Genomic DNA, 453,196 nt, shown 5'->3' with positions numbered 1-453,196 from the left:
CCCAGGGAAGACTTCCCTCACCGACCCTCTCCAGCTCAGACCAGATGGGGTTGTACTGGTCTGTTCTCCATAGCTCTCTGTCCCTGCATGCTCCCTATCTCAGACTTTAGTTATGGGCTTATGGAATTATTTAAATAACATCTATTTCAGACTGGCATTTCTCAAAAACTTTTTTGATTGCAACCCACAGTAAGAAATCCATTATATTCACATAATCCGTATACAACTGGAACAGTGCTTTTCCTGACTGTGTGGGCTATAGGGATATTTTCCCTTCTATCCTATCCCATTGCAGCCCATTCCACTGCGTGCTGTATTTCATTTTAAAAATGCTGGGTGTGACTCATTAAAGGGACTTCAAGCTTGCAGTTTGAAAACGAGTCTGGACACTAAGCAAGACGCCTGTCAATTCAAAAGAATAGGGGTCTGATCTACTTTATTAACTCATCACTGGATCCCCAGGGCCTGGCACAGGGAAGGATACTCCATTAATATTTGTTAGATGACCTATGATAACGTACAGAATACACGATACATATGAATAGGTGAATGAATTGCCTACCCCACCCAGACAGGAAAGTGCGGCTTTGATGAGATTCTTCAGTTACTGAAAAAACCAGCCCACTTCCTGTGGCTTTGATCTACAGCCTTCATTCTAAACTGCCCTGCCTCAAGCCAACAGCTCCCCACAGCTCATTTCCTGCTTTTTGGCCACCTTATCTCCCTCTCCAAATATTCTTCAGCTTTCTCTTTCAGAGTGAGTATGCATGCCTCCTCCACCTCCAGGATCTCCTCACACCTCTGGCACAGGGTGGGGCTAACCTCTGGGTCAAGGACTTCCCATATCTCAGCCCCTTGGAGTGCAGAATATTTCTAGGTCAGGTGTGTCCCTTAGCTGGGGCTGGTCAGTGGTCTACATCCTGCTGGTGGACTTTGGGGCAGGAGGCGGATAGACTTTGATGAAATAACCATGCAAATATATAATTACAAACTGTGAAAGATACTATGAAGGAAAAGTTGAGGTTGCCTTGAGACTGGGGACCCTGCCTCTGGCAGATCAGGGAGGGCTTTCCCAAGAAGGAGACAGTTATTGTGACACCCTAAGACAATAGGAATTAGGCAGGCAAAGAGGGTGAAGGCAGAGAGAAAGATTTGGCTGGTGGTGAAACTGTAAGTGCAAAGGTCCTGGGGTAGGAGCAATAGCACTTCACTTGAAGAGCCAAAGAAAAATCAGTGCAGCTGGTACACAAAGAATGTGGCTTACAGTGACAAGGCTGGAGATGTAGCCAAGGGCCAGCCTTTGCAGACCAGGTTAGAGAATTTAAATTTATCCCAAGAACAGTAGGGAGCAACGGTGTTTGAAGAAGCCAAATGACACTGTTTTGAAAGATCTATTGGCTATAGTATGGCTGAAGGATGGGTGTGGGGGTCAAGGGAGGACACTGGAAGACTAGTTCCGAAGCTGTGACAGGTCTGAGAGGGTGCAGCTTTAGGGTGGTGAACATGCTGGCATGTGACCAACCTGAAGAAATACTGTACCTAGTAGGTCATTGGTTCACTTAATGCTGTCAGACACCTGCCATGAGTCCGCTCTGTGCAAAAGTGTCCTGGGGAGCCAGAGTCATGCTGGGTTCTGCCTTTAGACAGCTTACTGTCTGTCTGGGAGGACAGGCTGGAGGGAGACCAGCCAGGGTGGAGTGCAAAGTGCTCTGGGAGGGTCAGATGGCACGTGTCCAGGGCACATGTGCGGAGGGAGGGTGGGCGTCTGCAGTGGGTGCTCTCCTGCAAATCCTGTTTGGCAGAAAGAAATCAGGGCTCTGGGAGAGGAATTCATTAAGGTCTCCTCCTGACCCCACCAGCATTTATAGGACTCGTGGCCCCAGGAGTATTCCCTGTGTTCCCTGGGGGTCTCTGTCCCCTCCAGAGGCCCTTTTCTGGGAGCAATGGAGCCTGAGGGTGTGCAAAGGCCCCGGGGGTCTCCCAGGTACCAGGGCGGCTGAGCCCACTAGGCCAGGTGAGGGCTTCCCACTGTCCTCTTCCTGCCTCTGAGTCACTTTCTTCGGAAGCCTGGTCCTTGGTGACCCTGCTTACTCACGGTCTCCACCCTCCACATTCAGCCTCACCCTTCCCTGGGGGACGGAGACGTGGAGGAGCCCTGAGGTGTCTCAGTGAGCAAGCCTGACCCCCCACCCCCACCACAAGTGAGGCCTGGGGCTCCCCCTTGGAGTGGGAGCTCCCTGAGAGCAGGGCTGTTTCTTTGTTGTGAAACTGGGGCAAGGCCTGGAGGACCGTTCCCTCCCAGTGGCCTTGTTACCTGCTAATTCTCCACCCACCCCAGGCTCCCCAGGAGGCTCTGAGGGACCCTCTTGATGTAGGGTGGTGGTTGGGGGTGTGGGGCTGCAGCCCTCCTGGTACCGAGGACTGTCTGTGGTTCCAGCAGGACTCGGCCCCGGGTTGGGGTGGGGAGGGTGTTCGGAGGGTTCGCAGGCTTCCAGGGGTTCCTCCACTCCACCCATTTCATCCATAAAGCCCCGGGGCCCACTCCCTGCCATGGCTGGAGTTGAGGTGTGGATTTATGGGGCTGCTGGGGACACGTGGAGTTCAGGCCTCCCATCTGCCTGGGATGCACTGCCTCCCTCACCTCCAGCTCCCTCCCCTGCCTCCTGCCCGGCCTCACAGGTCTGCCTCACAAGCCTGTCAACCCAGACCTGCACATGTTGAAGAAGAACGTCCTCCTGGAAGATCGGAGGGAGAAGAGACCCTGCTGACCAGAACCTGGGGCTCGGTGGCAGCCCCACCCTTGACCCTCAGGACTGACGGCCCAAGGTCATCCAATCCAGCCCCCTGCCTTCCTTTAGGAGATCCCCAACGCGGATCTGTGAGCTGAGCAGCCTCCAGTCCTTACTCTGGTCTTACTACATCCAGGTGTTCATCCAAACCCCTCAGATCACCGGGAGGGGCGCTTGGGGGGCAATAAGACACCTGCTTCCCCGCCCGCTTTATCCCAGCACTCTTGGCCTTTGGATGAAGTATCAGAGAACCAGAGCTGGAGGCCTTAAAGAAGGCAGTGGGGCTTCACAGCTGTGCAGAGGTGACAAAGAGGAGAAAAAAGGCAGGTCATTGCCAACAAGTGTTCAGTGGAAACTTCTACATTCAAAATGGAGTCTGGAGACAGATCTTTCATAGTCTCCAATGTGCAAGTGAAGGAAAAAGACCAGGTGGGGCCTAGGGATGCACAGGGGACCGCGGGCAGGTCAGAGGGCATGGGGGCAGCTATGTCTTTGAGGACTTCAGAACTATTCTGTACAAATTCCCTTGTAGAAAGACTGAGGAAAAAAAAAAAAAAAACTCTTGGTAGTCGCATCTGAATCGGGCAGGGTAGAACCACCGGGGGTAAAAGAGAGAGGAGGCGCTGAAGATTTAGATACTGAGCAGCAGGGAGGCGGGTGTCCAGGAGAGGTAGCCTCAAAGAGAAGCCATATTTTCAATACTTCTGGGGTCAATTGCAGCAGAACCCAGGAGCAGTCAAGATTAGAAAACTCCCCTGGCCCATCCCATCCCCGACTGAGGGACCTCCAGAATGAAGAGGGAGAACCAGATTCCAACACACACAACAGAAAAGGCTTACAAACAGACCTCGTAGAAGGTATTCCAAAGAAAGAAGGTAGGATGGCAGACCCTCTCTTCACCCAGAAGCTGGCCAGTAAGTGTAGAAGAATAAAACAGATGATTCAAAGGCGATCCAGTTGAAGGGGACTGGGTGTTGAGGAAAAGGGTGAGCACCCCAACCACGGCGGCCCCTCCGTCCTCCTGCACTGTCCCCTCCCCCTCGGGGGTTCTAGACCACGTGATATAGTTCCTCCTCGTCCTGGGCAGTGCAGGGAGGCCGCCCTGGGTGTTGGTTTGGGGCAGAGCAGGAAGAGGTCCCCGATGGCCCCCTGCCCAGAACTCCTACCCTCATGCTGTCATCAGTCACGTCCCCTCCATTCACTGACCCAGGAGCGAGCCAGGAGCACAGCTCCCTGGGTCCCCCGAAAGGATTGCATATCCAGAGTCACTTAGTGGCCCCAGATAAAAAGAGGCAGTGGTCAGAGGCCATCGGAGGCCCCATTTTTGTGTGGGTGGGGGGACATGGGAGTGGGATATAGGCTTGTCTACCCCTCCCCACTGGCTGAGGTGGCTGCAGGGTGTGGTGGGAGTAGGAAGGCCTGGATGTAAGGCTGGGGGTGAAACTTTTTTGGGCCTCACTTTTCTCACTTGTAAAATGGGGCGAAGCTCTCTGCCATACCCGGCTCGTGTTGTTGAAGACAGAACCGTCATGTTCTGTTCCAAGATGCCCGTGAGTGACTTATGTCTGGCCCCCAGGAGCCCCCTTGTCCACTCTGACCCTCAGCCAGAGTCCCTTTGCGTCTTCCTCAGTGTCGGTGGGAGGCGTCCTCACAGTCCTCCCTGAACCTCCCTGGGATGAGTGGCTCCACTGGGAGTGTCCCCCCCCCCCCCCGTGAGCTGTGGGCAGTGGACCGTGGCTGAGCGGAACTCCCTGTGGTCACCTCACTGACTCCCAGACGCACACAGACCCAAACACATACGTATCCTGGGGTATTGAGGACAAATTTGCCACTCCCTGGAGAGTGCTTTCCACAAAGCGTTCCCTCAAAGCCATGAGTCACCCGACTCCTTCCCTCTGGTCACCCTGCTAATTGATATTTGTCCTTTTTGTGACCATATCTCCCCAGGCACAGAAGCCAGAAGTCGTGGGTTCAAGTCCCCATTCTCCTGCTAATCCATGGCACGCTGTTGGTCACGTGTTACTTGCTGAACTCAGCCTTTTCATCTATAGAATGGGGACAACAACATCGACCTTATAAAGTGATTGGGAGGCTTCAGTCAGATAATATACATATGACAGGATGGAAGGTATTAGTACCTGAGTGTTATTCCTGGGCCTTGCCTGCTCCCTGCCCGTCGGAGAAAATTCTGGCTTGACTTACTCAGTTTCTTTGCCTCCCTTGGCCTCTAAGGAGGGTGCTGATTTGTCAGAATAATCCTTAGGCAGATGTGCTGTAGAGTGGGGAGGAAAGAGAGATGAAGAAGGAGCAGGGGCAAGACTAGGGGAGGAGGGAGGTTTGAGAGCAGTTGCAGCGTGTTAGGGAGGAGAGCAGGTGGGAGCAAGAAGACTGACAGAGCATCACTGTGATCCACGGATCCCTTTTGTTGGGGTCAAGGAATGCAAGCAAACAAACCGAGTGGCTTTGAAATGATTGGTTTTTGGTTACCACTTCGGATGATAACACAGCTTTGAGACTGGACCACTTGGGTGATGACCACATGTGATACAGGTGTCACACGTTTGGCACCCAGTAGAGACACAGGAGGCACCAAGACTGGGGCTGTATCTGCTCAATTTTGGATGATGCACATGCGCTGATTCTGCACACTGGACTGGGTGTTTCTGGAGTGTGAGTGTGACCACATGTCAATACTTCTGGGGTCAAATGTAGTGAAACCCAGGAGCAGTCAAGATGAGAAACCTCCCCTGGCCCATCCCATCCCCAACTGAGGGACCTCCAGAATGAAGAGGAGGAACCCGATTCCAACACACACAACAGAAAAGGCTGGGACTAGACTTTGTCTCCATCCCCCTCCCACTAAGACTAGGGGTTCCTTGAGGACAGTGACTTTGCATTCTTGATGACACCAGTGACCCCCCAATATGGGTGGTCTGCATGAGATCCCAGAAAAGGGTCCTGCACACAGATTGTGTCATATCTCTGTTTTGCTTGATTAATGGCCTGATCCCTCCTGGGTAAGAGATGAAGGCAGACGGAGGAAGAGGGGAGAGGTCGGGGTCCAAAATGCTTTCTTCTGCCATGTGCTGTCTAAGAAGGCAAAGAGTATAACAGAAAAAGCATCTGCCTAGCCCAGCCCCAGAGCTAAATGTGTCATTCTTGAGGATAAAAAATCCTAACCCCACCCAGTTGGGTTCCCATAAATCCAGGTGAGCTCTGTCTGTTCCTCCTGACTCTGTCTCATGGGGTGGGGAGAGGGCCGAGCCAAACCAAAGTTCTGTCTCCCAGAGCTGAATGTGTTTACTTGTGTTTGGCAAAGTGGCAGGACTGGGGGCGGAGGTCATTATGACAACAGCTCAGGAACTCCTGCAGGAAAGGAACAAGGTGTTTGCATTGTGGACAAGTTAGAATCTGTCTGCCTGGGTCATGGCTTGGGTTTTGTATCTCAGCCTGGCAGTCATTTCGGGTTCTCCACCATTCAGTTTAGTGTATTGCAATTCAACCCGATTCTAACATTTACCGAATGTCTACTGTGTGTCAGCTACTGTAGTGGGTGCAGTGGGTGGGAAGCTTAGGAAACAAGATCGGGATGCTGCCTTTGGGGGAATCCTCCGCCAGAGGGAGAGATGTGCCCACAGCTCTCTCTGATGCGCAGAGATTAGAGCTACAACGGAGGTGTGAACATGCTCCGGGGCTGGGGGCGGCACAGAAGACAGAACAGTGAATCCTCTGGAGGGTGGGCGAAGCCTTTGTAAACGTGGGAATGTCTGGTCTGAACCTTGAAGACTGAGCAGGCACTCAATGAGCTGGAGAAGGTGGGAGGTGGAAATAGAACAGCAAAGTGGAGCGTGTTGGGAAGTTCAGTATGAAGACTAATAACCAGCACTTACTGAGCACCTACTAATCACCAGGTTCCGTGCCAGGTGCTCTGCCTGTGTGCTGTTAACCCTCATTTAACTCTCTCAGTAATCTAAGGAGGTAGGTACTGATGAGGGAAGTAACGTTTGGAGAGAACCGATGGTTGAGCCAGGATCTGAATCAGGTTTGTCTGACTCCCAATTCCATGCTTTTTTTTTACTAGACCAGTGGTTTCTTGACTATATTCTATGAAACTTTTCAGGATTCTGAGGAGGTGCTTTAGGGACATGTGTGATTTTAGTTTCACAGTTAAAAAAATTAATCAACACACACTCAAAGGTGTTATGTAATTTTTAAAAAAGTTTTCCTTTCATCTCTGTGCATCTTTTTGAATGTCTTGTAAATGTAACATTAATTAGAAAGACTTTCCACGCTGCTCAGGTCTATCCTGTAAAACTGTAAAAACACAAAAAAAAGGTAGAAGAGAACACAGCTCCGTGCCCACCTCCACCCCCCACCCTCCATTACAAGGCAGGTGGGACTTCCAGTTGCTGGTGGCTGACTGAATGCACTGGGCTTATCTCCTCTTGCTCCAGAAATGTCTTAGAAAGAAATCATAAATATAATTCTTTCCAAATAAAAGAGTTGAGGGAAGGGCATCTGTGGACAAGAGAAATCTCAACACATTTCTGGAGGAGTCATGACTGAGGAACCAGGACAGAGGAAGCTGCAGGCTGGAATACACAAGGCAGTATCTGCAGGCAGGTGGGAGCTGACCTGCCCACAGAAGCCTGAAGAAGCTTGAGACTCGTATATGCGGGCGCAACGGAGGGTGAGAAGGGGAAATGTGTCTGAAAATGGGGGTCTAATTGGAAGTCTATAAATGAGACAATAGACTTCTCTGACCCTCATATGCAGAGTACTCAGCTCTGCCCCATCCCTCCCCTCCCCGTATCTCCTCCCCACTAAAATGGAGGGTCTTTTTTTTTTTTTAATTGAAGTATAGTCAGTTACAATGTGTCAATTTCTGGTATATAGCATAACGTCCCAGTCATGTATATATATACATATATTCATTTTCATATTCTTTTTCATTAAAGGTTATTATGAGATATTGAATATAGTTCCTTGTGCTATACAGAAAAAATTTGTTTTTTAAATCTATTTTTATACATAGTGGTTAACATTTGCAAATCTTAAACTCCCAAATTTGCCCCTTCCCACCCTCTTTCCCTGGTAACCATAAGATTGTTTACTATGTCTAATGAGTCTGTTTTTTGGTAGGTGAGTTCATTAGTGTCCTCTTTTTTCTTTTTTTTTTCAGATTCCAAATATGAGTGATATCATATGGTATTTTTCCTTCTCTTTCTGGCTTAACTTCACTTAAAATGACAATCCCCAGGTCCATCAATGTTGCTGCAAATGGCATTATTTTATTCTTTTTTATCGCTGAATAGTATTCCATTGTATAAATATACCACAATTTCTTTATCCAGTCATCTGTCGATAGACATTTAGGTTGTTTCCATGTCTTGACTATTGTATATTGTGCTGCTATGAACATTGGGGTGCATGTATCTTTTTGAATAAAGTGGAGGGTCTTTAAAGAAATGAAACTGGGGAAGACTAGGAGAGCTGGTTCTAAGGTGGCATCATAGAGTCAAGCACATTGTAGGCTGACATTTAGAAGTCCCAAAACATAAAGACCAGCTTGCTCTAGAACAAAGCCTACCATTGATTTTCTGTTATCTGGGTACACAGAGCTTCCAGGAAACTTTTCCACTGCTTCATTCTTAGCTATGAATAGGCAACCAGGAGCCAGAAGCTATCTGAGGAAATCTGAAGTATGAAATAGAAGGACTAAGATAAACGAACTGAAAAAGAGACCTCTCAGGAAACAGAAACAATTTATAGGTAAAAGAAAACTTAAAAAGAGAATTCGAGAGGACACCATATCTCTAAAACATGAGTAGTGCTATGAAAAAGGAATAATTAGAGAACAAAAAGTCCCTGGCTGTAAAAATATAACTCAAATTCAGTGGAAATATGGAAAGTTAAAGTCAAGGTTATCTGTCAGAAAGCAAAGCCCAAAGGGAAAGAAGCAGAATTTTATTAGAGAAAAGACATGAGACAAAAGAATGCAGGAGGTCCAGGTCTGATTAATAAGTATTTTAGGCAGAAGAGAGGAAGCAGGAGAGAATGTTCAAATAAATAATAGAACAGAATTTCCCAGGCCAAAAAGACTCAAGTCTTCAGACTGAGTTCAAGTCCCCAGCATGAAGACCACACAAGGTTTTGAAATTTCAGAATACCCAGGAACATGAGAAGATGTCTCCTAAAAGTTTTCAGAGAGAGAAAAAAGTCGCCTACAAAAGAATGAGAACCAGAAATGAACCAGATTTCTCACCCGCAGTGCTGTATGCCAAAGGCAGTGGAATAATATTTTCAAAATTCTGAGGGAAAATGACTTTCAATTTAGAATTCAATACCCAGCTAAACTGTCTGTTAAGTACCAGGGCAGATCAAGGGTATTTGTAGACATGGAAGGACTAAGAGCTTTTACTCCCCACATACTCTTTCTTAGGAAGTCATCTGGGGATGTGCTACAATAAAACAAGGGAGAAACCAAGAGGGAGGGGAAACATGGGATTTTTGTCTGCTTGCAAGTTAGCTTGGTATGTAATTTTAATTAATTAACTAATTTTTTAATTTGATGTCTGTTTTCTCTTTGTTGGTTTTATGTATCAGGATTCTGCTCGCTTTTCTATCTTTTTATGCTCTGAAAGTATTTGCACAGGGAATAATCTCTTTCTTGAGTGTTGGCCAAAAAAGAAAAACACAAACACACACAAACCCAACCCACTTAGATCTTTGGAAAAAAGCAATTCTTTGATGATATTTTCTATGTTTTCTTTTATCATTGTTACATGACCTTTGTGGCAGATCATTCTGCTCTCCAACATTCATTCTTATTCTTCCTTTTTTTTGAAAGAAAGCAGTTTTATGAAGTAAGAAATTAAATTCAAAGGTGCCCTTCGGGAGAGGTGGGACAAGTAATACAATTATGGCCAATAAGATGAAAACACACATGTCCTGAATGGAGTTGCCAGAAAAGCCGTTATTTTCCTGATAAAAGAGACAGACAGCTGTCCCTTTGCTTATAGCCCTTCCTCTTACCTGGGATGTAGGTAAGATGCCTCCAGGTGGAGGAAAAATCCTGTGCATTTGAGAACAAAAGCCACTTGGTGAAGATGGTGCAGCAGCGGAAAGACAGAAGGAGCCCTGTTCCCTGGGTGGCATCACACAGACCCAAGACTGTCTGTCTCTGCATTTCCTGTTGCATAAGAAAAATATATCCCTTATTAGTTTAAGTTACCAGTTGTTTCATTTTCTGGTTGGTTTGTTTTGTTTTGCTTTGTTTTAGTAAATTCACCTTCAGTTGACACAAACTTTAACCTCAGAGCCACTTCTTGGAACAATTTTTTGTTTTTAGATTTTTTGATTCTATGAAAAGTTGTTGGGTGAATTGATGGCTAGCATTAAGGGGGACAATTTTCTCGTCTCCTCATTCTCCTCTCAGCCCATAAAACAGGCACTTACATCCTTTTGGAAGCAATGGAAGAAGCTTCTCAATTTTCTTGGCATCCCCTTTCTGGTTTCTCACTGGGAGAGGAGGAGGGACCTCTTGGGTCGGCGGGGCTGGGAGAAGGTACCAAGTGTGCATTGTTCAGCCCATTCCTGGCTCTCTCTCTGGGACTGATCGAACTACAAGCAGCATGCGCTTCTCACTGCTCCTGCCTCTTCCAGGCAATGAGCACCAGGGCAGGCCTGGCCTCTGCTTGGGAGGACTTCACTACTCCAGCTGCTCTGCTGCGAGTGGGTGGGTGAGGTCAAATCAGGGGAGAAGGAAAGGAAGCCCATTTGGGCTTTGGGTCTAAGCCACATCCTGCAACCCATCTGGACCAGCAATAAAGCTGACATTTTAATCCCTACTTGTCTCCTGCGACTAGTTCTCAACTGGATCAGAACTTGCAGAAGTAAGAGGTGTGATTAACCAGCAACCACAACCCCAACATCTGCTGAATACTTAGCCCCAGTGGGAAAAACCACAGTGAGATGAAAACAAGGGTTTAAAATTTTGATTATTATTAAGCAGTACTTCTCTATGCTTAATTGCTTGTGTATCTGTTCATCTCACTATGAAATGTGTATCACGTTATTATTGTTTTTTGATGGTAAAAGCCTGGATTGAGAACTTCAATGTATCTATTTTTTTTCAGGTTCTTTTTCATTATAGGTTATTACAAGATATTGAGTATAGTTCCCTGTGCTCTACAGTAAGCCCTTGTTGGTTATCTATTTTATATACGTTAATCCCAAAGTCCTAATTTATCACTCCCCTACCCCTTTTCCCTTTGGTAACCATAGGAATGTTTTCTGTGTCTGTGAGTCTGTTTCTGATTTGTTAACATGTGTATCATTTTTTTAGATTCAACAAATAAGTGATATCATATGATATTTGTCTTTCTCTGTCTGATTTACTTCACTTAGTATGACAGTCTCCAAGTCCATCTATGTTGCTGCAAATGACATTATTTTGTTCCTTTCTATGGCTGAGTAATATTCCATTGTGTAAATATACCACATCTTCTTTATCCAGTCATCTGTCAGTGGACATTTAGGTTGCTTCCATGTCTTGGCTATTGTAAATAGTGCTGCTATGAACATTGGGGTGCATGCATCTTTTCGAATTATGGTTTTCTCTGGATATGTGCCCAGGAGTGGAAAATTGCTGGATCATATGGTAAGTCTATTTTTAGTTTTTTAAGGAACCTCCATACTGTCCTCCATAGTGGCCACACCAATTTACATTCCCACTAACAGTGTAGGAGGTCAACATACTTTTATTATTAAGTATCTAGTATGTGTTGAGTGCTGTGTTGGAGGCTGGTTATAAAATGTTTCACAAAACAAATATAGCCCTGCCATCTTGGAAGTCAGAGTCTAGTAGGAGAGACAGACATCCAATAAACACATATATAAATGTACAATTACAAGTTCAATAAAACTTTAATAAGTGAGCAGTTGGATTGTGTAAATATTCCTACCAGTTCTCACTTACCCCTACTCAGAGAAAGCCTTGCTGGTTGATCCAACAGCCAGCTGCACATGGCGGTGCCACTCCTTGTGCAGATGTGTCACTGTATTCAGGACATAACAAAGAAGCCTCTAAAGGGCTGGGCTTTTGGATGAAAAAAAGGTTAAACATTTTTTTAAAAGTTGCAAATTAATAACATGCTTGTTATAAAACTTCAAGAACTATAGAAAAAATAAATTAAAAAAAATTTTCTCTTTCTCTCTCCAAGCTCACTTGGAAATAGAAATAACAGACGGATATGCTTCCTTCCAGCAAGCTGCATACGGAATTGTGTGCTCTGGGAGGGCAGGGATGGGACCTGCCTTATTCACTGCTGTATCTCTGCTGGAAGCTCAGTAAATATTTGTGTGACTGAATAACTGAAAAGTAATAATCACTCAGAAAGGCCCATACAGTGGGGAGGGTATAGCTCAGTGGTTGAGTGTGTGCTTAGCATGTAAGAGGTCCTGGGTTCAATCCCCAGTACCCCCTCTAAAAAAATAAATAAAACTAATTACCTCCCCACCTTGCCCTGCTAAAATAAAAATAATTAAATAATGCAATAATAAATGAAAAAAAATTTTTTAAAAGAAAGGCTCATATATAAGTTTTGTTTTTAAGATTAAAAAGGGGATCATGCTACGTGTTTTTTTCTTGCACTTTTTTTTTTTTAGCTCTAAGATCTGTAATGGACATCCTTCCATGATTTCTTCCTAACTCATCCATTCCCCTAATGTATCCATTCCCCTAATTATGGGTTGAATCGTGTAACCTCCCCCCCCCTCAAAGATATGCGGAAGTCCTGATCCCTGGTACCTGTAAATGTGATCTTATTTGGAAATAGGATCTTTGCAGTGAATGAGTTCAGGTGAGGTCTTATTTGATGACGGTGAGCCCTCATCCAATGTGACTGGTAAGAAGATAACAGAGACACGGGCAGAAGGACATGTGATGAAAGAGGCAGGGACTGGCATGATGTAGCTACAAGCCAAGGGAAACCAAGGATTAATGGCCACAACTGGAAGTCAGGAAGAGGCAAGGAAGGATTCTACCCACAGTCTCAGAGGAAGCATGACCTTGTTGACAGCTTGATTTTGGATTTCTCGCCTCCAGAATGGTGAGACAATGAATTTCTGCTATTTTTTAACCACCCAGTTTGTAGTATTTGCTATAGCAGCCCTAGAAAACTAATGCATTCCTCTTGAAGGATATTTGGGTTGATTCCAATGTTGAACTGTTATAGTAGTGATGATTGCTGCCATTTTCTGAGCAGCATGGCTGGGGTCTGGCCTATTTGGAGCCCATGGATTTGTTCTTTTCTCCAGAAATCCCTCGGAAGAATTGGGGACCCCAGCCTTGGCACCTCGGACTCAATTCATACCTTGGCAGGGTTGCCAGATGAAATACAAGATGACGGCATCATATTCGGGACATACTTATTCTAAAAAAGTTATTTGTTGCTTATCTGAAATCCAAATTTAACAGGCACCTATGTTTTTATTTGCTAAATCTGGCAACCCTAAATCTCAGGGTTCCTGGTAGTAATCCCAAACAGTGGGGCTGTGGGCAACCCACCCTGCTCCGGAAAAAGTCCGAAGATCCTGGTTTTCCACAGGGGCTTAGGAAGATCTCTTCTAAGCCTGGATCCTGACTCTCCCCTGGCATCCTGACTGTTCTCAGTGGAACCTCCATGTCCTGCAGGGCCTGCCTCCCCCAGAACCAGGCTGAGTCCCTCTCCTACCCATAGCAGAAGCAACGTGTTCACTCAGTCCACACCCCCTTTACACTAAGAGTTTGCGTTCACCTCCCTCCAGCCTGCCTCTCCCTTCACCACTCACCTCGCACCGAGCTTGGACACGACAGCTGTGGACCTGGCCCTTAGGGAACAAACTAACCCGTTCCAGGTGTCTCGAGTAAGACTGGAGCGGGGAGAGTGCTGTGAGAGCCCAGGACAGTGGTGGGTGGGCAGGGTCTCCCAAAGGGCACTATTGAAACAATCACCTGGGGCTCGGCTCCTAGTAAATGCTACCCCTGGTCTGAATCAGAAATCTCCGGGGAGGGGAAGTGGCCTTGTCTGGAGACTCAGGGAAGGCCTCTGCAAGGAGGCGAGGGCCAAGCTGAGGCTGAAGTAGGAGTCAAGCAGGTGATGTTTGAGGGCAGGATGGGGGTGTGGTGGGGAAAGAGGACTAGCAAATGCAGTGAGGAAGAAGGAGCCTGGCCTGAGACCAGAGAAGACGCCGGTGTGCTTGGAGTGTTGAAAGCTAGAAGAAAGGGATGAGTTGAGCCTGGAGAGAGTAGAAGAGGCCACATCCGGCCAGGCCTTGCTGGGCTGGTTAAGGAAAAAAAAGCAATGAGAATGCCCTCAGGGCAGGGACCATCTGAAGCTTTTTCTTTCTTTTCTTCTCTTCTTTCTTTTCTTTTCTTTCTCTTCCTTTCTTCCTCTCTTCCTACCTTCCTTCCTTCCTTCCTTTCTTTCAAAGCAATCTCTTTCTCTTTTTTAAAAATAGTTTTTGTTTTGGTTTGTTTTGTTTCTTGGGGGGGGTAATTGGGTTTATTTATTTGCTTACTTTTAGAGGCATTAGTGGGGATTGAACCCAGGACCTCATGCATGCTAAGCATGCTCTCTACAAGCAATCTCCTTTGATAATGTGGAATGAGCACCTCTTCCTTAGTTTTCTAAATTCAGACTTTTTTTTTTCCAGTTACACATATACATACATATACGTACATTTTTTTTTTCAGATTCTTTGTCTGTTACTGAGCCTTTTTCTAAGGTGGAGCCCTGGGTTGCCTCACTCTTCTGACACTTGGCTTCTGGAAGTGCCTAGTTGCCCCTATCCTCACACAACTGCCACCCTCCTCCAAGGTCACGCTGTGAGTGGCTTTCTGCTAAGTCTGAGGACATGGACATCGTCTCCATGGAGGCAGGGGACGGGGGAGTGTGGCTGGTGAGAAATGGGTGTGGGAGTTCACTGACAGATTTAGAAAAATCTCCGTATTAGACAAGTAATGTTTGAAAATACTGTTTTTGTGATGGAGAAGATGCTATAAATATTCAAGTTCGTGGTTGGCACACCACATGTCCTGTATCGTCTCCTCCCTTTGCGTGTGGGCTGGACCCAGGGACTTGCTATTAATGAATAAAATATGGCAAAAGTGAGAGGATGCCACTCTTGAGACTAGGCCACTAAAGACTGTGACTTACATCTTGTTCCCACTCACTCTCCGAGACTCTACTATTATTTGCTCAGATGAGGCTGGCCGCCATGTTGGTGCTGCCCAATGGAGAGGCCCATGGGCCAGGGAACTGAGGGTGGCTTCCAGCCACCAAGCAGCAAAGAAATCGAGGCCTTCAGTCCAACAGCCCACAAGGAACTGGATGCTGCCAACAGCCATGTGAGTGTGTTTGGAAGAAGACCGCCCCCCCGTGGAGATTGGAGATTGACCACAACCCTGGACAACACCTTGATTGCTGCCTGCGAGGAAGCCTGAAACAGAGGACTCAGCTAAGCTGTTCCTGGATTCATGATCTTCAACCCTTAAGCTTTAGGATAATTTGCAGCAATAGTTCAATTTGGAAAAGGCCCACTGTACCTGTCACCATCCTAACACATATATTCACATAACTCGAAATCATAGTGGGCACTCTAATTTTGAAGTTGTTTTTTTTTTTCTTTATGAATTTGGGGGAATATGGAACATCCAGGGTCCATGGACTGCATAGGTGTCCATCAGGGTCCAGTCTAAAAACAAAAATGATATCAGTTATTTATCTTTTCAGAATTTAATATAGAGAGAACTGCACCACAGTACAGTGTGAAAGGTGAAAATCACTGATAATCAATCATGCAACTCATTCTCAGGAAATCCTGTAGATTGTCAGGACCTGGGGCCTTGGAAACTCAAAAGCCAAGGATTGTTTAGTGTGATATTATTGTTGTTTCATTTCAGCTTCTCTTCCATTTCTTTGGGAGTAGTGGAGGCTAAGAATCTATTTTGAACATGAACAGAGATTTCTCCCTCCTCCTTCTCTGATAAGCAGGATTTGTTGAATTAGCTCGTTCGGGGTGGGGGGGGAGGTATGAGGGTGACGCATTGTATAGTAAAAGCATTTTCCCCGTTCCCGGCACAGTCATACAGCTGTGGTTTTCCAGGCCTGATTGCCCATTGTGTTGATGTCCCAGTTTACTAAACCACTTCCCCAGTCTGGTTCCCAGTTTTTGACCTTTAAAGAAAGACTCCAGTGCACGTATTTAGGCAGATAACACTTGGCTTCCATTTGAATTATTTCCTTGGAATAAATTCCCAGGAATGAGATTATTGGGTCCAAGCAGGGAGGAGCAGCTTTATGAGTGTTGTTAAGAATTGCTTTATTGCTCTCAAAGGAGCCACGCCAACACAACATCAACAATTGAGAGTGTATGATGGGGGAGCTTCAGGGCAATAAGTTATTCACTCCTAGGAAATCAGCTTCTAGGCCTTTCAAAAACTACCGGTAAGGGCTCTGAGATGAGGGAAGTGGGGTCCAGTGGGGAGTCCTGGGTTGAGAAGCAGGAGGTTTGAAGGTCCAAGACCAAGGGGGCAGAGTGAGTGGTTAGCAGTGTCAACAGTGGACGACAGGTCCTGAGTTCAAATTCTGAATTTGTTACTTAATCTTTCTGGGTCATTTGTTTTGTCATCTGTAAAACAGGAACCCTAGTAATACTGAACCTTGAGGAGGTGAGATGTGGATGAACTGAGTGATATTAAGTGATGACAGCACACGGGACAGCGCGTGGTAAACAAAGAATAACTATTAGGAGCAACCGTTGTTAGCGTGTCTATTATAACCGTTGTTAGCGTCTCTGAGTCTCTGTTTCCATCTCTCAGTCCTGTTTCTCCAGGGGTTGATTTTCTCTTCCTCTGGGCTTCTGTATGAGACCCCAGCCAGGCTCCTCAGTTTTTCCCACAGGACTCCTTGTCTCTCTGAGGCAAGTAAGTAGTAACCTTTGCTCTGAGACATTAAGCTGACAGTCTCTGGATGCCCCCTTGTGGACGGCTGTCTTGCTTTTGCTCTCCCCCAGCTAAAGCGGAAAACTGGCCCCCTACTTGCTACTTGCCACTTGCCAAGGACCAGATGTAGTGTGTGTGTGTGTGTGTGTGTGTGTGTGTATGTGTCTTGGGCTAGGGGAGGCCTCCGTTTCTGCAGACAAGACAGGAAACGGTATGTCATGGCATCCTCATGTCGCTGGCTAGGAAGGGGATGGGTCTGTATATCTCTATACACTTACACACATACACGGGTGGGAGCTGCATGTGCTGGTTCACGTGTGTGTACGTGTGCATGTGTGTGTGCACTTGATGCCACTCTTCTTGTCATGGGGGTCTCACAGGGTTCCACTGAGATTATTTGGTTTGAGAAATGAAAGCATTGTGTAGGCATGAGGCCATTACTATGTATGATAGCATGTATAGTCACGTGGTTTATCCATTCACTACTTTGGATGTTGGTTCCCCAGATATTTATCGAGTTCCTACCAGGTGCCAGGTCTCCTGAGAACTGGGGAGGCAACAGTGACAAAGACAGAAACTGTTTCTGCCCTCTCGCAGTCTAGTGGGTGTGTAAAGCACTGAGGTACAGGGGAGCGGTAGAGATGCCAAGGAAGGCTGCCTGGAGGAGGTGACCCCTGAGCTGAGCCATGAAACTGTTGCTGCTCTGGCTCCTCCCTGCTTTGGGGCAGAGGGGGTGAGTGCAAAGAGCACACTGGTGGGGTTTTAGAAGTGCAGGCTTTAATCCCAACTCAATGAGAAAAGCCCTTTCTTTGGGCTGCTTTCCTCCTGGGTGAAGCTGGCGGTTCGGCCACGATACTTACAGTTCCTAAGGACTTTGATGTTCTCTGATCTTTTAATCCCTCAGCCTGAGGAGTCCTCTTCCCTTCCATTTTCGGTCATACTCCATCCTCTTCTCTGAAGAAAGGAAACCAGACTCAGTGATGGAAAATGGTGAAACATTGATACACGCATGCAGGATATGTGCGTGCACACATGCACGCACACATGCAGTCTTCCATCCCCACGCCTGTCCCCCCCCTCAACTGCCTCTCAGGTCAGAAGGGTCCTGACAAGGTTGCAGGGTGGAGTGGAGGTGAGGGTTCCTCAGACCTCACTCCTTCCACACTTGGCTGCTTGGGCAGGTCACTTAGAGTCGCAGAGCCTGCTTCTGGACAGCAAAATACCCACCTGGCAGGGTTCCTGTGATGATCAGAGTGACATGTGATGTGCCCTCCACTCTGCGTAGGACCTAGCAGGTTCAGAAAACAGGAGCTGAAGAGGGGAGGATGTAGCTCAAGTGGTAGAGCACATGCTTAGCATACACGTCCTGGGTTCAATTCCCAGTACCTCCTCTAAAAATAAGTAAACAAGTAAACCTAATTACCTTCCCCCTCAAAAAACAAACAAAAAGGTTAAAAAAAAAAAAAAGAAAATGGGAGCTGAAAAGCAATTACATTAAAAAAATATCTAGTGTGGGTCATCTGTAGGGGGTAAGGTGTGACGAGAACTTCAGTCTGACCTTCCTAGTGACAATAATCTAGGGCAGGAGATCAGATGTGTACCGAACTCACTATCGATGGCTTGGCTCTGCACGCAGCTTACTAACTGGGTAACTTTGACCCAGTTACTTAATCTTTCTAAGCCTCAGTTTTCTCATCTGTAAAATAAGGACATAACCATATGCAGATCCCTTATAGAAGTGCTGTAAAGATGAAGTGAGGTAATGAATGTAAAAGCACTTCATATAGTTCCTGGCACATAGTAGATGCTCAGGAAATTGGCAGCTACTCGCATAGGTCAGGATAGGCTAACTGGTGTAACAAACAGCCCAGAATGTATAAATGGTAAGCGACAATAGAAATTTGTTTTTTTAAAGGAGCCCTCCTACACTGTTGGTGGCAATGTAAATTGGTGTAGCCACTAAGGTGCAGTATGGAGGCGCCTTAAAAAACTAAAAATATAATTACCATATGATCCAGCAATCTCATTCCTGGGCATATATCCAGATAAAACGCTAACTTGAAAAGATACATGCACCCCAGTGTTCATAGCAGAACTGTTTACAATAGCCAAGACATGGAAGCAACCTAAATGTCCTTCAACAGATGACTGGATAAAGAAGAAGAGGTATATATATAAAATGGACTGTTACTCAGTCATAAAAAAAGAATGAAATCATGCCACTTGCAGCAACATGGATGGACCTAGAGATTATCATACTAAATGAAGTCAGACAGAGGAAGACAAATATCATATGATGTCACTTATATGTGGAACCTAAAAAAAAAGATACAAAAGAACTTTTTAAAAACCAGAAATAGACTCATAGACAGAAAACAAACTATGGTTACCAAAGGGGAAAGGGGTCGGGGAGGGCTAAATGAGGAGTTTGGGATTAACATATGCATACTACTATATAAAAAATAGATAAACAGCAAGGACCTACTGTATTAAATGTCTTATAATAACCTATAATGGAAAAGAATCTGAAAAAGAATATGTATATGTATAATTGAATCACTTTGCTGTACACTTGAAACTAACACAACATTGTAAATCAACTGTACTTCAATTGAAAAAAAAAAAAGAAATTTGTTTCTTCTCCTGTAATGGTCTCGGGAAATACCAGTTTGGCAGTAGGGCTCATCCAGAGACCAGGATGCTGACAGCCCTGCCATCTTTAACATGTGGCTTCCAAGATCATTTTGCCCTTTGGCATCCAGGCAGTGGATGGGGAAGAGAGAGTGGAGAAGGCACACCAACTCATCAGCTTCTTAACTGCTCTTCTGCTCACCTTCTCTTGGTGAGAACTCACCTCACGGCCTCATCTTACTGCCGTGGGGGCTGGGATATAAAGTCCCCTGGGGACAGCCACTTCCCAGGGTCAACTCTATCTAGTGGAAGGGGAAGAGGACTCATTGGTAAACAAAGACTTTGATTACTATTATTGTAATAATCATATTTCATAGAAATTCAAATTTCTATCCAGGGCAGAGTGTAGTAAGCCCCAGATGGGAAGGAAAAGCCCGGTGGGCACCTAGAGAAAGGTGTGATGTATTCTGACCTGGGGATCAGACAGTGGAATCGAGGGGGCCTGGTGGAGAGGCAGGGCTTCCACAGGGGGAGATGGAGAGCCGGTGGGAAAGTCATCGTGGGCTGAGTGAATCAGGGAATCACAGGAACAGAGTCTAGTGGCGGGAAAGCTCAAGGAGGGGGGAGAGTTGGAGGCGGGAAGGGGTGGGGAGGTGTGCTGGCAGCCCACCAGGAAGGCCTGGAATGGCAAGATAAGGGATGGAAATTCAGAGTCACGCATGTTCTTTCTGCAGTGGAGTCCAGGGGAGTGGTGGTCATGCGATAAAGGAATGAGAGATGGGGGAGGAGGAGGTGAGGAAGGAGAGAGAAAGGGCGGAGGGGATGAAAGTCTGGGGTTCACAGAGGAGAGGCTGGAAGGAGCAGAGGAGAAGGGAGGAGGTGTCCCCCAGGGCTCCAGATTGTCACCCAGCAGCCTTCTTTCTGGGAGGTCTGCCTACCTGAGGCCCAGCTCTCTACACCCTCCCTGCTGCGGGAGGTTGGATCTCCTCTTTCCACTTTCTTCTCCTTCCAGGAAGGAAGTGGCTCCAGATGCCGTGGGTGGGACATTCGTTGGCTCTGCTCACCCATCTTTGCCAGATTTCTCCTGATTCCTGGTGACAGGGCTGGCACCTCTAAGCAGCCTCAGAGAGGGACAGAGCCTTGCTCAAGAAAACCTGGCACCCTGGGAAATGCACATCTTGTTTTGAGCCACCCCAGCCTTCTGGCTGCAAGACCCGCCTCTGAGAGATGCTGTTGGGGAGGCGATTCAACTCCACCAGGCCTGCTAGGCACCTGCTGGGAGTCGGCCCCAAGCTGAGCACCGTGGAAGATACACAGAGGAGCGAGGCGGGACACTGCATTCAGGAGCTCAGAATAGACTGGGGGAGTGAGTTGTTCTTTAGAGAACTATAAACCCTGTGAAGGAGACTGAATTCACATTAAAAGGGTACTTGGAGGAAGTGGCATCTGTAATGGGTCACAGAGGAGACACAGGATTCTGACAGGTGAAGGTGGCTGGGAGGAGGTGTCCGGGGAAGAAAGAGCCCGTGCAAAGGGGGAGGGGGAGGGAAATGCAGGCCTCCTCGGGGGAACATAGACCAGTCCAGTTTAGCTGAAACGAGGGGAGTGGCCGGAAGTCACAGGGGCGTTGAGACTGGGAAGGCAGTTGAAGGTCGATGGAGGAGTGCTTGTATGGGAAGTTCACAGTGGGTGGGCTTTGAGAAGTTTTTGAGCAGAAGAGGGATGCTGAGGTAGCTGGCTGCCTGCTCTTAACATAGGACGCACCTTCCCAGCTGCCCTCGCCCTGCAGTGCGGGAGTCAGATGCACAGGGGCACTGGCCACAGTTAAGGGGCCGGAGGACTTGGGAGCAGGGAGACTCTGCTTCTGGTCCCCAGAATCAAGTCAGGCTCATTTTTAAAGGACTGCGGGCCTGGGGGAAGGATCAGGCCAGGGGGAAGGATCAGGCCAGAGGGAAGGGAGGACCAGAGAGGCCTGGGCTTGCCTCTCAGCCACAGGACCCACTGGCTGCAGGACTTTGAGCACGTGGGTAAACCCCTCTGGGCCTCAGTTTCCTCCAAATGATGTGGCATAATAGCATCTACCACTCGTGGTAAAATGCGATCACCACCCTGGCTTACTCATTGTTGCATTCAATAAATACTAGTTTGCGAAATATTAGGCTGGGCATGGGTGGGAGGAAGGGGAGAGGATCTACTATTTGGTGATGCTCAGCCTGAAGAGGTCGCCCCTGTTCCTTCTCAGCCTGGGCCTGCACTGACTGGGGGGAGCCCTGACCCCTTCCCCTGGCTGGCTCCTCCACCTGCCCTGGGGTCTGTGCCACCCTGGGGCGGGGGGGGGGGTTGCATCAGGCCAGCAGGACTTCCGCAGCACCAGAGGCATGTGGGCTCCAGGGAATGACAGTCATAGAGGGGGTGACAGGCCGAGAATGAGACGGCAGAGGGGCTCGGGGTCTTTGGGCCCCAGGCTGATGCTGGCACAGTCATTGGGTTCAGAAAAGGGGCAGGAATTCAGGTCACCGGCAGGTGCTACATGCCTGACTGGCCATCTCCCTTTCCTTCTGTTAACTTTCTCCAGAAAGAGAGAAAGTAGGAAAGAGCCTTCAGGGTGAAGGCTCATTGTACCAGTTTTTGTGGCCATGAGACCATGAGGAGGGATGTATTAGAGCCACCCACTTCCTTTGCTCAGAGTGAGAGCGAATGAACTCATAGCCTCCCCTCTCTAGACCTGGCGGTAGTGGGAGAGATGGATAGATCTCAGTTCTAATCCTGGCTTGGCCACTTATTAGCTGGGTGACCTTGCACGTGTTATTAACTTCCTATAGTCTCAGTTTCCTTGGCTATAAAATGGGGGTAATAACAGTCCCAACTCACAGTGTCGTGTGAACTGAATGAGCTAATGGTTACACACTTAGCACGTGACTGACACACACTGAGCCCCTTAAATGCCAGTTTTCCTCCTTCATTCCTCCCTCCCTTCCTTTCTTCCTCTTTTCCGTCCTTCCTTCCTTCATGGGAAATATGATGGTTGCCTTAAAAGTGTTACAGAAAAATGGGGTGCAAAAGGATGGCCATGGTCTCAGGTGAGTCCCTGGGATGCACCCCATCAAGTGAGGGTCCTTGGCTTCGTGCAGGAAAGAATTCAAGTGCAAGCTGTAGCTGAGTAAAAGTAGATTGATCCAGAGAGATGCACACTCCATAGACGGAGTGCAGGCCATCTCAGAAGGCCAGAGAGGCCATGAGGTGTGGGAGGTGTTTAGTTTAAGTAGAAGTAGATACACACTCCATAGGGAGAGTGTGGGCCACCTCCGAAGGCGAGATGCAGCTCCAGAGTATGGGGTTATCTAGGAGAGGGAGGTTGGCCACGAGGTACGGGAATGGTTAGTTTTTGTGGGCTCAGTAATTTCACGTGCTAACAAGTGGGAGGATTATTCCAACTACTTTGGGGAAGGGGAGGGGATTCCCAGGAACTGGGCCACCACCCACTTTTTGGCCCTTTATGGTCAGCCTCAGAACTGTCATGGCACCTTGGGGGCGCCATTTAGCATGCTAATATATAACAGTTGGGTGTATAATGAGGTTCAAGGTCTACTGGAAGTTAAATCTTCTGCCATCTTGGGCCTCAAGGTCTACTGGGAGTTGAATCTTCCGCCATCTTGGTTCTAACCAGTTTTTGTCCAATTCTCAATTGCTGTGTCATTCTATTAATGGTTGTGCCCTGCCCCCTTCTCTCCTGTCTCAAAAGCAGAGTTCAAAAGCAAAAGCAGAGATGGGAGACCCATAGTAGGTAGAGGCCACCCTGTCCTCAAAGAATCCTCAGAATTCCAGGCCAGGAGACTGGAGAAAACAGGAAACTGGTGGTTTCACCCCTAGGTGCAGACCTCTAGGGTGGAGGCTCCTCCTGCATCCCTTGCTGTAGGACACAGAGGGGCCAAGACAGGCAGGAGAGGCTAGCTGGGGTTGGGTGGGAGGGGTGGAAACTAGCAGGACCTGTGCTATCCCTTTCCTTCGGCCAGCTTCTTCTATCAAAATTTGACAGTCTGCATGTCCCATCCCACTCTCTGCCAGCCAATTGAAAAAGGACCAGTGGTTAATTCGTACTAAGATGTTAATAGCAATAAATGAATCAAAGATATTCACACATAGGAGTGCTGAGAGTCGTTAATGACTTTCTGGTTCAGCCAAATTGCCTTCTTACCAACAAAACCCCCCTCCTTGAAGCTGGCTGGGGCTCAGCTGGAGTGCAGATTGGCTACCGGGAGTGGAGGTCCAAGTTTGGGCTCTGGTCTGGGGTCTGGAACAGGGCCAACCAGGGGACACAAGCCAAGGGGCAGGGGCAGGCAGGACCAGAGCTCTGGCCATCTATGTGACCATCAGCTGATAGACACAGGGTGAGCCAGATGGCCTTAAAAGTTTAGATCAGACCAAGTGAGGCCTTGCGTGTGGCCCACTGCCCACCCCTGCCCCTTGCTTTTCAAAATTTTTTTTAATTTTTAATTTTTATTTTTCTACTGAAGTACAGTTGGTTTATAATGTGTTCATTTTGGGTGTACAGCAAAGTGATTCAATTATATAGATACATATATACATTTCTTTTTCAGATCTTTTCCATTCTAGGTTATTTCAAGACATTGAATGTAGTTCCCTGTGCTTTATAGTAGGTCCTTGTTGTTCATCTGTTTTCTATATAGTAGTGTGTATATGTTAATCCCAAAATTTACTTAATTTTTTGGATGGAGGTACTGGGGATTGAACCCAGGACCTCGTGCTTGTTAAGCATGTGCTCTACCCCTGAGCTGTTACCTACCCCCACCCCCTTGCTTCTAGAAGAGCAAGGTCTGGAAGGTGGAAGGAGGTGGGGTGAGAGGCAGGAGAGGGCCTGCAGCTTCTTCATGCCCAGGAGGGGGGTGTTGTATCCTGCGCATCTTCACCAGGGGCGCTAGGACCCTCTGAGTTTCTGACCACGTCAACCTTGTCTGACTCGGCTGGAAGAGGCGGGCAGTGGTGACTCGGGGTGGTGGAGGGTGCTGGCTGCAGCCTCTCTTGGCCATAGCTCAGCAGCTCTTTGGGCAGAACATAGTTCCTAGGAGGCCTAGGCCTGGGCTGAGGAATCAACTAGGGATATTGTCAAATGGTGGTCCTGATTTCTAAGGTCTGGGGTCTAAGTGTTTGCGTTTCCTATAAGCTCCCAGGTGCTTGTGGTGCTGCTGGTTCAGAGCCATGCTTGAGCAGTGAGGGTGTATAACTGGGAGTCGGGGGCTAAGGACTCTCCAGGCTTTAGGCATGTCCCTAAGGAGCTGGACTGGGACCTCCGGTGTCCCTTCAGGCTCTGTCACGATGTATTTCCAAGACCACATGTTAGTGGGCGGCCTGAGTGCTGAATTCGTCCACTCAGCTGTTCCTCTGGGTGCTGTCCTTGGCGGGCAGGAAAAAGTGTCTGCCTTCAATGGTGATGCGTAATAAGGACAGTTACCCTGAGACCTCATCACTGAGACCTCAGCCCTGACGAATGGCAGAATCTGGCCCCAAGATATTTTTGAGGCCTGTGGAAGCCTGGGTTAAGAGAAAGTGCAGGGATGAGAGACATTTGTTGATTTAGCAAACATTTCCACCCAGGACCTCTCGGGTGTTGAAGCTCCGATGAATCCCTTTGTCGGAGCCCCGTATAGTGCCATAGCTGGGGGTTCTACAGGGACCTGGCTCACGGCAGGAGGTTATCGTCCCTGCAGGGAAGCAGACACCTTGCAGAGACTCATGTCACAAACAGACACCTCACAGAGACTCAGATCGAATTAGGGGCACCGTCCCTGCCCCCCCACCCCCAGCAGGGGAGGCCTGTCAGATCAGTCAGGTGCCCACCCGAGGGCTCCTGGAACTCAGGCCTCCCACTGCAGCTAAACACAGAGCTTTGTACCCCAGGAAGCCTCTCCCTGTCTCTCTCAGGGCTGGGTTCCTTTCAAGGAGACAGAGAAAGTTTCCATTGTGCGTGTGCGTGTGTGTGTGTGTGCCGCCCACGTGGACGTGCCCTATTATCTTTTTCCTTTTGTAGAAAATCAGGTCAGTGGTTTGACTGCTGTCGCTAACCGCACGGCGCAGTGGGGAAGCAGCCCGAGCTGCCGCGGCCTCAGTGAGCGCTGACAGGTGAGGGCAGGAGAGTGAGGGCTGGGGTCTGGGGCCATCAGGCCCCCCACTGCGTGGGTCTCCACGCCACAGGCTCCCTGGAAAGCAGCTGCCGACCTGTGGACAGGAAGTCGCCGGCCACATCCCTGTTTCCCTGTCAGTGTTGCTCTCCTATTCCTGACGGTCTCGGCCACCTGCCAGGTCTGAAGCCTCCCCGGTGGACGCTGTTGAGTCATCAGGAATAGGGTCCGAGCGGCCTGGCTTGTGGCTGGGGGCTCCGCAGGGGTGGGTGGGAAGTGTGGGGCCTGAGGTTAAGCCGGGTAGGGTGGAACTCTCCCCGCAGGTAATAATAACAACAACAACAAGGGCTCTGGGCGCGGAGCACTTTCACACCAGTTTCCTCACCTCGCCCACAACACATCCTTGGAAGGGGAGAGAGTGGGCGATATTGTTATGCCCCAGGCTGCTGACGAGGATGCTCAGAGTGAGAGTGAGGTCAAGAGCCTAGTTCAAAGGCATCAAGCTACCCTGGGGGCCCCGAGAGAGAACTTTCCCCGTTGCCCTTGCAGGTGGTAGGAGGCAGAGCACAGCCATCCATCCGAGCCAGCTGGGCTGGGCTCTCTCACAGGCTGCGGCCAAAGCGCTGGCCAGGGCTGCTGCCATCTCAGGGCTCTACTGGGGCAGGACCTGCCTCCCCAGGCCCGAGGTCTGAATGGGATGGGGGACAGAGAGCAGAATATCTTCCAGGAAGGGCAGCCCCTCCCTCCTCTTCTCATCCTGCACAAGTTAACCGTTGCCTTGTCTACTGATCAGCCCCACTCTCCTGCTCCCCAGGCCCTCCTTCTCTGCTCTGCTTTTGCCTCTGTGGCTGTTTCCTCAGAGGCTCAGACAATAGAGGCTGATGATCCAACTGCTGAAAGCACAGCCTCCCCTCCCCCTGCAGCCAGAAATCATCTGTTACCGATCGCTGGGGCGCAGGCTGCCAGACTGAGACCTTTCTCTTCCCTCCTACTTCTTACTGGAAATGAGTCCCCACCCCCCAACCCCCTATCCTGCCCTGGGCCTCCTTGGGAAGGTTCAAGGACTCATCTCTGGCTTTGCCTGCTCTGGGAGGCCCTTTGCAGTGGGGTGGTGGGTGGGGGACTGGCGCCCTCGGCCTCTGGAGGCCCTTCTGGCGGAGGGGGGAGACTTGTCATGACCTTTCGGGGTCAGCTCAGCTGCCCTGCACTGGATGCAAACTTGGAGGAGCAGCTCACCATGAGATTATGATGCTGACGCTGCACAGACCGTGCTGGAAATTACAGAGTGCCTTAGAGGGAGAAACAAACGGGGGTTTCAGTTCCCATGGAAACGGCATCTATTTGCAGAGGAGCCCTTGTGCGTCAGTGCTGGATGGTTCTGACCTGGTGCTTGGGTGGGGTGGAGGTGAGTGTTGGAGGTCAGGATCATCTGTTTACTGCCTGGGACTCTCCCTGGATGGACGGCAAGTCTGAAAGGGCGTCCTTACCTTTGGCCTTGACCAACACTCTTCCCACAGTTGGGGCCCATTGGCCCCTGGGCATATCTCTGCAATGCAGGGGTTTTTGGGTAGATTTAAAACTTATGAGTCAAAGGTGTGGGAAGACCCCACATTTGACATTTACACATTGATTCCACAAATGTTTTTGACCTATTCTGTGCCAGACACTGTGCTAGGGCAACCAGTTAGGAGTTGGTATGTACCTGCTAAGTTTGGTGGTTGAGGCCTCTTTTCCTGGAAGGAACTGTGGTCAGAAAGAGGCAGAGCGGGGACCTGTGGGGACCACAAGATATCGGAGCACACAGGTGCAGTGATGCCATTCCCCTCACTCTGCAGCCAAAGTGAGTGACTTCTGTCGTCCTGGGTCGCGGGACCTAACTCCTACATCTCTGGGGGAAAAATTACCCTTAAATGGTTCAGGGAGGCACTCATGCCTTGAGAGTGATTGTCGTGGGAAGAGTGTTTATCTGTGCCCTCCCCAAAGACTGATGTCTAGGCTGGAGGCCTTCTTGTCTAGTCACCACCAAGACGAGGCTCTTGTGTTAATTTCCCAGTTTTGCATCATTAAACGAGCCAATTGAAAAAAAGAGTTTTTATTTTCATATCACTTTGGAGCCACAAAAGAGCTCCTACATCCACTATCTCCTTCAATGTGATTCTCCCAACAGCGTTAGGGAAGTTGTGAGGACACCATGGCGCCCGTTTTCAGATAGGGAAACTGAGCCTTGGGAGGAGAGGGGAATTGTCGGGGGTGGCCCAGAGGGTAAATGGTGAAGCTGGTATGGGAATTGGATGCCAGATGCTTTGCTTTGCTCCCTCCTCCCTGTCAAGGGGGCCTCTAATGACCAGACCCCTACTCTGGCTGTCTTCTACCCGCCTGGGGGGTGGGAGCCTTCCATGTGCTGGAGAGACAGGGTGGTGGGGAAGGACCACTCTGCCTCTGGTCTCATAGGGGCTGCAGTAGATTCAGAAGATCGCAGGCCCACGACTCTGCTGCTCACCCATGTCATCATCGCCTCCATTTCCTTCTCAGTAAATCAGGGAGTGTAGGGAGAGGCGGGATTCCGAATTCCAGTGAAATCAAGGTTCTTGTGGGTGACCACGTGGGTGGCTTTTCCTTTCTCTCCCCTTGGGTGACTGTAAAGGAGACAGGGCAGGATGGCACGGCAGACTCACCTTAGAGCTGATCTATGTCCCGATTAACTCCTTAGTGTCTGATACCACCTAACAGACTGTTGGGCCCGCAGGGAAGCGGCAGAGCCTGGAACAGTTTTAAATGGGGAAGATTAGTTTTGAGGGCAGAAAGGAGAAGAGGAAGAAAAAGTTTCAGGCCTGGGGGTCCTCTTGGCCTGCGAGGGGTGGTGAATGAGATCAAAAGGAGCCTTGGATTGCTGATGGTTCCTGAGGGGATGGCGGGTGATGGACTGTGTCCCCATCTGACATCGGCAACTGGACAGGAAGGGAGGGGTCGGGCCTTACAAGGCCTGACAAGGAGACAAGATGTCTATCCCCGGGGAGAGGCGAGGCCATAGTGTCCATGCGTACCTACAACCCTGCAATGGGGACACGAGGAGGGGCTGAGACTGGGAAGTTAGGTGCCCAGCTGCCCAAGGCCCTGTAGCTAGTAAGAAGCAGGGGTGGTGGGGAGGATCTAGCTCAGCAGCAGAGCGCATGCCTAGCACGCACAAGGTCCTGGGGATTGACCCCTCATTAAAAATAAATAAACCTAATTACCTCCGCCTCCTCCAAACAAGACAATGGAAGAAGCAGAGGTGGAGAACTCTGCCTCTTTCTTTGGGGCCAGTGTTTTTGGGGAAGGACAGAGCCATTCCACTCATTCTTTTGGTCACAGCTGCTGGTCCCAGGCCGATGAGCGAAGCCACCAGCTGGAGGTGTTGGGGATGTGAGGGTGGGTAGAAGAAAAGAGTCTGTTTTCCCATCAGGCCTTTCCGTGGTGCTTTGTCTGCTGTCCCCAGCGTTAAGGTGATCAAACTGTGCCCACTGGCTGCGGGTGAGAGTGAGTGTGTCACTCGTGAGTGTCCACAGCCCCCTGGCTCACGTGTGTGCCCTACAGTGAGTGTGCATGAGGGGTGAGGGGACTCTTGCTGTACATGGGGGTGTGTGCACGTGTCTGGGCTTCCATGTGTGTGTGCAGTGTGTGTACTCTGACAGAAATGTCTGTGTGCTTCTTAAACACTTGGTGAATGCGTGTACTTGTGAACGCATCCACACCAGCAGGACCGGCTACCGAACTTGCAAGGCCCAGCCCAAAATGAGAATGCTGGGGCTCTTGCTCAAAATTTATTGAGATTTTCAAGACAGGGGTGGGGGTGGGGGGTATAGCTCAGCGGCAGAACGCGTGCTTGGTGTGCACGAGGTCCGGGGTTCAATCCCTAGTGCCTCCATTAAGGGAGGGGGGAAAAAAAGAATTTCAAGGTGGAGACAGCTGAGCATTAAATCAGGTGTGGGCCCTTCTGGGTGCAAGCCTGTGTGACTGCACACGTCTCCATGGAGCCAGCTGTGCATATGAGTGAGTGGGCTGCGTGCGTGTGTGCATGTGTGTGTGTGTGTGTGTGTGTGTGTGTGTGTGTGTCTCGGGGGCGGGGGGCTGGGCATGAAATCTGAGCTCTTTCTTCACAACCCCCAGGCCAGGCCCCCCACCCCTACCCCGCAGCTGCTGGTGTCTCTCAAAAGAAAGGTGTGTTTTATTTTTGGCGCCTTGGCCCCCTGCTCCCAGAGTGCCCTGGGAGGCTTTTGTTTTACTGCCTTTGTTGGATGGGTGACAGGCACTTCCTTCACCTGCTGCCCCACCAGAAACCACAGCGGGGGGTGGGGCGGCTTCCTCGGCCCCTCACCCACTCACTCTGTGCCTCTTTTAGGCATCAACAGGCCTGAAGCCCTGCTGGGCTAACCCCACCCAGACAAAGTACCTGTGGCACATCAGAGCTGGAAGAGATGGCAGAAATCACGGCTCCCTAGGCTCACAGCTAAGGAGATGGAGGCCCAGAGAGGGGAGGCAACCCGTCCTTGTGGCCCAGAGAGCCTGGGGTGGAGCCAGGACACCTGCCTCCCGAGCATACAGCCCTGCAGGCTTGGCCTTTGGAGGAAGCCCTCGGGGGGAAAACAGGGCCTGGAGGAGACAAGGGAGACCGAGCTCTCAGGAAGCAGCAAAAACCTGGCTGCCCACTCAAGGGCTGCCCCATCCTGGGGGGCAGATGGGGCTATGTCTTTGTTATTTGATTCTCCGTCCTCCCAGGTTGGAGCTCCACATCCAGTGGGTTTTAAGAAATGTTGGCTGTACCTAGCACAATGGCTGGCACAAAGCAGGGGCTCTCTCTATATTTAGTAGTGAATAAACAGCTATTTAGTTGACCTGGGTAGTGGAGTGGCCAGAGCGTGGGCTTTGGGGGCCAGCTGGAACTGGCCGAAATCACTCAGTAGCTTTATCACTTAGTACTTGTGTGACTTTGATAAAGTTACTTAACCTCTCTGAGCCTCAGTTGCCTCTTCGGTAAAATGGGACTCTAGGAGGGTTGTTGTGAGGATTAAATGGGATGAGATATGATGCTTAGTACAGTGTGTTGCACATGATAAAATCCTAATAAAGTTTTAGTGATTCTTGCTAGCTGTGTTATCTCAGGTAAGTTACACAATCTCTCTAAACGTCATGTGGTCAGAAGAATCCAGCAGGAGGCGGTACACCTAGCACAGTGCTGGCACATCACAGACTCTCAGTAAGTGCGAGCCCGTCTCCCCTCCCGGATTAGGCCCTCCACCCCTTTCTCGGGGGTTCTTTCACCCTGAGGCTCTGTGTTTCCTGTAGTCCCGTCCAGGACTCTCCCCCTCCACCCGCTGTCACCCAGCTCTGTCTGACTCTCCCAGGGATGAAAGCTCACAAACGCTCAGTGATCTAGGGCCTCCCCGGCTGTGGGGGTAGGCGGGCAACAGTGGGGGTGGGGTAACTAAGACAGAGGCTGGGGGCAGAGCAGGTGTAGTTCTTGGACAAACATCCAAGTTCTGCCTTTGACAAGGGATTGGAGGATTGTAGGTGGGTCTAGGCTTGTGTCTTGCTCTGGGAGGTGCAGGCAGAAGGATGTGAATGTGAACCTCCCAGGCCCTGTCCTTCCTCTGCTCCACTTTCCCTGGACTCCTGGGTCCAGAGGTTGCCAGTAGCACCCCTTGGCAGGTGAACGTCCCTGAGATGGAGGTGATCAGAGCTGGCATATGGTGGAGAGAGGGGTGAGTGCAGACGCAATGCCGGTTTCTGGGGAGTCAGCTGTCTGGAAGGACACCGAAGCTTCCGGGCAAGGGGCAGAGCTGGGGCCGCTGTGGGTGACCACGCCCTCCCAACCCCCCCAGCCCCAGGAAGAAGAATGCACCACTTAGCATTTGCATGTGATCATGTTCCTCCCCAGCACTGAGTGCAGTTTGCATAAACCATACAAGATAAATGTGCACACGTTCCCAGGACTCTTTTTTTAAACATTGGGAAAGAGTTTGGGGGCATTTCATCTGCAGCATCTGTTGAACTTCACAGTGTCAGATATTTACTTAGAGCAGTGATAAAACTCTTCTGTCTTAAGCCAGCTCTGACACAGGCACAAGGGCACTCTGGGGCAAGACGTGTTTCCTCACCTGCCCTCTTACCCCCAGGATGTCTGACCTCGGGTCCCACCGCGCCGAGAAGGAATGGGGACTGTCAGAGCCAGGCAAAGCCCATCCCTGCCCTGCCCTGCAGGAGATGTTTATTTATCCAGAGATGAGAACCTGGAGGCCAAACTGTTTCGTGGGTACTGTGACACATAGAACAGCCCAGTGAGTGGATTTCTTGGAGCTGGTGAACCAAAGATAAAAATCAGGTTATATGCACCTTTCAAGTGACTGTGGGAGGGAAAGAACTGACAGCTGCTGGGATGTTTGGATTGGATCGCACACACACAGGAGCCCGTGGGAGAATTCACATCCCCTCATTTCTGACGTTTTTTTTTAAATGGAGGTCTTGGGGATGGAACCCAGGACCTTGTGCATGCTAGGCATACTACTGAGCTATACCCTCCCGCCTTGTCCCCTCATTTCTGATTTTGGATGAGATAACTTGAGATTTACTAGTTAGCCTAGAGCTGCTCTGGCTGGTGAGCAGGAGCTGTGGGTTTCTGCAGCAGATCCCTCATCTGTGTCTCTTTCTGGGCCCCAGACAAGACACATGATGAGGGAGGGGGCTGTGGTGGTAGTGGTCTGGGGTTGGGCTGTGTGTGTGTGTGTGTGTGTGTGTGTGAGATGAGGCTTCTCTCTGTAGTGCCTCTCCCATGGGGTGGGACTGAGAGGGGTGACAGGGTTGCTCTTTTCCCCTTGGGTTTTTTCTAGGGGCTCAGATCAGGGAAACTGGGCCCTTCCTAATCCACTCCCTATAGCCCCTTTCACTCACCTGAAACTGGGAGGCCTGGGGAAGCTGTATATGTGTGTGTGTGTGTGTGTGTGTGTGTGTGTGTAGGTGAGAGCATCTCTCTACCCACTGAGAATACTCTCCAAATCTGGCTCCCAGCCGTGTCATCCCTAGAACCCACCCCATTCCTTCTTCGCCTGCCTTCTGCTCACCACTCAGAACTGCTCCCCTCTCCCCATCTCACTTGCCTTAACCACCCTCCCCACCCCAGAGGCCAGTTTCTTTTCCCTCCAACTGTTCACCCCCAACACAGAAATGCAACTGAGAACCTAACTCCCAGAGAGGATCCTTTCTTAAAAAGATGGGTTGCCCGACTTCCTTTGAACCTGCTGCCATATTTCTTTCCCCCAACCCAGAGGCAAGGACAGGAGCTACTGAACTGGGAGAGGGGAGGCTCTCCTTAAGGACCTGGCCACAGGACAAGAGGGACAGTGCCTGCCCTGTAGAGAACAGCTAGCCGGTCTGGGGTGAGGCTGGTGCGTGCCAGCGTGGGCATGTAGGGGCATGCAAGCAAGTGCAGGAGGAATAGAGGGAGCTCTGCATGGGAGCTCAGGAACCTGGGTTCAACTGTTTGCATTCAACTGTTCACGAGAGTCATTTCCCTCTCTGAGCCTCAGTGGACTCACCTGGACAATTGGTAGGAAGGATAGAATGATTAATCTCAAAGTCCCCCTCCAGCTTGATTTCTAAATTGTATGGGGATGGGAATGAATTTGGTTTCCTTGCGATTAGCAGCTTTTTTTTTTTTTTAAGCTACCATTATTAACCGTGTTTTCATGATTACCAACAGCGCTTTTGTAAGGATTTCTTAGCATTTTATGTACATGAATTCATCTACTCACATCAACCCTAGGATGTAGGTACTGTGATCGTCCCCGTATACAGATTAGGAAACCAAGGCGCAGAGAGACTAAGTAATCAGCCCAAGTTGTGCAGCTGACATTCCAACCAGGCAAGTCTGGCTGCAGAGTCCGCGTGCCTCCCCACTGCACTCAGCATTCCAGGCACTGTGCTAAATGTTTGCCAAATCCTCTCCGTTTCGCAGTTGAGAAATCTGAGACTCAGAGCAGTTGAGCAACAGCTGAAGGTCACACAGCTGGGAAGCTGCAGAGATGAGATTCCCGCATCCGCCTCCTGAGTCCCGCCAGATCCTCAGGCCCTCAAAGCAAGTTGCAAAGTCTCTTTAAAAAGCATGTCTGTTCCTCCCTCTGGACCTCAGTTTCCCCAACTAGAGAAGGATTGGGGCTTGGACCCGCTGACTTTGGGGTCCCTCGTAGCTCTGTGAGTCCATGATTTGAGAGGTGTGGGGCTTCTGGCTAAAAGGGCAGATATGCAGCCTGGGATTGTAGTAGGGGGTGGAGGAGCGGGGGTCAAGGGGCTGGCAATGGAAAGAAGGGGAAAACTGTTGGAGGTGGGGGCCGTGGGGGCCCTGAACCTGGGAAGATGGGGCAGTTGTATGAAGCAGCTGAGAGAAAAGAGAGAGAGAGGCCCTGTGCAGGGCTGGAGGTGGGGTTCCCCAGTGAGTCCCCTCCTTCCACCCAGGCCACCACCCTTCAAGCTCAGGGTGGGCACGTGAGAGCATTGGGCAAGGGAGCAGGACCCGGGCCAGCAACAAACCGAGGTCAGAACTTCTGGGACACAGCTTTTTGGGGAACGAACATTGCTGGGGGTTTTGTAAATACTTGGAGACGTCCAGTTATTTTAGAAAAATGTATCTGAAGCCGAGGTGGCGTGTTTGTGTGGTTGGCCTGACTTCCTGTTCACGACAGCTCTGTTACATTCCTCCCCTTTGGGAACAGAGGATTGGAGGATCGGAGGGTCATTTTTCCCAACTGTAGCCTCACTAGGATGGGCAGACCTGCGGCCCCTGCACCCACATGCACTGGGCATGGTGCCCTCTGGGCCCCCAAGTTGTGCTGGGTCCCCCTCCCACCCACACACACTCGCAGCCGCTCCTATTAATATTTAATACGGCTTCGGGCGCTGCTGCTCCACGCTGACCGCACCTGGGGCCAGCCTCATCCTTGTCTGGGTGCTGACTCCCAGCTGGGAGCCCGGCTGACAAATATTGCGCAGTACGTCTGCGGAGGAGGGTCAGGTCATGAACTTACGAGATAAGAGAAAGAGTTTCATTGCCAGGCAGGCTCTGTTTTCAACGAGGCTCTTTTCACTTCGGACAATTAATGGAATCACCTTTGGCATGAGTGTCTCAGCCCCCACTGCCCCAGCTCTAGACCTGGAGCTATTGCAGCGCCGGGACCCTTCAGACACTTCCTCATACATCACAGGTTGGACTAACCTTCTCCTGTGCTTGGAGAAGTTGGGGTCTGGGCAGACATCAGGGCACCCAGTGGGCCTGTGGTGGGGCCAGTGGCTGCTCCTCGATCCCAGACCCTCCATGCTGGGTATACACACCACCAAAGGCCATTGCTGCAATAGTGGCCAGTAGGGAAGTTCAGGGGTGCACCTGGCTCTCAAGCATCCAGTGAGGGGTGCCACCTATCACGTGGGTCCCGTCCCAAGCCCCCTTGATCTGGGATGCCTCTGTAGATGGATGCCAGGGAGAGGCCCTCCCTAAACACCAGTTCTGGGAGCCTGAGGGGACTGACCTAGGTTCAGGGACTCTAGGTCCAGATTGAGCTGGGGCAGATGAGCAGGACAGTGTATAAATGTCACTAAAGGTCAGGGAGGATTCCCAACCATAAAGGTTACAGTAACAACTTGGTTCTTTCCGAGGCTCGGCTCAGACCCATGTCACCACTGACCACACAAACTTGGTTTCTGTCCCATGAGCTTTGGGAGGGTGTTTGCAAGATGGACACCCTGTCCTTCTGCTCCTCCTACCTTTTTCAGCTTCTTGGGTCTTTGTCATCTGAAGGACTCAGGGCAGAGCTCCAGAGACCTCGTCCCTCTGAGCATCTCTGAGAAAGGAAGCCTGGGGGCAAGGAGGGATGTTGGTGTGGTCCAGTGGGGAGTGGGGTTCGCAAAACAAAAACACACTCATTTGCCATTTAACAAAAATTTTTTTCCTTTCTTTTGAAGCTGTTATTTCCTCATGGGAAAACTTTTATTTGTGTATGAGTAAATTGTGCTCTCGTAATTAATTGAAAGCAGAACAGGATGAGAGGTTTCTTTTGTCCTGGTGGCAGCCAGCATTGTCACCCACCCCCGGGCCCTAACCTCTCTCCCTGCCTTCTCCTCCCATCCTAGCAGAGCTGAGGCCTGAGAAGGGATGGCCAGATGTCATCCCTGCCCCAGAGCCCTGGCTGGGAAGGTGGCTTTGGCTGGGCCTGGCCTGCAGGAAACACCACACCCTTTCAGCATGGAGAGTAAGCCTACGATGCAAGAGCCAGGGAGGCGGCAGGCGAGGGGCAAGTGTCCTGTTAGGAGACCTGGAGGCTGCGTTTTTGCTGGCTGGGGTGACAGTGGAGAAAGAGAGATGGAGGGAGGGATTCAGAGAGTTAGTCTGACCCATCGGCATCCCCTTCCCCTGCCCAGGTGAGAGGTTGCCCCACTGTCTCTAGTCTTGGAGACAAAGCTTTGCTTTCTGGACGACCTGGCCTCAGATCTTGAATCTCAGTGGGGATGCTTTCCAGGTTAGAAGAAGGTTGGTTCAGAGGACTCGCCAGGCTCCTTCCGCCAGCCACCCTAGCTCTCACCAGCGCTGATCCCTTCACACCAGGAGGCGCGAATTCTTCCTTGACTTTCACCTTTGCCTTCAGGTTCGGGGACAACAGCCTCGGTTTTGGAGTATTGCCAGATCTGGGGTAGCTCGTCAACCACGTCTCCCCGCAACCATGCTTGAGGTAGCCAGGGCTGGGGCTCATCTGTCTTCTGTGGCGCAGATTTTTCACCACAAGATAAACCCGAATGGCCAGAACGGCCTTTCCCTCAGCAGCTGTCGGTCCCCGAGTCATCTGCTCCCTGTCCTGACCGGGGGACCCCAGGAGCGGTCCCTCTAGTCCAGGCTGGGGAGCCTCCTATGGGGAGAAGGTGGTGGTGGTCTCAGCCTCCACGCTCATGGAGGACCGCCGGGTGTGCCGGCACGAGGACCACTGCCGGAGCTGCTCCTGGCTCAGGCAGCCCAAGTCCTTGAAGAGCTTGAAGAGGTCGCTGCGGAACTTGACACCGATGAAGGCGTACAGGAAAGGGTTGATGCAGCAGCGGACGCAGGCCAGGCTGTAGGTGATGTCATAGGCGATGTTGAGCTGCTTGCTGAGCTCGCAGCTGGTGCCGCTGGTGATGTTGAAGTTGGCCACTGTCTGGGCCAGGACCACCCCGTTGTAGGGCAGCTGGAAGGCTATGAAGACCACGACCACGGCGATGATCACCTTGATGGCCTTGTTGCGCTCGAAATTGCGCGCCTGGAGCAGGGTGCGGATGATGACGAGGTAGCAGAAGCTCATGGCCAGCAGGGGGATCAGAAAGCCCACCACCATCTGGGCCACCTGGATGGTGATCAAGGCCTCCACGCGCTCGGTGATGAGGGAGCAGCGCAGCGCCTGCTCGCTGCTGCTCTTCTGGATGCCGCTGTACAGCAGCTCCGGGGTGGAGAGGACCACGGCCACCATCCAGATGCCCACGCAGGAGAGCTTGCTGATGAGCAGGACACGGGCGCGGTGGCGGTGGGCCGAGACGGCCTGGACGATGGCGACGTAACGGTCAATGCTGATGCAAAGAAGCAGGAGCATGCCGCTGAAGAAGCTTATCTTGTAGATGCCAAAGATGAGCTTGCAAACGCTGATCCCAAAGACCCAGGACTTGGCTGCGCTGTACGCCCAGAAGGGAAGGGTCAGGAGGAAGAGGATGTCTGCCACGGCCAGGTTGAGCAGGTAGGTATCGGTCATGGTCTTAAGCCTCTTGAAATAGATGTAGGTCAGCATGACCAGCCCGTTGCCCAGCAGGCCCACGAAGCAAATGATGGCGTACATGACCGGGAGGAACCAGGCCTTAAAGTTCCGCACATCCTTCTTGAAGCACACGGACTCGTACAGCGTGTAGTCCACTGTGGTGTTTTCGCCGAGGTAATCGTCCGTGACCTCATCCTGACAAAGGCACACCTGCGGGGAAGGATGCAACTTAGTGAAGTGGGTCAAAATTTTGCTCCCTTTGAAACCCTGTGATCACTCAGAGCAGCGGTTTTCTAGAATAAATATTTTATTTTTATTGATGGTGGGGAGATAATTAGGTCTATTTATTTATTTTTAGAGGAGGTACTGGGGATTGAACCCAGGACCTTGTGCATGCTAAGCATGCACTCTGCCACTTGAGCTACATGCTCCCCACTCCCAGAGCAGTGGGGTCAGCATCATGAGTTCTCAGACCCCACCAAACCAGCACCTCAGGGGGCAGGACCCAGGAATTTGCTTTTCTAAACTTTCCGGATGAGCCTTTGGTTTGCAGTTGGTGCTTCTCAAATTGTAACATGCACAAGAATTGCTCTGGGATTTTGTTAAAATGATTTCGTAGGTGGTGGAGGAGCCTGGGACTCTGCATTTGTAATAAGTAGCCAGGGTCTGATTTTGCTGACTCTGAGGAACTTGACCCTACAGGTGCTGACTGACAGTGGCCTGGAAATAGTCTGGGCTTTGGGATCAAATGAACCTGGGGCCCGGCTGAACGCACTTCATCTCTCCAAGCCTCAGTTTTCTCAGCTGTGAAATGGAGATAAATACTATCTTCTCCACATGGCTATTATGAGATTTGTACCAGATTCTGGCACCGTTCCGTCTCTGAGGAGTTTTATTTTGTCCTCTGGAAACTCCAGGAGAGTGGCAACATGTGTATTTTTTTTCTGATTCTCCTTTGGAACCTAGTAGAAAGGACTTTCTGGGGAGGGACGCCTACAAAAATAGCTCAGCTTTTGAGGGAAAAGCCACCTTGGGCTAAGGTTGAGGAGGGCCTGGAGTGACAAGAGAGGAAGGCAAAATTCCATTAAGAGCCCACAAAGCCCTGGTTTAGGGCAAGCTGCCATGATCATGGGTGGTGAGTGGCTTGAAGACCTATGGATTTCTGGGACCCAGGGCACAGCGCCCGGCATGCGAGCCCAGGCGCACTGAACTCCACGAGTGTTGCAGGAGTGGATGGCGGAGCCGCAGCCTCAGCTGTGACTGTGTCCTCTCCTGGGAAAGAAGTACAGCCCCGGCTCCATGCTCCCTCTGTGCTCCAAACCCTCTCCCCCCACCTCTCTCCTCTCTCTTCCTCACTGTCTCTTTCAGTGGTGGCGGATCCCAATCAGCAGGGCTCAGCTGCGCAGGGCTTTTTTTAGCCTATCTGCAGGGCAGGGGGAAGGTTCAGGCAGCCTGCTGTGATTTTATCACTGAAGGAGGGCACAGGTGATAGCTGAGCTGTGTGAGCTGTGCAGGGCTGGCAGCCAGGCTGGAAGACGGCTTCAGGAAGCTCCTGGTCCCTCCTCTGGGAATTGGGCCCTGGGCAGCTCAACATAATGGGTTTTCATATAATTGGAGAGCTGGGGGGACTTTAGAGATGAGGAAAGCGGGGCTCTCAGAGAAGTGATGCAGCTAGATTCTACTAAGCCAGAAGTAGAATTTAGCCTCCCAACTTCCCTGCATCCTGTCTCTTTCTCATTTCCAAACTCTTCTGCCTGGGGATAGGGTGAGGACGAAATCATGTCCAGGACCCTTTGGTGGGAGGGGAGGGCATTGCTATCCCAAGAAGAAAAGTCATAGCAACCCCTTTTCCCTTGTCCAGGCAGGACCACAGCCTGGGAGTCCTGGAAGAGGCTGGCTGCCCTTGGTTGCCCAGGATAACGTCTAAGGTCTGGGGCCCCTGGGTATAAGCGGATTCTGGCGCTGAGGGGCAATACACCCAGCCTCTATGAAGTGTGCTTCCCACCACTCCATCCTGCCTTCCCTTTCCCTCCTTCATTCCCGCCCCCCCCCACCCCCGCACCAGGGGCTACCAGGCTTGATGTTTCTGCAGCCCACAGCCCTACCACATCCTGCCCCATCTTAGCCACCCCCATCTTGTCAGTAAAGAGAAGGATGAACCCGGCTGTCCCTCATCCCCTTCCCAGCCTCCCAGCCTCCACTGCCAGCAGTACCGCTCCTCTGGAGGCCTGGAAACATGGGAGGGAGTGGTGATGGGGAAGGGGGCCAGCCTGTGGGCTACAGCCCAAGCTCCAGGGGGCCTCTGGGATGGGGTTTTGGGAAGAGTGCCCAGCTTGGGGCCTGCCTCTGGCCGGAGCTCCTGGAAAGCAGCCCCTCTGGCCTCCAGAACTGGAGAAGAGCCAAATTCCAAAGCACTGCCTCTCCAGCTCTGGTTTCAGTCGCCCCCTCCCTGTCCAAGAGAGCTCCCACCCCCAACAAATCAGGAGAGTCGACTCCATGGGTTAGTTTCTTCTAACTCTGGCATTTGGTGGGGGCAGATTTTCTGTCTCCACTTCTGGGATTGAGAAGCTGAAACCTGTAAACTGGAGGCGTTTGCTCCTACAGAGTTCTGAGCTCCTATAAAGGATGTGCTCCACCTCTCCTCCCCTCTTCCCCTCCTCCAGAGTTGAGGGTCCCATCCTACTCTGCACCCCCCACCCAGTGAGGCTCAGCCGGGTTTGTTTATGTCACAAAAGGAACCTGGAGCTTTGAGGGAAACCTTGGGCTGGAGGTTGGGGGACAGTTTGGGGTCGATATGGTGGTAACCAGCCACCAGACCACACATTCTTTTCCCAGCTCACGTATGAAGATTTACACGCATGTGTGTGCACACACATGCGCAAAACCCAGTAACCTCACAATCTTTGCTTTTTGCAGCTCCTCTCTCTCCAAGAACTCAAGTGGAGTACTCCTTTCTGTCTCCTGCATGGGGATACTGGAAGTGGGGTGGGGAAGGTGGGGTGACTTGCTTTCCCCCATGTTTTAATTTAAATAGAGTAAAGGAATTTCAGAGAACATCTGTGGCTTTCTAGGGTCACTCAGCAGATGGAAAGGGGTGGCCTTAACTTAATAAATGGCAAATTTGTGTCTGGGCCTATTTCTTTCCAGCAAATGCCAAGCAACTCCCCCAGAACCTTGGGTTTGGGCTTGAGAAGGACTGGGCTTGGGGAAGGGGTGTGGGGGAGGGGCTGGAGCTGTCCTTGGCAGGAGACCTCACCTGGAAAATGACGAGGAGAGCCACCACCAGCACGCTTTTCATTGGCTTCCCTGCAGGAGACAAGGTGAGAAAGTTATTGCTTGGCAGGGATGGCTCTTTGTTCTGGGGGGAAAAAAAAGCCACGGAGACAGGGAGACTGTGGGGAAGTTTCATCACGGGCTCCAGACACTGGCTTTTGCCGAAACAGAACATCAGAATCAGACTGTGCCTTGGAGCACTTGGCTGGCTGCCCAGCCTCACTGCCCTCACCTCCTCGTCCTCCTCCAGGGAGATGTCCTGGGAAGGAGCGGGATGGGAGTGCAGGGCAGCCCCACTCCTTCCTTGGCTCTTCAGGGCCACTTCTGGAGTTGGAAAGCCCACCCTGGCCCAGACCACCCCTCAAGGCCGAGCTTCAGCTGACCTTGACTCCCGCGTCTGAGCATCCCCCTCCCGCTCCATGTTATGCAGGAAGTAATGTGGTGGCATGAGTGCGTGCGTGCATGCGTGCGTGTGTGTGTCCTGTGGCTGCTCTGGTGCCAGGAGCCCATGGGGAGCATTTCCCCCTTGCCCAGGTGAGTGGATGGCCACATTTGAAGCCCCGAGTGTTTTCTGAAGGAGGCTGACAGACGATATAAAGTGATTTCGCAAGGCTGGGAGGAGCAGTGTCACTTACTGACCTCTCAAGGACAGATGGGAAAGTTCTTCCGCACCACAGAGCTCCCCAACAGCCCCTCATCCAACTGACATCCATCCAGTGCTGACTGCGGGGTTCACCTGGCCCACCTCCCCACCTGGCCTTTGGGACAGAGACCTCTTCCCTTTTATCCAGGGCAGGCTCCGCATTGAGATAGTGCCCAGAACTGTGTGCTACTGAATGAATGAATGAGTGAGTGTCCTGCCTGCCCTTCTCCCAAGGTGCCCTGAGGGGGCCCTACCCCGTGGCAGGCAGTGTGGTGGGTGGACACTGTTCCCTGAGGTACCTACTTTTTTTTTTTTTTTTTTTTTTTGGCTTGACTGAAGCATGTGAATGTTTTCTCTTCTTTAACTTGCTTCTAACACAGGGCCTTGGGAGGCAGGGGAAAGGGAAACACGGTGGGCTGGGGCCTTGCCTGGCCTGCCCAGAGTAGGGTCAGAGCCTGGGTACTTTCTGGAAGGTAGGAGGCTCTCCTTGGGCCTGAACCAGGTTCGCACCAGGCCTTACAGGCTACAAACAGGATGAGCGCTGACTGCTCAGTCCTGCTTTGTGGCTGAGCTGAGGGCTGGACCTGGAACTTATTTCCTCCAAAGTCTGAGCCCTGGGTAATTTATACAGGAGTTGTATCTCACCTAACAGCCTGGAAGCTGTGCCCTCTTCACCTTCAGATCCCCCTTCCTGTGACCTGACCCTCAGTTCCCAGCCAGGCCCACAGGAGAGTCAGTAGCTGTTGATGCCACGAATGAAGACAAGTCAGGACTTGCCGGCCCGTTGCACCTCCAGTCTCATTAGGGTTCGTGGAGAAATTTTTGCGACCCTGCTTCTAGCACCTTCTGGAGGCTGGGGGCCCACTCCAGCAAGCAAGGGGCTCTGTTTCCCAAGAGGCAGCAGCCCAGACCCAGAGAGTCTGTGTGCTTGGCCACAGCACCACCTGCTGGAAATTTCATGGCATGACACACAAGTTGCAGTTGTGCTCCAGGAGTGTGCCTAAGGCGGGGATTCTGGGCTTGCGGGGCGGGGGGCAGGAGGAAAGGCATTGAGCCACATAAAGAAACTGGCATTTCCCCCAAATTAGACTGCACACTACTGCTAAACATGTCTTCTTAAAGCATAGTTCTGATGCCAACCTCCACTGCGCCCTCCTCCTAAATCCTTAGGACCTCTCTACCTGCCGTGAGGTTGATGTCTTAGGGACAGCAATCAATCCCTCCACTGTCCACTTAAGCCTGCCTTCCTAGCCATGTCTTCTATTCCTGGGGACAGGCACCTATTCTCCCGTCGTCCCTGAGATTTGTGGTCCTGGGTGGGAATGGATTTCTCTGCAACATCATGGCTCCCTTCTCTCATCCCCCTTCCTTGGTGAATTATCCCGTGACCCCTGAGCTTGAGTCCACATCTCTACCTTCAAAAACACTCTCTTCAGGGTCCAATGCACTGCCCTTCCTCCACTGACTCATCTTGATGTGAAGCGCTCGAGGTTTCTTTAAGCACGTACAAGTCTTTCGGTTACTCTAGAGAAAGCCTGATCTGACTGTCAATGAGAACTGAGAAACCTCAAAGTTTTGATGTCGTATTGGGTGAAACACGAGGAGCAAGAGTTGTGTTTCTATTTTACTCCTTCAACCCCCTCTCCTGGGCCCCGTCTCAGTGCTTTTGCCACTGGCTGTGGGAGGGAAGAGGGGTGAGGGCTGGTGTGTGTTTGTGTGGAGGTGATGTCTCATTCCAGGTGGGTTGGAGCTGGTGGATGAGCAGAGATCTTCTAGGATCAGAAAAGGCCATTTTCAAGCAAGGTGACCAAACAGGAACTTCGGGGAACTCTGGTGTGTGGCAGAGGGGACTAGGTCAACTGCCTTGACTCAAATTATTTCTGTCTGTTACAAAGTCATAAAGCAACTGGCCTTGGCTGGCAACTTGGGTGGGTCCAGAGAGGTTGGGAATCACAGAGTTTGAGGAGCGGTTGACTTATGTGTTGGGTATTTTCAGGGTTCTTGAGTTTCTAGTAATGATCACAACGAAAAGGAAATTCCCTAGAACTCCAACCGTAGCTCCCAGCTAGAGAAACTAGAGACTGGTGACTTTCCCAGAGTCATAGAACTGGCCAGGAATGGAGCTGGGCTTTGAATCCATCCTTCAGAAGCCATACTCCTAACAGCTCATCTGTGCTTCCTCTCAGGCTGTATGTACCCCTCCCTCAAAACATCCTGTGAGTTACCCCCATTCTGTCTTCCAGAAAATAGAGATCCAGAGAGATTAAGCCACGCGTCTGGGGTCACACAGCTGCCAAGAGATGGATCTGAGATTTGAATGGAACTCTCACTACATCATTTCTGATGAGCCTGCGGTGTAGAGGGATCTCTGTGGGACATAAAGGGGATCCTTGCTCTCCCCTGTCCCACTGGTTACCCAATTCTGTTGCTTCTGCCCCCTAATATCTCAGAGCTGGCCCTACCTCTATCCTGACATAAGGCTTTGCTGCCACAGAGCTCCTCTGAAACAAAAATTATGTCCTTTAACCCACCTAATTGAAAAAAGGAGAATCTTCCCCGGCTCCCCATTGCTTTCAGGAAAAAGTGTCAACTTTTGAGCAATGCCACCTGGAATCTTAAAGATGGGCCCTGACTGTCCGTCTTGCCTCCCTGTCTCCCTTCCTCCTTTGCACAGCCAGGTTCTTTATACTGTCCTCAACTTGCTTCTTTCTTATCTCTGTTAGCTTTTGTCAGAGCAGACCAGCTGGGAGCCTGCAGGCTGAGTCCCTGAGAAATTCTGCTTGGCTACATGGAATTTGCAAAAAATTGGATTTGGACGCCTTTAGGTGGGGCTTCTGCTCTCTGAATCACAACACTCACCTCCACTTACTACATCTTACGCCCATTCTCTTATTTACATCATTGGTCTCTGATGGCAATCAAGTTTGCTATCCCTGCCACATCCTGGGCCCCTTGCTTCTCCTGGTCTGGTTTGATAACTTCTACATACCCTTCAAAACCCAACTTAAATGCTCCCCAACTCATGTTCACTGTTCGTTTCTTTGAGTTTCACAACAGCCCTGTTTTTACCACATCAGCGCTGTCTTTCCCTCTGTTGTAGTGGCTTTTTTGACATAGGTGTCTCTTCCCCCTCCCAGGCTGGTCACGCCTGAATTCCCCCAGCAATGGCAGTTGACTGAAAAAAAGTACCAAGCAAAGAGGAGAGACTTTCCAACAGCTCCCAAGGCTTCAGGATTTCCCTCCTTCCCAGCCAGGCTCCCCATAGGCCTGGAGGGATTGGCCCTGAATTCCTTCAGCATCCCTTTCTGCCACCATCTCTGGCCAAGCTATGAAAGATGAGTATTCACAGGCTTATTTTTCTCTTCTGTGCTTTGGAAAATTCTAACTGAGGCGTTAGACCCCATTTCTTGAAGGTGGGGAAGGCGTCTGGGGCTGCTCATTCAAATCGTGAAAAAGACCAGCTCAGCCCTGGTTCAGCGGTGTTTTTCATTTTGTGTAACAGAAACTCTGCCGCTCACCTGCCTTGGACTCCCCGCCAGGCTGACGAAGAGAGAGAAACAGATCCTCGGTGGCCCGCCCGCCCTCCCAACGGCCCAGAGCCCGGGAGCCTGAACTGAGCAGTGTCTCAGTGGCTTCCCTCCTATCACTGTCTGAGGCTCAGCCGTTGGGGCTCTCGAGTTGAGTGAAGCAGGAAGAACATCCCTTTCTCCTGGACCAGAGGTTTCCTACATTAAAGGGACCTCCCTCTCCGCATGAAAGCCTGTGGGTCTGGCACCCCCAACCCTGCTCCTGGGAGGAAGACCCTCTGGGCTGTGCTGGGACTGCTCTCACAATCAAGACAGAGGTGAACACCTCTCTCTGACCTTATATTCTGTCATTTTATGGCTTGAAATCGACTAAACGCTTGAAATCAGATATGATGGGAGAATGTACACTATGGAAATTGGCAAGCACTACAAGTCAGAGTCCATGCTGGGGGAGCTGGTTCTCCAGGCTTTCCCAGCACAGCATGGGGATATGCTTGGCTTCCTTCACAGAGATCAAACTGAGAGGCAGGAGCAGGATCTCCAGGGCATGGCATCTACATTCTCAGACTGTGGTCAGTGGGGGTGGACATCTGGGGAGTGGGATTAGCGAGCAGGCTGCTGGGAAAAGGGGGATGTTGGAAGAGAGTCTTAAAAACTAAAATCAGAGTGCTTGATGCCATTCATTCATTCATTCATTCCACACACGTTTTCTGCTCACACCCCCGAAGCACCTAGGAATCAGAGGTGGAGAATCAGACCCTGCCTTCCAGGAGTTTGCAGTTGGTGACTGGGACCACTGTTCGTTTGTTGGGTCCACCCAGGGTCCTGGGTGGGTGGAAAAAGCAGGCATGAAGGCAAGAGGCTGTGGTGTGGTGGGAAGGAGTGTGAGGACAGCACAGGGTGCATGGGGAACCTTCACTTTTTAAAGCCAACCCCTTGCGGCTTTGAGGCCGCTGTGGTGCTTTACTTGCTGGTGAGAACGAGCCATCCAGGAACCTGGCCTTTGTAGCCTCAACCTGGTCTGACTCTTCAGCTGAGATTTATAAACCAGGTGTCCCGGGCTGGACGAACCCACCCCAGAACCCGCTCTGGGCTTCCCTTGGACTCCCTCTGGTTAAGATCGAAGTTAGACCTGGGGACGGGCTTTTTAAAGGGAGGGGTCATCTCTCTGGGTAGAAAAAGTAAATGAGGCTGGGGGGCTGTGCTGGAGGCCCTGGCTATAATCTCTCCCAGCTGAATGCCCCTTGTGGTCTCCCTTCACGTCGCCCACCCATCCTTGAACCTGCAAAGGGCAACGGCTTGCCTGTGGGATGGGCAGCAGTGAGAATACAACCACAGATTGCATAGTGTTGTATAGTGCAATTTACACAGTGCACTCACCTTTAATTTAAGGTGGGCATCAAAGGGGCAGTGGAGGGTCCCGAGTTCCCCTCAGGGAGAATTTTCCCTGATTGTTTCATCCCAGAGAGCCTCACCCATCACCCCAGGCTGAGACAGAACAGGTGCTGTCCAGATCACCACCAACCCCAGCCCTGCTGCCTTCGGTAGTCCCTACTGTTTTGAAAGATACCACCCCCTTGTCTTTCCTGGTACTCGCTCCCGCAGGTCTGAAAGGTGCACCCTCCTTGCGTGGGAGAACAGAGTGGCACTCCCTGGGAGCAGCCACCGATTCCCACCAAAGTTCCACCTGCTTTCTCCGGGAGGTTCCCCCATGCCTCCCAGCCCCATCCTCTACGCCCATTCCACTGACAGTCCAGGGGTCCGAGGGACCCCCGTGACTGCTCTTCCTCACACAGGGGAGGCTCACTTACCCAGGTCCATGACACTCTCGGCGGGTGAAACCACACAGGAAGGTTGTGCCGGGCCTCTGTCTGGGGAGGAAGTGGCATGAGCCCCTTTTAAGCTGTGAGAGGAGACACCCTCTTCCCTGCCCCTCCCACCCTGGCTCCTCCCTCCAATCTGGCCTCACTCAGGGTCTGGACTCAGGTGCCATCTGGAACCAAGGGGTGTGAGGGGTGTGAGAAAGTGACAGAGAGTGACGGCCCACTCACTGGTCATAGGATCATGAATCACTGGGTTATTTGCATTCAAAAAGCCCCCATGTAGGCCTTCAAGCCCAGACTGGGGGCCTAGCCCAAGGCAGGGGAGTAGGTTCAGTTTATTGATTCAATGAATGCTGACTCACAGACAGAAGACAAACTTATGGTTACCAGGAGGGAAAGGGGGTGAGAAGGGACAAACTGGGAGTTTGAGATTTGCAGATACTAACTATAACTAGATAACAAGCCTCTACCGTAGAGCACAGGGAACTCTATTCAATATCTTGTAGTAACCTATAATGAAAAAGAATATGAAAAGGAACATGTGTATGTATGTATATGATTGACTGAAACATTATGCTGTACACCAGAAAGCGACACAACATTGTAAACTGACTAACTTCAATTAAAAAAACAATTTAAAAACTACACAGAAAAATCCCCAAATGTTTATAGCCTGAATACCACGAGCCAAAGAGTCAGAGATGAGAGACGTGTCTCTGTCCTTCTCTAGACTTGTTCAATGTCACAAGGGACTACATTTCCCAAAATACTTTGCTGTCTGGCTTTGAGTAGTTCTGGCCAATGGGAGGCACTGACAGATGATGGATAGTAGAAGGGGAGGGATTCCAGGATGTCTCTTTTCTTTTTTTCTCTTTTCTTCTCTTTTCTCCTTTCCTTTTCTTTTCTCTTCCCTCTCCTCCCGTCTTCTCTTCCTTTCCTTTCTTAATGATAGTTTTATTTAGCTATAAGTCACAAATGAATTTACTCTTTTAAAGTGTACTAGTCAATGTTTTTTTTTTTTTGTATATTCACAGAGTTGTGCAACTATCACCACAATCAATTTCAGAACGTTTTAAATCACCTCCCTCTGTTACCTCCCCCATACTCATTAGCAATGACTCCCTATGTCCTTCCCCACACCCCAACCCTTTCTGTCTACTTTCTGTCTTTATAGATTTGCCCATTCTGGACATTTCACATACATGAAGGAAAATTCCAGAAATAAACAATTTATAAGTTTTAAATTGTATACTGTTCTATGATGAAATCTCACACCGTCCTGCTCCATCCCACTTGGGATTCCCAACCATTGATATCCTCATGGCTCGATGATCCAGGATCACCCGAAGCAGATGATTCTCCTGACGAATCGTCAGAAAGTCATCAGAATTAGCCTAATGTTATGTTACAAGGCTCATGTCACTCACCTCACTTCATCTCGTCATGTGGGCATTTCATCATCTCACATCATCACAAGAAGAAGAGGGCTAAGTACACTATAATAAGATATCTGGAGAGAGAAGGAGGGAGGGATGGAGAGAGAGAACATTCACGTAACTTTTATTATAGTACATTGCTGTAACTGTTCTTTTGTTAGTTGTTTTTGTTGATCTCTTACCATGCCTAAGTTATACATTAAACTTTATCACAGGTATGTATGTATAGGAAAAAATATAGCATATGTGATCTATGGAGTTTGCTAATATCTGTGGTTTTAGGCATCCAATGGGTCTTGGAATGTATCCCCCACAGATAAGGTGGGATTACTGTGCAGAAGAAGTTCAGGCTAGATTGCACCCCTGTTGCCTACAGTTATGACCAAGGCCAAGCACAACATGATACTTCACCTAAAACAAGAGAAGGAAATCCACAATTGAATAGCGCTGGAAGACAAACAGACAAGTAGATAGAATAGCTCTTCTTCACCCCAGAGATACGTAGAACTTTCAGTTGGGATGTAGTGTGGGGAGCCTAGCTCTTCACCACTCCCTGTGTGGTCCTGGGTAAGTTGCTTCCCCTCTCTGGGCTGGAGCTTTTGCAAATGTAAAGTGAGGGTACTGGACTGCCTAGGAGATAAGATATCTAAGCTTTGGCATCTGATATTCTGAAGTGCAGAGCTTTCTTGTGGCACCCTGCCCATTGCTTAAGCACTCTCTATTATTCCAGATTCCCTCAATGGAGGCATGAGATGCCCCCAATGAATTGGAACTCTCCTTCCATTCTGAAGGTTTTGGCAGCTCCCAACATTGGCTTTTTGGGATATAGGCAATTTCTTGAACTAGGTGGAAAATACTCTTAGATTACATCTGGGCAGGGTGTTGGAAAGGAAGGGCGGGGCAATTTCAGTTTGGAACTATTTCAGAAGCTTCCTCCTGAACCCTTTCCCATATACCAGATGCTTCTAAGAAAAATTGAACTTAAATATAGAAGGCCTGTGTTCCAGTCTTGCCTCTGCTATAACTTACCATGTGACCTTGGGCAAATCAGCTATTCTCTCTGGTTCTTTGTTGCCCATCTGAAAAGTAATGACATTGGACCCCATAAACTCCAGCCTCCCTTCTCAGGATAATCCTTATTATCCTTAGGGATTTTCTCAGTTCTTCAGCTAGGATAGGCCCTGAAGGTCTCAGATATAGAGGGGCCACAGTATACGGGGCGGAACTGGATAGCTTTGTGGTAGATGCCCCATGTCCTCAGGGAATGAAGGCTCCTCCCACTCTGGTTTCCTCAGGACTCTCAGCCTGATGGTAAGCAGTGGTGCCCACCCCAGAAGGTGCCCACCTTTCCTCCTCTCACCCGTCCAACTCCCAACACACTTTGGGTTGGGAGTCTTCAGTTTCAGTTTCTTGGCTAGTCTCTGGGCAAAGCGATGGGGATTCCCTAGCGTTTCTTTACACTGATGGTGAGCTTCCCCTCCGTACGCCAGCATGCAGTAGTGACTAGGCACCACCAACCCACTCTCTGTGAGAGCGATAGTACAAGAGGAACCCAGTATGACTTTCCAAACTGCATGCCATCCTTCAAGGGCTGGGCAGGCCCACCTTCAGTGCCCTCCCTCCTCTGAACTCTCACCGCATTTAACTTCAGGGACACTCAAATTGACATGCATAACAATGGTGTGTGACCTATTTTCTAGAAGAGAATTTGTGCTTCTTGGAAACAAGATTGTGCTGTGTACTTTTTGAGTGGTCTTTGCATTGCCTCAAACAGTGCTGTGGTTTTAAAAATATATTTTTAATGCAGTTCGGTCTAGTTCCATAATGGGTCCCATGGGTGATATCTTTTGTCTCATCCCACTTGTTAGGAGCTTGTGTTACATGCCTTGCAAGAGACTGGAGGCCAGCCCCTTGAGACTGCTGCCCTTTTCCCTCTGAAGAATCTTAAAAGTCAAAGCAGGGACTCTAAAAATGAAGGTTGCCTTACTGATGCTCAGGGGCTGGTGTCTGTACGAAGGACTTGTCCATAAGAGAGGCAAATGCATTGTGCTTGCTTATATCAGGGCATCTTTGGACCACTTGGTCTTTGGTCTTCCAAAGACTGATTGCCTTACAGAAATGGAGGTTGTTCAACACCGAATGCCTACAAAGCAGGTACTTAGTGAACATTTGATTGACTGATGATGGGACTTCAACCTCTCCCTAAAATGACATTGCTTCCTCCACCACCTTCTTGGGAATATCTTTCTTCTTTTAAACTTTACCTTGTTAGGGGCTGACTGCCAATCCTGGTCTCAGCAGCAGCCGGAAAAGGACCTGTGTCATGGCAGAGTAGAGAACATCTTGCTCCCAGGGAATGGACCCTAGGACACCCATTTTGTTTCTTTAGTGACTTCATTCATTCAGCAAATATTTGATGAACACTTATGTGCCAGGCAAAGTGCTGGACTCTCCAGACACAAAGAGGAAAACCCATGGTCACTGACCTTGCCAAGCTCACATGGAGCATGGTGGGTGTATCAGCTCGGGCTGCCACAACCAAATTCTAAGGGCTGGGCAGCTTAAACGCTGGAAATTGACTTTCTCATAATCCCAGATCAAGGTCCAGCAGGGTCAGTCTCTCTCCTTGCTTGTAGATTGTGTCTTCTCACTATGCCCTTATGTGGCTTTTTCTCACAGTGTGTAAGGCAGGGAGGGAGAGAGAAAGAGGAGGGAAAGAGAGAGAGAGAGAGAGAAATAAAGAGAGAGAGAAAGAGATGGAAAGAGATACACACAGAAAGCTTCCTGGAATCTCTTCTTATAGGGACATTAATCATATTGGGTGACGGCCCCACTCTTATGACTTTACTTCATCTTATTTACTTCCTTAGAGGCCCCATCTCCACATGCAGCCACACTGGGGGTTAGGGCTTCAACATATGAATTTTGGGGAGATGCAAACATTCATTTCACAACAGTGAGGGGATGGAAAATTAAAGAGGCCATTACCTACAAGCATTAAAAATATAAAAACATGCATGGGAAGTTATACACTAAATTCAAGATGGGGAAGGAAGAGGATGCCAATGGAGAGGTTTTTCCAGGAGCTTAAACTATGTTGGTGACGCTTTGTGGTGGACAAAGTTCTCCTTGTATTATTCTTTTTATCTTTATGAATTGAATATAACATAATATTTAAAAAACAACAGAAGATGTATGCAATCCCATTCCTGGGCGTATATCTGGAGAAAACTCCAATTCAAAAAGATACATGTCCTTCTTGGCTATCAGAAAATGATGATGAGTTGCTCAGATCAAATGTGTTAATAAAACCCAATTGCATTAAAAAAAAAACCCTGATTTTCATAGCAGCATTATTTACAATAGGCAATACAAGGAAGCAACCTAAATATCTGTTGACAGATGATTGGATAAAGAAGATGTGGTTTACAATGAAATATTACTCAGCCATAAAAAAAGAATGAAAAAATGCCATTTGCAGCAACATGGATGGACCTAGAGATGATCACGCTAAGTGAAGTAAGTCAGATAGAGAAAAACAAATATCATATGACATCACTTACATCACTTAAAAAAAAATCACACAAATGAACTAATTTACAAAACAGAGACATAGAATACAAACTGATGGTTACCAAAAGGGAAAGGGGGTGGTGGAGGGATAAATTAGGAATTTGGGATTAGCAGATACAAACCACTGTATACAGAACAGATAAACAACAAGGTCCTACTGTAGAGCACAGAGAACTATATTCAATAACTTGTAATAACCTATCATGAAAAAGAATATGAAAAAGAATCTGTTATGTGTGTATGACTGAATCACTGTTCTGTACACCAGAAACTAACACATTGTAAATCAACTATACTTTAAAAAAAAAAAAGGAAGACAAAATTATAGTACAGTGTGGTAAGAGCTAACTGCCTGGGGGGAGGGACAAGCCCAGCATGCCATGCGAACACACAGAAGGAATCAGGAAGGTTATGGAAAAAGTGGCACCGAAGGGGAGTGGTGGTGACCCAGGCAAAGGGAGGAGAGTAGTGGTGAGAGGTTGATAGCAAGTGCAGAGGCCAGAAGTCTTGTCAGGCTGACTTTGAACAGGTTGCTCACTTTCTTAGAATAACTCACTTTGGGAGTTCAGGAAACAGAAAGAGCCACACTGTTTAACTTGGCCTCCCTACAGGGGAGCTGTGGCCTGTGGGCCAGATTTCTGGCCTCTGTTACTTGTGCCCTGGTCTGGTTGTGTTTGGCCCATGAGATGTGTTTTGCTTTTGCCGTGTCTTCGGAGTGAATCTCTCCCTGCAGCTGTGACGTGTGAAACAGAGGGTGTGCAGTGTTTTTCCCACAGGTGACTGCTTCCCATGACTCTCCTTGTCCATTTGTCCAGCCATCCATTCACGGGTCCATCCATTCATCCAGCATCCAATTATTGAGCACCTACTCTTGGCCCAGGTATTGGGCCAAGTGCTAAGACTTGAAGACCTAACAAGCCATGGTCAATGAGTGACCAATGAACATGTCAATTAATGGAAAATAATGTCTCTGCATTAGTGCATGGCTTCCTTATTTCCAAGCACATTCTTATATCTTACCTCATTTAACTTTCAGGGTTGCTCTGTTTGATAGGTTTCAGTTTTCTGATGGTGGAAACTGAGACTTTGAAGAGAAGAAGGACCTTGATCTTTGACTCCAAGCTAAGGGGCTTTTCTCACCATGCCAGATTGACGTTAGGCATGACCTGCTCAGGCCTCGCCTGGAAAAGATGTTCTCAGATCAGGCTTCCTGCACCCTGCCCTGTTCTCTGAGAATGTGCGTACTGCCTTTGGGGAAGTCCTACCCATGAACAAAGGTTTCTAAGAAGGAGCAGAGAGCAGGACCTGGAAAAAACATTTATGGCTTGGTGACCTTGAGGGTAAAGAAGAACTTAGCCAACCATAAACTCAGCCCCCTGTTATCTTAAGAAAGCACAGGGTAAGTCTTGAACAGAGCAAAGAAGAACAAAGACCTTCTCTAGAAGGTCTGATCTGGAGACACCCAAAAGGAGGAAGTAGACCCAGAGTCCCCTGAAGGGAGCCAGTCTGCAGAAACTCAATTTTGCATTTCATGCAGTTGGAGCCTTGGTCAAAGGACCAATTTCTTGGCTCTATCCAGAGTGTCCTATGGCTTCCAATCCCTCTGGGCTTGTAATTTGATGGGTAAAGTCCAAGATCACACCTCCTGTACTCCTGTCCCCACCTCCAATCCCTGTTCTGTTTCACTTGGGAACAATCTATTTCCATATGAAACCAAAGAGAGCGGGTCTCCACCAGTGCTGGGTAACCCAACAGGCAGATTGAGGGTAGACTGAGGATCCCAGCCAGACAGGGATATCCCCCCACCCCCACCATTTGAGAAAGTCTCAGCTTTGAACTTACCTTGAATTTTGTAATCAGAACATCTGAAAAAGTAGCTCTCTTCATTTCAGCATATGTATACATTCTGTGTTGGTTTAACGCTACTAGGAATTGTAGTTGGAGAGACACAATAATCTTTTTAGAGTTTAGGGTCTTTTAAGGCCTGGGGCAGACCTCCAGCCACCAAACGGGAAAGGACCAGCACGGGAGAGGTGAGTGGTGGTCAGGCTGCAAGAAGGAAGGAGACGGCCCTCCAGGAGGAAGAGAAGGGCAGGAGGGCTGGGCACAGGCTGGCGGGAAGCCTCAGGTTACCCTGACACCTGCCGCCACGGCCCGGTGGCGGTTTCCTGCAGCTTGTCGGGACGCGCGTGCACAGAGAACACAATGGCAGGGAGATGCTTCCTGTTTTGCTGCGTGGTTCATTGTCGGGCATTGGGAGGCAGGGCTGATAGGTTTGTGTTTTTCACGTCGCCAAGGTCTCTGAGGGGAGGGGCAGGGGCAGGGGCAGGTGAGGATGGGGGCCTGGGGGAAGGGGAAAGGGAAAGCAGGCTAGCGGTTTACTCTTCCAAAACTGCTCAGCAAAACCTCATGCCACTCTAGTTTTGGCCACTAAGAGACAGGGGTGCTGGCTACACTGTCCTACTGTCCCCAGCAGTTCCCAGCTGAAGACCCTGTGTGTGGCTGATGGTTGCCTGGAATCCCCCACCCCTGGCACTTTGTGTCCCCCAGTGAAACCTGGTGTTGACTTCTGCGGTGACCCTTGTCTTGGCAGGTGGCAAGGGCGACCAGAAACTTGGACTGAAATAGCCTCTGTGGTGAAAGTAGGAGCAGGAAGCGATGTCTGGTCTCGTGACAAGTGATAAAGGAGAAATCCAGCCTGCTCACTCCCCACGCCCCCGACTGGGCCCACGGCTGGGCCAGTCCTGCATATTTCACAGCTGAATTTGCACACTGTAGGAATTAGAAAGCCCAGGTGTCTTTATGCTAATTCAGAGCCCTTCTCAACGGGCCCATTCACCATCCCTGGCCTCCATCTCTGACTCCCCACCTGTCCCCACCTTGTGTTCCAATAATTCTGGGCCAACTTTTGAATTCCCTCAAAAGCACTGTGTACTTTCACTCTCCTGGGCTTTTCCACATGCTCTCCTCTCAGGCTAAGGTGCCTCTGGTTCCTTCTGCCCCTGTTAGACTCTAACTCATCATTCAAGACCCCGATCAAAGAGCCCTCACTGCCTGAAACATTCCTGGCACCTCAAGCCCACAGCACACTGTTCACACTGCTGTGATGGCATCTCTAGGTCCGATCTGTATTATAGGCACATCTGTATTTTCTCCCTCTATTGGGTGGCAAGTAAGTGGTACCTTATTTATTTCTTGGATGCTTAACACAGCACCTGGCATATTCTTGGTGCTCAACCAGTGGGTTGAAGCATTTTGTTGTTGTTGTTAATTTGACTCCAAACAAGCTCCACCTAGAGCTCATGAAATAGTGGCCACACCTGGGTACAGCTAGAGACGAGCTGGACAGAGGAGGGAAGTTTAATGGGCCTATATCTCTAGCTACCTGGACAACTGCTTGCTCCTAGTCTGCAAAGGTCACTGTCAGCTTTGGCTTCTGAGTAAAGTTCATGGGGTCCCAGCTCTGGGGAAGCTCCCAGGCTGATAAGGCAGGTTACCAGCTTCAAGGATCTTACCTATTGTTTGCAGGAGGATGGGTGCTAATACAGGCACCTCCTGCATGCCAGACCCTGAATCACCTCATTTAATTTCACAACAATCCTGCAAGGGAAGTACTGAGATGCCCATTCTACAGATGAGTAAATAGAGACACAGAAAAGTCAAGGACTTTCCCAAAGGAGACTCAGAGCAGAACGTGAGAAATGGAGCTTCCTCATCCATCTTCTTTCCCTTACACGACATGAGGTGGTAACCCGGAACTTAACTGCATAACCACTGAATGCCCCAAAGGCAAATAACTCTGCTGTCATCACACTGACAAAAATGGAAGCCCCTGCAGTCCCGGCACCCAAACCGTACTCACTTCTGAATCAGTCTCCATGAATGCTTCTGATTGGTGGAGAGGAGGTCACATGCCATGTCTTAGCTGCAAGGGAGGCTACAGTTTGAGTTCTTGACTTCTACCTGGGAAGGCAGGACCATAACAAGGGAATTTCCTCCGGAAGGAAAGGCTGTTCATAAGATGATGGATAGCTACAAATGTGATAGGCGTCCTCTCCACTGACTCACCCGCACTGTCGCACCAAAGGAAGTTATCTCAGATGCCTGAGCACATTCCTCTTTCAAATCTTGCTCCTTTCTTAGAATGTGGTTCCAAGAATTTTTCTACGTAAGTTGTTGAGATGTAATTTACATACAGTAAAATCTACCTATTTTGGTCTACAGTTGGAGGGATTTTTTTTTACAAATGCATACAGTTGTGTCACCATTACCACAAGCAAGGTACAGTTTACAGCAGTTTCATCACCCCCCTAAACCGTCTCCTTACCCTCTGTAGTCAACCCCTTCCTCCACCCCCAGCCACTGGCAACTACAGATCTGATTTCTGTCTATACTTTCTGGAGAAGACTTTTACAAGCAAAGGATAAAAATAGAACTGAGGCGATTCTATGTACAAATGTGATTGCACGCGTGTCAGAGTACCCCCCACCCCCCACCCCGGCCCTGTCCCAGGGGTGGGGGAAGACAAAGATAATTGCAAATCGATTGAAATGGTAAAAAAGGCCATTTCCTTTCAAATATCAGGTTTAGGGCTTGACGCAGGAAGAGGGATGTGGGAACTCCAGCCCCCTGTGTGAATTCCCACTTGAATGACAGGCAAACAGCACCTCGGGCCAGTGCAGTGCTGCCCACAGCTCTGGTGGAGGAAGGGCCATCCTGCCCTTCTGGCCACAAGCCTCTCTGTCAGATGAAGGACAGTCCCACAGCCCATCTGTGTCTCCCACTTCTGTGTCACGTTCCAGGCCCCAGGATCCAGAAACCCCTGGGCTCAAGGGGTAGCTAGAGGCTGGCTGTGTATGGGGGTGGTGGTGTAGACAGAGCTTGGATGGCAGGCTAGGGGGTAGCAAGAGAAGTGAGGGTGAGCTGGAGACCCCGGGCTGGGGGCTAGTGAGAAACTCTCCAAGGAGTCTGATAATTCTAAATTTAAACAAAGCCTTTGAGGTCATTATAAGATAGATTTTATGTTGTGGAGACATATTTTCAAAGTGGGATGGAACCTATTTTACTGACTAGCTTAGTAGCTTGATGTATAACATGAATATCTGGGTATGTGGTATGTCGGCCACTACGTACTCTGGCCCGGCCCTGGCAAATGTGGGAGGTAGGCCTTACTTAATAAACCTATTAAGCCCCCTCAGGGATAATCACCAAAGCTCCCTGCAGGCCAGGCTCCCTGGTGGTAGCCCTGTGCCCCTCTCCCGAGGAGGTGAGAGAGGAAGAGAGAGGGAAACATTTGATGGATGCCAATTATGTGCCTGAATCTGACTCGGGCCCTTTCCCTCACATGACCCGATTTGGGTCTGTCAACCAGGCTGCCCGGTGGGTATCCCATTGCCAATTTATAAACAAGGAATTGGAGGCTTAGTGACATTTAAGTGCCTGAAGTGTCAAAGCTGGGATTCTAACCCACATCTGTGAACCCCAAACCCAACAGCCTCCCACGCTCCTTCTAGAGAGTTCCAACTCGCTTCTGCTGTCCTCTCCACCAGGATTCACAAAGGGCAAGGAGTCAGTCACTTAAACGGGGTTTCAGTGAAGCCTGTGCCGCTGCTTTGGGGGCGGGGGAAACCTTAAGTTTCCAGAACCTTCTCTGGTTGACCCTATTTTTGTTCCCAAAGGGGCGAGGCACAGGCAGCTCGAGCAGGGAGAGTGCACTCAGGTAAAGATCTGTATGAATTTGCTGGGGGAGTGAGAAGGAGAAAGGGAGAGGGGGAGGGTTTCACTCCAAAGAACCTGGGCTTTGGAATTAGTTTCGGTTTCAAGCCCAGGCCCTGCAACTGCCTGATTGATTCTGACTGGGTCGTTTAACCATCCAGAACCTCATGTTTCAATATCGGTGAAAACAGAGCAGTGACATACGGGTGTCTGCTATGAGTTCTGTGAGGCCGGAATGGAGCCCCTGGGGAGGTGGCGGGTGCAGGTTCTCATGTCTTTTCTCTCCCCTCCGCCCCACTGTAGACTGAATCACCCGGGCCCTTTTTGGCATTTTTGCAGACTTATACAGCTGAGAAATCTAAAAATAAACTTGAATTATGGTGGGTTTAGCCCTCGAGGTCCCTGGTAGGCACTTCTGTGTAGATAGCAGAAGTGAAAAAAAAAAAAAGGCCATTTCATTTCTAGTATTTGAACCCCTCTGGTGTGGGCGACTCAGAGTGGAGGGGTGGGTGGTAAGGGGGAAGGTTTGGTATTTTTTACTTTGTTGTTGTGTTTTGGTTCTGTGATGATGTGGGGGACTCTCCAGGTATGTGTCACGGAGCAGCGGGGAGATGGGGGAGGGGAAGGCCGGGCAGGTGGGAAATTTGATTCTGGCCCTGACGTAATAGGGCAGGGAGGGGAGGGGGTGTGTCTGTCAGTGGTTGGAAAGGGGGACCCCATGCTCAAAGGTCTCATGGCTGTCATGCTCTTCCTACCTCAAGCTCCGAATCACAGTTGGGCAAGTTCCTTAATTCATTTTCAGTGAGCTTCTGAAGCAAGGTCGTCTTTGGGGACTTGCCTGATTCCTGAAATGCACGTACGATCATCAGAGACTTGGTTTCAAGAGTGGGTGTGTTTGTGGGAAATGGACCAATGAAAAGAGTAAGAAAGAGGTTGGCTGACTTGGCCGTGGGCCCCCACAGATGAGAGTCACAAGTTCTTACTCTTGTTATTTTTAACAAAATGCTTTCCCACCTCTCAAATCTAATTTTTCACTCTTCCTCCATGTTTTATAGGCTCCGCGAGATGAACTGAATAGTCCTAAGTGGAAGGGCTTGACTTGGCCGCTCCCTTCTCTCCACAAGGCTGGCATTGACCAGCCTAATAATGGTGTGCATGTTGGGCTCGGGACCCGAGGCTTGGGGAATCCAAGTCTCCCGAAATTTGCCCTGTGACCTTGACTTCTGTAACTCTTTTTAAATTTTTTTAAATAAAAAAATTTTTTTCTTGTATATATATATTTTTTATTGAAATACAGTCAGGTTACAATGTTGTGTCAATTTCTGGTGTACAGGATAATGCTCCAGTCATACATGAATATACATATATTTGTTTTCGTATTCTTTTTCATCATAAGTTACTACAAGGTATTGAATATAGTTCCCTGTGCTATGTATACAGTATTAATTGATCTATTTTATGTATATTAGTTGGTGTCTGTAATTCTCAAACTCCCAGTGTAATCCTTTGCACCACCTTCCCTCCGACTGGTAACCACTGTTTTTTTAAATGGACGTAATGACACTGTCTGCCAACGTCTTTCAGAAAAGGAGTAAACACCAAATAAAAACATATCGTGCTAGGCTTGGTATTGGCACTGATCTAGAAGTCTCTGAAGGTAACTTCATGGAGAAGGCAACCAAGTTTGTCTCCTGTTTCCACCACAAATAACCAGAGGGAAGGGGGTTAAGTGGCAAAAGAGGCTGTGAGACAGATCCCAGGGGGAGCTTCCTGACTGGAGGGGTTGAAAAAATGCAGGAGCATCTGGAAGGAGTGACATCTCTCCAGTCCCCTGAGCCTCCAGCACCTTTTGGTGGTGGCCAAATCACCACCTTTTACAAACACTCGCCAGTGCCTGTATTCATTCTACTTGAGCCAGCTCAAATGCACCTCCCGCCCCCAGGCTTCCCGGCATCACCGGCATCACCGTGAAGAATCATGGGCTTTTCTTCCCTGCTCCGCAGTGTGTCTCTGGTACCTCTATTTAGCACCCATGTCGCTCTCCCTGACCACAGCCAAGCCCTTGAGTCCCTCCCTTCCCTGAGATCTCAGGGGGCAGGGATGGGTTCTGTTCATCTTTATCATCACCCATACCTAAGGTAGCACCTGGCACAGAGTCCGTGCTCATTAAAGATGTGCTGGACTTCACAACAGTGAGTTACTGCCTGTTGGTGGTGTTTTTTTTTTTTTTTAAACCTTGTTAAATTTGACAAGCAAAATTGATAATGCTTATCATGCACTTTGGGCCACGCCAATATGCATAAAAATAGGTATTGTCATACTCTGTTGATAGGAAATTAAACTGGTTCAACTTTTTTGGAGAATAATTTGAATTACTTAGAATTTTGTATGCCTTCTGACCTAATTATTTTCTTTTCTTTTATTAAAAAATATTTTAAAAATTTAAAATGGAGATACTGGGGATTGAACTCAGGACCTCATGCATACTAAGCATGTACTCTACCACTATCTATACCCTCCCCCCTCTTTTATTTTCTCTCTTCTTCTTTCCCCTCCCCTCCCCCTCCTCTTTTCTTTCCTCTCCTCTCCTCCCAAAGGGTTAGTGAATGGCTTTTCGTAAAGTATTGCTGTTTTTATATTCATAGCATTTTTTTTTTAAAACACTAGCAAAAATGGGGCCAATATGGATTTGGATAAACTGTGGTTTGTATATAGGGTAAAATACCATGTAACCACACCCTGGATGATATGTGAATATTTGTTAACCAAATCAACAAAGTGACAAAAGCCAATTACAAAATAAGAAGCATGGATTGATTCTACTTTTGAAGAAACCATAAAGATACATCCATGGGAAAACATCTGGGAGGATTTACACCTAAACATTTTGACCCTTTATTGGGGTGGTGGGATTTTAAATTTCTTTTAACTTCTCTCAATTTTCTCAATTTCCTACCATGAACATGCATTAGAACATGGAAAAACACTTTTCAAGGCCTTGAGTGGATTCTGAGTCACTCCTTGGCCCTCAAATTCCAAAAAAACCACAGGAACCAAATCAAAATGTGGGAAGTCAGGGTTGAGAGAGCTGTTCTTTGGGACAGAGGCTCCCAGACTAGGCTCACACTGGAGCTTTGGTCCACACCCTGTGCCGGTAAGTCAGAATCGCCGGGGCAGATCTGGGCATCCGAGTGTTACATCTCCCTAGGTAACTCTGCTGTGCAGCCAACTGTGGGAGCCGCCACTGGTGAGCTGCACTGTCTAACCCAGCAGCCACCAGCCACACGCAGCTCTTTAAATTTTATTGAAATTAAGGAAAATGTAAAATTCAGCTCCCGAGTCACACTAGCCACATTTGAAGCTCACAAGAGCCACGTGTGATGAGTGGTTACCATCTCGGACCCTGTGGCTCTAGATCTACTCAAATTTCAGCAGAGGAGACTAGAGAGGTTCCTGGCAGGCGGGCACCCTCCCAGCAGCCCTGATGCTCCTGGGGGTTGGGGGGTGGGAGGGGTGGGATGAGAAGGTCTCTAGCCTTGCCTGCTCCAGGGTCCAGAACAGATCTGCCTAGGGCATCAGTCATTGTGTACCTAGAAAGTTCCTTCTGCTTTCTCGGGTCTTCCCCATCCTCCTCCTTGAGCATGGGGAAGCTTTCGGCCACCTGATTGTTTTCAAGGGCTTGACAGGCCCGGGCTCTCCTGACCTGGTGAGCCCGGTGGGGCCAGCAGGCGAGCTGTTTACATGGAATCCAAGTGCTCAGCGGAGAGCAGAGCCGGGCTGAGTGTTTGCCACTGCTGCTGAGAAAGGTGAGTGAGCCCGGGGCAGAATAACAAAAAGCCACTTCAAAAACACAGCAGACGAACTCAGAAAGCAGAGACAGCCAGAGGTTTGAGACCCACACACCCCCGTGAGGAAGAGCAGGAGAGCAAAAACAAGTCAAGGGGGAGCCTCGAGACCTACTGGTTTCGAGACGGTCGCGGTTGCTGACTTTGAGAACGGGCCTGTCCCAGCAGTTCTGAGAGGAGCCAGGAGCTGAGGCTGTGGGAGCTCAAAAACCTCACCTGAGTTCTGAGAACTGTGCGACCTGGTGGGGGGACAGTCCCTGAGTGCTCCGTGTCCCTGGGAAGACAGGGTATGTGGGAATGGTGGGGTCAGCTTGGCTGGGTGAGGGCAGGGGGATGTTTTAGCCTAGACACTAGTTGCTGGTTAGAAGCAGAAGCCCACCTGGGCTGGGGTCCTGGGACCTGCCGCCTGGGAGATGGATGGATGGATGCATGGAGATGGCCGTGGTCCAACAGGGAATTCACAGGCATGGGCTGCCCATGTCCAGGAAACTCCCCCTTCAAGAGTTTCCCATTTCCCAAACTCTGCCGTGGCGGGGTGAAGTGCAGTGAGGAGAGCCCTGGAGTTGGAGGACTTGGCTCAAGTCCTAAGCGCTGTCACTTAACTTGCTGTGTGACCTTGGGCAGGTCGGTTTACTCTTCTGGACCTTAGTTTCTTGATCAATAAATGGAAAGTTTGCTCTGACCGATGGTGCTCAACCCAGGCTACATGTTGGAATAATTTGGTGAGCTGCACAAATAAGCCAGATTCTGCTTGTTCTGGGATTCAGCCTGAGCATCAGGAGTTTAAAAATCTCCTTAGATGATTCCAGTGGGTAGCCAGGATTGAGAAGCCCTGGTCTAGCCAGCTTCTCCAGTGTGTCACGCTTGGGAGTCACTTTGTTATTTAAAAAAAGATTTTTTTTAATCGAGGTACTGGAGATAGAACTCAGGACCTTGAGCATGCTAAGCATGCACTCTACCACTGAGTTATTATCTCCACCCCTCTACCTGTGAGTCACCTTGTTAAAATTCAGATTCAAATTCCGCGGGCCTGGCTTAGGGCCTGAGAGTCTGCTTTTCTCCCAAGCTCCCAGGAGATGCCCATGGGCCACATGCTGAATAATAGCAAGTCTATCTTTAATGTCCGCTTCACTCTAACCAGGAAGCTGAGTTCTAAGCTCCGGCAACTCAGTCTGTTTTTGTTTGTTGTTTTGGTAGCTGGCAGTAGTTGCATTTTTTTTTTTTTAATGAAGATACTAGGAATTGAACCCAGGACCTCATGCATGCTAAGCATGCACTCTACCACTGAGCTGTTACCCTCCCCGCAACAGTTACATATTTTTGCCCATAGACATCATTCTTCTGCGTTCTTTCTTTTTCTTCCTTTTCTTGTGAGAATTGTTTAAATTCTCACCATTTGAATTCTGACTAGATGCTATGGATGTGAATTAAACAGGGATCTTCCCTTCAAGGGCAGAACATGACAGATAAAGCCAGACTGTGATGTGAGTCCAAGGTGGGGCAGAGTCCATTTTTATTGGAAGGACTGGAAAAGACTGTCCCAATTCTGAGATAGTTAAGAAGCATTGAGCCTCCACCTCTGCTGGACATTTTGAAGAGCTTTACACAGTTGTCTCATTTAATTCTCACAGCACCGTGGTAAGCCCTGATAATGTCCCCCAGTGCACACATGAGGAAACCAAAGTTTAAAGAGAATCAGAGACTTTTCCAAGCAAAGAGCAGTGCTGGAACTTGGACTCACATCTCTGTATTGACTAGTCCACAGAGATCACAGGCAGTGTTTGAGCTGCATGCCCAACCAGGCCCAACCAAATCTAACCAGATCCAACCAGACCCAACCAGACCTAGTTTCTTGGCACCAAGTTGTTGTTGGTGGGGAGAAGGGTGGGATGGGATTTTCATGAGCATAGACAACTTAAGCAACCTCTCCACTGACTTTCCATATCCCTGCAGTTAGAAAGGGCAGATGGTAAACAGTTTTCCATTCGCAGGCCTTGAGCCCAGGCCTCAGGGCCCTTGAATGAAGCTTGGCACCTGGGTTCATACTTTTCCCCACTTGGCTGCCTGTCCCAACATCAGTCTCTGCTGTCTGCATCTTTTCCTGCTTATATCATTTTCTGTTCTCCAAGGGAGCAGGCTGTGTGTCCAGCTTTGTGACTGTTTTATCTTCTTTCTTGTAGGCTTGGCCCTCATTAGGAGCCTAGAGCATTACCCCTCACCCCCAAATACTGCTTCCTAGGAGATCATCTGAGGCTACCATGATGGCTGCCGATTCTAAACCTCTCAGATTCCACTGGCTTCTTGGCCGGAATGATAGTCAACAACCAACCCAATAGTTTTTCCAACTTGACTCAACCTATCTTGTCTTCCTGGTAACAGAGTTGTGGGACTAGGGTGGGGAGTAGAGAATGAGAAAACAGGAATGGAGGCTTCCTTGTGCCCCAACTAGATCTGGAGTTCCTGGAGACAGGGGCTTTATTTTTTCCTTTCTGTCTCCCCAGGATAAAGTATGGCGCTGAGCAGATAGATGCAGACTCCTGTTTATCAGATAAGTGAATGAAGAGGACTTGGGTGCATTTTCTGACTGCACTGGGTGAGTGGCAGTACTGATATCTTACCCTGCCTGGCCTTAGGCAGGAGTCCCCTGGCACAGGCTTCACCTTGTGAAGACCCCGGAGCCCTGTGGGCACAGTTACTGGGAAATCTATCTTTCCTTTCCTTTCCTTTCCTCTCCTCTCGTCTCCTCTCCTCCCCTCCCCTCTCTTCTTTCTTTCTTTCTTTCTTTCTTTCTTTCTTTCTTTCTTTCTTTCTTTCTTTCTTTCTTTCTTTCTTTCTTTCTTTCTTTCTTTCTTTCTTTCTTTCTTTCTTTCTTTCTTTCTTTTTCTTTTTCTTTCTCTCTTTCTTTCTCTTTCTTTCTCTCTTTCTTTCTCTTTCTTTCTCTCTCTCCCCTCTCTTCTTTCTTTCTTTCTTTCTTTCTTTCTTTCTTTCTTTCTTTCTTTCTTTCTTTCTTTCTTTCTTTCTTTCTTTTTCTTTTTCTTTCTCTCTTTCTTTCTCTTTCTTTCTCTCTCTCCTTTCTTTCTTTTTCTTTCTTTCTTTCTTTCTTTCTCTCTCTCTCTCTCTCTCTCTCTCTCTCTCTCTCTCTTTCGTTCATTCGTTCTTTCTTTTTTTTAACTACATCTTCTCAGGTTCTGCCACACCTCAGGAAGGGGAGCTTTTCTCACAGAGCCCAAACCCCTTGATACACTGGGTGAGCTGTAGAATACCAAGCTGGAGAACAATCAGGAGAGACCCAGTGTGCTTTAGACAGCTCCAGGACTGTAGAATGAGGGAGCCATGGAAGGGGGAGATCCCTCTCCTCTTTATCTTCCAGAGAAGGGAGCATCTTCTGTAATGAAAATATTTCTTAACATTGGGTTGAAAAAAAGTGAAGGGTTCAATCCACATGGAAGAATTTTCCTCTGCAGATAGTTTTTCTCCTGTTAAAAAGAAAGAAAATATAAAGAAAAGAACTCAAATATATACCAAGATGCTAAATGTGCTCAAGAACTTGAGACTTTGGCCAACTGGACCCAGCCAGGGGAATGCTTCCATTTATTTGGCTTGTGTATTTAAGTAAGAAAATGTTGCCCAGCCAACTCCCAGAGAATCTCTTGTCTTGAGTCTTACAAGAAATAAGCCAATGAAGAATATGCCTCCACTTCTGAGGTGTCTGTTCTGGTGGGAGAGGGTCCAGCATAGAGGGGCAGAAGTTAGAAGAGTTTGAGCGCTGGATTCAGATGGGTGCTGCTCTTGGCGTCACATTATTGCTGTAGATCCAGGGCTTTCCTAGGAAATTGTCAATCCACTTACACCAAATCCTCTGAAAGCATCCTTCATCCAGAGGAGTGGAAATGGTGATTGGTGCAATTTCCATCACCTTCTTCAAGAAAGAGCTGCCTTTCTTAAGTTTAATTGCCAGGGATTGAGTTTTTGATTGTGTGGGACCATGAGGTGGACCTGGGAGAATGGATTAATTAATCTTGGGTTTAACAAACATCTCTCCTTGAGTGGCCATCTGCTCCCATGACTTTTATCTGTATGTTGTTGACTTTCAAACCTATTTCTTTGTTTTGAGTTCTCTCTTTAACATGAAACTCATATTTCTAAGAAGAAGGTGGGGGAGAGAGAGAGAGAGAAAGAAAAAGAGAGAAAGAGAGAAAGAGAATGGAAACTGGATGTACAATGATTGAAGTTATCCTATGGGAGTCATTCTGTAATATGTATTCAGCGACCCAGTTTTCAGGTGCAGAAGTTGAGGCCATGAGATGGGCTGTGATTTGCCTAAAGTCTCATAGAAAATTAGTGGCAGAACTCAGACTAGGGCTTTCCCCTCAAAGCCCTGGACAGAACCTTGAAACCATGGCAAAGTAATTGATTCATACCTTCTCAGGTTGTATTATTAGGCACAGTCTGCCTTCCCTTAGGAGACTGAGCTCCTCAAAGGAGAAAACTCCTCTGTGTCCGCTGTGTCCCTGCACCTCCTAGCTCAATGGCTGGCACATCCTGGGGACTCCAGAGTGGGGTGGGGAGTTGAACTGAGTGGTTAAATCTGCCTTGTTGGACTCTCAGTCGTAAACACCATTAAGGGAGGCAGGCCGGTCCCACTGTCCCACTGTCCCACTCTACTGTCTCCACTCAACTCTGTCCGAAAAGGCTTAGCTTGAAGCTCACCTCATTTAAGAAGACATTCCAGACCAATTCAGTCTCTGAAGTTTGGAGCAATTCCTGTCTGTTCTCCACATTTAGGACCCTCAATATACTAATTCACGTGGGGAGGAGGCAGTATTGATTCTAAGTGTGGGCTGTGGGTATAAAACCTGATGGAAGTCCTGGCTCCACCATTTTTAGCCATGTGATCTCAGGTGCCCATTCTGAGCCTCAGTTTCCTCACCTGTAAAATAACTCCAGTAACAATTCCTCGCTCATAATCTCCTCGTGAGGATCAACTGGGACGAGCCACGCAGAGCATTCAGTGTGGATCCAGGCACTCAGTATGCCCCGGCTATTGTTATTGTTGTAAGTTTCCACAACTAAGTGTTTTGATTCTCCGCTTTCTGAGCATGGTTACCTCACCTGTGAACAGGAGGAAGTAACGTTCAATCTTGGTGGATTGTTATGACAACCAAATGAGACACTACACATGAAAATGCTTTGTAAACTCTTAAGGTTTAGGTGTGAAGTGTGTCTGCCCCGAAGATCACACAGCTGGCAAGAGGTGGTGCCCTCCTGGAATAACCACACCCACCCCAACACACTCACACACACACACACACACACACACACACACACACATGCAAGCATGCACACAACACCGCCATCACCAGGGAACATCTGGTGGTCTGACTCCTACTGGCATCCTTGCTGATGGGTTATGTCAATAGCCGCTCATTGAGGACCTCCAAGCCTCTGGGCAAGCTGCAGTGGAGCAGAAAAGGATGAATAACATGGACTTCACCATCAGGAAGCTCACAACCTAGCAGGGTGGGAAGCATGAGCAAATATTATTCTAAAGGAGGCCAAGTGACGCAAAAGCAGCAGCAACAGAAAGATAGAAGGAGGGGAAATTTGGGGATGACAGGAGGCTTCATGGTGGGGCTGGCATTGGAGCTGGTCTTTGATGGACGGGTTGCTCAGGTTGCACAACTGGTATCTATTTTCTCACAGTTCTAGGGGCTAGAAGTCTGAGACCAAGGATTTGGCAGGGTTGGTTCCTTCTGAGACCTCTCTCCTTCGCTCGCAGATGGCTGCCTCCTCGCTGTCATGATCACATGCTCATCCATGGGTCTGGATTGTCTGTATCCTAACACTGCCTTCTTATAAAGATACTAGTCATATTGGGTAAAGTCACACTATCCACGTGGCCTAATTTGATCTTATCTCTTTAAAGGCCCTATCTCCAAATATATCCCAAGGTACTGGAGGTAGGGACTTCGACATATTAATTGGAGGGCAAGAACACAATTAGCCTATAACAAGTAGGATGTTTTTATTTACGTTTATTCAATTCCAAAAATATCCATAAAATCTTGTAAAGCGTGGAAAAGCACAAGAAGGAAAATAAAACCACTAAGAGACGACCATATCTTTGCAATCTTTTTTTTAAAAATGAATATACACCTTTCAAAATGGGCTTATACTTCATGACATCTGTTGTTTTGAAACCCGCTGTTTTCACCTGACAGATGTACCATGAACTTTCCTCCTTCTCGTTAAGTATTCTTCCACAACATCACTTAAAAAGAAATTTTGTTTTACTGAAGTACAGTTGATTTACAATGTTGTGTTAATTTCTGGTGTACAGCATAGTGATTCAGTGACACATATATAGATATATATTCCTTTTCATATTCTTTTATATTATAGGCTATTACAGGGTATTGAATATAGTTCCCCATGCTTTACAGTAAGACCTTGTTGTTCATCTGTTTTTTATATAGTAGTTAGTATCTGCAAATCCAAAACTCTCAATTTATCCCTCCCCACTCCTGTTTCCCTTTGGTAACCGTAAGTTTGTTTTCTATGTCTGTGAGCCTACTTTTATTTTGTAAATAAGTTCATTCATGTCTTTTGTTTTTTAGATTCCATGTTTAAGTGATATCATATGGTATTTTTCTTTGTCTTTCTGGCTTACTTCACTTAGGAGGACAATCTCCAGGGCCATCCATGTTGCTGCAAATGGCATTATTTTATTCTTTTTTTATGGCTGAGTAGTTTTCCATTGTATATGTATATATCACAACTTCTTTATCCAATCATCTGTGGATGGACATTTAGGTTGCTTCCATGTCTCGGCTACTGTAAATAATGCTGCTGTGAACACTGGGGTGCATGTGTCTTTTCTAATTAGAGTTTCCTCCAGATATATGCCCAGGAATAGGATTGCTGGATCATATGGTAAGTCTAAGTATAGTTTTCAAAGGAACTCACAACATCACTTTTACTGGCTGCATGGTGGTCCATTGTAAGAATATAGTCAACATTATCAATCAGTGGATGGTGGGATTTTGATTAGCCAAGACTCGGGTAGAAAAGGAGTAGCCTTATGGGAGGGAATGAGATGAACCCCAAGGGCACAGTAGCTGGTTACATACACCTCAGCAAACTGAGTCAGAAGAGTTCTCAGAATCAGGTATATTACACTTATAAGAATGTACAATTTTTTTTTTTTGGTAGGGATATACTGTGGATGGGAGTGTGCTGCTGCTTCTGAGAAGTCCCAAAGGGTCCCAAGAATAAACCCAGCTGTACAATTAGTCTGACTAATCAGAATCTCAATTAGACCTTACAGGGCAACTGAAAGTCAGTATTTGACTCCACAGCGTGAGACTAAACATGATGAACACTTAATCATTTTAATAGAGATGCTGCTTTTTCAGGAGTGACTGTTAGGGATTAGTGATGACCACTCTTCCTGTCCCTCATTCCCCTCTTTCCTTCCCCACTATTCTCTCCTGATCAGGGGAAATCTTTGGTAAAACAAAGCCAAGAGTCAGGGACTTAGTGATAGAGATTTATTTGTCTTGTTTCACACTGGAGTTTCTGAAAGATCCAAAAGGGAAGTTCAGGTCGCACCAGGAGAGCTTCTTGGGAGGGAGAGGAGGCAGGGGGAGAAAGCAGGCGGAGGATGCCACCCACGTGGATTTCAAGTGACCCAAAGGGCGATTCAATAGAGGGGAAAAAAAAGCTTAGGTTTCATTTACTCTTCTGTGCAGGTGGGAGAAGAGGAAAATGTGAATTACTTTCTTGTGATCTGATAGAGAAAGAGCCTCCGAGCTGTGGAGGGGTGCAGAGATGCTGGCTACAGTGTGGCTTCTAAGACAACCTATTCTCAAGTGAGAGCGCCGGTCAGACTTACAGGTATCTTTGGGGGCCCTTTTTATAGGATGTGGTAAACATTTATAAAGCCTTAGGGATCATACCAGACCATTTTTTTTTTAACTTTTAAAAAATTAAAGTATAGTCAGTTTACAATGTGTCAATTTCTGGTGTATAACACAATGCTTCAGTCATATATGAATATACATATATTCATTTTCATATTCTTTTTCACCGTAAGCTACTACAAGATATTGAATATAGTTCCCTGTGCTCTACAGTATAAACTTGTTTATTTATTTTATATATACCAGTCAGTAACTGCAATTCTCCAACTCCCAGTTTATCCCTTTCCACCCTCTTCCCCCTGGTAACCGTAAGTTTGTTTTCTATGTCTGTGAGTCTCTTACCAGACCCTTTTTTGACTGACTGTGTCCAGGGACAGATCTATTCTAACCAAGTCCAGCCGGGAAGAGTGATAAAGAGTCATACAAGTCCACACATCGCCCAGGAGAACATATTCTTGTGAAAATCTTCAACCTGACACCTTGTCAAATCTGATTCTTTGAAGTGTCTCTTAGATGTAGAGAGGCACATCTCCCTCTCCAGCTTCGGGGCAGAGACCATTGTCCGCAGTTCCTTCTTAGGTGCTTGAGTATATTACTTACTAACTGCACAAGGTGGAGCACATAGTGTTTTTGTTTGCCATCTTTTGATTCCCTGTGATCACGGAAATTGTAAAGCTTTCTTCTGGTAACGGATGATGCTGACACCCCTCCCTCATGCTGTGGGCGTGAAAATAGTTATGTACGTGATTACTGCTTTTAGGAACCAGCAGCCCCTCAACTTTAGTGACACAAGAAAAGTGAATCTAGGAAGGATACAATTCACTTCAAACCTTTCAAAAATCACACCATGAAAACCCAGTTGAGATAATCTGTTACAGAAAAGGTTTGCTCACTTTGCAACAATTCACCCTGTGATGACTTTAAAAGAGATAGTTCTTCTCATGCATTTAGTATCTTTTTTTTCAAAGATGAGCCTTGTTGAGATGGCACTGTGTGCCTAGCTCTGTAGGAAAGCCACACAAGTCAGGTCCCTAAGGCAGATGCACGCCCCCTCATTCTATGCAAGTGAGTTTCTGGTGTCTTTCAGTACCCACATCCAGCGCCCAGTGAGAGAGTCATGCCACCCAGGAAAGTGGGAAATGCTGCTCAGGAACAGCGCCCACGTCCCAGCAGACAGTAATTCCTGGTGGCTGGCAACCTCTCTCCAAATGCTTGCAAAACGGCACGAGCATGGGTCTAACAGACTCTGTGCTGGAAACCAGGTTGCCAGGGAAGCAAGTGCTACGTCAGAGGAAGAAGCCCAGGACAATGACGCACCAAAGGCCCGATGCTGGCAAGGTGCGAGGGCAAGAGTGGCCATCAGGCCATTTCTGTGTCATCCAGTTATGAAAGCTGACTCTGTTTAGTTCACTTTAGTTGAAACAAGAGGGCCAGTTCCACCGCAGGGTGGAAGACACTCGCAGTGGATGCAGTGGGAGATCGGAGGACCAGGAAGCAAAAGTGCCACCTATCCTGCATCTGTACTGATGATTGAAATGGTACCATTTCAGTCCAGTTACGCTTCATGAGCTGCTGTCTGAAGAACGCAGATTCTCTCAGAAGGAAGCAGGGCATCACTGATGCCTTAAAGTTTTGAAGTTGGGGGTGTGGGGAGGGTAAGGAGTAGGTGTAGGAGGGTAAGTGGGTATATGTCACCAAAGATAGTTTGTCTCATTCCCACTGAACATAAGCTCCTTGAGAGCACAGGGTTTTGTGTCTTGTTCACTGATGTGTCCCCACATCCGAGGTGCCCTGGAACCGAGCCTGGCACATCAGAGATCAGTAAATACTTGTTAAATGGGTAGTTCTCAAATGTTAAGTTGAGCTAGTCCTTCTAATGAAGTGGTTGCCTCACTGTGAAGCCCCATGGGGAAAAAAAAGTGGCATAAGGTTGGGTGCCTGTCCAGAGGTCTGGCCGTGCACTGGCCCTAGAACCCCTTGGTATTCATTCATCCATTCACTCATCCCTTCACTCATGGAACATTTACCAGCCCCTCTTCTGTGATACACTGTGTGTATTAGCCACTGGGCACAAAGATGAAAGCCAGTAAATATTCTTTAATACTTCCCATGAGCCAGGCTCTAGGGGGTACCACGGTGACCCAGACTGGGACCACATCCTTGCCAGGAGACACAGACTGTTAAAACCACACAAAGGGAGCATCACACCCCATCTGGACGTGGAGGTGCTGGGAAAAGCTTCACAGATGCAGGCACGTGTAGGCTGCATCTTGACCGCAGGGTAGATGTTGGCGGGCCCAGGGCGGGGCGGGGCTGGGGCGGGGCGAGCATTCAGGCTGCATGTATCTAGGTCTGGCATCTCGCAAAGGCACACTGGGGCCACCCTCCAGACAACTCCTCACTCATGGTTTCCCCACCGCCAAACCTCTGAATATGTCCTTCCTTTTCGCTACTCCTTCCTCATTCATCCCAGCTTGGCTCACTCCACGGCCTGCCTCCATAGTAAATGAACAGCACAGATGAGAGTTACTATTAATCCCAGTAAACATGAGAAATGTTCCCAGAGCTTGGTGGCATTATTGGTACTGGTATGGCTAAGGGACTGCAACTCTCATTTAGCTGCTGTTCACTGGGCTGGCTCCCTTGGGGACTTGCTGTGGGATGGGGGGCAGGCTGGGCAGGGTGAGGGCACTCCTGGGCTCTCTGAACCATTGAAATCCCACCAGGTCCCACCAAGGACGCACGGATGGTGGGCCACGTCTTCTAGCATAACACAGAGCCAATGTCAGCATTTGCTCTTCATTCGAAGGTGTCCGAGCCCAGGCTGGAGACCCTCTGACAGGGCAATATGGCGGCACATTGGCCCCATGGGCCTTTCCACCCACCATCCAGTTTGCTGTGATTCAGCGATTCTTGAGGTCTTGAGTCTGAAACGTCAGAATCCAGTCACATGGCTGCTACCAGAGGACACTGTTAAAATGCCACCAGAAGAATGTTGTTTTGGTGCTTTTACACATCAGCTGCTAAGCTTTGCAGGATCTTCCCCTTCCCGGGGTAAAGTGAGAGAAGAGGAAGTGAAAACAGGAGGGGAGAGTTTTCATATAGCACCTCTTGCCTGGTAGGCAACAACCAAAAACCCCTTGGGTTTTGAACAGTGCCTTGTACTTTCTGTAGCTTGGCTCCATCCATGAATTGCCTCATGTGGTTCCCAGAGCTTTCCCGGTGGGAGGCAGAATTCTGAGCTGCCCCAGATTTTCCTTTCATTTGCAGACAGGAGGCACCCCTGGGGCTGGAGTCAAGGGCTGGGGACTGGCTATTCTGTGAGGAGGTAGCTCTTCAGAGCTCTTCTGGAGAGGTGCTGGGAGTTTCTGAGTTTTTCCAGGAAATCTGGGTGGACTCTCATCCACGCCCAGTGAAGAAAGGTCTATGTGAACGGGGATGCAAGCTGATGGTCCTCCAGCACCCAGCACCGAGTCACCATCTGCTGACCTTTTCCAGCTGTGGGACTCTCCTGGGTGTTGGGGATCCCCTACCCCAAAGCCTGGAGTCTCTGAGGGCTCCCGATTGCCTTATCTGCTGCCCAGAGAGGGGTGCTTCCCCAGAGTCCAGGAGGCATATCTCAGCCTGTCTTGTTATTTTAACACTCTTCACTGACAACCCGTTCCCCTGCCTCCCCGTCAGGAGGACTGAGTGCAGACTGAGGTTCCATCTGAGCTGGAATCAGAACCGTCCAAACAAGCAGCCCCCCCAACCCCACCCCGACTTAAGCAACCGGGTTATTGTGTTACCAAAACAAATTTGGGTCTGCTGAGAGTAGTAAAGCCAATTTACTGACCTGACACCAGGTTGTGCTGAAGGAAAGCATAGCAATTATTTCAGGGCGCCAAGCAAGGAGCATGGGTGACTCATGCCCCAAAGACCCAAACTCCCAGATGGATTTCAAGGAAATGTTTTTAAAGTTGGAGTGAGGTAGAGGGTTGCGTGGTGTGTGGTCAGCCCATGAACATTCTTCTGATTGGTTGGTGGTAAGGAAATTAGGAGTCACCATCTGGTTCCAACTGGTCTGGGGCGTACGTGCGTGTGGTCCGCATGCAGTTAACTACTTCCACCTGGTAGGGGTTTCAGTAACTGCAAAATAGCTTAAGGATATGGCTCAGAATATTATCTATAGCCCTTGAGGAAGAACTAAAGTTTCTTGACTTTAATGGCTGAACTATCACTATTCGGTCTTGCTTGACTGTTTTCCTTTCTGCTTGCTCTCACCTCTCTGACTAAAGTTGGTCTTTGGGGCTCTGGGAAGGCCTAGGAGGCTGACGGTTCTCTACAGCCAAGGGGCAGGCGGAGGACATGGTGTGGTGGAGGTCTGTCCCGGGAATGCCCCATAGGGCCCTGCTTGCTTACAATTCCCTCTTTTCTTTGATATTCCTCAATCTTGAGGAGGAACAGGTGCAGGACAAGAAGGGAGAAAAACTTTGGATAGTTAATCATAAACTCAGCAGAGGAACTTGGTTTTAGGGGGACCCGATTTCAACTGCTGCTCCTTCCATTTCTACTCTTCCTTCCCTCCTGAAGGGCTGTGTCTCCGTCTCCCCCTGCCCTTTCTGAGCCACCTCAGACTCCGCACTCCCGAAGCCTTCCCTGGTGTCCGCACCCAGGACTGCTGGCTCCCACCTTGGAGCTCCACCGGCTTGTGGGACCACATGTGGCCCCTGACTGAGGTGTTCAGTGCATTCCTCTCCTCTTTCTCTGAGGGCTGGGGTCCCCCCATCTCTGAGTGTGCCCCATCACAAGACTATGAAACTCTCAGTATGTATGGAATGAACACATAGAGAAGATCTCTCATTGGCTCCTCCACCTCTGTCTACCATCTCTTTTTTTGGAGAAGAGGCAGTTTGTCTGTTTCTGAGGGAGAGATTGGAGCGAGAGCCAGGAAGGAACATGGCAAATCCTCCCCCTCTGCCCCACCCACCTCCCATCATCTGGGAGAGCTGGAATCTCACGAGAGTCAGGGTCAGGATCAGCTTCTTAGGGGTGTCCAGCCAGAGTGACTGGGAATAACAGAGCAGTTTGCTGGTCTGGGGCAGGATGAATGGGGCAGAAATCCTTGCAAACAGGACCCAGGCACTGGAGGAATTTGCTGGCCTACAACCTTGGGAAGGGGGATGAGGGGTGTTCATTTCCAGGTGAGGCCAGGACGGTTCTCCCCAGGTGTATCACATCTTCTGGCTTCCTAGGGCCCAGAGAGTGGGCAAGACGGCCAGCAGCCAAGGTGCTAGGCAACCTCCAGCGTGGCCCCCTTTGACCCTGTAACCATGCTTCCAAATGGATAAAGCTCAGAGACAGAGTTGATTCAACCACTATTCAAATTTCCTGTAAATTAATACCTACCTCCTTCTCCTTGATCTGGGGAGAGGCCTGGGGTCCTGAGATAGGCGCTGGGTGGAGACTTCATTTGGTGGGGCTTCATTGGCATCCCTGGAGTCTCGAAACTGGATGAACAGGAAGCATCCTGTTTAAAACATGCATAAACCATCTCACACCTTTTCTGAAGTACCGCAGAGGGGTGGGTGGAGCCTGTGCTGCGTGTCAGGGGCTGTGAGGGAGGGAGTAGCCGCTGGGTGGCTGCCTCGCCTTGGCACTGGACCCAGGTCTGATCCCCAGAGCCCGGCTCTCACCGCTGGGAATCTGCCCCGATGGCCTCTGTCCATCCTTAGTCATCTGCACACCCCCTACTCAGCCCAGCCCTGCGGCTGAATCCGTCTCCATCTCTTCATTTTGATGGCAGCCTGGAATTGTTATCCTTCACAGATATGTCTTGGAAGGACACCAGCCTCTTATTACATCTCCCAGCCTGTCTGGGGACTGTTTGGCTAATCCGGTCTTTTTGGCTGCTGGATTCACCTCTGGCCTGGGTGTTCCGACGCCACCTCTGGCCCCAGTTGGGTGGGAAGATGGAGAAAATAATTAAGCCCAATGAGTTGAAAGGAGAATTAATTCCCCTACACAAACTTTTGTTCCTTCTCTTCCTGGGGAACCTCAGATGTGTTGATCCATGGCTGTCCTTTTTTTCCTTTAACCAGGTCTAATTTATGGCAACACTTTTTTTTTAAACTGTATTTTTCACTAGACTGTAGTCCATAGGAACGTGACAACACAAAAGACATTTTCCTTGCTGTTGATAAAAATGATTTAACTATATGAAACCCAATTTTGCAAAGAGATGAATAAAAGTTCACCCCTAATCTTACCACAAATGCTCTGGATCCAGTTTCTGTGTTTGCCCTTCCAGGTCTTGCCTGAATGCGTATTTAGTTGTACGCAAGTATGATCCCAATATACATTTACTTTTGGAAAGAACCTAAGCTGAGGGTGTATGTGTTGCCCTGTCTTGCTACATATTCTTTCTCACCGTCATTAACTTGCAAAATAGCTGTAGTATCATAATTTATTTAATCAACCTCCTCTGGGTGGATATTTTCTGGGCTCTGTCAGTCCCTGGGGGCCAGGCGGAGAAGGTGTCCTGGCTTCAGAGCAGAGTTCAAATGACCCCAGTGATTCCTCTTGTGCTACCCACACCTGGGCCCTGGGCCTGATTTCTGCCAGTGGGCGCTGGCTGCGCTCAGATTCCTACCAAAGGGAGCGTAGGAAAAGAGCATTTCCAGGGCATATTTTTGGCAAGTTCTTCACTCCTGCTGGTTCTCACCCACTGGGCTCTGACCATTTGTCTCGACATCTCCTCTAGGGTTCTTGGAATGTAATAGGTCTCAGCAGTTGTTTGTTGAGTGCATGAAAGTCAAAGGAATGGTTCACAGCTCACAAGGAAACATGTAAGTCACCAACCCAGGGTCCTTTCTCCAGCCTGGGCTGCGGAATCTGATACATGGCTGTTTTAGGGCTGAGGGCTTTGATTCAAGGCCAGGAGCCTCATCATTCAAAAGCTTACTTCCTTCTCCTAAGTAGTCCCTGCCCTTCTTTCCTTAGAATCCTGGTCTGTGCTTTCCCCTCCCCATCCCCCAACTTCAACGGTAAAGTGATGATGACGATTTCATAGTGCAGGGTCCCCTTCCCGCCCCTGCATCCAGCTTTAGGTCCCTTTTAATTTAATGAGGTGGCCGGTTTGTCTCAGCTTGTCCGGGACTTTCCCAGTTTTAGTACTGAAAGTCCCCCTCAGTCCGGGGTAAACCGGGACGGTTTTGTCCTGGTTCCCTGCATCCAGTTCTTCACAGCGTCCTGTAGAGGGCGCTGGAGGCACAGCGCGCCCGAGCCAGGTGCCACGGTGGATGGAGCCCAACAAGGGCTCTCTCAGTAGGGAGGTGATACCACACAGACACCTTCAGAAAAGGGGTTCTGCCTCTGGCTGGAAAGCAGCCCCCTCGACTCCTCCTGGCAGGGAATGCCCGTGTCAGGGAACCGACTCCTGTTGGAGAGGAGGGAGTTACCTTGTCCACAAACTTGGTGCTCAGAGCCCTCTCTGTTTCTTGCTCCTGAAAAAGCAAATCATGGATAAATAAAATGCAATTCAGTTTCAGGCTCTCAAGCTACCCAGGGTGTTCCAGCACTAACTGCCCTGATGGCGGGACACTCCGGCTGCGTTGACCTAGAACACCCTCAGCCACAGCAGAACAAATTGGCTTACTTTCTTTCAAGTGTGTCTGCCGACCAGCCACCCTCCCCTGGTTTATAGATCTACCTTCGGAAAGTAAGTGGGAAGTCATAAAATTTACTTGCAAAGTGGGAATAATAATAATAATAATAATAATAATAATAATAATAATAATAATAATAATAATAATAATAATAATAATAATAAATTCTTGCTACAATTCTAGTACCAGGGGAGACCTGAGCAGATCCTATTTTGGGTATTAGCCTGGCTGCCACCAACTCCAATCAGCTGTTTTGATAATCCCAGGTTTCCTGCTTCAGTGCGTAATGCCTATGGCTGATGTGTTGGGTTCAACTGGATTGCAGAGTGGTTAGAACAGATCCAATCATGGTGGGATCCTTTATCAGTTCTCTCACTTGCTCCCCCTTTGTTGTTAAGCTACATAGTCTGGGCAATAATTACAGTTCATTAGGTGTGCTGTGAGAACTGTTTTATAAGGCGGGTCTGTCTGAGAACACCAACAAAATGATTTAAAGACAGAGCTGCTATTTTATTTTATTTTTTAATTCTTATTTTTTTATTGAAGTGTAGTTGATTTACAATGATAGTTTCGGGTGTACAGCAAAGTGATTCAGTTATACATATATACATACATGTTTTTTCAGATTCTTTTTCATTACACAGAGCTGCTATTTATGACTTGGAATGTCATTTGCATGGCTTTCCATCTACACAAATATCTGGGAAACGACTCTAGGATCCAGTCTTCATTACTGTTCTATAAAGAGAAGTTATTTGCTTCTTAAAAAATCATTTTATTGGGAGTTCAAGATTTGCAGATGCTAATTACTATATATAAAATAAACAAGTTTATACTGCTTAGCACAAGGAACTGTATTCAGTATCTTGTAGTAACCTACAATGAAAAAGTATATGAAAACGAATATATGTTTGTATAGTATGACTGAAACATTATGCTGTACATTGGCACAACATTGTAAACCGACTATACTTCAATAAAAAAACCCCAGCCCTCCCCCCCACCCCCCCAACGCCAAATCATTTTAAGACCTGGAAGGGTCAGGAGGAAAGCGTTGGTGCTTTTAAAGAGCTGCAGAGGAGAGGCGGCCAGGTGGCAGTCACCTGCGTTTGTACCTCACGGGTGGAATTGGAACTATCACCCATGGAAACGGAGTCAGACAGGATCTGGGTGGGAATCCTGTCTCCCTCAGAAATTAACCGTGTGATCTTGGACAAGTTATGTAAGTTCTCTGAACCTCAGTTTCTCCATCCTTAAAACAAGGATGATATTCCTAGTATCCCCCCATTAGATTGTTGTCAGGAATCAATGAGGTGATTGTGCCCGAAATACTTAGCTTTGAGCCTGGTGCCTGGTAGGCATTCACCACGATTTGAGCGGCTCCTTTTTTCTTAACTTCAAGCTGAACAATATTGCTTATTCTGTTAAACCAATATTTCTTCAGCTAGAATTATGTAGCAGTTGATTAAGTTATGGCTTTCTTTGTATTTAGACACACTTACCGACTGGGTTTGGATGTTTCCAAATTTTCTCAGGGATTCTGTCTTGAATTATCATCGTCATCAACCCCACCACCAGCTAAATTGTATTGAGTGTTGACTATGTACCAGACATCGGGCAAAATACTTTTCATACAATCTGTCATTTTCTCCTCAAAACCACCCTGGGAAATTGATACTGTAGTGATTTCATCCTCACTGTGCAGATGAGAAAACTGAAATGGTATATGCGCTGCCGAAGCGAGCATGAGAAAACTGAAGTGGTAAAACTGGACTTGAACCCAGAATGGCACTAAGGGCTGTGTTCTTTGCTGTCCCGCCCCACCTCCTCTCTACCGTGGCTAATTTCATCCTTTACAGGATGGATGTCAGGAGTCTTGCTTTTGGAGAGCGTGTTAAACTCTCGGTTCCCAGGTACTGGTTACAGCTGGTTTTGGATTTCTGGTGACATTGGTGCTGATAACATGACCAATGGTGCAGTCACCTGCAGTCTAAGTAAACCGGCATAATGGGAAACATGAAAAAGTACCACATGCTGAAGATGGCAAACTCTTGGCCAAGTTTCATCCAACTGAGCTCCAATGACTTTTTGACCATCCTGAGGAGCTGCTCTCTCCAGGAGAGGCCATGGAGAACAGTTCTAGTCCCGACGCTGAGACAGTTGGATCTTTGATGAGTCATTTGCTTCTCTTGGGCCTCAATTTCCCCTTTTGGAAAATGAGGGCATTAAGCCAAATTGATGGTTCTCAAAACTTTGAAGTGCTAGCTTCCTAGGTTCTGCCCTGAATTAGAGCAGACTCTAATTCAGCAGGCTTGGGTGGGGCCCCACAGCCTCCCTGGGGAAATTCTCATCCCCATTAATTTGAAAATGGCCACCTAGACTGTGACTGACATTTGACTTGAAACCTAATATCCCAGGAAATGTATGGTATTTTTTTTTAATTGAAGTGTATTTTTTTAAACATTTTTTATTGATTTATAATCATTTTACAATGTTGTGTCAAATTCCAGTGTAGAGCACAATTTTTCAGTTATACATGAACATATATATATTCATTGTCACATTTTTTTTCTCTGTGAGCTACCATAAGATCTTGGATATATTTCCCTGTGCTATATATACAGTAGTCAGTTTACAGTGTTATGTCAATTTCTGGTGTACAGTATAATGTTTCAATCATACATATACATATATACATTCCTTTTTATATTTTCATTATAGTTTACTACATGATCTTGAATATAGTTCCCTGTGCTCTACAGTAGAAACTTGTTGTTTATCTGTTTTATATATAGTAGTTAGTATCTGCAAATCTTGAACTCCCAATTTATCCCTTCCCATCCCCATTCCCTACCTCCTTCCCCTCCCCCCATAACCATAAGTCTGTTTTCTATGTCTGTGAGTCATAGACACACTCCCTTTTGAGGAGACAGATTCCTTTCTGAGGAGGACAGAGACCTATCCAAAGCACCCACCCAGGAAGAGGCAGGTAAAGTTTAGAAAGTGAGTAACTGCCTAAGAACCATCTGATACTGGTACTTACTGACATTTCTGAGGCTTAGCCAGGGAGGTCTTCTAAAAGGTTCCCCAAGGCTCACAGATTGACAGGAAACCACAACAGGGTAAAATGCAAACATAACACACCCTATCAGACACGAAGGCCGTTCTCTGTGCAGTACAATAACATGTATCATGGAAAAGTTTGTAATGCATTTATTTCAAATCTGCATGTGTATGTGTGTATATCTTTTCCTTTTGGTGGATAGGGTGTTCTGAGGGAAAGGAGGTGAAGACTCAAATGGGAATAACTTTTACATGTACCTCTCCCATTATAAGAACACTGATCTCCAAGGAGATTCTCTTAAGTCTTCTGGATTGTTAGTCCATGGTGATGAAATCCCTAGGACAAATCTTCAATTTCTGTACCATTTAGTACCTTGCGTTGCAGCCTGGGGCTATTTTTTTTTTCCCCCAAGAATGATTTGTAGGAGTTGATTGAGCCCGAGGTTATAAACATAGATTTCATTGGTAAAGTGGTCTACTCTAAAACTGACTTCAGGAATTAGAAAATAAGATTCAAAAGTATGAAAAGTGCATGGGTAGATAGTAAATGCTCAACAGATGGTGGTTTTTATTATTATTAGCTGATCATGGGATTCACTTTCATGACTTTACCCTTGAGTTATACACCCTGTTGACTCTGGGATAGTTTCTGAGAAGACAACATTCCTAAAATTCCGAGTAGTAGGAAAAATAGCTTCCCGTTAGTGCAGTCTACCCCAAAGAGCTTTATCCAGGCTATGTGGTGGGATCCTTCAGATGATTTTAGATGGTGTGCAGACCTTTTAAATGATGTTCTTTAAAATAGTATGTATTTAAGCACAAACGATAAAATGTCCATGTTTAGATATCTTTTTTATGACAAAAGACAATGGTTTTGCATTTATGCTGATATGAATTTTCCTTCTGAAATAAACTATTCAAGGGGAATAAATGAGTTGATTCAAAGAAAGCTATTAAGTAATAATAGTACAGATGGTACCCAGTAATGGTCAAAATTGTGGCAGTGGTATGCAGATGACTGAGCTTTGAGAAGTACTGTGTGATGAATTGAATCTACCTCCTCCCCATTTTGCTACATATGAAAATATTAACCTTCATTTTATAGAGTTTACATTTATCAGTTTTAAAATTTTCGTGCTGGACAAGACCTTGAGATCATCACAGAACAACCCTCCTTATTTTAAACAGGAGGTTCCTGAGGTCTAGAGATGCTGTTTCTTGATTAAGTGCAGTACATTCCAGAGGAACTGGGATCAGACCCTGTTGGAGAAAACATTTGTACTTCCTGGTGGTCTAGGCCACAAAAGGAGAAAGCGATAGTCCTTTATCCCCAGTTCATCAGGAGAGACATTGGAAGAAACTGTTCTGTGGCAGGATCTCAAGCGATACTTGTCTTGAAATATTTGGAGGTTCTTTCTTTGGAAGAAGGTTACATTTATTCTGTTTGACTTCAAGGTGTAGAAGCAGAACCAGCAGGGTGAGATTACAGCAAGACAGATTTTAGCTCAAGGAGAAAAAATACTTCTCGTTAACTCAAGGAGGAATGAGCTGTCTTAAGAGAGGATAGGTTCCTCAAGACCAGAGGCATTGATTTTCGGTGACAGTCCTGGAGGATGTGGGGAATGCTTGCTGTCCAAGGACTGATGGGTGCTTGAGGTGGCTGATCCAGCATCCTTGCCAGTCCTGAATGTCAAGTAGTCTGAGGTGGCCTTTCCTGCCTTTCAAATGGCTCACCAGAGGGGCCATTATCTGCATTATTGCCTCAGTTCTATGTGAAAAGCAATTAAATCATTTGGGAATTTCCCTTCCCTACATAACACTTCTTCCTTTTGTATATATGCAAAAAATAAGAAATTTTGGTGCTAAATAGGAAAACACGTGAACATAAGCCATATACCAGCTCGTTTAACTGTTTGCCACAATACATTAAAAAAAATCATGCTGTTAAATACGTGATAGTTTGGGATTTGCATTTTCATCAGGGTTTTGTTTAATAATATGCAGTAATTATTAGGGAAGTGCATTGGTCAGTCTGGAAAATCCAAAGTTCCATCATTGCACACTCAGAGAACGGCTATTAAGAGTTTATTACTTGGACTATAAACTGCAGAATTATTGGGCTGAACCAGATGAAACTGACATCTTGTAGATAAAAACTGACATTGGCAATTTCATATGGTTCAACCTAATACTGAGATATTTATAGTTTTATCACTACTAATACCTGTAGACATTTTTGACTAAAAGAATTTTCCCTACTGTACTGATCAAAGAAACATCACCGTAAACCACATGATAATCCAGCATGATTTCTTCTAAGAAAGCTTGGAGTTCCTTTTAGCTTGTTATTGTGCAGTGAATTTTTCATTGGTAAAGACACTAAGCCCTCTGATGTGCAAGTCATTAAGAAGGTAATTGTTGTCATTCCAGCAACGTTTGCCCAGCGGTGAAAAGCAAGAAGATAAAATTCCTGCATTTGCTGAAACAAGGTGGGGAGACTGTGTGTGGTAGTGCTTGGGGGTGGAGGGGAATGATTTCTGAAGTGAGGATTTAACACTGTATAATCCCAGCTTCATTGCCTGTTCACACGAGAAACCAAAGCTTCGACTTAACTGCAGGCAATAGGAGTTTCAAACTGTCAGCACTAATTGTTTAAAATCCCAAACCAGTTATCTCAATGGGAAGGGTCAAAATTGAAAAACGAGAGATTTAAAACTCCAGATTCTCTCTCAAATATAGTGAATCAAGTATTATATCGTTTACATAGGATGTTCATATTATCATGTTAAAATGAGCTAGCTCCTAATTAATTTTTCCTGAAAGCTCTGCTATACAGAATACATCATTTTCATGTACTGAAAGCCACTTAAAAAGACACACTTGTTGACAGATGGGGAAAGATATGAATGTTTGAAACTCCTGTAAGAAAACTGGGGAACTCCCATTTGTTAAAAATTAATAAAAATTTAAGCGCTCAAACTTCATGCATTCATACTAAAAATGCATTAAAAATCATAGCTACATGGATAAGGGGACTGAAAATAGTTCCATCTATTTTTTAGCTGAAACAGGCTGAGTTTGACTTGCCCATTGCCTATGGGGATATGGAAAAAAAATCAAAGGTCTTGACTATATCCCACATTATCAAAGAAACTAGGAAACAACTCATATGGTGGTGGTTGCTACATTATTGCCCTGACAAGGAGGAATTTTAATTCAGCCTTTCCCCACTGCAGTTAAAAGCTGTCAAATCCCACCTGACTTAATTCCTTCTCTGGCCAGTTGCCCTAGCATTGTATGGGCAGGCTGGGTCTAGATACACTGGTTTTCCCAGTGCCATTTCCAGCTTAGCAAAGAGCTCTTCCATCCTCTTGAGACTTCAATACCAGAGTAAATAACCTGGCATCTTGATTTGTCAGTTTCCCACCCATATTATGTAACTGCTTCTCTGCCCAGTTTTGACATAAAGTACCAAAAAGGAGATCCAGTTTGTGGGGGATGAGATTGCTCAAGTTCTTAACCCCACAACCCAGAACTGATCAAGTAGCTTTTGATTCAGAAAACAGGAGAAAGATTCCATATATTTTTCAGAAAAACAGGTATCGAGGGGGATTTCCATCCAACTTCGTTTTCTGTCCCCCTCACTCTCAGGAAGCTGAACAGAGTGGAGTCATGGTTATTATGTGCCACGAGCACAGCAGCAGTGAATTCATTATCCATTAAGTCTTGCCCATACAGAGAAGTTATCTACGTGTAAGCAGGAACCTTTATTTATTTAGCTGTATTTGTTTCAACGCAAAAATTTTTTCTCATACGTAAATGCAGAAACTTACTTCCTTTACTTTTGGAGTCAAGAGACCATACGTAACACAATATTGTGAGTAAACTTAATACTGCAGCCAGTTACACAGTTGGCTGAGACAGGTCCTTACCTGAAGATGCAAATTCTTAAGAGCTGTGAGTGGCCACTCCTTACTGTCACAACATTATAATAACATTATAATAACAATTATACGCTTGTCTTGCATAAAAATATTTACTGCATTAAAAACACTGAGACTTATTTTTCCACTTTTTTTTTATTACATTTGGACCTTTAAGAAACATATATCATCAGATATACCACTATTCAGTAAAAATCTATTCTAGTTTTTGGAACACATACGTGTGACAAACTATCTTGCTTCTAGTCTCTAAGACTTTTACTAAGAGTTTATCAAAAAGGTAGGCTCTGATCTGGGATCCTGAGCCTTGAGGTTTTAAATGTCTTGATTACTGTAAAACAACGTCCAGTGGATGAACTTAATTCCCAGCTGCTCTTCTAGAATGGGCTAATCATGGTGAAGTTATATACTCCATTGCAAGAATATTCAATTCCTTAAGCTTTGTGATATATTTTGTCTTTGGAAAACTTGATAAAACAAGTAATTTCCCCCCTCCCTGTACAGTAAGGATGAATTCACCAGAACATATCCAGTATTAATTATAACAAAAGGCAGTACAGATAAGCGTTTGTGTGCCGTGCTCACTATGAGGACTATTTCATAAGCCAGTACCTACTCCAACCACAGAGACTATTTCTGGATCAATACAATCCAAGTGTAGTTGAAGGTACACTCTCAGCACTTTAACACAACTCTTGGTATCTGACACTGAATGAAAATAAAAAGGGTTAAGTGAACAAGATACTCACACACGATTATGTTTTCAAGAAGCTACTCTTCGTGGAAGTGAACAGGGAGGGGGCCCTTCAGGGAGTGCTGATGGGGACTGGGAAGGTTTAAAGCTATGGCTTTGGTAAGCACCCGAGTGAGCTGTAGGAAGGCATTTGAAAGAGCAGATTCTGCAGCATCAAAGGATAATTCTCTAAAAGAGGTGGGCATCTTCTCAATTAATTTAAACTGTGCGGCTTTCAGCAGTTGACGGTTAGAAACAAGATCCAAAGAAAGGAACCATCTTCACAACCGCTTAAGAAAGGTGACTGTGCCATTGGGCTCATGATGCTAAATGGTCCAAAAGCCTTTGGTGGTGTGATATGGACAAGAAAAATATTAATACACAAACCACATAACGCCATTAAAACTCAAAAAACATTTTTTCATTTTAAAAAAGTATTTAGAACACATAAAACAAGGCAACATCTATTCCTTCTTCTCGTCTTCTGGCGCGGGGTCCGTCGGGGGCTCCTCCACTGTCGCGCTGTTGCTCTCTGAGCCAGTGTTGCTGTCACTGGTCCCTTCCTCCGCCATACTGTCCACCCCCTCCTGCCCGCTCTCCTTGTCCTCAGGAGTAGACGTGCCCTCTTCACCGTTCTGCTGGCTTTCCGTCGTTTCCTCCAGGTGTGTCTCCTCTGTAATCACACATTTGTCACTGTGAGTTCCAGGGAAAAACGTACTCTTTCACTTATGCTCAGTCTAGAGCTGTGCTGTCTGGTGAGGTGGCCACTCACCACATCTGGCTATTAGGCACCTGAAAGGAGCTAGTGTGACCGAGGACCTCTGAGCATGTTTCAAACAATTTGGGATTTGGGGAAAAAAGAAAAAAATCTACTTTTTAACAGTAAATTTATGAAATCTAAATACTGATCAAACATTTCTATGGAAAATTATAGCTTCCAAATTTAGATGTGCTATAATAAAAATACACATCAAATCTTGAAGACATTAAAATCAATTTCAGTTGTTTTGCTTTACTTATAAAAGATGTCATCAGGAGGAAATTTATAATTACACAGTGACATATTTTGTTTCTCCTGGATGATGCTGTTGTGAGGTGCTCTGGATTTAACGAAGGAGGAAGCAGGTGTGGAAATGACATTAGGCTGATGTTTAAGGTGCCCTGTTAAAAGTCATGCTGGGCTGTTTTCCGTGAGAAATTAAGAGCATGAGGTTTTCACTCTAATAGTCTTAAACAATTTTCTTCAGTTGTTTTTTCCTTAAGCTAAAAGAATAAAACTTCAGTAAAGACCTGCAGGCACGCTCTACTTCCACAGGTGACAAAACGGAGGCAGAGAACTGAGTGTTCTAGTTGCAGGATGAGCAAAGAGCCATACTCTAATTCTCAAGCTCTTGCTCTGACCACAAAATGTGTTCATGCTCCAAATCTGTTCAGATAAAAAACAAGTTCACGCAAAACAGAAAAAGGCTCAGATAATGAAACTTAAAATCTGACTATCTGTAATGTTAATCTGCTGAATTAAATTTTGTAGAAATATCTGGTAAAAAACATTATATTCCATTTCATGCTTTCTAGGTGTCAAATGGGAAGCTGTCAGTTGAGCACCAAGTATGACTATGGTCCCTCCCATTTCTTGCAATGATGGCCCCAGGAACCTTTGGTTGTGTTTCCCGTACTTTCAGCTCAGTCCTGTTTATTACACAGTGCCCGGTGCAGGGTCAAAACAGTGCCAGGAGGTAGGGTGAACCCAAAATTTCATGCAATAATCGACTTAATCAGTACTTCATATAAGCGTTACATGTTATCTTTTGCTTTGAGGAATGCTTTTAATCAGGAAAAATCATTAGACCCAGAAGTAGGATTTTTCTAGGATGGGGTCAACCAACACTTCCTGTGAAGGCTAGAGTGTAAGTCTTGGAGGTTTTGTGGGTCAGGCCGTTTCTGTTGCAACTGTTCAACTTTATTTACTAAATCAGGTGGCAGGCAGGATTTGGCCTGCAGGTTTTATTTGCCCAACCCTGTTCTAGGACACCACAGACGACTGATCTTGAATGATCTTGTTTAAATGATTTTAGCAGTAAAGGTTAAAATACTGAGTGCCAATACCATGTCAAATCCAATAATAACGGCTTTATGGGCATTCTTAAAAATTTATCCTTTGGAACTCACTCTTGGAGGCAGGTGCTAGAACACTTAGAAATGAGGAACTGAGATTAAATAACTTACCCAAAGTCATAGTGCTAGCAAGTGGCAAAGCAGTGTGAGACCCGGGTCTGTCTGGCTCCTGGGCCAGCATCCTTAACCATGAAACCATTACACTTTACATTCCCAGCCAGAGAATGACATGACTCAATCTGGACAAATAACCAAGACCTCAAACAGCAAGACTAAAGACAACACACCACTGCTGTTTTGTACCAATAGCAGTATTTTCAGTGAATCCACTGTAAGAGATTAAGATCTGGAAAGAAATGGGTAGCTCACATGGAGAATAACTCAAGAGGCAAGACTAACAGAGTGACTTCGGAAAAGCACTGAGGAAGGAAAAGCCAAATTAAAGACAGCTGTAAAACCCTGGACATTCGCGACCACTGTCGGCTGGCAGGTTACCTGTCTCCATGGGAATGCTCTCGTCCTCCTTCTTCTCTTCCGGCTTACTGGCCGCCTGCTCGTCCGCGGGGACAATGCCGCTCTGGCTGCGTTCAGCTTGCTCTGCTGCCTCCCTCTCCCTTTCCTCCTGTCTTTTGCGAGCCTGCTCCTCGGCCTGAGCAATTTCAGCTGCGATTTTTTCCATATCCACTTCTACTTTCAGACCACACAGCTAGTAGTCGGGAAACAAAAACCAGAAAAATTCTCTTAGGAGTGTGCTTTTCTTACAATCTCTGAATCAAGAGAAGTTATTTCTAAAGTGAGTTTTCTTGGCTACGAACTAAAGACATATATATGGCAGAAAAAAATGTGGTTCTAGGTCTTCTCTGAAACACCTGTGTCTACAGGAAACCTTGCTCTAGCAGCCACAGGGTATCACAGAGCAGCTGGTGAGGTAGAGCTCAAAGTACTGCATCGCGTACAGAGCCTCCGTTTCATGTTTCAGGCTGCCGAACACTGGGCTTACTTGTTTTAATATAAAGTGCCAACTGTGAACTACAACTAATGAAGACATCTGATGAGTAAATTGCAATAAAGTGAAAATAATTCATGACTGCCTGAGAGTTTAAATGAAAACATCAGAGGGTTCTAGAATCTAAGGCCTAGTACATATGTGTATACTACATATTTCTAATCTATTGTATTTCTGCCAGAAAATGTAAATTGTTTTATAAAGCAGAGCTCTTACCGGTTATAGCCAAGTTAACCCTGTTTCAAAGTGAACAACATTCCACAAAAACACTATTTTGGAAAAAAGAACGAGAAGAAAAGGTAACAGACACAGTGATAAAAGTACAGCTAACACATTAAATTGATACCCTTTTAAGTTCGTTGTTAAATGAATCTGTACTTTCCAGGAATTTCCTCTTCTTTTCCTGGTGTCGTTCCTCTATTTGAAGAAGTTCAGCTTCTAGTTTTCTCTGTAAAACATGTGATCAGGATGTTTAACTACTGAATTGTTTTCTCTACAGTAAATGTCAAATTCAAACACCGAAAATGTCTCACTTTTTAGTGCTCCACACAGTCTCAGTTTGTCAAATGTTTTGAATTTTTATTTATTACATAATGTGTCTAGCTAAGATTTTAAAAAATGTAAAATGCAGCATAGAAGAATGACTGATTAGTAAGTATACGTTGAAGAACAGTTTCAGGACTCAGCAGTTTCTTCAGGAACACATATTTAATATAGCAGTAATGGCTGACAGATGTCTCAAAATTCTTAACAGATCTACTTTCCATCAAAAGGCTCTAGGTAACAGTTTTAATGAGAAACTTATTAAACCTCTGGGAAAGGTCTACTCTGTCAAGCCTCTTCCCTGAAACAGGAACAGGTCAGACTGAACATAAATATTTAGCAGGTACACTGAAGCATGGTATAGAATCAGGTCACCTGGCTCCTGTGCATGGGCCCATTTTATTAGAACAAATGTTTTGGGACTTTACCTGATGAACCATTAAGGACTGGACCTGTCGTTTGAGGACCTGCATTCTAGCTGTTGTGACGACTGACCGGACGTCTGGCACCACACTCTCACTAAGGATTTCACTGATGAGGCGGTGGTTTCTCTGGAAACGGGCGGTGGCTGTATGCTTCATTGAAAAGCCATCATCATAATCTGGAATAAAGATGATGATCTGGAAATCAGGCCACCAATAACCACAATCAGGGGAGTGTAACAATGTCAACACTTAATTACTGAGGAGCCACGGCCCTCACTGGTTTGATGGGCATCAGGGAAGCACCGGGGCCATCATTTGATAAAAACCCTATGGAGGATACGTGCTCACTGGACAGGGTATTTGTTTTTCTCACAAATTCTTTAAGTGATGATGTGTATCTGACAAGATCTGGCTGAAACACGAGTGAGATATAACCATGTGTCTCTGGGCTAGGAGTCACTGTGAAGGCCACATGTGAGAGCAAGATGGAGATTCTGCCAAATGTTTCACTCTCTGGGCGGTAACTTAAGGCTTTTACAGTGGATGATACACAGGAACTGGGCAGTGGTCTTTGTCATTGTAGCACTTTAATGTTAAAGTAGTGAAAATGTCCACTGCAGAGAAGACATTCTCTCTACAATATTCAGTTTCCCAGATGGGCATATACATTTTATGAGATTAAAAAACCACTAAGGCCTTAAAAATGTTTAATTCTAAATTTCACTTCTCATTTTTATGAACACATATATACATTAGTCATCAGCGCATGAAGGTATTACATGTTGTTTTCATCCACTCAAGTTCGCATACATGTACTATGGCTCTGATGTATAAGCGTGTATTTAATAGCGATCACAAGCTTTCCTTAATCTCAACCTTTGCTCTATCACCACCAGTTTTTGACATTTGCTAACAACCTGTACTATTATTGACTTAATATTTTTATTTAAATTGACTCACTTAAAAAAAAAAAAAGAGCTTCCTCTTAAGCAATACATATAAAAACAGAAGTTCCTCCCTGAACCACCTAATAACCTTAGTGTCCCATCAGAGGGGAGGGACCACACCTTAGGAAACTCTACTACAAAGGCCCAAATTGTGCTGCGGTGTCACAGTTCAGTACCTCATTATTTGGTACTGAAGTAGTTCCACACCACTGTGAGCTGTTGTACAAATTACTTTTTGTTTCCTCTCAAGTAATTTCTTTAGGATATATACTTCTGAAATTAGAAATACTGGAATAAAAGATACCATTGAAAAGACTGTGAGCTTTTTTCTCTTTAAGGAAGTCTTTCATGTTTATACTTAAGATTAGCTGTGGTACATCTGTGCGACCTCCATCTAGGTTATATTCTTTGTTGTTTTTTTCTTTCATTTACATGTCCCCAATGTTGACCACTGGTAGGGGAAATAAAATCTTAGCAACTTGGGCCTGTCTTTCTTTGCACCTTTGTTGTCTATAATTTTTTTGAGGGTGGCTTACATTTCCTAACTCACCACGTGTTTACTTAACTTCATGAGTATTCTCTCTGAAGAATAAAGCTTTCACTGTCTCATGTAGATAACTGCGTATGTCCTGTAGGTCGTTCAACAGTCTTCTCTGTTAAAGAAATCAGCAGCCGCTGACCTCACAGACACGCTGCCCTTCTCTTGGTTTTATGTACATCTCCACCTCCCACGTCTTCCTCATTCTATTCAGTTCTGAGGGATGAAGTCCAAGGTTTGAAGTCATTCTTATCCTGGCACCTTAAATTATGACCTGTCCTTTCTTACTGGCAGCTATAAGATCCTATCTCAAACTTGAAAAACACAGTGGGCAGAAGCTTGAGAAACAGAGAAAAGGATTCTCTTCTGAAGACTGTTCCTGAGTGGGTGTCTTCAGTCCTTCCCAGTGTTCATGCTGTCACCTCTCACCCGGTGAGAACTGTCACTCCTGTCTACGTTACGGTGTCTATGTTTCTAGCTTCTGTTTTGACTTATTACTGACCCCCATCCTTCCAATACCTGTAGACTGGATCTTCTTCTGTTTTTTAGCTCTGTATGTCTTGCCTTAGCTGTCCAATCTGAGCAATTAAAAGCCTGCATATGCTACTGTGTCTTTAGCACTGCTGATCCTGCTTAACATGCTGTACTGTTTCTGCTCCCTATATTTATTTTGAATTTATGAGAATATTTATCAATATCTCAGTCTACTCTTTTAAAAAATCATTTTTGTTTTTCTCTCCTTTTAAGTATATCAGTTTATTCATGTCTTTAGGTGTTATTATTGCTTCTTAAAGGTATCCTCTTTAAAGTTCTTTCAGCTTTCTTTGTTACTACTACTTTAAAATGAGATCTTAAATTATTTTGATGTTTTTCTTTCTTGTAGCTAGACCTTCCAACCTCTTCCACATCACAGCAGCACACAGAGAAAATATTATAGCATGCTTGCTATGTGGATGAGTGTACTGACAGCTAGAGGTACCTAGCTCTGAAGCTCCCTACAACTTCAGGCCCTACTTGGCTGCAGTGAACCAGAGGTGCAAAACCACACCTGGAAACTCTTCATGGAATGCCCATTAGGAAGCTCTGCTGGATGTGCGTGTGGCTATAATGTGTATGTGCGCAGCCTCGTAAGTGTTATCATGAGCTGTATTTCTAAGTTCCAGTTGGCTTTCTGAATTAACTGGAATAGAAAGTTCATAATGCCTCTTTCCCACTCATTAACTTTCTCCCATAGGAGACTTTGATTCAGCCAATTTAGGGATCCAATAAGAGAGCAGAATATAACTTGAAGGCATTTAGCTTTTTAATAGCAGCTGAGGCAATATTCTGTCACTAAAAAACTTTCATGTGTTCTGAGTACAAAGATTCTAATAAACAATACATAGTTTTTGCTATTTTCTGCACTAAAAAGGGTACTTCTTTTCCTTGTGGGAAACTCACATACAAATCTTAATCAAAACAACTATTCAAAATACTGAAATGACATTTTGTTTTCCATTTAGAATAGGAAGTAAGACTTAAAGAGATTCCTCATATTTTAATTCTCAGAGAAAGCATAAACAAAACCCCACTTTTTGTTTTTACCATCTGGATCTTCAGCAGGCTGAATGCTCATGTAAGGTTCTCCTTTCTCCATGCGAGACTGTCTCTGTCGACTTTCTTCCTCTAAAGCAGCTTCTGCACGGCTTTTTGCATTTATGTAAGCAAGGTATGCGGGGGAATTATGATAGGCCTTCATAGATTCATTGTACTCTATCTGAAATTCAAGTATTTTTCAGTTTTAGAGTTAACGTTTTGCAGATTACAATGAACACTTTTATTATCTCATTTGAGTATCAAAAGGTATCATAATTATCTCCTTTTTACAGACAAGGAACTTGAAGGCTAGAGGAATTAAGTGACCTCACCCAGGCAGACGAAGCCTCAGCTGTCTGATTAGATCTTATGTTTCTTTTATACATAATAAGCAAATGTGGATGGATTTTACATTGCACCCATCCCACTACAGTCCCCATTCTACCTTTTCTGCTTCGTATTCGTTTAAATATTCCTGTTTTTCTTCATCAGTGAGATCTCGCCACATGCCACCAATAATCTTGCCAATCTCCCACAACTTTAGGTCAGGGTTGGAAGCCTTTACTTGGTCCCAGACCTTAAAAAGGAAACAGTTGAAATTTCAGGACTGATGCCTAAAAATACAGACCTTTAATAACAACTTTTTAATATAGAAATCCTTCATTATCAGCAAAGGCAGAGGGAATAGTACCAACTCCCTATGTTCTCAGCAGCCTGCTGCTACAATTATCCCAAGTTCTCCACTGGGTTACTTTAAGGCAGATCTCAGAAATCTCCAATCACTGCAGTCACTCAATAACAGTCTATGTTTTTCTAAACATTCATGAGAATTTTGAAGGAATGTGGTCACTTTGCATCATGTAATACACCGTATTGTCAAATACATACATGATTAAGATAAAAAAACTTTAAATTCCTAAATAGTGGTGAAAATAGCTAAATGCTCTTGTCTTTAATAAATATTATCAGCTGTACTAGTTACTTTAAGAGTAATGTATGTTCATCACCAAGTAACCACTGTCTTCTAGGTTTTTTCCCCCTTCAAACTAACATGCAGTTGCTATTATTTTAATAAAAACAAGATACTAATACACGTAGTCTTGCATCCCTTTTTTTCACTTAACATTTTCCTCATGTTATTAAATATTCTCCAAAAGACTACATAATATTGGCTACATAACTTAAGGTCTTAAGTATTTTAACTATTTAGTCTTGTTCTTATTGCATTTTAGTTCTGGAATTCTGAAATCAGAACTAATTTTTTTAAAAACTGTAATTCTTTATCTGTTCCTCTGACTATGCACAAAAAGGCTGGCTACGCCACTGTGAAATGTGATGTAGAGCAAAGAGCAAAGACGGCAGTCCTCACTCCTTCCTGGCTCCTGGGCACCTACCTTTCTGCTGTACCTCATGTAGGGCATCAGCGGCTTATCTGGTGGCTTTGGGGGTTTTGGAATCGTAATACCAGAGGACGCCTACAAAAGAGTTAAATAGATTCATTACTCAGTTGCAAGAAATTCACCAGCAAACTGAAAAGAGAGTCCCTTAAAAAAATTCTAATGCGCCTTTCTTCTACTCGTCCATGGATACAAGATTCTTATATTTTCTCCACTGAAAATAGCTATCACTGCAAATTCAGAAATGTTCACATCAAAAGGAAATAAAGAAAATGACTTCAAGTACATAATTTTTTAATATGTTACTTAGCAGTTTATTGCCACTGCTTTGACAACCTGGCTGTAAGAACAAATAACGTATTACATAGTAATCCATACATCAGAAATATATGGTTATATATCAGATGTCCCACATTTAGGACACTACCTGGCATCCTTTTATTTAGCTTAATTTACCGTTACACATACAGTCAACACTTGATTATCTCACCAGAAGCTGGACCCCTTCAGCACTTACCATACCTCACACTGCCTACAGGAAACTGTTTACTATCTGTACAGTTTCAGGAACACACCCCTACATAAACAACAACCACCACCATAAGACCTACTTCCTAGGTTCAAAAATGAAAAACCTTCTTATCACCTTTATTCTGACTAGAGATTTTATTTTTGTTAGAGTTCTGTGCCCATAGCTAGTGGTTTTTTTTAAATAAAGGAGTTCAGGAAGTGTGATTTGAAGTCCTGTTGTTTTTCGCCCTTAATCTGAATCACTGTAGGAGCAAACACATTTACCAGAAACAGAGAAGTGACAGAAACAGGGCCTGATGAAGTTATTTTTGAGGCCTTATGTCAAGGAACTCCATTTAATTTAAAAAATGCTGGTTTTGTGGGGGAAGACATAGAGGGAAAGGAAAAGGAAAACAGAAAAAAGGAGGAGACTGAAAAGCAGTTTTTAAAAAGGTAAAGAAAAAAGTGGGCTAGAGAAAGAAAAAAAAAGAAAGGAAGAGAAAGATGAGAAGCTGGTTCTTTCTATGGGTTAACTCGAGCCACCAGACAGCTTTAGTGAGCACCCCAAACATCTCCCCCACCAGGAGTGCCTACTCCTGAACTTCATCTCACCTCTACACACATGGCTGCTTGTGATCAAGGACCTGGAACCACATCACGGCTGAATCGTATTTGCTTTCCCCAGATTTCTGGGAGACTCCTGATAACTGATTCTCCTTGCCAGGCTGGGGGAAGAAGTGCTGGCTTCACTCTAATTATTCAAAGACAGGAATCAGCAAACCCTTATAAGAAAACTAACTCTGTTCCCTTGCCCTTATGTTGCTGTTGTGATAAAACCGGAGGGAAGCTCCTCCATTCTGGGCTGAGACCCTAACCGTAACCTCATTTTCCATCCAAGGACTCAGGGAATAGCATGTCTGTGTCCATTTCACTGCTTTCAAACAACAGTGCTGCCTCTTCCTATAAGGGGGGTCTTCCTCTACCTCTATGTATTTGTCAATAACTGTTCTTTCTTATGTGAAAATATTTCACCTTTGAAGCAGTAATTCCTCTGTCTACTCCTCCCATATATTCTTACCACACCCCATGCTGATGCCTATGTAGACAGATCCTGTTTTCAGCCAGCAGTGGGCAATGGGGTGAGGTGAGCCGTGGAGGATGGAAACTCAACAGTGGCGGTAGGAAGAGCCAGAAAGAGGAGATCTGTCTCAGTTCTTCGAGGGGAGGTGGAAGAGGATTTCTGCAAGCTAACCTTATGTCTTAACGGATTCAGAACAAGAAACAGAAAAGTCTGATTCTTCATCCATAAAGTTATTAGAAAGTATTTCCAACTTATATCCAACACAAACCACCAGAATTCCATGAAGTGAGTTACAAATAAAGTTGGAATTATGCCAGTAACCAAAAGGGATACCACTGTTAACAATTTTTTTTAAAAGAGAGGTAGAGAATTCTAAAATGTCTATGCTTTAATATGTTGAATTAAAACAGTTTGAAAACATATTATAGTAATATTTGATCTTTGATATTTTTCAAAGAACTGCATTTTGTAACAATGAATTTGCTTATTTCTGTTCTTTTCTCCCAAAGGAAGGTACCCAAATCATCTACACGCAGAGGCCATATTTTCATTACATTGACTAGTTAATTTACAAGTGCAAACCAAACCAAATCCAAAACAGTAAGAACAAAGTTAAATTCTAGCTGGTTTTTAGGATATTAACGGTTTATATGATTAAACATCCCTAATTTATTAACCATCTCAAACAGACATCTTTCTACAACGTCTCAAACATCTCCCTACGCTTTAACAACAACAACAAAAAGCAGTTTGCACTGCACACACTTAGAACCACTGCTGTGTTATAATCCTCTGGGTTGAGGGGTGGAAAACTGTTGGTCCCTTTATTAAGTGGCCCGGCGGTCATGCTTTTGGACACCATGTTTCCGTTTTAGCTGTTTCTTTCCTTGCTGCTATTAGGAAACCTACCTCGAGCAGCAATTGTACCTCTTTCCAATTTTCTGCTTCCAACTGGCAATGAGTTGGGGGAAAACCAGTAACTATGCAGGTTAAAACTGTGCTTACAAGAAGAGTAAGATTCTGGGGAATCTTCCATGAATAAAGCCCATGATTTTCTGAAATTTTGGCTACTCAAGAGTTTTTGTTGTTGTTTCTTTTCAATTTTCAGCTGTTTCTCTGGCAGGATCTTACTTTTCCTTTTGGGATGGAACCTCCATTAAAGTGCAGAAACAAGCTGTTTTAACATTTTGTCTCAAACTGTTTTCACACCTGTGCTTAAGAGAATGTCAATTACCATCTGCTGAGAAACTGACTAGAAGCGCATTCCATCTCATAGCTCCTACCATAAGCACCCCAAAAAGTTTCAACTTGCTATGTAAAGTGTTAGACTGTCTGAAAACTAATCCAGTGCACCGGAGTCATCAGGAAAGCCAGGCGTTCTGGGAGACTCTACAGGAAGCTACTTCATACGGTGTCACTGAATCATTTCTTCAAACCAATGACTGAAGGTGATTTGCAAACAATAATACCAAAGAGGAGCCAAAAAACCAAAACCAACAACCTCTCAACAACCCCCCACCCCACAGAATTGGGGTCATCTTAAAACATTTTACAAAGGTCAAAATCAGACCTACTGAGTCCTAACCGAGCTTACGTTAACATACACACACACATATATAAAAGTAGTGCAAAACTTCAGATACAATTAATTTTCCTAGAGGATGATTCAATGACCTGAGACGTCACTAAAAGTTGAAGAGGCTGGGATTAACACAAGCTACAAGCCTCCACATTTTCTAGGTCCCTCAACTTAAGCCTACAGAGCACTTTGATTACACTTCAGTCTGGTGCTGAGAGGACAACACTACAAAGAAAACAACCATAAAGAACCAGGACACCAACTTTTCCATGCCTGACAACCTTCCCATACTAAATTACCCCGAAGCTAGTGCCAACCCCAATGCTGGCTTCTAACACCCCAAGAAGGAATATGGAGAAACGTAACTGGCTCAGGCCCCAAGACAGTAACTAAACTTTCCTTTTCCCAGTTAAGTCTCCACCGAATGATCTCACTGTATTAACAAAGGAGTCCCAAAGATATACCCAAATGAAGAACAAAACACTTACATAAACTGAAACAAATGATTCTAATATTAGTTACCACCATTTCTTTTCCATTAACATAGATAATCAAGAGCTGACTGTATAGAGCTATTAAAATGTAATCATTCTTTTGTTTACTGCCATTGAATAATTTTCTGTATTAACACGAATGATCCAAAATTGATTCTCCTTCTTGTTTAAATTAAATGTTATCATTTGGTAACTTTGCCACCCGTCACACTTGTGAAACAACACATTCAGGCCAGGGAAAAACAAGTACCAGTGCACATAAAAACTGTATGCATCTCACAATGCATACATACACACACCTAATCAGAATTCTTTTCAGATACCATGAAATACGCATGGCACATAAAACTTGATATGCTTATGAAGTACAAATTATGCAGAAACAATGAAAAATTTGGACAAACAAAACCTATCCAGCTAAGCAATATGCTTACCAAGATAGACATACAGTTTGATAGTTACAAGCTTTCTGCACTAGCTTGACTACAGGGTGAGAGGGCTTTTTTGAAGTCACACTAATTGAATTATTTATGAATACAGCAAACAAAACCTTGTATTAATAACTTTACAGCCATTCTGGGTTGTATAAATTCTCACCAATACCATACTCCAATGTATGTAGGTATTTGACTTTTGGATTTATTATTTATTTTTGGTAAGTCATTTTTACAGTTATTTGTCCCAAACTTCCTTAAATGGAATTTAAGATGATTGTAAAATAAAGTCTGGAGTACATCATCCAATTTTGGTATTTTAGGCTGATCATTTAAATGAAACAGCCTAAGTTTCAGAAATTACATCCTTTACCTTCATCCTTTATGGATTATAAATGCATTTCCAGCTGTAGATATTTATAGTCTGGTAATTCAAATTAATTCCATCCCATTTTTGTTCTGCAATTCTTTGAAGTGACATTAAAAAAATTTTTTTTTTAAACTGGAAAGAAATGAATCTCAGAAGGTCAACTGTTAAATCCAAAAGACAAATAATTATGTGCAGCAATTCAAACCGGTAGGGGAGTCAAAAAAAAGCCAGGTCTACAAACCCAGCCTTTATTAAGAAACTAGGTTTGAGCCCAATGCCAGTTACTTTAAATGAAAGATGCTCTTCATCAAAAAAGGGCATCTTAACCACAGGAAATTCAAGGTTTGTCTACATATCGTATAAACGTTAGGTGCCCAAGGCTGTATCTCTACCAACCACCAAACAGAATCAATTTTTCTTTTCTTCTATATACATATCCAGATCTCACTATTCTTTTTTGTTGTTGTTTTTCATGTAAGATTGTACAATGAATATTTAAAATAGTCTAATAGCCAGGTAAAAAAAAATTTTTTTTTTCCAGTGGCTGTGCTGATGATTCAAAAGGCCCTAACTCTGAAGGCATTTCTGGTCAATTCCAGTTGTTTGCCGGATGCTGTAATAGTTGATTCTCCTACCGTGACCCGGCTGTTGGTGCCCGGGTTCCCTCCCAGCCTGTAGTTGTTGTAGGCGAGATGACTGTATGGATTGTATCCCACAAACCCTGGTGTGCTGGGCATTTGCTGATGGAAACAAATGAGACAAAAACACGAATGAGAAATGAGCTCAAACGAGGAAAACACAGAAATGAAAAATGATCTGCATATGGCATGCAAAAGCAACCTGAATTTAAACAAGCAATGATGTGTTGTAATTGTTCTTTTTTTTTTCATTGAAAAACCAGTCTGCAAGTGGTTTTTTTTTTTTCTTTTCTTCCTTTCTGTCTCTTTGCAGGGGCCAGTGATGTTTGTGTGAGTGTGAATGTGTGTGCTTGTCTTTCGGAATAAGCAATGCACTGAAGTGTCTCAAACATTCAGGATTCCTCTATGGTCAATAGTATGATACAACTTGGTGATTAATGTCTGAGATAAGAAAGCTTGAAATGTGATAAACTACAAGTCTGAAAACACTTTACATGCAAAACAAAACATGATTTGTTTGACAGTTATATGAATGCCGCCAATGTGTTTATCTACCAAAAACAAAACCAAGAAATGGGTCGCTTTCAAAGACAGCTTTAAGTCATTTTATATAGTGCAAGAAGTAAGAAGAGGTTCAAATCAGGAAGCCAGAAGTTGTCAATAGAAAGGAACATATGTGAGATTCAATGGATGTCACATACATGATTTCAAAACAAAGACTTGTAAGAAATGCATGGACTTCATTTTGGGGGTACTGTCTGATCTTTTGAACCCAGTCATTTTGTTATAGGCCTTCTCTTCCATCTCTTCTTTGATCCATCTTCCAAAGGTCAATCATGGACAATTCCTGCATTTAGTTTTAATGTGAACTACTTTTCTGGTAGATAGACTTGAACTTTCCTTTCTCATCTAGTTTCCTAACAGCTCTAGCTCTTTCAAACCACAACTGCTTATTGCAGCAACAGAATTGTTAGCTTTTGTAAACTGTGTGTTGATGTGATCACAAATGGGCTCTTACATAGCAGTGCCCTTCGTGGTTAATAAAATGACATCCAATGTTCATGAGAATCAAGGTATAATGCATAAAAAGGATGTAGCAAAGAGAGACCCAAAGAAGGGTATTTTACCTAATAAAACTCAGTCAAAACAAGTGACAGTAATTTCACTTTAACATGCAATTAACCATATCAGTGCTGAACAGTATAATGCATCCCAACTAAGCTATAGTTGTTATAAACACAACTTTCTAAAACATGCCATTGCACATATCCTTAGTGTCCGAAAGACATTCAAGCAGATAATACATTTGATATTCTTTAGAAGAGAACACTGATCAGTTTCTAGTCTATGTAGTTATAGAAGACGCAAATCAAGCATATTTAAGTAGGCAAAACACAGATGAGGTATCAAAGGCACAAAAGAAGTGTATGTTACTTGGAGTGGTACATTTGGGTGGTGGTGGGTGGAGGTGGTGGTGATGGTGGAGGTGGTGGTGGTGGTGGTGGTGGTAGAAGTAATGGAAAAAAAAAAAAAAAAGGAAGGAGGATAACTCATTTAATATCCATTCTGCTGGATGTCCTAACCCCTAGTCTTCTGTATTTTATGTGTAAATGTGAAATTATCATGGTACAGAAGTATGACTAAACAAAGGTAAAAATATCCCTTTCTACATTTAAGAAGCCATAGGGTTGGTTTTTGAGCTATTTTTATTATCTCGAAAAAATCAAGTTTGTCTTCAAGATCTTATACACTGTCAGAGGTAGCATTTGCAACAAAGTGACATCTTCAAAGGTTGCATAAACAATGAGAATCACTGTTCAACATTATGAGGCAATAATGTAAGAAAATTAAGGAAGGGAGCTTAGGAAAAAAAATTGAAACTAAAAGGTTACAATTATACCATTTCCAAAAATGAAGTACATAGTTAGCTCTTTGAGGTCAGAAATCTCAACTGTTCAACTCCACCTGTATAGCCACCAGCAGAGTGCCAAGGAGATGGTCATAAGAAATGTTCTTTGATTTAAGAAAGAAAACAAACCAAACACAGGACTTTAAGATCTACTGGAAGTAACTTTATAAAGACTGTATGTTATACAAATTGAGCTGAGAACATGTGATACAGTATCTCTTTTTAAAAGCATCTTATTAAGTTTAATCAAATTGCTGATACACATAACTAAAACATACATCTGAGGGTTAGTAAATAAAAGTTGTTATCTAGTAGAAAAAACAAAATTACACAAGGACCCTAATTAGTAAGCTAGCCAGAAGTTTAGGGGTAGGGGGTATGGTAGGAGGGCTAAAAGCTTTAGTTAAAGAACTTCTTTTGTAGGATATGGTCAATGTTAACAGTGTTTTGTTTTCTGTTTTTAAATAAAAAAACAAGGAATCCATTTCAGCAAGGCCTGAACAGTTACTGTTAAATCTGTTTGTGGATTAGATAATTATTTTACATGCTGACCAAGCTGGGCCAGAGCTTGCTAGGTGAAAAACTAGTTCACAACTATTATTTAGACACTTTGAAACTTAAAACTTCTGAAACAAATAAAACATTATTATTATTGTTATTTTGAAACCAATAAAATATTATTTATGCAGTAAAATTCAATAGCAGGATCTGACCCACAGATAATGAAATCCTCACTTGAACAGCTTGAAAAATAAAGATTTACAATAAGTGTTACTATAGAACTGGAAGCTTTAAGGTTTGATTTAACATGAAAATTATATATAGACAAGGAGAGAAAAATGTAACCAGTTGAAGGTTAGGTTTAATAATAATAAATGCCAGAACCAGCATTTGTTCCTTATTAACTTTCCAGACTCTCAATAGAGATTAACAAGAAAGAAATGTTAAACTTGTCACTTATTCCCAATTAAAAAAAAGAACTGAGCATAAGAGGTTGGCATTTCAGGAGTATGTTGCTTTAAATGTTGGGGTTGGTTCAAGGTAAGATGCAGAGTTATTTTATTTAGCAGGAAGCGCTGTTTTTTAGCTGAATTTTTCATCCTGTTGCTGTGATGACTGAGTGACTGTCACTGGAAGACATCTGGGTTTTTGTATCAAGGCCAGACTTGGCTATTACATTAACAAGAAAATTAAAACTTACTGTTGCAGGAGCTGGGGTGGGAGGTGGGGCATAAGATGGTCTTTCTGTTTGAAAGAAAATAAATAACTTCTTGTAAACAACTGAGATATAATACTATGCAACAAAACTACCAATGGTCCTGTTTTGAAGAAAAAAAATGAGAGTATTTTGGAATCCCCACTTGCTAGGGCATTAGTCTCTTATTAATATAGATTGATAAATATAAAAAATGAAACTTACTTGACATTTTGGAAGATTAAGTTCTCAGTTCCTTAAGAATGAATCTGAGACACTAAAATAAAAAAAAGAAAAAAAAAAGAAAAAAAAAGATAATCAAAACTCAGCAAGCATAAAAGAATGTTCTCCTAAAGAATAGGGTGGTTTACTTGGTATTTCTTAGTAAAATTACATTATGTTCTAGTAATCAAGCCTTTTAAAAAGTTTACTAGTTCTTTAGGTCATTTGGTTGATCAAAATAAAACAACTGAAACAAATTGCTGGGGATATTAAAGTAATATTAGACTTGTACTTGCAAGGTTTTATTCTTTGTTTTGTTTTTATGATACTGAGCCACCTCTTGTATGGCAAACATTTTGCTGATGCCATTTAATCAGATTGATAAAAACATGACAATAGAATGTGATATGTTATCAGGGCCTACCGCAACAAGGCCTACCAGATACTGACAGCTCCCTGATTAGCCACATCGCTACCTTCCTTTTAGGATAACAACTTCTATGAAAATGGAGCAGCATTTTATTCCAGGAGGCAGTGCAAAAGATAACTGGTGTGATAATGACCTTTACATTCTCTTTATGACTGCTGGGAAACAATTTTGAGAGTCTACCTGAAACTCTTATTAACTCTTCTCAGCCCATTCCAAAACACATCTCCGTGGAGCGTTCTTGACAAATTAGCCGTGCAGAATTAATTGCTTCCTCATCTATACTCCCATCCAATTTACATAGCATCGTATTATACCTGTTAATATGAGTAGATTGAGAGCTGCTTGGGAACAGGGACCATCTAAGTCATTACTGCAGTCCCAGTACCTAGCTCAATTCTTAATACATTCTGTCTTAGTATTACTAGCTCACGACTCGACCAGACACGTGAGCTTGTTCCCTAGATCAATATACATCACACACAGTGCGTACAAAGAGAAAAACATTGATTTTTAGAAAAAAGGAAGTAACTTCTATGATTACTGGAGCACTTTCATCCAATATTATGAGAAACAAATATGATTTTTTTTTGCTTCAATTCTGCATTTTAAAGGAATTTCTGGAGCATTAGGAATAAGAAGCCTGTTATGCAAACAGTTTATTTTTTTCAATGGCCCAACCTGGGTCTCCCCCTCTCTCCTTAAGGAACAGGCACAAAACTAGCTGAATCTGGTGCAGATTTCCTGCCTTCTCACATTCAGGTAGGCTGTCAACATTCAGTAGGCCTTGCTGTGGGGAGCCCTGACAATAACATTTACAAGTTCCCTGGTACATCACACTTTATTGTTAATACTTTAAAATTACTGATCTCCTTTGCTATACTATAAATTCTAAGAGTAAGAGTGAGCTTGTTAACATCTGTCCACCACCGGATCCATCCCCGGTGCCTGGCATCGAATCGTGGAGAAGTATTTGTTGAACACATTATACGGGACGGACTTATTACTTATACCATCTGGTTTAATAGTCACAGCTACCAACAAGAAATGTACTGCGATTTCCATTTTACAGAGTAAAAAAGGGAGTCTCGGCGAGTTTAAGTAACTTGTCTAAAGACACACAGCCAGGAAGTGCCAGAGTGGGGTTTCAAACCCAGGCCAAACTGTTCCGAGCTTTCGCTCTGCACCCTAAGCCACACCGTGAGTCGCTGCCTGAACCACGGGGAAACCACCTTCCGGGGGTGGGGGGGGGAGGACCAGGGGCTTGGCTTGTACCCCGGGGCTTCCTCGGAGGTCGTTTCCTTTAGGTTTGCTGAGAAGGATGCACTTTACCAGTAACTCTACTAAAGAGGGGTATGCAGAAGTGCTCTGAGCAATCTCGCGGGGTTAGTGGACGGGGCACCTCTGGCTGCCAAGGAGAAGCCCCAGATGGGACTCCCTCCCCACCCTCGCTCCGCTAGGCCTCAGAGAGGCCGCAACCGGCCCCCGGCTCTGGCCCGGCGGCCGAGCCCGAACCACAGCAACCCCGGGGAACTCGGGGTCCGTCCAAGCCGGGACGCCACGCGTCGCTACCCTCCCGACCCAGTCGGGCCCAGTCGGAAACACTCACCCGCGGGCAGAAAAAGCGCCCGCAGCTCCGGCCTCGCTTCCCTTTGTCCCGCGCACGCCCCGCCCCTCGCGTCCGGAGCTTCCGCACTCGCACTTTCCACACTCTTCTTAATTCCTTTCCAGGCCCCACCCGACTCTCTTTAGAAAGATAAACCTTCTAGTGAGGACGCGGTAGTGCCGATTACGGGCAAGGATTTTTTTTCAGACCCCATACGTCTCTCCAAACTCCCCGAATTTGGGTATTTTGCCAGCCGGGTGCCGATTCGTCACAGCGGAGAGGGCGGAGGTGGCCCGACCGAGGGGTAGGCCCCGGACCCCGCGGCCGTGATGAGCAGGAGCGGCGACGGGTGACGCGGCGGGAGGTGCGAAGCTGCGCCGAGGGGAGGTGGGAGTGCGGCCTCGGCTTCCCCGCGCGGGGCCGGAAGGCGGCGGGAAGCGCGCCCGGCCGCGAGCCCCGGAACCACTGTGGCCACGCTGGACGCGCGCCACCCGAGCCAGGCTCGGGCCGCACACGCCCCCGCGAGTTTTTTTTTTTTTTTTTCGCTTGTTCCCTTCCGGTCTCTTTCTTTCCTCTTTTCTCTGGCAGCTGGAGCGTATGCTTCAGCAGAGGATGGCGGCGGCCAGCTCCCGGTTCTCCGAGTTTCGGTCCCTAGGCGCGCCTCACCCGACTTCCTGCCCTAACGGCCCGGCAGGAGCCCTGGCGAAAGCAACACGGACTTTTTCAGTTTTCCCAAGCGCGAGTCTCGTGTCATTGCTGCAGGTTTCTGAGCCAAGGCCCGGAGATGTTAATCCCCTCGCCCCAGGTTGTGTGTCTTAGAAGCGAGGGGCCGGGGTCTCAGTCCCAGCGCGCGCCCTCGCTCATTCTGCTCCTTTCGCCGGGAAGGACTGCTCTTCACTTTTCAGCTGAGACTCATCTGTCCTTCCGGCTCCAGCTCAAATTGTTTGTGATGCCCTTCTGGAACTCCTCCCCCCGTCCAGCCCTTCCCAAAGTTGTTTGATAACTTTATTATCGTCTTCACTTGATACGTGGTGTCGGAAGGTTCAGCCATCTGCATTGGTCATCTTCGTCTCGCCAGTGCCCAGTAAGGGCTTGACACATTATTAGATGCGCAGTAAATGTGTATTGAGGCAGCCTCTGGTCTAGTCCAGGGCTCTTTCCACTAAATAATGAGTACTTTGATTTACTAGTTAGTAGTCTCTCCTTGGATATACAAACACCTGGCCGATGTTGTGGGTTACTGTGGAGGGAGAAGGATCTGAAATTACTTGAAAACAGTATTGACGTCTAGAGTGACTGATTTCTTCAGCTGCCTTTAGCCACGCATTCTCTAGAAGTCTGCGAAGCCAGGGACAAGTGACCATCTGTCCAGTCCTTCCACCTCCAGTATTTTTAAACTCATGAATAGAGATTAGTGAAATCGAAGAGCGTTTGGAAGGGAAAGATTAAAAAAAAGAGGTCATTAAAGCCTGAATGGTGCTTGAGCTAATGCACATGAAATTGCTTTTCCTTTTTTTTTTAAACATAAGAGCATCAGAGACATAGATTAATGTAAGGTACACGAAGGCCTCAGCAGGTATGGCAGTACTCTCCTCGGGCTTTTACGGTGGGGATTGGATTGGGCTGCGCTGGGGCAGAAGCTCTGTTGTTCCATCTCTAGGCAGTCGTCTGAAGAAAACCTGCAGGCGCTGGGTGTTAGGAACAAAGTACGCCATAGTGGGAAAGGGGTGGCACAAACAATGGTGGAAAAGGAAAGAAGGGGATTTCAGTGGAGCAGTGACACTTTTTCATTCCCATGCCTTTACTCAAAAGTCACCTTCCCAGTAGGCCTTTCCTGACCTACTTAAAATTACAGCTCATTCTTCCGCCTCCCCGCTATTCATGGTCTGTTCTGTTTTTTCCTGCAGCACTTCTCACAGGCATACTATATCTGTTATGGAGTTGGTTTTTTCTTCTCATCAGAATGAAAGCTCCTTGAGAGGGGGTCTTTGAACATCTGGAACAGTGCACTCTCAGGTGCTGAATATTTGTGGAGTGAATAAATAAGTGACTGTCTTGTTTTCATCCTTTTGGTTCTTTCTCTACTCCGAGGATTTGCAAAAGTAAAGGAAAAATAAAGGCAAAATATAATAGAGAAAGCCCTAGAAATTAAAACCTAGAAATTAAGAGTGAAATATAGCAGGATGGACTCCACTTACACTGAGTTGTTTCTTCCCCCAAGCAAACATTGGGACATATAATCTTGCACATACAGGGTTATTGATGAGGACCACAGGATAGACTTTTGGAATGGTGATTATTCCTGGGAAATATGAGATGCATCATTAATATGACTGTTTAAACTGTATGTAACTGTAAAGTTGTTGAGAGCCCTCACAGGTACCTAGTGGTAAACCCCAGAACTCATCTTAGAACCGAGTAGTTTAGTTTTCTTTCTGGCAGCAAGATCTGGGAACTTGGCCTGCTTTCCTCTCTGACACTAGGAAGTACGATTCCTTGAGTTCTTCTTTCCTGCAAGGCAGGGAAACCAAAACAGGCAGGTGACTAGTAGACCTAGGATTGAAGTCCAGGTTTCTTCAGTTTCTGGGAGGGAGACAGTTAAGGGTAGAAAGAGAACCATGACTGGGAAGGAAGCAGAGGAGGGAGAAAATGGGAGAGAACAAGGGCAAACCCATAGCTCTTGGGCACTTAGTAGTCTGTGAATTGGCTCTAGGAGGTTTATTTCTTTATAGCCCTTTATAATTGTATGTAATTTTTACGTGCTTCCCCCACCCCCTCAGATAGAGGGTTTGGAGTTTAACAGGTTTTCAAAGAGGTTTGTGGCCAAAAAAGATTTTGAACCAACTGCTGAGCTGTGCAATTTGTCTGTAGTTTGGTCTAATGAAACTTTTTTAAATGGCCTTTTTTTTTTTTCTTAAAATAGGGAAGGGAAGGACAGAACTCTGTCCGAGCCAAATAGTTTATAAAAGTCTGGCCATAGGAAAAATGGTGAAATAAGCTAGTTTTCTTAGCCATGCTTGTGAAAGCACAAGTGATGGCTATTCAGTTGCTATCTCTAGAAATTGTTGTGAAATATCGAACCCCAGCAGATTGCCAGGATTGAGTGATTCATGATGTTTTGTAGAATTTGACCAAGTAGGTTTGCTTTTACAGCCTTCAGCAGTGCCTTCAAAATACCTGGGGATTTGAGACATGAGCTTTGACACATAGTGTGGAAAAGGATGAAAGTGTTTGAAAACAGGATGGTCCCGGGGAATCTGAGGTATGGTCCATCATTCACAGACCTTATTTGAGGGTCAAGGGCAGGTGTTGGCAGACTACAGGTGCAGGCCAGATCTGGGCTGCCTCCTGTTTTTGTGGTTTTATTAGGACACAGCCATGCCCATTTATTTATGTATTATTTATGTAACAGCTGTTTTCAGCTACAAAGGCAGAGTTGAATAGTTCCAGGGACTGTATGGCCCTGAAAAACCTAAAATCCCTGCTCCGTGGGCTTTTACAAACCACTGGTCTAGGGTCTCAGTGGTTAAGGGAAACTGGAAAAGGCTTGTACTGATTTACACTTACACCTTATTTCAAAATATTTGTAACATGCCCTTGAACATTGGCGATCTGTGCGTATGTACTGGCCACAACTTATAAGCATAGAACCAAATTCTACCCTGTGCACAAACTTTCCTTTGATTTCATGTGCCGATAATTTGAGTCATGTGTGTATGCATAGTATTTAGCTAAAGTTTATTTTTGGCCCATGTGCCATAATAGCATTCCATTTGAAACTTTCCATTTTTTTTTCACATTAGAGAACATTTTGTACTTTAAACTATTATGGAAGAACCGTTCAAATTGGATAACTCACTGAGAAAGAATGACTCTTTTAGCAGTAACTGAAGAATTAAAAATTTTTTCTTTACTTGTGTTTTGAACTACTACTTAGTCGTTGTCAACATAATTATCCTCCCAAATTCTTCTCTCCTGGTGACAATTTTCATCCAAATAGTACTGTGTATTTGAGTAGTGCTTTGCCAGATCTTTTCAAGAGTGTAATTATTTCAGACAGCTTTGTGAGGTAGGCAGAGTAGGAATTATGATCAAGCACCACCTTTCCCTTCATTTTCAGGTGTGAAAAATTGAGGCCTAGGGAATTTAAATGAGTCCTTCCTGGTTTCAGGGGTCAGTAGTGACAGCCCCAGGGCTGGGATCCTGCAATTGTTGGTAATTAGAATCATTATTTACTTTTGTATTTTGTTATGGAAACATGCATTTGAACCATTTCAGAGAGATTGAAGGGTATTAATTTCTTTTCATCCATACAGTGAGGATAATATTATGTATCTTGCAGGATTATCATAGGGATGAGGGGTTGTGCACAAAGATGCTGAGGACAGGGCCAGGAGCAGAGTGAGCACTCTCCCAATGGTGACTGTTCTTACATGTTTTTCCCTGGGATTATGGGATTATTTTTATTTTTATTTTTAAAATCAGACTATATCATGTGTTAGAATATACCATTCTTAATTTTTCTTTTGTAAACTTTTTTCTTTTGTATAGCTCAGTGGTAGAGTGCATGCCTAACAGGCACGAGGTCCTGGGTTCAATCCCCAGTACCTCTGCTCAAAAAAAAAAAAGTATAAAAGTGTTATCTGTCCACCGTGGTTACAGTTTTCTTCATTCCCCAAGGGAGGGAATTGGGACAATTATTGGAACAATTAAACTTGACACAGTGTATCAAATACAAGGCAGGTTAGTAGCTCATGTTTCAATTTTTTTTTATTGTAGTGGTATCATTTACTTTGGTAAATTCATATCCCAATTTTAAATGTCCCAAAGCAAATAAAACTTTGTTATAAATTCAAGTACTGTATTTTAAAATGTACATGTTATACATACAATAGCTGCATGGTGGAATTACTTTAACAAGCAGTCACATTCATGATGCCTGGTACAAAGTTTTTAACACTGCATGTAAATTACACTAGCTATATTCCTTTACTATGATACTGTTGCTTAGTACAGTAACTTTAGTACAATAGCTTCTGTGATTGCATTTTCAAAGCTTTGATAAAGTTAGTAGCATTTAACTAACATTGAATGAAAACACTTTTATGTATAGGATGTATTTTAGGTCAGAGGCTTATGCAAGAATAAGCACGTAACATGCTGTTGTTTCCTTGACAAAAAAATCATCCTTTTCACTAAATAGAATAAGCCAGTCTAAAAGGGAACTAAAGTAATTGAAAGAAAATTTAAATGTTATTCCCTGTATTATGTTAAAGACTATTTAACATAATTTTCTTCTGGTTAAAATATACCTTTTTTTTTTTTTTTTGGTTGACAAAGAGGACAGAAAGTTGCAAAGGCTGTATTAATATGCTAACAGCTATAGCCCTTAGATAATACTTTAGCTGGGAGAAAGTATGGTGAATTGTACTCAATGGTTTTTTTTTTTGCTTAGAAAAAAATTGATAGCTTATAAATTTCTAATGTTTAAAACAGGTATGCATTATTTAAGGTCTTTAAATATACCTGTATTAAACAGATTAGGTTGTTTAAAAAACTGCAACAATACTTGACTTATTCACAAATATATTTTCTATCCATATTTATTACGGTTTGAACATTTTAAAAACACAAATCTTGCAAATACTCTTAGCTTAGATAACACTGTTATCTTAATTCACATAAATAAATACAAGAAATATTTGTAATACTTTATAGTGTATCTTTATCTAATGCTCACTTCAGAGACTCAAATTAATCACATTTAACTTTACAGATGGAAAAGTTGGAATGATGAGAGATTGGATAACTCTGTTCTAGTAATTGTAGTAACTAGCTTTCATGTTGTGTTTGTGCAGCTGGCCTTCTGATTTTTTGTGGGGGAGGACACAACCTTTAAAGTTCTTTGAATAGAGTCACTTCTGCCAATCAATGATTACAAAAAACTTTCAGGTGACGATTAACTTGATTTTTCTTAATCATCAAATTAGCCCTGGGGTGTGCTCCATATTTTGCTCAAAACATCTTGTGGAAGGTAACTGTTCTTTTTCTAAGTATGCAAATTGTTGTCTCAAAATGAAAAAAATTTCGTTAAGTGAATAGTGCATCCTCTTTCAAAGTTTGTTTATAAGTGCTCTCTTTTTTAAGTAGAAAAATCTTTTTAGATACAACCAATCGTGGAATAACGATGAATAATAATTCAGTGTGGTTCTTAACATAATACAATCATATTTAAACAGACTATTCCCTTTTTCTTACAGTGTCCAGCCACTGAGTGTAATTTCAAAGACTTAACCAAACCCTCTTAATACTTACAGTCTCTGATAAAAATTTCAAGGGAAAAACAAGACTCTTTGGAGAATAAATAAAATAGAAACTGTGCTAAATTTCTGATTTTATTTGAAGCTCCCCCTCTCCAAAAAGTACACTTATAATTAGACTCAGAGAAATATTGTCCCCTCCTTTTTTTTTTTTTTTTTCCTGAAGAGACTCGTATGTTGGTCATAACAAGTGTACTTAATAACTTTCATTTAGGGACAGGCGATAGTCAGCATGGCCCACCCTTGGTCCATCTTAATGTCATTTTCACATCAGGTCAGACACTGTCTTTGGATTAATTAGTTGCTGATGGAGGTTTGATAGAGGGGATACTGCATGATCTTCTCATGATAAGCCTGACTTCTATATCCGGTAGGTTATCCTGCTTAGTCTGTAAACACCCTTCATCAGTGGCTGCTAAATGCAGATCAAATCGAAGAGAGACTGATTTTTTCCTTAATCGAGGGTTATCTTTAAAGAAGGAACCTTCCCATTCTTTAATAACTTCATCCACTTTCTCTGTCCTAAAATGATAAAATAAATCTTTCTATGTGAAGAAGTATGGATATAGTAAAAAAAAAAAAATATTGCATATGAAAAAGAAATCAAGAAATACATGTAATTTGTAACTTACATTTTAAATTAAAATTTATAATGGACATTATGGCATTTATAATTTATATTCTTTAAAAATCATATGAATATAATTTCTAAGGGATTCTGTGGCATTCTCACATTTTGGTTATATTTTTGGAAAAATGATGAGTTGATGATTGAATCTTCAGCTGAGTTTTTGTTTATATATATTTGTTCATGTCAGATTAAAAATCACAGTATATAAAATTATGTTAGGAAACATTCAAAGATACTGAGGTTATTACTCAATTAAAGTTAATTTTTTGGTGTACATTCATTATTATTTCTTAACTCAGAATTGTTTTACTTACTGAATCGTGCCGTGAGCTTCAGTGCTTTCTTTCACAATACTTCCATTTAATATTGCCTGTTTGGTCACTGTTTCCACTTTTTCGTTCTCACACTTTTGTGGGACTTTTGTGGAAAAAGATATTTCATTTATAATGGCTGTGAAAATATTATTTATGAAACATTAAATGACAATGTTGAAGTTCTATTCACAGCCAATTTGTATGTCAAACTTTATTCAAATATTGCTTGTTGTTGCTACTTTATTTACATATAATCTCTATAAATGGCCCTTCACTTTTCCAGTTAGTTTACTTATATCAGAAACTCACCTGAAGGTAAAACAAAACCAACTCTACTTGTGGTAGGTTTTTGTTCTTTTTTCCCACCTTGGATACAACCATAATATCTGCAATTGGAGAGAATTATATTATAGGAGCAACATTGTATTAGCATGTAGTTGAAACAAATGCTCACCAGTAAGAGAATGGATAATCTGTAGTATAGTCATACAAAGGAAATACTATTTAGCAGTGAAAACGAGTGCACTAAGGATATACTGTATCTGTATGGAACAATCTCCCAAGATAACATGGATGGGGAAAAAAGATAGATTGTAGCTAATTTTATAAAGGTTGAAATAATATGCAAGACAATTTCATATTTTGCTTAGGGATACATTGTGAGACTAATGAAACTACTAAATTTGGGAGCAAGGTTAGACTGAGGGAGGAGGATGAAACTGTTGGGGGTGTGGTTTAGGTGCCTGGGGCGGGGACTGGGGGGGCGGAACTTCAACAACATTATAAATGTTTCACTTCTTAAACTTGGGAGAAGTGGGTATGTGGGAGTTCATTATATTTTTCTTTAAAAAATTTTTTTCTGGGGGGAGGCAATTAGGTTTATTTATTATTTATGTATTACGGAGGTACTAGAGATTGAACCCAGGACCTCGTGCACGCTAAGCACACGCTCTACCACCAGAGCTATACCTTCCCCTCCTTGTTGTATTTTTCTTGATACTTTCTTGTGTATCTTAAATATAGCATAATAAAAATTTGAAAATTATATTAAAGGAATATTAAAGACACCTTGAATGATTTAGACATTAAATAAAATTCACAACCATGTTATTTAATAATAAATTCTATGTATATAGCTGTATATATATTTACATAGCACTGTCTTAAGCACTTTACAAACATTAATTCATTTAATCCTCATTGCAATTCTATGAGGTAGGCAATATCATTCCCCTTTTATAGATGAGAAAATGGAGGCACAGAGAGATCCAGTAACTTGCCCAGCATCACTCAGCGAGTAAGTGGTATATTTTTAATTCAACTTACGTTTTTCAAGGATTTAGCAAATGGCAAGACTTATAGGTGAAAGTAGTTCCATCTAGTTTCACAGTAGACTCAGAATTCTGAAGCAAGTGAGAATAAAGATTTCTTTTTATGGGAACATGGAGGCTGTGCTGTACTCAAAGCCATATGACCTTATGATTATACAGATTATGAAATTGTGTGAATTAATAAGAATTCCTCTTTTGATACCTTTTGTTATCAGGATATCTGGAAGTCTTTCAAATCATGTACTCACAACATTGCTTTCCATGGTTGTACTGTAATAATAATAGGAATAATAACAACAATTATTTTATTATTTTGGTATTTGATGTATGCTGGGAGTGGGCCCTTGTGGGATGGAGGGATGTGGTAATACATGAATTTTTCAAGCTTTTTTTGTGGGTGGTCCATAGAAGGCACTTACTAATTCTAAATGAGGTGAATGGCAACAAAAGTAAGAAAGTTAAGGAAAGTCATTTTTGTAGCAGTTGAGAATTATTTACATTTTGTTCTGGACTTGCTGTGCTCTTTGTTGTAGATAATGTCCCTGACTTTGGCTAGTCTGTCCATAATTTTGGGAGGCTGGAAATAGTTCTTCCACATATTATTTGCAGTGCGTACGAGTCTTAGTTTGTTTTAGGTACTCTGAGCACGGCATGGTGATGCGGATTTTTTAGATGAAATTTCTCTGACTACATCAGTGACAGTGCATTTCTGGTCATTAACTACAGGGAATTAGGTACCTGATTTCTTCCTTTTCTAGGAGGCGGCGGTAAGTTGCTATTTCTTGCTCTAGTCTCATCTTCGTGTTGAGAAGCATCTCATGCTCTTGAAGCTGCTTTTCGATGCCGCGCCTGACTTCCTGGAGCTCTTTTTCTAGTCCTTCAATCACTGCCTCTAGGTCTTGCAGCTGCATCTGGTAATGCTGCTCACTGGCGTGCAGGGAGTTTTCAAGGCCCCTCTCCTGTTTTATATAGATCTTCATCAGTGAATCAGTGAAACAAAAGGTGTTTCTGAAATCTGATTTGCAATGTTTTTGTTCTGTTGTGTTCTTTCTTAGAGAGGTTACAATGTTTATACGTCACTTACGTAAGAGGTGTTTTCTTACAGCTTTATGTATGACTCAAAGTTTTAAAAAAATATATTTTATATCTATAGCTAGAAAGGTTACTAGTTCAAAGGAATCCTGTGATAATTCTTTTGCCCCCCAAAATCTGCAGTGTGATTAGTTTATTATCATCCTGATTTATTAAATATTGAAAATATAGAATATTGAATATCAAAGCCAGAGTAAACTGCTTATAAAAGGCATTTTAGGAAAGTGTTTAAATATTTTTCTGTTAGAAGTCTCAGTGGTAGAGGTCAAAGACTCCCAACTGTTATGAATTTGGATGATGACAAAGGCTCTGTTCCCCTACTCCAATGATTAGAGAACCCCAGGGTGACAAGCAAGGATTATTTCATTTTTATGGGTGTGAACTAAACCTTGAGTGAATTGATCATGGCCATGATGGCAGCAGAGGGGTAGTTGAGCTAGAACCACGGATTCAATGCACTGGCCTGATTTTCAGTTTCTCACTGTCCAGTAATGGACAGTAGTAGTATTCCTTTACCTCTCTTAATCAGATAACATCTGGGGACCCAGGGGGCCAGTTGCTTTTGAGATCATTCTCACCACAGCATGGAGAGATTCAATTTCCACTTGCAGATGGTGCCACTGGCGTCGAGCTTCCTTGAGTTCTGCTTGAGCCGCCTTTAGAGCCTCTTCATCTTTGTCCATTTTTTGGCTTATATCTTCTTCCAGCTAGAAGAAAGCCAACAACAACAATAACAACAGCAAAAAGAGCACCCTTGAAAATGAGACATGTAAAAGCAGTTAGAGAACAATAGTATAGGAATCGAATTTCAATTGTTAAATTACACATGTGTGTTCTGGTGCTAACGAATTATATATGCAGGCAAGTCCATTGCACCCTCAGCCTCAGTTTTCTCAGCTGTAAAATGAACCTCAAAAGTTCCTTCCTACCACGACTGTCTATGAAATGCAGAAAAATACATGTTAATGAGAAGTAAGTTTGCAAGACTTGAGTTTGAGATCTCTGATTCTTAACTTTCTAGCATCATAAGAACTTTCTGATTCTAACTTTTATAGCATCATTAAGGAAGAAAGGTAGAGAATTAGTTACTATTTCCCCCCATATTTTCTTGTAGACTGCTTTATAAAAACAGATAAACAGCTATATATCCTCAATTGATCATTTCTGGGACTTGGTATATGGACAAGGAGTAAATATTGCTAGGAGGTATATTATGAATAATTTAATGCATTAAGTTATCATGGGCATTAGAGATTCTTATAGCCTTCTGTATTAAGAGAACCCACTGTTGATTTACCTTTTTCAAAATGATCTTTTTAGAAAGCATGTTAATTCTGGGTATCTGGGGTAGTAGTGAAAATGACTTCTTCAAAGATTGTTTTCTAAATGTTCTCATGTTAAATAACAAGTGGATTATTTTCTGTTCAGCTTTAAGTGTTCTTATGCTGATGTTGGGGATTAAATGAAAGTTATCTTTTGACAGAATTCTCAGCATTTGGCCCCCAGAGCAACAGGAGAAATGTATAGAATTGATGGTAGTATTTTGAAGCAAAAATGAGAACTTTTAAATGTCCATATAAAAAATACATTTTTAAAGTTAAAAACATTTAATTTGGTGGTACCGTGGATTTTTCTTAAAGGAAATACTGGATTAAATGAAAGTCTGAATAAAGTTCAGCACAAGGTATTAGAGAACAAAATTCATTTGTTTCTTTTGGTTTGTTGTATCATTTATTCGTAGTGTTAAGTTGGCAAAGCCAAGCAGTAACACATATCAGAGCAAGTACAAGAGAGAATGACAAGAATTAGGAAATAGGAGAACATAAAAATGCTGGTTTCTACTGGTCTTTTAGATGTTGAGTGAGAAACTGACAGCTAGGCTTGTGCAGTAGCTAGATTCCCAAGATGGCTCCCAATGAGTCACACCTCCCAAAATTCATGTCCTGGTTTGGTCCCCTTCCACACTGAATCTGGGATGACCTGTGTCTTGCTTTAGCCAGTAGAATACAGCAGAAGTGCCAGCTATAGGCCTAAGCCTTGGGAAGCCCTGACAGCTTCCACGTCTATGCTTTGGGGAGCTTTGGGCCAACATGTAAGAAGTTTGGATACCCTGATGGAGAGATCACGTAGAGTGGCCAGGTAGAGAGAGAAGCCCGTCCAGTTGTCTTAGCTGAGCCAGCCTTGCAGAAATGCCCTGCCAAGGTGCCAGACAACCTAGTTGTACCCCAAGATGACTGCAGTCCTAGTTAATGTCATGTGCAGCTTGAAGAATCACCCCCACTGAACCTAGTCTACCCACAGCATCATGAAAAAGAATACAATGATTGTTTTAATCCACCAAGTTCTGGGGTGGTTTGTTATACAGCAGTAAATAACTACAATAGCTTATTTTTATTGTGTAATAATTAAATAATCAGGCTTTCTTGAGTGTATTACAGTTGGCTTTCTAAATTCTTTGGGAAAAAAATCCCCTAAAGTAGTTTTATGTGAAGAAGACTAAACAAAATTTACTGTCATCTTGCTTTTTCACTTTAATTTATTCATTTCAGCATTGTGACTTGTAAACTAAGTAACTTGTATTTCTGTCATTGCAATATAAAATGTTTATTTGGTTTATAATTTTCAGAAATTATCATCTATTAATTTTTTTCTTCTCTTTGTAAAAGGTGAGTGAACTATTCCAACACTTAAATATCCCAGTGAGTTTGCTTAATCTAGGATGCTGATCGTTCTTTAGGAAGACTGAAAATGTTACCCAGAGGTTAAATTTATGTTGTTACTAAAAATGAATTGCTAATGCAGTAATGTCCTATGGTTTCCCAGAAATATTTTTTTTCACTTTTGGTGATGTTCTTAAGTAAACTCTTTGCTGTATTTGTGTGCTTGGCATAGAACTTGAACTCAGATATGATAGGTTAACTAAAAAAAAAAAAAAAGACAAAAATAAAAACCAAACCCTGAATTTCTGAATCTTTGTTTCTAAAATATTTGTTTGTACATTTATTTAAAGATGAGACCTTAATCAATTGCTAAAGGTGATTGTCACTTTAAAACAAAGTATGAAATTAGGATTTAGCCCTTATTTAACTTGGCTCTCTTTCTAAAAAATACTTAAATATTGCATGCTTAAATAAAAATAAACATTTGTCATCTTCGAGTACAAAAGCAAAAATCTATAATCTAGTGGAGAGTCCTTATCAATTTGGGGAATTTTGATCGCCCCAATTTATATCATTTTTTCTGGATGCCATGTTCACATACCAGATGATTTCTATTTATAACAAGCTGGTATAAAATTGAACTCATTTTAAAAAATAATAGAAGCCTTTTAGCAATATTTTACTTAGATGTATCTTGCAAAATGTACAAGCTAAAAGCCTTACTATAAAGCTTGTATTTTAATGATATTATTTAAATTATTTCTATAAATAACTCCATAACATCTTCGAAGGGTATCTGAAATGCTTCCTTCACGTAGGATGTCTGAAAGAGGTTAGAGTGCACCATTTTATTGGATGTTGAGCCTGTGTTTTGTTAATGATAGTAACCTCATAATTTATATGAAAAATCAAATGCATCAATCAACATTTATTTAATGGTCATTTAACAGTATAATCACGGCATTTCCCCCCCTGTAGTCCCAATCACATTGCAGTAAAAACCTAAATTCCTTCCCCAGTATATGCTGCATTGAAAAGGAAATACTGTACCTCAGAGAGGCCGGGACAGGAATTGGATAGACATGGATTGTCTCCTTATCCTGGAAGATGCCTGTCTGTATGAAATCATTACCTGGATCCTTGTTGAGAGCACGGTCTCTATCTGATTTCTGGTGAGGAGCTTTTCATAGTTTGCCCTGATCTCATTGAGTAGCTGGGACAGCTCCATTCTTTTCCCATCCTCCACCTTGGCTAACTGAACCTTATCGATAGGATAGGCTGAGATCTGCGGCAGAGCCTGCTCCGTCTGCATCACCAGCAGAGAGAGCTCCGTGGAGCCTTAAAGATGCAGAGCTCCTTTTTTTCAGAAGCCATAGAAATTCCTGGGTTTCTCATCAATCATACAAATATTTGGTAAACCCCTTTCTCCTATTGTTGTTGGTCTAGTTGAAACATCAGACTCACCATAAAGGAACAGGAAAATGAAGACATTCTCAGTATTCCTGAATTGGTTTTCTGGAAAATTGAGCACATTTTGGGGGTGTGGGAAGTCAATTTTTATTTTGTGGAAAGGAAATGGGGCATAACATGAGGAAAATTATTTTGTTTTTCCAAGATACTGCATGGAAATAAATCTGGGAGTAAAACATACCTAAACTTGTTTTTTTATGGCTTTCCTCACCATTTGGATTATTTAAACTAGGGCTATGGGAGGGCATTAGAATACGTTGTAAGTCTTGAATATTCTTACAGTTACCATTTCTGATGTTTAGCAAGGTTGAAGAAATACAACCGGATGGTCCCTGTGCAGGGTGGATTCATTGAGATAGGACGTACTGTGGGGTTACTCCTTCATCAGTAAACGTATAGTTAATGACAAGTCCTACTTGTAAATATAACATTTGTGCAGCTCTTCTAACTTTAAGAAGCACCTTTACACCTGTCATTCCATTCGACTATCATAATCCCTGTCATTTTGTAACCTGTAAAGATGACAAGCCTGAGGCGGGAGGGGTTAAGGTGTCTTTCCCAAGACCATATGGTGATGTAATAGCATCCGTGGGCTTGGAACCTCGATTCCTTGGCTGTATTCCAAATATTATCCCGTCTACCTCTGCATTATGTCTCTTGCCACCTAAATTCCTTGTTTAACCTAGCCAGCTGGCTGCTAGATCTGAGGGAAATATTTTTGAGAATACATCTATCACTGTTGTTATTTGAAGAGTGGCTTGGCTGAAATTCTATCTGGAGTGTAGTTCAGGAAATAATCAATCTTTGGCTCAAGTGCTAACAGGACCTTTGAATGTGCAGTCATGCCCTTTTTTTGTTTTGTTTTTATGATTTTTATTTTTATTTTTTAATTTGTTTTTTTTTTTCATCATGCTCTTTTAATTTCTGAATTAACTCACTGCTGGCCAGCCCAGTCTGTGCGGGACATTGGGACATTCCCACAGTCCCTTCCAAACAAAGCTGACCACCCAGAGCCCCTGCTGAGTGTAGCAGTTCCAGATCATTCTTGTACTCTGGCTAACCCATGCCTCCTCCACTCTTCCCACCAGCCATTGGTCTAGGGGTGGACACTTGACCTAAGATAGCCAATCTATAGGTCAGAGACCTGTGAGGTAGTCCAACACAAAAGCTCCGACTGAAGAACATCACTTACAATTATTTAGGCCAAATGATTCTCTTTTTTGGCAACTGCAACTGAGAAATAGGAAGAGAATCAGGCATTGATAGTGGGAAGAGAATCAAGAAAGAATTAAACCTTTGTTATTCTATGTAGCTCCTGCTGATCTCTGCCTAAAATACAGAGTTGAGCTAGGTCCATGGGGGGCAGGCCTCGTAATCTGCGCCTTAAACAGGCCTCTCCAGTATTTCTCAGTTACCCTAAAGCAGTGCTTTCCAACAGAAACAGAATGCAGGCCACACATGCAAATCACACAGGTAATTTACACGTTCTAGTAGTCTTATGGAAAGAAACAAGTGAAATGAATTTTAATATTATATTTTATTTAACTTGATCTATCCAAGCTATACCATGTAACCAATATAAAATATCAATGAGATATTCTACATTGATTGCTAATTTTTGATTCTGTCTTCGAAATCTAATATATATTTTTATGCCCGTCTCAATTTGGATGAGTCACACTTAAAGTGCTCAATAACCATGTGGCTAGTGGCGACTGTGTTAAACGGTGCAGCTCTAATGTTTGGGCCCTGCTGAGCGTTCCATGTCTGGAATATTCCATGTCTGTCCACTGGATTAAAGGAAATAGTGCCAGATTTTTTTTATGAGGGGAAGGGGAGGAGTCTTATTTAGAAAGGTATTCTATAAGCAGGTGAGTAATGGAGTTAACTAACTCAAGATCTCAAATGTCACTTTTCAAGGAAAAATATTGCCAATTTACTTTTTAAAAATACTGTCCTTTATTAAACAAGTCAGTAAGATTAGCACATAAAGGCTGTGGCATATGTAAAATTGCAGGGTCCGTGTAATTCTCAGTGTATTAGCTACAGTTACATTCTGTTCTTTATGCTTCAGAAATCATAGCAGAGTGCAAATAAGCAAGGGAGTCTTTTTTTTTTTCTCTCCAGAATTTTAAAAATTGAAGTATAGTCGATTTACGATGTTGTGTTAATTTCTGGTGTACAGCATAGTGATTCATTTGTATATATGTATTTCTTTTCATATTCTTTTTCAAGCAAGGGAGTCATTCTTATAGGGATCATTTTAAGTTTTTCTTTTTTTTCCAGGGGGGAGGTAATCAGGTTTATTTACTTACTTATTTTTAATGGAGGTGCTGGGGATTGAACCGAGGAACTTGTACATGCTAAGCACATACTCTATCACTGACCTATACCCTTCTCCCTTATAGGGATCATCTTGAATCCACTCTAGTTATTAGAAAAGTACATCATTTGAAAATGTTGTACTTTATTAATAGGAACAAATTAATTCTAACATAACTCATAACTGCCAAAATTCTGTGGTTGAGAACACCAGCTCTAGGGACATTTGTGAGATGAGCCTCCAGACCCTTGGGAATTAGAATTCAAGGCTGAAGGTCATTCATTCATTCAGTTACTGGACGGCTGCTGTCTTCACAGAGGCATATTGGGTGCAGATAAAATGCTAAAAGAGTTCTGAAGAGGAGAGATGATCATTTGGGGGATATTGTGGGGAGAATAGATGGAGAAGGTATTATAGAGGAAACAGTCAAAAAAAAGAAGAAAAGGGAGGCGGTTCAGGGTCAGATCATAGAAAAGGAGGCTACAAAGGCTGGATTTTATTTGGTAGGTAATGGAGAATCATTGCTGGGTTATGAAATGGGGAGTCACATGGTCAGATGAATTTGGGCAGATTTCAGACTTAAGGATACCAATGAGAGAACCGGTATTCATGAAAAGAAATGTAAAGCTGTTTTCACAGTTCTGGCTGGGACATCATAGGACACTGGGTTTGAGTCATACTATGGGCAGAGAGGAGGGGGAGCATGAATGAAATCAGTGAGTTTTAACAAGTGGTACCTGATTATGAAGGGAAGGGGAGGGGAGGTCAGTGATGATTCAGATTTATACTCTGCGACTAGAACTTTAGTAGTTCTATGATCAGAAACAGGGAAGAGAGAAGGACAATCAGATTAAATTCACTCTGGACCCTTAAAAGGGAAAAGACCTAGGGTCAAGCCTGTGCTGCCAATTACTAGCAAGGTGTGCTCGGGTGAAGTACTGATGCTCTTTGAACTTCAGTTTCCTCATCTGTAAAATGAGACTGATGCTACACCCCTCATGCTACTACTAGGACCACTAGGTACTGTTATCATCATCCTTGTTTTATAGGTGAAGATACTGAAGTACCATGAAAGTGCAGACCCGAGATCTAGAGCCAGGCAGCCTGACTCCAGAGCCCTTTAGCCCATAACTACTACGTAACGTCCTAGTAATCAGGAGTCAAACACTTGACACATGACAGAGGCCTTTAAATCCTTGCTACTTAAGAGAGGGAGCTTGTTAGGAATGCAGACTCTCAGGCTCCGCCCCGGACCTACTAGATCAGTCTCTGCATTTTAACAATATCTCTAGGTGACTTGTGTGCACGCTGAAGTGTGAGCAGTACCGCTTCAAATCACGGGTTCTCAAACATGCCGCCCAATGAACACACTTGGGGAACTTTAACAATTAGCGATAGCCGCATCTCCCTCCCAGAGATCCTGATTTAATCAACCCAGGATGTTGCCTGGGCATCAGAGTTTTAAAAAATTTCCCAGGTGAGTCTAATGCGCAGTGTTAGAGTTTGAGAATCACTGTTACAAATATTAGTTTTGCTTCCTCTCATTTCCCTCTCATGCTTCATCCAGAGGAAGTGGGTTGTTAGTACAAGTGTCTGAAATAAGACTCCAAAGTAAACACAGGCAAGTCCTTGTATTCCTGCTACAGTTGGTGCAAATCAGTCCACAGACTCAGGTAGACAAGATGTATGCATTGCTCTATTTTTCTATAATAAATTAATCTTTTTATTTATTTATTTATTTTAATTGAAGTACAGTTGATCTGTAATAGGGAAGAACAAATCTGGCTCTATATTAGATCTGTTTATTTTACTTTAACCTTTGTATTCTATTGCTTGTTAATTACTAAAGGGATGTTGCCTACAAGCTTAAATTATAGATAATGGCCTATCTTGGGGAACCCTACCTCCCAGGTAATGAGCGTTAAGCTAAAACACCTTTGTTTAGCTCACAGGAAACAGCCTGACCAGGCCCACCTGTGAATGGCTGCAGGAAGGAAGAAATTAATACATCTTTTCCTGGGTCTGGCTGGAACCAGGACTTTACCTCTTCCCCTTTTAGTATAAAAGAAGCCTGAATTTGAACTCAGAAGAGATGGTTCTTTGGGACAGTAGTCCACCATTCTCTTGGTCTGCTGGTTTTCCAAATAAAGTCGCCATTCCTCGCCTCGACAACTTTTCTCTTGATTTATTGGCCTGTCATGGGGCAAGCAGTATGAGCTTGGATTTGGTAACAGTTTTACAATGCTGTGATAGTTTCTGGTGCACAACAAAGTGTACAAAGACTATATGTATATTCTTTTTCATATTCTTTTGGTTTATTACAGGATATTGAATATAGTTCCCTGTGTTATACAGTCGGACCTTGTTGTTTATCTATTTCATAGATAGTAGTTTGTATCTGCTAATCCCAAACTCCTAATTTGTCCCTCCTCTACCCTTTTCCCCTTTGGTAACCAAAAGTCTTTCTGTCTGTGAATTGTATAACAAATTAATCTTGAGTTCTCATTCTGTAGAGGAAGTGTAATTAGCTCTCACCAATTGGGCTTCCTACCTTTTCTCCAAAACACTGTATCTAAGTTTTGGAGAACTTCAGTAGTTGTGACTCTGGGGCCCCCGTCTCATCTTTGATGTCATTTGTCCAAGTCTGTGTTCACTGAGTCAGTCTTTATTCTTCCCACTTGTCCCATTTGCATTTTGGGGGAGACAAAAACAGAATCTCCCCACCCAGAAATCCTCTCCACAAAGGTAGTAGAGAAAGAAAACACCTTTGCTATAGAATCAGAATTAAACTATGATGTGACGCCCATCCCAGGAATTGCTAAGAAAGTGCAAAGGCAGAAGGAAATCCTTCCCTTCCATAGCCAAGCAGGTACAACCCCTCACGTCCCTGTGCTCAGGAGAAACAAGAACTAGTCCTCAAGGAAGAGGGCTTGACAGCACCATTTGTCACATACAGTTCATCTGGTCACCTGACCTGGTAATTGGGGTCACCATCTGTGTTTGCTAATAGACCTCATTTAAAGGAAAATTACACTTCTTATAACTGGAGGTCGTTTTGGAGACAGGCTCCTCCCTTCCCGCTGGAGCTTGGGAGATGGGGCTCTATTTTCCTTGGATGTTTACGTTCTCAAGTATGGTTCGCAGGTCCTTGAGAAAGATGTTCCTGGGCTATAAAGCTGGCCAAGGGCTTATTTAGCTTTTAAAAGGTTCACTTACATTTCAAAGAGACTGAGAAAGAATTTACAGTGACAATGTTTCTAAAATCAAGGCTCTAAGAAAAGGGGGGGGGGTGTCTCTTACCTTATTTCAACAGGGAAGATTGAGCCTCTTAGTTTTAGTTTGTATTTGTCCTTACAGCTTCCACCTGCTCTCTTCCATGCTTCCTTCCCTGCTTGAGGGCTGGAGAATCATTCTGCTGCTTCAGTGTCCTGGCGGCATGGAAATACCTGGTAGATTGTTTGTGGCTCCATCTGCCTGGACACCCTGCTCAACTGTAACCTGTTTGGCTCTTGTCCCTTTCCCAGGGCCACGATCCCATAAGCAGGATGCAGTGCTCCTGAGCGGCCAGGTTCCCAAACTCCCCTCCCGTCTTGCTGCCTTACGGGGGCTCTGACTCAGAAGCAGGACCGGGGGCTTCTCTCTTGGGGACCCACCGCTGCCCTTGTCTCTTCACTCCTCCTTTCTCCTCTCTCCCTTCAGTCCAGGGGAAGCTCTCCTATTCTTGAAGGTTCTAGTCTAGAATGTAAAGCCCGATATCTGTCTATCCTGTTCATTTCTCTCTCTGTGCCAGGCACTGAGATGGGAGACAACAAATACGTGTAGAATGAATGATGTTTCTTCTCATAGTTTTGTTTGGGCTCTGAGTCCTCTTCCTTCTAAGACCATGGACTTTGCTTCACTCTCCCCTGAGGCAGTGAACAGAGTCACCTACTGGCTTGAAGAAGGTGGAAGTGGAGGCAATGAACTACCAGGAGACAGATAAGTAGTTGAAAAATGTTACACTCCCCAGTTTTCCCTGCTTATAAATCCAGGCAGGTCAGGTGCACACCCGTCCTTCATCTTGATTTTTTTTTTTTATTTCACTGAGTGATAGGTGGCGACTTTGGCATTAAACTTTGGAAGAAATAGCATCTCTTCTAACCTTTTTGTACTGAAGATTGGATTTCAGCTTTAAGGAGGAAAAAAATACTGAAAGGCAAATAATGAGTTAATTTGTTTTTATATAATGCACTTGGGCACATATGTATGTACTTTTGCCTTTTTTTTTTTTAGGAGGTACTGGGGATTGAACCCAGGGGCTGGTGCATGCTAAGCATGCGCTCCACCACTGTGCTATACCCTCCCCTGTGTATGCACTTTTAATGTAATGCACTTGGGCACCCATTAAAGTACCTAATTTTGTTGTCTACAAGCGTCACAAATCTTGATCCATTTCATGTTTTGCCTGTCCTGCACATAACTGTTGTGATCCGTTTTTAGTCTAAAAAGTATACCAGGCAGACTTGATGACAACACAATTTTCTATCAAATGGATTTCTCCTCTGGGCAGTTGTAAATATGAATCTCTTTTCCTTAGACAGACATATCAGTCCAACTGATCTTTTAATTTGGGGGATAATTTCATAGAACTTGGCTATTACTTTGCTTATTAAATGTAATTTCTTTAGCAGCTTAAGATACTGTGAATTTCTTTTTTAATCAATCATGCCTTTTAATAGGATTATAGATGCATAATTAGTCAGCAAATAAAGATGTGGGTTTTTTTGTACTTTTAAAATATTATAAGTCACAGGATCTGACTTTACTAACTTGTCCCCTTTTCTGTTACATTGTTGATTTTTTTTTCCACGAGAGCATGCCTCCACATGATATGGTTTAATCTTGTGTTTCATGTTTCAGTTGAGAATATAATTAGACCGATTTGTGTTGGGTTGGGACGTGTTTGTCAGCATTTTCTAGTATTTTCCAAGGTGCTCGAGCAATGCTGACATTCATTTCCGTATGTCCTACATATGCATTTCATGTGGAGTGATTAAGCAGGGAATCATACACATGCGGGTGTGTTCTTGGCAGATACTGAATTCATTCTTAGCTGCTGTAACTCAAGAGTAAAAAGCAGGGCAATTTCTCTCACCAAAGACTTGGCCCTTGGGTCCCATTTTCTCTGGTATTTTCAATAGCACTTCCCCTTCCAACCTTGTTCATTGCAGCCCAACACACAGATGTTTCATGCTCCCCAAATGAGCATTGCTAGAAGGTGAAGCCAGTTTATGTATACATATATATGTAATACACTGAAACTGTTTGAAACTGTTTCTATATATATAGTTTCAGTGTATTACAAATACAATTCATATTCTATCGTTAGCATTGCAGACCATAAGCACTAAACCAAACTATTCAGGAATTCAATTTCCTTTATCCATTCCCTTTTCATCTGGAGGCCCCAACCTTTGAAGTTATGGTTCTCAGACTAAAGCTCTGCACGCAGCCACTGGCCCCGTTTGAGCTACAATACTGGCCTTTTGTTTCTGGTCCCTGGACGAGAGATCTTTGTTGGGTCCTAAGTACATCTCCCTCACCAGTTTGATGGGTGTTCCCTTAGCGTCCCTTCCTGTCTTTGAAATACTGATTTTTCTAAACCTCCTTTCTCTAACTGATGACCTTGGCCCTGCCGTCTTCTAGGGAGTGTCCTGGAGAGTCTAGTTCTGGTCATTTTCTCCTCGTCTTGGTTTATTCTAGACAATTTAATCCCTTGTACTTGCATTCATCCTTTCTTGGATTTAATTTATTTATTTATTTTGTCTCTCTTTAAAATTTTTAATTTTTTTAGTTTTTTTTTTTAACCTATTCGATTCTCACAGCTCTCTGCCCTGCACAGCAGTGTTTAGCATCTGGATTGATAATCCCCATAGTTTCCTAAAGGCATCCTTTAATCCTGCTCAGCTCTTCCCCTGACTGTAGCTGTGAATTTTCTTCTCTTCAGTTTGGTCTGGTGTTTCTCTTTATAGTATCCTGTAACTATCATTCAGTGGTTAAATGATTCACCTGTGTTTATGCATTCAAGGACATTTACAAATTTTAATTCAACTTTTCACTTTGAGGTAACTGTGGATTCGGTTGTAAGAAATAGTACAGAGAAACGGTGCAGACCCTTTTTTGAGGTCCCCTACTCGTAACATCTTATAAACAATAGGACAAAATTACAACGCGATATTAACAGTAATGCAGTCAAGATCCAGGACATTCCCATTACCACACGGTTCTCAGCTGTCGTCCAGAGCCTTTTCTGAGTGTTGGCTCTGGGCAGTGTGCTAGGCACCAGAAGGGATGTAGAAAAGGAATAAATGCTGATCCTGTTGAAACCGTTCAGTTCAGGGTCGAAGTGGGAAGTGCTACAGAAAGGCATCTCCGAAGGGGAAGTAATTACTTTTTGCTGGGAGGATCAGAGAAGGCTTGTAAGGGCAAATACAAATGAAAACTAAGAGGCTTAATTCTCCTTGTTGAAAATAAGGGAAGAGACACCCATCCCCCTCTTTTCTTAGAGCAATTAGTTTCGAAACCCTGTAAATTCTTTCTCCGTCTCTTTGAAATGTAACTGAATCTTTTAAAAGCTAAATAAGCCCCTGGCCAGCTTTATGACCCAGGAATGTCTTTCTCAAGGACCTGGGAACCATACTTGGGAATGTAAACATCCAAAGAAAACAGTACCCCTGTCTCCCAGTTCCTGTGCAAAGGTAGGAGCCTCTCTCGAAAACCAGCTCCTGTTATAAGAAGTGTATTTTTCCTTTATATGAAGCCTTTTAGCAAACACAGATGGTAGCCCCAATCACCAGGTCAAGTCACCCCAATTACCAGATGAACTGTATGTGACACATGATGATGTCAAGTCCTCTTACTGGAGGACTAGTTGTCATTTACTTAGGGATTTAAGGTGTTGTATCTGCTTGGCTATAAAAGGGTAAGATTTCCTTCTGCCTGCAGTCTTACTGCATCACATTCTGGTTTAATGCTTATTCAATAACAAAAGTGTTTTCTTTCTCTACTAACTTTCTGGAGAGGCTTTGTGGACAGGGAGAAGATTTTGTTTTTAATTCTGTTTCCCCAGCAAGCTTCATGGAGCAGGTAGTGTCTGATCTCAGCAGTGAAGGATTACCTACATGTTATAGACAATTCATCTAAAAATAGGTCACATTTCCTATTGTCATTTAGCCCACACGTAGGATCTACTTTAGGCAGGTGGCAATGGAGGCTTTGCCTTGAAATTAAAAAAAAATTGATTGAGGTGAAATTCACATAACATAAAATTAACCCTGAAAAAATGTACAGTTCATTTAGTCCATTCACAATGTTGGGTAGCCAGTGCATCTATCTAGTTCCAAACCATTTCACCACCTCAAAAAGAACACCTGTACCCTTTAAGCAGTCACTCCCTACTCCCCTGATCCCCCAGCCTATGTAACTATCAATCTGCTTTCTGTCTTTATGGATATCAGCACTAATTATAATGCCCAAAAGGTGGAAATGACTCAAGTTTCCATCAACAGGTGAATGAACAAGCAAATTGTGGTATATCCATACAGCAGAATATTATTCAGCCATGATAAGGAATGAAGTCCTGATACACGCTACAGCATGGATGAGCCTTGAAAACATGACAATAAGTGAAAGAAGCCAGACACAAAAGGATGTGTATTGTATGCTTCTCTGTATAAAATATCCAGAATTGGTTAAAAAACCAATTTTTTTTTTTTTTGAGGGAAACTTCAAGCACATATGGAAGGACCTTATATACTAGATTTTGAACCCTTATCAGAGATGGCGTGGTCTTCAATGTGAAGTGTTTTCTGGTAAACAGTAGCAGTAAAGAGAGAGAAGTTGGAAGTAGAAAAATCAGAGGGTTGCTGATGGTGGAGGACGCAAGAGTTTATAGAAATTCCTCTGTTTGGCTTTCAACATCCACCTCACTCAAGTAAGCTTGTGTCTCTGTATGAACCTTCTCTGACATTAATGTTGTCTGCTTCCTGATCTTGGATATATGCCCTGCACAACTATTACAGTAGCAAAGGTCTAGTCCTCAGAATTGAGCATTTCTGCCTTTCCAATGCCTTGAATGTAGGACCCAGCTGTAGTGTTCCTCTTTTGTCTTCTCCAGTAGCTTTCCCCATGACAGATGGTGTGGGCAGGCGGAGGAGACCAGTGTGATACCATTCAAAAGTAGGACACAGTACTTCTCTGTAACCAAAGTTCATATATCTTTGGAAATTATTTTTGCTTATTGGTCTTCACATAATGGCTTGACTTACTGAGTTCTATTTGCAGGCTTACATATCCTCCCACTACACCAACTGGCTAGATGGATGCGCCTATTTCAGAAGCACACTCCCCACGTCCTGTGTCCTCTTCTGCCTTCTTACTTCCCCGTGATGCTGACTGCCTCCCTGGTTTTATGCTGCTATTGCAGAGCCCTCCAACTTTTCCTGGGTTGGACTCTGCTGCCTGACAGCTGCTATCAGATGCATCTGTTTCTGTCTCCCCATCCTTCTCTTTTTCTCTTGATTTCAGCTTCCCAGTCAGTCTCAGTATCTGAGCCCCCTCAGCGGCTCGGCGCTGTCATATAGCTTTGAAGGATGCACTGTGTATCGCTGGTTGTTCGCCAGCTGGTATTTATATGTAGATCCCTTTCTTAGCAAGCTTTATATAAATCTATATATATGTATATGTATATATATATGTGTGTGTGTGGTACATTTAGGCTCTTTACAAAGAGACCTGTAACAAATGAAATTTTAGCTGTACAATTTTTTTTTTTTAAATGGTATTTCCCCACAGGCTTGGAGGAGGTAGAATCTGACTTTGGTTATTAAAATAAGTTGCACTGAAAGTATACAGATTGACAAAAATTCTGTTTGTTTACTACCCTGAGGTTCAAAATGCTTGTTTTCTCCTTAACTAGATTGTGAACTTCTCAAGGGCAAAAAGTGCATGTCTTCTGTTTCTTTGGAACCTGCCCCAACTCCCACTCATTTAGTGGGTTTTCCCACTAACCCATTAGCCTTCATGCTTATTTAATACTTTTGAACATATGAATGAATACCGGAGTAGACAATCTTTTATCGACTTTATATCTTCTCTTGAAAAGGACTTGGTTATTGTTAAACATTTCTTTTTTCTTTTAATTGAAGTACAGTCAATTACAATGTGTCAGTTTCTGATGTACAGCACAATGTTGCAGTCATGTGTATACATAATGTATATTCATTAAACTTCTTTTGAGTTCTGGAAATGTTCATCGCAAGGCTCAGGTTTGTTTTGACCTTCTCATTGTGTCACCAGGACAGGAGTTGCTCACGTAGGGATTACTGTTGTGTATTTAGGATGGAATGATAATCTTTTCCTCTTGGGTGTGGGGCTGCATTCAGATTAAAGCCACTAATACAGCACACCAACACTTTTCAGTTTAATGCAACTTAATTACACCTATAAATCATATCATCTTACATGAATATAAGGCTTCTCCTTCCGTGAACAATTTTGAATGTTTGGAAGAAATGCTGGCGTCTGTAGTTTTTACCCTCAAAAAAATCATTATCTTTGAAACCTCCCCAGGCAGCCACAAGACTAGCTACTCATTCCTTGAAAGAGATATTCATTAAAGTCAGCACTGTTTGAGAATTACGGAAACATTTTCTATTCTCTTTGACAACTTCTCCATGTTAATCTTAAAGACCGAGTTAAAACAGAACCCACTCTTTTTTCAACTATATAATCCAATATACCTTTGCTAGTTTAGCTATGCCACCTTTGTACTTTTAATCTCTAACTTCATGTAGTCAACAGTAACTTTTGAGTTGCCTATGAAAAATAATCCGGTATTAAGGTAAAAGTGTGCAAGATTTATTTTCTGATTTAGTGCTTAACACAGTTGTTGATGTCTTGAAGACTGTAGTCTGCAATACCATTTGTGGTACTGAAATTTGTGAACATTAAAAGAAATTTCTTTTTAATTTTTTGGCCCCTCAGTTTGACTTTTATTTCTTTTCTGCTTCTGATACCACTGGTCCATTCAGTAAAAATAAAGATAAAAAAGTTTAATACATTTTAAGATGTCTTTGGCTTCAGTTACAAACATTTGGAAATTAAGAAACATTCTGAAATTTAGTCCAGCTTATCTGAAAAGCAAAGCTGTTGGGAAGGCAAGACTAGTTGCCTTTTAGTATGTCCACATTCTGCTGCACCTTTTACAAATATTTCTGCACTGTTGCCTTCAGAAAAATTCATTATACTAATCCATTACGCTTCAATTCCTTGCTTTCTTTTTTTTTTTTTTTTCCAAATGTCTCATCTCACCTGCGACTCAGTCCACCATTTCTGGCTCCGGAAACGAAATCTGGTGCTATGTGGACACACAAGTACTACAAGCTCACTTACCCTCAAAAATCATTAGCATTGAAACTTCTCCAAGTTGTCAGAAAACTCGTGCCTCATACCTTGAAAGAGATGGTCACTGAAGTCAGCGCTGTTAGAAAATTAGGGAAACGTTTTCAGTTCTTTTTGAGAATCCTAAAGGTTAATCTTTTCGGATTAGCTTTGGTCTTTTTCCAGCTGTGTGATGCTGTATAAGACCTTTGATTGTTTAGCTGCATCAGCTTATTGCTGTACTTGCTTATCATAAACAATCAATAACTGTTTTTTGACTTGAGTCAGGTACCTCCAAGACTGACTTGGCATGACTCCGCTCTGAATATGTGTTTTTGTGTGTGACTCACTTCTGGAAAGGACCCCTCTGTTGTGGTTCTTGAGTTAAGATAATTCATACTTCAAAACATCATATTTAGTTCTGAATTTCTAGAACTTCGTTAGCCGTAAAGTGATTTTTAAAAATGTACTCTAAAAGTTTGAATGTTTACCAGTTGGCTAGGATTTTTGCTCTGTATGACAAATTTTACCTAGCAAGTAAGACTATTGTACTTTCGGCCCTGCGCTCAACCACCGGGTCAGGCCCCTGCCCACGTTGCGTGCTTCCCCTGCATGGGGCCCTGCAGCAACCCAGGCCTGGGGCTCCCCGGGAGGGAGTCGCCCTCCCAGCCCCGCAAGAGGAGGAAGAAGAGATCCCTGCGGCATGACAAGCCCCCGTACACCTACTTGGCCATGATCGCCCTGGTGATCCAGGCCGCACCGTCCCGCAGGCTGAAGCTGGCCCAGATCATCCATCAGGTCCAGGCCGTGTTCCCCTTCTTCAGGGACGACTATGAAGGCTGGAAAGACTCCATCCGCCACAACCTCTCCTCCAGCCGGTGCTTCCGCAAGGTGCCCGAGGATCCTGCGAAACCCCAGGCCAAGGGCAACTTCTGGGCGGTCGATGTGAGCCTGATCCCGGCCGAGGCGCTGCGGCTGCAGAACGCGGCCCCGTGCCGGCGCTGGCAGAGCAAAGGCGCCAGGGGCGCCTTCGCCAAGGACCTGGGCTCCTAGGTGCTGCCTGGCCGGCCCTACCGGCCATCTAGTCCCCAGCCGCTGGCCAGCGAGGGCTTCAGCATGAAGTCTCTGTTAGGGGGCTCCGGGGAGGGGGCGCCACGGAGCGGCCCAAGTCTGTCAGGCTCAGTGCGCCGGCGGGAGGAAGAGGAGCCCACTCCACTCCTGCCCTCTGGGAGGCCTCTGTGGCCCCTCTGCCCCCTCCCAGGGCCCGTGAAAGTGGAGGGGGAGACTTACCAGGGTGGAACCAGCAGGCCCTCGCCCCTCTCCCCTGATTCCAAAACATGGCCCCTTCACTTACTGCAGGGCACCTCAGACCCAGGAGGGCTGTCTGGTGGAGGTCACAGGGCCTTACTTTGGGGACAGCTGCCCACCTCCTACTTGCCCATCTACACTCTCAATGTGGTAATGCCCTTGGCCCCACTACCACCCACCTCCTGCCCCCGGTGCCCACCCTCAACCAGCGCAGCCCACTGCGGGGTGCCCCCTGCCACCCATAGCCCCCGAGGGCTGCTCTGGGATCTAGATGCCCTCTTCCAGGGGGTGCCACCCAATAAAAGCATCTATGATGTGTGGGGTAGCCACCCCTGAGACCTGGCTGCCCCCAGCCCAGGCTGGCTACTCTCCCGGTGCAGCCTGTGAGGCTCCCAGGGCAGGGGCTGCTTTCCTCTCCCACCCTCTTCTGCCACCATTTGGCTTGTTGAGAGGAAACCAAGGACAAGAGGACCAAGAGGTGTGCGTAGCTATGGCAGTATTGAGACATGAGGCATCAGTAGAGCCGAGAGTTCACATGGTTGTTGGGCTGCCCCAGGAGAGCTGTGGCCCAGCTGGGTATCACCCTGGCCCTGGTAGACAGTCATGCCTCACCTACCCCTAGGGAAGGCTGGGAGCAGGGCTCTGTTTGGAGTAGCCCTTCCTGTCCCCTTCCTGGTCCCACCATCTTTGGCCCTCTGTCCGTCTATCCACCCATCCATCCGTCACCATCAGTCATCTCCCCTCCCTGGCTCCGGGCTGGGGAAGGGAAAGCCTAATGGCAGCTCTGGCCTGAAGTTCTGTCCTCCCTCAACTGCCTGGGAAGGAGGTAGCACCTTCTAGGGGAGAGGGAATAGAGACCCTTCCTGGTTTTGGTGGTGGTAGTGTGGAAGATAACAGTAAAGGAACAGACAATATTTCAAAAAAAAAGACTTGTATTTTTCATGCTGTCCATATCTGTCTTAGTGCAACTTGTGGGCAGTTGTCCATTCATATCTTTGGTTTTCTATTGGTTATTTCCAGTGGGGTGTTCCACTCTTATATCAAACTCAATACACATACAAATTAATCTGTTATCTTTCTGTCTAATTCTGCTCTCCTTCCCAACTTTCTGGTTTGAAATTAAAAATTTTTTGTTTACCCTATCTTAGCTTTTGAAAGTCTAATCATTGACCAAATCCTGTCTCTCATTCTTTACTTCTCCCAGAATGATCTCAGTCAAGAAAAATTCAATTTATCCTCGAATTGCTATAGTAACCTATTCACTTTATCTCCAGTCTCTATCCCCACCACTCCAATCCATCTTGTGTCAGAGGTCATATTAATTCCCTTATTCAGTCAACCCTTGATGGGTTATCCTGAGCGTAAAGCTTTCAAGAGTTCCCTGCAGAACTTAAAATTAGTATCTATCGCATTCTCCTCTATTTATTCTATCTTCTTTCCTTCTTTACTTCCTTTGAAAGGGAAAGTGCATCTCCCTTCCCTGAGTTGAACAATGCTTGGAAGAAAACCATTTAAATCTGATACAGTAAGAGCTTCTGAGACATTTATTATTATTTATATAGATGTACATTTCAAAAAATAGAGCATGACTTTAACAAATGTCTCAGTGAAACTTCGAAACTATTCTACAGTCAGAGCCTTGGTTTGATATGACTTTAACTGCTTAATGCAAATGATAAATCCATATAAAAACACAACTCTTTGTGACCTGGAATATACTGTTCCTCTGAAGAAAATGAAATAGAATGATGGAAAATCTCTCTCTCTCTTTTTTATTTTGTAATTGTTCTATTTTTTTTTAATTGAAGTGTAGTTGACTTACAATATTAGTTTCAGGTGTACAGCATAGGGATTCAATTTTTTAGATTGTACTCCAAATAAAATTATAAAATATTGGTTATATTCCCTATGCTGTGTATTACATCCTTGTATCTTATTTATTTTATACCTAATAGTTTGCACCTCTTAATCCCCTTCACCTGTCTTGACCCTCCCCCTAGCTGGAAAATCTTTCTTATACAAATTACCCGTGATTTTATTTTCTCTTTTTGATCCAGGTTCAGACTCATGATTGAAAAGGAAACCAGAACATCATATATTCTTGTTTGGTTTTAGGTATGCATAAACATTGTCATATCCAGGACCATCTTTTAAAACTCTTAAGTTGGAGTCATTGAGTTTTAGCTTTTCATATTTTGTATTCATTCTGTTTTTAACCTACATCACCCCAAATGTCTATTAAGCATACACCATGTTGGTTGTAATGAGCTAGTTTTTCTGAGGAGGGAAGGCAGAGCCACAGTGCTGCCCTAGATTTCACTTCAAGTGGGCAAATGTTTGTGGAGGGCCCTGTGCGGGGATGGTGATGTGTGGAACTAGGGCTGGGTTCGTAAGTCAAGGCCTTGGCCATTGCCTTCATGGAGCCAGTAAGAGGGTATTGAAAATTGGACTCACAGTTGTACAAGTTGTCCAGCCTTTGTAGTATAACATGGTTGCATTTAGTTAAGATTGTAAATAGGAGCAACCAGATACCTATACTTGCCACTAGCCCCACCAGATTTCCTTTTTCATTAAACTTGAAGCTTCTCACCTAGCAGCCCTGCCCCTCAGGCAGGCAGTAGTGGGTCTCAGTTTCCTTCGGCAGGTGCATCTTGATGTCCAGGAGCTGCTGGTAGCCTGCGCTCTAGCTCTCTGTCTCCCTGCGGAGGCTGGAGGCCTAGAATCTTTTAGAAAGAACTTCTGGGTAGGAGGTTGGAATAAGTCACCACCCAAATCTTTAAAATTGTGTGTTTTTTAAAAAATTGAAGTCTAATTGATTTACAATGTTGTGTTAGTTTCTGGTGTATAGCATAGTGATTCAGTTATACATATATTCTCTTTTCCATTGTGGTTTATGATACAATACTGAATATAGTTCCCTGTGCTATACAGGAGGCCCTTGTTGTTTATCTATTTTATATGTAGTAGTTTATATATGCTAATCCCAGACTCCTAATTTATCCCTCCTCAACCTCTTCCCCCTTTGATAACCGTAAGTTTGTTTTCTATGTCTGTGAGTCTATTTCTGTTTTGTAAATAAGTTCATTTGTATCATTAAAATGTGTGATTTTTTAAGTTGTTATGATTCTGATAGAAATCACAAGTGTTAACATTGGATCTTCGTGGAAACTTTTGGGTGTGGAACACCCAGTGGGGAAAGCAAAACGACCTCATTTTGAAATGATACAATGAAGCCCTTATTTGCATACAAGCATGGATATTTAAAAAAAATCTGACTTCTTGATCTTAGGCAAACTAATAAAAATTATTTGAAGCAATTTATCTTACAGATAGCTGCCAACAATGAGTAAAGCTAAAAGCAGTGTTTGTCTCTAAAGGTGGGGGTGTAAGGCTTAACCGACAGAGGTTGTGATAGTATGAAAAGCTCTTTCTGCAATGTCAGTAAATTCCAGGCATTAATAATTGCAGTTATGCATTGTACCAGTCCAAGAGAAGGTGCTTGGACTATGATTATGCTTCTCAAAATATACATGTGAGTTCTTTACAAAGTCCTTTGCAGAAAATCTCACCATCTTTCTATAAAAAGCTTAGAATGGCTCTTGCTTAGATTGCTTATGTACTTTTTGTGCATAAAAGTTGAGTTTTCAATGAAATATTGCCTTGCCTGTCTCACCTCCCACCTTTGCTGCCACGGTGAGATCATGACGCTCATTCAAGATGCTGCACTTGACTTCCCCAGGACACAGCTCTTGTCCTAGTTAGAAAGCTTGTCTTCCCCTGGTTTTGCCCTCTACATGAAATCCGGCTTCAGTTTTAATGGCCAAAGGGGCATTTAGTATCCCGCTCTCCAGGCTGACCTCAGGCCGAGGGCCATCTTTGTTAGCACTTCTGGTCTCCATAACATCACACAACATCCACAAGTTCCTCCTCTCTATGTAGACCGAGAACTGTCCTGGGAATTTTAAAGCCTGCTTGTTTGCTTTAGGTCGGGGAGGAGCACTTTTGTAAAATGGAAGTATACACAGTCCTTTTTTGGGTATCTCTTTCAGAATGAGACTACCCTGTGAGTTTCATATAGGAAACTGTAGACCTTCATTTATGTTGGTAGAGTGGAAAGAACACAGCTTTTGGGATTAGGAAGACAGAACTTCGACTTCTAATTCTTCCTCTTACTTGCCCTGTGACTTTGAATAAATGATTTGACCTCTCCAAGCTACATTCTTCTTCCTCTGTGAAATAGGAACAGTAATATCTACATCATAGGGTTTGAGGAGTAAGTGAAATAAAGCATATAGATACCAAGCATTTATCAATGTAATAAGTGCTTATGAAATGTGAATTCATCTCTTCCCTCTCTTTTTTTGCTTGATATCACTTGTAAAAATGCCTATTTAGATTAATTATAGACACTAGCTCACTGTGATCCTTTATATCACAGGTGGAACCACATTCAGCTGCACTTTTTCTAAGTTACTCTTAAATAAAAGGCAATACCTACACCGTAGACCGAGTCAAGCAATTAACAGATGTAATATTAAACAACAAGGTCCTACTATATAGCACAGGGAACTATAGTCATTATCTTGCAATAACCTATAATGGAAAAGAATCTGAAAAAGAAATATATATATATTTCTGAATCACTTTGCTTTATAGCAGAAACTAACATAACATTGTAAATCAACTATATTTCAATAAAAAATGTGGTTGAAAACTATTGGCTGTCAGTGGGGATGGGGTTTGGCTATGGGGAGATGTAATATAGGGGTGGAGGAGTAGGATGTACAAACTGCTGGGTGTTAAGGTAGGCTCAAGGAGGTCGTGTACAACACCGGGAGTATAGCCACTATTTTGTAATAACTGTAAAGTGAAAGTAACCTTTAAAAATTTATAACAATAGGGGGAGGGTACAGATTAGTGGTAGAGTGTGTGCTTAGCACGCACGGGGTCCAGGGTTCAATCCCCAGTACCTCCTCTAAATATAAATAAATAAATAAATAAATAAACCAAATTACCTCCCCCTCATAAAAATAAACAAACAAAAAATTGTATAACGATAAAAAACTAAAAAAAAAAGAAATGGTAATTATGTGACATGACGGAGGTGTTAGCTAAGGCTATGGTGGTGATCATTTTGCAATGAGAGGAGTATTAAATTCATACACTGAACACTTGAAACTTACACAATGTTATATGTCAGTTATATCTCAATAAAGCTGTGAGGTGGGGAAAGAAAAAAAATGTAGTAATACAAGCCAAGATATCAACAGTGATTATGTTAGATAGTGGGGTTATGAGTGATTTTAATTTTCTTCTTCTAGTTTGCATTTTCCAAATTGTCTTCAATAAATTACTTTTTTATTTTTAATTTTATTTCTCATTGAAGTGTAGTTGATTTACAATGTTAACTTCAGGTGTACAGCAAAGTGATTCAGTTATACATATACATACATATATATTTTTTCTTTTCAGATTTTTCCCACTATATATTACAAAAAATTGAATATAGTTCCCTATGCTATACAGTAGGCCCTTATTTTTAAAAAATATTTAAAAAATACTATTAAATTTTTTTATTTGTTTTTTGAGGGAGAGGTAATTAGGTTTGTTTGTTTGTTTGTTTGTTTATTTATTTATTTATTTATTTATTTATTTATTTATTTATTTATTTATTTTTTGATGGAGGTACTGGGGATTGAACCCAGGACCTTGTGCATGCTAAGCACACACTCTACCACTGAGTTATACCCTCCCCCTAAGTTACTTTTATTATAAGGAAAAAAAAAGTGATTGATGTGTTACCCCATTGTTTGCTTTTTTCCACCTGATCATTTCATGTTGATATCGATATTGCACGTGAGTAAATGTTTTTAAAAAAGAGCTTTACTGGTGTTTCCTGTTCTTCAAGTGTCCTGTTTGAGCTACTGATACTTTTTAAAAGTGATTTATTAACTTGCAGTATTTTGTTACTTGAGAAGATTGTTCGGAAGCTATTACTTGAGCTACGTTCTGGGTGATTTACATTCATCACTTTGTGTCCTTTGGTAGGTCTTTTGAACACTGTCTAATTCTGTGAAGTCTTTAAGCGGGTTTAAGCTGCTTACTATGGAGTCTCAAATCCTTTGCCTGTTTCCTCTCCTCTGCCTGCTGTAAACCTTGTTTCTTGTTTCTAATCTTGGTAAGGACGGCTGCCACTTCCAGCATCCTCACCATTCTTGTTCCGTGTCCTTTGAGGTCAGAAAGACAGGAACAACTTTATGAATCTCTGGATCAAAAGTCAACAATGAAAATTCATATGCAAGTTGGCTCTTCCTTCCATAAGCCCAACTCTCAGAAGAAAGAAACACACTCCTCTTATTTAAAGGTTGACTGCAGAGCTGAACTTGAGAGTTTCAAAATAAAAGCATATGCCTGTTGTGTGGTTTTAAAATAATTTGAGGGCCAATAATAACATGCGAACACCCTGGCCTTAGTATTTCATCTGGCATTCTGAATAAATTTCATGATCCAAAAGGGTTTAATAATTTCAGTTTTTAAAATTGTATGTGCTCATAACACATTCTACTGCATCTCAGTGTGTTGGCATCTAGGATCTGGTCTTTTCTGTATCTAAAAACAATCATTTGGTACAAATGGAACCTCTCAACCCATGCCAGGGAAACCCAGAATGAGGATTTCACCTCAAGATGATTTTCAGAGTAACCACATACTTTTGCCTTGATTTTAGGGTAAGTAAGACTAGCCGTAAACATAGGTCCCAGGTGGTACAGGACTGGATCTTCTAAGACTGGACCTGGGAGGACCCATGGAGAGAGGCTTTCCTGGTGTGACTGTGGTGGCCAAAGGGACAGGAGGCCCATACAGCTGGTTTCCATTTCTGTCCTGCCTTGAGTCCAGGCTGAATCAGTGAGTTCATATTTCTTAACTTTTCAGTAGAGGAGAAACAGCCAAAGTTTAGTTTGCTCTAATGCTTTGATGGGAACCATATGTTTGATTTAAGACAGTGAGGCTCTTTTTTCTTTGGATAGTGGTTTGTGCTTAGCTATTAACTTCGTTCTGTGGTTACAGTGTGCCTACAGGTTCACTTTTATGTTTTAGTTAATGTGCCTAGAAGAAAAAAAAACTACCTTATTTGGTTGTTTTTATTAATAAGGTTTGATACTCTCATACCACTCTTATTTTTTTTTCAAATTTTTTTGTAGGTGGAGTAACTCGGTTTATATATTTTTTTAATGGAGGTACTAGGGATTGAACCCAAGACCTCGTTCATGCTAGGCATGGCTCTGCACTAAGCTATACCCCCGCCCCGCCTCAATACTGCTCTTACTGATTTTATATTTGCAGGTACATTTACACGAATTATATTCAGGTTGATCCTTTTGTGATTTCTAATTTGGGTTTTTAGGCCAAGTCCCATGTTCTTTTCTTGAGTACCAGCTTGTGGGATTGATGATCTAACATGTGATCTGGTCACTGTAAATTCCTTGAGTGGAAAAGTCCTTACCCAGGCTGGCTTTGTCTTTCGCCTGTGTCTTCCTGGGACTGACCTGACCTCCTACCCTTCTTTGACACGCTTCATATCCCAGTTGAGACAAGACAGAGCCCTGTGGACCACCCATGGGGTAAATGACTTCAGCAGGGGGAGGAAACACCAGCTTGGCTAAGTGATGATTTTTGGCTCAAGGGGTGGCTCGATTTGACAAGGGAACCAGTATCTGAGCATCATTTCTCTTTGGGGCTTTCAAAGTTTTCAGAAACCTGGTCTCATATCACATATCCTATCTTCTTTCCCAAGATTTTAATTTTGACCATTCTCCTAAGCGTTCTGCAAACATGACTTGTCAGATTTCTCTAGTATTTCTCTTGACTGTTGTGGAATCAAGCCTTTCACTATGAACACCCTGTGTTGTCTGCTGTCTTCGTGTTTTTAGCTTTCCTGTCCATCTAAATGGAAGTTTCTTGAAGTAGGGGGCATATCTTATGCTTCTTTTTATATTATTAAATATTCAGTTTGGTGATGGACATAAAGAAACTAGACATTAATAATAGGTTGATTATTCAAATAATCGCATTCTTCTTTGTGGGCTAAAGTGTTGGCTTTAGTTTTAGGGAGGATGAGATCTAATTTCAGCTATAACTGAGTTCTAACGTTATGTTCAAATTTCCCGTATACAAAATGGCTATAATCTTGCTTCTTTTTTTTTATTAAGTGTATTTTATTTATTTATTTTTTGGTGGGGGGGAAGTAATTAGGTTTATTTAATATTTATTTATTCTTGGAGGAAGTAGTGGGAATAACCCAGGATCTCATATATGTTAAGCATGCGCCCTACCACTTGAGCTATACCCTCCCCCCATAATCTTGATTCTTATTGAAAAAGATACTATCATTTCTAGGTAAAAATATTGAGTTTCTTTTTAAAAAAATTCAGGAATCATTTAGTGAACTTGCAAAAGTAAGTTTACTGAAGCATAGAAACAATTAGAGCAAAGTCGTCATTTCAACTTTTTCAAGAGCATTCTAATAAGAAAAGAAGAGGATGCAGAAAAATTGGTCAGTCATCTATTTCTGGATGGAAACTCTTCCCTGAAGTCATCCAGAAAGATGGCTAGATTGATGCAATATCTTCATTTGTGTCCTTTAGATTTCTCTCTGAAAGACACTTGTTGGCCTGGAAATTGCTTACTTAATTTTCACCTCAGAAACATTGTTGACTTGGGAAGAGACGACTTTGCCGTCCACCACCTCCTCTATGATGGTCTTAGTCACTCTCGACTTGCTTGGATCTGAAAATCATAGAATCACAATGTCAGCCTGGACACTGTCGGAGAAACACAGATCAGGAGAAACCCAGGTGCATTCACTGAGTACGTTCTCCCTGGGCGAGATGATGTGAACAATAGCACGTACTTTTTATAGGACAAGTAAAACGTGCCTTTACTTCTCAGTTTTAAAATTATTGTGAACATGAACAAAAATGTCTACCTCTTCCTTGGACAGAACAGCTTCTGGATCTTGAGTCGCCAGACATGGATGAATCCCTGGATCCCATGTTTCTGGACCCTGTGTTTCTGGATCCTAAGCTTCTAAAATCAGATCCTCCAAAACCAGAACTGCTGGAGAAAAAGAACTGGTTTCCTTTGTGGTTTGCAAAGGCAGGAGAAAACCTCTGCGCAGAGGGCTCTTTCTGATGAAGGCAGATGTCTTTTGATCGGACTGTGTGACTGTTACCTTGTAAATACGAGTCCGGTCCCCAAGCCCCTTTTTGGTTTCATAATGTAAATACACCAAGGTATCCACTTAGCCTGTTCCTGACTTTCACTTACCCTCCTTCGCCATCAAGCAGGCGGTGGTAGGTCTCAATCTCCATCTCTAGGCGGGTCTTGATGTCCAGCAGCTGCTCATATTCTGCGTTCTGGCATTCAGTCTCCCCCCAGATCTGGCAGATCTGCTCCTCCAGGCTGCTGATCTGTATCTGAATTTGTGACAGCTGAGCCATGTAGCCAGCCTCCGTGTCAGCCAAGGTCCCTTCCAGAGAGCTTTTCTAAGAGAAAAAGCAAATAAACATTTCATGATGAAAATAAATCATGGGATGATTAAAAAAAAAACCTACAACACTTTATAAGGTACTAGAAGTACCTTCTCCCCGAATTACAACCCCTATTGCTAGATCCATTCCTTAATTTTGTTTGTTTGTTTTTTTGGAGGGGGAGGTAATTAGGTTTGTTAATGAATTAATTTTTTAATGGAGGTACTGGGGATTGAACCCAGGGCCTCATGCATGGTAGACATGTGCTCTACCACTGAGCTACGTACCCTCCCCCCGACTTCCTTAATTTTTGTTGGTGTTACTTTTTGAAAACTAAATCTTTTATGGAAATAGAGTATATTATCTTTAACTGGGATATTTTATGCTTTGGATGACCACAATATAGTTCCTCCTTAATCCTGCTTTGATTATGTGCCAATTAGAACATCTTGGCAATGAAAGAAACCTGAATCACTCAACTCTCTGTTGGAGATTTTGGAAAAAAGTGTTTGCACAAACCATGGCCAGTTGGGACTGCAGCTCGATTTCCAGGGCTTGCAGAGTACGTTTCAGTTCTGTTATCTCATTCTTGGCGGAACTGGCTGCCCCCGCATCAGTAGAGATCTGTGCTTGCAGTGATGCACTCTAAACACAAACGAAATGCAATCACTGCAGGTCTGATGAGATGTTGGAAGCAGCTTGTGTGTGACCGCAGGCTCAGGGTGACAATCTACCTGCTTATTGAACTGCTCCTCGGCCTCCCGGCGGTTCTGCTCAGCCAGCTCCTCATACTGTGCCCTCATGTCATTCAGTAACTTAGTCAGGTCTGTTCCTGGGGCAGCATTCATTTCTACCGTCACATCCCCTCCGGAGCCTCATTGCACACGCTTCATTTCCTAGCAAGGAGGGAAAAAAGACCATAGTAATGAAAACCGAAAAGCAATGACTCCCTAAAATGTGCATGAGCTGAAAAGTTGAAGTTGAAACTAGGACACTGAAGGAGGGGAACCCCATAAAATTCACATGTAATTTGCTCATTATTACTCTCTCTCCCCTCCTCCCCTCCTGCATAGGAGTTGGAAATCCATTCAGATGGAATTTAATTAATTCATCAATTGAAATATAGTCAGTTTATAATGTTGTGTTAATTTCTGGTGGATAGCATAGTGAGTCTATCATGTATATATATATATTCCTTTTCATATTCTTTTTTATTATAGGCTATTACAAGGTTTTAGACGTAGTTCCCTGTGCTATTCAGTAGGACCTTGTTGTTTATTTTATGTATAGTAGTTAGTATCTGCAAATTCTGAACTCCCAATTTATGCCTCCACCCTCCTCGGGATTTATTTTATTTTATTTTATTATAGAACGGAGGGTGGGGGAGACTCTGTAGACCAGAGTCGCTGATTCACATGGAACATGTCCCTACCTCCTCGTGGTTCTTCTTCAGGTAGGCCAGCTCCTCGGTGAGGCTCTCAATCTGCATCTCCAGGCCGGAACGGGTCGTGGTCAAGTCATCCAGGACTTTCCGCAGGCCGTTGGTGTCCGCCTCCACTGTCTGCCGGAGATGTAGTTCGTTCTCATACCTGGGAGGGTACAGTACAGCACATTTCGAAAAGTCCAGTCTGTCCTTCCATATTCAAGAAAATATTTTCTCCCCTGATCAACTGGATAAATGAAGGCTAAATTTTCTCTTAGGAGCTTTTCCCTGTAAAGCAAAATCTGAGCCTCATATTAATTCTATTGATGGCCAATCTTTTTTATAACGAAAAAATCCTGAAATGGCCTCTCTATTTTCTTGTTGGTGGGATGATGGTTTTTAACATTTACCCTTGGGATGTTTGTGAATTTAGGTCTTGATCCCCTAAAATTTTTTTTTTAATTTAGAATAAACTAAGCAAATGAATTACATTTTATTTTTCCTACATTTGTTTTCAAGCCTTCATTTTTCTTACTTCAGTCTGAAGTCATCAGCAGCCAGTCTGGCATTGTCAATTTGCAGAACAATCCCAGCATTTTCAGTCATGGCAGTAATGATCTAGAAAAGACAATAACAGTGAATAAATCACAATTGCTTTTTACCTGTGTCTGGACACCCACCTGTGAGAGTAGACGTCCCCTGAATTAGCTTTTAAAAGTGATTTGCTTGGAAAACTTGCTTAGTAATGACACCTGCATTGATAATCCTGATGTATTGGACTACCTCCTTCTGTGAAAATTAACAGTTTGCACAGGCACTGGAACAGGCACAGAACATTGTTTCACAGAACACAGCCCTCGGCATAGTCTTGCTTCTTTGGAAGATCAGTTATTCTATGAGCTCTTTCAGAAAATAGTGTGAAACATGAATTTCACTTCCAAAAAAGTCTTAAAAATATATTTTCCATACATCCATGGTGAAACATTTTAGATTCCATCACATTCTCATATAATATTTGCACCAGATTTTCTAGGAAGAAAAATAGTCGTAAAGACTATTTAAATCTAGCAAGACACTAAAATACGCCAATCTGCCAGAATTAATCATGAAATAATTAGACTAAACTAGTGTCCACTCGTTGTCATCACTCTTACATATATGTTAACTAGCTGCCTGGCACTGTATAAATTTTACTCGTATGCAGAAATCCTCAAATTTGAGATGCAAACAGAATCAATGTGGGTTGGGGGTCATGTATACAGTACTATCATGGTTAAAACACACCAAATCCCATTTGACAGATGCAACAAACAAATACATTAAAAAATAATTCCTTGACTTGAAATTCATCATTACAATACATGATCTGAATAAATGGGAAAGACACAGAAGTTGTAGAAACTGGGCAAGGACTAGTGTCTCACCTGATTCCTGAGATCTTCGATGATTGGATAGTATTTGCTATAATCCCTTCCGGATCCACCATCTCTAGACCCAGGCCCAAATTTGTCATACCACTCCTTGATTTTGTTCTCCAGATCAGCATTGGCCTCCTCCAGGGCTCTGACCTTGCCTAGGTAATTGGCCAGGCGGTCATTGAGGTTCTGCATGGTTTGCTTTTCACCTCCGGAGAAGAGGCCCCCATCGCCAATGCCACCACCCAAACCACCGCCGTAGCTGTAGAAGCCTCCGCTAGCACCGCCGCCGAGTCCAGAACCCCCGCCGAGTCCAGAACCCCCGCCGAAGCGAGAACCCCCGCCGAAGCCAGCCCCAGAGCCTGAAGCTCCTCCAAAGCCACCCCCTACTGAGCAGCTACCAACACCCCCCCCCCCCCAAAGCTGCCTCCATAGCCCCAGCTGGTGCCCCTACTCAGGCCACAGCTGCCGGCCCCTCCTCGGAAGCCCCGGGCAGAGCCTCCCCGCAGCCTGCAACTGCTTCCGCCGCTGAAGCTGCCGCCCCCGGCGACGGACACCCTGACCGAGCTGCTGCCTCGGGTCCTGGAGGACACGCGGGATGAGCAAGACATGCTGTTCCTGCAGAGGTCTGGCTTGTCCAGGTGAGTAGGAGAGGTGACATGAAAAGCAGGCTGCCTTTTTGGCCCTTATACACACACTTTTAGGGTGTTCCTCTTCGGTGTCACTTCTTAATCCCTGTTACAGTTTTACTAATCCGCAACTGGGTAATTTTTTTTCCCGAACCCACTCTACCGGCTCTTTTTCTGAAGTTGGGTCAGAGCCTCGGGGCATTTACTATATCAAGGGGGAAAAAATAAGGTGGAGGAAAGCCAAAAATTTTTTTGTTTTCCAAAATTACAGTTTTAGTCTTGCAGATGTTTCGGTGACTGGTCTTTCTTTTCTGAAAGTAATTCTATTAAATTTGCTTCGTGATTTCCCAATTGCAGGGCACATCCCCAGATTCACAGATGTAATTAAAATACTTAATATGAGAATGGAAATTGTTCATCAACTTATGACTTTCTGTTTATATTGTTCTCTTAAAGTCGAAATTAACTTTAGCATCGGCATTTGTTTCAGGTTTACTTAATTGCCCTCAGTGATTATTTCAATCAGCATATTTCTAAGGTTGTTGAAGTTTGTGATTTTAGGTGACTGTTTTCTTTGTATTTTGAGATCAAATGAAATATTTTTACTGTTAGTAAGAAACACTGAAGCAAGTAAGTCTTCCATGTACATATTATTAGATCTTAACAACATGTTTACTGGAGCAGAGAATATCTAAGAAAGATGGGGGAAGTGTTTAGGCAGATCGTTTTAGTATCAGATCGGAGTTAATGGTGAGATGCTGTGCTAGTAAGGTGCTTTTCTTTCTGGTTGAATTTGAGTCTGATGTAGCAATACCAACTTCCTTCTTTAGAATCAAGTCTTAAGACACGAAGGGATGGTGTTAATTTTGTTATTATCTGGCGAAGAGGATCTGAATCATTTCTTTTAAACTTTATTTTGTTTTTTCTTTTATTTTTTTTAAACTTTTACGTGACTCACTTCTGAGAACCAATGTTAGACCTGGAGTTTTTGACACCCAGATCTGGAGTTTCCCGTCTACTCTCTGCTCCCGTTTTTTCTGTTTTTGTTTAAAAGATATTTAGAAAAGAGGATCTGTATCCACTTCCGATAAGCAATGTTATGATTGTTATGACTGGGGTCACATTTTACAGATACCGAAATCTAGAATCCTCCCCAGTTCTCGTTCTGCTTCCTGTTTTTCTGTCCCTTTGTTCTTTAGATTATTTCCATTCGTCTCTGCTTGTAGTTTCTCTGGTTTGAAAGTGTTTTTTTTTTTTTTTTTTTTTAAGACAAATACTATATGATTCTATTTATACGAGGTACCTGGTGTAGTCAAATTCAGAGACAGAAAATAGAATAGTGGTTGCCAGGGGCTGGGGTGGGCAATGAGTTGTTTAATGGCTACAGGGTTTTAGTTTTGCAAGATGAAAAGAGTTCTGGAGATTGGTTGCAGCACAATGTACCTGATACTACTAAATTGTACACTGAAAAATAATTTTAAGATGGTAAATTTTACGTGATGTGCATTTTACCACAATTTTTAAAAGGCTTTTTTTTTTGTTTTTCCTCCAAACAGGACAGATGCTTCCAAAGAAATTGTTTGGTCTCCTGAGCTTTAGGCTCAAGTAGCTGACTTTTGCTTCTCTAAAACATTTTTTTTTAATTTTGTTTTTTTATTGAAGTATAGTTGATTTACAATATTAGTTTGAGTTATACAGCAAAGCGATTCAGTTATACATATAATACACACACATATATATTTTCCATTGTATGTATCTAAAACTTTCTTGCTTACCTTGGCCAACTCTGTTAAACTATGTGCATGCTTTAATCTTTAAATTCAGTCATTTGTTATCCAATGCTCTGCCTTCTTTTGATTTTTCCTTAGACTGCCTTTGGGACACATTGCTAAATAGGTGATAATTCCCTTTACTGTGTAGCTCTTTATGTTAGCTTTTGTGGTCTGCCTGCATTGTTTTGGCAGTAGTGGTGTGTGACTGCTCTTATACTGAGGGTGCCATCGCTCCAAGGGGTACAAGGTGTTTTATAAATTTTAAATCCTTCAGCTGGGAGTCATTCTCATTATGCCCTTCCTTCTAACGTAGGTAAAAAATGCACCACCTATTCAGTGTGTCAGTCATCTTGCCTCACCCCTCCCCAAAGCTATGAAACCAAAGAAGTTTCAACACTAATGGTTAAATGACATGCAAATATTGGAGGTGGGAGGAAGTACCCCTTTCTTTTCCTCCCTTTTAAAATGATGAAACGTAATCTTTCCACTTTCATAAAGGCTGGCATTTGGCTTCAAAGGCTTAAAAAAAGGCACAACAGCTCAGTGAAAGAAATTTGATGAAACTCAGAAATTTCAGCTGTTAGACAGAAAGAGCTTTAAGTAGAAAGACAGACAAAAGACAAAATGTCACAGTATTTTAGCCTCTGAATGGTGCCTGGGGCTTATGCAGTTCTTCTTTCCTTGTTATCTGAGTTGTAGCAGTTTGAGTTTGGAAGCTTTATGGGATGTTTGGATCATTTTGGGTCTCAATTGAGGAAGCTTGTGATGACTGAGGTATTCTGTCTTCTTATTTTTTAGCTTTCTTCTAGATACAGTTTTTAGTGCTGACATCTAGCTCTTTGTTTTTAAAATTTAGCTTAAAGAGTAAGTTATCCTGAGATGCTTTTCTGATATTATTATTATTTTTTTAATTGAAATACCATCAGTTACAATGTGTCAATTTCTGGTGTACAGCACAATGTCCCAGTCATGCATATACGTATATTTGTTTTCATATTTTTAAATTAAAGGTTATTACAGATATTGAACACATTTCTCGGTGCTAGACAGGAGAAAGTTTTTAAAAAATCTATTTTTATATATATAGTGGCTAACATTTGTAAATCGCAAATTCCCAAATTCTGATATTATTCTTTTAGTCTGTTATTCTATACTTGGGAGATGACGGATAAGAAGGGCATTTAATGAATAAAATGGCCATTACGGCCTCAAATTTTTTGCCTAATGAGGCAGTGTGTAAATAATACAGACATAAATGAATAGGATTTCCTTCCAATGTTATATAGTATATAAGGATATGCTTAAAATTTCCTTAAATGCATTTTTATGCTTTCTTTTAATGTATCCATGTGCCTTTTCTTTCCAATGGTGAATCTCTCAAACAGACGAAATCTTGATTCAGTGATTTGCAAACTGGCCAGAAGGCTGGTGTTCAGTGGATTAAAGGATTGTAATCACATAGATAAAGACAGTTCTGTTCTTGCCTGAAGTGTTAGAATTCTTTAATAACCATTAGTCCCCATTGTTCTGAGACACCCCTGAATTTAATACTCACTCTTTTTATTTGAAATAACGATTTCCCAAAGATCACAGATTCGTTCTCGGCATTCCTTTCATTTGTAAAATGAAAGCTTCAAGAAACTGGTGAGGATCCAGTGAAACACAGTGTTCAGGAATTCTGGCTTCAGTGCCTGACATCCAATAGTTGTTCCACATATGATTGTTTAAAAGCAATAGACTGAACCCAGATGTCTGGGCTTCCAGTTCAATACTCTGCCCTCAGTTTTATGTAGTTTTGAATACTTTGTGATCAACAATTTTTTTTAACCTGTAAAGAATCATGTCAACTACACTTCATTATAGAATATGACTTTTGTACAGAATGGTTTGCAAATAGTAACCATCAACGTTTTTGTGAGATAGATTTGTGAGTATTGGAAACAATTTCAGATGGATCGACTGTATGTGTTTAGATTAGGAGGAAACCCTTATACCGAAAGGTACATGCTATCCCTGATGAATCTTTAGAGTTGAGAATGGAATGAACACAGGGCTTCTACCTTCTGTTCACGCCAGAGAATATTCTGAGTCTCTCAAATAAAAGCACCAGATCAGCATAGCTAAGGAAAGTAAGTGGGCACCGAGTGTCTGTTGAGTGTTGGCAGAAATTATTGTGGCAGACAGTATGGAAAAAGGAAAAACTCCAGTCTGATGTGTGCACGGCTTCTGTGACGTGTAAGTTATTGTAGAGAGACAATAAATGTCGATTGAATAAATAAAAAACAGCGCGGCTTGACTTGCTTCATAAACACCTTGATCATTTTTGTTCTTTACTGTGCATTCTGCCTTCTAAACCTTTATTTCTCCACCTCTGGGTTTGTGATTCTGTGTGTGTGTGTGTGTGTGTGTGTTGGAAGGGTTGTTGATGGGGGGAGGTATTGTTTGAGAAGGGGGCAGGGAAGAACATGCCAGAATCCAGGGCCTCCCCTGTAGAGAATCATTGTTTAAGTCAGTGTCTGATGGTGGCCGCTGGGGCCCAGGGTCCACTACTTGGAAGAATTTAAAAAAGATCTTGCAATAATATGTGTCCTAAGAGGCCTCTTCTGGTGGATCTGACACCATCCCTCAATCAATTTCAGCCTGGTTGTATTGTCAGACACAAAGACGTTATGTTACAAACACCTACAAAAATAGAACAGAAATCCCCCCATGCAGTGACTGTTCCTCTTCCTTCATGCCTTCCTCTCCCTTCCTGACTTCTTTCCCCGTCACCCTTTTCCATCCTTCTTTCAATAGTTTCAGTTAACACGTCTGCCCACAGGCTTCCTCTTCTCCACCCTTATCTGTTCGGTCATGCCCCTTTGCCAAATTTTGTTCAGAGAGAAAATGACTTAGCTTCGTACTTGTCGTGTTTGAATGCTCTAGAATCCCTTCCCACAGCTCAGTCTTCTAATGAAGGTCATTGAGTGAGTTTATGGGGAGTTAAGAGAAGGGGCATGTGACTGTGTAGGGTTGGAGGCACTTCTGTCCTCCAGGGTCGAGAGTTCATACAAATTGAAGTAAGCACAGAGTGTACAGACTATTTTTGCTTAAAAAGGTCCTTTGGGACCTCTCTTCCTACCAGACAGGCAATAGTCTCTATTCAGAGAACCCACAGGCATATATAACCCAGAGGGTAACCTGAACAGCAAGGCCCAGCCTCCTGTGTCTCTCTTACCATTGCTAAGTCAATCCACTGGACATTGTCCCCTCTGCTCTTTGAGTCTGACCCCCAGTTTCCTTTGTGTGGTCTCCTGATCACAGAGAAGCTGCAAACCTTTGGTCAGGGAGTCCTAGTGGTAAATTAATAGTTTCATAAGAAAGGAATAGGATATTTTTCTCTTGTAGGCTCAGGGGAAACCTTCACCTGTTCATGTCCTCTGTCCTTATCCACCAGGCCTGTGACACAACTTTATACATATGATTCTTAAATTCCAGCACTTAGATGTCTGTAGATGAGGCCACAGTTTCCTGATCTGTACAATTATTAGGTTGGACTCTGTAATTTTCAAGTTGCCTTCAAGCTCTGATATTTAGCAGTTTGGTTATTAAGTACATTACTTCTCAGTCAGATTTAGGACGTGATTTACATTACACTTAGGAGGGGTGACCTTCACTAGCGTGCAGGCTGCGAAAGTTTAGCCCTGGTACTTAAGAACTGGGTAGAGAGTCCTGCTTGTTTGGTAGAAATGGAGCCAAATTAAAGGTTAGAAGTCGGAGGGCCTCCTTCACTGGCCTGTGTGTGTCCACCCCAAGGGAAAGCCTGGTAGAGGTAGCTGACGGAAAAAGAGGTGCTTACCTAGGATTTCTTCCAAGGCAGAATTCCACCCGAGTTACAAACAAGTGCTCACGGTAGCCTGTTTCTTATGCCCTGCTTTGTCTTGGCCTTATCTGGTCTGGCTTCTGTCTTTCCTACAGGCCCCTGAACCCTTCTTGTCCTCAAGCTTGAACAAGCACACACAAAAAGTAAAACAGGCCCCCTTCACAATTCTCCTGGGAATCAGCTGACCACAGTGAGATGCTTTTCCTGTAAGACCTCCGTGGTCCTTTCTCCTTGTTTGCCCAACTTCCCCTCCAAAGATACTGCTTGTCTCTGCCTGCCTCGTCTTTTACCCTGTAAAAGAAAATCTGTTTTCTGTGTGATTTTGACATGCTTGCAGATTTCTGAGCTCAGAGAAATCTCCCTCTTGCGACAATCGTCTTTCTCATGAAAGTCTCTCCTTATCCAAGTCCAGCTTTTTGTTTTTAAATTGAAGTACTGTCAGTTACAATGTGTCAATTTCTGATGTACAGCACACTGTCCCTGCCATGCATATAATTACGTATATTCTTGGCTTTGTTTTTATTTGACACAATTAGAATTCAATAATAGAAAGACAACCAGAACAACCTTAATTGGTAAATTAAGATGCATTCTCCTAAACAACTCTTGGATCAAAGGAAATCAAACCCAGTATTACAAACCAACTAGAAAAGTAGTGAGAAGAAGAAAACTTCGTACCTGGACTTTTGGGTTCTAGCTAAAATTGCAGAGGGAAATTTCTAGCCTCTAATGGCTACTTTATTAAAGAAGAGAGACTAACGATGAAGAAACTTGGTATAATTAAAAAAAAAAAGAACAACAAAAGAAAGCAGATGGAAAATAAATTAATAAAGATGAAAGCTGAAATTGTTGATGGAAGATAATAAATACGTACAGACACTCAAAAACTGTTCTTTAAAGAGACCATTAAAATAGACAACCTCTTTGTGAGCCTGGTTAAGGAAAAGAGAGAGAGATTCAAAACAGACAAGATTAGAAATGGGAAAGGAGACCTGTGGGTCCAGGAAAGGTTAAAATAATTATAAAAGAGAATCACATACAAGTTCATGGGACACACTCGGAGACAGTTCTAGTACTTAGCCCATAAGTGATCTCTATGCTCATCAGACCAGTCCCACCAAGGCTCACCCCAGGCACAGGGACAGGGGCAGGCTCAGGTAGACAGTCTACCTGCACGGGCCCCGGGGCATGCTGCGAGAGCGGAGGCACAGGGCTGACCCCAGGAGAGCGGGGCTGTTGAGAAACCATTGCAGAGCTGTGGGCTTGGATGGGAAGGGCTCACAGGATAAGACAAGTCTGAAAACAGAGGTTGTAGATCTGGGCCATGCTTGGGAGGGTCGGCTGTGGGCTTAGGACCTAGGAGACCACCCTATATGGTTACTGTTGTGTGGAGGAAGCCCGTGGGAATGCTGGCTAAGAAGCTAGATCTTTCCAGGAAGGAAGAAAAGGAACAAGATTCGTCTCTGATGTGGGGCTTGACTAGATAAGCAAAGAACAGGTCCCAGTAGGCGACTGTTCTCCAATGCTTGTGCCCTGAAGGGAGACAGAGAAACCAGGTGTCTGGAAGCCTGGCATCCTTCCCGCAGTGGTGCTCAACAGCAAGTCCAGGGTCTACCATTGCCCTTCTGGGTGCGGAGTGGACACAAGCATTTCTAAAAAGGGCTAATGGATGAAGTTTGTGTCCTAACCTGTGACCTCTTCATTGTTGATGCCTGGGTATTTCTAGAAGCACTTTGACATGATTAGTCCTGGAGCCAAGGACCCAAACCATGCCCTGTTCTCTTCTTTCTGTGTATCCACAAGTTCACCACCATTCAAGCTTTGCCTCCTCTAGAACGCTTGTCTTGCCCCATCCACCAACTCCTAATTTACCAGCTTCCCCTTCTCCCCACACACTTCTTTCTTAATTTTTCTAAAAGTTTCTACCACGTGACTTACCACTTGGCTACTCTTTTATTTTTCCTTAAAAATTAAAAAAAAGGATCATATTCATTGTAAAAACACTTAAACCTTCATATGGTTTTTCTTTGACAATTTAAAAATTTCACACGCAGTACATACTTACTTCCGAAAAATTAGAAAATGCATATAAAATGTAGCAGGAATAAACATTAGCCATATTTCCACTACCCAAGAATAGTCACTGTTTACACTTATATGTATATTATTTCAAATTTTTAATAAGCATGTCTGTAATTTGTATATAATTACTTTTCTTTCAAAAGTAGATACTACTGTATGTATTGTCTTGAAACTTTTCATTTCTCAGTTGACGATTTTGTTTTGTGTGTGTGTTTTTAGCTTTTTTAACATTTTTTATTGATTTATAATCATTTTACAATGTTGTGTCAAATTCGAGTGTAGAGCACAATTTTGCAGTTATACGTGAACATATATACATTCATTGTCACATTTTTTTCTCTGTGAGCGACCATAAGATCTTGTGTCTATTTCCCTGTACTATACAGTATAATCTTGTTTATCTATTCTACAATTTTGAAATCCCGTCTATCCCTTCCCACCCTCTGCCCCCTTGGCAACCACAAGTTTGTATTCTATGTCTATGGGTCTGTTTCTGTTTTGTATTTATGCTTGTTTGTTTGTTTGTTTGTTTTTTTAGATTCCACATATGAGCGATCTCATATGGTATTTTTCTTTGTCTTTCTGGCTTACTTTGCTTAGAATGACATTCTCCAGGAGCATCCATGTTGCTGCAAATAGTGTTATGTTGTCGGTTTTTATGGCTGAGTAGTATTCCATTGTATAAATATACCACATCTTCTTTATCCAGTCATCTGTTGATGGACATTTAGGCTGTTTCCACGTCTTGGCTATTGTAAATAATGCTGCTATGAACATTGGGGTGCAGGTGCCATCCTGAAGTAGGGTTCCTTCTGGGTATATGCCCAAGAGCAGGATTTCTGGGTTATATGGTAAGTCTATTCCTAGTCTTTTGAGGAATCTCCATACTGTTTTCCACAGTGGCTGCACCAAACTGCATTCCCTCTCAGTTGATGACTGACATCTTTTCAGGTCAATACAGGAACTTGAATATTCTTAATGGCTGCATGACACTCCTCGGGTGGGCTTTGATGGGTGTTTCCTAACAGTCTGTTGATTCTTCATTGTTGGTTATTTTATTTTGCCTAACTTTTCACTATGATAAAACACTGCTGGGAGGAACGGGCAGATCACAAATAGCGGATTATTTTAGAATGAATTCTTAGAAATGGAGCTGCTGGCTCTAAGGATATATTCTTTTCTTAAAAGCTTTTGATACCTATTGTTAAACTGTTCTCATGAAGGTTTTGCCAATTTACATTCCATCCATCCAGGCATTAGTGCCTTTTCCCTACACCCCTGCTAAAATGGGTGTTACCATTAAACAAATTGAATCCTCTTTTGATGTCTTTCTTTGATTACTAGAGACATTGGGCATCTGGCGCTTTTTAATGTTTGTTGGCCATTCATATTTTATGAATTGCTTATGTGTATCAAGTACCCATTTCTGGTTCCTGTGGTTATCTCTTATTTATAGATCTGTTCATGAATTTATATATTGGAGACATCAGTCCTTGAACGGACATAAATAAGAATTAGAGTAAAAACTCCTGGTACCATGTGGCAGTGCTGAAAATTGAGACATAAAGTGATTGGCTATTGGCTCCCATTCTGCGCCCAACTCCCTAAGAAGATGGCTAAAGCTCATATCTTCTGGGGTGAGGAAGGGAGATATAGCAGGTGGACAGGAAGGGCTGGGTGGCAGTGGTCAGGGGAGGGGAATTTTGGGAATGGGGACGTTGAGGATGAGTCAGGCCAACTAAACAGGCTGGGGATTCCTAGCACTGCTGCTTTCAGCTGGTCCCAGAATCCTCTGTTGATTTTAGACAGAGAAGACAGCTGCCAGCAGGTGGCGCCAAGATGCAGAGAGGACAAGATGGAAATTGCAGAGTCCAAATCTGGAGTCCCTTGGCTGGCCAGCTGCCCTGATGCCCCTTAGTGCTGGGATGCATTTATATCATCTTTTATAAAGGTTTAAAATGTTTTTCTTTGATACTTGCTTCTTACTGCATATTATTTTCTTGATACAGATCTTTCTTTTCATGCTTTTTACTTTTTTCTTTAAATTTTTTATTGAGTAATAGTCATTTTACAATGTTGTGTCAAATTCTAGTGTACAGCACAATTTTTCAGTTATATGTGAACATATATATATTCATTGTCACTTTTTTTTCGCTGTAAGATATCACAAGATCTTGTATATATTTCCCTGTGCTATACAGTATAATCTTGTTTATCTATTTTGCATTTTAAAATCCCAGTCTGTCCCTTCCCACCCCCCACCCCCTTGGCAACCACAAGTTTGTATTCTATGTCTATGAGTCTGTTTCTGTTTTTATATATATAAATATATATATAAATATATATATAAATATATATATATATATATATATATATATATATATATATATATATATATATATATTTTTAGATTCCTCATATGAGCGATCTGATATGGTATTTTTCTTTCTCTTTCTGGCTTACTTCACTTAGAATGACATTCTCCAGGAATATCCATGTATCTGCAAGTGGCGTTATGTTGTCGGTTTTTGTGGCTGAATAGTATTCCATTGTATAAATATACCACTTCTTCTTCACCCAGTCATCTGTTAATGGACATTTAGGTTGTTTCCATGTCTTGGGTATTGTAAATAGTGCTGTTATGAACATTGGGGTGCAGGTGTCATCCTGAAGTAGGATTCCTTCTGGATATATGCCCAGGAGTGGGATTCCTGGGTCCTATGGTAAGTCTATTCCTAGTCTTTTGAGGAATCTCCAATACTGTTTTCCACAGTGGCTTTCCTTGCTTCCCTCTCCCACTCTTAATGATTTAGATGTCTTCTTTTACAATTTTGTGTTTATTCTTTTTGTAATTCATGGCAGTTATCTCCTTTCCAGTTATGAGTTTCTCATTTCTGTAGCATCCTGCTTCTTTTCTATTTAGAGTAGACCTGTGAATATTTCTTTTAGCATGGGTTTAGTGTTGCTAAACTCTTTCAGATTTTGCTTGTCTGTGAAGTTCTTTATCTTTCCTTCTATTCTAAAGGATAGCCTTGCTGGATAGAGTATCCTAGGCTGTATCTTTTTTTCATTCAGGACTTTGAATATATCTTGCCACTCCCTTCTGGCCTGTAGTGTTTGTGTAGAGATATCAGCTGAGAGCCTTATGGGGGTTCCCTTGTAACTCACTCTTTGTTTTTCTCTTGCTGCCTTTAGGATCATTTCTTTATCCTTGACTCTGGCCATCTTGATTATGATATGTCTTGTGTGCGTCTGCTTGGGTTCTTCCTGTTTGGGACCCTCTGAGCCTCCTGTACTTGGATATCTGATTCCTTTAGGTTTGGGAAGTTTTCAGTCATGATTTCTTCAAATATCTTTTCAGTCCCCTTTGTTCTTTCTTCCCCTCCTGGAACCCCTATTATGCATAGATTGGCATGCTTTATATTATCCCATAGGTCCCTTACATTGTTTTCAGTTTGCTTTTCTCTCAGCTGTTCTGATTAGGTGCTTTCTGTTGTCCTATCTTCATGGTCACTTTTTCGTTCCTCTGCATTATCTAGCCTGCTTTGTACAGCCTTTAGGTCAGCTCTCATCTCAGCAAATGGGTTTACTAATTCAATTTGGTTCTTCTTTATAGCTTCTATTTCATTTTTGACATATTTTATATCTCTAAACACTATTTCTTTTAGTTCCTTCAGTACTTTGATCAATCCTTTTTTGAAATCTTGATCTAGTAGGCCATCAATGTCTATTTCCTTGATTGTGCTTTCAGGGGATTTCTCTTGATCTTTTAATTGGGAGTGGTTCCTCTGCTTCTTCATCTTGCTTGTATCTCTCTGGTGCTGTGGCTTAAGGAGTATCAGTTATCTACTTCTCCTGGAGACGTGTGCTCTTAATGATTTTATCGGGAGGTCTTTGTGTCTTCACCCTGTTTCACATACTCAACTTGCTGTTTGCAGAGGCCCTCCGTTGGCGCCCTTGTCTGTGCTGCTCCCAGTGGCTGTCGGCTAGCAGATCGTGCCCCCTCCCAACACTGGGTCAGGTGCTGAGCTCTTACCTGGTGGGTGGGCAGGTCACTCCCCGTCCCGATGCCGCAGTCAGCTGCTGGGCTCGGGCGAGGCAGGTGGGCTGATCGCGTCCCCTCCCAGCACCGTGGTCAGGTGTTGCATTCCTGCCAGGTGGGTGGGGGGCCACCCGCCCTCTCCCAGCGCCGGTTGCTCCAATCTCAGGGACCAGGGCAGAAAGATCCTATCTGCCTTGGGCTGTAAACAAGTCTCAGTCCTGCCTAGGAGGTTGTGGAGCCCCCGGGTGTGGATTCAAGTCTCGGCCCTGCCCCCGGCCTGGGCGCTGCGCACAGGAAGAGATGGCGGCTGTGGCTGCACCCCGCCTCTCTTCTCATGAGAAGCGCCAGCAATGGTGGTGCGGTCAGAGGAGACAAAGGCTATGGCGCCCCTCCCCCCAGGGCACACCAGCCGCGTTGCTTTGCCTTTTTCGCAATTTATGTGGGACTGAGGTTGTCCTGCTCCGTATCCCCTCCGAGCCACCGCGCGCAGCACCCTGCGGTCCCCTGGGGCTGCCTCAGTGCAGCTGCCCCAGTCCTCTGCCCTCTGGGGCCGCCTGCCCCGGCCCCAGCTGCCGGCTCGCATCTCGGGCTGGGTGTCGCGGGGACCCTTTGTGACCGTTTAACTCAGTTCTGTCAGTCAAGGGGTGCTCAGGGCAGATCTGAGCCTCAGAGGCTCCCCCTCCATCCCGCTGGCGTCTCCGTTGGAGAGGGGAGCCCCAGCGAACGAGTGCCAGTCCTCCTTTGCCACTCCCTCCTCGCGGGATTGGTCCCGCACTATTTTGCTTTTTCTTCTTTCTTTTTTCCTTTTCTCCTACCAGATTTTTGGCATCTTTGTCTTTCGAAGAGGGTGATGTTCTGTCGGAGTTCGGCAGGTGCTCTGGATGGCTGAGAGGGTCCATAGATGTGAGTTTTGGTGTATTTGTGGGAGAGGGTGAGCTACAAGCGTCCTTCTACTCTGCCATCTTGCTTCTCTGGTTTTTTTTTTATTTTAAATATCCTCCCCCATCCCTCAAATATATACTCTGTCTCTTTTTAAAAAAAATTTGGAGTCTTTGAAGGTTTACTTTCTTATGTTTATGTAATCTCTGTGGGGTTTATTTGGTGCATGACATGAGGTGGATATTTAACACTCTCCCCACTCCCGCTCCTTGGTTAACTAATGATTCCAGCAGCCTTTATTGAATAATCAACTTTCCCGCAACTGATTTGACAATAGTATTCTTATATATAGGTGTGTCTTTTTCTGAGCTGTTGATTTCTGTGTCAGTGACACATTGTTGTAGTTGTTGGAACCTTGTACTGTTTTCTTAAATCTTGTTCCCTGGAAACAGACTCCAAGATGGAGAAATGGGTACAGAGGTTTATCAAGGAGTCTCTCCTGGGAGATACACCTGTAAGGAAGTGAGGGAGGCAGCACAGGGCAGAGGGAGAGGCCAACTACCATGCTGGGTTATTTTTTTTTAATTTATTTTTTTAATTGAAGTATACTTGATTTGCAATGTTGTGTTAATTTCTGGTGTACAGCATAGTGATTCAGTTATAAATATATATATTCTTTTTCATTATAGGCTATCACATGGTATTAAATATCATTCCATGTGGTATACAGTAGGACTTTTTTGTTCATCTGTTTTATATATAGTAGTGTATATCTGCAAGTCCTGAATTCCCAATATATCCCTCCCCACTCCCCCCCCCCCCGGTAACCATAAGTTTGTTTTTGATGTCAGTGAATCTGTTTCTGTTTTGTAAATAAGTTCATTTGTGTCATTTTTAAAGATTCCACATATAAGTGATATCTGTGGTATTTTTCTTTCTGACTTACTTCGTATGGCGATCTCCTGGTCCATCCATGTTGCTGCAAAAGGCATTATTGTATTCTTCTTTATGGCTGAGTAGTATTCCATTGAATATGTTGTAAAGGGATAGGAATGATATGTGACATATGGCAACTATGAAATGTGTTAAACAGAAAATTTTATAAACTCTTGGAATACAACTCCCTTTTGAACCAAAAACTGCTTTGTTTTTAATGACAAATTGAGGTAGTCAGTAACCATTATGTCCTTGCTCATCTAAAAATAGGTGTGGAATTTTGAACTAGTGGCAGTTACCTAAAAAAACAGAAAGGAAGACTATATGTATGTTGCAATGCATTATTTTTTACTTTAAAAACTTCACCGAACTATTGCCTATAAAAAAGAGATTGAGGAGTGTAGGCTTCTTTCTTGACTCATCAATTCTTCAATTACTGGATAATAGTTACTGTAATCTCCGGCTTGACCAAATCTGTCCTTTATGATTTTTGAATCAGCACCTTGTTTATACTGTATTCTGGTAACTGAGGTTTCAGACAGTATGTTTTTCACCTGGGAAAAGCCCGCTGTTGTGGATGCCAACATTACCTCATGACACTGCCTTGTGTCAAGTGTGTTTATCACCATGGAAACCTGTGCTTATACCAGCACCTTTATCTCTAATCTGCATCAAGTCATTTTTCAAAAGTTTGTTCTAATGATTCATCAGATTCAAGACATTTTTACCCCTTGAAATAAGATCATTTTCTTGTCTCATCTCTTCTGCTAGTCATGCTTACATTTCTGCATCACTGTTTTTCCTTCTTTTTTTTGGCTGGGAGGGAGGTAATTAGGTTTATTTATTTACTTATTTAAATGGAGGTATTGCGGATTGAACCCAGGCCCTTGCGCATGCTAAGCACATGGTCTACCACTGAGCTGTGCTCTCCCACTGAGCTATGCTCCCCACCCCTGGCATTTCTCTACCACTTTTGCAGGCTTCAACCCTGTCAGTGTACGTATTAGTGTTTAATAAAATAATTCTTATTAATAATTATTAGAGTTGTGAGAGGCAGTCAGGAAATTTTACAGAGAAGGAAACTGAAGCTCAAATGTTATGTTTTCTTTTATGTAATACAAGTCGTTGGTGTAAGAATCAGAGTTAGAACCTGGGTCTCTTGACTCTGTCCAACACTCATTTCATTATATCAAAGTAGACGCAGTGGTGATACATTCTCCTCCTTGTCATCACCCTCACTGAGGGTGTCCCTGCTCACCCATTTCCTGGAAGAGGTCCTAGCCTGGAAGGTGTCACACCTCAAGAGATGAAGTTTATCAGTGAAGAGCCTGGATCTTCTAGTTTTTAGCATCCCTTACACATGAAATTCAGTGTTTCCTCCTTAAATTTTGTCTCTTTGGAGCAATTTAAAAACTATCACTGGGTAGTTTATATTTTGTAATAATTTCTTTCTTTGGAAAGGAAGAACTTCTTGGAGTGTGTGTGTGTGTGAGTGTGTGAGACAGGCAGGTATGGTAAAGCAGGTTTTAAAATAAAAAATTTAATTCTTTTTAATGAGGAATATTTTCTTATCATTTACCCCAATTTCAGCAACTTTGCTTTCAGTTGCTCCATGTGAAACACATTTGGTGAAAGTTATAATTAAGCAAAACTTCCCATGAAATCTACCAATTTTCCTATGAATCTCTGACAATCACAATGGATTCATTAACCTAGAAGCATTCAGTCTTTGTTTTAGTGAATTCTTTTTTAATTTTCTAAATTTTAATTTTGTAATTTATTTTATTATTTTATTATTTTAAACTCTTCTTAATGAAGGGAATATAACTTCTGTTCAGTTGGCATTGATCAGTGGCATAAAATTAAACATTTTAGGTCCATGTTGAATTAAATAAGTTTATATCTTTTAGTTTCTATGTCTGCCCACATGTTTTAAAAACATTTTACATAAAATCACTTTTTTGGGGGAAATAAATTTCCAGGGGTTAAATTTTTTGAAGTTATTGTTGAATTCATAGAGTGGTACCTTGGATGGGAAGGACATTGGACTGGTGGTTTGCAGCCCTGAGTCCAAGTTCTGTACTGTCACTTAATTGCTTTGAGACCAAGGAAGTGACAAGTAACACCTCTGAGCCTGGATCTTGATCTGTAAATGGTCATCACGCTTTTTATCTTTCACGGTTTGTGATGATCAAATTTTTGTGTATCTGTGTATTTAAATTCTAAGTGATCTATAAACATAAAGTATAATCACTATTCAATTAATTGTTATGCTAGTGTTTGTTTTCTTGAGTTCAATCTCTACGCTTTAGAAATAATCAATATTGAAGGTGGGGAGGTAAGGTGGAGTGAGTTTTACGTCTGGAGGATGAATTTTTATGTCAGACTTAAGGAAGTACTCATTTGTATTTTCTTTCTTCTTGTACTTCTAAGCCTAGAAACTTAATTGTAGCAATGGGTTGAAAAGTAGTATTTTCTGATCTGCTTGAAATAGATCTATCTGTATTGATTGAATCTCCCACTTTTGCTTTAATTACCTGGAAGATGGTTTCAATGAATGTGAATTTTTCTTAAGCTTGCCTTGGTTCAGTTATTTTTCACATACAGACAAATCTATCCCTCCTACACAGTCAAAGCTTCCAAACAGGATGAAATCCCTCTGATCCTGAGCGGAGATTCAGATACACCCAGGGGTAACTTTTGATCTTCTGTTTTATGTAGGGGCTGAGGGGCCTTCTGTGAAAGATGTCAAGTCTTCTCTGTGATTGGGTTTCGGATCTATGCATGTGCAGATGGGCAGGGACCTGGCAGATGCTGACTGTTGAGGAAGGACTCTAAGAAAGAAGTCACTTTAAAGAAAGATGCACTTCATCATGAGCTACACTTGACTGTGGAGCCTGTATGTCCAAGGGGTTGTGAGGGTCTTGAGTGTGGAGGGCTCATCCATCTGGGCAGTTCAAGGGTTAGAGCTGTAGGGGACGAGTGTGCTGCTGTGGAACTCTGTACTGTCTTAGGGCTCTGCTGTGAGCTCCCTTGTAAAGTGAAGGGTTAACCCAGAAGGACTGGGATGCACAGACCCTGCACACTCCAAAGAAAGGTCTGGTCCTACCCCAGCTCCTGAGAGATAACCTCTAAGCCTTGAAACATCCTGTCTCATAAACGTGTCTTTGTGAATGCAGAAGGTTTATGCTAATGATGTGATTTATGGTGAGTCCTTGACCTACAGTGTGTCAGTTTGACCTCTGAAGGGACTGGAGGTTGAGTAGGGTGAACCACATGGGTGCTCCTTGCCTGCATGACCAACCCCCAGAAGAGGCCCCGGATCCCAAGGTTTGGGTGAGCTTCCCTTACTGGCAATACTACATACATGTCACGCATCATTTCTGGGAGAAATAAGGCTGTTTGAATCATTACACTTTAAGAGGACAGCTGGGAGCATATGCCTGGCGTCTCCTATGCGCCTTTTGCCTCTGCCGATTTTAGTCTGTATCCTTTCCCTGTAATAAACCATAACCGTGAGTCCAACAGCTTTTCCGAGTTCTGCAAGTCCTGCTGACGAACTATCGAACCCCGAGGATGGTCTCCAGGGCCACGAACACACTTATGCAGAACAGAGCTCAGAGGAGAGAGGGAAGAGTGTTTCCTTTCTCACATTAAGATAACTTCCAAGTTGTTGTAGCATCATGAGACTTAAGAGTTTCAATGGCCCCAGTGCAGAGCATTAAATTATAGTGCAAAAGGCTAGTTGCCAGAGGTTCTGGATATAGTTTTATAGGTGGGGATTAAAGAATTAGGGAAATTAATGTATAAATGTTCAGAAGAATGCACTGATAGCTATATACTTTTAGTTACATGTCAAAGTTACTAAATCTTGTAGCTAATTTTAAAATTACAGCCATGTTCTCTCAATATTGTGTATAAATATACCCCTTTTCACATCAAGCCGGGAAAAGGCCCTGATGAACCAAGGCAGTCACTTTCCTCTTCCCTCTCTGGATGGCTTTCCTGCCTCAGACACTAGTTCACACACATTAACCTTCTTGCCAGGTTGTACCTCGCACCCGAGCAGGATCATCTTGGCTTTGCTGGGCGCCGTGTTGCTGCAGGCAGAAGCATCACAAAGAATAGGATCAGGAGCTGTGCCGTCTCTCTTCTCTTTGTAGATTTGCCATTTTGGCAACACATTCCCCGGAATGAGCTCACTTTTCTCCTGAATGCTTCTGTTTTAGTTGGGTGATTTATTCAGTGCATTGCCTGAGCCTTATCCTAAAGCGGGGAGAATTATCATTCAGTTTTAAAAGGATTGATAGGATGAGCTCTCTCATTCTGAGCACCAGGGATGACTCTGAATCAACCTTTGGGATCTTAGTTCCCTTTGGGGGAATTTGGCATGGATTCGAGAACTTCTAAGCTCTCCGATGTCTGTAAAGTTCTCTGATTTCATGAACTGAATTTTTACATTTTAATTCCTTCATCATGTAGCTACATTTACTTTTTTAGTTTAATTTTTTCTTCCACTTTTATTAAGCTATAATTGACATACAGCACTGTATAAGTTTAAGGTGTGCAGCATAATGATTTGACTTACATACATCGTGAAATAATTAGCACAATAAGTTTAGTGAACATCCATCATCTCATACAGATGCAGAATTTTTAAAATATATATATATTTTTAACACTATGTTTTTTTGTTTTTGTTTTTAGTTTTCTTTGGGGGGGAGGTAATTAGGTTTATTTTTATTTAATTATTATTATTTATTCAATGGAGGTACTGGGGATTGAACCCAGGACCTCATGCATGCTAAGCATGTGCTCTACCACTTGAGTTATATCCTTCCCAGAGATAAAGAATTGTAAAAATAGATTTTTTTTTATGATGAGAGTTCTTAGGTTTTACTGTCTTAACTTTCACGTATAACATAGAGCAGTGTTAATTATATTTATCATGTTGTACATTACTATCTAGCTTTGTTAAGTAAAACCAAACAATTTTTCAATGCAATTGTGTTTATAAACCTACAAGAATATTAGAATTTCTGTTGCTCCACTTCCTCTTCTACACTTGATGCTGTGAGACTTTTTGATACTCGTTAAGTTGGAGAGTGGGAAATGGAAGCTCTTTGTAGTTTTAATTTGCATTTCCCTGATTACTAATGTGGTTGAATATTTTTGTATATTTACAGAATGTATAAATTTCCTTTTCAATGAGAAGCTTGTTCAAATTTTTATGTCATTTTTATAGTGCTGTCTTACTTTATCCTCATGTCTCTCAATCTTCTAATATATTTGATCATGTGTATAAATATTTTATATATATATATACACTAATCCATTTCTGTGCTGAATTCTGGATAATTTCTTCAGAATACAATTTTCTCATTTCTTGTGCATTGTGTCTAATCTACTACTGAATCTAAATATGAGATTTTATATTTCATTGTATTACACTATTTAGAAGTTGCCGTTTGTTTCTTTTTCAGATCTGCTTAGTCATTCTATTCAGATTTTTGGATTCTGCTCATTTTCAAGGTTGTTTTTTATTTCTTTAAATATATTCATCCTATTTTTTATATTCTCTGTTTTATAATTGTCTCTATTGGTTCTTGCTCATTGCACCTTGTTTCCCTGGGTTAATTTTTGATCACAGACAACTGATTTTCCTTAGAATTTTATTTATGTGAGAATCCTTTGAGGCCTGGGATGATGGTGGGTTTATCTACAGAAAGTTTGTATTTGCTTCCATTAGGGCACCTGGGAGGGTACCTAGTGGGTATAAGAATTCTTTTAGACTGAATTCTCAGCTTAAAGTTATTTTGGAACAGCCAGATAATGTGAATTTTGGCTACAAAACTGCCTGAAATTTGGTTTGTAACTATATATTCTTAAGGGTAATTTCCCCCTCTTCCCTAATGCCAAATGGGGAGACAGGAAACTTTCTTTGCAGTCCTGCCATGAGGTGAGTTTATTTCTCGGTCATGCTTACACCGAATGCATGGCCCTCTGCGGCTCACACCGACAAGGGAGGGTCTCTGTTGATACTTCTCTCCTTAGGCAAGTGTTCTGCTTTATCTCTTGACTGTCATACTCTGTGGGGTCATAACAACTGAAGTCTAAGCTCACAGCTTCAGCAAATGTCAGAGTATGGCAGATTGGGGATTTTAGTGGAAGTATTTTTATTCCTTTTGAATTTACCTCATTTTGAATTATTGAGAGAGCCTGATGAAAATCTAGGAAGAAATCTGTTAATTATTTTTTAAGGTTTTCATACAAATCAAGAGCTGTTAGGTGTTCATACATCTGTACCACAATCATGAACATTTTAAAGATAAGACAATACTACCAGTGGTAACTTGCTAAAGGAAGGTTTATTGACTACAAAGAATTGACAACATTTTCTGTAGGCTAATCAAATGAGTCATCAAATTTGTATGTAATGTTTTTCCAGATGAATGGGAAGATACCACTGTTGGTTACCTAGATAGAGATTATATTTCAGTTAACAGAAAGACAACAAACAGGACAGACATTTTTCTTAGACTCGCTCATTTTTCCGGACAGATACGTAATGCCTCCTCTTCTCAGAGAGTGTTTGGCACATACTCTCTCTCGTGTATCAAATTAATTGCTTTGAGATTTCTCTTCCAGGGAGTGGAGCCTGGTGGTAAGTATTTTGCTGCGTTGGTCTACCTCCTCAAGAACTTTCTTAACCACAATGGCTTTGACTGGATCTAAAAGTTAAATTTTAAAAGATTTTAAGGGAGTTAAAACAAGATGAATAGAATCACAATAGCAAAAATGTGGAAGCACCCCTAATGTCCCTTAATAGATGAATGGATAAACAAAACACGGTCTATTCATACAGTGGAATATTATTCAACCTTAAAAGGAAGGAAATTCTGATACATATGAGAGCATGGATGAGTCTTGAGGACATTATGCTAAGTGAAACAGTTGATCACAAAAAGAGAAATATATGATTCCACTTATAAAAGGTACCTAGAGTAGTCAAATTTATAGCAAGAGAAAGTGGAATGGTGGTTGCTAGCAGTTAGGAGAAGCAGAAAATGGGGAACAAAGAAACTATTGGTTTCTTTGTTTTTTAAAAAATTTTAAGCTTTATTTTGGTTGTTGTTTATTTATTTTGAATGGAGGTATTGGGGCTTGAACCCAGGACCTCGTGCATGCTAAGCATGTGCTCTACCACTGAGCTACACCTTTATGGGGAACTATTGTTTAATAGACTTAGGGTTTCAGTTTTGCAAGATGAAAAGATTTCTAAAGATGGATGGTTTTGATGGTTGCACAATAATATAAATGCATTTAATGCCACTGAATTGTACAGTTAAAACGGTTAAGATAGTAAATTTTATGTTCTGTGTATTTTACCACAGAAAAGCAGAAAAAATAAATAAGAAGTTACTTCAACTAAAGGAATAATAGGATTTTTATATAGGATGGACGATGCAGGAAGCACAAATACTTAAACTTGTTTTTCAGGAATTTTGATTTCTTGGTTAGCTAAAAACATGGTGTCATAGCACTTTGTTTAAAATTAGCACACATCACTAAAGTTAGACACCTAGCACACACTGATATCTACTACAAAGCTTTATTATATCTGTTCTTACTAAGCTCTGGGAATGTGAAAACAGTCAAGCTGTGCATTGAAGATGAAGTCGTATAACTTAAAACCAGAATTCCATTTTAATTACCTTTGATTTGGTTTCCCACATTTCCAGGTCCATAATCTTTAGACTTGTAACCTCCAGACTTGCAAGCCCTGTGGACACATTGTTGAAAACATCACAAAAGAGAGTCATTTAGAGAGAACCCTTCAACTCTAGATCCACTCTGCCATTTTTCTTTAGCTTGTTTGGTGAGAACAGTTTCAGTGGGTGACACAGTTGAAACTACTCTGCTTTAGCATCAAGAGCTGGTCTTTTTAATTTTCTCACCTTAAATACAGGGCTTGGGGCACTTTGATTTTGTAAGATGGGGCTAATTTGTGTTTGGGCAGTAGTGTATTATGTTTACTATTTAGCATTCATGATAATAAACGTGGTCATTTCAATTTATGTTCACTCTTCCACTGATCTAAGTTTCAAGTAGATTTCAGTATATTGCATCTTCCCTGTAAAGTAGTGCACCTACCCATCATCTCCACCGATAAGGAGACAGTAGGTCTCAATTTCTTTTTCCAGGTGGACCTTGATGTCGAGGAGCTGCTCGTACTCCAGTTTCTGGCCCTCGGTCTCGGTTCTGACCTGGTGCAGCTGCTCCTCCAAGGCCCCGATCTGTGCCTGGATCTGGGCCAGCTGCGCGCAGTAGTTGGCCTCAGTCTCAGTCAAGGAGCACTCCAGGGAGTGTTTCTGCCGGGAAACAGTAAAGAAGCTGAGACGGATATACAGATAGGCAGAAATTTGCTTTCACAGATGACTTTCTCCTCTTGTTAACTCTGCCTTTAATTGTTTCAAATTTCACATTGACCCATAGTTAAAAAGATTCTATGACACTCATAAATAATCAGCAAATTTTTCTTTTTGGTAGAACGGACCTAAAGACATCAGTGATACTGTTTTAGCTGTTATATAAAATCCTATTCTTTTCTTATGTTCTAAGTCAATTACATGAAAATACATACGGATATATTCCCAATGTGGTTAAGGACTTTAACTTCAACTGGCACACATTTAAAATGAATGTAGGAGCTTAATTTCTGACATATACAAACAGCTCATACAGCTCAATATCAAAAAAACAAACAACCCAATCAAAAATTGGGCAGAAGATCTAAATAGACATTTCTCCAAAGAAGGCATAACAGATGGCCAACAGGCACATGAAAAAATGCTCAACATCGCTAATTACTAGAAAAGTGCAAATCAAAACTACAGTGAGGCTCCCACCAGTCAGAATGGCCATCATCAAAAAGTCTACAAATAATAAATGCTGGCGAGGGTGTGGAGAAAAGGGAACCCTCCTGCACTGTTGGTGGGAATGTAAATTGGTGGAGCCACTATGGAGAACAATATGGAGGTCACTTCAAAAACTAAATATAGAGTTACCATATGACCTAGCAATCCCACTCCTGGGCATATACTTGGAGAAAACTCTAAGTAGAAAAGATACATGCACCCCAATGTTCACAGCAGCACTATTACAATAGCCACGACATGGAAGCAACCTAAATGTCCATCAACCTAAATATCCAGATGACCGCATAAAGAAGATGTGGTATATGTATAATAGGTTACTCAGCCATAAAAAAGATGAAATAATGCCATTTGCAGCAACATGGATGGATTTAGAGATTATCATACTAAGTGAAGTAAGTCAGTCAGAGAAAGACAAATATCATTTATATGTGGAATCTAAAAAAATGAGACAAATGAACTTATTTATAAAACAGAAACAGACTCAAAGATACAGAAAATAAATTTATGGTTACCAAAGGGGAAACAGGTGGGGGTAGGAGGAGGATAAATTAGAAGCTTGGGATTAACAGATACACACTACTTTATGTAATATAGATAAATAAAAAGGACCTACTGTAGAGCACAGGGAACTATATTTAATATTTTGTAATAACCTATAATGGAAAAGAATCTGAAAAAGAATATATATATTCTGAATATATATGAATATGTATATATGTGTGTTTGTGTGTGTGTATAGATATCTATATATCTATATATCTGAATCACTTTGCTGTGCACCAGAAACTAACACATTGTAAATCAACTGTACTTGAATATTTTTAAAAAGAAAAAAAAATCATAACCTAGAAGATGATAAGAAATCGTCCTTTGCGTACCGTGGCTAAGAGAGACTGAAGTTCGATTTCCAGCGTTTGGAGATTGCGCTTCATCTCGGTGAGCTCATTTCGGGCAGAGGTGGTGGCTCCAACATCCTCGGAGATCTGCTGTTGCAGCGGAGCGCTCTGAAAAGGTGTAAGGGAGGGAACAGATCTTAATTTTGTGAGTATCACTTAAACGCGGAGGGAGTCTTTTCCAGACAAGACTCACCTTTTCGTTGAACCAGGCCTCCGCATCCCTGCGGTTCTGCTCGGCCAGGCCTTCGTACTGGGCCCGCATGTTGTTCAGCAGAACTGTGAGGTCCACGCCGGGCGCCGCGTTCATCTCCACGTTCACGTTGCCTCCGGCCGCGCACTGCAGAACTTGCATTTCCTAGGGGCAGAAAAAGTGTTCAGCTCAGCAACGCAGGGATGTCATAGAAAGTCTAGAGGCTAAGCTTTGGTAGGGTTCTTAGAGTTCATCTGAGTCCCACCTCCCAGACTGTGCAATGACCTCTACATTTTGTATTTCCTGTCTTGTGAAGTAGCTTGCTTCTATTCTTAAGGGTTTTAATTGCTAGAAAGCTGTTCCTAATGGTGAACTTAATTCCTGCTCCTAGGACTCCAATTCATCGGTTAGTTCTTCTGCACAGAAAAAAGTATTCCTTCCTTTTCCAAATGAAAGTCCTTAAGATATTTAAAATGAGGTATCCAGGTCTGTTATTCTGTTTATTTGTGGCTGAAATGTCTCCACCTCAGTGGACTGGTCTTCATTTCACTTACAGACCAGCTTAGATGTGTTCTCCACTCAGCTCTGTCCTGACCGCAGACACTATGAACATGGTCCAAGGGCAGAGTCTGAGCATTCTGAACAATTAAAATAGTTATAAATAAATATTTGTTTATATATATATTTAATTATAATTATAAGCATATTTATTTGTTTACAATTAATAAAGGAAGAACACTATCCTCTAAATAATCCTAGCTGTTTATTAAGCTGTCAAGCTTACACAGGGACGTTATAGTTTCATGATGGACCTGGGTGTCAGACAGATCTCTGTGTGAACTCTGGTTCTGCCCTAGAGTGGTTAGGTGAACTTGGGAAAATGCTTAACTTTTTTAAGTCTCAATTTGCAGATAAGAAAATAAGAATAAAAAAAATCCTTCTCTGGGTTGGTGAAGGATGTGCAGGAACTCTTAGTAATAAGACTTAGCAATACTACCTGGTGTGTAAATGCTAAATAAATGCTGCTGATTATGCTAATTATCATCATCATAGAAATTGGAGTCAGTTTTGCAGCCAAAGTCTATATCGTATTCCATCTGAGATGTGGGCTGTTGGGATGTACTGAGTCAGTTGGATGGTGGAGGGCAGACCTCACTGCTAAGACAGTGCATAATGAAACAACAGGGATCAGCTTATGTGTCTGCTGCAGGAATCCACATCCCTGCCCATGTCCCCGGCCTTGCACCAAGCACTCCCTCCCACCCCCGGTAATTCTAACATTTTTTCCTCCCTGGTGGTCCCTATACCTTCTATTTCTTCAGATGGGGTTTTTACTTCTGAGGATCTAGTGAAGATGTCCTCAGTTCAAGCAGAAAAAGAAAAAGATTTTTTAAAAAAGCCATGTGGGTTTGCTTGGAAGTGAGTCATTTAAAAAATCAATTGTATTTAATTCATCAAAAAGTTGTTGAGTAACTCCCATGGCCTGTAACCCATATTTGAACCCATATATCCATATAAATGTTGTTCTTCAAGAAAGTATCTTTACAAGATAGCCTCATGACTAATCAAGGGGCATTCTTAGCTTGATTTCCTGCTTAGAGCATTGGGCTTGACTAGAGAATTTTTTTTTTTTGTCTGTTTAACAATATCAAATTCATTCTCAAAGAATATTTTCTCAGGAAATAGTGGTTCTGAAGCAACCCCCCAAATGTGTCTGGAGTAGTGGCTGTATGATCAGATTTAAGAGTCTAACTCCCAACAGTGACTACTTTGGACATATACTATTTCTTTGGAAGTGTAAATTTTGATATAACAATTTAATTTCAGTCTCATTATTTTTATAGCCATGTCTATTAGAATATATATATACTTAATGTGTGTATGAAGTAAATGTTTAAGTGTTTTAAATCTGCCACTGTCTTATAGAAATTTAGATCTAGTTTTCTTAAGATGTCCTTAAAGCATATTTATTTTATCTTAATTAGAAGTGATCTCTTAAGTGTGTTATTTTAACTTAGCTATAATTACCTTGCTCAAACACAGTTCTTGTAATCCTGATTAGTGTGGAAAACAAGATTCTTCTGCCCCCCCCCCCCCAGGACATTTGATGAGAGATCAAGATTGAATCTGTACAAATACTTCACCACTTCTACAGACAACTCAGGACTCATGCCTGTCTGACGGTGGGTCTTTAGTACCAATTTCTTATTTATGAAGTCAAGTCCATTATCCCCTGTCAGATGGACAGAGGGATGGCAACATGGAGACAGTCAGCCCTTACCTCTTTATGGTTCTTTTTGAGGTAAGTCAACTCTTCACTCAGGGTTTCATACTGAATCTCCAGGTCTGTTCTGCACAGGGTAATTTCATCCAGAACTCGGCGCAAGCCATTGACATCACTTTCCACGCTCTGGTGAAGAGCCAGCTCATTTTCATACCTTAAAGAGTGTTAAAGATTTTCCAGTTGGTCACATGGTTGGAGAAATAGTCACTGATCAATGAGCAGATGCTAGAATTCTAGAATTTTTGAGTGACAGATTTAGCCACAAGAGACATTTTCAGAGCTTATTGTATCATAATAATTATTTTATTTTGAGGTAATTCTTTGGCAGAAAAAGAGCTCGGGTACTGGGCACTACTTTTGTAGTGGTTCATGCTTTATATTTAATAGCCAAAGTATAAAAAAGTAGTAACATCCTGTTTCTTTTAATTCCGAATGTTTTATAGTGTTGGAATAAGAGTGGGTCATATTTAATGAGGGATCAAGAAATAAATTCAGTAGAATGCTTTCCATTGACCTCCATGAATTCTTTCTACTCTGGGCACTACTTACTTGAGTCTGAAATCATCAGCGGTCAGCCTGGCATTATCGATCTGCAGAACAGCGTTAGCATTGCTGGTGGTGGAAGCGATGATCTAGAAATGGGGAGTTTGACTTTTTAGAGGCAACTTATCACAACCAAAACAAAACAAAACAAAAAGTATTTTTACATTAGGAAGTAGAAAGAATCAAAATCAATAGTTACTAGATAATGACATTTTTTTCATGACCAGTGAATCTTCTTAGTGCTTATTTCCAATGCTAAATTGAAATTCCCTTTAAGAAATCACAAGTAAAAGTGATCAATGTTTTTCGAATTCAGTGAAGAAAGGAAAAGAACATTTAGAAATAAACGTACAGAGAAAAGATGGTGAAGGGTAATTTCTTACCTGGTTTTTAAGATCGTCGATGATGGGGAAATATCGACTATAGTCGTGATCAAGACCGCGGCAAGAACCGGGTCCGTATTTCTCATACCAGCCCTTGATCTTCTGCTCCAGGTCGGTGTTGGCCTCCTCCAGGGCGCGCACGTTGTCCAGGTAGGACGCCAGGCGGTCATTGAGGTTCTGCATGGTCACCTTCTCATTGCCAGAAAGGAGACCCCCCTCACTCACAGTAAAGCCAGCACAGGGATTGCCCCCCACTGCATTTCCTCCCGAGGAGCTGCCCCCGAAGGCACACGAGAAACCACTTCCAATTCCAGGCGCGCCGCAAGCATTTCCAGCCCCAAAGCCGGCTCCCCCACTGGAGAGCCTGAGTGATCCTGCCGTGGCACGGGGACCGGCCCTCCTGGATCCGCTGGAAAGTCGGAGAGACATGGTATCTGGGCGAGCGAGTCGCAGAGCTGTCTCTGAAAGCCGGGGTGGAGTGACTTCCCATCCCCACTCTCCTGGTCCCCCTTTTATAGACAATTCTCAAGTGTGTTCCGGATGAAATTCTGCCTACATAGAGTAAAACACAGCTTGCCAGCCTCAGCAAGTTAGCATAATTGGATGATTTTTCCTAATTAGTAGCTAACTTTGCTGGGCTCATTTCTGTAGGAGGGCAGTTGCCCTCAGGTTGGTGGTTATCTGAGAAATGGGTCTGGGTGGAGCAATTTCAGCTTCCTTATTATATTTTAAAATTGAGGGTGAGTCATCCCTTCCCTCGTTGGAAGATAAAACTCATCAGTCCACCACGCAATAAAAATCAGGCGTCATGGTTTTGGGCTATCCTGCCAGGGCAGATTTTGATGTCTCTGAGAACTTTTTCTGCTTCTATTTTTACAGTTCTTTCCGCATCAATAGAGAACAGAGCTATAATCATCATTATTTCCCCAACTTGGATCTTCGATCCCCAACCTTCCCCGCCCCCTCCCCCACTCTTGCCCCAGTTTCCGGTGGGAAGTTAAGTTCCATTTTGACTGACATGCATTATATTTTGTTGACACTTAACTTATGTCTGGGGATAGTTGTCTTCTCATATCCATTTTGGTAATTAGGAACACACCCCTAATTGCTGTTGTGGGTTGTGGGAGTTTGGAAGGACATTAACTCATTCCCTGACCCTGCAAAATTTGAAGCAAACCTGGAAGGAAATATTTCATCTGTTTTTATTCACTGTAGTTTAGCTGAGGTGAAAGTCATCCATCAACTGTTTACTGGGTGTGGGTTCCTAGATGTTTATTGAAAACTCTAAATATTGGGGAAATTTTGGGGAAATCTGGAAACTGGCTTACGGATGACATTTCCATGAATATTTATTACGTGAGGCTGTTGTGAACATATGGATTCACCCATTCATTTTTTAACAAATATTTATTAAAAACCTACTATATGCCAGTCACTGTTATGACACTTGTGATAAGTAGAATTATAACATTATTTGTCCTGTTATGACTGGCTTATTTCATTAACATAATGCTTTCAAAGCTCATCAATGCAGTAGCATGTATCAGAATTTCCTTTCTTTTTAAGGCTGAATAATGTTCCATTGCACATATATAATGTATTTTGTTTATCCCTTCATCAGTCAGTGGACTTGGGTTGCGTCCACTTTTTAGTTATTGTAAATAATGAGTATGGCTGTACAAATATCTGTTCCGGTCCCCACTTACACCTTTTGTGAGAATATACCCCTAAGTAGAATTACTAGATCACATTATAGACGGTAATTCCATTTTTAATTGTTTGAAGAAATGCCATACTCTTTTCCCGTAGTGGCTGTACTATTTGACATTCCCACCCATAGAGCACAATTCTAATTTCTCCACATCATCACCAACATTTGTTATTTTCTTTTTTTTTTTGAGAGTAGCCATATCAGGTGATATCTCATTGTAGTTTTAATCTGCATTTCCTTAATTGTTAGTGATGTCAGGCATCTTTTCATGTGCTTGTTGGCCGTTTACTTATCTTCTCTGGGGGAAATGTCTAAGTCCTTTGCTCGTTAAAAATATCATGTTGGTTTTTGTTTTTCATTGTTGTTAATTTGTAGGAGTTTGTTGTATATTCTGGGTATATATAACCCAGATAATATTAACCCATTATCATCTTATTTTTAAATAAGTTGAATTTATCACTCTTTTCACTTTTGAATTGTGATTATTTTATCTTATTTAAGAAGTGATTAACTCTCTGAGGTCATAAAACTTGTTTCCTAGAATATATTCTAAGCATTTAATCATTTTGCCTTTAATGTTTAAGGCTTTGGGAGTTTGGAGTAATTTTTGTGTATTCTGTGATAGAGAATCAAAATTTCATTTTTTCCAATAGGGATAATAATTTCAGCACTTTTTACTGAATGGTGCCATCCTCTCCCAACAATGCCATGCCATGTTGTCATAAAGCATAAGTTCAATGCCTCCATAAATCAGTAAATCAAAGCCTGCAATAAATCTTCATGTAGATTGTTACTATTTTTCCGTCGGTCCTGGACCATATCATTTTGGTTACCATTGCTCCATAGTATAACCTGATATCTGGTAAGACAAGTATAGCATTTTGTTCTTCTTTGCCATCAAGTCAAATATTCTTTCTTTATTACTCCTTCATATAAATTTTATTTTATTTTATTTTTATTTTTAATTTTTTCCTTATGTTGGCTTTTTATTATTTATGAAGACTGGATGCCATTTATTCTTTTTTTTTGCTTTTAAAAAAATTGAAGTATAGTCAGTTTACAACATTGTGTCAATTTCTGGTGTACAGCATAATATTTCAGTCATACATAGGCATACATATATTTGTTTTCATATTCTTTTTCATTGTAGTTTACTACAAGATACTGAATATAGTTCCCTGTGCTATACAGAAGAAACTTGTTTATCTATTTTATAAATAGTACTTAGTATCTGCAAATCTTGAACTCCCAATTTATCCCTTCCCACCCACTTCCCCCCACTGGTAACCATAAATTTGTTTTCTTTGTCTATGAGTCGGTTTCTGTTTTGTTAATAAGTTCATTTGTGTCTTTTTTTGTTTTTTTAGATTCCACATGTAAGTGATAACATATGGTATTTTTCTTTCTCTTTCTGGCTTACTTCATTTAGAATGACAGTCTCTAGGTCCATCCATGTTGCTGCAAATGGCATTATTTTATTCTTTTTTATGGTTGAGTAGTATTCTATTGTATAAATATACCACACAACTTCTTTATCCATTCATCTGTTGATGGACATTTAGGTTGTTTCCGTGTCTTGACTATTGCAAATAGTGCTGCTATGAACATTGGGGTGCATGTATCTTTTTGAATTAGAGTTCCTTCTGGGTCATATAAACATTAAAATCAGCTTCTCAAATGCAGTACTATCCTAAGATTTGCCTTAAATCTATAAAGCTATTTGAAGAAAATTGACATCTCTATGATATTGTGCATGTCTATCCAAAAAGTTGAATATTCTTTCCATTTATTTAGGTCTCCCTTAGTATCCTTCAGTGAAAAGTTACAGATTTCTCCATAATATGCTTTCACATCTTTTTTTAGAACTACTTCTAGATATTTATCTACTATTGTTGTTAAAGCTATTTTTTAGAAGTCACAATTTCTAGGTAAATTTTACTATGTAAAGACATGCAATTGATGTTTGTATAGTGATTTTGATCAACTTTGTTATGCCTTAAGGCTCTTTTTGCCCCTAGTTTTTATTTATTGATTTATTTCCAGCTTTATTTAGGTGCAACTGACAAATAAAATGATAATATACATGTATGTTTTGAAATGATTTTCACAATCAAGGTAATGAAGGTGTTAATCCCCTCACACGGTTACCTTTTTCTTTTTCTTTTCAGTGAGAACGTGTACTATCGGCTCTCAGCAAATTTCAAGTATGCAAAACAGTAGAATTCACTTTGGTCACTGTGCTACACGTGAGAGCCTCAGAATTTATTCATTTTATAACTGCAAGTTTGTCCCGTTTTCTTAACCTGTCTTCGCCTCTCCATGCCCCAGCTCCTGGCAACCACCGTGCATGGAAACATTCTTGAGGTAAACAAATCTAGGGCTATCTAAGCGTGTAGAGTAAGATGTTCAAGTCCTTCCTCTCCTTCCCCACTCTTCTGTCCTCCCTGCTCTCTCAGATGATTACAGTTTACCCTTCCAGATGTTGGCATCCTTTCAAATGCGTTTCTGTTCATTTCATACATACATGGCATGTAAACATGAACATGCCATAGTTGAGTCATCTGTGTTATATGTGTTGTTCTGTAACGTGCTTTGTTCCCCTTACGCAATATGCCTTAGAACTTGAACAGGTGTCTAATGTGGATGAAACTGTTGGTTGACCCTCAGTTTTGAGCTGGGCAATAGCTGCCCACGATAAAGATTACTTTCTTCAGCTTTCCTTACAGCTAACTGTGGCTGTGAAATTAAGTAGCTGATGTGATTTAAGCAGGGGTATATGTGACATGTTCTAGAAACTTAATCTAAGAAGAAGCTGACACAAGTCTTTGTCCTATCTTCCCCCTTTCCTCCATCCTGCTGAAGTGGGTGTGCTGGCTGGATATAAGGGTTGGAGCATCATCTTGGGACATGAACCAGGAGTATACCTTGGGTACGGCAGAGGAGAAAGCTGAAAGGACTGTGGGTTCCTGAGGATGCCCTGAGGTGCAGAGCTATTATCCCAGCCCTGAATAGACTACCTCTGAATTTTAAAAAATGTATCAAATTGTACACTAAATTTTTTTAGTTTTTATTATTTGGAGGGGGAAGTAATTAGGTCTATTTATATATTTATTTTTAATGGAGGTACTGGGGATTGAACCCAGGACCTCGTGCATGCTAGGCATGGATTCTACCACTGAGCTATACCCTCTCCCCACCTCTGAATTTTTGTGTGTGAGAGAAATAAACTTCTATCTGCATAGTATCTTGTTATTTTGTTATTGTTAATCAGGACCAAACCTAATATTAAGTAATTTGTTCAGATTGTTCCCAACTTTTTTGCTATTATTAATAATGCTAAACATATTATCATTTTTCTTGAGGATAGAATCCTTAAATTTATTTTGTCAGTTCTTTTTAGCCAAATTTATTGAGGTTTAATATGCATATAATTAAATTTATTTTTTAAGTACACAGTTTTATGACTTTTGACAAACCCATAGTCATGGAACCTCCACTACAATCAAGATAAAGAAAGTTCTGTTACCTAACCCACCAAATTCCCTTGTACCCCTAGTCAACCTGTCCCCACAGCCTCAGCTCCATGAAAACACTGATCAATTTTCTATGTGTGTAGTTTTGCCTATTCTAGAATGTCATATAAATGGAATACAGTATGTGCCCCTGAGTCTGACTTCTTCTAGCATAATTCAATTGAGATGCATTCACGAATGAGTCAGCACACTGGGCAGTCGGAATATTCCTAGAAGCCTCCCATGGACCTCATAAATAGATCCCACTATGCTCAACCCAACTTTCTCTTGACTTAGAGTGACTCTGTGTCCATATGCCTACAGTAGATCAGTTCATGCCTACTAGTGTGCCTGTTTAATAGCATCCTTTGCTCTCAGGTGTCACATTTGGACAATACCTTATGGTCACCCTATCTTAGAAGGGCCCTTGAAATGCTTATGGATGTTTAAATGTCACCAGACCTGAGGGAAACTGATGATGGAGGGGAAATTGGAGTGGAAAGAGATAGAAAACTTAACCAATTATGGTAAAATTATCTTAGTTTTGTAAATTTTACAAAATGGCCATATAAACATAATTCTAGGGCCCCTATTGTGCTAATGAGAGGCCTTGAAGCTTATGTGTCACTAGTGTTATGCTAAGTTCACCTCTGACAATCACCCTGCCCTTAACTTCATCCCTCAGTTCGATCCTCCATCACACTTGGTTCCTCTAAGTCCTGAACCTCTCCTGGATTCTGTGAGGTCAGCTGGTTCCTCAAACATGTATTTTGTTGTTGTTGTTCTTGGGGCTTCTTCCATGGTTCTGAACCAGATAGACTTTCTCCACCCACTTTCTTTCTTCCAAATTTCTTTTTTATTCACCTGTTTCTTCTCTTATACTTAAAAAAATCTTTGTAGTTTTATACCTTTTTCATTCTTTAAATTACATTTTAGTGAGGTATGGGAAGGGAGAAGAGCCATGTTCAGTACAGTGTGTTTTTGGAAAGATGGTGGCAGCACTCTGCACCATAATCGGATATAGCCTCAAATTGGTCACATTCAAGAATGCGATTCTTGCGTGAGTCCCAGGGTCTCAAGGCACATGCAAAATATCGGAAACAGAGACCAAATATGGCCTTCCAGATAGCCTCAGGAGGTTCTAATATAGCACAGTATCATTTGTGTCTTTCCTCTACAGTCTCTTTGCTGTCTTTGTAGGGCTGATGGAGGAAGAAACTGCCTGATTCCTTAGTTTATGTTTTACTCCAGAGTCCATGAATGCTGACGATGTTCTGTATTCTTATTGGTCCTGATTTTTCAGGGCAGTATCTTCTCAACCTATTCTACAAAATATTTGTTTGCAAGAGCCTGAAGGTGAAATGTCTAGGACATGCTCTGTTTAGCCATGGGGTCTGAATGATGAATACTGGACGAGATTTGGTAGTCAAAGATTAAGGGTGCCCAATACAAGTTTTTGGGATTTGTTAACTATTGATAACAGTTTTTCACTTTTTTATTTTTATTTTTCGCTAAGATGGACTTCTTAGAAATATGGATGAGTACTTAAGCTTTCCAGCCCTCATTTCAAGAAGTATCATTGTTAGCTAAAAACATTTGTTTTTGACTAGTAATTTAAGGTTGTGTTAACTATAAATCTGTCTTATGTGGACAGACAAGTCTATTTATCTGAATAGGAAAGAGTAGATACAGAAAAATGGAAGTTAGATTGTTCTTGGAAAGAAGAACTCTCTTGGGAACAAGGAGTGACTTGTACTGGGGTCACAGAGAAAGAGGGTCCAGCGTTGTGGTGTAAGATGGTGGATTAGCCAGATGTCTTGAGAGAGCAGATGTTGTGGTTCTAGTCCTTCAATTTCTGTGAGATGTTGACTCTACTACTCAGAATGAGACAGTAACAAGGCATAATGAGGTAATCTGTAGCCTAAGAGAGGGAGATATCTGGTGACCAGTACTTCATCAATACGGTGACAGAGAAGGCTGGTGCTGGGGATGGGTGATGAGCAGAGAGGAAAAGACTATATTTTCACATTAGCTCCTTGTTATCATGTCATTGCTGATTATGCACACAAGGATCTGCCAGATTATGATCCCCCTTGGATGGCAATGGAATCTTAGTGTGAAAATAGAATGTGCTTGGGTGAAATTTCTGTGCTGACTTTTTTCCCTGGTCATTGAGACTCTGGTCACCATGGTGGAGAGGGAGCTCGGGATTTGAATTTGGACCCCATCACAGGTCAACTGTATAACTCTGGGGAAATTACTTAAATCTCTTTGAATATTTATGTCCTCATATGTAAAATAACAATAATAAAAGCACCTACCTTATAAGCCTTTGTGAAAATCAAACAGGTTAATTCATGGAAAGGAAGATTAAAGCACATTCAATAAATGTAAGATCTTGGTATTATGGTCCTGAAATTGAAGGTACTTCTAACCTAACTCCATCCACTCTACATCGTTGAAATTATGGTTTCCATCATCATACTTGGGGCCATTCATAACATGAAGACCATGGAAAAGGTAACCTGCAGCTGTATGAACACCTCTGCGCTGAGGTCAACTACTTTACGTAGACGTAGGAAACAACAGCAATCAAGACCATCCTTGAGACTTGGAGCTGCAACCTCAATAGGGCTCAGTGCCTTGAGTTTATGTGCCATGTTTATGGGCCACTTTGAGCTCCACAGGATGTGATACCAGTTGGTTAAAACCCTTTAGTGATGCCTTGTCATGCACATTGAAAATCTAGTTTATTGCAGAGTTCCCTGCCTCACCGCCCCGAATGAAATTGGTGCAGGAAAAACGGATGTGGGCCGTGAGGAGGGCCACATCCCAGGCTTCGCTTGAGCCCCTAGGACGTGCCCCGCCAAGTGTGGGTCCTTGGCTTCATGCAGGAAAGAATTCAAGAGTGAGCCACAGTTGAGTAAAGGTAGATTTATTCAGAGAGATACATTAAGAAGCAAGAGAAAGGCCACGAGGTGTGGGGGTTGGGTGCTCAGAGTAAAAGTAGGTACACATTCCATAGACAGAGTGTGGGCTGTCTCCCAAGAGAGAAAGAGAGAGGGGCCACGAGGGGCAGTGTTGCCCATTTTTATGGCTTTGGTAGCTTCCTATGCAAATAAGTGGAAGAACCAGTCTAACTAGCCTGGGGAAGGGGCTGGGATTCCCAGGAAGGTGGCCATTTCCCACTCTGACCTTTTGTGGCTAGCCTTGGGACTGACATGGCGCCTGTAGGCCTGTTATTCACCATGCTGATATATTACAATAAGCATATAATGAAGCTCAAGGTCTACTAGAAGTTAAATCTCCCACCATCTTGAGCCTCAAGGCCTACTGGGGGTTGAGTCTTCCACCATTTTGTTGTTAACTGCTGTCGCATTCCTTGAATGGCTGTGCCCTGCCCCCTTCCTGTCTCAAAATGAACCTCTAGAGCCTAGAACTTTGCTGCTGTCCAGCTCCAGTTTCACTTTCCAAAAGAATTTGGTCAGGATATCAGGCAGAATATTGTGTGCAGGAAGATGTGAGCAAGATTGAGAACCACCCCAGGCCTGAGTAGTCCAGATCTAAATTTGCTTAGTTACCCCATGGGAAGGGCAGAGAGATGCATGCATTATAAAATGGAAAAGCAGCTCTCCAGATTCAGATGAACAAACTAACAGTAGCTGATCACCGCTGCAGGCTAGGCATTATAAGGTTGAATCAATCCTAACGCTCAATGGGTACAACCTTCTATTGCATTCGCGGAAGCCCAAACCCAAAGAGAACTAATCATTTATATAGTGAACCAGGGACAGATCTGGGACCAGAGATTAAGGCCAGTGTTCTTTCCAATTTATCCCATCATGCACTGAAGTAAATGTGACTGTAAGTGAAATACTTCGTTTTATTAGCATCTCCTTAGGACTGTAACATTGAGATCAACACCATGGAAATTCAGAAGCACCGGATTTAGCAAAAAATAACTTGCACGGGAAAATGTTTTAATGAAAAGGCAAAAATGAGTGCCCCCCTACCAATGAAACAAACAAAAAGTAGGGACAGAGCCAGATTTTTCCTACTTCTGAGAAGGATTACAAAGAGCATGAGAAAGAGAAGAGAAGGAAAACACATTCTAGCCTTTTATTTGGAGAAACAGAATTGAGTGATTTCCTTGGGGGTCCTTGGCCAATGGGATTTTGCAAAGGCAGACTTTAAAAAAAAAAACAAAAAACTTCCCCCTCCTCATTTTGGGACTTTCGAAGGCACTCGTTGCTCCACTGTAATGTTGCTTATTGTATAGGATTTTTCTTCAACTGGGTGGACCCTTAGTGAAAGGACACTGCTGAGCTGGTCTAGCTCCTCCATCACTGTTTTGATAACAGTTTCTTCTTTTGAGTCTAAAAGAAAGTAGATGCAAGTTTAGTACTCATTCTTAGCAGGTTGAAGGGTGTTAAGTCACAATGGGTATGCTTTTAAAAAACAGTGTTTGCAAATTTGCCATAAATTGAGATATGATACTGTGTGGGAAGTTTATGTTTAGCAAGGCCTGGGGCTATCTTCTTGTATTTACCACTGCTTTGAGAACAATTGGTGTTTGAAAGCACAAGTGAAACACAGATTAAAACATAAGTATCAGACCAAGTAGAGGCCTGGAGCAAGTCATGTCTTCTTTTAAAAACACCCCTATTTTTGTGGTTTTAAAATATAGGAGCTCTTCCATCAAAGCACTGAAACTGGGAAAATAATAGATTCTAAGTAAGAAAGATATTGGGGGAATTAATTCCTCATTTCAGTAATTTCATAATTTGACCGCATCTGTCCTACAGGAATATGAAATACAAATATTAAGAACTCTCATAATGACCCATTATTCTTTCATTCACTAGAACTAAACTTAGAAACAATTTTTTTTAAGGTTACAAATAAGTGACTTATTTAATACAATTGCTGGAGTTGGAAAGAGTTACACCAAGTAAAAAACTCTTCTATACCTTTGACTTGATTTTCAGAATTCATGGGCCCATGCCTTTTTGATGTGTAACATGTGGTCTTGCTTTTTCTGTGAAGAGAAGAGAAAATTATTGCATTTTTTTCTTTCATTAGGGAGCTCATAAATAACTTTGAATTGGTAATAAAAGTTTTGAAGTTCTAGTTTTCAATAAGATTCAAATTTATGTTTAAGAGACAGTACATTTTCATGACTTCGATCCAGTGAAAGAAGAGATTAAGTGGGTATTTATGATCATAAATTCCCTTGTGACCAGATATTAACTCATATATAGCACTCTGGGGACTCCTTGTTCTCATTCTGACTTTTCAAGTCAATCACCTGGCCAGTGAACATGTTTGAAGTGCCTACTATGCAGAAGGTTCTAGACTAGGGGCTGGAGAAAATATAGAGTGAAGATACCAGCAGTTTACACTGCTGAAAATTAAGTGTATGCATGCAAAAAGTCATCTAGAACATGGCATGAAATGTGCTGGGAGAGAAGTGAAAAAAATGAATGATGTGGTAAGCACTTTGTCCAAAGGAGGAAGCAGTCACTATTGGGTTCTGAGAGTAGGCTGTCGAGGGCTGACACTGGCCTTGAAGGATGCATGAGATGTTACTGACTCACGGTGTGACCATGGACAAGCATTTAGTAATAGCCACTGATTACCAAGTACCTTTTGTGTGCTAGCCACTGTCACATCCATTTTACTTCCACAGCGAGGCACTATGGTTCAGAGGAGATAAGGGTATGGTTTTGATGTTATTGTGGTTTTTACCAATAAGGAAACTGGGTTTATAGAGGTTAAACAACATGCTCAAGTTCACCCAGGGGTGTGATTCACACTCAGGGCTGTTGCTCTTAGCTAACAAGCCGTGGTGACTTCTCCAATTACATCTTCCTGTATCTTCCTTGCTCATCTTTTCAAATGTAATAACCCACTTAATACAGGGTGCATGCGTAGTAACTAGTGAAGCAATAATAGAATGTGTTATTATAAGAAATGTGCTTCAACATTAAATCACAGAAAACAATTTGGGAGTACAGGAATTGTTCAACATTCCATATGTAAATGTTCTCTATGAATAATAGGTACAATTACTTTATATACTTAGCAATCTGATTTTGCTGCCTATTTGCATTTCACTTGGCTGCAGTAATAAATTCCTAAGGTATGTTCTTTAGAGTAGGAAATTCTAGGCTACAATGTTATATGTGTATAGGAAGAAACCTTAGTCGATGTGAAATTGATTTTTTTCCCGTGGTAATATTTACCTTCCTTCTCCATCTATTAATTTGCGGTAAGTTTCAATTTCTTTTTCTAAAACTGTTTTGACATCCAGAAGCCACTCGTACTCCAGCTTCTGGCTCTCTGTTTCCGCTCGAATCTGCTGTAGTTGCTCCTCCATTGCCCTGATCTGTTCCTGGATTCGTTGGAGCTGAAGGCAGTAAGTGTCTTCCATCTCAGCCAAGGAGCATTCGTAGGAACTTTTCTGAAAGAACAAAGCCAGGCTCATGAGTAACATAAAAGACATGTTCAGAGTTTTGAAACATTCTCAAGGTGTAAAAAACATTTGTACAAGGGCAATAGCCAGGTTTCTTAAAAAAAGACATTTTCTCTCCATTGAAAAGAGTTTTTTTTCCCCCTTTTTTCAAGTTTTGGGATTGGTGAGTCAACAGTGATGTTATGGACAAAATTCTTGATAGGTAATATATCTATGTCTATGTAATACATTTTTAGTTATATGTATGTGTGTATTCACACACATTCAAGTCAACGCTGATTCCGACGAACCATGGCCACGAAGGACTGAAGCTCTATTTCCGAGGTTTGCAGATTGCGGTTTAGTTCCATCAGCTCATTCCGGGCTGCCGCGGCCGCTCCCACATCGTCAGAAATCTGCTGCTGCAGCGAAGTGCTCTGAAGCATAATTGTCATAGGGTTAGTGACCCTCTCAGTGGCTTCCTAAACAAGCCCGTGACGTGTGATTTGCCACAGATGTACCTTCTTGTTAAACCAAGCCTCTGCATCTTTGCGGGTCTGCTCTGCCAAGTCCTGGTACTCGGCCCTCACGTTGTTCAACAGAATGGTCAGGTCCACCCGGGGGGCGGCGTGGATCTCCACGCTCACGTTCCCGCCGGCTGCACACTGCAGGGCTTTCATTTCCTGGCAAAGGGATCTGCATTATAATCAAGGTAGACTTTTGACTGATAGTCACACTCTGCTATGAAAGGAGTGGTGGTTAGTATCCGCAAATCCCAAACTCCTAGTTTAGACCTCCCTGCTGTCCCTTTTGATAACTGTAAGTTTGTTTTCTATGTGTATGAGTCTGTTTCTCTTTTGTAAATAAGTTCATTTGTGTCATGTTTTTAGATTCCACATATAAGTGCTATCATGTGATATTTGTCTTTCTCTGTCTGACATACTTCACTTAGTATGATGGGGCGGGAGGGCATAGCTCAGTGGTAGAGTGTGTGCTTAACATGCAGGAGGGCCTGGGTTCAATCCCCAGTACCTCCATCAAAAACAAACAAATAAATAAACTTAATTACACCCCCTCCAAAAGAAAAGATCCAGGTGTACTTAGTATGATCATCTCTAGATCCATCCATGTTGCTGCAAATGGCATGAGTTTGGGATTAACAGATACACACTACTTTATATAAAATAGGTGAACAACAAGGTCCTACTGTAGAGCACAGGGAACTATATATGCGATATCTTGTAATAACCTATAATGAAAAAGAATATGGAAAGGAATATATATGTATATGTATGTATAACTGAATCACTATGCTGTTCACCAGAAACGAACACATCATTGGGAATCAATTATACTTAAAAAAACAAAAGGAGCAGTAGACTTGAGGAAGGAAATTGGGTATCATACAGAGTTACTCCGCAGGGTTCCTTACCTCCTCGTGATTTTTTTTGAGGTACATCAACTCCTCACTGAGTGCATCACACTGTATCTCCAGGTGGGTCGTACAAAGGGTCAGCTCATCCATAACTTGATGGAGACCGTGGACGCCAGCCTCAACACTCTGATGCAGAGCAAGCTCATTTTCAAACCTGGAAGGTTGTTAAAGTGCTTGAGAATGATAATCGTAGGGAGTCCAAGGCGTAACTTTTTCAGACATCCCATGTACTGAAAGATAACGACGTTCAGTACACATTCCTGAAGCTTCTGGTGACAGCAAAGTGATGAAACCCTTTGGGATACCCACTGATGTATGAATATTATTTGGGAGGAGTTGTTTCTTCAGAGTTGATTTTTGGCGTCCAATGTGCTTAACAGTTGAATAAAAATATTGTTTAAAATTTGTGACAGCTTTTTATCAGGGCATATTTAATTTAATTTCTTCAGTGATCTAGTCTGACTTTAGAAAAACACGTTGGTTTTTAAAGTGAAATCTATGTTCTTTACTCCAACTGTAGTATTTTTACCTAGATTATAATTAATTACTTTATGTTTACCTACTTCAGCCGGAAGTCATCAGCAGTCAGTCTGGCACTGTCATTTTGTAGAACAATGCTGGCATTACAGGTGGTCACAGAAATAATCTAAATAGGGTAGATTGTGCAAAATGTTAAGTCTCAAACGTCAAAGGAGACTCCAGATTTAAGTGTGATTCTTCTTCTTCTTTTGTTTTATTAGGACAGCTACTGCATTTGAAACATTCTTACTGCTTTCCCATAATTCTTATTTATTTATTCACTTTTAAAAACTGAATTATAATCAGTTTACAATATAATCAGTGTCAATTTCCACTGTAGAGCACAATTTTTCAGTTATACGTGAACATACATATATATTCATTGTCTCATTCTTTTTCGCTGTGAGCTACCACAAGATCTTGTATATATTTCCCTGTGCTATACAGTATAGTCTTGTTTATCTATTCTACATATGCCTGTCAGTATCTACAAATTTTGAACTCCCAGTCTGTCCCTTCTCACCCCCCTCCCCCCTGGCAACCACAAGTTTGTATTCTATGTCTATGAGTCTGTTTCTATTTTGTATTTATGTTCATTTTATTTTTTCAGATTCCACATTTGCGCGATCTCATATGGTATTTTTCTTTCTTTTTCTGGCTTACTTAACTTAGAATGGCATTCTCCAGGGACATCCATGTTCCTGCAAATGGTGTTATGTTGTCATTTTTATGGCTGAATAGTATTCCATTGTATAAATATACCAAGTGTGATTCTTCTTAACTCATCAAGCATGTATTTTAGTGTCATCTTTTCTACATTAGAGGAATCTGGATTTTCTTCAGAGCTTAAGAGCCAAAGTGTAAGCTTTTCTAATCATGGACATTTTTATTTACTCTTAAAAAAATTCTTCCTCTTCTTTTTTTTTCAATAGAAGTACTGGGGATTGAACCCAGGACCATATGCATAGTAAGCATGGACTTTACCACTGAGCTATACCCTCCTCCGACTTTTATTACTCTTGATCAAAAAGTCTGAGTTAGATATAAGATCACTGAAGCAATTCTACTTGGAAACGATTTCTCTTTCACTAATGAAGTCTACAAAATCTTATTGCCAGGCGGTGTGCTAAGCACTGGGAGTGTAGCGTGAACAAATTCTACATCACATAAATTTGCTGAGCACATTTTCTATTTTGTCTTTTTTTTAAGGTTATACACACCCAGAGTTTGTAGTAAAAGTATATTTCTTACCTGCCTTTTAAGATCTTCAATGACTGAGAAATATCTACTGTAGTCATGAGCAAGTCCTCGGCAAGAACCAGGCCCATATTTCTCATACCAGCCCTTGATTTTCTGCTCCAGGTCATCAATGGCCTCCTCCAGGGTGCGCACATGGTCCAGGTAGGATGCCAGCCGGTCATTGAGGTTCTGCATGGTCACCTTCTCATTTCCAGAGAGCAGGCCATGCTCATTTCCAAGAAAACCAGCACAGACACCACTGGCCAACCCTCCACCACCATTACATAAACCTCCTCCAGAAGAAACGCTCCCAAGAGTACAAGAAAAGCTGCTGCCTGCTCCCGACCCACTGCGTACATTCCCAGCCCCCAAGCCTGTTCTTCCACCAGAGGACTGAGCAGCCCCGGCTCGAGAGCAGAGCTGCCTGGATCCACCAGAAAGCTGAAAAGGCATGGAGACAGCACAGCCCAGCGACCCTTTCTCAGAGAGGAGCAGAGCTGAGGTACCCCATCCATGGACATTAGCTCCATTGGCCTTTTATACGATTCAGTAGCTCATTGCAGTCTTAACCGTGCTAGCCTCTAATAAAATATTACTCGCATACTAATTGTTGTTTTTCATAATTGGGTGATTTTTAATAGTGTCCAGTCTGTTGGTGGAAAGCTGCCCCAAGGATGTCTGTGTATATGGAAAAAGTGCAGGTGGATTAACTCTAAATCATAGTTTCAAAAGTCAAAATTAAATATGAGTAAATGCACATCTTTTTGACCTCTGGAATAGATTTTAGGTGATTTCCCCTCCTTTATAACAAAGTATTTATAATTCAAATGAAAAATGTCTCCTGCTTCTGCCCTGCAAGTGCTATGAAATATCTTTCTTACTCAAGCAGTGCTGAGTGCTTTCTTTCTTATTAAAATCGGATGCTCTCAAGACCTAGCGATATTTTGGACATGGGAGTTCTTTCATTGATTTTTAAAATTGAAAATGGAAATAATAGACGTCCTGCAGAACTTGCATAGCAATTTAACTAAAATTAATGAATATGTGGCAGTGACCAAAAATGATTTGTACTGAGATTTCTTGGTTTAGTCAAGGAGCAGAATGTCCATTCAACTAACTTTTGAGTCTCCAAATTGTTCATTTTCTACCTCAAAAATATGGCTTAGTGTTTTGTTTTTTTTTTTTCAGTTTTCACGTATGTATTTAAGGCAATGTAAGTTATTTTGAGAAGGGAGCTTCATGTTGGTGAGTAGGGAGAAAAGTATATGAAAAAGGGAAGTGTTTTCATCACTATCTAGAGAACCATAATTATTGGTTCTCTAGATAGAAGATTAGGTGTCGGTGGTAAACAGACTCTTCCTCTTCTTGCCTTGATGCCTATGGGAAGTTATCCCGTCTGGTCCTTCTTTTCCCTGTTGGGCAAATGAAAATAATAACACTGAATTGTCTCAGATGAATGTTGAGCAGTTCCAATAATTAATGACTACAAAACAGTCTGAAGGGCACAAACATTGTGTAAATGTTAATTATTTAAATTATTATGATAAACTGGACACGTCAGACAGGGTCCGGCCTCTATGACTTAGAATGGTACAAATTGATTGGTTAACTGATCATGGGTTCAGAGAGTTTTGAAACAGTCATTTTTCTGGCAGAGATTTCTCAATGTTGTGGATATTGAATACTTTGAAAAATATCCAACATTATTATCCCCCCAAAGATATGGAATATTTGGCAAACCAGAATCCATAAAAACCCATACTTTTGTACCAAAAGTACTTAAAACTATCTAAAGTAAAAGTGTAATTCAGATCCTTGGTCCATGTTTAGAACAATGTGTGATGAGTTAAGAGATGCAGTTCATCTTCAGAGACTTCTAGTGACCTGGTCAAAATTTTAATCTTTTGCTCAGGTTTCCCACAAATAAAACAATAAAAACAGAGTATGTCGTCAGTGGAATAGTTGATAAGTCTTGAGTTTCTTGGATAAGAGGTATTATGAGCCTGCAAAGTGTTATTAACGTAATCTACTTATCTCTAGGTATTTTGTAAATACCAATTAACTTATAATCTTTGGTGTAGTAACTTAAGCATATGTTATTAGAAGCCTTGTGGAGATGAGTTGGCTGGGAAGCTAAGTGGCCACACACATCACAAAGAATTTCAAAATCAAAGCAGGACTGGAATGTATGATGCTCAACTCAGTGAAACATTGTCATCTGTTTACTGAAATCTCTTCAATTTTCTTAATCTGAGATTTCTCGCAAACTAACAATTGCTACAAAAGTTTAGGTGTGCTTTAGTCCTTTCCGGAAGTGGAGTTTAGAGTTAACAAATTCTCCAGGTCATTTCTGCCTATATGTTTCTTCCCTGAGAGTGGTTATTTTATTCATGGTAAGAAACGCATATTTAACTGCAAGTCATTAGCATTTCTTGAGAATCTGTTAGGTATTAGAACATTCATTATATAATGAGCCTATGGTGAGTTCTCAGAAATAACTGACTCGCGTTAACCTTTAAGTTACGCAGTGTTCATGTCTGCTTATTTCAGGATAACGTTTTTCCTCACATTATCTTGTTCTAAGGATCGTACGCTGATTTTTCCCTTGATAAATTTAGCGTTTAGTTTCAAACGGGCTTCCATATCTTTTGCTGTTGTTTAAAATTCACATTCTACGCTTCTGTTAGCCAAGTTAAGAAACGTGCATTTCTTGAACGTGAATGAGTTTTGTTTTGTCACTAGATTTCTAGTTTTTGTTCTGAGAATCAATTCTGGTTGTGCTAATTACTCTCACCAAATGGCTTCCCTGGTTTCTTTGAGAAAGAGACTCTGATAACTGCTTAATGTCAAACAGATTGGAGTTAGAATGCACTTAGTTTTTTATCCCTTCTCTTGCTAGAAGGTAGAAGCATGAGGTTCTCACTAGCATGGAATTATGTTAAGCACACACACTCTGAGCCAAACTGCTTGGATTAGTTTTCTAGCAACTCCTGTTACCCCCTGTGTGACCTTGGGCAAATTACTCAACCACTCTCTGCCTCAGTGTCCTTATCTATAAAAAGAGGATGATAATACCTCATGGGGTTGTTGTGAGAATTAAATAATGCTTAGAACAGAGCCTAGCACATAGTATAAGTGTCGGTTATCATTATTTTTAGTTTTCTCCTGAAAGTTATGTTGAAAAGTCCCGGCTATATTCTTGGTTTCATTGCCTGTTGCTTTTGGTGTCAAATCCAAGAAATCATTGCCAAGACCAATCTCAGGAAGACTTCCTCTATGTTAGATCTTTAATCTATTTTGAACTGATTCTTGTGTCTAGTGTAGAGTAGGGGTCCAGTTTTACTCTTTTTACATATGGATATCCAGTTTTCCCAAAACCATTTGTTGAAGAATCTACCATTTTCCGATGTTGTATCCTTGACCCCCTTGTCAAAAGTCAGTTGACTGTACATGTGTGGGTTTAGTTCTGAGCTTTCTAGTCTGTTCCATTGACCTATGTCTGTCTTTATACCAGTACCATACTGTTTTTTTCCCATTGCAGTAAAATACACAGGACGTAAAATTAGCATTGAACCATTTTTAAGGGGACAGTTCAGTGGCATTAAATACATTCATAATGTTGTGCAACCAATATCCGTCTCCATAACTATTTTCGTATTGTAAAACTGAAACTCTATACCCATTAAACAATAACTCCCCATTTCTTCCTCCTCCCAGCCCCTGGCAACCACCATTCTACTTTCTCTATCACTTTTACTACTCAAGTACCTCATGTAAGTGGAATCACGCAGAATTTGTCTTTTTGTGACTGGCTTATTTCACTTAGCATCATGTCCTTAAGGTTCATCCATGTTGTAGCGTCTGTCAGAATTTCCTTGCTTTTTAAGGTCACATAGTATTTCGTTGTATGTATGTATCGCCTTTTGCTTAATCCATTCATCTCTCGATGGACACTTGAGTTGCTTCCACGTTTTAGTTATTGTGAAAAATGTTGCGGTGAACATGACTATGAAAATACCTCTTCAAGACCCTTCTTTCAATTCTTTTGGGTATTTACCCAGAAGTGGAATTGTTGGATCATACAGTAATTCTGTTTTTAATTATTTAAGGTACTGCAGTAGTAGTGTTTTCTGCAGGAGCTGTACCATCTTACATTCCTACCGACAGAGCACAAGGATTCTGATTTCTCCACATCCTCACAACACTGGTTATTTTCTATTTTTTTGATAGTAGCCATTCTAATGGGTGTGAGGCTGTATCTCATTGCAGTTTTGATTTGCATTTCCTAATGATTATGATGTTGAGCCTCTTTTCATGAGTTTATTGGCCATTTGTATATCTTCTGTAATGTTTTAATTACTGTAGCTTTGTAATGTATTTTGAAATTTGAAAGTATGATGCCTTCAGCTTTTGTTCTTTCTCAAAACTGCTTTGGCTATTAAGAGTCTTTTGTGTTTCCTTATGAATTTTTGAATTGTTTTTTCTATTTCTGTAAAAAATGCCATTGGGATTTTGATAGGGATTGTTTGACTATGTAGATCATGTTGGTAGTATAGACATTTTACCAATATTAATTCTTCCAATCTCTGAACACAGATGTTTTTCCATTTATTTGTATCTGCTTTATTTCTTTTATCAATGTTTTACAGTTTTCAGTGTACAAGTTTTTTATCTCTTCAGTTAAGTTTATTCCTAAGTATCTTATTCTTTTTGATGCTGTTGTAAATGAGATTGTTTTCTTAATTTTTTTGGATAATTTGTTACAATATAGATTATTTTTCTGTTGATTTTGTATCCTGCAACTTTGCTGAATTTATTAGTTCTAATAGGTTTTTGATGAAGTCTTTAGGGTTTTCTGTATATAAGATCATGTCATCTGCAAGCAGAGGTAATTTTGCTTCTTCTATTCTGATTTGGATGGCTTTTATTTTCTTTTTATTGCCTAATTGCCTTGGCTAGGGCTTCCAGTACTATACTGAATAAAAATGGAGAGGGTGGACATGATCTTCGAGGAAAAGCTTTAAGTTTTCCACCACTGAGTCTGATGTTAGTGTGAAATTGTCATATATGATCTTTATTATGTTGGGGTACATCCTTCTATATCTAATTTGCTGAGTGTTTTTATATGCAAGGGCTGGAATTTTGTCAAATGTTTTTTCTGCATCTATTGAGATGATCGTATGATTTTTCTCCTTCCTTCTGTTAATGTAGTGTATCACATTTATCAATTTGTGTATGTTGAACCATCTTGTATACAAGGGATAATAAATCCCATTTGATCATGGTTTATGATCCTTTTAATGTGCTGTTGAATTTGTTTGCTAATATTTTGTTGAAGATTTTTGTGTCTATGCTCACCAGGGATATTGGTCTGTAATTTTCTTGTAGTGTCTTTGTCTGGCTTTGGTATCAGAATAATGCTGGCTTTGTGAAATGAGTTTAGAAGTTTTCCCACTTCCTTAATTTTTCTGAAAGAGTTTGAGGAGGATTGGCATTAATTCTCCTTTAAATATTAGAATTCACCAGTGAAACCACCTAGTCCTGGGATTTTCTTCACTGAGAAGTTTGCAATTACCAATTCAATCTCCTTACTCATTATCGGTCTATTCAGATTTTCTATTTCATGATTCAGTCTAGGTATGTTGTATGTTTCCAGGAATTTCTTTCTTCTAGATTATCCAGTTTGTTGGCATATAAATATTCTAGTATTCTGTTATGATTCTCTTGTTATTCAGTTTGTTGGCGTATAAATGTTCTAGTGTTCTCTTGGCATCAGTTGAATGTCTCCTCTTTCATTTATAATTTTATTTGAGTCCTCTCTCTTCTTGGTTAGTCTAGTTAGAGATTTGTCAATTTTATCTATTCAAAAAAACAACTCTTAGTTTTGTTGATCTTTTCTATTGTTCTGGTCTCTATTTCATTTATTTCTGATTCTTCAATTCCTTATTTCCACTTCTGTGAGCATGTTACACAAGGTGATTGGATTTTGTTAGCTGTTTTATTCTCGTTGCTGGTGCTTAGTGTGTGTTCAACAAGTATTTATTGAAGGAAGGAAGGTTTAGAATTTTACAAAGACGTGAAAAAGACACCAACTAGTTTGCCTGTTAGACTTACTCTTAGCTTGCAAAGACCATTATATTAAAAGGAAGAAATTAAAAACAAATTCAGCTCCCACTGGGGGGTATATTTATAATGTAAAGATTGACCAGAACCAGTGAGGATGACTTGCAACAGGAAGAACTTTTATTGAAACACCACCATAAAGAAAGCCAAAGAAATGTTACTATTCTAAAAATAACTTGTCTTAGTTCATTGGAAGAAAAGCAGAAAAATAAGAGGGCTCTTATTTAGGAACCTATCTTAGACCTGACATTTGGATTTAGGGGCATCCTTTTTGGGGTCAAGAAGGCACCCTCTGTTCACCCTTCATGTTGCTGGTTTTGGTAAACTTCTCTTCCATAGCATGAACTCTGGTTGGGAGAACTTTGCCACGAGGATCTATTTCTTCCACAATTGTTTTAACCATGATGGTTTTAGATGAGTCTAAAATGACACATATGAATTGTTAGAATTGATCAGATTCATAAAGGGAAAATAATGAACTCATCATTTGAAACATATACAAACAAACACTGAATGCTCAAAACAGCTTTTGTTTACCTCTTATCAGATTTCCTGGTCCTTCGTAGCCTTTTGATTTAACACAAGAGCTGTTAAAGTATAAAGTTTGTATTAATTATTTCATTGTATTTTGCTAAGGCAACTGATTTAAGATGAATGATATAAGATTGGAGATCTTATGGAGATCTTATCATAAGATTGGATTCTTATGTTTATTCTTAAGCATAAACTAGAAGGGGTTTATGTACATATGACCTGGATCATAGATACTCTGTATTGGATTTCAAAATGTCTTTAATAACCTTAAAATTGTTTTCTCAATGGAAGTAGGACTTACCCATCCTCTCCATCGATCAGGTGGCAGTAGGTCTCAATTTCTTTTTCCAGGTGGACCTTGATGTCAAGGAGCTGCTCGTACTCCAGTTTCTGGCCCTCGGTCTCGGTTCTGACCTGGTGCAGCTGCTCCTCCAAGGCCCCGATCTGCGCCTGGATCTGGGCCAGCTGCGCGCAGTAGTTGCCCTCAGTCTCTGTCAGGGAGCACTCCAGGGAGTGTTTCTGTGGATCAGCAAGACGTAGTTTAGTAGAAAATGTCGCACTGTTGCTTTAGAATAAGGCCAGGCATTTAAGAGATATTTCAAAGAGTTATCCTGACATAATAACCATATTCACCTGAAAGATTCCTCTTGTTCAACATGGATTATTGCCCTTATTAGATGATATACTATTTTTAATTTATTTGAGAATAACACAGTTGGTGGTGAGGGCCACTCATATCCCCAGGAGTGTTGGAAAAGTGAAATCTAAAGCTCTGCCCCTGACTTACATCCTGTGCTTGTACAGTCTGGCACAATTTGTCATTTTTTCCGGGGATAAAAGTCCCCCTACACTTTGCTATCTCATTTCTATCGTGTGACAGCCTCGTCTCATGAGGATTATAGCTCTTCTGTTAAAAAGGTAATCCTCTAGTGAGCTGTATAAACTTTTCAGAATTAGAATGACCCCCAGGAAAAGAATGGCTTTAAATAGTTGGATTCATTGACTTGTGAATTCAAATGGGTTAATATAGGGTTTATCTCATGGACAGGGGCTTGTGCTAATTTTATATGGAATGAGGATGAAGTTGTCTTACCCATTCATCTGCAAAAATTTTACATACATGTATAGCCTCTTCTCGAGGTTTACTAGCCATAGTGGGAAAAATTTAGATCTGGGATTTGGAAAATTTGGTGAGACATTCTGGTTCCTTCATATCCAACAGTGGGGCTCTTGGAAAATTGCTTCACTTCGTTCAACCTCAGAGTCTTCTCTTGAAAATAATGACATGAATTATAAAGTCTGCTCTGCCCAAGCCCCAGGCTGATTGTGGACGCCTGTGGGTGAAAGTCCTGGGCAAACCCTTAATGAAAAAGATTACCATTATCATCATGCAGGTTTAGCTTCACAGGCAACCTTCATGCCTCTACTTTGCTTGTTTATGCCACTTAGAAAGGAATCTGTAAGGGCTCCAATTAAGCGGCCAAAAGGAAGGCTAGATGAAGAAACTAGGAGGGGTGCAAATGTGTTTTTGCATTCCCTGGGCAGTGGTTTTTGATCTTTTGACTTGGGAGAGAAGATTCAAGGTAAAAACTATTTTCTTTCTCGAGTACCTCAAAAGAATTATACTTGTTAATTTCTAATGTTTCACAATTATTAGCATCTTGGTATAATTTTCAGGCAGAGGATTCACTGGTGAAAAACTCAAGTCTGTTTTATTACAAGCAGAGTAATGAACGGCTAAAAACGAAATTAATGATCAGGTGGAAGGAAACTTAATTTTTCTGAACTTCCAAAGTAAATCTTTTCCATAATTTTTACCTACCATTGCTAGGAGGGACTGAAGTTCAATCTCCAGGGTTTGGAGGGTACGTTTCATCTCGGTCAGTTCGTTCCGAGCTGAGGTGGTGGCGCCAGCGTCGTCAGAAATTTGCTGCTGCAGCGAAGCGCTCTGAAACGTTGGGAGCCTTGTTAGGGTGATGCTTGCATCAGCACCCGGTGCCACGGCAGCGCGCAACAGCGTGCTTTTTACCTTTTCGTTAAACCAGGCCTCCGCATCCCTGCGGTTCTGCTCCGCCAGAGCTTCGTACCCGGCCCGCATGTTGTTCAGCTGCACCGTGAGGTCCACGCCAGGCGCCGCGTTCATCTCCACGTTCACGTTGCCTCCGGCCGCGCACTGCAGAGCCTTCATCTCCTTAAATAAAAGTGTTTAACCATATTAGGATCTGGCTATATCTAAAGGGAACCAGACAGACACAACCCATAGGGTTAGAAACTTCTGTTACCGTTTGTTTCATTTGAGGGGGATGCAGAGAAACATTTCAAATAATCTAAGCCTATGGAGAAATCGACAAGTTCCTTCTTGAATATTTGATTCAAGATAGTATGTTTGTCATCTGAAATGCATTTTTTAATTTGGGAGGAAGGCCGGTTGTGAAACCAGGAGTAGGAGGTGGGGGGAGAGCACCTACCTCCTCGTGATTCTTCTTGAGGTAAGCCAGCTCCTCGCTCAGAGTTTCCAGCTGGACCTCTAGGTCCGTCCTGCACAGAGTCAGCTCGTCCAGGACCCGACGCAAACCGCTGACATCCGCGTCAACGCTCTGGTGGAGGGCCTGTTCATTTTCAAACCTTAGAAAAATAATTTGAAAACTTCATCAAATTTTCGGTCCTCATAAAACTCCAACTAAGCTTTCAGGTCACACTGTTAAAATATACTCAAAACTTCAGGTGGATCGCCCATACTGCAATGCATACTTTTTTTTTTTTTTTTTTGGAAGCAAGAGAATGATAATACTCAAAATTCTCTTTCCTATGATCTTGACATTCATTTGTGTCAGGCCCCAACTTTCCCAAGTAAAAGATGTAATTCAGTCAGTCATTCTTATATACATTTGTTTTAAAACAAATAAGCCAAAGCAAAGAATGGAGCCGACCTCCAAGAGCCTAAATAAAAGAAGGAAATGCTTATGTCACTTTTTTTGGTGTCTCTTCTCTACTCACTTTAGTTTGAAGTCATCAGCTGTTAGTCTTGCATTATCATTTTGCAGGACAACATTGGCATTACTTGTCGTTGCAGAAATTATCTGATAAATGGAGAGTTAAGAATGAGGACATATTTTTAAAAGTTCAAATTTCCTTGAAAGAAAATCACCTATGAAATTATACTAATGTCTTTGGCATTCTGTCTCCAATAATAAGACGATGGACATATTTTTAAAAGTTCAGATTTCCTTGAAAGAAAATCACGTATGAAGTTATACTGTTTTAGGCATTCTGTCTCCAAAAATAAGATGATTTTTGAAAATGGGAAATTTAAGTATAACCTCTTTTACTCTCCACCTCATCCATTAAAAAAAAAAACCTATGGAAAAGCTTATAAATATATAGCTAACATTGGGCAGTTTTTGACATTTTAATAGTATTAAAGCATATACATACCTCATACCAGATGATGAGTGAGCGACGTTCGAAGATTAGAATTTTAATATGTTATTTTTGATATTAATAAATAAACTACCCCAAATTAGAAGCTGAGCAAAGCGTTGCTGTGTGATGGCTTACCCTTTTGTGTGTGTGTGTGTGTGTGTGTGTTGTGGGAGGGTGGGGGCGGCGCGCGCATGCACATATGTGACTAACTACTCTTATGGGTGTTTACCCTGAAGACGTCGTGTTTCTTACCTGGTTCCTAAGGTCGTCAATGATTGGGAAGTATCTGTTGTAATCATGATCAAGACCACGGCAAGAACCAGGCCCAAATTTCTCATACCAGCCCTTGATCTTCTGCTCCAGGTCGGCGTTGGCCTCCTCCAGGGCGCGCACATGGTCCAGGTAGGACGCCAGGCGGTCGTTGAGGTTCTGCATGGTCACCTTCTCATTACCGGAGAGGAGGCCGTGTTCATTCCCGCTGAAGGCAGCGCAGGAAGCACTTCCTCCGCCCAGCCCTCCGCCGTAGCCTCCTGCCGATGAGCTGCCCCCAAAGGTGGAAGAGAAGCCACTTCCAACGCCTGGCACACCGCACGCGGTGCCGACCCCAAAGCCAGCTCCCCCACTAGAGAGTCGCACAGAGCCCGCTCCTCCACAAGAGCCAAGGCGTCTGGATGCAGAAGAAAAGCTCACAGACATGGTGTCCAGACTGCCGCGCTTGTTCCTAGAGGTAAGCTCTGATGGCAAATGTCCTACTCAAACAGAGTTTTCGTTTGCCTTTATATACGCACCATCTGGGTGTTTCTTGGTGAACTATGCTACTCTTAGCAAAATGATGTTTGCCAGCTCATTGTGAATTATTCATAATTGGGTGTTTGTTTGTTTTGTTTTGTTTAAATTAATGCCTTTACCGTAGTGTGCCCATTTCTGTAGGTGGGTAGTTGCCTTGGGGTTATTTGTATCTCCAAAATGGAAAAGGGAGGAGTATTATCAAGATTATTATAGTGATGTATTTCAAATTTAATGAGTAATCCTGCCTGTCTGCCAGGCTTTAGGACTATAAAATACCTCTAAGAGGAAAAATGTGTGATAAATTTTTTTCCTTTGCTTAGTTTAAACCAACACCATTGCATTTTCTCCAGTAAGTGAGCCATCAGAGGCATGGTTTTCTATGGATAATGATGATCTTTCTTTCAGATATGTTGAAAGTAATTTCAAGACCATGAGTTTATGGTACCAGAGGAAGGAAGCCAGGTCCTAAACGGAAATTGAGGAATTAAATGGACTCTTGTTTGGAAACTGAAAAATCTCCCCTTGATCCTTATCCCTCCTGAGTTACCATACCATCTTTATTGGTTTTCTGTCTAAGCTCTGTTGTTAACCAGGTTAAGTAATGGTACTGGTTAACTGCTATAGGCCTCAGTTTCCTCATCTGTAAAATGAGGGGACTAGACTACGTTCCCTTTCTGTTTCTAGATTTCTTATATTTTTACATCTCCATCTCTTCCTTTCATTATTTCTAGAAAAAAATTTCTACATTCACTTCCTCCACTTTTCACTTCCTACTCCCTCCTGAATTTTGGTCTCACCCCTTGACTGAAATTTATCTCACAAAGATTGCTAACGACCCTGCATCTCCAATCCAGCCGTCATTTTTCATATTTATTCTCCTCCACCCTCTCGGACACGTTTGATACTGACCACTCCAGTCTTAACTGAGTTTTAAGCAACTGCTTTCTGAGAATACAGCTGCATCTCTCTTTACATCTCCCCAGCTTCTGAAAGAATGGTCTAAATTGGGTCATTCCTTACAGTTTTGTACTTGGCACTTTTTTTCCTATCCACTCTTGCTTGGTGACCTCATCCTTTCTTGTGGCTCTGGCTTTATGTGAATGACTTCTAAATATGCATCCTCAGCAACGGCTTCTTCCCCTTTCTAGACACATACCTTACTATGCCCATCAGACATTTCTACTCAGATGTCCCGTCATGACTTCCAACTCAGCGTTCCATCACCTGTCATCTCACTCTGAATTTTTGCATCTTTCTTCATTATTTGCTGGTGGAACTAACATCTCACAATTACTGAGTCATCTCACAATTACTGAGAAAATTTTCATTGCTGTCATTTTTCACCAGCTGTGTCCAAGAACTCACTAGGTCCTATTGACTCTACTCTTGCAGGTTCTCTTGAAGCATTTCCTCTTTTCTGTTTTCCTTGTCACTATCATTTTCTTTCAGTTCAGTTATTAGAACCTTAATTGGGTTTTTGGTTTCAAGTCTTTTTCCTTTCCATCATGGTCAGTAGGCAGGTCAGTAGGCCAAAGGTACCATTCCTGAAGTACACCACCATTCATGTAATGGAAGGAAGCTGGGCTCTTCAAGCAGATATGTCAGCATTCATATACTGGCTCTGTCATTTTCTAGCTGTGGCACTAGTGGAAAATTCATTCTCTCTGAGCTTAGGCTTTTCATTACCAAGATGGAGACATTACTTCTGTTGTTCAGAGGCTATTAAATGATGATTAAATGTGTAAAGCAACTATGCTTAATACGTGGTCAGTGGGTATTTCATTCCTTTCTTTATTCTCCTCCAGTTTAAATCCATCAACCACGGACTAGGTGAAGCTCCTTTGCCTAATATTTAAGACTCTTCTTGTTGTGACTTCTACCTACCTGACTTGTCCATTCTTTTATTTCACTCCCCTCCTCCCACTCCCCCCTTTTGACCTTTATTCATATTGTTCTCTCCATTTGGACCATTTAAGATCTCGAGATCTTGCATTTGCCAAGAATGACTGCCATCACTTTGAGTGATGTACATTGAAAAGAAATTGCTAAAAATAGAAATTTTTGTGAGCTATTCAGTGAATTTGCAGAAAAGCAAACCAGAAAAAAATCTGTTGATCAGTCAAGAAATCACATGAATAAAGCATTATAATTTATTGTATTACATAAAATTAGGACATCAAAAAATATTTTTTGCAATTTGTAAGTTTCTGTTATTATATGTGTATCATTATTACCTCTATCATATCATAGTAATAAAATATTTTTAAAGAAAAATATTCATGCTTTAGTACGTGTAACTGGCTTTTTCCTGAATTTGAGCAAGGAGCCCAACATTTGCATTCTGCACTAGGCCCTGAAAATTATGCCAGCTCTGGTTATTGGGGCGTTCTCTAGAGCTGAAAAGATCCTAGAGAAAAGAATTCCAGATGCAGGTGTTTGAGTGTTTCCCACAAAAGGAAACTCACCACACAATCATACACACACACACATACAGAGCTTTCAAATATTTAGGGCTTTACTCTTGAAGATGAACAGAATTTCAAAGATCACCTTACACTGAAAAACACTTCAACATGAACAACAAAGATTCAAGCAAGAAGCCAAAAATAGCACTTGGGAAACAGAGACAATAAAGGAAGCAGAAGAAAGCGTTTTAAAAGAAACTTATCTGTAATTAATACCCTTAGAAGTAACAGAAATGCTGTGTATTTGAAATATGAATAGGATATCATTAAAACTGAACAGCAGAGCACGAGACAAGCTCTTGGAATTAAAAGCTAACTTCCACTACCAAATGTCAACAGATTGGTTGAAAAATAAACTTAAAAAACAAATCTCCCCAACAGTAGAACAAATGAAAGAGGAGTAATAAAACGGCCCTGCTTAGGCTAATTCCTGGCCTTATACTTGCCGTTTGCTTTTAAAAGGGTCAGCAAATCTGACTAACCGGACACTGCCCGCAGCCCCAGGCCCGCTGTTACAACTGGAGTTACTAATTTTCCTGTTTGTTTTACCTTACTCTGGCAATTGAAATTTACAATCATGTTTGGATTTTGAGTCATTCCCCTAGAAAGGGAATCACTGGATGACAACCTCAGGAGAGGAACCAGACCCTCCGAAGTCCCTGCTGGTGCCTGATGAGTCTCATCAGATAAAGAAAGTCGCAGGCTGATGACCCTCCAGACCACCGGACGGTCCCATGATGTTGGACAGATTCGCCAACATTTAGGAGGAAGTGTCACCAGAGACACTTGTTGATTGATATCCCCCTTTACTCTCCAGTTTGCCCACTATATGATCACTAAGCCTCAAGACGGGCTCACAGTTTTGAAGGTACTAGCCTGGTGTGAGTCCTCTTTGCCCAGCAAAATAATAAAGCTGCCTCTTTTCTTCTAAGCTCCAAGACCTTGTCTCTGGGTTATTTGGCTTGTCAGGGATGGGGGCTGATCTTTCGGCAACACAAAGGGCAAAGAGAAACGTAAAAGAAAAGATGAGAAAATGAGAGGCTTGACCCAAGAAGAACAATCTTAAGGAGGTTTTCCAGAAATAGAGAAGGGAGAAATGAAATAATTTTATAAATATATTCTAGAGTACTACTCAGATTGAAAGTACTACTCAGATCGAAAGATCGAATATAAACATATTCTAGAGTACTACTCAGATAGAAAGGAGCTTCTAATTGGAAAAAGACCATGAATAATAAACGAAAAAGAACCACAGCAAGGCACGTGCACAGGTGATACCAGAGAACCATGGAGAAAAAGAGAACGCTTAACACTTAAAGTGCCAGAAGAAAAGACAACACATCTCCAAGGCTGGCGAAATTAGAATGGCTCAGGGCTTCTCAACAGACCTGGAAGCCACGATTCCAGTAAAGAATACCTTCAAAATTTGAACTGAAAATGATGTTTGACCTAAAATTCTCTATTCTGGCAATTAATCATGAGCGAGGATGGAATAGAAATGTTTCTGGACAGAAGAGTTCTCAAAAAGTACCTCCCTTGCACATTCTGTCAGGAAGGCACAAGAGGGAAAAATGAACAAGAAAAGGGAAAAGTTAAGATCCAGGGACTGGGGTTCCACTACAAGGTGCATTGAACCAATGTCCCTGATGATAGCTGGGTAGCAGGTCTAAAAGCCAAATAGTCCATTATTCAGTAGGAGGTTGGAGGATTCTAAGAGTGAGGTCTTCAAGGGGTAGACGAAAATGATTGATGATTTTGGTCATGTAAGAAAGAAGCATGTGAGATTAAGATACATAGATCCAGGTTAGTGAAAAATTAGAAAAATATTGTTTGTATGAAGAACAAAAAATTGTCCAAAAAACCACAATACCACTGACACAACGAGCACTATTTCAATGCTGAACTTTAATTTAACCACATCTAATTTATAGCTGTATTAGGAAGAGGAGGAAGGTGGTAAAAGCTTAAACTATCAATTTCCTGTGAAGAGGCTAATACATAATGTCTAAAATAGATAAATCAAGAAACATTGGCAAAAGCAGATTATTTAAAAATATAGAGATGAAGACGATAAGAAGGAGCTCAAAGAGTTTTAAGTGGTTTCCCATAGAAAGCGGGGCTTGTGGTACAAGAAGGTAGGGAACAAAAGACTACTATTCTTTGTTTTGACTTTTAGTACAATTTGACTTTTGAAACAAAGTGCATTCATTATTTGATAAGAAGTAAAGTAATTTAAAAATAACGACAACCCCAGACCGCTCAAATGTACATCAGAGGTTTAACTGTAAAATTTACAAAGTTGGTACAGAATCCAATTTAAAAAAACAGGAACTATAATATTTCCATGTATAGTTTTGATTTGCATTTCTCTGATAATTAGTGATATTGAGCATTTTTCCATGTACCTATTGATCATTTGTATGTCTTCCTTGGAGAATTGCTTGTTTAGGTCTTCTGCTCATTTTTGGATGGGATTGTTTGTTTTTTTCTTATTAAGGTGTGTGAGCTGCTTATACATTCTGGAGGTCAAGCCTTTGTCGGTTTCATCTTTTGCAAAAATTTTCTCCCATTCCATAGTTTGTTGTTTTGTTTTGCTTATGGTTTCCTTTGCTGTGCAGAAGCCATGTATAGTAGTTAAATAAGGCTAGATACTTTGGATTTTTTTTTTGCTTCTTTTTAAAAAACTTTATTTGTTTTATTGAAGTATAGTTGGTTTCCAATGTTGTGTTAATTTCTAGTGTACAGCATAGTGATTCAGTTATACACGTATATATTTCTTCTCACATTTCTTTTCCCTTATAGGCTCTTATAAGATATTGAATATGTAGTTCCCTGAGCTCTACAGTAGGACCTTGTTGTTTATCTATTTTATATGTAGTAGTTAAGACTAAATACTTTAAAATGCCCTTCCAGCATAAAATACTCTGATGCTGGATAAATTACCCTAAATGTCCTTTTTTAAATTTAATTTTAATTTTTTAAAATTGAGGTATAGTCAGTTTGCAATGTTGTGTCAATTTCTGGTGTACAGTACAATGCTTCAGTCATACATAAATATACATATATTCATTTTCACTAAATGTCCTTTTTAAAAAAATTCCACTAATTTTTAGTGGGATAGATAATTAGATTTATTTATTTATTTCTAGAGGAGGTACTGAGGATCAAACCTAGGACCTCATGCATGCTAAGCAAGCACTCTACCACTGAGCTATACCTTCCCTTACCTCTAAGTGTCCTTTTAAATTCATTACTAAGCTCTCTTTACTACACTGTCTCCATTGTCAACCAGTGGGTTGTGCCACGTACAGTTCTGATTCAAATTCCATTGTATAGATTTCCCCCCCCAACACCAGGCAATTCTCTATCGCTCAGTTCTGACACTGTCTGCCTTGAGATAACTCTGGATTCCACAGGTAAAGAGTTCACTCCTACAAGCCTGCTCCACCTACCCCAGTTCAGACCTCAGTGTCAAGTCCAGGTTGTCACTTGTGTTTCTGACCCATAGGCTATCGACTGGAGGCTCCCATGAACCCCTCTTTGGGTTTGATTAATTTGCTAGAGTGGCTCACAAGAGAAGTGTTTTACTTAGTAAATTACTGATTTATTATAAAAGGATATAACTCAGGAACAGCTAGGTGGAAGAGATGTATGAGGAAAGGGTGGGAACTTCCGTGCCCCCTCCAGGTGCGCCATTCTCCCCAAACCTCCGTGTGTTCACCAACCTGGAAGCTCTCCAAACCCCTTTCTTTTGGGTTTTAATGGAGGCTTCATGACATAGGCATGATTGATTAAATCATTGGCCATTGGTGGTTAAACTCAGCCTCCAGCACTTTTCCCCTCTCAGAAGATGGAGGGTAGGAGGTGAAGCTGAAAGTTCCAACCCTCTAATCACATGGTTGTCTCCACTGTCAACCACCCCTGTCCCAGCTGGCTTCATACGTTGTACAGCTGGGAAATCATTTCCCCATGAATTTCTAGTATTCGCTTCATTTTATGACTTTGGCTCAAGGTTTTGTACATAGCCCATCCTTCGCCCCTTCTTTGAACTCCCATGTAACTGGTGGGTTGTTTGGCAGACTTGCTGCCCTCACTGGAGCATCCTGTTAGAACCAGTTCTCATATTAGAGATGTATGACAGCCGTTCTTCTTTTAGGGAATTTCATATTTGATGGGAATCTTTACCAAACATTTTGATCCAGAAAGTCAGAGAGACATGTTCATCAACCTCATGAGACTTTAAGTTCTAGAACAGCTGTTGACGAGTTCATCTGGTCTGCTACCTGTTTTTGTACAGCCTATGAGCTAAGAATGGTTTTTAAATACATGTTTAAATGATTGGAAAAAAACCAAAAGAAGAGTAATGTTTCATGACACATTGAAAGTATTTGCCATTCAAATTTCAATGTCCATAAATAAGACTTTATTGGAACGTAGTCAGGCTCTTAGGCTTATCTATAGTTTATGGTTGCTTTCTGCTGCAATGGCTGAGTTGAATAGTAGTTGAAGTAGAGAACTTAGAGCCTAAAATATTTACCATCTGAGCCTTTACAAAAAAGTTTGCCAACCTCTGATCTAGAAAAAAGGTAATTGGAATGAGGATCATTGCTATGGCTCTTTCTAGAGATGATTCTGATTCTCTGGAATGAATAGCTATCCTGAACAGTATCCAAATCTCCAGAAGAGTTTGAGATAAACTCATAGGTGAAACACCAGGAACGCGCCATCTAGCGGTGGAACTTTCAATCACAGGAGATTTTTCTAAAATTTTCCAGATTATTTGCTCAGGCAAAAATGGTGAGATTTAAAGATTCTGCCTAGTGAATGTTTAATATTTAAATGCCACGTGGTATTGACTATTTTTAAAAAACTAGAGCAAAAGTCATTTAAAATATATTCCATAAATGTCTCCCTATGAATTAGACACAGGAAAAACCTCAAATAATGATTAGTCATGAATAAATGGATATGTCCATATCACCTTTTCTTATTTATTTGAAAACAAACACCCAACTTCCTATAAAAGGTAACTAAGAAAACAGGTAAGTAACTTATCTCTAAGAGTAGAAAGTGTTTTTATTATCTCCTTGATATTTAGAAGAAAGCAGTTTTGCATGCTCTTTCCCCAAATGATCCTTTTCTCAAAAATAACAGTTAGAAAGGAGCCCTCTGTTCTATCTTGCCATTGGTCATTTTGGATGTCTTTTCTTCTATGGACTGAACCCTCGACGAAAGAACTTTGCCACGTTGATCTATCTCTTCAACCACCGTCTTTACCAGTGTGGTTCTGGATAACTCTAGAAATAAAACGTATGTGAACACATGACACATGACATGTCTAAAAGATTACACGACAGAGAATTCCACTGCTGGTTGTAATATAGTATATTATGTACATTTTGGTGAGGAAGTTAAGGATAGGTTTACAATAATAATTTGCGATAGTTTTATCCCCTCAAAAGAATACTTCACGTTCAGAGCACTTTAGTTAAAATTACTAAAAGTGTAGTGTATGATTGCCATTAATATAAAAGTATTTGCTGCATTAGAGAGAGATCTAGATTTTATTACCTTTAGATGAATTTCCTGAGCTTCCTGATCCAAAGCCCTTTGATTTGGAGCATGAGCTGTTAGAAATAGTACAAAATAAATGAGTTTTTTTTTTGTTTTGTTTATCACTTCATAAATATTCAATGAATTGACAGATGAATGTTTTATACCCAAAACAGATTTTCATTTTCCACAGAGAAAAATATTAAAATTTTTGTTTTAGAGTTGAAAGTAATTAGATATGTTCAAAAGAAAGGATATTAAAAGAACTTGTTTCCATTTGTTTTTTTTTAAACCCAAGAACTTAAAACTTAAGGAAAAAATATATTTTATGTATCGATCCGAGAGGTTTGTACAGAATATGCTTATTTCAGGGACAGCACTGATATTAGGAATGAACCGAAAGATGGGTAAAGCCTGGGGGGTGGGGTGGGGAGAATCATAAAACCTACAATGAGTAACACGGACAAGAAATGGGGGCTTCTGCAGGGATGCCTGGGGCCGCCCAAGGCAGATGAAGAAGAGGCTGTGATGTATGAAATTCAGAAGAGATGACAGCAGAGCAATAGGTGGCTGTGCTCTTCTGCAGTGAGAATGAAAAAGGAGGGCTTGGAGGCATCGCAGGGGAATGACAGTATACGGTTGTGCCTCAAATAGGTAAAAACTGTATTTTCAGAGGATGTTACTTACTTTCCGTCTCCATCGATCAGGCGGCAGTAGGTCTCAATTTCTTTTTCCAAGTGGGCCTTGATGTCAAGGAGCTGCTCGTACTCTAGTTTCTGGCCCTCGGTCTCAGTTCTGACCTGGTGCAGCTGCTCCTCCAAGGCTCCGATCTGCGCCTGGATCTGGGCCAGCTGCGCGCAGTAGTTGTTCTCGGTCTCGGTCAAGGAGCACTCCAGGGAGTGTTTCTGAGGACATGTAAGATGTCAAAGGAAGCGAGGAAGGACTTTGAGGGCTCTATCCACTAGTGTGTTTCTCAGCAAATGGCAGACTTGCTCCCTCGGTGAGTTTTGGAAATTTGAGGGTTTATAACTATTAAACAGGAGATGGACAGAAACGGGAACTGACTGGGATTTACTGGGTGTGGGGGGCAGACCGACTGGCTGACCTGGCACCAGATACATGACCCTTTTCCCACAGGACTTGTGACTGTTCTAATGGACATTCATGGAATTTAGCCAGTATTTCATATTATGGCCAACCAACATAGGAAAACACCTTTTGGCAGGTAGCACCAGAAGAAATCAGTATTGGAAATCTTATATTTTAAAATTGCATACTTATTTTTGAGTTGCCCATTGTTTCTGCAATCTTATTCTGCTACTGTCCCCAGAGAGCTACCCCACCAGAGTTCCAAGGCCTTTTGTGCTGCTGTTTCCTTCTCTTTTTTCCCTTTAATTGAAGTGTAGTCAGTTTCCAATGTTGTGTCAATTTCTGGTGTACAGCATAGTGTTTCAGTCACACATATACATACATATATTTGTTTTCATATGCTTTTTCATTATAGGTTACTACAAGATATTGAATAGGGTTCCCTGTGCTATACAGAAGAAACTTGTTGTTTATCTATTTTATATATAGTGGTTAGTATCTGCAAATCTTGAACTCCCAATTTATCCTTTCCCATTCCCTTGCTGTTTTTTTTTTTTTTAATCTGTCCTGGGTTTTCTGTCATCAAAGACCTTTTGTTAGGCACTTGAGGTTGAATGAATGGCCTAACATTCACTGGGTGGGTGGGACTGCAAGACAAGAGATGTATTTCAATAACACAAGACAGGCCATTATCTCAACACTACTCTTGTGACTCTTCTGCCTCCTTATTTCTACTTCCATAGTCTGTAATTTGTCTGGTCGTGTGATCCCTACTTCAATTAAAGTCATTTTCCTCTTTCCTCTGTCGTATCCCATCTGGGTGGTTATTACTTCTCTTGATGTTCATTCTTATCTGAGTGTCCACCTGCTTCTAGTCTTTCATTTTCTTTTTCTTCTTATGTGGACTGATTCCCAATCTTACGTTGTTTAAAATAAAACTATTGATTAAAGGCAGGGGTAAGCCTTTCTCTCTTTCATTACATGTTCTAGGGTAGATGGGCCCCAGTGTTTACATAGTAAATATATTTTATTTTAAAATACTTTTATTTTTCTTTTTTATTGCAGTTAATGCCTTTTTATGACATTATACTTTTTTTTAAAAAAATTTTTTTTTGGGGGGGAGGTAATTAGGTTTATTTATTTATATGTATATATTTAATGGAGGTACTGGGGATTGAACCCAGGACCTCGTGCATGCTACGCATGCACTTTACCACTCAGCTTTACCCTCCACACTGGTTTTAAAAACATTTTTTTGGTGTGTTGCTAAATATATTATCTATTGACTTCATTTTTAGGATTATAAAGAAGGAGGTATAAAATATTCATTATAACAGGCAGACACTGGGTCAAATGGAGCTAAGAACCACAGCCTTAGATAAACAGGCTGACAGGTGTATTACTGGGTAGTAGTGCTACCTGTAGTGCTGGGCTGTCCAGGGCAAAGACGTGGAAGATGGTCAGAACGGTAATGGGGAGGCTGAGGCAACAAGTGGCAAGTGTCAGCTACTTCAATTTCCCTGATAAAGTGTTCTCATATGATATTCCTTTTCAAGGTTGCTCACGCTCTCCTAAATCAGAGGGGACCATGGCATCTCTATCTTACAGCCTTCTGCTCTAAAAGTTGGCTTATAGACAAGGAAGGTCAGGATGAACTTGGAAGTTTGTATATTACAGGAAGCACATGAAGCATTTATATATTTAGATAATTCCCAGCTGACCCATGATTTGTGCTCTAAACTGTAGAATTCCTCTTATGACAAAAGAATCTCAGAAATGGAAGTTAGGTTCTATGCCATCATTAGTCTATAATTCAGTTATGTTGTAAGTTAAAATAGGCTTTTTTGGTGGATTGTCTCATGAGCCCAAACTCTAGGGCTACTGACTGCACAGAATCTAACTGCTTTCTAACATCACTGCTTCTCTGTGAAAATACTTAAAATTCTGTTCTGGGAACTCAGGAATTTTTTTCTATCAACACAGCTCAGGAATGAGAAGGAGGGTTTGTGCTCAGGGGCAGGGTGGCAGGAACAGGTCCTCAGGGTTCTAGTTGCAGGAAAGAAGCCAGTGGGGAAGAGAGGAGGGTTCTGGGAGCCCAAAGTGACAAGGAGGAGCATCTGGGGTACCAGCCAGCAGCGGTGATGAGAATAAGGAGGAGAGGGAAATGCTGGTTCAGTTGGGGTTAGTCCATGGTAAAAACAAGTCTCCAATCTAAATAACATATGGGGAACCATATTCAATGTCTTGTAGTAACTTATGGTGAAAAAGAATATGAAAACGAATCTATGTATGTTCACGTATGACTGAAGCATGATGCTGTACACCAGAAATTGACACAACATTGTAAACTGACTATACTTCAATTTTATATATATATATATACACATACATTTATATATACAAGGAAAAAAATAACATATGGTAAGAAAGCACCACGCCTTTTTAGGGTGGGTAAATCAAATTAGTCTCCCTATTGTTTTGAGTCATCTTCTCCTTCTCTGTTCCCTGAACTCATTTGTATAATAGTGGCTCTTTTCTTCATGTTACAACCTGATGTCCTCAGGGAGCATGAAGCTTCTGATGAGGACAGGGAGCCCTTGGGCTATGTGGGTGCCATAATTCTCCAAATCTAGCCTTTTGGGTGCTATCAGCTCACACCCCAAAAGGGAAGCTGGTTTTCCTGGGTTATCTCCATGTCACCTCCACCTCAGAAGGAGGTGCCAAGAGATGGGCTAAATGCCCAGGGTTTTGGAGGCATGTCAGGATGGGACCTTTCTCCTGGACACAGCAGGGCAGAAGAAGCTGATAGTCCTCACATGGAATCAGATGTGTATCCTCCTTTTCTCTGCCTGATGGAAAGCACAGTGTTGCCTTTAATTGGACTTCATCAATATTAGGTGATGCTGGTGACACCAGCTCTGTCTTGTCTGGCTGCCTGATGTAAACCTGCCACTTGGTTTTCAAAGGTATCAATATCCCTGCTGCTTGCTCTGCGTCCAGAGATGGACCACTTGAAGGAAGGAACTAGTTCATTAAGTAGGCACTGAGCGCGGGCGGGAGGGAAATCCTCCGTGACCTCAGGGAGGAAGAAATGCCCTGTCTCTGAGCATCTCAGGGTCTGTCTGTCCTGTCTCTGTTAAGTATTTGTGGGTCAAGATGTAACAGGGAGGAAGGGAAGGGTTTCAGCTAGACTTTGTGGACTCGCTGATCTGTGCTCTTACCGTCGCCAGGAGGGACTGCAGCTCGATGTCCAGGGTCTGCAGAGTACGCTTCATTTCGGTCAGCTCGCTCTTGGCCGAGGTGGCCGCGCCCTCGTCGTCGGAGATCTGCTGCTGCAGGGTGGCGCTCTGCAAGACCGAGCGCCCAGGGGCTAGACGGAGCTGCCCCCGCCTGAGTTAGCGGTACCGGCCTGGGCTGGCTGGGCGGCGCTCACCTTTTCGTTGAACCAGGCCTCCGCATCCCTGCGGTTCTGCTCGGCCAGGCCTTCGTACTCGGCTCTCATGTTGTTCAGCAGAAGCGTGAGGTCCACGCCTGGCGCCGCGTTCATCTCCACATTCACGTTGCCTCCGGCCGCGCACTGCAGAGCCTTCATCTCCTGCGGGGAAACGCCAGGGGGACCTAAGGGCGGCGCATCTTTCTATCTCAAAGTGTTTTTGGTTAGTGTCTCTGTAAGGGAGATGAAGAATCCTGCTGTGGACCTGACCCTGCCCTGGCTGGGCTGCTGTGGTTACTATTCCTTCTCTTCCCGGACGTTTTCTTCTCTGCGTCACCCTCTCTGCAGTGCATTCCAGCCCTCTGCTCTGTGACTTCCCTCTCCCCGTTTCTCTTTTATTTTTAATTTTTCCCTTCTAATTTTTCTTCTCCTCCCCTTTCCATAATTTTCTCACTTGGGGCAAGTAGATTTGGCATTTTGGCCATTTCTAACCAATGGTGGGGCACTTCCCGTCACGGGTTGTTTTCTGACAATTTCACATCCATGGTTTTGCAGAATTTTGCAGTTCCTTTTGGGATAATAATTTTTTTAGGGGGTTGAAGTTGCCTGGTATTACGAGTCAAATAATGGTTTATTACTGTGTAGGGTTCAACATTAAGATAAACCCAGGCTAATTAAGTAGAGAAACAATTGACATCTTTTCCTAGTCAGAGACGTCTTCTGTGAGAAGACTGATCTCAAGATAGGCCTGTATGAATGAAAGAAATAATCCAGTGGGGAGATGGTTGTGTTAATGTGAAAGTAATGTGCAAAAGTAATGTATTATTTTCAAAAGGATAGACTATGACATCAGCCTTCAAATGGAAGGATGCAGATCAATTGAACATTTATTACCTTGGGGGATGCAATTAGAAGGGCAGAGTGGGAGACGTGGAATTCTTTCTTTAGATGCTTTGGCATTGTTTGAACTATAATGAGCGTGAATTGCTATTGTAATTTAATGCCCCCTCCAAGTATTTAAAATATACAGAGTTGTGATTTGACTAGAGCGAAAGCTTCCCCTACCTCTTCATGGTTCTTCTTGAGATAGGTCATCTCTTCACTCAGGGATTCATAGTGCAGCTCCTGGTCAGTCCTGCAGAGCGTCAGTTCGTCCAGGACTCGCCTTAGCCCATTGATGTCGGCCTCTGTGTTTTGGTGGAGGGCGAGCTCATTTTCATACCTTGGAAGGCATGCAGTGAATTTCAGCACAAATTAGATTGGCTCAAGAAATGGAAAAATAAAGCCTCAATTGCTTTTAACTGAAAGCTAGAAATTGAATTAGAGCTCTACATTTTGTAAACAAAAAAAGGCAGAAAAAGCCCTCTTCCATCTTATCACCCAATTCTATGCAGGGTAATCAGCAGTGATTCAATCACACAATTTCCACTAGCGTATCCCAACTAGATAGAAATAGACCGTTTTAGAATTTTATCTTAATATTTTTACCTAATCGACAAATATTTCACAAACATTTATGCTTGGCACTAGTTCATGCAGGCACAGAAATACAATGATATTTTATCCTAAGAATGTAATAAATATGTATAAATTGTGAGTCTAGCTGACTGTAATATTATAACATGCTTTGTGTCATATTGTCCTGTAGTATTGTAATGCGGTATTTTCTTTCATCTTTTAGGTTATAGCTTATTCTGCTTGGGGTGAAATTGAAATTTTATTCAACACATTAAGTAGATCGGAAACCTGTCTAGGCGTGATTATTTTTTATGTCTTACTTTAGCCGGAAATCGTCAGCAGCCAGTCTGGCGTTGTCAATCTGCAGAATGACATTAGCATTTGCAGTAGTGGAAGAGATAATCTAGAAGAAATCGGGAGGGAAAACACAATTAAGTTTGCTCTTATAACCTATGATTTCAGGAAACAAAAAGTGTTTTAATGCTGCACAATTAAACTTTGGCATAAAAATTTCACTTCCTTAGGTAATAACCAACATGTTTCAAATTTAATGTTTAAAAATTACAGGTAAGGTTTTATTTCTTCTAACATAACTTTTAGAATATAATACTTTGTTATTATGAATACAATGAATATATTTCAAAAATCAACAATAATGTAACTAATGACATTTAAGCTACATTGAAATTCATGGATCAAAGTGCCTAATTTTAGCTAATTAGAAGAATTATGTTTCAAAATAAATAATAAATGCAATGTGGAGGGGAGGGATAAATTGGGAATTTGGGATTTGCAGATACTAACTGCCATACATAGAATGGTTAAACAACAAGGTCCTACTGTACAGCACAGGGAACCATATTCAGTATCTTGTAATAATCTATAATGAAAAATATTATGAAAAAAATATATATCAGAATCACTATGCTGTATACCAGAAACTAACACAATGTTGTAAATCGACAATGCTTCAACAACAACAAAAAAAACCACAACATAAATTACAGATAACAGTTATGAAGCATTTCCTGTTGTACTTTTATGTCTTCTGCTAGGTAGTTCTTAGTTTTAAATACTTTGAGTAGTTCCAAATGTGTGACTTCTCACCTTATTCTTAAGATCTTCGATTGTTAGGTGATATCTGCTGTAGTCATGATCAAGTCCACGGCAAGATCCAGGGCCATATTTTTCATACCAACCCTTGATTTTTCTCTCTAGGTCAGCATTTGCCTCCTCCAGAGCGTGCACGTTATCCAGGTAGGATGCCAAGCGGTCATTAAGATTCTGCATGGTCACCTTCTCATTCCCAGAGAGGAGTCCCCCTTCACTTCCAACAAAGCCAGCACAAGCAGCACTTCCAAGGGCACCACCAGCATAGTTCCCAGCAGGAACGCTGCCCAAGCCCCCTCCCAAAGCACAGGAAAATCCACTTCTGGCACCCGAGCTGCTATATGCATTGCTATCTACAAAGCCTATGCCTCCATTGGGTGGTCTGGTAGATCTAGTTCCAGACCGCAAGCAAATATGCCTGGACCCACTAGAAAATCGGAGAGACATAGTAGTGTGAGAAATGTTCGCCTTGTCTGTGGATAGCTGGAACTTCAAAGGAGAACAGAATGTTGTGTGCTGATGGCTTCTTTGGGCTTTTATACACAATTATCGGGGTGTTTCTATTTGAGTGAATGCGTGCCAAAAGAAAAAAAGGCATCATTCAGATTAGCATGAAATTATGTATAATTAGGTGATTGGGGGGGGGTAAATTAATGCCTAACATCTTTGGCTGTTGCTTCAGGATATTTGTTATCATAAATATAATAGGGTTCATTCTATATTAAGTTCATTATTTTAACTTCTAATTTTGGATGAGTAATCCTTTACTTTCATCTAGGCCCCAGGGATCATTATCTGGCACAGGTTATTATAAAGTTTTAAAAGTTAAGTAAGATTGTGATAGGGTACCATCAGCTGTGGTAGGGTCTTAATTACCAAAGAACCATTAACTACAGAAATACATATTTTATCTCACCATAGCAAAACACTGTGTTATTTTAAAAAGTATATTATCCTGGTACCTTCTCTGGTCTTACCATGATTAGGACATCTGTTCATTATCTTGAACAATAACATAAATATTGACTGATTCCTTTATTTAACATGTATACCTACTATGTTTGGTGTTCAATGCTGAATGCAAAAATAGAGACCCGATGCTAAAAATGCAGAGGTGAAAAATATATGGTTACAATTTTTGAGAAAAGTATGGTCAGGACCAGACAGGGGCTAGGTCTTGTTTCACCTTCTGTACCAAGGAGTTTGGAATGAATCCTAAGTGGAAAGCAGAAGGCAACATAAGCAGGTTTAAATAAAAAAGGAAGGCCAACTACAAGGTTAGGACAGTGGTCCACGTGGGAAGGATGAAGGCAGTGGGACGGAAAGAAGTCGAAGAGGATATGGTCACTGATTGAATTTGGAGAATAAGGAGAAAGGGCGAATTGGAGATGACTCTTAGGTAATTGATTTCAGATGCTGGGAATTCCATGATATTAACTAAGATAGGGAATATAGGAGGAGAAAGAGACTGAGTTTAGTCCAGCTGAGTTTTAGGGATTAGTGGAATACCTCATCTGAAGATAGGAGGTGTGAACGTTTAGAATAAGTACATGGAACTGGGAAAATACCTGACAAGCAATGAGTGAAGGGATTGTCAGGAAGAGTTGAGGGCCCAGCTGTCATTTGTAATGACATTCACATGCATTTTTGGAAGTTATCCTGGTCTAGGAAGCAGGAAGATGACGCTCAGGCTGATGTGCATTTGAGATCTGAAGACAAGTTCAGAAGAAGGAAAAAGTAGTGAGGGAGTTTGGTGCTCTTCAGAAAACACTTGAGGTGATTGACCATACGATCATATATAAAGAAGGAAGTAAGACCAGAGGGACAGATACAGTGAAGAAAGACAGAAGTTGAATCATTGGGCATCTTTATGAGGACATGGAGCAGGAGATTGACAGAGATGAATGACGGTGGGTTAAAGTTGGACAGTAGAAGCCAGAGTTTAGAATTTTAAAGTAGATACATGGGTGGGAGGTATAGCTCAGGGATAGACTGCATGCTTGGCATGCACAAAGTCCTGAGTTCAACCCTCAGTGCCTCCCTTAGGGGGAAAAATTAGATACAACCCCAGATCTTGAGACATCGACTGACCCAAAAGTCATTGGAGTAGGAAGGTTATTAGCTGGAATGTTCAATGGACCATCTACATAGCCATGAAGTCTCCCGTGATGGCAGGAGATGGGAGAGAACGGACTATGAGCCAGGTGCCAAAGTCCTTGGATGATGGGAGGGTGTGGTGAGGGGCAGTTGGATGGCATTAGCCTCAAAAGAAGAGTTTTAGCTTAAGAATGAAATGACGTAAACTGGATGTGGTCTTGAGGAGCAAGAGAATATGGATTCAGCCTTGAAGTCTGTCTGTTACATACGTTGTAGTGGAATTGGGGAAAGGATGGGGAGGGAGGTGGAAGGGGACATGGGGATGGAGATAGGGGATGAGTGATCAGTTTCAGGTAGAAAAAGTTGCTAGGCCAATTCCGGAGAAGGGCACATTAAGTGTAATGATATAAAAAATATCTTTTCAATTGAACCCCAGAAACAAACAATTTGCTCAGACTCATCAGGCACTTGCCAGGTGAAGATAGCGCATAGGTTCAAGGTGATGTTGAGAGTCTGGCGTCATGAACTTACACATCAAATGTGTACCTACTTTATGTATTGCCATCCATAGTCTTAAAATGCTGTGAGGATTGGAAAATTATCTTTTAAGTTATTGAATTATTGAAATTGATATATAGAAGAATTAGAATATTTAAAAATATAGAGAATTGTGACTCTCTTCAATATCTAATAATTAACTATAAATAACAATAACTAGACAAGTAATTGATGTAACAGACCTACATCCTGCATATGTAAAGAAAATATTTCCGAAGGAACGTCTTGTGACAAAAAAAAAAAGATTTCTTTTTAAACGCGTTAAGTTTATGTAAGTGGTTCCTCCTATTCAGGCAGCATCACCCCTGGCAACCCCACATAACTACACCTGCCCCTGCCCTTCTATTTCCACCAGGAGGCAGCCCTCACCTGCAAATGGATGTTGTTCGAGGCTGAACCTCCACTTCAGCCTGGGTCTCACATGCCCTCAGCTGGAAATTATTAAAACCCTGATAAGAAGCAATTTCAACATTGATCTTTTCAAAGTCCAGAGCATGATGAATATAAAGACAAAATTTCCTCATGTTTATATCAAGTTCTACAGCTTCCAAAGGGATTTCTTGTATATTATCTTATTTGAACCTTATAATGAATCTGGGAATTAGGCAGAGAGGTTTCCTTCCTCTGGTTTAAAGACAAGGAAACTGAAGAAAAGGACTGTTCAAGGATACACAGCATCAGACTGGGTGAATCAGGCTAGAACAACCCTTGTGATTCAGTGTGGTTCCTTTTAATATACATAATTATCTTTAAGTCAGGTAGAAAAGTAAAACTCAAACAATGCAACAGTCTTTAAGGAAAAACAAACATACTTCTTACCAAATTCTTTTCCGAACATCTAGTTAATAGCAAAATGAAACTTTTGATCACAGTTATGTAGCCTATCAGCCTATGCCATTCATTCTTTTTGTTTGTTTGTTTTGTTTATTCAGGAAATATTTAATGAGTGCCTACTATACACCTGGCACTGTACTTGTGTGTGTGTGGGCGATGGGGAGGGTAGAGTGGGGAAGAAAATAGATGCCTTCTAAGCTCTTATTGTGAATAATGCTGATTTGAACCTGCCATGGACAAATATCTCTTCAAGACCCTGATTTCAGTTCTTTTAGCTACATACCCAGAAGTAGAATTGCTGGGTCATGTGGTAAATCTGTTTTTAATTTTTTAAGGCGCCATCATACTGCTTTCTGCAGCAGCTACACCATTTTACATTTCCACTAACAGAGCACAGGGGTTCCAATTTCTCCAAATCCTTGCCAACAATTGCTACTTTGTTTTTTTGATAGTAGCTATATACTAATGGATGTGAAGTGGCATCTCACTGTAGTTTTGATTTGCATTTCCCTAATGATGCGTGAGGCTGAGTATCTTTTCACATTCCTATTGGCAACACCCCACCTGGTTTTATCTTTACAACAACTTGTTTGATCTATCAAGATGCATTTTGGTACCATTCTTTTTCTAGTCTTTCCTTCAGATTTCTAACTTTACGAAATCTTATGGAGGCTCTGTAGATTGAAATTTTTAATGAGAGTTCCTCTTCCATATCTTGGTCATGGTTCAGCTAACCTTTGAACCCATTTATTTACGCTTTTCTGGAATTTCTTCCGAGATAACTTATTCTGTGTAGAAAAGGTTAATTAAAAGCTTAAGTATGTGATCTTTTTTCTTTGTTAAAATCTTGAAGGACAAAACTATTTTCAGAACACTACCCAAATTCTTCCCTGTGGTAATGTCCTATGTTTATACCAACTCAAAACAATTCCTTCCTCTCCTAACTGGTATTAGGCTGGAAAGACATTTTTGCTCTGTGTTAGGATGTGGATGATGTTTGTGTTTTAATCTAGGGACTGAGGAGTGATGTAACAACTCAAAGAGTCCTTCTTCTTTTGGCATGGCTTTTTCTGTGGGATGACCTGGATCAAAAAGTATCCTTCAAAAAAAAAATCCTTCATCCCTAGTTTCCAGACTCGTTTTATTTCTGTTGTGATGACTTTTTTCTCTTTGCCACCCGAGGACACAGCTTAGATAGTTTGCATGATGATCAGGGCGACCACAGTTGCAGCTATCAGGGATGGTCAACTATCTCAGATCTTTGGGGAAATCATCTGGTCCTTCCCATTTAACTTTCACAAGTCTCTTGCTAGATTTTATTGGACCTCAGGTTCACTGGACTAGATTAGTCACAATCCTTTGTGACACACTGGAATTCAGTTTTGTAACTCTAGGAAAGCAACTTGACCTTGTTCTCTGCCTCTTGGCGGACCACATTAATGCATACCTATTCTAAAAAGTTTCTGTGATGCTCATGGCCATTTTTGGAGAACCTAAGTTATTTAGCCAGTAGCGTATTTCTTTGAAGATGAACAAAATACTTCTTCTTCAGTATCTTCTCAGTGGCAAGCATTTTTCTAAGGGCTGTATAGGTATTAACTCATTTTATCCCCACAGTAATCTCACACAAAGTCGTTATTATCCCTGTGGTATAGATAAGAACACTGAAACTTAGGAGTGTTCAAGTAACTTGTCCAAAAGTTACATGATTTGTAAATGCCTGGGCCCAGATATGAAGTCCAGGAATCACTGACTTTGAAATGCACACTTATAACCACAAATGAGCTCTTTCCCTAACTCCCACTCTCAATGTACAAGATAGATGGGAAATCCTGGATGAACCTTATTTAGTTAAACTTACTCAAGCTGTTTCCCCTATAAAGCTGACCACAATAAAGTTACTTCTCCACGCCGAAGCAAAATATCAAGTTGTAATGGACATCAAGGTCAGGGTGCAAAGCTTTAAGGTCTTCAGCGGCACAAGTCAAAATCTTTGGAGCAACAGGCTTTTACAGTTTTGTATGATTTCACCTGAGAGTCAACATTGACTCTGCTAGTCTCGTTGGACGCTGTCCTGCTTAAATAGCAGGACTCTGTAACAACCTTAGAATCTGTGAGAATGTATGATTAATAGCTATATGATAAGTCTACGTAGTAAAAATAGTGACCTGTGCAGCTAGTAATTTTTTAAACTATGAATACCAGTGTCCTTGTTAAAATCAAACTGCTTGTTTAGACAAACTATCTTGATTAAACTGTAGTTTCAGAGTTCAGTCAAGAAAGTATTTTCCCCCCTCAGTTTTACTGAAATATAATTGACACACAGCACTGTATAAGTCTAAGGTGTCTAGCATGATGACCTGACATACATATATTGAGAAATAATGATCACAATCAGATTAGTTAACATCCATCAAGAAAGTAGTTCTTGATCAGAGAGAAACTAGTTACTTTATCAGAGAGTAATATAAATGTTTAAAGATACTAGAGGATTGAAAAGGGAAGACAGGACCATCATGATTCAGACCTTTCAGGAATGAAGGTTTTGGTCACCACCCAACCAGGTAAATTGTTGCAGAAAAATGTGTTACAGCTCAGTGTTACAGCTCAGTTGTGACAGCGACCTGGATCCAGGTGAGAAACCAAGCAGCACTCAGGGAGTTGGAGAACTCAAATTTATTACACCAGCAGGCCCAGAAGAGTTAACACTCCAAGCTCTGGACCCCGTCTGTAGGTTTACACAGGCTTTTATAGGCTGCCAGTTTACACTTTGCAACATCATATGCAAATAAGGTATAACAAAAGTTGACTAATTAGGAACAAGCTTTGTATAAAATGGACCAATCAGGAGGAAGAGAAATAACCAATCAGGAGTGAACTCCATGCAAATGAAGTACTACAAATGGACCAATCAGGAGTGAGGGAAATGGACCAATCAGGAGTTAGCTCAGGGAACCAATAGAATTTTAGGGGTAAGTTCCACATTCCTAGAAGCAAGCCCTTTCAGAGGCAAAAAGTGAGATAGAGTCGCTGGGCCAGGGAACTGGATAGTGCTGGGAGGAGAGTAGTGGCCCTACCTGGGGGTCCTGTGGGTCTTTTTTTAATGGGGCTTCCCACCTCAAAATAACTGACTAGCTGAGACCCTGGCTTGGAATACATTAACTATTTCATAATAACATATTTATTTGTCTCAAATTAGTGTTATGGAATATGAAAACACTTACTTCTTCAGAGTAATGAGAATGGCCATCTCAGATTATGAACAATACTCTAGGTCCCAGGGATTTGGTTAACTTTGTTAGATAGTAACTATTTTAGAAGAATGTTTTTGAATAGCAGTCAGTATATACACAGTAGGAGCTCAAAGAGTCCTTACCCAGTAACATGTTTCAGGGCTTTACTAGGCGGCATGTTGGGACTTCAACAGACTGGTCCCCTAAAAGGATGGCTGGTATACATATAAAAAGACATGTGAACTAAAGCATTGAGTCTCTGAACCGTGGTAATATTTGGTGCGAGGTAGGTCCCAGAGTTTTCACTATAGAGAAGTCCATTCACATTGAAATGGGGTTTCAGTCATCAGTTTGGGGTACAAGAGGATAGGGTTTACCCAGGAGTCCCAGTCAAGTGGCCTGGGGACTAGTTTTCAGGTCCTGGAGAGAACTGGAGCTCAAATCAAGAAGGATACTGAAGAAGTCTGCTATTTTGTGGACATAGGTAATCCAGGAACCTATCAGAGAACACAATGTAGTCTTGGGGCACAGAATAACTCCAACCTTAGCTACCCTATATCCTAGCAGAGTAGGAGGTAATGTCAATTATGTTCTTATTGGCTGAAGGATGTGATTGGATTGACCTTATTATGTCTTGACAGTACTTCTCCTGTTCATCTGATACTTGCCAAATAATTTTGTTGGGGTGATTATTTTACTGGGCTAGTGTTGGAAGATTCTCTTTTAAGCTGTATAGCAATTGGGCAGAAGTAATATAGTAATGGGAAGAAAATAAGGGCAGGTAAATGTGAGAAGTCAAGTAATCAGAAAATGTGAAATTTCCAATTAACTTTATCTTTGGGATATTATTTGAGATTTTTCACAATTTCTAGGACTGAAATAATTCAAAGCCAGAGAACTGGGAGCTTTCTACATACTTTGTGTCTTGAAGAGTAAGACTGGGGATTCAGGGACTTTTTCCTCACTGACATTACTACCATTGGTCCAACATACCCAGAAGATTAAAAACTGGTTCAGAGAAATCATAATGACAATCATTCTGTCTTCAGAATTTCTGGATAAATCAATCTTCAAATGCTATAGTTTACTGATCTTTAAAGTTAAAAATATTATCTAATTCAAATTAAAAACAATTCTGACCATATTGGATAGTTTGCATCAGTAAGAAAGTTTATTGAAATTACCAGTAAATGAGAATAGAAAGTTTTCTTTTTTTTTTTTTTCCATTAAAGAACACTTTCTGGTAAAGTGAAAAGAAATACAGAAACCACAAAACACCGTTTAGACACCTTATTTTCAAGGAGTGAACCTATTTCCATAGACCATTAAGACAGAAGTGTTTTCTTGGAGATTTTGTTTTTCATGCATCTGTGCATTAATGGCCTGTGCGAAGGGAGACTCTTTCCTCTTGATGCGGCTTAATAGTAGTGTTTCTTGGTTTCTGATTCAACCACAGACGAAAGGACTCTACCATCAGGTGCCACCTCCTCAATAATTGTCTTGATCACTCTGGCTTTGTTAGTATCTGTAAGTTAATCAAAAAACCAAATTAAGACTACGCAATCTGTGCGGTCCTTACTAATTAACAAGCAAAATATCTAAAAGAAAAATACACTAAATTGAAAAAAAGAAAATTAAACTTTACGTTGCTTAAAAAAAAAAAAAACCCACACCCGAGCAATGTTTAAGTTATAGCATTTTAGACATTGCCATTTTCCCTTCAAGATCGGGGTCAAGACGATATTTGGTTAAAAACCGCCAAGTGGGAATTCTAAGATTTTAATTTTTAAAATAGCTCTAGAGCTTAAAAAGCAACAAAACCATCGCAAAAAGTTAAAACTAATTCTGATTACCCCAGCTAGTTTCTGCTGACCTTGGTCCCTTAGATGAGGACTCGCCAACGGACCCGGAAGACGAGGACTTGTGGCCTCCGCTGGAGCTGCCGCCGCCGTAGCCGCCACCGGAACTGCCGCTCTGGCCGCCGCCACTGGAGCTTCCGCCGCCGTAGCCGCCGCCGCCGCCGGAGCTTCCGCCGCCGTAGCCGCCGCCGTGGCCGCCGGAGCTTCCGCCGCCGTAGCTGCTGCCGCCGCCGCCGGAACTGCCTCCATACCTGCCGGAACTTCCGCCGCTGCGGCCGCCGCCGTAGCCGTAGCCGCCGCCGCCGGAACTACAGAGTGAGGGTCACGTTCGGTTAACGCTAACGTTGGAAAGCGGTGGGTCCCTTTCCATATTATTACTTTAGGAAATAAGCAAAACATGTTTTGAGAAGTGTGTTTCTCAAATGTATTTGAGTACTTGTTTTAAAACCCATTCTTTTAAAGCAGTTTTATATACACATAACCCTAAGAATCATTCTTGGTCAGGTTCGTGGGAAACTGATACGGTTGTATATTCCCTTCTGTGTCCTCTGCCTCCTCCTTTCTCTCCCCTTTCGCCCATCCTCTGACACGTTCTTTGGTTTTGGAAAAGCTTTGCCATTTGGAATAGCGAATAAAAGCAATTGGGATAATTTTAAAAACAAGTAATTTACCCTCCCTCTCCTTCTAGCAGGCTGCGGTAGGTTTGAATTTCATTCTCCAGTCGGATCTTAATATCCAGGAGTTGTTGGTACTCGGCATTCTGGCACTCGGTCTCAGCTCGAATCTGTTGCAGCTGCTCTTCCAGAGCAGTGATCTGGGACTGAATTTGTGAGAGCTGCACACAATAGCGACCTTCTGTCTCTGCCAAAGAGGCTTCCAGGGATTGTTTCTGAAAAGAAGAGAGAATATATTGTCGCTTAACGACCTCATTGTTCAGCTGAGTACAGTGAAGCTTGTTTAATAATTTAGTAAGCCATGTAGAGGAATAAAGAAAATGAACGGAATTTGTATTTTTGGCTTAATGGCAACATTTCAGTTTCAGCACTTTTAGATTAATGTCAATAATGCCATTCTCCCATTTAGCAAAGAGCTCCAATTTTATTTCTTCTTTCTTACCCCAAATCTGCATTTTCTCTGGTATTGCCCGGTTTTACGTGAGCCAGAAACTTTGCATGGTAAAGTTGAAGTCATTTCACGAGAGCGTTATTAACGTACCAGGGCTAGTTGGGACTGTAGCTCGATCTCCAGACCTTGAACAGTGCGTCTCAATTCAGTAATCTCCGATTTGTAGCTGGACACTTGTTCAATGTTACTATTGATTTCTGTAGTCAGTTCTCTGCTCTAGAATATTAAAAAGAGGGGAAACAATGAGGAAAATCTGAAACGATAAACCAAACCTCCATTGGTTTTGCTGTGAAGGAGGATGAATTACCTTTTCATTGAACCAGGCTTCGGCGTCTTTGCGGTTTTGTTCAGCAAGTTGTTCATACTGGCTTCTCATGTTATTCAGAAGTTCAGTCAGATCAACACCTGGGGCAGCATTCATTTCTACATTCACATCACCAGTGGACACGTTCTGAAGGTCTTTCATTTCCTGTTTGAGGAACAGAAACATTGAATGACTTCACAATGACCACCATGAGCCCTTTTTTGGCTAGGGGGACTATAACTTTTTGTGTTACCTCCTCGTGGTTCTTCTTCAGGTAGGCCAGCTCCTCGTTCAGGCTCTCGATCTGCATCTCCAGGTCACTCTTGGTCAAGGTCAGCTCGTCCAGCACCCTGCGCAGTCCATTGATATCAGCCTCCACACTCTGGCGCAGGGTCACCTCATTCTCGTATCTGAAACAAGCATGGTATAAATCCTGGGTATAACTTGTATCAGGGAGGTGTTTCTGAGCAGAGACTGTTTAAAAACCAAATAAAGAGTTGACTTCATATCTTGGCAACACTTATCATATGCTAATTCATAGTGGTTAAATGCAGAGAAACTTAGCAGTTCCTTTAAAATACATTTTCTTCTTTTAATATTGCCAAAAAGGTAATATTGAGATAGAAAATGTCTCAGACAACTCCAGGGCCATTTAACTTTGAATGAATTCAGAAACATGTAAATGCTATTAGGGGCATCCAAAGTCATTGTTAAAAACAACTCATGCACTTGTGACAGTATTGTACCACATTCACTTAGCTTACTTCATCCTGAAGTCATCAGCTGCCAGCCTGGCATTGTCGATCTGAAGCAGGATATTGGCATTGTCAGTTGTTAGATCGAAGATCTGGTGGGAGAGGCAAAGAAATCAGATACAGAGAGGGCTTTTTAGTGGCATAGATTAACAAAATTTTTATGTTGTCCTGTTGCTGAATCTTGGGGAATTTTACATTTTAAATATGAAAAATTGCAGGCTTGCCCATATACCCAGATTTGAGTCATTTGTTCTCTTGAAGTTTTTAGACTTTTCTATTTCTGTATCATCCCTTTCTGAAAACTAGCTGGAATTATATAGCCATCTTCCTGCATGTGTGTCCTGCTCTTGTATACTGTGTGATTTCCATGTACTTCATGGAAACTTGACTGACTCATACCTGTATTTGGTCTAACTTGTTATAAATATATATTCTAAATGAATACTCTGCAAGCTGGTACCCAGTAGGTGCAATCCACAAATTCCCTAGAGGCAAGCAGTATCCTGGTTTCATACTGGAGAATTCATGTTTCTTGCAGTGTTGGTAATGAGTATGTTTTTGGTTATCAATCTGAATAATATTTTGTTCTGATTCATTGAGTAATTCTTTCAGTCCCTATAATTTGTAAAAGTTCTAGTGTATCTTAATTTATGGATTCATTATATACTCATTAAAAATCTAAAAAATTCTCAGTAATCCCCCATCCCATGAGACAAACAACATACATGTTGGATGAGAGGATTGCAATGATCATACCATCATAAATATTTACCTTTGAAGAGACTGGACTGTTTTTAGAAGCAAGAAAGTAACATAGTCAAACACAGTTAACAGCTACATTGTGGCTAATTTAAGGTCCATCTATCTGAATTACATGGATAAAAAAAGAGGCTTTACATTGGAGTTTTTAAACACCCCTTACCTGATTTTTAAGATCCTCAATGATTTTGTAGTATTTGCTGTAGTCACGAGGCTCCCGCTGGCCTACGTTGGCATGCTTTTCATACCAGTCCTTGATTTTGCCTTCTAGCTCATAGTTTGACTCTTCCAGAGCCCGAACTTTGTCCAAGTAGGAAGCCAGGCGGTCATTCAGATTCTGCATGGTTACTTTTTCATTTCCGGAGATAAGGCCACCATCTCCTCCAAATCCACCACCAAAGCCTCCTCCAAAGCTGCCTCCTCCAAAGCTGCCTCCTCCGAAGCTGCCGCCTCCGAAGCCGCCCCCTCCGTAGCCCCCACCAAAGCTGCCCCCTCCATAGCCCCCACCAAAGCTGCTGCTTCCATAGCCTCCACCAAAGCTCCCTCCACCGAAACCTCCTAGCCCTCCATAGCCACCTGATGAACCCACCAGGCAGCCTCCACCAGAGCTCCCACGGCTGAAGGAGCCACCGCTGAAGCCCCCTGAGCTAAATCCTCCACCAAGGGAGCCTTTGCTGCTGGAAATTCTGAGGGATGATCCTCCTCCCCCACCCCCTCCTCCACTGCGGGAGGAAGAGTACTGCTTGCTTGAGCTGTATCTAACAGACATGGTGATGCTGTCTAGCCCAGGGAGTGCCTGCTACCAAGGACAGTGACAAGCCTTTATATACCAAAGAGGGTGTGTCCCACGTGCGTTCAAGTTTTGCTTACTTGCTTGGTTTTCCTTTTGCCAATTTTGCATCTTTGGCTTATGATTGCATAAATAATCTTCAATAATCACCAATCCCCATATGTTCGGTTTTGAATTTGCCTTAAGAACAAACAGGTTTGCTGTGTTGAAATTTAAAATGGGTGTTGTTCGGACGAGCAGTTGTTTCATTAAGCTTTTTCACCTTTTGAAGAATATTGAGTAACTTAAAATCCCGTTTTTCCTCAGCATTAATTTAGTTTGCACAGAACATTTGCAAAGTTTGGAAAAAGAATTTTACCTACAGAGTTATAGTTAAAATAAGATTTTTCAAATTCAGGTTTTAAACAGTTCAGTTAATTGGAGCAACAATTAGCATAAAGTCAGCCAGAATCATTCCATAATAGGGATTGTGTACTATGCTGTAAGCCACCAAAAGAAAATAAAAAACATATGCTAAACAATTTAATAGTGTTCAAAGTTGCCACATTTAAACAGTTGAAGTTATAAAAATGCAACTTAGGAAATGTGTCTGTGTATATTTGTAGAGAATCTTAATTTTTTTGGAGAATTAAAATATATTGATATTTTGCCTAGGAAATTGGAAGTGAGTAATAATTTAGGAATCTTCTAATTTAATGGTGCTATGCTTTTTTTAAAAATTTTTTTATTGATTTATAATCATTTTACAATGTTGTGTCAAATTCCAGTGTAGAGCACAATTTTTCAGTTATACATGAACATGTATATATTCATTGTCACTTTTTTTCTCTGTGAGCTACCATAAGATCTTATGTATATTTCCCTGTGCTGTACAGTATAATCTTGTTTATCTACTCTACAATTTTGAAATCCCGTCTATCCCTTCCCACCCTCCGCCCCCTTGGCAACCACAAGTTTGTATTCTATGTCTATGAGTCTGTTTCTGTTTTGTATTTATGCTTTGTTTGTTTTTGTTTTGGTTTTTTTTAGATTCCACATATAATCGATCTCATATGGTATTTTTCTTTCTCTTTTTGGCTTACTTCACTTAGAATGACAGTCTCCAGGAGCTTCCATGTTGCTGCAGATGGCGTTATGTTGTCGGTTTTTATGGCTGAGTAGTATTCCATTGTGTAAATATACCACATCTTCTTTATCCAGTCATCTGTTGATGGACATTTAGGCTGTCTCCATGCTATACTTTTTCACATTAAAAAAAAGTCTAAAATCACGAAGTGAACCTGGATTTTTTTGACTTTTAAATTTATCTTAATGAAGGCTTATGTGAAGACCATAGTGCAGAAATTCTTAGCATAAGATTTGAAGAACTAACCCCCAGATCTTTGTTTACGTTAAGTTTGACTGATAGAAAAGGGAGAATTAAGTATGTTATATACTTTATAGTGAGTTAAAATTTGCTTGCAAAGTATATACCAGATTAGATAATGATACTTCAAAAATTAGGAAGGGGGCATGAGGTATATATAGCTCAGTGGTAGAGTACATGCAAGATCCTGGGTTCAATCCCTAGTACCTCCATTTAAAAAAAAAATTAGGTGAACATAAGTTTCCAAGCTAGAAACTGTTTCTCAAAAAAAAATTTCCTTGGATATACTGTATATAGAATTTGGTGTAACAGTTTGTCTGGTGAAATATTTAGTTGGGACTTGAATACATTATATAAAATTATTTTTATCTATCTGTAGGATATGACATTGTTATTGTTCAAAAATATGTTTACATGTATATTTTTACATATGTTAGCACATTTTACAGTTTTACAGTGTTATTTGTGATGCTGTGGTTTTAGAATCTCTGACACAAGCTGCTGAGATAGGAATGGCAGTTATTATCTCTAGTCTGCAGAAGAAGTTGAAGCTGAGATAGGTTATGATTTAGAAAACTGGTCTTTTGACACCTGGCTTTTGGCTCTTTCCTACTTTACCACTGTGTGTGTATATCCTCTGCTCTGGTGGATTTGGTCTGATAGAACTGAATGTGTGTACTTCTTACCATAAACTCCACATGGGAAGAAACAAAACAAAACAAAAAGTACTTGGAAGCATGAGTATATTGAAAGGGTAGGATATTTGGCACACACTTCCATTACTAGTTGCTTTTTCAAATTCAGTGTGTAGCTGCACATTCCAGTTTATGAAAACTATAGAAATAGTTTGTGCAGGGAAAGGGAATGCGGCTGGGAGCATGAATGAGGAGTTGATTGTTAGCGTGGAGGTTACTACCCAACAAATTGCTGCTCCTCCAACTTGTTGGCACATGCAAGTGGGGCAGTAGTTAAAAGAAAAAACAAAACCCAACCATGGGAATTGATCCTTGATGAAGATAGCATGCAGTAAAGGAAGGCTATAATAAGTCTGGGTAGAAAAAAAAAGATTCCAGTAAGTTTAGAGAAGATGTTGAAGCCTTAATATTAATGTAAATGATTTGGAAAGGAAATATTTTAATTAAAAAGAGATTTTGCTAGGGGGAGGGTATAGCTCAGTGGTAGAGCGCATGCCTAACACGCACAAGGTCCTGGGTTCAATCCTCAGTACTTCCATTAAAAATAAATACATAAGGAAAACAACCTACCTCATCGCCCCTCTAAAAGAGATTTTGCTAACTTTTACCTGTAATTATAACAAATTTTGAATCTTGAGCTTCCAGTTTTGCTTTAGTAGCCTTTAATTTTTTTTACCCTGGTGGGAAAATATAAAAATCTCAATCTATTTGCAGTTAACAAGTGATATGAAGAGATCTGTTACAATCACATTAAATCACAGAATATGTGCAAAGAAACCTTTGTCTAAAAGTACATGGGAACAAGTACATGTGTAGTCTTCTAATACCGACTGCAACATTTAAGCCACGTTTAATTTTTTTTTAAATCAAAGATTATTTATTAACTTGTACACTCTAGAAATTGGTTTCTTCTTATTTGCACTGTCATTTGTTGAAATCGGCCTTTGGCATGCGTGAAATAAGAGAAGTGTCATCTAATAATTCTACAGGTAAATTGGATGGAAAGGTTATGATTGTCCGTTCTAGTCTTGGCACCATTTACACTTGATTGCCATAATCCACTGTCACTGTAATTTTGTTCTCAATTTTTATTGTCTCTGTGTAAGGCATACTGATAGGTGTTCAGAAGATAGAAAGATGAATGAGATTCAGCTCCTGCCCTTAAGGATCTTACCAGTTGTTACAATCTAACTGAGGAGACAAAACACACACTGTCCACTTAAGCGCTATGTAAATAGTAAATGAAGTGGGAGGGAGGTGGGATGGGGAGAAGCAGTTAACATTTCCTGAACGTTTGCTGTGCTCTAGGTGGTTCACTCTCCTTTAATCCTCCCCCCCCCCACCCCAGTTCTCCAGATAGGTATTATTTACCTCATTTTATAGCTGGAAAAATTAAGCTGTAGAAAGCTTGAGGAATTTGCCAGGAGTAACATACCTGGTTTTTGCTACAGCCTAGTTTTGAATCAGGTCTGTGTTGCTTCAAAGGTGATACTTTTTTTCACGTCCCCTAACTGCCACCTTAAGACTGATGAGCAAGAAGTCTTGTTGGAATGGGTCACCTGACAAAATTTTATGGTGCGGGTGAAATTTGAGCTGAGTCTTGTGAAGGATGGGTAGGATTTTTCCATGTGTGCTGCAGGGGAGAGGGCTGTTCTAGGAAGTGGGGCCTGTGAAATGCAAAGCAGGTGGAGACTCTAAGTGGACTGGTTTGGCTGAAACAGATCATCCACATTTGTTAATTTCTCTTACAGATTTTATTGAGCCTCTGCAGAATTCCCTGGGTATACAAAGGTGACTAAGACAATTCTGGCCATCAAGGAGTTTACAGTCTACTTGGAGAGGCAAACAAACAAACCCACGAATCAGAGGTGATAATATAGGGTAATTTGGGCGACACTTGAGGCATGGACGGGGTGTTCAGGGAGTTCAGAGAGAGCGTTCTGACAGTCTGGTGTTTATGTGTGTGCGTGTGAGAGATGTGTGAGCGTGTGTTTGTGTGAGATGTGTGAAGGCACTGAAAGAATACTGAAGTCAAGTTTTGAGAAGATGAGTTTGGTTTAAGACTTGTGAGTTTGAAGTAATAGTAGGATATTGATGTAAAACTATCTTTTAGCAGTTAGAGTTGTAGGACTGCAGTTGAGGAGAGAGATTGGAGCAGCAGATTTCAGGATAGTGAGGATCCCTGAGGGAAGGAATTTAGAGAAAAGAGCAAAAGTCTAAACCTAAACTCCTGGGGACAGCCACTTGAGCACTGGTTAGAAGCTAGAGAATAATGATACTGAGAAAGAGGGCGCCCAGGACTGTGGAAAGCGAGGAGGAGGGTCATAGACGCCAAAGGAGGAAAGAACCCAGATAAAGTGTGCTGGTCTCCAGAGAAGATCAAGGAGAAAGGGGACGGAGGAAAGATTGGTTTGGCATTTAGGAACCATTGGCATCCTTCCAGAGGACAGATTTAGTAGAGTAGTAGTGGGGCAGTCAACCATGTATACTGGAATTGATGACTTTGCTTATGGTTTTTTTTTTTTTTTCATGTAATCCAGTTGATCAATTTCTTCTTAATTGCTTCCGGATTTTGAATCATGGTTAGGGTGGATATAGCTGCTATTCTCATTAATTTGGCTGGGGCTCTTGGAGTGTGTTGTTGATTTAGTTTTGTTATCAACTCGACTTTGTCTCACTCTTGGGAGTTGGATCTTTCCTATTTCTTTATTTTGCCTCGAGTAAAATTCTCTTTTGAAGTATTTTTCTAGTTGAAAATTCTATTTGCTTATTTCTGTCTTTGAGTAACTGAGATGTAAAATAATTTATGTAGAGGCAGAAAGACAAATCTAGTTAATGCAGTCTATGGCTCAAGATGGCAAGGCTGATGAACTAAATGTTTAGGTTTATGTTTTTATTTATCACATAACGCTTGAGAATAAGGCATTTTTTTTTTTTTTGCTTGAATGTTCTGTGACTGTGCAAATTGCCAAATGTGCCTTTGTGATTACCACCCATGGAGTCAACACCAAGTGGAAAGTTGTACAACTATTTGATGGATTTGGTACCCTCCTCCCAGATAGCTTAGTAATTAGGATAATTAAGATATTTTTTCTCATTGGAAAACAAATAATATCCAGGGCTCTGAAATTTGCAAACATTTCCATGTTATACAATTTTTTCTAAAACTTTGGGGACTGCACTGTGATGGAAGCTATAAAAATATGGAAACAGCATGAAGGCTTTTCAGTGTATATAGCAGAGTGGTTAAGTGGGTGGGTTCTGGAGTCAGACTGCTCCGGTACAGTCCAGGCCCTACCACCGACTGTGTGGCTTTGTCTCAGTTTCCTTACCCCTAAAGCAGGCATAATACTTTTACTTACAGAGTTGTAATGGGAGTTAAATAAGTTAATAAATAAAAAGCATTTAGAATAGTGCCTGTCATATATAGAATATGTGCTTACAAAAGGTTTTTCTGCTGTTACTATTACTGTGATCAGAACCTAACCCACTGTCTAACCCACAGTAGGCCAGCAAAATACAGGTTAATGAAAGGATAGGGTTAGGAGTTGAATAAAGGCTAGTGAGGAGGAGGAAATGGCTGAGGAGGAGGAAATGGCTGAGGAGGAGAGAAGGGCAGGGGAAAGGTGTTCTATCTGGCAACTTTGTGATAAACCATGCTGATTTTCTCTGAATGACACTTACTTTCATTTTTAAACTTCATTCTTTTCTTTATCTCCCACATCCACCAAATTACCAATTTTGTCACTTTTTCCCCCATCTGATATATTTGTTTCTTTTTGTCTAGACGCACTGCAACTGTCCTAATCCGGGCTTTCATCACATCTGCCATTGGTTACATCACCAGCTTCTGAAGTGGTTTGGTGCAGTCATTTAAGATGTACTCTGTTCACTGCTGCAGGATTACTGTTCTTGAAAAAATACGGTCATCACTTCCTCAGCATGTTCAGGCACCTTCAGTGGATTTCTCTTGTGGGTGGCTTGTCCCAATGGCCTCGTCCAACCTCATGCTCCTTGCAGTGAGTGAGGATGCTGGCGTGGAAGGATTGTTGCATTCTCCTCATAAAGTAATTATGTGGCCTTGGGCAAGTCACTCAGCCCTTCTGTGTCTCATTTTACTACCCTATAAAATGTGGATAATAATAATAATAGTAAATACTAAAATACGTATAGTGTAATAATAATCCATGATCCAATGGCAAAAATGCATTGACCTTTCCTTAAAAGCATTCTTTAATTGTGAGCAAGCCTTTCTCTTAAATCTTAGCCAAGACACTGTTTTATCTCATTTTAAAGCGTTTGCTGCTCTTGGTTTGGAATGTGCTGCTTCTGCTCTGCTGCTTGTTCAGGTCACTCTGTCTCAGCTTCAGTCTCCTTTCCTTCATGAGGCTTCTTAGCATTAGTCTAGTCATGGCTGTCTCTTTCTCTCCATTTCTTATAATATGATGTAATTGTTATTATTGTTCCCTTTGTGACAAGACATTGAAGCTCCTTTAGAGAAGGGAGGGTGCCTTGCATTCTTGCTGCACCTGGTAGATACTTAGCATTCTCTGAATGTTTTCATAACACCTTGGTGTCTTTTTCCACTTTCTTTTCTCTGCCTTTATTTTGGTCTCTAAACTCTTTTCCCATGTGTTTTGGCAATATGCAAGTTCAGAATTTAAATAAAGGCCAGTTGGAGACAGCCAGTTTAATTTTGCTTTGAAGTCAATTGTAATACTTTCAGATGTGAGAATGTTGTGTAAGAATGTAAAAAAATCTAGATTCTGCACCGGAGTTTTAAGATGTCTTAAAATATATAAAGATATATGCCTTAGAATGATTATTTATTTATTTATATTAAGAAAACATTTTGGTCCTGACTTACTCATCTTCATAAAATGTTGTTTTTTTGGTCTTGGATCTATTGAGAGGCTCTTGATACTAATAAGCTGCCAAAGTAGATCCTACATTTTGAACTTTTTTAATTAGGAGAATTGACTGATTTTGCTGGTTTCTGGTGAGCTAGCTCATGAGTATGGTGTAATTTAAGGATTAAAAGTAACATGACTCAGCTTTGAAGTTTCATTAGTGTGTCTTAAGTTTCTTCCTTTTAATCAAATTAACTTCAGTCTGTGAATGACAGTTGCTCACTATGAATTACCTGCATTAGAATTTACTGACATAGAACATAAAATAGAAACGTAATATCCCTTTTAGTTTTCAATAAAAAAAATAGTAAAGGTGAAAGTACCCCAAACCCACCAACCAATCTCTACAGACTCCAATTTCAAGATACTGAAACTGGACATTGTTTAAAAAGTCATTAGATGTCCCCTCCACCCCCATGCATAAGTCTAAGAAAATTCCTTTATGTGAAGTTGTGGTTATTTATCAAAGTTGGCCATCTCAAAGATGGTTGGTAATGAGAGAAAATAACTTTATTACCAAGTCTTACTAATTTTTCTCTAGGGAGTACAGGCAGATCTAAGAGAATAGAGAAAATTTTGGATTAGATATGTTACATGCAAAGGTTAAAGTATGTAATGAAAGCAGAAATCCCCCACTGTAGTGATTTTAAGTGAATATATGTACTGTGCTTAAAATTGAAAATAAAAAAATCTTATGAAGTTAATCTCTTAATATTATTGTTTAGAAATTTTTAAAATACTAGACTTAAAAAAAATTCAAACAACTTGTCAGTTTCATAAGAAATCAAGAACAGCTCTTTGCCAGAAATCATATTTTTTTTTTTTTGGTTGTGGGAATGGTAACGATTAGATATAAATAATTATTTAACTGTAACACCCAGTAGCGATGGAGAAAATTTACCATAACCATTCTGTGACTTCCCTCCACAAGGCTGAGGGTTGAAGATACCCAAAAGAGCCTTTAATTTCTTGGATTAAACCCATTAAGTAAATACGCAGCATTTGCAAAGTCAATCCTCAGATAATTAGAGCTTATAGTGCTAACTGAAACTTTTCTGTGTTCCTGGGCTTGTGTTAAGCACTTCACCTGTATTTTTCTCTCCTCAAATCCTGACAACAAGTGTAAGAGGTAGCTTTTATCTGAACTAAAAAATTTAGTAGTTTGCCCCAAATTATTCCATAAAGGGGCTTAGCTGGGATTTGAACACAGATCTATCTTCAGAGCTTTCGCTTAAACATGAGAAACTCTTAACAACTCTCTTGAAGTGACGTGGAATTGTATTTTCCAGTTTTGTGACTTAGAAAATTAGCAAGAACATAAGAGATTTTATTTTCTTTCTCGGACTGGACAAGCTGTTCTTATCATTATTACATTTGTGATGAATCATAGACTAACTTGAAACGAAAGAAAGTTAATCGGGCAAGAATTTCTCCTCTTGAAGAGGTCAGACTTGGAGGTCTTAGTCTATTCTCAGGCTGGACTCTGCTCTAGCTTTTTGAGGGTGCTTCCTGCTTGGGTTTTTGGAGGTTCCTAACTCTTTGTCAAGATTGTCCTCAGCTCCGGACCAGTCATTAAAACAACAAATCAGAGCAGTTAGCTACCGTGCATAATTGCAGTGTTAATCCTTTTATAATGCTGCTTTTTCCAGACCAAGCTCACACCCATTATGGAGATGAACTGCTTTTTATCAGGTTTTTACTCTTAAGACTTAAACATATGGTGTATATCTTAATTTAATATTAAACTATGACAGGAAGGGGTTCTGTTGCGTTGGGATTGTCCAACTTCAGTAATACAAAAGCTATCAAACTTTTTGATGTCTCTCAGATATTTCACATATTGATCATTTTGGTTAAGATGTGGAGCTAAGATTAGAATTTTCTAGTCCTAAAGCTTAGATAGAAATGAGGGGATATTTACAGAACTGTAAGATGTGGTATGTTATTTTTTCCTTTGACATCTAGAATATAAATGCTACAGTTTAAATATGATCTAGTAGAATTGCTTTATTTTTTTTAAACTCTCCAAGGATGAGGAACCCACAATTATACGGAAATAACTGTCATTAACAATCTATCACACCAATAGTCATTAAGCTGCTCTAAATGTAAGAATATTAAGAATAACAAGAACTTCCACCACTTTTCACCACTAACATTTATTTAACATTGACTTGCTGCTAGACTTTATCTTCAGGGCTTTATGTACATTTTCTCATCCAACCCACTTAACTGCATAAGGCAGATACTATTATTAGACCCTTTTTCCAGAGGAGGAAACTGAAGCTTAGAGTGCTTATCTGTCTTGCACAGGGTAACACAGCTAATAAATTAGTAGCTGAGCCAGAACTGAAACCAGGTCTATCGTCTCTAGATCCCACACTCTTAACCACTACCTTTTACAGACAAATGTTTAATTAAACTTTGCTTTGTGATTTCAAAGACTGTCCCAGAAATATGAATTACAATGGGAAGGATGGAACTTTGTTATTATAGCAGGACTGTTTTAGGATAGGCTTACATTTTGTACTTATAAATGAAGTAAATGGAATTTTTAAGGTAAGAAGACTTGAAGAATGTTCTTTTGGTCTAGCTCATTTTAGAGTGTTATTGTCAAAGATGTTCTGCAGACACTTTGTGATGTGGATATGTTTAGAGGATAATGGATTTGACTGACTTAGGGGTAGGTCAGTTATAATCATAAATTATTTTATGGCAAGTGCTTTTTTAGCCTGATATTCTAGGTTTGAGTGAGGATACCTAATAATTTAAGGACTGATATTTATTGGGAGGGCTAGGGTTTCAGTGGATTATTTATTGCATCACTTACCCAGACGTTCCATTAATTAATTTATGGTACTTTTCAATCTCATTTACCAGTTGATTCTTCATACCCAGGAGTTCAACGTTCTGACTGTCTACCTGGGTCCTGATTTGCTGAACTTGAACCTCCAGATTCCTGATCATTTCTTGCATTTGTGAAAGTTGAACACAGTACTTTCAGTTTCTGTCAAACTAGAAGGCTTATTTCTGAAGGAATGGAAAATAAACAAAGCAGAAAGACATAATCTATACTACTACCAGACAGAACTTAATTTGTAATTTTAAATCAACTGTTCTAAATTTTTTACTCTTGGCATTGTGTCTTGCTCTTATCCTAATTTGCTGTTCCTCTCTTGTTTAACCTTAAACAGAGTTGCTTTTAATTTTTAAAGTACAGACATTCTTCTCTGGAGACATAAAGTAGTTTGAGAAATCTGTGACTATCCAGTGACTGTCACATGGGGATAACCTTTGGACTTTAAAAACAACACGTTGCAACATTCTTACCAGAGATCATTGGGCATGAAGCTCCAGTTGCGATGTCTGGGTGGTTTGCCACAGCTTACCATCTTACTCCTGTTGGTACTTGTCTTGTTAGCAGAAGTCAATACTTGCCTATTCAGTTCTTTACTCTGAAGGTACAGAGTAGAATAAAAATACAAACACTTTGTAGCAGCTTTCATGAGCTCAGCTTAATATTGGATGATTTTTTAAAAATGATGATAGGGTTTATTTTTTGGTTAAACCAGGTCTCAGCCTTTCTGTGGTTTGTTCTGCTAAGACCTCATGTTGCCCTCCCGTCAGGTTCAGCTGGATATTCAGGTCAACTCCTGGACCATCTTGATTTCTACGTTGACTTCAACATGAGGTAACATATCCTTGTCACCCCTCATTTCCTGATCCAAAGTAAAATAATTAAAATGCCACAGGTTTTGCATCTGGAATATGATAATTAAAAAGGATTAAAAAGATAAAAATGGAAATATAGATTTTTTTTGGAAAAAATTTTTCAGGTTTGAAAAACTTCTAGGAGATTACAAAATAGTGTTCCTAGATTTAGCAAATAAAATTACAGAATGCAACATTAAATTTGAATTTTAGATAAACAACGAATCCTTTTTTAGTATAAGTGTATCCCAGGCAATATTTGGGATGCATTTGTAGAAAATGTTATTCATTATTTACCTGAAATTCCACTTTAACTGTGTGACCTGTGTTTTGTCTGGCAGCCCTATTACAAAAATATTCAAGGCTAATGTAATACATGATATTTTTTATGTTACAAAATGTTTTAATGTAAGTAACTCATTTGATCCTTACTGAGAGGTAGATTTTGCCTTGAGGTGGGGAAAAGGGCGTTCTTCTTTAATTAGCAAACAATTGAAACTCAAAGTAACAGCTCATCAAAGCCATGGATTAGCAAAGCATGCAGCTGAACCCCAAGGCTTTTGACTCTTAGTCCAGCACTCTTTCTTAAAATTTTGAGACTTTGCAAAATACAGGAAAGCACCAAGAGTTAAGATTCAGAAAGATACAGATAGAAATGTAAGAAATAATCATATTCCACCACTCAGCATTGCTGACCCTTAGTTTTCTTATTTGCTCTTTCCAGCACAGTGCATTACAGTGCTGCTTTTAGTAAGTGCCAAGTTTAGAAAGACCCCTTCCCGTGACTCTGGGCCCCGTGGGCTGCTGCCGAGATCAGAGAGGTAGGCAGAGGGAGGGAGGTGTGAAAAACCTGGTAGACATGTTGACGTTACCGTCTGTGGTATTTTACCTGTTTTACGAAACAAGTATCCTACAGTGACACCCACCACCGCCCTATCTTCACAAGTGCTGACTTACTGCAACTTTTGGTTAACATTTCATGCAATTCCTAACTCGTCGTGGTTCTTTTTTGAGGTAAGTCAGCTCCTCCATCAGGCTTTCCGTTTGCAATGCGAGGCCAGTCTTGTTCAGAGTCCGCTCATCCAAGGCTCCTCAGGCCCACACTGTCAGCCTCAGCACTGTTAAAAGGCAGCTTGACTGTGGTATCTGAACAAAGCACAGTTCGAAGAACAAATACAACTTAGGTAGTAATAAAACTCTCCTCATCCAGTGGCCGTTGAACACCCCACAGAATGGAGGGTGATGAGCACAGCATTAATTTATGTGATATAATAGGTGTTGGCTGGGAAAAAAGGTGTTTTCTGTGTAAGACAAGCGACCTGAGTTTTAAGTTCTCAATAATGGTGTAATAGCCGCTGTAGTCTTGAGGTTGACCATCAGTGTTTCATTTTCCAAAACTCTCATACCGTCTTTTTATTTTGAATTCAGTATCAGCACTGGCATTTTCTAGGTGATGCACCTTGTCAAGGTAGGAGGCTTTGCAGCTGTTTAAATTCTGCGTGTCTTCCCTCTCATTACTTGACAAAAAGTACTGTCATCAGAGCCACCAGCATTTCCAAGGCTCCCATTTGGTCCAACACTCAATGCTGCTCCTTCCTGTGCCAGTGCCCAACCCAACCCCAACCCCACAGACTCCAAATGGTCCCTTACACTATCTGAGCCGCCTACAGTGCCAGGACTGACCTCACAAAGCCAGGTGCCCTCCAGACCCACTTTCCACCTTTCTCCATCCTGCTCCCTGCTCCAGGAGGATAGCTGCCTCTGGCTCTCATTACTTCTGCCCAGTGGGGACACAATCAGAAAATTAGAGGGAGGTAAGAAATAGAGTTTGGGTTGTTTATTCCCCTGGCCCTTCCTAAAAGCCATAGCTCCTCTCATGGTGACCTTCTTTATATGATTTTCCCTTTCTGATTAATCTTCCTTCATCTCTTTAGATGTGGGGGTGATAAGCTACTCCTGGTGGCTTCCCTACATCATGCCCACATTTTTGCAAATAGTCCTTTCATTGAACTCTCCTAGATTTTCCCTAATTCAGGTGTACCAGTTGTTTCCTGCTGGGACTCTACTGTATGGTAGGACTTGCACAAAGTTTTTGTCCTCCAGGAGGTTAATAGGAGAATGAATAATGCGATGCCATGAAATAAAGGCTAATAAATACTTATGTAAGGTCTTTGAAAGTAGAGGCCACCTATTACTCACGTTTCTTTCTTGACACTTAGCCAGTTTAGTCCTGGGTATAGGCAGATGCCTGCCAGTGTGGAGGCAGAGCTATGAATGACGGGGGGGGGGGGGAAGGGGGGAGGGGAGCAGCTGTCCCAGGAGGCTCCAGGTAGGCTACTCAGGGCAGTCAGAAACAGACTGGTTGCATTAAACAAAGGAATTTACCGGAAGAGTATCGGTGGCTTCTAGAATCAAAGGAACGCAGGAGAACAGGCTTGGAAGATACACAGGAACTGGGACGCTCTGGAGAGCTGGTTTGCTGAAACCGCAACAGAAGTCACACATTCAGTGTGAGTGGGGCATCCTCACGGACAGCCCTTGGCTTCGATTTCTTTGACACAGATTTCATATAACAGAAAACATCTACAAATACATATTACATTCACTATATGGAAACTTTCTGGGCGTCTTCCTTCCAGTCTGCCTCTCAGAAAGCCTGCTTAGTACTGCAGCTCAGGTAGGTCTCAGGTGGGACCAGGTGACCAAATAAGGTGAGGCCTGGTCCTCCGTGGCAGCCTGTGTCTTGGGACTGCAGCAGCCAGCTCACCTCTCTCTCCCTGACCTCACGAGATGAAAGGCAGGATAACAGGGGCAGTAGGTGGGAACACTGGTGAATTACAAGAGTTAGCAGGCGTTAAGTAACAGTGGAAGATGAGTTCTTCCCTTGAAGAGCCAAGTATGTGTGCAGAGGTGGGGCTGCTTTTGCTGAGTGTGAGAGAGAGCATTTCCCCATCTCTGGGGAGGAGCAGAAGAACCAGAACCTACCAGAGTTTCCAGCATTGAATCAGGACCTTTGTTTGGCTGCCCTCTTCCTCTCTGCAGCAACCCTCCCCTCCTGCAGCTATCCTGTGTGCTGAAGTTGCTCCCTGGTACCCTGAAGTCACATCCCAGTCGAGTTTCTCCCCTCCTGCTGGGCTGCATTTCCCTAACTTCTTCCCTTCTGAAACTTTTCAGCCTGTTATGGGAACAGGTGTTAAGAGGGTAGCCATCTGTTAGTCTAATTCAGTCTAAGGTGCTACTCACTGACAGGGTAGGGGTGGAGAAGTATTCACCCAAACTGTTTACATTTAAAAAATGTACCTTTTACCTAAGTGAAATTTCAGGCACTGTGGTGATAAAAATTTTGGAGAAAGGACTTTTTTGTATTCTTTCAATGAATGCAGTCTGACTATCAGATCAGCTGCGTTAGGAAGCTTTTTGCTTGTTTTTGTCTGTAGGCCTTCTTTTCTCACCTGCAGGGAAGGGGCAGTGCCTTGGCTCTGCTTTCCCTGTTTTTGCGCAGTAGTCACTCACTGACTATATATTACATACTAAAAATTTTACGGGGCTCCTGAAGATGTAAAGAGGTAAGCTGTGGCCCTTGCTCTAAAAGAAACAAATCTTGGAGGCGGAGAGTAGAGGATGAGATGTAATAATTACAAAATAGGTTGAAAAGCTTAATAACACAGATTTATATAAAGTATATGAAGCACCAAAAAAGAGAAACTAGTTTTTTGGAGGACTTGGGAAATGCCATTTGAGTAGTGTCTTAAAAAGTGAGTGGGGAAAATTTTTTTCTAGGCAGGGGGACCAGCATATATAAAGGAGGTGTAAACATGCATGACATACTTGAAAAACTGTGGGAAGTTTGGTTTGGCTGGGGCATAAAATTTGTATGAGTGAGTGCCAAGAGATAAGACTGGAAAAACTGGGGCCCGTTGGGGAAGGGCCTTTAATACCATTTTAAGGAATTTGGACTTGGTCCCATAGCCAGGGGGTGGACCATTGAAGGTTGCTAAACAGGGGATGAATATGATCTTAATTTTTAGAAAGATAACATTGTTGGCAGTGTACTAGATGAACTTGAAGGAAACTGGAGGCAGGGAGATGAGAAAGAATATGCAAGGGTCTGTGGGGACTTTGGGGCGTGCCATTAACTAATACAGGAATGCAGAGGAGGAGCAGGCTTTGTAGGAAAGATAATGAGCTCAAGATAACGAAGATTAGGGCTGAAGCACCTGTCAGCATCCAGGTATAGCTATTCCATAGGCATTTGCAGTGTTTGTTCTGGGATTCAGAAATTGTGGCTAGATTTTGAAGTCAGTGACAAAAAGCAATCATGGAACAGGATGAGATTTCTTAGGAAGAATGGGTAGAGATGAGGACCAAGAATAAAACCTTGAGGAACTGTAGCATTTAAGGAGAAACAGAAGAGGTTGAAAGGTCACAAAGGAAAAAGAAAAAACCAGGAGACAGAAGTTTCAAGGATGTCAAGGGAGAGGAGAGTTTCAAGAAGATGGGATGGTCAATGAAGTCAAAGATATCAACAGTTCAGAGATGTCATGTGGGACGGGGGCTTTAAATTTGGCTGTTCAAGTTCTGGGAAGACCATATAAGTACTGGGGAGTGAGTTCTCTCAAAGCTACTGAATAAAATACATACAGATTCTCATTATTTATGTATAGTTTGTGAATAGTGTAACACAACCCTTTGCACAAACTAAAGGAAAACATTAATTTCCTTCAAAAAGGAAATTGATACAAAAATTTGGGAAACAGCTTAAGGCTTAGGGGTCATCCATATTGAGGAGATAATCAAAGCCTTGAGAACAACAGTTTTCTAAGGTAAAAAAGAGCGAAGGTTAAGATTGAATGGTGAGTAAACCCTCAAAATTAGGCTTAGGACAGAGAAAAAGTAAGTACCTGGAAAAGGGAGTGAATAAGGAGTGATCTGGAAGGCTGGAAAAGCCTTAGGAAATCACAGCATGAATTGAAGCATGAATAATTCACCTGGTGGAGTTTCCAGAACCTCTTAGAGGTTCTTCCAGGTCTTGAGTTTCAAATTCTGCAGAGATCAGGCAGAATGAGGTCTAGAAAAATGTCCATGACATTGCCACAAGATTCTTAAAGAGCTGGAAGCAAGAATTTTCTGGACACTTCAGGCCCAGAAGCCAATCCATGTCAATAGGGAAGGAAAGGATGGAGATGGGAGGACAGCTGGGTCTTGTGTTGCTACAGCCTCCCGAGTGGGTGTAAAAGACAAAAGGATGGTGAGGAGGGAAGCAAGGGTGGAGCAAAGACAAGACTGTTGGGTGCAGCATGCACTTGAAAACAGAAGCAAGTAGATTTTGGAACTCTTTAGAGCTTTTTGGAAACAGAACAAAGGAGAACACTGAGGGAGCCAAGAAGTGAAATTATCAGAATGGAATTATCTAGACAACTAACACATTCACTGCCACGATGTCTACCAGGAAAGAATTTGCAAGGAATTTCAAGGTCATTACCAGGTTTTAAATCCTAGCTCTCCTTCTTACGGGATGTGTGGTAAGTTATTTAACATCCTCACATGAGAAATCATATCCAATTGATAAGTTTGAGACTACCATATCAGATAACACATGCGAAGAGTTTGCAAGTCGTAGATACTCACTAACATGAGTTCCCTTCTTGCTTCTCTTGTTAAAAAGATTTAGCACCAAACAGAATTCCCTTATCAAATCTCTCAAGTCTCTACTTGAATATTTTTAGTGAAGGGAAGCTCATTGTTTCACAAGGTATTCCATTTTGAGCTGCTCTGATTACTAAAAAGCTTGTCTTTATATTGAACTGAAATCAGCCACACAACATAGCTTGCATTTTGCCATGTAGAGCTTAGCTTTGGAGTCTTTTCAACATTTGAAGAGGGATACTGTACCCTTCTAAATCTCACCTCATTTAGTTGTTCCTTAGATGACACTTCCATTGTCATTAGGTTGCCATAGATCACTTCCAAATTTGCAGGATTTATTTGGCCTTTTTTTTTTTTCTGTCTCTAGTATGAGTTCAAGGAATTTTTTTTTTTAAAGGAATGCATGCTAACTGTGTTTTATTCCACTGCATCAGTCTCCATCATAATATTACTTCTGAAGATATAATATAGCACAGAATTTCTTATTTTCCTATTAAGTCCATAGAAATTATTGAAGCTTAATAACTAATCATTAGTAACACAAAATTCTCCCCCTGTCCTGGTTTCAGAGCTTGCTTTCAGGTGTATTGAACACATTTTAATGGAAACTTACTTTACTCACTCTTTGGGTTCACTCTCTTTTCTTGGGTGTGGGACTGAGGCTTGTCACTTAGACATTTCTGATTATGGTGCTGATTAACTGGTTGCCTCCTAAGCTATAATCATCTTCCTCCATCAATTAAAATCACATTTCTATATTACAACATGAGCTATTGCAAAATCTAATAATACACATTGGATTTGTATTTCCTTCTAAGCAGCTTTCCCTGACAATTCATATTTTTTCCTTCTGGGTTGTTCAACTATTAGGTCCTGAGAAGGACATTATTCCTCACAAAGATTGATCAATGGGCACTTTGCACTATTGTTTTTTCCATTTTTCTGTGTTCTCATTTGCTCTTATATAGTGATTTAAACACACTGTATTATTATTTCCAGCTTAGAGAATTTTGAGAGACTCATAAACTAAAGCCATACTGTTGTAACAGCGTAATTGGTGCCAAATGAAATATTCAGTCAACATATGCTTTTATTTTCAACTATGTCAAATGGTGGACTTGGTTAATAGGTTTAATTGGATGTTATCCAGTACTTCCCCCTGAATTTTTCAATCATTTTGACAATGTGTAAACTGAGTGTGATTTTTCTGAACATCACTTCAACCAACATGTCTTTGGCATACCTACATTCTGCCAGACATTGCAGTAAGTGCTGGGAGTTTATTTCTGGATGACCAATAATACATGTTCCTGCCTTTAAAGAGGAATCAGACACACAAACTCATCTAAAAATAAAGTTCAGACCACCATGGTCAAAGAACATAGGGTTCTCAGAAGAAGGTCACTTTGTCTTGTGGGAAAGCACCCCAGGGGAGATGCTGTTTGGTCCCGTTTCTGCCTGCCCACTTCCTTTTAGCACTGCATGTAGAGAAATACTTGTCTAGGCTCTGCTCAAATACTTCTTCTGCTATAAGAGCAGCCCTGGTCCTCATGCCCCAGTCCTGTGTATCCTCTCCCCCTTCCAGACTTCTGTGGCACCTCATCGCACTTTCTCTCATAGGCAGGTCTCTTTATACCTCAGGTTTTGCATAAATGTCTATGTTTGCTCACGGTCGTTTCTGTAATGCCCAATAAATATTAATTTGATTGAGAGAAAAGTCTATTTTAGATAGAACACTTTTGTTAACTAAGGGGAAGCAAGTTCTACTTCATTCTAGGTTGCCAGGAGTATTAAGATTCTAGACTCAAAAAAAGTTTTTTTCATGGAAAGCCAGTCTTCAATCAGTCGCTTCAAGAGGACTCAGTTTGTATCCATAGTTAATTGATTGCCTGTGTACAAAGCATACTCTAATCATGAATAAGAGGGTTCTGAAGTTGCTTCTACAAATAAAACATTAAAGGACACTCCGCCCCCTCTTATAAACACTTCATAGAAATCAAGTTACTCTGTTTTGTGAAAACAACTCCTAGTACTCTTTAGATGGATAGGAAGAAGTCCTCGGGTTAATTTGCTTAAAAAAAAAGTCGTGAATTAAAAGACTGCTTATTGAAGCTGAAGATTGCTTTCTACTGAGTCATCAGAAACAGTGCATTGAGCAATACGATTGATACCCATATGCTTTGTGAAATTGTTAAGTTAGGAGTTGTATTATTTTAGATAAAAAATTTATGTATCCACCGAGTGTCAAGTATCTTGAAGGTTTTCTGAAAATATTAATAGAATCCAATGGAAATGCAAACAACTTCTTAATGGTGGTTTAGTCTCTGAGAGCGTAATTCAGTAAAATGCAAACAATTCCTTAATGGTGTTTTCTGATAACGTATTTCCCTTATTAATATTTAAGGAGAATATAGTAAGTGAATTCATTTCCATGTGACTCATGCATTTTTAAAAATAAAGTAACCAAAATTAATAGATTCAAATTCAGTATATTCAGGCATCCTCTTAGTGTCTCCTATGTGATGGCCACTGCTTAACCACTGTGCATTGATGGCCATGTGTTTGTATTTTATAAGTTTTATGTATTTAATGTGAATTTTGCAGTCTATTGCATGTATATAAAGCATTGCATTTACTCAGGATTTTGCTAAAAGTTATACTATGCTTGTTAAAGGACAAAAACCCCTAAGATTGTGAATAATAATCCTTAAGAGCCTGAAGGTTTTCCTCAACCTGTTTTCTATACCCTATATTTGCTTGTTGAAGGAATGGATAAGTAAATTGATGGATTCAGGAGACATGGAGCTTGACGTAGTTAAAAAGCTACAGGAAGGAATTTGGGATTAACAGATACACACTACTATATATAAAATAGATACATAACAAAGACCTATTGTATAGCACAGGGGACTATATTCAATATCTTATAACAACCTATAATGGAAAAGAATCTGAAAAAGAATATATATTTATATGAATAACTGAATCACTTGGCTATACACAAACATTGTAAGTAAACTATACTTCAATAAAATAAAATAAGAAACTACAATTGAAGGATTGTTAGGCCAACATTGATGGTGGAATAACTTTATTTGGATTGTTTACCTTAAGTTCCGTTTGAGACGCATACGTTTGTTGAAATAGTGCTTTCTTATTTGGTGATTTTTTCTGACCAAAGCAAACATTAATTAAATGACCTAAAACATCCTAAATGGAGATCAGTTATCATGATGATAAGATGTTTGGATGTATTTGTATATAGCAAGTGCTTTATGATGCACATTACACATTTTTAGAGTGTAGTTTCATAAGAGTAAGTTTTCAGAGTGCCAGTGTTGGAAAATGCAGCTAATAAATCAACAAATCATTGTGTAACCTGCTGCTTTAGCTTTGTGCTATGGGAATTACACTATTATATTGTCCTTTAACGCCTCAGAAATCATCTCTGTCATGCAACTGTTTGCTGTGTGTCCTGGAGGTGACAGATAATGCTGATAATGATGACTAAAACATTCACTGGGTTCTCCTCCCTGCTGAGACCTACCTTCCCCTAGAGCAGTTCTCATCTTCCCTCCTTGCTCCTTCCAGCTCTGTGAGCTGTGAAAACACCTGCCAGCGTCACGTAGGATAGAGAGAGCTTCCACTGAAGGCTTCAGTGGGGAATTGAATCAGATTCTCTCACCTTCACATCACCTCCTGGAGGACTTTTCCTTAGCCCCAGCCTCCAATTAATGAGACAGGGAAACTAGACTTCATTGTTCTGTTTTATCTCTAACACCACTGTCCAGTGAGTTATGTGTTAGTCTGGATCTGATGCTGTAGTTTTTGTCACAAGATTATCTCTTGATTAGATGCTGGTAGTAGGCTGTATATGTTTGTTTTTTTAAACAATGATGAAAATTTATCTTACGATTTATCAGTCTACTCAGTCACTTATTAGATAAGATAGGGAGGTTTACCATCAGAATTGCTCTGTCATCCAGAATCAGCACATGAGGTTTTTTAAAATGAGTGTCCAGTGAAAACGTCTTTAAGTACCTTGGAGTTACTTGTACACCATGAAATATGTAACATAAAATGTAATTAAGTACTTAAGAATATCAAAATTTAAAAATATGCCCTCATTTATCTGTTCAACAGTATGGCTTCCTCCTTTTAAAACTCACCAAACCCGTAAATATGAATGAGGAGGTGTCATATCTTCCAGAAGGAGGTGACTAAGCCTCTCGCACCTTTGTTAAATAATCAGTGTATACTGTGTGGGGGGCAGTGTCACTTTTGCCGATTAAAAATGATGATGACTTAACTTCGTTCCATTTGCAGGACATAAATACAAAACAGAAACAGCCTCATAGACATAGAATACAAACTTGTGGTTGCCAAGGGGGAGGGGGATGGGAAGGGACAGACTGGGAGTTCAAAATTTGTAGATACTGACAAGCATATGCAGAATAAACAAGATTATACTGTATAGCACAGGGAAATATGTACAAGATCTTGTGGTAGCTCACAGCGAAAAACAATGTGACAGTGAATATGTGTATGTTCATGTATAACTGAAAAATTGTGCTCTACACTGGAATTTGGCACAACATTGTAAAATGATTATAACAATAAAAAATGTTAAAAAAAGCAACAAAGAAAAATAATATATGAAACTAGCATGCATTTACTTTCAGTTCATAAAAACTGAGGTTATTTTCACTAGACTATGTAGACTTACCTATAATTGGTGCTAAATAAGTATTTGTTGAATGAATGAATATACAAGTAAATAAATATGTGATGCCCCACATGTATTCATAAATACAGCAACTGAATGTTGTTTAAAAAAACTAAAAATTACACTTCAGTGGTTAAAAAAGTTATATTGGCAGCTCTGTTCATTTGAAATGTGAAATAGCAGCCTTAAGTGATGAAAAAAATTCCATGCTATTTTAAAAGATGTGAACTATTTCAGAGTGGACACTTTCCTTAGCAGAAATTGTGCGTGTATGTAATTTTAGGAGGTGGTTTCAAGCTGATAACTACAATGAATATATTTTGACCAGCTAAGTTCATAATACCCTGTGTTTATGGTGATTTTCATGAGAATTCCAAAATGCTAGGCTAATGTGATTAAACGTGATGTTATTACTGTTTTTTGTGAAGGTGAATCATCTCAAGTTGAGTAACTTGGTCTGAGTAAGATAATGACTCACTGAATGAAGTACCATCTAGTTTCTATCTATTAGACCCCACTACCTCTCTGTGGACTGTTTCATTAGTATGGTTTATTTGAGTCTGCTTCTAAGTTCTGTTTCCATGGTTTTGAAAAAAAATTGCATTTCTTTAAGATTATATGCATAGTGAAACATTAACACTGCCATCTTTTAGCAGCTAAAAATCCATAGTTAATTTAATTTGAAGGAAGACCTGAGTGCAGACATTGTTTCTAAAAGGCCTGATGGCTGTGTATTTGCATTCTATAAAGTTTAAAAGGAGGTGGGTATAGCTCAGTGGTGGAGTGCTTGCACGAGGTCCTGGGTTCAATCCCCAGCACCTCCATTAAATTTTTTTTTTTTAAGTTTAAATATTTACTCTGAATTTTGTAGTCTATTGCATGTGTGTAAAGTATTGCATTTACTCAGGGTTTTGCTAAAAGTTATACCATGCTTGTTAAAGGAAAAAAAAAACCACCCTTAAATTGTGAGTGATGATCCCTATGTGCCCTAAGGTTTTCCTCAACCTGTTTTCCGTACGTTACATTTATTTGTAGAATCCTCACCTTCAGTGTTAGCAGCGGCATTAAAAAAACAAAACAAAACAAACCAACCAACAAACAAAAAACACTGGCATCTTACACTTGTAACGTGCTTTGCAGCTCACAAAACTCTTTCTCAGAAATTGGCCTTTTTGATGCTCACAACAGCTTGTGATACAGGGGGTATAAATATTATTATCCCAATATGTCACTTGAGAAAATCTGACCTCTTTGGAATCAGCTAAGGAGAAATATTTCAGGTGAAAAAGAAAATTGCACATTTCTTTTTTGAGATTGGAATTATTTGGGAGTTTGCGTGAATAAGAAGGAAAAGAATAAATGTCTAGGGGTCTGGGAGGAAATCTGCAAATTCATTAATTTCTTTAGTTGTAGAGTGACTTTCTTCTTGTAATAATAACAGCATTTAGTGCTTATTATGTGCTATATGTGTATTGACTCACTGAGTCCTTGTAACAGTTGTGTCAGGTGGGTAGTTATCTTGATTTTTACAGATCAAAGAACTGAAGAACGGAGGGGTAAATAAAACCAGTGGAATGTGGCAGAGCTGGAGCCCAAACCCAGGCCATCAGCCTCTGCATCTGTCCTTAACTACTGTGCTCAGTGGTAGAAACCAGCTCTTCACGGTCAGTAGTGGAGATATTCCCATCATGGCCAGTTTCAAGTTAACAGTGGCTTAATAGCCAGCTTGAAAAAATTCCTGAACATTTATCAATCAGCACTTAAGAGCAGGTGCAAACCTGCCCTAGCACATCATTGATTATGCTAACACAGCCTCTTCATGCTTTTACACAGCATCGGCATGAAGACAGACTGTCAACTTACTATAATTATTTAACAACCAGCTTTATTGAGATGTGATTTCTATACAATAAAATGTACCCATTTTAAGTGTACACTTAGAAGAGTTTTGACAGTCAGCATAATCAAGATATAGAACATTTTCTTCAGTCTTAGATATTCTCTTATGACTAGTTCGTTGCCACCCCACTATCCATTTCAGCACCAGCAACATTGATCTGTTTTCTGTTACTATGGATTACATTTTGTTTAGACTTTCATATAAATGGAATCATACAGTATGTATTCTGCTGTGTCTGGTTTCTTTTGTTCAGCATAATGGTCTTGAAATTCATCCATGGTGGTTTTTTTTTTAACATTTGATTATCTTTATCTATCTATCTATCTATCTACCTACCTACCTACCTACCTACCTATTTATTTATTTATTTATTTATTTATTTATATTGAAGTACAGTCAGTTACAATGTGTCAGTCTCTGGTGTACAACACAATGTCCCAATCATCATCCATGGTGTTTTTGTGTCAGTAGTTCCACCTTTATTTATTGTTAGGTTGTATGGATATACCATAATTTAACTATTCACCAGGTAATTGTTTTTCAACTGTGAATTCTGGTCGTAAAATATCCTTTTGTAAGAATATCGCTGGATGTTGCAGCCATAGCTTTTATTAAAAAGTTGTAGTGATAACGAGGACACATTTAATTAGGACACTAATGTTTTTTGGTTTAACTTTGAGTTTATGATACTAATACTGAAAAGTGACATTTAAATCTTAGATCCAATACCAACATTGAAGAAACATTTACTACCCCATTAAAAAAACCACTAAATTACTTAGGTATATGAATACGTTTTTCATTTGATGTTTGAGTATATTTTTAAGAGCCTGGGTATTTCATATTGGCTGTCTGGTTCTCTAAACTCTAAATAACTACTAGCTTTCTTTTTTATTGTATGCCTTATAGAACTTGCCTCCTTACTGGAGGACTTTCTGGAAACTGATACCACTTATTATTTAAATAAGAAAGCTTTAATTTATTAAGTTCATGCTTTTAAACAAGTTTCCTCTTTTTTTGTTCCTTTTCTTTCTCTCTTTCTTAAAACAAACAAACAAAAAACTCCACCCCAAAACCAAAAAAACCTTTCTAGTATCAAACATCTCAAGTGGTTTGAAGAGCAGGATTAATTTTTTTAAAAATTCATTTTCTGAGATTCCAGTAGGTGGCACTCTTACAAAGCCCAAAGGAGTGACTGCTTTGGCAACCCGTGGTTGTTTTCTAGATGGTTCCCTTCCTACTGTGATCTACTTGCAAACCCATTTGTTCCGGATAACTAAAATTCACCCCCCCCCCCATTAGTAGAGTTATACCTGCTGTTGGTTAAGCATTTAAAAAAATGCACAAAAGAAAAAATGAAATATTCTTCAAAACCTTTGCTAATCCCCAAGAGATAACTACTATACACAGTATAGTGTAGTATACACAGTGCTTTCCAGACCTTCCTCTTGCCTGTACACACAACAAATGTATGTAAAAGTAAAAATTTAAATTAGTAAAATTTTAGATTTTAAAATAATCATAAATAATATGCTTGTCTTTTGTCTGATCTGGTGCTTGAGCTTTTTTCTTATGAGTTATTCTCTTTAAAGACAGACCTCTCACTTCTGTAACTCATTAACTGCTGAGTCCAAAAGGACCTTTCATGTTTGTGTTGAATTAGGGCTTCTGGTCTAGTGGGTGAGGGCTGAAATTTTGTGATAAGGATTCTGTGCCAAGTGCCTTTCTTGGCGGTAAAAGTAGGGTAAAATGAACTTAAATAATAAGAAGTCTAATGCTCCTTTTGCTGACTGAAGACTATAGGATATTGTGACTAAGATACTATGAGAACAGGACTATGATTTTTGGAGTTGCTGGCTCCATGAGATGCTAGCTATGGGTGCTTCAGTGGGAAATTTTATAAAATTTCAGGTAGATTTTTTTTCCCCTCATAGTATAATCTTATAATCAGCTAACTTCCCCCAGATTGAGCAATCCAAGAAACCAAGCAAGATGGAAATGCTTTTGTGACCTAACTTTGGAAGTCACACACTGTCACTTCTTCACTAAGTCTACTTTGTTCATTGTGGGAGGGGACAGTGCTCAGGGGCAGAGGATTATTGGGGCCATGTTGGAGGCTACCACAAGAAGTAATCAATACATAGACAGTTTATTTATGTACTTCATTGAGGTATAATTGACATATTAGCTTCAGGTGTACAACTAGTGAGAGCCCTAGCAAATTTAAAAGGGAGTGTGACTTCACAAAGCTGTATATGGAAGCTAGTCAGCTTGAAACGACATAATGACCTTCCGGGGTCTTTTGCACCCAAGCGCTGCAGTTCCTCCAGGCTTGCATGACTCGCCCCTCTCCCTTCTGCTCCTTTTGACACTGCTCGCTCATCAATTCCCCCGGTTTCTCCGTAATGTTTTGGTTCCACACAGGAAATAATAATAGGAGGCAAATACTGAGTACTTGCTAGGTGCCAGGGATTGTCCCTCCTGTTTCATGTATGTTACCTTGTTTAATCTTCACAAAACCCACCCCACTTTAAAGATCAGGAAACTGAGGCACACAAGAGGTTAAGTTGCGATTAAGTATTAGAGCCAGGATTTGAACCCAGTCTGGCTCCAGAGCCCAGGCTCTTAATTGTTAAATCTTGCTCCTGTTTTCCTTTTAGGGTTTTGAATTTGGCAACCCAGATTGAATCACCGTCTGCTCAGGCTTAGACTTTTGCCACCTTCTGCCCCAACCCAGAATATGACATCTGTTACTGACTTGACTTGTGGGTCTGACCCACCCCAATAGAAACCCCACCCTGGGCCTCACTGGTGCCAGATAGGAGAGAGGCCATCAAAGCAATGTTTGTTCACGCCCCTGTGTCCTTTCACATGTGCTTCCTCGATTCCCTTTCTCCCTTCTCTGCCTGGATGATTTCTGTATGAAGCATTTGATTGTCTCCTGACCGGTTCACTTCTTCCTCCAAGTGTCCTTTGAACGTCTGTTTGCCCTATCTCGCTGTATCACCGTTCCCGGTAGACGTCTTCCTCTGTCCTCAGTTGTGAGCTCCTCCAGGCAAGGACCATATCTTATTCGTCTTGGAGTCTCAGTCTGGCACCCTATGGGGGTTCAATAAGTGTTTCTGGACTGAATGAAAGAAGGTGGTAGAAAATGAATCAGACAAATGTTATCCCTTGTAGTGGACAATATAATTTTTTTGTAACCTTGATGGGCTGATGTAAAAAGGACAAAACTTCTAAAACAATCTTAACTTAATCTCCAGCCCCAATATCTTTATCCCAGTGTTTATCTACTTAATTATTAGTATTTCACAAACTTCCCTCTACACCCTTGACACTATTGTTGGATTCAAGAAAGTACACATTTCACATCATTACTGTTCATCTTTTATTAAAATTAGCTTTATTAAAACAGTACTACTTGATCAAAGTCTTGTGATTAAAAACATGTTCCAGATCACTAGAAGAAAGTTTATTAAAAGACTACTCCAGGTCCAGAAAGATGAAAGGCAATTTTGATTTATTAGACCAACATGGCCACAATGACTTGTAATTGAATTTTGTTTCAGAAGGGCAAAAAATACTCAAAGTGAATGGAGAGTCCAGAGAAAATGAAATAAACAGAAGTGGAGATTAAACTAATATATCATCTTACTCTAAAAGGAATAATTTCTACTTGTAACTTTCTTGTTCCTAAGGAACTAATCATGGGGCAGATCTTGTGAAACTTTACATTAGTTCTTCAATTTCCTGAACTTGGGATGAGACCACTTCACCATTCACCACCTCCTGCACGATTGTCTTGATTTTTCGGGCTTTGGTGGGGTCTAAAGATAAAAATGGAACAAAGAGGAGCAAAAGTTAGTGTTTCAAATATTCATCTAAAGTTGGTTGTTTAATTAAGCTTCTAAATTAGGTATTGATGGATACAGTCCATCGAATTTAAACTTTTAGAAGTGACTTTTGCATTCTAAAAATCGTATTTTATTTAATGAAATGTATTCAGTGTTGTCTTCTGCACAAATGAAAATATATTTCTTTTTAAACGCGGAAAAAGTGTTTATGATTCTCATAATACCTCTTGATAGAGTAATTTTTTTCCCTTCCTGAGCTTGCCAAAAGTTTTAACACTGTACGGACTACTCATTTTTCTGCAGGAATGCATAAATGTTTTTTCCCTTGGCTCAGAATACAGATATACTTTAAATTTAAATTGTTAATAACATTGCAATATTCAATGAGATCTTATAGTTTTAGTAATTAATAACTGTGATCTTGACTTATTCTAAGTGGGAATCAGCATACCTTTAGAGGAATCAGTTGATGGTGCTTGAGATTTGGAGGCTGTCATCACGTATGAACTTTCATCCAAAGAGTCACTGTAAGAAAACAAAGGAGAGGATATTGCATGATGCTTTCTGGAATGAGAGGGAATAAGGAGTTTGCTATTTGAGCTTAAAAAAAAAAACAACCCCCCAAAAAAGGGCCGATTAGAGAAGGTATTCCAAATATTTTGATTAAGAATGATTGAATGATGCACCTTGAGGGTAATCATTTGGTGCGGTGCACCTTTGTTTTCAAACCCTGCCTAAAAAGGGCTCTTAAAGTGAAGCAAACTGGCAATTAATGGAAGAGCTGGTTTCCCGATTTATAGTCCTGAATTCTTCCCACTAGTCCAGGCTGCTGTTACTTTTGGAAAGTTTGCTGCAGTAGGCCTAAGGTGGCTGGGTGGCTGTTGTTTGATGTGTCATTTTTAGCGAGGGGCACTGATACCAGAACTGGAGCGGTTGTTTTTTCTAGTACTGAGCCTCAGTATGCCTCTCTGTGGTGCCGTTGTTCAGCTCAGCATTCTATGAACTTTTATCAAGGAAGGTAATGGGTGACAACACTTGGTTAATGGAGCGTTTAATAAATCTAAGGCATGTCTTTCCTACATGTGTTATTTTCTGTCTGCTACAGAATCCTTCCTTTTACTGCCCCCAAACTGCGTCGGGTGCCCCCTGTCGGTCAGCCATTGCGGTTATTTTCAGCCTCAGTGATTCTCACCCTTGGGCTTCGCCGTCCAGCAGGCGGCGGTAGGTCTCGATCTCCAGCTCCAGGCGGGTCTTGACGTTCAGCAGCCGCTGGTAGTCGGCGTTCTGGCGGTCGGCGTCGGCGCGCATCTGCAGCAGCTGCTCCTCCAGGCTGCCGATGAGCTGCTGCACCTGGGACAGCTGGCCGCAGTAGTCGCCCTCGGTTTCGGCCAACGAGTCCTCCAGGGATTTCTTCTGCACGTGGGAGGGGAATGACACAGACGTAACAATGGAGGGGACCGAAATGCGGAAGGCAGCCAGTGGTCTTACTAATTTGGATGCAACATTTTCTTTGCAAAGTCGAAAGGAAGCCGCGTCTTTCTGCGGGCGCCCTACCATGGCGAGCTGGGACTGGAGCTCGATCTCCAGGTTTTGAAGCGCGCGCCGCAGGTCGGTGACCTCGCTCTTGCTGGACTGAAGCTGCTCCGTGTTGGTGCTGATCTCCTTCCTGAGCTCCCCGCTCTGCCGCAGTAAAGACGGGCGAGGGGACTAGGGGTGAGCCCTGCTCTCCCCTCGTCGGTCTTTAATGTGAACGTATCAAAGCCTTGTGTTTTTGTTAGTGGTGTCCTACCTTTTCGATGAACCAGGCTTCCGCGTCCTTCCGGTTCTGCTCAGCGATGGCTTCATACTGTGCCCGCATGTCGTTGAGGAGCCTGGTGAGGTCCACTCCTGGGGCAGCGTCCATTTCTACGCTGACCTGGCCTGGGCCTCCTGCATGGAAGCTTTGGAGCTCCTGGGGGACAACGAGTGAGAGAGGAGGGAGCGGGGGCCCGTTATGACTTTCGTGGGACACTTCCTCCATAAAAAATAGGCAACATATTTTACGACTGCATTGGCATAAAGATAAACATTAACACAGTATCTTCAAACATTTTTAACCTTGAAGTTCATGTTTTTCTTCTGATTTTCAAAATCACCGCGCAGTGCCCACCATGCCGAAGGGATGAGCTGGCCCTGCTTCTTGGGGATCCAGGACCTTTACAAAAAGGGAAGGCCTGGTGGAAACGGTACCCCGGGGGGTTTCAACTACAGCTGCCCAAGCAAGGGCTGCAGACAGTACATAGGCTTGTACACCGTTTGTACCATAGTCATTGATTTCCAGTAGAAAGCTGTTTAAAAGCCAATTGCCAGCGTTATGCTTCATAAATGTCCCTTCTGTACACCAGCTCCTGGTATACATTACAGCAGATCAGAGTTCTGTGTATGTATTACATGGGTATAACCAGTGTCTCTAGCATATATAACATTATGTATTATTGGTAGACCTTTTTTTTGAACTTCAGAAATACTATATTAAAAAAGTCGCTGTATCAGGACTATTAAAATTATGATTATCCTTACCTATTGATGAAAACAACAAAATCAGGAAGTGCCTCTAATGTATAGGAGCCACCATCAATACCACCACCACCATAACGATCACGTGTGCGTGCGCACACACACACACAGACACACACACATACTCAAAACAAATGGTAATATTAACAGGGAGGTAATGTATCATCCATATCTCTTCAAACTCTGGATTTGTAAATTTAAAATCGCGATTTTTGAGTCTGGGAGCAAAAAGCAGCTTAGAGAGCTGTGCTTTCTGGCCTCACCTCCTCATGGTTCTTCTTCAGATAGGCCAACTCCTCCTGGAGATTCTCTATCTGCATCTCCAGGTCGGCTCTGGCCAGGGTCATCTCGTCCAGCACCCTGCGCAGGCCGTTGATGTCAGCTTCCACGTTCTGGCACAGGGCCAGCTCATTCTCATATCTGAAAGCCAAGTGCAGAACAGTTTAGGGGATCAACACACCCATTTGATGAAGACCCCCTGCATAAATCTGGCAGCCTTGTGATGTATGCATGCTGTTTTTGTTTTTCTAACTTTTTCTTTTTTTTTTTTCATGGTAGTTTACTACTCAATTAGAGAGAAGTGGAAAAATTATGAAATGATATTTTTCTACCAGCAGTGATCCCCAATAGCACTGCATCCCAGGCTACAAATTCCCTTCTGGCTGGCTGCTCTGACTACGGACAACAGTAGCCCCTCTCTAAGTAGAGTTTCTGATAGAATCCTAAAAGCAGTTGAAAATAAAACGATAATGAGTCATCTTGCTTAAGTTTTATTCATGATTTAATTTAAAACATCAATACGCCTTTAGTAGCTTGTATCAAGATTTTACAGGTTCAGGTTCCTCACCACTACCACATCCTGAGTGGAAATTTTGTGGAGCAAAATGAACATTAGTATTTCTTCCTTATGTCTGGGAGGGTGGAATATGGGCAAAGAGGAGGGAATTTAAAAATAAGTGCATGGTTAATATTTTAGTTGTATGGAATGAGAAAAAAGATCATTTCGTTTAACTCCCGGGTGAGAACATTATTAATTCATTTTGATACATGAAAGATGGAGGTTTAGAACATTGGTAGAATTATCATGTCACATCATGAGTCAATAGTAAATGTCAAATATGGTAATCCACAGCCCTGGGTTTAAACAACTTCTAATTAAGGACATGTAATGTGAATTGCGCTTGAATCTAGTTACTTTCTTGGAGGCTCAATGTGAATTTTCCGAAACATTAAATGCGTGGAGCATGTGACCTACAGAAGGGTTGAAACAGTTGCCATCAATGAGAGTAAGAAAATGGAGAAGAAGAAGAGACACTGGGACATGTCAGTCATCGCTAGTCTTTTCTACTCACTTCATCCTGAAGTCTTCAGCAGCTAGTCTTGCATTGTCGATCTGCAGGATGAGCTGGGCGTTTGCAATGCTGGCAGAAATGATCTGGCAAAACAAGGGAAGCAAGGTTGTGAGAGACCAGTGTTTTGCAAATATATTTTTGACAGGAAAAAAATGTTAGGTGATGTTAAAATGGTATTTTACTAGGAGTTTAAGGCCGTTTGACTTTTTGAAAGAAATTCAAGACATTTGAAATTTGGAAGAGTCATTGATTTTTGAAAGAAATATATTTATAAAATATTATTTAAAAATTAAGAAACATACACTTCCTACAGAAGAAGTAGTGGAGATACCGTCACTTTATGGTAAATGTTAAAATGAAACTAGGTATCTTGAGATGAGAAATTACTTCAAATACAGTTGAATTGAAAGATAGCTGAGTTTTTGGTGATTTATCACTGTAAAATATTGAAACAGCAGAAAAGAAAAGTGAAAAATAATTCCCAAAGCCCCTGCAAAAAACCATATTGTTACCTTATTCCTGAGGTCTTCAATCAATGGATAGTATTTACTGTAATCATTCTGTGACCTGGGGTCTCCAGCCCCAGATCCTCGGGTTTCGTACCATTCTCGAATTTTGTTTTCTAGCTCGGTGTTCGCCTCTTCTAGAGCTCGAACCTTATCCAGGTAGGACGCCAATCTGTCGTTAAGATTTTTCATAGTTTCCTTTTCTGATCCAGAAAGAAGGCCTCCATCGTTGCCCGAGAGGATGCCAAGAGACCCACCTCCTGGGCTTCCCCCAAATGCGATCCCCAGGGCCCCAAAGCTACCTCCCATGGCTCCCCCGTAACCAGTGCCCATTCCTCCTGCAAAGGAACTGGCAGAGCCACCACCCAAGCCAGAACTAGAACCAAACATGGAGGCAGCAGAAAAGCCACCCGCATAGCTGCCTCCAAAGCCAAAGGCGCTTCCCGCATAGCTGCTTCCGATGCTGGAGGAAGACATGCCCCTGGCTCTGCCCAGTGTCCCGCTCTGGGAAGAGAGCCGCTGGGGCAGTCCAGAGGTTCGCACGGAGAGTGCCATGGTGATACTGGAGAGATCCACAGCCTAGGGAGGGTGACCACAACTTGAGAGGAAGCAGTGTCAGCAAGGCAGGAAGGTTACCTTTTATAGGTCGTGGAATGGGTGTTGGCAGTTGAAAAGTTCACTCTCTCCATTCAGAATATAGTGCCCCCCTCCCCATCTTTTTTTTTTTTTTTTTTTTTGCCAGCTCAACAAGAAAATGATTTATGCATATGGACAATTCATTGGTGTAGAAATAATTGAATAATTGTTCCCATCACACATTTGTTATAGGAAGAAGAAATCTGGGTGGAGTGCAGATAGGTTGTCATAAGGAATTTTTCTTACCCAAATTATTCTATTGCTTGTATTCTCAGCACTGCCCAGTTGTCTTATGCACAGTGGGAAAGCCATGAGTGAGTGCTGAATAGTTAAATTAATCAATACTCCTTTCTAAGTCTGCCTTCTTGAAGTTCCTCACTCATATTTCCTGTTTATTTCCTTTAGAAAACACGATGTAAACCATCCGATCATGATCCAGTCTATCATCTAGTGGAATGTAGTTTCAGAAGCATTTGTGAAATGCTCTGCTGGAGGGTGGGAAACAAATGTACTTTCCAGATTGATACTGGAATTTGAATTTTCGGGAATTTAAAAACTTTGTCATTATGTTGTTGTATGATTTCCTTTTTTTTTTCTGATCTTGCAAGAAGACCTCTTAAACTCTGAAAATTGTTATTTTTAAGTAGAATATTACAGTACGTTCAGCAGATCTTCCTTTTACATAAAAATTGACCTTAGTAAACTTCATGAAATCAGGAGCCTTGTCTGATCAGTCATTACTCTACCCCCAGCATTGCTAGTGTATCAAAAAACAATTAATTTTTTTGATACTGAAATTGCATCAGTGCTCAATCAATCCTCAACTCCTCCCCACAAATATCCAGATATTATCTGCTCTGACTCTAGCCTCCCTGAGGGCGAGGTTCTTCAATTCTGTGAATAGTCCTATGCACAGTCCTGTGAACAACCAGAACCAGGATTACCCACTGGTGATTTGGGGGCAGTTGCAGAGGGGGTTCTGTCTGAAGCCCATGTCTGACCTGTATAGGGAATACCCAGTATCAATTCTGACAAATGGAAGAACCTTGTGATCCTTTTTATCACTTTCCTAGGGTCAGGAATGGTGAATCCAAGGTGAAATTTGACTACACCTCTCTTCTACCTTTTTATAGAAGAGACGTATGCCAAGGGACATATTTCCTCCCCAACCTATACACATTGCAAAGAGAAAGCAAGTAGGATTCCTAGGTAAAGGGGTTTTAAGCAAGTGATAATGCAGAAATTACATATTCTCATTCACAATAGATATAGAAAGGATGCAGAAATCTAATGCAGATTTAGCTTGAAGAGAAGGGCCGTAATCCGTCCATTGGTTTCATTTCTTGAGAGAATGCAAATTTACAGGGGTCTCAGCCTCATATGGAGATTTATCCCCCCCCCCCCCCAAGGATTCCTTTAATCTGTGTTACAAGCGTTTTCTCTGAGCCTGTCCTTGCTGGACTCATTAGTGGTTATTGTGTGCTTACTGTGTTCTGGACATTGGGTTGTGGCTACCTCTTAAAGTGGATACTTTTACCCCATTTTAAAGATAAGCAGTCTGAGGGCCAGATGTTAACTGACTTGTTCAAGGCCACACAACCAGGAGAAGGCACTGGGTCTGCAGTGCCTTCTATAGACACACAAACCTGCCTACCGTGAAAACAAAAGGAACAAGGTTCACTCTGACCCCCAGATCGTGAGACTGGGTTTCTGCCCTGCATATCAATCAGGAGTTTAATTAACTCTTTCCTTTTCAAAAAAGCTTCCTCCTTGAATTTCATTTCTCAGTGTACCGGCTGAGACCCAGATATCTTCATGGTTTATAAGGAGTGATATTACATATGTAATCCTGCGAACATGTAGGCAAATGTATTTCTAGCTATATTTTTGGACATGTGACCTCATCTACAGAGATTTTATAAAGTACTAGTTAAACTTGCACTTCCCACACAGGAACTTGATGTTATGATTATAAATTATTAGTCACTCACAGCAGCATCTCTCTAAGACAGAGTGATCCCGTTTTATTGCATTAGAAATGAAAACAGACTGTTACTTGCTTACAGAGTCAGAAGTCATGTGCCAAATTTAGAACTGTGACTTAGTGATATGATCACGTTTTATGGTAATATGATTAACTTGAATTTTTGAACTTGGAACCACTTTTGTGCCGAAATGTATACTTTCCAACTCTAATGCCTGTGTGTAAATTTTAAATAATTTTGTTCAACATCTATACATTATGTTTATACATTATCCCTTTGTGTTTCTGTACACATGATAGATTATCCTAGACTGTAAACCTCTTAGGTGAGGATTATATCTTCTTCATGTTTTATCCTGAGTCTTAGCCTAGTGTTTGGCTAACTTCATTCTTGCACACTTGGAGTTATTTCACTTGAAAGAACTTAATCCTTAATATATTTGACTGTGTCATTTAAAATTCATTTCATTTGGAAATGACTTCACTCCAATTTACTGGTATGCTTTGACTAAGATTTATTCTGAATCCAACTATGAATGAGGAACAACTTCAGAAGTTGAAAAGAGAAATATTTCTTCTTCAGTGGCTTTTTTTTTTTTTTGGTGGGGGAGGGAGGGCAAAGTTAAAGAATTAAGTCTCTATTTTAGAGTTTTTAGATGTGAAAATAACTTTCTTTGACAGCTGTAAAAATGTAGGAAGGTGCTAAGGTATGAAGTGGGAACAGTCTTGGCCTTGTTGGCAAAATGATTACATGGGTTGAGGCCCAGAGGACAATGACTATAACCAAGGTGAACTGTTCAAAAGAATTATGTCTTCTATTTTTGTAGAGTTTAGAGAATACTCAAAATGAGGGCTATTATTTATGTGACACTTGTAAATCTTTAGATTTTTATTAAGTGAAACGTGTGCTCATCTTTTCATGTCAGATCGGTTAGTTTCCTGGTCTTTGACTGCAGAATTTTCCTTCTGAGTTCTTTCTCTTAAAGACGTACCTTTCACTTTGTGCAATTTACTGATCACTTGGTTCGTAACACCTTTTTTCTTTATTTTTTGCTTTGGATAACATTTTAACTTCCTGTGAGCGAGTGAAAGAATATTGAGTTACTGATGTTTTACACTGTGCTTTTGAGAAAATGATGAAGTAACACCATGGTGTTCACATGCTGGAGGATGACTTTTGGACTTCAGAGCTTGGTGATTCTCAAAAGCAAGGGAGGCTTGTACGTGGTGAGAGAGAGGAGGAGGAAGATAAAATAAGACTACGGTAAGGTGATCTTGGAAGTGAGTCGAGGAGAGAGAAAACAGATGTTTGAAGGGAAATTGAAAAATAGAAATTGCTAACCAATGCTTTAAGTTGGAATTGCTCTTTGAGGGTGTCATAAGGTGCCTGAGACCACCCCTAAGCGAGTGTGAGTGAGAGCAGATGGTGTCCACTGGTCAAGTTTTGATTTTAGGTCATTTCATGTCATTTTTCTTTTTAGATATTGTAAAGGCTCTGTGTAGAAGGAATTCTCAAAGCCCAGAAAAAAAATTGTTCTGTCCATCCTGACCTCATCTGTAGGGGTTCTGAGTTTGATAGCTCCACTTCTGCACCGATAATTTCATATAAAGCCATGAAATATATTGATGGTGGTTCTCATGTGTGATAAAGAGACCTATATTTAAGCACTGTGAATCTTCTCTGGATCTGTATGCCTGTCAGAAACAGGATCGTGCTGTAGAAGTATAGATACAGAGATTAACACTTCACTTTCACACAGTAACTACTGGTAGAACCGGAGGTAGAATCATCTGGTCCCACATGTGTGTACGGTCTCACCTACTAACTTGGAAAGATTACTTGGAAGAAACTAGAGACAGACCAAAAGGCAAGGCTTAATCTTCATTTTTATGATAGGAAATTGAGTAAAAATAATAATTTTACCTCTTTTAACAAAGCGTCATTATTGCAGTATGAGAGTGGCCATGCCTAGTGAATTTCAAACTCACCTCCTTAATTAGACTCATGGTCTCTGGTGTTTGCATCTCAGGGTCTCAGACTATTCTGGAATGTGTCTTGGTATGTGAAAAAGAATTCACTTATAAAAGTTCTTAGCATCTTTAAAAGCAGTTTACTTAACTAAAGTGACTTGGAAGGAAATTAAGAAATAGAACAAGAGTGAAACCTCTTTACTTCTTTGAAAAGCAAAGGAATGAGAATGGGTGAAAATAATATCTTTTCTGACAAAGACTGTGCCGAATCAAATCTTGTGTGTGACGTTAGCTGGACATGTGTGACAACAGTGTGTTGTAAGTCAACATGGCTAGTGAAAATGACCACTAGAAAACAACAAAACAACGAAGCATAGGAAGATGTTCAGGTGGTACCCAGTAATTGTTTGTCATGTAATTAGTTGCTTAAAAGGATGTCATGACTTTAGGCAAACAGCCCTGAAGTTCAATTTTGCTCCGTTACTTGGTAACTGTGACTGCGGGAGAGTCCTTATTTCATGTCTTCATAGGTAAATTGGGGAGAACATGATAAGGTCAAACCACAGGAAACTGCTATTTTTGAAGGTCAAAAATGATCACATTTTGGTAAGTTCATACTCACATGATTCAACCCAATATCCTCTACCTCATGGGTGGAAGATTTAATTTAATTGTGAAGATTAAATGAGAAATGCATATAAAATGCTGGCACACTGTTTAGCACATATTAAGGGCTCAATAAACGGTGGCAATTACTATTCTTAAGTGAATCACATTATTTTCAACGTAATAATCATACTCAAAATCCTATTTATTTACCAACTCATATATCAAAATTTAAATCCAAGCTATCCATTTACTAGAATACAATGATGGAGGGCAAATTTATCTTTCCTGTAAACATCTGCAAGGCAGTTATGGCTCACTAAAATGCACAAGGAGTGAGAGCACAACTTGTAACCTTTTGGAGTCAGATGTGCTACCGTTGTGCCGCCAGGTCTCTCGGGGGGCTAATACGTGACCATTCATATTTAGTTTCTTTCATTTAGCTTCATGTTTTTAAGGTTCATCCACGTTGTAACATGTATCAGTACTTCAGTCCTTTTTATTGCAGAATACTATTCTGTTGTAGGGATATCTCATATTTTATTTATCCATTCATCAATTGATGAGCATTTGAGTTGGTTCCACTTTTGGGCTATTATGAATGAAAATGCTGTGAACGTTTCTGTACAAAAGAACACACTGTATGATTCCACTTATAGAAATGTCTAGATTAGGCAAATCCATAGAAAGGAAGTGGATTAGTGGTTGTCGGGCTGGGAGGGAAGAGGATTTTGGGTGACTGATAATGGAGTTTCTTTTTGGGGTGATGAAAATGCTCTAAAATTAGATAGTGGTGATGGTTGCACGATCCTGTAAACATACTAAAGACCTCGGAATTACATACTTTACAAGGATGAATTTTATGGCATGTGAATTATATTTCACGAAAGCAGTTATTTAAAAAAATAGTAAGAAACATCTCATCACATACCTTTACCGCATAAAGAAACAGGGCACCCAATGAAGATTTACACAGTTTATTATCATAAGTTGAAGCATTCTGCCTTGAGAAGGGTTTGGCTGATTTTGTTTTTGATCTACTCCCATTTCAAGCATAATGTACTTCATTCTTATTCTGCTCAGCATTTATGATTGGAATTTGACTCTCAAATTATTCAAAGAGCTGATCTGACTTTTAAAGGCAGTGGAGACAATGAGGGCAAAAAGCAGATATCTCTTAAGGCAAGTAGAATTATACTGATATTGAAAATTTAATGAAATTAACCAGGAAATTGACTCAAGAATCCAGGGACCCCTGAAAGGAGATTTTGCAATCCAGAAACAAGAGGAGTTAGAGAGAGGTTCATTTACAGTTTGCATACACTCCTCTGGTCTGTATAGCAGTTTAGTATAATTGAAATATGCTGTAATGTTTGGGAACATTAACGAATTGATATTAGGTGGTGTGAAACTTGTGATTAATGCATTTTGTGGTAAAGATGGCAGTAATGATATTTTAAATATCCTAGTGCTCATTGGATTTCATTTTTGCAGGCAATTTGCAGCTCCTCTGAGTAAAACATTTATATTCAATTACGAAGACTGATAAATGGACTGTCCCCCCTCTTCTGAAAACTACAAAACATTCATGATACTCTCTGATGCTGCCTTCTTGTTGGGAGCAAAATTTATAGCTACATTTCTTTCAAAACCTCAGCAGCATCACCTTCTGGCAGCTGTTTACATAACTTCTTCCACTTCTCTGACTTCGGATGACACAACCTTGCCGTCCACTACTTCCTGCACGACTGTTTTAATCTTCCTGGTTTTCTTTATATCTGAATTTAGATTTAAATAGAAAATGTTAATTCAGACATATGACTCTGCTAGTTTATAATATTCAACTTTAAATTATTACTTTGTATGCATTTCCTTATTTTAGAAAAAAGCTGAACCCATTCTCTTTCTTAAATGATCTTAAGTCCATCTTATAAATAAATGCAGGAGGGGGGAGGGTATAGCTCAAGTGGTAGAGCGCATGCTTAGCATGCCTGAGGTCGTGGGTTCAATCCTCAGTACCTCCTCTAAGAATAAATAAATACTAAATATACCTAATTACCTCCCCCCACCAAAATAAATAAATGTAGGAAATATTGAATTAAGTAAAATATACATTTTCATCTTATTTTACCTTTTCAAGATCTCAGGATGTCTCACGACAGTAATAGCATGGGCCAAGAAAATCACCCTGTTACAGGGCATGTGAGAAATTTCCCATATGGAGAGTCTCTTTATGTGATGTGCCTGATTTTCAGAATCTGTAGGGTACTATCTGTTTCCTTGAGAACTGAGCTCCCTTTACTTTTCACCAGTGGCAGATAATAAGTGGTGAGTACTGAGAATTCAGTCTTACAGGAAATGTGTGAAAATCAGAATACTTACCTCCCTCCTCCAGGGTACTTAACAGGTAGTCTGTACTGTTTTTTGTTTTTTTAAGAAAAGAAAAAGAAACAGAGAGAAGTATTATTGCCATTTTGAAAGTGAAGCACTGTCCTGCCTTTTTGTTTCAAAGTGAAGTCTGAGTGTTGTGTTTTACTGCTGTTTGTATTTTCCCCCTTTTACAGTGCTTGTTACTTCAAACTTGAGTGTCTTAGTTTTTAACTTGAAAAATACACAGCTTCACAACCAGCCTGTTTGACCTATGCTAGACATTTTTGTAATTAAAATAACAAAATTACAATGTAAGTTCCAATTTGTGTTCCCTTGTTGTTGCCTTTCGTGGACGTGGTATTTGAAGACAGACAGTTGCTGCTACAACACTGATGATTCTTAAACTGATTCCCACCGACCTCTGTGCCCTGTTGTTCAGTTCATAACCTTGCAATGAGAACTCTAAAAAGTTATAGTGCTTTCAAGTCTGTATTAGTCATAGAAATTAGCACAAGCATAGTCTGTATCGTCTGTCTAACCGTCTTCTACCTCAGTGCTACGACATGACCTCAAATACAAAGGAGGTACTTGGTATTTTGGGAGTGTGTGTACTTGCTGGTATATTTTTGTTTTGTTGTTGGTGGTGGTGGTGGTGGTGAGGTGTGTGTAATTACTCTTGTGCTGGGGATTGCATTGGTGCTGACAGTTTAATGTATGGACGTTAAAATAGGGCAGCACATAGCCATTAACACATATCCCTTGATTCTGAGAGCCTTACTTTACATCTTCTCCTTCCAGAAGGCGACGGTAGGTAGCAATTTCCTGCTCAAGCCGGGTCTTTATATTGAGGAGAATATTGTATTCGTTGCTCTGACGTTCTGTATCCATCTGAATCTGCACCAGTTGGTCTTCAAGGAAGTTTAGCTGTCTCTGGATGTTGGCCAAAAGGCTGCTATAACGAGCGGTGGTCTCCTCTAGTGTATGCTCCAAAGCGTCTTTCTAAGAGTGCAAGAAAAAGTGGATGTTTCTTATGTAAGGACCTGATTTAAGAGGTGGCTCAATTTTAATTTTTTTTTTTTTTTTGAGGAGAATTTCTACAGCTAGTCGCTGTGGGCATCATGCATATTTCTAGCTTTGTCTCCCACTATTTCCATCTAGGCAGCCTCAGCCAGCCAGCTGGGGTCACTGGCTCTTGGGGTGTTTTGTTTGTTTATTTGTTTTTAGCTTTGTACTCACTGTTCTCTCACTGCAATATATTATATTATTGTTCTCAGTATCTGCTTCCCTTCCCTGTGATTTGCGGTGCTTTTCCATGTGGAACATTAGACTTCCTCATCCCATTGGTGCCAGGCTTGATCATGTGACTCGCTGGCTCATGAAATGCAAGTGAAACTGATGAATGCCTTTTCTGAGGAGATAGCTTTAAGAGCTATCTCATGGTCTGGCCATTGCCCCATTCTTTCTGGCATATCAGTGGCATGCCCTGGGTAGGGTCTACTCCTTTCGACTTACCATGGAGCAGAAAGGTCATGGAGCAGAGCTGCAGCCAACCCATGATGGACGTAGTGCTGTTGTAAGCCACTGTGATGTGGGGATTGTTACCACAGCAAAAGTCGTCATGAGCTGACTGAAATGCTCAGCCTGGAATGTCTTGACCCCTGTTCTCCAATTAAAAGTTCATCTCACTTTTTCAGATCTACTTTCAGTGCCACTTTCCCTGTGAAATCCTTCAACTCAGCTTTTTCCTCTGCATCCTTGCCCTTGATTGTCTTCTGTCTTTTCATTGTAATCAGTTGTTTGGCCTGTTTCTCTGCCTGCTCTGCAAGGGAAGGGGTTATTTTCTGCAGGTGTTTGCATTTCCAGAGTTGCTAGTACAGGCACCTAGTAAACACACACGCACTGAGGGCTGAAGGTTAGAGCGCTTTACCATGTTGTGTTGGGACTGGAGCTCTATATCCAGGCTCTGGCAGCTGTTTCTCAGCTGCTTTGCTTCATCCTTGGCTCCTTTTAGCTCTTCAGTGCTCAGTGTGACTTGTTGTTGGAGGGTTTCACTCTAAAGTTCCAAAGATGAGAAAAATAAATAAATGAGAAAAGGAAGAAAAAGAACATAAGAAGGGAAGGAAGGAAAGAAAGAAGAAAGAGAGGGAAGGAGGGAGAGAGGAAGGAAGGAAGGATGGAAGGAGATGAGTTCTGTCTTTTGGGAGGACAGTTTCTACACATTTGCTTATCCTTTGGAATGATTCCATTACCTGTAGCTCATACTGTTCTTTGGCCTTCTGAAGGTTCTCCTGGGCCATGGCTTCATGTTTCTGCCTCATTTCATTCATGATGGCGCCGAGGTTCAGGCCTGGAGCAGCGTCCACCTCTACATTTACGTTCTTGCCCAGATGAGCGCGGAGGCTCTTCACTTCCTACGAGAATGAAAATCCTAATTGATTATGGTCTGAAGCACATTCTCAGATGAGGCTGTGCAGAAAAGACATAGTTAGTCTTATGGCTTCTTTCACTGGGGAGAAGTAACAGAGGAAGAAAGTAACACCTCAGGTAAGGCTTATTATTACGAGCCAGGTACTGCTCTAAGCAGTTCAACCCTGATGGCACTGTATGGAAAGAAGTTAGGCTCACGTCATTCTTGTCATCTTCATCACCACCACCACCACCACCACCACCGGATCTTCCTCTATTTCCTCCCCCTCCTCCTTATTATTATTAAAGCCGTTCTATTATTTCCAATAGTACTTCTGAATATTTTCTCACCTCCTCATGTTCTTTTTGGAGGAGATGTCGGTCTTTATTTAGCTCTTCAATTTGAATCTCCAAGTCTGTCTTCCTCAGGTTTAACTCATCAAAGACCTTATGCAGGCCTTGGAGGTCAGCCTCCACGGCGAGGCGTAGCCGTCTCTCGGCCTCAAACCTGTGAATTAATTAGTTTGGAGAGATGATTGAGTCCTTCTGAAGCCATTATAGAAGAGATAATCTTACAATGAGATAGATTTTTATGTGGTACATGAGTTCAATTTCAGTACATTATTGTGTCTCCCTTTATACATTCTGAAAATGTTCATGAGAACATTGGCATCAGATAATTTGCTGCATAATGTAGTCTCTGTGATGTGGAGTGATTGGTTAAAAAAAAGCAATCAAAATTACTTTTATAAGTTTCTAAATTCTAGAATATATTTTTTTAAAATTCAAAAAATATTTTGCTGTAATTACTGTGCTAGCAAAGGGTTCTCATTATTCGTGTTAAATAATTAGGTTGGTATTATAAATAATAAATAATTGGTATTAAATTGTTAGGTTCACTTAGTGAATGCATATCATCAGTTTCTTTTTCTTACTTTGTAAACAGATGCATCCAAAGTGAATTATCTTAAAAATTCATCCATTCTCCTCTACAGTCTTATATACTCCTATTTTTATTAATGTAGTAAACTTAAAAAAATGATAATGCACTGAGCCCTTTCAGATGCTGACTGGAATTAATGAACTTTTGCTGCTTTAAACTTCAGGTCTGCATCCTCATTGCTTTCTCTTTGATTCCTTGTAGCATTAAAACGTTACCCTTCTAAACCACAAAGGACTCTTTAGTACCAATGCGTTATATGAATTCAGGATGAGGAAGCCCTAGTGTAGAAGCATTTATGAGGAACAGCTCTGATCACATGTTTGTGATGTGACTATAAGAAAGTGAACACAATTTGAACTGCTTTTATCAACCTCGTTCTTTGGTTGGTCAGACTGTATTGTAAAACACTGGGAAACTAGAAAGCATTAAGAGTCAACCTTAGAACTTGGGTCATACACTTGTAGGCATCTGAAGGAACGTGGGTGACTTGGATAATCACTGAGGGTAGATAAATGGCTGTCTTTAGATAACAGAAGGGCACTTAGGTGGATGGGGAGTTGTAAATTGCTGTTATTCCAAAGGGCAGAATTAGTTTCAGTAGGTGAAAAGGTAGATGCCAGGTTACTTAAAAAGAACATTCTGGCAGCCAGAGCTAACCATCGAGAACAGTGGTAGTAACTGGAGGTGTTCATTCACGTGCTGGGTGACCAAATCTTAGGATTGTGGGAGAAAGAAGGCCAGTCCTGATGCTGGGCTAGACCAGATAGCTTTTAATGCCCTTTAAACTCCAAGGTTCTGAAAATATTTAATGGTAGCTCCTTTGCCCCGCAGTGTGGAAAGCTGGGTGTCATGAGGGACCACTGAAAGGCACTCCTTTTCAGGAAGCATTCCCAGGGTGTCAGAGAACCTACTTCAGCCTGAAGTCCTCGACAGCCAGTTTAGCGTTATCAATTTGCAGGACACATCGAGCATTTTGTAGCTGAGCATCTTTAATCTGGAAAATACACAAGAAAGAATGACATTTTCACCTGGGACAGGAGTCTAAAATGATTGAGTTTTTCCTCAGCTACAACCACGCTTGTGTCAAAGATGATGTTCAAGGATTTCCGTTTGAAAATAAAAAGGTGGAATACTGAGATGAGTATTTGACATAGTAGATGTTATGCAACTCTAGTCCTTAGGGTTTGGTCAGCTTTCGTCTGATTGTGCAGATGGAGAGTTTAATTCAACATGAGCCATCAGATCTTGATGAGTGCCTTGCCTTTGGTGTTGTTCCCGTTTAGAACGTTCCTCTCAGGCCCTCTCACTTGGTGAACTCCTTCTCCCCAGGTCTCGGCTTAGACATCATTGCTTCAAGGAAGCCTTCACTGATTTCCTCAGTGAAGGTCTGAGGAAATCTGATCCTCAGAGCTGGATGAAGGGCTTGTGCTTTCACTGCTCTGCACAGGCCTCCATGTATCCTTCTGTGTAGGAGAATGCTGCCTTTGTCCATGTCTGTTTCCCCCAAATCACATTCTGTTCACCACCACAGGCCTCAGTGCCCAGTGTGGTGCCCAGTACCTAGATAGTGTCTACTGAATATTGGCTGAATGAATGCACACTTGCCATGTCGTGGGATTTGTGCTAGGCACTGGGCCTGTCAGGATGGATAAGCCCCTGATCTTAGGAAGCAGTTGCCTCATGGGGAGTCCTCTAAGATGCATGTAGATCAGAAGTTTGCTTGTAAAAGATGCCACAACAACACGTCTCTTTCAGCAGATCTGGTGGGAGCTGCCTTCTTTCACATACTGGGTCTGCCCATCTAAACATTTGGCTATGCCTATGTGTTTGGAATGATCCTAAGTTACTTCAGAAAAACGAATTGTGAGACTGGGAGAATGGTTGGCTGATTTTGAATGTCTTTAGTGGGAGCTTGAGAAGAATGACCTCTTGGGCAATTTAAACACCTTTGCCTCACATCCCGACAGCTCCTGAAACCCCAAAGTAACTTCCTGTAAAATCTGAATCAAGTCGCACTGATGTCTAATACAATGCAGGAAAAAGAGACATGCTGGTGAGTAAGTGACCTTTGCTCGAAAGAAATAGGAATGTTAAAACAGAAATGAAAATGAAAGGGACACTCTTCTTGATTAGATAAGAATTTTAAAACAGAGTAAGTGTTCTGTGTCATATTTGAAATCTTCAATTTAGGAGCAAAGTCTTATTTTGCATAACTGATAAAACAACTTCACCTTTCTTGTATGACATGGGAGCAGGTACGATTGCAATAAATTTGAATTGGGGGCAGTAAAACATTTTATTACTGTGGAGGTGGTTTCTGAACCGTTTGGTGATGATGATCAGATTATTAAACATTTTAAAGACATTTTAAAATCCAGATATCATTAAGGCTTATACCCCTCCCCCCATTTCCACTCTGAATCACTTTATCCTTGAATTCTATGATCCAGTATTCTATCACTTGTGTTACAACATTTATATAAATGAAAGGAGTGGAAAATCTCTAAATTGACTGGGATTTTAAAAGTTGATAGACATTAGGTGAAAAACCAGCAAAGATTTGTTACCACATAAAAAATTGTTAGCTCTTTCCAGAAAAAGAGTTTACTATTTGCTTAGCCTTGGTAAACTGACAAAAATACAGATAAGACTGGAGGATAAAATTTCAATATTTTGTATGTAATTAGAATTATTATTATTATTTTGAATGTATGGTTTAGAATCGTCCTATTGTAGTCAGGTATTCTAGCACTAAGAGTAGACGGTAGAATATACCATTTTTATAGATGTAGCATTTGAGCCTAATTTGCTTTACAATGTCCCTTGGGACCTGCTTAACATACATATCATGTTGATGTATCATGCAGCTGAATAGTGGAGAAGAAAGCACAGGCATCATGCCTCACCTGATTTTGCAGCTCTTGGATTTGTTTCCAGTATGCACTGTGGTCCCGACTGGTGCCAGGGGTGTTGGCTTCATACCAATGCTTGATCTGTAGTTCAAGTTTGGAGTTGGACTGCTCCAGGGACCGCACTTTCTCTAGGTAGCTTGCTAGGCGGTCGTTTAGGCTCTGCATGGTCATCTTCTCATTGCCAGCACACAGGATCCCCGCGGCGAGATCGCTCCCATAGTTCACCATGTGTCTGGAGGTTGAGATGCGGGTGCCGTGGCCTCCAGCCCCACCATACACGCTAGGTGTGCTCCCCTTCCTATATATGCTGAGTGCAGGGCCCTGTGATGAGGAGCTCAGGCTTCTGTGGAAGATTCTGTTGTTGAAATCCATTGGGGATTCTAGGAGGGAGCAGCTGTAGCTTCAGGATGGATGGAGCAGAGTCTGTCTCTTGGTGGATGAGCTGACCTTTTATAAAGTTTCCAGGAAAGAAACGCCTCCTGGGCTGACATCTCACTTTCCGATTGACTCCACAGTCCACCTTGCTTTTTTTTTTTTTTTTCCCCTTTGTACAGCAATCTGTTTAATTCCATTCCAGAAATTACCACTAGAGGCCTTTCTTAGAGGCTTTTCTCAGAGGTGCTTTCTTTTTTTGAACAGAGGAAACAAAAGGAAACAGGAAGGTGTATTCTTTCAGCCGCGACACCTGGCTTGGCAGATTTTTTTCTTCCTAACATACACATAAAGCCTATTTGCAGTCTCCATGAATAATTTACCTAAAAAGACAGATGTGGGTACATAATACATAATAGTAAATCACACTAGTGATTAAAAAAAACAATGTTTAAGAGTTAAAGTTATCTTTTTTTCTTTTTGGTGAGAACATTTAAGTTCTACTCTCTTAGTAAATTTCAGTTGTACAATACAGTGTTATCAACTCCAGTCACCATGTTTTAAATTAGATCTTCAGAACTTACTCATCATATAGCTGAAAGTTTGTACCCTTTTACCACCCGCTCCCCATTTCCTCACCCCCCTCAGCCCTTGGCAACCACTTTTCTACTCTCTTTTCTGAGTTTGACTTTTTTTTCTTTAAGATTCCACATATAAGTGACACCGTGCAGTATTTGTCTTTCTCTGTCTTGCTTATTTCACATAGCATAATGCCCTCAAGGTCTATCCATGTTGTTGCAAATGGCAGTATATATCTGTATTCTTATATTCTCTTTATTTGTTCATTCGTTGGTGGACCCTTAGATTGTTTCCATGTCTTGGCTGTTGTGAATATGCTGCAGTGAACATGGTGGTGCATCTGCAGATATTCCTGGATGTAAACCCAGAAGTGGGATGGCTGGACTATAGAGTAGTTCTACTTCAAGTTTTTTGAGGAATCTCCATGTTGTTTTACATAATAACTGTACTAATTTACATTCCCACCAAAGTGCACCAGTGTTCCCTTTTCTCCACATCCTCGCCAGCACTTGTTATCCTGTCTTTTTGATAATAGCCATTCTAATAGGAGTGAGGTGATATTTCATTGTATTTTTGATTTGCATAAGAACAATGGTTTATATGTATTGATAAATTACTCTTAATCTCTGTTTTATGCTTCTGGAGGGACTAAGTTTATCCTGTTTAAAGATCATATTTTATAAGGCTATTAAAATACTTTGTACAAACACAAAACCTTGAATATTTAGAACAGGAGTGAAACATTTATACATTTCGAGATATAATTTGGGGACATGAATTAAATGAATTTAGGTGGATAGATGATTTTGAAGTTTGTTTTTCCTCCTAATTCTAATATTCTAAGACTAGATAGTACATTTAAATTTCTCAGGCACTGCCTGGCTTTGGGTCTTCTTCCTTAGAAACTTAGAATAGATACCACAGTACTTTGCACCCGACCTGGTGAATGAGGGAATCTCTCCCCTTTGTAAGGTTAGCTCAAAACCTACCATGTGACAGACTCTGCTCCGTCCATCCTAACGCTGTTCCCTCCTAGAATCCCCAGTGGTTTCCACCTGCAGAAGCTTCCACAGAAGCCAGTTCTTCTCTACATGTCTCCATACTCACAGCACGAGCAGAGCAATTCCACATACAGGAAGGAGTGTGTGCAGGGCTTTAGGACCACACCCAGCCTCCATAATTGGACTGGGAACCACTGCAGGTGTGTTGACCTCCAGACTCATGGTGACCTATGGGTGTGATCTCACCAGTGGTGATCTGATGCATGGAATTTGTTTGTTTGCTCCTCCTCCTTCAAACTCCCTGGCCAAAAAATTCATACCTCCCCTGAAACACTGAAATTGTCTCCTTCATCAAGTTAAATCCAAGAGATTGGAAAAGTCCCAGAAAATGCCTGATTAATTCTCATCCTAATCCTTGAATTGAATTGAAGTTTGTATATGAGTAAAGCCAGCAAGCAAACAATAAAACAAAAAAGAAAAAACCTAAAAAAAAAAAAGGTATGTCCCAAATCCATGCACAGTCTCTCTAAAGAATTTGGAATTTACTTGTTTTGGTGGCTCATTTATGTTGCTGTTTTTTCTGAAACCAATGGCTTTTTTACTTTTGAGTTTGAATTTTTCTTCAACATCTTTCTTCTAAAATAAGGTAATATTATATTATTTGTCTCTTATAAACAGTATACTTTTCAATAATACTTTGTATTAGAATTTGCTTCAGTTATATTATGAAAGTAAAAATTATAAGACAGTTAAATGTATTTCATGCACTTTATGGTACATGTGTGGATAGTTCTTATATATTTTTTTATCCATTCTTTTATACATCAGTCAACACTGGCTGAAAATTCACCACCAATGACTGAAACCTGAAACAAGCAGACTTTGTTCTTTATTACAGAACTGTAAATTACCCTATGAATAGACGTCACAGATAAAATCTACAATGAGGAACTTTTTATAAACACATGAACTGTATTCTTTTTATATATGTGTATTCACAAAAGTAATTTTTTTTTTGTTACTTAATGGGGGAGAAGGAGGTGGTTTGATTGAAGTCATTGAAACAGCATACTATTTAAATTACACAAGTTTTGCAGTGAGTTAGTTTCATCTAAGAGTTTCATCCACTAACACGTGATCAAGGCAGGTAGAAGTGTTATCTTAATCGAGTTAGTTTTATAATTAGAAAAGAATATAAAGAGCAGTTATTACACATGATAATTTTGTTCTCTTCTTGAATACAACTCTTCCTTATGGCTGGACCCAGTTACGTTTAAGTGAAAGAGTTAAAATCTCTTTAAAATGATTAAAATAAGTTTTTGGAAAAATAACGTTGTGTATGAGTTATGCCATCAATTTTGACTAGTATTTGTAAGCTTTTGGGACTTCAAATTTAAGCTAAATATGATACAGTAGGGTTATTAAGATGGGGTTCAGTCATCCAATTTGCTCATTTGTTGGAGTGCAAAAGCTCCTATTGTGAAGGTTTCCACATATATATGTAAGGGCAGGAGAATTTGTTGTCTCCTCTATCACATTGAGTTTTATGCTCTAGTAGATTATTATATCTTATAATGTGATCACAGGAAACTGGACTGTTATTTCACAGCAATTAATTTTTCTGAATTATCCCTAAGAACGAGGTGCAGATCCTATTGACTCTTGTTCATACACAAGCCCCTGATATTCCAGTCTGTTGGAAGACTACATCTGTAAAAAAGTATATTTTAGATCTCAACTTCCTTATAATTAGTAGGAAGTGCATTTTGTCCTCTGAGACAGCCTCTGCTGAGGGTGTTAATGATTGATGTTAAGTATGTTAAGTATGGCCAGTAATTTGGAGAGTGATCATCAGTACTGCAGTTTTCAGAGAACTTTCAACTTTTTTTTTTCCCCCCTGTCATGGACAAGCTATTGCAGCCCAGATGTGATAGATATAGAACCTGCAATCTCTGGAGGTGTAGGGGGTTTGTACGCCCCAGACACCTCAGTTAGGATGCGTTGTTCTCGTTGGTGGAGAAGGATGGCATCTAGGAACTGTGGGTGTCTGTAGGAATCGTGGTTCTAGACACCACACGAGGCGAAGTGAAGTCAGAAAAAGCCATGGGCTCTGTACTTTAAAACCTGATGTACTTACTGAATTAGTTACAAGTGAAATGATGTCTTCAATTTGCTTCCAAATAATTCTGGGGGTCAGGGTAGGTGAAGGGGGGGTGAGAATATAGATGAAAGAAGTTTGGACGTGAGTTATTTGTTGAAGCCGGGACAGAGGTATGTGGGGATTTATTATATTGTTTTAACTACTCTAGTATTCATAGAATTGAATAGAAAATTTCCATAATGAAACATTTTGAGGTGCTGATGTAGGCAACTTACAGTATTGTATTTTACACAGTTCATCCGACACACTCAGGTTTTGATTTGTCCTTATTTAGTGATTTTGCTCTGCTGTGCTTCAGTGAGTTGGCAGATTTGCTGTCTCACAATGGCTCAAACCTATTAGGCCCTTGATATGACTTGCTGTGTGAATGATGAATGAGTGAATGAGTAAAAGCACTTTGTCCGTCTTTGAGGAGAGAGGAAGCATTTGCCAGTTTGGGGAGATTCTTCTGTCCCATTGACTGCTGTTTCTGCTAGTCATGTTAAGAAAGTAAAAGAGTTGCAACCTAGGAATTCATGTCATGGAATATGGTAGACTGGATACCCCTAATGCCCCTCTCCCACATGTTTCCAATGGGAACAACTAGAGGGCATTATACTATTTCCCCCTTCCCTTCCTTCCTCCCTCCCTTCCCTCCCTCCCTTTATCCATCTGTCTGTCTATCTAGCTAGCTAGCTATCTTTTCAAATCTATTGCAGATCTATTATGAACAGAAAGATTTCTCAGAGATCAAAAAGGAAATGAAAACAGGAATCTTAGGAGAGAGGTAGGTGAGAAAGTTGTCTTGAACCCTGTGGGTTTCTCCTCAATCATGGAGATACTGAGTTTCCTTTATGATGTCTGTATGGGTGCAGGAGAGACAGAGTCCAGGGCCTGCCTAAAGTGGGAATACTAACATGGAACATCCATGTAAACCTAGCACTTCGAAGAACTGTGCCTTCAGAGTAAGGGTACTTGTAAATCAAGACACCATGCAGAAAGGTACCGTAAGGAAAATCTTCTGTCTCAACTTTGGTGCTTGTTGAAGAGGAAAAGGATATCTTCCCTGAGAATTTATAATCAGAAGTGACCTGACACAGTTTGTTGTCTGTATTTACATGTGTCTGTGTAATTTGGAAACTTAAGTGGAGAATTTAATTTAAAGTGGTCTTTGTGGACTGAGTGATGCCCTCAGCCAACTGGCAGCAGGAAGCTGGAATCCTCCCTAAAATAAGGCAACTACAACCTAGGCCCAGAGAATCTCAACAGGTGAAGTTGTGTGATGTGTGAGCACACTCACAAACAGTGGGATTGAAGCCACAAAGACTTTAACTGTGGAATTGTTAGAAGGAGAATATAATCTACTCATATTAAAGTGTTTTAGTAAATAAAGGATAAACTTGAAAACTGGAGCACGTACTAAGCGATTATAAAACTTACAGGAATATTTGAAAAATAACCCAGAAGAAGTAAATAACATAAGTAAAATTAAAAGTTCAGTGGATGCGTCCAACAGTGGATTAAAGGGAGAATTACTGAATAAAAAGACAGCTCTGAAGACATTATTTAGAATGCACCTAAGTGACAAATGAGGAGTCAAGAGGCATGAAGGCTGGAGGAAGGAGGTCTAAATACATCTAATCTGAGTTCCAGGTGGAGACAAGGGAGAATGGGAAAGAGAGACATTCAATGAGATAAGAGGTGAAAATTTCCACAACTGTTTAGAGAAACACATTCTTGGATTAAGAGAACCTAATGCATTCCAGGAAAAGTGAATAAAAATAAAGCACATCGATACACATCAGAACAGAAAATCAAATAAAAAAGAGAACATCTTACAAGCAGGAAGCTAGAAAAGAATGACTGTCGACAGAGGAGTAATTAGACTGTGGCCGATTCCTCAAAAGTAGCAGTGGGCCCTGGGAATGGAGCTTCTTCAACAGGCCAAGAGAAAACAACTGCCTTTCTGGAATTTTCCTTCTCAGTGACATTATCTTTGAAGAATGAGAGTGAAATAAAGACATTTTCAGGATAACAAAAACTGAGTTTGCCCGACTCACTAAAAACAATGTGAAAGAATGCATTGTAAGCTGAAAGAAGACAGTCCCAGACGGAATACCTGAGATGAGAAAGAATGATGAACAAATAAAGTGCTAAACTGTGACTAAATTTAAGTGGATATTGGCTATAGAATAATCTCAGCAAAGTTACATATAAAATACACAAATATATTCCAGATTCATTAAAGGTGTAAATGTGAAAAGTAAAAACTATACAGTGTTTAAAGGAAAATACAGGATAATATTTCTAGGAATTAGGGTAAAGGAATATTTCTTAAGCAAGACACAAAAAGTGCAAACTATGAAGTACAAAATTGACATTAATTTAACAATTTTTGATTCATTAAAGGACATTGTAATTATAGTGGAAAAAGCCTCAAACAAGGAGCAGATATTTATAATACATGTAACTGATAAGGAATTGGTTTCCAGAATATGAAAATAATGCCTACAAATCAATAAGAAAAAGAAAAACAATCCACTGAGAAAACAAACATATGAATAGACTTGCATAGAGTAGGAAATCTGAATGTCCCGTTTCCCACCTACCAACAGGAAAACATTAAAAAGTTGGACAGTATCAATTATTGTTGTAGGAAATTCTTGTCCACTGATAGTGGCTGAGTAAATAGGTACAATTACGTTGGAAAACAGTTTGACAGTCTCTCAAAAAGGTGACCATGCACATACCCATCACCTAGTAATTTCATTCCTGGGTGTATATTCTGGAGAAATGCTTACACATCTTTATCTGAAGACACGTACAAGAATATTCACAGAAGCATTGTCCATAATGCTAAAACACACACACACACTTGAAACGACCCAAATATTCATCAGCAGTAGCATGAATAAATATGTTGATGTGTATTCAAATAATGGAATCCTATCAGCAGTTTAAAATGGGTAAACTACATTCTGGACGTGGTTGAATCTTAAAAGGCATGATGTCTAGTGAGAGAAATAAGATACAGAATAATGTGTTCAGGCAGTTCAATTGATGTAAAGTACAAACACAGGCAAAACTAAATAACATGTGATGAAGAGATGTACATATAGATAGAGTGGTCCATTGCACGTGACAGGCACAGATTCCTCCTGGGGCTGCATGCACAGTCCTTTCGCAGGTCCTCTCAGAATTTGACAGGTATTTGGACTATTTCCATATTTGAGGCTTCTGATGTATTAAACAAATGAAAAAAAAATCCAAACCAAAATGATCATGTTTAAGGTGTTTTTATTGCCTGCATATTACCATTTTCAACACATAAAAATACAATATATATGTATCAATTACATATTTATAAAAAATACTAACTCTTTTTAGTGTACTGTTGTACACTAGGCTGTGTGGTCCTGTGCTGGGGCACAGTTTTGACTGGTGAGATGAACATCTTTTGTCAGTCCTGAAAGTGATCGCTGAAACCAATTATCACCACGTTTGAATTTAAGCTCCAGAGTCTCTGGGTGGGAAGCCCCAGGCTGAATGGCCCTCCGCACTCCTGCAGTTGGCCTCACATCTGGATTATTTCACCAAAGTCTGAGGTTACTCCAAGCACAAGTGGGTACTTACTTTATATCAGCCTAAGAGAGATTCCCAACAAAATTCCTCCCAAAACAGAGGAATAATTTGTCCCTAAGACAAATTCCAGCTTCTGTCCTTAGGCTCACAGTTAAGAAATGATTCACAATTTAAAAATAACAGCTTAACTCCTGCTTCTAGCCATCAATGTTTCATAAAGTTTGAAGTCCGGTCTCAAAACCCCCGCCTACAAATACAAGTCTGATGATTTCACTTCCCTGAAAAATTCTTTGCACTTCTGTGGTCAAGTCCAAACCACAGCTTTCCAAGACCTCACATACCCCTGCCTACCCTTCCAGAGCCCCCTTCTCACCCCTCCATGCCTCAGACTCTACACTTAAGTAACACACGCTCTGATGTTCCTCCCTTCCATGACTTTGCACACGCAGCCCCCTTCTCTTCTGGTGTCATTTCTTCCAGGAATCCATCCCTGTGCTCCCGAATTCCTTTCTCTCCAGGTTGCCCAGCTGTCTTTGCCTGGAACTGAGAGGTTCTCTGGGATGTGAGACTTTCACTGTTAAACAGGAGAATCCCAGGCAGACCAGGACAGGTGGTCACCCTGTTTATTGCGCCTGTTCCCTTCTCTCTCTTGGGTGTGGCATGTGCACACTCCTTGGCCCTGATTCCTTTGTTGAATGAATGGGTGTGGGGTATGCGGAATAGGATGAGATAATGAATCCAAGGTTCTGACTTGGGTGACTGGATAGTGATGGTGGTGCCCTTTAGCAAAAGGGATACCTGGACAGGGCTGGGAGAAGGTCTGGGGGGAGGTTGTTGCAAAGGGGCACATGGCACGATCATTTGTAGACATGCCAAGTTTGGGGTGCCTGTCTTATTTGGTCTAAGCAGAAAGGGCCTCTGGGAAGATGACTACTGGATATTCTGATCTGGAGAGAACTGGGCTGGAGGTGTATAATAAGGTAGACAGGAAAGATTTCCTCCCACCTCCCTGGTTCTCACACTATCCCTCGCATATGAATTACCATCCTGATTCTAGTTCATTTGGTCTTTCAGAACATGAGTCAAACCTCTGCACTGACAGACCACAGGGGACTGGGAGTGCCGCCGTGCATAGACCTGCTGCCTAGAGGCGTGTTCTCTTTCTCTAGACTGACTCAGCGGCGTTACCACACCAACGAGCATTTCATTCATTGAGATAACTGAAAGATGTAGTATTTGTGTTTTTTGCACACAACTGCACACAAACTGGGTGCGATTTGTGAAGGATCCAGGGAAGCCTGCCTAGATTTAGAACCTTTGTGTTCTAAAACACTAGATTTAGCTAAATAAATGGTAATAACCAATTAACATTGACCTTCTGGGGCTACATTTTAAGGGAAAAATTGATCTGTGGTTCAGTTTTAAGGTGTACCTTTATGTTATTTAAACAACCTAAACTTAGTATTTTTGAAAACAAGTAAGCACCATGTGTTTTTTTTTTTTTCATGGTGCTTTTTTTTTTTTTTTTTTTTTTTTAAATACAAAGAACTGTAAGCTCTCACCTCTGGAAGAGACTTTGAAAATCACATCGGCCATCCTTCTCATTTTACAAACAAGAAAGCTAAGGTGTTCATAGATTAGATGACTTGCCTATAGCAACAATACAAATATATAAAGTTAAGACTAATCAGCGTGGTGTTTGCTCTCTAAATTGATTTTCAGTAAGTTTGCCTGACCCAGGAAAGCTGTCTTGCAGACACCACCCTGATGTATAAACAGAACTCTCACCAGTTAAATTACTGCTTAAAAGGCTAGTGGAAGGTATATGCCCCATACATCCTAGCTTCCATCCTTGGGCTAAAGAGCTGTTCTTTCCCTCTCTTCCTCCATTTGTTCCTCATAGCAGAACATTGAAATAGGTGCTCTGAGATGTGGCAGTGATGTCTGGCCTCGAGGCCCAGTGTGTATGGATCCATCAAACTAGATGAAGGACTGTATTATGAATCAGCCTTTTATTTATTTATTTTTTATTTTGGGGGGAAGTAAGTAGGCTTATTTATTTATTGATTCTTAGAGGAGGTACTAGAAGTTGAACTCAGGACCTCATGCATGCTAAGCATGCACTCTACCGTTTGAGCTACTCCCTCCCCCTATTAATCAGTGTTTTAGAACACAAAGGTAGATGTGTTCACATTTCAGCTTGGTGGGGTGTTGTCGTTACTTTTTAACGTGCATGCATTTAAACTAGAAAAAAACTGCACAAGGTAGAATACTGATTAAAAGAGAAGCTATGGATGCTTATATTGAACATTCGTTGCAGGATTTGGGATAGAACTTGAAATCAGGAAGGAGAGAGACAGAGAGAGAACAAGCTTTTCCTAATGTCTAATTTTCGAAGAGGTGGGTGGTTATAAGCAGATTTTAGGAAAACTGCATATAAAGGTCAACATTTTCCGAACCAGGCAGTTGGCAAAGCATGAAGTGATGGTTTGATAGCTGACTGTTAAATGTTGAAACATAAGCAAGTACATGAATCAAATGATTTATTCTTCAACCAGTATTCATTGAATGCTTACGAGATCAGACACTGCTCTCAAGGAGCTTGTGATCTAGCAGAGGAAATACTGACATGGATTTTGATTTTAATTTGAATTTTAATGTCGGTGGATAAGAAGGATGAGGGCATGTGAGATGTGAGAGAGAACACTGAGACCCAAGGGCCCCCTGAGGGTAAAGAATTGGATGAGTTCAGTCAGCCTGCCGGCTCTGGGGTCCAGGTTGTGGATGAATGGTAGAGTTGGGATGTCAGCATGTGGTAAGGTAGTAACATCTTTAGATGATCCTCTTGGGCGTCAGAGGGTCAGGAGGAAACAACCCCACTGTGAGGAGCTCCCTTTAACCTAATTTAGAAAAGTGAAGGCAGAGAACGACCATCATTGCAACAAGATTCAAGTGACAATAACCACTGCAGGTAGTATAGCTTTTTGCAGTTTTGTGTTTTGTTCCTGTGATATGTTTCCTACCCTTATAATCAGGGGCTTTACATCTTTCTGGGGACTTACCAAGTGTCAATGGAGACTTGGTTTATCAATTTTTTTTTTTTTACAAGAATGAGTTGCTGCTTTTTGACTCTCACAACACAGCTAATATTTTTTGATACCTCATGTTCCACAATGGCCTCCTTGTTTGGTGTTTTCTGCTTTTTAAAAAAATTTTTTTTTTTTATTTTTAGCAATGAAAAGGTAGGAAAAGCCTGGAGCAATTTCTTATGTGTTTGACACATATGGTGAGCAATACTTAATAATTGCTGCCCAGGGCAAAATGTAACAGGATTTTATGGCCAAGTCTTCTGTTGATAGAGTGGATGGGCTGGTAGCTACAGACACTTTTTCAAAATAAATGCGTCTCTCTGAAATGAGCTGTCAGGAGGACTACAGTTTTGGAAGCCTGGAGTAATTAAGGAGCAATGTATTGGTTCCGAGGACCTGACATTAATGTTGACACATGATATTTCTGGGCCATTTGATCTGTACCAATAATACATTTTGTTTCCTACTGTAGGACTCATTCTGTTTATAAGTCATTTGAGGCTTTATTAAAGATTTTCCTGGTGACTTTTTAAAAGCACAATATTTACTATAGTGTGTGTTCAATCATCATTTATGTTCATTGAACATAATAAGTATGACATTTGACCAGAGTTCAGGTCTTTAATCTCTAGCTCAGATCCTTTCCCCCTCATAGATTATACTGACATAATGCCTTACATTGTCAACATGGAAAAACTAGACAGCAAAACTGACCCTAGAAGCAGTGACCAATTAGTTGAAGAGTAAACATGGAAACCAGTTATTCTGGCCTGTCACACACGTTAAAACCATGATCCTTAATCTGTTTTGTCACAATGATTACAATCATTTTATCTCCATCATTTTGCATCTTAGTATTCCAGGAATTTTATCCAACACTTAATGTGGAAACTTGAATGAAATATTTTTTGGTAGAACTATAAGAAATCATTTAAGGACTTTGTCCTTTTTACAGTTCTGTCAAAATGGATTTCACAAGTAGTTGGTATGCTATTTCAAAGCTTTGGTGTTTTATAATTGTACTAAGACATTTATATACACAGGTGATAGTCCCCAATGCAAAACTGCCCTCATAAAATCTTCCTTTTGGGATGAACTAGCTCTTTTGATGAATAAGAAGGAATTTGAAGGAATTAAAGTCATTAGAAAAAAAAAAGACTTCAAAACTGAGATTGAAAAATGTAAAATCTGTCTTTCAAAGAGCATTCCAAGACTAGCGCCTTCATTGAAAAACAACTCATTGGTAATTGATTTTGGATTATTCTTCCATTTTTTTCCTTGTAAGCATATTTGTCCAATGGTTTACTCTGGTACATCTCATATAAGTAATTGAATGCAGTGTATGTGTATGCATACATATTTGTATACAATCCATATGTGCGTATATGTGGGTGTCCACAATGTTCTGGCATAAAGGAAGGGTCAGATTTTCATGTTCCTTGATTCAGAGGAAAAAAGGTTGATGACATTTTTCTATGTACATTTGAAAAATAGGCTCAGATGAAGAATTAAAGAATCGCTTTGTCTTGATGTGGATATTAAAAAGCACTGTTTGAAACCATCTAACACCACTTTTGCCTCTTGACTGCACAGTTGATCCTGAACACGCTGCCAGTAGTATATACACCAGGGATCAAAAGCACAGATCTGGATTTGAATCCTGTCTCTACTGCTTGCTTGCCATGTGACTGTGGGCAAGGTTCTTAACCTCCATGAGCCTCCCTTTCCTCATAGGGAAAGTGGAGGGTGGTAATGATGCTCAGCACAGCATCGTTGTAAAGATGAAATGAAATGACCTTTCTGAAGTGCTTAGCACCACACATGGCATGTAGGAAGCGCTCAGTGAGTTGTAGCTACTAGTAGCAGCAGTGATCATGGTAGAAGTGCAGTAATTGTAAACTTGGTGATGGTGACAAGGAAAGGGCCGCTAACACCTTTGAGTATACACTAGGCTAGTAACATTGTGTCACTGATGTTGATTGACGTAGCCAGCAAGCTGAAGGACAGCCTCTGGATGAAAATATAATTGAGAATGCATGTGGTAACTTTTAAATCTGCACAGTGACCCAGAAGTATCCTAAGTGGGAAGAGTTATGATTTACACAGAGCATCGGCACATCAGATGTTAATAGATTGCTTAGACAATAGGCTGTGTGCTGTGCCCTGAGGATGGGCAGATGCATAAGATAAGGGCCTGTCCTGATGTCTGTTCCACGTGTGTGTGTGTGTGTGTGTGTGTGTGTGTGTGTGTGTGTATTGGGGTGGAGGGAACCAGAGAAGCAAACTTGGTGTGGCAAGATTTTGAGAGGTGAACTCCACTCTCAGGTTGTTCCCTACGTGGGTGATGTCTAGGCTGGCCCCAGGCTTCCACACCATCAAATGGAGAGGATGGATAAGTGAAGTTCCAATTAGGATAAGCTCCTAGAATGGTGCTGTCCAACAGTGAACCACCAATGTCATTTAAAATTTTCTAGGAGCCACATTGAAAAAAGTTAAAAAAAAAAAACCCAGGTGAACTTCATTTTAATAATATAGTTTATTTAAGCCAATATATCCAAAACATACAATCAATATAAAATTGTTAATGAGATAGTTTACCTTTTTTTTCCTTATCCTTTAGACTGTCTTTGGAATGCAGTGTACACTTCACACTCACAGCATTTCTCTGTTTGGACGGGTCACGTTTCAAGTGCTCCACAGGTCTGCGAGGTTAGTGGCTACCTTAGTGGATGGGACACTTCTGGAGCTCAGCTACTCAAAGCGTGGCCCTCAGTGTGGCGGTGTAGGGATCCCCTGGGTCCCCTCCCAGCCTCCCGAATCAGGATCTGCATTTTGGCAAGCTCCTTGGTGAATCACTGAAGTCTAAGTTGGGCTGCTTGATGACTTGAAAAGCTGGTCGTTTGAGGTTACGGAACTTCTCCTCGGACCGTATTTGCTGTACATTTCCTTATCATAGACTAACTAAAGCATCTTATCATAATCAGACCAAAGGTAGAGTCCAGTTTAGCCTTTACTGGAATCAGTGGCATCTAGTTAGATTTCTCTTAAACAGAAGGTTGAGATATTTTAGGAAGAGTTGATGGAAAAGCAGACCAAAGATGAGACAAAAATACTTTTTTATGCAATGATGTAATGAACGACACCAGTGTTCTCAGCAGAGCTCTCCTTTTCTGACATGTTTTGAGAGGGAGAAAGAACGGAACAGCGTGAGGGGGTCTGGTTAATTTCTTAGTGCATGGGTTTTTCATCATGTCAGAGTCCCTCCTCCAAGGTTGGCTTAATGGGCAGATGACCTTAGAAGGGCCTGGCTCTTGGTTTAATGCTCTGCGGTCCCAGTGTTGAAATTCTTAATAATTTTGAACGAGGGTCTCTCATTTTCATTTTGTACTGGGCCCTGCTAATGATGCAGCTGGTCCTGCCTCTCCCTGGTCCTGTACTCACTACACCTGAAGCCGTGAGAGAGTAAGTGGATGAGGTAGGTTTTGGGAGGAGCTGATGTTCTCTTTCACTTCCCCCTACCACCATCTTTTTATAATCTAATACATAAAAAAGAGATAACCCAGGCCTCTGGGGCAGTTGGGCTCAATAATGCTTGAGGTAATGGTGTTCTAAAGCCGGATGTCAAGGGAGGCTAAATGCTGTAAATATGTAACAAAACACCATTCACCATGGGACAAAGAGGAAGTTTCTAAATCAACATATATAAGCAGCCCCACCCTCCCGGCCATCTCCACCGGGTTTACTGTAATCACCGCTGTTTGCACAGAGCTCAGGTACACCTGGCAGCGCCAGTGAGTCAGCTGGGCCCAGTCATGTTGACAGTTTTATGTGGGTATAAGTTAAATGTTAACTTCCATTTTGTCAAAAATTTTAACAAAATATGAACATATATTGGTAGTTATAGTGCTCAGACCCGAAGTCAAATGCTTGGAACCAACTCAAAGTTTGGAGACCTGAGGCACTGAATTTTCTACCAGCCCCCTTGGTATAGTTTGTGATGCACCAGCAACATCGGCTTCACCTGGGAGCCGGTTAGAGCTGCACAGCAGACCCACTGAATAAGAATCTGCCATTTCCAAAGATCCTCAGGTGATTTGTGTGCACATTAAAGGTTGAGAAGGCTTGTGCTCGTGTTTTCAACAGCTGGTTGGCTCGGTTGGGGCGCAGGGCGGGATAGCTAACCATTCACAGGTGCACGAACTTAATGCCTGAGCCCTCCTGGAGAGTGATGGGGAAGCAGGGTGGTCCCCATATGGGCAGCGTCAGCATCACCTGGGAACTTGGCACAAATACAGATTCTCAGGCCCCACTGATTCTCGGAATTGGAGACCCTGTGGATGGGAGCCCAACAATGTGTGTCCTAAATCCTCGAGGTGATTCTTTGAGAACCACTGTTAGAAGGGAACAGAAGTAGGGATGGAGGAAGATGACTACTGGTTGTACATTTTAGTTCTGAATGCTTTATGTTGTCAAGCAGAGCCCAATGTTGAATCATAAGGCAACAGTTCTAACTTTGAAAGAAACCATGATGTTCTGACAGATTTAACTCAGTTAGTAGAAATTTATTTTTGAGGGAGATTTGAACAAGGGAAGGGGATAGAAAGAAACAAAATGGTTGGAAAAATAAAGTGAATGAAATGACTGGGGATTAGTCAGCCCAGGGGAGTGAAGAGTGAGAGGAAATGCCTTTGATCCTTTTTTTCTGTAAATAGTGAGAGCCTCTGGTCATAAGGGCTCCCCTGGGACAGGAAGAAGGTGTTTCTTGACTCAAAGTGGCAAGCAGGACTGTGTGTCCATTCAGAACTTCTCGAGACTCTGTTACAAGCAGGTCTGATGCTGTGATACAGGCTTGGAGGTGCTCAGGTCACTCCATGAGGCCTGATTGATAAAGCAGTAATTATAAATCCGTGTAAGTGTTAATGAAAAGTTTCGGAATATAGAGGAGGGATTCCCAAGTGAAAATCAACAAAGGGAAGTCACTGGATGTTACCTGGAGGTGGTCACATGCCAGTGCAGCGCTCAATCAGCCAGGCAACCAGAAGGGACATGGGGGATGGCCAGTGCATCCTGAGAATGCAGTGATGAATGACTTGTGGACGAGTGACATACTATCTGAGAATTAACTCTTATTCCACAAATATTTATCAGTGCCTACTATGCATGTGGCAGTGTCCCAGGCCATGGGGAAGACGGACACAAATTTCTGTTTATGGAGCTTCGTTCTAGCTAGAATTGAACTTGGGCAAGATTGTAACAGACAAGATGGATATAAGTAAATTATAAGATAATGTGATATAATTATAGTAGAAGTGTGGAGAAGTGGAAATGGGGCTGTGGCGTGGCCTCAGAATCCTATATCATCTTCCACGATAGGAGATTAAGCCTTTAATGTCTTAAGTTGAATAATCAAGGAAGAGCAATGTAAGCATACTCTTTAGAAAGATTTTGGAGAGGAAGATTCAGGAGTGGGGAGACCAAGGATCACTATTGCTTAGTATGAGCCTGGTAGAATATTTGATGTTTCATTCATTCATTCATTCACTCACAATATTTATAAATACTTTAATAAGTGTGTCAGGCCCTGTTGTAGGCAATGGGGATACAGTAGTGAAAAAAAAACACACACACATACTAAAATTTCTGCTCTCATGGAATCTAAATTCAGAGGAGGGGTCCAGCAGTGAAGAGAGCAGGTCAGAGGATGATCCAGGCAATGGAGATAAATGAAGGGGCCTGGGGTCACAGTTGGCGCCTGGTAGGGTGCCCTTGTAGATACAATAATTAGGACTGGCCTTGCTGAGAGTGATATTTGCATGAAAACCGGAAGTTGTGGGGGAGGGAAGAGTATAAATCTGGGGCGAGGACCTCCCAGGTGCAAAGATCTGGAGGTGAGAGTGTGGGTGGAGCAGTGGGTGGCCCAGAACTGGTGCTGAAGGGTGGAAGGGAGAGAGGCAGGAAGGGAAGTCAGAAGAAAATGGTGATAGTGAGCAGATGGCAAGGACTGTGGCTTTTACTTGGTGTGGCATGGGAGGCCATTGCACTTTGTCTGTAGAGTGATCCTCTATATCTCTAAAAAAGATTTATTGGGCACAGTTTATAAAAACTGATTTTAACAGAATAGATAATATAACACTTTATCAAATGTATGTATTGTCTTACAATCATCACTTGAGAGGGGAAAGCAGTGTCAATGGTAACACGGTTTTGAATGCAAAGAAATTAAAATAAAAGCTAAAGGAGAAACTAAAAATGATTCAGAGCGAGACCCCTAACATCTCCCAAATGGAGTCAGAAGCTTAGGACTCTAGTAACCCAAGCAGAGTCTGGGCAATTGGGGTTTTTTTTCATTCATGCGTTACTACCTCCCACCCCCTGCCACTTGTCCATCCATCCTTCCAAACCACTCCTCTGATTACTAGAAATTGTTAGAATCTAGTGTCGTTCAGGTTTAAATATGAGAAAGCCTGTTCTCCCTTCGAGGATTTACAGTCTAGGCCGAGAGGCTAGCTTAGGGCTTGCGGGTGGATGGACCAGGAGGACCTGGCAAAAATAGGAAATAGGTGGGGACTGGAACAGACAACAGAGTATTGTGCCGCAGATGTCCCCTGGCAGAGCTGGTGTGCTCAGCACAACAGATTGTCACTTGGTACTGAAGCAAGCTTTCACATTCCTTAGAAAACTGTCTCTCAAGCCGATTGACAGCTTTTGCCTCTATTCGACAGTCAATGAACAGTTTTCTGGTATCTAATTTAGTTTGTTGGCACGGTGATCATGAGACAAAGGGGAACAGGATGGTGATAAAGCAGCAACACCAACACCACTTCTGTTGTAAAGGAATAGGGGTCATATGTGATTCCATTCCTGATCAACCTTGAGCAGACTGATAAGATAACATTCCTGAACCTTGAAGTTTGAGGACTGGACTTTGCCAACCAATGTGTGTTGAATGAGTAAGCGTATATAGGGCAGTGACTCTGGAAGGCTCATCCGGACATACTCTGTCCTTCTCACCTGCTGTAAGTACACCTACAGCCACAAATGTGTGACACAGACAGCCACGTAAGGACACACAGCACAGTAACACTCAGTATTGTATCCCACAAAGTGAGCTATCTGAACAAGGGGCTAAAATATCCCAAACTTCAACATGGCTATGAAGGGATCTTAGGTGAGGTCTGGATACAGTGTCTAACCTCATAAAGTACACAGTTGATGGTTAATAAGTGAATAAGCGAATAAATGAGTGAGTATGAGCGGTCCAATTTATCTGTTTTAAAGAGGGAAAAATTTCTTTGTATTTTTCTTAAAAATCCTTCCTGTTTTTTATGGTGTCTGCTATCATTAAAATGCATTTTACTATATTCTTTCCTCTAGTTAAGGGATTGATCACATGTTTCTGTAGATAAATTAACATAAAAGGATCATGTCATGTCAGCTTCTTCCTGGGAAAGAACACAGACCCTGGAATCGAGAGACATAGGATTTTAATTTCTGTGTTACTGTGACCAAGTTTCTTTATCCTTTAGGAACTAATATCACTGAAGGTGAAATGAATCATTCTGTCCCGAAAATCTTAAGATTCCATTTTATGACTTTACAAGTATTATATTTATTTACCTCTTGCTCCCTCTGCTGGATGATTGACTTTCTGCTTTGCTCTTATAATGACTATATTGTGTAGCTGTAGGACTTTCTTTTTTCTTTTTGTTACTTAAAAATCCCCACGCTTAAACTGAATCATCGTTACACTCAAGAGAAACCCTTCGACCCAGTGGTTCCCATCCTTAAGCTGCATCTTGGGATCTCCTGGGGGCTTGATGTTACAGGCTAGGAATACAGTTCAGGCTTTTACTGTATTCAGCGTTCCTGTCCTGGAGGGTGGCGTTTGGCCACAGTGTCTTTAAACCCAAGACTTCAGAAGCCATGGTTCTTTGTGTTTTTAACCTAGGGATCGTTTCCTTAAATCATTCTGGACATTTTAAGGGATGTATCAAAGTATTGGGCCAGCTCAGGGTATGGGCATCCATCCTTTGTCCTGACTTGACCCTTCAAATAAGTCTACTTGGAATTTGCCTTCAAGGTCCTGCCAAGTTCTGAGACTGCTGTGTGATGGAATTTGCTGCCCTAGGCTTCTACTTTCATCCTTATTTTACTTCAGGGTTTTCCTATTACTCTTGTGGTTTTTGTGACTCTTGTAGCCCACACTCCCGAAAAAGGGGCCCACAAGAATGCTTACTATCTGGGCCACTGAGGTCATGAAATTCAGATTCACATTGATTATATTACAAAGTTCAGATGCATTATGGACAGGGCTACATGTTAATTAGCTTAGTATGCAGATTTTCTAAACGTTTTGCTTCCCTGATTCTCCCACTTTCAAGTCAGAAGTCCCTGTCCTCTTAGTCTGCATCTCTACAGCCCTTGAAAGCCCCAGGTCTTCATAGTGTAGTCCCCGCTGCAGCCCCACAGTTAAAGTCAAGAGGGGTTTTACTTCACCTGTTAGCAAACAGAGGGGGAGGCGATGTGAGATCATGATTTAAGATCTCTTCCTTAAAGCTCTTTATTAGGATGCTTGAATTTAAAAGAAAAAACATTTTTAAATGTTCTTTGATCATTGTTAAGGGATCAAAAGAGTCCTTTGATCATTGTTAAGGGAATTTGTGTTCAATGAGCTGTGGCGGAAGGCTGCAGTTTAATTTTTATTTTTAGTGGGGAGGGAGGCTTGTGGGAGAGAAGTGAAAACCTGGTGATTCCTTTTTGGTGGTCGTTCTTTCCTACCGTGCCTGTTGTACAAACTACTGATATTTAAAGTTGCTACCACGCCTTGGTCATGAGTTGTGAAGGTCTGGTGTCCTTTTATTCCCTCTAGGGGATCCTAGTCAAACCTGAGAGCCCTGATCTGGAAAAATATTGAATTCAGGCCTAAATTGCCTCTCTGGGCAGCAGGGGGCGCTCTTGCCATTCATATCTAACCAGGGCCGGTGCAACCCTTAGACGCTCCTGGGGAAACCCGTTGGTGAGTCACCATAACCACCCTTCCTCCTCTGTTCAAGTTGGCATTCTGCAAAGAACAGCATCACTTCTCGGTGAGCAACAGTTGGCCAGTCATCTCGAAAAGCAAAATATGTCCTTCATCTTATTTTTAATTTTGCCTTTAAGTGTGAATTACCAACGGGAAAAGCAGATCCTTCTCCGTCTTTTCAATTATCACACAAACCCTGAATTATCCAGGTGCTCTTCAGATTAGCCATGTTCGTGTTTGATTGTGTGCAGAGGGGTCAAAGACCCTCTCAGCTGTAGGAAAGTTTGAATAGATGTTCCCTGTTCCCTGGCAGAGATGTTGGTGTAGATGGGCCAGACTGTTCCTGCTATAATTTCAACCCATTTTCCCATGCTGAAATACCTGTGGACGGGGTTTACACTTTTTTTTTCTGTAAAGGCTAGATGGTAAATATTTTAAGCTTTGTAGGCCAGAGAGACTCTGCTGTAACTACCCACCTCTGCAGCTGTAGCCCAAAGTAGCAGACAACGTGTAGGCAAGTGGGTGTGGCTGTGTCCTAAAGAGACTTTATATATAAGCTGACTGACCTGCAGACATCTATAGGTATTCAAAAGCCACTTAATATGTTCCTTATATCTGTTATTTTATATTCTTTATAAGAATAAATATATTTATTACTCTTTATAAGGGTAAATTCTTTTATAGTTAATAAGAAAATAGTCAAATCTGAATTCTCTCTTGTTCCATTCCTATTTAGAATCAAAGCCTGGTCCCCCTTTGATTCCTGATAAGCATCATTGCCCTCTTCTTGAAAAGGCCTGGCTTTCTGTTTTCCTTGTAAGCAAAGCAGTGGCCCCCAAAACACTCCCCCACCCCTTGAAGAGCAGAGAGGATGATTAAAGTCCATGGAAGTTTTTAAGTAGATAACACAGCAGTTTAGAAACCAGTGCTGCTGGAATTGTGAAGTTTTCATCTTTCATCCATCACGTTATTTCATCCATATTTTAAAAGAAAGATGCCACAGGATAAAATAACAGGCACCAACTGGCCTGAAATATCCCAGGAAAATCTGGTGTAAGATTTTTCTAGGAGTGGATCCAAGAACATTTTTCATTCTGCCTTTTGATCTGTCCAAAGATACACAAGATACTTGGATGCCTCCAAGACCTAGATGCCAGTATGAAAATAGTCTCTGACAAGTTGTCTTGTGAAAGGAGCCAGCACTTAGAGAAGGGATAGTTGTCAGGGCAGGAACCGGAACGTTTTTTCCTACTGCCTGACCTCAAACCCACTTTTGTACTTGTTCTGTGAATGGATTCTGTTTCTTCCAAGTGTGAGTGGATTTGGGGGAAACCAAGGTACGCCGACTGCTGCCTACAGTTTTAGTCTCCCTTCCTCTCTCCGCTTCTGGTAACAGAAGATTACATGTCCCTCTGCCTTCCCTTGAAGACACATTTAGCTGGGGCTGAATCCAGAGGAGAGGAAATGAGAAGTGGCCGAGAGGAGAAACTCTGGGGGTGCTTCTACATTGAGACGGTTTTATATAAATGTATAAATGTCAGCGGTTACTTGGAGGCACCAAAACAAAGTGGGGGGGGGGGGAGTGCAGGAAGCAAATATCTGTGAGCCCCAAGCCCCACCTCCTGTGGGACCCAAACAAGCACAGGGAGCCTTCCAGACATCATTTGGATCCTTTAAGCGTAGCACAGACCACATAGAAGGTTTTCCTTCTAAAGGGTTATGGAGTAGGCGCTGAATTCTCCCCCTTGCACTCTCCTGGTGGGGCGGGGTGAGGCAGAGCTGATACCAGGCACTACTGGGAAGATCCTGGAAGAACGTATTTGTGTATCAAAGCCTTGAACTCCCAGCCCCGGACTGTTCTCTTCATTGTTCCCCCACTTCCAGCGTCTATGGGTTCCTCTCACCAGCCTCCCAGTCTGGACCCCTGGATGGGTCTCAGGCTTGCATAGGTGCAGGCTCCCAGCCGCCTCCTGCCAGCTGCCTGAAGGCTCCGCGGGGGCCTTTCTGAAGGCTGTGCTCTTAACCCTGTGCCTGCTGGAAAATTGTCAGCAGCCCAGTGCTTGTCACTGGGGGGGGGGGCTGTTTCTTCCTTCTACTTCCTGTGATGCGGAATGAGGGAACTGACTCTGGACATCTGTTCGAAGGCAGCCCCAGTGCGGTCTGACACAGAGCCTGCCCTGGTCACTCTGACCTCTGGTTGGCCCAGCGGCAGTGTGGCTGGGGTGGAAGAGAGAAGACTTGAGGGCTGTCATCTCCTCCTTTGGGCCGTACTGGCCTTAGGTGTGCCTACCTGAGAGGTAGGGGCAGAGGAGGAAGACAGATGATGCCTTGTCTCCTGTAGAGAGGCCTTTTCCAGAACCTTTCAACCACCTAACATTGTAGAGGGAAGGAGAATGGACAGAGTGAGAAATGGAATCGCCGTGTCCCCACAATAAGGTCTCTTTCCAGCGGCCCGGCCCCCTGTGCATGAAGGAACCATTAAAGACGCTCGCTCCTTCCCCAGAGCTGCCTGTCCGCAGGTGCGTCACCTCTCCTAACTCTTAGCCCTGTAGCAAGTGTCGTCCGTAAACTCTTAAGAAACTATTATCCTTGTGTGTGTGTTAGATCTTTCTTTGAATAACTAAAAGGTAAATAATCTTGGATTTTCCATGGCTTCCCCAAACACTTAGATTAATATTTTCTTGGAAGGCCCTGTTTTTGGTCTGCCAGTTAATTATTATTTTCCGAGAACACTAATGACAACCCAGGCATGATGTCTCCAAAGCCCCACATTAAGGCAGCTTGCACCACAAACCTGCCATTCAGGTAATGACGGCCGCCCTCTGGAAAAACCAGGCTGGGGCCTCCTGGGGGAAGGCTGTGTGGAGATGCCTGGGTGGTTGGTAAGGGTGTAAGTCCATTCACAGGACTTGACTTGGTGGAACTGGCCGGAAGGGCCAAGGAGGGCTCGATGAAGCTTTTGTTGAGTGTGGGAGAAAACTTCAAGAGGGTAGAAAGAGCTTTACTGAAGAGACAAGCTTTCTTTTTGTCACTCAGCTCAAATCAATTTCCTTATCATGACACCAGCAAAGGTAATAATTATCATGACTACCTACCATGATTAGGAGTGCCAGGTTTGGCAGTTGGGCAAAGGGACTGTTTTGTGCATTTTAATTTCCTTCTCTGAAGTTCTGACTTCATGAACTTCCTTGTTTTGTTTTCCTAACAGTGACCGGCTCTATGGTAGACACATGTTAGGAGTTTCATAGATATTTCTTGATTGGTTCTTCATTCCAACTCATATGTGAATTTCTTGAAAACAGGGCTAATCACATCAGTAACAGCAGTGAGACCTCCAGTCCAAGCTGGGTTAGGTTAGTGGGGAACAGGATGTCATGTTACCGAGTTATTGCTGTTTTTCCTAAAACTTCAGCCATTGTCTAGTGCTTTGAATAAAGAAATGGTCCTTGAAGAGAATTTAGGAAGCATTTTATAAGTGGATACTCATATGTAAAGAGTGGCATACTTTTTAGTGCTGAGTTAGCCAATGCAATAGACAGTGTTGGACAAGGTGTTTTGCGTCCTCTCCAATGAGTCTGGTAAGTGGTGAACTTTTCATGTCTTCTGCTAATGTATTGAGCCCGGGAATAATTTGGGACAAGGTGATTGATAGCCTTAGTTTCCAGGCTTCGTTCTGTTTTCCACCCTTGACCAGAACCAAGAAACACCTTCTTTCAAGGCCTTACTTCGTCTTCTTGCGAGCTTCACTCACTTTGAGAAAGACAGTGCTAATGGGATTCTAATGATGCCACTTTCCTGGTGTATTTTTCATCCAGTTCAATTTATGTTACATCTATTGGGACAGCTTATAGATGAGACTTCTGGTCTCGGGGATGTGTCAGATGTGTGATGGATTGAACACATCTATAATCTTGCTGCTCAAGGTGTGGTCCATAAATCAGCAGCCTCAGCATAATCTGGGAGCTTGTTAGAAATGCAGAATCTTGGGTCCCCAACCCAGACCTACTAGAAACCCAGAATCTGCATTTGTAACAAGATCGCCATTTTATAAGTACGTACATTAAGGTTTGAGACACACTAATGTATAAATAAAACTTCAGATTAGATGTTGACCCCAAACTACTGCTTCCTAGAGTATTGGGATTGATAAATGGAAATCTTCACAATATGTTTTTGTGATGAGACTCTGGATAAAAGTTTCCAGCTGATGACTCTTGAACATGCTTTGTCTAACTATGGGTCATTCATCACTACCTTCTTCTCTTCTTGTTCTTTGAGTGTGTGGGGAGAGATAATTTTAATGGAAACCAGGAGTGAGTGTTAACATCTAACTGGACAGACTAAGGAGTGAGGTCCTCTGGTTTTGAAACTTGCTAAGAAGCTCTTCCCTGATGTTGACTGGCAGAATTTTAGGCCAAGGTAGTTGTAAGTTAAGAGAACACCTCTGTGCACAGAGGATTGAATGTTTTGAGGTTTGGGTAATAGGAAGGTAACCCCTGGTCATAAAAGTCTATCCCTCTGTAGTTCTGGGTGTATATTTCTGACTCCTGTGTATTATTTTAGTACCATGCACATTCAGATTTCTCATCCCTGGACTCTCATCTTAGGTAAAAACTTTCAGCAAGAGTTCATCAAAACCTGTGTTTAGGTTTTACATAACTTTTTAGCAACCATTTTGACTTTGTGTGACACAGTAGAAAGAGTAAGTACATTGGGTACAAATTCTGGTACCATTTTTAGCTATATAATCACAGGTTAATTCATTTATTCTGTTTGAGCCCCAGTTTCCTCAACTCTACAGTGAGGATAGTAATACCTTCCAGGGTTGTGATGAATGTTAAATGAGATCAAGAATGCAAAGCTTGGTCAAGAATAGTTGTTATTGTTTAAATATTTTTTAGTATATGTGTGTATGTATGTCACACACATGTGTTATGTTGTGTATGCATACTTTAGGAATTAGCATAAATTGACTTGTAGTTTTTATTAGATGACTCATAATTTTATTGGATGGCTTCTGATTTAAATTTCAAAGAGAAGTTTTGATGAATAGGACAGTCCATGTACTGGTATGACTCACACACACACACACACACATACACACATACACACACACACACAATTCTTTGGTAAAACTCCTAAACATGATTAGGTCATCAGGTCCTGAAGTATGTCAGAAGCACTGTCTTCTTTTCCTTTTTGCATGACCTCACTGCAAATGTATTTTAGAAACCCTCTAATCCTCTTTAGAAAGATGGTGGCATGTAGATGTCGTAATAAAATAAATGCTATGAGGAATGACTCACACATAGAGAATGACTTCAGGCATGTAATAAGTCGGAGGAGCAAAAATTGTTATGATAACCAACAACACACTTTGATGTGTATATATATATAAATCTTAGAAATATTTATTGATTAAAGGCCTTATAAGAGTATAGCATTTAAAATATAGGATTGTGAAGAAACATGCCTGGAATGAATGGACAATATTCAAGGATCTTAATGACTTAAAAATGTAAACATTATAACATTATAAGAGCTACCTGATAATTATGATTATCTTAATCTGTAAAGGCCTTATTGTTTCTTGGTGAAGGAGAGCATTTCTTACCCACCTTGAAAACAGATCACCTTTCAGTGAAACTCTTGATCTGTGTGATACTTACTGTAAGCCTAAGTATTTACAGAGAAGTTGTTAATGTCCCTGGAATGAGGAACTTAAGCAAGTCAAAAGGAATCGAAACTCAAAGATCAGAGGGAGAAGAATTTACCTGGCCATCCCAGCGTGCTTTAGTGAAGAGCAAGGGGTGCCTCCTCTCCCGGTCAGATTTACACTGTTTGGTCCCCATTTGTGAAGAGGCAGAGAGGGGAGCTGTGAAGATACATGAGCAATGGCTTTATGCTCTGCCATCTGTGAAGAGGGAAGACCCTGGCTTTTTTCTTGGAAGCTTTGGTGTTTCATCTGTGGTTATTGGCCCAGGACTTCTGTAGAGATCCAATTCAGTGTTAAAGTGACTAAAAGTCTGATGGAAAGTTTGGTGGGATGCTAATGGACTAGCCTTAAATCAGCTACTGCCACTGAGCAATAGACTCTTCTGTTTTATAAATACTCTAACACTCTGTTTTGCTTATCCATTTCTGCATGAATAACTACCCCAACACTTACTAGCTTAAAACAACAGCCATTTTATTTGTTCAGAATTCTGTGGGTCAGAGTTTCAGATTTAGAATGCTGGGATGGCTTGTCTCTGCTCTGTGATGTCTGTGGCCTCATCTGGGTTGGCTTGAGTGGCTGGGGGCCAGCTGGAACGGCTCGACCTGAGTCGTATGTCTGGAGCTCAGTTACGGCTGTTGGTTGGGTTCCTCAGTCTCCCTTCCTGTGGCCTGCCTATGAGGCTAGCTTAGACTTCTCCACACCATGGTAGTCTCAGGGTAAATGGACTTCCTACACGGTAGCTGGCTTTCTAGAGAGGGCATTCTAAGAGGATAAGCTCTGATGTGTAAGCGTTTGTTAAACCTCTGCTTTGTTGAGCTTGCTGGTGTTCCAACGGCCAAGGCCAAAATAAATGTGGGAGAAACTACAGAAAGGCTAAGTCCTGTGGGGTATGGATTCATTGGAGCCACCAATATCCCCTGCCTACTCAGAAAATGATGTCATTATTTAGTATTCATTTTCTATTGTGAAAGGTTAAATCGGTGTATATGTAACTATGGTGCAGTATTTCTTAATGTCCACAAAAGGTATTTTTGGAATTGTTATTTTTCTCCCCAAAGAAATGGTATAGTGTATTATTTGACACAATGTAAACTTTTTAAAATCTCCATGCTACATATAGTCTGTGTTAAATAATTGATTTAAGACCATCTGCAAAGAAAACAACAATATCCAACCCCTAGTACCTATCTTAGGCTGGCTTTTTCCTTGCAGTTATTGGCATTTCTACAAATTGATTCCAGCTTAAGAGCTCATACCTTAATTATTTTGACTTTTCAATAGTTCATGCATTTAGACTTGTTATCTTTAACTTGTTATGAGTTTTAAAAAATTACGTGATAGTTTCTTCAATTCTGATGTTACCGTATGTCAGGTGCTATGTGTCAGTGGGAGTAAGATCTGAGTACCAGGAGGGACTGGCTAATCTTTCTAGATTTTACCTGCCTCATCTCTTAAGCAAGTGGATTCAGTCAGTTGATTGCTGTGTTTTCTTTTCATTTTTTGATTCTTCAGTTTTTTAATTTAAACTTATGCATGATGCCTAATTAACTATTAGAGAAATATAAAGTGTGCATTTGGGAAATACTAAAACAATCTGATATTTCTTTAAGGAAAAATGTACTTAGGTGTTGATATTAAAGCTTTTAGTCGCTTGGCTTAGAGATGTTTTCCCCAGGAGCCTCTTATCTGCATATGTTAATATTTTACTTTGCTGTGAAAAAAAATCTGAGAGGTAAAAGAAATGAAGAGGCTAAAACAACATGGCAAATTTTCATCACGGAAACTCATTACTGGAGCCTAACGCTCCTGTAGGAAGAGATTTGATTCAGCATCTGAAAGATAGTTTGCTAAACATAGGTAGCAGTAAGTCTGCAAAATTTTGTGAAATACTTTTTCGTATTTGTTGTACTTTTAAGTTTTTATTCAGCTGTCCTTCCTGGACGAAATTCTCTACAGTTCTATAAAATGAAAGTCTGTTCACAAGCATTAGGGAGTGACATGAAGGAGGCTCTTATTTTTCCATTAGCTGTCATCAATTCTTATGGGAGTATTAAAAATTAGTAATATGGGGAACATACAAACAAATACAAAGCACTCACCTGAAGCTTCTAAAGCAGGAAGTTCTCAGACTTGGTTGTACGTTGTAATTACTTGGGAATCTTTAAAATATACGGATGCCCGAGTTCCAACCTTCGAAAACCTTGATTGAATTAATCTAAAATGTGGCCTGGACATTAGAAGTTTTTAGTCTCCCCAGATGATCCTGAGGTGTGGCTGAGTTTGAGAACCCTTGTGCTACAATATCTTTCTCAGTTCCCTTTCTTTTACCCACCTTTTCCCACCATAATTTGAGTCCTTGCTCCCCTTTTAGCTTCGTGATCTTCCCCCCCCAACATAACAATTGCTAAATTCCTTAATAATGAATTTTTATGAAGTTTAGTTTCCAATTTCACACATCATTAACAGGGTAGATATATGAAAACATTAATGGAAAAATGAGCATTTACTAAAGGCATGCATTTGACTGGATTGAAAAATACTAAATGGATTTATTCACTCAGCTGTGTTATTATGGTACTCTTGGAAAATACGTCGACATAAATATTCCAAAGTAATACTTGATACCTCTCTGGATTAGCCAACTATTTCCTTAATTGGGTTTTGGGTAATGGAATAACTGCTATTTTCTCACAGTGGTTCTGTGATGGAAACAATAGAATTTATTACCATCTCCTTTATGTGGATTGGGTGTGTGTTGGTCAAAACCAAATACAAATGAAAGCTTCTTTGGTTGGCAACTCGCCTGAATCTACAAGCATTAGCATTAATCAGTTTTGTAATGGGGATTTCGAAAGATTTAGGGGCTTAATTAGATATGGGAGAGAGATTGTTCTATATTGCCTTGAGCCTAAACTCATGCAATTGTTTCTTTATTTAGGAAAATGGTTTAGTTTCTCTCCACTTGTCTGAAAAAGTCATGTTGAAACCCTAGTCCCCAAAGGTGATGGTTTTAGGAGGTTCTTTGGGAGGTGCTTGGTTCATGAGGGTGGAGCTCTTATTAATGGGATGAACGCTCTTACAAAAGGGACTCGACAGAGCTCCCTAGCCCCTTCCATCATGCAAGGATGCAGGCTGTCAACCAGGCAGCGGGCCCTCACCACAATGGTGCTTTGGTCTTGGACTTCCCAGTCTCCAGAAATGAGAGGAATACATGTGTGTTTTTTATAAGCCACCCAGTCCATGGTATTCTGTTCTAGCAGCTCGAAAGGACTAAGATAAGAGCAATTCTTTATCAATAGGGTGACCAACCATTCCAGTTTGCCTGGGACTGAGGGGTCTCCTGGACAAACTGGGATGAGTTGATCACCTTAATTGATGACAGTGAAAATTAACACTTTAAGGATATTTTAGCTCCTTGAAAGAAAAATTATTTTTATGTTTTGATTTATTATCACCAAATCCTCTATAAGTTATGATGGTAAATGGAAGGTTAGAGATTATTTTCTGGGTCTAGTATTAAACTTTCCCATCAGCTTGTCATATTCTTTTTTACAAGAATATTTTCAAAAGATTTTGCTAGCAATGCTCCCACTTCACCTTGAGAAAATATGTAAATTTTATGTCTAGTTTCTAGATTTCAAGAAAGACAGTAGTGTCTAAAATAGAGTAAATTGACGCTAAAGTAAAGAAAAAATCTATTTTTAGATCTGCTTTGAGACTGCAGTACCCTGTTAACACAAAGAAGCTCTCCTAGTAAAAAGAAATGGAAAAAGAACTGATAAACTCTAATATTCATCGTTCTTCCTTGCCTCCCCCCCTACCCCAAGCAAAAGTTTGCACAGACAAGTACTGCACAAAGAATACTCATTGGAGATGTTAGTAAATTGGGTTTTTTTTTGTGAAATGCTTGGAAGTGTTCACATAGTAAAGATAAATTTATAATTTCATCCCAGAGAATTAATGTATTTCACTTAAACCAATAATACATTTTTACAATGGTATGATTATCCTGGGTTCCTGTTGCCTCATTTCAGATTACTAGGGGATGGTTTTCTGTTCTTTGAGCACTGAGAATCAGAAACAACAATCATTGCCTTAAAGACTAATCCAGTCTGAAGACATGCCCAGTTCAGAAGATATCAAAAGCAGTCCTTTACAAAAGAGTATTCAAACACAGAGACAAAAAATATTCGGGACATTGCCAACATGTTAGATGACAATGGAACTCAGTGACACCACTTTTAGTTCAACAGCTTAAGTGGAGTCAAGAGGCCCAGATCTAGACCTAGCTGCAATCTAGTGAGTGTTCGGGTCAACACATTTATTGCTCTGGGCCTCAGTGCATTTGTCTGTGAAGTGGGAGAGTTTGCCTAGCCTGTGCCGATGGCCCCTTAAATTGTTAATATCCCATAATTCCATGTACAACTTTCTGATGATGTCTCAGTGGACACGTGGGTTTCTGTCTTCCTTTTCTCCAGCATTGCTCCCCTGTACCAGCCTTGGAACAACAGCTCACACTGCTGCAATTTGAGGAAAAGGCTTCTTTTTCAGAGGACAGAGGTGCACAATCTCTGTGGTTTAGCCCTAAGCGCATCTCAACATAATACTCTGGGTCCTAATGTTTGTAATTTGGATCTTGGACAGGTCACTTCCCCTTTTAGGGTCTTTATATCTACCTGTAATGAGGATTTTTTTCTGAATTTCCTTTTCTTTTTGAAAAATTTTTATTTTTATTTTATTTTATTATTTTTTTGATTTATGATGTGTTAGCTTCTGGTGTACAGCATAGTGATTCAGTCATACATATGTATGTACATATTCTTTTTCACTACAGGTTACTACAAGCCACTGAATACAGCTCTCTGTGCTTTAATTCTCTTTCAGGCCTTTAAGGTTATGTGTGTATATATGTATGTATGTATGCATCTGTGAGATAGAATAGCTTTTGGTTGCCTCACATTCTCAATGAGGCCTTTCTGGGCGTTCCATTCTCTGTCCCCACCCCCCTTTCCTGCTGGCAGAAGTCTAGAGAGCCTTAGGAGCCACATCCCGTCCCTAGGTTGCATGTCTGCAGGTGACAGTTCCGCCCAGTGCTGGGTCGCTGGGAACATGTTCAAAGCATTCCGGCCCCTCTGGCTGTTTCATGGGCAGTGCTCTGAGACTCCGTGATTACGATGAGACCTTGAGGCCTCGTCTCACCTTACAATGTAAAGAAAGACATGATGCCGCTGGTGTGGAGTTTTATTGGCCACGAAACAGATGCACAACGGTGGGAGCCTGATGACTGTAGTGCGAATGTGGAGCATTAAGCTCATGAACTCACACTTTGAAAAAGTGCATAAGATCGTTATGGAACATCTGGTGAGATTGTAACAGAGAAAAAAAAGCTTCTGAGTTTCATAACTCCACGGACACCTCTTAGAATTCACCCGTTTGTGTGTGGGCAAGGGCGTTCCATTGGGGGGGAATCGTTTTTGCAGCAGGCAACTTTTATAGACCTCATGCGTACTTTTAGATCTCATTCACTTGAGAAAGAATTATTCTTCCATTGACGCTCTCCTGGGTGATGGCCTTGATCTTTGGAGCTGCAGATGCTGAGGGAAAGAGCAACAAAGAGGTCATTGCCCATCCTCCCCACCATCTGAACTGTCCTCTTTTTCAGTTCCCTGTTCTCAGCGCCTGAGGGCTATCTGTGCCTTCCAAAATGATCACTAAGCAGTGTGGCAGGCTCTGCTGGAGTGAAAGGTGTCTTACAGAGGAAGAGTCTTCCTCTCACCCTCCAGGAAATAAGGGTGTCTGAACAGTGTCACCTTCTTGAGGTCAAGACCTTCATCTCAGGTGTGCCTGAAACAGAATCTAGCCTGGCCATAAGTGCCAGCGGGGTCCTTTCTGCTCAGATGGGCTTTGTAGCATTCACACCATAGATTCTGTGAGCTTACAGAGCACTAAGTGCCATTCTGGGGACCTCATTTTAAGGTCTAGAAAGCAAGTCATATGAAGGATGGCTGAGAAGGGTGAGAGGCCAGGGATATTTACGATGGTCACTGTTTTTGAAGACATGATTTATTTGAATAAAGTGTGCTTTGTTGACACATCAATAAACTGATTCTAAAGGGGAGGGTATAGCTCAGTGGTAGAGGGCATGCCTAGCATGCATGAAGTCCTGAGTTCAGTCTCCATTAAAAACAAACAAACAAATAAATAAACTTAATTACCCCGCCTAAAAAAATTCTAGACCGGAGGGAAGAATTGAAACCATTAATAGAAATACAGGGAGAACTTTGTTAAAATCAAACCTCTCCAACAGTAGGTTGAGCCACCCCCTCCAGTAATGGGTTCCCCGCCCCTGGACATGGGTAAGGAGAGGCTGAAGGGCCATCTGTCGGGATCTTGCAGAGAGGGGGCAATGAAGGAGACCAGCTGTTCTGTGATGATGACTTGAACTCTGAGTCCCTGAATCTCTTAACACCTTTTTTTTTTTTTTTTTAACCGTCTACTAATCAGAAAGTGCCACCTGTCCCAGACTGTGATTTCTTAAAACTTTTCTGTAAGATGTTAAAGGCAATCTGAGCAAATAGGGTTCCCAGGTCAAAGATACTTGGGAACCCTGGGCTAAACAAAGTAAAAGTTTTCTTGTGGCTTTTTGGTCTTTCTTGTTCCTCTTCTTTCCCACAGCAGTATTTGTCCCATCTTCAACACACTGAAACACAGCCTGATTCTTCACGAAGAGGCTAGTGGTAAACAACGTGCCCAGCCATATCAGGCCAGGAGCACACCTTTCATAATACGCAGTTAACATCTCACGGAATGCCTAGTGTTCAACGGAATGTAGTCTGTGAAATCACTTCCTCTCAAGTCCCTAGGAGTTTGGTCAACAGACTCCATAACCTAATAGAGATATAATAATATCAATGATCATTTTAATCTACTTTACTGCTTGCAAAGAGCTTTCATATATATATTTTAGGAGAATATTGAAAGCTTACTTCTTTGTTCTGTATTATTTAATGTGTTAAGTTAATTCAAAACTCCTGGCCATTTGGGAGTAAAATAAAAATTGGACACAAGGCATTTAAGAGCACACGGAGGATTATGAGTACTACAGAGTGGGTAAATGTGCTGATTCATTAAAAAAAAAAAAAAAAAAGGAGATTCAAACAATGAAGTGGTTTTTTTTACCTTTCGCACTCAACTTAGAGTCCTTAGAGTCCATTGTCCTATAAAAGTGATAAAGGTTTAAAGCTCAGTTTAGGATTAGCAACAATCATAAACACTTCTCAAGATGAACTAACTTCCTCTGCCTGCTTGTAAACTTGTAGCTCTTTAATGAGGCTAGTTTACTGAGCTCTGTAGCCGCAAGGTCACGAGTTCATGGGACAGCCCTGCTGAACGCAAAAGCCAGTGAGGCTGGCCTCCCGCTGAGCCTGGGCCAGGGGAAGCCTGCTGAACCCCCTCCATCCTTTTTGGCCAGCTGCAGCCTCTGCCTCCACTGGGATCCTTTCCAGGGTCTGGGGCTGAAGCTTAGAACCCCTGGGCTTTTCAGACTGTTCAAAGTTTAGTCCAATAACATTTCATTTATGTATTTAAAAAAAAACAACCTTCTAACCCTTTCTCTTGGGTCATAGAACATACGTGCCCTTGGTGTGGACAGCTGTACCTAAAGTAGTCAGAGACACCAGACTGGAAAATCTAGACATTGCCATCTCTTAGGGATCTTTTCCTGCTGTTAGAGTAAAACATTCCCCAACCGTTCTTTTTTTTTTTTTTTTTTTTTTTTTTTGAGCCAAAATTGTGTGCATTCCCACTGGAAATACTATAGCCAAGCCCTCTTGGTTGTTTCTTCCTAGAGATTTTAATATATTAGTTGAAACTATTGACCTCAGATCTTGGTGTCCTGGGAATAATGGCTGATTAATTCACAATGGCCACTTAATGGAATACAATCTGATCTAAACATCTGCAGACAAAACTCAGCATAAACCTTTCTCTCTAGCGCTGACGATGGCTCACAGAACAGAAGGCACATGAGTGCACCCACGGGAGGACTCCCCCTTCGCCCTCCTCCCCTGCCAGCCTCCGCCTTACCCCTCATTTTCTCCCTCCAGGAGCTGGCGGTAGGTGGCGATTTCTTTCTCTAGGTGGGTTTTGATGCCCAGGAGGACCTTGTATCCGTTGCTCTGGCACTCCAGGTCATGGCGTAGCTGCATCAGCTCCTCCTCATGGTGGGAGATGATCTGTTGCATGTCCTGCAGTTGGCAGGAGTACCGAGACTGGGTCTCCAGTAACATGCTTTCCAAAGCAGATTTCTGAAAGAGGAATAATACTGCTTTCGTTCATTGCCCGATGGCATGATCTGTTCAATAGCCTGTGCTTGCTGAGTAGTTAGAATATGATGATCAGTCTGCTGGGTGTCTTGGTGGTGCCGGGGATGCAGGGTGAGGAGCCGGGCAGTGAGGAGTCGAACTGCACCAGGGCTTTTTCTGGGCGCAAAGCGTTTGTGTCCAGCAGCTCCTGGCACCTCCGCCGTCCTCCTGTGGTGTTTGTTATTTACGGTGCTTGTTTGGGAGTGAGCATGTGCCACATTGCCCTGATCTGCTCCTTACCTCCTTATGCTTACATTTTGTCTCTGGCCGGACTAAAAACTCCTAGTGGGAAGCAGCAACTGGACTGCTATCTCTTTGTATCTTCAGAGAGGGGCCTCAGGTAGGGATGTCAGGTAAAATAGAGGGCTCCTGGTTAAATTCGAATTTCAGACGAGCGACGAGTAATTTTTTAGTATAAGTATGTTCCAAACATTGCCCTAATACTGCATGGGACATACTTATACTAAAAGAGAAAAACTTTGTTGTTTATCTGAAATTCAGATTGCACTGGATGTCCTATATTTTAATTTGATTAATCAGGCAACCCTAGTCCGAAGCGATGTTTTTTGATTATGACTATGATAACAAATTGTCATTTTTGAGGAGATTCTGAAAGCTGCAAAATGAAGCATACAGAGAACTGAGTTCCAGTCCCTGTTCTGTTTGGCTTTACCGCCTGCTTTTCTGGAGCATATAACTTTAACCTTAAAGATAATCTCAAAACTGTGCTGGACACTCACTCTATCATGACTGCTAACTTTCGGGGGGCCCTTAATGCTGCCTGGCCATTCACCCACATGTTCCTGGTCTAGTCACTCTCCTGTTTCCCCAAAGGGCTATTTCATTCCTTCTCTCCTGTCCTCAAACCTCCCTCCTCCCCATCGTTTCTCTCAGCCCACGGCCTGGCTTCCTCTGTCGCTGAGGAGATGAGGGCCCTCAGGAGAGAACTCCCACAAGCTCCTGCCATCACTTCCACCCACATACCTGAATCTGTGTCTGACACTCATTCCTCTCTGTTACTACGTGTGAGCTGTCTGTGTTCTGGTCATTTCAGCAACTTCCCACCTTCTTGCAACATTAGTGTTTTCTTCTCTTCTAAATTATTCCCACCAGCTTTCAGAGAGAATCATTTCTCCCACCTTAAAATTTGTTCTCTCTTGAACCCATGTCTACCTTCAGCGATCACCCAGTTTCTCTGCTCTCCTTTGCTTATAGCAAAGCTCCTCAAAGAGTCATCTATACCCACTGTTTCAGATTCCTCCTGACCTCCCTCCAAGGGTCAAGGCAGCACAGTCCAGCTCCATTGTTACCCCAGGGCCTCCCCTCCCCTTCCCTCCCCTCCTCTCCTCTCCTCTCCTTTCTTCTTCCCTTTTTCACCCACTGCAGCCACATTGGCTATCTGGCTGTTCCTCTAACCTGTCAGACACACCAGGGTCTCATAGCTTTTGCTGTTCCTCCACCTGGACCCCCGCCTCCATAGCCACATAATGCACCTCTTTAGTGCTTTTAGGGTTTTGCTCAACTGTCACCTTAATGGTAAATCTCTAAAAGGGGGACCTGGAAAGGTGGATGCAAAGACTGATGACATTTAATATAACGAACCTGCTAGTACACCACGTGGCAATGTGGACACCTCGAAACATGATAGCCCTTATTGTCCTCAGCACGGGCAGTTTGGAGGGAGAGTGGGAAGTGAGAGATGTCCCAGTAGAGTTGCGGAGATGGGCCTGGGAGAGAGGTCAGGGAAGACTTTTGTGGAGGAGGTGGCACCTGACCCAGGATTTTCCAGGCTCAGACTCACCCTGTTGCACTGCGCCTGCAGGTCAATCTCCAGGGCCTGGAAAGTGCGCTTCAGCTCGTGGATGTCACTTTGGCTGCTCTGCACGGCTGTCGGATTGGCCACCTCCTGGGCCATGGCTGCTGACTGTAAGACCAAGCAAAGGGCAGAGGCTTTGGCATTGGGACCACTTGGAAATGGAACCTTTGTGAAGTTGGGGCGCCTTTCTTTTACCTGCTCTTTATACCAAGTGTCCAAGTCTTGATGCTTCTTCTTTATTATAAGCTCGTATTCCTGCCTCATATCCTCCAGGACCTTAATCAGATCTTCTCCCGGGGTTGTATCCACCTTCACATGGACCTTGAAGTCATTTGGCACATGATGTTCCTCCATTTCCTGTTTAATAACAGACAGAAAATGAATCAGCTGTGATAATCAGAAGGCCAGAAGTGTACTGATTGGCAGAAGTTCACAGGTCTTTTAAGAATCCAGCTTATGTGGTTGGCGTTGTATTACTGGTTTGGTGTGGTTTCTCAGTTATTGTTTGTTAATGAGAAAATGTGCTTTTTTTTTTTCTCTTATAACTTTATAAAGTAAAACTTGCACCAGACAGGTAATTAAATGGCCTCTGTGATCACTGACTTAATCTCTGGTTGAAAATGTTTTGTGAAGAGTTATGCTTACACAGCATGTAAGGTACTCTTCAGCAAATGTTCATGAGTGAAGCGATAGCACAATTGAGCATTTCAGGTGATAGGCCAGAGCTTTGGGGAAGCAGTTCAGTAACCCAAAGCCCAAAGGGGTAGAGGCTTCCAAAATCTTGTTGACGCATTAGGACTCTGTAGGGCTAACGCCCATAGGATATCATGAAAACCAATAAACCACAGGAAAGGTTTAATTAACCATCATTGTCTAACCAGCTGTGCAGCAGCTGAGGCTCTTTGATGTTCATAAGCAGTTTTGTTTGCCTAGAATGGGGACTGTTTTTCTATCATTTCATCAGAGTCTCTGGGACTTTAGATGGATGGTAACTTTTAAAAAGTCAGTTAAATGCTTCTGGAAATCAGGATTCTTAACTTTTGCCACTAGGTATATTTACCTGGGTCATTGGCAGATTCTCTTTACCCTATTGTCCCCCAATTTGCTGCTCATGGGGTTAGTGAAGGAAGTTCAACCCCACACATCTATTCTTCCGGTAGCATATTAACAAACAGGTCTAGATAAACATCGTATATTAACAAAGTTGTTGACTGATTTCGTCGTGAATTGTGATTGTATTTTAGCTGTTGTATTTGACACCTGAGTAGATAACCCTGAACTTGGAAAAATGAGATATTTATATGGTTCCTTGTGACTATTTAGGTTGAAGACAATAGAACTGGAATTCAGATGGTGGTTTCTTCTGTAGCTACTGCATCACCTGAAACGCACAGATTGAGAGCCATGCGGGTTACCAGGAGCTCCTGGGCGTCCTACCTGCTCATGACGCTTCTTCATAAGGATGAGCTCTTTCCTCATCCCCTCCACCTCCTGTTCCAAGTCTGTTGTGACGATGGTCAGGTCATCCAAGGCCTTCCGGAGACCCTCAACTTCAGTTTCCAAGTCTTTCTTGAAGGAGTGTTCATTTTCATACCTTTGGGTAGAAGGGAGAGAAGAGTACACCTGCTGTTGGAAGGCCACGGCCTTGTAAGGAGTCACCTTAGTTTAGAGGTGAATCTCTTACTTTTTACATTTAATAGGAGCAAATGAATACAGGCTGTGCACCCTTTGTATGTCTGTTTCATGCAGGTTTTTCTATGATGGTGACTCAATTTTTTTTTAATTACAGAGAATGAAATAATAAACAGCCATATACCCATCACTTAGAATTAGCAACCATTAACATTTTGCCATATTTGCTTCATTTATATTTTGTATTTTACAGTATATTATAGACATTATGACATTTTACCCCTAAGTACTTCCGAATGTATTTTTTAAGAAAAAGACAGTTTTCTAAATAAGCATAATAACATTATCACACCTGAAAAAATCAATAATAACTCTTCAATACCATCTAATTCTTGGTGCATATTCAAATTTCCCCACACCAAAAAGTGTATTTTGCATCTGGTTTGTTTATACAAGGGTCCAGTCAGGTATTAGTTCCTGTTATGCCTTTTAATTGTATTTTGGTAGGATTTTACATGTTGGTAGTGGAGAGATAAGTTTTCCTTCTATAAAACAGAAACAAAAGCAGTAGTAACCCCCAAAACAAAATAGAACAAAACACCAAACAACCCCCCCCCCGCCTTCCCCAACACTGTGAAGAAGGAACTCACTTAAGACTGAAGTTGTCCACCGCCATCCTCGCGTTGTCAATGAGCAGGATGATCTGAGCGTTCGTCATCTTGCCATCTGCTATCTGTAAAACAGGCACCGGGAGTCATTTCGGTCGTACAAACCACACAGGAGCGCTGTATTGCTGCCCAGCTCCTGGGAAGCTGACTTGTCAGCCTAGATGACGTCTTCTTCTAGCAGTGGAATAACGAGTAATAAAATCCGTAAGTATTTATTGAGCATTTACTAGGTGCAAAGCGCAGGAATGATTTTACAGTAAGGATGTGGTCTGCAGTCAGTTTCACTGCCTTTTTTCTTATGTTGACTTTTGACCGGTGAGGATGGATGCAACTGCCCCAAGAGTGATATGAGGAGCAAGAGAGTGATTATTGAAACCGCCTTTAAATTTTCTAGTACAACACACGCATGTATTAAGCTCATCCACATCTGAAGATGTTAAGTTTACGTTCTGACTTCCTATTGTGAATATTAATTTGGCTCTCCTAAATTGCAGTGGTTTTTAGATGAACGTAATTCTTCCTTGTGGTAGCGTTCATGTTTCTGATCAGTGACACTGGGCAAAGTATCACTGATACAGAGCTTCATTAATATTAGTTTGTCAAACTAATTTTAAATGTACTTTATAGTGCACTTAAACTAATTTTAAGTGTATTTCCTAATAGTCATCACATACCATAATTTTTTTTTTTTGCCCCAAATGACCATAGCCACACATATAACCTGTGGGTGTGTGTGTATGTATTTGTAACTTGTTCCGTGATGAGAATGCCCCAATTGGAGCTATTAAAATATTAACTGAAATAATTCTTTACCATCAAATGAAGTAGCTTAATAAACTTTAACTGTCTTAAAGCTTTAACTGTCTCTGGTTAAAGACTTTCACTGGATGTTTATATAATTTTTTACTTTAAAAAGAGAATTTTTGTTGAAAGTGTCTACATGAGCAATTGGGTATATAAATATATGATTTGTAAATACTTCTGGGTAGTTATAATCAGAGAAATACACATATGAGAGAAATAAGATATGAAATGCACATTCGATGTATGTCACTGCCTTGGGGAAAATTGGGTAGATAATCTCAGTGTCAAAAGTATATCTCAGTGTCAAAAGTATAATCCTACTTTTGTACCAAGTATCATGCTGAACTAGGAACAGGGAGATTTTCCTTTTACTTCCTGTTAACTGACCATTGGCCTGAACTCAGGTCAGTCATTCCACTCCCTGGACGTCAGTTTCATCATCTGTTAAAAAAGGAGTTTGTCCTAGAAACAGATGACCTTAGAGGTACTAGCTCCAAGCTTCTGTAGCTTAGTTGGAGCTAGAGAATCCTGTGACATTCCCATTATATTTAGGCAGTTAATTCATATATTTAGAAAGGATTTTTTTTAGGACAGAGTTATACCGCAATACAAAGGCACCTTTTAAAAATCTGGTCCTGTTCAAAGCTCCACTGATTACTTGGAATTTAGTGTCATGAGTACACAATAACAGTATTCAGAGGTGGTAAGGAGCTGGGTCTGGAACTCACAGAGCAGGGCCTGGCGTCCTGTTCCAGTGCCCACCCGCTGAGTGAGCTTGGCTGAGTCTCAGTTTCTTCATCCACAAAATGGCAATAGGAACAATAGCCACTTCACTGAAGAGTTATGAGAATTAGAATAGAAGAGATTAAATAAAATAATTTAAAATACTCAGCATTTGTGGGCACACTGTAGACACTCTGAAAACAATCAGTCAAAACTAAATTAGTTCAGGAAAGCGTAAAGTGTTCAATTTTCTTTTTTAAAAGCTAGCACTTTTGTTATTAGAGCCAATGTCTGCACTGGATACACACTGAGACGCATCCTCACACGTTTGCTGTTTGTGGTGGGAGACAGCCAGGCTTGCTGCCCCTGCCGAACTTCTTCCTTCTCTTGGTGGATTCCAAATAGTACTGTGAATACTTTCTTTGCTCTAAAAAAGGATTCTGTAGGTATTTCCTTGTCTTCCCTCTACAATGCTGCTTAGGGATTTCTTACCTTTCCATCCAGGCTCTGTATTCTTTCATTACCTGAGCTCATGGGGAATGAAAAGTAGCCTCATCCAAAATGGCCACAGGACCCCTGCAGTTAGTCTCAGTTGTGCATGGAGGTTTTGCTTGACATTCAGAGAAACCATGCACTGTATGTTCCGTGGAATCAGGAAAAATTAAATAATCCCATCTGTGTTGGAAACACCGTTTCCACTAACAGGGGCCAAGTAAGCACTTGATATATAATATATTTCTAGTTGGAAGACCATGGAATGAGCATTAAGAACATCATTTTCTATGTACTGATACAGGAAAATCTCCAAGGTATGTTAAGTTGGAGGAAAAGGTGAGTTTAGTTCATAGAAGTATACTGATGTCGCTTCCTTTGTTGTGACAAATGTGTCATGGTGATGGAAGATTTTACGGATGAGGGGAGCTGGGTGAGAGGCTTATGGAAAGTTTCTGTACCATGTAAATCTAACATTACTCCACATGAAAAGCTTATTTAAAATAATGATAAAGATGCAGAGCAGCGTGTATAGTAAAAAAAAAAAATTATCGTCTTACTTACTTACTTGGCTTTTCTGAGGTAAATTGGTAATTTATCCACTGCAGAGTCCACAGTGAGGGGTCTGATTCCCCCAGGTAGCCTTCTCACAGTACATGAGTTGATATGGCTCATATTTAAAAACCGAAACTATTTCCCACTCTTTGGGTTACCTGATACAATATTATGCTACAAACACTACTTCTGAGACATCCTTCACGGTAATGAATGAATAAGGATGGATTGAGAAATAATGTATGAGGCATAGGTCTTGCATTGTGTATTATAATTAATTACCTGGATTCTCCCCAAGGCCCTGAGTTCATTCTTTTAAAAGAAATCTATTTGGTGCATTAGTGCTGCATCATTGCTCCAGGGTGTGTAATCTCCTACTGGGGGGAGGAAAGTAGAATTTTTGACCATAAACCAAATGTGCCAAATATAGTACTATTGAGAGCCATTCTAATATCCTGATATTTATATGACAATATCTAACTCTGTTTCAAAAGGAATGGATTAAATTTTGAACTCAATTTCTTATACACTTTTGGAGTAACTTTTAACGTCCCTAAAGTGGGGGCAGGAGAGTGCTGTGTCTACTCAGAACATTTCATGAGTCGTGAAAGGCCCAGGAAGGGATCAGCCCTGGGCGTTGTGGGACCTCGGTGGGCCCTTGTTTTCTCACCTGCAAACGGGGGAGGCTGGATACACAGACAGCCTGAACTTCAGAGAGTTGTTTTCTTCAAACACAGACAAACAACCAGGTAAGAAATCCAGGAAAGAGTGGAATTCCAAGCTGAAGAATCTCCCTATGTAGTAGGGAGAATCGGGGGCTGCCTGGAGAGTGGGCCAGCCACCCCCTCCTCGTCATTGTCCCCACTCACTATTCTCAATTCTGTTCCAAAGAGTTTGGGCAACCACTTGGTCTCAGCCTCTGCATCTATAAATTGTGAATAAAACACCTGCTTCACAGAATGAGATAATGGGTATGAAATATGTGTTGTATGATTAACAGTGCAAACGTAATGCATTATCTTTATTAATTAACAGCATCATTTTTGCAGGAGGGAGACTGGCTAACACACTATATGAAAATTATGGGGCCATTAGAAACAGACCTGGGTTATAACCCCAGCTCAGCCTCTTACTGGTGGCTTTAGATGGCTTCTTCACTTCTCTGAGTTTCAATTTCTTCTAGAGTTGTTGTGAGAGTTAAATCAGTTGATATAGAACATTTCCATCAGAAATGTTCGCGGACAGTGCAGATAAGTGGATTAAATACCCATCACGATGCCTGGCATACAGTAAGTACTCAATAAATGTTTCCCTTCCTTTCCCTTCTTCACCCTGCTGTCAGCTAATAAATTATGTGAATAGGTCTAACCTGACATTTCTTTAGGGAGTTACGTTCTCAGCTTCCCATTTGCAAAAATCTTCTAGTCTCTCCATTCTAAAACCAAAACGACTTTATTAATAAAAACAGCGTGGTGAGGTTTGTTGAATCACTTTGTTTTTTTTTGGTAAAGACAAACATGTACTATATAGTTAAGGCAATTACACACTCAGTTATTAGGTTGATTATTCAATAATTAGGGTTCATTATAAGGACAGATTTCTATTATCTTGATTGGTCCTTCCTATATTCAAGCCTGGACAACTGAATGCTGAGAAATAATACCATATAAATACTGGAAACCTGTGATGCCCTTTCTTGGATATGTTAAGTAAGATCTTACAGGAAATTTTCTGAGACCACTTTACATAAGAGGGAATTTATGTAGCTTTAAAATATAACCTAAAAGGTGACTGGATTCCCTCTGCTTCTAACCAGTGTTATGAGGGTGTAGTTTTTTTTTTTTTTAATGTATGTCCCAGAAAGATTAGCTTTTTTAATGTTGAAAAGTATTTTTTTGAAGAATTCTCCCTAATCCAGCCTAACTCTAAGATTCCAAAAATTATCCCCATTTTATAATGTATTTTCCTAGCAACACGCCATCTTCAGAACTGGGAGCAGCTAGAATTCAGAACTTCTAGCAGCTCCCAAGAGGCAATATCCAGGGATATCACAATGATGTATCTGCTAGTGGAGTGACAGCTTTTAGGTGTGATCTCTGAAATAGTACAATTCAGCCTTTCTTTGATGGCTGATCACCCTGTCGCCAGGACTTTGAGGTGGAGAGGAACTGATGTCATGAGAAAGTAAATGCTCCCTTGTGCCTTGTGCACTAAGCATGAGGCATAAAAACGCACCCTGATCATTATAATCGTGTCATTGGATCATAAGTGATTCCGACAGCAGCTGGTTGCCTTACGTTGTTTAGACTTTTCTATATAATTTATGTATAAAGATTATTATACCAAACATTATTGGTATTATTATACCAAGTCCAAATTTAAGGTATGATATGAAAATATCTTTGAATACCTTTGTTCATGATGACTTGAAGCTCTTTTGCCATTTTCCTGGAAATTGTCTTTGTACTGATTTCTCCTCCCACTAACCCCTAGAAACGCAGCCCCCTCTGGAGTTCCAGGATCAGCCGGGATCTTACCTGCTCCTGCAGGCGGCTGATGTTGTCCTCATATTGGGAGTAATCTTGCTTACTGCCCGTATCTCTCTGCTGATGCCACTTGAAGATGCAACTTTCGAGTTTCGTGTTGGCCTCCTCCAGGGCGCGCACCTTGTCCAGGTAGGAGGCCAGGCGGCTGTTGAGGTTCTGCATCATTTCCTTCCCATTTCCACCTAGGAGGGAACCACCTCTTCCAGACTCCCAGCACCCTCGAGGGGGCGGGCATCTTGGTGAGGAGAAGGAAAGGGAGATGCGGACACCTCCTGCACCACCATGGATGCTAGGAGCCTGGTGGAAGCTCTCTGGCCTGCCCCAGCCACCTCCTGGGCCATGGCGGGAGCCTGAGGGGGTCTGGCTGAAGGTGTGCCTGGAGTTCATGGTCCCATCTGGGTCTGGGCCAGGGCTGGGCTCTGGTCGGCTCCCTGGCACCGCAAAACTGAGCCGCCCCAGACTGCCCTGGATGGTTTTATGCCCTTTGCCGTGGGAGTTCCCTTCTCTGACAACTGTACCAACAAGATCCTATCATTGTGCAACATGTGTTTCCTCTTGGTCAATCCCAAAGCGCCCCTGGGTTTTCACACACGATGTTGTTGTTTAGAGCTGCATTGATAAACCAGTTTGCTTCTCCAACTCAGTGGTAACCCAGGGGTGTGGCTCGTGACCTTAGTGGGTATTAGTCTCAGGTGTCTTTCTAATCTTTCCATGGAGTTTTTCCATTGTCCACTTATCTGAAAAGGGTCTGATTAAAGTCCACAAAAAGATTCTTTCGTGGAGCACAGATTTCCTTTTAAAACGGACATTAAACATGCAGATACATACCTGCCCCCCCATAAATAAACATACCCCAACTCTAAAGCGAGGGTGGGAGAGACTCACAAGGGAAGAGCCAGATAACAGACTCTCAGTTCCTGGAATAAAAATACTCGTGCTGAGGAAATGGAGACTGAATTTCTGATGTCCTTGTGGCATTCACTGTTTGATGGAAAGTAATTTCAAAGGAATCATTCTTAAGAACAAACCCGCAATTACAATTAATTAATTAATTAATTAATGACCGAGCCTTCCACTTCCAGGATGCCTTTTATCCCAGCACACCTGAAAACCAAACAGTCCCAGCCTGTGCCCAGGGCTTCCCTTGGCCCCTGAGGGGAATGCAGCCTTTGTTGAGTGGCCCGGCAGTCTGTCCCGGCTGAGCCCTGGAAAGGCTGGATTCTGTGTGTCTGTGACCTGCAGAGGGAACAGAGGAGAGCAGGAAATGTGCCATGGGTTGTCTAATATGCTTGATGAATCTTTTGCTTTGTCTGCCAAAGTAAAGGTTAGGAAGGAATAAAGATAGTCTGGGGGCAGGGAGCCATGTGCTGCTGGCTGGCAACCAGATTTAAAGAGGACTCAGAAATACAATGGCAGCCTCTGAAGGGACTTGAGTGCCCCTTGGTCCAAGCCATTAATTTTACATGTGAGAAGGACTGAGGCCTGTAGGGTGGGGGGTATGGCTGGGGACGTCGTGGGTTAGTGGCAAAGCCAGGGCTGGGATCTTTCTGCCACATAGCACTGTTATCATTGAGTCCAATCTTGATGGAGTCCTGTACCACACTTCTCTTTCATAATGGTGATAATGGGGCTGCCCAGTTTACATAGCCCTTTGATGTTCTTTATTTAGCCCACAACAACAACTGTTTTTTTTTTTTTAGCTATCCCTTCTTTTTAAAAAATTTTAATTAATCAATTAACTTATTGATTGATTGATGTATAGTCAGTTTACAGTGTTGTGTTAGTTTCTGGTATACAGCATAGTGATTCAGTTATATATATAAAAATTATAAATATATACTCAGCTTTATATATATGTAAATATATATTCCTTTTCATTATAGGCTATTATTACAAGATACTGAATATAGTTCCCTGTGCTTTACAGTAGGACTTTGTGGTTTATCTATTTTATATATAGTAGTATCTACAAATCCCGAACTCCCAATTTATCAGTCCCCTTCCCCCTCTGGTAACCATAATTTGTTTTCTGTGTCTGTGAGTCTGTTTTATAATAAGTTCATTTGTGTCTTTTTTTTTTATTCCACATATAAGATATGGTATTTTTCTTTCTCTTTCTGGCTGATTTCACTTAGAATGACGATCTCCATGTCCATTGATGTTGCTGCAAATGGCATTATTTTGTTCTTTTTATGGCTGAGTAGTATTCCATCCTATACCACAACTCCTTTATCCTGTCATCTGTCAGTGGACATTTAGGTTGCTTCCATGTATTGGCTATTGTGAATACTGCTGCTATGAACATTGGGGTGCATGTATCTTTTGAATTAGAGTTCCCTCCAGATCCATGCCCAAGAGTGGGATTGCTGGATCATATGGTAAGTCTATTTTTAGTTTTTGAAGGAATCTTCGTACTGTTTTCTGTAATGGCTGCACCAAACTATATTCCCACCAACAGTATAGGAGGGTTCCCTTTTCTCCACACCCTCTCCAGCATTTATTACTTGTGGACTTTGTAGCGATGGCCATTCTGACTAGTGTGAGGTGATACCTCATTGTAGTTTTGATTTACATAGAAATTTCTATTTCTAACCTAACATGAATAACTTCTTAAAACTACACCCCTCTAATTTACCAAATCACACACTCACACACTCCACAATTCTCGACTTACAGTGGGCAATTGGGGGAAAAGGGTGCAGATTTCACTGCTTGCTAGGAGACATCTGTTACCACACAACAACTCTTGATGTTGCCAGGCAAGCGGTATTGTTCCCATTTTACAGATCAGGGGCTCATGGAGGTGAATGGTGCAGAGATGAATTGCACATACAACTAATTCAACATAGGACTTTGTAGTTGTTGCTGCCTTGGTCCGTGCTGTTTCCACTGCTTGGAAAGTCACTGCTTGTGCTGCCTATGTCTGCTCCCCTGCCTTCGAGACGTAGATCTAGGGTTACCTCTTTCAACAACCGTTTTCTGAATTTTTCTTGCATGAGTTGGGGGCCCCTTCTATGAGGAAAACTGCCTTTTCTTGATCTCAAGATCCCCCACAGGGGCAGACAGCATGGTATCCCCACATCAGAGCGAAGCTTGGGAGCCCCACAGTAGAAGCTGGAAGGCCCCCAGCTGGGCCCAGTCACATCTGAGTCCACTCCCATTCTTCCACTCACTACATTATACTGTACTTGTTACACTCCTTTGGGACTGCAGGCTTCTTGAAAGTGGGGAATATGTCTTCCATCTTTCAAAGTCTAGCCTCTTTGAGGCATTTCATACATGTATGTTAACTCAGTAATGAACTTTTTAGAGTCAGGATTTTAACTCAGATCCTCCAATGCCATCACCTCCTGCCTCTTTTAGGAGTGTGAGTTGTAAAACCAGAAAGTAAGAAAAAGCCTCTCCCAGGGGTGAACCAGCCAGCCACAAAGGCAAAATCATTCCTAATCACAAATAAAATCACCTAAGACACACCAGCTCTGTTTGTCTGCCCTGGCAACAAAACCTTGCAAATGTCTTGTAGACTTTCCTCATTCTGTGTGCGAGATGGAAAAATTTAGTCGAGGCTTAGAGGGAGTGTCTTTTCAAAGTGTTCTATGGTCACTTACATCTCTGAACATGAAAGAAAGACCGAAGGGAGACATGATAAAAAAAAAAACCAGAGCAAATGAGGGAACCACAGAGACTTGTTTAGACATGTGGTGGCAAGTGGTGTTCTGTGGATGTGGCTAGTTCCTGATCACTTGTTTGACTCAAGGTTAAGGTCAGCTGTCGGGTTTGCATTTACATGGACCCAGCTTCATATCCATCTGTAGGACGTGCAGGCTGCGCCCCATTTCCCTAAACTCTCACAGTCATCTGCAGTGGAACTGATCACTTTCTGCTCATTTCAGGTGTGTCTGAGTGGCAGTGACTTCTTAGCCCCATGAACTTGGCCCATGAGCCATTTTACATCAGTATGTGGGAGTCTGGATTTATAGACGTTAACCTTGAGCAAAATATTTCTAGCATTGCAGCAGGACCTGGGAGGGAAGAATTGGTGGTGAGATTTGAGAGGACTTGGGAGAAGTCATCTCTTCTAGGACCATCATACAGTGATTTTCCCTGTAACTCCCGATGTGTGGCATTCCACTGGGCTTCAGAAGAGATAGTGGGTTTTTGTTTGTTTGTAAAAATGGTACATGCTTTTTTAAAATTCTTGTTTTTTATTGAAATGTAGTCGATTTACAATGTTAGTTTCAGGTGTACAGCAAAGCAATTCAGTTATACACATACATGCATACATATATGAATTTTCAGTTTCTTTTCCGTCATGGCTCATTATAAGAAATAGAATATAGTTCCCTGTGTTATACAGTAGGTCCTTGTTGTTTGTCTATTTTTATATATATTAATACATGCTTATTATTAAAAAACTTCATGTAACATATGAAAGTGTAAGAAAAAAGATTAAAAAAAACTAATTTCAGCACACAGATGGCCTTTGGTAAAATTTAGTGAACATTATTTCAGATACTCTCTGTATATATTGGTAAACATATGAATGGCCAGAGTAACTTTAGAAAAATGAACTCATATGGTTTATTCTATTTTAGAAGAATCAGGCTAATTAAAAATTTAGTTAACAAATAAGAAAGTAAAATAAATTCACTTTAGTTACAGGTTTTCTATAGGATTTTTAAACTTCCATCACATTCTTCTAATTTTACAATTTTTAAGGGTAGTAAAATGACCTGTAAATGCCATTTGTGGAATCACAAAAGAGGGAAGACCAACAGCAGGTCGTTTGGTGCAGCTTTCTGCTTTTCAACTGCAAATTGCTAAGCTAATTTTTAAACAATGTTTAAAGAACGCAAGGGATAAAGGCTTTACTGTGCTCTCAGTAGATGTCTAACATTTATTCATCCTTTTGGTCACTGAGCATTTCACCTGTGATAGGGTTTCATAATTTTTTTTTTTTTTTTGGTATTTCTATGGAGTTCAAATATTTCAACACCTAAATTTTTCTTCTCTGCATGACTTTCCAGCTAAAAGATTTGCGATTTTCACATTAGTTTCATCCTTCTAATAACCTGAGATGTCGTCATGAAGAGGGAATGGGTATTTTGCAGGAGAGGTTGGGTGGTGAGTGGATGAATGGGGTTCCATGTGGGTGTATCAGGTATCAGAAGAGAGCCCTGTCAACAGTTAGCTGTCATTAACTGGGAGCACAGGTGTGTTTGTGCCTTTTAAAGGCAACTGTTCATCACTGAAGCATTCCATAGGTACCCTCTTCTTTATAGTGACAGAAGAATGTTCAAAACAATCCTCAAATAAATTTTTACTATGCATGACATTTCAGAACAGGTGAGTAGTAGATTTTCAGGCAAAATTGCTGAGTCATTATCCTATGATTTGAAGGGTTACATAAAAAGGCTAGACATTTATAGAAATAAAACACTGCTTCTGTAGGGATACCAGGCAGACATTTTATAAGTGCTTAAGTTTATCAAACTATGGCCAAATAAAAGCAAAATTTTCTCATGTTTCGATTTTTCCTGAGAAAAGGGACCAACATCTAGAAGGTTTAAGTTAAGAGGTAGTCAACGTGGTATTTCAGACTAGGAGGGGAGGGCAAGTCAACTTAAAGTTGCTTCCAAGTAGTTGCTGTATATATTGACTGACAAACTGGGAAAAGTAATAAAACACACACACACACACACACACACACACACACACACACAGGCAAAAAGAATTTTAAGACTACAGAAGGAAGTTTTCTCAAATGTAGGTAATGAGACAACTATGTTGAAAACCCTTCTTAATTTGATTTTTAAAAACAGGAAAGAACTAGGTAAGGGCACGGGTGGTTAGGGCCTTAGAAGTGACCCCAAATGAATAGCACTGGGGACCTTAAGAGTTAGGGAATTTGAAGAAGAGAAGATAGCAGAGTAAAAAAGCAAAAGCAAATTTCAATTAAATAAGATCTGTATTGACAGAAACCTGTCAGTAAGTATTTATTCAGGTCCTAATCTGTAATGGCGTATTTGTAAGCAATTTGGAACATTTAAAAAGTGAAAGACATGTTTGCTGCACACACTGTACATCAAGCAACTGTCTAGTTTTCCAAGCACTTAATTGTAAGGAAGCTTCAAAGGCCCAGGCTAAAGCTGACTCATTTTTAGTTTCTCAATACTTCCAGTTTATAGAGGGCTGTGGCAGGCTCTCCATCAATGTTTCTCAACCTTGGTCTTGGGAAGAATATATAGTAGTGGATTTTGTGGAATAGACTGAGCTAGAAATGAGAGGAAAAAGAAAGATGGCTGTGGCAGATCTAGTTAAAAAAGACAAGCTCTCTCACAAAGTGGATACTTAAGGGACTGTCATGGTTGAGAAGGAGCAAGAGGTCCCAGGTAATAAGAGTTGGAAAGAATGGCTGGAGAAGAAAGACAAATCCTATGGAATTTCCCATATTCTGGATTTTGCTGGTTGCATGCCCGCGGTATCTTTTAACATGTTCTTCTGACTCGTTTTTCTTATAAGGTGATAGTGGGATCTAATGGCTTTCTTAGTTTCAGGTTTGGCATTTTTGGCAAGAATACTTCATAGGGAGTGTTGTATTCTTCCTGTTATTTGTGCTGTAACAAAATGCCTTATATCAACCTTGCTTCATCATGGATGCTTAAGCTCTTGTAGCTTCTGCATCTATTGGGAGAGTTTCCCAACTGGAAAAAAGAAGACATTGCTTCAATTTAAGTTGAGATTTTGAACTTGGAATTCAGTGGATAGACTTCAGGAAGTTAGTGAAGTCTCTAAAACTATATGCAAAATCTTCTCTACACGTTCATATGTTTACTCTTCTGAGGGGAGATTATAGGTTCCATTAACTTTTCAAAAGCACGTATAAATAGAAAAAGTTAGGATCCAACGATGTAAAACTTTAAAGGTTCCCTCTTTCTCTTGGCCTCTAGTTACCAATGAAATGTTTAGGATTTTCATGTTTTATAGGAACAAACTATTGGACTTTGAAATGAACCACATTTATCATCTGTTTCCTGCCCATCATTGTACAGATAGGAAACAAAAGAAGGGAAATACTTCTGGCAAGAGCTCACGGCCGGTTAATAGCGCAGCCAGGGCTGGCAGCAGGATCCGTCATATTGTAGAACAGCTCCTTATTCTCGCTGCTTTGTTATTTACAAATGGCTAGCCATGTTTAATTATTTCTAGTACTTTTTTTCTCCGGCTCCCAAACTTAATTCACTTAATTATTTTATTGACAGTTTACTTTAGAGGTGCTTTGATTCTGTGACTAGAGACTAATAAGACATGGTTCCTGTCTTCAAATGTCCTTCAGTCTTTCAATAGGCGGGGGTTGGTTTTTTGTGTTTTGTTTTTGTTTTTTTCCAAATTCAGTTCTCTGCCAAATGACACAACCTGTTATGTGAGGGTCTGCTCTGGGGTGCTTAGGAGCAGTTACTGATCTCTACGCATCCTGTACCTTGAACTCAGAGTTGCTGGTTCTCAGGGAGACAGGGCAATTCACCTACTACCGGCAGAGAAAGCCTCATTTTCCTGTTTGTCGGGATCTTTTCACCTTTTAGCAATTAAGTCATCATCATTTGAGTGACATATCTGTCATTGAATACCTTTGTGTGGAGCTTGGGAAGAATGGGTCGGCCTTTCCTATGATGCTGGGAGTTGAACCCTCTTAATCAGTATCACCTTCAAGAAAGGAGGCCTGGCTCCTTCCTTTTTCTAACTTCCTTTTCCAAATCTGTCAGAGAAGGTAAAAGCTGTGCTAGCCAGATAACTTCTTTGAGAGGAGTGCCAGGACAGTCTGGTTTAAACCTGGCTTCAGAAAGATCCTGAAGTCCTCCTGCACTACCTTTGGGACACCCCCAGGACTGCTGGGGTGATTTTGTTCAGTTAAGGCCACAGAAGGAAAACAGGTCCTCGCTGGTGGGGGAGGGGCTGCTAATGCAAGACCAAAATGATTTCACTCTTCTTTTTTCTCCTTATTATCATCTTAATTCGGAGAACATGATAGGTAATCAAATAAATCCCTTACACAGAGGCTGTTGTCACTGATGATCCCTGAATGAACCCACACTCTAGCTTTAGTGCCTACTGGGTGTGACTGTCTTTTGCCATTTAAGGAGATGTTTTGAGTAACAGTGGAGCTGGTTTGTTGAGACATCATCTCATGCAGTTTTCTAAAATCTTTTTTTTAAATTGAAGTATAGTTGACTTACAGTATTATATTAGTTTCAGGTGTACAACATAGTGGTATGATTTTTTGGTAGATTATGCACCATACAAAGTTATTATAATATTGTTGACTATGTTCCCTGTGCTCTACATTACATCCCTGTGACTGATTTTCTAACCAGTAATTTGTGCCTCTTATTCCTCTTCACACGCTTCGCCCATCCTCTGATTCCTCTCCCCTCTGGCAACCGCCAGCTTGTTCTCTGTGTCGGCGAGTTTATGTTTTGTTATGTTTATTTGTTTGTTTGTTAGATTCCACATATAAGTAAAAACATGCAATATTTTTCATCCTGTCCGACTTATTTCACTGAGCAAAATACCCTCTGGGTCCATCCATGTTGTGGTAAATGGGAGGATTTCATCCTTTTTTTGTAGCTGGATCATATTCCATTGTGTACATGTGGCATATTTTCTTTCTTTATTCATCTGTTGATGGGCATTTAGGTTGCTTCTGTATCTTGGCTATTGTAAATAATGCACCAGTGAACAGCGGGGTGCCTATATCTTTTCAAATTAGTGTTTTCATTTTCTTTGGATAAATACCCAGAAGTGGAATTACAGATAATACAGTAGTTCTATTTTTAATTTTTTGAAGAAACTCTACTGTTTTCCTTAGTGGCTGCACCAGTTTACATTCCCACTAACAGTGCACGAGGGTTCCCTTTTCTCCACTTTCCCACCAACACTTGTTAGATCTTGTCTTTTTGATAACTGCCGTTCTAACAGGTGTGAGGTGATCTCTCACTGAGGCTTTGATTTACATTTCCCTGATGATTAGTGATGCTCAGGATCTTTTCCTGTATCCGTTGGTCGTTTGTATGTCTTTTTGGGAAAATGTCAGTTCAGGTCCTCTGCGCACTTAACTGTATTGTTTGTTTTTTGATGTTGAGTTGTATGAGTTCTTTATATGTTTCGAATATTAGCCCCTTATCAGACATATCATTTGCAAATATCTTCTCCCATTCAGTTAAGTAAGTTGCCTTTTCTTTTTGTTGATAGTTTCCTTCACTGTGCAAAAAAAGCTTTTTAGTTTGATGTAGTCTCATTTGTTTTTGCTTTTGTCACTCTTGCTTGAGGAGACAGAGCCAAAAAAATATTGCTTAGACTGGTGTCAAAGAGAGTACTGCCTATTGCTTTCTTTTAAGAATTTTATGGTTTTAGGTCTTGCATTTAAGCCTTTAATCCATTTGGAGTTTATTTTTGTATATGGTGTGAAAAAAAGGGTCTCATTTCATTGTTTTGCGTATGGCTGTCCAGTTATCCCAATACCACTTATTGAAGAGACTTTCCCCCAAGGTATATTCTTGCCTCCTTTGTTGTAGGTTAATTGACCATACGTGCATGGTTTATTTCTGGACTTTGTATCCTGTTCCATTGATCTGTGTGTCTATTTTTGTGCCAGAGCCATGCTGTTTTGATTACTGTAGCTTTGTAGCATAGTTTGAAGCCAAGGAATATGATACCTCCTGCTTTGTTCTTCTTTCTCAAGATTGCTTTGGCTATTTGGGGTCTTTTGTGTTTCCATATACATTTTGGGATTATTTGTTGAAATCTTGTCTGAGTAGCTTTTACCCATTAGCCCAGTGTGGTTCCTGTTGTGGCAGGTTCAGTGTCCAGAGGCCTGTGGGAGGGCCCTTACACACCAGAATTCTTCCCCATGTAGCAGTTGTTGGTGCCTGAAATTCAACCATTTATTATGTTTGGTTCACCAAAATATTACTTCCTATTTAAAAAAAAAAGCTTAATATGTTTGCTTTTTCATTCATTCATCCATTCATTGAGCAAATATTTATTAAACACTTCATCTAAGTGACTGGAGCACAGAGAACAAGGGGGAAAGTAGGATGAGGTGAGCTGGCAGTACACACAGGTGCAGGGTTGCTCCAGGATTTCTCAACCCTGCTAAGTATTTTGATCTTCAGCATGAGAGCCATGGAAAATCACTGAGAGATTTTAATCAGGGAAGTGCCATGCAGTGATCATATTTGGATTTTAAAAACGTATCCCTGGCTGCCTTGTGGAGAATGAATGAGGGCAAGAGTAAGTGCGTGGGGATCAGCTGGGAGGCTGTTTCACCTGTTCAGAAGAAAAAGACAATGATAGTTTATTAATTACTTTTTGTAGAAGAATGCTTTGGAGAAACGTGCAAAGATATTAGAGGAGCGGCACAGCATTAATTAGTTTTCTGCCCTGAGAAAGAAGACATTGTAATAAAATTCACTCTGTCACTGAGCTGTACGCCCGCTGTCTGCCCCTGGTAAGTTCTGAATGATTCATGCCTCAAGTTCCTCCTTCTTAAGATGAGCAGTACAGAGAATTCACGCAGAGAGCACAGAACACTCTGGCACATTGGAAGCCCTCAATAAATGTTAATTGTTGTTATTGTTGCTATAAAAAGATCACTCCAGAAGGTTATGGAGCATATTTACGTCTTCAAACTATGAGTTAAGGTATAAGTCTAAATATATACCATCTTTACATCAGTTGTGTGCCTTGAGGCTTGAAGTACAGCACGGAAATTTGATTTCATGTTGAAACTTGATTTAAACACTCATGACTTTGTATGTGTCTATCTGCAGTTTTGATCTTGGTGTTTTATGAAGAAAATACATGGACCCCCCCCCCCAATTTTCCTTTGTTTTAATTGTAGGCAGATACGGTAGGCAGAATAATCCCCCCTCAAGATATCCATCTCCTCATACCTAGAACCTGTGCATACGTATGTTACATGGCAAAGGGGAATTAAAGATGCAGACAGAACTAAGGTTGCTAGTAAGCTGGCCTTGCGTGGGAGGTTTTCTTGAGTTATTCAGGTAGGTCTGATGTAATCACATGTGTCTTTTTAAAGTGGAAGAGGGAGATGGAAGAGTCAGTCAGTGTCAGGGAGGAGATATGGTGAAGGCAGGGCTTAGAGTGATGAGGTTGCTGACTTTGAAGATGGAAGGGGGACACAAGCCAAGGAATGTGGGAAGCTCCAAAAGGCAGGGAAACGGATTCTCTTTGAGGGTCTCTAAGAAGGAACACAGTCCTGCTGACACCTTGGTTTTAGCCCGGTGAGACTCCAGACCACACATTTACGGTCAATTACTCTATAACAAAGGAGGCAAGAATATGTCGTGGGGAAAAATTCTCTTGTTTTGAGCCACTAAGTTTGTGCTAATATTTTGCATTGCCAATAAAAAAATTAATATGTGTGTGTGTGCACCTGTAACATACAAATAGGAACTCTAGCAGTTGAGTTTTTGGCTGAAGATTAAATTAAGGTGGATAGAATATTTTTCCATGTCACTTACAAAACATATATTTTCAACACACATATGTAGCCTGGTTTTTAAAATTATTATAACAGCAAAGATGGTTGCAGTGACTCTTTCATAAACTCTACATTACCCAAATTTATAGGCATATTTTTGATTTGCAAATTAATTTATGCAATATATCTCAGAAAATAAGAATTTAAATCACATTCACTTGAACATTTCACAAGTGATTCTATAGGAAAGTATAAAATTACAAAAAAAAACCCCAAGGCTTTTCTTGAAGATCCAGGGCATACGTGGGTACCATGATTAGGGTGGATGTGAATATTGGTCTTTTATTTACACCTGAGCCCATCTTCCTCCTGATCTCACCCTCTGTCCACTTTTTATCTCCTCCGTGGACCTTTCTCTCAGGTAGACCTGAACCATGAGTTTCTCTATCACTAATTGCTGTTTACTGCATAGGCTTTATATCATTAAAATGAAGAGATGGTGCCATAACTGGGACATTGGGCATCACACCCGCCGTCTACTCCCATTGAACATTCTCTTCTACTTGGTGAGCTTCAGATGACATCCTGGCTTACCTTACTCTGTGGCCACAAGAGCAAACTTATTTTCCTCCTTCTTATTTTCCTCCTTCTTATTTTGTTTGTTTCTCCTAGTGTCTTCCCTGAATTCAGGAATGTAGCATCTTCTACTTTTACTATCTAAACCTAGTACATTTGATTTCACTTCTGATTACTAGCCCCCCAAATTTGTAGCCTTTATTAAAAGTGATTCAAGAGGTGGACTTCCAATATCCCCTCTTATCACCCCCTTTTCCTGTTAATCTCAGGCTGGATCCAAACCAGAAAGCTCCCCGCAGCGCCAGCCACCCATGATTGCTGATGAAGCCACGTGTCATCTGCTGGAAACATGAGTATCTGGCAGCCATTGTATTGACCCTGTTTTTACTAGAGTATGAACAGGATTAGAAATGAAATTGATGTTTCCTGATGTTTCTCCAATCAAGACCTCTTGGTTTTATGTCTGGAGGGGTTGAACGATTCCATGCCAGTCTTCAAACAGTAAACTTCCCAGCAACCTAGTTGCTGCGTTTAGGATGAGATGAGATGGAGAGGCTGTCCAGTTGGGCTGTCTGATCTCCGAGGCGGAGCTTTACAGGTTGACACTGCTCTGAGCCGTCGCAGTGGTTCTGTTCTCAGGCTGTCGGTTCAGAGGCACCATAACTATCAGTGCACCAGAAGCCAAGGGATTCTCAGGAGCTGACTCACAGTAACCTAAACAAAGTGGCAGATGAATGAGCTGGAATGCAAATTTATTCATTTACCACTGAGAAATGATCCATTCTGCAGCACCTTCTTTGCTGTATCTGAGTATCGACGAAATTGTGATGTGGAGGCTGTTCAGCAAAACAGACCCACAAGAGAGATGTGGTGTCTTAATAATGAAGCCTCGGGAACTGCTCTGACTTTCCATGTGCTAATGTGATTGGGTTCAGCGCTGTTCTTAACAAGATTAGGCTGGATGTAAGCACCATCGAGTTGCTTTTAGGGCTCGCCTTCCTCAGAACTCCATGACAGGCACATTATTTCTCTAACTATTTGTGCCTTTGCTTGCACTAGAGATACTGTATTGTCAGACTTGGTGGTATCGGGCATTTGGAGTATAGAGGACTTGAATTTGTTCAAATTTTAACTTGACTGTTTACTAACTGTACTATGCTGAGTGAGTTCACTTCTGTAGGCCTTGGTTCGCTTATTAGTAAAGTGGGACTAATATTGTTACAGGCCTGTTTTGAGGACTGAGTGAGATAATTCGAGTAAAGCACTTAGCACAGTGTCTGAGGCATAATATTCAATAGATCTTTAATTGACTACAGGAAGCATTATTCTTTCTACTTACTGGCCATGTGGGGGGCATTGTGGCTTCTGCACATATCTAACCATTTTGATTATGTGTTGGGTGTACTATGTCAACTCTGAGAGCTTTGCAAGAGCCTCCCTGCTGCTTTCTCTGCCGAGCCCATAACTTGACTACATGGATTTGGATAGATTGAGCCCCAAGAGGAACCTTTCTGTACGTCTTCTGGGTCAATACAGTTAAGTTGCTTCTCCAAGGGCCACACATATCAAGTAAGTAGGTACAGTCCTCCCCAGGGTGACTCTCAAGCACCTGCTAGGCCCACTGGGCCACCACAAGGAGCTGTAATATCTGAGATTTTTGCCCCTGGTTTAGAAGAAAGGCCTTCTTGATTTTGTGTGTGTGCGTGTATGTGGTTCTTTAGAGAAGGATACAGAGAAAGGAGCCCCAAACTTGGTCTGTTTCTAGGAAATAGAAGAAAAACTTTAGCCTCAGATGTTTTCTTCTGGTACCAGTAGTATGCACAACCTGATTGTTACATTGTTCTAGACAGAGAGGGAGTGGTGGTGGTGAGGAAGGAGGAGAAGATGAAGGAGGGGGAGGAAGAGGAAGAGGAAGAGGAGGAGAAGAGGGAAAGAGTGGGAGAACCAAGAAAACATGTTCAGAAACTTTGCTTCTGGTGACACCACCTTAATTAGGATATTTAGAAACACTGGCAAATTAAATATTTTCTTATGTGCATGTAACTGATGGCCTATGTCTTAAAAGCATCACCTGAGAAAACCCTCCAAATATGATGCTCAACCTGAAATGATAATTCAGTTAAATAGACCTTTTCAATGTTGCCAAATAGGGTGGTTCCCATTTGAACTGAGTGCGTGGGTGGTTCCCATGAAGCTTGTGAATCATGCATGAACACACTGGCCAGGTATTTCTAGCCAGACAAATAGCCAAAGGATTCATTTCCTATAAAAGACATTTGATTACAGTGTCGAAACAACGCTCTCAGGCTGGCTTGCACTGATCCTAACCCACGGCACTGTCTTATGGATGCTGGTTGCTTCGACCTAGAAAGTCTTCCTAGCAAGGATGGCCCTCCTCCCTTCTCATCCGGGACACTTCCCTTTTCTCCTGAATCTTAATTTCTTTCTCCCTCCCCCTCATTTGGAAAGGCATTTGCTATTAAAATGATTTTTTTTTATTGTCAAAACTTTTAATATTAAATCAAAATGAACAGAACAGAATTAGGGTAAACCTCCTAAGTCAACGAGTAAGATACTTTTTCCCGCTGTTTGATAAATGGAAATTATGGGAATTAATAACAATGTACAGTTATTAGCTTATAAAGAACTTAAAGGTCTTATTGATGGCATCTAATTACTTTTAAAAGACACCAGAGAGGAGTTAGAGAATGTCATTTTGGGTGTCATTTCCTATTTACAGATGTAGAAGACTAGATACAATAAGGTGAGTAATATCAGGGACTGTAAGGGAAACTAAAGATGTTAGATCAAAAAGATCCCTGGTGAGTACCCAGAGTCCAAGCACAGAGAAGTCAAATGATGCTCCTAAGAACTAGACCTGAAGGTTGCTGACTTGTGGTCCAGGGTTGTTTCCATCAGACCCAACTCTGCTGCTGTCTACTATAGATGTGATGGGGAGTGAGAAGTAGACAAAAGAGCACTGGATTCTCTCACTGACTGGGCAGTGATGGACCAGTCACCTTTCTCTCTGGGTTGCAGTTTTTCTATCTCTGATATGAAAAAGGCTATTAGATGCCACCATAATACCTTTCTGATTTTCAAAGAGATATTAGCACTCTCATGTTCATTGTGGCACTGTTCTCAATGGCCAAGAGAAGGAAACAACCACCTCTGTTCATTGGTGGATGAATGGATAAAAAAGAAACACGCACACACACACACACACACACACACGCACAATGGAATATTATTCAACATTAAAAAAGAATGAAATCCTTCAATATGTGACAGCATGGTTGAAACATTACACTGAGTAAAATAAGCCAATCACAGAAGGAGAAATACTGCATGATTCCATTTACATGAAACATCTTACATAATCAAAGTTATAGAAGAAAATAGAATAGTGGTTGCCAGGGGCTTGGAAGAAGGGAAAAGGGAACAAGTACAAAATTTCAGTTATTCAGGATAAATATGTCCTAGGGACCTGCTGTACAGCATTGTGCCTGTGGATACAAAACTGTATTGTTCACTCAAAAATCTGTAAAGAGGGTAGATCGCATGTTAAATGTTCTTACCACAGTCAAATAAAATTTAAAATAAACTCACTTAATCTATGAATTTCCAGACAAAGAGAATGATCAGTACTAATGGCATAAAGACTCCCTGGGTGGTTTCTCACTAGAAGCAGTGACAAGCAAGCTGGAGAAAGGTGCTTTGATTGGTTGAAAATAATCTGTGGCTACTGTGAATTGCTTCCGTTCTTGGAGACTGATTATATAATGTATCAGGTGCTATTTGACTTTCTTAAGGAAATCCAAGTGCTTAAAATTCAGTCTTATTATTGTGTGGCATTGAGCAAGCCACTTAACTTCTCTACCTGTTGGTCTCTTTATCTTTTTCGGTTTTTGATTTTTAAAAAAATTTTTATTTTTTAAATTTATTTTTATTTTTTATACAATTTTGAAAGATTACTTTCCATTTACAGTTCTTATGACAACCTATGGAATGGGAGAAAATTTTTGCAGATGAAACCGACAAAGGCTTGATCTCCAGAATATGTAAGCAGCTCATACAACTTAACGAGAAACAAACAACCCCATCGAAAAATGGCCAGAAGACCTAAACAAGCAATTCTCCAAGGAAGAAATACAAATGATCAATAGGCACATGAAAAAATGCTCAATATCACTAATTATCAGAGAAATGCAAATCAAAAGCTACAGTGAGGTATCACCTTGCACCAGTCAGAATGGCCGTCATTCAAAAGTCCACAAACGACAAATGCTGGAGAGGCTGTGGAGAAAGGGGAACCCTCCTTCACTGCTGGTGGGAATGCAGGTTGGTGCAGCCACTGTGGAAAACAGTATGGAGATTCCTCGAAATATTGGTTTCTTTATCTTCTAAATGGGGATAGTCATAGTAGCTACTTCATGGGAGTATGAGGATTAAATTAATAACACTTTTAACATATTTATTATTGATTAACTCCACTTTATGAACAGGTAGATAGATGTGGAGGAAGAACTGTCTGCAAGTGTGGTCTTCTGCCAAGTTAGTGTCAGAACCTAAAAGAAAGCTTCAAAAAGGCATCAAGTCATTCAGATCTTTAAACCAAAAGACACTTGTTAGTTAGAAAGCAGTGGTTTTTAGTTCAGCCCACATGCTTCAGCTGAGAATTTTGTTAAAGTCTGAATTTTTGGGTCCCACAATCTGGAGATGCCAATGCAGGAGATCTGGGGTTAGGCCCCAGAATCTGAATTTTACAAGCTCCCCAGGGGATTTGGGTGTAGGTGATTTCTGGGTTAACTAGAAGAATCCTGGTAGAAAGTAATATAAGGGGTTTCCACTAACCCAAATCCTGGGGAAAAATTTGAAGGCTGCTTCTTCTAAGCAGAAATTTTTGTTAGTAATGACAGTATTGATAATAATAACTAACATTTATTGAATACATGCTGTTTTCCAGATACTCCTCTAAGTGCTTTACACACATTTGTTTATGTAATTCTCAGAATGATCCTGGTGGTAGGTACTTCTAATATCCCCATTTCACAGATGGGGAAAGTGAGGCCCAGCAAGGTTCAATTAACAGCTTGAAGTCTCACAGTGAGAATGCAGAGATGGAATTTGAACTCGGGCTCCAGAGAACATGCTGTTTCCTGATTCCTGGTTGTCTTCTGAGCTGTGCTAAAATTAAACTTGTATTTAATCTGTTTCCCTCTCCATCAGTCAGTCCCCTTTCTACTGCAGTGACTGGCCTATGGTAAACTATGTTTAAAAAAGAAAAAAAAACAAAAAACAAAAACAACCCTTTAACTACCTCCTGTGGCTGTGTAGGATACTGATTTAGCTTCACGGTAAAAATCCAGACTCCTTATTGCCTTTAAAAGGCTTAACCATTCATATACAAGGTCCAGCAGATCGTCTTACCTTCCCTGTTAGCCTTGGAGTGGTCAGACCTCCTCTTTACCATGCAGTTTATAACAATTTATTTTGATTGTAAAACACATGTGAGATACTTTGCTCTGAGCAGGAGGAGGATGTCCTGTTTCTGGGATAAATTGACAATGGCATTACTGCAGCAGCCTAAGGTTTACCTGAGTCCAGCAAGGTTCCTAAACCCTGAATCTTGTTGAAATCAAACCTCACAGCATACTGAGCAGCTCTGACCTCTCACCATTTGGTTTCCCAGGTAGTGTTGATGGTTTGTATGGGGTCCACTGGGGGCCATCCTTGAACCACACACAAAGGAATAAGGTTTGGAAGGAAATGACATATGCTTGGCTTTCAGTTTAGGAAATAAAAGCTCCTTTCTGCGCAGCACTTTACAGCTTATAAAACCCTTTCACCATCCTTATCCCATCAGGGCCCAAGTTGTTATGTCGCTTTTATTCAAGGACATACACACAAGCTGGGCGGAGACTCTGTCCTGGGGTTTCTGAGTCCAAACCCCATACGCTTCCCACATTTCCATCCTTCCGTCTGAGATAGTATGCGAGTAAGTGCTGACCAGGGGTAATCTAAGCACTCAGAGGAAAAAGAGATTATTGATAGAAAAGAGGTCGGTCTGGGAGTTCTGCATTCCATTTGCTTAGTATAAGTTGCTCCTTGCCTGGAGGAAGTGGATGGCTGTACTGTGAGCTAAACAGTGCTTTTGTCTTTGATGTGGGATCAGCCATCAACTGCTATCTGATACATACACTAAGACTTCAAAAATGCTTTATTGAGTAAAATTGTGGGCTTGATCACAGGAGATTGTGTTCTGTTCTGTTGATCCCCCAAGCCAAACACGATTAATACTCAAAAATCATGACTAGAGAACTCAATTCATGGAGAAAGAATTTTAACATGAGATAAGAATAACATAATTAGGTCTAGGGCTTATAGAAAAATAACACCTGTGTAGTACTTTTCAGTGTACAAAACAGCATTACCTAGACAATTTCATTTGATCTTCACAACAACCCTGTGAAGTAGGCATGAGCCTTGTTTAACAACAGGGAAATTAAATTTGATGATGGCTAAGTGTTTTGCCCAAGGTCACAATTCGGAAGTGGCAAATATAGGTCTGCGGGACTTTTACCTTCACATTCTGTGTTTGGCATGGGCTTACTTACTAAAACCTCTGGAAATGCCAAGCAGTTTTTGCAGGGATAGGTACCTAAATGGGGCTTTCTCACGCTGGGACTGCCTTGTGCTTGCAAACAGCGATTACTCATGGTTACTTTTCTGCAAAGTTTGTGGCTATCAAGTTCATTTCTCTCTGATGGGCAGATTGACGCAGGCATCTAAGTTATTTTTTTCCTGGCCACCTGTCACAGGGAGATAGAGGAGCAGGGTTATGTCTTGAGAGTTCCAGCTATATGTCCCTTGTCAAAGAATCAGAACCAAATCCCCTTCCCTAAAGAACAGAAAGAGAAATAGCAAGCGTTTAATGAAAGGGTCCAGGCTATTCAAAATGCTCTAGACTCAACTCCCCACAATGATTCCTGATTCTTGATGTAAGTATCTGGAGAGCCTGATGGTTCACAAAGTGTTGGAGAATGTGGACGTCTTTTTAAAAATATCTTGGGGAAAGAAAAGTGTATATGTGTGGATCAACAGTAATTGAGACAACAGAATTCAGCAGGATTCAGACTCATGACTGTTCAAAGAAATTAAGTATTAAAGAGCTTTTTCTCTGTTCATGCTGTTCCCACATGGGCTTCTTTCTAGAGCCAAAGAAGGAGTTTAGAAGGGACGGTTGTAGCTTTTCCCCTTCATGTGTCATGGCCAAAAACAATTCTCGAACTTGTCTGACTGGCTCTAATGAGGAACGTAAGTCAACAAGGCCTGAATAAACACAAGGAAAACCTGCCCATCACCTGTGGAATCAGGTAATGTAGGTCACCTTCTTGCGCACTTACACATCAGTGCTGACCCTCTGATACATGGGAAATGTGCTTCCAGAGAAGTGTCATTTATTATCACGTTGGCAGCAGCGACTCAGGACAGAAGCAGAATAAAAGATAGTCTGTCTAGCAATGGGGACCCCATGTAGTAGCAAGAAACTAAGTACCTTAAGGGCCTGGGGAGTTCTTAAACCTTTCTGGCCGGAGCAAGTACTGGCCTCTCTTTCATGATTGAGGGTCCTTTTTTTATCACCTCGGGATGTCAGAGTTTGGCAGTTCTGGTGATGAAGCAAGGCTGCACATGCTCGTAAGAAGAAATGACTTTCCCATCCTTGATCTCCTTGGTGATGGTGCAGATTTTCACCAGAATTCGGGGCAGCGTTCTGCAGTCACCACAGGACTCCTGTATCCCATGGGGGGCTGAGGATGATGTGCAAACTGGGGCTGTGCATTCCGTGGCTCTGGCCTTACTGGATGTGCAAATGGAAGGCTCACATTTGGTGGCACATGGGTGACAGGGAAGCCTAGGGGGGAAAAATGCAGAATTTTACCTGTGATTGAGGGAAGGCAACAATGACTATGGAGAAAAACAGCAGCGGTTCATTTTTCAACACGTGTCACTCAAAACAAGTGCTTCCTAACGCTTGTTCATTCATCCTGTACCTTAGTGGAAGGAAAAAAATCAGACCTGATCCATGGGAAAGCTGCATCCTAGGTTTAGAAGGACTAGGTTATGTAAGCTGCCATTATAGCCAATGCCATAGCATTGGACGAACAAGCCGGGAGTCAGAGGCTGGGATGGAGCCCAGCTCTGTCATTTGCCAGCTGGTGACCTCACAGAAGTCAGTTAACCCTCCCAAGTTTTAGTTTTTCATCTGCAGAATGGATTAAGGGGGACTCAACAGTGATAAGGGACAAGTTCAAGAGCTTAACTATCTGAGGAAGGAAGCTAAACAGGTGTTGTTCTTCATCAGATAATTAGTCATAATACTTCTGGTGGCCTGATTCCCATCTAGGGAAGAGTCCTCAGCACTTCATCAGAAGCACTTGAAGTGCCTCTGTGCACCTAAAAATGAATAATCCTTAGAGAATTGGAGTTAGGAGTTAACAGTAAGAACTCTTTTTAGAAAACAGCATCTTTCTTTGATGATTCAAGGCACTTTGGAATATTGTAGCTCCTCCGGGCGATCGCAAAGGTTAACAGTGTGTGAACAGAGTTCACTAAGTGTTTTGGGGAGGGAAACAATTAGTGCGGAGCAGACCTAGTTAGCAATTGTAACTAGGTCTGCATTTGAAGTGTTAGTTTGGTCTGAGTTGCTTCAAAGAGCTTCTGCTCTATTCCTTATGGATTGGTAACTTATTATTTCAAAAAATACAACTTCCATAAAAAAAATGCTGAAACACATATGTACACATTGTTGGCCTCTAAGGACAAGTGGCTGGAAAAGGTTAAGGGTTTAAGCCTGAGCAGAACGTCCTTCAAAGACAGCAGGGTATTCTCGTTCAATCTCATGGAAGTCAGAAGTTCATGTCAGTGGGGGGAAATCTGTAAATCACCAGGAATGTTCATCTTTGGGGAAACCATTCTTTTCCTAGTAATTTTTAAAACTCTAAGAAGCTAGCTAACCTATAAGGGGTTAATCTGGAGCACTGGTTATTCAAAACGACTCGGACCAGCTAACCCGTCCAGTTTGGTCTAGGTTATGATTGTAGGTGTCCAAACGGCACAGCTTGCGAGGCCCTTCCAGCGTCTTCCAGCCACAGCTCCCGCTCACTGGCAAGAAGCGCCAGCACTTGCCCCCTGTTGTCAGTACATACATGTGCGTGCTTGAGCCTCTGTCTCATAGAAGCTGCTTTTATTTTACGTACTTGCCATCCGAGCTCTCCAGAAGACTGCGGTATGTGCTAATCTCACACTCCAGCCGGGACCTGACGTCCAGCAGAATCTCATATTCTTGGTTCTGTCTTTCCAGGGCACCCCGGATCTCTGCCAGCTGAGCCTCTAGGTAATCGATCAGACACTGGATCTGGGCCAACAAGGCTGAGTAGCGGGCCTCCGTCTCTGCCAGGGCACGTTCCTGGGAGTCTCTCTACCATGGGGGAAGGAAGGGGGATTTATAACAATGACTCCTTTAAGCCCAGATCACTTGTGATCTGTATCATTTGAAACAATGGTTTCTTTGTGACAGGTACTAATGAATCTCCAAACCCTCTTATTGCTTCCTAACCAAATAAATCCAAAAATAAAATTACCAACTATGCTAAAGCTTTATCCTCTTTTTTGGGCATCTCTTTAAATATTTACTTCTGTTCCTCTTTCTCAGTCACCTGATCATCTCCTATCACACTGTCCTACCTATGACAGAAAGAAACATTCCAACTTATTTCACATCTAGTCATTAAAAACACAGTACCACGGCACCTCATTCTACGAGTATTTGTACCTTAAAAAGGAAGTGAGTAGCATTTAGCCGTAAACAATTCTATCACTGGATCAATTCCTTTATATGTAACCTTTGAGAGTTGAAACTTTGATGTTTAAAGTTCTTTCCTGATCTATCATTCTATAAGCCAATGGTTGGAATTTTAGGTTTCAGGAACCTATAACTTGCATGATTATTCCACTTTTTATAGATAAGAAAACTGAGATTCAAGAGGTTAAATGCGTTGCCTATGGTCATGTGACTAGCTGGTGGCAAAGCGAGCTTTGGGGCAAGGTCTTCCTAATAACCTTCGTATCAGAGCATTTAAATAGTTGCCTGCCTTAGGGAGGCAGCAGAATGAGGCAGAAGTGGTCCCAGCTTTGTAACCTGCCTTCTGGCTCAGACTCTTAACTTCTTTTGTGACTTTTGACAAGTTACTTAATGCCTCAGGAGCTCCATGTCTCCATCTATAAAATGGGTGAGATGAAACTTATCTTGGGATCTGACTTGGGAAAATCACCTTAGCTCTCTGAGCCTCATCTGTAAAATTGGCTTAGTAATTATGCCATCTCCCTCATAGGATTGTTTTATCAATTTGGTAGTTTGTAGAAATGTTTTGTATATGTCTCTTAGTGTCTCCCAAAGTGTACTCCATGCATTATCACTGCCATGGATGCTCTTAAAAGGAGGAGTCCACAGGCATATAAGTCTTAAGTGCTGAGTACCATGTGTCCCCTTCTTGGAGATTCACGGTGAACATCAGCTTTCTGAAGGCCTGTAGGAAGGTACCCTGTTTAACCTTTGTTTAATCCAGCATTTCTCAGGCTTATTTGACCACAAAGTCCTTTTTTGACCATAGACACTTTAACAAACAGAGGGGCACACAGGGAAACATTGCAGCACATATGTGTCAGGGGCTACTGCCATCCCTGCTGTGCTAGGTGTGGTCAGTGTGTTGGGTACCATTCTGTGCTGGGCCTGCAGTTCAATCTCTAGAGCGTTCATGGTGCATCTCAGTTCAATGATCTCCTTCTGGGAGCACTGCTGCTGTTGGGTTCTGGTCACCACCTGCTGGCTCAGTGCCTCCATCTGAAACACAAGGACCATGGAGATCATGGAGAACTTGACTGTGATTCAAGGCCCCTGGAAATGCAATGTCAACTTTTTGTTTTTGACTTGTCTACCCTCCCCACCTGCGTGTTGAACCACTCTTCCACATCTTTGCGGTTTGTCTCCATGATGGATTCATATTGACATCTCATTTCTTGTAGGACCCGGTTTAGGTCAACAGAGGGGGTGGTGGTCACTTCGATGTTGAGCCTGTCCCCAAGCTGGGTCTGTAAGGAATTGATTTCCTATGAAAAGAAAAACAGTGTGAAGTCCCTTGGTGAACAGATGTCCCCACCTTGTGTTCTTGTTTTAATCTAACAGTGATAATTTAGCTTAATTGCATCTGAAATACAGCCCATGATAAAGGAATACATGATTTATAGGTGCTATTAAGATGCTATAAAATGGCTTAAGGCTATTGACTGTGTGTTCAAGTATGTGCACTGTGAAAAGGAATGGACTAGCAAGATCAGTATTTTAAAGAATTTAGATCATTTCCAGGGGTAGTGGGTGAAGTGGCATACAGGTGGAATTCGTAATGAAAGACCATAATCTCTTGATGCCAACATGCATTTGTGCCAGTACTGACTTAGACCAATAGCGGCAGAAGTCTGTGCAGGGATGCCGACAAAATGATGGGAAACCTGTGAGCTCAGGGAAATTGGGTTGCTTCCTTCTCCTGGAAAAGCTGGAGAGGACAGTGGGGCCTTCCAGGATCGAGTTCTAGGCCATGGATTTGAAACACATTGAACCAGTGGTACTAGCGGTGGGTATAATCAGGGTTGCTATTTTTTGAGGCTTAGCTTGTAATGTCCCTCTTGGGCTTTCTCTAACCTCTTCATGGTTGTTTTTGAGGCAAAGGAGCTCCTCCTTCAGAGACTGGACTTGAGTCTCCAGGTCCGCCTTGCCCAGGGTCAGTGCGTTCAGGATCTGCTGTAGGCCGTTGGCATCTGCCTCCACTAGCTGACGTAGGGACACCTCAGCTTCACACCTTTAAAAATGAGACACAGAAAGACACTAAGATGTAGATGATGTCAGTCACGCCAAGCAGAACTCTCCAGCACTTTCCTCTGGGCTTCTCATTTCCTATATTTCTAGTGCAGGTTTTATTCTCTTTAGAGGTGAAGCCATTTGAAAAATATCACTATTCCATTACGATTCCTAAATTTGCCGGAGTGATGCTGCCTTGCTGCTGAGATGAAGGCGTTTATCCTCCTTCCCCTGCCCCCTAGAGGCAGTGTAATGGAAGTGGAAAGAGCAAGGAGTTAAAACTTAGCAAGCGTGGGTCCAAGTTCTGGCTCTGTCTTGTATGGTAGTATGCCTTTGGGTAAGTAGCTGAACCCCGTTAAACCTCAGTGTTCTCACCTTAAATGGGGGTGCTAACACAGTAGCTCTGCCTGTTTTACTGACTATTGTGCAGGTAATCAGATGCATTTGTATGTTAGAAACTACAGGTGCTGTATACATGCGAGTGGTTATGAGTCTTAATCATTTATATGGAATTTGAAAGTCTTCTCTGGGTTGGGCAGGAGGGTTAGCAGACGATCTTGGAGATGATCTTATGGGGAGTGAGTAGCATCAGGCGCAGGGTGAATTCTGTCATGAACGACAGAGTTGGGTGGGCTTACTTGGCTCTCAAGTCATCAGCAGCCAGTTTGGTGTTGTCAATTTGTGAGACCAGTCTGGAATTCTCAGCCTTGGTACACAAGATCTAGAATTAAGAAGTTGTACACACAAATGAGACAAACACCAAGATCGCCTCCTTTAAAAGCCTCCAAGGGGCTTGTGTGTGTATCAGTTAACAGGCTTTTCGTAGGTATGCTTAGGATGCTTGGGAAACTTTGGAAAGTCTTAAAAGATTGGCAAGAATGACTACAGTAAAAACTCTTGTTGATGTTTTACTCTTAAAATACAAAATTCATCCTAAATTTGCATTAGCTTCCACCGTCCACTAGAATGTAAATGCTGTGAGGGCGAGACTTTTTAGTTCACCAGGACATTCCCAGAGCCTAGAATAACGTCTGGTGCATCGTTGTTGGTGCTCAGTAAATATTTGTGGAAAAAATGTAATAGAATAAATCCAGCCTGTGTAGCAGCAGCATATCGCTCTGAATAGGAAACAGGTTTGATGTGGGGAAAAAACTATTTAAACAATTTGGAGATGATGAGATGAGCATAAAAGGGGGGAAGAGTGGTAATGGTTGAAAAGAATGGATAAAAGTTAATCTGTTTAGGAACTTATGAAAACAAAATTCATTTTCTCAGGTCCCAGTTTTCTCACTTTTGTGAAAGAAATGGCAGCAGTGGGTTATTAGTACAACTTGGTCCTGAGTTATCTGGTTATAAGGGCAGAGTGTATCTCTGGAAAATGAAAAATGATAAAACTGTAAACATTTCCTCAAGGTAACAATTTCATTCCAGAGATTTTCTTATTCTACAAAATATTTTTCAGCATAAAAGAAACTAAACATGTTAAAGTTTAACAAATGACTATTGCCTGGAGAATGTCAATTTGCAACCTAATGATATAGGTCCCCAAGAATCTTACCTTCTGCTGGAGCTCCTCAATGGTAGCATAGTAGGACAGGTAGTCAGGGCATGTGACTGGGACCTCTTTGTCACACTCTTTCTGGATTTTACACTCCAGTGCAGCATTCTCTCGTTCCAGCATTCGTACCTTTTCCAGGTAGTTAGCAAGGCGGTCGTTCAAGATTTGCATGGTCTCTTTCTCATAGCTGTTGATGCCCTCACCACACCAGCCGCAATCATCCAGAGAGGGACAGGTGTTGAAGTTGCTTATTAGGCAGAGGGGTGTGAGACAAAAGCAAGGCATGTGTTGGCAGTCCTGGGACTGGGGAGTTCTCAGAACACGGCCAGTTGGCTGACAGCTGTTGGCTTCAAGACCAGCATGCTGGCAGCTGGTGTTAGAAAAGATGGTCCTTAAATTTGTAATCCCAGAACAGCTTTGGCACGGCGCTGAAGAAGACATAGTTGTTGCACAGCCCTTGGTATTCATAGCGTGTGCCCAGCTTTGGTTTGTTTCAAAGTCTGTGGTCTCCGGGATCCAAAGCTCAAGTAACCACCACTGAGTCTAAATGCCAGACCTCTTGGCTTTTTCCTCTTTGAAGTGTTTATATAGCCTTCGTTCCAGGTGGTGTTGCAGCAGGCAAGATGTTTTCCTTTCTAATGTTTATATCAAATCCCATAGGAACATCTCATTAGTCTGCTTTTTACTTGCATGAGAAGAGTTACTTGTCTCATAAAAATGTGCATTTAGGCTGTTACTAAGTCATTACCCATCACAACTACTATTTGTCGTTGGATTCAGAGCTTCACATTATGTCTTCAAAAGGAACTGTCGTCACAGTTCTAACAGCATCCATCATTAAGCAGGTGTGAGTGTATTAAGTTTATTAAGTCTTTGTTGACCTCTCCACCTGGTATTGAGCTTGACCAGGAATGAGTCCATCCTTCTTTTCCTTTCTTCTCTAAAAAAGGGAAACTATTAATATCCAATAATTATTGGTGAACTTACAAATCAGTATTGTTTTGGTTTGTCCAACTGATTTCCCCATTTTCATTATTTGAACATAGGGAGTATGGATTAAAATGTTGGTTTTAATAAGACTCTTTTTAAAGGTAATTGCTGGATTCCTGTTTTAGAGTCTCAGGTAGGGTTTGATTGCTAACAAATTCCTTGGAGAAGAGGCTGGTTACCTTTTGGTTTTCCAAAACTTCCATTCTATGACATTATTAGTGCTCAGTGTTTGCATGTCATATTATAATAGCTAAAAATTTGTTATGGTGTTGTTATTTTTGCTGTTTAAACGTGATCTGTTGAAAGATAAGTGTGTTCTTTCTCAGGACTACTTAACTCAGCATTTTCTTAAGAAAGCTGTTTGTTCCTGATCCTTCCTGGAGTCCCTAGGAAAGAATCATTTCCTTGACTTTTCCAGCTTTAGAGCCTGTCCACATTCCTTGGCTTGTGGCCCTCTTCCATCTTCAAAGCCAACAATGTACAGTCAGGTCTTTCTCACATTGCATCACCCTGACATTGACTCTTCTGCTCCCTTCTTCCACATTTAAGCAAGAACCCTTATGATTATTTTGGGTCCACTTATATCATCTAGGATGATCTTTCTATTTTGTTTAAGGTCAGCTGATTAGCAACCTTACTTCCCCTTTGTCATGTAGCCTAAAATAGTCAAGGTCTGGGATGAGAACATGAACATCTTTGGAGGCCCTTATCCTGCATATCACAGAGTGGGAGGAAAAACATGATTTCTAATAGCACTAGCAAATATAAGATATGCAGGAATCAATTTAGCTAGAAAGGTACAAGAGCTACATGAATACAATGTTAAAATATAGTGAAGAACAGAAAACTAGAATAAATGGAAAGATATATTATGTTCTTGGACTGAAATACTGTATTCATCATTATGAAAAAGTGAATTATATCTACATTAATTTAACTTAGGTCTCAGTAAGTTTATTGAGACAGTATCATTATGTGCCTTTTTTTCAACTAGACAAGATAATTCTAAAGTTTTATGAGAAAAATTAAACAAATTATAATGGCCAGGAAAATTCTGAAAAAGAAAAGCTATGGAGAGATCAATACTTCCAGATTTTAAAATACATTTTAACGCTTCAATAATTAAAATAGTGTAGTATTGTTGCATGAATAGTCAGACTGACTGATAGGTTAGAATAAGAAGTCTAGAAATAGATTCCCAAAGAAATTGGAATTTAGTAGGTGGTAGATGTGACTTTTAAAATCAATGAGGAAAAGACAGACTGTCATATACAGTTGGGGACATTTCTGTATCACTCAGAGTTGGGAGCTGGACAAGGAATATTGGAATCATACCTAATGCCTTGTAGTAGGACAATTACAAACTGATCAAAGATTCAAATATGAAAAAATAATATTGTAAGTGTGTTAAAACAAAACATAGGAAACTTCTTTTATAAGTTTGCAGTCAGAAGGCCTTTCTAATGACTCAAAATTAAGAAACCATAAAAAATTTACAAATTTGACTACATAAATAACTTGTGCGTGGATAAAAACATAAAGTATAAAATCAGAAGACAGATGACAAATTGGGAAAGAAGATTTGCAATTATACTATAGATAGTGACCAAAAGGAAAATAGAAGAGGCACTTTTAAAAGTGTCTTAGAGTGTTCAATGTCACTAATGAAAAAGGAAATGTAAATTTAAACTACACTGAGATATCATTTCATTTTTCCATCTATCAGGCTAGAAAAAAAGCTTGATAACAAATACATTGTACTGTGTACCTCTCATTTATTTCTGGCAGGAATGTAAATTTGTTCAAGTTACTGTAGTGCTACTGTAATCAAGACAGCATGATACTGGCAAAGGGTTGGCAAATAGATTAATGGAAAAGAATGTAGAATCTAGAAATAGACCCAAATATGTGGTCAGTTGGTTTTTGACAAAAGTTCCAAAGTAAGTCAATGAGAAAAGGATAGCCTTTTCAATAAATGTTGCTTAATTAATTAGATAATTATATATCAAAAACTATTACATCTTAAGGTCTACCTCACACTGTACACAAAAATTAATTCACGATGGGGTAAATACTTAAATGTGAAGGTTACATGCATAGATATACTTCATTTTACTGTGCTTCACAGATTTTACCTTTTTTACAAATTGAAGGTTTGTGACAACCCTGCCTTGAGGAAGTCTATCAGCACTATTTTCCAAACATTTGCTTACTTTGTGTCTCTGTCACATTTTGGTAGTTCTCATAATATTTCAAACTTTTTCATTATTATATTTGTTATAGTGATCTGTGATCAGTGATCTTTGATGTTACTATTACAAAAATACAACTTGCTGAAGGATCAGATATAGGAAGGTTAAAAGACAAAAGTAGTAAAATTATCTATATCTACAATAAGTAATTCAGGGATACACGAAACAAATATGATGTCAAAAATATTAAATGTTGGGGGCAGGGAAGAGTGAAAATGCAGGATTGTTAGAATGCATTCAAACTTAAGAGGTTATCAACTTAAAATAATAATTAAATATATGATTATATATACACACACACACACACACACACCCCTCATGGTAGCCACACACTAAAATCTATAGTAGACACACACACACAAAAGGAGAAAGGAATCCAACTATAACTCTAAAGATAGTCTTCAAACACAAGACAACAGAGCAAAATAAGAAAGGAACAAAAAAAACTATAAAATGAAAAAAATAGCAATAATTACATACTTACCAATAATTACTTTAAATGTAAATGGACTAAATCAAAAGACAGAGTGACTAAGTGGATAAAAACAAGATCCATATACATGCTTCACACAGAAATTAACTTCAGATCTAATGACACACAGATTGAAAGTGAGGGGATAGAAGAAAATATTTCATAGAAATGGAAATGAAAAGAAAGCTGGGGTAGCAATACCTATATCAGACAAAATAGACTTTAAAACAAAGACTGTACCCACTCCTGGGCATATATCCAGAAGGAACCCTACTTCAAAAAGACACCTGCACCCCAATATTCATAGCAGCACTATTTACAATAGCCAAGACATGGAAACAGTTTAAATGTCCATCAATAGATGACTGGATAAAGAAGATGTGGTATATTTATACAATGGAATACTATTCAGCCATAAAAATGACAACATAACACTGTTTGCAGCAACATGGATGTCTCTGGAGAATGTCATTCTAAGTGAAGTAAGCCAGAAAGAGAAAGAAAGATACCATATGAGATCACTCATATGTGCAATCTTAAAGAAAGAAAGAAAGAAAGAAAAGAAAGAAAGAAAAGAAAGAAAGAAAGAAAGAAAGAAAGAAAGAAAGAAAGAAAGAAAGAAAGAAAGAGAAAGAAGGAGAAAGAAAGAAAGGAAGGAAGGAAAGAAAAAAAGAAAGAAAAAAGAAAGAAAGAAAGAAAGAAAAAGAAAGAAAGAAAGAAAGAAAGAAAGAAAGAAAGAAAGAAAGAAAGAAAGAAAGAAAGAAAGAAAGAAAAGAAAAGAAAGAGAGAAAGAAAGAAAGGAAGAAAGAGACAAATGAACATAGATACAAAAGAGAAACAGACTCATAGACATAGAATACAAACTTGTGGTTACCAGAGGGGAGGGGGGTGGGAAGGGACAGACTGGGAGTTCAAAATTTGTAGGTACTGACAGGCATATGTAGAATAGATAAACAAGACTATACTGTATAGCACAGGGAAATATATACAAGATCTTGTGGTAGCTCAGTGAAAAAGAAAGCGACAATGAATATATGTATGTTCATGTATAACTGAAAAATTGTGCTCTACACTGGAATTTGACACAACATTGTAAAATGACTATAACTCAATAAAAAAAATTTAAAAAATGGAAAAAATAAAAAAAAATAAGGCAAAGACTGTGACAACAGACAAAGAAAGATGTTACATAATCATAAAGGGATCAATTCAACAAGAAGAGATAACAATTATAAATGTATATGCACCCAACATATGAGTGCCCAAACACACAAAGCAAATATTCACAAAAAAACATATAAAGGGAGAAGTTACACAATAATTGTATGGAACTATAATACCCCACTTACATCAATGGACAGATCATCCAGACAGAATATCAATAAGGAAACACTGGCTTTAAACAACACATTAGATTAAATAGACTTAATAGATGTATACAGAACATTTCCCTCCCAAACAGCAGAATACACATGCTTTTCAAGTATATATGGAACATTCTCCACAACAAACAATATGCTAAGCCACAAAACAAGACTCAATAAGTAAGACCTAGTTCCTTTAGGTGTAAAATTAGATTGTTTATTTGAAATTTTTATTGTTTCCTAAGGTAGGCTTGGATCGCTGTGAACTTCCTTCTTGGAGCTGCTTTTGCTGTGTCCCATAGGTTTTGGATCATGGTGTTTCCATTTTCATTGTCTCAGATGTTTTTTGATTTCCTCTTTGATTTCTTCAGTGGCTTATTGATCATTTAGTAGCATGTTGTTTAGACTCCACATGTTTGTGGTTTTTGCAGTTTCTTCCCTTGTAGTTGATCTCTGTCTCATACTGTTGTAGTTGGAAAAGATGCTTGATTTCAATCTGCTTAAATTTATCTAGATTCATCAAGAAGAAGAAGAGAGGACCCAAATAAATAAAACCAGAAATGAAAGAGGAGTGGTTACAACTAATACCACAGAAATACAAAGGATCATAAGAGATTCCTATGGACAAGTATAAATCAATAAAATGGAAAACCTAGAAGAAATGAATATACCTCTAGAAATATGCAACCTGCTAAGACTGAATCAGGAGAAAACAGAATATGAACAGACTGCTTACCAGTAATGAAACTGAATCAATAATACAAAAAACTCCCAATGAACAAAAATCCAGGATCAGATGGTGAATTTTAGCAAACATTTAAAGATGTTAAAGTTAACACCTATCCTTCTCAAACTATTCCAAAAAGTTGCAGAGGAAGGAATGCTTCTGAACTCATTCTCCTAGGGCAGCATCACCCTGATACCAAAACCAGACAAGACACCACAAAAAAGGAAAATTACAGGCCAATATAATTGATAAGCATAGGTGCAAAATTCCTCAACAAAACCAAATTCAACAATAGATGAAAAGGATCATACACCATAATCAAATGGAATTTATCTCATGTGGGATGCAAGGGAAGGTTCGATAATTGCAAGTCAATCAGTGTGATACGCCACATTAACAAACTGAAGAATTAAAAACTATATGATCATCTCAATACATGCAGAAAAAGCTTTTGACAAAATGCAGCACCCACTAATAATAAAACTCTTAGCAAAGTGGATGAGGAGGGAATACATCTCAAAATAATAAATGCCATATGTGACAAACCCAAACAGCCAACATTATACTCAATCATGAAAAGCTGAAAGCATTTCTTCTAAGATCAGGAACAAGACAACAAGGCCCAGTCTCACCATTTTAATTCAAAATAGTATTGGAAATCTTAGCCATAGCAATCAGAGAAGTAAAAGAAATAAAAGAAATTCAAATTGAAAAGAAGTAAAACTATCTCTGTTTGCAGATGACATGATACTATATGTAAAATGTCCTAAAGACACTACCCCAAACTATTAGAACTAATAAATAAATTCAGTAAAGTTACAGGATACAAAATTATTATACAGAAATCTATAGCATTTCTATATACTAATAACAAACTATCAGAAAGAGAAATTAAGAAAACAATCCCATATACAATTAAATCAACTATAATAAAATACCTAGGAATAAATTTAACCAGGAGGCAAAAGACTTGTACTCTGAAAACTATAAGACATTGATGAAGGAAACTGAAGATCATGCAAACAATTGAAATACGTACTGTGTTCATGGACTGGAAGAAATAATATTGTTAAATAACCATATTACCTAAGGCAGCCTACAGATTCAGTGCAATCACTATAGAAATACCAAAGGAATTTTCCACAGAACTAGAACAAATAATCCTAAAATTTGTGTGGAACCACAAAAAAACCCCAAATAGCCAAAGCAATCTTGAGAAAGAATAAAGCTGGAGGTGTCACACTCTCCCTGATTTCAAACTATACCATAAAGCTATAGCAATCAAAACAGTATGGTACGGGCACAAAAACAGACACATAGATCAGTGGCTGAGAATAGAGAGCCCAGAAATAAACCCACACACATGTGGTCAATTAATCTGTGATAAAGAATGCAAGAATATACAATGGGGAAAAGAAAGTCTCTTCAGTAAGTGGTGTTGGGATAACTGGACAGCTACATGTAAAACAATGAAATGAGACCTTTTTTTTTCCCACACTATATACAAAAATAAACTCAAAATGGATTAAAGCCTTAACTGTAAGGCCTGAGACCATAAAACTCCCGGAAGAAAATATAGACAGGATGCTGTTTGACACTGATCTTAGCAATTTTTTTTTTTTTTTTGGATATGTCTCCTTAGGCAAGGGCAGCAAAAGCAAAAATAAACAAATGGGACTATGTCAAATTAAAAAGCTTTTGCACAGCAAAGAAAACCGTCAGCAAACCTAAAAGGCCGCCTACTGAATTGGAGAAGAGATGTGCAAATGATATATATGATAAGGGGTTACTATCCAAAATAAACAAATAACTCATAAAACTCAACATCAGAAAAAACTGAAACAACCTAATTAAAAATGGGCAGAAAACCTGAACAGACATTTTTCCAAAGACATGCACATGGCCAACAGACACTTTAAAAGATGCTCAACATCACTAACCATAGCGACTTGCAAGTCAAACTCACATCTGTCAGAATGGCTTTCATCAGAAAGTTTTTTTGTTTTTTTTTAATGTCTGCACCTGCTGGTGTTTCTGGGTTGTTGGTTTCTTCAGTTCCCAAATCTGAGATATATGAGACAAAAAGAAACCCCAGGGATCTCACCACTGTGTTGTTCCTTGAATATCAAGGATTCTTGTAGTGTTGAAGTCTCCTTCTACCTTTCATAGTCTATTTTTGTTTGTTTTATATGTGATTTCCAGGATTTTTAGCAATACATACTTAGGAAGAAGAATGGGAAATGTACATCTACTTCATTTTTCTGGAAGTGGAAGTTCTCTGTTTTGCTGTTTACATGTGTGAGAAATGTGTGAGACATTCTTACAGTCTGAATGTCCAAAAAGAGACCAATGTACCTTATTTATTTTATGCAACTACTAAAATAATGATCATAAGACAATCTCATAATTTTATTAGGAATGAAAATGCTTAGATTACATAGTGAAAAAAAATAGGTCAAGCTATATGCATATGCAACTATGATTACCACTATATGGAAAAAAACCATTGTAAGAAAGAAAACTGAAAGTTCCCAAAATGCTGACAATGGGTGTTTAGGGTATGGAATTATAAGTGATTTTTGCCTTTCATGTTCAAATTTGAAAAAAAAAAAGAATCTGGTACTTTCCTAATTAAAAGTAAAGTAGAATACAATTTATTGTATTCCTAATTTTTTTCTCAGAATGACACATACAACTGTCTTCCATGATATATGACATCTTACATGATGAGCTAATCAATTTGTATTCGAGGAGTTAAAAATATTTTCATCCTGGGTTTATGCAAAATCAAACTACTAGATGGGTTTAGACAATTGCCTTGGTATTGAATGGTTATTATTATCAACAGGAATAAGCCACAAAGGTTCATTTACCATGCTAAAGGAATGAAAACACTGTATTTGGAGAAAACTTTATAGCAAGAAAGTTTTATGCACCTAGAATATCACAAATAACCATCAGGAGAGGAAATGGTGAAACAGAAATACGTCTTGGATGCTTAGAGGACAGTTTTAGGATATGAAAGGCTTCTTGACTTGAGTTTCAAGTTTGGGTGTCCCTGATTGAAGCACCATCTCCTTTCCAGGGTGCTACTGGCTTCTGTTCCTCCATCTGCCATGCTGGGTGTTTAACCTTCACGTACAGCAGTTTTCCACTGTGCAAATTATGTACGCCGAGCATGGCTCACAAGTGTTGCTTGACGTGCTTTTTGCAGAACATGGGTTACAGGGAAGCCTGTGAAAAATCCATTTTTAACTAAGCTTTACATGGGTTTGGGCAGGGGAGGGATAAATTAGGAGTTTGAGATTAACAGATACACATTACTATACATAAAATAGATAAACAAAAAGATCTACTGTATAGCACAGGGAACTGTATTCATTTTCTTGTAATAACATATGATGGAAAAGAATCTGAAAAAAAAAAGTATATATATGTATAACTGAATCACTTTGCTATACACCTGGAACTAACATTGTAAATCAACTACACTTCAATAAAAAATAAAATTAAAAAAGAACATGAGGAAGTTGGATAAAATGTCAACTCAGAAAAAAATCATGCCAAAATTTGCCCTGCAAATTAGGTTCTGAGGAACACTCTTTGCAGAATAACCTTTGACTGAAGCCTGCTTTATCCTTGGACTCAGAATTGTCACGTCCTGTTCACTACAGCAGTGACAGCTGAATAAACTTTTATGTATTTTCCTCACTCGGCCAGCAGCAGCATATGCGTGTTCCTGAGTTTCCTTTAATGGAAGATAAGAGAAAAGGGAGACCCCCCTGACCATGAAATGTCACATACGATATTTTTTTCTGCTTTAGAATTTTAGAATATTTTGAACATTTCTATTGTCATGCGATTAGCCTTGGCTGCTTTTCATCACTGTTTAAGAAAATCCTTTAACCCATTAGGGAGATTTGATCTTGACCAGAGCTTGGGAAAACAGGATTGTCCTACGTGGTCCTCTTTGTGACTCTGGGGGATTTTGAGAGTAATTGCGTGGAACTTGCCTGCTGTCCTCCCTCTCAAGGAGCCCCCGGTATGTGTTGATCTCGCCCTCCAGCCGGGCCTTTGTGTCCAGCAGCACCTGGTACTCCTGGTTCTGCCGCTCCAGGTCACAGCGGATCTCGGCCAGCTGGTGCTCCACATTATCGATCAGGCCCTGCACCTGGGCCAGCTCGGTGCTGTACTGGGCCTCGGTTTCTGCCACAGTGCATTCCAGGGATTCTGTCTGCAGAAGGAAAAGAGTGTAGAAAGGGCTGTGTAGCACTGGGGACAGAGTGCCTATTTTCCAAGCCTTCCTCCACCCTTTTCCAGTTATATGACTTTGGGAAAATTACTTAGCTTCTCTGAGCCTCAGTTTTATTCTATAAAAAGTGGGGAATGCAAAGTACATATCTCATGGGATGCTCGTGAGGATTAAATGAGTTAATAAATTTAAGAGTGGGTGAGTGTTAGTTATTACTCCTGTGACCACTGCCACCTGCAACCTACTTGCATAGCTTAGGGAGGATCAATAGCATTTGAGAGGAAACATTGAGCATTGGCTCCTGGCTCCTAGTGTGTAAGAGAAGAGGCTCTGGGATGAACCGCTTGGCTTCAGCTTCCACTTTTGCCTCTTAAAAATAGCAGTGGTCTCCTGTTATTTAGTCTCAATTTTCCTCATCTCTATAATGGGGTCAGTAAAGGGATTTACCACAAAGGCTATTGTGAGGCTTAAATTAGCATTATGCCTCTCGCAAGACAAATGCTCAGCTATTATTCACTAGATATTCTCTATAGGACCTAGCATGGCACACAGAGTGGTATTTGACTGGAACTGCTTAATGTAAGCTTGAATGCATGGTATTCTTATTATTTGGGTGGAGTATGGTGTAGTGAAGGATCCAGTTGAGGTGTGGATCCTGGAAAAGCTTAAGATAGTTGTAGAACGCAGAGTTTGAATATCTTTGTTTTAGATATGATGGCAAACTTGGAAGATTGGCTTGAATCCAAAGAGAGTTAGAACCCACTGGAATTCTTGGGTGCCTTTGGCTCAGAAGGTGTTCTCTCATTCTGCTCCTGCACGTTCCCATTCTCTCCCTGTCTCTGGAGGGTGCTTCAGTATCATGCCCAAGCCCAGGGGGGAAGGTCAGGGCATCCTAGTGGGACAGTACAAGCTGTTGACCTATCACTTCTGCTTTGAGCCAGGTTAACAGCGGTACTTGGAAAGGGGAAGGAAATGTAATCTTTGCAAATGGGAACTTCAGACATTCTGCTACATGAACTGTGCGTCTCTCCTTTGGGTTATGGAAACGGGGATAGGATCTCAGGACCTGATTCTTCAGTGGCAAGACAGAGCTGTCTTTCCCTTACACACCAGACTTTGCTGTGCTTGGAGCTCAATTTCCAGAGCGGTGGCTGTGCGTTTCAGTTCCAAGATCTCCATCTGGCAGCCCTGCAGCTGCTCCGCGCTGGACAGCTGCTGCTGATTCAGCTCCTCCGTCTGAAATACAGGCACGGTTAGAGAAGGCAAATGAGGCAGTAATCTGGAAGCCTGTCTTTTTATTGCTCCAGGCACCGACCTGAACAGCGAACCATTCTTCCACGTCTCTGTGGTTGTTGGCAAGCACTGTTTCATACTGGCAACGCATCTCATCCAGGACCCTGCTGAGGTCCGTGGTGGGGGCAGTTTCTAGCTCCACATTGAGTCGGTCACCCAGCTGTCCATGAAGCACACTGACCTCCTGAAGGTGGAAATGGAGTAAAGAATGTCAGAGTGGTTGGGAAAAGAATTCAACTTGACATCCCAATGGCATCTTACTTCTGTTTTGGGGAGTAGTGGGTGAAAATGTGGGATTTAGACTCAGATTGCCTAGCTTGAGTCTCTCTTCATCACTCAGTTTCTTCATCTGTGAAATGGGTCAAGTTTTACCTTTACGAGAGAGTTATTGTGAGATATGTAAGAGGTAATATACACATCAACACTTGTAACAGTCCTTGGTGCATAGTAAGTTCTCAATATTAGCTATTATTATCATCAACAGCTGTGCAAATGGAAAATAGACTTTGTTACATCATTCAGCTTTTCATTTTTCAGTTTCACTGACATGGAATAATCATACACTTCATATTAAATGATTTTTAAAAGTTTATAAATGCAGAATATTTAAAATATTGGTTGAAATATTACATGGGTCCTTATCCTGGTTTTGAAATGGCCTTTATACTCTGCAATTATCATCCTGATTTTTATACTGTATGGATTAGAGTTAGGAGTAGCATAAAGCCTCCAGGAAACCACTTGGGGAGTTGCCTCCTTCACAAGAGCAATGGCAGGGGAAGGGTTTGGTTCCCCCGTCCGGCACTGGCCAGCGGTCATTTCACATCCACGTTCAGAGACACACCGGAATGATCAGGCTGAGTAGTGGTAGTGCCTGGAGTAATTTTCTTCCATCTTAAGCATCATCTCCCCAAGTTCAATTTATATACACAGCATGAGCTCTGTCAGTTTAACTTGGTCACTCTCAGAGCCTTTCCATGATTTTGCCATTTTCCTCACCTTTTCATGATTGTTCTTAAGGCAAAGGAGATCTTCCTTCAGAGACTCCTCATGGGCCTCCAGGTCAGATTTGCACAAGGTCAGCTCCCCCAGGATCCCACGCAGGCCACTGATGTCATTCTCTACCAGCTGGCGAAGAGATAGTTCAGACTCGTACCTTTCATATCAAAAGAAATATATCCAATGCTTACTTTGCTTGACACTGCAAAGTGCAGGGGCGCACTGATGAATGACACCTGGACTCAAGGCAGCCAATGCTGTAATTGCGTCTATGCCCCAAATAATGATAAATTCAAGCTTTGTGAGCATTCTTAGCTTAAAAAATACTATATAGAGAATACACACATGATATGTATGTGTGAAGAAGAGAGAGAGAGAGAGAGGCGACCATCAATTATTTCCAAATTCAAATTAAACTTACTTTGACCTGAAGTCATCAGCAGCCAGTTTGCAGTTGTCAAGCTGTACAGCAAGTCTAGAATTCTCTGCCTTTGTGCACAGGATCTGGGAAGTCAGTTATTATGTTATTAGAATGGGTCTTTGAAATATCTATTCATTTAACAACAATGGCATCATTTATCTTTTAAAAGTCTTTGTAGGAAAGTATAAAATAACCTTTCAGCCTACTTTTATTAACCACATCACCCCAAGAAGAAAAAAGGAGTGCCAATTTATATGAACATGTATGAACTAATTTCTTAATGAAACAGAGAAATAAAAAGGTTTAGTTTTTGATGACCTAAGATATTTTGCAATATTCCTTGGCAGTTGAACTCAGATTTTTCTCCATTAGTTTGTGTTATGACTATATCCCTATCTTTGATAATGCAAAGTCATTTAATATCTGCATTAAAAAATAATGTAGGTGTACGGCATTACATACAGAAGTAATTTTAGATATAACACTGTTTTTCCTTATTCTCTCACTGAGAAAGTTTAGAGGTAAGTGAGTTTATTATGGTCACTTAGTAATTAGTGGCAAGGAGGTTAATACTGATGTTTGCTGACTTTTAGTCCAGTGCCTTTTCCTCTGCATCTCATTAACCCTGGGAAGTCCCTCCTGCTTCCCTGGTGCCCTTCCACAGAGCAGCCTCGTCTAGTATAAAGAGAAAGCAAACCACAGCCTGGGAAGGTGGGGCATGAAGGCAATGAGACACCAGACCTTTTGTTGGAGATCTTCAATGGTGTCGAAGTAACACTGATAATCAGGGCACACCAGTGGGACATCCTCTTCACGCTGCTCTCGGATCCTGCGTTCCAGCTCTGCATTCAACTCCTCCAGCCCGCGCACCTTCTCCAGATAGTTGGCAAGTCTGTCATTCAGGAACTGCATCGTCTCTTTCTCATGGCTGTTGAATGCACCCTCCTCACACCAAACACAGTTCCGCGCCAAGCACGGATCATTACAACTCCCAGCAAAGCAGCACGGCGTGAGGCACCTAGCTGGCAGGCAAGAGCAGGATAGGAAGCTGGGGGTCTGGCATCTGGATGGAGCACAGGCACTGGGGAGACAGGTGGTTTCCATGGAACAGGTGGAAGCAAATGCACCGTCGGAAGACTTAGCACCGGACTCGGAGGAGCAGCAGGTGGGGGAACAGTCAGAAGTCATCCTAGCAGGTGTGAAGGAAAAAGACTCCAGTTGCTTGCCTCCAAAAGGCTCCTTTCTTCCTGAGACTTTTATATAGCCCCAGAAATGGGTGTTTACAGTAGGTACCAGATGTTTTTCGGTGCTGGTTTTCATATGAACACTCATTAGTGCTGTTTATTTGCTGAGGTAGAGTTTTATGCCTCATAAAAGAGGCATAACTTCAGGTTACTAAATAAGGACACCATTTCCACATAGGATAAAATGCTCATTTCAGAAAATCTTCATAGGGAGCATTGTCCTTTTACCAGAACAATGAAAGAAAGAGAAAATTTAGCCAATCAGTAATTACAGATACAACTGATTACACATAAGAAAAGTAATATTCCCACAGATTTTGATTCTGTGCATTGAAATTTGTTTATGTTCTTCTTTGAAACATCAATATTACAACTCATTAAATGCCATGTATTTGTTTGTACCTCCACTGTAAAAATGTTCTGTGTGATTAGCAATGCTTTTCGTGGTCTTGCTCTGTTCACTTGTTGGAGGAGTGAGGTGTGTACTGGGTTTAAAGTATGTGTGTGTATGAACCATACCTGCCTGTGTGCCCCTTGAAAAGTCACTTTGTATAACTGATGGGCAAAATTTTTGCCCTCCAAGGAAAAATATAAATTGGTTATCAAGACCTGGAGTTGTGATCTTTGTTTTCCTGAAACTTGCCTTTTCCACATTTCCTGTGCCTCATTTGTATTTGTGTGTGTATGTATATGTATATATATACATATATTACCTGTATCTCTAATAGGAATGAAATACAAATTCTAAGTTATAACCCTTCAGTCTCTGAGGAAACTAAGCCCTCATTAAATTACACGTCAGAGTTGGGGCAAGGGAGCTACAGTGATATCTCATTGTGGTTTTGATTTGCACTTCCCTGATGGTTAATTGATATTGAGCAACTTTTCTGTGCTTGTTGGCCATCTGCATTTCCTCTTTGGAAAAATGTCTATTCAGTTTTTCTGCCCATTTTTTAATCGAGTTGATTGTGGTTTTTTTTGATGTTGAGTTGTATGAGCTGTTTACAACCCCTTGTCAGTCATATCATTTGCCAATATTCTTTCCCATTCAGTAAGTTGTCTTTTTGTTTTGTTGATGGTTTCCTTTGCGGTGCAAAAGCTTTTAAGTTTAATTGGGTCTCATTTGTTTATTTTTGCTTTTATTTCTTTTACTTTAGGAGACAGATCCAAAAGAATATTGCTGCGATTTATGTCAAAGAGTATTCTGTCTATGTTTCCTTTAGGAGTGTTACAGTATCTGCTCTTACATTTAGGTCTTTAATCCATTTTGAGTTTATTTTTGGATATGGTGTTAGAGAATGTTCTAATGTCATTCTTTTACATGCAGCTTTCCAGTTTTCCCAGCACCACTTATTGAAGAGATTGTCTTTTCTCCACTGTATATTCTTGCCTCCTTTGTTGTAGATTAATTGACCACAAGCGTATAGGTTTATTTCTGGGCTCTCTGTCCTGTTCCATTGATAGACGTGTCTGTTTTTGTGCCAGTACCATATAGTCTGCTACTTTTGTGTCTTATTTCTTTCATTCAATATCTGGTGTTTAATTCATCCATGTTGTCACTTACATCAGCAGTTTGTTCTTTTTCTTTTTTAAAAAACTGCTGAAGAGTATTTCATTGTATGACTGTACTATAGTTTGTTGTCCATTCTCCTTTGGGTGAACATTTGGGTTATTTCTGTTTGAAGATATTATGAATACAACTTCTATATATATTCTTGTATGAAAATTTTTGTGGATATGTATTTTCATTTCTCTTGGGTAAATATCTAGGAATAGAGTGGTTGAGTCATAGAGAAGGTATATGTTTCTTTTTATAAGAAACTATCAGACTTTTTTCCCAGTGTGATTATACCATTTTACACTCTTGACAATAATGAATGAGAGATTTAGTTCCTCCATATCTTCACCAACATTTGGTATCCACATTTTAGTCAGTGCAATCACAGTTTAATTTACATTTCTCTTTTGACTAATGATGTTGAACAACTTTTCATGCATTTATTGGCCCTTTGGGTATTTTCTTTTGTGAAGCAACTCTTCAAATCTCTTGCCTATATTTCGTGGGCTGTTTATCCAGGAGAAAGAATATGTCACTTGACAATATATTCTCTACTTTTTCTCTAAATTTACCATTACCGTGTGTGTGTGTGTGTGTGTGTGTGTGTGTTTAGGTTGTGTTTACCCTGCTTGGATTTGTTGGTTTTTATCCTGCTTAAACTTGTTGAGATTCTTGAATTTGTGGGTTTATAAAGTATATCGCTAAATTTGGAAAAAAATTCAGCTCCCCCACCAATTTTTATGCACCACTTTCTGTCTCCAGTCATTCTGGAACTCCAGTTTCATGTATGTTAGACCACTTGATACTGTCCTAGAAGCTCAAGTTCTGTTCATTTTTTTCAAAAAAATCTTTTTAGGTTTTTCAGTGTTTTCATTTTGATAATTTGAATCTACCTTAAGATTATTTTGAGCCATCTTAATTTACTGACCTCACTTTTAATTGGCGGTTTCCATTCTGATGTTCATTTCTTCTAAGTTGTCCAATCTATTGACATATAGTTGTTCACAGTATTCTCTTATGATTTTTTGAATTTCCGTAGCATTGGTTGTAATCTCGCCATTTCTTATTTTGTTTATTTGTGTTCTCTCTCTTTTCTTCTTGGTGAGCCTGGCCAGAGGTTTGTCAATTTTGTTTACACTTTCAAAAAAAACAGCTCTTGGTGTGAATGATTTTTTTCTATTTTTTAAAATCTCTATTTTATTTATTTCCTCCCTGATCTTTATTATTTCTTTCCTTCTACTGACTTTGGGTTTTGTTTGTTCTTCTTTTTCTAATTCTTTTAGGTGGTAGGTTAGGCTGTTTATTTGAGATTGTTCTTTTTTGAGGAAGGCCTGTATCACTATGAACTTCGCTCTTAGGACTACTTTTGCTGCATCCCATAGATTTTATGTGGTTGTGTTTTCATTGTCATTTGTTTCAAGGCATTGACCCATTGGTTTTTTTAGTAACATGTTGTTTAGTCTCCATGCTGTCGTTTTTTTCTCCTTTGTTCTTCTGTGGTTGATTTCTAGTTTCATGGCATTGTGGTCAGAAAAGATACTTGAAATAATTTCTGTCCTCTTAAATTTGTTGAGGCTTCTTTTGTGCCCAAGTGTGTGGTCTATTTCAGAGAATTTTCCATGAGCACTTGAAAAGGATGTATATTCTGTTTGGGGGGATTTAATGTCCTAAAAATATCAACCAAGTCCAACTGTTCTATTGTGTCATTTAGTATCTCCATTGCCTTATTGATTTTGTCTGGAAGACCTTTCCAGTGATTTTAGTAGGGTGTTAAAGTCTCCTGCTATTATTGTATGCTCATCAATTTCTCCCTTTATGTCTGTTAGTCTTTTAAAAATATATTTAGGTGCTCCTATATTGGGTGCATATATGTTGAGTGTAATAGCTTTATCTTGTATTGCTTCTTTGATCATTATACAGTGTGCTTCTTTATCTCTCTTTATGGCCTTTGTTTTAAAGTCTATTTTGTCTGATATGAGTATTGCTACTCCCACTTTCTTGTCATTTCCATTTGCATGAAATATCTTTTTCCACCCTCTCATTTTCAATCTATGTGTGTCCTTCATTCTAAAGTGGATCTCTTGTAGGCAGCATACTGTAGGCGTTTGTTTTATTATCCAATCTGCCAGTCTGTGTCTTTTGATTGGAGCATTTAATCCATTGATATTTATAGTAATTATTGATAGATGTGTGTTTATAGCCATTTTGAACTTTGTTTTCCAGTTGATTTGGTATTTCTTCTTTGTTCCTTTCTTTTTCTTTTTGTTTTTCTTTTTGTGGTTTTATAATTTTCTTTTGTATTACCTTGATTTCTTTTTGGTTTTATGACTCTATTTTATGCTTTTGATTTGTGGTTACCCTGTTTTTCAAGTATGTTAACCCCTTACTATATCTGCTTTAGACTGATAGCCATGTGGGTTCAAACACATCCCAAAAAGAACAAAGAAAAAAAATGAAGAGAGAGAGGAAAAAAAATTTGTATTTTCTTGCTCCCCTCACCCATCTTTTATGATTTTGATATTCTTTATTTTTATTTATTTATTTTTACATCTTCATGTTCATTCTCTTGTATTTCACTATAGTTATTACATTTCCAGTTATGGTTTTCTCAATTCTATAACTTCCTGTCTCTTTTCTATTTAGAGTAGACCTTTCAGTATTTGTTTTGGCATAGGTTTAGTATTGCTGAATTCTTTTAGTTTTTGCTTGTCTGTGAAATTCTTTATCTCTCCTTCTCCTTTAAAGGATAGTCTTGCCAGATAGAATACCATAGGTTGCACCTTTTTCTCATTCAGGACTTTGAACATTTCTTGCCACTCCCTTCTGGCTAGCAGTGTTTGTGTAGAGAAATCAGCTGAAAGCCTTATGGGGGTTCCCTTGTAATTAACTCTTTGTTTTTCTCTTTCTTCCTATAGAAGCCTTTCTTTATCTTTAACTTTGGCCATCTTAATTATAATATGTTTTGGTGTGGGTCTGTTTGGGTTCTTCTTGTTTGGGACCCTCTGTGCCTCCTGCACTTGGATATCTGTTTCCTTCTTTAGGTTTGGAAAGTTTTCAGTCATGATTTCTTCAAATACCTTTTCAATCCCTTTTTCTCTTTCTTCTCCTTCAGGGACCCCAATTATGTGTAGGTTGGCATGCTTTATATTATCTCATAGGTCCCTTATATTGCTTTCATTGGTTTTTATTTGCTTTTCTGTCTGTTCTTCTGATTGGGTGATTTCTGTTATCCTGGCTTCTAAGTCACTTATTCGTTCCTCTGCATTATCTAGTCTGCTTTTGACTGCCTTTAGCTCTGCTCTTATCTCAGCAATTGAGTTTTCTGTTTTTAATTGGCTCTTCTTTATAGTTTTATTTTCCTTTTAAAAGTATTCTCTGTCTCTACTGATAGTCTCTTTTAGTTCCTTTATTGCATTGATCCTTCCCTTTTTGAAGTCATGATCTAGTAGACTATCAAGGTCTGTTTCATTGATCATTCTTTCAGGGGATTTCTCTTTTTCTTTTAGTTGGGAATTCTTCTACTTCTCCATTTTACTTATATTTCTCTGGCTCTATGGATTTAGGAGTATCAGTTATCTACTGTGGTCTTGAAGGACTCTTTTATTTTTTGTTTGCTTTTATTTAAACTGGGAGCATTCCTGTGTAGACTGTGTGCATCTGGTAGTTTTGTTGTGATGGCTGTACTTAGTATAGATGGTTGCCATGTCTTCTGTGAGTGTTGGCTGTTATCCCTTTGATTGGGGTGTGGTTCGTGTTGTGGTGATCAGAGTCTTCCCTGATTGTTGTTGCTGAGCAGGGCCTCCTTTTTCATTCTGTAGTTGTCACAGCCTTGACAGGGGCTTGGTCTGCTCCCCTGTTGCTGGAATAGAGGCTCTTAGACACGTTTCTGAGCTCTGGTGTGTAGTAGGCAGAGTCAGAGCACTTCATCTGGGAAGAAGAGTAGGCATGAGATGTCCACTGGGAAATGTCCTCTGTGTTGCTGTCTGTCACTTGTTATGCAGGCTTACAAAGTCCTCTTTGTTGACGCTGCCTTTGTCCCCTCCTTAGCTGCAGGAATGTCGGCCACCTGCTCTGGTGTCCCCCAGGTTCTAAGCCCCAGGAACCACCAGTGCAGATCCACCAATGTCAGGTACTAGGACCTGCCATAGCAAGCATGCAGTCACATGCCTAAATCTGTGGTGTGCCACAGTGTCTGTGCTGATCCCAGCCCTACCTCCGCATACAGTATGGTGTGCCAGCCTGTTGTAGATACCTGTACTTGCCCGATCACTGCCTTTTCGTCCGAGAGGTGCAGGTCCACAGAGGGTCCAGAGAGAACAGATCTGCCCTTTCTGCCTGGGGCTGTGAAGAAATCTCAGCCCCACTTTTGCAGTTGCAGAGCATGGATTCAGCCTTCAGCCCTGCCTCTGCGCAGCAGTGATGGCTATGACTGAGCCCCATCTCTCTTCTCACGAGAACACAGCAACAATGGAGCCAAGTGGAGAAAGCAGCTTTGGTGCGTCTGCATTGTGCTTCTCCTCCCAGCACCAAGAGTGGTGTTTTTTTATGGGAGGGGTTCCCAGGCTATTCTATTCCACACACACCCTCAGCCAGAGCTCACACTGCCCTCCAGTCCCCTGAGGCTGCCTTCGTGCAGTGGGCTCCTACCCTCTGCCTGGGCTTCTCACTGATCCCCAGCAGCCAATCCCAGCTCATCCCTGCCAGCTCGCATCTAGGGCTGGGGATCGCAGGGACCCTTTGTGGCATTTTCCCTTAGTTCTGTCTGCCAAGTGGTTGTCACTTTCTCCTCTGAGCCTCGGAAGCTCCACTTCTGTCCCTGCTGACCTTCCAGCTGGAGAGGGCGCATCCCAGCGTTAGGGTACCTTTCTTCCTATGCTGCTCCCTCCCTGCAGGACCGGTCCTACACCGATTTTTTCTTTTCCCTTTTTTCTCTTACCAGACTTTGTGAGAATCCTCCTGTATTTCGAAATGAGAGACACTCTGCCAGAGTTCAGTCGGGGTTCTGTGCGATTCAGTGGGTTTGTAGATGTGATTCTTGCTGTATTTGTGGAAGAGGGTGAGCTGTGAGTCTCTCTACTCTACCATCTTGGCTCCGCTCCACCTAGCCTTAATTTCTTAATTGTTCTCAACTTTGTGGTACCACAGCAGTTTATTAATTTTATTGGTAGAGCATGTATTTTTTTTTTATTAAAATGCAATGTCTGGAATTCAGTAAATAATTGTTAATCATATGAAGGAATCAGTGGGTGTTGTGTATATATCTGCCTCACCTTTCAGACAGTCAGCTCATTTTAAGCAGAGGTGGTAAAATACCAGGCACATAATAGATATTTAACAAATGTTTATTGAGTGGATGACATTATTATGCTATTTTTTGCATAAATAGATCATGCACCTGAATTAGTTGATATGTTATGTCACATTTGGTCTTCAGATCATGTTCAGTATTTCCCAACCTACCTCAAACCATTTTTTTGAGATCAGTGAAAGTAAGCCCATATACTGGACCATTTTATATGTAAGGCCATTTAGTTGTCATAAAACAGCAAGAACAGCAGAAGCAAGAGATATTTGTATTGCCACTCTTTTCCATTTTGCAGATGTTCCCAGTTCCTTAAAATGCTGACCTTTGGAGTTAAGAAACATATTTAATGAATTAACAGAAATAAACAGAGGTAATTGCAAACATTTGTGCTATGCCAGAGATGTAAAATTTATTAGGATAATCATGAGGAAGCTCCTCAGTTTCCAGAAAGATACCACCCAAGAATTCCCAAAGCACCCAAAGAAAGATACACTTTAATATGAAAGAATTGAACTTTGGGAAGCCTATACGCATCCACCTATTCAAATTGCCTTTGGTTACTGTTATCTGCTACATGGCCATTGAAAGTCTCTCGGTTTCTTTTTTTTTAGGAGTTATCAGTGACAGCACCATCCTTGATCCAACTTCGAAAGCGGAGCCAATCAGTTGCAGGTATGGAAACAGGTGAACGCTAAAGCTTCTGGGTTGACTCTTTCCATGTCAGGCACTGAAGGAAGCAGTCATCGGTCAGCAGCAACTTGGGATGCAGGGCTCAGAGCAGGGCTGAGTGTAGGTTGTGAGGTTGAGGGTCTCCAGGCATGGGGTGGGCTGGGAGGAGTTGAGCAGGAAGCAGGTGGGCACACAGGGCTGAGGAATGTGGCAGGGTGGGGGGCAGTTGTCACAGCAGGTTGGCTCCAGTAACCAAACTGTGTGTGGGCAGGTGCTGGGCAGGCAGACTCCACACCGGCAGGACTTATCAAAGGAGCAGATGGTGGTGGCGGGGCCGGTGCGAACGCTGCAGCCGTCGTGGGAAACACAGCAAGCCATGGCCTTGGGAATCTGTGATTTTTTATTGGTTTGGTTTAAAAAAAGATGAGCTTCTGAGATGCGAATGTCTCTCCTTGCTCTGGGGCTCTTATATACCTTCCCCAATGGGTGTTGGTCCAACCAGAAGGCTTCTTTCCTGGTTCTTGTTTATGTTAGTGTACCTATTATCCTTTGATTGGTTTGACATTTAGATGCTTGTAAAGAGTCTCTATTTTCCTAATTAACCTTTATTTGAGGTCATTGCTAAATCTGAACTGATTACTCTTGCTATTTGTCACTAGAATACAAGCTTTATGAGGTATCATGAAAAGCTTCTGCTATTATAATTCCAGCACCAGCCCTGACGGGGAATATGCATGGCAGTACACCTTCAGTATGTAGGGCTTCTCTCTAGTGCTGGTCAGCTTTTATTGTCTTTACTTTTATCTGTTATCAATTGGTCTGATGAAGTATCCTTGTTTTAAAGAGGTGAATTAAATTTTAGCAACTTTCCTTTACCTTTGGAACGTTAAAAAAACAACTAATTCTAATTGATATGTAATTGACATGTAACACTGTATTGGTTTAGTTTGGGGATTTTTGAAGATCAAACTTACATTGATATGGAGAAATATGCTATTATTCCATTTTTATCATAAAAATGTTACATATTCATTTAAAAATTCAGACAATATGGTAAAAAAATAAAGAAAACAAAACTCATCCATAATCTTAACATCAAGAGAAATTTCTATCAATATTTACATATATGTATCCCTCTAGTCATTTTTCTATACGTTTGTTTATCATTTTATCACATCACTGGAATCTTATTGTACCTACTATTCTACAACTTGACTTTTTGCTTAATCATATACGTTTCATTATCTTGTATTTTTTTCATTGTCTTGTATTTTAAGTATATATGATAATGTTATTTTAAAATATTTCCTAGCATTCATTATATAAATGTACCTGTAAGTTGCTTAAACATCTCATATTATTAATCATTGAAGCTATTTGCAACTTTTCTCTATGATAACTGTAGCAATAGTTAACAACTATGTATATCAGTCTTTATGCACATTTCTGATCATCTCAGAAACAGAAATAATTATTGGAGCAAATATTAGTTAACAATATTTTAAGGCCTTTGATATTCATTGCCATAGTGCTCTCCAGAATGATTCAATTCACCTATTTTTTTTCTGTTTATGCTTTCCCATCTGCTGTGTTTGAGAATTCCTGTTTCCCTATACTTTTAATGGATATTTTATTTTAAGAGTGTTTGCCAATTTGGAGGGTGGGATGAATTTTCATTGTTTGTATATTTGTATTTCTTTCATAACTGTGAGATTAAAACATCCTTTCATATATGCATTGGTCATCTATCTTTCTATTGAGAACTGGCTTGTCTTGTTTCCTTTTCTGCTAGATGTGGGCAAGTTGAATTTTTAGGTTATGTCTACATACTAAATAAAAGAATAATTTAAGATCACGGTACTAATATTGACACCAGTGGAAAGTGAAGTTAAGAGCCTAAGCTCATCTGTTCACATTTGATTTTGTTCACTTTTTTGCCCCCAGTGTAGTGCATTTTCTCCCCAAATCAAACGTAGCTGTGGTAGGAAAGACCTGGATTCTAGTTCTGGTGCACTGTTTAGGCTCAGGCTTAGTTTAGCATAAACGAGGGAGCACAGAGTGAGCTCTTGTCCAGGGTCATCCTGATGGCTCAGGCCATTTCCGCTCAACTTTGACTCACTCAAAGTTCAGGTCATGGTGCTTCTCACTTCCTTTAAGTGTATCTGTATATCACTGCATGACAGTGGGCATGTCTGTGTGGATTTTTTTGGAGGAGGTGCAGATTATGAGTTAGAAGAGCTCTTCACTTGTCCCAGTACTGCTGGTTACTTTCTTGCTATGGCAAGCAATTCACTTTTTGGAGCCTCATCTTTCTCCTCTGCAAAATAAGGGTAATTATATCTCTATTCTTCCACTCTGAAGATTATTGTGAGGCTCACTTGAGATAAAAATGGGTGAAAGTCCGTAGACAGCCATAAAGTGCTACACAGATAAATTATTATCATCACTAACCTAGTAAGTTGCAGCTCAAACTCAAGGAAAGGAAAAGGGAAAGGAGACATAGTCCAAAGAAGAAAAAAATAGCTAAAGGTAAGTAAAAGAGCAAGCTTATAGGGAAGAGCAAACATTTATCTAGAAGTTCATACCTGCAATTAGAGAAAATGGCTGACATAGAAATTAAATTTCAAATTTTAAAAAAGTTCTCTGTGGCTCTGCTTTGGAAGAAAGAGTTCGTAATCTCTGTTGGTGTTCCTGGATTTCCTCCAGATTTATCTTTGAGTGAATGAGTACCTGCTAAAGTGCTCACCCTTTTACTCAGGACTAATTAATATTCTTTCAGTATTTAAAAAATTATTCAATAGACATTTATTGAGCAATCACCATGTGCCAGGCACTGTGATAAATGCTGCATATACAACAGTGAGCAAAGTAGACATCATCTCTGCTTTCATGGAACTGAGAGTCTAGTGGAAGATTTGTCATATATATAACATTATTATACGTTACTATTGTCATCAGTTATGATAGAAAGGAAAAAGACTGGGTTCTAAGGACAAAAAATTAGCAGGAGGAAATTATTTTGACATTTTAAGAAAAGCATTATAAAGGGGCTTGCAGACTCTCACAATTAGAATTTCATGACAGAGAGGCATCAGTCTCTTATTTAGAATGCATATAATGTTGAGTCAACCTTATAGGGATAAAGGAATTGTTACTATTCTGTGTGGAGTACTATTTTTCTGTAATTAGAAATAAGACTTAGGGTTATAGATTAGAAACAGTTGTAAAATAACAAGTTTATGAAAAACTCGTATCTTTTATTGAAATGACTTGTAGCACTTTGTTAAAATTTATTTTCTCTGCAATGGTCTGAGAGACCTGGGAATAACTCTCCTTCGTTTATAGATTAGGATGATGAGTCCTGGAGAGGTGAGATAATTTGCCTTAGATGGCCTGTTGACTGACTTGTTAAAAACTAAATATAGGACCTATTGGGACTGAGCTACCTTTTATGTGGTTTAAAATGTAAGTTTAAAGTATGTGTCAGAGATATTAAGCCTATTTTATGTTTGGAAACAAAGAGTACCTTTTTCCTTTAAGGAAATGCAAGAAAAACATGGTGATTCTTGATTAGATGGTAGATTTTCAAAGTGCTGAAAATACACACACACACACACACACACACACACACACACACACACACACACACAAGAACTTGCCATTTTAATTACACCTTTCTAGAGTCAATAGGGGTGTCTGCGACAATGAAGACAAATTAAAGATTGATAATAAAAAGAAATAGAAGTAAAAAGTAAAATATGATTGTTAGCCCCTTGCTTCAAATCCCTCATTGCTTTGAAGGTTCAGCTTGAACCCCTCTGCCTGGGTGGCCCCACTGAAGGGTGTATACATTTCTTCCCTCTCCCTCATCTCAGCCTCTCTCATCTTCAGTGCATCCATGAGTTTGCAAGCTGCTGTTCCCTCTGGAACAACTGCTCCCCACCTCTCCTGCTTTCTTTTAATGCTGAGCCTGGATAGCTTGGAGGCTGTCCATAACTGTCCCTCATCCTGAATCACCAAACAGATCAGAGGTTAGTTACTCTTTCTATGGGCTTGCCTGGCCTACTGGTTATGTCTCCATCACAGCAGAAATCACACGGCATTATAATTATGTTCATTCAACATAAACAGAGCATATGTATTGTGATTATCATAACTTGTCTGTCTTCACCAGGTTTGAGGGGAACTTGAGGGCACTTTAGGTAGTAACATTTCTTTTATCTTTATACTTCCAGGATGAATATGGAGCCTGGCACGGGAGAGCACCCAGGAAATATCGGCCAGGTGAATGAGTAAATGGACCAAATCCCTTGTTGACTGTGTCCTAAGTTGTGTCCCATCTACCCCAAGGCTTCTAAGTTCTGTTCTTCCAAAGTTGAGCTGCTAATAAGCCTGTGGGATCCTCTGAGAAATCTTCTCTGGGGAGGCTGACAGGCGCTGTGAGGACATTTAAAAACATGTTTATTTAAAAGCATTTGCTTTTTCTCTTCCTTGCCTTGCCTTTTTCACATGCATTCTTTTGGTTTTAACTCAACACTTTTTCAGATTTTGATGTGTGTCTTTACATAGGTATTGTATGTATATATAAATATATAATATATGCTTATATATTATATATTTTAAAATATATTTATATATTTACATATGAGTATGTGTAAGGCTGGGAAAAGAATAATCTGCATAAGAGAAATGAAGTGGGTTGGTAAAATGAAATAAAATTAAGTAATAGATTAAATTGTGTTTAATCAGGTTTTAGCTCTGGCTCTCAGACTACCACCTGGAAAGTCCTGGCATTCTAGTCATTATTGGAGTAGCATGCTGCCAGGTGTCCTTCTATGAGGGTTGACCACTTTAAGTTCTCTCCAAGGGAAGATGAAGACTAAATTGTTAGGCCCACTAGATGACCCAGATCTTAGAATTGAATACCCACCACTTTTAATCGATGAGCCAGTATATCCTCTATTACAGTCAGATAAGATTATATTATTAAGGATTTTTGCACTTCTAATTTTTCTTGCATATTGTAAGTTAACATCATAATTGTGTTCATTAAGCTTCTGGCTCTGTTGGTATTGGAGGCTCTGTGATGTGGTAGAAAGAATTGGGCTTTAAAGTCAGACAGACATACAAGGAGCTAAATCCTGGTTTTCTCAGTGAAAAAAACTTTGTGACTTTGAGAATGTTGTGTAACTCTTAAAGCTTCATTTTCCTCCTTTGTTATGCTGTTTTAAAGGCTGCATGAGTTAACACATGTGATTTACCTGGCAAAGTGCAGGTAAATGAATGTTGACTCACCCCCAACTTGTATGTGTCTGAGGAAGTGGAGAGAAGGTGAACATAAAAGATAACCAATTTAAAGTTAGCACGTTCTGTTAGTAGGTCAGTTCCCATCATTCCTCTAAGAGATTATTTTTTAAAAATAAAATGTCTGTCTTATCGTTACCTTTTTTATGTGAGAGAAATACACCAAAGCCTCTAACATAAACCACGAATACATCTTGCCACAGACATAAAGTTTATTGGAAAACCCATCAACGCATTTTTTTCCTTCTATGAAAATACCCAGTACAAGAAATGGGATCCAAGCAGCAACACAACTAAGAATACACAGTCTGAGGTCTGAAAGATTTCAATAGTATTTTAATAATAGGTGACATTCATCTGTCCAAATTAACCAAATGGTTACTCAGCCAAATAACTGTAAAAAATTTCTTGATACTCTTTCCATTAACATGAAAGGTAGGTTTTCCATGTCTGGGCCTTTCGGCCTGCCTCAATATCTGATGAACTACAGAGGCAAGTGAATGCTAAGCAGCTACTTCAGAGTTCTTCATTGTCAGGCACTGAGCGAAGCAGTCATCGGTCAGCAGCATCTTGGGATGCAGGGCTCAGAGCAGGGCTGAGTGTAGGTTGTGAGGTTGAGGGTCTCCAGGCATGGGGTGGGCTGGGAGGAGTTGAGCAGGAAGCAGGTGGGCACACAGGGCTGAGGAATGTGGCAGGGTGGGGGGCAGTTGTCACAGCAGGTTGGCTCCAGTAACCAAACTGTGTGTGGGCAGGTGCTGGGCAGGCAGACTCCACACCGGCAGGACTTATCAAAGGAGCAGATGGTGGTGGCGGGGCCGGTGCGAACGCTGCAGCCGTCGTGGGAAACACAGCAAGCCATGGCCCCGGGAATCTGGTTTGCTTTCAATTTCTTGTAGAGAAAGATGAGGTTTCTAAGATGCAAATGTCTCCTCTCACTTTGGGGCTCTTATATACTCTCCTCATTGGGTGTTGGTCCAACCAGAAGGCTTCCTCTCTTTTTTGTTTATGCTACCCTTTTCCACTAAGATTCTCTAATCGGTTTGGTATTTGCTTGTCCATTAAGTGTTCCTGCCCTTATGAAAGTAATCATGTTTTTGACTCATTGACTTGTCATTTTTGTCATAAGATGATCACATTTTATTTCACTGGGTCCTGGAATGCAAAATCTTACATGAATTATGTATGATCAGTCCAAGTAACAATTCATGTATAGTTTCAGGGGCAAAATTCTTCTACTTGTTTTTTCCCTTTGGTTTTAAATAATATGCATAACATGATGTGATTTTTAATTACTAATTTCAGAACATGCAACTCAAATAATTAATTGGATCATTTTCTATTGAATAAAGTCACCAAAGACATGGCTACTTATAAATGAATGTTGCATATGACTGTATGCATCTCAGATATATTTGCCTTATCTATTGATATAATTCAGATTTTATTGAACAAGTGAGATGATAGCCAGAATGGAATAAGATGAAACCCTTTTCATTATTTTTAATAACTCTATGGTGAGTTTTGAAAGGTTGTATTACCCTATGGAGTTTTTGTTTTTGTTTTTGTTTTTGTTTCTTAAACAGTCTCTATTCTCAAAGTTGTGCCAACGTTGTCAAAGTATAAATTCACCAGAAGGAAAGATCCACTCAGTTGCTATTTTTTGTTAAATGTTCCATTTAAGGAAAATCACCTCCGTCTTCAATCATTTTCACAAGAATGATACACTTTAAAATAAGATGAAACAGGAAAGGAGAAATCAGAAGACTGACAAAATAACAGTGGTTTCTGGAGGGAGGGATCTGGTTCAATGGGATTTCACACTATGACACTCATGGAAGTCATTTTTTCCACTGACTTACTCCCCACTTCACACGTTTATTTGTTTTCGTATCTTAGATCTTCAATTAGGTTGTAAATTCCTTTGACAAATGCCTTATTTGACATTCTTCACCTCAGCTGGCCTTAATTTGCCTTACTGTAGATTGGCAGATGAGGACGTTGAACCAAATCATCTCCAATGTGTAATATACTATGATTCCAACATTCCCACATACTTTCCCATGATCAGCAGAAAACTATTGAGGTAGTAGAATCTAAGTTACATAATTTGTTGGATGACAGATGGTTGAATTTGCAAAGTGCAGATTCTTTAGTGGATTGTCTCTGAGAGATCACTAGCGGAAGACCAGACTGGCCTACTTAGAAGAAGACTGGCTAACACAAATCAGTGGACAATATTAAATGTCACTGCAACAGAAATCTCATACATTTTGAGAAGAAAACCTTGTTCGTAAAGTTGGTATGATTTGGGCTTAAATATGGATCCTTATCATAACACACATCAAGTCAAAATGAAGGTTGGATCTCCTAGGTGCTTTATACCTCTGTGGCTGTGACCACGCTGCTTCTTTTCTCCTTCCCCAGTGCTCTCCTTCTCAAATGCTACAAGCATGAGCCGGAACATCCTTCATAAAGAAACTATAGGTGGTTCTTCTAGCTGGTTTCATTCTCTTCTCTGCTCTCACAAAGTGCGCTGCCTGTCTTTTCATCTAGACCTCGTTTCATTCTGCTGTGTCTTATATTTTCTCACTTACAGTTGTCTTCCTCACCCCACTGCAAACTCCTGAAAGTGGGACTTGTGTCTTTGTCTCTGTCAAGCACCTAGGGCAATGCCTGGAACACAATAGGTATTTTATAAATGTCTATTTAATTGTATTAAATTACAGATTAGAATGAAAAATAGGTATGCGTTTATTTTTAGAATAGTCTTTTATTAGTATAAACCTTTACACAATCAGACTGACTTATTTCATTTGTGAAGCACTTTACAGTTGTCGAAACAATTTGACATTCAAAACTTCACCTAAATGAGACTAAAAATCTGTGGTTGGGCTCAGTGCTTAAGGTCCCTTCTGTGAGCACGTCGATCTCTAACTGCCAGTTTCTTAGCCTCTTTAAGGACGTATGTGAGTTACTTATAGAGGCAGGGAAAAATTAAAGTTAAAAGTAGGTGCTGATCTTGGAATTTAAAATGCTTCTAAGCTTAGCATTTACTATATTTTATTATCCAAGCAATTTTCTTCACGTATTGACATAATCCCGTGAGGCCTCCTTTTGACCACAAGATTTATGTTGATGGCATCAGAAAGTGTGATTCCGCCCGACATATTTATAAGTTCGTGATGCATGTCTGTGTCAAGAGTCATTGGGTAATTATGGCATTAAACACTGAGACACCACATGGCTTGGGGGAGCTGTGGCGTTTATTTAAAGTAAGGAGGTCCTTGATAGCATTTTTTCCACTTCTCATTCAAAATCATTGTTCAAATCATAGAACACTTCTGCAAAACTAAAGGCACAGGGTCAGAACATGTTTTATTCAGAGCTGCTAATTAAAGGCTATTTGCGGACCAGCTCTTTATGACCTGTTGCAGTCCCTTAGGGCGATGTGGGCAAGCTTGTTGAAACATCTTTGGCTAGCAGCACAGTGCTTCACACTCACGGGGCTGGACGCAGGTTGTGACAGAGATCCCACTCAGGTTCGGAGCAGGGTGACAGCTGTTGAGCAGCCAACATGATGGCATGTAGGAGTCAGGCTCACAGCAGGGTGGGGGGCAGCTATCGCAGCAGGTGGGCTCAAGGAGGCTGATCTCGTGTGGGCAGGTGCTGGGTAGGCAGACTCCGCCTTGACAGCATACATCAGAGGAGCACAAGGTGGTGGCGGGGCTGGTGGGGACACTGCGGCATCCTTGGAGATGAGACTCCCAGCAAGACATGGAGACAGTGGATCAGGTAGATTTCTGTCACAAGGGAAGGTTTTCTTCTACAAAGTTGTCCTGTGTGAGTCTTTTATAGCCACCATCTCAGAGAATATGGCTTCTGTCCATCAGAATGTTTCCTTGTTGTTGTTTGTATAACCCCATAGAAGTAACTCACTAACTTTTTATTTATCAGCCGTGGGATGAGCTCTCCTTCAGTTTTGTTTGGTTGTGTTGCTACATTCAAACTTACTTCCTGTTTCAGTTTCAAAATGGTGTCAATGTAGGTTCGCCACTTACTCAACCACAGATACATCAGTATCTGCCGCGACTTTCCGCTTTTTAAAACTAATCAGAACGTATTCTTATAAGGGATCACTACTGAATGTGAAGAGTCAAGAGTGATTTCCTTGAGAAGTAAGAAATGATCCCTCTCAAAGTGTATGCCCTGGATATATTTGGGAAGTCAAAACCTGTGGGACTTTTTTTTCTACCAGACTGACTTTGCTACCGTTTCATGAATTTGAGAAAATAAATGAATGTCAAAGACATGTAACATGATCTTGGGAAGTTCAGAGCCTGCTAGATGATTTTCTATACTGATCCACTACATTATCCATATATGCAATTATGTATAAACATAAATAAGCTCTCAGTTTTACAAAGGATATTGGTTTTTTTAATCAGAAGTCAGAATGTGTTAAAACATAGGTTCATGAGACTCTTTGTGGCCTGAGAAACGGACTTGGATCTCTGTAAAACAACACAAAAAGTTCTTCCTTCTCAGAAAAACCAGACTGCCGACCTGCCTATTACACTTTTCAAAATGCCAAAGCTGATTAGTCACCTTCTATCAAACAGATAGGTACTTTAAAAAAAAAATTCCTCCCACTTTACTTCCGTTACAGTGTTAACATCATAGCTAAAGTGAGTGTGTAACTAGAGTAAAAGAGACTGATCAGCAAATCCATTCATTAAAAGTCAAGTAGTTACTGAATCTCTAATATATTCTGAAGAGTGTGGTAGGGATACAAGACATGGTGCCTGTCCTTAAGGAGTACATGGTCCAATGGAAAAGGCCAGAAATCCCTTTGCGTATGATTCAAGCAACATATAATTAAGTACATGACGGGGAAATGGAAGGAGTTTCAGAGATAGGTTTGAATCCTGATTTTAACGTACATGTTGTGAGACCTAGATCAAATTATTAAACTTTTGGAGCTTCAGTTTTATCAACTCCAAATCTGAGAAAAATAATCATCACCTCCTATAGTCTTATTGCAAGAGTTAAATAAAGATTAAGTGAGAATTACTTAAGCAAACCATTCAGCATTTCATGTGGCATAGCAGCGTTATCTAATAAATGGCAGTTTCACCTCTGGGGACTGGGAGAATTCCCACAAGAGGAAATACAATGAAAGAGGTCTGAAATGACCAGAAGTCTTCATGGAGAATTTGGATTAAGTTGTTTTGAGGAGGAATGCTTAGAAAAGAGGTAAGTGCATTTTGGGCAAGGAAAACCGTGATTTCTACTATGACACTGTTCTGCCCCTACTCTCAGCATGGCCCCAGCAGGACTGGCCATGCCCTTCTTTGTGTCTCTGTAGCATCCCATATCCACTCATGTAACTTTGTTGCATTTTTTTATACACAGTTTGGCTCTCTTTACTAAAATGTAATCTCCTTCGAAGCAGGAATTATGTCTCATTTTTCTTGGTTTCTCTGTTACCTCGTATAGAGTCTGGATCATGGGGTGGAGTCTGGAGGCTGGGACACATGGCATAAATATTTAAAGAATGACAGCCAGTATTTATAGAATGCTTCTGTATCAAGTTTTGCCAGGAGAACAAGCAAATAAGAACACCCTCACACAAGCTATTTCAACAGAGAGAGTTTTAAGATGGGGAATTGATTAAATACATATGGGAAGACTGAAAAAGCAAAAAGGAAAACTGAGGTAACAAACACAAGAAGCAGCTATCAGCTCGAGGGCTGGGAAGGAAGAGAAGAGGTTGGGGTTAACAGGACCTGGGAGCTTGGAGGAGTGGTCCTGCAGAGCAGGGCTCAGACCACTCGTACTGCCCAGCTGGTGCTCTTACCAAAGAAGCTCAGAAAAGAGGCCCCACGGGGCCACGGCTTGGACCTTTGTGGGAGGCAGGTGGGGAGGCACTTCCTCACTGACACTAGTGTTTCTGAGGAAGTGCAATGATGCTGTTTTTGAAGAGTGAAAAGAAGCTGGAGACAAGAACCTACTGCCACTGCCAGATGAAGGATTATGGCTGGAGCAGCAAGAGCCCTTTTCCCCCTTCTCAGGCCGTTGGTCTTTCCAGCGCCCTCTATTGGTGGAATCTGGTAGAAAATCAACCAAAGGGGGAACAGCTCTCATCCCTGCATCACAGAGTAGTAAAAAGTGGACTTAGAGGTGGACAGTCAGGCCACACTCTTCCAAGGGTTGAACATGTTTTAATTAGTTTAATCTTCACTGCAGCTTTAGGAGGTACATTCTTTTTTTTTAATTAGCTTTTTACTTTTGAATAATTTTAGATTATTCAACTAAAAGTTTGCAAAAATAGTACAGTAGTTTTGTATTTCTCTCACTCAAGTTCCCTTGATGATAATATCATGCACTACTATTGTGCATTTGTCAGAACTAAGATACCAACACTGGTACATCACTATTAATTAAATGTCAGACACTATTCAGATAAAACTATTCAGATAGTTTTTCCACTAATGCCCTTTGTTCCAGGATCCAGTCTGACACACCACATTACACTTAGTCATCACGTCTCCTTAGTCTCCTTTGCTCTGTGATAGTTTCTTGGTTTTTCCTGGTTTTTCATGATCTGGACAGTTTTGTGGTGTACTGGTCAAATATTTTACAGAGTACATACTATTTTTAATCTTATTTAACAGTTGAGGAACATGAGGCATAGGGAAGTTAAATGGCATGGCCCAGAACACATAACTAGTAAGTGATAGAGGTACCATTTAAAGCAAGACAGTCTGATTTCAGAGACCACTCTCCTGACCATTGCATAGGGGGCATTGCTCTGACTAGAATATAGGCTGCATGTTGCCCCAAGATTAGAGGCAAGTAAGATCTGGTGAAAATGATTGTACCAGGTTAATCAGGGTCTTAAGAGCGACACTGAAGAATTTAGACTTGATTCCATAAAAATTAAAATCTCGAGTCATCCAAGAATTTGGAGCAACTCAATCTGACCAATATTTATGGAGGGATAGAAGTCTGTCCTGACAGAGAGATAGTTTGGGTGGAGGAAGGGGCATGGAATACTTAACTCAAAGTCAACTAGGAGACTGGCTGTGACCAGGAGTGTGGTGATCAGAGCCTAAATTAGGCTAGAGTCAGTAAAGATGGAAAGAAAGTCCTGGAGGCAAAAAACAATTTGAAATACAAATGAAATAACTTTGTTTTTCTATTCTATTCTCAAGGACACGCAATTATTATCTTTCGGGGTAGTTTGTTTTTACCTTGAACTAGTCATTGAAACTCATCAGAAAATTGAAAATGTGTCTGAGTTGCCAAACATTCTGCATTTCAGTGCAAGGTTAATGAGTATTTTTCCTGTGCTGATGTTTCTAATTAGTATTAAAAGTCTGACTTTAAAAAAAACACATGATTTGTTTTTACCTTAGAAATGTAAACAGTTTTTCCTAGACTCACTGTGTATACTCATTTTGTCTTAAACTATAATCAAATCACCACAGAGAAAGCTGTTACTATATACAGCCAAATAGACAGTTTAGAGGGAGATTAGAGCATGTGTTGTCAAGTAGCTTACACTTTCTCCTGGACAAATAGAGCCATGTGTGCTCACATTTCTCTTGGGCAAATTGCTGTGTGCAGAGCAGGCAGATGCTTTGGTGCAGTGAAAAGAGGAGGAACTCTGAATTCAGACAGCTCCTCTATCACTTACTATGTGTGTACCTTTTGCAAATAACTTTCTTAGTCTCAGTTTTCTCACCTGTAAAGTGGGGAGAATGATGGTAGCTACCTCTTAGAGTTTTGGTAGAAATAAATGTGATAATGCATATCCAGCACATATTAGAGTGCCCAGTAGATATTCACCAAAAGTTAGCTATTATGACTGCAAGCAGTAAAGTAATAAGATGAGGTACAGTTGGCTAGTGGCATGGAGTATTTGTCACTTAAAATGCTTCTGGATAATCTAGAAATACAGAATGTTAAAACTGAAAGTAACTTTAGAGAGGATCTGGTTGATTAGCCCATTTTACTGATGTAAGACCTGAGAATCAAAGAGCTTGAGTGACTTGCTTAGAGTCACAAAGGCAGCCCAAGGCAGAACTAGGACTGGAACACATATCACTTGGTTTCTATCAGGGGCTTTTTAACTAGCCAAGGGTCCCTTAAAGGCCCACAGTGGTAATAAAAGGATAGTTAAGAGTTATTTTCAGTATTAAAAGTAAAACCAAAATATTTATCCCTTATCAGCATGTATGAAAACATCAAACTTTGCTTTTGAATGAAAAAATAGATAACTTTGCATGGTAACAGTGGTTATCTTGCATTAATCCTAAAATTCAGACTATACTTCAAAGCTCTGATAATCAAAACAGTATGGCACTAGCACAAAAACAGATACATTGATCAATGGGAAAGAATGGAGAGCCCAGAAATAAATCCACACACTTATGGTCAATTTATCTACAACAAAAGAAACAAGAATATACAGTGGAGAAAAGACAGTCTTTTCCATAAGTGGTGCTGGGAAAACTGGACAGCTGCATGTAAAAGAATGACATTAGAACATTCTCTAATGCTGTATATAAAAATAAACTCAAAATGAATTAAAGACCTAAATGTAAGACCAGAAACCATAAAATTCTTAGAAGAAAATATAGGCAAAACACTCTTTGACATAAATCATAGCAACTTTTTTGTTGGGGGGGTCTGTCTCTTAAAACAAAGGAAATAAAGGCAAAAATAAACAAATGGGACTGAATTAAACTTTGTACAGCAAAGGGAATCATCAACAAAACGAAAAAACAACTTACTGAGTGAGAAAACATTTGCAAATGATATGACCAATAAGGGGTTAATATCTAAAATATATAAATAGCTCATACAACTAAACATAAAGAAAAACTCAAACAAACCAATAAAAAACGGGCAGAATACTTGGATAGACATGTTTCCAAAGAAGATATATAGAGGACCAAAACATGAAAGATGCTTAACATTGTTAATTAGAAATGCAAAGCAAAACCATTCTGAGAGATCACTTCACAACTGCTAGAATGGCTGTTATCAAAAAGACCACAAACAACAACTGTTGGCGAGGATGCAGAGAAAAGTGAACACTTGTACAATATTGGTGGGAATGTAAATTGGTGCAGCCACTATGGAAAACAGTATGGAGGTTCCTCAAAAACTAAAAATAAAGTGACCATATAATCTGGTAATTCCACTCTTGGGTATACATCCAAAGAAACTGAAAACATTAATTTGAAAAAAATATATGCATTCCAATGTTCATAGCGATATTATTTACAATAGCCAAGATATAGAAGCAACCTAAGCGTCCATTGACAGATGAATGAATAAAGAAGATGTGGTGTGCTACGTAATGGGAGAAAACTTTTGCAAATGAAACTGACAAAGGCTTGATCTCCAGAATATATAAGCAGCTCATACAACTTAATAAGAAAAAAACAAAGAACCCAATCCAAAAATGGGCAGAAGACCTAAACAAGCAATTCTCCAAGGAAGAAATTCAAATGATCAATAGGCACATGAAAAAATGCTCAATATCACTAATTATCAGAGAAATGCAAATCAAAACTATGATTAGGTATCATCTCACACCAGTCAGAATGGCCATCATTCAAAAGTCCACAAATGACAAATGCTGGAGACGCTGTGGAAAAAAAGGGAACCCTCCTACACTGCTGGTGGGAATGGAGGTTGGTGCAGCCACTGTGGAAAACAGTATGGAGATTCCTCAAAAGACTAGGAATAGACTTAGCATATGACCCAGGAATCCCACTCCTGGGCATATATCCAGAAGAAATCCTACTTCAAAAAGACACCTGCACCCCAATGTTCATAGCAGCACTATTTACAATAGCCAAGACATGGAAACAGCCTAAATGTCCATCAACAGATGACTGGATAAAGAAGAAGTGGTATTTTTATACAATGGAATATAGTCAGCCATAAAAACCAACAACATAACGCCATTTGCAGCAAGATGGATGTCCCTGGAGAATGTCATTCTAAGTGAAGTAAGCCAGAAAGAGAAAGAAAAATACCATATGAGATCGCTCATATGCAGAATCTAAAAAAAAAAAAAGCATAAATACAAAACAGAAACAGGCTCATAGACATAGAATACGAACTTGTGGTTGCCAGAGGGGCGGGGGGTGGGAAGGGAATGAGATTTCAAAATGTAGAATAGATAAACAAGATTGTACTGTGTAGCACAGGGAAATATATACAGGATCTTGTGGTAGCTCACAGCAAAAGAGAATGTGACAATGAATGTATGTATGTTTATGTATAACTGAAAAATTGTGCTCTACACTGGAATTTGACACAACATTGTAAAATGACTATAGCTGAATAAAAAATGTTTAAAAAAAAGATGTGTTGTGTACGTATGTATGTATATATATATGGTGAAATACTATTCAGTCATAAAAAGAATGAGAGTTTGCGATTTGCAACAACATGATGGACTTGGAGGGCATTATGCTAAGTGAAATAATTCAGACAAGAGAATGACAAATACTGTATGATCACTTCCATGTGGAATATAAAAAGTAAAACAAACTGGTGAATATAATGAAAAAGAAACAGACTCACAGATAAAGAGAACAAACTAGTGGTTACCAGTGAAAGGGAAGGGGGGAAGGACAAGGTAAGGCAGGGAATTGAGGTACAAACTACTACATATAAAAGAAATCGACTACAAGGATATATTGCACAGCACAGGGAGTATAGCCAGTATTTTATAATAACTGTAGATAGAGTATAACCTTTACAAATTGTGAATTACTATGTTGTACACCTGAAATTTATATAATCTTGTAAATCAACTTTACCTCAATAAAAAAGGGGGAAAAAAGATCCTACAAAATGACCTGCTCAATTTTTCACTTTTGAACCTATCCCAAAGAGCCAGGATCTAATTTTTCAATGATTCCACCATGAGACCAGTCATTCTACTGGAGTAAATCTTGGGCCTTAATATGACCTGCTGCTCAGGTTTAGGTAGGCATTCCACTTTCCCTAAGAAGAAACAATGGGATAAATAATCACAAAGCCATATTTGCTAAGCCAGAATGAAGTTTATTAACGACTCATCAAAATGGTTCTTTCTCAGAAAGCAGTGGAATAAAAGACAGAAAGAAGGAGGAAGAATTAAGAAATTGAGCAAATACATGAAAGCATCGCTCTGGCAGTTGGGATTGATTCAGCCTGATGTAGGTAGTAGTTGATGTGTAGTTGCATGTGGAAGGCCAGAGGATGCATAAGACGTTGAGCAGCCCGTCACTGAACCAGGGCAAAGATGCTGCTGCTTAACAGCAGGGCTCACAGGGACTTTCACAGCCAGGCTGAACGTAGGTCATCAGGTTGATCCCACTCAGCCCAGGAGTTGGTTGGGAAGAGTTGAGCAGCCAGCAAGTTGGCACGTAGGTGTCAGGCTTACAGCAGGGTGGGGGACAGCAGTCGCAGCAGGTGGGCTGAAGGAGACTGATCTCGTGTGGGCAGGTGCTGGGCAGGCAGACTCCGCACCGACAGATTTTGTCATAGGAGCAGATGGTGGTGGCAGGGCCACTGCGGATGCTGCAGGAGCAGGGTACATAGCAAGCCATGGTGTCAGGAGCTGGGTTTTTGTTGGTTTGAGAAGAGCAGTCTCTTGGTCTCAATGCTTCTTTCTTCTCCCCTGGTTCTTATATACCCACCTCCCAGGGCGTCAGCCTATTACTAAGATTTTTTTCCCCCATGTTTCAGTTTATAGCTGTCTCCATAAAAAAACATCTAATTACCCAAGTGTTTATTACTTAAGACACACTCCTTACCTCATAAAAGGGGCTTAGGTGGCTTTGTTGTCAAATTAGGACTCTTAACATTGGCTGTTTGTCACTGCATGGACATTTCATTTCAGTCTTCAAAGGCACCGAGTCATTATCGTCTAATCATGACACATCATTAATGGCGGCCTAGTATGCTAGGTATCTGCAAATCGTCCCCACATTTTTTGTATGCTCTTCAGATGAAGACATAACTAGGCTTTTTGATTGCTGTTCTACCAGCAACTGAAGATTCTGTGTGATGATTTAGGCCTTCTGGCTAAAAAAGGGATACAATTTCAAGATTTATTTCTCATGCCTCCAAGAGACTGAATTAAGATGAACAGTATGTGGAATCAAAAAAAAAGAAAAAAAAAAGGAAGAAGAAGAAGAAAAAGAAAGAAAGAAAGAAAAGGAAAAGACAAATGAACATAAATACAAAGCAGAAACAGACTCACAGACATAGAATACAAACTTGAGGTTGCCATGGGGGAGGGGAGTGGGAAGGGATAGACTGGGAGTTCGAAATTTGTAGATAATGACAGGTATATATGAAATAGACAAACAAAATTATACTGTATAGCACAGGGAAATGTATACAAGATCTTGTGGTAACTCACAGTGAAAAAAAAATGTGACAATCAATATATGTATGTTCATGTATAACTGAAAAATTGTGCTGTACACTGGAAATTGACACAACATTGTAAACTGACTATAACTCAATAAAAATAAAATGAAATAAAAAAGAAACTGCAATTTAACAAAATCAAAAAAAAAAAAGATGAACAGATGGAATCTACAGGGAAAGAGATCCTGGTTCTGTGTTAAGAAGCACTTTCTCTACAGAACTGTAACAGATCGTTTGTTCTCCATTCCCTTCATTTGTGCTTTGAATGGTAACTTGTCAGGGGCACGGAGATGGGAGTTCAGACCTACATGGGTGACAGTGATGGATGCCCTTGACAACGCCATCCAATCGTGTTATGAATTAAGATACATATGACCCCCAAACTAGTTGTATTGGCCATTTCGAGGCTAAACGGTACAGGAGTTCCTAAAATGAGTTTCATGAACACCTGTTCCAAAGAACATTAGAGGGTTCTCTGGTAAATAAGTTTGGGAAATACTGAATTCTTTGTTGGTGGACCTTTCAGGACCTTTAATATGCTAAAGTGCTTTGTGACTTCTCAGTAAAGACATATAGCATGTATTTTTCTCCAAACTTACTTGACCATGGAAGCATTCTTGTCTGTCAGTTTTCATAGGCTAGTGTTCTATGACGCACACTTGGTGAGACTGCCCGTGACATTTAAACCACTAAAACCTTAATAATAAAATCATTTAAATAAGTAAAGGCGTAAGACTTATGTTTTAGCATTACTTTAGGAAAAATTTTAAAGTGGTAAACATTTAGAAATATATTACTTTGAAAATCTTTTTTTTTTAAATGTATATTTTCTTGGCCCATCTTCAGATAAAATGCCTCCGGCTGTAAAACTGAGTAGAAAATTGTACAACAGAGGAGTACAATACAGGATTGTACAATCATACGATAGAAGAGTCAGAAGCCAAAAGAGATGCAAGTCAGCAAGGCGATGGATCCAAAAGGTGCTTAACATGAAAACTGCTTTCATTTTAGCCATGTTCTTACTAGAATGATTTTGGATCCCTCTGCTGGGATTAAAAGCTTATTATCCACATCGCTTCAATAGATATCTCTTAGTTCAAAAGCTCATTGGTTGAGCACCTGCTGTAAGTCAGGTATTATGCAGAAAGGGAGCAAATAGGATCTGTCTTTGAGGCAGTCATAGAGAAGAAGAGACACAGAGAAGTAAACTGGCAAAAATGCCAGACAACACAAGAATGCACATTCAGGTTTTCCAGGTCAGAATTGGGAGCTTAGAGGTAGGTGCCACTGATTTTTCCTGTAAGATCTGGGGAGCACTTGGGAAAAAGGGGCCATTTGTGTGGATCTTGAAGTTTGCACAGGAGCTTAGCAGGTAGAAGGGGATAGGAAGGAAATTTCAGCGAGTAAAGCAGAGAAACAACGTGCCATGGCATGTTCCTGGGATGGCAGAAAGTGTCCGTTGGTTAAAACTCAGAGTCTGGCTCTCCTGTGGGGAAGCATGGGAAGAGAAGCAGGAGATCTGAAGCTGCAAGGGCGGGCTTGCACCACGATAGGAAGAATTTGCACTGTGCTTAAGGTCCTAAACTTAGGATTTTTAACTTCGTCTGATTGGCAGTGGACGTTAATTAAAAGGTTTTGCACATACACATGACCTGACTGGGTTTGTGTTTTAGAAAGATGACTAGTTTTTGAGTGGAGGCTCATCAACATTGTCATCATCACTTACTGCGTCCTAAGCCTTGTGCTGAGTGCTTTAGATGTAGGATAGAGTTCTCACCACAAGCTCTGACATGTGCGGTGTTACTATCCTTGCCATTTACAGATGAGGAACCTGAGGCGCAGAGAGTACCTAGTAAGTGAGGGAGTGATGGAGCTGGCCTTGGAAGCCAAGCAGTCTGTCTCCAGAGTCTGTGCTCTTAAGCACCGTGCCATATTCCCTCTCACTGTGGGTGTGGTGTTCTGACTAAAGTGAAGATGCCCCTCTGGGTTAGTTGCATGTAAGATGGGTGGGAGGGTGGGACCAGGTTATTGAAGATCTTGAGACCATAAAACTTCAGTGTTTATTTTCTTAACCAAAATACAATGCTGTGGAAAGGAGGTAATCTGAAGGCAGGGGCCATGGTTGGGAAGCTACTTGGGTGTTCTGCAGGAGTGATGAGGAGGGCATGATTTCTTAGAGGGCATCGTAGTTGAGTGGGAAGAGAGAAAAGCGACATGTCTGGGATTTCTCATCACATCACTCAGTTTTCTGAGGATTGCTATCTGGATGGTACACCAGTTTCCACAATAAAACGAATATTCTTGTTCTTAAAATAGCTGGAACATCTTAATCTTATCCTCCACTAACAGTTGGCATTTATTGAATGTATACCACGTGCCAAGCATAGTGCTAAGAATTTTATGCACATCTTCTTCCTTATTTCTTACACCCTTATAAGATCAGGACGATTACTATACCCATTTCTCAGATGATAAAACTGGGAGTAAGGATATTAAGTAATAATTTAAAGTCATAGAGCTAGTGAATGATGGCTTATCTAGCAGTAATACCTCACATTTATTAATTAAAATCAGTATTTTGTGGAATTAAATTTTATATAATTATAAATTATGTTCATTCTTTTTTTCTGTTTCTTAATTTGTACAGCAAAATGCCTACCACCATATTAGTTGCTAAGCATGTAGAAATAAACAGGTCAGATAAGGTTCTCATTGTCATGGTGTTCATTCTAGGGGGGAGACACACAATAAAAAAGTAAACAAATGAATAAATAAGAAATTCAGATTGTGACACGTGCCTGAAGGGAATACAACAGAGTAATATGCCAGAGCGTGATTGGGAGGTGGGGCAGGGAGTGTTCCTGGTTTGGCTGGGGTGGTCAGGGACAGCCTTTGCCAGGTGGCTGGAGTAGAGGGAAAGAACAGTGAGGTAGGAGATGAGGTCAAGGAGGTAGGCAGTCCCAGGCCAGGTAGGACTTTGTCGGTTGTTCTGCAGAGTTTGGATTTTATTTTTAGGGCATTGAGAATCTACTGGATGATTTACAGCAGGAAATGATCAGGTATGAATTATGATCTGTGGAAAACGAACGGCGGCAGGGCCAATATGGAAACAGGCAGAGTAAGTAAGTGGTCCAGGTGAGAGGATGAATAGTGATGCCAGTGGTTGGTGAATCGGTAGGAGGCGGTAGAGTTGGGAAGGCAGGTGCTGCTCAAGGATCAGGTTTAGGTCTCAGATTTTCTCCCAGGTGAGAGAGGGCCTGAGCCAAAAATCTGGGAAAGGGGTCTCTGATGAGTTCAGTGTAGGACCTGTAGAGAATGAGCAGCCTAAAGCCCATGAGAGGGGGCAGGGCTGAAGATTTGGGAGGCTCAAACACAGATGAAAGATGTGCTTACTACCAACTTCCTGGACTGAGATAAAAGTTGACTTTTATACGTGTTAGTCACAGTTTATTGTGAGCCTGTATGAGCCTTACTGGCATTCACCTCCCAACAACTCGGTGGATTTCTGGGTTGCTGTTGGGGAAACCCTTGCATGACAGCACCTCCCACAGAAGCAGGGATGTCAGTGTTGGGAGGTTTCACGCTTTGTGGCAACCCAGTTTTTGTTAAGCCTGATGGAGCACTTCATCCCTTCAGAAAAGCAGGATATAGGAACCTTTCCAATTTGTCATCCTAATAAAAATGCCTGTAAGTAAAAACATTTGGTCTTTATTTCCTGAGCTGCAAGATCTTTTAAATTTCTGGGAACTCCTTTATGATCTGGACTGGAAGAAATAATGGCTGACATCAGGACTGGCAGTGACATCAGTCCTTTCACTGCAGAATGTCCACTTTGCTCTTTGATAAGCATGGAGACAAAGGATCCTGGGTGTGGGTTAAATGGTGGACTTTGGGGGCCTTTTCTAGTTGCATAAGAAGATTTTTTTCCCTAGTGTGTGGTTATAGTCAAGACTGGTATAGTCAAGACTTGCCTAGATTATGATCCTCCACTGAAAATTACTCTCAAATTGGATTTCTTTCAAATGGGAGTAATATTGCTTTGCCACTTGAGGACAGCTGATATTGGCTACATTTGTGTAGGTGCATACGGCCTAAAGGGGGTGGCTCTTCTGTCCCTGTCTCACGTGTACAGGTTATGTGCGCATTGCAACACACTGGCGTTTCTCATAGCACTCAGTCACCCAGCACATGCAAGTCCGCTGGCTGAAGTGTTGCCTATTTCTCTACAGAGTCTTCGGCTTTCAGTTTAATTCTCATGTATTATTGTAAGCTATAAACTATGCAGCAAGTAACAGATTATACCCAGTTACATAAGGTCTAAATATATGTTTTAACTAACATTAACCTGATTAGGAAAAAGGATGTTCAGTGAAATTTGAATGCCTAATATATATCAGGCACTGGGAAAATGACATTTTTAGCTGTTTACTGTGGAAAATCTAATATTGCAATATTTAAACTAATACATATTCTATAGTGTGTGTGGGTAGGGAGGTGATTGGGTTCATTTGTTTATTTATTTTTAAGAGTGGTCCTGGGGGTTGAACCCAGGACCTTGTGCATGCTAAGCAAGCACTCTAGCACTGAGCTACATCCTCCCCCCATAGTAATTTTTTAGTTTATCTTTGGAATTATTTGCCAATAATAATTGTATCTTATAATTTTATTTTGCTTCAGAGATGTTTCTGTCCATTGGTTAGACAAATCTGATTACTAGATTGAATTAAGTAACCACTGGTTTTCCAAAGAGCTCCTGCAGTACTTAATTTTTTTTTAATTAAGAGGATTAAATGTTTACGTATTTAAATATTAGCAGACATTATGACTTGAAAACATATTTTGAGTTGTTAGCTTAGTTTGCTAAGTATACAACTGATTATGTAATATCATCAAACCCTTATATAGCATTTACTGTGTAACAGATATGGTTCTAAGTGCTTTACATACATTATGACACTTCATTCTTACAACAACCCTATGAGGTTGGTATTGAAGTTATCCTCTGTTTTATAGGTAAGGGAAACTGGGACCTAGGGAAGTGAAATACATTGCCTAAGGTCAGTAGGTGGTAAATAGTGGAATTGGGCTCTGAACCAAAGCTGTCTGGCTCCCAAGTCTGTATTCTTAACATTTTACACCAACCCATCATCTCTCCATTATTGACTATTATATTTTTCAAGATAATATATATAATTCAGTTTATTTCAACTAATCGTTGTCGAGCACCAGCTCTTTGCCTTGCACTGTGCTAGGAGATTTAGAGCATTCAACAATGGGCAGGACACAGGTTTGCTAAGAGTTTTAGATTCTACAGGGTTCATTGGACACACAGGACTCGAACTCAAAGCAGAGGAGTCATTCCCGCTGTAGTGAATAAGATTTGTCTAATCAGTGCACAATGCAGTAAATGCACAGCAGTGGAAAAGAACAAATTGTCATTAGGAAGTGGTGAGCAGTGCTCTAAACTTCTGTCATCTTTGACTCTTCTCAAACTTCCTCATGCTTCCAGGCCTCAGTTGCCCTGAAAATCCTGAGTTCCTTCACTCTTTCATCCCAAAATATTACAAACCTGCTAGGATCTTTTTTCTGGGGTATATTGGGTCTTATCTTTTAAACAAATGAGTACCATCCTACAGATAACATAATTGCATTACTTTATTCTGGCAACATTCAGACCAGGATTCTTCTGATCCTTTGGGGAAAAGATTTAGTTTGTCTCTTCTACCTAAAATAAGTAGTATGTTAAAAAGTTGAGAGACCAAAAGTCTTGAAATTTTGTGTTTTAAATGTTAGTCTTTTAAAAGCCAGGTATTTTTATTTTCAGATCATTTAGTTTATCAATTCTGTTTCTCTGTCTCATATTTGTAGTGTAGGAATAAATAAGAAAAAAAAATGTACCAGAAATGAAAAGATCCAATACAGACTGATACTTGGTGCATTGGATTAGTCTCTTTCAATCTCACAAAAACAATTTTACTTAATACTCAAATCCCCAGTCTTATCCAAATCCCAAAGCTTCAGTTGATATGATGATTCAACATTTGCTCCCTTGAAGTTTCTCAAAATCCCTTTGTGTCCTTGCTTTTAAAACTTTTGCCTATTGGCATTTAATAGAATAATCATGATGGAAAGCAGGTTTCTTAGGTCAGTGTTATGGTTTGGTGGATAGATCAGTAATTAACAAAGGGCACAGCCCACTTTATATGTAAAGTTTTTAATAGAAATTGCAGAACTGACTTAACTACGAGCTAAATGGTATTAAGTAATCTTTCTAGTTCCTCAACTAGATTATATCAGGCCTACAGTGTTGTAATTCTCTGCCTGCCACCTCCAAAGCTCAGAGACTGCTTTTTTCCATAATCATCTACAATGATTAAACAAAGGGAGTAAGTGAAAAATCTGAACAAATGATTCACTAAATAATCTGAAATTTCAAAGGCATTGCAAGTATAACAGAGTTCAGTCTGGAGGCAAGAACCACACTTATTATTTGAATTAGGTGAATTTTATATGAAGAATTTTAAGCTATGTTTTTAGGTAATTAAAAGTATAAAAAGGGGATGCTGAGATGTTACAAATGTAGGAAATGCAGAAAGCCCTAGGAGTAATGATTCCTTTAAAGGGAAAAGGGAAGGACTTAAAACAGGCATTTAGAGAAGGGGTTGCCCTGTAGCGCTGAAATTCAGGCATTTCAGAAATGACTGGCCGGTGCTGGTGATTCTGAGGAGGGCGCAATGAAGCTGGTTCTATAAGTGCTGAGAAAACTGCAAACTGCATTTAGATGCTGGAAAGCATCTGTAGCTACTGGAGTGTTACTGGGGTGATATTCCTGAGAACCACTACATACAGGAAGCCCCAGTTAAGCAGCAGGAAGCAAAAAGGAATGAACAGTCCCTTCCTCCTCCAGCCTTGCAGTTTTCCTCTGTCCCCCTATGGTGGCAAAGCCACACGTGGAGCAGCTTTAACTATAAGGAAGTTTGCAGAGCATCGTCACAGCATCACAGAGCTGAGGGCAGAAAGGAGGATGTGAAGCTGAGAGACAGTAACTTAACAGCTGGCACAGAGAAGCCCACAGCTTCCGAAATAGCCACCTTTAAATCCCCTGAATCTTTCCACACCATTCTTTACTTCCAGTTTCTTAATTTCATTCTCTCTTCGTGAGTTTTAGAGTCAGAGTTGCGTTTGTATTTCAGTTTTTATGTATGCCTATAAACAAGCTATTTAACCTCATTTGTTTATTTTATAAATACCAATTTATTGAGATATGATTGACATACAAAAAGCTGTACATATTTAATATATATAACTTGATGACTTTGGAGATAAGTATACACCCATTACCACAATCAAAGCCATAAATACATCTGTTATTCCCAAAACTTTCCTCCTGTCCTCTTTTGTGTGTGTGTGCGTGATAAGAACACTATCTATCCTTTCAGTAAAGCTTTTAGTATACAGTATTGTTAACTATAGACACTATGATGTACAGCAGTTCTCTAAGACTTACTCATCTTGCATAACTGAAACTTTATACTCTTTGACCATCACCTCCCCATTTCCCTTACCCACCAGCCCCTGGTAACCACTATTTGACTCTGCTTCTGCGAGTTTTAGATTCATCATATATATGGGATCATTTAGTATTTGCTCCTCCGTATCTGACTTACATAACTTATCATAATGTCCTTCAGGTCCATCCATGTTGTTACAAATGACATAATTTCCTTCTTTTTAAAGGCTAAATAATACTCCACTGTATGTAAATGGCACATTTCCTTTCTCTATCATCTGTTGGTGGACATTTGGGTTGTTTCCATGTCTTGGACATTGTGAATAATGCTGCAGTGAACATGGGAGTGCAAATCTCTTTGAGATCCTAAACAATATGCTACAAAAAAAAACCAATGGGTCATTGAAAATATCAAAAAGGAGAAAAAAAAGACACCTGGAGGAAAATGAACATGGAAACACAATGATCTAAAATCTATGGGTTGCAGCAAAAGCAGTTCTAAGAGGAAAGTTTATAGTGATGAAAGCCTACCTCAGGGAAAAAGAAAAATCTCAAATAAACAACCTAAACTTATACCTAAAGGAACCATAAAAAAGGAGAACAAGCAAAACCTACATCACAAATGAATTTTACCAAACATCTAAAGAAGAGTTAACACCTAATCTTCTCAAACTATTCTAAAAAGTTGCAGAGAGGAATGCTGCTGAACTCATTGTACAAGGCCATCATTACTCTCATACCAAAAACCAGACAAAGATACCAAAAAAAAAAAAAGAGAAAATTATAGGCCAATATCACTGATGGATATAGATGCAAAGATCTTCAACAAAATACAAGCAAACTGAATTCAACAATACATTAAAGGACCATATACCACGATACAGTGAGATTTATCCCAGGGATGTAAGGATAGTTTAATATCTGCAAATCAGTCAACATGATACACCATAGTAACAAATTGAAGAAAAAAAATATGATCATCTCAATAAATGCAGAAAAAGATTTTGACAAAATTCAACTTATGACAAAATCTCTCAACAAAGTGAGTATAGAGGGAGCGTAACTCACCACAATACAGGCTGTATGTGACAAACCTACAGCCAACATCACACTCAACAGGGAAAAGTTGAAAGCATTTCCTCTAAGAGCAATAACAAGACCATTATGCCTACTCTTGCCACTTTTATTCAACTATTGGAAGCCCTAGCACAGTAATCAGACAAGAAAAAGAAATAAAAGGCATGCAAATTGGAAGGGAAGAAGTAAAAGTGTCACCATTCGCAGATGACATGATACTATATACAGAACACCCTGAAGACTCCACCAAAAATCTATCAGAACTAATAAATGAATTAAATAAATTTATAGGATACAACATTAATATACATAAATCTGTAGCATTTCTATACACTAATAATGATCTGTCAGAAAAAGAAATTAAGAAAATCCCATTTGTAAGTGTAACGAAAATAATAAAATACCTAGGAACATTTTTAATCAGGAAGTGAAAGTCCTGTACTCTGAAAACTATGGAACATTAATGAAAGAAATTGAAGGTGACACAAGTAAAAGATATTCTGTATTTATGGATTGGAAGAATTAATATTGTTTATTTAGCCACACTATCCAAAGTGATCTACAGATCCAATACAATCTCTATCAGAATACAATGGCATTTTTCACAGAACTAGAACAAATAAAATTTTGTATGGAACCACAAAAGATCCCAAATATCCAAAGCAATCTGGAGAAAGCAAACCAAAGCTGGAGGTATGATGCTCCCTGACTTCAGACTATACTACAAACCTAGAGTAATCGAAACAGCATAGTTCTGGCACAAAAACAGACACACAGATCAATGGAACAGAATAAAGAAAGAGGCCATAAAGAAACTCACCTATGGTCAATTAATCTATGACAAAGGAAGCAAAAATATGCAATGGAGAAAAGACAGTGTCTTCAATAAGTGGTGCTGTAAAACTGTCACTGGAGCAACAAGATGTCTTCCAAAGTGGCTGTATCATTTTGCTTTCCCAACAGCCATGAGTAAGTGTTTCTGTTGCTCCATGTACATTTCACCAGTATTTGGTGGTGCTGTTGCTTTGAATTATATCCATTCCAACAGATACGTAGGTTGGGCTATTTATTTACTTATTAAAAAATTTTTTATTGACATATAATCAATTCACAATATTAGATTCAGGTGTACAGGATAGTGATTCAATATTTTTATAGATTATACTCCATTAAAAGTTATTACAAAATAATAGCTCTAATTCCCTATGCTTTACAATGTATCTTTGTTACTTATCTATTTTATACATAGTAGTTTGTATCTCTTAATTCCATACTCCTAACTTGACCCTTCCACCATCCCTTTCCCCAGTGGTAACCATTAGTTTGTTTTCTATATCTGTGAGTCTGTTTCTGTTTTGCTATATACATTCATTTGTTTTATTTTTTAGATTCCACATATAAGTGATATCATATAGTATTTGTCTTTCTCTCTCTGACTTACTTCACTGAGCATAATATTCTCTAGATCTATCCATACTGATGAAAATGGCAGAATTTCATTTTTTCTGGCTGAGTAATATTCCATTATATATAATTCCATTATATATAATATATATAATATTATATATCCATTATATATAAAATATATAATGAATATTATATATTTGTTATATGTAATTAATTAATTGTAATTATTAATTAATTATAATCATTAATATATAATGAATATATATATCAATCATATATCACATCTTATTTATCCATTTGTCTGTTGGTGGACACTTGGGTTGCTTCCATATTTTAGCTATTGTAAATAGTGCCGCTATGAACTTTGGGGTGCATGCATCTTCTCAAATTAGTGTTTTTGTTTTTTCCAAGTATATACCTGAGAGTAGAATTGCTGAATTGTATGATAGTTCTATTTTTAGTTTTTAGGACCCTCCATACTATTTTCCATAGTGGCTGCATCAATTTACATTCTCACTAACAGTGTACAAGATTCCTTTTCTCCATAACCTTGCCAACATTTGTTATTTGTGGTCTTTTTGATGATGGCCATTCTGACTACTGTGAGGTGATAGGCCATTCTTGTTTTGATTTTCATTTCTCTAGTAATTAGCAATGTTGAGCATCTTTTCTTGTGCCTGTTGGCCATCCTTTGGGAAAATGTCTACTCAGGTCTTCTGCCCATTTTCTGATTGGGTTGTTTGTCTTGTTTTGTTTTTTGATATTGAGTTGTACATGATTATCTCAATAGTCACAGAAAAAAAATTTGACAAAATTTAGCATCCATTCATGATAAAAACTCTCATCAAAGTTGCTACAGGGGGAACATATCTCAAAATAATAAAGGCCATTTATGACAAACCCACAGCTAACGTCATACTCAGTGGTAAAAAGCCAAAAACATTTCCTCTAAATTCAGGAACAAGACAAGGGTTCCTGCTTTCAGCTTTTCTATTTGATGTAGTATTGGAAGTCCTAGCCACAGCAATTAGACAAGGAAAAGAAATGAAAGACATCCAAATTGAAAGGGAAGAGGTAAAATTGTCCCCATTTGCAGATGACATGATAGTCTATATAGAAAACCCTAACGTCTCCACCAAAAAATTATTAAAACTAATAAATGAATTCAATAAAGTTGCAGAATTACAAGATTAATACACAGAAGTATGTTGCTTTTCTGTACACTAATAGTGATCTATCAGAGAGAGAGAATTTAAAAAATTCCATTTAAAATTGCATCAAAAAGAATAAAACACCTAAGAATAAACTTAACCAAGGAGGTGAAAGATCTGTACTCTGAAAACTGTGAAACATTGATGAAGGAAATGTCATTGAAGATGACACAAAGAAAAGAAAGATATCCCATACTCTTGGATTGGAAGAATTAATATTGTTAAAATGGCCATACTACCCAAAACAACCTATAGATTTAATGCAATCTCCATCAAAATTCTCATGACTTTTTTCACAGAACTAGTACAAATAATCCTAAAATTAAATGGAGCCACAAAACCCCTGAATTTCTAAGGCAATATTGAGAAAGCAGAACAAAGCTGGTGGTGTCACGCTCCTTGACTTCAGACTACGTCCACATCCCCTCCACAATTTCTGAGAGTTCCCGAGGCATTACTTTCTTTCTTATGGTTCCCCCTGCTCTGTCTGGCTCTTGGGCTGTTTCCACCTTCCCTTGAAGCAACCCAGACACAAAACTCAGGTTCTTCAGGGTTTTCACAAGAAAGAAGGCCCACCCCCAAGGATTCTGTGAGTTTGGTAACTTAATGGAGAGTGATGCTATAGCAATATTCATTACTTCCTGACTAGATCTCTTCTCTCCCTTTTTTCCCCTAACTCCCTTTATGGTGTTAAAAAAAAAAAAAGTGCCCTTCTTTGTCTCTTGTCTTTGTGTAGTTGTTTTACATCCTTCTCTGGGCTTTTGGGGTTGCCAGTATGCATATCCCATATAGATACACCTATTGAAAGTTCACTGTCAAGGCATACTGACCACTTAAGTATCTGTCCCTAAGATAGAATTTTCTTCTATCAACTGCTAAGAAACTACAATTTATATTGTCACATTGTATGTAGCCATTTTCACGCAAATACTGTTTTTTTCTGGGTAGTAAGTTCCCCAGGGATGAGAATTGATTCTTCATCATTCTGATCTTCGTAGTCCCTGCTTGAGAAGTGGTGGCCAATAAATTTTTATTGAAGAAATGAATGAGTGAATGCTTGCACTATATACGACATCAGTCTCTTTTAAAAAGAAGCAAATGTATTTCTTTAAACTAGGCATTCATGAATTTTAAGCAATTAATCCATTTTCTGTACAAGTGGAAACACAGACCATAGTTTCCTTGCCCAGCATATAACATTTATTAAGAAATGACAGAAGACGCTGTATCACAGATTCTAATTGAAAATAGCTGACAGGCAAGATCATTATGATCCAAAAAAAGGGAGATGGAGTCAGAAGTTGAAATATGGACGAGTCTAGGCTCCTTCTTAGAGGCTGAATGTTGGGTGAAGAGCTTCCATTCTTGCTGGTGATGTCTGAAGATGTCATGTGGCTATACTCTGTTGCTTTTGATGATGGAAAAATTTTTCAGGTAAAAAGAAGTTAAAAATAGATCATAAAGCAGGGGGAATTAGACTTGTGGACAGTTCACAAGGATAAACTCCACACTATGTCAGCAATTTTGAACCTGGAAAGAAAGTCAGAAATAGTATATCCAGAGCAATTTGATGATCAGCATGTGGGTTTGCAACATTTCTGTGTCCACAGTGGAAAGTCAAGATATTCATTGCAGGATGAAATCAGATAAAACTCATACATTTGGTAGCTCCCATAACAAAAGTCCAAATGGATGTTTAAGAACTTTCACTGTGGTCCATGGGTGGTTGAGGGGATAAATTGTTCAGAGATGCTGTATCCTGAGCAACTGAAAATGAGTAACCTGGTTTTTAGCAGGTGGGCTTGCAGCAGGCTGGGCGGCAGCAGGACTGTCCACAGTAGGATGGGCGGCAGCAGGAGGCCTGGGCGAGGTACAGCTGGCAGCAGGTTGGTGGCGTGCAGCTCACCACACAGCAGGGAGGCAGGCAGGTGCCCTCCACGCGGCAGTCAGGGTGGCACCACCTGGTGCGGCAGCTCAGAGCTCCGCTGCCACCCTCCTGGCCACAGCCAATGCTACCACCAATGCCACAGCCAGTCTCATAGCTGCTGGTCTGGCAGCAGGTTGGCTGGGAGCAGGTTGGCTGGGAGCAGCTGGTCTGGCAGCAGGTTGGCTGGCAACAGCTGGAGCCACAGTTCCCACCAGTAGAACAGATGGGAAATCCACTGAAGCTGGTGGAACAGCAGGCCATGGTGTCAGGAGTTGGGCTGAGAGTTGGAATGCTTGGAGGACTTTTGATGGTGACTTCTGTGTCAGGCCTTTTATATGTCTGGGCCAGCTGCTATTTGTAAAATTCTTAGCATATCTTCCTTGTTTTTATTTAAATTTGTTCCTCAGTGGTCCTCTGATTGGCTTACATTAAAATACTTACAATACACTATGAGCAACAGTTTAGAAATTACTTTGTTTTTATAGTTTCATTGGAATTCGTCATATCGGTCCTTTACTCTTTGGAATAAGCTTGTGGTTTCCCATGTTCAAAGAGACCTCCCATTTTAGTCCACGTCAATACCCTTGTTTTGTAGAGGTAGTTATTCCAGGTGACACTCTGTCCAGATCGCTAAGGCTAAGAGTAATTGTGCTTTTATTTTTAACTATTATTTTTTCCTTCTGGATATATAGACTGAATTCTCTTGAATTTGGGACATCAGGACATACACTGATCTAAAAGTTACCTTTAGTCATGCATCATTAAAAGCTTCCAACTCATGTATTCCAACATCAAATTAAATTACCATCATAGTTCCTTTGATTTCAACCAATTTGAAATGTGTAAATATTTATTCATGTTCCAGGCCAGAAATATTTTCTTGTCAACCAAAGGATGTAGTATATTTAAAGGTATCCAGCACAGTGCTTAGCTTCTGGTAGAACCTTAATAAATGTTTATCGAATCTGATTTTGAATGGATGAAGTAAAAAGCATGATTCACAGATGCCTGTACCACTTATAAATGATTAAATAGAGTTTTCAAGCTGTTGTGCCTCTCATGAAGGAGTCCTTATTATTGTCAGAAGAGAATAGGAAATGCTGAAATTATTTTTACATTTAATAGTCAAACTAAGGCTCAGGAAAAAATATCCACAAGTGATGGTATTTTGAAGACTGCACCACCATCAACTTTATTCTCTTGTGTGTGATCTACCACTGCTACTAATTAAATGATAGAGGTAAGTGCTGGGAGTTTGTAAATATCTCAAAAAATACTTTTCTAAAAGTGTCCTATGTTTTGTTCTATTGTGTCTTGTATATTGTGCTCAAATACTTATTGGAGAATTGAAAAATTAAATGGTAAAGGGTATTTTTGGTTCAAATTGGGTTGCAAAGTGTAAAATACATAGTTGTTTCAGATTTTTGATGCACGTGTCTGACAAATGGTGATGGTGGAACTCACTAGGAATCTCCATAGCTGTTTGTTCTACTCTCATTTAGACCATAGAATATCTTTTTTTTTTAACTTTTTAAAATTGAATTATAGTCATTTTACAATGTTGTGTCAAATTCCAGTGTAGAGCACAATTTTTCAGTTATACATGAACATACATACATTCATTGTCACATTCTCTTTCGCTGTGAATTTAGACCATAGATACATTTTATAAAAACTTACAGTAAATGGAGGTGAGTGTTAAGAGTTGAAACTTAGAGAGTAATCTGGGGATCAGTGGGAAGAATATAGTAGACTAAGTTATAGGAATTAAACCTAAATGTTCTTGGAAAATAGATAGTATCCGATAGACCGTAACTGGTAAATATTTTAAAATCTAGTCAGTAGGTAATACAATTTCTTTAGAGATGGAGTTTGCATGAAGGGGAACATCTAGTATATTAGGTGGAAGGAGCTTCAAAATGGTAGAAGTTCATCCAGGTAGAAATCCCATTTCTTTGATCAACCTGAAAATTTTAGGTAGAAATGGCTTTATTGGTTTAGACCTACTCATAATAGATTAGACCGGATAAGTATCTGAGTAATTGTAAAGATTATTGAATGCATGGAACATTTTATTAACGGATGGATTCAAGCATAATGTAATTTATATTTAATCTTTCTGGTTTGGACTTTATCTTTATGCCCTAGCAATATTATCAAAATGCAAATTCACTCTTCCTGAATTCCAGCTAAAGGTGGACAAGCTTGAAGGTAGAAGGAAGAAAATAACTCAGTTTGCTTTGCACATTTAAACATTTTATTTGACATTAGCAGAGGCTATGCAGGGAGAAAGCAGGTTTGAAAGTATGTGGGGGTCAAGAGACAGGAAGGAGACCAGAGATGCCACTTAAATGAAGAATTACTCCACTCTGGGGCCCTGATCAAGCAAGGCAGGATATCCAGATACTGTGGCCAATGCATGCTTTCAGTTGCTAATTCAAAACATCCAAGAGGGTCCTAAGGCTTTCATTTCTGAATGGCTTAGAAATAGCATGATACTCAGCATCCAGGTAAAATTGAACACTTCTTCAGAGATCAGCATAATTAAGCTCTGCTTCCCCTTTCATTCTTAAGTAATCAGCAACCTTGCTTTTAACAGGTGGGTTCACAGCAGATGCAGCAGGCTGGGCGGCAGCAGGACTGTCCACAGTAGGATGGGCGGCAGCAGGAGGCCTGGGCGAGGTACAGCTGGCAGCAGGTTGGTGGCGTGCAGCTCACCACACAGCAGGGAGGCAGGCAGGTGCCCTCCACGCGGCAGTCAGGGCGGCACCACCTGGTGCGGCAGCTCAGAGCTCCGCTGCCACCCTCCTGGCCACAGCCAATGCTACCACCAATGCCACAGCCAGTCTCATAGCTGCTGGTCTGGCAGCAGGTTGGCTGGGAGCAGGTTGGCTGGGAGCAGCTGGTCTGGCAGCAGGTTGGCTGGCAGCAGCTGGAGCCACAGTTCCCACCAGTAGAACAGATGGGAAATCCGCTGAAGCTGGTGGAACAGCAGGCCATGGTGTCAGGAGTTGGGTTGAGAGTTGGTTTGTTAAGAGAAGTTTCTGAGTTTTGGCTTCACCTTCTACATCTGGCCTTTTATATATATGGCAGAGCCAGGTATTTAGCATGTTTCCTTGATAGCATTGCAAAGTCAGTCTCTGATTGGCTAATACTTGAATTGTTTAGAAAGTTATAAATAGCATTTTCAATAGCCTGCTTTGATCATTATTCAATTAAATCTCATTATGTTTCTTCTTTGCTCTTTGGATCAAGTGAAGGCTCATTATGAAAGCCAATCACATCAGCACCTCTTTCTGCAAGTCACATGACAGACTAGGCTCAGGCCAACCATTACCCTGGCTTGCTTTGTCATAGATGTCCTTTGATAACCTTTAGGCAGAGTTTATCTAAACTGAACATTCTCTTCCTAAGTGGTCACTCAGTTAAGGATCATGATTTGTAAACAATTTGTCCAGACTTGAAATGACTACCATCAGTGTCATCAAAACATAAGCTATCACCTGATTCATCAACATCAAAAGAAGTACACCCTCCTATGTTCCGTTTGTTCAAGTTACAGGATCCTCAGAGTTCTTACGAGTATTTTTGCCTTCAGTCATCAATGTACATATTTCCAGTTGAAACCCTTAATGACTTTTGCTTGTAGATTGTTTCCTGACTCGACTACAATCTGTACATTGACATCCATCAGTGACACTTGGGTTGTTTCCAACTTTTAGCTATTGTAATTAATCCTGCCAGGAACATAGATGTACAAATATCTCTTCAAGATCATGCTTTCAGTTCTTTTGAGTATATACCTAGGAGTAGAATTGCTGAATCACGTGTAATTCTATTTTTTATTTTTTTAGTAACAGCCATACTGTTTCCCATAGTGTATGTATCATTTACATTCCCACCAAGAATGCACAGAGGTTACAGTTTCTCCATTTCCTTGCCAACACTTGTTGGGTTTTTTGAGAGTAGTCATTCTAATGGATGTGAGGTGGCATGTCACTGTGGTTTTTGTTTGCATTTTCCTAATGATCATGATACCTTCGTATGTTTGTTGGCCATTTGTATATTTTCTTTGTAGATATGTCCATTCATGTCCTTTGCCCAATTTTTAATTGTTTTGTTGTTGTTCTTGTTGTTGAGTTCTTTATGTATTCTGTATATTAACCCTTTATCAGATATATGATTTGCAAATATCTTCTCCCATTCTGTAGATTGCCTTTTCATTTTGTTGTCTCCTTTGATGCAGAGAAGTTTTTAATTTCGATGTACTTCAGTTTATCTTTTTTTTTTCTTTTACTTTTATTGCCTGTTCTTTTGGTGTTATATCCAAAAAATCATTATCAAATCCAATATCATGAAACTTTTCCTCTATGTTTTAAGAGTTTTATCATTTTTGCTCTTATGCTTAAGTCTTTGATCCATTTTAACTTTTGTAGATGTCTTAAGATAAAGGTCCAACTTCATTCTTTTGCATGTGGATATCCAGTTTTCCCAACACCATTTGTTGAAAAGACTGTCATTTCCTATTGAATGGTCTTGGCACCCTAGTTGAAAATCTTTTGACCATATATGTGAGGGTTATTTCTGGTCTCTGTATTCTATTCAATTTGTCTATATGTTTGCCTTTATGTCAGTACCATGCTGTTTTGATTGCTGTAGCTTTGTAGTATAGTTTGAAATCAGAAGTGTGATGCCTCCAGCTTTGTTCTTTTTTCTCAAGATTGCTTTGGCTATCCTGGGTCTTTTGCAGCTCCACACAAATTTTAGGATTGTTTGTTCTATCTCTGTGAAAAATATCATTGGATTTTTGGTAAGGATTGCCTTGAATCTGCAGATCACTTTGGGTAGTATGGACATTTTAACAATAGTAATTGTTTCAGCCATGAGCATGGAATACCTTTCATTTATTTATGTCTTCTTCAATTTCTTTCATCAATGTCTTACTGCTTTCAGTGTACAGATCTTTCACCTCCTTGATTAACTTTATTCTTAAGTATTTTTTTTGATGCTATTGTAAATGAGATGTTTCTTTAATTTCCCTTTCTGATAGATTGTTGTTAGTGTATAGAAATGCTATTGATTTTATATATTGATTTTTATCCTGCAGCTTTACTAAATGCATTGTTAGTTGTAACAGTTTTTGTTTTGGGTTTGGTTTTTTTTTTTTTGGTGGAGTCTAGGGTTTTCTATATATAATATGTCATTTGCAAATAGACAATTTTACTTCTTTCTTTCTTATGTAGATAACTTTTACTTCTTTTTCTTTCCTAATTACTCTGGCTAAGACATTCAGTACTATGATAAATAGAATAGGTAAATGTGGGCATCTTTTTCTTGTTCCTGATCAATAGGAAAAGTTTCAGTCTTTCACTGTTGAATATGATGTTAGTGTGGGCTTTTCATATATGGCTTTTATTATGCTGAGATTGTTTCTGCATCTATTGAGATAACCAAGTGTTTCCCTCCTTCATTCAGTTATGTGATGTATTACATTGATTAGTTTTCATATGTTAAACCATTCTTGCATTCTAGGATAAACTTCCATTTAGTCATGGTATATAATCCTTTTAAACATACTGTTGAATTCTGTTTGATAATATTTTGTTGAGAATTTTAAAATCAATATTCATCAGGGATATTCGTCTATAATTTTGCTTTCTTGTAGTGTCTGTCTGGCTTTGGTATCAGAGTAAATCTAACCTTGTAGAATGAGTTTGGAAGAATTCCTTCATCTTCAGTATTTTTTTTTTTTTTTTGAAGAGCCTGAGGAGGATTGGTGTTACTTTGTCTTTAAATATTTGATAGAATTCACCAGTGAAGCCTTCTAGTACTGGGATTTTTGTTGTTGTTGTTGTCGTTGTTGTTGTTGGAATGTTTTATTACTGATTCCATCTCCTTGTTAATTATAGATCTGTTCAGATTTTCTATTTCTTTATGATTCCATTTCAGTAAGTTGAGTGTCTCTAGGCATTTATCAGTTTCATCTAAGCTATCCAGTTTGTCAGCCTATCCTATGCATATTACTCATTCTTTTAAATAGCTGTGTAGTATTCCAGAGTAAGATCATACCACACTTTATTCAATCATCCTCCTATTGATGAAACCCTCAAATGTTTTAGTTTGTGCTTTCGGATTTAAGAAAATCAGAGAATTTTAAGCTGAAAGGGACTCTTTAAAAGGGCCCAGCTTTAGGTGATTGTGAATGGTCATGTGATGTAGGGGACTGAACTCTCAAAGGAGAGCTAATTAAGTTAATTAAACTAAATAGGCTTCTCAAACTAGGTCTACTTTTAAGTGACTATGTGACCTCAGAAAAGTCACTTAATCCCCTCTGAACACCCGTTTATTCATTGTAAAATGAGATAATCTCTCAGACACGTTTGGAGCTAAAATCATGTAATTGCCCTACCAGGTCTTTCATTCCTTAAGGGCATGATCTGTCCATGTCTGTTCACACTGATAGCCTACATAGTGCTTTCTGTACCATCTTACGTGTAGTTGCTCAGTAAATGCTCATTGAATAAAAGAGGGAATGGATGATTAGCAGTATATGGTAATAATGAATAGGCCAATTCGCATTTTACTAAAGTCACATGTCATTTTATTATTTTTTTTCTCAGCAGGAGCTATTAAGGGGCAATACCTAAAAGTATCAGTAGTTAGAATCAAAGGGGCAAGAGGACAAAATGTGTCTCTACTTCTGTTCTGTTGTTCAAGGATGTCTTCTGGATTAGATCAAGTCTCTCGATATGCCAGGGAAAATGATTCTTTGCTTACGTGTTACCCTTTATTCATGCCCTTTCTTGATTTTCATTAACCCTTGAATGAATAAAGCATTGTAATTTTAACCAATGTGATATTCTTAATAAAGAAGAGTACTTTCAGTCTCCTCCAGCTCTAAGTACAAGAAACTATGATTAATCTTGATTCTTGTCCCAAAAAATCACCCATATTTAGGACACTTCCCCTTCTTCTCCCCTACTTGTGCTTAAAGGTACCAAAATCCATTGTATATCTGTATTACATATAAATGCATGTATACGTATAATAAGTATGCATGTATTTCTGTTAACATTTTAACCCAAAGTAGATACATTGATTCTAAAACTAGGACAAAATAGCTATTATCCTCACTTCCAGTTTAGAAGCCGGGGGAAATTTTTTTGGTGTAAAAATCTCCATCTAAGTGAAAGTATATTTCCTCAGCGAGCCTTTCCCAACTTACAGTTCACTTGCTTTACTCTGTAAGATGACATGTAAGAGGGTGATCTATTGGTGTGCATTACCACTGTTTGAAGATTGCCTGAAAGAGAATATTCCTCTTACAGACATGACAAAATAAGTCATATTCTGGCTCTAGATTCAGAGGTCCTGACACCTGTAACTTCCTGGTTATGAAAACGCTGTGTGAGGTAGGGGTACGGCCCATGCCGACTGGAGGCCTGTGTAACCACCTCTGCTGTGTTTTTTTATGGGGATTAACCTCCCCTGGATTTGATCATGTTTCCTAACATGGTATAAGAATCACAGTGTGGGGTATCAAAACTGGATTAGAATCTTACTGTGTGACTTCCTCTGAAATATACATCATGAGCAGACTCAAAGAAGAAAAAGAGACGTGTTTGCTGTACCAAAGATAGAGTTTATTAAACCTCGGTATATTATTCCCCTATCATAGGAAATGCAGTTTGCAAGATGGTGGAGTTTAGGAGATGAATGTTTCTGAGAAGGACAGATGGTTCTGCCTCAGCCTTGGAAGCACTGGGCCGTGGAGAAGATGCTTGCTGAAGTCTGATCCTGAGGCAAGTTGGTTTTCACATTTCTTAGGTCAAACTTATACCTTGGCAGCTTCAGCGGAGCGCTCAAGATCTTTTTAGCATTGAATGGAATCAGACAGGTCTGTGAGGCCCAAATATTTGGTAAACCTTCAAAAAAGAGTCGAATAAAAATTCAAGAACTTGTTAGTGGTCCAGGGGTGATTGAGGAGATTATTAGTTCATGGACTGAGCTGGAAGTTGAAATTTCAAGTTGAAAATCAGAAACCTGACTTTTAGCAGGTGGGCTCACAGCAGATGCAGCAGGCTGGGCGGCAGCAGGACTGTCCACAGTAGGATGGGCGGCAGCAGGAGGCCTGGGCGAGGTACAGCTGGCAGCAGGTTGGTGGCGTGCAGCTCACCACACAGCAGGGAGGCAGGCAGGTGCCCTCCACGCGGCAGTCAGGGCGGCACCACCTGGTGCGGCAGCTCAGAGCTCCACTGCCACCCTCCTGGCCACAGCCAATGCTACCGCCAATGCCACAGCCAGTCTCACAGCTGCTGGTCTGGCAGCAGGTTGGCTGGGAGCAGGTTGGCTGGCAGCAGGTTGGCTGGCAGCTGCTGGAGCCACAGTTCCCACCAGTAGAACAGATGGGAAATCCACTGAAGCTGGTGGAACAGCAGGCCATGGTGTCAGGAGTTGGGCTGAGAGTTAGGTTGCTTGAAGAAGTTTTTGAGTTTTGTTAATGACTTCCACACTGGGCCTTTTATAAGCCTTGACCAGCTATTATTTACATAATTCTTAAAGCCCCTTCCTTGTTTGTTTTAAAATAACTTGTCTCTGAATGGTCATTGGCCTATCCCTGAGTTATTTGTTCAACCTCTGAAAGCTTTTAAAAGTTAATTTTATTTGGCCTTCAATTAGGATTCTTCACCATGGTCGAGTAGTCATTAGCATTCACTGGTTATATAACCCCTAATTCCACATATTTGTTAAAATTTGCTCATTGCCCAAAGAATAATTAACTGAAGCCTCACCTTTAAGGAGTGTCAATATTACTCAGTGTTGACCCTTGTAATTGAATTCTTGGGTCTCACATGACAGTTTAATTCCCACTAGCCAGAGCTGACTGCTGCTTTTCTCATCTTCACCTTGACTGTGAAGCTGGCCAGAAGGGGATGCTTTCCTTAGGGCTAGAAAATGTGGGTGAATTGCTACTGATGATGTTTTTGGAGTACTTATTAAGTGTCCAAATGTTTCTGAGACTTTGCATGTATCAATTCATTTAATTTTCACAGCACGTCGATGGGGGAGGTACCACTGCTGTCCCACCATCAATGGGAGAAAACTGAGCCACAGATTAAAGTAATTTGTCCAAGTTCACACTAACAAGTGGTGAATCTGAAATTTGAATCCACGTCTTCTGACCCCAGACTAAATTCTTTTAACCAGATAGTCAATTCCCTCTTTTCCATGTAAGCAGTTGTTTTAGGGAAAATCAATGGGTGAAAAACAAGATGTGACAATTTGCCCACTTTCTTAGAATTTTTTAGAGTGAAGGGAAGAAAGGCAGAGCTTAGGATGAGTAATAACACCAGTGATTCATTAGGGACTTCTCTGGAGACCTTGTTTTTTAAACTGCATATAAGCACACTTCAAGGAAATCTCAAGTGCTAAAAAAATTTAACCTACTTAACTTGTGACTTCATCTGATCATTGATCTCAGGATTTTCTATAGATTTGGATGTTCTTAACTGCATAAAAAGTATACTTTTTTTTTAGAAAGTACACTCTTAGTATATTAATACTGGAGTATGTGATACTATCGTGCCTTAGAACTTCAGTGTGTGGTTTATTCCAGATGTTAGAGAGTAATTCAATTAACTGGAAAGTTTATATTAGCCCAGTGAGGCAACTGACGTGGGTGAGATTGAAGGTTTTGGCTAGGTACCATGAAAGCTGACCTAGCCTCCAGGGAGTATGGCCTCTTACAGGGAATGGAAGTCAAAATGCCACTTACAGGGTTTAAATCAGAACACCAAATGTTCGTTGTGCCTCTCTGGAAATGACAGTTTTGAGTTACTCTTGCTGTGTCTGAATTAAGCATTTTCAAATCCCACATCGAATTTGGTATGTTTCTTTGTGAATATTTTGCTTCTTTTCCTTAAGCAACTCTACAACACAGATTCTTTGATTAGCTTTTTTTCCCCCCCCACCTTGGATGTTTGAAATGTGTAGCTTTGTCATTATTATGATCTCAGGGGCTATTTACTTCATAGTGAAATTCAGCAGTAATCATTGATACTAAAAAGATTTTTCTCCCCTTGCAAAAAGTTCCAATGTTTGAGGAATTGAAATGCATGTTGATTAGGGCACTGGAGATAGTAGCACCGCGTATCCCATTTCTACTTCTGTGCGTTTCTGCTGTGGCGACATCTCCCTCAGTGCAAAATTAAACTCAGTTTTCATGTTTCTGGTCTTTGGTTGCCCTTAAAGAATTATTAAGAGTAAGGTTTATTTGTCAGGATTTTCCAGAGAGACAGAAATGATAAGATATATATGTATATACATATATAGAAAGGGGTTTATTATGCAATTATGGAGGCTGAGAAGCCCTGTGACCTGCTGTCTAAAAGCTGAAGACCCAGGAAAACCAATGGTGTAGTTCTAGTCCAAACTTGAAGGCCTGAGATCCTGGGGAGCCAATGGTGTGAGTCCTAATCCAAGTCCAGAGGCCCCAGAACCAGGGGTGTCATGCTCGAGAGCAAGAGGAGATGGATGTGCCAGCTTGAGCAAGAGAGAGAATTTGTCATTCCTCTGCTTTTGTGTTCTGCTCAGACCTCAGTGGATTGGACAGTGCCCACCCACATGCGTGAGGGTGATCTTTACTCGGTCCAAGGATTCAAATACTAGTCTCTTCCAGAAACTCCCTCACCAATACACCCAGAAATGTTTTACCAGCCATCTGAGGACCCCTTAGCAGTCAAGTTGATACATAAGATTAACCATCACAAGGTATGACACTTACATTTGAGAATTCTACTCCTCTGCCACAGAATGAAAGCTAATCTGAACATTTCCTTACCTCCTCTAAATAAATCAAGAGTAAAGTTTAACCAGAATCTCTCCTCCTACCACTTAAATCCACTTCTTCTTGATTGATTGTCACACAAATAGAGTAAGAAGTTATAATCATTTATGATGTTTCCCTATGTAGATTTTCTATCTTGGATATCTCTATCTGCAGTCTTCTTTGGAGAAAAAAAAAATGCCAATACCTTTCCATTTAAAATGTTCTTTTAACTACTGTATTTATTTTCTTTGGGTTTCGTTACTTCATTTAAGCAATGGGTGTGCAGACCATACCAGAACCATAAAATGTGTTTTTCTGTTATTCTTGAATGTTTGCCTTCTGTTCACAGATATTAATGTTTTGAGTTATTTTTCCTTAAGAGTTCAGGGTTCCAGTTTTCTAATTATGAGTTTAGGGGACTCTTCCAATTTCTTAAACTCCATTTTACCAGTTTTCTAATTCAGTTGCATCTGCCTCACTTAGATTCCTGAGAGATAAGACATGGTTGAAGTACCAATCAAATGACCAACCATTCCTACCCAGGGCTTCTGTGCTTCTGTTCTGGGCTCCCATCCTAGTGACGAAGGCTGGATAACTTCTAAACTTCAAGGACCTCATCTCATTCTCAACTTTTTATCCTAAGCCAACTAAAAAGATCCTTCTCTTTTCTCCTGAATGCCAATCAGCTCTTTTTGGTGCTTCTGAGCTGAAGCCCTTCTAAGTAAAAGGTGCAAGCAATCTAAGTCTTCCCAACCTAATGGGAGATGACAGAATGGTATGACTGGTAGAGTGTTGACCAAGTTTTGGAGCTGTTGTGTGTGAATGTATAGATTGTGCCCTGATGGGAGACTCTGTCCACTCAGAGGAAGGAAAATCTGTCTTTACACAAAGAGCTATAGTCTCAACTAGTGGTGTGTTCCTCTGCTGTGTCTACCCAAAGGTGGTGCCTTTGTCCAATTCTTGAAAGTTGTGCTAATGTAGACCCAGCCCTTTGATTAATTGTTTAAAAAATTGAGGTGAAATTCACATAACATACAATAAACCATTTTATTTTTTAAACATTTTTTCTTGACTTATAGTCATTTTACAATGTTTTGTCAAATTCCAGTGTAGAGCACAATTTTTCAGTTATACATGAATATGCATATATTCATTGTCACATTCTTTTTTGCTGTGAGCTACCACAAGATCTTGTATATATTTCCCTGTGCTATACAGTATAATCTTGTTTATCTATTCTACATTTTGAAATCCCAGTCTGTACCTTCCCACCCGCCCCCTTGGCAACCACAAGTTTGTATTCTATGTCTATGAATCTGTTGCTGTTTTGTATTTATGTTCTTTTTTTTTTTTTTTTAGATTCCACATATGAGTGATCTCATATGGTATTTTTCTTTCTCTTTTTGGCTTACTTCACTTAGAATGACATTCTCCAGGGACATCCATCTTGCTACAAATGGCGTTATGTTGTCTTTTTATGGCTGAATAGTATCCCATTGTATAAATATACCACATCTTCTTTATCTAGTCATCTGTTGATGGACATTTAGGCTGTTTCCATGTCTTGGCTATTGTAAACAGTACTGCTATGAACATTGGGATGCAGGTGTCTTTTTGAAGTAGGGTTCCTTCTGGATATATGGCCAGAAGCAGAATTATTGGGTCATATGGTAAGTCTATTCCTAGTCTTTTGAGGAATCTCCATACTGTTTTCCACAGTGGCTGCACCAAACTGCATTCCCACCAGCAGTGCAGGAGGGTTTCCTTTTCTCCACAGCCTCTCCAGCATTTGTCATTTGTGGACTTTTGAATGATGGCCATTCTGACTGGTGCGAGGTGATATCTCATTGTAGTTTTGATTTGCATTTCTCTGATAATTAGTGATATTGCGCATTTTTTCATATGCCTATTGATCATTTGTATTTCTTCATTGGAGAATTGCTTGTTTTACAATAAACCATTTTAAAGTCTACAATTGTGTGGCATTTAGTGCTCACCGTGTTGTGCAACTGCCATAACTCTCTCCAGTTTCACAACTTTTTCATCACCCCAGAAGAACAGCTAATGACATTTAAGTAGTTGTTCCCATTCTCCTCCACCTCTAGCCTTTGACTCACCACTTTGATTTTTATGACCAAAGATTTCATCCAGAATGGAAATTCCCTTATGTATCTTTTGTTTAATCCTTGCTTCATTCTAGAACTCTCTGTCTGGAGATCAGAAAAAGAATGATGATAGTGGATGCCAGCATCATGTTCATATAAAGCCATCCCTGCAATGGACATTTTATTTTTTTGTTCACGATACATGAGAGAATTGTGTAGTCATTATAAAAACATCAGCTGAAATTATTCTTCATCATTTTCCAAAGATTATTTTGAGGAAGAATAGTGTTAGTTGTTGACAGGATATTACTTGGTAATAAGTGAGTAGAGAATTCCATGATTAAATCAGCTTGGGAGTGATAGTTGTAGATAGTCCCTATATTCTGATACGCTGTATAAACCTTCTATATGGTAATAATACATGCAACATTATTCAGCCATTGAAAATTTTTCCCCTTTGGGAATCTGAAGGGTCTAATTGACAGTGTGTCACTTGTTTAAGAAATGATCTACTAGTATATGCATGGAAGAGATATTGCAGTTCTCTCGCTTTTCAGATTAGAATCAGGTACCTGGCAGGTAAAGAGACTTGCTCAAGAGTTCATGGATTGTTAGTTACAAAGTGGGGACTAGAGCTCAGGATGCCTTTAAATCTTATATTAATAACTATCTTTCCTATTTTGTATTACCCTTTTAATGCCCTTGATGATTGAAAGAATGGTCCACAGAATTATGTATGAATGAAATGAGTGGGGTTCGCAATACCTCAAGAAGCTAAATGACATAAAAGTCCTTTCTGTAAAATCAGTTTGCATATGTGAGGACTTCAGGAAGTAGTTCCAAAATACTGATGCATTCTTTTAATCATATATTTTGGCTGCAGAATATTGGATCATTTAATGGCAAAACAAATGAAAACCACCTTTTAAAGGCCATTATGAAAAGCACAGTAATAAGGAAAAACCATACTGCCACATTTGTTGAGATTTTGAAAACTCCCAGTACCGCAATATCAATAGCAAATACCAAAGAAAAGATAGCTCCAACAATGACTTCATCACTGACGAATAAAAAATTTTATTAAATCCACAACCCAATGAGCTGTTGAAACATTTCAGATGATATATATAGAGAAGTATTACACATCCCTTTTCACAGTGTAGGACTTCTGTTGCTATCCAGGTTTATGAAATATTTTATAAATTTCCATCTTAGGGAATTTACATAGCCATGTGACATGAGGTTGCAAGCTGGGTTATGGGTATTAGAGCTCAGAAGTTTGTTGGGACTCTACATTGGCTAATTTTGCAGTGCCACTTTCTCAGAATTCCCATCAGAAGGTTTTCAACAGGTGGGCTCACAGCTGGTGGGCTCACAGCATGTGGGCTCACAGCAGCAGCAACAGCAGGCTGGGCGGCAGCAGGACTGTCCACAGTAGGATGGGCGGCAGCAGGAGGCCTGGGCGAGGTACAGCTGGCAGCAGGTTGGTGGCGTGCAGCTCACCACACAGCAGGGAGGCAGGCAGGTGCCCTCCACGCGGCAGTCAGGGCGGCACCACCTGGTGCGGCAGCTCAGAGCTTCACTGCCACCCTCCTGGCCACAGCCTGTGGTACCACCGATGCCACAGCCTTTCTTGCAGCCACTGGTCTGGCAGCAGCTGGTCTGGCAGCAAGTTGGCTGGGAGCAGCTGGTCTGGCAGCAGGTTGGCTGGGAGCAGGTTGGCTGGCAGCCGCTGGTCTGGCAGCAGGTTGGCTGGGAGCAGCTGGTCTGGCAGCAGGTTGGCTGGGAGCAGCTGGTCTGGGAGCAGCTGGCCTGGCAGCAGGTTGGCTGGGAACAGCTGGTCTGGGAGCAGGTTGGCTGGGAGCAGCTGGTCTGGCAGCAGCTGGCCTGGCAGCAAGTTGGCTGGGAGCAGCTGGTCTGGCAGCAGGTTGGCTGGGAGCAGCTGGTCTGGGAGCAGGTTGGCTGGGAACAGCTGGTCTGGGAGCAGGTTGGCTGGGAGCAGCTGGTCTGGCAGCAGGTTGGCTGGGAGCAGCTGGTCTGGGAGCAGCTGGCCTGGCAGCAGGTTGGCTGGGAACAGCTGGTCTGGGAGCAGGTTGGCTGGGAGCAGCTGGTCTGGCAGCAGGTTGGCTGGGAGCAGCTGGTCTGGCAGCAGCTGGCCTGGCAGCAAGTTGGCTGGGAGCAGCTGGTCTGGCAGCAGGTTGGCTGGGAGCAGCTGGTCTGGGAGCAGGTTGGCTGGCAGCAGCTGGAGCCACAGGTCCCACCAGTGGAACAAGTGGGAAATCCACAGAAACTGGTAGAGCAACAGGCCATGATGTCAGAAGCTGGGCTGAGAATTGGGGTGCTTGGAAAAGTTTCTGAGTTAGGTCTGCTTGTTCCCCCTGGACCTTTTATAGGCCTTGGCCAGTTCCTGTGTTTGTGAGGGACAGCATTTTTATCTTATTACTCTTTAAACAAGCTTTTCCAGGGCCCTCCAATTGTTCAAATACTAAGTTATTTCAAATATATCTCCAAATTGGTTTTTCCTTTTGCTCAGCTAATACTCATCAAATGTGTTTGTCCTTGATAGAAATATTGACATTTCATTTTTAAACAATGTCTTGGCCTTTGTTTTGCACTTACGATCACATCACTTTTCACTCAGAAGACAGTGTGACCTTGGGGTCATATTTACCAAAACTTCAGTCTCCAGAATAAAATTATGAACGATTGATAGTCCTTCATGTAAGGAGTCTCTCTATTTTGGGGGATTATTACAATTATAGTTTCTACAATCAACCATATAGAGACTCTGATAAAATCCACTTTCATAGGAATTCATAGATCTTTCCAGAAATTGGATCTCTCTAATTTCTATGCTCTCTCTTGGACTTCACACATTCAGACTTGAGGAAATATTTATCACTGAGGAGGGTATATGGGACAAAACCTGCTCCATTCCAATTTACTGTGGATATTTTGTTAGCACAAATTTAAAATTTTAAAGGGCTAAAATTCATATCCAGTAATTAGTAAAAAAAATCACAAAAAATTTTAAGTGTAATTGACATTTCTCTGTGATGGATAAAAATCACTACTGTATGGATTATCTAGATAGAATTTCTCAAAGGTAGGATTCACTTTCAATTTACATCATTTTATATAGCTAACCTTGTTTCCTATGAAAGGATAGTATCAGACAGAAGAGCAAGACAGTTGAATTTCTGAAGGGGAACCAATAAAAGAAAGAGTAGGGTTTGGGAACTACTTTTTCTGGATCACATCATAAGGCAGGTTAGGGAATAGATGATCAAATATCATTCAGTAGGTATAAGTGCAAAGAGATTAAGATAAATTTCAGCAAAATAAAAATCAAAACCACCAGGAGGTGGTTACTCAACGAAAGAACATGATTTTCCATTAGAAGTTTAGGGTTACATAGGAGGAAATGAAAAAAGTGGTAACCAAAAAATACATGATTGCTACTTGTGGTAGGTTTATTCTTGCCTTCCAACCATGAGTAGAAGCACATAGTTAGCTTTTATGAGGTGGAGGTATTGGTTTGGACAGTGATAAAATTACCTTAGAGTGTGAATCATGCCCCTGTCAATAAAGATGGTCATGTCCTACAGTAACCATGATGGCAGGTATGAAGTTCAAAGATGGTCGAAGGAATCACCGAATGTTGGAGATCAAAAACTTAATAAATCATCTTGTCCAACCATTTAATTTTATAGGTGTAGAAACTGACATCATTCTTTTTAAAAGTAGTACATTTATTAAATTACATTATGCATGGGGTACTAAAAGATTATGTAGAAGGCAGGACCCAATCTGCTTGCTTCGTATCTTGCTCTAGTGCACAAGTCAGGATAGGCCAGATTAATCAGGAAAAGAGTTGAACATAGAACCAGTCAGCCTCAAAGTTCTAAACTGGAACATTGACATTGTAGTATGGACTACTTTTAATTTTCTGTCAACATCAGTTGATGTTAAAATAATATTGAGCTGAGACTGGCTGCACTTTGGAGAGGTTAGTGACTTGCTCCATTCAAATACATCCAGAACATAGCCAGAAGAGCTGGGTATAAAACTCTTATCCCTTATTCCTATATCAGCTCATTTTATTTTATACTGTGCTACTTTTCAGGATCAATTAAAGCTAGTGAAACTCTTTGTCTTCTGAGTCTTTTCCTAATATTTTATAATAGCTTAAGAATAGAAATATTAGTGGTAGGCAGAATACACTACAGAGTTGTGGTTTTAAACATGTAGTAAATAAGCAGAAATATTTTAAAACTCTTTTAAGTGTCTTCTGACTAGAAGAGTTTCTCATAGGGCTGACATTCCCAATTATTTTATTGCTGGTTGTTTCTTGTTTCCCACATTCAGATTAGCCAATACTCCTTCTTGGGTTTCTAAGTCTGCCATACTCTTTGTGTCCTCTTTATTCTATGATCATTATCTTAGTTAGCTCTATGGTGTGTCACTTGGACCAGTGTAGGGGCCTCTTGATTTGTTTCTGTGTAGTCATTTTATGTCTATCCTTTGGCCCTTTGTTTTTATAAGCAGCTACCATAGGAATCATCCCTATGCCCAACTCCTGTCATGACATTCCCCTGTCCTAAGGATTTCAACATTTCCTTGGTGCTTATTTTACCTAAACGACATACTCTTTTGGCTAGTATTCAAAGCACACACATTTTCCAAATTTATCTTCTGTTATTATCTACATATATCCAGGGCTCCCAGTTAAACTATCTCTGAACAGCCTCTCTATATATACTGTTATGCATACTGTTTACATTATTGAAAATGTGGTCTTCCCTCAGATCTGCACACCTAAATCTTAACCCATATAAAATGTTAGGTTCTTTTTTAGTCTTTCTTGTTCTCCCTAGTTAATAGTAACTTCTTGGTTGACACCATCCAGTATGTTGTACCCTTTTCATATTCTAATTTTTAGTTCAGCTATTGTAAATTTGATTCATCTCCCTAGAATTTTCTTGGACAGGGCAACATTTTAAACTCAACTTTAATTTCTATTGTATACCATATAGTCTGCGGCTTGCAGAGGGTAGGCAATCAGTGCATTTTTGTTACATTTACATTTAATGGAAAAAATTAGAATGAATAAGTAAAACCAAAGCTGTGTTTGCTAGGCCAAAAAAGAGTTTATTAGAAAACAAACATACTGCAAGACTTAAGATCTAAGAAGGGAAGTAGGAAGCTGTTACTGTTACTTGAGAACAACCCAAACTTTAATAGATAAGTCTGGATCTCCATTCAACTCTTGGTTGATTTGGGGCCTTGATGGCTCAGGGCAGGAGGTGTGTTAGGTAGAGAAAGGCGGGTAGAATTTTTTCAGAAGGTTGATTGCCTGCTCTTGGCAGTCAGTACACTGCTCAGCAGCTGGGGAAGGTCCTGCAGACGGTCTGGCAGGGGGCGGGCTGGCAGCTGGAGGGGCGGCAGCACGGGGACTGCACAGAGATGGGCTGGCTGCAGGTGGTCGCCCAGCAGCAGGGGCGGCAGACCACAGACTGGCAGGACGTGGAGCAGCAGGTGATGGGGCGACAGCAGCCCTCCTGCAGGCTGCACGGGTCACAGCACCCTGGGCGGCGGCCGGGCTTGCAGATGGTGCGCGTGCAGCGGGGCACGCAGGTCACGGGGCGGCACACGGTGGTCTGACAGGACACGGGGCGGCAGCAGCAGGGGTCGCGGCAGCAGCAGGGCTGGAAGCAGCCTCCCCCACAGCCCAGGGAGGTGGAGGTGGAGCCACAGCAGGAGCCGGTCATGGTGTCTGGGGCTGAGTTGGGTTGAGCTGGTGAGAGGACTTGAGTGTTCTCAGGTGTGAATGTCTTGCTCCTGCTCTGGGCCCTTTATATACCATGACCAGGTGCTGATGACCCCCTCTTGTTTATCTTTTGGCCAATTAAGTAGAAATTTGTGTTGACTAATGGATTGCATTGCTGGCGACATACTCATGATCTCATTAAAGAACGTTGGTTGCATCCCTAAGTATGGATATATTCATGCTGTTCATCACCAATATCTAAGCACTCTGGGCTATTTGAGGTGACAGCAGCTCTTGATGCTTATTTTGAGTAGACAGAACCTGAAAAATCCTGGGCAAAATGGTCTTAAAGGGGCTGCAATTTTTAAAGAAATTGAATGTAGAAAGGTTTCTAGAGCACTGACTAGATCCTACCCTTGACCCCCAAGAAATCCCCTGAAAAGCCTACATGCGAATCAGACAGGTGTTAGACACAATCTCTGGTGCAGATTCCTTGAGAAAACATTTACATATTACTTGATATATAATGAAATGTACATGCCTTGAATAGTGCTGCCCCTCACATGCTCAGATTAGAAAGGAAAAAGTTTATTTTTACAAACCAAGTGAGTATTAGAATAAAACATTCAAGACTGCTATCCATTTCTTTTTCTTTTTTCCAGCTCAGGTTGTGGCAACCCTGGTCTTTCTGGTCACAAAATGCTGATTTTTCTCTGAGGCATGACATTTTTTAATACTTGCTGTTCTTGTTTATGTGATAAAGAATCATGTAATGAGAAGTTTCTTCTTTTTAAATTAAAAAAAATTTTTAACTTGTTTTTTGTTGAAGTATAAGTCAGTTTACAATGTTTCTGGTGTACAGCATAATGTTTCAGTCATACATATACATACACATATTCGTTTTCATATTCTTTTTCATTATAGGTTACTGTATGATATTGAATGGAGTTTCCTGTGCTGTACAGTATAAACTTGTGTTTTATCTGGTTTTGTGAAGATTCTCCTTATATTTCCAATGTAGGAGATATTCTGCCAAAGTTCAGCAGGTATTTTGTGTGCATTGTTCCATATGTAGGTGTAGTTTTTGTTGTATTCATAGGAGAGGGTGAGCACCATGTCCTACTCCGCCATCTTGGCCTCCGAGTTTTTTTCTTAACATACCTTGACAGGAGTGCTACAGCTATGAAGTGATAAGATGGGGTTTTATTCAGCAACCACTGTAAACATATACAATGCACTATTCAAAGGAGGTAGGTTGGGAGGCCACGCAGCTGTTCTGCGATGGCGCTGCTAGAAGGTGATTGGTGAACGTGCTTCTTTGGGAACCATTGCCACAGGCAGTTGAGAAATTTTATGGGGGAAACAGTCTCATTACTTTCCAGCTTTACTCCTCCTATTATTCACCAGACAGGGTTTTGGATCACTTTTAGTATCATCTCCATCATTCAAGAGAATGTGCCTCAGGCCCAGGAGCCAAATGGAATTTCAAACATGATTTCAAAACTTCAAAAGGGATGTAAATCGACTGAACATATAGTCACAGTTGGGGAAACAAAGGAGGGAGAAATCAAGCATAGTCTCATCGATGTAGACCCTCAACTCTCTCTCTCACATTCTGTTGTCCATGGACACTTGTGATTTTTCTCAAAGCAGTAACCACAGCTGAGGTAAAAACTTGAGTATTCTGCTTCTTTACCCCTTTTTCCCCCGGAGCTTTGTTGAGATGTATTTGGCATAGAACATTGTGTAATTTTAACATGCAAATAGTGATATTTGATAAACGTATATATTGCAAAATGTTTACCACAATAAGGTTAGTTAACACCTCCTTCACCTTACATAATTATCATTTTGCTGTTGCTGTGGTGAGAACATTAAAGTTCTATTCTTATAGAAACTTTCAAGTATATGGTATACATTTGACCCTGAAACAACACAGATTTGAACCACATGGGTCAACTTATAAGCAGATTTTTTTTCCAGCAGTAAATACTACAGTACTATACAATATGTGGTTGATTGAATCATGGATATAGAGAAAATGCAAGTACAGAGGAACCACAGATATGGAGCCTCAGATTCGGAGGACAGACTGTAGGTTATACTCAGATATTTGACTGCACAGAGGGTTGGTGCCCCTCACTCCAGAGTAGTTCAAGGGTCAGCTGTAGTAATGCTATGTATATACAGTAGGAACTTGTTGTTTATCTATTTTATATATAGTAGTTTGTATCTGCTAATCTCAAACTCCTAATTCATCCCTCCCTCCACCCTTTCCCCTTTGGTAGCCTTAAGTTTGTTTTCCATGTCTGTTCTGCTTTATACATAAGTTTATTTGTATCATACTATAGATTTCACATATAAGTAATATCACATGATATTTGTCTTTCTCTTTCTGACTTACTTCACTTAGTATGATTATCTCTAGGTCCACCCACATTGCTGCAAATGGCATTATTTCATTCTTTTTTATAGTTGAATAGTATTCCATTGCATGTATATACCGCAGCTTCTTTATCCATTCATCTATTGATGGACACTTAGGTTGCTTCCATGTCTTGGCTATTGTAATAGTGATGCTATGAACATTAGAATGCATGTATCTTTTTGAATTAGAGTCCCCTCCAGCTGGACTCTAATTCAAGCTATGTGGCCAGGAGTGGGATTGCTGGATCATATGGTAAGTCTATTCTTAGTTTTTTAATGAATCTCCATACTGTTTTCCTTAGTGACTGCACCAGTTTACATTCCCACCAACAATGTAGGAAGGTTCCCTTTTCTCCACACCCTCTCCAATATTTATTATTTGTAATCTTTTTAATGATAACCATTCTGACCCACATGAGGTGATATCTTATTGTAGTTTTGATTTGCTTTTCTCTAATAATTAACGAAGTTGAGCATCTTTTCATGTGCTTATTGACCCATTTCTAAAGTGGACTGGTTTTTCATTTTGTATTGTCTTTTTTTTGCTGTGAGTTGTAGAAGTTCCTTATAGTTTTTGCATGTGAACCTCTTAGATATATGGTTTGCAAATGTTTTCTCCCATTTGATAGGTTGACTTCTTTCTTTCTTTCCCTTTCTTTCTTTCTTTTTTTCTTTCTTTCTTTCTTTCATTGTTTCTTTTGCTGTGTGGAAGCTTTTTAGTCTAGTGTAGTCTCACTTGTTGATTTTAACTTTTGTTGCTTGTGTTTTGCACTTTTCAAGGCACATTTTCTCATAATCAGTTTTTTATGTTGCTGTGGCCAGGTTAGGGGTGGAGGTCTTCATGATGATCACATTTTGTGCAGAGGGGTCCCCTTTGGAAGATAACCTCAAGTTGACAAGACAAATTTCTCTACTCCAAACACCTCGATCCAAAAGAGATTGGTGCTATTCAGTCTTAAGACAGTCCTCCTACCCTATAACCAAACTTCATTTCCAGTCAGAGAAAATATGAGTCATTCATGCCACAAAGCTCTGTGACTTGACACTGTGGCAAGTCATGTGATGTTTTCTGATGCCACTTATCCTAAAACCAGACAACACTCATTGAAAACTTTGCCACTTACTGACTATTCATCCTTGTGCCATGGAGGGTAATAATGGATATGTAATCAAGGTTGTTGTGAAGATTAAGTGAACTAGTATGTGTCAAGCACTACAAACAGTGCCTGACACTTAATAAGGGTCTTGTATTTGTTAAGTAAATAAATATATTTTAAAAGGTCATGTCACATTGTAAACTTATAAACTCTAAATTTTGAATTTAGAACAAAGATGAATGTATTTCATACAGCAAAGGGCCAGTTCTCTGTTCAGTTACCACAGAATGCCTATTAAATAAGATTATTCAATGGGGAGTTTCATTAATAGCATAACAAAATTGTGGTTACCAGGCGGGAAGTGGTGGGGTGGAGGGATAAACTGGAAGTTTGTGACTTGCTGATACTAACTACTATATATAAAATAGATAAACAGCAAGGTCTTACTGTATAGCACAGGGAACTATATTCAATACCTTGTAATAGCCTATAATGAAAAAGAATATGAAAAAGGTTATATATATGTATAACTGAATTACTGTGCTATACACCAAAATTAACACAACATTGTAAACCAGCTATAAGTCAATCAAACAAACAAACAAATACCTTGAAGGAAGATAAAGAGCTCCCTCTATATCAACACCAATCTCTGTAAAGGGGATTCAAGTTATTGTTGTAGAACCAGCAAGAAGAATATGTCAGAATTGTGGATAGTGGCACAAACACTCCTGAGAATCCCACAGCTCATGCAACATAGAGTGAGATCTTAGAAAAACATCCTTAAAAGACTTAGAACTAAGTTAGACAGATTCCTAGTGGTGATGGACAATACACTTTGCATAATGAATACTAGGGCTTTATGTAACAATATCATTCAACAGTCACATTATGAATGCATTTTAATATGAAAAATATTGTCTTGTGTTCTCAGTTCTCAATTGCCTGCACAAATGGAGAAAAACAATTGCACAGGTAATCTGAAACAGTACCAACTTTCTAAATTCTTAATTTGGAACATATCAAAATCATACTTTATGCAATCGAGATGATCCTAAAATGTTAAAATATGAATTTGATCTTATTTAAATGTAATAGTTTATCACATTTTAATGATCTCAGAGAACTCCACTATTTATAACCCAGTGACACACTCTTCTATATATAATAAAAGACTTCTTTAGGTGTACAAACAGGTGCTCTCTACCTTATCTGTCTTAAATTCATTTAGACTTTGATAAATACGTTTTTAGAAGCACAGCATAATCATGAGAAAGTTTTAAATAATTTTCCCCAAACTGATTTAGACTTTAGATGGTCCACTTTATTAAAAATAAAGTTAATTTTAAAAAATGTGTACTTGAGAAAATATAAAGAAGAAAATGAGTATTATCCTCAGTTACTGTTAGATTTTGTGGCATAATGTTCCAGATATTTTTTACACAGAAACACACATAGACACACACACACAGAATACATTTTTCCTCACAAGCTAGTTTAATATTTTACAGCTTCCTTATTTTTTGCTTAAATATATGGACAGGGCAATTGCATGAGGTTTATTATTTTCAACTATTTTGGGGTATTTCCTTTATATTTATAATGCTTATATTATATGCTATTTGACTTTTTTCTTATTTATATCTCACCTCCCCAAGTAGATTATAACCTCTTTGAAGCAGGAACCCTATTTTATTCCTTTATATTCCCTCAGGGTAGTCAACTCATGCATGAGGTCCTCCATTCAATCCCCAGTACGTCCATTAAATATATATATAGAGAGAGAGAGATTAGTGATTGATTAACTTGCTTGGAAATGCCATAAATACCCAATTACTGAGCACAAAGATAAGAAGCCCTTGAGACCAGCCAGCATGGATTTAATACCCACAAGCTTCGACATTGTAAATAACATTCTAAATAACAATCAGATCTGTAACACATACAAGGGAGCACAGTTGTACTTGGTCACAAAACACAAAACGGTTCCTTTGGGCAGAGGATTGTGTCTCCTGTCATACTAAGGGAACATGGTTGGCTTAAAGGTTCATGTCAGGGGGCTTGCATTCTCCTGGGTCTTTTCTGAACATCAGTGGTTATAATTACATTATAATTATATTAGTAAGAAACTTATTTGATCTTTCATTACTCATTGCTCTTTAGCTTCAAAAACAGATGACTGGAATCCCATGCTGTCCTTTCCCACCCCCGCCCCTTTGACAATACTGACAGGCATATGCAGAATAGATAAACAAGATTATACTGTATAGCACAGGGAAATATACACAAGATCTTGTGGTACCTCACAGCGAAAAAAAATGTGATAATGAATATATGTATGTTCATGTATAAATGAAAAATTGTGCTCTACACTGGAATTTGACACAACATTCTAAAATGACTATAACTCAATAAAAAAATGTTAAAAAAAAAAAAAAAAAAGATGACTGGCCAGATGCCGCCCAGAGTTCCTTCCACCTCTACCGTCCTGGGCTTTCTATGTATGCAGTGCTGATAGGCATCGGTTCAGTGAACGGACACTCAGACTGTGAAAATAAACGGTAGCCTGGATGTAGACTCCTTACTGGTCATTGTTGAATGACATGTCTCAGGTGTTTCTCAGGTGTTTCATGTTTGTGTCTGGACCTGGGGGCACCGGTGACTCTGTATGTGTGATGAAGATATAGCTGTGCCCGCCTTCCTTACTCAGCTATTGTGCCCTATAAATGCCATTTACAGTGATAGTAAGGAAACCACCCAGACTTAGATTATTGTAGTGAACCATTTAAGCAGATTATTCTGTATCTTGCTTTGACTATCTCAGTGGAAAAAGAGACAGAAATTACCAAAAGGAAATATCACAAAGACCATGATTTCTATGCTGGGAATGCTAAGTTTATTAGAAAACCAACAACATGATATAGGAGTGAGCTGGGGTCTTGTGAAGACAGGGTATTCTTCATCAGTAATTAGTCTGAAAGGTGTCTTCCATGTCCCCTGTGGGTAGTTTGAAGAGAGGAGGAATGGGCTTCTCAGGAAAAGACATGTTCTGCTGTGAAGCTATGGGACAGTAGGATGGACCAGACCATATGCTGGGGGACACTTAGTAATGATGCGATCCTAGGATGCACTGTTCAGCAGCTGGGGAAGGTCCTGCAGACGGTCTGGCAGGGGGCGGGCTGGCAGCTGGAGGGGCGGCAGCACGGGGACTGCACAGAGATGGGCTGGCTGCAGGTGGTCGCCCAGCAGCAGGGGCGGCAGACCACAGACTGGCAGGACGTGGAGCAGCAGGTGATGGGGCGACAGCAGCCCTCCTGCAGGCTGCACGGGTCACAGCACCCTGGGCGGCGGCCGGGCTCGCAGATGGTGCGCGTGCAGCGGGGCACGCAGGTCACGGGGCGGCACACGGTGGTCTGACAGGACACGGGGCGGCAGCAGCAGGGGTCGCGGCAGCAGCAGGGCTGGAAGCAGCCTCCCCCACAGCCCAGGGAGGTGGAGGTGGAGCCACAGCAGGAGCCGGTCATGGTGTCTGGGGCTGAGTTGGGTTGAGCTGGTGAGAGGACTTGAGTGTTCTCAGGTGTGAATGTCTTGCTCCTGCTCTGGGCCCTTTATATACCTTGACCCCCGTGACACACGGTCATTTCCTTGTTTTTGTTTATTCTTTTTGAAATAGCCCTGGCAAGTTAGTAAGTTCTCTAGACATTGTTTTTGGTGCTCAGCTACTCATAAAAGACTATTTGTTGTCCTTATTTTATGAAGACTCATTATATTTTGCTATTTATGGTTCAGATAGTAACTTAATGACCCTAACTTCAAAGTTTCCAATTACCTCTATAATTCAGCAATGCTTTTGCCACTTAATGTTTTGACAACACAAAGTAGTTGTCATGCTCTTAAGGTTTCTTATTAATAGTGGAAGTGAATTCCCTGAGTTTGGGTGTCATTTTCCGCTGCTAAACTTCTTGAGCAAAACAAATTCAGAAAAATACTATAGAAAGATTTTAAAAGTCGCGATTTGCTGGTAAAAGAATTTTGCAGTCCACTTTTTGGAGCTACAGGAAAGCATCTCAGTAGAGCTCTGTCATCAGTAGGTCACCCCCCCCCCCGCTTTTTTGTGGTAGAATACACATAAAATTTGCTGTCTTAACTATTTTTGTGTGTGGAGTTCAGCAATATCATGTACATTCATTTTGTTGTGCAACCATCATTACCATTCGTCTCCAGAACTCTTTTCATCTTGCAGATCTGATATTCTGTACCCATTAAACAGTAACTCCTCATGAAAGCCTCTCCCCAGCCCCTGGAAACCACCAGTGTAAATTTTTTTTTAAATCTCCCCTTCTTTTTTGAGGAAGGCCTGTATCGTTATAAGCTTCCCTCTTAGCACTGCCTTTGCTGTGTCCCATAAATTTTGTGTGGTTGTGCTTTCATTTTCATTTGTCTCAAGGTATTTTTTAATTTCAGCTTTGATTTCCTCATTGACCCATTGGTTTTTTAATAACATATTGTTTAATCTCCATGCTTTTCTTTTTTTCTCCTTTGTTTCTCTGTTGTTGATTTCCAGTTTCATGGCATTGTGGTCAGTAAAGATGCTTGAGGTAATTTCTATCTTCTTAAAATTGTTGAGGTTTCTTTTGTGCCCAAGTACATGATCAATCCTAGAAAATGTTCCATGTGCACTTGAAAAGAATGTATATCCTATTTTTGGGGGGTGTAATACTCTGAAAATATCCACCAAATCTAATTTTTCTATTGTATTATTTAGTTTCTCTGTTGCCTTATTTATTTTCTGTCTGGAAGATCTGTCTAGTGATGTTAATGCAGTGTTAAAATCTCCAACTATGATTGTATTCCCATCAATATCCCTCTTTATCTCTGTTAGTAATTCTTGTATGTACTTAGGTGCTCCTATATTGGGTGCATGTATATTAACGAGTGTAATATCCTCATCTTGTATCACTCCTTTAATCATTATAAAATGTCCTTCTTTATCTTTCTTTATGGCCTTTGTTTTAAAGTCTATTTTGTCTGAAATCAGTACTGCAACACCTGCTTTTTTGGCTTTTCCATTTGCATGGACTATCCTTTTCCATCCTTTCACTCTCAATCTATATGTGTCCTTCTCCCTAAAGTGGGTGTCTTGTTTATCCCCTCATCAACCCCCACCCCCGCCCCATATCCTGTAAGTATTGGCTCCAACACAACTAGGTGTATGACCCTAGGCAAGTCACTTATCTGATACCTAACGTGTAAAAATGTGAGTTTAAACCCACTCACTGGTAAGGACCATTCTATTCTCTGTTACATGAGTTTGGCTTTTTTTTTTTTTTTTTTTTTTGGTCTAAGATACATGACCATTAATTCCCACAGTCATATAGTTGTAAACTATGGTGAATTTTATTATTTATAATCTTCACGATAGCCAGAATCATTGAGTTCTAACTACATTCCAAGCATTATGCTAAAAGCAGTAAATGTATCAATTTATTCTCCATAAAAATCCTATGAGACAGATATTGCTGTAGTCCTCATCTTACACATAAGGCCAGATAAGTGATTTGCCTGAGGTCCTATACCTGCTAGTGTCTGAGCCAGTACTTTTTTCAGAAACATCTGTGAGAACATTGTAAGCCCAAGGATCCGAAGAGTGAAATTGTAGAAATCACATTCCCTATCAATAAGGAATGCCTGTTTTAGTTAGGAGTTTTAACAATGAATTATTTTAAAAATAGTTGTTGTGTGAGAAATGGCTAGTTTCAAGAGTCATCTGACTCTTTGTCTTACCAGTATCCTCAGGAATTTGAGCAATTATCTCTCACAGAGCCTTCTCCAAATTCCAAAACATGCCCTAAGGATAAAGCATCAAAGTCGGACATATCTGAGTGGTCCTGCAATCCTGTGAACAGAGCCATCATCTAGATGAAGGTTGCAATCTGCCAGCATGATGAAGCCCCCAGATAGTGGTCCCAGCCAAAGGTGCCTCACCCTACCCCAGTGTCTCTTGCTCCAGTGTCTCCCTTTATTCCTGCTTATAGAACCAATTATGATTTTGGCTGGGGGGATTCAACAATTTTTTTATTGAAGTATATAGTTGATTTAAAATGTTGTGTTACTTTCTGGTGTACAGCAAAGTGATTCAATTATACATACATACATTCTTTTTCATATTCTTTTCCTTATAGGTCATTACAAGATACTGAATATAGTTCCCTGTACTATACAGTGGGACCTTGTCGTTTATTTTATATATATTAGCTCGTATCTGCTGATTTTCAGTTGTTTCAAGTTGTCAGGGTCTGTAGGAAAATCAGGCCACTCAGCTGTTTTGTTGCCTCTGTCTCTGAATGTGCTTGGTTCTGACTTTTACCATCAAGTCTGTTCTTGGTCTGTGATTGAAGACTGCAGTTGAAGCCTTCTATTTGATCATTCTGCTCGCATAGTCCCTTGCAAGCTTATCTAGAACCGCTCAGCCACTGTGGCTGACCAGAGCATGGAGTTACTATGCAACAGACATGGTCCAGTATTATCGAAGAGCTGAGGATAAAACAAGGCATTCTACATCGGAGAAAATATTGTAAGATGAGCAAGCCTCTAGAAGGCTAAACTCTGACAGGAAAACAGATGTAGTGAGAGGATTCTTTTAAAATAATTTTTAAAAAATAAAAAAAAAAACAGTAATGAAGAATATGTAGAAAGAAATTGGACTTGTGAGCCTATCCGTCAGTAGACTGTCAAACTCTTAATTAAGAGAAAAACTCTGTTGTGCATAGACTGATCATTTAAAAGTTTTTTTTTAATATAATGGGCTAGTTGTTGAGAAAACTTCACTATATTTCAAGGCAAATACTTCTTTTTCACGAGATGACTTATTGTTTTATTATACAAATGCCTATGTCCAGTAAGAGGAGAGAGCTGGGGTGTGATGAAGTCTTTCTCTCTTCTGCCCCTTAGAACTTAGTCATTCAATCATTCAACAAATAATTTCTGACTATATACTGTGTGTCAGATTTTGTGTAGGGCATTGGGAATTCAGCAGTGAACAGAATCAATGAAGATCTGGGTCTTCACAAAGCTTTCTTTGTTTGAATCCTCTAGCTGGGTACATAGATACTCCCAAGCAGACAAGAAGCACATTCTAAACTCCCCTGGGGATCAGGTGCTGGGAAGTCAATACTTATTTCTCAGGAAAACAATATTTTGACCAGGCTAAAAGTATTTAACTACAAAAACATATCCATTGTGGATTAATGTTATCACAGAGTCAACTACATTGGCATGGTTTTAATGGTAAAATTGTTTGGAGTTCGAAATCAGAATGGTTCTAGCCAAGTGACATTTCTCCCTCCTTGGCTGGAGGGAGCCAGGAAAGGATGGGATGGTGGTTCTTCCAGCACAGGCATTTCAGTGGTTAGGAATTCCAGGAACCAACTGGTATTAATCATTGCAGTTTTCTAAATCGGGGAACAAAGAGGGTTCTGCCTTAAGCTTCCTCCCCCTTATCATAGGTGTGTGGATGATTCATGAGTCAAGTTCAGGATCAGAGAGACTTGCTATAGTCTCTCTATTTCCTAAGCATCACCATGAAAACTGTAGCTTGAAATATGAAGGTGCTTCACATAAGAGATTCTGAATTACTTGCATTGCTATTAAAATTATAGACCTTACACTGGAATTGTTCCTAAAGCTATTATTTTTTAATGGCCCTTGGAAAATCCCTCTTCCTTTGGTTCTTCTGATAATGCATATTGTAACTTAAGTTAAAAAATCAGCTTCTGAAGATTAATAAACAATAAAGAGAAACATATTTGCTTCCCAGATATAAAACTTTATTATTTTACTGTGCAAAACCCTGGCATAAGTGTAATATTATCCTAGAAAAATATCCCATCTTGAAATAGTGCAGAAGGGATGATGAGTCAGTGGGATAGCACTCCGTTCAAGAGGAACTTTGATTTTTGTTTATTCATTTTTTTTCAAGCAAGGAATTCAAACGATGAAAGCTGGAATTTTTCTAAAGATTGTCAAAGAGGACCAGAATTAGCTGCATAATTATGTGGGAAAATGCATAGTTACTTTTGAGTTCAGTTGTTGAAGGCAGGTAGGTTGCAAAAGTGGTGTCTCCCACTGGATCCATCGGGAGTGGGAAGAACTTGTACCTGTTTCTGAATACCTAGGAGGATTTTGTTCTGCGCTGCTCAGCAGCTGGGGAAGGTCCTGCAGACGGTCTGGCAGGGGGCGGGCTGGCAGCTGGAGGGGCGGCAGCACGGGGACTGCACAGAGATGGGCTGGCTGCAGGTGGTCGCCCAGCAGCAGGGGCGGCAGACCACAGACTGGCAGGACGTGGAGCAGCAGGTGATGGGGCGACAGCAGCCCTCCTGCAGGCTGCACGGGTCACAGCACCCTGGGCGGCGGCCGGGCTCGCAGATGGTGCGCGTGCAGCGGGGCACGCAGGTCACGGGGCGGCACACGGTGGTCTGACAGGACACGGGGCGGCAGCAGCAGGGGTCGCGGCAGCAGCAGGGCTGGAAGCAGCCTCCCCCACAGCCCAGGGAGGTGGAGGTGGAGCCACAGCAGGAGCCGGTCATGGTGTCTGGGGCTGAGTTGGGTTGAGCTGGTGAGAGGACTTGAGTGTTCTCAGGTGTGAATGTCTTGCTCCTGCTCTGGGCCCTTTATACACCCTGGCCAGGTGCCGATGACCCACACGACACACGGTCATTCCTTAATATTCTGGACAATTAAGTGAAGATTTAGCTTTGACTAATAGTGATTTTGGTACCCCACCCCCCCCACCACATATAAATGGAAACACACCAGATATTTTTCATTTTCTTGTGTTGCTTATTTTCACCCAATCTAGACATTGGATTAGGGTCTAGAGAATTTTCCTTTGAAATATTCCTAACTCATAGAAAAAGAATTTGTTTTGTAAATTAGAGTAGTGTCTAATCACCCTGTGCTTTGGCCCAGCTAGCGTTTTATTACTGGACTTCAAAGACTGGCATAATTGCCACCCAAACAGTGACTTGGTGTTCACATGAAGGTAACAGGCTGATAGCACTCTAGTGCAGCCCAGCAGTCACCTGCTTCCCAGATGTCTTCTTCCACGACTCACTGAAGAGCAGGTCTGTGGTTTTCCATGTGAGGAGGGGCCACATGGCATCCTGGATGGCCACCACCCTGGTTTAGTTACCCCCTCCCCAGGAGGGCCTGGGTGGTCCTGCCCTGGCTGTCAGTGTCTCCCTATTCCCCTGGAATGACCTCTTCACCTTCCAAACCAAACTCTACTCCTACCTTGACTGTAAAACACTCATCAAGGATCCATTGCTATTTTTATCTTTGTAATTTATTTGGGATTAGTCCTCGCATGTGAAGATTCTGGGAAGGAACGGTAGAGGAGGGGTCATGTGGGTTCACCAAGGTCACACAGTGAGGTCCAGCTCTCTTTATCCCTCAGTAAGCAGCCTATACTATGAGTTTTATGTTTAGCAGACTCAGTAGACCATGGTCTTCAGATAGAAAGAAGACAGTCTCAAGTCTTTTTCTTTCCCCAGTTTTATTGAGATATGATTCACTATATGAAGTCTTTAAGTAGCATCGCTAAAAGTGATACTGAAAGAGAATTGGGGAACGTCTTACTCCAACAACAGATCATCCAAAAGAGCCTTAGGGCTTGCATGCTGGGTCAGATCTGTGCACCGGCATGGAGGTTTCTCTCTGAAGAGTCACAGAGGTCAACTCATGGGAGCTGGGGTGGGGTGACTGCTTGTTTCCTGGATGTCAGTCTTAATGTGTAGTCTGGTTTCCCTTGGTAACACGTGGTGGTACTGTGAGCTATGCACTTGTCTGATTCCTTTTATTGGTCATTTTATTTGTGCCTTTGCCCTATAACTTACCCTTTATGATGAGTTTCATAAATTTATTTCTTATGTATGAAGTAGATCTACACTTTTCCTTTGGATTTGGAAAAAAAAAACCAGACTGTCCAGTCAACTGCACACTAAATAAAAAAGAAGGTCCAAGATCTTGCAAACCACCAATCAAATGCCTTTAAAATGAAAAATTGTGCTATACACTGGGATTTGACACAACATTGTAAAATGACTATAACGCAATAAAAAAAAAGAAAAAAAGAATTTAAAAAAAAGTCATTTGTTCTAAAATTAATCCCTAAAAGCTTCAAGGGGGAGATTTTTGTTGTTGTTGTTGTTGTTGTTGTTGTTGTTGTTGTTGTTGTTGTTGTTGCTGTTGTCATGGGGATGTTAGTTTTATTATTTTCCCCCAGTACCATGGAAGATATCACAAATGCGGATTATATCAAATTCATTCACTGTATTCTTTATGTGAGATTTCCTCTTGGCTCCTTTTATGATATTAGTTGATTTTTACTGTACAGGCTAAATAATTCCCTGAGATAATGTGACTAGAATTACATGGAATATTCTAGGCAAAATCATATTATAATTTGATATAAGGGTAGTATTTTCTGAATTGTTCACAAATAGCCCTTTTATTTATGACTAACATTCTGTGGACATTTTTGGCTTCAACAGTCCATTGAACCAATACATCACAGTTTTACAAGAAATCTTATTTTCCTTCCTAAGTAGACTCTTACTGGAATCTCATACCCATTCTCCTCTAAGAACAGTTTAATGATAGTTCCCTCTGGATGTATTGTTGTGTTTGTTGATGCTGATACCAGGTCCCATTTTTCTTCCCAGTATGTGAGAACTTTCAGTTACCATTTACTGACTACTAGGGATGTTCCAAGGACTATAATAGGTATCTGTACTTATCTTATTAATCGTCATAACAATCAACTGAGTTAGGTATCATTATCTCTACTTTATAGATGAAGAATCTGAAACTTAGAGAGGTTAACTAATTTGCCCAAGTTTACACAGCTCTTAAATAATAGAGTCTGGATTCAACCCAAGCATGTCCAACCTTAATGCTGTGTTTTAACAAATATGCTTACAAAGTCCAGTGGGATTTTTATTCAATTTAAGATGAGTAAATTCACTTTGTACTATTTATAAGAGCTTAATTTTATCTGTAAACCTAGACATTGTTATTAATCTGTTTCTTCTAGAAAGTTTATTGAAAAAAACAACCCCTGCACAAATACTTGGACACGCTTCTATTTTTATTTTCTTTATAGAAAAGTATATGTTTTATTTTTTCATATTGATTAGTGTATTAAGTTAGTTTCTCATTGCTGCCGCAATTGAATTAGTCAGCTATTGCTGCATAAAAAGTGACCGCAAACTTCCATAACAATAACAAGTGTTTATTTCTTGGTCACTTGCCTGCAGGTCAGTTGGGTTTGGCTGTTTAAGTCTGGCCTTGTCTTCTGGTTATGGGTTAGTTTTGGACTTCCTTCTAAATTAGAGTTGCCAGATTGGCAAATACACATACACATCCCTCAGTTAAATTTGAATTTCAAGTTAACAACAAATAAATTTTTAGTACAACTATACCTAAGTATGCATGGGGCAAGCTTACATAAAAAATTATTTCTCATTTCTCTGATATTCCAGTTTAATGAAGTATCTTGTATTTTAGCTGGCAGCCCTATTTTCTGACAGCACAGCACAAGGGAGCAATTCCAATCATGCAAACACATTTCAAGTCTTTGCTTGAGTCATGTCCTATAACATCCCATTGGCCAAAGCAAGTCATATGGTTGCAAACTGTGAAGTGGGAGAAGGGGAGATGATACTTCTCCAGGAGGGGTAGGAGGGAGAAAGAGGAAATACTAGTGAATAATGATCTAATCTACCAGAGTGGCAAATCCATCATTTTGATACTCTTTGTTGTAAAACTTGGATAAAGACTTTTAGAAATTCCAATTAGGTTACATCCGCTGGGTCTTCACTTAAGTGGGTAACTTTCGCTTCACATACTCTTCTCTTCCTGGTCAATCAAGAAATGTCATTGATTAAACAGGGACTGCTTGATTTCTCTATAAGAAATTCATATTGTCTGCCGCCTATTAGTTTATATTTGATTAGGGATTCAAACGAAAAAAAAATCTCTTGGGACTATCACCGATTGTATGAAAAACAAATTCTCTATTCAGAACTGAAAGCTTATCATTTAAGTGAGTTTGGAATCCAATTTTGGACTTCTCTGCGGAGTTGGAATCCCAAGCTGAGAATATCATTTGTCTCAGTCCAGAAAAACCCCTGGGACTCCCAGTAGTAGCAAACTCAAAACCATCATGAGGGTGAACCAGTGGAGGTCCATTTCCTCATGTGATTTGTCATTATTAATCATGAGTTAATATTCTTCAGGAATTGTTTTTACTACAGGACCTTCATATTCTTTGCATGTGGAAGTATCCTTGTGATTTTATTTTTGTTAACCAACTAGTTATTGCTCTCAGTTACATCTGAACAGTAGGGCTTCAACTCTTATTAGTTTGGTATGATGACAAATATGACTTTGCTCTGCTCCTTCATCCATGTGATTGTCTAACACCAGAAACCACATGGTTCATCTTGTTGATGGTGAAAATGGCAGCTCCCAAAGCCTTGCAGGGATATTCCTTAGTGAAATCAGTTTTTTGGCTGAGGAAGGGGATGGAGGGCACTGGAGAGTAATTATTCCATTCCATTAAAATATCAGATTTGGCAGGAGATGATTGGAGAATTTGTCCAATTTCAGCCCATCCTCCTAAATCAAAGAGATGTTCTGGGTCCTCTGTCTTTTAAGACCAAGCCAATACGCTGAAGTCTTTTGCTTCAGAGTCTTTTTTAGTTTCTTCTGCAAAGTTTCGCTAGTCTTAGTCTTTTGATTAATAAGAAGCAAAAAAGAGGGCACTTTCTGCCGCTCAACATTTTTACTTTTATTTTTTAGTTAAAAAACCTTTTCCCCCACCATATCAAATCTCAGGTGTGTAGGGGTCATACATACAATCTCTTTTGTTGATAAGTTCTCACAGTCCATGAGCAGCTGATGTTCACCTGGGGCCAGTCTGCAATCTGGAGGTTCTCATTTTCTTTATTTCTTGTCTCTTAAATAGAAAGAGCTGTCAGTGTCTGCACCCCCACCTCTGCCAATAACTGTGGACAAAATTTGCTTATTGTCGTTCATAGAGGTGAGGATCCAGCTCACCTGCATGCATCAATGCTCTTACTTAGTGTTCAGATAAGTGCAAGACAGGAAGGAAGGGATCCTCAGGACTGACATTGGCTTAGCTGAGCTTCCTCACACTGGCCAGCAGTATCTTGTAGCTCTTTCCATCAAGAGGTAGATTCTGTTTCTCCACTCTTTGTGTCTGGTTTGGCCTCATGACTCGCTTTCACCAACAGAACATGGTGGAAATGGTGTTGTACAAGTTCTCAAATCTAAGCCTCAAGAGGCCTTGAAGTGTCCCCTTTTCCCTCTTGGAATAGTTCTACTGTCATACAGAGAAACCAGTAGAGCCTGCCAGAGAATGAGAGGCCATGCAGAGAAGAACCAAGGCACCCCAGCTGACAAGCAACACCAGCTACCAGACATGTAAATGAGGCCATCTTGGACCAAATTTTAGCCTCAGTTGAACTCTGAGACCAAGGCAGTGGCTTTAGTGAGAACAGGAAAGATCATCATATTGCCTGGTCAATGCCCAGAATTGTGAGAAACAACTAGCTGTTATGTTTGAAACTATTAAGTTTTGCAGTGGTTCATTACTGCAACACTAGACAACTGAGACAATCTTTACGTATTCAGTTTATTTATACATGTGAACAATTGCCTTGTGGAGAATGTAGTCTGAGTGTCCCCTTCACATGAACTCCCACTAGTTAAGCTCTTCACTCTGGAAGTAGCCAGTATAGAAAACATTTTCATAGTTGAGCATGTGTGATGCTATGATATTGCTTTAACTTTTAGTTAAATTTTTTGTTTGAATATTTCAAATTATTTATTTTTTAATTTTTATACAATTTTAAAGGTTATTTTTCATTTACAGTTATTACAAAATATTGACTGTATTTCTCATCTTGTACAATACATCCTTCAGCCTATCTTACACCCAGTAGTTTGTACCTCCCACTTCTCCATCCCTTTATTGCCCCTCCCCCCCTCCACTGGTAACCACTAGTTTGTTGTCTGTATCTGTGAGTCTGCTTCTTTTATGTTATATTCACTAGTTTGCTGTATTTTTTAGATTCCACATATAAGCAATATCATGCAGTGTTTATCTTTCTCTGACATATTTCATTTAGCATAATGTCCTCCAAGTCCATCCATGTTGCTGCAAATGGCAACATTTCATTCTTTTTATGGCTGAATAGTATTCCACTGTGTATATATACTGCATTTTCTTTATCCATTCATTTATTGATGGACACTTAGATTGTTTCCATGTCTTGGCAATTGTAAATAATGCTGCTCTGAACATTGGGGTGCATGTATCTTTTCAAATTAGAGTTTTGAGTTTTTTTGGATATATACCCAGGAGTGGATTGCTGGGTCATACGGTAGTTCTATTTTTAGTTTTTTGAGAAACTTCTATACTGTTTTCCACAATGGCTGCACCAATTTACACTTCCACCAGCAGCACACAAGTGTTCCCTTTTCTCCACATCCTTGCCAACATTTGTTATTTGTAACTTTATGATAGTTTTGCTTGAATATTTTTATAGACAGTTATAAAAATTATCTTGAAAAATAATTTCTGATACTAACTAAAGCTGTTGCAAGTCCACAAGTCAGGGGTTAAGAAGTCTTGACATTGCTTGCTCACCGTTTAGATTTCAATCTCCTATGTAGAATTCAGTATCAGTGTGCCACAGAGTCAGCATGCACCTCAGCTGAGAACTACTCAAAACTACAAATTAATTTAAATTTAAGAAATCTTTAAAAAGGAAAATAAGTTTTGAAATTCCAGCCTCCCAGCTTCCCAGGGTCAGTATATGTTAGAGTGGTAAGTAAGGAGTTGTTTGAATTATGAGGAAAGCCCTGAGAGACCACACTCAAAGACACACCACGCCATCCAAATGAGGTATATTTCCTTAAAAATAGAGTGAAATATTAACTCATCGAGTTGTGTTCACTAAACATGTATAACTTTTTCCACGTCAGTCATACCTCAATGCAGTTGTTTTTTAAAAAATTCTTTGAAATATGCATTTCTACTCAACAGAACTCAGTGGGCATACAGTTGTATGCCCTTGTGATTCTGATTTGGAAACCTTGTTTATCGAGTAAAAAGAATTGCGTACATTAAATTCTTGACAGTTTTTTCTTCTTTCTTTGACACACACTCCACACTCAGAAATTTGGTTTTACCTTTTTTTCCAAAATGAAACCAGTGGTATTAAAGGGTGTAATGTGTTTTAATTAAGAGCTAAAGAAATGAATTAACTCTGTCCTAACGTCGGATATTAAGTCACATGCACATGTACATACACATACATGCTACTTTTGTTCTAGACTCTTAAATTATCTATGTTTGATATAGTATTTCTTGTGAAATTGATTTCAACATGCGTTATTCTCCCTGTATCTTCATGTAAAATATAATTGCCTACGTACCAAGTAAAATAATCATGAAAACAATGCCAATGAATTCTTATGTGCAGAAAAGTTTATTGGAAAGCAGAGAAGCAACAAAACATAAGAAATTCACTCTAGGAGAAAATACAGGGTATAACTGGACCCCGGTCTGAGGGTGTCAAGTCAGTGCCACTCAGGGGCTGCAGATAATGACCATTAATCTAGAGCCCCAAAGTGATCAGGAAGAAAGAGAAAGAGGATTGGGATGATTTCTTACCTGGTGGATTGCAAATTAACTTCTATTTGGTGCGGATATTGAAAGGAAAGGATAGCAAGGGAGAGAGTTTAAAGTGAACCAGAATGTGCTCCTAGAGTCAGTGGGACAGTAATGGACTCATTGGAATCATGGGTCCAAGCCACTGAATGTGTTAGCCAGGCTCCATGTATCCTAAGGGTCAGCACAGTAGGAGGGTCTACATCTGTGAGAACAGAGCAAACAGAGACGGTGGTCACAGGGCATCAGCAGCAAGAGGAGGCACAGCACATGGGGCGGGGGCAGGTTGAGATGACACAGGTGGGGCGATAGCAAGTGGTGTGGCAGGAGACCTGGCCACAGACTGGGCGCAGGCAACAGCAGGTGCGGCAGCAGCTGGAGCCACAGGAGCTGGAACCACAGCAGGAGGGGCGGCAGCAGCTGGGCTGGCAACACTCAGACTGGCAGCACTGGGGGCGGCAGCAGCTGGACTCACAGCACCTGGGGCGGCAGCAGGTGGTCTGGCAGCAGCTGGGGCGGCAGCAGGTGGAGATGCAGCAAGCAGGTTGACAGCAGGTGGGCTGGCGGCACTCAGACTGGCAGCACTGTTGTCTGCAGCAGCTGGACTCACGGCAGATGGGCTGGCAGCACAAGGACATGCAGCACTGGGGTCTGCAGCTGATGGACTCACGGCAGATGGGCTGGCAGCACAACGACTGGCAGCACTGGGGGCGGCAGCAGCTGATGGACTCACAGCACCTGGGGCGGCAGCAGGTGGGCTGGCAGCAGATGGGCTGGCAGCACTGGGGTCTGCAGCAGCTGGACACACCACAGCTGGGGTGGCAGGTGGTCTGGCAGCAGATGGGGCGGCAGCAGCTGGACTCACAGCACCTGGGGCGGCAGCAGGTGGGCTGGCAGCACACGGACTGGCAGCACTGGGGTCTGCAGCAGCTGGACTCACAGCACCTGGGGCGGTAGCAGGTGGTCCTGCAGCAGGTGGTCTGGCAGCAGCTGGGGCGGCAGCAGGTCTCCTGGCAGAGGCCTTGGCCACAGCCCTCCTCAGAACAGACGGAGCCACAACAGGAGCTGACCATGGTGTCAGAGGGTGGAGGTTCTGGGTGGGTTTCCAGGAGAGTGAGGTTCTTGAGTTTGGGAGTTTTCTTGGCCCACAGCTCCCTTTATATCCTGCTGAAGAGCTGCTGTCACTGCGTCATTATTTCCTCATCATTATTTACCCTACTGGAAAACGTATTTAATTACATGATTGTGTGTTTCTAGTTAAGTACTCCAAAATGGAAAAAATAGCATATTTCCTTTTCCTGGTGTGTTCCTGGGTTTCCAATGGAAAGACATGTCACATTTCTTCCTTAGTGGGTGTCACCTTTGTTCCTGGTGGGTACAGTGTCTTCCAAAGCGCTTGTCACATGACTCTGATATTTTGTTTTTGAATGTGACATTCTCTCCAATTACTGCTCTCTAAGTAGCATGGAGAACAGTTCATTCAATGCTCATGTGTCTTGCTGCCAAAGGGGAGGGGAACGTGCTGGTCAGGTGAGATGCTGGAAAGGAATTAGAAAGAAAGACCCATTTGGGAGGAGGGTGTCCCACCTGTCATGAGGATGACTATGATCCTGTGTGGGCATCTGGGATGGTCAGGGAGGTAGCTGGACCCCAAGGAAGTTTCAAACTCTGTTTCTGATCTTATTCCACCATCTTGAGCTAAGGCACTTAGCGGTGACTCACTGCTTTTAAATAGTAAAAACACACGTTTGCTATATGTCTTCTAGGGTGGGCATTGAGTGGGAAGTTTTGACTTATCTTTTAGTTGTCAAACGTGTACAATGGATATTTCATTACAGAAGCATTCATTATATATAAACAATATTTAGAATTATTAAGCCTTCAATAATATGTATTCAAGATATTCGGTTGGGTACTAAGAAAACATAACAGATAAATCCTCATCTTTTTCCTGTGGATACTTGAGTAAGACATGCATAGGAAACAGTTTGACAACAATTAAAAGAATGACAATTATTTTATTGAATAACTAAAATAAAAATTTATAGTATGTGGATAAGTTCCATACACCTTCAGTAAAAGTGAGGAAATAATAACGTCTACCATCTGTGAAGTATTCACTAGGTACCAGGCATTGTGTTGAATATCTTATATTTGTTTTTAATCTTTAATGCAACCTATAAAGTAGTGTGTATTCTTATCACCCTTTTAGTGGAATAGGCAAAAGAAACAAGAGAAGTTACAAGGGGGAAAAAAGCTTGTGCAAGATGAAATAGTAGGTAAACTTGTCTTTGTCTTAGGACAGCTGAGGAAGGAGTGAAGAATAAAACTTGCAAGTCCTTGCTGAAGTTATTTCATCTTCCTGGAATGTTTCTTCTTTCTTGGCATCTCTGCAAACTCCTGTTCCTCTGTCAGAAACCCAGCTTTTCCCTCAATGCTTCCTCCTCAGTGATAAACTACCCCCTTCATATATAATTCTCCCCTGCAATGTGCTCCTAATTAAGCACACTCTGTGGTACCACAGTTATTGTCTTCTGCCATGCCCCCAGTTGCAATGCTGATCTCCTGAAGGTATGAGCTATGAAGTTTAATTTTGTTACCAGGGTGTTCAGCACAGGGCTGGGATAGAACACATTAGTGATAAATGTTGAATGAATGAAGGCTTTTTGATGACATAATGGCATGGAATGGTCCTCTAAGACTACGTATCTTTTGACTGATAGAGAAAAGATGGTGAAACATTCCAAACAAAGGGATCATGGTTACATTTGGGGAAAACCACATTTGTTTATGTGGCATGCAATGTGTCACCTGATAAAACACATTTGTGGAAGTTAAGATTTGATATACAGAATGAGACTTGTTTACAGGTAACCACAGATACAGATGCCTATAATAACACAGAAACAAGATAGAAGGAGGTAAATACCAAATGGTAGCACTAGTTCTGCTTCACCTGAAGTCTTCCCAGTTCTGCTCTTGTTGTGAGAAATAACCACCATTACTGGTTTACTATCAATCAGCTAAAAATATTTGCTGAATATCTATTGTCTTTCCTTGAATTTCATTCAAAGTAGACCCTGAGACAAAGACGTGAGTGCAAGTAGTTTACTTAGAGGGTGATTCTGGGAAGCAGAAGTGAAGAAGTGGGAAAGTAGTGCAGGAGAGAAAGAAAAAACCCAAGAGTTCATGTTAATGATGGGGTCACCACCGTGGTGACTGGGGAATGAATCTGGGGACATGCCTGAGGCTGGAGGCAGTTAGCTGGCATTTTCTATGCCTAAAAAACCCCACAGACTCAGCTGAATTCTAGTGTTAACAGTGAAGTTGGACATAAGGCAGACTTAGAAAATCGATAGATTTCGTATACACTTACCAATATTCCTCCATAAAATGTAATGGAAGAATGCTTTCACAATTCTCAATAATAAACATGAAAAATACATAAAAAAATCTGTCAAGCAGTGTACTTGCCGTATATTGGGGGAACATATTAACATTTCCTGAAGGACAAAAAGTAATATTTGAATAAATCAGAACAAAAAATGTGCAACTAAAGCTGGGTTTGTGAATAAATACGTAAATGTGATTTAAATGCATTTAATAGGGACGTATCTCCATTTGTAACAATGAGTCTTGAATGGGATTGGCTAAGACTAGTAAAGGGAACTCACTTTTGATCACATTCTTTTCTGGTATTTAAATTTTTAAAAAGCATGTTTGTGTATAAGTGTTATAAAAATCCTTAGAAAAGAGTAAATATAATTTATATAAATTCAACAGTTTTGTCTTTAGACTCAGTTACATATGTTTTCTGCTATCATGTTTATAGTCTTATTTATCATGCAAGATTAAAACTACATTTCACTCAATTCTTCCAGCTCTCACATTAGGTATTGTGAATTCCAAATTGCTTTTAGGGACAGTTTGAGTTCCTCAGGAAGCAAATACAAAGATGGAGATTAGCATACAGGAGGTTTTTTGAGGAGTACTCTTGGGATTAACACTTCTGGAAACGAAGGGAAGGGAGCAGGATTGGACACTGGGAGAAATCAAGCTGGAATGGGGTTTCAGTGGAAGTTGCAACATGGCACTGGAAAGGGGGCATGGCCTTGGCCAAAAAAATCAGTCTCTACCAATACCTAGGAACTTTTACCAGGTCTGCATCATTCATTTACATTACCTGCCAGGCCCTGAAGGTGGCCCCTCTATAAGGCAGAATAAACCTTCTACTGAAGCTCTGAGCATCAGAATGTAGCAGAACTACTGTGTATATGGAGAAAAGATTCATTGCATATGACTCTAAGTAGAAAATACATAGACTTTGCTAAACTATCTATTGGCTGCTGTGTAGGTCGGGAAAAAAAACAACCCTGAAATGCAGTGTTTTAAAACGTTATGAATTGTGTTCAATCTTTCTAACACTTTACTACTGTTATTATATTCATGAATGATCTGTGACTTCAGTTTCGCCCGTTTTCCCCTAAAGATTAGAAAATGGTTAGTTAATTTGCATACTTTCCAGACAAAACTCGGCAGTGATCAATGTCATTTGACCTCTATTAGAGACTGATTAATCTGTGCTACTTGACAGGTGAAGGCAAAATACAATGAGTTTAGACCCAAATATGAAAGGTTTTTAAAGAAGAGAGTAACAATCACATTACATTTTTAATGCCAGTAGAGAGAAGTTTATTTTGGTACATGAACATAATCAGATATAGGAAAATCTTTGCAAAAGGGTACACCGAAAGACGTCATTGGAATTCCTTGTTGAGGGGTTAAAATCTGTGGCCCTGTAAGTGATGGAAACCAATTCCTTAATCATGAAGAATGGATGTCCTGAAGACAAAGGGAGGGATGTTGAGGGAATTTAATTTACGAGGAGATTATGAATGAATTCATTTAGAAGGGAGGGAGTATAGACAGAAGTTAGAATGTGCGCCCAGTAGGGGTTTGTTTATGAGATTCAAGAGATCAGTTATCTTGAGCACTCCACATTTTTAGAGAGGAGGGTCTACATCTGTAGGGAGAAGACAAAGGAGGAAGTAGTGTGTCCAAAGCAGAGATTCAGCAGCAAGAGGATGCACAGCACATGGGGCGGGGGCAGGTGGAGATGACACAGGTGGGGCGATAGCAAGTGGTGTGGCAGGAGACCTGGCCACAGACTGGGCGCAGGCAGCAGCAGGTGCGGCAGCAGCTGGACTCACAGCACCTGGGGCGGCAGCAGGTGGGCTGGCAGCACACGGACTGGCAGCACTGGGGTCTGCAGCAGCTGGACTCACAGCACCTGGGGCGGTAGCAGGTGGTCCTGCAGCAGGTGGTCTGGCAGCAGCTGGGGCGGCAGCAGGTCTCCTGGCAGAGGCCTTGGCCACAGCCCTCCTCAGAACAGACGGAGCCACAGCAGGAGCTGACCATGGTGTCAATGGAAGGATTGGGGTTCCACGAGGGGGTTTCCACGGAAGTGCTTTCTTGAGTCTGAATGTCTCCTTACTCCTGTCCCCTTTTATACTGTGAAGTTAGCTGACGTTACCATAAGCAACCCCGTTTCCTTGTTGTTTTTCCTACTGGGCTTCCATTAATATTACTAAGTTGATAACTGTCTTTATCATGCTAATTACACCAATATCTAAGAAAAGCATCATTTCCTTTTTCTAGTGTTATGATTCACTGAAGCTTCTTAAACCATGTGAAAACATTTTCATGTTTCTTCCTCTCTAGTGTGTCTTCTAAGTTGGAAATGTCATGTGATATTCCATTACTCAGTTTTTACATGTGTCATTTTTTTCCTTTTTTTGTGTATGACTCCATGACAATCCTTTGAGGACAGCTATCACCATGCCAAATCTCTTTTTATGTCAAAGTGGGGAAAATGCATACTACTGACAGGTGGAATGTTGATAAGGAAGTAGGAGGAAAGACTCATCATTGGGTTCTGTGTACAATGAGGGGAGACTGATTTGGGTTGAGGCTTGTTGACAGTATGCTTTTATACAATGAGGGGAGACTGGATGTGCTTCCTGGATGATTAGAGAATCAGGGGTTACAAGAGATGTTCCAGTCTCACTGTGATGCCAACCCCAAGAGTTAGCTATTAGTTTTTCCTTTTGGATGGTAAGAACCATGTACACAGATGAACTTATACCCCCAGGAATCTTCTCCACACAGTATATGCTGAAGGTGAGTGTGTTGGACCTGTCTTTTGATAAGCCAACATATGCAATGGATTTTGCACTATATAGAAGTTTTTATTTCAAGCATCTCTTTCTGGTACTGTTTCAGTAATTTGAATTAATTCATATCCAAAACAAGCATATGTACTTAAGTCCTCTGTGCTCTCAGTGGAAAATGAGATAATGTAGATGGCTACTATGTGTGAGTGCTGGCCACGTGCCCGATACTCTGCTGAATGATCTCTAGTCGCTGTCTTGATTGTCTTCTGATGGAAGCCATGAGGTTCTTGCTGTGCTCCAACAGCTCACATGGAAGTGAATTATGGTTGTTAAATCCTATAACAGTCTACGACGTGTCAACAGTACTTAGTCCGCACCTTTCATTGTGCTGTTGTAAGTCCTTAGGGAATCCCTCCTTTCACGTCCACTCAGCAATTTCTTATTTTTCATTTAAGTTCCAGCTCAGAAGCCTCCTCCTCTCCTATGGTTTTCCCTGACATACTTTAAAAACAAACAAACAAACAAACTTCATCTTCTCCTCCTTTCTGCCTGATATCAGTCACATCTGGAACACTCAGATCTTCACATCCGACTACAATCTGTCTCGTTCCAACTGTAAACCCCTGAGATGAACAATTGAACGCTGTCAGATTTTCTTTTTATTTCTAGGAATCAACTTTTGAATTTAGATTTTGTTTTGTGGTTATGCAAAGTACTTATGGTTCCAAGAGAAGTTCTACAAAGTCAGATTCCTACTCAAGGAAGTCATGTTCTTATTCCTGTTCCTTTCATGCATTTCCTTGCTCCCTCATGCAGCCTTCTTCTTATAATTTAGTGTTTTCCTCCTCATTGCTATTTTAAATATAAATTTTTTGCATATTTGAGTCTATTTTCTTAAATAGTTGTCTACCATACACACCTGGCTCCAACTTCCTTGTTCTCACTCAACAAGTTATTCCGGAGATTCCTTCACCGTAGTGTGTTCGATATTCTTGATTTCATCCTCAGCCACAAAGTAGTCCATCTGTGGACAGAATGTAACTTCTTTAGCGTATTACATGTATTAGTGTGGGCAACTGATCAATATGCTTGACTTGAGTTATCTAGTATTTATTGTATACAATAGAGAAAGTGATATCTATAACCTAATGTATAGTTATAGATGTAATATGAATAGTGGATATATACATATGGTGAATCATATATTTTATATTATGTATATATTAAATATATACATCTCTATTTCCATGTCTTCATCTAATCTTTTACTATTTGTTAAATTTTCTTTCTTTCTCACTCTCTTAATGTGTCTTTTCATATTTGAGAAGGCTTGTATTTTGTACTAATTGTTACCGTTGTATAAATATGTTTGTATAATACCCTAGGAGCCCAACAGTTTGGCTACTCAGTTATTTCTCTACTTTCAAAAATACTAAAATTACCTAATTATTTCTTCATCCAGCACCACCTTAGAATCAAACTTGGAACTCTTAGTCAATCCCCATTGGCAACTGGCAAAATTTTTCTACCTTACATAATCTGTCTCCTTTCCCTCCATTTTTTGGTAATTTTACTATGTCTACATATAAATGGAATTGCCTTTATTTAAATTTAATTATGTAATCATTGGCAGGTAGTATATAAAATACAATTAATTTATGTACGCTGACCTTATGTCTCGTGTAACTTCACTTCTTTGTGTCAGGAATTTCTGGTAGTGGGGAAGCCCAACTATAGTTTAGTTCTCCCCCCAAGTAAATATCTGATGATGTATCTCCATTCTACTCCTCATCACTCAGCCTGCCCCTCTAGCTGCCTCTCCAAACTAGGCAGCTTTAGTGGGGCACTGGGGTTAAAGGGTAAAACTGTCATCATTAGTAAAACTGTCCTTTTGGTTACTGTGTCCCCATTTGTATCACAGCTACCTGTCTCTGAACAGGGTTCCTAAAGCTAATCTTATTCATATAAAAAGCACAGAGAAAAATACTGTGCACAAGCCAGGGGGACAAATGTATAGAAAAATATTTAAGACATCAAAGGGTGATTTTTGTAGAGAAACGCCATACAATATCAGCTCCGTTACTGCCCAGCGTCCTTGTGTGTTGTTTTCCCCAGTCACCCTTGTGCCTTTTACAGTGTTTCCCACATAATAAATGCTCAAAAAATACTTTTTAAGTGAATGACTGAAATGATTGGCATCTGGAAAGATCAATGAAAGCAGACTCAACTTTTCAGTGACAAGACGTTGGCTCACATTTCCCCATAGAAACAATTGACAGGAGCACAGTTCTACTCACAGATGTGGTCAGGCTGTCTGCAGTTTGCTAGCTTCCACCAAACCTTGCCTTATCAGGACCTGCTTCACTCATCTAGGTCACCTGTGCGTCCTTTGAGTATATATGTTTTTGAAACCTTCCTATCAGAAGGGGCAGGAGTGGGCTCACTTGGTTTGCAAGTCTGAATACAAACTTGCAGACTGTGATAAACAGCACATTGCCACCTATGGCAGCTGCCGTGATGCTTGAACCATATGCTGGGTTCTTTTTCCTTTTATATACATGGAGTCTGCCAAATTTCTACTTTTCCCTTTTCTGTTCTTTTCTTAGGTCACATAGGTAGTGTTGGGTGGTCTGCCCATGGAATTGGGAGGCACCTAGGAAAGAATCAGGCGGTGGATAATGAAATCTTTCATTGAGAAGTGACAAGACCATGTTGTGTGTCCTGCAGGTGTAGGTCACATACACTTGTCTAGGACCTGAAGACAAAATCTTAAAGGAATGCAAATCACACTGAATTTTTTTAATACAGGGAAAGATAACTTTATTTTAGCACAGAAATAGACTAGGTTACAGAAAAGTCCTATAAAAAGGAAGTTAGCAGGATGATTTACGATGGTCAGGTGGGAGGGTAAAATCTGTTACTATAGAAGTGCTCCTGGCCATACCCATCTTCTTCAGTAGCATGGGCGGCTTCCTCACTGGTATCACACGAAGCCCAATTCATATAGCAACATCAACCCCACTCCATGTGTCCTAAGAGTCAGCACAGTAGGTGGGTCTATATCTGTGAAGTCGGAGGGTAATAGAGATGGTGGCCACAGGGCATTAGCAGCAAGAGGAGGCACAGCACATGGGGCGGGGGCAGGTTGAGATGACACAGGTGGGGCGATAGCAAGTGGTGTGGCAGGAGACCTGGCCACAGACTGGGCGCAGAAGCAGCAGGGGCAGCAGCAGCTGGAGATGAAGCAAGAGGGTGGCAGCAGCTGGAACCAGAGCTGCTGGAGCATCAGCAAGCTTGGGGCTGGCAGCTGGAGATGCAGCATCTGGGGCGGCAACAGCTGGACTCACAGCACCTGGGGCGGCAGCAGATGGGCTGGCAGCTGGAGATGCAGCATCTGGGGCGGCAGCAGCTGGACTCACAGCACCTGGGGCGGCAGCAGATGGGCTGGCAGCTGGAGATGCAGCAGCTGGGGTGGCAGCAGGTGGGCTGGCAGCACACAGACTGGCAGCACTGGGGTCTGCAGCTGATGGACTCATAGCACCTGGGGCGGCAGCAGGTGGGCTGGCAGCACACGGACTGGCAGCACTGGGGTCTGCAGCAGCTGGACTCACAGCACCTGGGGCGGTAGCAGGTGGTCCTGCAGCAGGTGGTCTGGCAGCAGCTGGGGCGGCAGCAGGTCTCCTGGCAGAGGCCTTGGCCACAGCCCTCCTCAGAACAGACGGAGCCACAGCAGGAGCTGACCATGGTGTCAATGGAAGGATTGGGGTTCCACGAGGGGGTTTCCACGGAAGTGCTTTCTTGAGTCTGAATGTCTCCTTACTCCTGTCCCCTTTTATACTGTGAAGTTAGCTGACGTTACCATAAGCAACCCCGTTTCCTTGTTGTTTTTCCTACTGGGCTTCCATTAATATTACTAAGTTGATAACTGTCTTTATCATGCTAATTACACCAATATCTAAGAAAAGCATCATTTCCTTTTTCTAGTGTTATGATTCACTGAAGCTTCTTAAACCATGTGAAAACATTTTCATGTTTCTTCCTCTCTAGTGTGTCTTCTAAGTTGGAAATGTCATGTGATATTCCATTACTCAGTTTTTACATGTGTCATTTTTTTCCTTTTTTTGTGTATGACTCCATGACAATCCTTTGAGGACAGCTATCACCATGCCAAATCTCTTTTTATGTCAAAGTGGGGAAAATGCATACTACTGACAGGTGGAATGTTGATAAGGAAGTAGGAGGAAAGACTCATCATTGGGTTCTGTGTACAATGAGGGGAGACTGATTTGGGTTGAGGCTTGTTGACAGTATGCTTTTATACAATGAGGGGAGACTGGATGTGTTTCCTGGATGATTAGAGAATCAGGGGTTACAAGAGATGTTCCAGTCTCACTGTGATGCCAACCCCAAGAGTTAGCTATTAGTTTTTCCTTTTGGATGGTAAGAACCATGTACACAGATGAACTTATACCCCCAGGAATCTTCTCCACACAGTATATGCTGAAGGTGAGTGTGTTGGACCTGTCTTTTGATAAGCCAACATATGCAATGGATTTTGCACTATATAGAAGTTTTTATTTCAAGCATCTCTTTCTGGTACTGTTTCAGTAATTTGAATTAATTCATATCCAAAACAAGCATATGTACTTAAGTCCTCTGTGCTCTCAGTGGAAAATGAGATAATGTAGATGGCTACTATGTGTGAGTGCTGGCCACGTGCCCGATACTCTGCTGAATGATCTCTAGTCGCTGTCTTGATTGTCTTCTGATGGAAGCCATGAGGTTCTTGCTGTGCTCCAACAGCTCACATGGAAGTGAATTATGGTTGTTAAATCCTATAACAGTCTACGACGTGTCAACAGTACTTAGTCCGCACCTTTCATTGTGCTGTTGTAAGTCCTTAGGGAATCCCTCCTTTCACGTCCACTCAGCAATTTCTTATTTTTCATTTAAGTTCCAGCTCAGAAGCCTCCTCCTCTCCTATGGTTTTCCCTGACATACTTTAAAAACAAACAAACAAACAAACTTCATCTTCTCCTCCTTTCTGCCTGATATCAGTCACATCTGGAACACTCAGATCTTCACATCCGACTACAATCTGTCTCGTTCCAACTGTAAACCCCTGAGATGAACAATTGAACGCTGTCAGATTTTCTTTTTATTTCTAGGAATCAACTTTTGAATTTAGATTTTGTTTTGTGGTTATGCAAAGTACTTATGGTTCCAAGAGAAGTTCTACAAAGTCAGATTCCTACTCAAGGAAGTCATGTTCTTATTCCTGTTCCTTTCATGCATTTCCTTGCTCCCTCATGCAGCCTTCTTCTTATAATTTAGTGTTTTCCTCCTCATTGCTATTTTAAATATAAATTTTTTGCATATTTGAGTCTATTTTCTTAAATAGTTGTCTACCATACACACCTGGCTCCAACTTCCTTGTTCTCACTCAACAAGTTATTCCGGAGATTCCTTCACCGTAGTGTGTTCGATATTCTTGATTTCATCCTCAGCCACAAAGTAGTCCATCTGTGGACAGAATGTAACTTCTTTAGCATATTACATGTATTAGTGTGGGCAACTGATCAATATGCTTGACTTGAGTTATCTAGTATTTATTGTATACAATAGAGAAAGTGATATCTATAACCTAATGTATAGTTATAGATGTAATATGAATAGTGGATATATACATATGGTGAATCATATATTTTATATTATGTATATATTAAATATATACATCTCTATTTCCATGTCTTCATCTAATCTTTTACTATTTGTTAAATTTTCTTTCTTTCTCACTCTCTTAATGTGTCTTTTCATATTTGAGAAGGCTTGTATTTTGTACTAATTGTTACCGTTGTATAAATATGTTTGTATAATACCCTAGGAGCCCAATTATTTGGCTACTGTCATTTGATTCTCTACCTTCAGAAATACTGAAATTACCTGATTACTTTTTCATTCCACACTGCCTTAGAGTCAAACTTGAACTCTTAGTCAATCCTCATAGGTAATTGGGAAATTTTTTCTACCTTACATATTCTGCCTCTTTTCCCTCCATTTTTTGATAATTTTACTATGTCTACATAAATGGAATTGCTCTTAGTTAAATTTATTATGTAATTATTTGTGGCCAGTATATAAAATACAATTAATTAATGTATGACCTTATGTCTCGTGTAACTTCACTTCTTTGTGTCTGGAATTTCTGGTAGTGGGGGAGCCCAACTATAGTTTAGTTCTCCCCCCAAGTAAATAACTGATGATTCAACTCCATCCTATTCCTCATCAGTGAGCCTGCCCCATTAGCTGCCTCTCCAAACTAGGCGGCTTTAGTGGGGCTCTGGTGTTGAAGGGTAAAACTGTCATCATTAGTAAAACTGTCCTTTAGGTTACTGTGTCTCGATTTGAACCACAGCTACCTGTCTTGGAACATAGCTCCTAAAGTTAATCTTATTCATATAAAAAGCACAGAGAAAAATATTTTGTAGAAGCCTGTGGGGAGAAATGTATAGAAAAATATTTTTATGTAAACACATCAAAAATTGATTTTTGTTGAGAAACTCCATTAGAATATCAGCATCATAAGGAGAGAGAAGATGGCGGAGTAGAAGGACGCTTGCAGCTCACCCTCTCCCACAAATGCACCAAGACCCACATCCACAGACCCACGCAGCCAACCCGAGCACCTGCGGAACTCCGACTGAACATCGCCCTCTTCAAAAGATAAAGATGCCAAAAATCTGGTGGGAGAAAAGGAAAAAAGAAAGAACAAAAGGCAAAGCAGAGCCGGACGGGTCCTGCAGGGAGGGAGTGGCAAAGGAGGACTGGAGCTCGTTCGCTGGGTCTCCCTTCTCCAACTGAGAGGCCAGCGGGACGGAGGGGGAGCCTCTGAGGCTCGGATCTATATGGAGCAGCCCTTGACTGACAGAACTAAGTTAAACTGGCACAGAGCGTCCCCCCGACACCCAGCCTGAGATGCGGGCTGACAGCTGCGGGCAGCGCCAGGCTGCCGAACCCGGGCAGAGGACGGGGGCGGCTGCACTGAGGCAGCCCCAGGGGAACACAAGGGGCTGCGCGCCGTGGCTGTGGGTGTACAGGGCAGAACAATCTGGGCCCTCCATAAAACAGCAAAGTTGATGTGCCCTGGGGGGAAGGGTGCATACCCCCATCTCTGAAAACCTGTGGAAAGTTTTCTGGGGAAGAGAGGCGGGGCTCAGGCACAGCCGCCATATTCTCTGGCGCTGAGCACCCAGGCGGGGGCGGGGGCGAAACCTGCATCCGCACCGAAGGGCTTAGCAGCCTCAAAGGTCAGACTGAGACTGGCCTGCAGCCCGGGGCAGATAGGATCCTTCCATCCTGGTCCCTCAGAGAACTTGCTCCACAAAGACAAACAAGGAGCTGAGCTTTGGCCCAGAGCAGGGACAAGGCTGTCCCTCCGTCTTCCCTGAGCCCACCTGCGGAGCGCCGACCAGGGCGGAGCGCAGCCGCACAGAGCAGCGGAGTTACCGGCTACCGGTGCGGGGAGAGGGAGAGCGGCCCCCCGCCTTTCGGTCAGGAATACAGCCCCTGACCAAGGTGCTGGGAGGGGGCACGACCCGCCCTCCTACCCGGCCAGTCTGCAACATCTGACTGCGGCATCCGGATGGGCAGCGACCCGCCCGCCCACAGCAGAAGAGAGCTGCACCTGACCCAGTGTTAGGAGGAGGTGCGATCCGCTTGCGGACAGGCACTGGGAGCAGCACAGAAGAGGGCGCCAAGGAGGGCCTCTGAAAACAGCAAGCTGAGCTTCCAAAACAGGACGAAGACAGAAAGACTTCACATTAAAAGCAAACAGACTCCAGGAGAACACCGAAACCTCCCCCCCCCCTTTTTTTTAACTCTGTTTTTACCTGTTCTATTTTCTATTACCCTCTTATTTTTACTTCTTAATTCATTTCTATTTCTCTTGGGTTTTGATGTCCTGTTATTGATTAGACACAGGTTTCAAATACATCTATTCATCTCCCCCCCCCCGTTTTTAAAGGTTTTAAAAGGACGTCTCAACCCGATTAATACTCTGCTTCAACTTGCTCTTCTATTATTCATTATACACTGTTTTCAAACCTTCTTTCTCCCTTCTTTTAAAATTCTTTCTCTCTCTCTCTCTCTTATTTTTTTCTTTTTTTCCTAAGTTCTATTCCTAAATAGGCATTAGATAAACTCCTTAAGGACCACAATAGATAACTGATACTCCATAAACCACAGTGCCAGAGAGGTATGAGCAAGATGAAGAAGCAGAGAAACCATTCCCAATTAAAAGAACAAGAGAAATCCCCTGAAAGAAAGATCAATGAAATAGATATCGATAGCCTACTAGATCAAGATTTCAAAAAAGGAGTGATCAAATTGCTGAAGGAATTAAAAGAGATCGTGTTTAGAGATATAAAATATGTCAAAAATGAAATTGAAGCTATAAAGAAGAGCCAAGTAGAATGGGTAAACTCATTGACAGAGATGAGGAATGATCTAATAGTTGTGCAAAGCAGACTAGATAATGCAGAGGAACGAATTAGTGATCTAGAAGACAGGACAACAGAAAGCACCCATTCAGAAGAACTACAAGAGAAGCAAATAAAAAATAATGAAAAGAGCATAAGGGACCTATGGGATAATATATAGCGTCCCAATCTTTGCATAATAGGGGTCCCAGAAGGGGAAGAAAGATCAAAGGGGATTGAAAAGGTTTTTGAAGGAATCATGACTGAAAACTTCCCAAACTTAAAGAAGGAATCAGATATCCAAGTACAGGAAGCTCCGAGGGTCCCAAACAGGAAGAACCCAAATAGACCCACACCAAGACATATCATAATCAAGATGGCCAGAGTCAAGGATAAAGAAAGGATTCTAAAGGCAGCAAGAGAAAAGCAAAAACTAAGTTACAAGGGAACCCCCATAAGGCTCTCAGCTGATTTCTCTACACAAACACTACAGGCCAGAAGGGAGTGGCAAGATATATTCAAAGTCTTGAATGAAAAATGATGCAGCCTAGGATACTTTATCCAGCAAGGCTATCCTTTAGGATAGAAAGAGAAATAAAGAGTTTCACAGACAAAAAAAAAGCTGCAGGAGTTTAGCAACACTAAACCCATGCTAAAAGAAATATTGAAAGGGCTATTCTAAATAGAAAAGCAGCAGGATGCTACAGAAATGAGAAACTCACAACTGGAAAGGTGATAACTCACGAATTACAAATAAAGTAAACACGAAATTATAAAAGAAGACATACAAATCACTGAGAGTCGGAGAGGGAGGCAGGGAAATATAGAATATATTTCTTTCTTTCTTTCTTAAATTTTTTTTAATGGTAGGATGGGTTTGAGATCATGTTACTATCAGTTTAATAAAAACAGTTATAGTAATGGGCTAATACATTTATGAAAAAGGGTAACCACAAGCCAAAAACTTACAAGGGAGTCACAAAAATTAAATAATATCCATGATAATACAAAGGAAAATAACCAAACCACAAAAGGAAGAAGAAAGGAACAAAGAGGATATACCAATTCAACTGCAAAGATAAGTTCAAAATGGCAATAAACACACATCTATCATTAATTACTGTAAATGTTAATGGACTAAATGCTCCAGTCAAAAGACACGGAGTGGCGGACTGGATAATAAAGCAAGAACCTTCAATATGCTGCATACAAGAGACCCACTTTAGGGAGAAGGACACATATAGATTGAGAGTGAAAGGATGGAAAAGGATATTCCATGCAAATGGAAAAGCCAGAAAAGCAGGTGTTGCAGTACTGATTTCAGACAAAATAGACTTTAAAACAAAGGCCATAAAGAAAGATAAAGAAGGACATTTTATAATGATTAAAGGAGTGATACAAAATGAGGATATTACACTCGTTAATATACATGCACCCAATATAGGAGTACCTAAATACATACAAGAATTACTAATAGACATAAAGGAGGATATTGATGGGAATACAATCATAGTTGGAGATTTTAACACTGCATTAACATCACTAGACAGATCTTCCAGACAGAAAATAAACAAGGCAACAGAGAAATTAAATAATACAGTAGAAAAACTAGATTTGGTGGATATTTTCAGAGCATTACACTCCCAAAAAATAGGATATACATTCTTTTCAAGTGCACATGGGACATCTAGGATTGATCATGTACTTGGACACAAAAGAAACCTCAACAATTTTAAGAAGATAGAAATTATCTCAAGCATCTTTACTGACCACAATGCCATGAAACTGGAAATCAACAACAGAGAAACAAAGGAGAAAAAAAGGAAAGCATGGAGATTAAACAATATGTTATTGAAAAAACAATGGATCAATGAGGAAATCAAAGCTGAAATTAAAAAATACCTTGAGACAAATGACAATGAAAGCACAACCACTCAAAACCTATGGGACACAGCAAAGGCAGTGCTAAGAGGGAAGTTTATAGCAATACAGGCCTTCCTCAAAAAAGAAGAACCATCTCAAATAAACAATTTAACCCACCATCTGAATGAATTAGAAAAAGAAGAACAAAAAGCCCCCAACAGAAGGAAGGAAATAATAAAGATCAGAGAGGAACTAAATACAATAGAGACTAACAAGACCATAGAAAAAATCAACCAAACCAAAAGCTGGTTTTTTGAAAAAGTAAATAAAATCGACAAACCTGTGGGCAAACTCACAAAGAAGAAAAAACAGAGAGCACAAATTAGCAAAATAAGAAAGGAAAATGGAGAACTTATAACAAACAAAATAGAAATACAGAATATCATACGAGAATATTATGAAAAACTATATGGAACCAAACTGGATAACCTAGAGGAGATGGACAAGTTTCTGGAAACATACTGTCCACCAAAAGTGAATCAAGAAGAATCTGAACACTTGAACAATCCGATCACTAGAAAGGAAATAGAAATAGCAATTAAAAACCTCCCTACAAATAAAAGTCCAGGACTGGATGGCTTCACCGGAGAATTCTACCAAACATACAAAGAAGAATTCATACCAGTCCTTCTCAAACTCTTCCAGATGATTGAAAAGGAGGGAATACTCCCAAACTCATTCTATGAAGCCACCATCACCCTGATACCAAAACCAGGCAAAGACACAACAAAAAAAGAGAATTATAGGCCAATATCACTGATGAACATAGACGCCAAAATCCTCACCAAAATTTTAGCAAGTAGAATCCAACAACACATAAAAATGATTATACATCATGACCAGGTGGGGTTCATCCCAGGGACACAAGGCTGGTTCAACATACGCAAATCAATCAGTGTAATACATCACATCAACAAGAGAAAGGACAAAAACCACATGATCATCTTAATGGGTGCAGAAAAAGCACTTGATAAAATTCAACACCCATTTATGATAAAAACTCTCGCCAAAGTGGGTATAGAGGGAACATATCTCAACATAATAAAAGCTATATATGACAAACCTACAGCCAGCATAGTACTCAACAGTGAAAAACTCAAAAGCTTCCCACTAAAATCTGGGACAAGACAAGGATGCCCACTATCACCACTCCTATTCAACATAGTCCTGGAAGTCCTAGCCACAGCAATCAGGCAAGAGAAAGAAGTAAAAGGGATCCAAATTGGAAAAGAAGAGGTAAAAGTGTCACTATATGCTGATGACATGTTACTATATATAGAAAACCCTAAAAGGTCCACACAAAAGCTACTAGAGCTGATTGAAGAATTCAGCAAGGTAGCAGGTTACAAGAGTAACATTCAAAAATCAGTTGCATTTCTTTACACTAATGATGAATCAATAGAAAAAGAAAGTAAAGAAACAATCCCCTTTAAAATAGCACCTAAAGTAATAAAATATCTGGGAATAAATGTAACCAAGGAGGTGAAAGAATTATACACAAAAAACTACAAACCATTAATGAAGGAAATTAAAGAAGACTTTAAAAAATAGAAAGATATTCCATGCTCTTGGATTGGAAGAATCAATATTGTTAAAATGGTCACACTGCCCAAGGCAATCTACAGATTTAATGCAATCCCTATCCAATTACCCAGGACATATTTCACAGAACTACAACAAGTCATAATAAAATTTATATGGAACCATCAAAGACCTAGAATCGCCAAATCATTACTGAAGAGAAAGAAAGAGGCTGGAGGAATAACTCTCCCAGACTTCAGACAATACTACGGAGCTACAGTCATCAAGACAGCATGGTATTGGTACCAAAACAGACATATAGACCAATGGAACAGAATAGAGATCCCAGAAATGAACCCACAAACTTTTGGTCAACTAATCTTCGACAAAGGAGGTAAGAATATACAATGGAATAAAGACAGTCCCTTCAGCAAATGGTGTTGGGAAACCTGGACAGCAGCATGTAAAACAATGAAGCTAGAACACTCCCTTACACCATATACAACAATCAACTCAAAATGGATCAAAGACTTAAACATAAGACAAGACACAATAAACCTCCTAGAGGAAAACATAGGCAAAACATTATCTGACACACATTTCAAAAATTTTCTCCTAGAAGAAATAAAAGCAAGAATAAACAAATGGGACCTAATGAAACTTACAAGCTTCTGCACAGAAAAGGAAACCAGAAGTAAAACAAGAAGACAACATACGGAATGGGAGAAAATTTTTGCAAATGAAACTGACAAAGGCTTGATCTCCAGAATATATAAGCAGCTCATACGACTCAATAAGAAAAAAATAAACAACCCAATCCAAAAATGGGCAGAAGACCTAAACAAGCAATTCTCCAAGGAAGACATACAAATGATCAAAAGGCACATGAAAAAATGCTCAATATCACTAATTATCAGAGAAATGCAAATCAAAACTACAATGAGGTATCACCTCACACCAGTCAGAATGGCCGTCATTCAAAAATCCACAAATGACAAATGCTGGAGAGGCTGTGGAGAAAGGGGAACCCTCCTACACTGCTGGTGGGAATGCAGTTTGGTGCAGCCACTATGGAAAACAGTGTGGAGATTCCTCAAAAGACTAGGAATAGACTTACCATATGACCCACGAATCCCACTCCTGGGCTTGTATCCAGAAGGAAATCTACTTCAGGATGACACCTTCACCCCAATGTTCATAGCAGCACCATTTACAATAGCCAAAACATGGAAACAGCCTAAATGTCCATCAACAGGTGACTGGATAAAGAAGAAGTGGTATATTTATACAATGGAATACTACTCAGCCATAAAAACTGAAAACATAATGCCATGTGCAGCAACATGGATGCCCCTGGAGAATGTCATTTTAAGTGAAGTAAGCCAGAAACAGAAAGAAAAATACCATATGAGATCGCTCATATGGGGAATCTAAAAAACAAAAACAAACAAACAAACAAAAACAAAGCATAAATACAGGACAGAAATAGACTCATAGACAGAGAATACAGACTTGTAGTTGCCAGGGGGGTGGAGGGTAGGAAGGCATAGACTGGGATTTCAAAATTGTAGAATAGATAAGCAAGATTACACTGTATAGCACAGGGAAATATACACAAAATGTTATGATAACTCACAGAGGAAAAAAGGTGACAGTGAGTGTGTATATGTCCATGAATGACTGAAAAATTGTGCTGAACACTGGAATTTGACACAACATTGCAAAATGATTATAAATCAATAAAAAATGTAAAAAATAAAAAAGAATATCAGCATCATTAGTGCAGAGAGTTTTTGTGTGTTGGTTTCCTCTGTCACCCTTGTGCCTTTAACAGTGTCTCCCATGTAATAAATGCTCAAGAAATACTTTTTAAATGTGTGAACGAAATGATTGGCATCTGGAAAGATCGATGAAAGCAGACTCAACTTTTCAGTGACAAAGCTTTGGCTCCCATTTCCCCATAGAAACAATTAACAGGAGCGCAGTTCTACTCTCGGGTGTGGTCAGACGCTCTTCAGTTTGCTGGTTTCACCAAACCTTGTCTTATCAGGACCTGCTTCACTCATCGAGGTCACCTGTGTGTCCTTTGAGTGCACAAGCTTTTGAAACTTTCCTATGAGAAGGGGCAGAAGTAGTGCTCACTTGGTTTGCAAGTCTGAATACAAACTTGCAGAGTGTGATAAACAGCACATTGCCACCTATGGTAGCTGCCGTGATGCGTGAACCGTACACTGGGTTCTTTTTGCTTTTATATACACGGAGTCTGCCAAACTTCTACTTTTCCCTTTTTTGTTCTTTCCCTAGGTCAGATCTATAGTGTTAGGTGGTCTGCCCATGAAATTAGGAGGCACCTAGGAAAGAATGAGGCAGTGATGATTGAAATCTTTCATTGAGAAGTGACAAGACCGTGGTGTGTGTCCTGCAGGTGTAGGTCACATACACTTGTCTAGGACCTGAAGACAAAATCTTAAAGGAACAAAAATCACACTGAATTTTTAATGCAGGGAAGGATAACTTTATTTTAGCACAGAAATAGACTAGGTTACAGAAAAGTCCTATAAAAAGGAAGTTAGCAGGATGATTTACGATGGTCAGGTGGGAGGGTAAAATCCGTTACTATAGCAGTGCTCCGGGCCATACCCATCTTCTTCAGTGGCATGGGCGGCTTCCTCACTGGCATCACGAAGCCCAATTTATTTGAGTAACATCAACCCCACTCCATGTGTCCTAAGAGTCAGCACAGTAGGTGGGTCTATATCTGTGAAGTCGGAGGGTAACAGAGACGGTGGTCACAGGGCATCAGCAGCAAGAGGAGGCACAGCACATGGGGCGGGGGCAGGTGGAGATGACACAGGTGGGGCGATAGCAAGTGGTGTGGCAGGAGACCTGGCCACAGACTGGGCGCAGGCAGCAGCAGGTGCGGCAGCAGCTGGAGCCACAGGAGCTGGAATCACAGCATCTGGGACGGCAGCAGCTAGAAATGCAGCAGGTGGGCTGGCAACACTCAGAGTGGCAGCACTGGGGTCTGCAGCTGATGGACTCACAGCACCTGGGACGGCAGCAGGTGGGCTGGCAGCACACGGACTGGCAGCACTGGGGTCTGCAGCAGCTGGACTCACAGCACCTGGGGCGGTAGCAGGTGGGCTGGCAGCAGATGGGCTGGCAGCACTGGGGGCAGCAGCAGCTGGAGATGCAGCATCTGGGTTGGCAACAGCTGGGCTGGCAACACTCAGACTGGCAGCACTGGGGTCTGCAGCAGCTGGACTCACAGCACCTGGGGCGGTAGCAGGTGGTCCTGCAGCAGGTGGTCTGGCAGCAGCTGGGGCGGCAGCAGGTCTCCTGGCAGAGGCCTTGGCCACATCCCTCCTCAGAACAGATGGAGCCACAGCAGGAGCTGACCATGTTGTTAATGCGAGGATTGGGGTTCCACGAGTGGGTTTCCACGGAGGTGCTTTCTTGAGTCTGAATGTCTCCTAACCCCTGTCCCCTTTTATACTATTCAGTTAACTGACATTACCATGAGCAACACCCTTTCCTCATTGTTTTTCCTACTGGGCAATCAATTAATATCACTAAGTTGATAATTATGTTTATCATGTTAATTACACCGATATCTAAGAAAAGCATCATTTCCTTTTTCTAGTGTTACGATTCACTGAAGCTTCTTAAACCATGTGAAACTATTTTTGTATTTCTTCCTCTCTAGTGTGTCTTCTAAGTTGGAAATGTCATATGATATTCTATTACTCAGTTTTTACATGTGTCATTTTGTTCCTTCTTTGTGTATGACTCCATGACAATCCTTTGAGGACAGCTATCACCATGCCAAATCTCTTTTTATGTCAAAGTGGGGAAAATGCATACTACTGACAGGTGGAATGTTGATAAGGAAGTAGGAGGAAAGACTCATCATTGGGTTCTGTGTACAATGAGGGGAGACTGATTTGGGTTGAGGCTTGTTGACAGTATGCTTTTATACAATGAGGGGAGACTGGATGTGTTTCCTGGATGATTAGAGAATCAGGGGTTACAAGAGATGTTCCAACATCACTGTGATGCCGACCGCAGGAGTAAGCTATTAGTTTTTCCGTTTGGATGGTAAGAACCATTTACACAGATGGACTTTTACCCCCAGGAATCTTCTCCACACAATATATGCTAAAGGTGAGTGTGTTGGACCTGTCTTTTTATAACATGGACAGTGGATTTTGTACTATACAGAAGTTTTTATTTAAAGCATCTCTTTCTGGTACTCTTTCAGTAATTTGAATTAATTCATTTCTAAAACAAGCATTGTGAATTACATCCTCTGTACGTTCGCTGAAAAATGAGATAATGTACTATTTGTGAGTGCTGGCCGCATGCCCAATACTCTGCTGAATGATCTGTAGTCACTGTGTTGACTGTCTTCTGAGAGGAGCCATGAAGTCCTTGCTGTGCTCCAACAGCTCACATGGAAGTGCATTAAGGTTGTTAAATGCTGTATTAGTCTACGACGTGTCAACAGTACTTACTCCATACCTTTCATTGTGCTGTTACATGTGTGTAGAGAATCCCTCCTCTCACATCAACTCAGCAACTTCTTATTTTTCCTTTAAGTTCCAGCTCAAGCTTCCTCCTCTCTTACGGTTTTTCTGGACATACTTTAAAAACAAACAAACAAACAAACAAACTTCATCTGCTCCTCCTTTCTGCCTGGTATCAATCTCATCTGGAACACTCAGACCTGCACATCTGACTACATCCTATCTCTCTCCAGCTGTAAACACCTTAGATGAACTCTTGAACCACATGTCACCTCTACATGCATGGGCGCCGTCAGTGTTTTCTTTTTATTTCTAGGAATCAACTTCTGAATTTAGACTTTGTTTTATGATTTTGCTAAGTATTTATGGTTCTAAGAGAAGTTCTACAAAGTGAGATTCCAATTGAAGGAAGTCATGTTCCTATTCCTGCTTCTTTCATGCATTTCCTTGCTCCCTCATGCATCCTTCTTCTTGTAATTTAGTGTTTTCCTCCTTATTGATATTTTAAATGTAAATTTTTTCATATTTGTGTCTCCTTTGTTTCTTAGATAAATAGTTGTCTTACATACACACTTGGCTCCAACTTTCTTGTTCTCATTCAACAAGTTATCCTGGAGATTCCTTCACAGTAGTGTGTTCAGATATTCTTCATTCCTTTCTCAGCCACAAAGTAGTCCATCTGTGGACAGAATGTAACTTCGTTAGCCTATTACATGTATTAGTGTGAGCAATTGATCAATTTGCTTGGCTTTACTTATCTAGTGTTTTAGTATATAACATAGATAGTGGTATATATTGTATAGTTATATATATATAATGAATACTGATATGTACATATGGTGAATATATATTATATATAATGTATATATTAAATACATCTCCATTTCTATATCTCTGTATCTAATAATTCACTGTTCATTTTATTTTCTTTCATTCTCTCTTAGGGTGTCATTTGATGCTAGGAAGCTTTGTATTTTGTACTAATGGTTACTTTTGTCTGTATCTTTGTATAATACCCTAGGAGTCCAGTTGTTTGATTACTGTCAGTTGATTCTCTACTTTCAGAAATACTGAAATTACGTGATTACTTCTTCATCCTGCAAAGCCTTAGGATCAAATTAGAACTCTTAGTCAATTCCCATAAGCAATTGGCAAAAGTTTTCTATCTTACATATTCCATCTCCTTTCCCTCTATTTTCTGATAATTTTTCTTATGTGTACATATAAATAGAATTGCCTTTATTTAAATTTAATTATGTAATTATTTGTGGCTAGTATATAAAATACAATTAATTAATGTACACTGACCTTATGACTCGTATAAGTTCACTTAGTGTCAGGAATTTTTGGTAGTAGGGGAGCCCAAATTTATGTTTGGTTCTGAACCCAAGTAAATAACTGATGATTTATCTCCATTCTATTCCTCATCAGTGAGCCTACCCCATTAGCTGCCTTTCCAAACTAGGCAGGTTTAGTGGGACTCTGGGCTTGAAGGGTAAAACTGTCATCATTAGTAAAACTGTCCTTTTGGTTACTGTTTCCCCATTTGAATCACAGCCACCTGCTTCTGAAAAGGGGTTCTAAAGCTAATCTTACTCGTATAAAAAGCACAGAGAAAAATATTTTGTATAAGCCTGTGGGGAGAAATGTATAGAAAAATATTTTTATGTAAACACATCAAAAATTGATTTTTGTTGAGAAACTCCGTTAGAATATCAGCATCATTAGTGCAGAGAGTTTTTGTGTGTTGGTTTCCTCTGTCACCCTTGTGCCTTTAACAGTGTCTCCCATGTAATAAATGCTCAAGAAATACTTTTTAAATGTGTGAACGAAATGATTGGCATCTGGAAAGATCGATGAAAGCAGACTCAACTTTTCAGTGACAAAGCTTTGGCTCCCATTTCCCCATAGAAACAATTAACAGGAGCGCAGTTCTACTCTCGGGTGTGGTCAGACGCTCTTCAGTTTGCTGGTTTCACCAAACCTTGTCTTATCAGGACCTGCTTCACTCATCGAGGTCACCTGTGTGTCCTTTGAGTGCACAAGCTTTTGAAACTTTCCTATGAGAAGGGGCAGAAGTAGTGCTCACTTGGTTTGCAAGTCTGAATACAAACTTGCAGAGTGTGATA

The 453,196-nt window shown here is 41.2% G+C and overlaps 26 protein-coding genes, 3 long non-coding RNA genes, 1 other non-coding gene and 1 pseudogene across 33 annotated transcripts; 4 read left to right on the top strand and 27 right to left on the bottom strand.

The window, feature by feature from the left end:
* Nucleotides 1-32,932: 32,932 nt before the first annotated feature.
* Nucleotides 32,933-48,056, bottom strand: CCR7 (C-C motif chemokine receptor 7). Its single transcript, XM_010960442.3, has 4 exons — nucleotides 48,030-48,056; nucleotides 46,591-46,650; nucleotides 40,593-40,642; nucleotides 32,933-37,546 (listed from the first exon to the last, which is right to left on the bottom strand). The coding sequence occupies exons 2-4, from the start codon at nucleotides 46,598-46,600 to the stop codon at nucleotides 36,467-36,469; spliced, it is 1,140 nt and encodes a 379-aa protein (XP_010958744.1). The 5' UTR covers nucleotides 46,601-46,650; nucleotides 48,030-48,056; the 3' UTR covers nucleotides 32,933-36,466.
* Nucleotides 48,057-84,878: 36,822 nt separating this feature from the next.
* On the bottom strand, nucleotides 84,879-103,635 carry SMARCE1 (SWI/SNF related BAF chromatin remodeling complex subunit E1). Its single transcript, XM_010960441.3, has 11 exons — nucleotides 103,494-103,635; nucleotides 101,461-101,512; nucleotides 101,242-101,285; nucleotides 98,129-98,233; nucleotides 93,023-93,103; nucleotides 92,074-92,205; nucleotides 91,638-91,809; nucleotides 88,572-88,744; nucleotides 87,947-88,048; nucleotides 87,090-87,300; nucleotides 84,879-85,152 (listed from the first exon to the last, which is right to left on the bottom strand). Exons 2-11 carry the CDS (start codon nucleotides 101,465-101,467, stop codon nucleotides 84,944-84,946), a joined length of 1,236 nt encoding a protein of 411 aa, XP_010958743.1. The 5' UTR covers nucleotides 101,468-101,512; nucleotides 103,494-103,635; the 3' UTR covers nucleotides 84,879-84,943.
* An 85-nt stretch (nucleotides 103,636-103,720) lies between these two features.
* On the top strand, nucleotides 103,721-186,292 carry LOC123618410 (uncharacterized). The gene is made up of 3 exons (XR_006726835.2): nucleotides 103,721-103,854; nucleotides 175,043-175,238; nucleotides 186,157-186,292. It is a non-coding gene; the product is annotated as an uncharacterized LOC123618410 (long non-coding RNA).
* LOC123618411 (uncharacterized) lies at nucleotides 104,458-105,554 on the top strand. Its single transcript, XR_006726836.2, has 2 exons — nucleotides 104,458-105,066; nucleotides 105,398-105,554. It is a non-coding gene; the product is annotated as an uncharacterized LOC123618411 (long non-coding RNA).
* Nucleotides 108,243-117,534, bottom strand: KRT222 (keratin 222). The gene is made up of 6 exons (XM_010960438.3): nucleotides 116,971-117,534; nucleotides 113,757-113,885; nucleotides 112,825-113,045; nucleotides 111,065-111,141; nucleotides 110,756-110,891; nucleotides 108,243-110,332 (listed from the first exon to the last, which is right to left on the bottom strand). The coding sequence occupies exons 1-6, from the start codon at nucleotides 117,148-117,150 to the stop codon at nucleotides 110,104-110,106; spliced, it is 972 nt and encodes a 323-aa protein (XP_010958740.2). The 5' UTR covers nucleotides 117,151-117,534; the 3' UTR covers nucleotides 108,243-110,103.
* Nucleotides 126,603-135,915, top strand: LOC141573609 (forkhead box protein H1 pseudogene; annotated as a pseudogene).
* Nucleotides 139,554-144,361, bottom strand: KRT24 (keratin 24). The gene is given in 9 exon segments (XM_045520718.2): nucleotides 139,554-140,145; nucleotides 140,345-140,472; nucleotides 140,686-140,903; nucleotides 141,408-141,533; nucleotides 141,623-141,784; nucleotides 142,321-142,477; nucleotides 142,847-142,929; nucleotides 143,736-144,143; nucleotides 144,146-144,361. Coding segments are annotated over 9 exon segments (1,578 nt in total). The 5' UTR covers nucleotides 144,338-144,361; the 3' UTR covers nucleotides 139,554-140,041.
* On the bottom strand, nucleotides 141,106-141,180 carry TRNAG-ACC (transfer RNA glycine (anticodon ACC)). Its single transcript has one exon. It is a non-coding gene; the product is annotated as a tRNA-Gly (tRNA).
* KRT25 (keratin 25) lies at nucleotides 164,278-171,665 on the bottom strand. Its single transcript, XM_010960437.2, has 8 exons — nucleotides 171,164-171,665; nucleotides 170,787-170,869; nucleotides 170,235-170,391; nucleotides 167,957-168,118; nucleotides 167,746-167,871; nucleotides 166,083-166,300; nucleotides 165,644-165,711; nucleotides 164,278-164,659 (listed from the first exon to the last, which is right to left on the bottom strand). Exons 1-8 carry the CDS (start codon nucleotides 171,590-171,592, stop codon nucleotides 164,550-164,552), a joined length of 1,353 nt encoding a protein of 450 aa, XP_010958739.2. The 5' UTR covers nucleotides 171,593-171,665; the 3' UTR covers nucleotides 164,278-164,549.
* Nucleotides 180,350-186,627, bottom strand: KRT26 (keratin 26). 2 transcript variants are annotated; one of them, XM_010960436.3, is made up of 8 exons: nucleotides 186,046-186,627; nucleotides 184,839-184,921; nucleotides 184,273-184,429; nucleotides 183,362-183,523; nucleotides 183,152-183,277; nucleotides 182,632-182,849; nucleotides 181,357-181,424; nucleotides 180,350-180,762 (listed from the first exon to the last, which is right to left on the bottom strand). In XM_010960436.3, exons 1-8 carry the CDS (start codon nucleotides 186,484-186,486, stop codon nucleotides 180,608-180,610), a joined length of 1,410 nt encoding a protein of 469 aa, XP_010958738.2. In that variant the 5' UTR covers nucleotides 186,487-186,627; the 3' UTR covers nucleotides 180,350-180,607. The 2 variants fall into 2 exon arrangements, with proteins under 2 accessions (XP_010958738.2, XP_074198961.1); XM_074342860.1 differs by lacking the exons at nucleotides 184,273-184,429; nucleotides 184,839-184,921.
* Nucleotides 186,628-192,254: 5,627 nt separating this feature from the next.
* On the bottom strand, nucleotides 192,255-196,880 carry LOC105073225 (keratin, type I cytoskeletal 27). The gene is made up of 8 exons (XM_010960435.3): nucleotides 196,366-196,880; nucleotides 195,688-195,770; nucleotides 195,159-195,315; nucleotides 194,720-194,881; nucleotides 194,513-194,638; nucleotides 192,992-193,209; nucleotides 192,694-192,743; nucleotides 192,255-192,576 (listed from the first exon to the last, which is right to left on the bottom strand). Exons 1-8 carry the CDS (start codon nucleotides 196,807-196,809, stop codon nucleotides 192,434-192,436), a joined length of 1,383 nt encoding a protein of 460 aa, XP_010958737.2. The 5' UTR covers nucleotides 196,810-196,880; the 3' UTR covers nucleotides 192,255-192,433.
* A 6,883-nt stretch (nucleotides 196,881-203,763) lies between these two features.
* On the bottom strand, nucleotides 203,764-212,526 carry KRT28 (keratin 28). Its single transcript, XM_010960434.3, has 8 exons — nucleotides 212,008-212,526; nucleotides 211,221-211,303; nucleotides 210,508-210,664; nucleotides 209,443-209,604; nucleotides 209,231-209,356; nucleotides 205,608-205,825; nucleotides 204,939-204,994; nucleotides 203,764-204,664 (listed from the first exon to the last, which is right to left on the bottom strand). Exons 1-8 carry the CDS (start codon nucleotides 212,455-212,457, stop codon nucleotides 204,522-204,524), a joined length of 1,395 nt encoding a protein of 464 aa, XP_010958736.1. The 5' UTR covers nucleotides 212,458-212,526; the 3' UTR covers nucleotides 203,764-204,521.
* Nucleotides 212,527-219,881: 7,355 nt separating this feature from the next.
* Nucleotides 219,882-224,321, bottom strand: KRT10 (keratin 10). 2 transcript variants are annotated; one of them, XM_074342831.1, is made up of 8 exons: nucleotides 223,698-224,321; nucleotides 222,785-222,867; nucleotides 222,274-222,430; nucleotides 222,024-222,185; nucleotides 221,807-221,932; nucleotides 221,263-221,480; nucleotides 220,586-220,899; nucleotides 219,882-220,257 (listed from the first exon to the last, which is right to left on the bottom strand). In XM_074342831.1, exons 1-8 carry the CDS (start codon nucleotides 224,301-224,303, stop codon nucleotides 220,151-220,153), a joined length of 1,773 nt encoding a protein of 590 aa, XP_074198932.1. In that variant the 5' UTR covers nucleotides 224,304-224,321; the 3' UTR covers nucleotides 219,882-220,150. The 2 variants fall into 2 exon arrangements, with proteins under 2 accessions (XP_074198932.1, XP_045376672.2); XM_045520716.2 differs by having other exon boundaries at nucleotides 220,606-220,899.
* On the top strand, nucleotides 220,815-334,213 carry LOC105073222 (uncharacterized). The gene is made up of 7 exons (XR_012499482.1): nucleotides 220,815-220,945; nucleotides 228,137-228,253; nucleotides 234,923-234,986; nucleotides 306,381-306,728; nucleotides 307,434-312,606; nucleotides 328,545-328,897; nucleotides 331,772-334,213. It is a non-coding gene; the product is annotated as an uncharacterized LOC105073222 (long non-coding RNA).
* KRT12 (keratin 12) lies at nucleotides 250,036-256,116 on the bottom strand. The gene is made up of 7 exons (XM_074342838.1): nucleotides 255,553-256,116; nucleotides 255,041-255,123; nucleotides 253,952-254,108; nucleotides 252,922-253,083; nucleotides 252,325-252,812; nucleotides 251,584-251,657; nucleotides 250,036-251,105 (listed from the first exon to the last, which is right to left on the bottom strand). Exons 1-7 carry the CDS (start codon nucleotides 256,099-256,101, stop codon nucleotides 251,008-251,010), a joined length of 1,611 nt encoding a protein of 536 aa, XP_074198939.1. The 5' UTR covers nucleotides 256,102-256,116; the 3' UTR covers nucleotides 250,036-251,007.
* KRT20 (keratin 20) lies at nucleotides 261,705-269,815 on the bottom strand. The gene is made up of 8 exons (XM_010960427.3): nucleotides 269,369-269,815; nucleotides 267,374-267,456; nucleotides 265,871-266,027; nucleotides 265,363-265,524; nucleotides 265,041-265,166; nucleotides 263,892-264,112; nucleotides 263,126-263,160; nucleotides 261,705-262,521 (listed from the first exon to the last, which is right to left on the bottom strand). The coding sequence occupies exons 1-8, from the start codon at nucleotides 269,744-269,746 to the stop codon at nucleotides 262,424-262,426; spliced, it is 1,260 nt and encodes a 419-aa protein (XP_010958729.2). The 5' UTR covers nucleotides 269,747-269,815; the 3' UTR covers nucleotides 261,705-262,423.
* KRT23 (keratin 23) lies at nucleotides 299,372-312,953 on the bottom strand. The gene is made up of 8 exons (XM_074342835.1): nucleotides 312,469-312,953; nucleotides 307,340-307,422; nucleotides 306,495-306,651; nucleotides 305,253-305,414; nucleotides 305,043-305,165; nucleotides 302,964-303,184; nucleotides 302,058-302,095; nucleotides 299,372-300,472 (listed from the first exon to the last, which is right to left on the bottom strand). The coding sequence occupies exons 1-8, from the start codon at nucleotides 312,862-312,864 to the stop codon at nucleotides 300,390-300,392; spliced, it is 1,263 nt and encodes a 420-aa protein (XP_074198936.1). The 5' UTR covers nucleotides 312,865-312,953; the 3' UTR covers nucleotides 299,372-300,389.
* On the bottom strand, nucleotides 332,210-338,581 carry KRT39 (keratin 39). Its single transcript, XM_010960431.3, has 7 exons — nucleotides 338,029-338,581; nucleotides 337,109-337,191; nucleotides 336,315-336,471; nucleotides 335,564-335,725; nucleotides 335,334-335,459; nucleotides 333,817-334,037; nucleotides 332,210-332,471 (listed from the first exon to the last, which is right to left on the bottom strand). Exons 1-7 carry the CDS (start codon nucleotides 338,494-338,496, stop codon nucleotides 332,210-332,212), a joined length of 1,479 nt encoding a protein of 492 aa, XP_010958733.2. The 5' UTR covers nucleotides 338,497-338,581.
* An 8,353-nt stretch (nucleotides 338,582-346,934) lies between these two features.
* Nucleotides 346,935-351,986, bottom strand: KRT40 (keratin 40). Of its 2 annotated transcripts, XM_010960432.3 has the most exons (7): nucleotides 351,540-351,986; nucleotides 350,799-350,881; nucleotides 350,378-350,534; nucleotides 349,401-349,562; nucleotides 349,196-349,321; nucleotides 347,847-348,067; nucleotides 346,935-347,067 (listed from the first exon to the last, which is right to left on the bottom strand). In XM_010960432.3, exons 1-7 carry the CDS (start codon nucleotides 351,984-351,986, stop codon nucleotides 346,968-346,970), a joined length of 1,296 nt encoding a protein of 431 aa, XP_010958734.2. In that variant the 3' UTR covers nucleotides 346,935-346,967. The 2 variants fall into 2 exon arrangements, with proteins under 2 accessions (XP_010958734.2, XP_074198935.1); XM_074342834.1 differs by having other exon boundaries at nucleotides 346,943-348,067.
* A 7,302-nt stretch (nucleotides 351,987-359,288) lies between these two features.
* LOC123618406 (keratin-associated protein 3-3) lies at nucleotides 359,289-359,988 on the bottom strand. Its single transcript, XM_045520717.2, has one exon. The coding sequence runs from the start codon at nucleotides 359,950-359,952 to the stop codon at nucleotides 359,653-359,655; it is 300 nt and encodes a 99-aa protein (XP_045376673.2). The 5' UTR covers nucleotides 359,953-359,988; the 3' UTR covers nucleotides 359,289-359,652.
* Nucleotides 359,989-365,072: 5,084 nt separating this feature from the next.
* LOC105073223 (keratin-associated protein 3-3) lies at nucleotides 365,073-365,779 on the bottom strand. The gene has a single exon (XM_010960433.3). The coding sequence runs from the start codon at nucleotides 365,735-365,737 to the stop codon at nucleotides 365,438-365,440; it is 300 nt and encodes a 99-aa protein (XP_010958735.2). The 5' UTR covers nucleotides 365,738-365,779; the 3' UTR covers nucleotides 365,073-365,437.
* Nucleotides 365,780-375,951: 10,172 nt separating this feature from the next.
* Nucleotides 375,952-376,576, bottom strand: KRTAP3-1 (keratin associated protein 3-1). The gene has a single exon (XM_010960424.3). The coding sequence runs from the start codon at nucleotides 376,497-376,499 to the stop codon at nucleotides 376,203-376,205; it is 297 nt and encodes a 98-aa protein (XP_010958726.1). The 5' UTR covers nucleotides 376,500-376,576; the 3' UTR covers nucleotides 375,952-376,202.
* A 13,134-nt stretch (nucleotides 376,577-389,710) lies between these two features.
* LOC105073214 (keratin, high-sulfur matrix protein, B2C) lies at nucleotides 389,711-390,781 on the bottom strand. Its single transcript, XM_010960423.3, has one exon. It carries the CDS (start codon nucleotides 390,719-390,721, stop codon nucleotides 390,323-390,325), a length of 399 nt encoding a protein of 132 aa, XP_010958725.2. The 5' UTR covers nucleotides 390,722-390,781; the 3' UTR covers nucleotides 389,711-390,322.
* Nucleotides 390,782-392,694: 1,913 nt separating this feature from the next.
* Nucleotides 392,695-393,532, bottom strand: LOC105073213 (keratin, high-sulfur matrix protein, B2C-like). Its single transcript, XM_045520714.2, has one exon. It carries the CDS (start codon nucleotides 393,458-393,460, stop codon nucleotides 393,053-393,055), a length of 408 nt encoding a protein of 135 aa, XP_045376670.2. The 5' UTR covers nucleotides 393,461-393,532; the 3' UTR covers nucleotides 392,695-393,052.
* Nucleotides 393,533-398,081: 4,549 nt separating this feature from the next.
* On the bottom strand, nucleotides 398,082-398,975 carry LOC141573608 (keratin, high-sulfur matrix protein, B2A-like). The gene has a single exon (XM_074342837.1). It carries the CDS (start codon nucleotides 398,901-398,903, stop codon nucleotides 398,511-398,513), a length of 393 nt encoding a protein of 130 aa, XP_074198938.1. The 5' UTR covers nucleotides 398,904-398,975; the 3' UTR covers nucleotides 398,082-398,510.
* A 5,260-nt stretch (nucleotides 398,976-404,235) lies between these two features.
* Nucleotides 404,236-405,801, bottom strand: LOC105073212 (uncharacterized). Its single transcript, XM_010960421.3, has one exon. The coding sequence runs from the start codon at nucleotides 405,701-405,703 to the stop codon at nucleotides 404,738-404,740; it is 966 nt and encodes a 321-aa protein (XP_010958723.3). The 5' UTR covers nucleotides 405,704-405,801; the 3' UTR covers nucleotides 404,236-404,737.
* Nucleotides 405,802-408,523: 2,722 nt separating this feature from the next.
* On the bottom strand, nucleotides 408,524-409,237 carry LOC141573607 (keratin-associated protein 2-2-like). The gene has a single exon (XM_074342830.1). The coding sequence runs from the start codon at nucleotides 409,162-409,164 to the stop codon at nucleotides 408,775-408,777; it is 390 nt and encodes a 129-aa protein (XP_074198931.1). The 5' UTR covers nucleotides 409,165-409,237; the 3' UTR covers nucleotides 408,524-408,774.
* Nucleotides 409,238-415,560: 6,323 nt separating this feature from the next.
* LOC141573606 (keratin-associated protein 2-2-like) lies at nucleotides 415,561-416,281 on the bottom strand. Its single transcript, XM_074342829.1, has one exon. The coding sequence runs from the start codon at nucleotides 416,209-416,211 to the stop codon at nucleotides 415,822-415,824; it is 390 nt and encodes a 129-aa protein (XP_074198930.1). The 5' UTR covers nucleotides 416,212-416,281; the 3' UTR covers nucleotides 415,561-415,821.
* Nucleotides 416,282-420,622: 4,341 nt separating this feature from the next.
* LOC105082364 (keratin-associated protein 2-2-like) lies at nucleotides 420,623-421,346 on the bottom strand. Its single transcript, XM_010971953.3, has one exon. It carries the CDS (start codon nucleotides 421,270-421,272, stop codon nucleotides 420,883-420,885), a length of 390 nt encoding a protein of 129 aa, XP_010970255.1. The 5' UTR covers nucleotides 421,273-421,346; the 3' UTR covers nucleotides 420,623-420,882.
* A 6,902-nt stretch (nucleotides 421,347-428,248) lies between these two features.
* On the bottom strand, nucleotides 428,249-430,086 carry LOC141573604 (uncharacterized). Its single transcript, XM_074342826.1, has one exon. It carries the CDS (start codon nucleotides 429,518-429,520, stop codon nucleotides 428,693-428,695), a length of 828 nt encoding a protein of 275 aa, XP_074198927.1. The 5' UTR covers nucleotides 429,521-430,086; the 3' UTR covers nucleotides 428,249-428,692.
* An 18,947-nt stretch (nucleotides 430,087-449,033) lies between these two features.
* LOC141573605 (uncharacterized) lies at nucleotides 449,034-450,023 on the bottom strand. The gene has a single exon (XM_074342827.1). The coding sequence runs from the start codon at nucleotides 449,941-449,943 to the stop codon at nucleotides 449,341-449,343; it is 603 nt and encodes a 200-aa protein (XP_074198928.1). The 5' UTR covers nucleotides 449,944-450,023; the 3' UTR covers nucleotides 449,034-449,340.
* Between the last annotated feature and the right edge of the window lie 3,173 nt (nucleotides 450,024-453,196).

Source organism: Camelus bactrianus, chromosome 16, assembly GCF_048773025.1.
Source record: "Camelus bactrianus isolate YW-2024 breed Bactrian camel chromosome 16, ASM4877302v1, whole genome shotgun sequence".
NCBI classification, from domain to species: domain Eukaryota; kingdom Metazoa; phylum Chordata; class Mammalia; order Artiodactyla; family Camelidae; genus Camelus; species Camelus bactrianus.
This window is presented reverse-complemented; position numbering and strand designations above follow the sequence as displayed.

Coding starts and splice junctions, on each gene's coding strand:
- KRT23 (XM_074342835.1), bottom strand. CDS start 312,864: ATGAACTCCAGGCACACCTTCAGCCAGACCCCCTCAGGCTCCCGCCAT. Junction 303,185..305,042: donor TGCAGGCGCAGTGCAACAGG/GTGAGTCTGAGC, acceptor TTCCTCTTTCAG/AAATCTGCTTTGGAAAGCAT. Junction 300,473..302,057: donor CTCTAAGTTGAGTGCGAAAG/GTAAAAAAAACC, acceptor TCTTTCCCTCAG/CATCTGCAGCTCCAAAGATC.
- LOC105073225 (XM_010960435.3), bottom strand. CDS start 196,809: ATGTCTGTGAGCTTTTCTTCTGCATCCAGACGCCTTGGCTCTTGTGGA. Junction 195,771..196,365: donor TTGACGACCTTAGGAACCAG/GTAAGAAACACG, acceptor TCCATTTATCAG/ATAATTTCTGCAACGACAAG. Junction 192,744..192,991: donor CTGATCGATGGAGAGGATGG/GTAAGTCCTACT, acceptor ATACTTTAACAG/CTCTTGTGTTAAATCAAAAG.
- LOC141573606 (XM_074342829.1), bottom strand. CDS start 416,211: ATGACCGGCTCCTGCTGTGGCTCCACCTCCACCTCCCTGGGCTGTGGG.
- LOC141573604 (XM_074342826.1), bottom strand. CDS start 429,520: ATGGTCAGCTCCTGTTGTGGCTCCGTCTGTTCTGAGGAGGGCTGTGGC.
- KRTAP3-1 (XM_010960424.3), bottom strand. CDS start 376,499: ATGGCTTGCTATGTACCCTGCTCCTGCAGCATCCGCAGTGGCCCTGCC.
- LOC141573607 (XM_074342830.1), bottom strand. CDS start 409,164: ATGACCGGCTCCTGCTGTGGCTCCACCTCCACCTCCCTGGGCTGTGGG.
- LOC105073223 (XM_010960433.3), bottom strand. CDS start 365,737: ATGGCTTGCTGTGTTTCCCACGACGGCTGCAGCGTTCGCACCGGCCCC.
- CCR7 (XM_010960442.3), bottom strand. Junction 37,547..40,592: donor CTCTCCTCGTCATTTTCCAG/GTGAGGTCTCCT, acceptor CCTTCCCCGCAG/GTGTGCCTTTGTCAGGATGA.
- LOC141573605 (XM_074342827.1), bottom strand. CDS start 449,943: ATGGTCAGCTCCTGCTGTGGCTCCATCTGTTCTGAGGAGGGATGTGGC.
- KRT12 (XM_074342838.1), bottom strand. CDS start 256,101: ATGGCACTCTCCGTGCGAACCTCTGGACTGCCCCAGCGGCTCTCTTCC. Junction 253,084..253,951: donor TGAAGAAGAACCATGAGGAG/GTGAGGCCAGAA, acceptor GTTGTCCCCCAG/GAGCTCCAAAGCTTCCATGC. Junction 252,813..252,921: donor AAGCCTGGTTCATCGAAAAG/GTAGGACACCAC, acceptor TTACTGCGGCAG/AGCGGGGAGCTCAGGAAGGA.
- KRT26 (XM_010960436.3), bottom strand. CDS start 186,486: ATGCCTTTTCAGCTTTCTGGTGGATCCAGGCAGCTCTGCTCTCGAGCC. Junction 181,425..182,631: donor TTAATAGATGGAGAAGGAAG/GTAAATATTACC, acceptor TTCTCTTCACAG/AAAAAGCAAGACCACATGTT. Junction 180,763..181,356: donor TTCTGAAAATCAAGTCAAAG/GTATAGAAGAGT, acceptor ACTTTCTTTTAG/ACTCAAAAGAAGAAACTGTT.
- LOC105082364 (XM_010971953.3), bottom strand. CDS start 421,272: ATGACCGGCTCCTGCTGTGGCTCCACCTCCACCTCCCTGGGCTGTGGG.
- KRT40 (XM_074342834.1), bottom strand. CDS start 351,986: ATGACTTCTGACTGTTCCCCCACCTGCTGCTCCTCCGAGTCCGGTGCT. Junction 350,882..351,539: donor TTGAAGATCTCCAACAAAAG/GTCTGGTGTCTC, acceptor CTGACTTCCCAG/ATCCTGTGCACAAAGGCAGA. Junction 348,068..349,195: donor TCCAAGCACAGCAAAGTCTG/GTGTGTAAGGGA, acceptor TTCCTTCTGCAG/ACAGAATCCCTGGAATGCAC.
- KRT10 (XM_074342831.1), bottom strand. CDS start 224,303: ATGTCTGTTAGATACAGCTCAAGCAAGCAGTACTCTTCCTCCCGCAGT. Junction 221,933..222,023: donor AAGCCTGGTTCAATGAAAAG/GTAATTCATCCT, acceptor TTAATATTCTAG/AGCAGAGAACTGACTACAGA. Junction 221,481..221,806: donor TACAGTCCCAACTAGCCCTG/GTACGTTAATAA, acceptor TCTTCTTTTCAG/AAACAATCCCTGGAAGCCTC.
- KRT20 (XM_010960427.3), bottom strand. CDS start 269,746: ATGGATTTCAACAACAGAATCTTCCACAGAAGCCTGAGCTCCTCATCA. Junction 265,525..265,870: donor TCCAAAAAGAACATGAGGAG/GTGAGAAAATAT, acceptor TCATTCTCGTAG/GAAGTGAAGAGCCTCCGCGC. Junction 263,161..263,891: donor CTGGAAGGAGAAGATGTAAA/GTAAGGCTCTCA, acceptor AACAAAAAACAG/TACAGACTACCTGTTAAGTA.
- SMARCE1 (XM_010960441.3), bottom strand. Junction 88,745..91,637: donor GCCTGCTGAAGATCCAGATG/GTAAAAACAAAA, acceptor TCTTTATTCCAG/ATTATGATGATGGCTTTTCA. Junction 85,153..87,089: donor GAGCATTCCCATGGAGACAG/GTAACCTGCCAG, acceptor GTGTGATTACAG/AGGAGACACACCTGGAGGAA.
- LOC105073214 (XM_010960423.3), bottom strand. CDS start 390,721: ATGGCCTGCTGTTCCACCAGCTTCAGTGGATTTCCCATCTGTTCTACT.
- LOC105073212 (XM_010960421.3), bottom strand. CDS start 405,703: ATGGCCTGTTGCTCTACCAGTTTCTGTGGATTTCCCACTTGTTCCACT.
- KRT25 (XM_010960437.2), bottom strand. CDS start 171,592: ATGTCTCTCCGACTTTCCAGCGGATCCAGGAGGGCCGGTCCCCGTGCC. Junction 168,119..170,234: donor TCAAAAAGAACCATAAAGAG/GTAAGGGCTGAC, acceptor TTCTGCCCCTAG/GAAATGCAAGTTCTGCAGTG. Junction 165,712..166,082: donor CTTATCGGTGGAGATGATGG/GTAGGTGCACTA, acceptor ATGTGTCCACAG/GGCTTGCAAGTCTGGAGGTT.
- LOC105073213 (XM_045520714.2), bottom strand. CDS start 393,460: ATGGCCTGCTGTTCCACCAGCTTCAGCGGATTTCCCATCTGTTCTACT.
- KRT222 (XM_010960438.3), bottom strand. CDS start 117,150: ATGCAGACGGAGCAGGCTCTGCCGCAGATCTCAGCCTATCCTATCGAT. Junction 113,046..113,756: donor TTGAATCTCTCCATGCTGTG/GTGAGAATGATC, acceptor TATATAAAACAG/GAGAGGGGCCTTGAAAACTC. Junction 110,333..110,755: donor GAAGCTCACGGCACGATTCA/GTAAGTAAAACA, acceptor TTATCATTTTAG/GACAGAGAAAGTGGATGAAG.
- KRT28 (XM_010960434.3), bottom strand. CDS start 212,457: ATGTCTCTCCGATTTTCTAGTGGGTCCAGGCATATTTGCTTGCGGTCT. Junction 210,665..211,220: donor GCTGACGATTTCCGGCTAAA/GTAAGACATAAA, acceptor ATGCCTTCCAAG/GTATGAAAATGAGCTCGCCC. Junction 204,995..205,607: donor CTGATCGATGGAGACGGAAA/GTAAGTAACATC, acceptor TATTTCTAACAG/CTCATGCTCCAAATCAAAGG.
- LOC123618406 (XM_045520717.2), bottom strand. CDS start 359,952: ATGGCTTGCTGTGTTTCCCACGACGGCTGCAGCGTTCGCACCGGCCCC.
- LOC141573608 (XM_074342837.1), bottom strand. CDS start 398,903: ATGGCCTGCTGTTCCACCAGCTTCAGTGGATTTCCCATCTGTTCTACT.
- KRT39 (XM_010960431.3), bottom strand. CDS start 338,496: ATGAATACCAAGGGCTGTGCAACAACTATGTCTTCTTCAGCGCCGTGC. Junction 335,460..335,563: donor AAGAGTGGTTCAACACGCAG/GTGGGGAGGGTA, acceptor CTTGTGTTTCAG/ATGGAGGCACTGAGCCAGCA. Junction 334,038..335,333: donor TGCAGGCCCAGCACAGAATG/GTACCCAACACA, acceptor CCCCCATGGTAG/AGAGACTCCCAGGAACGTGC.